The sequence below is a fragment of the Halichoerus grypus genome, chromosome 2 (genome assembly GCF_964656455.1).
Source record: "Halichoerus grypus chromosome 2, mHalGry1.hap1.1, whole genome shotgun sequence".
In the NCBI taxonomy this organism is placed as follows: domain Eukaryota; kingdom Metazoa; phylum Chordata; class Mammalia; order Carnivora; family Phocidae; genus Halichoerus; species Halichoerus grypus.
Window position 1 is genome coordinate 13,102,810 of NC_135713.1, and position 576,716 is coordinate 13,679,525.

Below are 576,716 nucleotides of genomic sequence, written 5' to 3' on the forward strand. Positions count from 1 at the left end.
TTTTCATTTGCATTTCCCTGATGATGAGTGATGTTGAGCATCTTTTCATGTGTTTGTTTGGCATCTGTATGTCGCCTTTGTCTATTCAGGTCATCTGCCCATTTTTTAATTAAACAAAACAGTATGGTACTGGCACAAAATTGACACAGAGATCAGTGGAACAAAATAGATTGCCCAGAAATAAACCCATACTTATATGGTCAGTTAACCTATGACAAAGGAGGTGAGAATATATATAGGAAAAAGGCAGCCTCTTTAACAAATGGTGCTGGGAAAACGGAACAGTTACATGCAAAAGAGTGAAACTTGACGACTTTCTTATACCATACTCAAAAACAAACCCAGAATTGATTAAAGATCTAAACGTGAAACCATAAAACTCCCAGAAGAAAACATAGGCAGCAATTTCTTTGACATCAGCCATAGAAACACTTTTCTAGATACATCTTCTCAGGCAAGCAAAACAAAAGCAAAAATAAACTATTGGTACCACACTAAAATATAAAGCTTTTGCATCAACAAAAGGATATGGGCCCATCGTAGCTCTTCTTGTGCTATAAAATGGGATCCCTGGCCCAGAGTAACATTACAATCTCATGTCAGTTTATCAACTAATCTCATAAGCTCATAGACGGTGGTACTGATGGAGTCCCTGTGGGTGGGAAAGGGAAAGTCATTTCTTGAATATGTGCCAATTCCCGTCAAGATACATCATTGTCACTTCCTGATTGGAAAGGATCCTGTGTAATCAAGTTGCTAACAAGTAACTAGTTGATCTCCTCCAGAAGAGAGGAGCCTCAATGTTGGTTTCTGTTGCTACAAGTTTGGATGTTCAGTAGTGGCAATAGACGCATGAGGTAATGAGTTGACTTCATGGTGGTCCACTCTCAATAACCAGGATCCCTGATTTTGAACAAGGAAGAATGGTGAACTAAATGAGGACATGGTGGAGACCACTACCCTTGCAGTGTTGAAGATGTGATATTGTTTTTTTATCTACTCTCTTGATCATAGTGGGGAAGTTTCAGAGGCTTCCATGTGGCCTTCTTCACTACAGTATCGTACTCTATAAACCGAGGGACCAATAAGAAGATTCTGCCAACTACTAAAGACATTCATTGCAATGGTATCTTCAGAGATTGAACAAACAATCACACAGGAGATTTATGGAGCCAAAGAACCCACTGTGAATTAGACTGGGCTTGGATTTCTTATTACTTCCCCCCCAGAAGCCCCCCCTCTAGCAAAGGGCCCTGATGAAATATAAAAATCCTTAAATATCAGTGGAGATTGCCATGCCCAAGAGTCCTTGAAATATCTGGAATTGCCTTCCCCCCCACCCCCCACACAATAATTACTCAAGGAAATGGCCAAAGATCCTTCTGGGTAAAAGCTAGGGAAATTATTATCATATGCACCTGCCATGGTATAGCAGAATCCTTCCTCAAACCAGCCTTTCCTTCAGGCAACAGGTTCTGGGTCAAAGGACTGGCTCAGGTCTGGAAATTGGCCTTTACTTTTCAGTGGGGTGTTTGTTAGCATTACCCTTGTTAGCTACCCCTCTATCTTGCCCCTAAGAACACCACATTGTATCCATTGCTCTCCATGGCCAAGAGCCTCTTGCCACTCATTACAATGGCATCCTCCTTGCTCCTGATGTTCAAGTTTTGCCACCTGGGCTCTGTCAATCTGAGATCTTATCATCCCATTGCTTTCAGGGAGCCTAGTTCTATAATTCTTTTATCATTTTATCATTTCAGCCCTGACCCGCAGAGGACAGTCCCCATTGAGTTTCTCCTTGATGCTTACCCCTCTCACCAGCTCATTCCTTACAGCTCTGGTAAGGGGTACGCCCTCTGGATGACTCCATGAACACAGTGAACTGGTACATTTTCCAATTTTACAGAGTATATCCACTCTGGCATGCCCATTTCTTCGAGCCTTTTGATCTTTTTCTCCACTGTCTGCCAAAGCATTGCTCACTTATCTCCTCCACTTAGTGTGGCGCTGCCTCCCTAAGTTTCTAAGAGCCAACCAAGAGAGTGTTAAATCCTGTATCTCAGAGGAGAGTGCTCTCGTGTGGGTAAACGGTCCATTATCTAACTATATATTCCATCCCCCTTAATCCTTAAGTTGTTCAGAATTCATTCCCATAAATACTCTTCCACTCTTGCTAGTACTTGTTGGCTAGGTCCCGAATCTTCTTTGGAGCATATTCCCTTTCTTCCCTTATCAGGACCGGCGCTCTTCCTGCTAGGTTTTATTATGATTTGACTCCAGGTCAGAGGTCAGCAAACTTTTCGGGTAAAGAGCCAATGAAAAATATTTTAGGTTTTGTGAGCCATGCAGACTCTATCACAACTATTCAAACTCTCCCATTGTAGCATGAAAGCAGCCACAGACAATATGTAATTGAATGGGCATGGCTGTGTTTCAATAAAACTTTATTTACAAAAGCAGACTGTGGGCCTAGATTTGGCCTGTAGGTTGTAGCTGCTGATCCTTATTCTTGTTACTGGTCTAGTGTCGGGGATGGTACATCCTGAGCTGGGAGCATGCTGTCTTGCACAAGGAAGAGGCTTCTGCATCATCTTCAAGCAAGGGGGCAGCACTAGCTTTTTATAGGGAGGAGTGGGCTCAGAGAGCTCAGAGGCATTTGGGGATTCAAGATTTTAGTGCATGGACACAAATGTCTGCATTACAAGTCTCAGCACCTCACTCCCTCCCAACCAGGGCCCCGACCTTGACAAAGCAGACATGCTGGGGTTTGAGAATGTCACCTTCTCTGGAGCTGGGCTGGTCTGGTAATTAAGTCCTAGGCTTGATCCTGGCTTCTTTTCTGCCTCCTGCTGCAGGACATGAGTCTTTATAAAATAAAAAAGCCCTTTGGCTTTCACATGTAGCCTTAAATGGGTGATAAATCACACCAGCCTTTCTCTGCCTTTCTCTAATCCGCTTCATAGCATGAGCAACGAACATCCAATTCCCTCGTGCTTACAACGGCCACCTCCCTTAAACCTCTCAAATACCCGGATCCTGCCCCCACCGAGGCATGCCCTCCCAGCAGTCTGCGGCAAGTCTCCGCTGTGACAGAGTGACACGCTCTGCGTGTCGGGGGCTCTCCGTACTCCACCCGCCCCCCTCCTCTCAGGATGGGGTCCTCACCGACAGCGGGCCAGCTGGTGACCCAGTTAAGAATCTCCTTCCTTGGACCATTCCTGGCACCAGTAGTTCGTTATGCTTCTCTGGAGCACAAACTGAGATGGAGATCTACATGCAAGGCTTTCACTGGGGCGTGCTCTCGGGATCTCTACCTATAAGGAAGTAAGAGAAAAGGGGGTCCAAGGAGGGAGAAGCTGACCTACAATGCAGTCATGATAAAGGCCTCAGGCCATCCTGTGGAGCATTCTGGAGCTGGGAAAGCCATCAGAGTCATCCTCATCAAGCCGGAGGGGTGAGCTGCTGGAAGCAGGGAGGGTGTGGCTGTGGGCAGGGCAGCGTCCTTCCCCTAAGGGCCATTCTCAGAGACCGACTCCTGGCGAGACCCCAAAGGTCAGCGTTCCTGGCAGTGGGGTAGCGAGGGCCTCGGTCCTGAGGCAGGGATCCGGGCTGCTCAACTCGGCACCCACTCCCAGCACCCGCTGAGTGCCTGCATCCCTGGTACCGAGATCAGAGAGGCACCCCGAGCTCGGCTTTTACCATCACACACTCATTACTAGGGATCTTGGAGAAGCCCTGGGTCCAGCTACCTGTTGCGATTGTCATTGTTTTTCTGAAAGGAATTCTAGATAATGAAAGCAGAAAAGTAGCAATGGTTTACTGTCTATAGAAACCTTAAAATCCACTTTTCACAGGTAAAACAACAGGAAGGAAGGAAGGAAGGGAGGGAGGGAGGAAGAAAAAAAGGAAGGAAGGAAAGAGGGAGGGAGGGTGAAAGAGAGGGTGGAAGGGAGGGTGGAAGGGAAGATGAAGAAAAAAAGGAGGAAAATCACGTCTTCCTAAATCACTGCAGCAGTCATAACGACTTACCTAAAGATCGGTATTACAAAAAGGCAATCTTTGTACTTCCCTGTCTTTGACATTTGCTGTTTTTTGGCCTGGCCAGGGAGGGGACATTTTAATAGCAGGACACTGAATTAATGACAGCGGCAAACTTAAAGAGGTCTACCACAATTTAAAAATATACATGTATTTAAGTTGGAATCAACAAAATAAAGTGCCTACCAATGTGTGTGTTATGTATCGATGTCCAAATACACGGAAAGCATTTCCCGCTGAACTCCAAATCCTAATACAGGTGGAGGCAGACAAAATCCTTAAAAAAATTTTTTTTTATTTTTGAAGCTACAAATTATTATAAAATCCCACAAAAGCCAGTGATGGAAATGGTTTCTCAAGATCCTCAAGCCTCATCATAAACTTGTGTAATTTCAAATTCTGATAAATTCTTCAGAAGTTTACTGGCAGGTGTTTCTGCGTGAGATTCTGTACATTGGAGGTGATGAACACGAAGCATCAGTCTGGGGCCTTGTGTACAGATTTTCCCATGTGACTGTGTGTTCAGTTTCTATCCCTATCAATGCAGCGGGTAATGGATTTTATTGGTACCCAAAATATATCATCTCACCTTATCTTTGTTCTTCAGGAAATTAGGTTCCTGGCCAGGGGGATTTTCAACAGACCAGATATGAACTTTCTACACGTTCATTAAGACATTTGTTTAAAAGAAATAAAGAAAATGACTGTTGATGCTGATCTGCTCATTTTCAAACACACACACACACTTCACACATCTCGTCCCCCTCCCCCCACCCAGATATAACAACATTTGGCCATGGATTGTGAGAGGCCACTGCTCCAATCCGGGGATCCTGTAAAGCTGGTTGAAAGGAAAAAAGCAGCAAAGATGTTTCTGGATCCTGAGATGTCTGTTTCTTGCTCACGAAGTTGAGAGAATGAAATGAAATTGCACGGACACAGTCCCGAGCTTGGTGCTGGTACGGGCCCACAATCCCTTACCTATAATCCCCAAATCCCCAGAGCTCTGAATGCTGAAAAGTTTTTTAAAAAATATTTCTTTATTTGAGAGAGAGAGGGAGAGAGAGAGAGACAGCGTGCACATGCGAGTGGGGGAGGGGCAGAGGGAGAGAATCTCGGGCAGACTCTGTGCTGAGGGTGCAGGCAGATGCAGACCTTGATCTCACGACCCTGAGATCATGACCTGAGCTGGAATCAAGAGTCAGATGCTTAACCGCCTGAGCCACCGAGGCGTCCCTGAAAGATTTTTTTTTGTAAATCACTTGGCATTAACACCTGGCCTGCACAGACATGAGTCTATTTCTAGGCCTTGGTGTGAATGGAGTATGTTCTTCTCTTGAAATAGTAATGTGTTCAATCATCACATTGAACCCTGGGATGTTCTAGATCCCAGGGAGATCTGACATTATACACAGAATATGCACCATATTAGCTTCCTAGAACCCCAAAATTTATGAATCCTTAAACACATACAGCTTTTAATATGTATCTGGTCCTCAGATAAGGGTTTGTGTAGCTGCCTTTGTTGGCTCTCTTTTCCTTCCCCTTTTGCGGGCTGTGACCCCCTTCTTCTTTCCCTGGTCATCACTGGCCAGTTTGGAATAGAAGCTACCCTGGATCAGGTCTCCTCTGTGCTTCAGCTCCTGGTGAGCCCCTTGTTGCATATTGTTTGGAAGGCCTACAATGTCCCTGCAAGGGATCTGTAACTAGCCCGATTTTAGTTCAGGAATCTGAGACCGAGAGTAACAAGGTCACTTAGCGAAGGTCAAGAGCTACCAAGGCAGAACCAGAATTGCACCTTAGTCTCTGACTATGCAGCCGTGGTTCTGCGACACACCAGCCTGGAATTTAATTAAGGTGACACTATTTCTTCAGGAGTACTCAGTACTTGTCAAGACACTGCCCCTGTGTACTGAGAGCCAGTAAAATGTAGTGCAGTGGTTCTCAAAGGATGATCCGGGGACCCCTGGGTGGCCCTGAGACCTTTTCAGGGGGTTTGCAAAGTCGAAGCTTTTTTATAATAATATTAAGATGGTATTTGCTTTTTCCACCCTTGTTCTCTCATCAGATTTCAGTGGAGTTTCCAGTATCCACATGATGTGTGTTATACAATAGACAAAATGCAGAAGCAGATGTAGCAATCCAGTTGTCTACTGTTAAGCTGGATTGTAAAAGATATTTGCAAAAATGTAAAATAAGTCCACCCTTTTCACTATGGTTTTTTTAAGGAAGCACAGTTATTTCTCATAAAAATATGGTAATGTTAACATGCAATGATTTTATTATTTTAAAATAAATTAATAAACATTTGAAAGTCTCTCGATCTTAATTTCTAGTACAGTACATATCGATAGATGTAACCAATGAAAACAAAAGATCTACCGAGTTGTCGATACTTTTAAAAAGTGTAAATGGGTTCGGAGACCAAAAGATTTAAGAACTGCTAGTGTAGTGGTTAAAAGGACAGACTCTGGAACCTTACCACCTGGATTAAGTACCCCAACTTTGCCCCTTAGTAGCCAGGGCGACTTCTCTGTGCCTCAGTTTTCCACTGGGAAGATGGGGATATTTCCTATCTCAGAGATGACATTGTTGTGAGGACTAACTAAATTAATACCACTTAAAGTTGTACAACAAAACCTGGCTCTTAGTAAGTTCTTTATTTTAGTTTTTATTCCAACTGAATTTTTACATACTTTTGTGTTTATTTCCAGGAAAAACTTCCCCAAGTTTCATAAGGTGACTAAAAGGACTATACTACCCAATTAACCAAATAAATTTCATTCAATTCAATTAGAAATAGGAAAGACATTTTGTAAGGAGAGTCATATTTCAAGCATAAATATTACAATAGTTTCCACTTACTGTCAATTTAATGTTCTCATCCTCTGGCACTAAGCATTATAAAAGTCTCTTCAGAAAAACTGAAATCCCTCACTTTTACAAATAGAACCTATTTTCCACATGTGCAGATGAGAGGTTTAGAAAATGGGTAATCTGGGGCAGGACAACATGTCTAAGATGCATTACCCCAGGTGAAAATGCTACTTGAGTACCAAATGTGATAGTAATAATGAAACATAAGGAAACAATATCATAACAAATGCCTTGAATCTAGGATTTAGAGGTCTTAGTCAATGCGACCAAAATTGTAGATTTAAGAAACACAGAGTTGATGCTTTGGGTATAGTTTTAATGCTTTTAATATAGTTTTAGGTACACACTAAATATGGATGCATTCTTTTCCTCTAAAGACATGCATCATGTTTACTCTGCAAATAGTTTATATTAGAAGGGTTTTTTTTAATATTATAAGATATTTTGAAGGAGCTGATAAAGTTTGACTTTGCGGAATAGTAGAGGGACCAGCTCACACAATGTGGAGAAACAGGCTTTTCCACGCTCTTTCAATGATGAATGTATACCACAGGCGAGTCACCATTAGACTCTCCTGAGCATCCGGGTCCTAGCATGTAAGGGGGAGGGAAGAGATGGGATGGTGGGATTTACTGAAGCCAGTCCAATGTGTCACCAAAGTGTAAAATTCTATGATTCAAGCCGGCTTTCATTTTTCAGCAGACACAATTGAGTGATTAAGAGCAGCATGACCTTGGGCTATCATGCCTGAGATTCTTCAGCCGTTAAATGGGACTAATCATTGTATTATTTCTTATGGGTATTGTAAAAATTAGGTAATCCAATGGATATTAAGTCCTTGCCCTTAAGCAGTATTGACAGGAAAACTCCCCCATCAGGTGGTAAGGGGAAATCCAAAGTCATGTAGAACGTGTGACGAGTAATGGGGAGGTGCTCCAGTTACCACCGCTAGTGAATGGAGTGGTGGAAGGCAACTATTTTCTTCTGTTCGTGGCTTCTGTGGGGCAGGAATCTGGGGAGGTCTCACCCGGGTCGGTTTTGCTTGGCACTTGCCAGATGGTTGCGATCAGCTGTCAGTGGGTACTGCAGTGGTCTGAAGACTCAGCTGGACTGGACATGCAAGGTGGTGTCCTCGGACGCTGGTGACTGGTGCTGGCTGCTGACTGGGGCCTCAGCTGGGACCGTCAACCACAGCACGTACAGCGACTTCTCCGCGCGGCCTGGGCTGTCTTATAGCGTGACCTCCTAGAGAAGTCAGAATTCTTAGATGGTCAAGTGTCCAAGGAAGCAGGGTGGGAGCCGGATTGCATTTTACGATGCTTCTCGGAAGTCAGCGGTGTCACTCCTGTTGCTTTTTTGTTGGTTATGAGCAAGTCACTAAGGCCAACCCAGCTTCAAGGAGAGGGAAGGTAGACCCCACCTCTCTGTGGGAGGAGGGCCAAGTAATTAGCAGACGTGTTGTAAAGTTGCCAACTAAAACATTCGTTTTCAGTCTGTACTGTCTCCAAAAGAATAAGAAAAGAGAGTATTGAAAATATCATTCTGACTAAATTCCAAACGACCTTGAGGCACCCTTTCCCTGTCTTCCAACACAACCGTGCATAAGAGAATTTAGCTCACCTCAGGTTGAGAACAGGGACGAGAGGGAAGATAAGAAACAGCAACTGCTAGGGGGCACCCGGGTGGCACAGTCGGTTAAGCATCTGCCTTCGGCTCAGGTCATGATCTCACGGTCCTGGGATCGAGTCCTGCGTCGGGCTCCGGCTCTGTGGGGAGTCTGCTTCTCCCTCTCTCTGTCCCTCCCCACTGCTTGTGCTCTCTCTGTCTCAAAGAAATAAATAAATAAACAGCAACTGCTAATTGTAGCTTAAATAAATTTGCATCACGCCATGTCATGTTAGTGTTATCATGGGGTTCGACACTATTATAAACTGCGCTCCTACAACAGAAACTCTGCAGCACAGGGCCTTCAACTTCTTTCACCTAACAGTCCAGCCCGCAGGGGTGTTCAGGGCAGCTCTTCTCCATGATGTCGTTTTGTGACCCTGGTTTCTTCTCACACCATTGGTTGGCTGTCCCCTAAGGTGTTAGCCTCATCTGCATGGGCAACAGGGGCTAATCCGTCACTTCCAGCTGGTGAGAGGAAAAAGGGGCAGATTCTAAAAATGACTCTTGTCTCACAATTGGAGATGATCTGAACTTCGCTTGCATCCATCACCTCGGCTCACAACTGTTGGCCCAAATTCAGCCACACGACCATACCTTGCCCTCATGGGAGGCTAGAAGTAGTTTCTGGCTGGCAAGAAGGAAAACAGATTTGGTAATAACAGCCTGGCCCACAAATGATCAATAAATTATATTCTAAAGTTCAAATGTTTGCAGCATTAACAAGCTAATCAAATCTTCCTTATCTCCATCAATTTCAGCGTCATCATTAATGTACCGATTACAAATGAGTCTAAATGAAATAACGTGTATTCTTCCAAGCACTTTTCAATTTCACTGGGACTACCAGCAATCCTCTTGCAAAAATGTCTGCACATTTAGAGTTAGCAATACAGCTCTTACCTGGTCTTCTCCAAATGAATTATTGTGAATTCCAAATAATATCCAATGGGATCTTAACAGTTTAGAAATAACTAAGGTGGAGGAAAGCAGCTTAAATAAGAATCCACAAATAACCAAAATTGGTTGGGGGCCAAATTTGCTCACATTCTAGGAAAGAAAATGTGGTATTTTCTTTCATGTGTGTAACAGTTATGTTATTTATGCATGTATCATGTGTGTAACATTAAATTCTATGTATTTCTAGATTTAGAACAAGATTCTTTTCACGGGGGCACCTGGGTGGCTCAGTCGTTGGGCATCTGCTTTCGGCTCGGGTTGTGATCCCGGCGTCCTGGGATCGAGCCCTGCATCAGGCTCCCTGCTCCGCGGGAAGCCTGCTTCTCCCTCTCTCACTCCCCCCTGCTTGTGTTCCCTCTCTCGCTGTCTCTCTCTGTCAAATAAATAAATAAAATCTTTAAAACAAAACAAAACAAAAAAGATTCCATGGCTTGCTGCAAATTTAACACTTGCATGAATGTTTATAGCCCCACAGAGTGTGCTCCCTAGGACGGGATGTTGCTGAGGATTCTGTTCGACAGTGTTGCAATAGTAAAAATGCTGTACCAGAAATCACCATTTCTGGTTTCTTTCTGGGTCTCCCTAAACAAGTTACTGAACTTCCCATCTCTGAAATAGCAACACTACCTACACCTCACAGCCGAGAAACAAGATGGCGCACGAAAGCACGTTGTCCTCCGTGAAACACAAATTCACACTCCGCAAAGCAGAAAGAATACATCAAGCCTGTGGCTATCCGCAGCTAGGAAGTGCAGTCAGCAAGGCGGCCAGGGGCTTTGGTTACACGCACAGAGAGAACAAGGTTACGCTCTCTCATTTTTGATCCCAGCCTTGATGTCTCAAGCTAAGGCAGACCAATCCACTTGCCAGGGCCATCTGGTCCCGGTAGAAGTCCCAGCAGGAGAGTGCACACATGTCCTGGTCCGCCAGCCACAACAGCCACCGCTGCCTGGGGACTGGGGAAGAACTTCCATACGATTAGTCCGGCATTCTGGTGCCCACTGTTAGTTCACACAACTGACTTAAGGGTAATGGGCGTTGAGGGGAACTAGCTATAGGAATTTGATTGAACAGAGTTACTTTTGGGTTAATTTGGATTAATTCTAGATTTAATCAAAAGGAAATGTATGGGTAAAGTGGGTCAAAGTAGAAACTTTCAGTTTTAAGTCATGGGACGGGATAAACAGCATGGTGAATATAGTTAATAATACTGTACTGCATATTTGTAAGTTGCTAAGAAAGTAGTATTAAAAGTCCTCAGTGTAAGAAAAAAAAGTTTTATAACTATGTATGGGTGATGTTTAAATTTATTTTTTCCTTGCCCTCCTTCCCAAAGGCAAATAAACTGTATTTTATAAAATTATGATGTGGAGAGGGGCTCCTGGGTGGCTCAGTCGTTAGGCATCTGCCTTCGGCTCAGGTCGTGGTCCCAGGATCCTGGGATTGAGCCCCGCATCGGGCTCCCTGCTCCGCGGGAAGCCTGCTTCTCCCTCTCCCACTCCCCCTGCTTGTGTTCCCTCTCTCGCTGTGTCTCTGTCAAATAAATAAAATCCTTAAAACAAACAAAAAAAATTATGATGTGGAGAGAAGTGATATAGAATTGCTCCACAAACCCAAAACCAAACTAAGAAGGTAGCTCCTTAAGTCTGGAAGGAGATAAATGGAGGGAGTATTTTGTTGGTCAGCAAACATACAAACATACTGTCTTCATTACTCGCCACAGGTAAAACCCTTCAAAGTTAAAAGGGTATGTATACAAATAAGGTACACCGACCGTGCTAGGCTGGTGTGGTAAACAGGGGCGGCTGGAGACGGCGGGTGTCAGCGGTAATGATCTCAGCATATCATGCTGAGGGACAAAATGCTGAATAAGAAAGAAAACTGACAGAAGCTATAGCACAGAATCATGTACACTCAGTGAAGAACTTAAAAACCTACCCCATGTGAAGCATGACATCTTTTTCCTAGGATACAGATTTCAAGATGTGTCAAACACAAGAGAATGGGGACCTGTGTGATAAGAATGTTAGAAAACAGGCTGGAGGAGCAAAATTAAAACCAGGGAGTCCTTCACTGTTAGTGAGAGTGAACCTGTGTACAGAGGAAATAGAATTAATTCAACTCTGCATCCAAAGTTTACAGAAAAAGCCCTATGTCTACGAACGAGGGCCAGTGAGTAGCTGGTAAGGGCAGGCCCATTCTCCCGGCACCCACTACGGAGAGACCACCGCTCCAACTGGAACGTCAGCCTTCCTCAGTGGAGCAGGTTTGCTCTAGAAGGGAGAACTTCAACACTTACTTTGGCTGACTTATTTAACCCCCACAACAACCTGAGAGGTAACATCTCATTTTACAGATTTAAGAAACCAAGTCACTTTTCCAAAGTCACAAAATAGCTCAACGAGTTTGAGCTTCCTGTTTAACTTCATTTCCCACATGACTGCCTCCCTGCCCCCCACCCCAAGGCACCTGAACGGAGCAGCTCTTCATGCTGAGCCCTGACGTCAGTGTTTGTTTCTAAAACGAGATCTAAACGTTTTACATTGATTTTTTCCCTCAACTAACTGCTCAAGGGAAGGCAGCGGCGGAATCGGAGTGCACAGCGCTGCTGTGCCGCGTGTGGGCACATTTAGGTAAAGAGCCTTTCCAGCAAGCCCCCGGCATGCTGCCTACCTTTGCCTGGACGTAGTGAAAGTGCTTGTGCCACCTCATGAGCCACAACACATTCAAATGAGTGACACTCAAGTTCTCCCGTAGCTTCCGAGCCCCTTATGTAGGTGCCGGTGCCAGGGCGAGGTTAAACCAAGTTTGAGGGGACCAGTTACGCCGGAGTTTGGGTCCCAGAGCCCAGTAGACACAGCACTCACTTTGTGAAAACATAACCTTTAAACCCTGTCCAGAAATGACATTGAAAAGCCAACGAGATTCTGACTTTTATTCTTAGGTCAGAACAGATAAAGTACAGGGAGAGGAGCAGCAGAAAGGGTCTGACACACAATCCAGCGCCCACTGGTCCGCAGACGAGGGCACTGGTGCAAGAGGCGGTCCCTCCATCCTTGGCAGACCCTCAGAATCTCACTTGGGGCCTAAAGTGCATCTGCTTGGTGGCATTGTTCTTCATTCCCGTCTTCAGCATCCACTTGGATTTCATCCTCTGGACATACTGCATGTCCCGCTCACGCATAAGAGCCGCTCCTGTGGTTGCAAAAGGGACAAGCAATGAGGCAAAGGTTTGTTATTGGGGATCAGAAAAAAAATCCAATCTTTACAGAGAATCCCAAGGCTAGTTACGGGGTCACTGGGTTCTCAGATTTAAAGAAGAGCTGCTAACCTGGGGTCTCTGCGTAACAGGAGTGGGGGTTATGTGCACCCAGAACTGCATACGACAACCTGTACTTGTACACATTTCTCTGGGAGAAGCCTCTCTGGTTTTCATTATCTGGAAGGGTCTATAAGCCCCAAAGGTAATGCCCCATTGATCAAAGGTGACAGAGAAAGGTGGAGACTATAAACTGAATCAGACAGTAGTTCCTGACAAGAGTAAGATGAAGTCAGTGTCTGCTGGATTTAAGCGGCTTCACAGCTCACAGGCAGCCACAGGGTAGGAAGCCACGGGTATATATATAAACACAGTGGCACTGAACAGATTTTCTCTGTCTAGGGCTTTCCATGACATCCTAAGGGAGCTCTCCTTTGTCCACTCCACAGTCCTTTAGTGGACTGATGTGCTCCCCGAAGATCTAAGGACTGAGCTGCATAGAGCAGACACATCAGAATAGATTTAAATAATTTTATATTGATGAGGTTTCAAAGCTTAGCAATTTCTAGGCCCGCTTTATTCCTCTAACTCTTGTTACGTTTTCTATGGGAAAACTACAAGGAGTGATAGCTAGCCTTTATTATGTCCACGTACTGTATCATACGTGCATGAGGACAGTCAACCCACACAACTCTGCCAGGTGGGTCTTATTATTATTCCAATTTTATAAATGAGGCGACAGAGGCTTAGGTGACTTGACTTACGCTCATCATGTACGAACCACTCAGTGTATCCAGCCAGTCGTGTCTGACCCCACAGCTCAAGCTCTTTGCCACAAGAACACTGGTTAATTCCTCCGTATAACCTCCAGGATAATTTCAACCTTTGTTGACTACTCAGTACTTATTTCTGTAACTATTATCTATACGCCATTTTAGAAAGTTACTGTGCCAGGAATGTGAAGTTTTTAAGTAATGGAGCTTTGGGCTCATTGCCATAAACGTACCCAGTAGTAATGGAAGCTCCCAGAGCCAAGAAGTTAAGTTTCCTCTAGGGAGGATCCATAAGGACAACATAAATGGAAAGGCCTTCACCCACACCCCATCTTGTAACACGAGTTTCTGGGCTAGTCCACGGTTGTAACAACACACCTGTGCTGCCGGTCCATCCCAGGGCTCGGTACTGCTGGAGTATCCGGCCCACGGCCTTCTGATTCTTAGCAACGGCCACAGCTCTTGACAAGCCAAATCGCTGTTTGTAGTATCTCATCAAGGAGCGGTGACCCACTCTGGCACCTGTTTTTCAAAAAAGCAAGATGAAAACACTGAACTGGATAATTCTTCAGGGTAGAGCTACAGAGCAAGGACTTTCCCAACCAGACTTTTAAGGGTATCTAGCTGGAAAATGGATATGCCAGGAGAAACAATGCTCTACCCACTAAAAAAAAAAAAGATATTAAAAAATGAAAGAAAATCAAAACGTAAAGGAATTTTTTAGAAAGAGAATGGCAAGTCACTGTTACATGAAATACTCTACATCTTGTACTTACTTATATAAAATATGCCTCTCTAGAAATTCACACAGCAACACCTACTAACATGGATAATAGGGCCTGAGGAAGGAGATAAGGGACTTTAACTTTTTCTCCCCCTCTTAATACAAAGATAAAGCACACAATAATCCTGATGCTTAAAATCTTAAAAGTCACAGTCTGGGTCTAGAGTAAACCAATCCACCTTCCTTTCCTTAAATTCTCTGTACGGGTGGTTCCCAAACAGGGATCATTTTTTACCTCCAGGGACATTTGGCACTGAATGGAGACATTTTTGGTGTTAAACCTGGAGGGGGACTACCAGCAGCTAGTGGATAGAGGTCAAGGATATCGCTAAACATCCTACAATGCACAGGACAGTCCTCCACAACAAAGAATTACCTGGCCTAAAAGGTCACTACACTGAGAAACCCTACCCCGTTGTTCTCTACAGGATGGAAATCACCTGGTGAGCTAGAATTTTTAAAGGATGATTAAGCTGAATTTCCTCTACAGCTTTTGCTTATCTAGGATCTGGTAAAACTATGCAAGTCAATCATGCTTTCAGAAATGAATTACTACGGGGGCGCCTGGGTGGCTCAGTCGTTAAGCGTCTGCCTTCGGCTCAGGTCATGATCCCAGGGTCCTGGGATCAGGCCCCACATCGGGCTCCCTGCTCTGCCGGAAGCCTGCTTCTCCCTCTCCCACTCCCCCTGCTTGTGTTCCCTCTCTCGCTGTGTTGCTCTGTCAAATAAATAAATATCTTAAAAAAAAAAGAAATGAATTACTACGGACTACCTAGCCCTTTATAGGAAGAGTGTGCCAAGCCTCAGCTTCGCAGCAGTGGAGGGGAAGGGGGCAGGCTCCATCAGAGCAGTGACTCTCACCAGGTGCTCCTGGCACAGTGCTATCAGCATTACCCAAGAGCATTCGAAATACAACACTGAATACGACTCTCTCACAAGAATATTAACCAAATACCTTCCCAGACAGACATAAACACATAGCAATTCAACAACAGCATATATACAGGGGCATGAAACAGCGATTTCCACTGAGCGTGAGTATAGGAACTATGGCTAGGCAGAACCACGTGTACGGCTTCTAGGGAAGTTTTACACTTACGTATATAAAACTATTTCTTTCAGAATTTTTGTGTAGAAAGACCATGAACAGGAGACTAAATATTACAGATGTATTTGCTTTTAGGATTTAGACCTTTCATTTACATGAAAAAGTTCTGTCAGGTTATTTTAAGTCCCTATACCTGGGGCAAGCCACCTAGGAAAGTTTGCTTGTTACATAGACATGGGAAAGGAGTTACTTTCAGTCGGTTGTTTTTTGTGACAGGATGCAAGAGATGACCAAAAAAACCCTTTCAATTCAAAGATGATTTGGTTTTTGGATACAAGACGGATGAAACATGTTTCCTTGAACCTGAATCTTCTGGCAGCCTTAGAGGTACCAGAGCTCCTAGACCCCAGGAAATGCGTACGATGCAGCTGACGGACAGAGACTCAAGCTTAAATGAAGGCTGCTGTGGCGGGAGACCCCAGCACTATTTATTATCATTTTCTATGTATAATAGGTCAGGATGCTCCAGGTTTGCAATGCTCAAAATCATTACATGATAATGTTGGTGATTAGGACAAAGTAAACCGATGTATTTATATTCTTAAGCAGCATTTGGACATATGTATTATTGAGGAACATCCTTGAAAAGGTTTCATTACTCAAAGCCAAGGTTTCCACAGCCAGCAGGGGAACTGAAGACACACGGTTGAGAGCTACCCTGCCCTGTGTCAATGCCAGTGAGCCCCCGACAGAAAGCCCCAAGAATAACGTGCTTGTACAGCTCCACTTGAAGGCCCTCCTCAAGGAAAATGGGTAAGTCTTAGTTACGGTGAAGCCACAATCTGTCCGTCTACCTTTCACCATAGCAAGAACTATGTGTAAAATGTCAGCTCCTACTTAAAAACTGTCCGCCCCTACTTAACAAACAGCCTTATAATCGAAGCCACTAGACAGTGGAAAAGAAATTACCTCCAACTGTAATTTTCCGAAGATTAATTACACATTCTCGTGGATCCACCACCAGTTTCACCCGGCTCCTCAGCGGCTAACTGATGTTAGCTGGATGTGTCTTTCACACCAACTTACTCCACAGGAGCTGACGAGCACGAAAGGAAACTCAAGGAACTGAGCCAGACCATAGCCTTCACAGTAAATGCTCACAGTGCCCTCTACTGAATGCTCTTTGTCACTGGCTCTGGGATCACCTACTGGATCTGAAATAACTAAATTTAAAACATCACAACTATCGCTTTTGAAACCAGCTGAATGCAGGCCCTACTAAGTGTGGCTGATTAAATATCACCAAGCTCTCCACATGAGCATCCTTTTCAAATTAGCTTCATGCCGACATCCATGCTAATACAATCAAGTAACTGAGTCTAACTGAAAAGGTTTCTGAATGGTAAATTTGCTCAAAGCCATAAACAGGTGATTGAATACACAGCTGTAAGACTGTTCCTGTTTACTGTGCTTATTTAGAGACCTCCCATTCTCTTGGTTCATTAGAAAACCTCCCAAACCAGTACTGAGACATGAGAGCAAACCAATGGACTAGAAACCATCAGGTCTCATTATAATCAAGATTAACTAGTTTTTAAAATAAGACGATGAAAGTATGGGTGACATGGAGAGAGGTACCAGTATAGCTGGAAGAAATTTCAGAATACTAGCAGTCTTTGATTCACTAAGAAAGCTATGTTTTGTTTAAACGAATTCTATAATAAGGTCTCAGCAGTCTATCATCTGTGAAGACCCATGAATGTAGCGAATGACATGTATTTAGATATTTGTATTAGTGGCTCTTAATCTTCTCCAAGTCACAGGTGCTTTTAAAAAACTACAGCATTGGGGCACCTGGGTGGCTCAGTTGGTTAAGCGACTGCCTTCGGCTCAGGTCATGATCCTGGAGTCCCTGGATCGAGTCCCGCATCGGGCTCCCTGCTCGGCAGGGAGTCTGCTTCTCCCTCTGACCCTCCCCCCTCTCATGCTCTCTCTCTCATTCTCTCTCTCTCAAATAAATAAATAAAATCTTTAAAAATAAATAAATAAATAAATAAAAAACTACAGCATTTCCCCCAGAAAAAACGTACTTAACCACAGTTAAAAAAAAAAAGCATGGCCACACAGGTGACTTTAAAGTTTTTTTTAATTTTTTTGAGAGTGGGAGAGAGTGTGCATGTGCACTCACAACCAGAGGCGGGGGGGGGGGGGGGGGGGAGCAGAGGCAGAAGCAGATTCCCCGCTGAGCCTGATTCCAGGCCCTCAATCCCAGGACCCAGAGACCATGACCTGAGCCGAAGGCAGACACTGAACTGACTGAGCCATCCCACACAGGTGACCTTAATCACTATGGCCTTTCCCCAGGAAAATGCACATACAGAAAGAAAAAAAATTGTATGGCCTGGTTAAGAACCTGTGGGGTAAGGTAGTATCTGGCTGCTGGTAAGGTCTTCCCTGAGTCTGTCTAAAAGTTCAGTGTTACCATACTTACCATTCTTCACTACTTCCAAGTCTAATATAAAAGAGCTGTCCTAAGGTTTATTATCTAATATTTTAAAATAACATGACTCAGTAGGTGGACCAGCAGCAGTTAGCAAGGAAACCCAGGCTTTAAAAACCAGGGAAATTGGACCTTCAAGTTAATCTCATGCCACTTTCTTCTTTGACTGCATGAGGATGTAGAGACAAGCAATCGGTTCCCCAGTGTCTCAGGCCAATGATTCCAAGCCCCTGAGGCCCCTTCTTAGCCCACAGTGGTTCCTTCTGCTCTGGGGCTCCTAGTCTGCAGCAGACCCAAGGGAATCAACCTTGCTTTCCTTTTAAAGTCACCTCTAACCTCTCACTCACTCAGTCAACACACATTTATCCGAAGACCCTGTGCTGAGATGAAAGAAGCAATCTTTTTCTGAAAAGTAATGGGGGAAGCCAGGCAAGCAAGCCAACAACTACAAAGGAGAGGAATGTTACCACAGATACGCAAGTGTCCCCGGAGCTGAGGAGACTCTACACACTCAGCGCAGGAGCTGAGTTCAAAACAGCTAATGGAGGGGTGAGCCCAAGTCTTAAAGGAGGAGTAGCAGTAAGACAGAGAGACATCAGCTGTGCAGAGTCCCAGAGCGGGGGGGAAGTGCCCGTGGGCGGGTAGAGGAATAGCACCGGATGGGGGGGCGGGCAGCTGGAGAAACTAACTTACTGGAAAAACAATGGCTCTCCCTGGGGGATTTCCAAAGGAAAAAGAAAATAGACTGGTGTTTTAGAAGAATGCTCTGGGTGGTGGAGTGCAAACCGGATTGGAGATGGACATAAAGTGTTGGTAATGGAGACACAGACAAGTGTTAAAGAGAAGACAAAGAAAAAAATATTCAGGGCACGTGGGTGGCTCAGTTGGTTAAGTGTGACTGCCTTCGGCTCAGGTCATGATTCTGGAGTCCCTGGATCGAGTCCCGTGTCGGGCTCCCTGTTCAGCAGGGAGTCTGCTTCTCCCTCTGACCCACCCTCCTCTCATGTGCTCTCTCTCTCTCATTCTCTCTCTCTCAAATAAATAAATAAGATCTTTAAAAAAAATATTCAAAGGCTGTTCAGGATTCACACTTCGTAATTGTTCCGATGTGGGAGAGGAAGGGAGTATCCTAATAAGATGCCCATTTGGGGCTTTGGCTAATCTTAGAAAACTCAATCATCCTAGGAAAACGTGTTTTCTAGACAAAAAAAAAAAAAAACTCCTAAGTTGCAAAATTTTATGTTTAGATGAAAATTTCTCTCAAATAGACTATACTCCTTAAATAGAATATGCTCATTGTTGCGCACATTTTGGTACAGAAGATGCTGAAGTCGAGGCAAAGCGAAGCCCCCATTCACGAGGATGCGCCAGGTACTGCTTTACAGGGTCATCTTACTCAGCTCACTCACAGTCTGGGTCATCTCACTCCACAGTCAAGGAAGTGGATGCTGATGGGCTAAGGGGCTAAAAAAGATAGTCTTAGAAATTAAGTTATTCAGCTTATTTCTGCCATAATGTATTGGTACTTTCGCCAGAGGAAGACTACAAGAGGTTTTCTGTGATATATTTAGGTCTGTTTTGCTCCTGTGTCTCGCACAGGCCACAATATTGTGCCTGATACCTTTTTCTCATCACTGTAAGGAGAATTATATCTTCAGGACCGGTTCGGCCTGCCCTTTCCTTCTACTGTCATACTCTAAAGCTGCCCTTAGACTTAAAAGGTAATTATTCCAAGTTAAAGAGGGCCGTCTGTACCTAAGCAGTGATATCCTACATGAAAAGCAAATAATATAAGACAGCTTCTTTATCACAGTCATCTCCATGAGCAGGATAGCTGCTCCTGCCCCCAGCGTTGCTGCAAATCTCCCAAAGCAGGGTAGGGAAGTGGAGAAAAAGGCTTCACTGACTATGATCGTGGGTCAATTATTCAACCTATCTAAGTTGCAGCTGGCTCACAGGTCAAATAAGGATATGAATCTAACCCACAGGCTTGTAAAGATAAAATAATATATCCACCCACCATGCTAACTGCTCAGTAAATACCACGTATTAGTAGGATCTTATTATCTCTACTGTTCCATTCCCTTTCCTTCTCACAGGTGTCTTTCATAGCTTCTCCCATTCTTATCAGCTAATCATAACACTGTAAACAATACTGGGTACTTCTCACACTCATGGCTTTTTTTTCCCCCCACCTTTTCATACCTGGGATAAATTCCCCCATCAGTCAAATGTTCCCTAAAGTAGCAGGCACAATTCAAACTCCAGGCCTCCCTGCCATAATTAGAATACAAACAGGCAACTGCACACTGTCAATCAGCTACTCCCGGGACAGACGACCAGCTGGAAGTCTGAGCAACATGAGCAAACAGGAATCAGTTCAAAGAATAAGAGTAGGGCCATGATTTACAAGAAAAACCTAAATGAGGCAATAATAATAAAGAACCAAAAGGAAAATGTCTATGTATTTGAAAGGAAATGACTGATCAAAGCATTTGGAATCATAACAGAAGCAAAAACACTGATTTAATTTCAACAAAACAGCTAACACAGAGCTAAGTGGCAACCTTTAGAGTTTACTGTGTATCCGAGAACATAAAACTTAATGTTTACTTCCCTCAGAATGGGATTGATGCGAACATGCCTCTCTGATAATCTCACCGGAATTAAGCTATTTATCTTTGACAAATACACTTACCAGAAGGTAGAATCAGCTCCATGGTTTCATCATCATATTCTAATGTCTTTTCTGAGGACAACTCCTCAGTCTCATCAGGGTGCCCCCCTTCCTTGTAATCTGGATAGCTACTCCTGTAATGGTGGCATTAAGAATGGCATTAATAAAAAGACCAATACCTCAAATTTAACTAAAAGACAAACTGTATTTGCAAAATGGCAAACCCACTAGCTACCTAAAAGCAGGGGATAAACAGTTGCAGGGATGGCAGGCTGAAAGGTTTAGGAGAAAAACCAACCTGGTGGCATCCTCTGTAATAAAAAGTACACAAGTGACCTATAAACTCAAGATGGATCACAGACCTAAGTGTAAAACACGAAACTATAAGAATGCCTAGGACATAACATGAGAGAAAATCTAGATGACTTAGGGTTTGGTGAGGACTTTTTACATGCACCACCAAAGGAACAATCCATGAAAGGAATAATTGATAAGTTGGACTTCATTAAAATGAAAAACCTTCTGCTCTGGGAAAAACAATGTCAGAGAAGTAAAACAGAAGCCATAGGCTGAGAAAAAATATTTGCAGAAGACACATCTGATAAAGGACCATTATTCAAAATACCCAAAGAACTCTTAAAACTCAACAATAAGAATACAAATCAGATTTTAAAATGGGGCAAAGACCTTATTGGGTACCTCACTAAGATATACAGATTGCAAATACACATGTAAAAAGTTGCTTCACATCATGTCATCAGGGAAATGCAAAATCAAATGAGATAACGCCACACACTTCTTAAAATGGCCAAAATCCAGAACATGACAACACCAAATGAAGGTGAGAATGTGGAGCAATAAGAATTCTCATTCATTGCTGGTGGGAACACAAAATGGTGCAGCCATTTTGCAAGACAGCTGGGCATTCTTGCAAAACCAAACATACCTTACCACAGGATACAGCAATGTTTAGTATTCATCTAAAGAAGCTGAAAACACGTCAACACAAAAACCTGCACACTGATGGTTATAGCAGCTTTATTCATAATTGCCCAAACTTGAAGCAACCAAAACATCCTTCAGTAGGTGTGACTGGATAAACTGTGGTATATCTGGACAATGGAACAGAATTCAGTACTAAAAAGAAATGAACTATCAAGCCATGAAAAGACACAGGGAAAACTTAAATGCATATTACTAAGTGAAAGAAGCCAGTCTGAAAAGACAAGGGGAGAAGAATAGGTGGACTCCATATGACTTTCAGGGCAGTGACACTACTCTGTATGATACTATGATGGTAGACACATGTCATTACGCATTTGTCCAAACCTACAAAATGCACAACACTAACAGTGAACGCTAACGTAAACCAGGCACTTGGTGATGATGAGGTCTTAATGTAAGTTCATCAATTATAACAAATGTACCACTAATGAGGGATGTCCACAATGAGGGAGGGTATGCATGTGTGGATGTGGGGGGCAGGGGTTATATGGGAAATCTCTGTAACCTTCTGCTCAAATTTGCTGTTAACATAAAATTGTGCTTAAAAAAAAAAAAAGACTGAGCAAATGACCTATAACTAAATTCTTTCACCTATTTTTTTCTCCCTAAAAGGGTTGCCAGCTAGGAAGAGGAGAATGTAGAGCTGGAAATGCAGCTCTCCTCAATTTAACCATTCTAAAAACAAGTTTTAGGACAGTGCCATCCAACAGAATTCTGTGATCACAGAAACTTTCTATACCTGTGTGTCCAATATAGGAGCTTCTAGTCACATGTGCTTTTAAGCACTGAGCTTTGAAATCTAGGTAGTGCAACTAAAGAACTGAATTTTTAAGATTTTAAACTTCATTTCTAATTAACTTAAATAGCCGCATGAATACACAAAGTATTTGCCATATTGGACAGTGCGATTCTAGAAGAATCTCTATGTTCCTAGAAATAGTCTCAAATATACACAGAAAATAATTGGAGAATTACACATTAAAATGTTAACAGTAAGACAGATAACCCAATCCCAATAAAGAAACAGACAAAAGACTTGATGAGACACTTCACAAGAGATATCCAAATGACCAATTAATATAAAAAGGTTTTCAACTACATTACTTATCATCAGGGAAATGCTAATTAAAACCACAACCCAGCCACCAAAATGGCTGAAATGAAAAACTTTTCCTCAATGCAAAAGAAGAATGAGACATCAGGAGGAAAATGCAAAAGGATGATTTAAGAGACTGGGACTTTTCTGAACACACGTATCTGGAGACTATGCATGCTTGGCACGGTAATTACACACAGTTGCTTGTGTAGCACACCTGTGCTAGGTCATGGGCATCATGGCACTAGTAATTAACTGTTCAAAAGCGCCTGGCACAGATTCCTTGCATCATGGACGAATTATCCAACTTTCTAGTTAAGGGTGAACCACCTATGGGATAATGTCACCATCAAATACCTGGGACTGGCCTAGTTCAGCAACCACCTCAATTCCCTCGGAAGACAGTCTGTGATTCAAGGACTCTCAGGGAAACCAAGATATGAAATCTATTTTCAGTCCCTCTGTTCACAAGCTAACTGGCAAAACTGAGCTCCTCACCATTTAAACCACAAAAAAAGAGAAATGAGTTTTCAAGTCAGACAAACTTCAGTGTGGGCCTGAGATCGTCTCTTCATCAGATCTCTTTTATTAAATGTGTGTGCTCAACTCTCACAGTCTCTTATCCACAAAATGAGAGCGAACAATCACCCACACGGAAGTTTCACAGGAGTCATAAAGCACATATTGCACTGTGCCGGACACATGCCGGGCACCCGCACACCTAGTACCAATTCAATGCAAATATGACGACCTCACTTTGCCTCACATTACAAACCACAGACTTACCTAAAATCATAGAAGTCTGCGAATTCCAAAGCAGCATCGCCATCTGTGAAGAGCTTACAGTGGCTTTTGTCATTCATGTGCGCCTGTACAGCTTCCGTGGAGTAGAAGGACTTCCCTTTCTCATTGCACCACAAGCAAATCTTCCCAACACCAACTTTCTCTCCTGGAAAAATAATTTGAGGACAAAACGTAAGAGGAGCTTTCTGCAGCCAGATTAAGGCTCACAATTTATCTCCGCAATTCAAAAAACATGCATCAAGTTTTTGATCTTTACAAAATAAGCACATAATTAAATCAAAGACTGATGAGAAGCAAAAAAACGAATGTTCCCTTAAAATTTGTCCCCCAATAATGTGGTATTTCCTCATTAAAAGGAAAACTACTGTACTTACCCAAATATTTAATCAGTCCTTTAAGATCCGAAAGATATTCTATATCAGGAATAAAGAAGCTGTGGACTTTAGTCATATGAGCCACATTCTTCATAAGAGAGCTTGAATGATGGGGACAAAATAAGCAGTCTGTTATGGGGATGGCACCAATGAGGGGGCCTCCCCCAGTCTCCTCCTCTGCATCCTGCTCCTCTGCTTCGTCCATGTCCATGGCGTCAGCATCCTCACATTCTAACTCTTCATCAGAATCAATATCTTCCCAATCTTCAAGCCAGAGATTTGAAAAACAGTTAGTTTCAGAAAGTGGTAACCGCAATTGAAGAAACCGCAAAGATTCACAAACATGAGATGGTACAGTCTTATATCTGGGGGGAGAGAATGCCAATTACATCCAAGGACAAACCCTGTTATAAGATCTCAATTTTCGCTGGTCCATGTACACAGACAAGTTTGTATTGCTAAAAAATTCCTTACTCTTTCTTTTCCAGCGTACAGTAAACCCCTTGAGGGAGTCGTCTTTCTTTCCCAAGCCTACAGTGAACACAATCAGTATAACTGGATGTGGGATGAGGGCAGGAAGGAATAAAAAGCTCATGAAATTAAGGAGGCTTGGTGGCTGGCTCCAGCTCCACATTTCAGGTTAGTTAGCTCATTCTGAAGCCCTCATTTTGTGTTTTAATCAACTAAATTAAGTGCAAAGCCATGGTAACTAGAAACCCAGCAGAATTACAAAGCCTACATAAATGGGTACGGACAGCAGCATGCCCTCCTATGCGTATGTCAAATGCCTCCTCATTCAAAATAGAAGTCATCAATTCATTCTGTAACTATTAATAAGAACCTATTCCTCCCCGCCCTCGCCCCAGAATAGGCCCTGAATCTACAACAATTAACTAAGCAGAATTAACTAAAATTTCCCGTGGGGATGATGGCCAGACAGGTCACTCCAGAAAGGAACTAAAACGGCCCGCACACGTCATTTTCATTTAAAAACGAGCACCTCCTCCCCTCCAACTTCGAGTATAAATCTGGAAACTTAAGGGGAGGGCATTACCTTCTTCATCCAGGTCCTCCTCACTCTCCTCCTCCTCCTGCTGCTTTGCCAACCTCTTCGCCTGCTGTTCAAACCACTGGAGCCGGGGAGGCTTCTCGGCCGGGTCCCGCTCGTGAGCCGCACGCCCTCCGTGGGCCACCGCCGCGGGCCTCCTGGACTCCTCCTCGGGCGCCGCGGGGGCCTTCTTGGGAGACATGGACGGCTGAGCCTTGATGGCCTGCTGGATGGCCGCGTTCATGGCATCCTTGTCCACGCTGTCCACGCCCAGCCCCTTCTCCAAGTTCTTTTCATTCATCATCTCCACTTTCCGATTCACGGCGCGCACGGCCTTCTTCTCCAGCTCCACGTGCCGCCGGGACTTGAGATGGTTTTCGTAGGCGTTGAAAGAGGCAAACTTCTTACTGCAGACGGTGCAGTAGGTGGCCGTGCCCTTGCTCTCCTGCTCCGCCACCGCCCGCTGCGCCCGCACCCGCTCCTGGAACCCCTCGGCGGTGACCGGGGCCATGTCGGCCACTTTGCGCTTCAGGTTGTAGCGGTGCCAATCCGTCTTGTAGTGGGCCCGCTGCACGTCCGCGTCGCCGAACGCCACCCGGCAGGTAATGCAGGTGTACGTCGCCATCGCCAGGGCCGAAACAGGAGGCGGCCAGGACAAAATTCTAGCGACGAGAGTGAACGCCACCAGACGGTCAAACCTCTACGCGCCTCAGAGCCCAGCAAACACCAGATCCCACGCTGCCTTCCAGGCCGGATCTGTGAGAAGTTCCGGCACACTAGGGAAGTTATGCTCAGCTGGACAGGAAGTCCCGCCTCTCGACCTGTAGCTACGTCCTACGCCGCCGATCCGGGAGGGCGAGCGAAGGCAGGTAGCTAACCAGGCCCCGCCCAGTCGGCCTGAAGTGGGTGTTGATTGCGTTTTCTGAGGTGGGTGTTGATCCGAGCGGCATGAGGTGGGCGTTGATTGGGCCAGCCTGAGGTCGATGTAGAGGGTGTCGGCCTGAGGAGAGTGCTGATTGGACCAGCCTGAAATGGGTGTTGACCGGACCAGCCTGAGGTGGGTATTGATTGGACCAGCCAGAGGAGGGTGTTGACTGGGTCCGTGGCGGAAGGTGTTGATTATCCGGCGCTGCGCCCACCGCGTTACTTTCCCCGGTGCTTGTGCGGTGGGAGATGACGCGCTGAAGGGGTTGCTGCCCCGGAGGAGGGGTCCGGTGGCCGAGCGAAGGTCGGGGCCTCTCCGAGAACCTAGCGCTGCGCTCCGGGAGCCCAGTGAACGGGTGTGGCGAAAGCCAGGCCCGCTGTTCAGACCACCCGAGTGCCCGCCGTGTCGGCGGGAGCGGGAGTCCCGGCAAGCCGGAGCCTCGGGCCGGAGGCTGCGGGAATTCGCAGGAAAACCGGCGAGGCCGGGCCAGAGCCTCGGCTTTTCTCGGGCAAGCCCTTCCAGCGGAGGGCGCACCGCTTGAATGAAAAGTCTGCCAGCTAGGAGCACAGCCATGCCGCGGGCCGGAGACGTGTAATCCGAGCCACGTAGGTCCTCCTCAGTCGAATAGCAGCCCCGTTTTTTGTTTTGTTTTGTTTTAAAGATTTTATTTACTTATTTGACAGAGAGAGACAGCGAGAGCAGGAACACAAGCAGGGGGAGCGGGAGGGGGAGAAGCAGGCTTCCCGCCGAGCAGGGAGCCCGATGTGGGACTCGATCCCAGGACCCCGGGATCATGACCTGAGCCGAAGGCAGACGCTTAACGACTGAGCCACCCAGGCGCCCGTTTTTAAAAATGCAAAAAGAAAGAGGTAAGACATATGTTTTATCTAACTCAATATATACAAATATTGTCATTTGAACTTGTTATCAATCCAGAAGATGTAATGAGAAGTTTGACCCTCGCTTGTTGGTACCGGATCTTGGGACTTTGGTGTGTATCACGCAGTAACAGCACATGGCAGTGAAGGTCAGCCGCATTTCAGGTGAGCAGTTAACCGCGCGGCCTCACGGGGGACAGCGCAGGTGGAGAAGCCATGAGTGTTGAGTTGTGGGCAGCTCTTCGGCTCATCGGCACAGCCTAGCCCAACCTGCCCGCCCTGGTACAGAACTGAACTTCGCACGCTCAGAATCCAAGCGGCCCGTGGCAGCCAAGAAGACAGACGTTTTTTAGTACGTAGGTCAAGCCCCTTGCTCTTGTTCACAACCCTCCAGGGGCTTCCCCAGACCCAGAATAAAATTCAAACACTTTACTTCTTTTGGTCTGAATGTGTGTGTCTCCCCCTGCCTTCCATTCATAGGTTGAAAACCTAATGCCCACGTGGGGCGTCTGGGAGGCGGTTAGGACCGAATACTGGGATCTCACCCTGAGATTAGCGCTTTTCTAAAAGACCCCTCCCCCCACCCCCACCCCACCCCCCCAGCCCCGCGGGGGTTACAATGAGAAGTCTGTGAGTAGGAAGAGGGCTCTCGCTGGAGCATGCTGGCGCCCTGATCTTGGACTTCCAGCCTCCAGAAGAGATACTGTTTTGTTGCTTATAAGCCACGCAGTCTGTGGTGTTTTGTTACAGCAGCGGGAACAGACTGAGATATTTACTCTTTATTCCAGAAGGCTCTGTATGATCTGCCATCACCCCTACACCTACCTGTGATCTCCTGCCACACTCCCTTCCCCACTCTGTTCACCCCACTTCAGTCACATTTTTGTCACATTTCAGACCCTTTTTATGTTCCTGTTTAAGGCTAAACAAGCATCTATTGTTGCTAGTAAGTCTTAGAAATCCTTTAATCCATCTCTTTGAAAAGTTCTTTTCCTGGCTTGCTCCCTTACTTTTAAGGTTCCTGCCCAAATGCCTTTATAAGAGAGGCCTATCCATACCCTTTTGTCAAAAATACTGCCTATGCCCAAACTCTTAACTCTTTATTAAGCGTAACTTTTCTCTATAGCACTGTATTAATTATCATTACTCCATATCAAATTACCCCAAAATCTAGCAGCTTAAAACAGCAAGCCTGGAAAATTCCTATAAGTCAGAAATTTGAGTGGCTCAGGGTCTCAAGAAGTTGGGGTAACATGAGGACCAGGACTCAAGTCATGTGAAGGTTTGACTGGCTGGAGGATCGCTTGGAAGATGGCTCATTGACATGCTGATGGCAAGAGATTTGGTTCCTCACCAAGTGGACTGTTCCATAGCCACTTGATTGTCCTCATAACGTGGCAGCTGGTTTCCCCAGAAAGAGCAAAGTGAAAGCCACTATGTCTTTTATGACCTAGCCTTGGAAGTCACACACAGTCATTTCTACAATGTGCTATTACTTATGAAGGTCAGCCCTATTTAATGTGGGAGGGGACTACACAGGGGCATGAATGGGGTGTCTGAGGAACATTATGGGAGATTGGCTACCACTAGCATTTGTTGTTTTGTCAGTGATTTCCCAGTTTTTAACCCTTGAAGTCCCGTATCCCAGGAAACCCACCCATCCTGGGCAAACCAGACTCCTTTCATTGCTCTATACCCCAGTGCTAGAACAGTGCTGGCACAGAGATTGTTCAGTATTTGAAAATAATTTTTTTACCGCAAAAGTTGTCTGAGGGTGATTTTTATTTCAGACAACTTGCTTTTGAGATGATCAAAATCTTTTAAAATAGGTAAGCCCTCTGGAGAGGGTACCCACTTTAAGAAATGTACCTAGTACTAGTCATCAATGGGGATAAGCAAAAACAATGTATATGTTCAAGCTTCTCTAAAAAGGAAAGCAAATATGGCTATATAAAGAAATTTTGGTTTTACTTTTTTCTTATTCTTCTGAGTCTTCCAGCATCTATTCATTCTTCGTGTGCTATTTCCTCCTTGCCTCCTTCAGTTCATTTTCATGACCCTCCCATGTCAGCATCTTTGAACCCTTCAAAGTTCAAAACTCTCTTTACTTTTCCTCTTCCCAGGGCCATTGTTTTCTCCATACTTCCCAATGTACTGCTGTTCTTCTGCAGTCTTCTAGATAGCCTTCCTCTGTCTTCTTGGTCTGCACTAAGTACATACAGATCATCAGACTAATTTTTCTAAGCCATTTTGCCTCATAGGTCACTGTTTATGTTCAAGAATGGTTGTCAGTTGCCCAGAGAATGCAGTTTAAAGTCCTTTGCCTGGCTTTCAGTATCTCCCACTTCCTGTCCCCCATGCTACCAATCTCCAAATATGTGTGTTTTTTCCACACCACCAAGCAGTTCTCAGACACCAGCTGGGAGTCCTACAAGTCAGCTCAACTCTGACACTATCTACCTGGAGACAGGGTCAGATCCCACAGGTTAAGGGCTCCGTCCCACAAGACTGACCCCACTTCAGATGCCAATAGCAGGTCCAGGTTGTTACCTGTGCTTCTGACCAACTGGCTGTAAGCTGGACAACCCTCTCTGGTTTGATTTATTTGCTAGAGTAGCTCACAAAACTCAGGAAACCAGTTTACTTACTAGATTATTGGTTTATTACAAAGGATATTAAAGGATACAGATCAATAGCCAGATGAAGAGATACATGGGGTGAGGTCCAGAAGGGTCCCAAACACAGGAGCTTCTGTCCCCATGGGGTTTGGGGTGCACCACCCACCTGGCACATGGATTTGTTCTGGTTCACTGACCTAAAAGTTCTCTGAACCCCATTCTTTTGAGGTTTTATGGCAGTTTCATTACATTGTCATGATTGATTAAATCTTTGGTGATTGAACTCAACCTCCAGCTCCTTTCTCCTCCCCAGAGGTGTGAGGGGGTGGGACTGAAAATTGCAACCCTCTAATCACATCGTTAGGTCCCATGGCAACCAGCTCTCATCCGTAGGTCATCTATGGGCTTTCCAAAAGTCACTTCATTAACATAACCCAAAACACTGTTATCCTCTTAACACTTTGATTTTTTTGTGAGCTCTGTGCCAGGAATGGACAAAGACCAAGTGTATATTTATTATGAATCACATCACACTATCCTTTAAAATACTCTACTAGTTTTAAATTGAGACATCCCTACCCTCAAGGAGTTTCTTATAATTTGATAAGGATGGTAAGAAATACACAACGAACACATTACAGACTGGGTCATGTACAACAAAATATACAGGTGCAATGGGTATTTAGAATAGAGAAATCTTATCCAAGTAGATCCGAAAAGTTTTCGTTAAGGAGCTGACATTTCAGATGGGTGGTGAAAGAGGGAGAAGATGGTGGACTTCATCTGCAAGTGACGGAGGGAGGTGGAAGGTAGAAGAAATACTAGGGAGGGAGGAAACTAAGGGACATATTTAGGAAGAACAGAAGTCTAGTTTGTGTTGAAGCATAAGATACAGGTAAAGACAAAATAAGACTAGAGAGGATTAAAGTATTGGGTAAAGGGTTGAATTCTACACTTTGTTGTTCATTCTTCATTTGGTAAACAGTAGGAAGTCAAAGAGTTTCAGTTTATATGGGCATAAGGAATAGGAGTGGTCCTTGAGGTCCAGCAGCAGTATCTGGAATGGATTGGAAAAACACTAGAAAGGAGCAGGTCTATAGCCAATAGCTCCTTGGTAAATGCAAGATGACTGACCAAGGGACCTTGTGTTAAACTTCTCTGCAGTATATTCAGAGTATTAAATTAATGTGTCTAATCTCTGCTGACAATGCTATAAAAAATGTTTCTTACCAAATTAATCATTTTACTGAAGAATTTAAACTGAGACTGCCCATGTAAAAAATTTAGATTTGAAAATATTAAAAATTAGAATTTTTTTCTGGATACTGTGACATAGCCCTTAAGATAGTTCACTTAATTGCCAAACTACTGAAGTTATGTTACACACTATAAAAGTGACAGTATCCGTGAAGATGTGGTTCCTTTTCAATCCTAAAAGATGTTGGGATGTTGATTTTTGATTATTACAAAGTTTAAAATAAGAGGAAATAAGCTCATCTTCAAGTCAGTTGAGATACTGGTATTGATACACAGTAGTCTCTTGTGATAGGCTTACTACTTTTCACATACCTATATCGCAGTAGCAACTTGTTTTTGTTTCTCTTTTTTTAAGATTTCATTTATTTATTTGACAGAGAGAGAGACAGCGAGAGAGGGAACACAAGCAGGGGGAGTGGGAGAGGGAGAAGCAGGCTTCCCGCAGAGCAGGGAGCCCGATGCGGGGTTGATGCGGGGCTCCATCCCAGGACCCTGGGATCATGACCTGAGCCAAAGGCAGACGCTTAATGACTGAGCCACCCAGCACCCCAGCAACTTGGTTTTTAAAAGGAAAACTTAAAAGGCTTGGTTGGGATTAACTTTTGGGGGCGTGACAAAGAATATAAAACTAACATTTATTAAATGGTTTACTTCTTTGAATTCTATGTTCATAAAAAAAGTTAAGAATTATGATTTTCAATAAACAATTTTAAAACATTTTAACAAAAAATACAGGCCTTTTTGCAACAGTTTTCATCTTTTTATTCAACAGCATTTATTGGATTATGAGGCCAATATAGTGCGAGTCCCACTGAAAGAACTTGAGGGTTTTCTTATAAGCAGGTACTTGTTGACTGACTTTGTTTTAATGTTTGAAAAGATGGCTTAGTTGAAACACAGGCAGGGGAAAAAAAATCACTATCTTGGTTATATATAGCCTTTTTTTCTCCTGAAAGACCTTCAGACCCTTTTTTCCATTCCCTCTAAAAACATCCCTGTGTGAGAGAATAATTAGTTTCCTAATTTTATGTTTGGGGAAATTGAAGTGATATTCTGGGGATGTTATGTGACTTTAACATTGTATCTTAGGAGGCCATAATATTAACATCAGAACTAGAACTCATATTTATGACATCCCATCCTAACTTAAATGCTGCAGTGGAAATGGAGGAATAATACACAAAAATATAGTTCTGAGACTTTCTAACTTCATCATGATACAAATGACCTAGGACAACAGTAGTTTAGTAAGGGGTTTTCAGAGTAATTTCCTGTCTTGTAACTAATATAGCTGGAGCAGTATAAAGAACTACATCAACCTAAATTATAAACAGAAAAGGAAAATGTTTAAGTCACTTATTTCTTAAATGTAAGAATTTGCTTAATTTGCTTCTTGCCTAAAATCAGTAGTATACTGGAATTTGCTATTTTTAAAGGAAAAAAAGTTGCACTTATTTCAAATATAAGAGATGCCTAAATATGTTGAGGATGTTTGCCAATTGCAAAGCCTTATAAATATTTGTTTTCCTAGTATTCTACTACATGGGGGGGCAGTTTTTTAAAAATCACTTTTGAAGATTTTTAGGGTAAGAAAAGCAATGATGATTCAGAATGAGAATATAAACACCGCTTTAAGCCTGGATTGACCTTCCAAAGCAAGCTTGAACTTCTTGAGCCCTGCTTTATTGTTTCAGGTCAAAATGCATGATCAATGTATGCTATTCCCATTGTCTCATTTTGCTCAGCATTTTCTATAGGAAGAGAGCAAAATATTTTCTACACCTCCTTTACAATTAAAAAAAATCCATGTTTCACACTTTAATGAATGCATATATTCTCATGGTAAGGGATATATAGTCCCCCTCTGTACTGGATCAATCATTGGGGTTTATTGTTACTCTATCTTAAAACCAGAAATAGAATTATATACAGTATATCCACCAACACACACACACACACACCATCCTCAACATCCCTGTTTATCTGAATTGAGTACTGTTATTGCATTATGTAAATCTGTAATGACATATGTTCTTGAGTAAATATTGAAGTACATGTATAGTTATAATGCTACTATCCATAGAGAGCTGGTATGTCTCCTCCATATTGCTAGTAACACATTTTTCTACCCTAACAACCTCGCCATCCCCAAACCATTTTTAATTTATAGTTTGTAATATTTGATCCTTGCTTTATCGTTCCTACCACCAACTCTTGAGTTTATCTTTTTGTAAGCTTGTCCAGTGACTTTTAACACATTCTTTAGTTACTTGAATCAACTTCTTGTTTTCCCCTCAATGAAAAAATTGAAATGACCTGTAAACTTTTTGACTTCATGGCCAAGAACATTTTTTAAAAGCAGAAGCATACACATAAAAAAAAAAAAAAAAAAAAAAGAATCCTGGTGACAACTATTTTATAAATATGTGACTGTATTTTTATGTCCAGAAACTTGTATTGAATAGAATTCAGGTATATTCCTCCCTAACCCACACAGTTCATAGATCTAACACCAGGTTTTTGTACCAAAATGGGCAAGAAAATGAAGGCACAGGCTCACTTTGTATCAGTAAAGGACATCAAACACAGTCATGAGGCACTAATGACATATTAAGCACAGTCAGCTCACAAAAAGCAAGTGTTCAAAGTCCTCGGTAACTTTTCTCCCTTTAACATTTGGCAAAATCCAGTCTAGATATTTTAATACCTCAGAAAGAAAAAATAAATAAGAGATGCCAAGTTAAAACATCAGATTACCTATAGTCTTTTAGAAATATAAGGAAAGGAATAAAATGAAGGGAAGGGACCACAGATTCCCTGTATTCTTGGATTATCCTTCCTTTCTGAGGGTCTCAGATGTCTGTACACATCTGTAGAAATGCCAGCTGTGCCTGAAGATTGAAGGGATTGTTGGTAGTTGGCTGACATGGTCCCTCAACACTATTAGAAGTTTGTATCACAAAAACAAAATTGGCTTGATTTCTGCTAAACCCTTTGTTAAAAGCCTAAGTCAAATTTGGTTATTTGAAGGTGATCTAAAAAGTTTAAAATAAAGGAAAAATATATTCTGGCTTCCCAGTAGAAACAGATGACATATTTAGACTTCAGGAGCAAATAAATACACCTTAAAGCCAAGCAAATTTCTCCCCTGTTGGAAACTCTCTACAGACCACGACAACAGTCACTATTTTTCTACTGCTGATGACAGCATCACTCCTAGAACATACCAGGGACTAGTTTCCAAACCCTAAGAGACGTTTTCTATGACATAACATGAAAGATGAGGGTTTAACTTAGGTCTGAGCAGGCAGAATAGACCCGCACTTTACAACATCTCTATTACAAATATATGACAGTTGAACAAAACACAGCCCAGTCTCTGTTTACGTCAAAACCACTGTCTATGTGATTGATATATAATTACTTGCTTTCTATGGGTTAATATCACCCATTGCCAAGACCAGAGCTGGCAGTCCATGGAGCATGCTATTTACTACAGGTAAGCCTAAGTCTATAACTGCAGAAGTAACATGGAAATGTATCAGCTTATCCAGAGTAGTTAAATCTATTTTTAAAATTTTTCCTAGGAAATTAATTTTGATAATATTTCCCAAGTCCTTCAACTAAAGATACCTTGATAATTTTTGGTGTTTTTTTTTTTACATCAGAATCTACCAAAATTTTTTAACTGTTTCCAAGTATCAGTAACAAAGGAGCTGATACTCCTTGTATTCACAACTAATTGTTACTATATCAGTGAGTTACAATAAACTGCTTTTGCATGCTTGAAAAATTAATTGTAAAGAAAAAAATAAGGAATACTTATAGGAGGATCCCAAAATTTGGTGTCTTTGCTTTAAAAACAACCTCTAATATTCATCTCTGACAACACAGTATGTATATATGTATATAAAGTTCATTTCCATGCTTATTACATAAAAATAACTATAGGAAATATCAGTATCAGCTGATATATATCCAATTAATTCACTGCAGAAGGGAAAATAAGAAAAAAAAAAATCTGAAGTAATCAGTAAAGCTCACAGTTCAAAAATTTTTTTCCTTTTCTTTTTTCTTCTTCTTTTTTTTTTTTTTTTTTTGCTTGTTTGAATTTTTTTGGTAGTTTCATCTGTGCTGTGTTGAACAAGTTGATTCCCAGACTAAGGGCCTCCAAGTAGATTTGAAAGGAAGCCCGAAGACTTCTTATTTTGCTGTGCTTCTGCTTCTTGGTCTTGTGAAAGTCCCAATTCACTCTCAATTTGATCAAGCTCTGACTGGTCAAGTAGTTCAAAGTCATCACCTTCCTCAGGGTCTGTGTCGTCGCCTGGGCTGGGGGCAGCCTGAGAAAGGGCTTGCTGCGCGCCCTCCAACTGCTCTTTGATGGCCGCTGTCACTGCGGCCGCGATGGCGTCCCCAGCCAGGTTGCGCATCAAGTTAAAGGTTTGGTCACTGCTCAAAGGAAGGGTGAGACCAGCGGCTGACTGCCTCTCTCCGCTCGCTCTGAGACTGCTGTCCAACGGCTGTTTTTTTCTCCTTTGCTCAGTGGGCATGCCAAGGCTGAATTCATCTTCATCATTTGTTCCCGTGCCGTTTTCTACCGATGGAAAATCGGAAAGGTCTCGAGAGAAAACTTCTTCGCTGGGTCGGTCAAGATCTGTGGAATGTATAACACAAGTTCATGCTTGAGCACCGCGATGAATTTGAAAGAAAAGAACTGTCTAAATGATAATCTGACTTCAATCCGAACCCTCCAGGCAAACTTGACATTCACCTAGCCTCCTGGTTCAGTTTAAATCAACTTATGCACATACTGGACCCCTTTCAAATCTGGGACACTATCACTCTACAAATACACAAATACCGCATGTCCCTGCGACTTTAGTTTTCCTCTTAAGTACCAAACAGTATATGTAATGGCTTAATATTCAACTTAACGTTTGCTTGAGGCTTGACTTAACTTTTTTTTTTTTAAGTTTTTATTTAAATTCCAGCAAGTTAACATACAGTGTATTAATTTCAGGTATACAATATAGTGATAACGCTTCCATACAACACCCGGTGCTCATCACAAGTGCTCTCCTTAATCCCCATCACCCATTCTGCCCATCCCCCACCCACCTCCCCTCTGGTAACCATAGGCTGTTCGCTATTTTATTTTATTTTATTTTATTTTTTTATTTTTTATTTTTTTTAAAGATTTTATTTATTTATTTGATAGAGACACAGCGAGAGAGGGAACACAATCAGGGGGAGTGGGAGAGAGAGAAGCAGGCTTCCCGCTGAGCGGGGAGCCCGATGTGGGGCTGGATCCCAGGACCCTGGGACCATGACCTGAGCCGAAGGCAGACGCTTAACGACTGAGCCACCCAGGCGCCCCGTGTTCGCTATTTTAAAGAGTCTGTTTTTTGGTTTGCCTCTCTCTTTTTTTCCCTTTGCTTATTTGTCTTGTTTCTTAAATTCCACATACGAATGAAATCATATGGTATTTCTCTCTCTCTGACTTATTTTGCTTAGCGTAATACTCTCTAGCTCCATCCACATCGTTGCAAATGGCAAGATCTCATTCTTTTTATGGCTGAGTAATATTCCATTGTATTATGTGTACTGAAGTTTAAATGTTCATCATAAACAAAAGTTTCATCCTGCCCCAGGGAGGGTATTAACTTTAAGCCAATGTGGATATGCATGATCACAAGTTAAAAAAAATATTTCAATTGGAGGTTTTCACAGATTCTGGTGTAACAAATGGTGAGTATTATCCTGCCTCAGCATTATTCATCCATAGAGATGTGTATCTCAGCATCTGTAACCTATGTTTGTTTAAAGCAATGAATTAAAAGAAAGTATTGCTCCTTCTATCCCATATTCAATTAAGAGCTTATGGAAACATTTGGCTTTCCATAAGTATCGCTGAAAAGGACCATGCCCTATTTACCAAACTTGTGTCCAGAATACATACAGGAACACTTTAGGATTTGGGACATTTGAAAGCAATGTCAGGTTAGTAGGCAGACAGTGATTTTATTGTTTTTCACTTTCCATAGAAAATTTTTCAGTACAACAGTTAACTCTTTACAACAAAGAGTTAAAGCCTTCTATGTGGGTTGGATTATTGCTGCCGCTTTTGTTGTGTAATGCTTAAGAACAAAGGGTTTGCTATCCTTATCTTGATAATGTTGGGCTTGTACAGCTTGAGTTTTTTTTTGTTTTTTTTTTAAAAGTAGACTCTTAAGTCCAATGTGGGGCTTGATCTCACAACCCCATGATCAAGAGTCACATGTTCTACCAACTGAGCCACCAGGTTGCTCCATGGATATTCTGATACACTTTAAAGGTGAGGAAATTGAAGCCCACAGAAATTATGTCACCCGTTCAAGGTCACACAGGTAGCTAATGACAAAAGCAAGACTACACTTGGGTGCTCCAGTCTCCAAGCCTGTCTTTCAAACATTGCACAGCCTCCCTCCTTCCTCTAGAAAAGAAAGTGTGTTCTTGCTTGTAAAAACACATATAAAGCAATTCATAATCTTCCATTATAACCTCATATTTTCAGTATATGGCTAAAATGACTTGAAATAATCCAATGAGGCTAGTAAATGTTAAGTTACTGCACAAGACTATTTTAAATTATATTTATCCTAATTATAAAAAAAAATTTTTTTTTTAACTAACTTTGAAGAAAAACGTGAGTGGAGTCAGCTTTAGACTTGGGGAACCGGTCCTTTGCACTTCAATCCTTTTTAATGAGGACTAGCCCTGGATGTATGGGATGAGTGTCTCTCTTCCGCTCCTTCCATTGTTGCCAAAAGTAACAGATATTTGCCACCACACATTTCAGAAATTGTTTTCACTGTCAATTATTTATTTGTTTTCAAAATAAAGGCAGATTTGTATCTTGACTGTCTTAGATCTTTTTCTCATACTTTTAAAAAAGTAATAGCTTTTGAGATATTCATATACCATAAAATCTGCCCTTTTAAAGTGTACACTCGGTGGTTTTTTAATATACTCACAAAGCTTTACAACCACCACCAATACCTAATTTCATCATTACAAAAAACTCATACTAATTACCAATCACTCACCACCATTCCTCTTCCCTCAGCCCCTAGCAGCCACTAATCTACTTTCTGTCCAAATGGATTTGCCTCTTCTGGGCGTTTCATATAAATGGACTGATACAATAGGTGGACTTGTGTGTTTGACTTCTTTCACTCAGCATAATGTTCTCAAGGTTCATCCAAGTCATGGCATGTATCAGCACTTTGTTTCTATAGCCAAGTGGTATTCCGCTGTATAGATACGCCATATTTTGTGTATCCATTCAGCAGTTGACAGAGGTAAATATTTTTGCAGATACTCATAATATTAAAAAGAAGAATATGTAGAAATGTGAGCATACCATCAGAAGTGTCTGTCTGTGGAGTGTATCCTTCTGACAGGTTGAAGGTCCCGTTGTCAGTCCAGGAGACCTCGGACACGTCCGTGTCAGACACAGACAGCTCTTTGGCCGCAACCGTGAGGCTAATCTGTGTTAACAGAGAGAGCAGGGGCACATTGGAAACTTCTGGCAGAAATCTGCTTGAAAACTCCATACGAACCCCCAAACTATCAGAATAATAAAAACCAGGTGAGTAATTCTCCTTTTGAAACTGTTCAATCATCTTAGAGAAATAGGAGGAGTCCATTAGGCAAATCATTCAGCTTCAGGGCATGTAAGTAAATTTACAGTCAAACCACACAGCAACAAATGGAAAACCAAACAAAAAATACCTTAGGACAAAGAGCTGAAAGGTCTAATTCACTGTCATCTTTGTGACTTTTTTCTTTATCTGCTTCTGTTGAGAAAAAATTTAGAGGCTTTCAGTGTCCTGGTCAGCTTAGACATCGTGTACTTTATCCATTCTACAGTCATATCCTGACCCCACATTCCTCGTAGTCTCCAGTGCTTCCATTTAATTAAATGTGTGCACTCAACAAGCTTCACATATCTGCAAATGTTTGAGTTCCAAGGGAATGGTCCATATCAGTGATTCTAGTAGGGACTGGCCCAGCAGCAGCACCGCTAATGGGAACTTTTTAGAAATGCAAATTCTCAGGCCTTACCCTACACCAACTAAATCAGAAACTCTGGGGTGGGGCCCAGGACTCTATGCTTTAATAATCCCTCCAGGCGATTCTGATGCTTGCTGTAGTTTGAGAACCTATAAGGTGATAGGCCAAGTTAAACAGTGAAAAACGATCACTTTGGGTTTTCCTCTGTTTTCTTTGCCTCCCCTTGTTCTCTCCATCCCCTCTTATGCGGCTCCCACGCTCGCTCTTAGCCCTAGCGTGGTTTTTTATTTGCAATTGTCCACCCCAAAATAAGACAACTGAAACAAAGGAAATCATAAATAGCAAATATAGAATTATTAAATTCTTTTCTCCTTCCCCTGACAATTTGGATTAAAAAGTTAATTTCTTATGTGTTTGAGAAAAGCATAAAAGCCTAAATAAATAGGCAAAGGCTACATTACTTTGGGGGAATTAGCTTCGATATGTAATAAAAGGCTAAAAGCACTTTGAGACATATTCAAAGTGATTTCATAATAAACAGCCAGCTGACATCCCATTCCACGCATGGAATCTAAAACTCAAACTTTACCTACCAGATCTCTTACGTCTCTTCTGATTAATATATTCTCCAATTCCAAAATCTAGCTTCAGCAGAACTGACTTGATTTTGCTGTATATTTTTTGTCCAATATCATTACACTTAAACAGGGGACACAAAAATGCACACAGCACTGAAACGTAAAAAGGAAGAGCGCGTCAGTAAGATGACCTTCCTTTCAAAAGGCTACCTCTGGGTATCTCACAAAAACAGTCAGTCAGTAAGACAAATACAAGTTTTTTTCTTAGAGAAGTGCCTCTGTGAAATAAGTTCATAATTTCTATTCTTCCTCCTGTAATGAAAACATTTTCCCCTATACAACACACGCACACACACACACACGCATGCATGCACACACTATGCTTACAGTCACTGTTTTCAAAGACTTGCTATTAAATCAACTTTCTCCCTTTTATTCTTTCACCCTCAACACTGACACAAAGATTACTTGCTTTCTTGACAACAGTCCTGGATTAAAATCTGCGCTCTACTTATTTGTTGAATAAGCCATTTCGCTATAGGAAAGTTATTATCTATTAGCCTCTCATCAGTAATATTGGGATAATAATATTATCTCTTGGGGTTTTGTGAAGAATAAATGAAGTGAATGCAAACCATCTGAATAATGCCTGGCCTATATCAGACTATCCCCTGGCTCTCTTCTCCTTTAGTTCCTAAACAAGGCAATCAAGGGCTGATACTCTATATGAGTTCCATCTGAGAGAATGGATTTGCGCTTTGATCATCTGCCATGGATGTTACGCATTAGGAATACAAAAAGAAATGAAGCCTGACCTAGAGAATGTATTGTATTCCCTAGTGTTTACTTCTTTGTTGTTGTTAGAAAATGTGCCCATTTACCTTTTAAATAGGAGTTGCGACCTCAAATATCACTAGAAGCCAAGGAAGCATATGTACATTTTAAAAGCTGGTGTAAGAAAAATGGGGAAATAACCAGGGTTAGTTCAGTGGAGAGTGCCTGTCCCATCTCAAGGTGGCAGCACCAGACCATATTTTTCAGGAGAAGATGGAAATCTATACTTTTTTTTTTTTTTTTTTTTTTACAGCATTTTGGAGTTATATTTGACATATAATAAATTGCGCATATTTAAAGTATACAATTTGATAAGTTCTGACATATGCATACAACTAAGAAACCATCACCACAATGAAGATAGTGAACATATCCATCACCCCCTAGATTTTTCCCATCTTCCTGTTAATCCTTCTCTCTTGCCTTTCCCTGCCCCTACCCACCTCATCCTTAGGCAACCATTTGTGTGCTTTGCTATTAGCTAAAGATGAATTTGAATGATGTATAAATGGATTCACACAGTGTATGTTCTTTTTCACATGGCTTTTCCCATTCAATCTAATTATTTGGAGATTTATCCAGACTGTTGCGTACATCAGTTTTTTTCATGCTGAGTAGTCATTGTATGGATATACCACAGTTTGTTTACCGGTATGTCTATGGATGGACAGATAGACTGTGTTCTGTTTTTGGTTACTACAAATAAAGTTGCTGTGAACATTTGCAGACAAGTCTTTGTGTAGATATATACTTTCATTTCCCTTGGGTAAATACCTAGCTGTGGAATAGCTGGGTCATACATAGTTTTTAAGAAACTGCCAAACGGTTATCCAAAGTGTTTTTACCATTCTACCTACCCACCAACAGTATGTGAGAATTTCTAGTTGCTCTGTATCCTTGCCAATACTTGCTATGGTCAGTATTTTAAATTTTAGTCATTCTGGTGGGGGTGTAATGGTATGACATTGTGGTTTTAATTATTTTTTGAGCCACAGAACATACACAAGGGCAAAGGGATTAGTGTGTTTGTGGGGGATGGGAAATACAGCTTACTTATGGTTTTACTGACATAATTTAAAATCAAATCAAATCACTTATAACCAACCCTGCCTTTTGGCAGCCGTTCCTCCAACTTTAAAATATAAACATGTCTCTAGGAAAAGGAGAAACTTTGTACAGCAGGAAATTAAAGGATCACCAATATGCTGTATAGTTAAGGACTCATCCCTCCTCTTCCAAACTATGGAAGGCCATGTTGACCATTAAATGATACCATATGCATCACATAAATTAGCCAAATGTTCTACCATACTTACACAGTAGATAGCTGAGTATAACTCCAGGAATGTAACTTCCCAAGACTGTAAAAAATGTGCACACACTGCAGACCAGGAGACAAAACTAGAGATAACAGAAACAAGATGTGACATTATATATAACTCCAAGACATTTTCGGGCACAGGATACACAGACAATTATTTATCTATATGTGATCTATCACGTTATGGCAAATGTTTTTCAGTGTTCTTTTGTATTTGGGTCTGCCTGATGACTGCTGTGTTCAGCCAGCCTTAGTCCACTCTAACACTTAGTAATAATCATTGTGAGGTTCCAGAAGCTAATTTCTGGCACGGAGAACATCTCCCATTAATCATGCCTGTGGCTATATTACTGTCAGATGCAAGAGAACTGAAGACTAGTATGTCCCCAGAAACTTCTTTTCCTCAATATCAGTCACTGAAAATAATGCAGCCTGGTCAATAAACCTGCAAGTTCAAACTACTTCTATAAACTCATCAAAATTCATAAACACAGCAAAGCAGAAATTAGAGGCATTTATATAAATAGAATGGCAATTTGCACAGCTGATAAACTGCTGGGATGAATCCATTGGCCATTACTATCCTCCTTCCTAACCATATCCATCCCTCAAATTGACCTCACTTCTAGGTCACTTAGGAACCAAATGGGAATGAAATGAAATTCCTACAGTGAAATGTGCTTATTTTCCTTCTGTCAGTTATGACCAAAAAAATCTTGGTTGTTTCAAGAAATTTAAACATCATGACAAAACAATCTCCCATAAAGCCTTCACTTGTTTTCCACATCCTAGTCTTAAAAATAAACTATTTTTCTTCTTTTGATTTATCTTTAAATTATGTATTAAATTGGCAAGCAAAGAAAATTCATTAAGGGAATTTCAAAAAGACATATGAGGAAAGAATACATAACTCTGATCAGTAACTGATTAACACTGTCCAATGAACTTTGATTTTCCATTCTTTGGCACAGGGTTAATAAGTTAACTATCAAAAGGAGAACAGATGAACTTACAGAACAAACTTAAGAGCTGTTTCTGAAACAGCAGAGGCCCTTAAAGAATATGCAATTCGAATAGCAAAATGGAAGAGGAAAGACCATAAGCGTTGGAAGAGTAAGTGTAGGAAAGCATTACCGTGTCCGGAATTCAGTTTCACAAAGAGATTTCATATTATCCACTAAATCTGTAACATCATCTTAAGCCAATTGACTTGGACTACATTAATGCAGTCCAATGCAGAAGTTTTAAGTTCAGAATCTTCTAAAAATGTGTTTAATCATTTCAGTAAAATAGGCATCAAAAATGCAACTCTCCCTCTCCACCATATGGGTATCTATGCTAAGAATTACCTTCGGGGATTAAAAAAAAAATCCACACATATACAACGTTGCCACTTTAATATGCTCAAAATGTGTCCAAGCACAGTTCTATTATCAATACGACTGGAGTTAAGTGATGGCCTGTACGTGGTGCAACCAGAGGGATTTTCAGCGTCGACATTCCTAGGCCCTTCCAACTACAGGTGGAGGTTCAAGGAACTTGAACACAACACTGGTGATGGCTCCACCCTTAAACCCACATTCTCACAATCACAGCTGAAGCCGCCTCTACACACCCAAGTACTCCAAGGGTGTGCACTGTGCAATCCCTTTCAGACCACTTGCGACCCTTCTTCTCAGGGGTTTTCATCTTAATTGGAAAAATACACATTCCATTTATATAGAGACTATGAGTGTCTTTGCCAAAGGTTTTCTTTACTAGATAGATGATATAGGAATCTCTACTTTTTAGACCGACTTTATTATCTCCAAAAGCACCCTAAAAGGACTGTGTGTTCATTTCATCTCCCTTTGACTTCGGAACCAGCCTAAGTAATAGAAACAAATTCTTTTTTTATTGAATTGTAATTGACATACAAGGTTATGAGTTTTCGGTGTACAACACAGTGAGTCAACATTTACATACATTACGGATAATGACAAGTCTAATTACTATCTGTCACCTACATACTTAACATGATATTATTGACGACATTCCTTATGCTGTGACTTACTTATTTTTTTAAATTGAAGTGTAGTTGACCTATAATGTTATATTAGTTTCCGGTGTACAACATCGTGGTGACTTTCATAACTGGGAGTTTGTACTTCTTAATCCCTTTCCCCTGTTTTGCCCACTGCCCTGCCACTCTTCTCTCTGGAAACCACCAGTCTGTTCTCTGCATGTATGTGTCTGTTTTTAAACTGAGATTCTTCATAAGGTATTTTTTTTCTCCTTGGTCTGGCTGATAGCAAGACCAGTCACCATTTTTGTTAATGAGTTAGATAAACATGTATAAAATAGAGAACCCATCCAATCTTGAAATATAAGTTTGAGGATTTTCTAGTGCTAACACCCTCACATTTCTGAACCTCACTAATACCAGCTTTTATGGCGTTTGCTCCTAGTATATTATATCCAGGACTGGAGAACCCTTATAAGCTGATAAAATAGGTTAATTCATTTGTTTCTAATTTATTGCACGTTTTAAAGCACGCACGGTAATTCTCCTATGCTGGGAAACTTGCCTTGCCAGGGCTCTGCTGTTTAAAAAGAGACATTTCTTGAAGAAATATGCTGAAATTCATCCATGATTCTGCAATACAGTGGCTGAACCTGGATCTTTCATCTGGTTTGGAATTGATAACTTCCCAGCTAAAGAGAGAAAAAGAAAACAAAAAATTTTAGCTGCACTTTTGATGATTCCTTCAACATTCACTGCTTTAGCAAATATTTATTGAGCACCTGCTCTTGGCCACACTCTCTGGAAAAGCCCTGTGAATTCAGAGGTGAACAAGCCCGATACCTGCCTAATGAAGCTCGTGCCAAGAGAAGAGAGACAGGCTAAGCAATTTGCTGCACAACTATCCCATTACAATTAAAGAAAGAGGGTGGAGTATAGGGTGGGGCCTTTGAGACGTCTCTGAAGAAGTTACTTTTATGCCAAAATCTGGATTAGCAGTCTATCACGAGGGCTTGGAAGAGTTCCAAATAGAACAGTGTACAACATAGGCAGAGGGCCTAGAGCCAGAAGGAGCTACCAGCACTATTCTACAGAGCCCCACGTGTGGCTCCAGCAGAGGCAAAGTCAGCCAGAAGAGTAATGCTGCAGGAAGCTTGGAAGGTGGGACAGGACCTAATCATACCGGGTCTGGAGGGACTTTTTAGAAACATTTAAAACCTTAAGGATAGGGAAGCCACAGTGTTTTTAGAGAAACCTTGGCATTGATCTTCTAATCATTGTCATCATCGTCAATGACAATGCCTTCTCAATATATATTATAGTCCGTCAACTCAATAGAAACTGTTAAACTCAACAGGGTCTCAAAATACCTTGTATTTTTCTACTATACCTTCCCCCACGTGTTGAATGTGATGCATTTGTTATGCATGTGCCCTGTGTCCCTGACCTCATTTTCCCACAGGAACCTCAATAAGCTAAAACCAGTAACCATCTCTCCAGGAAGAAGACATGCAAACACAGGGCATTCCCCTAAAATCACAATGACATCGAGTTCAAATCCCACTCTTGCAATACTAACTCATCACAGAAATATACCAGTTCAAACAAGCTCTATCAAGGGCCCCCAAATTCTTTCATTTAATAGATAATTTTTAGTGCCTACCACGTGGAAAGCACTGCCATAGAGCTAAGGATACGGCAATAAATGGATGTTTCTAGTAGAAGACAAAGATTATTAGTGAACTATCATCCGAGCTACAACTGCAAGGGAATCAGAGTAAGATGATCTCTGGATTCAAATCCAGTAGTCCTAACACAAATCAAAGCTACTTTGGCCCTTTGGTGCTCAGCTCCCCAGAGACTGTGTATATGTGGATTCTATTTTTTTTTAAGGATTTAAATATAACTTAAAATAATATTAAAAAAGGAAATTTAATTATCTAATCCACAAATTTTAATTGATTTGAGGGAGCATGTGGTGGGGGGTGTAGGGAAGGGCAAAGGGAGAGGGAGAGAGAGAATCCCAAGCAGACTCCATAAGCCTGGAGCCCGTCATGGGGCTTGACACGGGGCTAGATCCCATGACCCTGAGATCATGACCTGAGCCAAAACCAAGTCGGATGCTTAACCAACTGCCACCTAGGTGCCCCTATTTCTTTTTAATATACCTTGAACACTAAGACAATTTGTAGATTAGATAATATTTCCTTTTTTAATATAATTTTAAGTTATATTTAAATGAATGCAATAGCATTAAAAAAGAAAAAAAAGCGATTTCACTTTCCTTTCCCTTTATTCTGAGTCAAATAATGCTCTACCAGAGAGTCACTGAGTTACCAGTTCTCCAGGTTTATGCTTTCCATGAGGTAGACACTTGCCAAATGATTTCCTGACTATCATAAGAAATGAACTTTTGGGGACGTTTAGCAGTCAGGGAGTAGTTTATGTATCCATTAACTCTACCCCTCTCTTGAATCACGGAGCAAGCCTGTTTCCATTGGTGACCAAATGGAGCACTAGCTTTGCATACCTTATGAATGATTCCAGACCTATTAAAGGAGACACTAAGTGCATGGCTAGGAAACCACTTTCTGTAACAAAATCTTGCCAACAGGTCTGCTTAATGGGAAAATATTCTGTACAGGAGGGCAAAAACTACAAGTGGCAAAGGAAATAGTGAGATTATTAAACTGTGATCTCCTTTTTTCTTTAAAGATTTTATTTATTTATTTGAAAGAGAGAGAGAAAGAGCGCACAAGTTGGGGGGGGAGAGACGGGAAGAGGGAGAAGCAGACTCCCCACTGAGCAGGGAGCCCCACATGGGGCTCCATCCCAGGATCCCAGGACCATGTCCTGAGCCGAAGGCAGATGCTTCACCGACTAAGCCACCCAGGCGCCCAGTGGCCTCCTTTCTGAGAATAACTTATTGCAAACTGGCTAGGATAGGCTAGGCCACTGTTCCATTTACTGGGGCCATACAGTTGACAGCAATACAGATTTTAATTTCTGCTCTCTGTGCATATTGAGTAGTATTTAAGGATTTGGTTGAACTGTCTGGCAAATACAATTCTAGCAAAAATCAATGAAAAATGTATTATGGAATGGTTTATCATTCTTTTAATGATTCAAATGGAATGAATGAACATTTCATATTTGGAACAAATTTAAGAGTATTTTCATCAGGATAATGAACAGATAAAGTGAGTTGTGTTCAGGCAATGAAAGATGAAATAGCAATGGAAATGAATGAACTCAGAATGTATGTATGTAAACCTCAGAATCAGAATATTGAGAGAAAAAAAATCACAGAATACATACACTATGATTTCATTTATATAAAGCTCAAAGTCATGCTAAGCCAACAGATTATTTAAGCAAGGAAATGATTTAAAAACAAAACAAAAGAAAACACCCAAGATTCAGGAAAAGGGTTACCTAAGGCAGGGATGGTGTGGGGGTATGTAGGGAATACGGCCAGCAAGGCATGTTACAGCGAGGCTTCTTGAGTACCGGTCATGTTTTATTTCTTAACTTAGATGATGGATACATGCAAATTGACTTATTAGTGTTCTTAAAGCTACACACACACACACACACACACACACACACGGCCTTTATTTAAAAATTTACTGAGGGGTGCCTGGGTGGCTCAGTCAGTTAAGCATCTGCCTTCGGCTCAGGTCATGATCCTGGGGTCCTGGGATCGAGGCCTGTGTGGGACTCCCTGCTCAGCGGGGAACCTGCTTCTCCCTCTTCTTCTGCCCCTCCCCCTGCTCATGCTGTCTCTCTCTCTCTCGAATAAATTAAATCTTTTTAAAAAAATTAAATAAAAAAAATTTCTTGATACTTAAACATATAATCATGCTTTTTATTTAGTAACAGTTTTACATGAGTATATCTCACTTCACATTCTATATATAAATGTTACTTAAGTTTTTGCCTCAGTTTATTTATTTGTGAAGCAAACAGTATTTCTGCTAGCTAGAGCCATGAAACATAGTTTCTGAGTAAGCTGAACCTTATAGATGCTGAAACCTTGTTCTAATACTACCTTTAGGATTCCTATCTCAGAAGTGACACAGCATTTGTATACATATTTACTATTCTAGTAAGTAAATACCCTAAAATCAGAAAGGAGCCTACTCTAATACTAAATTATCTAAAATTACCTAACTTATCTCTGCAGAGATAATGTCATGGTGAAGTCTTCATACAGTTTAAGGTGCTTAATACATATCACAATGAATTAACTAAAAATCTCGTTTCACATTTAAGGATCTTACCTATTTTCATAGTGGGATTCAAGTGGATATGAAGAAACCTCAGCATCCATCCATCCTTATTCATTTATTCAATAAAAAGTTACCCAGTTCCCCCTTTGGGTCTCACATTATGCTCGGTGTGTTTCCTAGTGTTATTTCCAACCAGCGCAAACTGAACGCCGGTAGCGCTGTCCCTGAGTCTACAGACACCACCGCTTGGTGGGAAGGAGAAACGGGAATATTCAATTGGTGAATATTTTCCATGGCCATACAAGGACACTCTTATTTATATTAAATTCCTCCCCTTTGGAAAAGGCCCTTATGTGACAGTATCGTAGGACAATAAATTCCATGGTTACTTATATTAACGCAGTAACCTTAAATAAATCTAATCGATATTTGAATTATTGTTACAGTCACAAACAGAAATGAGGAATCCATTGTGTAAAACAGGAAAATATTATCTAACCAGATGGGTTTTGGAAAGAATAGTAAATGTTTAAAAACACAGTAAATGAGAAAAAGATGTATAGATTGTGCTGAATAAAATTTAAAGGAAATATGTACAGCTAAAAAAAATTCAAATCAAAAGCAAAGAAGAGATCCCACTCTACACTTCAAATGAAACATGGATCTGGGGCACCTGGGTGGCTCAGTCAGTTAAGCATCGGACTCTTGGTTCCAGCTCAGGTCATGATCTCAGGGTCCTGAGTTCAAGCCCCGCGACAAACCCTGCTCTCAGCGTGAGTCCGCTTGAGACTCTCTCCCTCTCTCTCTCTGCCCCCCTGCTCATGCTCTCGCACATGTGTGCACACATGCTCTCTCTCTCAAATAACTAAATACATCTTTAAAAAATACATGAATCATGGATTCAGAAGAGTCACTCTCTGGGAGTTTCGTAATAGTTTTAAACCGTCCAGCAAGTAATTCTGAGTCCCACCGGGACACACATTTCTACAGTCTTCCATCGTATACAGTCTACCATTAATGTATATCATGTCATCACATTTCAATTCAGGTAACATAGGTGTATAACATATAATTGAATAACATCTAATATAGTTGTATAATTCAGAATGAAATAGGACATTTGATGTCAACTTTTCAGTCTTATTTTATAGGTGAGGAAAGTGAAACCCAAGTTTTCTGAGCTAATTCAGGGCAGAGCCAAGACCTGAGGCCAAGAGTCCTGGTTTCCAGCTGTTCTCTTTGTTTAAAACATGTGCCCTCTTCAAAGAAATTCAATGACCTCTTTTGAAGAGTCTACATATAATTTACGACAAGGAAGAACATTCCATGTTCCTTCTCACTCCTTTCCAGAGTCAGGAGGGTTGAGGTGTGACTGACCAATACCAACATGGCATCAGTTAGTACCCACCCTTTCCAAGAACAAGAGAGTGCTTCGTGGGCAGAATCTAAAGACTCAGCGGAAACTAAGATTCATGCTTGGTGTCTGGTTCATGTTTTAATACAGATGACGTACACATAACACACAGTTGCTCTGTCATGAAACTCTAGGTTTTCCTGGAGAGCCTTGTCTGAAGAACACATAACCAGAGAAAGGATCTCCTGTGAATACTGGATGATGCTGGGGAGACAGATCTTTTACATGGTGTGTGGCTATCTTCCCACCATCCTTGGCGCGGATCAACAGGCAATGTAAGGCCAACTAACATAAAAGGAGACTTAAAAACAGTTTGAAGCTTCACTGAGTTCTTAACCAAAGAGTCTAAGTCTTCTGTGATTGAAGCTCATCCAAGGGAGAAAATTACCAATGGCTTCAGTATAATATTCCAGGGTTTATCTCTTTCCTCTTTAGTTTCAGAGGGAAAACTGCATTTTCCAGTAAGGATCTTCGGTCCTTCCCCCTCACCCCCTCCCCGGTTCCAGCTTTCTCTGTCACTCATGCCCTCATTAAGGAATGAACCTCTGCACACTCCAGCCACAAGATAAGGACCAGTTAAAAGTCCCTCCCTCATGACTGTTATCCCCAACTTCCCACACTCTTGGTGAATCCAGTTCCAGTTCACAACTCCCTGCCCCCTTGTGGCTTTCAAATGGGCTTTGCCCAAGGATCTGCAGACATGCAGTGCTTTCCAAAAAAGCTCTCGAAACTAAAGGCCTTGGCAGATGCCATTTTGTTACCATCATCTTCTCAACAAAAACTAAGGGACAGATTTTTAGCAAAGGACACTCTGCATGGTCAAGGTAAGCAATTATTTACCAAAGAACCCTGAGTTCAGTGAAGTGCTTTTTCAGCAGCTGAGGAATTTATGGTTTCACCTGCCTGTGACAGTCCAAGGGGAATAAAAATGAGGAGGATGGCTCCTTAGACAAGCAGCCTCACTTCATCACAGAAGGGAGCTGAGGCTTCCTAGTGGAATTGGAAACCAACATCCCTTCTTCTGCCTCCATATCCCTATTAGAATACAATTAAGTATACACAGTAGGTGATGTGGCCAAATGAAGCCCTTTAGGCTGTTCCCAAATTGAGTGTGTGTGACACCCCCCCACCCCGGGCACTGTTTAAACAGCAGCCTTCTGGACCTCACTCCAGAGATTCTGATGGAACAGGTCTGGGGTAAAGCTCAGAAACCTGCATTTTTAATGACCGTCCCAAGTGATTCTGAGGCAGGTATTTTTTTTACCCAGAGTCACTGCAAGAAACACCCCATGAGAAAGTTACATAGAATTCCTGGTTCAAAACAGAGACAAGAGGAGAATTGGCTTTAGGCAAGATGATATATGGGGGATCCAATCTGCCCTCCCATTGAAAACAACAACAATGGAAGGAAGGAAGGAAGGAAGGGAGGGAGGGAGGGAGGAATGGCAGGAATGGAAGGAATGGTGTCTGCCTTCAGCTTGGGTGATGATCCCAGTGTCCAGGGATCGAGTCCCGAGGGGCTCTCCGCTCAGCGGGGAGTGTGCATCTCCCTCTGCCCCTCCCCCTGCTCGTGCTTGCTCTCACTCTCTCTCACAAAAATAAATAAAAAAGGAAAGGAAGGAAGGAAGACAAAATATAGGAAACAATGATTTTCAAGATCCTCGACCCGAAGGAAGGATGTTGATCTCTGAAAGGTGGTGAGTCCTATGATCGTCCAGTGGCCTTGAGCTTCCAGGCCACAGAGTAGGGAAGGGCAACCCAGTGCCATCCAGGGACTGCCTGAGCTGAGGAGACAGAACTCAGGGTCCAAACTGAAGACCAAAGAGGCTGGAGATGGCAGGACAGAGTGTGGGAGCAGTTGGGCCTGCAGAGAGACCACTGGCCATGTGCTGGGGTCTGGGTCTTCAGCCGAGGGCCAAGGTAAAAGTGCATGAGGGACCTGGGGGCCAGGAACAAGCCAGCAGAAGGGACGACGGGGAGGAGTCCTGCACTCACGCAGGGCTGAGAATGATGCCTGGTCTCACCAACCAGACTGGAAAACCTCAGAATTCACAGACATTGGACAGAATTCTCAGAAGGGTCTTGCCTTAGTAGGAGAATAATTAGTCCTCAACTAAATGCTGCTTTGATCGCGAAAGTCTTAAAAGCAAGCTCCAAAAGGATCAATCTGATTTAAAGCAATCTCGCGGTGTCATTTGTAGGAATATAGAGTGGGGAGTTTTGTTAAGAACCAAGGAACTCACACGTTCAAACTGGGGTCTGAATGATTTTATGTTACTTGCGCGGCTGGCTTTAAAATTATTGTGTAACTTTTTCCTTCAAAAAAAAAAAAAGCCATATTAATAAATCATGTCTAAATTTTATATTAAAAGTCAAATTTGTCTATACAGTTTAGTGGCCACAGAGATGAAATTTGAAGGCACTTTAGTTTCAGAATGCAGCACACAGCCTCCTCCATTAGGGGGTTCTGTAAGACCAAGAAATGGGGACACTCCCGTGCTCTTTAAAAATAGACTGTAATTCAGTAAGAGCATGTGCTAGCTGCCTGCTTCATCTCCTTTGCCCAAAGAGTCTTTGAGCACTAGAAAATATCAGGCTGAACAAATGAATCTTGGCAGAGCACAAAAAACCTCTCTCCAGGGGCACCTGGGTGGCTCAGATGGTTAAGCGTCTGCCTTCGGCTCAGGTCATGATCCCAGGGTCCTGGGATCAAACCCGCATTGGGCTCCTTGCTCGGCAGGGAGCCTGCTTCTCCCTCTGCCTCTGCCTCTCCCCCTGCTCATGCTCTCTCTCTCTCTGTATCTCTATGTCTCGAATGAATAAATAAAAAAAATCTTAAAAAAAACAAAAAACCAAAAACCTCTCTCTGTACCATTTCCCTTCCGTTCATGTCAGTAAACCCGCACCGAGTACAGAGAACTTGCTGTCAGGTACCCTTCCTGGCTCCGGGCTTTTAGCGATGCCTCCACCAGTATGTGAAGGTTTACACGTGACCCCAAAATAATGACACACACACACTCGTGGTACATGAAACTCACCTTTATAAAATGACATGTACTTGTATCTAGGACTATTGGGGAAAAAACAGAACTTAAAACAAAGTTGGGGACTGGATGTGCAAGGAGAAGCCAAGACTGCCTTTACATTATTGTAATGCTTTACCGGACAACGGATCTTTTTAGCATATACTCGGGAACTTAAGTCAAAAAGTATTTTTTATAACTGAAAGTTATTTTTCTAAACCAAAAAAAAATAGAGTTTTAAAATATATCCAAACTCAAATCTTTTTGCATATTTCTGGAGCTTTAGATGCCATCCATGGACATCCCTTTGTGGAAGCCAACTTCAATTTGGCTTCTGTTTAAGCTGGCATTGGTTTGGCTTCTGGCATTTCTGACACAACATAAAGTGCTATATTTTTCAGTAGGTGCAGTGGAGAAGTATATTTTAAATTATGAGGCAGAAACAACTATTTAAAAAGAGTTATGGATTAAGATTACAGAGTTCAGTATGACAGTTTTTTTTAAGATTTTTAATTTATTTTTGTGAGAGAGAGTGAGAGCGAGCACGAGCAGGGGGAGGGGCAGAGGGAGATGCAGACTCCCCGCTGAGCAGAGAGCCCGACTCGGGACTCGATCCCTGGACGCTGGGCTCATCACCCAAGCTGAAGGCAGACACCCAACCAACTGAGCCACCCAGGCGCCCAAGTATGACATAGTTTTATTCAGGTGACAATGTTCAGTAAAATGGAAAGACGCAAACAGGGTGAATAATTCCCATCAAGGCAGCTGAGTAATCATTCAAGTCAAGGGGGGTAATACGGAACATGAAATGAGAGTCCTTGCTAAAAGCAGGGGTGAAGCGCTGTTCCACTTGCTGTAAGCTTACGATCCTATTCAGTCCTTACGGTCCCCCTATGTGTGAGGTGCTATCTACCATTCCTGTCTTACAGAAGAGGAAATGGAGGTCCTTGCTCAAGGTCACGATGGAACAGGGCTATACCAAATGGGACTGCGAACGCTCATGATGTGTGGTGAGATACAGGAAGACTCTGGACTGGAACACAGGGATCACTTCAGAGATGAGCAGGAGAGCACAGTGGAGCGGTAACAAGGGAAGGATTATGGAATCCCTCAACGCCAGGCGACAGAAATAAAAATTCTAAAAAGCAGCTCTGGTTCCCAGGTGCAACGGAGGACCAAGGAGTTCAGAAGCCTGTCTTCCGTCTCCACGACCCCAGCTGTTTCTAAGGCAGGCTCCACACGGTGATCCCACAGCGTGTGGCAATGACAGTCATGACCGTAGTTCCTGCTGGAGGAGCATTCCTGCGCGGACACTCAGTGTTAAGCACTCTGTGCATTTTCTCACCGAGTCCTCGCCACCGGAGCCCCACCCCGCCCCCCATGAGCACCACACCTGCAAGGCCGGGCCTGGAGCACCTCCAGTTTACCCATGAGAAAGCAGGGTGAGAAGGAGCTGTTGCTGACAGCCACGGCATCTTCTCATTTTCTTTTGTAGCAATTATCAATTGTCGTTAATTTCTGTCTGTCAAGTTGACTTCCCCATTAGACTTTAAATTCCGTAAAGGAATTCATGGGCACAGACAGCTCTGTCTTCAGCAGCTGACAGAGCTTGATATCTATGAGGCAATAAAATACTGAATAAGTGCCAGCGACAAAGGATATTAAAGGAGGAAACTATCAGAAGGAGTGAGCAGTGGTTATTTAGTGACACCATGCATGATTTTTGTTGACTTATCTGAATGTTTCTGTCCCATTACAGATCAGCAATAATTAGCATGTATTCATTTCGAAGTATAAACATATACAAAATAACAGACAAAAAGCCCTGAAAATTTGGAGACCAACTTTCATTTGTATGGAATAGTTTCAATTATTTTCTTCTTGCAAACGGAGAGTTAAACTGCCTTCAAAGTTAGGCAATTACGGTAAATACGTCTCATTTATTCCAAGAAGCATTCTGAACTGGTAATCAGTATTTTGTGTGGAATTCCTTCTGGCAAAACTTGGGTCCTCACGTTTGACTTCTCCATGGGGGATCCCCGAATCCTCGAGCACCTTCTGCAGACATGACCCTCACAGGACGAGAGAGCATTTGTGACACCCACGGAGAACAGGACAGGGCCCCCGCCAAGTCGAGTGGGCCAGAAGGCAAAGATCAACGAATGTCCCACCTTCACAAGGGATAGAGAAAAAGGAGTCCCTTTTTGTTTTTGTCAGGCAACCTCAATTCACTGGAAAACATGTTCAGATATTGTTTCCTCTCAAACACACACACACACACACACACACACACACATGCACGCATGCACATTTCTAATCACTTTTCAGATTTTCCATATCTCCAGGAAGTCCTATTACAATACTCATTTCCAAAGAGGTTTAGGAGTCTGTCATACTACACCTACCCCCAGAGAATATACCTTATGTCACACTATTTGTTTTTATTTTTATTTATAGGAGTTGGAAATAGAAACCAAACAATAGTTTTCAGAAAGTTAACTATGTCAACATCCCATACTGATAAAGCTTTCACAAAAAAGGGATCAGTTATAACCTAAGTTGTCCCCTAGCAACCGTGACATACAGCTCCTTCAACCATCACACCTATAAATACACCTTGGCTTGGAGCCCCATGTAGTGCTTCATTCTCGGCTAGTGACTAACGGTCTCATGCTCTCTGCTGGGAGAGAACATCTGTTCATGTTAATTCCTGTCGAATTTTTCTTAGAAAGGTCAGTCAATATCCAGTTACAGATTTTAACATTTCTTAGTGCAACGTGTTAGAATTTTTCTTAATCCTCCGGATACATAATACGTCCCTCCGCATGCATGCGTGTTTGCGTGAGTGTGTGTAGGCAGAGAAACAAAATAAAAACAGAGATCTGTTTCTCTGCACAAACACGCACAGAATTAGAACCATGACAAAGCAAATAAGATGTGTCAGCTGGAGGATTAAATAAGCAAACACCAGATTAAGAAATTACATAGCACTCAACTCAAAACCTTCACTTTCTCAGACCAATTAGCCACGTGAGCAAGTCCTCCCAAGGCCACGGACGGGGAGGCACCCCCTGAGCTCCAGCTTCTGCTGGCCTGGGAAGCTGAGCCTCGCCTTCCTCGGGGCAACTCGGTGTTCTATTTGGGGCTCTCTTTTTATACTAAGTTTCAAAGGAATCAAATATCAGTTGCTTTGTGAAACGGCTCCTTTCCCCTTCCAGCTCAATCTAAGCGCTCTCTCTTCCTTCCCCTGGGGTGGAGACCGTCAGGGCACCCAATCCACCGAGACAATCTGGAAGCCTGGCACTTAACCGCCATCGCGAAACTTCTTGCATTATTCGAATTTCCATAAACACATGCCAGTTAGACGTTATTTTTCAGCGTTTTCAATGTTGCTAACTTTTCAACAAGCAGACTTTCAGCAGCCCGGGCATGAAGAATTTAAATTCCATTACTGGCTGGGAACAAGCACCTACTTGAGACAAGCAGGAGATTAAACACCCTTTCTTTGGGAATGCCAAGATTTGCTTTGGTCATGATCCTTGAGGGAAGAAAAGGTTTCTACTTTGTCCCTAAAGGACGAATCATATCTGAGAGTCAAGAAACGTTCCTCAAGGGAAATAGAAATTGTGACTGAGAGGAAAGTTTGCTAAGTTGGATATAAGCCTTTCTTTGCATTCTACTCGGGACTCACCATTTCCAATGAAGTACAATCCAGAATTCACTGTATTTGGAGTCAAGAGTAAATGTCCCTTCCCTGTTTCTTTCACCTTTGGCCTAGTTACAGGAAACTGAAATTTCTGTGACAATACTGAAAAATTTATTTCTTACAGTGCAAACATTGTCATTAACAATACAGTTCCTAATTTTGTTTTCTAGAGACCGTACCCACTGCACTGGGCCTGAATACATAGATACAAGCCAGACTGAATGATCAAGTTCCTCCCGAGTGCTCTTATTATGAAGGCTAATTAAAATTAATTTTGCTTGGAGAACTTGTTGTGATCAAGGCACACCATGGAGCGGCAAGCTGGAGTGACTATCTGTCCTTTTAAAGACTACATCTCTCCCGCTCATATATAAGCCGGTCACTGAATGACATCAGTGGCTTTTAAAGGAACACACCCTTACCAATGGGATCATTCTTATCAGTCATAGAAAATATAAGAATCTCATTATGATCTCATTATGATGTCTTAATGCTTGCTAAACTTGCCATCAGCTTCCCTCAAAAGCAGATTTTGAGAATAAGCTATTGTATGACTACGGCATGCCGTCACGGTAAATGAGTATCATGCAGTACTCAAAAGCAGAATGCAAGGGAGATGGCCATGGATCAGGGTGTGGGGAGGCACAAGCTAGAAGGAGGATGGGGGCACCTGGGGGGCTCAGTCAGTTAAGCATCTTACTCCTGATTTCAGCTCAGGTCATGATTTCAGGGTCGTGAGATTGAGCCCCATGTGGGCTCTGCGCTCAGTGGGGGGGTATGTTTCTCTCTCTCTCTCTCTCTCTCTCTCTCTCTCGTCCTTTGTCCCTCCCCCCACTCATGCTCTTTCTAAAATAAACAAATCTTTAAAAAAAGAAAGAAAGAAAGAGGATGGTGGAGGTTACCTTCCTGACATGCTGTGGGATCTGGAAAGAATATCCGTGAGGCAAAGGGGTGTGTGAGAGAGAAGGTAGGAGCGGACATGGCACCTGAAATGTGTTCCTCTGGAGGTCTCTTTGCCTCAGGAGCGTGTGCAGTGGCTGAGAGTATGGAGTGAGGACAAATGCCAAAGAAGTTATTTCTCCTACTGGTAGGTCCTCTAGGAAAACAAAATTATAAAAATGAATCAATCCAACCTGATTTAAGAGAGAGTTTCCACAGGAAAGCATTTCCCCCCACTTCTTCATACGCATGTAAGAGCAACAGGAATTTGGCGAATAACAAGCTGAAAAGGAGGTGCCCTGCGATGTATTTCTAATGAACAGTCATTAGATTAGAGGCTTTGTGTAGTTTATGTAGAAAGATTCAAGGAGTTCCTCCAATACTTGGTTTTCATTCACATTATTAATCTCCTCAGGAAACCTTATTTTTAAAAATTAGCATTCTCCCATGAAATGTAATTCGGTGCAAACCAATGAGATATGAATGATCTGGGCTGAACCTTATTAGGCCGGTGAGATGCCCACCCATCGACTCTGTCCGCCTTCATTTTTACCTGTGGCAGATACTCAGCTCTGCCTCTGCACTTGAGGGCTCTGTCAGTGGTGTGCAGGAGAACTGGACGGCTGCCACGTGTGCTTTCTGTGTGGGTTAATGGCCAAGCCAGCATGCTGGAGGTCAGCTGCTTGCCCAATGTTCTCGCCATTTCTAGGACGTCATCTTCACTCCATCAGATATCACAGCAAAGTGACGCACATGTTCACACCTAGCATGCATCCCTCTGGCACGAGGTTCTCTCTGTGCCTCTTACTCGTCTCACTGCAGGTCCTTGTTTACTGGATTTGCTAGTCAGCAAAATGTGGTGCATAGTTTATCATGATTCCATGTTCTTTTTTAGTATTATTCCATTTTCTGCTTGTACTTCATAATTTAGGTCTATGAAGCAGACTTGCTAAGATCCTTTAGCAAGATCAATAGCTCTTTGGTCAAGCTCAGTCATGTGCTGTTCCCACCGGAGAACTACCCAGAACCACAAGGACAGAACTACTGGGAAATTGCATGTAACTGGGCCTGGACATTCCAAGGGTTGTCTCCACCCAGCTAAGTAGATCAATTAAGCGGTGCTAAACATTTCATCCTGACCTACTTGGGAGCTCATAACCTTAAGGGAGAGCCATAAAGGTAATGAGTCCTCAGGGAAGTGGCCACAGCCAAAATGGAACCAATAGAACCAGACAGCCAAAGAAAATCACCTGTTACTATGAACAACACAAAGACTATTTTAAACAAACATGCAATGAAAGACACAGACATAGATGTATCCTTTAATCATTGCCTTGAAAGATAGTCTATGCTTCCTGTATTTTCATCAGAACTGAATCTATCATGCACATTTCTTCTCTTTATTTTTTAGCTTGTGTTACCATAATGCACTTTCAAGAAATGGAAAAAATGGCTCATCAAAATGTTGGGTTCTATAAAAATTAATTGTTTTTAAAGAAAGATATGCCTTTGTTCCTCGTGTTATGCACAAAAAAGGCCTTGTACTTTCGAATCTATGTCATCTTTAACAAAGTTTTCCAGGTCCAGCATGGGCTGGATGACCTGTCTACACAGCATAACCAACACTCACCTCAGATGCTAAGTACATGGTTTGGTTCACACAAAAATTAAGTTCACTTTGAATATAGAGCCAGCAGGGCCAGGAATGAATCAACTCTGTGAATCCTGTTAGGAATCAACTCTTCAGAATCACAAGAGCAAATGAAATTAACATTCTTTCAACAAATTATGGCTAAGGAATGGAGGGGTCATAACAACACGCAGACCAGTGGCACGGCGACCACAGAAGTCCCGGGGAGGCTACTCAGAGGTCCGACTCCTTCACAGAAGGAACTTGGGTTGCTTGGGATCCCTTTTGGGATCATGCCAACCTTTGAATACCTCAGGAAATCAGAGGGTCCTAATGGACACGAAGTGGAGTGCTGCTGGATGAGATAATCAACACCTTCTGCTCAAGGATTTTAAACTCCAGAAGGGGTCTGTCCATTCCCATGTTTACGTGCAAAGCTGACTTTACAGAAACTCTGAATAAGTCCTCTACTGCTATTAAATAAACAGCATTTACTTTCTTACGTCAAGAACATGCCTAGAAATTTGTATTAACTTGAGAGAGGACTCTTTAAAGCTAGGAATGTCCCTTAAAACATCCCTGGAGATATTGACGGGAAAGAGAATCTCTGACAGACAGTGGTTATCAGGGACACGTCCAGTACTGAGGTCCAAGTGCTAAATCTCAAGCCAGAGGGGTTCCCAGCAAACAGGCCTCCTAGGCTGCTGAGAAAGGCCCAGTCTACCTCCATGTCCGAGGTGGAGAGGGCATGTGAAATGCTTATGGTCTTGCCATGGAAAAACTGAAAGCCACGTAAGGAATTCCGTCCCTCCTTTACAGGGATCGCTGACTTCCAGGCACTCAGGTGCCCCGCCAGCCTGCCCTTCTGCAGGCTCCGTCACTGGACCTGGGAAGGTGGCTGACACGCCACAGCTTCATTTGCTTTTGTACAGTCAGTAAATCACACAACTAGGAATTCTGTGTTTGGTCCAAGCAGGAACCTAGGACTGACTTCACCGGAAACATGTTGCTGGAGATCCCAGAGGTGGGGGTAGGACGTAAGGGCATATTTTCCCAAATCAGTGGGCACTGTAAATGTCAGGGCCTAATTACCCGGGAGTGCTTAAATCTTCCTTTCTCAGATTTGCACCATGGGGTTTAAAAGAGCTATCATATCCCACCCTTATTTATTGCAATAACAGTGGTCACTTCTTAAGCTGCTCTTTCAGGATTAGATAACGTCTTCCTCCCCTTCCCTAGGATGGTATAGATCACCTATTAATTCTAAACCGTATTAATGAGAAGTTGGTATGACTATTCTTAGACTCAGGGTATAACCTGAATGCTGGCTGGCAACATGCTTGGGGCATTCCGCTCAGTCCAGTAAAGATGAGCTTACCTATATGTGCTGGGGGAGTTATGAAATTGCCAAATGACTTCAGGCTTGGAACAAAGACTGGTGTTCTTGCATAAAACATACCCCTGTGAATTAGCTGTGATTTCTAGTCTCATTTCTTTAAAGAGAAGCAAGAATTTAATGACAAATCAAACATCTCACATAAGGATCTTTCTAAATTTTTATCCCCCACCAACCTTTTTAGTTGTTTGTCCACTTTTTTTTTTAAAGCAGTATTAGGAATTTCCTCTCTCCAATACATTCCACTTAGTTTTCACAGAGGTAAACAGCTATCTCAGGATATAAGTCCACCTATTCTACCAAATGTCAAAGTGACTGATTTAAACAAGAGCAGTTCATTTCTCCCTCACGGACAGCAAAGCGTAGTGGCCCAGGGCTGACACGGGATCTCTGTAATGTAGTAGACATAAGCTCTTTGTATCTTTTGGCTCAGATACTCTCCACATCGCACTTCACTGCATGGGCCAGGACAGTCACTGCAGCTCCTGCCACGCCATCCACGTGGCCATCCACATGGCCATCCAGGTGGTAGTCAGCAGGAAGGGAAAAGGGAAGCAGAGAGCACTCCTTTCCCAAAGGTCATGCCTATGAGAGGCGTGCAAAGCTTCCATCCACCTCTTGCTGGTTGGAACAGAGTGCCGGGGCCATGCATAGCTGCAAGAGAGCCTAGGAAATGAAATTCAATGACCGGTGGTCGTCATCCAGCTAAAACTTGGGACGCTGTTACCAGAGGAAGGGAAACCGAGTGTTTGGGAACAACGAGCAGAATCTCCCACGATGATACCCCTTTGATCTCTTATTTCATCCATTTACATAATTTATCGTTAAAAATGATACAATTACTGTAGCAACCACAATGCGCATTGAGAGACTGGCAAATACGAACGCTGACTTGGTAGGAACACAACCCAAATGGGGGAAGCAGATAGAGACCAGAGGAGACATTTTCTGTAAAGGATCAGATAGCAGCTCAGTCATTACAGCAGGGGTGCGGCCAAAAACAATATGCAAATGAAAGAGCATCGTTGTGCTCTGATAACATCTGACCTACAAAAACAGGCTGCAGGGTAGATGCGGCATCTGAGCCACTCTAGTCGGCTGGGTTCTGGGCTTCACGGGCCTGAGCCATGTGGCTACGCGGCAGCGATGGGAGCCACTGATTAACTCAGCCAGCTAAGTGGGAGCTGGTCAAAGAACGTCTGCTATTCGAACGCCTCTCCCCCCCTCGCGTATTGCGCATGTACCAAATGCTAGGAACTGCATTAGGAGTTTTATTACATTATCTCTAATCCTCACTTCTATCTGATACAGCGGGTAAAATGCCCCCATTTTCCAGATTAGAAAGCCGACACAGCCAAGAGCCAACCACACCAGGATCAAAACCCAGGTCTCGCTGGCTCCAGCCCACTGGACGGTGGTCAGATGAAAGATAGCCCCACTGCCAATAACACATGAGATCTAAGCACACAATTTCTTATCCTATTACCGGTGAAGCTGTTATATCTGCCGGATTTGACTGAAAGTATTACAGTGAGAAAGGTTTCCTTCTGATCTCAAAATAGACCTTGCTCTAGAAATTTATCCAGGTTTTAGCCAAGAGGCATCTCACCCTCAGATTTTTCCTGGGTAAAGCTGCTAAGGTCTTAAGCTCTAGAACACCGATAACTAACGGAAAGGAAAAAGTCACGGTGCTATCGATAGCCTTGAAAGCTTTTCAAGTCTTTCCAAGTTTATCTAAATTAATAAAGATTATTGCTGCAGTCCTACTCTCATCCTTGCCCTGACGCCCTTATGATTCACTCACACAACTGGTCCGTCCTCCCCGAGCATGGCAGACCACACTGATGTGTCATAACACTCTTTCCAGAACCTTCTTGACAAGGACTCACAATCCTTCTCAGAGCTCCAGGCGCCATTTCTAGTTTACAGGAGCCGGCATGAGAGAATAAAGCCACTTGCCATCAAACTCTCAACACTAGCCTCATGGAACACAACAGCGGTGCATTTTTCCCTCTGCTGTGCCCAAAATGGAATTATCAGTTCCTTCTCTTATTGTCGGTGCTGTGTTTGCTGTGTCTTACTTTACTAAGCAAATCTCTTCTTGTTTCAGCAAGCAAACAGACTCACCCTAGGCTTATAGTTTATCTCCGTGTGTGTTCCTTTTATAATGAAATCTACATCTCAAAGTCTTCCTTAGCACAAACAAATATGCTTCTAAAGGGAAGTTTTCAAAATATTTCAGAATGGGGAAACTACGACTATTTACAATTCATGTTCAGTTTAATTACTTTGGAAGGAAAGTTATCTGCCACAAGCTACTCTAAAAACATTCTGTTAACTTTTTAGAAAGAGGGAGCCACGTTTAGACATACATATGCCACATAATCTGTGATTTCTGCATACAAGAGTATGTATGCTCTAGAAAGTAGACACTGGGAATTTCTGAAAAGTATAAACTCATTTGCAATCCCTTCACCTTATCCAAAAATGGAGTTTATAGGTATAATGTTTTTTAAGATTTGCGAGAGAGCACATGAGAGAGAGAGAGAGAGCGCGAGTGCGCACGTGCACAAATGGGGGGAGGGGCAGAGGCAGAGGGAGAAGCAGACTCCCTGCTGAGCCGGGAGCCTGGAGGGAGGGTCGGTCCCAGGACCCCAGGGTCATGCCCTGAGCCAAAGGCAGACGCTTCACCGACTGAGCCGCCCAGGCACCCCGTAGGTATAATTTTTACAGGCATAATTTGAAGATGCTCCACTGATAGATGAGTTTGTTTTCTTTCTTTTTTTTAAAAAAAGCATTCACCTACATTCCAACTAAAACATCACCATGAGATGTCACTTCCTGAGTCCCAGAGCAGTATCTGTGCATAGCTGCTTGCTCTGTTTACAGCTAGCAAGGAGGCCACGTCACGCTGGTAATTACACTGTGCCACTCCTTAGGCACCACCAGGGTGGGGGGGCCCAACTCCGGAGCACCAGGCTCCACCCTCGGGACACAGCAACCCTTCATAAATCAGTTACCAGGGAGAAGGGACTTTTGGGGGTTCAAGTCTTTCCCTAACCTCTTCCCACACCAGGCACTTACAACGGCAGCCCACTCCCCACCCCCGACCCCTTGCAAGGCAAGGAATTCTCAGTCTGGCGATTCCTCCCCAAAGCCTGCTAAAAGCCACAGAGCAACATCCTTCATAGCCCTTGGTGGCATTTATCCAGTGGGTGATAATCACGCCCAGGGCAGGCCCACCTTGCAAAAATGAGGCTGAAGGAGGGAAGAGAGCTTGGCCTGGCTTGGAAGGCTCCAGGAGGCTCCTTCCAAGACCGTCACTTCATCTGTCTCCCTAATAAGGGATTAGCTCGCCCATGTGAGGCACAGCCATGCACCTGTCCTCCCGACCGCCCCCTAACTTGTGCTTTCTTCCAGGGACATCCGGGACACTCTCTACCCCACTGTTTCCCAACTTCGGCATCAGAACACTGTGACCTGGACGGACGGCCATGTGTCACTACGTCCAGGGACTCAGAGAGACAGCAGGCTGCTCACCGTGTGAAGGTCCACGGGGAGCCCAAGGATTCGAGGGCGAGTGGAGGAGAGAGAAGTAGAAAACATTCAGGGAAAGGCAGATCAGGGGTAGAACTGTCGTGCCCGATTTCATCTCACTCACAGAAGACACTGAACGAAGTAATAGGACTCTGACCGAAGAGCCAGAAGCCAATATGCACCCCCCAGGAAGTCATTTTTATTTTTCCATTTGGAGTTTACTGGTGGTTTCACAAGAACAGTTAGAAAAAAGGAAACACAGCTTTAACTCACGTCTGCCTGGTGGTCCTTCCTCTTGAGTTTAGGCTCGTTCCTGTTATACATTCTTACTGGGCTGCTCAGTGGCCAACCGGCCCCAGAAACAAACTGAAATCCCTGGGTTTTAGTTGAAAGAGAAGTTTGCTGAAGAAAATTACTGATTTTCAAAGCAGCCTTTCTTTAAGCCCTGCCAGCTGATGCCCTATTTTCTCGGACACAAAACTGAGGCATTGTGTTTCCTTCACCCTGTCTCCGTCCCTTAACTAGCCTCCTCTGGAAATGAATAGCTTTTTGTCTCCTAGTCCAAGTTTAAAATGAGGTAGATGGAACTTCTAATTTTCTGTTTCTTCATATATGTGTATCTATGGAATCTGTGTGTGGCAGAGGCGACCCTCTTGGTAACTGCTGCACCTCACTCTCGTCCACAAAGGACATTTATAGGTCACTTATAAAAGTACACAGAAGGGCGCCTGGTGGCTCAGTCGGTTGAGCATCTGACTCTTGGTTTCAGCTCAGGTCTTGATCTCAGGGTGGTGAGATCGAGCCCCACGTCAGGCTCTGAGCTCAGTGCAGAGTCTGCTGGAGATTCTCTCTCTCTCCCTTTCTCTCTGCCCTCCCCCCACTCATGTTTTCTCTCTAAATAAATTTTGAAAATCTTTTTTTTTTGAAAAAAAAAAAAAAGGACATAGAGAAATAAGAGATGTATTGGAACAAAATGGTGCACCTTCATTCAGGAGATGCAGCCCCACACCGGGCACACAGCTTGGGGTCCGAGCCAGGGATGGAGTCCAGCTCCCCACAGGTTCTCTCAGCTGGATGCCTTAGTACCCAGCCTATGCAGTCATGGTGGGGGTGGCCCTCCAAGGGAATGGGGCTAAAAGACTCAGGGGAAGAAGAACACAGGGAAATGCATTCCAGAGGGCCCCAGATACTTGTTAGAGATGAGCTATAATTTTACCTCCAACTGACTAAATCCGAGATGGAAATATGATCGTTTACAAGATTCACCGTGCTCACAAGATTAAAACATACCACTTGGACAAGAGACATGTGCATGTCTTCTTGAACCTGAACTTCCTCCTACTCTGCTCACTGACAGTGTTGGGCAGACATCCTTGCTTCCCCAAAAGAGGTAAATACTTTCACTCAACACAGGTCTGCAGCATAATACCCATGCTCACTCGGGCTAAAACAATCCCAGGAAGGGTCAAAACACTGTGAATCAAACATACAACCCCCATGGCCCTATTCCAAACAGAAAGAACACACAGACCACCTAGACCTGACCAGCTAGGAAGGCAGTGGGAAATTCTGCATCTCCCCTGGCCCGGGGCCACGCCTTGGAGAGAGTGGATGGTCTGTTGCGTATCTTCCACACAGGTCATGACTGCGATCAGGATATTCACAAGGATCAGACCACACATGGTTGAAGTGTTTCCACTCAAAAGTAAAAGTTTTGTACTGCTCCAGGCAACGTTTAACCTATGTAAGTACTATTGTTATTAACTACTTTCTGAAGCCTTACCATGAGTGATTCACTATACTAAATATTTAGTATGGATTACCATATTTGATCTATAGAACAAACCTACAGAGTAAGTATTATCATCCCCGTTTTACTGATAAAGTGAGAGGTTAAGACACTTGCCCGAGGTCACCGAGCTAGTAAATGGTGAGGCTGATACCTGCAGCCAGGATTGAAAAAAGCTTTGCGTAATTCTAAGACCATGCCTGTAGTCACTCCACAGATGGTTAAAATAGCTAACTGTTTATGCCTAAAGATATGAGCTTCAATTGACTGGAAAGCTATTCTATACAAGTAAGTATAGTCATCAAGAAACTAGACCCCTGGAGTATTCCTCTGTTAGGAAGAGAGATGTCATTGGTCTGTGATTCTGCTAAGGGCAGGAATAGGAGCCAGATCAAAACTTTCACCATAGATATCTTCTCAAATGAAAAATGATAAACATTTTATAAAAACATAGATTAAGTAAACATTTTTTTCTCTTTTTAGAAGCTTTAAAATAAAGCCCCCAAATTCTCTGACATTCTTCCCAAGGAAAAGTCAGGTCCATTTTCCTCTCTCTTGAAATCCAGATTTCTTGGTTGTTTGACCAACAGGACATGGTAGACATGATCCTGAGCCCAGTCCTCAGGAAACCCGCAGCTCATCTCTCACACCCTTTGATCAATCATTCCCCAAATGAGAAAAATTAAAGCGGTATATCTCACTCACATATACACGACAGAAACAAAACAATGTTCAATAATATAGTAATAATAGATGTGGGAAAACCTAAAGATGAGACTATTTTGTAGGCATTAAAAAATGCTTCCAAAGTGTTTATATGCCATTGGGAAAATGCTCATGAGAAAAAAAAAAAACCAACATACAAAATTGTATGTATCATATACAGTTACTGTAATTTTGCCAAGAAAATCTGTCCAAAGCACTAGAAGATAAAACATAACAGGATTTTTTTAGGGTCATAAGATTACAGATGATCCTTTCTTCTTTATATTCCTTTCTCCCCCATACTGTTTTCATTTCCCCAAAGGAAAAGTTATCACATTTCGTGGAAAACAACATTGCGTTTGAGATTTCCCCTCAGCAACGCCCTGCATGCAACATACCTTCGATGGGACCCAGATTTACACAGTGAAGAAAGACAGCAAGACGACCGAATGGCTTTTGGCACGGGCTCGCTCACGAGGGGACAAAAGGCTGGGATAAGGTAAGCCAACACAATGGGCTCTCCCTCTGTCAGGCCGGCCCGGGGACACACCCCTCGGGGGCCCACCACGCAGTAGCTGCAGGCTTCCTCTGGCATTTGAAACCCAAAAGACCTTTATCACATTTTAGGGATGGCAAAGAATTGTCACCCTGTGTTTGCAAAATAGAAATCAGCTTTACCAGGAGCTTGATTAGCGGAAGCTTTGGGGGACTGTGAGGTTCGGAGAAGCGTGCTGCTGGTTAATTGGAGATTAAGAGATCTCATACAAAACCAACTCGCTTGCTACAAGGACAGACTGTATTGTTCTCCATGTCTTTAATCAATTTCAAATATTAGCCCAGCTGGGTCAAAGTAGGATTTCAAAAGTGGTAAACACGTTCTGTGCCCGAGAGACATTTTCCATGACTATGCCGGAGGGTGGAAGAGAGATGAATCATTAATTCCTTCCACAAACCTTTACTGAACGCCTGGCCTGGCCTGGGGACTATAAATGAAGAGGACATAGCACGGTTAGAACTCAACACTAACTCTTGCATCCGACCACAATCCCTCTGTGTGCTGGTGTTGACCCCCGCCAGCTTGCGAGAACCAATTTTGTGCATCTTTTCCCATCTCCACTTTCGGTGACCTCCTATGGGTGGCCTGAAAAGGAATCAAAGAATGCTAAAGGTCAGGGGAGCCTGGGTGGCGTGGTCGGTTAAGTGTCCGACTCTTGGTTTCTGCTCAGGTTCTGATCTTAGGGTCCGTGAGTTTGAGCCCCACGTCGGGCTTCATGCTCAGCTTGGAGTCTGCCTAAGACTCTCCCTCCCTCTCTCTGCCCCTCCCGCCTTCTGCTCTCTCTCTCTTTCTTTAAAATAAATCTGAACAAGATGCTACAAACCAGAGCTTCCCCTCCCCCAGAGAGCTGGCTGTTAAACCTTTACCAGCACAGCATTGCCAACAAGGCCCGTTGAGGGGCTCCTTCATCTTTCTCTCACTCACTTCCAGCTACTCTGTCCTTCCACCTTGTGTGCCAAGCATCCGGCCACCATCTAACTCTGTCTCACTGCACCCTTCAAAGGGCAACTCCTTCATTTCATGGCTGTGTGAGCCGCTCCAGAACAGGGCAGTATGATCTGTGAGCGAGCGAAATTGCTATTACACTTACAGTTTTAGAGGCTCAGTGGCTTTCCTCAACCAAAATTTTAAGTCTTAACTGTGTAGTACGACAGGTCAAAGAACAACACTTTTCAGAGTCCTGTATTAGCAGTCAACATGTTGTTTCTTAATCTCTACAAATGCACATTGTCCTTTTGATGATATTCCATTTATCGGTGAAGTATTAGATCTGAGTAAAACATAAGCAGATGAGTCTGCACAATCGAAAAACAATTGCAACCTGGAATTTCCAAGGGGGCATCCCGTCAGCGCCCTCTTCCTGTCCCGTGGTTAGCAAGACATCAAATCACCCTTCCTTACCCGGGATTTACGAGACACTTGTCCAAACAAAATGAAAAGTGGAGCCTGTCGCACACTCAGGGCCTGCCCCACTGGGTCAGACTCTCTGTCTAAAGTTGCTGTCTTTCTGTAGGAGGTCAGGTCCCCAACAATAAGCCCGAGCACCTGGGACGGGTCGGTAGCACCAGGTGGGGTACCCAGTTATCTGCCCCCCCGACGGAGATCACAACCGACTCTATCAAAAACAGTGCTGTCGTTAACTTCCAACATATCAACTGGCAGCCTCGTATTTTCTTGATATCTAATTTATAATGATTTCTGAAATACCTATCCAGCTGATTCCCAACTTATGAACTTATTATATTCCAAACGTTAGTGTTCTTACCCTTTAGAATCCATGGTCCACGAGAAGTTATGAATGCCAGGCCAACTGACAAATGTGTCTTACCTCATAATGTCTCTGAAGAATGTAGGTGGCCCTGTAACCCCAAGCCCCCTGCTTCAGACCCTCTAATGAATTCTCACCTCTGAGTAACATCCAGCCTCCTACCCTGGCCTCTAACCCTGGGAGCCTTGGCCTCCCTCCTGTGCACTGCCCTCCATCCCTGCCTCTCTGTTCCTAGCAGGCATCACTGTGTACCCCTCTCGGGGTCTGCGCCCGTGCTGGGTCCCCCTCCCAGAGTGTCCCCTCCCCACACCCTCACATGGCCGACTCCTTCAAATCTCAGCTCAAGGACACCTCCTCGGAGGGGCCTTCCTATCACACACGTCACGTATTCTGCCACATTACTTTTAGCCCTTATTATCTAAGATATTGGTGTTCTACACAACAGATGGATCATTGAACACAGCAACAAAAAATATTTTTAAAAAATTATTTAAAACTAAATAAAAAATAAAATAAAATAATTCTTTCCTTATTTTTTAACTTGTGAAGTGTCTGTCTGCCCCGTTCTAACAGTATGACCTGTGAAAGCAGGGGCGTAAGCCGTCCCCCTGTCGCCCAGGGCACAGCACAGGGCTTCGATGCCGCACCTGATAAACGCGTACAGAGTGACCCAGTGGGTGTGTGGACGGGAGGATGTCCTGTGGATGTGCTTCTACGAGAGGACACGTTCAGAGCTCCATCGCAGTAGCCTAGGGTCCATCCCCTTCCTGGCAGCTGGACCAGGAACTGTCCCACCTGCTCAGGCCTCCCTGACTCCCCGCTCCTAGAGACACCTGAGGGCCACCCTGCTGCCTCTGAGGTGGGGACTGAAGTGGGGCAGGGGACCATGTGGAGCCAGGCCTCTGGCCCATGGCTAATTTTCCTCACCTCTCTCGCTCCTGTCTCTCTCCCTGGTTACCGCCCCCACATTTTTCCTTCTCCTCAGGGGCCCAGTGCTTCCTGCTTGGGTCTCTGCCTTCCATGCCCTGCTTCAGAATGGCATCTTTCACACCCTCTCCCCTCATATCCTGACCTTGACACTGGCCCGGAGTCTGTGGAAGTTCTTACCAAGAGTGTCTATTTCTGGCAACGCCATAAACAACAAGGAGGAGGAGGGTCTCTCCCCTGCCCGCTCCCCTCCCAGGCAGTTGCGCTCATGTTGGTCCATTTGGTGAGTATAAAACGGTGCCCTGGAGCCCCGGGTCCCTTGGTGCATACAGCAGTCAGGCATGGTGTGCCTGGAGCTTCCCAGCATTTGGTTTCTACCGACTTCCAACACTAAATTCGGAGTTAGCTCCCTGTCTGTTACAGAACAATCCAGGTCACCAAATTGCAAAATGGGACTAAAGTAACATGAAGAAGCCTGAATGTGAAATTCAACCAGAACCTGCTGAATTTGAGTGCTAACAACAAGTTTTGTCAGCAGACCCAAGACTATAATAATTATTTCTCTTTCAGACATGGCACCAGAGGAGTGATCCAATGGCATCTGATCTCAAATTTAGTAAGAGTAAAATTCCCTCTCAAAAAAAAAAAAAAAAAAAAATGAGGCAAAACAAAGTATATTGTATAGAAAACCACTGTTAAAAGCTGGCATTTATCTCATCAAAATAAAAAGTGGGGGCAGGGGTCTACCACTTCAAAGGAGTGAGAAATAGTTTCCCATTTTCAGAAAATATATTACTAGTCCTTGGTAATAACTATCATTAGATATATGTATATTATATATACTTAGTCTTCTTCTTGTCTGTTTATCCTTAGTAACCAGTAAAACATTCTGAGAAAAAGATCTTTGTTTACTTAAATCTAAAACAGTTAAATCAAAATATTTATAATTACCAGAAATTACTTACTATTTAATTGTGATAATGTTACATTTCATTAAAGTCATCTTTACTACATTTCTGCCAAATCCCTCCCTTCAGTTTCTACAATGATCAGGTTCCCTAGATATTTACTGCAGGTACTAAAACGCTTTATAAATACATTCAACAAGTATTTATTAAAAATACTTATCCTGTGCAAAATTCTATGCAAGAGTTGGCAGGAATGCCAGGACGCAAAGAGAAAAAGAGAAAGTTCTGCTTTCAGAAATGTTCAAATTGGGTGGAAACACAATTATCAGTAGATCAACCCATCATCTCAAACCTAAACTGACATTTACATTTCTCTGAAAATGTTTTCTTAACTGGTTAGTCCATGTCGTCCCAAGTCTAGGCACTTTTATAAACGTCTTCAAGTACTTGATTTAATGTCTCATTTTATATAGAAAGTTGTTTCATTATTAAATTAAATGTCAACTGAATGTCCCCTTTAATGTACTGGGAGGGAATCTGGAAGAAAATAAAGACTAAAAACCTAAAAAGAATCCTTTAAGGAGACGAGTACAACTGATTATAGTCAACACACACACACACACACACACACACACACACACACACACACACACCACGTAGCCATGGCTGAAAAGGGATGCATATCTTTTTTTCTTTTTTTGGAGGGAGTATAATTGACACCAATATTACATGAGTTTCAGGTGTACAACACAGTGATTGGACAGTCTATACATCACGCTGTGCTCACCACAGGTGTAGCTGCCTTCTGTCACCACACAACACTAAGACAATACCATTGATTATATTCCCTATGCTGTGCCTTTAAGGCATGCTTATCTTTAATAGAAGGACAAAACAATATTTGGGCATTCCTGTTCCTAACGAGTTACCAGTTTCTACTTTTTCTGACAATAAGACTGTCATTTAACCCCTTTTCCTTTTTTTTTTTTTTTTAAGATTATTTATTTGAGAGAGCAAGCGAGCACGCCTGTGGGCTCACGGGGGTGGGGAGGGGCAGAGGGAGAGAGAGAGAGAATCCCACGCAGACTCCCCACTGAGCATGGAGCTCCACAGGGGGCTTGATCCCAGGACCCCAAGATCATGACCTGAGCCACCCAGGCACCACCCCCCCTTTTCCAACAGCTCTCTTCCTCCTTCCAATCTGAATCTCAATGACCCTACTTAGAATTCCAGTGAAACTGATTCATACAAATTTTGTGCAGACAGCCACGGGGCCAGAAATGGAGACTTTCCCAATAGGCACATGCTCTGCCCACGTTAGCAGGACTAACTGTCTGCTTCTCTTCCTGGCTCTATCCCTCTTCTTAGAGCTCAGTGTTAACAAAAACACTGATAGAATTAATATACCGCATGCAGGGGCCCAACAGATCACACTGCCAAAGATAAGAACTGTGGCAGAAAAAAAGCGTAGTTAGGTCAAAATTGGCTTATTGGCCTAATGTTTAACCTTTAGGAGTGTTCAAACATTTGACAAAATATTCACTGGCTTAGATTTCCAACAACCGTCATGTCAAGTTAAAAATCAAACACCAAAAAATTCAATTAGATTCTATGTGGTACAGGGAGAAACATTTCTGTAAGAATTCAGGCCATCCCCCTCCTTGTTCCAGAAAAACACTTACTTGCCTATGTTTCTAAGTGTCTATTAAGTGAATTTTATGTTTCTCTCTTCGTGCCCAAGAAAATTCTGTCCCGGAACTGAGGGAAGGCATTCCTCTTCGTTTTAATTTTAAGCTACTTTCGAAATTAGTGATAATGTTTTCAAAAAGACAACTAGCACATGAAATAGACTCAAGAAAAAGTAAATACATATCAGAATTACCTTTGGCCTGGTCCAAAGTCGTCAGCTTCAGGCATTTCTGCCCTGTAAAAACACTGACCGAGTGGACGGGGCTGCAGACCTCGTGTGCTAGAAAGTCTTGTTCTCCACTCACCAGCAAGTCGCAGGAGGGAAGATCCCCCGTCGTCAAGTCCCCTCCTCTGGGGAAAAAAGCTCTCCTCCCTTACTCAGAAGGTAGGTGTTTAAAAACTTCCAAAGCACCTGCCTGCCTTGAATGAAGCTAAGAGCCAGGTTATGATGACTGTCCCCTTCTAAAAATAAATAGGTCACCTCTTACTCCCAGTGCCATGACAGGCAGCTGGGGGCAACCATTTTCTCTTCAGTGGTGTGAGAAGGTGTTACCGCCCAGCTATTAACCTTTATTGGGATGACTTCACCTAGACCTGCCCACTCCTTCTCTTTCCTTCTTTTTTTTTTTTTTTCCTGGCACAACGAGGCACCCATCAAAGGGCGGCGTGGCCACAGGGAGCCTAAAACTTCAGGCTGGGCTATCAGATCTCCAACTCATAGGAGGAGGGTGGGGGCGGAGAGTGAAATGGGCCGAGCTTGCCAGAGCTGAGAGCCTTGTTTGTTCCGAAAATGCTTAGCCTCTCAGCAAAAGATCTTTTACTGAAAAGAAAAACAACACAAGGAACAACTGTGTTTTGAGCGACGCTGTTTTGCCAGAAAATCTTCCTTTGGGTCATCTAGATTTCTCAACTCAGAAGGAGTTTGCACACGAATGAGCCCACGTGTTCCTCTGGGCGGCAGGACGTCTCCAGCAGACTTCCCTCTGTCATCGGGGAGCAGCCTGACATTGGCGCACGGCCCAGCTGTGTGCCCGAGATATTTTTATAGCTTGGCTCATCACCCTGGAGGAGTACTCAATCACCAAGTACCCTCATTGGTTGCAGCTTCTAAGAGCAGGACAAAAATCACTTCAAGTTTTCTTGCTTCCGAAGTGGCTAGAAGAAAAGGTTGGACCAAGGTGGTCAAAAGGTACAAACTTGCAGTTATAACATAAGTCAGTCCTGAGGATGTAATGTACAGCATGCTCACCATAGCTAACAACACTGGATCACCTGTTTGAAAGGTGCTGAGAAAGTAGATCTTCAAAGCCCTCATCACAAGAAAAAAATTTGTAACTGTGTGTGCTGACCGATGTTAACTAGACTTATCGTGGTCATCATTTCCCAATACATGCGAATATCAAATCATTATGCTGCCTACCTGAAACTAATAGGTTATATGTTAATTATATCTCAATTAAAAAAATAAAGTATAGCTCCTTTGTCATTAAAAAAAAAAAGGCTAGGAGAAATATTGCTGAGATTCTTTTAGGAATAGACTCTAAAAGCTTTGTGTAAAAGGTTAAAATCATTTTTTTTTCCTGATTGGGAACGTTAGGTAAAGCAGTAAGCAAGATCTAATTATTAAGCAACAATATGCTTTTCTTTTAAAAATGCGTGTGTTCCCTCGTCACTACATGGCAATATATATTTACTGTACATTTTACATTTACATGTGTCATTTCTAGAACATCAAAGAATTGAAAAGTTGAAATGGATTACATGTGAACCCACATGTGAACTGTGAGCTATTTTGTGCCACAATTCTGACTATTCCTTAATATCTCACACAAGATCTAAAGTTCTAGACTTCAAATTCTAAGATTAAGTCGGTGCAGGTACTCAAACACGTAACTCAAATACTGTTGACCTTGAAGGCAGACGGTCCTAGCAGAATTCTGAGGATCAGGTTGTGCGGGTGCTTCTCAGACCCAAAGCAATGGGCGCTGTTGTGAGAAATTCCACGTTTAAAGAACTGCAAAGTTCAAACACTGAAAACATCATCAGTGAGACTCTTTCAACACTTTTATTTAAAGTTCTCAACCACAAAAAGCTAATTCTAGGATCTAACTCTCCGTTTTAACAGTTCTATCCTGTTAATTTTACCTTTTGTTCTCCTAAACTCCTGTTTTACTATTTATTTTTTTAATATCTGAGCGCAGTTGTTGTCAAACTTAAGTTGCTGTTTAGAACAGAACTGCATACGTTTCTGAAATCCGTCTCTCAGTGTTAGAGGACAATTACATGATTAGTGTTGTAACAGATCCTCGTTACTACCATGAAATATTTATTAAAATACTTCCTTTAAGCACTCCTTCACGCATTTTTAAATGACTTGCTCCAACCACGGATTCCCCCTTCAGGTATATTTGTGTTAATTTCTGAAATTCACAAGGGCAAGGAGGGGAAACAGGGATGGTACAGATAACAGAAACCAGAGTGAAGCTTTGTGGCTGACACGGCAGGGGGCTTCCTGGCATTGGGGACACCTTCAGCCCTGTGGGGGGGGGGTGTTGTGGTTACAAGGGTTCCCCGTAACTGCTGACCTGAAATCCACTGGACATCCTGAATGTAAGGCTTACAGCACACACACATGGGAGAGACCCTGAGGGCCCCAGAAGCTTTCCAACATTCTCAGACTCTGGAAAAGGGACCCCGCAAAGTTAGGTGACCCACTGTGGACAGATCGGGAGAGACTGCAGTGCAGAGTATCCTTGTCACCCCTCCACCTGAAGAGACAGCAGAGCCCATACATTCTGGGAAAAGCTCCTGTGGCCAGACACTTCCATAGTTCAAATTTTCTTGCATCCATACTCTTCCAGAATATGTATGCATTTTTAGTAATATACGTTAAATGAACATTTTTTTTTGCAGTTTAATCATATAGTATACGAGCTAAGAAAATCATTGCCATATCAAAGGTAATTGTCTACTTTTCTTGATACTCCTTTTACTTTTCACATAATCATTGGTTTCAGTTTTTTCTTCCCATTCTTCTGTAACAGCTTTGACTAAGGCTCTGGAACTTTCTATCAGAGACAATAGGAGGGACTCTCCCTCTCTTGGAGATAACAGGGCAATGTTAGCATGAATGGCCAAATAGTGGGTGCGGGTGCGGGAGTGGGGGAGTCATCGGTGGACAGAAAATTACTAAGACAGGAAGGGTAATTGTTTGCTAAGCTGGCCTAACAGAATTCTTGCTGAAGGCAGGCCAGGCTGATGGGAAATTACCTGGGGGTGTTGGGAGATGAGGAATTTGGTCAGAGATGGAGGGTCATCAGATATCAAGGGGGAGGGATTCTCGCTAAAATGACCTGACAGGATTCTTGCTAAAACTGGGTCCTTGAGGGGGCACCTGGCTGCTCAGTCAGAGGAGCAGGCGACTATTGATTTCGGGGTTGTGAGTTCGAGCCCCATGTTGGGTATAGAGATTACTTAAATAAAAATTTAAGAAAAATAAACCAAAAACTGGGTTCTTAAGAACATACCCAAGGATACAGCCTAGCTGCAAGAAAGCTCAGAGGAAGCCTTCTAGAGTTTGATCTTAAGAATAGGCACATTTTAATTTCTTCTCTCAGCATTCAGTGCTACAAACCGTGTGGACCCTCCAGAGCCACACCATCCAATATGGTGCCACCGAGCACAGGAAATGTGGCTGGTACAGACTGTGAAGACGCAGTAGAAAAAAAACGAATGTAAAATATCTCGTTACTAATTTTTATATTGACTACATGTTGAAATGATAATATTTTGGGCATATTGATCAAATAAAATAAATTCTTAAAATTAATTTCACTTCTTTTTTATTTAACGTGGCTTCTAGAAATTTTAATTTATATATGTAGCTTGCATTATATTTCTAGTGGTCTGTACAGCTCTAGAGCTTTAATTCTCTACTTCTCTGCCAAAATTGGTTTAAGTTAGATATAAAACAAAAGTTATTGTGAGAACAGACCGGCTAACACAATCTTACCAACTGTTTCAGAAACATTTCCAGAATTGCTTTTTTTGGGGGGGCGGGGCAGAGAAACAGGGAGAGAGAGAACCTTAAGCAGACTCTACGCCCAGCATGGACCCAGACACGGGGCTCGATCTCACGACACTTAGATCATGACCCAAGCCAAAATCAAGAGTCAGACGCGTAACCGACTGAACCACCCAGGCGCCCCCAGAATTGCTTTTAATCAAAAGGATAAAGGGTAGAGATTTACAAGACAATGAATAGGACAGTACTAGAGGAGTCCAGGAAACATTTAGTCCATATGCTAATATCTTCTCCATCCCTCCTTCCCTCCAGCCTCTGAAGACAAGAATAAGATCCTATAAGTAACTTCTCCAAGGCCAGGCTGGGTCCCAAGTTCTTGATCCCCTCCCCTCCTCACTTCTCCAATTTATGCCACCAATTATCCCATCTCCTTTTTTCTTTTTTTTTTTTTTAAAGATTTTATTTATTTGGGAGAGATGACAAGAGGGGGAGGGGCAGAGGGAAAGCAGACTCCCCACTGAGCAGGGAGCCCGACACAACGTGGGGCTCAATCCCAGGACCCCGGGATCATGACCTGAGCTGAAGGCAGATCCTTACCCGACTGAGCCACCCAGGCACCCCTATCCCATCTCCAACTTGCTGGTTCAGGACCCTCCCGAATTCTACTGGCTCTTTCCTTCAGCCACAAGTATATCCGGGCCTCTCCCAGAAACTGCATCACTGACCACACATCTCCTTCTAGTTACTAAGCTCTGTCTTCTGTTCTTTACAGCTGAAGGTCCTAACCAGTGGTCTGTGGTCATCACTCCTCACCAATTACAACCTACCTTCTGCCCCCACCATGTCCCTGGCACTGCTGTCCCTCTGTCCTGCCGCTGTCCCTCTGTCCTGCCACTGTCCCCACGCCTGGCTCAAAGACTCCACTTTCTGTGTGCAACTCCAGCTCTCTCAACATTCCTTCTCAGTCTCTCTAGATGCCCCTCTTCTAACTGGCTCTCCAATACTGGTGATCTTGAGGGTAGGGCTTCCCCACCCTTGGCCACTCTAATTCTGCAGACCAGAGATGTGCCATGAATCTGCTCCCAGATGCTGCTGATGTTGCTGGCAGGGGACCCACACACTTTGCGAGCACAGTCCTAGCGCTCTAACACTGCCCACCTCCCCTTCCATGCTATACAATCTCCCTAGAAAGCTCTTTCTTCCCAGATTTTAACCCCTACCTCAGTGCCCAAACCTATATCCCCCACCAGAAACACTCCAGAATTCCAAGCCCATAGGTCCTACCACCCACTAGCTGTGGTGCACAGGAGCCGCCTCTAACCAGCTTACGGAAACTGTTCCTATCTCTTCCCTCTCCTGTTCAGTGATATAAAGTAGGTAGTTTGAGTCAGCCATGGTGGGAGCATTTACACCATGGAAATTAGCAAATGCTACAAATCAGCCACCTCATCCCTACCCATTGTAAGCCAGTTATTCAAAATTTACCCGCACACCACTGATTACTAACCATCTTAATTAACCTGTGCTGTGTGAAGCAAGGAGACCTTTAGATTGAGAGGGTTCTCAGGCTTTAGCATCGTGCGTTAGCAAACCAAAATGTAAGTCTATAAATGCCTCAAGGTTAACCTAAGGATTACCAATTGCAAGCATGCAATAGGCTTTCCCGAGTAAGGCAACCACTTGAGTGACAGTCAATCAAATAATTGCCTTGCTTTGTTTCCAGTAGTCTCTCCCAAAGTCTTTCCCCTGGCTCCTGTTGGGGGAATGCTCCTAATCACTTCCAGCTTGGTGCCACCTGATTCAGACTGATTTTTGCACATATAAACTCTTAAAATTTATAATGTGCCTTGGCTTATCTTTTAATTCACGGAAGTCCCACACGTATCTCCAAAAAACAAATCCAAAAAGGACCCACCATCTCTGCAATCTGCCCCTCCCTGAAGCTTTTCTATTTCTTCTCCCATTTTCTTTTTTTTAGAAAAGTAATCCCTCAGGCGCCTGGGTGGCTCAGTCGTTAAGCGTCTGCCTTCAGCTCAGGTCATGATCCCAGGGTCCTGGGATCGAGTCCCACACCAGGCTCCCTGCTCGGCAGGAAGCCTGCTTCTCCCTCTCCCACTCCCCCTGCTTGTGTTCCTGCTCTCGCTGTCTCTCTCTCTGTCAAATAAATAAAATCTTAAAAAAAAAAAAAAGAAAAGTAATCCCTCATATCATTCTCAACTCCATTACTCTGATGCATTTTCTCCGTAAAATTTAGCAACATCTCATCTAACTGTCTGTTTACATATCTGCTATCTGAATCCCTCCCTCCCAGAGCAGGCAATGAAACTTCCTGTTCATTACTGTTTCTCAGCAATAGTACAAAGCATAGTAGAGCTAGCTCCTAGAACACAACAAACTAGTATTTTTAAGTGATATTATTAGTGAATATAAGTTATGTAAGTGAAGAAATGTTCCAAATGGTCAACAGGGGCAGAGAAATGGGAGCTGTATGCTCTCTTCCTCTCCCTTATGCACAGGGAAGACTCACCATCAGCTTGAACACACTGAGCTATGTTTGTAAGCCACCCTGAGATTCTGTGCTCGCTCTGTTTTTTGTCTTAGTTCAGTCTGGTCTCCTCTGCTGCCTAGGTTAAGGGCAACCAAATGCTTGTGATCAAATCTTCTGAGCAGTATACGCCCTGCAAATATATGGTGTGATTATAAGTTATAAGTATATATATATATATATATATTTTTTTTTTTTTTTTTACATTTTTTAAAAAGACTTATTTATTTTAGGGCGAAAGAGGGAGAGAGAGAGAATGTGCTGCACGAGCTGAGGGAGAGAAACAATCCCAAGCTGACTCCACACTGAGCACAGAGCTGACATGGGGCTGGATCCCACAGCCTCGAGATCATGACCCAAGCCGAAACCAAGAGTCAGGCACCCAACCTACTGAGCCACCCGGGCACCCCGAGCATATATATTTTCAATGTCATGTCATGTTTTTTTGTAAATATTTTATGTACCTTATAAATCACACAAAAATTTTAAAATGTAGAGATAAAATAAATATAAGCATCCTCATAACTGCAAAAAACCCAAACAACCTAGAGGCCTATCAATAAGGGATTAATTGAATTTTGGTGCAATGAGATTCCATGCTGCTGCTAAAAAGGATGAGAGTATTATTAAAATCTTTCCATGATATGGTTAGCTAAAAAAGAGAAAATAGAAAAGGTGTATAGCCCCATTTATGTAAAAATGTACATTTTTTTGGTAAAAATATATATTTATCTATTGATGAAAACACCTGGAAAGATATGTATGAAGAAAGGGAAACTAAGAAGACAAGGAAGGAAGGAAGTGAAAAAGGAAGGAAAAACATTTCAAAGGATCTACACTGAGGTGTTAACCATGGTTTTCTTCAGTGGCTTAAGGAAATAATGAATATTTTTCATTTTATTCTTTTTGCCCATCTGTGTTTCATAGTTTTCAGTAACAAGTACATACAAGTTGCTCTTATAAGAAAAAAAATTTGTTTTTAAAGACAAAAAAGAAAAAAATTGACTTTTAAATGGAAGGGGAATTTTTCTGTGGCTTCTATCACTAATGAAAAATATCTTTAAAAAAAAAATAATAATCTAAAAAAAAAATCCCTGCTCTTTCACCTGAGAAACAAGGCCTTCCGAAGCACATCCCCAACACACCTCTCAGGCTTCAGGATTCTCTCAAGCCAGACAAGTAACAGTCCCTGTCTTTGAGGAGTTAACTCTTTGGTAACAGAAAGGTATTGGTTGAAAGGAGGAGGAAAAGAAAACCTACATGAGCCTTCCCTTCACCCATTGACTCAAAAATGTATGAATCCCCTTTCCCCACCTTCCTCATCTCCCACCAAAGACCTCCAGGGTTGCCAACAGAGAATGTTTGCTACTATCAAAGACAGTATATTTTTGGAATAAAGTGGAAAAAGAACATTTTTTTCTTAGATTAAAAAAAAAATCAAGGGAAAAAAATCAAGGGATTAAGTGACCCTATGTGTATGTGGTGTCAATCACACCACTCAGCAATGACGAAAAATCTGATGAACAATCACAACATGCATAGTAATGAGAAAGATGGTAGCCTCTCTCTTGCTTTCTGGTTGGCGGAATCATACTGAGACTTGTCCTAGATTGGTGACTTTCTGAGCAATAAAAACTTTTTTTCCCCAGATGTTATAACAAACTTTAGTATATAAAAGATACAGCCACCAAAAAGAGTTACTCAGGTTTAAGGGGGGGGCAGGGCACTGAAACATGGCCTCCATCCCCCCCCCAAAGGCAACCCCTGAATCGAGTCCTTGAAAATCCAGAGTTGCTCAAGATACAGTGGAAAAACTGTGACCTAGATCCTCTGGACAGCCCAGCCTGGAAGAGAAAGTGGGAACCTTTTTCCTCAGTCTCTTTTCATAATAATGAGAACAGAATCAACCCAGTTACCCATTTTATCTTTATACTTTTTTTAAGCTTAGCACACGGAGTGTTTTCTTCAAATTTCTTTTCATCCAAAAATAGCTGGCACTCTAAAACCAAGACATGGAGCCCCTGAAGTCCCTGCCCTCCAGCTTTCTGCTTGACCTTCACCCTTTTCTGGGGGTATCACTGTAGTCAACCTACTTCCCAGCCTAGGAGAGTCCTCAGCTGCAACTCATATCCTGGTATGATAAATAACAGACCCCTTCACGTTCATCCATGCACCTGTTCAGGCCACCAACTGGACCCAATACCTCACCATTTCTTACCCCTATTTGTTGGAACTTCAATTTGGTAATTTGTGCTGGATTGTCACATAATTTATTTTGGTCTCAGTAGGGACCCCAGCTGGACCCAACTTTGCCACAGACACTCAGGTTGGTCAGCGAGGGCCGCTCACACCTTTCCAAACCGGTCCATGCTACACCCACCATCTGACCTTGCCATGGGTGGAATTGTGCCCCACCCCCAAAGTGGTATGATGAAGCAAAGCTATCTGGAAAGTATGGTTTAGATATGACAGAGTGCAGCTACCCAAGGGATGCTAGAGAAGCCAGCCAGCCTGGGAGGGATGAAAAGGGCAGGAGTAGAAGGATAGAAATCTGGGAGAAGAGTCAGCAAATGGCAGGAGCAGAAAGGGGGTCAAGGAGTGAAGAGAAGCTGGGGGGTAGAAGGGCTAATAGGGAACACGGTAAAGACTCAAGAGCCTTCAAGAGTTGCGTCCTGTGCCTGCTAGATCTTTGTCATGCTGACCTCTATGAGGGCATACTGATGTCCTAACTTTTTGATCAAATATGTTGCTTTAAAAAAGTGCATTATACAGTCGACCCTTGAACAACATGGGTCCACTTATATGTGAATTTTTTTCTGATAAATACAGTTCAGGACTGTAAATGTATTTTCTGTTATGATTTTTTTTTTTTTTTTTTTTTTTGGAGAGACGGTGCAAGGGGGGAGGGGCAGAGGGAGAGGGTGAGAGAATCTCAAGCAGACTCCATGCTGAACATGGAGCCCGATGCAGAGCTCGATCCCATGACCCTGAGATCACAATGTGCGCTGAAGTCAAGAGTCGGACACTTAACCAACTGGGCCACCCAGGCATCCCTTATGATTTTCTTAATAACATTTTCTTTTCTCTAGCACTTCATTGTAAGAATACAACATATATATAACATACAAGATATGTGTTAATCAACTGTTCATGTTATCGGTAAGGCTTCTGGTCAACAGTATGCTATGAGTAACGTTTCTGAAGAGTTAAAAGTTATACCTGGATTTATCAACTGTGTAGGGGATTGGTGCCCCTAACACTTACATTGTTCAAGTGTCCACCATAGGTTGCTGATTTTTAAACTATGATATTTAGGAGTTAATGACCATTGGAATCCAAGAAGCAAAGTGTAAACACTGCAAGTAACCCTTTTGAGTAGTCAGTGGGTTCACAACAGGAAGGGTGGGGTAAGGGAAGATGGGGGAGAAGAGCAGGAAATGGTGGTGAACAGAGTACAGGAGTAGCCTCGGGAAACACTGACAGGAGGAAGAAGAGGCAGTCTGGCTATTGCTCAAGGAAGCCCCGAGAAGACTCTGTGAAACAGGGCAGGTGCTAGGACCTCCTGCGTCACAGCACCCTATGGCACTGGCTTGTTTTTCTGTTGTGTCCTGCATGTCTTGAGACCCACTTCACTGCGCTAAACATGGCTTCTAAAAACTCTGGTGTGGGATCCCCTCTCTGAGGGCCTGTTGGTCACTTGCAACCGGTTTCCTTCCTACTTACTCCCCCACTCCTCTCCTTAAAACAGTGGACATATCTCTGTATCAAGCTGATTTCTTTCTCTCTGGCTCCTCCCATCCATCCCCAACCTCCCCTACAGAAAAAACAAAAACAAACAAACAAAACATTCTAAAACTCCAGGAGGAATATACACGCTGGTAAAAATCAAAGCCAAATGTTCTCATTGGTTCAAGCGCCCCTCCGCACAACACACCCATCCTGAATAGTCTTGCTTGCTTTCTTCTTTAACGCTCTCTTCTAAGTCCGCATGTGTATTTCAGGGGTGAAGTTCCTCAACAGAGAATCTCTGGTTCCAAGAAATTTAGAACAAATAGCCATAGGAGAGAAAGAACTCTGGCAGGTCCCAATGCTCTTAGCAAACATCAGGAAATGGAAAATTTCTAAGCCCACAAGTTACAGAGACAGAGGTCTGTGTGGATGGTAAGAATCGGAGGGATTCTCCAAGAGTGGCCCACAGCTCAAAACAAACATCCTCTCTTGAGCTTAAACATATAACGCTAGACAAAGCACTCATAAGCTGTTTAACTATGGGTTGCATAAGACTTATATGTTGATCCTCTTTATCACATTTTGCTTATGTCAGTGTTAAAACTTATTTTTCATTCTTTAACTGATAAGATGCTTCCTGGCTATACATTCACCCAGTATTTTGTGGAGAAGCCAAGCTGAAATGAAGAGTTTTCAGCTTAACAGTCCTACTATTAATTAATTAACTACTGTTAATCATCATTTCCACATTGGTTTTGTGGTTATGGGCTGGGTGACCAGAAAGCCTCCTCATCCCTTTTCACCACGTGCCATCTGGCTCCACTGTGGCCTTGGCTGGGTGAGTTCCACCTGCTGACCCAGCCTGAGGGATGAGAGATCTCTCAGACACTGAAAGAACCTCTCCTCCAGGCAATGGGTTTTGGGGAAATGTGCTCCCGGGCCAATATCCTACAGCCTTAAGGCATTTCTGACAAGGAACCAGCCCCTTTAGAAGCAGATGCAACAAGAAAGGCTGAACATCGGGGCGCCTGGGTGGCTCAGTTGGTTGGGCGACTGCCTTCGGCTCAGGTCGTGATCCTGGAGTCCCGGGATCGAGTCCCGCATCGGGCTCCCTGCTCGGCAGGGTGTCTGCTTCTCCCTCTGACCCTCCCCCCTCTCATGCTCTCTGTCTCTCATTCTCTCTCTCTCAAATAAATAAATAAAATCTTTAAAAAAAAAAAAAAAAAAAAAAAGAAAGGCTGAACATCTGCTGGTATTGATAAGTGGGAAAGAAGAGGGCCCTAAGAGACCTCACAACCGCTTCTTGTAGAGGGCAGATTCCTCCAGTAACCTAACGGGACGGCGTCTCCTTAGTGCCTCAACCACTGTCGGACTGATAATAAACCTGGTCTCTCGGAAATATGGTTTGCCTCCTTTCGGCCACCACATGGTTCCAAATGATCTGCTCATAGCAACTTTAAGGCATCCTGTAGTGATTTCATGTCTATCAGGTCATGAGTAGAACCCTGTCCGTGACTAGCAAAACCATGAGCTTTAAAAATAGAGAGAGACAAATCCAAATGTGAACTGTAAAGGACCTTGGAAGAGAAACCAAGTCCAGTGAGGCTCTGATGGTGTTCATCCCCGACTTCCTGTCTCTAGGAATTCCTTATGATGGGTTTCCTCCAGCATCCAGAGCTTGTCTCCCATAAGCATACCCCAACTTGTTTTATTTTAATACATTTTAAGTTTTGGAAGAATTTTAGATTTGTAGAAGAGGGACAAAGACAATACAGAGAGCTCCCATACACCCCCTCCCCCCACCTAGTTGCTCTGAGTGAACAACTTTTATGACCCCAGTACATTTGTCACAACTAAACCCTAGCATTGCAACGTCCCTAGGAACGGAACTCCAGACTTCATTTGAATCTCACCAATTCCCACCCCCACCCATCTCCTTTTCCTCTTCCAGGATCCCAATTGAGACACCACACTGCATTCAGTTGTCCTACCTTCTTAGCCTCCTGTGGTCTGAGACCTGCTCAGACTTGCCTTGGTTTCCCCACCTTTGCAGTTCTGAGGAGTATTTTGGAGGTATCAAGTATTCCGGAGAATGCCCCCCAATTCAGATTTGTCTGATGCTTTTCTCACCATTAGACTGAGGTTGTGGGTTTTAGGGGAAAAAGGTCACGGACGTGAAGGGCCCTTCTCCTCACAGCATGTCAGAGGTTCAGAACATCCACATGACTGCTCCCTGGTGATGTGAACTTGCTCACTTGGAAAAGGCAGTGTTTGCCAGGATTCTCCATTATAAAGGTATTGTTTTTCCCTTTCCATGCTGCAGTCTGAAAGCAACTCTAAGTCCAACTCCCATTCACGGGGGCGGGAGGGACGCACAGGGACACAGCTCTACCTCCTGAATGGGGGAGTGGTGACTATAGAATTCGGAATTCCTCCCTAAAGTAGATTAGTCCCCCTCCCTCATTCACTTATTTATTCAATCATTTGTATCGGTGAAGACTCAGCTGGACTCATAAGAACTTATCATTTGGGTTATAATCCAGCGCCCAGTTATTGATTGTGTTGCTCCCATTGTTCCAGCTGCAAACTGGTTTCTGCCCGCCTGCCCCTTCCGATGACTCCTCTTCCCACCCCTTCAGAGACCTGGAGAGACCACCTCATTGCCCTCGTGGCACCGCTCCACTCAACCTGCCCAACCTGGGCCCGCACTCTGCCACTGAGCCTGGGGTTACCCGCAGTGTACCCAGTACCCCGCAAGGTTATCTTTTTTCCTTCTCACTCTGCGCCAGCACCAGCCAAGAGGCGACACCAGGACCAAACCCAGTGGTCAGAGGTGGCCTGACCCAGGGCAACGAAAGCCTGTGCACCCATCTCCATGGACATATGCAAGACTGTGTATGCTCCTTCTTGGTGTGAGTGGCATTGCTGGAGGTGAGCGGAGTGCGTGTGTGAGCTACTTCCAACATGTTCTCATCAAAGCCGGGAACAACCTGCCATTTTTTTTTTCCTTACACTGATAAAACTTCCAGGATCGAAATCAACTTCAGGTTTCCTTTCCACGTGTGCCATTTGTCCTTACCTTTCATGTTTCTTTCCTATTTTGAGTACTAGAGGAAGCTCACGGTTTAAAAATGGAAATGAGACACTTGGCTTCTTTTACCTGCACCTCTTTTTAGCATCAAACCATGGCAACGCCACATACACAGTCCACCATAAATTTCCATAGTGGATTCACATGGCCAGATGCTGCTTTCCAGCCTCTTATTTATAACCAATGCCAACTGTTTCTATCAAACTTGACTTCATAAGACAATGAAACCACGAGTCGTATGGAAAACTGCGGAGGGTAGGGACTTGGGTAAGACTCCTCCTGATCCAGCATCTGGGTCCATCACGAGCAAGTTAAAATTTAAAATCTCCTCGAGTCCTAAATATAAGTGAAGAGCAAGGACAGGCCGTGTCTGAAGCCGTAAGAGAGGACTTGAAGCACCATCTGCGGAGAGATGTGCAAGAGAGGACACTATGTGTACATACGTTTTCCAGGATGATGAGTCCCCTTCTCAGACCCCATGAAAGCATCACTGCCCTCAAGTAAGGAGATGGACAGGGAGTCTTGCCAAAATGAGAAAGAGGTGTTCCCAGGCTCTTCACTGTTTATAAACCCTCAACACTAGAGTGAGGCTCCTCCTAGGAGAGGCATTAATCAGGGTTCTTCCCAAAGGGGGACCTAGCGGTACCCCTCAGGGTCCCCCACGGGGTAAGAGTCATCCCTTTAAAACATGCTTTGCTTGGTTTTACTTGAAATTATCCCTGAAAAAGAGGATGTGGCCACATGCTTGTGCTCTAACTAAATCTGTCATACTAGGGCTGTACGTTCAATTTCTCTATTGTGAACAGAAAAGTGCTCGGGGAAGAAGGATGGCAGAAATGACTTCCATCAGTGCTAGCTGGAGAAGCTTTTAGATGTCACAGATGTCACCTGATAGAATTGGTAAAAAAAAAACAAAAAACAAGTAACAGTATAAAGTGAAAGAAAAAGGTATTTATCCGATTTCATAATTATTTGTGGAGGCGTGACCTCACAATCGAAGGGGCTGTTATTGTAAATATGCTTTTCAGACATTGATTTTAAAAAGGGTTGGGGGATGGGTGAAATAGGTGATGGGGATGAAGGAGGGCACTTGTGATGAGCATGACGTGTATGGGAGTGCTGAATCACTATATTGTGCACCTGCAACTAATATATAACACTATGTTAACTATACTGGAATTAAAATATTTTAAAAAAGAAATTTATTGAAAAAGTAACATAGTAACTGGTCACATGGTTTAAAGACTGATGGACAGAGAGGTGGGTGCCAGAGGCAGCGGGTGGAGAGATTGGGTGAAGGTGGTCAAAGTACACAAATTTCCAGTTATAGGACAAATAAGTCCTGGGGACATAATGCACAGCATAATGACTATAGTTAACAATACTATATTGTAAATTTGTGGAGAGAGGAGATTTTGAAAGTTCTCACCCCATGGAAGAAAAATTTGTAACTATAGCAGGTGATTTGTGGTCATCATTTTGCAAAAATACATATCTCTAACCATTATGTTGTATATCTTCAACTTATACAATGTTATAGCTCAGTTCTATCTCAGTAAGACTGGAGAAAAAAAGATAAAAAAAAAAAAAAAAAAAAAAAAAAAACTGATCCAAATAGTTGTTTACAGCTTGGTTGGTACGATTTCCAGTGACTGATTTTTTAAAGTGCTCCATCACAACTTAGGAGTGACAACTTGTTCTGCAAATATGTTACTCTCAGAAAGTGGCCCTAGTTTCAATCAAATGGACATGAAGGGAGAACAGGAAAAGGAGCATTTTCAAGCTAACATGGGATGTAAATAAGATGTGATTTTATATGCTGAACATAATTAAATTAGCAAACAGTGATTTTACAGTGGTTACAATTAGTATGAGTAGAAAACTGGACCCTTCATTTTTTTTTAAGATTTATTTATTTGACAAAGAAAGCACGCACACATGTGCATGAGCAGGAGGTGGGGGGAGGCAAGGAGAGGGAGAAGCAGGCTCCCCGCTGAGCGGGAAGCCCGGTGTGGAGCTCGATCCTAGGACCCCAGGATCATGACCTGAGCCAAAGGCAGACGTCCAACCACCTGAGCGACCCAGGCACCCCAAACTGGACCCTTTAAATTTATATGCCTGGAAGCTCATAAATTCCAGATGGCCAAAAGCTTTCGCGGGATCCTGGCAGCTAGGCGGGGATCACATCTGAGGTCCCCCAGTGTTGGCGCATGCTGCATTCTGGGTGGAATGGGAAATCATCGAAACAGCTAGCTCTAGCTGGTGTGTGGAGACCAGTTCTTTGTGATCAAGGGAGGAGAGGCAGCCAGTGAGGGATGAGAGCCGGCACAGGTTCAAGGGGATGATGGGGGCAAGGGGTGTCTAGGACACATCCTAGAAATGGAGCCAAGCAGGTTTACTGATGGACTGAATGTGTCCATCAGGAATAAGGGACAAGGGGAAACAAGGAAAACTTCCATCTACTCACTAGAACACACAGTTCTAAAGGCAACAGGACGCCCTACATAGTAAACCAGGTGAGAAACCTTTCTGTCATCGGTCAGATAGTAAATATTTCCAGGTTTGTGGGCCATATGGTCTCTTCACAGCTACTCAACTCCCCTGTTGTAATACAGACAATAAATGAGAATGACTGCAAGCCATCGTTTGCCAACTCCTGTATTTTATACACAGGCACAGCTCCACAAATTATAAGAGAATATGTGTCTGTCTATAATCAATCAAAGAAAACTACCTGGAAGGAACTATTACCCCAATATTACTAGTGATTATTATATTTATTGTATATTATAGTAAATATGGTATATTATTATACTAGGCTTCTCTTCTTTTGTCTGCTTTCTTTTGTATATTTGCAAAACTTTTCCCATGTATGCATTCCTTTTGTAATCAGATAAAATCCACAAATTAAAAGAAATAAAGTCTGAAATTCTACTTTTAAAGTACACAAAAGAAAGCAAAGATTTCTGGGGTTCTGTGTTTTGGTGACCTGTCACTGATCAGACTTTTTAAGTGGTGATTATTTCATATAAAAATACTTATTAAAAAGGTCATCAGTAAATATGTTTTACATCAGTAGCTGACAAGAAATAACCTGTGGTTGTATTTCCGAGAACCAGCGGGTGCCTGTGTGAGGAACGGGGAAAGTTGTTTTTTATTGCATTGGCTGAGTCCCTGGAAAAGATTGCATCTTGAATTAGCAGCTTGACTGTCTGCTGTCCAGATAAATATTGTGTTGCTATGACTGAGATCGTCCCCTGCCCTGTGGGTCACCCTGCCATATAATTAGCCTCTTATCATTTCAGGTGCAAATCAAACCAGCCACCCTCCCTGACAGTGTGGTAATTTAACAAACCAGAAACACTCTTTTCACGGATCAACATCTGATTTAATAACATCACCATCCCACTGAAGACACCTGAGGACTATTTGGCGGCAACGTTCAACAGCAAGCCGAACCTTAGAGCACCAGCATCTTGATGAGTTCCCAGCTGCTGCAGCTACTTGAGCGAATCTTTTTTCATGCCCTTAACTGCATCATTGCACATTCTGTCCGTCCACCCGGAGGTGGCACAAGGTAGAGAGTGCAGTTTAACCTTAAGTGTCCTTTGGGAGCACAGGCACTACCCTCAGGCTCCCCCATTCATGTTTATCCCGCATGGCGGTCAGGTTCATCTTCGACCTCAATCAAGTCCAAGCACAGCCTAATGTAGCTCGACCTGCGTCCAGAGGGCTGTGCTCTGTATTCCCCTCCCCTGCCCCGCCATCACTTGAGATGGTCCCCCCTGCCCTAGAAGGCCAGGCCGCCTGGCAGCTCCATGGCCCCTCTGCCCACTCCTCTTCATCCTCCCTTCCCGGGTGATCCTCACAAACACGCTGTACTTTCATGTCCACTGCACCGACTGCTTCCAGGAAACCCACCCCGGCTAGAGTCCTCGGCTCTGTTTCTCAATCTCATTTACTTCACAAAGGGGGTTGTAACTCCTTGCCTGAGCAGTGAACCACTAAAGGGCAGTCTCTGGTGTCCGATCCTCTCACTGTGCCGGGCACGGTGCACGTGGTCCGAGGGGCACTTGTGCCACATGACCCCTGGAGCCAGCCTGCCTTGGTCTGCCGCTGGCCCTACCACCTGCTGGCTGTGTGAGCTCAGGCAAGCCCCTTAACATTTCTGTGCCTGTCTCCTTATCTGTAACGTGGGATAACAATAGTACTTCATACGGTTGTGAAGACTCAGTGCATACATGATGTTGTAAAGTGGACTGGATTCGGATTTGGTATAGCAGATTGAGTGAGAATATAATCATATGCATAACACTGGGAAGAGTGTGGGCATTTTGACTGTCCCACTTAAGTGTTTGCTTTAAAACAACACCCAAGAGATGAAGAGTTTCAATCTCACATTTTCCACATTGCTCTCTCCAATCACTATGATCTTTCCTTTCTCTGACTTTCATCAGAATATCAACACAAGGAATGGATGAATGAATGAATGAATGAATGATGAATGAAAGAAACAATCTTTCAGATCTCCTGTTCCTTCATTTTGGGTCCCTCAATCCTGCTAGCCAGCCCACCCTTTGATGACAGATGATAATAACAGCAGCTAAGGAATGTTTACTATGTACCAAGTGCTTTCAGTTAATTGTTTCTTATAATCCTTAAAATGTCTTGAGGAAGGTACACAGTTACAGAGACTGAGGTTGAGCGGCAAAGTACCTTGCCCAGGGCCACAGAGCTTGTCAATGGCTGAGCCAGGGCTGTTTTCCTTCTCTTAAACCACCCATTGCTCATACCACAGTTCTAGACTCATCATAGATCTTATTAATTACATAGTTTGGTTAAATGGCTGATTCATTTACTAATGCCAATTGCAGGCCAAGCACTAGGAGGGCAAAGATTAGAAATGGTCCTTATCATCCCCAAGTGTAAGTGAGACAAATCAACAAGAGATTACAGAGCAATGTGATCAGTGGTATTAGGACGGGAAAGTGTAGAGTGACATGGAATCACAAGGTGAGCATGAGAGATAGGCCTGGAGGGTGTGGTGAGCAGAAAGGCTTCCCTGGAAAGTGATGTCTCAGTGACAGCGAAGGAAGTGCTGGGGTTGGGGGCGAGAAGGGGAACTCCAGGCAGAAACAAGACAATTCAGGCACATCTGATGGCCACGGAGGAGGCATCATCAGCGGGGACTGAAGGGGTTGTGAATAGGAAGTTCCACTCACCAAGCATTAAACAGGGTTTCTCTTAACAAATTAGGCAGTGTGCAGCTCTGAGTTGGGCTTCTCTTTCCCAGCACAAGCAGTGAGCAACCTGATTAAGAAGGCTTCCCCCAGCTGTAAGTCTCCTTGCCACCCGAGGAAGTGCCATTGGTTAGGAGAGCATCAGGGAATGTGTCAGACCCTGTTCCAGTACATGGATTGCTGGGAGGGAGGGAATGGACCCATGTCCCCCTTGGCCTTGGAGATCTCCCTTAAAAAATAGACACAGATCACACAAGGTGCCCTGATAGCCAATGGAGACCCAATGACATTGAATGTCACTGGCTTGTCACTTGAGTCTCTGGGTGTCAAGGTGATAATGCAGTTTTCTAGAACATCAGGGGTTTCATCTCAATTTACTTGTTAGTATTCAAAAGGTTTTTTTTTTTCCCCCTTTTATTTCTTCATGCTGGGTCTCCATGCAGACAATAAAGGAAAGGCTAAAGCAGTTACCTAGATACCACTTAAAATATTTTACAGGGGTGCCTGGGTGGCTCAGTTGGTTGAGCGTCCGACTCTTGGTTTGAGCTCAGGTCATGATCTTGGAGTTGTGAGATCAATGCCCAGGGTCAGGCTCTGTGCTCAGCGTGGAGTCTGCTTGAGATTCTTTCCCCCTTCCTCTTCCTCCCACTCTGCTCCTCCTTTAGCTCACACTCTCTCTCTCTAATAAATAAAATCTTTTTTTTTTTTTTTTAAGATTTTTATTTATTTATTTGACAGAGAGAGACACAGTGAGAGAGGGAACACAAGCAGGGGGAGAGGGAGAGGGAGAAGCAGGCTTCCCGCGGAGCAGGGAGCCCGATGCGGGGCTCGATCCCAGGACCCCGGGATCATGACCTGAGCCGAAGGCAGACGCTTAACGACTGAGCCACCCAGGTGCCCCTCTAATAAATAAAATCTTAAAAAAATTTTTTTACAAAGTGTACCTGTATGATTTGCATATTTCTCAAGAAATTCTGCAAATTATCTGAACATGAAGATAACTGCATGAATTCTCTGTGTGCAGTTATAGTTGGAGTGACCACAGTGTAAGTCAGCCTTGAATAAGCAATAGGGGTTCCTTGTTCATCAGTATCATGGTTTTGTAAACTATTCAAGCTCATACAACATAGCTCATGGAAGAGACTGTAGTAAAATTTAAAATAATGTAACTTTGAAGATAGATAATTTAGAATCATTTTATCCCACAAAATTAATAGCAAATCCCAACAGAAACACAAACATGAATTTATACAATATGTTATCTGAATTCATTGCATGTGGCACTTTGGAAAGATCTGGAAAAAGGTGAAGGAATTTTAGAAAGATGCTCATCCTGGATTCTAGACTTTAGAGTTGAAAGGAATTTGCAAAAGACTGAAATGTATACTTTAGCGGCTGACAAGATGAACACCAAAAGTCCAAGATTCTCTTAACTGTTTAATCCAAGAGTATGATCGTTACCCCATTCCTCCCCACCTCCCAGGACAAATACCAAATTTCAACTGGGGAGGAACTAACACAAAGGCAGAACAACCTAGATGTCTCTAGGTCTAAGCCTTTCTTGACTGATGCTCAGAAAGGAAGGAGAACTGTCTATATGGTAACCGGCAGATGTCTAACAGGGAGCCCAAGGTGATTATGGTGATATTTCACACCCTCATGGTCTAGGACTTGAATGACCCACAGAATCATCCAGGGTTCCTGATGGCAAGTAAGGCTGACTTATTCTCACTAGTTTGAACAGAAAAGGAATTCACAAAAGTGTATCTCAGGGAGACTAGACGGGCCAGAAAACCAGGTCACAAATGCCACCAAAATCTCACCACAGAACTGCTCCATCAGAAATACTAGTGGATGCACCTGGGCAGCCCACAGAACACTGGACACTCTAGAACTCTCACCACCACAACCTTGTAGAAAGCGTGTCTTGACTGCCACCCTCACCAGAATGGATTCCTTTAAGCCTGCTTTCTTCATTACCAGCTTCATAATTCAAAATGGCGTCCGTGCATCTGGCTGGTAGAGCTGGGTGACACGGTTACCTCCTAGCTTCAAGGAAGCCTCAGAAAGTGAGCTCCAGCTTCTGCTGTGGGAAGGCAGGGTCTCCCAAAGCAGAAAATTTCTCTTCGTGGGAAAGTCCTTCAAAAAGGTCTGGGCAGCCAAAAAGAAGGACATAGTTTCCCTACACCCACTGATTTACAATAAAGAACATTTTATCAACAGCAACAGCAACAACAAAAAATGAGCATCAGAGTATGTTCAGAGTAGCTGAGACTTCGATTATGTGTGAGAACTACACTGTCTACGCATACTCTAAGAACCGAGACACCAGCTACCTGCTGGTTTGAAGCCGTGTGGAGTGAGGCTCCCCAAGGTTATCATCTGAAGTGCAGACCGCTCCACGCTGGGCCAGCCCTGCTGGAGAGCGATGATGTATAGAGCGGGTAGAGAGGAGAGATTACCCTGCTTATTCCAGCCAACCTTATCAAGGCCAAGACAATCATGTGATAATGTGTGAATGAATCAGAAGGGGTAGCCCGGGTATTTCTGTACTCAGAGCAACATTCACACTTCAATTCCAGCCAGCTCTCATTTCCCTCTTCTGAGTTTTTACTAGTCACTTTTCACACAAGACTCAGAAACTCCATTGTATTACTTTGCTAAGAGTAGAAGCCCCCTCCAAATTATATGCTGTACCAGGGATTGCCTCATTGATAAAATATCCCTGCCAAAAGTCCAGAAGGCAATGTCTTCTGCTATCATCTTTCTTCTGGAAATGATGGTCTCTTTAAGGGAGACAGATGGCTCATTCATTCACCAGGCATTTTTACTGAGCACTTATTAAGTGCCAGGCACGGTGCTGGGTCCTGGGCATACAGGAGTGGAAAAGGAGGCATGGTCTCAGCTTCATGGAGCTCCCAGGGTGTTAGAGAAGCTGGATATTAAACAAGTGAGCCTAGAAAGACCCATTCTGTTAGAGGCTATGAGAAGCTGGGTCCTAAGGAAGGAGCATTTAAACTAGAGAGCCTATACTGTTTTTTTGTTTCTTGCTCTCTCCCTCGAATGTACACAAATGTATTTACCATCAGCATCAGTCCTTACAAGATCTGAATGCTCTACTTGATCTCAGTGACTCCACGTGCAGAGAGAGAGCCCTCCACCAAACGGGGTTGTCGTTTCTGAATGCACACTGCGTTGGCGCTGACGGAAGTGCTAGCTGCCATGTGTAACTGATTTAAAACTGCACGGTGGCGTACATACTTTTATCTCCTTTGGAGCCCACCTCTCCCGCCCACCCATTTCACTTCTCTTGCTCGAAATGGACCATCCAAAGGCTGGGATGGATGGGTATTTGCAGGCCAGCTTTCAAGAAGAAACCTGTCTCTCCCCAGAGGCGGCCTTGACATCAGTGAACCACTCGTCGGTTCACAGAGAGAAGCTCTCACAAAACGCCCCGAAGCTGGACAGTGTTGACAGAACCCAAATCGCTCCTTTCGCCTTCAAATATGAAGAATCTGATTACTCATGGTGGTGAGAAGGGTGACAGGATTATGAGTACAAGAGATCGCCTCACAAAACCTAAAATCACCAAGCTGGTTCAACCCTGGGACCTGGGCTCACCAACACTCCAACACATTCAACTTCTCTCCCAAGGCGCCACCAAGACACCCAGGTCTCAGGACACATGTGTCCCATTTCACGTCCTTTATTCCCTCATCCCCGTGGAAAACACGAACTCCACAGACGTGTCAGGGTATGCTGCGTGGAAAACACGCGGATCATCACGGGCTCCTTCAGCTCTCTGCTCTCTCTCTCTCTCTCCAGAAGCCTGGAGATCCGTGCACAGTGTTGAAGGTGCCAAACCAAAGAAGGGTACCTGAGATGGTGTTTTATACAAATTAGAGCTGGACTCTCTTGTAACTATGGGCTTCTGAGTTCACCTCAGACTCTTGTTTTGGGAGAGCATTCAGGCAGACTAAAAGGATATTTTTTAAATATGGATTTGCCTAGGGGCCCCCCCAAGATGAGCCCTCGGAGTAGGGGAGAGCATATCTGTGGTCAGAAAAGGGGCTCTACTTTGTACCTCACGCCACAATAGTGCAAAATGGCAAAAGGCCTGATCTCAACTGACAGCCCTTCTGGATCCTTCCCTACTCTTCCTCTGACCAGCCCCATGCCAATCTCACTCTGCCTGTCTTGTCCCTTAGAACATGAGGGTACGCCCTGAGCAGGACTGACCAGCTGGCCTCAGACAGCCGGACAAACACAGGAACCACTCTTACTCCCGGAGCCCTTACCGAGGGGCCAGGCACCCTGCAGCTCTTCCCGTGCTTTAATCCTCACCACGACGCCCAAATTAAATAGCATTTCCCACGGATTAAAAGTGACAAAATGAGGCTTGGAGGTTTTGTGACTGGCCCAGGGCCGGGTACCTGTTAAAAGAGCTGGTTGAAGCGACAGGCAGGGAGCCTCGGAGCCTGTTCCGGAAATGCCTCCTCTCCTCTGCCGGAAGCTGCCAGCCTGGGGCGTCCAGGCCTCATCAGCCAAGCGGAGGGCTGCTAACATCTGCAGCAGCTACAGCGTGGGGCGTGGGCGAGAATGGGGCACGGTGTGTGGTTAGGACCACGGATCAAACAAAGGCTGTATTTCTTTAAAGGGAAAGGATGGTGTGAGGCATGGATGTGGGGGGCGGTGGTTGTGCAGAGAGCAGGCGAAGCGGGTTGCAGCCTGCAGCAGAGTGCATTCCCACGGCCCGGCCTTTACCTGCGCAGGCCAAGGAGAGAGTGACACCCCTGCCTGGGGACGGCTCTCTCAGACTGCAGGCAGGGGCCGCTGCTGTTGGACCAAATGTCAGGTGGACAAAGCACAGGAATCCTCAGTCCTCAGGATAGTCCCAGAATATAGAGGAATTCAGCTCTCTGGTAGATTCCAGTATGTTCTCGGGAAAGAGCACAGGATCAACTGAGCCCCTTCATTTTAACTGATGAGTGTGAGGTCAGACACAGGGTTCAAGCAGGGCCCAGATCAGGACCAGATGCCCACGCTGCACAGCCCCTGGCCTTGGAGCAGACTCAGAAACTCGAGTACCACCCCACCCGCCTTACCCGAAACCCAGCAGATGGCGCCTGGCTCCCAACTCCAAAGACCAAGCCGCCAGGCTCCGGGCGTCTGGGAGGTGACTGCTTTGGGCAGCTGGGGGATTAGTGTGCCTCCTGGCTCCCCTGGGGAGTCCTGCTGTGAGCATGGAAGTGGCTGCACATCAGGGGCTTTTTCAGTTCTCCCAGAAGATGAAGATAACCAGTGACAGAGACAGTGACAGTCCAGATGAACTGCACACGTGCCATCCTGGGTTAAATGCTGGACATGCTGGGTTCATTCTAGCCTCCCCAAGACTCTGGGAAGGGGTTCCTATTATTACACCCATTTTATAGGTGAGCACAGTAATGTAGAGAAAGATGTGAACTCCAGTCTATCTAACCAGGATGTCCCAACTCGAAGTACCTCACCCCAGAACTGAAAACGGAATGAAAGCACCCTTCTTCAAAGCAAAGCTGAGGACTCTTTGTAAGAATCTGTTACAGGCTCATTTTTTTTTTTCCAAGATTTTTCAGAGGTGACTGAAATCATCTCTTCAGACATAAAGCTTGAAATTCCACCACAAGGAGACTCAGAGAGCTCTGCTGAAAGAGCATTGTTCTGGGAAGGGCCCCAGCATTTCACTTCCACGGGGCTGCAGACATCCATAAAGGGGGACCCCAGACCTAAAGGCAGGGTCTGTTAGAAGGAGCCTGGGGGAAATCAACAAGTTTCTTTCCTCCTGTGCTCACGTGCTCTGACCCTAAGCCAGCCGGGAGAGTCCTTGGCATTCAGTGACTAATCAGATGATGGGCCATGAAACACACCCCTGAATGTCATCAGAGGCCAGGCATTTGCACCAGGAATCCAGAAATAAGCTGTCACCAAAGAGATGTGTGCCCTCTGGAAACAATTTCCAGAACATGTTTCATAATCTAGGGGCGGGGACTTAGTGAGCCAGACAGGAAAGGTCAAAAGGCAGCCCCTGGTCCTGCAGTGCCCAGCCTCACCTCCTCCTGCTTGCTGCCCTGTCCCCGGGCCCCCTGGTCCCCTCCCAACAACCACCAAGAAAGACAACTGTCCTAGTACCAGTGTCCTGTCACGTCCCTTCACTATCACTTAAGGCAGGTTCCATCTCCTCATTGCCTTGAACATGTTTTGAGTAACTGTCAAAATTTTATGAGTATTTTATTCACCATTTAGATGTCAAATAATTACTGGTACCAGATTCTCCACTTATCAAATATGCCTGAATTGAATGGCATGTTTTAAAATAACTTTTCTTTTTTTTTTTTTTTTTTTAAAGATTTTACTTATTTATTTGACAGAGAGACACAGCGAGAGAGGGAACACAAGCAGGGGGAGTGGGAGAGGGAGAAGCAGGCTTCCCGCTGAGCAGGGAGCCCGATGCGGGGCTCGATCCCAGGACCCTGGGATCATGACCTGAGCCGAAGGCAGATGCTTAACGACTGAGCCACCCAGGAGCCCCTAACATAACTTTTCTCTTCAAAGTAACATTTGCTCAGGGTAGAAATGTGTAGGATACTTTTAAATGAACAGATAAGAATTCTGCCCAAGGGAAGTACACATTCAAATGATTTTTTTAAGATGTAAAATGCATTATAAATTATATTCCTGACTGCTTCATTGGTTAGGACAGGCATTCAGGGAGTAAATTTACAAAAATCGGTTCTTTGGGGCCCTTTTTAGTGGGAATCTAGGGACCCAAAGTGAACAGCTTCCTCAATCTGGCCTGGATCTCCCAACTAAATTAAATTACCAACACAGTTTTATTTCCTATGGCAATGACTGCTGTCTTATTGGTGCATTTTAAGCCCCTTCTTAGGAGCAAGTCAATTACCTCATTATGCTTGTTTATTGAGCAGTCATTTATGAAGTCAAGAATTGATCAAACTTGAGAGGACAGAGTGTATCTGCCTAAAGGGGCAGAGCTGATGAGGCTTGACTCAGAGCTCAGGATTAATGTTTCTGTCACCTGGAGACACAGGGCTAATAATGCATTCACTTCTACCACGATCTCAATTATTATGGGAAGAATCTAAAAATTGAGAAGATGAAACTCTTTGGTTCCAATCCGTTCAGGAAATTCGCACACATACAGGTGAGTAAGTCACTCCTTCACTGTAGGAAGATCAGATCTGGGAAAGATTTAGGCTTGTTAGTAAATAATTTGGAGCTAACTGATGATTAAATGCAAGGGATAAGGAGAAGAGAGACAGCAGTATGCCTGTTCCAGACAAGCCATGGGTGCTGGGCACCCCGCATCTATCAGCTCATCCACATTCCACGGAACCAAGCAGGGACGACCCTGGTGTCAGCTGGGGGATCAGGGAGGAGAGGATTGTCTAACAGGGGTGATTCAGAACTAAAGGGGGGAAAAACATCAATTCAGTCAAGTGACAAGTAAACAAGTATCTATTATATGGCATCCCTGTGCTTGAGCGATTCCAGGATAGACCACTACCCTGGTCCGTGCCCTGCCCCAGAGCTAGCATGTTTGAAGGGACAGGACTAATAATCACACTCTTGTGTAGTTCATTAGCTAAAACAAACTGCCTCAATTTCACCTTGACTTTGCCCTTAGAAACAAGATATAAACAAACAGTATCCAAGCTTAACAAAAAAACCTAATCTATAGGTCTACGGCTGAAACAGCAACTACAAGGATTTCTTTCTTTCCTAGGAAGAAATGATTCAGGGAGGCAACAATAGGATTATTTTATTAAGACATAATTGGGGGGTGCGTGTGTCGGGTCCACTGTTTTCTGAAGCCGTGGGCGGAGAGCTGAAGGCAGAAATGTGTGGAGTTCCTAAAATAACAACTTTATCAAGATATGATTTACAGAGAATAAACTGTATGCATTTTTAAAGCACAACATCTGGTGAGTTTTAACAGCTGTTTACACCCTTGAAACCACCATCGGAAGCAAGATACAGAACATTTCCAATGCCCACCTGAAAACACCTACCCACCTACGTGGTCACCTTCTTTGAAATCCAGCCCAGCCCAGGGCGACCATCACTCTGCTGTCACAGCGGATTAGTAAAAGGTACTAGGAAAAAACCAAAACAAAACACGCTACCTGACTCATCCTACTTGAAGGCTTTTCGGCGGCAGGTGGGGGTGTTAAAGCACATGGATTTTTCATTTTGCTCATCTCCATATACCGAAGCAGGTTCAGAGCTTGTGAAAGACAGAAGGCTGGCCTGGGGGTGGGGAGACCTTTGTCTTAGAGTCAGTGGAACCTGTTGTCCCAAGCATCCAGTCATCTTTGGTTTCTGTTTTTATGACATACAAACAAGAAAGGCCAAAAACCATCTCACAGGAAACTCAGCTCAGAAGTCAGGTCCATGCTTGTCCACCTTTGCACTGTGCCTCCCTAAGGCATTTTTCTAAAATGAGAAATACATTATTCTCAGAAGTCAAAGGACCTTTTAATTATTTCAACTAAAAGAAATACATGCTGCACAACACACATGAAAGGGATATCTCAGCAATATGGAATGGTGTCAGAACAAGTTCTGGAATTATCTGCAGAAAACAATGCAATTCCTGCTGGCTTCTGAGCAGAACAGCTCCTACTTCTATTTGTGCTCTCATTCAAGTATTACTGTTGATTCCTGTACCCACTGGCTTTTATTCTAAGTAGCTTTATGACGTGTAATTGACATACAATCAACTGCATATTTGAAGTGCATTATTTGATAACTTTTGACATACGTATACACCCATGAAACCATCACCAAAATCACTATAATGAAGAATGCCATCAGCCTTCTAAAGTTCCCGGTGCCCTTCTGAATCCTTCCTTCCTTCCTGCCCTTCCTGGCATCACCCCCGTCCCTTCCAAGGCAAGGACTGATTTGCTTCCTGTGACAATATATTAGTTTGCATTTTAAGATTTTTATACAAATGGAGTCATACAGCATGACTATTTTTTGTCTGGTTTCTTTAATTCAGCATAATTATTTCAAGATTCATCCAGGTTGTTTTACTTGCTAGTTTATCAATAACTCATTCCTTTTTATTATAGAGCAGTGATGGATACACCACAATTTACTCATCTATGCACCTGATGATGGGCAGGTTTTAGCTCTTACCAATAAAGCTCCTATGAACATTCTTACACAAGACTTTGTACGGACATATGCTCTCATTTCTCTTGGGTAAATACCTAGGAGTGGAATGGCTGAATCACATGGTGGTGTATGTTTACCTTTTCAAAAACCTGCGCCCATCTGTTTTAGCAAATGGTTGTAACCATCTGACATTCCTTCCCACCAGCAGAATATGAGAGTTGCTATTCCTCGACATCTTCACAACACCTGGTATGGTCTTTTTAAATGTTGGCTGTTCCAGTAAGTGTCGTGGTATCTCACTGTGGCTGTAATTTGCAGTTCAAACAACTAACAATGGTGGGCATCTTTTTATATGTTTATCTTTGTTGAAGTATCTGTTCAAATCCTTTGGACTTTTAAAACTTGGGTTGCTTGTTTTCTTATTAAGTTTTAAGAGTTCTTTCTATACTCGGGATACAGATCTTTTCAGATATACAGTTTATAAGTATTTTCTTCCAGTCTATGCCTTGACTTTTCATTCCCTCAATACCGTCTGCTACAGACCAAAGGTTTTTCAATCTTGATGAAGTCCAATTTGTTAAAATTTTCTTTTATGGGGGCGCCTGGGTGGCTCAGTCGGTTAAGCGGCTGCCTTCGGCTCAGGTCATGATCCTGGGGTCCTGGGATCGAGCCCCATGTCCGGCTCCCTGCTCAGTGGGGAGCCTGCTTCTCCCTCTCCCTCTGCCTGCCACTCTGCCTACTTGTGCTGTCTCTCTATCTCTCTGTCAAATAAATAAATAAAATCTTTAAAAAAAAAAAATTTTTTTTTATGGATGATGCCTATAGTCTTGTATCCCAGAAATCTTTCCTTAATTTGGGGTTATGAAGATTTTCTCCTGTGTTCTCTTCTGGAAATTTTATAGATTTAAGTTTACATTTGGGCCTGTTTAAAGGCCCTTGGAGTTAATTTTTATATATGATGCAAGGTATGCATCTAAGTTTATATTTTTGCATATGGATATTCAACTTTTCTGCACTACCTGTTAAAAAGCCATCTTCTCTCCGCTGAACTGCCTCTGAACCTATGGTGAAAACTGGTTGTCACATACATGTGAGTCTGATTTCTGGACTCTACTCTGTTGCACTGATTTATCACCAGACAGTCTTGGATTAGCCCAGCTGTAAAGTAAGCCTACTCACTTTCTTTAGCCAGTAAGGAAACAGGCCTACAAGATGAACTGGTGTGCTCAAAGTCCATTGTTTCTTCCAGTGGTGCCATATCATCTCCTAAGATTTAATTCTTTTACATATAAAGAGGAACTCTCTGCCAAGAAAAAAATTAGTTGATATGACAGAGATGAACATATTTTTACTAAAAATACAGCCTCATTTGTTGTGATGAAAACAAGCTTTAGCAATATTAAAAGTAAACTTTTAATAAGAGAAAAGAAACACATTTCAGTCACAAAAAGCCTAACTTGTCTCTTCAACATGGAGACCGTCCCTCCTACCACATTGAGTTAGGGCTCTGACCATCTCGCAGCCTTGCACCGTGGGGACACCAAAGTCCTGTTTGCTTCCTCATTATTGGCATGTGATGAAACATTTTTAAATTCTTACTTTAAATTCTAACTGTACCTTTCTTTGCCTATGTACTATTTACAAGGTCATGTTCTAGACAAGGAAATAGAAGCTGGCTGACAGAGGATGCAGTAGAATATGGAGATCAGCCTCTGGCTCTGGGGAGGGATGGCCACAGAAATCTTTCCTCCATCACTTTGGTCAAGTAACTTACCCAGGTTTTGGTGTCCTTGTCTCATAAATGGGGCTACGACTTCCTGCCTTGTGAACTGTCATGAAGACACATTAGGTGACACTGAAAGCGTCCAGCACAGTGACCAGCAATATTAAGCACTAATAGATGATGGTTATTAACAGGTTATCAGCACCGTCATCCAGGCTCCTTCCACTTCCTCAACTGCCCTGCACCACACTCCAAGCTCCCTATCTGCTCCCTCTGATTCCTGGGGAGCCCTCAAAAGCTGCTTCCGTTCCTTGTAACTTTCTAGCCTCTGGTTCCTTGCATTTCTTGGTTCCAGCTTCCATGTGATACTCTGAGTCCAAATAGTAATTCCTCCATTATTAATGCTAGATTGAAGGGTTTCTGTTTGTTGTCACCACAGAAGCTTCCTTGGAAAGACAGGTCAGTTAGAGACTCATGGTTCTCCCCGTCCACAATGCCACCCCAGGTTCATCTGGAGCACGGTCACTGCAGGGGGCCAAGGCGAAGGTCCTGGACCAGATGCACTGCTGGGTTAGGACAAAATGTAACAGACAGGCGGGGCGCTAAAACCCGTATCCTGTAATGGGAGAATCCAAACAAGTCCAGTCTTCACAGGTCATGAAAAACCAAGCTAGGAGATTCAATGACCAAAATCATAAGGTAAAACAAAACCAAACAAAACACTAAAAAGAAAATTTCCTTTGGTACTTCTGTTTTTTCACTGCGCAAATCTTGAAATTTCATATTCTTGATAAAGAAACATTCAACCTTTGGGGGTGCCTGGGTGGCTCAATCAGGTAAGCAGCCGACTCTTGATTTCAGCTCAGGTCATGATCTCCGGGTCCTGGGGTCAAGCCCCATGTCCAGCTCCATGCTCAGCATGGACTCTGCTTGAGGATTCTCTCTCTCTCCATCTCTGCCCCTCCCCCCCATCTCCCTTTCTCTCTAAAATAAATAAATCTTAAAAAAAAAAAGAAATATTCAAACTTTGAAAAGAGGTACATTGTTAGGTGCAACACATTACCTCAAAGATGCTTCTAGAATTTAAATATGAGACACCTATTATTACAGCTGATTGGAAAACATAAAATAGGATGCTGATATACGTGAAAATACCAGACCCCAATTTTGAAACATTAATTGATGTGTATACAACAAATCTGGTGGCCTTTGAATATCCTGCCTCTTCCTGTTTCTTACATTGTCTTAAGATTATCATTTCAGTGAGCAAAACAGAATCAATCTAAATATAATCATGGACTTCCTCCTGTCAAGGCATGATGTACCAATGAAAATGTTTTCTGATGATGTAATACTTCCAGCTCTTTTTATCCTGGTGCCCGCAGGCTCTCTTTATGTAGAACAAACAGCAATGGAATCTCTTAGGAATCGTCTGAAAAATGAATGGACACAGCTTTGACCATGTCTGACAAGGTACAAGTCTTTTGTTATTTCTACCACCTCTCTGACATTTGAGACCTTCTCCCTTGTTCCAACATCAAGGGAAATACAATAAAATCCTGACATAATAGGAGGTCCTATGCTAGATGTCCCACAGAGTGCCTTCCACACAGCAGGCGTTTACTAAATCTTGGAAGAATGGAGCCATTGACTTGTGCTCCAGACACTGACAGGGAAAGTGGCCCCAAAGTTTAAGCAGGAATCCAAAAAAGCAAAGCTCCATCAGAGACCTCACTCTAGGGTGACCATGGGAACTGTCACCTCACTTTCTCTATTCACAACCAAAAAATTGACATTGGTCAAGTGTTTCATTCCTTGACAAATATCACAAGAAGTTCAAGTGAAGCATTTCAGAGTCAGGCCCGGGATAAGAGATATTTTACTGCAAGAAAATGTAGCTGGCTAATGAGCTCCTGAACAGCTAACAGGAGAATTTGGTTCCTTCCAAATACATGGACATTTTTAATACATTCTAACTACCTTCACTTTCCCCCTCTCACAGAGCCTAGCACACAACTGCTTCTCTAGTTAATTTTGCTGAATAACCATGAGTGTGTTACCAATGGGAATTTATGATCCCAAAACAGTAACTCTTGTTTTAGCAACATTAATTTAGGCTCCAGATAGGTGGATGATATTGTCAAAGAATGGACCTGGTTCTTCTAAGTTCCCCTTTCAATATGTATAATGAGACCCTTCTGTATAATATGTTCAGTGTTCAGTCCTATAGTAACAGTAGCTTTTAGAAAATCCTTCAGCTCTAGGAGTGCCTGGGTGGCTCAGTTGATTAAGCATCCGACTCTTGATTTCAGCTCAGGTCATGATCTCAGGGTTGTGAGATCGAGCCACATGTTGGTCTCTGCAGTGGTCAGGGAGCCTGCTTAAGATTCTCTCTCTCCTTCTCCCCTGTCCCTCCCCGCCCTACTTACACATGCATGTGCTCGCTCGCTCTGTAAAACAAAACAGAACAAGCCCTTCAGCTCTGAATATATGAACACACGCACAGATGTGCCACCATAATGTGAAATTTGCCAATAATTTCATACCCTCCAATTATTAGTGGGTAAACTGGGTAAACTGGTTCTGGTTTGGAAAGATATAAGAATAATAAGGAATTGAGTAAATTCCTTAAAATTAGTGCTGGGTAAAACTAATAATTATGGCCCCAAATCCAAGAAGCACCTATAAATACTAAGGGTTAAGAAAAGGTGGTTAAAGTAGCTATCTTCATAAATAAATACGGAAACTGGACTTAGAAGTTTTTATCCCATAAATGAAAAAAATATACAACATCAAAAAAAAAAAATTCTGAACATAGAATAAAAACCAATATAATCATATGAAAAATTTCCTAACCTAATAATAAAAAACCCTAATGCCAGATCAAATTATGAGTCCCAATTCTTCACTCCCTGTAGCAGTATTCCATGTCCACACCCTTGTCATGGCCTATGGTAACTGGATGTATTTTCCCCTTTTTGGCTTTGGAGTTGGTCATGTCACTTCCTTCGGCCAACTGGAAATTAATAGGCAGAAGCTTGAAATGTGCATGAATGACTGGGTTTGCCCTTTTAGGTTCCTACAGTCTTTGTCCGTAAGAACAATTTGCCTTGGATAGCCTCTAGTCCAACAAGGCTGAAAGACTGAGGAGCAGGCCTAGATACACCCAAAGCTTGGAGCCATGTCCAGCCCAAACCAGGTGAACCCCAGCTGGTCTACAGATAGAAAGCAAGAAGTAAATGCTGACTGTATGCCCTGAGATCTGTATGCTTATTACACAGCAATACCTGATCATGATAGGTCCTTACTCAATAAAGAGAAAAGTATGGCAATCAGGGAATCATGACATATATTCGTTATCAATCCTGTTTCTGTTTAGCTTCATGTGAACTGCTGATTAAAAAAAAATTTAGAAGATCTTGAGAATACTGTATTATATTATAGCCTTTTTGACCAAAAATATTTTATATAGATCCACTTTTATATTTTGTCTGGATTCTTTCCTTCTATATAACATGGAAAAGGAGCCAGGATCTATCAGACTTGAGGGTTGGGAGAGGGGAGGGTGATCAAGATTGGTTAATGACTCTGCTCCTGATACTGCCTTGAGGTTAGGTGACCCAGCCGTGTGACCCCCACTTCTTCTCAGACCTTACCACAATGTCAGACCCATGGTAGTGGCTGTCAAGTTATCTTTCAAAGGTGTCAAAATATGAGTGAAGGTAGTATGTGCCTGAAAATAGCTTAGTCCACCATGACCCACACCCCAGTATTTACAACATCCCTTGAAATAACTACTGGAATTCAGGAGTCCCAGAGCACAATGGTAACAGACAGGAAAGAGGGTCCAAAAAGAATATGAAAGGGAACATTTCTTCTTTGTATCTAAAAAGAAGGAGGGTCATGAGATGCTAGAACTATTTAACCAAAAGGGACTAGCAAATAATCCCCCTGGACTGAGAACTCTGAGTGCTGGACAGCTTATCTTTACGATTTTGTTTCATTAAGATCTTTTCCAGACTTGGATTACCTGTAGCTTCATCCTACTAATTCTGCATTCCTATGAATTGTATCAACCAATGAATTCCCTCTATTTCCCCTCATTATTAAATTCAAAAGGGTAAAATGAGGGTGAGGGGCAGAAAGAGAAGCTCAGGCCAAGAGTTCACGCAAAGTCTAGGTGGTGAGCTCAGACAAAGGCAGAGACGCAACATCAGAGTCTCAACTCCGGTAAATGCAACAGCGTCAACTTTTCACTGGCCTCTCTCTACTTTTCTAAAGCACTTGCTTAGCAAAAAACAGCTTTTCTTCTATTCCAGAAATCAGCTGGAAGTACCAAAAGAAAGAGTTTTCTCCAAAGTTTTAGCTTACAACCTTCTTGCTATTATCAATCCCATATTCTAACCAGCATGAGAAAAGTTGTTACCAGCCATATTGTCTTTCACAGTTGAGGACTTTTGTGCCTTGAACAAGGAACAGAGTCAAACTTCTAAGTCGATCTCTAACTTCCCATGTGCCCTCACAAAGAGCACAAACAGATTCCTCAAACCAGGATCCCTTCCCCCCTTGCATTAGGCAAGTAGAAATGGTCCAACTCAATCACCTAGGTATATGTAAGCAAGACTGTGGAGAAGGGCAGTCTTTTCTATTCCAGTTTAATGAGGACCTAGATTAGGATACCCCTGTTTTGACCTCAAATCCGTTTCAGATCAATTTCTCAATTTAAAAATACATGTTTCAGGGGGCCTGAGTGGCTCAGTCAGTTAAGCAGCTGCCTTCAGCTCAGGTCATGATCCCAGAGTCCTGGGATGGAGTCCCACATTGGGCTCCTTGCTCAGCAGGGACCTTGCTTCTCCCTCTGCCTCTGCCTCTCTCTCTCTCTCTGTCTCTCATGAATAAATAAATAAAATCTTTTAAAAAAATAAAATAAAATAAATAAAAATACAAGTTTCTTTTCTTTCAATTAGTGAGTCTTAATTTAAAAATCTTCTCAATTACTGAGTCTTCATTACATATTCCAAGCCTGGTAGAGCCACAAAAAGCCCTTTAAAGCAAGATGATTTCATTTGAATTTAGCCTCCAGAAAGAAAAAAAAAAGGTATTTTAAATGCGCAATTTATTCAAAATACACATCTTTTAAATGCGCAATTTATTCAAAATACACATCCATTTCTGACTTGAGGATGTTTAGCTTGATAAGCTTTGGAATTCAGACAGTTTTCTTTCCATAGCAGATGACTCTTGAGTCATGACTGAAAATATCATCACTCATTTTAATAAAGATAATGACAACTGACCAAAAAAATTTAGGCAAACATCAAGAAAGAGATCTGGGGGGAAAATGTGTTTTCAGTGGAAGTAAAAATACTATTCACAATCTAAAACCTGCAGATCAGGAGAAATGAATACTGGAAGCACTTCTTGTGTTTTAAGTGACATTAGATGGCTCTGAAAGTTAGCGTTTAAAAATACTCTCTAAGAATACAAGCCAAATGACTACAGGATTATAAGTTCTCTCTCCCAGTTGTTCAGGTTTTAAAAACAGGCACAAGTAAGAATAGCCTTCAAAAAAAAACCCTAATAAATAGCACAAGAGCAACGCAATCTACCCAATAAGGATACCGTATCATGCACTTTTGCCTCCTTTTACCAGATACCTCTAAATAATAACATCGCCCCTCTCATTTCCCTCCTTCCTGCATGCTTTCTCCATGACGAAAATGACAAGTGAAGGGCACACTCTTGGGCTCTTCCTTTAGAACCAGTCTTCTCACTGCTGGAGGCATGAGTGCTGCCTAAAATCAGCTTCCATGCTGGCATCCGGCATTTACCCAGTTCCCTAACGCTACCTTCTGTTCTCCTGTAGGATTCCTGGACGATGAGCAAAGCCCACCACTTGCCCAGGTTCCCCTCTCTCCCCAGACAGAATCCTGCCCCCTCAAGACAGTGCAGACTGGCCCCCGGCAGCCAGGCGCCAGGTCCGAGGTGCTGTCTGCTGGATGGAAGCGGTCCTGCCTGGCCACAGGCCTCTCCTTCCCCCACAGGGTCACGCCTCCCTGTTCTGAAAACAAAACCAAGCAAGAGAAAACCAAGCTGCTCGCTCTTCACAGCAGCCTAAAGGCAGAACCAACGTAAATGTCCGTCCACGGATGACCAGACCAGCAAAATGTGATATATCCAAGTAATGGAATATTTTTCAGCCATAAAAAAGAATGAAGTAATAACACCCGCTACAAAATGGATGAGCCTTAAAAATATGATGCTAAGTGAAAGAAGCCAGACACAACAAGGCCACGTATTATATGGTTTGTGGGAAATATCTGGAAGAAGGCAAATCCGTGGAGACGGAAAGCAGATTCGTGGTTGCCAAGGAGCTAGAGGGAAGGGGGATGGGGCTTCCTTTTCGGGTGAGGAAATATTCTGGAACTCAACAGTGGTGATGGCTGCCAGATACCGTGAAGGGACTAAAGGTCACTCATGGTCAATTATGGCTCTTCTACCACAATAAAAATAAATTAACAAAAAAATCACAGATTCATTTCTCTCCACAACCCACTGCCAGTATTTTCAAATATGTGGTTCACACGACCCACCTCCATTTTCTCAGCCCTGGTTTTATCCGTAAGCCCCTTCATTTGGTTTTTTACTCCAAAAAGTCTCTGCCTCCTCCACATGTACAAACAAAAGTATGGGGAACTATTTATAAAGTTCTCCACAAACACTCATATTTTTATACAATCCGGTCGCCTTCCTCAGTACCCTTGGAACATCACATACAGCCTCCTCCTTGAAACACTCCTTGCCCTGACCTCCAACCATGGCATCTTCAAGACCCTTCTTGACCATCTTGACCACGTGTTCCCTTTCCAAGCTCTTATTCCTATTTGCCCAGTAGGAACATTCTGGGCTTCCTGTCCGGTCTGGTGCTTCATCGGCTTGACCACTCTAGCTGGCACCTCAAGCCTCCTTGTTTCCCCCCACAAATCAGGGTCACACTGCATTTCTTCAGTGGACGGAGATGTAAGTTGGCAAGCGCACCCTCAACGTTTTCTAACAACGGTGGTTCTTTCACACATAAGGAACACGGTTTCGTATTCCTGCTGTAATGAATTACCACATTCGGTGGCGGAAAATCACACATTTGTCATCCTACTGCTCTGGTGATCAGAATCTAAAGTGGGTCTGCTGGGCCACATTCTTTCTAGAAGCTTCGGGGGAGAATCTGTTTCCTGGCCTCTTCCACTTTCCAGAGGCGGCTTGCAATGCTTGACTTGTGGCCCTGGGCTCCATCCTCAAAGCCAAAAGCACGTGTCTCTCTCCTCTCTGGCCACCTGTCTCCCTCTTAAAAAGACCCTTGTGAATACACCGGCCCACCTGGGTCATCCAGGATCCTCCCCCCATCCTAGAGACCCTTAACTTAATCACATCTGCGAAGTCCCCTTTGCCGTGTAAGGCACACAGTCACCCACAAGCTCTGGGCGCTAGGGCGTGGACGTCTTTGGTAGTTGTGGGGAAAGAGGGCGGCATGCAGTCCACCACAAACATTCCCAGGTTCTGAGGACAACCTTTGGCAGCCACTTCTTCTGTGCGCTTCCCGACCAAGCAGGGACCTTCACCCTCAATGGTGTACGGGGCAGTTCATGCCTAGCGGCCAACCATGCAGCGAGAAGTCTTCTCTCCTCAGAAGAGCAAACGAAGCAGATTTCTTGGGTTCCCTATTCAAGGTTATTTAGAGCTGGGGGTGAGGGGATGAGGGGAGGAAGGAAGGAATCCATGCATTTCACTTCCAAGAGAGGAGAAAGTTCTAAGTCAAGGACAGGTGAGGGAAGCAGAGATTCTGGAGAGCACATAATAAAGATCATGTGGAAGACTTTGAAATAAGCAGTAAAAGGGTGATGAACTCAAAGTAGTTTGGGCTGGTTTGTATGTGAATGTCCTCCCCACCCAGTCTGTCCTATCCCCATGAGTGTGTCCCTGTCACTACTCTTTACCCTTATATATATATTTTTAAAGATTTTATTTATTTATTTATTTGAGAGAGAGAGAGAGAGAAACAGCATGAGAGAGGGGAGGGTCAGAGGGAGAAGCAGGCTCCCCGCTGAGCCGGGAGCCCGGCGCGGGACTCGATCCCAGGACTCCGGGATCATGACCCCAGCCGAAGGCAGTCGCTTAACCAACTGAGCCACCCAGGCGCCCTACCCTTATATTTTAATATAGGTGGGAGAGGAAGCAAGGAACACATGCGTCTGTCCACGTGTATACGTGTACACATACAGACATAACCTTTCACTGGATTTTCTTCCTGTAACTGGAGCGACGCAAATGTTTTTGCCCTGAAATGCGCGAGTACTGGAAACACTGCAGCCACACGCCCAAGTTCCAGCAGCAAGCACGTTATTCTTAGCTTCTGGGACACACAGATGTCCCCGCCCTCCCACGCCCTCTAGTGGCGGCCAGCATGTGAACCGTGCCACGCGGCAGGAACTTCATTCTACGCTCGGTCTCAGCCCAGGTTTCGGTACGGATTTTACACACGCTTGCAAACATACAGCATTCTGGCCTAAGAAACTATTCACTTTATGTGTTAGGCATTTACCTTTTTTCTTGTGATTTTTAGTAGTGCCCTATAGTAAGCTCAGAAACTCAAAAGAAGTAGTGGACAGTCTGGTAAAAGAAAGTGCCCAAAGTCCAGTAAAAAGAAAGTATGTAAATAAATATGGTATAGTCACATGGTGGGATATTATACAGCAACAACCCAGAAGGAACCACAGCCATACACGGCGGCATGGATTAATCTTTTTGAAAAAGACATTAGTTCTAATGTAAATAAATATGGTACCATTTTTATAGACTCCCCCCCAAAAAAATCTTAGGAATACATGTATATGTAATTTCAATATAGATACACACACACACACACATATATATATCATTTTTTTAAAGCAATGGAATGAAGACCACAAAATTCAGGATCATTCTTGCCTTGGGCATGAGGAGGCAGCAGGAGAAGGTAAGGGAGAGAGACTAGTACCAGTCCTGTCTGGGGGAAAGGGCTCTCATTTTATTATAATGTCTACAACTTACAAGTATGTTATATTCTTCAATATATCAAATATTATCATTAAAATATAATTAAGGAATATGTGCAGGTAAGTAGATTGATAGATTGATAACTGATAGATGGACAGCTAGACAGAGGGACCAACCCAGGGGTGGGTTGTTCAGAAGAGAACATGAGGTCTTCTCAGCTCCATTCTTGTTTGAATTGCCTAAAGTCCTCCTATAGTTTGGAGCTATCAGTCCTAGTCTGAGTGATACAATGAGTTTCCAAATTTTACTTAAGTAAAAACTCATGGATCATGTGTCAATCAGGAGAAGATGCAGTTAGGCCCTTCCCCTCTATGTGGAGGCTCAACCTTGGGCCTGTAGCAGAACCTCAGAAAGGAAGAATTCAAGAATTTCATCCCACCCCTCAGACACCACCTGACCTTGGAAATGAATAATTTTCATTTTTTTAAAAGATTTTATTTATTTATTTGATAGAGGGAGACACAGCGAGAGAAGGAACACAAGCAGGGGGAGTGGGAGAGGGGGAAGCAGGGACCCCGATGCGGGGCTCGATCCCAGGACCCTGGGGTCATGACCTGAGCCGAAGGCAGACGCTTAAAGACTGAGCCACCCAGGCGCCCCATAATTTTCATTTATTACTTAATAATGCATTAATACTTTTCTTCACCCCAGTCCTATGAGGCTTAATGTCAAGTGGCACTTGGCCTGGTCAGCTCCCGTGCCCCCCCCCCAATAATGCCTCTGACTTATTTCTGAGGCTCCATCCTTCCGTAGAGCCCAGCTGTTTCTCTGGACATTGGCCCTGACCTTTGTTTCCAATGACGGGGCCACGCCAGTCTCTCTCCTCATAACCAGAGCCCTGTCTCTGGACGGCAGCTCGGCAGTCAGGGCCCTTAGGCACTTAGAGACACACTGCCTGCAGACTTCCGTGTGTCACCTCCAACAGCCACAGTCACACACCTCATCCTGCCTGAAGGGACGCACCCCCCCCTTCACGGTCTCTCTTCCTGATAAAAGCTACCATGTTCATTACAGAAAGGGAAATGTAATGCGGGTAAACAAAATCAAGAAAATGAAAACCACCTGGATTCCCCTAACAGAGCGATACCACATGTGTACCAACATATCATTATAATATCATACATTATACCTTCCTGCACTTATTTAAACCTACAGTTTTTTTTAACACAATTAGCAATAAAGGGTAAATTTTCAGATTGCTAAATACTCTTATAACATGATCTTAATGAACTGCATAATACTCCATTTATTCCAGTTACTATGGCTGCATAAAAAAAAAACCTTACCGGTATAAAATAAAAAATATATACATATATCATATACAGCTCCTGCCTCAGGGCCTTTGCACTTGCTGTTCCCTCTGCCTAGAAGCTCTTTACCCAGACATGCTTCACAACCTCACTTCCTAGGCTTTGCTCAAAATCTTCAGTCAAGTCTTTCCTGAGCACTTTATTAAAACCTGGTCCTCCCCACCCACGCCTACACACCCTCATCCCTCATCCTACACATAATATTGAGGGCTTTTCACTTAAGGAGCCTTGAGTTTTAAGTCATTTAGGGCTCATCTAAGGGCTACTGCTCCCAGACCCAGAAAGCCTGACCCCTGGCTTTCTGTCCATGTTCTGACTTGATAAATCTGCTTGGATAGAAAGAGACTATGTTACTCATGAAAGGAACATGCAGCCAGAAATAGGTCTAACCATTGATTGCCCTTCTCAATGAAGCTGGTGGGCTATGAAACGCACTTCCTGTTTGGTTTTATTTTTAATGCTTCAGGAAATGTATCCCATTGGTGGTGAGGATCCATGTCAATTTCAGGGTGAAATTTTTCTCTTGAACGCTCGTTCTAGCCATGTTTCAGTTTGACAGGCTCCTGAGAGACAAAGACAGCCCCTAAATGTCTAGCAGGGGGCATTTTCAAAAACCCGTAAGTAATCTTCTATGTAGGTCCACCACTCATGGTGAAGAGAGAAGCAGCAGAATTCTGCTAGTCCTCCACACTAGCTTTAAAAACTGCTTAGAGTCCTTTGTTCCATACTTGTCTTCAAACTGGTCTAATTTTCAAAGCACAACTTTAAAAAATGAATACAACAGATTGGAATCCGGATGAAGAACTTAGAGAAACTTTCAGACCAAGTCTCAGCAGCTCTGGCTGAGAGCTCGCCATCTATCAGTCACTGAATGGGGCTGGCTGTTCTCTCCTGACAGAGAGGAAGAAAGGGGCTTTGACTCTCCATTGTGCAATATAGGACTACAGAATAGAGCTCAATTATTATTTTTGGGGAAAAAAAGGAATAAAGGCCTATGTGGATTTTTATTTTGGCAGGATAGAGATTTGAATAGTGTTTCGCTCCTAGGCCAGCCCAGATATCTTCAGCCAAAGACTTATTCAAGTTCAGATATGCTTATGCTAAAATCCAGCAGACTCCGATTTTAAGGGAATATTTTCTCTAAAAGTAAATAATTTTTACCAAATTTAATTCAATCAAATGTATCCTTCACAGCAAAATTTTCTTTTAAAACTCATGGAGATGTGGCTCCCTGTCTACAGTTCTGGCTGAAATTAAATTGAAAAAAAAAATACAGCTTTCAAATATAATGCCTTATGACAAAGGTACAAGGACAAGATTATAAAACACAAGTTACAATGTGACTTCTAGACACATTCAAAAATGCTCAAACTGTAAAAATCGACTAGTTTCAATGGGCAAGTCAAAAATCATTGCTGTGCTTAACAGCAAAGAAAGGATACTTTTTAAAATACCATGTGACTATGCAAGGCTTTTTACTTAGTAATTCACCTTGTCAATATAATTTTGATGAGTAAGGATGATTCATAAATACTGAAAATGCAGTTTTCACACTAAATTCTATTCCTCAGAGAGACAATTTAGCAAATGCTAGATGACTCTTCACTTTTAACAGAGACATAAAGTCGTGCTCAAAGATTTAATTAATTAGACATCCCCTACTTAAATGCTCCAGTCTGTTCTGGGCATATGAGCTGGGGCAAGCTTGGGACTTGGGTTTTACAACCAAAGATTCTTGGCTCCTTTTCCCCGAAAAAAAAATAGAACCAGCTAGAATGCTCTGACTGGCAGTTATCGGGAAGCTGACAAGGCAGAAGGGCATTTTATCCCATGAAGTGGGGCCACACAGCTATTTCTCCCGAGAGCATGAGACAGAGACACGCCGACACCCCCACCATCTGACCAAGGTAGAGGCAAAAAGCTCACGACTCTTGCTAATCCCTGCTGGCTCTAGAAATACTGACTGTTAATTCTCTGCTATGCCTCTGAAGAGTCAACTCCAGGTAAGGCAAAGTAGATCTGATGTCCTCATGAATCACTGGAAAGCCACTCCCCGATTCTTGTGAAGGGCACCCTGCTAGAGGCATCGAGATTCCAGGAACACCTGCTAGAAAATCCCAGAGTTCTCAGCCATAATTTCCAAACTCTTTAGCTGCCATGAAAAAAAAATGGTATTTTCTGTAAATTGGCACTGAACGATAAAACAAGATTTTTGATGAGAATTTTGAGAATAGCTCATCTGGTTATAATGTACCCAACTATTAAAGAAGTCTGTAAAGAAATTTTGAATGATCAGGACATATGCAAGTGAAGTTATTCCCGTCAAATTTATACTTAGAAAAACCTGGCCAAAATGAAAACAAATTTATGTTTTTAAAAGGCAGTGTGCACAATGTCTCCTTTGTTAACATGAGATTTTATTCAGTCAGCTGCCAGAGTCACGTGCAGAAATAAAAAGCTCTTAGGACACTGAAGGTCAGGTTGCATTTCAATACTCAGAATGAGCCATAAGAGATGTTAATTTGGTTCAGTTGACAGACTGCTCCGTATACACCCTGTGCAGGTTGTAGAGTTAGTGACTTAGTTTATTAAAAAATAGGTCAAGCAGGAGCCCTTCTCAGAACTTACCCACTGTGAACCACAGTTTCACAAAATCAACTTTCTGTGTACAAAAATCTATATATGAGTAGCATCTGATTAAAATTATCCAACTTTTATTACTGATGACCACATCAGAAATTAGATGCTGGCTTTATTGTTATTTACCAGTATAACCCATGTGAACTTTATGAACAGCCTTTAAATGCCCAGAGAAACTACACATATACATAAGGGTACAGTTCCATCTTCATGCTAAATTTTGAGGGAAATACTTTCAGCTAAGCCAACAGAAGCAAATTTTCCCGAGGAGTAAATAACATTCTGGGAAATAAGCCATCAGACTACAGAGAAGGAAGGAGATCCTTTTTCTTCTCCAGCTTTACTGAGACATAGTAGACATATCACATTGTATAAGTTTACCGTGTACAATATGAGGGTGTGACACACACATAAATTGTGACATGATTACCACATAGATAGTTAACACATCCTCCACCTCACATAAGTCCCGTTTTGTTGGGGTGGTGGTGACAACACAGAAGGTCTACTCTCTTAGCAATGTGCAAGTGTGCAATATTATATTGTTCACTAGAGCGGCCATGTTGTTCGTTAGATCCCCAGGACTCATTGGTCTTATCACTGCAAGTGTAAGTGTGCCCTTTGGCCAACTTCTCCTCATTTCCCTTCCCTCCCAGCCCCTGCAACTACCAGTCTCCTCTCCTGTTTTTATCAGCAGCTTTTTTAGATGCCACATATAAGTGAGATCATATGGTTTTTGTCTTTCTCTGACTTATGTTACTTAGCACAATGCCCTCCGGGGTTCATCCATATTGTCACAAATAGAAGAATTTCCTTCTTTTTTGTATGGCTAAATAATATTCCCTTGTATATATGTCCCTATGTATCCATTCGTCCACCGGTGGACACTTAGGCTCCTTCCATGTCTTGGCTGTTCTGAATAACGTTGCAGTAAACATGCTGGCACAGCCTTCTGTTTGTGGCACTGATGTCCTTTCCTTCGGGGTATACCCAGCGGTGGGATCGCTGGGTCATAGGGTAGTTCTATTTTTAAGTTTTTAGGAACCTCCACCCTGTTTTGCATAGTGGCTACACCAATTTACATTCCCACCAACAGTGCACAACGGTTCCCTTTGCAAGGAGCTCCTTTGTAATTAAAAAGCTTTACAATGGCATTATGAAGAGAGAATGGTCCATTATTTGCCTCACCTTTTTATAGTGAACGTAATGATCTTTAATGAAGCAATTAAAGCCCCACAGAGAGAAGGCCTGACTCGTTCTGAGAGTGAGACAGCAAACCAACCATGGAAGTGGAAAGATCCTAATCCCACAATGCTCATGTGAGCAAAACCGCGCCTCTCTGACTCAGAAGAGCCTCTCATACAGCACTGCATTTTGTCCTTCAAATAAAGTGGTTCTGAATTTTTCAATGTGAAAAACACAAGCACTACCCAGTACCAGACACTAAGAATCACCGTAAGCAACATACCGAATCAAAGAAATTAGAGGAATAAATATTGTAATTTCATGTCTCCATGATGAATAGAGAACAGAATATAATTACACAGGAGAAACTGAACTCAGCCATCGAAAAGAATGAAATCTTGCCATTTGCAACGACACGGATGGGGCTAGAGAGTATTATGTTAAGCGAAATAAGGCAGTCAGAGAAAGACAGATATCATGATTTCACTCAAATGTGGGATTTAAGAAACAAAACAGATGAACACAGGGGAAGGGGAATAAATAAAGAGAGAGGGAGGCAAACCATAAGAGACTCTCTATTTAAGGGAGGTGGGTGGGGGATGGGTTAGATGGGTGATGGGTATTAAGGGCACTTGTTTTGATGAACACTTATATGTAAGTGATAAATCACTAAATTCTATTCCTGAAACCAATATCACACTATATTTTAACTAGCTAGAATTTAAATAAAAATCTGGGGGAAAAAAAACCAGTGTAAAAATACCGGAAAGTATCCCTTCTACTGTGGATTAAATCCCTTTGAAGGAGTCACTGGCCAAACAAAAACGGAGCAAGATAACAAAATGAAAGAAACGGGAATGATTCTTTGATCCCACTTCTGATCACCAGCTACAATTTTGGTCCCACAGCTGATGATCTTGCCAAGTTCATTCCTCTCTTGGCCTCAGTTTTTCTCATCTGCTGAGGAGGTGAGAGAGAGAATCATTTCAGATATCCCTTCCAGCCCTAAAAAGTCTGTAATACAATCTGAGGTATTTGTGTGTTTGAGATATTGTGATTCATAATAAGAAATATAGATTTGGCCTTTGTCCCCAAGTTTCTGGGTGGGGGGGGACCGGAGGGGGACCTTCTCCACACCACCTAGCGATTCTAGGTCACCAGCTGAGAGTTCTACAACTCAACTTGATTCTGACATTATCCACCTGGAGATAGAGTCAGACCCCCCCCCAGGTTAAGGCTCCGTCTGACAAGGCTGTCCCCTCCCCCACTTCAGATGCCATTTGCAACCCAGGCTGTCACCTGTGCTTCTGACCAACCTGCTATATACTGGAGGTTCCAACAATCCCCTCCCTTGAGTTCCATTACTTGCCTCCAGCAGCTCCCAGCACTCAAACATTTTACTTACTACATTACAGGTTTGTTACAAAAGATGTAACTAAGAAACATCCAGCTGCCAGAGAAGCCTAGGGCAAGGCAAGGGGAAAGAGTGGGGAGCTTTCATGGCCTCCCCAAATGTGCTCCCCATAAATCACATGGTCACCCACTTGGAAGCTCTCCAAACACTGTCCTTTTGGGTTTTTATGGAGGCTTCATTCCACAGGCACGACTGATTAAATCACTGGCCATTGGTGATTGGTTCAACCTCCAGCTCCTCTCCCTTCCCCAGAGAAGAGGAGTAGGACTGAAAGTTCCAACCTTCCAATCAAGCCTCTAATCAATTTCCATGCCAACCAGCCCCGTCCTTAGGTGCCATAGAAAAGCCACCTCATTAACATAACAAAAGACACCTTTCTCTCAACAATTAGGAAAGTGCAAAAGTTTTAGTGATTTGGTGCCAGAACCTTGGGGACAAAGGCCAAATCTATATTTCTTATTATGAATCACAATATCTCAAACACGCTAATACCTCAAATTGCATTACAGACTTTTTATGGCTGGAAGGGATATCTGAAATGATTCTCTCTCTCACCTCCTCAGCAGATGAGAAAAACTGAGGCCAAGAGAGGAATGAACTTGGCAAGATCAACAGCTGTGGAGCTGGGACCAGGATGAACCTGAATATGTATCTAGGTAATTGTGAAGTGAATGAGACCCTCCCTTAAAAAGCTTATTTCCAAGGCACCTGGGTAGCGCAGTTGGTTAAGTGACAGACTCTTGGTTTTGGCTCAGGTTGTAATCTCAGGGTTGTGAGAAGGAGCCCTGCATCAGGCTCCTCGCTCAGCGGGAGTCTGCTTGAGATTTTTCTCTCCCTTTCCTTTGCCCCTCCCCTGTCCTGTGCTCACTCTCTCTGCCCCTCCTCGGCTTGCTCTCTCTCTCACTGAGATATATAAATCTAAAAAAAAAAAGGGGCGCCTGGGTGGCTCAGTCGTTAAGCGTCTGCCTTCGGCTCAGGTCATGATCCCAGGGTCCTGGGATCAAGCCCTGCATCGGGCTCCCTGCTCCGTGGGAAGCCTGCTTCCCCCTCTCCCACTTCCCCTGCTTGTGATCCCTCTCTCACTGTGTTTCTCTCTGTCAAATAAATACATAAAATCTTTAAAAAATAAATAAATAAAATTAAAAAAAGGTTATTTTCATTATCATGCCTTCTCTGGAGGCACATGAGCACTTTCCCAAAGTGGTGAAATATTATAGATCTAAAAAAAAGCCATATTATAAGCTGCTTACTCCCTGACCAAACCCGGCATTGGCAGAGTTCCTTGGTCCTGCTATTTTATTTTTTCCAAATCATTATCAAACACTCAAACAGCTTTTTTTTTTTTAAAAAGATTTTATTTATGTATTTGACAGAGAGAGAGACAGCGAAAGAGGGAACACAAGCAGGGGGAGTGGGAGAGGGAGAAGCAGGCTTCCCGCGGAGCAGGGAGCCCTATGCAGGGCTCGATCCCAGGACCCTGGGACCATGACCTGAGCCGAAGGCAGATGCTTAACCGACTGAGCCACCCAGGCGCCCCTCTAACAGCTTCTAAACAGGGCTTGGACAGCAAGGGCTCTAGAAAAAGCAGGCAATTGATAACTTCACCAGTCAAAATAAGGACCAGTAAATCACAAAGTGCTTTTTTAAAATTCCCTTGAAATCACACTAGCTCACTGGGTTGCATCGTCCCCCTAACCAAAATTAAAGAGCAAGCTCAATTTCTTCACTTGCACAGGAAGCTTAGACACTTGCCCAAGGAGGTCCAGTGTGTCTGCGGTGGGCAGGACTAGAACCCAAGGCCCGTACTGCCAGGCCAGCCAGGGATGGGTTCATGCCTAAAGGGGCTGGCACGCCACAAGGGCAGCATCGTTAACCAATTTCAAATCACTCTCTCTGATCCTGTTCTTATCAACAGCCTTCTGATCTTAATTTGATTTCCCAAGCAGATTCCCCCGCTTAAAATAACCAACTTGGAGAAACCTGGACAAACATTACTTTGGCCAGGTGGTCAAGGTTAAAACCGTAATGATAAATCACATCGATGAGACGTACCCTTGATACAATGTGATGACAATGGCACTTTACCTCTGTGCTCTTCTTCCCCAAACCCATAACCGCAGTCTAGTCATAAGTAAAACACCAAATTCTAATAAAGGGACATCCTACAATATATCTGACTAGTACTCCTCAAAACTGTCAAGGTCAACGAAAAGAAGAAAAGTCTGAGAAACTGTCACAGCCAAGAGGAGCCTAGGGAGGTATGTCTATGAAATGCATTGTGGAATCCTGGATGGAATCCTAGAACAAAAAAAAGACATCAGGCGAAAACTAGGGAAATCTGCACACAGCATGGACTTTTAGCTAATAAGAAGATATTAATTGTGACAATGTACGGCGGTAATGTAATATTACTATGTGAAGAGAAGAAAGGTAGGCGATGTACTATCTCTATATGGAAACTCTGTACTATCCTCTCAATTTTTCTGTAAATCTCAACTGTTCTAAAACATAAAGTCAATTTTAAAGAAGGAGAGAACCAACTGATGGATCTGAATCCACTGGACATCTTGGAGGCTCAGTCACCTACCCTCTTGTTAGCAATAACATTGAAAAAAAACCAAGTTCCTTACCTTTCGCTGAGGCTTCTCCATAACTGTGCACCTGTAACCAGGAGAGGCAAAAAGCAAGACATTAATGGAGGTGTTTTTCTCTTGAGGCATTTCTCAACTTAGAAATATTCTGAGCTATTTAACATGAAATGCTTAGGGGCGCCTGGGTGGCTCAGTCGGTTAAGCGTCTGCCTTCGGCTCAGGTCATGATCCCGGGGTCCTGGGACTGAGTCCCGCATCAGGCTCCCTGCTCAGCAGGGAGTCTGCTTTCCCTCTCTTTCTGCCCCTCCTCCAGGCTTGTGCTTGTGCGCACACACACACTCTCGCTCTCTCTCTCAAATAAATAAATAAAATCTAAAAAAAAAAAAAATGAAATGCTTAAATATTTAAACTCTAGGAATTATCGAACCATTCAGTGTATACCTCTGGTACCATAATTAATTCAGGCGATTAGTCCATGAATATTTGAGATCCTACTACATGTAAAACACTTGGACAGGTGCCATGAGAGATCCTACATCACACGTGGTCCTGCCTCAGGGACTTGACTGTTCAGTGAGGCAGTCCTAGCATGCACTCAAGTACATACGAACCGAGGCAGGTGGTGTAGGAACTACACAAAAAGCCCAATCCACGCGAGTTCAGGGAAGAGAGGAAATCAGGCTGCTCAAGGAAGCACCAATAACCGAGGTGGCATTTAAGGTGGGTTCTGAAATGGTGCTGACGGAAGGAGAACTAAGACAACTGTTACTTGAGAAAGGAGATTTTTATCTCTTCCTTCCTTAGGTGTTTTGAGCTTATACCTAGGCTCAAATGAAATCAACAGAAAAAAATGTATACTTAGATCAATCACTTGCTTTCTTGATTGGCTTGCTTTCTTCACTGTGCTATATCTTAATATTATACTCTCAGCTACCAGCTTCAATGAAGTGCAATATTAGAAACACCACGAGGCCGTTTCTGCATTTTCCCATGAAACGAATGCCAACGATGTTGTCCCTTTTGTTCTGCAGTCTCCCCTACCAAAGATCTATGTAATAAATTCTTAAAATTGAGTCCCAGGAAAAAAGTTTCTCAAAATTGCTTGCATTCTTTCATCAGACTATTAGAAGAATTGTTCAGTTGGTCTAGTTTCCCTTTTTGCCTTGGCTGCCGGTAAGCCCAGGGATGCCTCTGTCACTCAGTTATGGTCACATTAGAATCCTGTTCCTCTACTACACCTTTTTAAATGAGTCTCATTTTTTATGATCCTTATAAGCTTTTGGGGTTAGATGGCATATATTTGGGGGTTAGAGGGCATGTCAAACAAAGCAAATAAACTATTCAAAAGAATCCAAGGAATTCTGAGCACTAGTGAGGCCTCAAGGTGACGTTGGAAAGTGGGATAAAGTCGAGCACTAACAACCCACCTGTCATAGGACATTTCTCTGTTAACACTGGATCCAAGAGTGGAGAAAGCAGATAACACTAAGGGGTGTTTGCTTGTTTGGTCTGTCATTAAAAGTGAGGAAAAGGAGTATGATTGCTGGCTAAGGGGACAAGGACATTTAGAATGGCAGGGACAAGAGCACCACAGTCACGGAGCACAGAGCAGGCTGGGGCTGTGCGGAGCTGGGGGGCAGTGCGGGGGGAAGAGGCTGAGCAGGGCAGCACTTACACGGAAAGGAGAGAGCGGGTTCCCGAGGAGCGAGGGGCTGGCAGAACATGGCATAAATGGGCAGTGCAGATTTCGCAGGAGGAAGGGTATAAAGAGACAGGGGTGGAAATGCTCCACAGGTGGCCTCATGGGGACCCACTGAGCCCCCCCCCCCACCACACAGGGCGGTTCTTGAATAGGATATTAAAGGGGGCCAGTGTGGAAATTCTGGGCTCTTCTGTCATGAGAGAGAGGGGTAGGTGATGGAGGAAGAGCCTATGGCTGCAGAAAAGTTCCCCAGGGCCTGGATGAAGAGAAGTGTGCACTCAAGGTAGGCTCCACAAGAGTGAGCGAGAAATCCACCACAGCTGGAGGCTGCTCACGCTGCTGACTTGCAACAGACACGTGGGCTCTGGTAGGTTCCACAAAGGTTAATTTACCTGAAAGGATCTCCATACGCGGGCCTCACCTACTTCATAGGAAGCATCTAAGATGGTATTAGAGATCACAGTGTTGGGGGGCGCCTGGGTGGCTCAGTCGGTGAAGCGTCTGCCTTTGGCTCAGGTCATGATCTTGGGGTCCTGGGATCGAGCCCTGCATCGGGCTCCCTGCTCAGTGGGGAGTCTGCTTATCTCCCTCTGCCCCTCCCCCACTCATGCTCTCTCTCGCTCATGCTCTCTCTCAAATAAATAAAATCTTGAAGGAAAAAGGATAACCATGGGGGAAGAGGAGGAATAAAACTAAATTCTTAACAATGGAAGTGTGCTATCTTCAGGCAGGAATGCGGCGGGGGGGAGCGGAGACCCCGAGATGGGAGGGGAGAGAACAGCCCCGTGAGCCTGAGGACTCGCTCACGCTTTCCCAGCTGCTGCGGCAAAGCCAAGGTGTCCGGCCCGAGTGGCTGGCAGGTCTGGTGGAAGCCATGGAGTTTCCATAACCGCATCTGGCTGGAACTGGGCGCCTCCCAGAGACCCATTCATCACAGCAGGGCCCTGGGCTGAAAGGTCTGCAGAGGCGGGCTCCTGCCATCTATGTGCAGGGCTCACACGGACTTTGTCTATGTGCTTTGTCTGCACAGATTCCACTGAAGGAGGCCGGGGCGGACACCAGTGTTCCTTCGGTCATAGGCTGAGGAGTGCTGGGAAAGCACAGCGGTTAATCTCGTTCTCCTTTCCTCTTGGTGCGTAGCAGACTACCCAGTTAAAACCCTGACGTAAAGCTTGGCCTGGGACACAGCCTGCCCTACAGGATGGGGGCATGAGAGCTCCCCCGGGGGGCAGAGAGGCCTGTGGGGGTGGGGTATCTGGAAGCCCCTGGAAGCCCCGTGCTGAGGCAGGCCCCGCACAGAAAGGCGCTCCACACAGACTGCCTGATGGGCCAACAAACCCCGTGTTGTTCAGATTCTGCATCAGAGCTGCAGGGGGCAGAGGGTCACTGCGCCCGAGGCACTTCTAGTCGACGCTCTTAGGTGGCCCTCGAACAACTGCGTGGTTGCGGGTCAGTTTCTGCCATTTCATGGGATAAGGAGACCAAGTGGCGGCGGGCTTTTCTGCCCCGAACCCTGCAAAATCTTACTTTATATGGAAAAAGGGAGGCACCATATGGGATTCAGTCAAGGATCAAGAGGTGGGGAGACTGTCCTGGGTTATCCAGGTTGGGCCCCAAATGCAGTCACGAGGATCCCTGTAAAAGGGAGGCAGAGGGAGATGTGGTGAGGATGGAAGAGGAGAAGGGGCCACGAGCACCGAGGCAGAGTGGAGTGTTGAGGCTGCAAGCCGATGCACCAAGCAACCACCCGAGGCCGAGGCCAGGAGAAGAAAAGAATGCTTCCCTAGAGCCTCCGGAGGGGGCACAGCCCTGCCAGCACCTTGATTTTGGCCCCATGCTATACTGATTTTGCACAACTGGCCTCCAGAACAGCGAGAGAAGAGATTTCTGTCGTTTTTGAGCCACCATGCCGATGATGATCTGTTACTGCAGCCCCAGGACACGAACACAGTCCAGGATGGGTGCCCTCCACGCCTGGGGAGTGGAATGAATGAGCTCAAGGACTAGACCCGTCAGGCTCGTATTCTTCCAACTCTCCCGGCTTAGTTTGGTAAAGGACTGAACCTTTGTAAGCAGAGGTGTCCCACCCTTTAGGAATATGAAAGTCCCGTCTTTGCAAGAACATTAGGCCAATGAGTCAAGGCTGAGAATGACCTCTGCGTGAGCGGCCAAGAGTGAGAAATGAGCAGTTGTAGAGTTTTCCAGCTCCGTCCTGGCCTTCGGTGCTTGTCTGCTCCTTATAACGTGTGCCCAGATGTGACCCGCTTTGATGCAACACCAACACTGCTGAGATGCTCATCTACAATGGCCGCTGACAGACTTTTTAAGCAGTTCTTTTCTTCTAAGATTCCCTTGAGGAAGGTCCTGGAGGGTGAAGATGTTACAAAGTCTAGTGGAGAAAAATGGGCTCTCCTCTATCCATTAGGAATCAGGGCAGAAACAGGGCATCGCCATGCGTGGACTGGAGCGGCCCTGGGCAAAACCCCACGGTGTGAGTTGCTCTACCTCCGGGCATCCTTACTACATCTGTGGTGAACAGAAAGTACTGGGGCGGGCGCCTGATAGGGTTAAAAGTCAGGGAGTCGGTGGGGCGCCTGGGTGGCTCAGTCGGTTAAGCATCTGACTCTTGATTTCAGCTCAGGTCATGATCTCAGGGTCCTGGATGGAGCCCCGTGCTGGGAATCCACGCTCAGCGGGGGGTCTGCTTGAGGATTCTCTCTCTCCCTCTGCCCCTCCCCCCGCTTGCATTTTCTGTCTGTCTCTCTCTCTCAAATAAATAAATAAATCTTAAAAACAGAAGTGAGGGAGCTGGGTGACTGTTCTCTGAAACACAAAATGTTGGGGCGGGGAGAGATAGGAGAGAAGGAACACTGCATACAAGAACATAATCTTAGAGATTCATGAAATGCAGTAACTGCACACAAACGCATTGGTGGGAGGTCTCCTAACCAAACCTCCAGTTTGGAGCTGCCCCCTTCCAGGAGATTGATTCTTCAGATAAATTCGTTAAATTCACAAGTTTTCTGTCACCTTCCTAGATCACTAGAATGAAGGAATTCCCTTCAAACCTTGAAACACAGCAATGTGAAACCATCTTTCGAAAAATGGTTTACACACGATTTGCTCTAAAACTGTAAAGACTTAAAAGATAAACCGGAGTTAAGGCACATTGTAGAACATGATGACGGTAAATCGGTAACAGCTTCTATCCCCAGTCTCAGAGTTGGCTTTAGGGAGAACAAGGCTGCTTCCCACAAGGCAGGCCTTGGGATTCCTGTTAGAGCAAGAACTTTGGGAAGTCCTTATATGCACTGATCCATATGGACCCCAACCAGCATTATCCCTCCGTGTGGGGGTTACACTTAATGAAAATAAATGTCTCGCTGTAACCTCTTCCTCTTTGCTGTTTTTTGATCAAATCCATCTTACCACATTTAGGTTCCCAGGGCTCAATTATTCCAAGGACGGAGTTTTTGCTCATTCACAAAAACTAGCTGGTAGAAGAGGCCTCTCCGAGTGCAGAAAAGCTTGACTCAGATTTATAATACAAATTACTCAGAAAACACCTTAAGCAAATTTCAAAAGTAATTCAACTTCTCACTTCTAAACAATGTTTAAAATTAGTTCATTTTTCATCAGTGTGAACTCATCTGTTAAAATTTATTTAACTATTACTTGTTTTTTGGGGTTTTGTTTTTAAGTACTCTCTACCCCCAACATGGGGCTTGAACTCATGACCCCAAGATCAAGAGTCATATCTCTACTGACAGAGCTAGCCAGGCACCCCAACTATTACTTGTTTTTAAGCCCTGAACTGTTTTTTTCTTCACTGAGGCAGAGAAGGTTTTCACATAAACGAGGCCATCTTCCAGTGGTCCAAGTTTCATCATGTGGGATGTAATAAATATTTCACTGTTATCTTCACTGCAGCTTACTTACATTTCAAAATGATATTTAAGTAGTGCTTAGAGCCAAAGAGAAACCAGCACACACAAACCTTTCGCTCAGGATCAGTAGCTATGACTAGGGACAACATCAGGTAAGTAATTAATAAGTATTAAATATTTACCAAATACATAAATATTCAATAAACAATAGTACCAAAGTCAATGCCTACATAATTTGTTATTTTGTTCCCTTCTAAAACTACTTGGTTAATATGCTTACACAAAGATCAGACATTCAGGGTCTAGAAAATTACATACCATAAAAATGAATTCTCAGTTTTCTTACCTCTAGCTCTAGATAAAACCATATCCTTTATTATTTGCATAATAACACGCCCAAGTATCATGACAGAAATCAGGTGATACACTCTCCATGGAGTCAGTGCAAGGAACCTATAACAGCAAAAACAGACAAATCATTATTTCAATTTGAGGATTTTTATCCTTTTTTTAAAAATTAGGTTTACTTTCACAGCCCCTGGGCGGCTCAGTCGGTTAAGCGTCTGCCTTCCGCTCAGGTCCTGATCCCAGAGCCCTGGGATCGGATAGAGTCCCGCACCCTACCCCCTTCGTGGTTAGGCTCCTTGCTCAGCGGGGAGTCTGCTACTCCTCTGCCCCTCCCCCTATTCCTACTCTCGCATTCCCTCTCACACACCCTCTCTCAAATGAAGAAAAAAGAAATTAGGTTTAGTTTCACCATAGAAACAACAATCCAAATTTCAGTTTTCAGAATCACTCCAATGAGACCACATCAAATTTATTTCATGGGCATCAAAGTCAGCAAAATAAAAGCGCTTGAGCCAGTACGCTTTTGTGCGGGGCTTTCGGCTGTAACCTCTAATCTGGGCAAGGATTTGCTATGTCGGGTGTGGCCCAAATGTCACTCTGCTAACAGATGGAGACTGGAACTGACCTGCAGCCGAATCGTGAGGCTCTGGAAAGGCAGGGCTGCAGGGCTTTCCAACATGCGGAGGAGCTGCTGCAGACGCCCTTTACTCGCTGCTCTCTATGTGCTGCTTTTATGCCACATTTGCTTATTTAACTAGTACCCCCTCCCTCCAATCTCTCGAAAATAGCAATTAAGGAATCCAAGGTGCTAGCCTCTTGTCTTTAAGGTCACTATTCTTTGGTCTATCTGGCCCCTTCCTCTCCAGAGGGAAACAAAGAATTCTTTATCATGAACAGCACACGAACAGTGCGGTACTTTTTAAAAATTGGGCTGATAAAGAAATGGAATGGCTGATTAAGTCGCAAGCTCTGAGGCTTTGTATAGAGGGTGAAACCTGTTCTATATAGGTTAATTGGCCAAAGTGCCAATTAATATTAATTTTGATGTAATCAAAATCACAGCAACACTAACTTAACATATATGTCATTGAATACTAGCTGCAAGGCACTGTAAGCTTTAGAGAGAGAAACACAAACTACAAAGAAAGAATCCTGTCTTCCAGGAACTTACTTCCTCATCAGAGAGGAACACAGGCCAAGCTAACAAAATCCAAGACAATGAGTCTTAGGTACTCTAATAAAACATGAGCAAAGAACCATGCCACCCAGCAGGGGCACTACTGGGTATTTACCCCAAAGATACAAATGTAGGGATCCGAAGGGGCATGTGCACCCGATGTTTATAGCAGCAATGTCCACAACAGCCAAACTGTGGAAAGAGCCAAGATGTCCATCGACAGATGAATGGATAAAGAAGAGGTGGTATATATATATACAATGGAATATTATGCAGCCATCAAAAGGAATGAGATCTTGCCATTTGCAACAACGTGGATGGAACTGGAGGGTATTATGCTGAGCGAAATAAGTCAATCAGAGAAAGACATCTATCATATGACCTCACTGATATGAGGAATTCTTAATCTCAGGAAACAAACTGAGGGTTGCTGGAATGGTGGGGGTGGGAGGGATGGGGTGCCTGGGTGATAGACATCGGGGAGGCTTTGTGCTATGGTGAGCGCTGTGAATTGTGTAAGACTACATTTGTATCATTGTGAATCACAGACCTGTACCTCTGAAACAAATAATACATTATATGTTAAAAAAAAGAAGAAGAAGAAGAAGAAGATAGCAGGAAGGGAAAAATGAAGGGGGGAATCGGAGGGGGAGACGAACCATGAGAGACTATGGACTCTGAGAAATAAAGTGAGGGTTCCAGAGCGGAGGGGGGCGGGGGGATGGGTTAGCCTGGTGACGGGTATTAAAGAGGGCATGAACTGAATGGAGCACTGGGTGTTATGCACAAACAATGAATCATGGAACACTACATCAAAAACTAATGATGTAATGTATGGTGATTAACATAACATAATAAAATTTTAAAAAAAGACAAAAAAAGAAAAAAACATGAGCGAAGAACAAAGAGAAGCAAAGAAGGAGGGATGATTAACTCACTGAGGAAAGATTTTATAGACATGGCCCTTGAACTTGGCCTGGCAGGATGGATGTAATTCAGAGGAAAACAGAGGCTGTTCCACTTGGAGGATACAACATATACAGAAGATCAGAGTCAGGGAAGGGGAAGGTGTGCTTGGGGCATGCCGAGTGTTCTGGGGTCCCCCAGCAGGAGATGGATATAGGAGAGATTTGGGAGACTGGCAGAGAGAGAAGATATTGAGGGGACAGCCTGGGGGCACACTGTGGCAGGCCCTGAATGATATGCTAGGGCATTTGGTCTCAATGTTACCGGCAATAAAGAGAAAGCCAAAGGTATAGGGTAGGAAAATGGAATGATGGGCGATTTAGGAAAACGCCTGAGTGCAACTGAGAGGATGAGGTGGGACAGTGAGAAAGCATGGAGTTCAGGATTTATTAGAAGGTTGTGCAATGTGTTTGGTGAGAAGTGGTCAATGCGAGGTGCTGGTGAAGTTATGGGTAAAGTCCTCCAGCAGAAGGAGGGCAATCCAGGTTCCAGCTCTGGTTCTAATGTTAGCTGTGTGTGTGACCTGGGTCAGGAGAATGTGCAGGTAGAATAAGTCCGTGTTTCTTAAATACTGGTCTGCCACAGCCACAGGCTGCTCCCTGGAAAGCTTGTTAAAATACAAATTCCCAGACCTTAGGTTCCTCCCCCCAGATCCTCTGAAACAGGTGGTCTAATTACTAGTATTTACATTCAATAAATACTTCTTTGGAAGGTGTCTACACTGGGCCAGCCACTGTACTACCAAAAGGAAATACATAGTCAACAAGAAGCACAGAGGGAAGGAGCAGACATACCAGAAAATCCATAATGCCAACTATGCTTTTTAGTAACACTAATTTGTCCTTCTACTCCAGGACTGCTGCTGGCTCTATTCTTTGAGCTTATATATGTTTGTATTAACCAAGGCTGTTTTCTGGTATTTGTTTTCTTCTTGCTCACCTCCTCCTATCAGTTTATGATCACTGCTTGCTGTTGTGTGTGTGAGGCTCGCTCAGTTTTCCCCACCTGACCCTGACATGGCAGTTTTCAAAATTTTTGATAGTGACCCACGGTAAGAAATTCATGTACATCTAAATACATACATATGAAACCAAAGTCTCAAAAATAATATTTATCCTTTTTTTTTTTTTTTTTTAGAGAGAGAGAGAGAGAGCAGGGGCAGAGGGAGAGGGAGAATCTCAAGAAGACTCTGTGTTCAGCATGGAGCCCGATACAGGGCTCGATCTCACTATCCCGAGATCATGACCTGAGCTGAAATCAAGAGTTGAATGCTTAACAAACTGAGCCACCCCAAGCACCCCAATTTATCCCTTTTTAAAAGATATTTTTTTTTAAAGATTTTATTTATTTATTTGAGAGAGAGAGAATGAGAGAGAGCGAGTACATGAGAGGGGGGAGGGTCAGAGGGAGAAGCAGACTCCCCGCTGAGCAGGGAGCCCGATGTGGGACTCGATCCAGGGACTCCAGGATCATGACCTGAGCCGAAGGCAGTCGCTCAACCAACTGAGCCACCCAGGCGCCCCTTTTTAAAAGATATTTTAAGTAATCTCTATACCCAACGAGGGGCTTGAACTCAAAACCCTGCAATCAAGAGTTGTACACTCTACTGACTGAGATAGCAGGCGCCCCCAAATATTATTTATCCTTATAATTTGTAATGCCTTCTGATATTTTCCATTTAATTCTATTATATTTTTAAATGTTGGCTATAATTCTAAGGTGATTCAAGGCTCATAAATGAGTTGTAACTCACAGTTCCATTCACTGCATCAGAGAAAATCTACAGATATTAAATTAGTATGGTTTGTTAGAATAACCTGCTTTGCAGAGTCAGGCAAAGCCTTAGGAAAGTTCTCTCAAGTTTAAAAGTGTCCACTTAGCCAGGAGACCAGTTAAATGTCTTTAAAAAAATAAAGACATGCAAAACCAACCCAAGCAGTGAAGGTCATTAGTTATTTTCTTAATGGAAGTTATGATCTTCCAGGAATAGAAAAATCAGGTAATGACAGGACTTTAACCCTCAGCCCTGGCTCCTGGAAGACTTCACTTAGAGGGCACTGACTGCCATAGCAACTCCAGTTAGGGGTCCAGGGCAAGGGTCCAGGGGGCATTTTGGCTAAGGGTCTCACTGGTCATTAAGAATCCTCAATCATGGGGCGCCTGGGTGGCTCAGTCGTTAAGTGTCTGCCTTCGGCTCAGGTCAGGATCCCAGGGTCCTGGGATCGAGCCCCGCATCGGGCACCCTGCTCCGCGGGAAGCCTGCTTCTCCCTCTCCCACTCCCCCTGCTTGTGTTCCCTCTCTGGCTGGCTTTCTCTCTGTCAAATAAATAAAATCTTTAAAAAAAAAAAAAAAAAAAAGAATCCTCAATCATAAAGGCTGGACTATTTAATAAATGATGCTGTGATCATTTGTAATCCATCTGGAAGAAAGGAAAATTGTATGTCTATTGCCAAACACATTAAAGTGAATGAAAAAGGAATAATAATATTTTGCAACCAGGTCAGCACATTTCCCCCAAAGGGCCAGCTAGAACATATTTTCAGCTTCGTGGGTCATATGGTCTGCCACAACTGTTAACTCTGTCACTGTGAAAACAGCATAGATACTATATAAAAGAATGTGTATGGTTGTGTTCCAATAAACTTTATTTACCAACACACACACACACACACACACACACACACACACGAATCCTTGGTCAGGTGCAAAGGCAATCCCAACAACCACTTAGGAAGGGAATGCTGAAATTATATGGGATTCCATGATTGCCACCTTGGTAGGTTAGCATCCTCGACCCTAAGACTTAAGTACAGAAATGTTTGCAAAGCAAATCCCTAATACTAATCATTCATACTTAGAAAAACCTATACATATTTGGTATTTTAATTATTTACACTGTTTAAGATGATTCATCTCATGGTTCCAATTTAAAGTATGTGGCTGTACAGAATCGTGATTTGAAAATAAAATCTTAGGAACACTTGAGTTTAATTTCTTCATTTTCCAGGAATTGCCTAATATTCGGGAGAGCTTGGGTTGTTACAGTTATTTCTCGAAAACTTCTACTTTAGTAAATTTCAAGCAGGTCAAGAGAGACCAAAGTATAATAAAGAAGTTGCAACAATTTTGCATCCATGGCCCCATTCCACCTGACATCCCCATTGCCCAAGGTTACTTGAAGCAAATTGCAGATATCATATAATTATCATAATATTGTAATATTTACTGACAATTAAAATGTACAAATATTGCCACATATCTTCCCCAAAAGGACTTTTTAGCCTAACAATAAAAACACTATCTCCCCTTAAAAAATTGTTTTAATTCCTTAATGCCATCAGGTATCCCATCAGCACGCACATTTACCCAATCACCTTTTGTACACACATGTGCCGTACACACACAGACTGAAATAAGATGTGAAGTCATACATTGAAATTGATTGAGTTTTGAGTTTCTTTTAATTTATACGTCTCCTGCTCTCTCTCTGTCCCTCTTGCTTGAAGTTCTTTGTGGAAGAAACAGACTCATTTGTCCAGTAAAATTTTCCAGAGTCTGAGACTTTTTCAAGGAATCCTGTGATTTAGTTTATTTTCCTCCATGCCTTGAGCAGACTATAAAAACTGGTAGTTCGATCTAGAGACTTGACCAGATTTAGGTTCAAAATTCCAACTACATGAGAGGTGGTGGTGTGCATTTCTGTCAGGAGGCACATACCGTCTGGGCGTCTGGTGTCTCTATTTCTGTGATATCAGCAGCCGCTGATGAGGACTACCTGACTATCTGTTCCTTAGGAGATACACAAGAGTGAGCGCCCTTCATTCTTGCTTCAGGTATGAGCTGGATCAGATCTATACAGAGGGGAGATCTTTAAAGATCTATCAAGAGAAACTTCCCCTGTCGATGTTTGGTACCCTGAGAGATGGATGTCACAAGAGAGGCAGGATTATTTTTCTTTTTTTTTAAATTAACATATAATGTATTATTTATTTCAGGGGTACAGGTCTGTGATTCATCAGTCTTACACAGTTCACAGTGCTCACCATAGCACATACCCTCCCCTGCCGGAGTCCAGCTCCAGCCGGGGTGGGTCTCTCGAGGGAAAGGATGGCGTCGGCGAATGAGGAGACACAGACACAGGATCAGGTTGCAAGCACCTCCTCCTGACAGCCTTGGAGGAACTTTATTTATATGTTAGGATTTTTTTGTTTTTCCATACTTTCGTAACACGTGATTATGTTTTTTCACAATTGATTGAGATAATCTTAGATCATTTTTTTGATTACATAGTCTTCTTTTATTTTTCCTTTGTAATGATTAACATGACCTTTATTGATTTCCGCTTATTGACTTTGGCTAAAACTAAAAAACAATACGCAAAGAGAAAGGTGCTAGACAGAGTGTGACCGTCTTGCTATTTTGTCCTATAGCGCAGGAAATATAGTGAACTGTGGAACAGCCTGAGCTGTTCCTTTCTTAGAATCTTGCCGCTTCTGAGGCGCCTGGGGGGCCTCGTGGAATTAGTTTCATTATGATTGCTTAGGCGTAACTAAGATGAGTAGTCACTTTATCATGAAACCCCAGAAATATTCCCACAATTATAAAGATTGCCATAAACAAAATGAGAGAGAATAGCAGGAGCCAGCTGTGGAGTCTCCTGTTTTCAGGATCGTCCCCCATACTTGGACTTTGTCAAACAGCATGAGTAGCTTGGCTCACGCCACTCCCCAATGTCCATCACCCAGCCACCCCATCCCTCCCACCCACCTCCACTCCAGCAACCCTCAGTTTGTTTCCTGAGATTAAGAGTCTCTTATGGTTTGTCTCCCTCTCTGATTTCGTCTTGTTTCATTTTTCCCTCCCTTCCCCTATGGTCCTCTATCTTGTTTCTCAAATTCCTCATATCAGTGAGATCATATGATACTTGTCTTTCTCTGATTGACTTATTTCGCTTAGCATAATACCCTCTAGTTCCATCCACATCGTTACAAATGGCAAGATTTCATTTTTTTGATGGCTGCATAATATTCTATTGTGTGTGTGTGTGTGTGTGTGTGTGTGTGTGTGTGTGTGTACACCACATCTTCTTTATCCATTCATCTGTTGATGGACATCTTGGCTCTTTCCATAGTTTGGCTATTGGGACATTGCTGCTATAAACATTGGGGTGCACGTACCCCTTCGGATCACTACATTTTTATCTTTGGGGTAAATACCCAGTAGTGCAATTGCTGGATCGTAGGGTAGCTCTATTTTCAACTTTTTGAGGAACCTCCATACTGTTTTCCAGAGTGGCTGCACCAGCTTGCATTCCCACCAACAGTGTAGGAGGGTTCCCCTTTCTCCACATCCCGGCCAACATCTGTCATTTCCTGACTTGTTAATTTTAGCCATTCTGACTGGTGTGAGGTGGTATCTCACTGAGGTTTTGATTTGGATTTCCCTGATGCCGAGCGATGGTGAGCACTTTTTCATGTGTCTGTTGGCCATTTGGATGTCTTCTTTGCAGAAATGTCTGTTCATGTCTTCTGCCCATTTCTTGATTGGATTATTTCTTGTTTGGGTGTTGAGTTTGATAAGTTCTTTATAGATTTTGGATACTAGCCCTTTATCTGATATGTCATTTGCAAATATCTTCTCCCATTCTGTTGGTTGTCTTTTGGTTTTGTTGACTGTTTCCTTTGCTGTGCAAAAGCTTTTTATCTTGATGAAGTCCCAATAGTTCCTTTTTGTCCTTGCTTCCCTTGCCTTTGGCAATGTTTCTAGGAAGAAGTTGCTGCTGCTGAGGTTGAAGAGGTTGCTGCCTGTGTTCTCAAGGACTGTGATGGATTCCTGTCTCACATTTAGGTCTTTCATCCATTTTGAGTCTATTTCTGTGTGTGGTGTAAGGAGATGGTCCAGTTTCATTCTTCTGCATGTGGCTGTCCAATTTTCCCAACACCATTTGTTGAAGAGACTGTCTTTTTTCCATTGGACATTCTTTCCTGCTTTGTCGAAGATGAGTTGACCATAGAGTTGAGGGTCCATTTCTGGGCTCCCTATTCTGTTCCATTGATCTATGTGTCTGTTTTTATGGAGAGACAGGATTAATACTTGATTCTTTCTCTTTATTTATCAGCTGTCAAGATAATGAGGCATTCCTTAGTATCCTGTAAAGGTAACTAAGCTGGTTTTCTTCATTCCTTTCTTTAGTGTTATGAACATATTTGATGTACTTCAGTGCACAGCAATGTAATTCCTACTGATCCCCGAGTGTCCCATCTTGGCTGGTGGGAGCTTATTTCTGCAGGATCCTGAGTTCTTCGGTACAACCTTGTCTTTTTTTTTTTTTAAGATTTTATTTATTTGAGGGAGAGAGAGCATGAGCCGGGGGAAGGGCAGAGGGAGAGGGAGAAGCTGACTCCACACTGAGCAGGGAGCCCAACATGGGGCTCGATCCCAGGACCCCGGGATCATGACCTGAGCCAAAGGCAGATACTTAACCCACTGAGCCACCCAGGCACCCCAGTTCATTTCTTTTCATTACTGAATAATATTCTGTTGTATGATGGACCACTGTTTCTTCATTCACCTACTGAAGGACATCTTGTTTGCTTCCTATTTTTAGCAATTGTGAATAAAATTGCTATTGTGTGCAGGATTTTGTGTGGTCACAAGTTTTCAATTCTTTGGGAACAGCCTCTTTTTTTTTTAAACAGGCCCATCCGCATGCCAGCTTATTTTGGATTTATAGACAGTTAAAACCTCCACAGATTCTATTTTTTAGATGCAACTTTTGATTCTAAGTATGTCCTATTAAATATGTTCTTATTTGACACAGCCCATCATTCAAACCTACAGACCTTAATGGTGTTATCAATCCTATTTGTTCTCTTGTCCAGCTTCATAGCACCCACCCATTTGCTATCTGCTGGTCATTGGTCCTCATCCACACTATTGATCAAAGTTATCAATCAGTGCTGGTGTCCTGTCACTCCCCGTTAGCGACTGCTCCCAGAGTGACCTAGATTTATTAATCAGCACTTTATGAATATGATAGACCAGTCTGCCACTACATTTTTGTCCATATTACTCCATCTTATTCACAAAGACATAATAATAGATTTTCTTGAACACATTGCTGAAACCTAATACATTCCTAAAGTCTAAGTGTAAGTGTCAATCTGCTTGACTATGCTGAGAATTACTTTGAGGTATGAAACAGTTCTCAGTTGCAGGACTAAACACCATTAGAACCTGCCAAAGAGTATCACAGGGCACAGCCTGATCCGAGCCCCCGAGTGATCTTGCTGGTCTGCCCATTCACAGAATTCACATGCGGTCATCACATCTCCCATGGTGGAATTTTAAGGCAAAGATGGCCATACACAGGTGATCAGAGGATTCCTGAATGCTGTTCGACAATAATTGAGAGATAGGTGGTGTTCAAAATGCAGGATGTCCAAGAAACCATGAGAAGCAGAGTGATAAAGTACAGATTGTGAAGAGGGAGGTCTGGGGCGCCTGGGTGGCTCAATTGTTAAGCGTCTGCCTTTGGCTCAGGTCACGATCCCAGGGTCCTGGGATCGAGCCCCGCATCGGGCTCCCTGCTCGGCGGGAAGCCTGCTTCTCCGTCTCCCACTCCCCCTGCTTGTGTTCCTGCTCTCGCTATCTCTCTGTCAAATAAATAAATAAAATCTTTAAAAAAAAAAAAAAAAGAAGAAGCGGGAGGTCTGGGGATATACATCACCCTCATTCAGGGGGTACATAATTCTCCGGGTCCACTGCAAGGTGAAAATGCTGGGGGTGGAGAAGTCAATACCCCCTTCCCACCAGTCCATAACCCCAACCTGTATGGCAAATGGGTCCCCAAGATATTTCAACCTCCACTGCAAGGCATATTTGGGACCTGGATCCAGGGTGGGTGCAATGCCCATGACCAGTCACCCCTGAACGCACTGTGGCATTGACAGCTGGGGCAAGGGCAGCAACCACAGAGGCTGCAGGGCACATGCCTGATGAGGACCCTCCTCACCCTTGTGCTCAGGCCTCCCCATGAGGGGCAGATGGCCCTCGTGGAACACAAGCCTCCCCCTACTGATACAACCTGCCCACTGCCCTGGGCAGAGGACCCTGGGCAGTCCTGCAGAGCAGCTGGGTGGGGAGGGGGGGCTGGGCAGGACGGCTGACGAGTGGCAGCAGGGAATGGTAAGAGCCCCTCAGCGCGAGCTGAAGCTCCACACACCCCCAACGCCTGTTCCACTGTCCCCATCGGACTTCACCTACAAAACATACATTCAAAGACAAAAGAACACAGAATCGCAGGGCACCTGGGTGGCTCAGTCGTTAAGCGTCTGCCTTCGGCTCAGGTCATGATCCCAGGGTCCTGGGATCAAGCCCCGCACCGGGCTCCCTGCTCCGTGGGAAGCCTGCTTCTCCCTCTCCCACTCCCCCTGCTTGTGTTCCCTCTCTCGCTGTGTCTCTGTCTGTCAAATAAATAAAATCTTTAAAAAAAAGAAGAAGAATACAGAATTGCAAGGCAGCATCTGCAGAGCATTAATCTCCAAGTGTGGGGCCTTCTGAACCTTATCTTGGAGGGGGGTCCCCAAAACTGACCAATAAAGGCTTTTTTTCTCCTTAAAATAATTTTTGATTCAATAAAAAAGGCCACCAACCCTTGCCTTTATCCAAATTAGCCTAGGAACCTGTGAGGACATCCGTGGATCCCAAAATGGAGAAAGCACCACTAATCCCTAAGTCTCTGGCTATCCGAAACATCTTTCTATAGATGGATGGGCTTTCCGATACCTAATTCACAGGAAAAAACAAAAACAAAAAAACTACATCTTTTTAAAATTAAAATACCAGTCTGATACAGGTACTTCTTTTAGCTGACATCAGATATAATTTCTATCTGATAAAGGATATTCCGGATTTTGGAAACCAAGGCAAGCAAACATTATATATGATAACTACAATATACATAGACATATCATGATAGGTAAACATTGCAAATGACAATTCCATACTATATGTGTGTGTGTGTGTGTATGTATATATATATATATAAATTTTACAAACATATAAAATTGTATTTATATAATAATAACCCCATTTGTTGTTGTTGTTGTTTTTAAGATTTTATTTATTCATTTGACAGAGAGCACAAGCAAGGGGGACGGCAGGCAGGGGGAGAGGGAGAAGCAGGGAGCCCGATGCGGGGCTCAATCCCAGGACCCCGGGATCATGACCTGAGCCGAAGGCAGATGCTTAACCGACTAAGTCACCCAGGCACCCCATATCCCATTTGTTTTTATAAAAACATACTATATGGTTTAGCTGCTATGGAAAGGTAAAGTTCCAAATCAGTACGTGCCCTTTTCCTTTAGCAAACTGTATCCAATTTCTACACCTCAATGTGACGACTGCTTTAAAAAATCCCATACTGCCCAGGTGACTCATGTTTAGCTTGTGATTATTAGGGCCCATGGATGACTGCTAGCCATGCTTGCATAGCATCATTTCTGATTCACTTCTAGGTTGCCTACATTTTTTTCCCTTGCTGTTTTCTTGCTAAGTGCTTTTTTTCTGTTTTCTAATTTTTTCTATACTTTCTGCCTTTTATTCTCTTGATTCGGCAACACTATTCTAAATTTTCATCTGGTTTTCAAATAATCTACTGCCATAGCCCACTTGGCATTGGGATGGTTTACTAGTTCTACTCGTAGGACTGGTCTCTACTCTGCTATCTGGGTCAGCTATGAAATATGACTCAATCCCTATGTTCAGAGATCAAGGAGAGTGTAAGGACAATAGCTAGAGATCCAGAGAAAGCCTAAAAGATTGTTAAGGGTCTAATGGTTATATATATAAAAAAAAAAAGATAGAAGAGGTGTGGTATCTCTAAATCATGTCCACGATTTTAAATAGAAAATTTCCTATCAAATGATGGGCTCTGGCCACTGTCCAGTTAGTCCACACTCACTGCTCATCGCCATGTGAAAGTCCTGCACTCCACGACTCTCAGGTAACCCATCATTTTAGCTTTCTGTGCATGGATCATTCAGGAACACCGCTTTTCCTAGTCCCTTTATGGATCTGCAAGCAACCCGCATGCATGCAGGACCCCAGAGGTGCCCGCTCAGCCTCGGCAGTGGAGAAAGTCCCAGCACGGTGGCCAGACTGGCTGGAGGGCAGGACAGGCCCTAGGTTCTGTGGACAACATGATGGAAAAGGATGCAAAGGTATCAGAGCTACCTTCTGTGGGCTCTACTCTGTGACTAACTACAAATATCTAAAAAAGAAAAAAAAATTGTTTTACTAGTTGTGTATCCATTTGACAAGGAAAAGCTAACTAAATTTTCCATTTCTTCATGATGAGTGTTCAAGGCCAAATTAAATGTCTCAATGGGCTAAATTTGTCATAAAGCAAATAAAAGGATAACTTACAAAACAAACAAAAAACTTCTCTGGTTGGGGCACATGGGTGGCTCAGTTGTTGCGCGTCTGCCTTTGGCTCAGGTCATAATCCCAGAGTCCTGGGATCGAGCCCTACATCAGGCTCCCTGCTCTCCGGGAGGCCTGCTTCTTCCTCTCCCATTCTCCCTGCTTGTGTTCCTGCTCTCACTATCTCTCTGTCAAATAAATAAAAAAAAAAATTAAAAAGAAAAAAAACTTCTCTGGTTATGGGGGCACCGGGGTGGCGCAGTTGGTTAAGTGTCTGACTCTTGGTTTCAGCTCTGGTCTGATCTTGGGGTCATGAGATTGAGCCCCGCATCAGGCTCCGTGCTCAGTGGGGAGTCTGCTGGAGATTCTCTCTCCCTTGCCCTGTGCCCCCTCCTCTCTAAAATAAATAAATAAATCTTTAAAAAAAAAAAACCTTCTCTTGTTATGAACAAAAAGGATAATATTTAGTGTGTCCCATGTGTGAAACCCTAACCCTCACTTCTGGGTATAGCATAACCCACTTTGTCTTATGAAATGAAATGATGTCAACAGCAAAGATACAATTTCTTTGTCTTCAAGGAAAGGAAATCTATGGACAAAAGCACTGGAACCCTCCAATAATTATAAGGTGGGAATTAATCTGTAGTATTTGCTTGTAACTTTTTTTAGCTAGAGATCCAAAAAGCGGGTTCTGTTTTCCTTTACTGAAATATATACAACCATAGACTTTGCCTAGACAGAGTCCTTTATGTATGTTGGCTTTATGTAATATTACAGTACCTCATATCACAGAAAAAGGGCTTCATAAGGCATAATGATTTATCCAACATTATTCAAAGTCCAGATTATCACATTTTGCTGGAAGATAGTTCTGTCATCTTCTTGAGAGTCAGCCATCTTCCCTAACATGACAAAATTCTGAATCTCAACTAAAGTTGGCTTTCATTTTTCCTGGCCTTTTATACAGACTGTGTAAAAACAGTGTCTGAAGATGCTTTATGAAATTAAACTATGCACCATTAAGGGAAAAAGAAAAAGCTGCCAAAAAACCATAATGCTCTGAATTTTAAGATGAAAATATCTCCCAATTTCAGATCTGTTTAAACATGCATATATATTGGAGAGAGGGAGATGTGTTTCTCAAAAGTCAATAAAATGTATGGTTTTAAATAATTTGGAAAGAAAGAGGGTAATCATGAAGTGAAGTAAGTAATGACTCTATTAATTTCAAATCGAAGACTAAATAAACCTGAGAAACCTTTTCTTCTAGAGAAGTATTTCTTTAGTTGTGATGACCAAAAAAGTGAACTAGAAGCAAGAGAGAAGAGAAAAATGAAGAAAAAAAAAATAGATGAGAGAATTTCTACAGGGAGATGAGACATTTTGGAAGGCACCCATGGGCAGGGAAAAGTTGGTTCACAGCCATCAGAAAGAGCACACTGCCGTGGAGGAGGGAAACCGGCTGCCTCTAGTAGAAAAGGGTGGTGATAATCCAGTGAATTCAAGGAATGTGCCCAGGTCAGCAAGGCCTGGTGATGAAACACAAGGACAGTGGTGTGGAGCAGCAGGGAGTCTGTGTTCTTGAGCCCAGGGAATGGGAGAAGCCAAAGGCACGGCTGGAGTGGAACCAAATTCATGTGAGGTCAAGGCAAAGTAAAATCAGGCCTGTTCTCTGGCTTTAATGAAAAAAGCCATGAGCAAATCAACAAGGAGCACCCCAGGGGCAATGCAATGGGTACTTTAGCTCCACCTAGTGTATGATATCTGCCAATCCATCTTGCCTTGCCCCTACTCGAGGTGGTCAGTGCTGCTCAGTAGAAGCAGGCTCTCCAGCAGAGTGGGTGAGTCAATCTCTGCAGCCCACTCCAGCTGAGTTACCAGCAAGCTACACACTAACTACCAGATTCGGCTATAGAAAGGAGCTAGAAGAAGAAAAGAGAGATGTGATGAAAGTCATGCACTGCAATGCAGCATCGCAGGGTTAAGAGGGAAGAAGGGAAGATCTCTCGAGGTGTTTCCCATTCAAACACTCTCTGAATCCATAACTCTAAACATAGAGGCTGTCCACATTGTTGATCCAAATATCAAGCTCCTTCATAAATAAATCAATGCATATACTGGGTACAAGCATAAGGCGGGTAGGTGCTGAAGACGCTTCAAAGAAGAATAGTTCTTAAGTGAGTGGGACACCCACTAATGAATTCAGTGAACCTTTACGGGCACACCTAAGAAATGAACTGATGTGTAATGAGAACCTACCATGTGCTGGATATTGTCATTTCTCCATATCGTTTTATGCTCCTCAACAACCCAATGAAGTAAGATATATGGCAATATATTCATAAATAGAGTAGGCTGGAGCAATGTGTTTAAAACCATGCAGCCTGTAAGTGAAAGAATTGGGTCTTATTGACTCCTGTTCACAAATTCTATTTACATGCCATTTATAGAGGCCCTTGGCATCTCACTTTAATCATGTTCTAGAGAGCAGAGTTGAAAGAACAATCGTCATATCAGCTCCTGCTTTTTAAATGCCCATTCAGGGGACGCCTGGCTGGCTCAGTTGGAAGAACATATGACTCTTGATCTCGGGGTCATGAGCTTGAACCCCATTTTGGGTGTAGAGATTACATACATGCATACATACATAAACTTTTTTAAAAAAAATAACAAATGCCCATTAAGTTAAGGTCAACCACTCATCGGCTCATGTCCACATTCCATTCAAGAGCCCACCCCAATGTACCTGAACCTGTCCACGGTCCCAAAAGGAATCCAGCCACTCTGCAGTTCTAAGACTGATGACATTACCACAGGTGCAACGGATCCTTTTGTTTCTCCATCTCCTTTACTCCAAAAACTCAAGGGCGCAAATAGCTGGACTTCAGCCCCATGTCTCCGTGTGGCCCCCACCCAGACTTGGTTCTGTTCTGTAGGTTGGCCTGGTTCTCCAGCCCATCTCCTGCACCCTCTCCTCTCCGTCCTCACTGGAAGCCCCTGCCTGGGCTCTGCCTCCCTAGTTCCAACCAATCCCTTTTTGGACAAATGAATCTTGATCAGACCCTAATGGCCTATTATAAGAATTTAATACTTCATCATTAGGGCACCCCCTTTTTACCCCCATAAGAGAAGACAACTAACACAGTGAACATTTCCATATCTTCTTAATGTGGAAAGAATCAATCAATAAAACACAGCAAGTGAGTGAAATAAGTGGACATTGCAGACAACCACCCCAAGCTCACTTTGAGAGCCCAAGAGCCACCATAATGAGCTGAACAGCAATAATGAACTGAACCATCCCAACTTGTTAAAAGTGAAATTCTGGGTATGTCTCTTTGTTTTTAATGCTTCTCACTCTTTACCAAAAGGGAGCTATAAAATAGGAAGAACAAGAGAAACAGTGATGGGTAATGTTCTAGAAGCCACCTCCTCCAACACACAGTGTAAAAACTCACATGGGTGACCTAGAAGGTGGTACCTTTACCGGTGTGTCCATTCCCTGTCCCCTCAGTGTGCACACGTGGGCAGTACACAGTGGTAGAAACAACCCTAACAACTTTCTCTAACTAAACAAGGGAGACAAACCCTTAGCACAGCCCTCACCAAGCTCTACTGGAAAACATAAGTCTCTCCTGATAATTCCACCAGAGATTCCCAGGGCCATAGTAACTCTCCAAACAAGACAGCCAGTCCCAATGCAGGGGAGAAGAATACAATAATATGTAACAAGGAAAGATGACAGTCTCTCATTAAGCTCCCCTCAGTGAGCGACTCAGTGTCTGTGTTTATAACATTTGATGTTAAACATGAGCAATAAAAGGAAACACCTTTGTTCAACCCCAGACATAGTCAGCAAGCACCATGAGCCTGGAGTAGAACACGATCTACATTTTAATCATGAGCTTGCATTTCAATCGGATGACCCTTGAATGGGAGGGAAACTGTGCCTACAAATGATAGAGATGCCCTCTGTGAGTCAATAACCCATCTTCTAAAAACAACCCCAACCATGTAGTCGGGGACCTCAGAACTTCAAATTTGCCATGCCCAAAAGGAACTGGCTATTCTGCTCCAGGAGAACATAAGTTCTTCAGCAAAAGGTGTCTGTTTTCAGAAGCCTGGCAAAGGCACAAGAATGACTCAAGACATCACCCTGTGGACCGTGGTCACACACAGTCAAGATGGTGCTGAAAAGTCGTCTCCTGGGCAGCCTGCAATCCAATTAGTCCACTCCGTGGCTCTTCCAGGGTAGTCTTTTCCGTTCATAGTACTCATCTTGATTTCTACTTGTGTATTTATTTGCTTGTTCATTTGTTTACCGTCTGCCCTTCCTGACACCAAATTGCAGGTTACATAGGAGAAGGGCCCACCTCTCCTGCTCGCTGGTGACACTCCAGCACTAGATTATTACCTGGCTGACAGCAGGTACTCAATATTTTTTTTGCATTGTTGCTCATTCGATATTTGCTGAATAAGTCAATTAATATAATTAAGTAATCAGGCATGTAATTAATGTAATCATTAATCATGAATTCCCAAAAGCACACTATCATAACAGTAACAACTTGCCAACATTGAAAAAAAAAATGTATGGGAAGCATCAGAATTTCTTGACAATTTTTGAAGACCTTTTGGGGAGCAATCAATAACATGAATGGCCCTTGGATCTCTGCTTAGATCAATTTTTATTTCTTTAAGGGAAGATGTGGCATCTCACAACCTACTGGAAGTCACTATGGCAATCCTATTATGCCACTATGCCTAAGGCCTGTTGCAATGATGTGGCTGCTCAGGTCAAAGAGGACAAAGAGAATGGTGCCCTGGCCAACTCACACATCCTCATATCCGGAGGAGGGGTAGCAGGTGTACCCCCCTCAAGCCCAGCAGACATACTTATAATGAAAGCCATACCAATGCCCAGTATGGGCCCGGGCTTCTTACGAGGCATCTGGGAGTTCTAACTAGAAGCCAAAGATCAGCACTGACATTCTAGGGATTACAGCCCAAGACTGGTTCTTTTGCTAACAGTCATGCTCCTGAATGCCATAGGCACGTGTCAACCACGGGCTCAGAAGCCAAAAGACATGCACCTGTTTGCAGCAGGTAAACCCCCGACACAGCAGAGATTCATGGGCAGCACCGAAGAGAGCTGGCACATACACAGAATCCAGGGTTTTAATCATACATGACATCAGTACACAAACGCGGGGGCATCTGCGGGGCTCAGGCAGTTAAGCGCCCGACTCTTGATTTCAGTTCAGGTCATGATCTCAGGGTCGTGGGATCCAGCCCCATGTCGGGCTCTGTGTTCAGCACGGCATCTGCTTGAGATTCTCTCCCTCTGCCCCTCCCCCCACTTGTGCTCACATTCTCTAAAATAAAATAAGTCTTAAAAAAATATACAAACATGTCAGCTTTTCAGCTATATTTAGTGATATTATTTAAAGTGAAAAATTTTGGGGGGCGGAGCAAGATGGCGGAGGAGTAGGAGACCTGGATTTCGTCTCCTCTCAGGAATTCAGCTGGATAGGGATCAAACCATTCTGAACACCTACAAACTCAACAGGAGATCGAAGAAAAGAATAGCAACAACTCTCTGAACAGAAAAGCGACCACTTTCTGGAAGGTAGGATGTGCGGAGAAGTGAATCCGAGGCGATATTCGGGAGGATAGACGGCGGGGGAGGGGCCTCCGTCGGCCGCTTCTGGCAAGTGATAGAGCCGCGGAGCACAAAATCGGAACTTTTAGAAGTCGGCTCCACTGAGGGACGTCACTCTGGTGGCGAAGTGGGGGGTGGAACCCTCGCGGGACAGTGTGGTCTCAGGACCCTCGGGGTCACAGAAAGACTGCGGGTGCCTGAGTGCGGCAGAGCTCCCAGGTATCGGAGCAGGGAAGCCGGCTGCAGAGACGGAGCCCAGGCGCGGGCTCTCAGCTCGGGGTTGCTATAAACCGTGATCCGCGGCACAGTCGGGCCACTGCTCCTCCAGCAGGGACCCAACAAGCGGCAGATCCGGGGAGACTCACCTTCTTCCCCCGGGAGGAGAGGTGCGGGAGCGCACCGCGGGGATCTGCTGGGTTTGGAGACTCCACCCGGGGTCGGGTGCCATATAGAAAGGCGCGGTCACAGGCCGGGTGAGCGCGGAGTGTGGCCGGAGACCGGGGAGATGGGAGTGACTGACGGCTTTTCTCTGGGGGCTCGCTGAGGAGTGGGGCCCCGAGTTCTCGGCTCCTCCGGGGCAGAGACTAGGAGGCCGCCATTTTCACTCTCCGCCTCCAAAGCTGTACGGAAAGCTTGCAGGGAACAAAAGCTCCGGAGAGCAAACCCGAGCAGATTTCTTAGCCCGGACCGGCAAGGGCGGGGCAATTTTGCCTCCGGCAAAGACATTTGGGAACCACGGCAACAGGCCCCTCCCCCAGAAGATCAGCAAGAACAGCCAGCCAAGACCAAGTTTACCGATCAATGAGAACGGCAGAACTCCAGCGCTAGGGGAATACTGCACATAGAATTCATGGCTTTTTTACCATGATTCTTTAGTCTTTCAAAGTTAATTATTTTTTTTAACTGTCTTTTTTTCTTTTTTCCTTTTTTCTTTTTTTTTGAATTTTTCTTTTTCCCTTTTTCAACCAACATCTTATCAATCCCTTTTTTAAAAAAAAACATTTTTATTTTTCATTTTTAAAGTCATATTCTATCCCTTCATAGTAGTTACCCGTATTTTTGGCATATATATATAAGTTGTTCTCTCTTTAAAATCTCGAGATAGTTTCTTCTAACAGATCAAAATATACTCTAAATCTCTAGTGTATGGTTTTTTTCTACTCCCCTGCCTGATCACATTCTCTCCCTTTTTTCTTTCTTTTCTTTTTTTTTTAAAATCCTCTTCTTTCTTTTTTCAAACAACTTATCAAATCCTTTTTCAAAATTTTTTATAATTTCCATCTTTACAGTCATATTCCATCCCTTCATCATATCAAGCCTTATTTTTGTACATATATAAGTTTTTCTTTCTTTAAAATTTTGGGAGGGACTTTCTTTTAACAGACCAAAATACACCCAAAATCTAGTGTGTGGCACTGATCTATAATCCAGCCTGAGCATATTTGATCACATTCTGTTTTTGTTTTGTTTTGTTTTGTTCTGCTTTTGTTTGTTTTTATCTTTATCTTTTTCTTTTTTCTTTTTTTCTTTCCTTTTCTTTTTTCTCTCTTTCCCTTTCTTTTCCCACTGCTTCAGGTCTTTTCTGATTTGTTTAGAGTATATTTTCTGGGGACGTTGTTACCCTGCTAGCATTTTGTTCTCTCATTAATCTATTCTCCTCTGCACAAAATGACAAGACGGAAAAAATCACCTCAACAAAAAGAACAAGAGGTAGTACCGACTGCCAGGGACCTACTCAATACGGACATTAGTACGATGTCAGATCTAGAGTTCAGAATCATCACTTTAAAGATACTAGCTGGGCTTGAAAAAAACATGGAAGTTATTAGAGAAACCCTTTCTGGAGAAGTAAAAGAACTAAAATCTAACCAAGTAGAAATCAAAAAGGCTATCAATGAGGTGCAATCAAATATGGGGGCGCTAACTGCTAGGATAAATGAGGCAGAAGAAAGAATCAGTGAGATAGAAGACCAAATGATGGAAAATAAAGAAGCTGAGAAAAAGAGAGATAAACAACTACTGGATCACGAGGGCAGAATTCGAGAGATAAACGATACCATAAGACGAAACAACATTAGAATAATTGGGATCCCAGAAGAAGAAGAAAGAGAGAGAGGGGCAGAAGGTATAATGGAGCAAATTATAGCAGAGAATTTCCCTAATTTGGGGAAGGAAACAGGCATCAAAATCCAGGAAGCACAGAGAACCCCTCTCAAAATCAATAAAAATAGGTCAACACCCCGACATCTAATAGTAAAACTTACGAGTCTCAGAGACAAAGAGAAAATCCTGAAAGCAGCTCGAGAGAAGAGATATGTAACCTACAATGGTAGAAACATTAGATTGGCAACAGACTTATCCACAGAGACCTGGCAGGCCAGAAAGGACTGGCAGGACATATTCAGAGCACTAAATGAGAAAAATATGCAGCCAAGAATACTATATCCAGCTAGGCTGTCATTGAAAATTGAAGGAGAGATAAAAAGCTTCCAGGACAAACAAAAACTAAAGGAATTTGCAAACACGAAACCAGCCCTACAACAAATATTGAAAGGGGTCCTCTAAGCAAAGAGAGAGCCTAAAAGCAACATAGACCAGAAAGGAACACAAACAATATACAGTAACAGTCACTTTACAGGCAATACAATGGCACTGAATTCCTATCTTTCAATAGTTACCCTGAATGTAAATGGGCTAAATGCCCCAATCAAAAGACACAGGCTATCAGATTGGATTAAAAAACAAGACCCATTGATATGCTGTCTGCAAGAGACTCATTTTAGACCCAAAGACACCCCCAGATTGAAAGTGAGGGGGTGGAAAACCATTTACCATGCTAATGGACACCAAAAGAAAGCTGGGGTGGCAATCCTTATATCAGACAAATTAGATTTTAAACCAAAGACTGTAATAAGAGATGAGGAAGGACACTATATCATACTTAAAGGGTCTATCCAACAAGAAGATCTAACAATTGTAAATATCTATGCCCCTAACATGGGAGCAGCCAATTATATAAGGCAATTAATAACAAAAGCAAAGAAACACATCGACAACAATACAATAATAGTGGGGGACTTTAACACCCCCCTCACTGAAAGGGACAGATCATCTAAGCAAAAGATCAACAAGGAAATAAAGACTTTAAATGACACACTGGACCAAATGGACTTCACAGACATATTCAGAACATTCCATCCCAAAGCAACGGAATACACATTCTTCTCTAGTGCCCATGGAACATTCTCCAGAATCGATCACATCCTAGGTCATAAATCAGGTCTCAACCGGTACCAGAAGATTGGGATCATCCCCTGCCTATTTTCAGACCACAATGCTTTGAAACTAGAACTCAATCACAAGAGGAAAGTCGGAAAGAACTCAAATACATGGAGGCTAAAGAGCATCCTACTGAAGAATGAATGGGTCAACCAGGAAATTAAAGAAGAATTAAAAAAATTCATGGAAACCAATGAAAATGAAAACACAACTATTCAAAATCTTTGGGATACAGCAAAGGCAGTCCTAAGAGGAAAGTATATAGCAATACAAGCCTTTCTCAAGAAACAAGAAAGGTCTCAAGTACACAACCTAACCCTACACCTAAAGGAGCTGGAGAAAGAACAGCAAATAAAGCCTAAACCCAGCAGGAGAAGAGAAATAATAAAGATCAGAGCAGAAATCAATGAAATAGAAACCAAAAGAACAGTAGAACAGATCAACGAAACTAGGAGCTGGTTCCTTGAAAGAATTAACAAGATTGATAAGCCCCTGGCCAGACTTATCAAAAAGAAAAGAGAAATGACCCAAATCAACAAAATCATGAATGAAAGAGGAGAAATCACAACCAACACCAAAGAGATACAAACAATTATAAGAACATATTATGAGCAACTCTATGCCAGCAAATTAGATAACCTGGAAGTAATGGATGCATTCCTAGAGATGTATCAACTACCAAAACTGAACCAGGAAGAAATAGAAAACCTGAACAGACCTATAACCACTAAGGAAATAGAAGCAGTCATCAAAAATCTCCCAAAACACAAAAGCCCAGGGCCAGATGGCTTCCCAGGGGAATTCTACCAAACATTTCAAGAAGAATTAATACCTATCCTTCTGAAACTGTTCCAAAAAATAGAAATGGAAGGAAAACTTCCAAACTCATTTTATGAGGCCAGCATTACCTTGATCCCAAAACCAGACAAAGACCCCATCAAAAAGGAGAATTACAGACCAATATCCCTGATGAACATGGATGCAAAAATTCTCACCAAAATACTAGCCAATAGGATCCAACAGTACATTAAAAGGATTATTCACCACGACCAAGTCGGATTTATCCCTGGGCTGCAAGGTTGGTTCAACATCCGCAAATCAATCAACGTGATACAATACATTAACAAAAGAAAGAACAAGAATCATATGATCCTCTCAATAGATGCAGAAAAAGCATTTGACAAAGTACAGCATCCTTTCTTGATCAAAACTCTTCAGAGTATAGGGATAGAGGGTACATACCTCAATATCATAAAAGCCATCTATGAAAAACCTACAGCGAATATCATTCTCAATGGGGAAAAACTGAGAGCTTTCCCCCTAAGGTCAGGAACGCGGCAGGGATGTCCACTATCACCACTGCTATTCAACATAGTATTGGAAGTCCTAGCCACAGCAATCAGACAACAAAAAGAAATCAAAGGCATCCAAATTGGCAAAGAAGAAGTCAAACTCTCACTCTTTGCAGATGATATGATACTTTATGTGGAAAATCCCAAAGACTCCACCCCAAAACTGCTAGAACTCATACAGGAATTCAGTCAAGTGGCAGGATATAAAATCAATGCACAGAAGTCAGTGGCATTCCTATACACCAACAACAAGTCAGAAGAAAGAGAAATTAAGGAGTCGATCCCATTTACAATTGCACCCAAAACCATAAGATACCTAGGAATAAATCTAACCAAAGAGGCAAAGGATCTGTACTCAGAAAACTATAAAATACTCATGAAAGAAATTGAGGAAGACACAAAGAAATGGAAAAACGTTCCATGCTCATGGATTGGAAGAACAAATATTGTGAAGATGTCAATCCTACCTAGAGCAATCTACACATTCAATGCAATCCCCATCAAAATACCATCCACTTTCTTCAAAGAAATGGAACAAATAATCCTAAAATTTGTATGGAACCAGAAAAGACCCCGCATAGCCAGAGGAATGTTGAAAAAGAAAAGCAGAGCTGGCGGCATCACAATTCCAGACTTCCAGCTCTACTACAAAGCTGTCATCATCAAGACAGTATGGTACTGGCACAAAAACAGACACATAGATCAATGGAACAGAATAGAGAGCCCAGAAATGGACCCTCAACTCTATGGTCAACTAATCTTTGACAAAGCAGGAAAGAATGTCCAATGGAAAAAAGACAGTCTCTTCAACAAATGGTGTTGGGAAAATTGGACAGCCACATGCAGAAGAATGAAACTGGACCATTTCCTTACACCACACACAAAAATAGACTCCAAATGGTTGAAAGACCTCAACGTGAGACAGGAGTCCATCAAAATCCTAAAGGAGAACACAGGCAGCAACCTCTTCGACCTCAGCCGCAGCAACTTCTTCCTAGAAACGTCGCCAAAGGCAAGGGAAGCAAGGGCAAAAATGAACTCTTGGGACTTCATCAAGATAAAAAGCTTTTGCAAAGCAAAGGAAACAGTCAACAAAACCAAAAGACAACTGACAGAATGGGAGAAGATATTTGCAAATGACATATCAGATAAAGGGCTAGTATCCAAAATCTATAAAGAACTCATCAAACTCAACACCAAAAGAACAAAGAATCCAATCAAGAAATGGGCAGAAGACATGAACAGACATTTTTCCAAAGAAGACATCCAAACGGCCAACAGACACATGAAAAAGTGTTCAATATCGCTCGGCATCAGGGAAATCCAAATTAAAACCTCAATGAGATACCACCTCACACCAGTCAGAATGGCTAAAATTAACAAGTCAGGAAATGACAGATGTTGGCGGGGATGCGGAGAAAGGGGAACTCTCCTACACTGTTGGTGGGAATGCAAGCTGGTGCAGCCACTCTGGAAAACAGTATGGAGGTTCCTCAAAAAGTTGAAAATAGAGCTACCATATGATCCAGCAATTGCACTACTGGGTATTTACCCCAAAGATACAAAAGTAGGGACCCGAAAGGCTACGTGCACCCCGATGTTTATAGCAGCAATGTCCACAATAGCCAAACTGTGGAAAGAGCCAAGATGTCCATCAACAGATGAATGGATAAAGAAGATGTGGTATATATATACAATGGAATATGATGCAGCCATCAAAAGGAATAAGATCTTGCCATTTGCAACGACGTGGATGGAACTGGAGGGTATTATGCTGAGCGAAATAAGTCAAACAGAAAAAGACATGTATCATATGACCTCACTGATATGAGGAATTCTTAATCTCAGGAAACAAACTGAGGGTTGCTGGAGTGGGGGGTGGGGTGGGAGGGATGGGGTGACTGGGTGATGGACACTGGGGAGGGTATGTGTTCTGGTAAGCGCTGTGAATTGTGCAAGACTGTTGAATCTCAGATCTGTACCTCTGAAACAAATAATGCAATAGATGTTATGAAAGAAAAAAAGAAGAAGAAGAATGTAGCAGGAGGGGAAGAATGAAGGGGGGGAAATCGGAGGGGGAGAAGAACCATGAGAGACGATGGACTCTGAGAAACAAACTGAGGGTTCTAGAGGGGAGGGGGTTGGGAGGATGGGTTAGCCTGGTGATGGGTATTGAGGAGGGCACGTTCTGCATGGAGCACTGGGTGTTATGCACAAACAATGAATCATGGAACACTATATCTAAAACTAATGATGTAATGTATGGGGATTAACATAACAATAAAAAAAAAATTAAAAAAAATAAAAAATAAAAAAAAAAATAAAAAAAAAATAAAGTGAAAAATTTTAATGGAAATGATCAGTATCCATTTTGATAAAGGAAAGCTAGTGTTCACTAATACTAGTGAATTAAAAAAAAAAGCAATTTTAAATCATTTTCCATTTCCATTGGATTATATTTTAAAATCTATCCTAACACACAAAACTAGAGCTGAAGATGAAACTTTGTTGTTAAATATCTTTAACTATTTAGATATCATTTTTAAGAAAAAGTTGAAAATTTATTATACCATTTTCTCATAAACTACAATAATAAAACTGTTGAAAGTGTCTCACTAAAACTTCTTGATGTTATACACATCAATGCAGTTGTTTTGAATTTACTGAGAAGGTATCTGGAAGTTAAATTCAAAAGGTAGACCAAGAAAATATGTATTCCTAAAAAGATGAATTTGTAGATGAAATAAGGTTTCCATCCTACAGTCAGCACCCCAGGATATACCCATTCAAGGTACAGGAACTCAACTGCAGAAAGAGTTTCTTATGATGTCCCTCCTCCAGCTTACGGGCCATTTCTTCCGCATACAAAGATGGACTTGGGTTTTATGCACTTGTGAGCCACAGAGCCCTAGACGAGCGACCGCCTTCTGACTCATGGTGGAATCTCCTTTCATACTCCCTAAACCATGCTGTTCTTTTTTTTTTTTTTTCCTTATTTACTTATTTGTCAGAGAGAGAGAAAGAGAGAGCACACAAGCAGGGGGAGGGGCAGGCAGAGGGAGAAGCAGATTCCCCACTGAGCAGGGAGCCCCATGCGGGGCTCAATCCCAGGACCCTGGGATTATGACTTGAGCCAAAGGCAGACGCTTAACCAACTGAGCCACCCAGGCGTCCCTCCCCTCATGCTGTTCTAAAGGACAACTTTGATCTTTATTTTACGTTTTTTTATTTCCCATGAAACCTTCAGTTTTTTAAAACACTGAGTGCATGCATGTTTTTTGTGAACAAACAGGAGAGCTTGAGGAGAAAAGGTCAGCAGCTCTTTTAGAGATTTTATTAATAACAACAACAACAAAAGCGCTTAAGTTGTGTTTGATAACTATGATATTGATAACTATGAAAGTGACTCTATTTTGACAGGTCTTGTTATTGTTTTAGTAAACACAAGTATCAATTTGTAATTCAGGAACATAAAAATGTTTATCTTTTGAATGGCAAATGTATTTTTACATGACAAGAATTCTTCTTACAAAAGGTTTTCCAGAATGGACTTACCCTCATCATTTGAAAGAAGTTGTGTTGCCATTAGTCGGATGTTTCAAGTAGAGGTAGTCAAATGCAAGCCATTACTACAGAGAGCAAGAGAAAGTCTCCTTTTGCCAAAAGTGACTTTTAACAGACTCTGGCTCACTTGATGGTGGGGAAGAAGGGAAGGTGAAGTCAGAAGCAAATGCCTGAGGCACACTGCTGGGAGCTTTTGAGGGTCTTGACAAATCGTGGGGAGGTCGGTCAATCACTTGCTCCAGATTCTCAAGCCCCCTAAAGACGTGGTTGGATCAACAGAGTATAACGCCCACGCTGACCTGCAAACTATCGTCAGTGATTTCCGCACTTGGGAGCATTATTATTTTGCTTCCTAGGTTTCATCATCCTCACTCTTTCAACATTCAATGGCATGCAGTTTTGAGAAAAAGGGGTCAGGAGGCACTGATACGGGTCATGCTGCCACCAGCTCACTGTGGAGCCTTGGGACTCAGTTATTTCATCTGTACAATGAGGTGATTAAACTAGAAAGGCTTTAGCGGCTAACAAAATAAATGACGTGGTTTACTAGGTCAGAGCTAGCTCAACGTGATCACAGACAGAAGCATCTTCTTTTAAATACCGAACACAGGTTAGTACTTCCAAAGAACCAGGAACTCAGGGTCCTCGATGATTCCGATTCGTTCCGTTCATTCTTTCGCTGAAATCAGTTACTCTGGATGCACATTGCTTTCAGTGCTACATAGCCCAGCAAAACACAAGCAAAAGTGCCAGGGTGGCTTTTTGGAAGCTGACAAGCAGAAATTGGCACCTAGGTAGCATTAAGCTCCAATCCAAATCTAAAATGCAAATCGCACTGATGCTTTCTCAACTCAGCACCTCCTGTCTGTGGCAGGTTAAGATACTTGTTTTGAGCTCTGTGCTGACAAGGTCAAGGCATGAATTCTCTCTGCCTTTTGTTTGGTTTAGGCGCAGCGTCTTTTAGGATCTTCTGTGTTCACTCAAAGCCAGGCCATGTGCCAGGCCTGACACCCAGCCCCCCCCAGGGTTCAGCTCAGCAAAGCCTACAGCATCCAGCCAGGAAAGACTCCCTGAACAACTCTGGCGGGGGCGGGGGGGCACTCATGCTGTTTTCTGAGTGAATACCCTTGGGATGCACATAGAAGCCCTGTGTTCAACTCCATCCACCTAGAGAACAGACTACAAAAGTCATATGCAGCTTTTATACTGCAAGGAAATACTGGGTCCTTAAGGCACAAAAGCTAAAAAGAACTGCTTTAAGCTTGCCTGGAAGACCTAAAGCATGAGTAATAATAACACAGCAGAATGGTCTGTTCCCTGCTTACCTAAACACCAGAAATCATAAATCAAAAGCCAGACCAACTCTAGATCATCTATAAGAGGTGAGGCTTTGGAAAGGCATGCGTCTGCTCAAAAGCAACATTGGACACAAGCAAGCAGATGGGGACAGGCAATGCTTCCAAACTTTAAGGAGAAATTATTCCCAACCCAGAACTCTAAACCAAGCCAAACCAGCAATCAACTGGAAGGGTTGGGATCAAGATGTTTTCTGCATGCAAGTTCTCAAAACATGGGTTTCCTTTGTGCTCTCTCAAAGCTAGGGAATGTGCTCTCTGGATAATGAAGAGTTCACCGAGAAAGAGTCTAGTAACAGAGAAAAAAATGAAGAACTCAAATTAACATCAGAAAATTTTAAGCTACAATTGGGGCGCCTGGTTGGCTCAGTCGGTTAAGCATCTGTCTTCAGCTCAGGTCCTGAGATTGAGCCCCACATTGGGCTCCCTGCTCAGTGGGGAGCCTGCTTCTCCCTCTCCCTCTGCTGCTCCCCCTGCTTGTGCTCTCCTGCTCTCTCTCCCATTCTCCATCAAATAAATAAATAAAATCTTAAAAAAAAAAAAAGAAAATCTTAAGCTACCATGAAAATTCTCAAGGAAAAATGGGAGCTCCCCCATTCAGGCTGCTAACTTTCCCCTGACCCCATTTTCATCATAGATCCAGTAACAGAGGCTCTACCACAGGCGAGAAGGTGATGGTGTGGATGTCCTCTGAGGACAGTAGGCCCAGGGATGAGACTATCCTGGGACAGGTGGGTGGGCACTCCAGCAGGGATGGCTCCAAGGAAAAGGTAAAAAGGAGAGAGACTGAAGTGTCAGCCTGATGTGTGCCCTTTATCGAAGGGAGTTTTCTAGAAATGTTGGAGAGTTAAAATGATCAGATAGAAAAAACATGCTAAGAGTAACAGCAAAATAAAGTTAGACCAGGAAGGAACTGCAAATGGGGCATTCTCCTTAGCTCCTGTATGAACAATGCTTACACAGTCAGTGACTGAGCCCCAAATTATGACATCATTAGAGTGGTTGGAGGAGGGAAGGGTGTATATGTGGGTCGGGGCGGGAGGGAAAAAATAGTATCTCTGATAGCTAAGTCAAGAAATGGCATTTAAAAAAATAAACTTGTAACTAAGTCTGGTGACAGACAGTAATTAGACGTACTGTGGTGATCATTTTACATTATATACCAATATCAAATCTTTATGTTGATTACCTGAAACCAATTGTTTGACATTATATATCAATTACACCTCAAAAAATTTCAAGAAATTGCTTATAATTGTCAAAAAGAAAAAAAAAGGAATGGCATTTTGAGGATATTATTTAGAAAAGCCTAAAAACAGACCTAAAAAGCAGAAAGATAACAATAGTTGCTTTGAGAAACAGGACCGAGACCTGGGGAGAGGCAGGGCAAGAGACAGCTGTTTTTTATTAAAAGTCGGGTGGAATTAGTTGATCCGAGAGAGAGAGAAAGTCTGTTTGTGTGTACACAAAGAGAGACAGTGATTGCATTTCATGTGTGGGATTCTCAACATCGTTTACTACATATTCTGTCACTGTAGGGTTTTTTCTTTGACCCAGGTGGTAGTCAACAAAGGTTTCCTAAGTTTCTAAGAATCAGAAAAATAAAATACCTTCAAATTGCGCCCGGCACCATGGAAGACAGGCAGAGCCACAACTGAAATTAACAGGAAGCCCCAGGGGGAGGACTCCCAATACGAGGGCCCTGGGGCCCCGAACAGCTGCAGAGCACGATGGCTTTGCACACGAGCCAGGGGAGAAGCAGGATGATCTGGGCTCTCCCGACTGCCTCTTGTGCTCCTCCCATAAAGGCACCGCCATCAGTGTCAGCCCCACCCCACCCAGGGTGTGGCGGAGTGCTCCTTAAAGACAAGATGTCATGTCCCAAAGTACACGGGGCGGAGCCATCTGAGAACATGCAAGAGTCTGCTTGACATCTTACCTGTGGAGAAAGGGCCATCCCTGAGTCTAGAGGGCCCGCCCAAAAGGGACCCGAAATAGGATGAAGCTGGACCATTTGGCATCTTGGACCGATGCACATCCAGTTTGGGTAATTAATGCCTAAAATGGAATACCGAGGTGGCAGAGTGGAGCTGTGGGTGAAGGCCGTGGTAGGTGCTGAAATTTTACTGGGAAAAAGAAATTCACTTCTTTCCCTACAGCAGACATACCCAGCTATGTGGGAGGCAGCTGGTATTTTAATTTGAGAATTAACTTGTCCTAGAAGACAGACGGGATAAGCCGTATAAAATCTTGCCTCATTTTATGTAGTAATCTCCCCTTGCAGGAGAGTCTAGTTTATTGAGGGAAGAACATACAAGAAGCCTGGTTGGAATGGCAGCTCTGCATCTTGGGGCAAGTGACTCAAAAGCCCTGAGCATCAGTATCCCTCCTGCAAAATGGGGCTATGATCCCTTGCTGGGTGGGAGGAGAATTCAGTAAGACAGTAACTATACCCAGTGCCCAGCAGAGTCCAGTAAATGGTCGGTTAAAATCGATGACCACTGCAGGCACCATGAAGTGAAATCATGCAAGGCTACAACACTGTGCATCCAAATCTGTCCCGTGAAACCTGCCTTGTTACACAGTAGCCAGATCAGTTTATCTAGAAACCCAGTGAACCTGGGTGGTCACAGCAAGAGTGAGCTTTCTGCTTAACCTTTCACTGGAAAGGTTCGGTCAGCTGGCTGCCCCATGCGTGGCTCCTGCTCTTTCCCTGGTTCTAAGATTCCTTCTATCTGGACCATGCAAGTGGCCACACCAGGCCCAATGTGTTTCACTTAGGTACTGCCCCCTTCGTTCCCAGACAGGGAGATTTCCTTCCCAAATACATGGAAATCTGCAGAGAACAAAAAGCACTCTAGAGAACATTTCAGAAGAGTCTTTGATGATAGTGAAGCATTTTATGCTTCTAAAAGCATGTCTGTAATGATATACGGATACCATGGACACATTTGATCTCACTTCTTTAAGCAAATGGGAAATGCCCCTCAAAATACTGACTATTAAACTAATATAGACTAAAATGCACCTTGAAAAAAATTGGTCTATGAGGGCAAAGATGAAAATACAGGAACCTGATAAAAATGGATTTGCTGAAGAAATGGCTAAACATACATAAAGCCAAGAAAACAATGTACCTGAGAGTTTTCCCCCCAATCATGTGTGATTTCCTGCTCTCCTTCCCGGGAAAGCTGTAGCCAGCCTCCCCATCCATCAATGCCTTCAACAGATCCTCCTCCTTCCTGGGAAAGCTGTAGCCAGCCCCCCAGGTCCCAGTGTCCTCTGGAGGACCCACCCAGAGGTCTCACAGCACCTGGAGAATGGCATGGAGGGGACAGGGGTAGGACTCTATAGGAAGGCAAATAGGAACAGCTTTAAAACGCACCTTCTGACATTCAAATAGGTTATCTCAACAGGCATGAAAGCTAGGCATTAGCGTGAATCTTGGCCAAGTCGGGAGCTAGCCAAATCGCAAAGTGGCCAGGAGGACATGGCTGGGAGGACGGAACTGAGAATCCGTCCCTTCTGCTGGGCCCTTGCAGACACTGCTCTCACCAAGGCCAGGAAGGAGCACTTGCACGTGGAATGCTCGCTGACGCCCTAGAGAGTTAGCTGACCTGGCTTCTCCCCGGCACCTCCCTCTGGGACCCACCATGCTCCAACGCTCCTGCAAAGGGGGCTTTTTGGGGGCACCCACCTTGGTAACGACAGTTTCCTCAACATTGTCCTCCAGGCCCTCCTGTTACCCAGTCAGTGCTCCCCCGGGCATTCCCCAACCGCCCACGCCTGCACCCCGATACCCAAGTCTGTACTGCAACCATCTGTCCCCTGAACATCAGCCCATGGAGCTAACCCGGTAGGGACTTACTCGGACAACTACTTGGTGGCCCACAGGCACAGCAAATTCAACCTCCCACGATTGGACAGGTCACCCTCCTTCCGCATGGCCCCAACCTGCTGAACCTCAGGGACCCTCACCTGGTTAATGCAGTGCAGAAAGAGAGGAGGGGCTCCTCGTAGACCCTCCACCTCTTTCTTCCCACCCCCCAAGTCATTCGAGACTCCCAATTGTACCTCAAGTCCCCCCCTGAATCCATCTCCTCTTCCCCACCCCCACTGCCTCTCTTCACCACCCCCATGCTCCTGCGATGCTCCTAACTGGTCTCTGGTCCCAGGCTCTCACTCCCCTCCTTCATCCGGGGGCGGGGGAGGGGGGGGCGAGAAAAAGCGAAAAAGCAGAATTTGGCACAGCGGCTGCATGGGCTTCTGGGCCAACCTAACGGTGCCTCCCCCTTGCTCACCCAGCTGCAGCCGCGCTGCGCTCCTTGCGATCCCGTTCACACCCAAGCCTCCTCCACTCAGGGCCTCTGCACACACCATTTCCTCTGGCACATTCCACCACAGAGGGAGCTGCATGGACCATTCCCCAGCTCGATCTTCAGGTGTCTGTTCAAGGTCACTCCCTGAGATGCCAGCAATGACCACTTCAGCAAAGTAGCACCTCCTTGCCACTCCCTGTCTCCTGTCCCGGCTTGCTTCCTCCAGAGCATCCAACTGCTTCTAGCCTTTTGTATATTTGTTTGTTGTCTTTCTTCTGCCATTTCCACCACTGGAATACGAGCTCCATGAAAAAAGGGATCCTATATACACATTTTGTGTCCACTGTTACATCTCTAGCACCTAAAACAACATTGGTAGACACTCAATAAATATTTGTTGAATTTTCCTGAATGGAGGCTTCAGAAGGAAGGGTGTAACACAATGCTATTTATATTGGGTGATAGATGGAAACTGCTGTGTTGATGTAGTCCAAATTCCTTTGCACAGCCCAATGGTAACCCCTTCATAAATTGGTCCCAACGTTTCTCTTTTCAACCTCACCTCTGGATATTCCCCGGAGCACATAAAACAACCCTCCCCCTCCCCTCCTCCTTTTCTGTCTCTTCATCCATCTGTAGAAGCGAGTTATGTATGAGTGCTACTGTTCAAGCTTCCATGAATTAACTGAGTACCTAGTACATAACCGCTACTCAATATGTATTAGCTCTCTTTGACTTTTCACATACTGATCGTCTTGTCTCCTGCTCAGTCCCCATAGGCTCTTGTTTGTTATCTAAGGAAATTCTATTGCTTCTTCCTGGCCCATGTGTGATAATTTAGTGTGCACAGCATAACCTTGCATTAGAATTATTTGCTTACTAATCTGTTTCTATCACCAGGAATCAGAATGTCTTTGTCATCACTGTATTCCCAGTAGCTAGTAATAATGATACACCTCATTTATTTGTACTCATTTGAATCCATCCAGCAATTTAAAAACAGTCATGCACAACAGGATAAAATGAAAAAAAAAAAGTAGGAAAAAGAAGCTGAGGTAAAGTTATTATCCAAATAACATAATCAAAATTGTGCAAAATCACTAAAGAAGAGCTTTGTAGTTATTAGAGAGGAAAACCTGATGGGTTTCTAGAATGAGAATTAATCTGGTAAAAACAACCCTGTCTTTTAGGTCCTCAACCAGAAGTTCCTGGTGCTAAGATACTGAGGTCTGAGAGAACAGCTTTACATGGGAACTCATGAAAGAGACATTGTGTCTAATAATAGGCACATGAGACCACCGCTCAAGAAATGTCTGCTAAATGCTGAATACAAAAAAGTCCATAACTATTTTCAGTGAACTGTAGCCTTTCTGTTTCGCAAGACTTTTCTTAACTAGCCCCACCCTATTCAGGCGGGGGGAATATCCTCTAGTCCAGCTCAGTTCACCAAACCTTTTGAATATCTTACAGTGTTTCAGATCCCATGCTGGTTCCAGGCATCCAAGAATAATAACTTCTATTCCACGCTCTCCAGAACATACCCTCAGCATGAGGCAGGTGAGTCTCCCCATGCTGACAAAATCTGGCTCTTACCCCCATTTATTCCTGGGTTTGTCCCTCATTGTTAATCTTGCTTTTACAATTATATCTTCTCTTTTAGGTCTATACGATTGTTAATTCACACAGAGCTGTCATTAACTATTCCAGCCCTCCTGATCTCCACTATTCCAAAACTGTAAGGCTCTAGGGACTGTGGCATACAATTTAGAATTGTGGTGTACTGTTTCAATCAGTTCGCTGAACCAGCCATGCCTCATAAACCAGAGTGTAAGCCCTCAGAGCCAAGGACAGACCTGGGGCTTCTGGTATACCCTCTAGGCCCAGCACCACGTGGGCCTGGAGCAGACGCTCATCTACGGCTGCTGATTGCCCAGCTGGAGCAGAGATAAGGTGAGGAACATGGACTAGACTAGCTATCAAGCTAAAAAAAAATCCTTCTTAATGCAGAAGCAACATTCTTCCAACATAATTATTTTTGCACTATGCTGAAATCATTAAGTATAATTCTATAATGCTGCAAAATGTAAGCCCTAATCATTGGCTGCCATAATCTATCTTCTCTTTAGAGTGACACAGTAAAACAAAACAACAAAACAACACTAAATTTGTGGAGAGAGGGCATGGCTTCATGACCCAGCCCTGTGACTATGGTCTAGCACTGTGCTACTCAATCCGGTAGCCGCTAGCCACGTGTGGCTATTTAAATTTAACTTTAAATAAAATTTAAAATACAGTTCCTGCGTCAGACTAGCCACATTTCACATGCTCAAAAGCCACAAGAGGCTACCATACCAGACAGTACAAATGTAGACTATTTCCATCACTGCACATATTCTATTGAATGGTACAGGTCAATGTCATCCTTTGATAATTTGATTGAACTCCTACAAGCCTCAGTTTCCTCTTGTGTAAAAAGGGAACAATAACTGCTTTACTGAGTTGCTGTAAGATTTAAATAAGGTGCTGAATATGAATGTCCTTAGTAATTTTAGTATAGCTTGACAAACTCTAATTGTATAGTTATATATATATATGTATAGCTTTAAGTATATATATAAAATAAGAGTTTAACAACTGTCAATAATAGCATCTGTCAAAGGGAGTTACTATCAATTAGAGTAAAGAAATTCTATTTCAGGCTATGTGAATGCTGTCCAGGAGGAGGGGGGAGAGTACACACTGGTGAGACCATCTAAGGAATGCTGCATTCAGGAGGAATACAGATAAACTGAAGCAAGTCCGGAAGAGTCTGGAAAACAGTGAGGGAAGAAGCCCAGGAGTTCTCAACTGCGGGAAAAGGATGCAGCAGGAGCAAGAAGAAAATGCATCTTGAAACAAAGGATTGTCCTAGAAAGGGGGTGTGGATCTTGGGCAGCTGCCGAGATAATCAAGAGGTGGGCTTAACTCATTGTAGGAAAATATTTACTATTTAGTTGTCACCAATGAAAATGCTGCCTTATGGAGAACTGGGTTTGTGATCCCAGAAAGTGGGATCAAATGCAGTGGTTCTCAAACTTGTGTGTGTATTGAGTTACCCAGGGAGCTGGAGAAAATTCAGATGCTTTGGTCCCACCTCCAGGGATCTCGGTACAGTAGGCGTGGTGGAGTGGAGCCCATGATCTTTGTCTCTAACAAGTGCCCAGGTGGTGCCCTTGACCATGCTGGTCAGAGACCACTCTTTGAGGGCCACTATTCCAATGCAAGCTAGAAGAACCCATCAGTGGCAGTATAGTGGGGGCTCTTGAAACCAAGTGAGAGTTGGACTTTGCAACCTTCCAAACCAGCTCTTGAGGACGGTGCAGCAAGGACTCCCGGTGGGTCCCGGGCATGGCAGACGGCACAGATGCCCAGAAGGCAGAGTCCCACGGGTCTCTTCAGGTACACCCTTGTGTAGTCACCTCAAGCCTAACACTTTCTTGCAGTTTTATTATTTACACAAATGGTGGGGAATGTCATCGTGCAACGCTACATGCCCTGAAGGAAACAGCCTACGCTAAGACTGTTCTGTAGGCCATGGTCTCTAACTGCAGGTTCAAAACTAAATCACACGAGAGTGGCTTTCTAGGCTGCGGGGGGCAATCTGACCCGAGAGGGTGGCTGCATCATAAGGCATTCAATGTCAGTACTCTGACCAGCAAGGAGACTAAGAAGAGGGGCATTTGTCTCCATTGCTTGCCTGAGATAACGGCCACGTGGCCAGACAAAACACAGGTCCGAGCTTGCCACTACTCTCACCATAAACAGACATTTCACACAAAGATCTGTGCCTGAAGTTTTTAATAGTTTTATTCATAATAGCCAACCTGAAAAGAAGCCAAATGAACATCATCTAGCAAATGGATAAACAAATTGTGGCATATCCCTTAAATGGCGTACTAGGTAACAATAAAAAGGAACAAACCATGGATATACACAAGAGGGATGAATCTCAAAACTTCATGCTGAGTAAACAAAGCCAGACACAAAAGACATCATATTAATATGGTATCACTTATATGAAACTTTAGGGAAGACAGATCTAATCTATAGTGATGTAAAGCAGATTAATCCCCAGAGGTGGGTACTGACAGATAAGGGACTCGAAGAAATTTTGTGGAGTGATGGAGTGTTCTAGATCTTGATTGCTGTATGGTTATACAAGAGCATATATTTGGCTGTACACTTGAAGTGTGTGCATTTTATTGACAGTATACTGCAAGTTAATCCCTTAAAAACAAAAATAAATGGTGTTTTCTGCTTCATTGGGTCCACCCTATTTTATGTTGTGCTTAAAAGCGGTGTCCCTGATTGCCTCTGAAAGGAAACTGGGTAGCCAGGGACAGGCGTGGGAAAGAGTTCTTCAAGCTGTTTACCCTTTTGTACTTTTAAACTTTTGAACTGCGAGGCGGTATTAGCGATTTCTTAAAATAAGTAAAATTTAAAAATAAGAAAAAGAATTTTAAAAACATGTTCTTTGTTGGTAAGATGAAAAAGATACAGCCCTAAGACTATTGGGCCATTGCTCAATCTATTTCAGGTTGTGGAAATCCTGCTACTTGAGACAAGCACTATCTGTGGTCTGTGTTTTATCAAATTCCTTGGAGCTACGAGTGAATGCCATTTTTTTAGTATTATTTAGTATTCCAGCATTTTTCATAAAATCTATCATAGATAAGAACACATACACACAGACACACAGTTTTAAAATAATCAGAACTTGAATGTCATGTAACTATCACCAGAGCCAAAAAACAGAACACTGCCTATACCCCAGAACTTTCTATGTGCCTCTCTGTGGTCATACCTTCTCACTCCTCCCAGAGATAAACACTTTCTTGATTTTAGGGATAAGAATGTCTTTCTAGGGGCGCCTGGGTGGCTCAGTCAGTTAAGCGTCTGACTCTTGATTTCGGCTCAGGTCATGATCGAGGCCCATGTGGGGCTCTACACTGAACGTAGAGCCTGCTTAGGATTCTCTCTCTCCCTCTCCTTCTGCCCCTCCCCCACCTTTCTCGCCCTCTCTTAAAAAAAAAAAAAAGAAGTCTTTCTAATCTCCCGTGTCTATAGCCCTAATTGATACCGTTTAATGTGTTCGAAAACTTTTAAAAAACTGGATCAGGGGCGCCTGGGTGGCTCAGTTGGTTAAAAAACTGGATCATTCTACACATATTGTGTGTTTTGCCCAAAGTTACATTTGTAAAATTCATATATGTTTGTAAAATTCATTGTTGCCTATAGCTGCAGTTTATTTTCACTGTGATATAGTATTTTTTAAAGATTTTATTTATTTGAGAGAGAGAGAGAGAGATAGCACGAGCTGGGGGAGGGGCAGAGAGAGAGGGAGAAGCAGACTCCCCACTGAGCAGGGAGCCGCACACCAGGCTCAATCCCAGGACCCTGAGATCGTGATCTGAGCCGAAGGCAGGCACCCAACCGACTGAGCCACCCAGGTGCCCTTCACTGTGATATAGTATTTTATGGTAGGAATGCATGTACCACAATTTACTTACCCATTAAAAGATTCATGGACACTTTGACATTTTTTTGTCCCCACTGCCTATAAAAAAAACAAGTCCAAACACATGGTCTGACATTCAAGGTGACCACACTGTCCCCAACTATGTGTCCAAAACACCTAGCCAGTCTCCTCTTCCTATTTTTCTCTACCAACCACTATCTGACTGCACCTGTTCAGTATATTGGTCAAAATATTAAGAACAATGTCTTAGGGCTGGAATGCTGTTGACCTTATATTTGATCTACCCAAATCGTCCTGTCCACCCAGGTCTTGTTCAAGCACAATCGCCTTAGGAAGACCCCACGATCTCTTCCAGCCACTATGCTGTCACTCCCCCAAAACTCCATCAAATGAATGATGCTTTCTCTGTTTCTTCCACCACACCTGCTTCATGCGGCCTTATGTTATACCCATTTGTTATGGCTGTGTCTCAGATTTTGTGCTTCTAGTGCACAACACTAAAATCTTGCTGATAAAGGACAGGTGAAAAATGTTAGAACTTTTGAACCCCAACTCAAAGTCTTGAAAGCTACTGCTGGGATCAGGTACTAAATCATTCAAAAAAGGTTTAAAAAGTTAATTTCCACAAAAATGCAGTAACATCAATTAAACAAAAAACATCATCACTTTTGCTTAAGACAAGATTTGGGTTCCTTATATTTTTAACATTGATCATTTTTTCTCATTAAAAAAATACAGTTTTAGAGTCCCTGGGACAGAGAATGCTAGAGTGTCACATAATTTAAGATCACTTGATAAGAAGCACATTATTTAAAGAAAATGATGACCTTGAAAATCATTTTAACCCCAAAAGCAAGAGAGGGGGATAAAACACCAAAATTTTAATGAAATTAATAAATGGATCAGAAATTACAACTAGTAGGTATTTCAGAATTTTAAAAGCAGGACTCTTATCTTTTTGTCAAAGAAAATACATGCATGGAATGTAGATACTGCAAAGAGGAGAAGAAATAAAACAGATAAGCAGAAAGTTATAGCTGGACTGAATGCCTGGCCATTGTTTGCCTCTCCATCAGACTCATTAAAAAAAAAAAAAAAATGGATGGGGGCGCTCTGCTGGCTCAGTCAGTAGAGCGTGTGACTCTTGATCTCAGGGTCATGAGTTCAAGCCGTACATTGGGCGCAGAGCTTACTTTAAAAAAAAAGAAAAGAGTTTAAAAAAATGGATGGAAGACATCACTCCAAAATAATATCAAATATGCCTTTCAATTATTTATGCAAAAATCCTTCCTTAATGGATGTTATTAAAAATACATCACAGAAAAAATGTTTGTAATTTACATTACAGAAATTAGGCTAAAGTTGTTAATATAAAAAGGGTTCCTACAAATCAACAGGGAAAAAGCCCAATGGCACAACTAAAAACATGGACAAAGTTATTTATAAATAGATAATGCAAAGAAAATTATAGTGGCTCTTGAACTTAAGAAAAAATGCCCCAACCCAGAGAAATATAAATTAAAACCAAATTGGGATGCTCTTTTCACCTACCTGATATGCAAGATCAAAAAGTCTGGTAAAACACTGTTGGCAAGGGTATAGAGAAACAGGCAGTCATACACATTGCTGGCTGGAGTATAAATTTATAGACCGCCAAGGAAATTCTATAATGATATCCATCAAAATAACATGTGCACAGGGGCGGTTAAACACCCAACTCTTGATTTCAGCTCAGGTCATGATCTCAGGGTCTTGGGATTGAGCTTGGGATGAAGGCTCCCTGCTCAGTGGGGAGCCTGCTTGGGGATTTTCTCTCTCTCCCTCTCCTCTGCCCCTCCCCCTGCTCACATGCGCTCCATCTCTCTCTCAAATAAATAAATCTTAAAAAAAAATTACACATGCACATTCTCTTGGACCCAGTAATTCCACTTCTGGGAAACTATCCTACAGAAATGCTTACATATATGCAAAATAATGCATGTCCAAGGCCATTAGCTAGAACACTCAAATAGCAGAAGTTTAGAAAATACCTTAGTCCATCAGTAGGAGAAAGGTTAAATAATTTTTGACATCCTTATGATGGAATTCTATGCAACTGAAAAAGATCAAGGAAGTGATCGCCAAGACATACAAGAAGAGGAATAACCCAAATAGTATCCTACAATTTGCAGAGAATATTGCCTATTTTAAAAAATATGCACAGTCTGGAACAATAGAGGAAACTGGTGACATTGGTTGTCTCTGGGAGAAGACCGCATGGCCACAGACAGGCATGGGAAAGAGATCTCCGAAATGTGTATCATTTTTTTACCTTTAAACATTTGAACTCTGAGGCTATTAACTGTTTTTTAAGTAAATACAATTTAAAATTAAGAGAATTTTAAAAACATGTCCCTCACTGGTAAAATGAGGGAAACACAGTCCTAAGATTATTGTACTGTGGCTTGATCTAGTACAATGCAATATATCCTCCTTATCTGAGGGCTCACATAACTTCAGAACAGGATAAAGAAATTTGGAATACACACTAGAAACACATACAGCTAAAATATCCAAAATAAATTCACATTCAGCGACACTGAGAAGATACAGCCCACTTTTAAAGAGAAATCAAGACTAGCACAGATCAGCAGAAAAATTTTCAAGTTGCTCCAGGTAGCCTAGAAAATAGCAAGCTGTATATGTTTTGCGTACTTTCTTACTTCCTGACTTTAAGGTTAATAAGTCCATGTCCTGTAACAAGGTATCTCCTGCTGAACCCCTGCTTATTCTGCACTGTGGGGATCATGCTTCTTATGAGGACACAGTTGCAAAAAAGCAGCTTTTCTCTACCCTCCATCAGACTCCTAACAGATGACAGGGCACGTCCTTGAATGAAGGAGCCACTTTCCCTGCCCTTACTGGTGAGGGGAGCTTTTTGGAGAGACAAACCTGTTGATCAGGGGCTTTTCAGAGAACATTCCTGTAGATTCTATTTTGTACTTCACCTGAAAGTATGACTGTTTATCACACTGTGCACACACCTGGGAGGGGGGGCGGGCAGCGGGGCGATGTACATAATCCACCTGTTTGCCTCCTGTTTTCTCACCAGGGAGTAAAGACAGTAAACCTAACCCTCCAGGGAATGGAAAAACAAATCATTCAGTGCCCATCTCAGGTGGCTGATGAAGGCGGCGCAGTCTTGAGCGTGTACCTAAGCTGGTCCAGATGTCTGCTCGGGGTGAAAGAGCGAATACAAGTAGAAGTACGTTTGCACTGGCATGATTTGGGGAAGCAGGTCAAGACCTGTGAGTTTTCGAAAGCAAAAGCCAAAGTTTCCAAGCACGCTGGGCACACCTGTAAGTACAGGTGCATGCGGATCAGCCGACCACCTCCCATGCCAGGCTGTACACGCACACGGAGGATAGCAACTGTTCACTGGGAAGTGTTTCTGGAGGAAAGTTGAAGTGTGCGTCTACCTGTTCGAGAAAGGTGGCCCAGAAAGTGGGGCAGGGCTGACACTTCCTCCGCGGGGTTCAGGGTGCACCCCCCCACACCGGGCCCGGGGCGAGCCCTCCGCCCGCTCCTGGGCGCCCCAAGGTCACCTGCCCTCCTGGGCGTCCCCACCCACCCCGAGCTCTCACCAGAATAGTAGGTTGGCTGCGACGAAGCCAAGCAGGCTGCGCAGCGGCCTCTTCCAGCTCAGGAGCTCGTCCGCGCGGCAGCCCAACCACAGCACGGGCTCCCCCAGCAGCCAGGTCACGGCGGCGGCCACCCCGCCGGCGGCCTCCTCCACCTGCCGCCCCGCGCTGGCCGCCACCGCTCCTTTCTCCTGCGCTTCCTCCCCCTGCTCCTCGGGGGGAGCCCGGGGCGGCGGCGGCGGCCGCAGCGCCTGCTCCCCGACCGCCGGAGCCGGGCATCCCTCGGCGGCGTGCTCCGGAGGCGCGGGGCTCGCCATCTTCAGCCGCGCTTGCAGGCGGGGACGGGCACGCGCGCGGCGCGCCTCGCTGTCGGCGCCGAGAGGGCGGCGGGTCCCCGCGCGGGGCGCGCACCGCGGGGCGCTGGCGGCTGGGTGCCTTGTGACGTCAGCCCCCGCGGCGGCGGCGGCGGCGGCGGCGGCGGCAGGGGCGCCTCCCGGGGGAAGTGGGTGCGGCCAAGTTCGCGCAGGGGCGGGGCGCTGGGCGCCGAGGGGCTGGGCGGCGTCCCGGGGAGCGCGCGCCCCCTCGCTGGCCGCGCTCGGAACCCGGCCAAGTCACCCGCACATCTTCACTTTCTGGGGCTCGGGCCCCCGCTCGCCCAGACGCCCCTCCCGCTGGCAGCGGATTTGAGCCCCGCGCCCTGGCGGGGGCCGCCTGTACAACCACAGCAGAGGTCTTTCGTCCTCTGGAAGTAACGTGATGCTATAAATGCTGGATTGAGAAACGAAGGGAACAAAAACAAAAACAAAAACGTTTGAGTCAATTAAGGAGCGTCAGGCCGCAGCGATGGGGGAGGGCGCTTCCCCTCCCCGACCTGTGGGCAGAGATAGCGGGCTCCCGAACGCACGCTGGTCTGCGGGAGGCGCAGGTGAGCGGGACCTGAGGAGTCCGATCCCTGCGGAGACCCGACGCTTGGCGCGTGTCACGTAAGGTTTGGCAAGCCTTGACCACGGTTACTTCTGAGTCACTCTGGTCTCCGGGTCTCAACAGCCATCAGGACATGGGTAAGGCGTCCGGGAGGGGGCTGACAGGGACTCCTGAGACCGCCCACACCGGGTCTCACTGGCCCTGGTATTTCTGGGGGAGCGTGAGGGGGGAGGGAAGAAGGATAATTGCTATGCTCACTTTTCACTATTTGTATTTTTAAAAAATGTTGTAGTCTTTAATCCCCCTGTTCTTAACTTTTCTCTAGAATAAAATGCCCCTGCCCCCACCCTGGGCATTCTACCTGCAAGGAATTGGGCTTCTTATATCCTCTTGGCTTTCATACTGGCCACCAGCCGGCTTTCACAAGATGGATGGGGCTCATTCCCAGAGCAATTAAAGCCTGTTGTTCCAGAGGAGCCTCTGGGCAATGCACTGTAATGCTCACCTGGGTGGTCATTGTATGTTTATACCTCTGTGTATCGTTGATGTGCACGTTGCAGACGTGTGCACTTGGCTGTATGTATGATATATCTCAAGAGGGTATATTCCTAGAGTTCACTCGAGGGTTTCTTGAACACCTACTGCGCGCCCAAATGCTTTGCCAAGCCCAGTGGATATGGCTTGCACCCACGGGAAGCTCCCAGGCCAAGGAGGGGCTAATTACAACGTGATAACTGCTGTCATGGAAATAATTGCTCTATGCTAAGAGTCTTAACTTAAATCACCCAAATTAGGGAAAGAGTGGAAGAGTCAGGTTTCAGGAGGCTTTTTGTAATAATGGTAATTGGTCTGAATTGTGAGGAGGAGGGAAGTAAAGTGGTGGTTGGAGGAGGGGCAATAATTTCTGTTGGGAGATCAACATGAGAGAAGGTATGGAGTTACACACGGGGATGCACAGTTCCTTATGTGTATTTGCAGCAGACTGCCAAGGCCCTGAATGATCCACTAGCCGTACAGAGTTCGAGGGTTTTCCTGAAGGCAGTGTCCGACGTGCCCCCAGGAGAATCTGACCACCTGATAGAAAGTGGCCAGGGAGGCAATGAAAAAGCACGTGGAAACAATTCAGGTATTTTTTTCCACAAAATAGACTCTCTTTTCCCAGGTGTTTGTTCCCTCCCTTGGCCCTACTGCAGAAGCTTCTGAAAAAGGGGCTTTACTTTGTCATCTGGCCTTTGTTTAGGATTGGACACAGCCCTCAGGGGTACGATATTCTACCATTTTCACTAGACTCTGCAGCTGGAGGGAGAATGCAGGGCAGAGGAGATGAGGAACCAGGTCATCCCGATTGTCCAAACCAATGTGCGTGTGCTTCTAGAAACATGTTCGTAAGATTCTTCATGTTCCTTCCTCTCCTCCTGAATTCTAATTATTGTCCTCAGGGTCTGTAGAAGTAGTAAAAGGTGTGGACAAGAAGACCCATAAAAGCTGAACTTGAGTTGCTACATGTGGTTTGCAACGCTTTTTATCTCTATTTAAGAGAGATTATCTCTTATCTTTTATCCCTACCCATAGCTATGTGAGTCCACTCACCTTTCTCTTCCAAAAGTAGCTAGTAAGCTTGTAATAGGAGAAAAAATGATGAATAATTAAATCCCACTCCAGAAGGCCACATGGACAACATCAAGCTAAGCCTTAGAATGAGATGGAAATACCCCAATAGTGCTTTTATTTTCCTTAAATAGGTTTTCTTTTTTTTTTTTTTTAAGATTTTATTTATTTGAGAGAGAGAGAGTGAGAAACAGCATGAGAGGGGAGAGGGTCAGAGGGAGAAACAGGCTCCCCGCTGAGCTGGGAGCCCTATGTGGGACTCCATCCCAGGACTCCGGGATCATGACCTGAGCAGAAGGCAGTTGCTTAACCAACTAAGCCACCCAGGCGCCCCATTAAATAGGTTTTCTATTAGAACCCTACAGTAGGTCCAAGACTCCCACATGAAAGGAGCTGTGTACACATACTGTGTTATTTATTAGTCCCTCACATAGATGTTTTTGTGCTGATAATTTTATTGAAGCAATTTTTACCTTCCTGTTCTATCTAGAGTACTATCCTCTACTCCTTATTCCTAATTTCCCCTTATTTCCTTGTCACTGAGCCAAGAGAACTAGATAGTTCACTAAGCCCAGATAAACAGGAACATCACACCACAATAGCAACACGCAGGAAATGGAAAAGAAGATCAGACCCTGTTTCCAAGGCCCAGCTTGTAGAGGGAATTGGTTATTTCTGCTTTGGGTTGACTGTTGTGCTTGCGAAAATTGGAATGTCCAAACTAGTCTCCATTTGAGAAGCATTGTGTCAGGGTGGTGCTTACCGGAGATGAACAACCTCGCACCAAGATGGTGGCCATCCATACTCTAGTTGGGGCACCCAGTTTAGGGATCACTCCCTGATATTACACAAAAGAGGTTGTTAAGGCTTCAGAATGGTTAAAGGGAACGAGGTCATATGACAACAAGAGTATATCCTGAAAAGGTACTCTTCATTTATCCCATGCGCGCACATGCACACACTCAGCAAGGATGACTGCAGAACATTGACTTCCAACCCCTTCCCACTGGGCTAGCGGTCACACCCAAGTCCGCAGACTAGCCACTGCGCTGGTCCTATGTTGGAGTTGATCGTCCAGAGGACGTGACTGCCCATTGACCCATAAGCGGGCCCTGGGCAACTGGAAGCTCCTTACCCCCTCCCCTGTTCTTGGAACATCTGTTTTGTAGCCGTGGTTCCCACAGTGGGAGCTGTTTCAAGGATGCAGTCTTGAGAGAGTGAAGTGTTGTTGCTTATCGCCTCTGTATAAACTTTTAAGATTCTGGCCGGCAGGTGTGGAGATCTTGCCCAAGACGAGCCTCGTCTGTAAGTTCTCTTGCTTATTCAGCCTGCCACCTGCCACTGTGGAGTGGCCTGCCTCCTCCTCCTTCAGTCTCTCCTTGCCCTCCCTGTAGGGTGGGGGTAGGTGAGGGGGTGTTCAGATTTCACCTGGGAAGCTGCCAAAGTTGTGAACCATCATCCTGGTCTGCAGCCTCTTCTTGTTTCCCCAACCCCCCACCATGGTCCTGGTTCTATCTCATTGCAATTTTGTATCATTCCTTATTTCTTCATTTATTGATCATTAATCATTCATTAAAGGCTGGCTGTGGGCTTACAGTAAGACAAACAAGGCTGCTTATTTCCCTCCTGGCGCTAGGTCATGGGCAAGGGAACCTGAAGAAGGTGATCAGTGAAGGGAATGGGGAGGCTTGGTTTGTGTTTTAGAAAGGTATCTCTGGGCAGTGGATTAAATAGAGCCTGGCAGAGCCACTGGAAGAAACTTCTTCCTTGTCATTCATTAAGGTGAGGAGTGCCTCGAGGGGGACAAGGAGGTTCATCAGTGTCAGGTTGCGGGCTACAGAGGTCTGGAGCTTAGGGAGCAGCAGGGGTCCTGGCCAAGAGGTAGATCCAGGCAGAGGGAATGATCAGCAGGAAAAGAAAGGCCCAGATGAGTTCAGAGGCACCGGCCAGAGCAGGTGGCCTGCCTGGGACAGGATATGTTGAGGCTTTTGGATAAACAGACCAGATGGAGGAGAGTTTTGAGGACCATTCTCCAAGTTTAGTGGCAGTCCTGTGAGCAATGGAGAGTTCCTGAAGTTCATGGGTTTCTTTCTGTTGTTTGTTCTTAACCAAGAAAGTAGTAGACTCAAAATGCCAGTCCCCTGAGGTCCCAGGCAAGCCAGCTCGACTTCGATTATCAAAGCAAAACTGTCGTGTGATTGACTTTAAACCCAGGTCTGCGAATCCTGCCTGCAGGCCCCAGGGGTATTCTCTAAGTTAAAATTAGATGCGTGGAATGTAATGAAATAGCTACGAGGGTTACATGCCACAGACATCCCTTCAAAATATGTTTTTGGCTTGTCACCTGTTACTAATTTTAGTTCATTAGAAATTAGGCACAAAACCTGGAGCCTGGGAGAGTGGCCCAGCCCGCGTTGAGAACACGTAGGCGGGCCGTGTCACCTGAATCCTTTAGACCATGCACGAGTGGGCACAGCTGGGTGTTTACTGAGCAGCCAGGGGTGTTCCTGGGGACCCTGAAGCTTTACAAGACTCACGTGTTTTCTGAACCATCAAAGGAATCTTAAGATTATATTTAATACAGTTTGGAGTTCAGTATATTTGCTTGCAGGCCAGTTCATTGAAACTTGATGGTTTCTCTGTACCCCCTTTGCACTCTCCTGCCCCCTTCCCCTGCCCTAAACCAGAACTACCCCAAAAATAGCTTTAGAGGCTTACTCTGGGTTACCGGGACAAGGGCCTGGCTGGGACTGAAGGCCTTTCTCCTTTCTCCAGGGAGAAGATACATGTCAACCCAGGGTCCCACAGGCTCACTGGCCTCTGCTTCCAAAGCCAGCTTTCCTGTGGACCCTCAAATTCCCCTGGTGCTGGGCAGCTGGATTTCTCAAAGAACCCCTGCCACCTGCTAGCATCCAATGTTCCTATAGACAGTTTGTTCCCTCATGGATGAGGTTGTTCTTGCTCTTGCCCTATAAGAAAGGGAGGTGAGACAGAGTTGGAGGGGAGAGGTTCCTTTTCTAGGAGTGTCCACCCCAGGAGCTCCTGAGTGGCTCAGTCAGTTAAGCATCTGTCTTTGGCTCAGGTCATGATCCCAGGGTCCTGGGATTGAGCCCCACATCAGGCTCCCTACTCAGCGGGGAGTCTGCTTCTCCCTCTGCTTCTCCCCCTGGCCTGTGCTGTGTCTCTCATTCTCTCTCTCAAATAAATTAAAAAAAAAAAAAAAAACCTTAAAAAAACAAAAGGAATGTCCACCCCAGTGGGTTTCAGAGACCACCCTGGTCACACACCTTGTAAGTTAAGCCTGTTCCTTCACGCTGTCTGATTCCTCATAAGCCCTGTTGGGAAGGACAAGTAGAGGTCACAAAGACACGACCACCACCCCCCAGAACCAGAAACAACATTTACAACTGTCTTGTCAACTATAGTAACCCATAGTCCCCAAGACAGGAAATATTGGAGTAAGTTTTGATTCTGGTCTTTCCTTTATTCCCTCTGTTGAAGTAACCATATGTCAGGTTAGCCCACGACAGTGCTGGTTTATGTCTGCTGACTAGCATGGTTATTAATACCACTTTGCTTTCTTTCTCAAAAAATGTCTTGGTTTAGCTGATAAATTATATGGACTCCCCATCCATCTCCAGTCTTTCAACAATCGCTGAGAACCTTTTAAAAGCTCCCATGTCCATATACCTCATTCTCTGGTCTCAGGGCCGCCATGCCTGCTCAAGCTTCATCACTTGGTGCCTTTCGGAACCAGAGCAGCCTCATACCCCCTTCTCTTCCAAATCCAGATCGCCTAGGGCTGTGTTCCTCGTTCTTGGAACTAATGAGGGTTTTCAATGAAAGCCAAAGAACATGGAATTGAGGAAAGATTTGAATTGGATCTATCAATAAATATGAGTTCATGATGTGATATTCTAGCTATGTCCACAGAAAGAGCCTAGGATCCATGACACCCCATGGTGGTGAGCTCACTTACAGACCAGGTGTTGTTTTCTATTTCCTGCCAGAAAAGAGCTGAAGCTCCTTAGAGAATTGGCTGATACTAGGTCTGAGTTAGGAACATCTTGTGTACCAGAAAGCAAGACATGTTCAAAGACTATTTTAAAATCTATGTCAAAAGGACACAGAAGTCAGCTTTGAATGGGATCCCACTTACCGAATCTGGGAAACTTTGAGGATCAAAAAAAATAATAATAATAATCCTGCTAAATGATTATATTGAGTTAAAAAAAATTCATGACTCCATCATGATACTCAAAAGGGGTGGGTGGGAAGCTCTGCTTTACAAGAGATGAGTTAATAAGTATAGACTGTAGATTTAGAAAAGTACCATTTTGTTAACTCTCAATGTAATCAGTGATTCAGGCAATGATCATTGACCCACTCGGAAAAAGACTAGGGAGGAAATATTTACATGATCTCACAGGTTAGTTATTAATTGCAAAGTGTGTCTTTGCATTGGAGAGATCTCCACCTTACCTGCTTCTCATCATGCTTGGCATCTCCAGGAGTGGGACCGTCTGACCTTATGGGCCCCCTGACCTGATGCTGTGGCAGGGACACAACAGAACTTGCTGGAAACATTTTGCCTGAATCAAATCCTAGCAAAACCGTGTCCTGCATTCTACAGGTCAGTTGACTTGGATCTTCAAGTGTTTGATATCAAGAGCAGAGGAACACTTTGAGGAGAAGAGAGAGAACAGCCAAATCAATGTGTGAAATTTGATTGGATTCTGGATCCAAAAAAAAAAAAAAAAAAATGCTATCAACGACATTTGGAGGGAAAATTAGGGAAATTTGAGTCCAGAGTCTATGCTAGATGATTTGTTGAATTAATACTGCTTTTCTTAGATAGGATAACAATGTTAGGATGATGTAAGAGAATGTCTTCCTTCTGAGTGCTGTCACATGCGGTATTTAGGGGTAAAGTGCCATGAGAGCAATGTTTGCTTTTAGCAAAAGGAAGTATTGTGTATATATAGAGACAGGGGGGAAATGGGAGTGGCAAGATGTTGGTGAATCTGTGTGAGGGGTATCCGGCTGTTCATTGTACTGTTCTTTCTACTTTCTTGTGGCTTTGAAAATTGCCAAAAGAAAAAAAAAATGTTTTTTAGAAGACTGTAGAAAATAGAAGATAGAGAAAGTTCTTTTAAAAAAAGACAGTCCCTTTCTCTTTCCGTTTCCTCAAGACTGTGACCTTCAGTGATTTCTCCTTTCCACAAACACTTGCTTGACTTAAAATCATTGTGACAGCCCCGAGTGTGGGAATCCAAGGATGGCTGACATAGTGTAGCAACAGGAAATGAAATATTTGTTTTCTCCAGAGAACTGAAGCTTTTCTTTAATTCAATCTTCTTATATTGAGCAAGATCCTATGTACTAGGCACTAAATCTGTGTACTATGTACATAGTACTGTGTACTTGATCCTTGTACTGTGTACAAGATCCTATGAGAGGCACCGTGAGTGATAGAAAGATGAACAGCAATATGGTTTCTGCCTTCAAAGGGCTTAAAATCTAGTACACAAAAATCGACTCAGCAAACATTTTTTGAGTGGCTATGATGAGCTAAACAGAAGACCAGGACCAGAGATCTAATTATTATTACTATTACTATCTATTAGTATCCATTATTACACACAGTCCCTGCCATCAAAGAGCCTCTTGTCTTTGAGAAATACAGACACATACATTAATTTCAAGACAATAAGACTAATGAAAGGATCTTTATCATTGTCTAAATATTATGACCAAGCATGCAGGGACCGCTTAAGAACAAACAGTACATCTGAGTTAGAACTTGAAGAGCAGGTTCGAATGTTCTCAAGACAAATTAGTAGGCATTCCAAGTAAATAGAATACAGTGTGCAAAAGCAGAGCACCTGTGTGGCTCAGTCGGTTAAGCATCTAATTGTGGATTTCAGCTCACGTCATGATCTCAGCATCATGAGATCAAGCCCCGCAAGATCTTATGAACCCGTAAGACCAAGCTCCACTCAGCATGGAGCCTGCTTAAGATTTTCTCTCTCCTCCCTCTGTCCCTTCCTGCGCGCGTGCGCACACACACACACACACACTCTCTCTCTCTCTCTCTCTTCCTAAATGAAAAGAAATCTTAAACGGTACAAAAGCATGAAGGTATGAAATGAACATGAGATGTTTGGGGATCCACAGGTGCTAAATATACATAGAATTTAGGGGTTTTAGAGAGGAGTATGAGATATGGAGCTGGAAATAGAACTTGAACTTGTTGATAAGAAGCTTTCATGTTATACTGAGGAGTTTGCACTGTATTCTGTAGGTGATTGGAGACTTTGGAGGTAAGTGTCATAATCAGATTCTTAGAAAGGTAACTCTGGCGGTGGAGTAGCATGTGGATGGGAAGGAGATGAGGCAGAGAGACTGGTTAGCAGACTTTTATAATAGTCCAGGTGAGAGATGCTGAGAGTCTAAACCAAGACAAGGGACATGGAGGCAGAGAAAGGGTAGCCACAGGAGACATCCTGTACACTGTACCAGTAGGGCTTTGGTGACCGAATGGCTGTTGGGAAAAGGGGGGCAGGCAATTGTTAAAGATAACCCCAGTATTGGTTCTCCAGAGAAACAGAACCAATGGTGTGTGTGTGTGTGTGTGTGTGTGTGTGTGTTGTGTAGCTGGGGAGGAGGGATTTAAAGAATTGGCTCCTACAATTGTGTGCACAGGCAAGTCCAAAACCTCCTGGGTAGGCTGGAGGCCAGAAACTCAGGCAGGAGTTAATGTTGTAGTCTGGAGTCTGAAGGCAGTCTGGAGACAGAATTCCTTCCTGTTCAAGGGACTTTAGGCTTTTCTGTTAAAGTCTTCAACTGATTGGATGAGGCTCACCCATATTATGGAGGGTAATGTGCTTTTCTCAGTCTACTGATTAAATGTTAATCACATCTAAAAAATAACTTCACAGTGACATCTAGACAGGTGTTTGACCAAAAAAAAAAAAAAAAAAATGGCACCATCACCTAGCCAAGTTGACACATAAAATTAAGTGTCATCACCATTGTACCATAACTAAAATATGAAATAGAGGAGAAAAGCTGGGGACAAATTTGGAGAGAAAAAAAACCCCATCAATTTAGAAGGTTTTGAATGTCCATTGGTCATGTCTAGTGGTCAATCAGAAGACAGGAGACCAATCTTTCTTTATTTTTAAGTAATCTTTACACCCAACGTGGGGTTTGAACTTACAACCCTGAGATCAAGAGTCACGTGCTCTACCAACTGAGCCAGCCGGGCACTCGATGGAGACAGATCTGTCTCATGGGCCAAATTTAGAGATCCAGAGGATCATATGAGGCTGCTCCACAAGAGACTGTTCATTCAACAACAAATGTCTTCTGTGTGTCTCTGTGGGCCAGACAGTGTTCTAGGCTGGAGGACCACAGTGTACTCAAGGTAATGTTCCTATCCTCAGAGAGCTTCCATTTTAGGAGTCATGGCAGACAGTGAGCAAATATGCATATAGGCATAACATTTTAGGTTAGGATGTGTATCATTTACTGCTGTAGATAACAAACCATCCCCAAACTTGGTGGCCTAAAACAACTTTTATTTGCTCATGATTCCACGGATGGGCAGTTGGGGCGAGGTCAGCTGGAATGGCACATCTCAGATCCACATGATATCACTGGGTTCACTTACGCATTTACCACCAGTTAGAAGATGCTGGGTGGCCACTGGCCGTGGCTGTCAGCGGATGTGTCTCAGCAGGCTGGCTTCACGCTTCTCCACTTGGCAGCTGGAGTTCCATGAAGGCATCCCCTAATGTGCAGACACTTAGCAAGCCTCTGCTTGGGTCACATTTTCTAATGTCCTGGTGGCCAAAGCAAGTTATATGGCTAAGCCCAGAGTCCACATGAGAGGCAATAGCCCAAGAGCAGGAAGACCATTAACATAACAATCTAACACAGGGCGCAGTGAAGAAAAAGGGAACAGAGTGAAAAGGGGAAGTGTTTTGGACGAGATGGGGAGGTGAGAGAAGTGACTTTTGAGCAGACTTAAATGAAGGAAGGCAGCCAGTCATGTGGAGTTCTGGAGGGAATGGCATGCCAAACAAAGGGGATGGCAAGTGCGGGTGAGGACCATGAAGTTAGAACTAGCTGGACCTGCCCAAGGTACAAGAAAGCTAAAATGAGAGAGCAGAGTGAGGGGAGATCAGGTGAGAGAGGAGAGGAAGACGGGGCATCACGAAGGACGCAGCAGACCACGCATGGTTGAGATTTCATTCTAAAAGATGGTGGAAAATCAGTGAAGGATGTGGTGCAAAACTCCATTCAGTTTTCCTCTTGAAAAGATTGTTCTGGTCACTGATGAAGAGACAAGCATGAAACAAGGACATCAACTAGGGATCACTGCACTAGTCACAGAGATATTGGTAGTGGTGGACATGGTGAGAAATGACCGGATTTGGAATACATCTGGGAAGTCCAGCCAACAGGAATTGCTAAGGGATCAGATGTAAAGTGTTAGGGACAGAGAGGAATTACAGATGACATCCAACACCTGTAGAGATAGGGAAGATTTGGGAGAGAAAATTCTCTCTTAGGAGAGGAATCCTCGCTTGGACATACTGTACTTCATATGCCTAATACAGATCCACGTGCAGACAAGTAGGAAACTGGATATAAAAACCGTGAGCTCAGGGGACAGAAGGTCAGCATCTAAATGACATGAAAGCCGAAGCAATCCATGGGATAAATTGGAAGATGTGGTAGAGGCCGCAGTGTTTTCTGCTTCTCCTGGGGTTTTCACAATGAAATAAGTTGGGGGATGGGAGGAATAGTGATACGAAGTTTAAAAAGGAATTTTGGGATAGTGGCCTTGGGACACGGGAGACCATGGGAGACAGTTCACTAGGGAAGGGTGGGAGGGAGGATGTGACGGGCCAGCCTTGGAAAACTGTGCTCATAAGCTTACAGTGAGAGTCAGCATATTTGGGAGTTTCTCCAACATTCATCTGCTCAAATACAGACTTAGAGAATTGGGTTTATCATGGATGCGGTTTTTCAAGACAAGTGGAGAAGAAGAAGGGATGAGGAAGGAGTTGAGGGTGTATATAATTGAATGATTAGAGTGATGGACCAGAGATTCTAATCTGGCAGAGAAGGGGAGTGAAGGCACGAGTGAAGTGATGGGTATTGAAGGAAATGGTGGCTTCATGGTTGGGAGGCCCCGATGAGGTAACTGTTGAAGTGCTCCTCGCAGGAGGACGCTGAAAAGAGGTAGAAAGGAGTCAGTGGAGGCTAGAGTTTAGAGGGGGAAGAGGACATAAGGTCAAAGAAGCAAGAAGCCAGGGCACTGGATGGATTGTTTATGTGAAGGAAGTCTGCAGAATAATGGTGCAGAGAAAATCAGCCGGGAACTTGGATGAGGAGGGAGTGTGGATGGTCTGGTCCAATAGCATTGCTCCAAAGATCCTGAGGATTTCATCAGGGAAGGAAGAGAAATGGTCTGGAAGTACCAAGGGGACAATTACTGCATAGTAGGCCCAGTGGTACAGGGCTGGGGATCAAAGAGTCCTCACTTGAGAGGGTTGCAGGGAACACTCCAACTCTGAGTTAGAACTAGCAGGTGGAACGTAAGAAGAGATGGTAATTATGGGTGGTTTGCAGATGACCGATCATGAGCTGCAGAGAGCACAGGGTGGGGGTGGGGAGAGAGGAAGGTACCTGTTGTGGTGGTGAAAGGGAAGATAAGCTCTTCAGAGCCTCTTCAAGCATAAGCAAAGTCAGCAAAGCTCACATGGACTTAGCCATTGTTACTTACTTACATGAAGCCAGGTTTTGCTTCTCTGCAGATCCTTGGCCATGTTCTGAATTAATGAGTTTGCCAAATAAGTACTATATGAATAATTTATTATTATAGGCAATATTTATTTAATATTTATTTGAGAGAGCACAAGCACAAGCAGGGACGGGGAGGGACAGAGGGAGAGGAGAGGGCAAGAAGCAGACTCCCAGTTGAGTGGGGAGCCCAGTGTGGGGCTTGATCTCATGACCCTGAGATCATGACTTGAGCCGAAATCAAAAGTCAGAGGCTTAACCGACTGAGCCACCCAGGCACCCCTATTATTATTATTTTATTATTTTTTTTTTTTAAAGAGAGAGCACAGAGGGAGAGGGAGGAGCAGACTCCCCGCTGAGCAGGGAGCCCAATGTGGGGTTCGATCCCAGGAGCCTGAGATGATGACCCGAGCCGAAGGCAGACGCTTAACCGACTGAGCCACCCAGGCGCCCCCAGGCACCCCTATTATTATAGGTAATATTTATTAACCTTTAATTATGTAACTCTCTTTGAAGAAATAAATCTTATCCTATATAACTCGTGTATCTTCAGACAAAATTATACATTCTGATTTACATTTACTTGAAATTAATGGATAAAAACAGGATTCCAAGGAAGAATGAATGTGAAATCGTATAGCGCATGCACTAAGACCAAGTGCTTCTCACCTAGGGACAGGACAGCATTTGGCGTGGCAGCTGCAATTGGGACTACTACTTGGTTGACTCTGCTGTTGTTCACTGGATCTGTTTGGTTTTTGCAGGTTCCGTACTTGTGCATTAAAAGGCAACATGATGGGAGCCTCACCCAGAATCCTCTAGTTCTTTAGTGAGGACACTAATTCCTGCCATTCCTCCCTGGATGCCATATTAGTTTTGATTCACTGTCCTTTTCATGGAGGGGATTCATTTCAGAACATTCTCCTCGATGTCTACACTATGGTACTCTTACCCTAAGCCGAGGAACCAATGTAAGTTTGTGCAACTACCAAGCATGTCTAGTTCCATTTTACATTTGGGATCTAGGAAAATGACCTCCAGATGGGACCACAGACCCAGTGGGCCCATTGTAAGTTGATCTGGGCCAATTATCCATTTATTACCTAGCCCCAATATTCCTACACCCTAACAGAGGCCCCTGATGATGATTAGTGTCTCTAGGTGTTAAGACCCTGTCCAACAGTCATCAAAATGCTTGGGTATTCCTCAGAGTTCAGTTACCCTTAGGTGAAGGACTGGGAGATCAGGGTCACGTAGTGGTGTTGCAGGGGGCTGGAGATACAGTCTTGCCTGCAACCAATGGGCTTTGAAACCAGGCAAGGACTTGGAGTCGTGCCCCCTCAGCTTCCTGGTCATCCATCCTTGACTTCTTTCGATTGTATAGATTGAGCCATCTCTTGTTGGTTATCCATCCGTTTTGCCCCCAGGGATGCAGTAGTAACTAATAGCGTTTTTGAGTTAATTCCTTTGAATGTTCCTTTTCGACTGGGAGAAGAGTCTTCCATATTTGGAGGAAAGAGTCCACATGAATACTTCTTGGCCCAAGGAATAGACCGTGGCAAGGGACAGCCAGTTGTCCACCAGAGTTTCATTCTCCCCTTATGTGGTGCAGAGTGTAACTGAAAAGGTAGTTGCCCAGCCTGGAGCTACATTTCCCAGCGTCCCTCGCATAGAAGTGATGTCATGTGACATCACTTCCAGGCCGAGGAGGTTAAAAGGTGTATGTTCTTATCTGGTCAACTGCTCCCTGTCTGCCACTTTGTTTGTGCCTAGGGCAACCTTGGAAGATAAATGTTGAAGAAGGCAGAGCCCCTGTCTGCTGGGCTCCTGAATAGCCACAGGAGCAGATCCAACTCCCTTCTAACATTTTACCCATATCGGTCAGTTATGTAAGCAAGAAGTCGTCTTTAACAATGGTAGGTAATTGACGGGCGCCCGGGTGGCTCAGTTGGTTTAGTGTCTGACTCTTGATTTCAGCTCAGGTAATGATCTCAGGGTCATAAGACTGAGCCCTGCATTGGGCTCTGTGCTGATTATGGCGCCTGCTTGAGATGCTCTCTCTCCCTCTGCCCCTTCCCCCCCTCCGCCCCGACTCATGCACATTCTCTCTCTCAAAAAATAAAATAATGGTAGGTAATTGAAATGTAGGTATTTGCTAAAGCAGCTAGAGTTACCCTAATACATGCTGTGCTCTCTATCCATTCTATATCAAAGCTACATAAAATAAAATAGTTTCTGTACAAATGGATTTTTACCAGATTTTAAGCTGTGTGATGGTCTGATTTGGAGTATAGATTATGTGACATATATAAAAGTCATCTGTGGTGGCACCTGGGTGGCTCAGTTGGTTAAGCATCTGCCTTCGGCTCAGGTCATGATCTTGGGGTCCTGGGATCAAGCCCCGCGTCGGCCTCCCTGCTCAGCAAAGAGTCTGCTTCTTCCTCTGTCCCTCCCCACCGCGTGTGTGCTCACTCTCTCTGCTCTCTGTCTCTCTCAAATAAAATCTTTTTTAAAAAGAAGTCATCCGTGAGGCCCAGGGATATTTTTCAGAGCGGGAAGTTATTCACAACTGAAAATGAAGTAGGATAAAAGACCATGTTAATACAATCATCACATATTTTCTCTGTCCTTAGCTTCTTAATATAAGCGGTCATACAGGTCCTTGTATTGGGTACATCTTACGTACCTCAGGTTCTCTGGCCTTGCTTATCTGGGGGGGTCTCTCCACCCTCCCGCCACAGAGTTAGAGGAAATGCTCCCCTTGTTTATCCGTTTGTGTGCGTATCTGTTTCCTGTTGCTGCTGTAACAAGTTACCACGAACTCGTAGTTTAAAACAACGTGAGTTTATTGTCTTACAGTTCTGGAGGTCAACAGTCTGAAATGAGACTCACAGGCTAAGACCAAGGTGTCCGCAGGGCTGGTTCCTCCGGAAGGTTCCAAGGGAGAATCCATTCTGTGTGTCTCCTGGCTCCTGGAGGTGGCCTGCCTGCCTTGGCCTGTGGCGGCTTCTCGACACCACTGTAACCTCTGCCTTCTGTCACATCTTCTACAGCTGACTCCGATCTCCTGCTTCCGTCTTGGAAGGACACATGACTGCACTGGATGCATGTGGATGATCTCAGAATCCTCAGGGTAATCACCTCTGCAGTGTTTGTTTTGCCATACAAGGGAACAGGTCCTGGGGGTGGGGTGTGGCTGTCTTTCAGCCCGCCACAGCGTGGGGTCTGGCGTCCACGTGGCTTTGAGAGCTGCCAGATGACATGGAAGTGGGAGGGAACTGACTCCCCATGCCCCCAGTGGGGAACAGGAGACAGGACCAACCCAGGAAGTGTCTTTTCTTCCTTCTCTTGAAGGGCTGCTCTGAGGCAGGATTTCCCTCTACAACCTGTGCAGAGACATCCCACGTGGCCCTACTCCTGCTGAGCAACTGCGGGGTCTCCCGGTGGCTCACGGGAAGCCATGGCCAGCATGACAACACATGACTTTGCATCGCTTCTCATCCCTCTCTGTCTCATTCCCTTATTCCCTCTGCCCTGGTGCTGCACGTCCCAAAGCACTGGCGGTTAACCTCTGCCCTGGGCTCTTGTCCCTGGGGACTCTCAGCTGGGGTGGCCCCCAAATTGAAAGTTGCAGTTTACGCTTCCACTTGTTTAAGAATTAATTGCTGAGGGGCGCCTGGGTGGCTCAGTCAGTTAAGCGTCCGACTCTTGGTTTCGGCTCGGGTCATGACCTCAGGGTCCTGGGATCCAGTCCTGCATCAAGCTCTGTGCTCAGTGGGGAGTCTGCTTGAGGACTCCCCCCTTCCCCCACTTGTACATGCTCTCTAAAATAAATCTTAAAAAAAAAAAAATTACTAAGTATCCACCATGTTCAGACATGGTCTGGTTAAGAGTGACAATAACAAATACAAAAAGATTGCTGTTCTCATGGAGACTATCTTTTTTTTTTTTTTTTTAGACTTTATTTTTTGGTTATGTATTACATGAGCAGGGGGAGGGGCAGAGGGAGAGAGAGAATCCCAAGCCGGCTCCATGCTCAGCCTGGAGCCAATGCGGGGCTCGATCTTATGACCCTGAGATCATTACCTGAGCTGAAATCAAGAGTCAGATGTATAACCAACGGAGCCACCCAGGTGCCCCCGAGATTAACTTCTAATTAAGGAAGATGTACAGTAAGCAACTGAACAAGAAATACTATTTAGTGCTACTTACAACATGGTGATGCAGTGAAGACTAGCTATTTTATATTTCGTGGTGAGGAAAGGTGAGAGGTGACACTTAAGCTGAGGCCTGGGTGACAGAGTCGTGTGCGGAACCAGGGGAAGGAGAAGTGGGCTTAATGGCAGGCATCGATTTGCATTCGATGTGCGTCTCACATGGATGATTCTAGGTAGCATGCTCTGCTTGAATGACTGCAGAAATTTACCTTTAAAAAATTCATGATTCTCCCAAGCAACAGAAAGGCCAGATGGTTTATTTTTTTATTTTTTATTTTTTAAAGATTTTATTTATTTATTTGACAGAGAGAGAGACAGCGAGAGCAGGAACACAAGCAGGGGGAGTGGGAGAGGGAGAAGCAGGCCCCCCGACGAGGAGGGAGCCCGACGCGGGGCTCGATCCCAGGACACCGGGATCATGACCTGAGCCGAAGGCAGACGCCCAACGACTGAGCCACCCAGGTGCCCCAGGCCAGATGGTTTAAAATACAAAATAAACATTTCAAGCAGGAGCTCTCTACTAACCAAGACATGGAACCTTCACTTTGTCGTGAAGGGATGTATTTTATTTTAGAATTTAGATCTCTTCTGTGTTTTAAGTTCAGCCTCATTTAAGAGAAAGGACCATGAAACTAGAAGTTATGAGTCTTTTAGCTTCCTCACCTGTATGAGAAATAAATTGGGTTATAAACCCATTTCCTTGTATCTCCAACGTATTTTTGTTTTTAATGGTTAGCTGATACTTGTATCATAGTACTTTCTGCCTCACCTCGTTTCAGATGCTTTTGCAGATCAATTTACATGTCAACTCAAGAGTGTAGCATAAAGGACATGTCCTGAGCTTTGGCATCAGAGGACACATATTGCTTTACATTTTCTCTTAGATAGTAAATGTTTTTGGTAACATTGTAGGAGATATTTTTAAAAATTTAAAATTGGTTGCTGTTGCTATATAGAAATACATTTGGTTTTTAAAATACTGCCCTTTTATCTAGTGATCTTGCTACATTCACTCATTAATTCTAATAGAAAATCCAGCATGATCAGTTGTTAAACTGAGTGCTTCATCACATCAGCTGTAAATAGTGACAGTTTTTTTTTTTTTTAAAGATTTTATTTAGTTTAGAGAGAGCACGCATGAGTGAGTACAAGTGTGGGGGGGAGGGGCAGAAGGAGAAGCAGACCCTGCTGAGCAGGGACCCAGATGCGACGCGGGCCTCCATCTCAGGACCCTGGGATCGTGACCTGAACTGAAGGCAGACGCTTAAGCGACTGAGCCGCCCAGGCGCCCCCAATAGTGACAGTTTTAAAACTCATCCATTCCTCATACTTTCATTCGTTTTTTGGCTCGCTGGCATGGCTGGCGCCTCCTCAGCAGGGTCACCATATCTCTGTCTCCTTTGGCATCAGCTGAGTCGCCTTGCAGGCTGGGGGCTGGACTCATTTGCAGGCTCACCATTTGCATGTCTGGTGGTTGACGCTGGGAAGACCTCAAGAGCTGGGGGTTGGCACAGCTGGCACCCTTCTGGCATCTTTGTTTGCCTAGCTTCTCCACGTGGTCTCCCGGGCACGGTGGCTCCAGGGCTCCAGTAGCACGTGTCCCAAGAGCCTCGCAAATGTTCTAGTGTCCCTTCTACGACCTAGCTTTGGGACTCACATGGTAGCCTTCCTGTCACACTCTAGCTGTTAGGAGGAGGAGAGGAGAATTAGACTCCACCTTTTCGTGGGAGGATTGTCAAAGAAATTTGTGGGTATGTTTAAAGCCACCCCAATGGGTCCCCTGGCCCAAATGATTTACTTTTCTCCTTCATACATTTCTGAAATCCAGCTGAGTACATGACGCCAGTCCCATGACTGGGACTCTGTTCCACTAACTGGGAATCCTTCTCCCTGGGTTCTTGGAGTTATCCTGAGTCATCCTCCTTTTTCCACAAATGCCACAGACTTGTGACTGTTCCGTGCCCCCCCCCCCCCACCATTTTCCCCTTTGTGAACGACAGTCTCTGCAGCAGTTAGCTTCTGGAGGACAGGAAACTTGTCTCCACGGCACACAGATCTTCCAGTCAGTTTTAATGAGCTGTACTTGAGGAACTACACCCAAGAGCCTCATTCACACCAGAACTTGATCTACATGACAAGATCCTGGGCCCCAAGATGTCTTAATAAGACTTTGATGGGTCTGGAGAGGGAGGGAGTGTCTTTTGCATAGAGCTAGTGGCTGGAGTAATCTGAAGACACACCCATGTGTTGAGGTTGAGAAGACAAACCAGTTGGGGACGGTACCTGTGGGGCTTGGCGAGCTCTGCATGGCCTCCTTACCTAGTCCTTTCAACACGGCGGCTTCAGGTTGATGAGATTTCTGTCATGTCGGGTCAGAGCTCCTAAGGTGCGTGTCCCAAGAGAAAGCAAGTAAAGATGTGTCAGCTTTTATGACCTGGCCTTATAAGCTATGTGGTTTCACTTCTACCACATTCTATTTATTAGAAGTGGACTCACAATGGCTGGCCCATATTCATGGGGATGAGACTTCACCTTTTTATAGGAAGGGTTATCAAGAAGTTACTTTTTTTTTGGAAAGATTTTGAGAGCGCACGAGTGAGCACAAGCAGGGGGAGCGGGAGAAGTAGAACTAGGCTCCCCACCAAGCAGGGAGCCTGACTTGAGGCTCGATCCCAAGACCCTGGGATCATGACCTGAGCTGAAGGCAGATGCTTAACTGACTGGCCATCCAGGCGTCCCAGTTGTAACGTTTTTTTAAAAAGCACCACACAAAGTTGCAGGGGAAGCTGGGGAATGGATTCTGTAGCTTAGCATCCACCGCAAGCTAAAACGTAAGGGAATTCTATTATGAAAGGCAAAAGGGAAGAAAGGACAAATGGTAAAATGGCAGATCACTGGGGGATGGGTAGCAGTCTCTGCTGCAGGCAGCTTTGCAGAGAAATTAAAATCTAAGCCAGGTTGTCATGGATGAAGAGATATGAACGGGGAGAAAGATCATTTCCGGCAAGAGAAGATTCTGAGGGAAAATCTGGAAAAGGGACGACGGTGGGCATCTGTGTCTGGTGACATTAGAAGTGTGCAATCAGAGGAAGCTGGTGATCGGGTGGTGGTAAGCTAGGGGCGTGGCCATGTAAAGGAAAATAGAGAAAGTGGTTGGATTTTAGGATAGCTTTATGAGAAGAGCACGATTTCACTCAAACCTGGTATGAATTCTTTGTCCACTGTAGTTTTGTCATTTTTCAGCCAAGTGTGGTTAGATTATAAAAAGGCCACAGTTCTCCAACCTCTCGAGTGATTTTGCAGCAACTTCCATCAAGATATGGAGTTTGTTTCCCCACCTCTTGGCTCTGGTCTGGCATTGGGTCTGGCTTTGGCCAATAAAATATGGTGGACTCACCAATGTGCCAGTTTGAAGCAAAGCCTTGAGAGGCCCTGCCTGTACCTACTAGTTTTTGCAAGACCTTGCCAAATGCCGTGAATCAGCCTAGGCTAGCTAACTGGAGAACAAGAGATCACATGGAGCAGAGCTCAGCCTTCTCATCTGAGGCTTCAGACAGATGAGAAAGCCAAGGCAAGATCAACAAAGTTGACCTGGATACCGTTGAACTTAGTCATGAATGAGATGAGCAGGGAGACTGCCCAGCTCCAACAGATGACCTATAGAATCGTGACCTAAGTAAATGCTTATTGTTTTAGCCACTGAATCTGGAGTTACTTGTTGCACAGCAAAGATATTGCTTAAATAATTTGCTTTCTAAATCTCAATATCCCCAATGTAAAAATGGGTTTGCTAGCACCTACTCCTACTGGAAGGACACAATGACAGGATGATGTATCTTGCACCAAGCCTGAAACATGTTCTGAGCAAATGGTAACTAACACCATTGATCACATCAGAGAGAGATGGTCAAGGGGAAAACACAAGGAGAGCATAAGAAGGACGTACTTAGAAACGTACTCCCCATTCTGCTCATTTTTGCCTCATGGATTTTCTTCAGTAATTTGTTCCATTGGCATGTGCTCACATTACACATCACAAATCTTCATTTTTTGGCTCCACATTCTTTTTTTTTAAATTTAAATTCAATTAACATTGTGTATTGTTAGTTTCAGAGGTAGAGTTCAGTGATTCATCAGTTACATATAACACCCCTTGCTCATTGTATGAAGTGCCCTCCTTAATGCCCATCACCCAGTGACCCCATCCCCCCACCCACCTCCTCTCTAGCAACCCTACCACATTCTCCTTTGAAAACTCTCTCCCTTGCACTCTTGTTTTCTGGACCCCTTTAACACATATGCAGATGGCCCAATTACTGTTGCTGTTACAGTCAACTGATTTCATATATTTTTATCTGTTACCCCCAACTAGGCTCTAAGCAACTTAAGACAATTCTTCTACTTCCTTTGCAAACCCCACTGAGATAGTGTGGACGGTGTGTGGTTTTTTTTTTCCGATCTAAACAAGAATTTAGTAAATTAAAGTCAACTAAATTATGTTATGGTTGATGTTGATCATTGGGGTTATCTTTTTTCTAATCAAGAGGCCTATTGCATTTCCTCAATGTCAAGTCAGTAAGTAAACTTATGGAGAACAGTTCCCCCAAGAGATCAGAGTTACCAGAATTACTCATTTTCTTTTCTGGCAGGTCATGAGGGAATGATGAGAATGCTGATCTGGAAACTAATTCCCACCAATCAAATGTCTGGATGCCTCAGGGATAGGAGACCCTGTTTATGTCTCAAACTGCTAATCAACTATAATCCTGTTATTACTTGAAAGGGAAAAGAAATCTCTGGGAAAACTAAAGATAGGAGCAGATTATATACTTTGCAAACGTCTGTACTTTTCCCACAGTAACTTTCCCCTGCACAAAGTGCTTAAAGCTTTCTAAGTGTCTTTTTTTACTTCCTTTAGAGGTTTTCTTATGAATAGGAAACAAATTTCTTATGGAAAAATTGTTTATTGGTATGTCTTTTCCGTGTGGTGTGCAGGACCAAGCTTTCGGGAGCCAACTATGCATCCCATCCAACTCCACATTCAGTGATGTCACCTTGGAGCTCGAAATTAGCCCTGGTGGAAATACGGACACCATGACAATCAGCCAACCCCACACGGCAGGACTGCCCCCCACCCCCACCCCGGAGAGCCCGCGGATAAACATTCGCCAGAACATCTCTGCCGAAGCCCCAGGTACCTGGGAGTTACAGCTCGCGTCTTCTTGACTACAGACACTCAGTTTCACCAGGAAAACATCAGAGTCCCTGTGCGCACTGCTGGGCAGAGCACCCTAAGTTGGGGGCTGATAAAACTGGGACGGAACGAAAGCCGAGATCTGTGCTGAGTGGGGAGGAGAGCCACGAGACAAGGTTAGAGGCAGGCGGGGCAGAGGACACAGCGCTATAGTAGAGGGTGATATTTTGGTTGGACAAAATTGTAGGAGAGCTTTTCGTAGGAGAGGGATATAGTTGGATTTAGATGTTATAAAGATCCCTCCATGTATCTGGTTTGTCAACAGCATATACGGGTGGGGGGTGCAGGGGAGGGCGCCAGAGGTGGTGAAGCGTGGAGGCCAATGGGGCTAGGACGGGGAGCTGTAGCATGGCTTCTGACCTTTGCCCTAACACCTGCACACCTGTGCTCATGCCACTTCCGGGACCCTCCCCTAGGAAGAATTTGTTCCCCTCTGCCGTATTGTAAGACCAGCTCAAGACAGCCCCCCCCCCCCCCCCCCCCGGAATCCTCCCAGCCATCCCAGTCCCATCTCTGCCTGCTTTGGGCAGGCATGAGGCTGGATTTCCTGGGGCGGGGGGGAGCGGGGGAGGGCATGTGAAGGGAAGACAGTGTTTCGGTCCTGGAGAGACTTTTGTCAATATGCTGATTGATCAAGTAGAAGTGAGAGGTGATGCTGAGCCAGGCTGTGTTGATGAGGAAATGCAGGGAGGGAAGGAAATCCCAGAGCTCATTCAAAATAGCAGACAAGAAATGTTTAAAGCAACAATCTCCCATCCAAGTACTAACCAGGCCCGACCCTGCTTAGCTTCCGAGATCAGACGAGATCGGGCGCGTTCAGGGTGGTATGGCCATAGACTGGGGACTATAGTCCTTGTCTGACATGGGGAAGCAAAATCCTAATTACAGTGGACAATTGTGATACTGTTCTGTGGTTTTGCAAAATGTCACCATAGGGGAAACCGGGTGAAGGGTATATGGGTCTCCCTGTACATGCTATTGCAACTTCTTCTGAACCTATATTATTTCTAAATAAAACATTAAAACATCCCAGCCGTGGGCACATAAAGGCCCAAGTGCAGAGAGACCTAGGTTCTGGTGTTGGTGCCGCTGTGATGTCTCAGATGAGGCGCTCTGCCTCACTTTGCCTACCTCTTCATATGCAACTGGGGGAGAGGCAGCCTTTTGGGGTACAAGTCATGGAGGGAAGAGGCCCTTCTGCCAACTTCCCTCTGGGCTAGAAATGAAAACAAAGACAGCAGTAGAACACAGAGTCTAGCTCACCTTCCTTCTCATCACCTGCAGCCCACGGGTGCTCAGCAGCACCTGCCTTTACGTACTTCCAGTCCCCCTGGAGGGTGGGTGGGGGGCAGCACTCTGGACACAAGCAGTGGTGGGATTCAGTGGAAGAGAAAGGGACATCCGGGGGACTGGCACCGCTCACGTCCCAGGTCAGACCCCATGTCCTGAGTTCTTTGGGTAAATCAGTGGCCAAACAGCCTACCTGTGTATTCTCCCCAGTGAGCACGGCTGCAAGCAGGTTGTAGGATCATGATTTCACGATTAGACGGGTTTTGGGGCTCCGAGACCGTTTGACATAAATACACATTTCAAGGCCTTAGATTTCTGGGTTTCATGGAATCCTTTCTTTTATCTTCTCTGCTTCCTTGGAGTCGTGCTGTGTGTCTACATGTCCACTTTAAGACCTAGTGATCAACTTATGAAACACACAGTTTTGACACTGAGGCCAAAAGCATTAAAACCAAACCAACAACAAAAACCCCAACCCCATGATGTATTTCAGGTCCCCCTGCTCAAGAAAACACACTGCAAGATAGCTAATATCTTTTATTGTCAGACTTTCTTTGAGCCAACAAACAAGGATTTCGCAGGGCTGTCCCGGAAAGATAAGGCAATTTTTTTTTCTTTGTGGGCAGACTCAGTTGGCCTAAGTCTTTACAACTTTTTTCCATATAAAAATAAAAGTCCAGGACCAGATTATTTTTCTTCTGGTCATAAATGCTGATTTATTTACAGGCACCTTATTGGACTATCATTATAAACTTGGGATAAAATGTATTTTCTTAAAGCCTCGGCATTTATATGGTCAGGGTCCTTTCAAGATTTGCTCGCACATTATACCCCTGGGGAATGAAGCTTCTTTCCACCATACCCAACGTGGTCATATGGTCATCTACCTGGAGCGATACAAACTCACCTTCAAAGAAATTTTTTAACTTAAATCTTTTAGAAACTAAAGACTCCAAAATGACTTCATATAGTTCTAAAAACAGCATTGGAGTCAGAGTGGTTTATAAATACCATTATTTGTATGGGCTGCATATCTGTTTATAATACAGCAGACACAGAGTGCAGATTTTGCTACAGGTAAAACAAAACGGAGTCAAAACCTGGTTTTCGAAATACAGCAAAGACAGGAAAAATCCAAGATTCTGGTCTGTTAATAAAACCACCTTATAAAGTAACGATTGAAGACTAGAACTCTGGACTATTAAAATATACAGACAGACTGTTTACACCATTGCACATCCTCTTTTCCCTTTGCTTTTAATGCTCATGAGACAATGATTAAAGTGATGAGTTTATGAACACATGCATGCACAGGCAAGTACAGAGACGTGAAAGAGGAAACAAAGAAGTTAATCTACGTCCACAGGGAAGGCTGCCAGCAGCGCTCCGACTAAAATATCCTGTCCCCTTGTGCTCCCTCTGTCCCCCCTCCCCGCTCCCTCACCTTCCCTCAAAGTAGGGAAATCAGGCTGGGAGGTTAGTGCAGAATTGATGGATAAACGCCCCTCCCCGTCCAAGCTTTCTAAGTCTCCCCCAAGATGGCAGGAGGGGGCATCTCCCTTCAGTAGCACAGTTAAGGTCAGTTAGTGTTGAGTCCACACGTTAAGGCACTTCTGGCTGCTTTGGCGGGGGCGGGGGGGAGGGGGGTTTGTCCTCTCTTTTTTAAGGCATGTGACATCTAAGAGTAGTAAAGCTTTCCAAACGGGGCTGACTGTTAAGGTTGACCGCTTAATACAGGCTCGCGGAAGTTGAGAGGGCGGAAGGACGCTCGGAGACCCCGCCCTCCGGCGGGGGGCTTCCGGGAGGCGGGGCGGCTCCGCCCGGCTCTGCGCAGGCGCCGGCCCAGGCCAGAGGGCGGCCGCTCGGGAAGCTGGAGACGCGGGGATTCCCTCCTGCCTTCACCTGGAGCTGCCCTGGCTGCTCACGGAGCGCGACGTGCTGTAGCGTTTCTTCACGATCATGCTGATGTAGGCTTTCATGAGCTTGGCCACGTCCACCACCTGCCCGGGGGAAGCAGAACGGGCGCGCGGTCAGCGGGGGCGCGGGGAGGGGAGGGCCGGTCGCCGGGCCGAAGCCAGCCGCCCGCCGCGCGACTCCACGGCTCCGGTTCTGTCCCGGACCGAACCTTCAGCGGCTTTTCCCTCTTCCCAGTCAGCGGGCAGGGGAAGCGGGGCTCTTCCGAGTACGGTGGGCACCACCTGGTGGTTCTTTCACACGAAAACGACAATTCCGCCTGATGTACACTTGTCAGATTTTACACATTAAAAAAGCAAACAAACCCCACCTGAGGACACTTGGTGTCACCAGGGCTGGGATTACTATCCCCGCTTAAAATACTGGCGAACGAGCGAGCCCACGATCACAGCTGGTAAACACTGCTCCTCGGTGTCGTCCCCGCCCCATGACGCAGCTGCAGCACAAAGCGAGGCGGGGGCGGGGGGCTGCCCCCCTCACGCTGGCCTGCATCCCTCTTAAGGCGTCCTGACCGCTTCTGTTTCCCCCATCTCTGCTCCCTCTTAGTCCCAGCCCCGTCACTTGGCACAGTCGCGAGCATCACACCAGCACCATCAGAGACCCCCACGGTGGCTCCCTCGGTCTACTGGCGTCGGCCAAGCCTGGCAGCCGGGCGCCTGGGACCCTCCGGTCAAAGGCCCAGCCCCTTCCTTGTCCCTGCTCCCCTCCCGTTAGCCTAGTCCGCCTCCCGCACCGCAGCCTCGGTGAGACTGCCGCCTCCCCGCCCTCCCGGCCGCCTCCCCAGGACTTCACAGCAACAGCCAAGCTGGTGGGTCATTCATTTCCATTTTCTACCTCTGCTTGCCGGCAGCTCCCTAAGTGGAGCCCTCACTAGGCTTTTTGGTTTATCATGATGATGATTACATTTTAAGCTTTGGAGCAGAGGGCACACACATAGAGGCTTTTTTTTGGGTGACTTTGTGAGCCAGAATTTGCTACGCCCCGGGCGGTCATGCCCCTTGCTCCCTCCAGCTGCGATTCTCTGCCGTCATCATCTGCTGATTGGCACAAGGCTTCCTTGCCATGCTATATATATTTTGGACATCCAAATCATTTCCTTTCCTCCGTGGGTAAGACCCACTGGTAGAACGGAACCAAATTTCTCGGCTGCAAAGGTAGAGAAGAAATTTGGGAGGATTCGATTTTGGCCCTCGGGGCACCGACAGCTGGGAAGGGACCACCATGCTGTATTTTCATGTTTTAAAGCAAAGCAGCCAAAATTACTCAAAGGCATCAGGAAATGGGGCGTTTCTCTCTCTTGTCAAGGCCACAAATGATTTCCGTGGCTGGCTTCTTACCTCACTGGTTTCAAAGAGCAGCTCCCTCTCGTCGACCACGATTTTGTACGTGTTTGCCAGCGGCGCCCCGAAAGAGAGGATGTGCTCGTACTGGAAGACTTCCAACGGTCTTCCCTCCCCACGCTTGTACACAGACACAGCGTCCGCGCTGACGCCCAGCCAGAGGTCCTGGGGGAAGCCGCCTTCCCTGCACTGTGGACCAGAGGCCCATCAGCAAGCAGTAAGAAACAGAGAACGTGGGAGAGGCTGAGTCAGGCACTCTGTGCAGAACACCGTACGCATCCAACACGTGCATATGCCCAGGGAACCGAAAGAGGACATGTGGTCTTCCCATGGAGGCCTGATTGATTTCTGACTGGCTGACCCATATTGGGCATTTGGAAAACCCAATCGGTGAATCCTGACATTGGGCTTTGACTCTACCCGTTGATAACCTTACTCGGGGGGAAGTTGACAACGGCTGCCCCAGCAAACCCAGCAGCGGAAGCCAGTCTCCTATTCCTAGCTCTGCCTCCGGTCCTTTTTTTTTTGGATCATTATTCTTCCAATACAAAATCTAGGATCAGAGGAAAATTCTCAGAGAGAATCACTCTCTGCTGAGCGGTTTGGCTCCTCTCGGAAAACAGGATTCTTTTTTTTTTTAAGATTTTGTCAGAGAGAGAAGGAGAGAGAGAGCACAAGCAGGGGAAGAGGCAGGCAGAGGGAGAAGCAGGCTCCCTGCTGAGCAGGGAGCCTGATGTGGGATTCGATCCCAGGACCCTGGGACCATGACCTGAGCCAAGGCAGACGCTTCACCGACTGAGCCGCTCAGACGTCCCGGAAAACAGGATTCTTGACAAGAGGCAGCAATGACCTCTTGTGTGCACGGAGGTTAACAGGAATGTCACTGGTTTAACGACGGGCTTCCCTGCATGGATTGGTGCTGGGAAACAAGAGCCCCAATTCAGGGATGAGAAGTGGGTACGAGGGATGTACATTAGTGACACCGAGAAGAAGAGGTGTTGTACAAAGCCCCTGATTTACACCTAGAAACAAACCTAACTGAACCAACCCAGCAACCAAACATAGCATCCAATGAAAATCCACGAAGGGATCTTGGAATATGTAATCAATACTTAGATTTTTAGAGAGCCTCATTTAAAAGGCATCAGATACCAAACACGCTGAATGGGATTGTGAGAAGAAAACTGAAAGCTCATCTAGACCAGGAGCTGGCAAACTTACCCGTTAAGGGACAGGGAGGCAATATTTTAGGTGTCACGGGCCACGGACGGGGTCTCTGTCACGGCTACGCAATGCCGCTATGTTAGTGTGAAAGCAGCCGGAGGAGGCAGAGACAGGAAGGAATATTGCTGTGTTCCAATAAATCGTGATAAAAGGCGGCAGGCAGGATGTGGCACACAGATTGCCAAGCCTTGATCTACAGCACCGGTAAGACTTCCTTTCAGTAAATGGTTTACTTAAGGGGCACCTGGGCAGCTCAGTTGGTGAAGCGTCTGCCTTCGGCTCAGGTCATGATCCCAGGGTCCTGGGATTGAGCTCTGCATCGGGCTCCCTGCTCAGTGGGAGTCTGCTTCTCCCTCTGCCCGCTGCTCCCCCTGATTTTGCTCTCTGACAGATGAATAAATAAAACCTTTAACAATAAATAAATGGTCTACTTAAAGAAAAAGGGGGATATGAATCAGTATGGGTTACCGCTAATGGCTAAATTCCATTCGTGAAAAAAATTCTTCCCTGCAAACAGATATTCATGGGGAAAAAACTAAATGTAAAATCCAGGTATAGCTGACCCTTGACAACATGGGTTTGAACTTCGAGGGTCCACTGACAGGTGGATTTCTTTTTTTAATACAGTAAAGGGCTGTAAATGTATTTTCTCTTCCTTAGGATTCTCTCAATATTCTTTTCTCTAGCTCTAGTGTAAGAATACAGTATGTATGTAACATGTAACATGCAAAATATGTGTTAATTGAGTGTTTACGTTATTGGTCAGGCTTTCGGTCAAGAGCAGGCTATTCGTAGTTACACTTTAGGAAGTCAAAAGTTATTCACGGATTTTCAACTGCATTGTTCAAGGGTCAACTGTATCCGAAGTTTCTAATTTCATGTACATAATTCTAAAAAAAAAATTTTTTTTAATTTTAAATGCTGATTTTTACCAGCACTTGTTAATTGGATCGATCTGTGGCTTCCGTAAGAAGTTACTTAAGAATAGGTGACCTCTTAATTTTCCATTCACTCCTAATACAGTGGAAGCATTTACTACAAGAGAGGAAAAAACTTTTTGGTGGATGAGAGGGTGTGCTAATGATAAAGCATGGAGGGTGGGGGTGTTGCTCTAACAAAAGGGGCTAGAGAGCAAAGGTTCTATCTTGTCGTCCCGCCCTATGTACTTGGCCATGGCCACACTAACGAGAAGCAGCCGTCAGTCCTCACCTCCACATCGAAGAGCGTCGACCCGTAGCCTGGCCACTCCTTGATCAAGGCCATGTACTTGGCCATGGCCTGTTCCTGGCCCATTCCCTGCAGCTTCTTCCATTTGTCAATGATACTGGTCCGAGCCGAGGAGACCTCCTCCTTGATCCACATGTCCAGCATCTGTTCCTCCTCGACCTTCTGCCGGATGACAGACCCTGTCCGGAAGCTGCGCCTCAGCGTCCCCTCCAGGAAGCTCGTCCGCCTCTTCTCCAGCCGCTCGCACGGGGTGAAGCTTTTGGTGGACTGGCTGATGCGGGCCTTCAGTCTCTGCAGGGAGTAGACGTCCTCGAGGGGCGGCACGGAGGCGTGCAGCGAGTAGTCCCCCTGCAGGTACTGGAGCCGCAGGGCAGCAAGGACCTGCAGGTTCTCTTCGGGGGCCGGGTAGTGGCCGCGGATAACCGCTTCGTGGGCCTGAAAGGAGGCAGGCAGCAACGTTAGGGGTGTGTGACCCAAAATCCATCAGCATCTCCCTCCAAATGTCACCTTTCCTGACAACTGTACCCTCCCCTGCTTTGCTGCTTGAAATCTCTCCCCAGCACAGACGGCATCTAACACATATTTTATCCCTTAATGTCTCTCTCCTCCCAGCTAGAACAGGTCTTGGCACAGGACCTCAGACAGCATGTGTTGTGGTTTCGTTCTAGAGATGCATGAAGGAGCAGCCGCCACGGGCATGCTGGGAAATGTACCGCCATGCCTCACCCCTCCGGACCAACCACGAACTTAGGAAGAGTGTGAACAGGTTTCATCCCTGTTCCCCAGCAGAGGAATCCGTTTCTGAAAGTTCTTCTACCTGTTCAAACATGAACGCAAATTCCACGCTGTCTTTTGGCACGTTGTCTGTGTCCAGGAAGCAGTAAAGTTTGAAGTAGAATTTCCAGGGCAGGTCCCCCACCTCTGATGTGGCAGCCAGCCTACGGACAGAAGGCAAGGGAGGTTCAGAAAGCAAAAGGAGAAATGGCCTTTCGGTGCCACAAGGAATTGACTTTAGATGACTCATTCTTTACTAACTGTATTTAGCCAGAAGTGAAAAACATGCTTTCATTTTGGTCTCACTTTAAGACAACAAATGGGCAGCCTTCAATTACACTGTGCTAACAAGGATTTTCTGCAGGCCCCAGGCAAATTAGTACCGGCTAAACATTATGCTGAATCCATAGCAAGAAAAGAAACAAAGGCTCTATCTTCATTCCCTTTACTAACCCTCAAATAAACGACAGTATTTACAAAAATCGGCACGAATATTATGGAGGCTGCGTTTATATTGAACAGGAATACCTTTTGTGCTACTTAGGGGATAAAGTCCTAGATCAAATATCACAGGTGCGTGAGACATAAAATGCAGTCTGAAGAGTGTATGAGTTTGCTTGTGTCTCTGGCCCCGTTTGGAAGCAATGACAAGTGAAAAGCCTAGAATCAGGAAATTCCAAGGCAGTGTGTACAACAGGGGACTGAACGAATGGGGTAAAAAAACAATGGCGAGCTGAATCTTACTTGAGACAGGCTTCATCTAGGAATTAAGAAAAACAGGCAGCAGGGGGAGATGAAAAATTAAACGTGCTTCAACACAAGTAAAAGAATAGGAACTCAAATGCACACTGAAGCCAAAAACGAATGGAAATTCAGATCCTCAACTCTTGCTCTTAATTTATTCCATCTGCTGGCACTCCAGGGAGAAGGAACTTACTTTTCAAACTTTGCTAACACGTCCGCTACGATGGTTCGGCTTTCGATGGCTTTATCGACGCTTCCGTTGTACTCAAACAAGGCAAACATGTTTCTGCTGTCCTCCATGGCCAGGCCTCTGATCAGCTTCTCCACCACCTGCAAGATACACCCCGAGGTCTTCAGCTTCCAGCACGTGGTTCTGGAATGTGCCTTCTCACCAGAGCCCCCAGCGAGCTGCCGACACGCGAGGGTCCAAGCAGCTCCCCCCACTGTCATGTGTGGTCACCCAGAATTTCAAAAGTGCTGTTTTTCCACTGTTCCCTAGAAATCAGATTTCTTTTGTCTTTGTAAAAAAAAAAAAAAAGAATGCAGAGCATTTTGCCCACTGGTAGAGACAGACGCCAGGCAAAGTTCTCGCAAACCCATACTAGTAGGAAAGGCACACAAAAACTGAAGCCCTCTCTTTCATCGGATACATTCATCAACTTCCAAGAAACAATGGCTTCCACCGATGTTTCTCCTTTCCATGCCAGAAGCTTCTCTGGATTTTATTGCCCTACTCCTTTTAGCCAATTGGTTTTAGAATGCTAAATTTCAATTTTAAAAAAGGAAAAAAAAATGTGCTCATCTGACACATCATTGTAGATATTTGCATGGCAAACACAGACCCCTTATTGGAGAGATGCTATGATAAACCCACACGCACCTGCTTCTTACATTAGCAGGATTAGGTCTCAGCTATTTTGGCACCAGCTTAATTTTTGTGTTTCTACTCATCTTTGATACATATTTTTATCTCGATACGTGAGTTTGGGTGTAGGTTCCATCTTGTTTATTGAGCTGCTACACTATGCACGTCACAACTACGCGGTAGCCCCCCTAACCGTGTACAACCTTCCTGACTTGTGTGCATCGCAATTAGGTATCAGACAGGGGCTTCTCCCTCACCTCCCCGGCTGTGGTGTGGGAGTTGATGGTAATCTTGCAAGAGCCTCCCCCGTGGCAATACACCGTGGATGTCATTTCCTGCCTATGGATCAGAGCTTCTATTTCATCTCGGGAAGGCACAAACTCTCTGCATTTGGTTTTCTTGAGAGATTCATAAATGAAGAGGGAGTATTTTTCCATCTCGGTTCCTGGAAACTGTTCCCGTATCCTAGGAGACAAACACTTCACTGTTAATTGCTAGACTGAGGCTGGCTGGCGTCTGGGAGCCCGATGCTTTCAGCGCGCTGCCCACGAAGGCACCGAGGGGGCCCCCCATGGTGCAGAGCAAACACCAGCCACTTTCTGTGCAGGTTTTGTTTAAATGCAAACAATAAAAAAAAAAAAATCCCAGTGAGCCAGGGTTGGATGGGGAGCAGCTGCAGGCTGCTGAGAGCCATGTCTCATACCATTGGATGAAAATCTTTTTCCATGGGTCGTCAGTCTGAATCAGAATGTTTCTACCTATTTGATCTGGATCCAAATATCCAGGCTTCCCCCCCCCGGCCGCCATTTATACAGGTGGTGGTAATTAAATGGACTCCACATCTTAGATGTTAGGACACTACACTGAAAGGGACCCGGTCCCTGCCACAGCCTTGTGTGGCTTGGCTTAGAGAGGACACCGACCCTGTGTTGGCTGGTTCAAGGGACCCACGAGTGCGACCACACTAGGCATCTTGTTTCCCGTCCTCTTCCTCCGAGCCATGGGGCCGCATGGCACCTGAGTGAGCGCCTGGATCGGGCTGTCTCGTACCTTCTCAGATGGAAGCGGAGGTACTTCAGGATCCCCCGGCTCGGCAAGAAGGTGCAGCTCAGACATGTCAGGATCTGCCAGCTGCAGAGGTTGCCCACGCTGCCCGGATGGGGCACTTTGTTGGTCTGCTTGATGAGCTGGCAGAACAGCTCGTCCCGCAGAGGGCGGAGGTCATGCCCCGTCTGCAGGATGCCCTGGATTATGGGGATGGGGTCAGACATGGCTTCCAGTTGCTGGAGGGAATTGAAGATCTTGATGGCTTCATCCTGAAGGGTGGTGTAGCCTTTGTCTTTGAGCACTAGGAGAAGAACACACACAGAAGCCTTTACATGCAGGGCCTGGACATGCTACAATCTGAGCAGCACACACCCAAGGGGAAGGAATGGGGACAGACGGCAGCTTCGTGACGCGGTGCTCGCCACGTTCCCTGAACCTTCGAATCAGGCGAACAACACTGTCAAAACACAGAGGTGGGCAAGTTATGCTGTTTTGTTATATAACTGAACTATTTTATTCTACAAAATGCTTGCTTAAAAAGTTGGTCGGTTGCCAAACAGGTTCCCGATTTGTAATGTAAGACTCTCAGGATCTGGTTCTCTAGTAAATTCAGGCACCTCTGAGTTCGCAGGAGGGCTGGCATTTCCTGCCTCCCTCTAAAATTGTTCTTTTAGTTCAACAATGCGTGCATCACCCAGACAACAACGCTACGTGACCGAGCTAAGGAGTGACGAGGGCGAACAGAATCGTGTCCACCGCGGAGTATGGGAGGGGCCGGGCACTCACAGTTCAGGTTTATGTCTCCATAGGGCAGGGGCAGCAGCGGGGAGTGCAGGGGGTGGTGCGTGTGGCGGAGGATGGGGTTCCGCTTGTAAATCTGCTCCACCACATCGGAGTTCAGGCAGTTCTCCTTGAAAACAGAGGACCCAGTCAAGCAAGCAAGCTTATCTAAAACACACATGTGTACAAGAACAAAAGCATCTGTATTTTTTCCTAAAATTTTTCTAGAGCACGAGCAGGTGGGGAGGGGCGGAGGAAGAGAATCTCAAGCTGACTCCATGCCCAGAGCGGAGCCAACATGGGCTCGATCTCACAACCCTGAGGTCACGACCTGAGCTGAAATCAAGAGAGTAGGAGCTTAACCGACTGAGCCACCCAGGTGCCCCAGCATCTGTGTTCTCCCACACATGAACATTTTCCAGCGTCTAAAGCATCCATGAGATACTAGAGAATCTAGCATTAATTATTTCAAGCACGGAGGCACCTGGGTGGTTGGTTAAGCATCCTACTCTTCATCTCAGCTCAGGTCTTGATCTCAGCGTCGTGAGTTCAAGCCCCGCGTTGGGTTCCATGCTGGGCATCATGCTGGGCATGCAGCCTACTTAAAAATAATAATAATTTTGGGGCACCTGGGTGGCTCCGTTGGTTAAGCATCCATCTCTTGGTTTCGGCTCAGGTCATGATCTCAAAGTTGTGAGCTCGACCCCAGAGTCTTGCTCCGTACTCAGTGGGGAGCCTGCTTCTCCCTCTCCCTCTCCCCCTCCCTCTGCCCGTGCAGTCTCTCTCTCAAATAAATATTAAAAAAAAAATTTCAAGCATGAAGATACCCATAATCCGTTTGAAGACAAATCACAAATCACATTTTTCTCACACACAGCTCATTCTCTTCATTTCATGTGTATATATTTTCTCCTGGAGATTATATATACTTCAAAGAATGAAAGTTCTTTTGCTATTTAGCCATCAAACATTTAGCAAACCATGTATTTTCATCTATAATTTGCTTAATACATTGTTTTCGTTCTTAACTTGATCTTCTGTATTTTCTCTACACCTGAAAATTACACATGTTGATATGTTATTAGAGAGACTGTTCAACATGCCTAACCTCTTTCCTGAAATTTAAGAGATCCCTTCATAGAAATTCATCATGTACTTATGCTCCTAAAATGTTAATTTGGGATTTGAAAAAGGCAAAGTCCTTTTAGAACGTTAAATAAACAGAAAAGTTGGAGGAAAGGTAACGAATCATTCTGCCGTGGTAATTTCCACTATGAAACTTTTTTAATAACACCCAATTGAAAGCCAGGAAAAAAAAACAACTTTATTTCAACAATTCTGTATGGGCTTAATTAGGGCAACCTAATTTTTTAAAAAGGACTGTTTCATATTTGGAAAATTCTATTACTCTTTTAATGACAGATTTCAAATTAGAGAACATAGGAATAGATAAGACACAGCTTTGAAGAGAAAGTTCAGTGATGTGTTTTCACTTTCTCAAAAAAAAAAACCTTCAAATTTTTTTTAATGCTAGAAATGAAATTGCTAGTATTTAGCATCCTGGGTTTCATGGAAAGCTCTGCAGAGTTTTGGAGAATAACTGATTTCGTGGAATTTAGCTCCAAATACCCAGAAAACACACCACTTTGGAATCCACAGGCAAACTTAAATTCAGTGGGAAATGATATCCTATGGACATATTAGACCCTCTCCCACCTCCGTGAAATCTAGCTGGCCTCCTGGATCTGATGAGCTAATTTCCTTTGGTGTAGATCAGTAAACACCTGTCTTGCTAGCATTCTCAAATCTTTTCTGTCACTGTTCCAGCTCTTTGCTTGGTATTGGGAATCTATCTGATGGTAACTAAGAGGAACAGCAGTAAAAATAATCCCCTTGACCTGGTTCTGCATCAGGGACTGACCAGCTACGTGAACAACGCAACCAGAATATTCCACGTCTCTGTTTCCATTCCTGAAAAATGAGTGTGGCATCTCTGTGCATGGCTGCCATGTAATTATCCGTTCAATGTATACTCCCTGAGCAATTCATCTTTATGAAAAGGAAATTACAATTTAACAATGTCAGTGTTGGTCCAGAGACTTGGAAGCTTCCTATGAGTTTGGAGGTGCCTATAAAGATTCCAAGTTTTCTAGACCAATCCAGGCTGCTGGTGACCCCCGCTGTGTGGTCCGGTCACTGTACAGTAAGAGGAGAATTACTGTGTTGCTCCGAGAAGGTCCCCACCCCAGGGCTCAAGGGCATCCTGTGGCAGCAGGTCATCCCCACACAGATCACACCATGTCCCTGGGATGGGGAGCCCTACACCCCAAACCACAGACCATCTAACGTCCGGGTTTGCCTCGGCAGCAACATCTGACGCCTCCCTGAAGACAAAGTACTTTTAGTGTCAAATTTCACCTGAGCACTCACATTTCGATTTCTAAAAGCTGTGATATTCTAACAGAAAATTAATCAAAAGTTAGTTTTGATGACGGAATAAAAATGGAGCTTGACCGACATCCCAATGTTCCCAGGGGGGGTGGGGGGGAATCCGCGAGCTACCGTGACCCAGCCCTTGAGCTCGGGTCCGCCGTACCTTGATGTCCTGAATCAGTTGCTGGGTGGGAGTGTCGATCGGGGCCTTGGTGTCCGTCACATTCTGGATGGCGCTGGACCACCTGGTGGCCTCGTTGAGCAGCTTGGTATAGAGCCGGTAGCAGTGCTTGCGACCGTACACGGTGACGTTCCAGTAGCCTGCGGTAGAGCGCACGCGCGGCGCGTCACCCTCCGCACGGGGGCGCGCCCCCCGGCCACCCCGCAACCGGGCAACCCCGCAACCGGAACCCCTCAACCCCGCAACCGGGCAAGCCCTCAACCCGGCAACCCCGCAACCGGGCAACCCCTCAACCCGGCAACCCCTCAACCCGGCAACCCCTCAACCCGGCAACCCCGCAACCGGCAACCCTGCAACCCCGCAACCGGCAACCCGGCAACCGGGCAACCCGGCAACCCCTCAACCGGGCAACCGGCAACCGGGCAACGCCGCAACCGGAACCCCTCAACCCCGCAACCGGGCAAGCCCTCAACCCGGCAACCCCGCACCCGGGCAACCCGGCAACCCCGCAACCGGGCAACCCCTCAACCGGGCAATCCCTCAACCCGGCAACCTGGCAACCCCTCAACCCGGCAAGCCCTCAACCCGGCAACCGGGCAAGCCCTCAACCCGGCAACCCCGCACCCGGGCAACCCGGCAACTCCGCAACCGGGCAACCCCTCAACCCGGCAACCTGGCAACCCCTCAACCCGGCAAGCCCTCAACCCGGCAACCGGGCAAGCCCTCAACCCGGCAACCCCGCACCCGGGCAACCCCTCAACCTGGCAACCCCTCAACCCGGCAACCCCTCAACCCGGCAACCGGGCAAGCCTTCAACCCGGCAACCCCGCACCCGGGCAACCCCTCAACCCGGCAACCCCTCAACCGGGCAACCCCTCAACCCGGCAACCTGGCAACCCCTCAACCCGGCAACCTGGCAACCCCTCAACCCGGCAACCTGGCAACCTGGCAACCCCTCAACCCGGCAACCCCACAACCGGGCAACCGGGCAACCCCGCAACCGGGCAAGCAGGCAAGCGGGCGTTCAAAGCCCTTCTCGTTAAGCAATTCAGCAATTCTCGCTGAATTCCCAAGTGTGCGAGGTAACCCACCTATCCACCCACACGAGGAGCTTCGGGTTGAGATGCAAAGATAAACATAAAACAATGAAACCCGGGATTAAATGTATCAATGGTAAAACAGGGGCGCCTGGGCGGCTCAGCGGGTTAAGCGGCTGCCTTCGGCTCAGGTCACGATCCCGGGGTCCTGGGATGGAGCCCCCACGTCCGGCTCCCCTGCTCGCGTGGAGCCTGCTTCTCCCTCTCTCTCTGCCTGCCGCTCTCCCTGCTCGTGCTCGCGCCCTCTCTCCGTCTCAAATAAATAATAATAAAAAATCTTTAAAAATAAATAAATAAACGGTAACATTTGCTCTGAAAGAAAAATAGGCAGAAACTAAGTCACTTTCACGGGTCTGGAACCAGAGTGACAACGCTTCCCCTCCCTCTCTGACGCTCCTTCTCCCTTCCTGTTTGTTTCCTTTCCTTAGCCTCTCCCTTGAGAAGAAAGCACTTCTGCTAAGCAAGCAGTGTGTGTGTCCTGAAACAAGCGGTCATTTGGAACAGAGGAGCTATATTTAAAAAAGCATAAAATCGGGGCACCTGGGTGGCTCAGTCGGTTAAGTGTCTGTCTTTGGCTCAGGTCATGATCCCAGGGTCCTGTGATCAAGCCCCAGATCCGGCTCCTTGCTCAGCGGGGAGCCTTCTTCTCCCTCTCCCTCTGTCCTGCCCCCCTGCTCATGTGCGCTCTCAAATAAAAAAATCTTAAAAAAAAAAAAGCACAAAATCATAACTAGCAACAAAACTCAATCGAGAAATATTTTCATAATATTGACAAGAATAAAACTAAGCTAACATGACTGCTTTTTATTCTAGGTTAATAAGCTCAGGGACAGTCAGGATTTAGCTTTCTTGGGCTGTGTCAGGACTCTCACCCGCACAGGGATGGAAAAGAGCTCACCACAGGAGAATCTTTGTTTTTGTGTGGTCCTAAGAACACCTGTGCAACTCAATTAAGCAGGACTTCTTTACTATGGGTTCAGTACTAAGTGTCCACAGAGCTAACCACAGATGGCCTCAGAAGATAAATCAACAAGAAATGAGCTTCTTTTGGGGGAAAAACCGTGGCACACACTCCAGGCACCAAACTCATTCCCTTGATCTGAGCAAAGCCAGGCTCGTCGCGGGCACGGGGCCCTGTTACCTGTCTCTTTGAAGATCTTCTCGTCCGGAGGCACCACCGAGCAGAGGCTATTGAGGACCAACGTGCCCAATTTCAGAGCATTCTTCTCGGAGCTCTTGTAGTAATCCAAGGAATTGTGGGTGAGCACAAACCACCGCTTTTTTAGTTTCAGTGAAGACATTTTTGGACTGTTTTTTACTTCTTTGTGCAACCACCCTGGAAAGAGAGATTAAAATGTCAATTAAAAACGACGATGAGAAACCCCAAATACCAAGTAGTAATTTGAGGGAGGCTTACAGCTGGGTCCTACTTCTACATATTTGCTGGAAAGGGCCATCCATGGCCACTTCTTACGTGATTTTTTTTTTTTTAAAGCAACTCCAAGAGTCAAAATTCCTCAGAAAAGCTGCTCACGCGGGAAATGCTGCAGTATCTACGCAAAGGAGAACAGAGCTCCATGACAAAGCAAAGCCGTGGTGGCAGTCACCTCTCACAATAAATTCCTGGCCCTCCACTCTGGTGTCACCCTTGGATCTCTGCAGCAGCGTTATCCAGTGATGCATCTCCTCCGGCGTATCTGCGTTACAGTGGAGGACCCGGTTGGCCGTGATGATCACAAACGAATTGGGTCTGGGCAACAGGGCAGGAAGGAAGCAAAGACTCTTAGCTCTACCAGCAACATCACCTGTCTGAAGCAAGATCAAATGCCTTTTTCCTGGCGTATGGTCACAGGGATTGAAAACTGCAGTGCTGTTTGTATTTTTATGCTAAGGCAACTCTCGCTCATTTCTGCAAGATTTATTTTCTGCATCATTAACCTTTAAACTTGGAGCCACACATTCTGAAGGCCCTGGAAGGGGAAAGATTTCTTCATGCAAAACTTTCCAGATGACATTTGGTTTAGGGAAAGCTAAGTAAGGTGACGGTGGGGGAAAATTTTTTTTGATCCTTTCCAAAGTAAATTTCTTTCTGCCTCTGGGTATTGCCTTGGATGATATTTCTGTGGGTCGGTAATGAAATGTCAGACACCAATAATAAAAGAAGATCAGTAAACAGGTGTAAACGGAACATCTTATGCACTCGATTATGCTTGCTACTAAAATCCACCTGGGTCCACGTGTTCAAAGCAATCTAACAAAGGCTCATTTCCCAATCAGGGGTAACATAATAATGGAAATTTACTTTCTCCCTCATCTCTTTGTCTGGCAATGCCCTGAATCTCTCCTAGGCCCTTGCTCCTACTAATTCCTGCATCTAACCACTTAAGCTAGTGACTTGTGAATGATTTCTTACAGGTTTTCAAATGTTTACAGTAGCTAAGTGCTGCAGAAATTCAAGAAAAAGCAAGATTAATGGGACTGTAGTAGACAGGGAAAGACGGGTGCTCTTTCAAAATAAAAGACTTTTCTATAGTCTGGAAGGGAGAAAGGAGGGCACCTGAGGGAGAGAAGGGTCTGAGCAGCGATGGAAAGTTCTAGCATGGATCCTCATATACCCAGCCTGCTACAGAGAGGGGGTTTAGGAGGAGACAGATGTAGAGAGGGTGGGAACTTGACCCTCAGAATAAAATCTTGGGCCACTGACAAAACATACTTGTTAAGGTCCCCGAGCCAGGTATAGGATGGCGCAGGGTGATACCAGAAATAAAGGGTCTATGATTCAGAAGAGCTTCTGTCAACAGGCTGATGAAGACTCCACATAATTCTGCCTCGTTGGCACCATTTTTCTTGTCCATTGGAATACATTTCTATTCACTTTCTAAAGCTATGCTCCTGAAGGCAGAAGCCAATTTTGATTCTTACTCGGAATTCAAATGGCAGCAAAGAAAAATAGAGAAGATAAAGACAAAGGTCAATAGTACAGACTCCTGAGGGCATCCACGAAGATGATTTCCCTTCAAAAAAGACAAAACCAAAACATGCTATCTAAAGGGCACAGGTAAAATGGAAATGTGAAGGAAAAATCTTTGTGGTTTAATTTATTAATACTCTACATATAAATTACAATCAAATCCTTTTTAAGTTCATTATCAAGTTTAGAAAAGGGAAAGACACGCTTCCCTATGCTGGAATACTGTTTTCCTAAGCAGACATTTTCTTCCTCTGTGAATCCTGGATCGATCCCTGTATCCAAATGAAGAATATTCCTCTTGTGTGTATGTTTTTAATTGTTTAAATTAGGTTTCCACAGTCTCCCCCAGCATCCCAAAGATACCCAGAGGGCAAGACTTCTGGATGGTGTAAAACTGGGCACAAAGAAAGAAGCCTGGGACTGACCAGGTGTCAACACACAGCCCAGAATCATTTCATGGCCCAGAAAAGAAGAAAGTGGCCCAGAAGCAGAGAGAGCTGGGGGAGACTGCAGGTCACTAATTCCTTCTGCTGAGTCACATCCCGACTTACCTATCGGGGCTATCGGAAGCACACACGGAATCAATCAGCCCCACATCCAAGGTGCCCTGGGAAGGAGCAGAAACGGGGGGAAGAGAACCACTTAAGTACAGCACATATGACCCGAACATCCCTAGGTTACGGCTCTCTAAAGAAGCAAACAAAAACACTCCTCCTTTCTGCATTAACTGTAAAATAATGGCTATCTAAGAAAGGTCCCCCTTCAGCAGGTGAGTACAGACAGCCTCTACTCTAGACAGGGCAGAATCTACAGTTCACTCATTTAAAAAAAATTATAAATTAATCTTTGTCTTGTTTTTCGGATACTTTCAGTGAAAAGTGTTTCAAACTTCTTTCAATAGCACAAATTTTCTGACTTACACTAGGATCCATCCCTAAATTTAGATGTACTCCACTAAGAAACTTTGATGTGAAGTTGTTCTTAGGAGAAAAGAAAACTTTATTTCTAAAATATGATTCTATGGTTCTCTATGTGTCCAGGATAGAGTGAAGACTGAAAGAACACGAGTTAGAATTCACTAAGGCCTTTGAAGGGAAGTATGATGTGCTTCCATGATTTCATAAAACTCGGGATTTTTTGTTGTTGTTGTTGTTCTTTTAATGGTTTAAAGCGGGAGGACTGGAATCTATCACTACTTATAATCTTCAACGAATTGTTTTTCTGCATTATTTTTAAACAAAATATTCCTTTAGTTATTACACTTTTACTTTAGACTGTCTAGAAATTCCCAGGCCGCTCGCCTCCCTGGGGACATCTCCCTCCACCCCACGACGCTCACACACCACGGCATTTTGTGGGTTCGCCTGCTCGTCGTGCATCTCCCGGATCTCCTGGTCGGTGGACGCGTGGACCTGACTCAGCACGCTGAACCACTGGCTGTGGGAAGGAGAGAGTGACTGTCAAGGAGGTGCCAACTGCTGGATTGGCAACATGGTGACCGATGCCCTTCTCCACATTCTCTGCGAAAATGACATTTCCTCTGAGCAACTTTGTTTTTAATCTGCCTACACTTCTCGTGGGTAAACGTGGGTTTCATGCTACCAATGGGCAAAGGTAGAAGCAGCAGCCAAAGTGCTTTAGATACCAGCTGCTGCAATTTCAGATCAACAGGAGATCCTCTCCTCCAGCTGCCCCAGACCTCTAGACAGTGAATGGAGGATGACGAAATCCTCAGTGCCACCCAAAACACTTATATCAAGGATCTTTACTGAGGATGTTATCTATAACCTAGGGAATATTCAAGTGCCTTTTCATTTCTTAAAAGTAAATTCCAAGGTAAGAAGGCCAATGATGTCAGAGTACCATCTCAAGATGGCCACTGAGGTCGATCTTCCCTGCTCGTTTCCAGGATGGGGTTTTCAGCCACCTGATAGGATTTCTACCTAAGTAAGAATAAAACCATAGGAGAGCTGGAAACAGAAAACAATTGCTTGGGGGCGCCTGGGTGGCTCAGTCGTTAAGCGTCTGCCTTCGGCTCAGGTCATGATCCCAGGGTCCTGGGACCGAGCCCCGCATCGGGCTCCCTGCTCCCCGGGAAGCCTGCTTCTCCCTCTCCACTCCCCCGCTTGTGTTCCCTCTCTCGCTGTGTCTCTGTCAAATAAATAAATAAAATCTTTAAAAAAAAAACAACAATTGCTTGAAGAACAAAGTGGAAAGGTTTTTTTGACTGGAGAACTCTTCTATCTTCACCTCAAATGAGTTTTCTCACTTACAGCCTCATTAGAATCAGACAACAAAGGAAAACAGGTCAACCCCAGAAAAGTCAAGCTGAACAAAAGTCACGATGTACCTAGAAACACAATATAGGCTTGAGGAAAAATGACCACAAATAGCCACACATCCATCTGTCCATCCAGCCATCCATCCATCCAACATTTATCAAGCAACTATAAAATGTAGGAGGTGCCAAATGTGAGATGCTAGGGACAGCCTTCTCCTGCAGAGGCTAGTAAGACCTATATATACGCTCCTACTAAGTATGGCAGAGGACAAAGTATTTGGTGTATATGACGGGATATTTAAGCAAAAAATGCGTATCTATATAGAAGGGTAAGTCATGTCTCTATAGCAAAACACTAAAATCCATCTCCTGTGATTCCTAAAGGAGAAAAATGTGACCAAGAGCTTGAAAATAGGCAACGTAAACAGACTCCTAGGGAAACCAAGGGAAACATCTCAATATACACTTGCTTCATCAATTCTGATTAACTCAAAGGCAAGACTTAAGTCACTGTTTTATGAAGCTCAAAAATTTCCCAAATCAAACACTGAAAAACACATATGTTCAAGATGGAGGCCACACGGGAGCTCTCTCTCTCACACCCACACGCATGCACACACACACACACACAAAATTTGCTGGCCTTTCATTCTGTTCAGGTGACACTCTTAAATTTACAAATTTCTCCTCCTGAATCAAGTTTAACTCCATCTGAAAAGGAATTTTAAAAAATGTGTTCTACTGGTCAAGAAAAGAAGGCCTCAGTTAAACTATCACAAATATTGGGGCCCCTGGGTGGCTCAGTTGATTAAGCAGCCGACTCTTGATCTCAGCTCAGCTCTTAATCTCAGGGCAGGGAGTTCAAGCCCCGCCCTGGGCTCCAGGCTGGGTGTGGAGCCTACTTAAAAAAAAAAAAAAAAAAAAGCAGCCCCCAATGTTAAATTTAGCAGGTCGTTATGGCCCAAAAAAGAGAGGACGGCTCCCAAACGCTAGGCCTATAATTCAGCTGAGAAGCTGTAGGCATTCCACAGACCACAACCAACCACAGGCGGTCTCTAGGAGTCCCAGATGGAATGACGGGGCTATAATTCCAGGTTTGCTTGTTTTTCCAGTCTGTGTCATAATTTATGGATCCAAGCAGGGTTTTAGTTTGTTCCCATGGGAAGAATTATTTTCTTTGCCCTTAATGCTGCTACCATGGTGCTCTATCAACTCAAACATTCAAAAGGCAAAGGGGTAGTAGCAAAAGGCACTGAGAATTCATTACAAGATTCGAAGGATTTCGGAGCTCAAAAGTAAAGGCTATAGGCTGACGATGCTCCCTGACATTGCTCAGAGGGGAGGGCAGATACCTCCAACACAGCCCTGTGGCTCACAGAGCAGCAGGAGAAAGAGATGCTCTGCTCTATCTCATCCGCTGTGTGACCCTGTGATGCATCACTCTGGGAAGCAGATACCAGTTCTCTCCTTTTTTTCCACACCTGCCCAGCACGAGGATGGAAACCTGAGATCCAGGAAAGTGAGACCACTTGATCCAACCAACGGACACCAACCACAGTGTCCTCTGAGCTTGGTCAAAGATTTAAGCTCCTTAAGAAATATAAGAAACGTAATGCCCCCGTTCAGTAGAATTGAGCTTCTGTGACTTTACAAATTATACTTCCCTTTCTCCTACCTGAGTTCCCTACTCTGTAAAATGTGGGTCATGGTAATAATGGTAATAATGCTATTAACCTTGTAGGATGGCTGTGAGAATTAAATGGGTTAATATATGTGAAGCATTTCAGAATATTGCCTGAAATACAGTAATTCTCTTACTGGTGTTAACCATCTCTTCTGTCCTACTGAATTCTTCAATATGAAGACCCTAAATCCTCCTCGAAAGCCACAGTGCTATCATTTATTTAAACAATCAGGGGTTAATGCCCTTGCTTTCTCAATCCTTAAGCAAACACAAGCTGTTCCCTGTCAAAGCCCAGAAGCTTCCAGAGGGTGGGCTTGCGGCTCTGTGTGGTTGCACGGTTCGCATACGCTGCTGGGGACAATAAAAGCCTGAGCCGAGATAACAAGGGGTCCGTCTAGTGGCATTCAAAGCTGGAAATCCTGGGCTGTGTGTGGTACTTGGACACCTTAGCCCAGCGGAAGATTGCCCAGGGGACAAGCACGTCAATCTCCTGACTCAGTTCTTCAACCATCCTAACAGAAAAGCCCAACCAGAGAATCAAGGACAGTCTTTTCAGAGCCGGGCGGGTGGCCGAGGCCTGAGCAGGGGTGAGGACGTCGTCTGCGGGCAGTCGACCTCTGTGTCTCACCTGGCATCTTCTGGGGACTCGGCGATCAGGTGGAAGGTCCTATCGGCCATGATGATGTCAATCCCGTTCTCTTTGCTGGTGTTATCTATGATCTCTCTGCCAAGTAGCAAAAGCACCAAATACACATTAGGACCACAGACTCCTTAAGAGTAAGCAGGAAAAGCCATTTCACCAAACTGCTGATGGGAGTTGGAAACTGTAACCGAAAAATCAAACACCCACTTCAGCCTTGCTTTTTTTTTTTTTTTTTTTTAAGAAATGATGAAGATCCCTGTGTTCTACGGGGGGCGGCGGGGCGGGGTGAGGAGATGGGGTCTTCTCTGCTTCTAGAGAGAGAGGAAGTCTCACCCGGGACCAGGGGTAGGTGTTTCCTTGAGGTCGGTAGACTACTCTAAGGAGAAGTCTCTCTCCTCACTCTGGCCCACCCAATGCCTGCCACTGCTGAGGCCTTAGAAGGCTTGGGGCAGCCGCCCCCAGTCTGGCCCACACCTTCCCTCGGCTCCTCTCACTGCCCTACAATGGGAGGACCCCCACAAGGCGACTAGTGTGGCTTGGGCTCTTCCCCAGGTCCTCATGGCTTCCCACTTGAGGGCCTTGGCTGACACCTCTGACATACTCCACCTCGTATGGGCACATTATTTCCACTGGGGGCTCTGGGCTGAAGAGCAGCGTTTGGGTGTTTCTGGATTTCAACACCACCTTGCTCTCATCCCAACATGGAGGTTTAAAATCGGTGGACCAGGTTAACAAGATCAGGGTAAAACACAAGCAGATGTTGGCACAGAAACAGAGATGGCCAAATAGTTGATGACAAAGGAGCTTGGGGATAAAGCCAGCTTGCTTTGCCAAGTGAAGGAGTATAACTCTTCACAGTACAATATTCATTTCACATCTACACACCTAAACAGTCTAATTAGAAAAAATAAATATCTTAGAGCTAGAATCACTGAGACAAGATAAAATATTTTTAAAGATCAAGACGGTGAGAATTCCTACAGCAGTCTGTGACCCCCTTTCTGAGCAGGAAGAGGTGAGAGATGGGCAGGAATCAGCCAAGTCTCGGGTCACAGAGTCTCCTGAGCAGGACTCTAGGGAAACTGTCCAGACCATGTCATCCTGGACCGGCCACTCTGCCTCTCAGGAACTCGGCAACCTTGTGCGTAAAGTGAGAGATGAGACTGTGATCTAGCTGGAAGGCTGTGGCTCTGGACCACTGTGGCCCACATGGTCCTGGGAAACGTTCAGAAACACAGGCGGTGGGGTGGGTGGGGGGGCTCTCTTCAGGGTGGGGCCCTGGGACCTGCACTTGTAAAAAGCTTCCTTGGAGAGGGAGTGATGATATTGTCAGGGTCACGATGCAATATCTGGAAACTCCATAGAATAAATGCGGTGGCATCTTCAATGACAGCGAGTGTGTGAAGAAAATGGGGGGGGAATGTTGTATAAATTACAAGAGATTTGAGAGCTCGGTCGATGGATTAAAAATTATAAGCCTTATTTGGATTCTGATTGGAAGAAATAAACCAATCCAAACCAGCAAGAGCACTATCACCTCCATAAACAAGACAACTGGGGAAATCTGAACAATGACTGGAGTCTGGATGATTGAGAAGTTACTGTTATTTTTTTAAATGTTGTCACCATAATGTGATTATATATTAAGAGTCTTAATCTCTAAGTGTATACTAAAATATTTAGAGATAAAATTTTGATGTCAGGAAGTTGCTTTACAGAACACAGCCTGTAGGGGGAGCAGTGCGGGTGGGGTTACATATGAAACACTATGGCCATGGGCTGGCGGGGGAGGGGGTGGGTGGTCACAGCTGAAGGCTGCCTAACAGCACAGGGATTTCATTATATTCTTCCGCCTGCTTCTGCATAGGACTGAAATTTTCTGTAACAAAACATTTCAAAATATAAAGTGGATACTTTTAATTAATGCCAATAAAAAAATCTTAATGTGGTGAAACCCTAACAACTCCTTGCCCTCCCTCTGCAGAACAGGACAGAAATGGCCGAGTAAGAGCTAATGTCTTCTTAACTCTGTAATTTTCACAAAGCACCCGGAGAATAGGGCTTTTTATTAAGCAGCACAGAGCAAGGTGCTTGAGGATTATACATCAGTTTCCACCAGGGAAATTCCCTCTCTGTCCCCTCCTCTGAGCTTCCTGGCATTTGTCGGGGAGCCTCCTATAGGCTGAATCAGGAGGAACATCAGGGATGCAGGGCTGAGAGGCAGAAGCACACAGCTGTGTCATGCTATGGAAATTTCTTGTAGGATTTAGATTCACAGCCCCACACGCTCACGCCTGTGCTGGAGCATGGGCTCCTAACACACCCCAAGGGCAGCCTGGAGAAGTCCAATACTCCACTGTCTGCACTTCGTTATTTGCCCTTAAAATTAAATGCGTAGAACACTCTCCTTGTTTAACTTCCCACACTTTTTAATAAATAATGTTCTAAAGTCGCTGATGCTGGTTAGAAACAAAACACCATTTTCAGGTCTCGTGACTTTAGGAGTTAATCTTCTGTCTCAAAGCTTATTTTACCCATTTTCTAAATATGGTGATTGCTTGGTTTTGAGTGGAATAATGGCTAATGGTTATCCCAAAGCACTTAATGTATAGTATCAAGTTACCCAGCTGCCGCGAAGTCCAACAATTTCCTGAAAACCTTAATTTTTAACCCAAATAATAGGTCCTCAATAGTCCAGTGCTTTGGTTCTATAAAAGGGTGGCAGCAAAAGGGGGTGTGTTGGATTCAAAGCCCAGTTCTGTTCCTCTCACTGCTGGATACAACGATGGCTGAAATATCCCACAAAAGTAAAAGATAAAGGATTCATTTAAAAAAAAACATCTCTAAGAATGAAGGGTATTCAAAAAGTTAAAAAAAAAAAAAAATGAAGATAGTCAAAAGTTACAATCTTCCAGTTACAAAATAAGTCCTGGGGCCATCATGTACAGCATGAGAGAATTAGGTAAGAATACAGTATCGCCCATTTGGATAAAGTGCTAAGTGAGTAGATCTTAAAAGTTCTCATCACCAAAAAAAAAAAAAAAAAAAAAAAAAAGGGCGCCTGGGTGGCTCAGTTGGTTAAGCGACTGCCTTCGGCTCAGGTCATGATCCTGGAGTCCCGGGATCGAGTCCCGCATCGGGCTCCCTGCTCAGCAGGGAGTCTGCTTCTCCCTCTCCCACTCCCCCCTCTTATGCTCTCTCTCTCTCTCTCTCTCTCTCTCAAATAAAAAAAAAAAAAAAAAAAAAAAAAAGTTCTCATCACCAAAAAAAAAATTGTTAACTATGTGTGGAGATGGATGTTAACTAGACTCCCTGTGGTGATCACTTTGCAATATATACAAAGGTGGAATCACTCCATTGTACATCTGAAACTCACATGCTGTATGTCAACGACACCTCAAAAACTAAAGCAAAAAACCAAACACCTCCAGATGGGCAGTCTGGTTCCAACTTAGCAATCTGTTGTGGTGTGTTGATCAGTAAAAGCTTCTTAACCCACTGTTCAATATTCGAGGATCCCTGCACACAACCAATCACATCCCCACCAGGACCAGCGGGCATCTTACTGAGAGCCAAGGGTCTGAACGTGACTATGAGAAGTGAACGGTTCACAAAGTCATTTCCCCAGGCCCCTAACAATTCGATCGGCTCAAGTGAATGACTGGGACGCACTTGACGCCTACAACCTACTGCTTCGAAGACCGCGGGCCAGGTGGCTTTGGAGGCATCGACATGAACGACCGAGCAGCCCCAGAGCACCACCCCACCGGGCCACCTCCGGGGTCCGTCAACATACTTGGCCGTCCGGACCTCCAAGGTGCCTTTGAGCTTCTCCTCGCTGTCATTTTCAAAGTACATCAGCTTGGACTGGCGGAGGACAAACCAGCGCTTCTTCCAGTTCCTTCTGGACAGCGTGGAGGAGCCCCCACCTTTTTTGTGGAGCCAGCCTTGCTTGAGGGCCTCCTGCTTGGAGCGGAACCACAGGAAGGTTTCATCCTTGAGGACGCACCAGCGGCGTTTCCAGGAGTTCATTAAGCCACCTGTTCCCCCAAGATAGGGTAGGGAGGGGTTTGAGAGAAGTCAATCACACTGCATGACGACATCAGTGGAGCATCTCAAGGTTCAGCCTATCCTCCACTTTGCCCAACCGCCGTGCCCCCAGACACCCCCCGACAAAGCATGGTGCCTGCCGGCTTGTGTTCAGGGGGCGGTGGGCGACGCTATGCTAGCTTGGTTGGATTACACAGCAATGCTGTCCCTTCCTTATTCCCAAAGCAGCTCCCACTCAGCTGAGAAATCTTGGTGAGGGGCTGGCAGAAACACAAATCATGAGCTGACACTCTAACCCTGGGATGAGTCGAGATGGGGCACAAGCCATCTCCAAACAAATGGATCATGCTTATCTCCAAATGCCCCAGAGAGGAGAAATTAATTTAAAATGGTGTCAAAGTTTACACACATTCTTTCTTCCTTATTTGGTCAATGGGGGGGCGGGTGGAGAGGGAGAGGGGTACAAGACTTAAAACTTCCATAGGAAAATAAAATAGGGCTTTTTTGGATAAACACATTTTTTTCAAAGAAAAGTATCATCATCTGAAAATGTAAAAAGTGTAGATATAGGACATGTAGATATAGTGTTTACATATATTTTTATATGTAAAAAGTGTAGATTTAGGACATGAAACGAGAATTAGCCATAAGTTATTTAGTAGAAAACGTTTTCAGTAAGAGAAGTAAAACAAGGATATACATATATCTTTTACAAGATAAAAATATTCCTAAGGGGGCACCTAGCTGGCTCAGTCGGAAGAGCATGTGACACTTGATCTTGGGGTTGTCTGAGCCCCACATTGGGTGTACAGATTACTTAAAAATGAAACCTTTAAAAGAAACTTCTAATATTTTTCCAGCAGAATAATTTTATCTTAGTATTCTAGATTTCCCAAGGACGGTCAAAGATGACATCTTAACCACCATCAATCAAAAAATCTCTTATGGAATCCACTGAAGGATACTGAATCTACTTCAGTAATTTATTATAAAGAGACGAGTTACATTTTTTTGATCAGCCAGTCTTAAAAATAAGGCACAGGTGAACACGGATCCTGAAAGAATAAAGAAAACGCTTTCTTTTCCAGATTGGAGGTAGCTTGAACACGGACCTTCTCAGATTAATTTCTTCAATGATTGCTTCAGTGAGCACAGAACTAAACCTCACAGTTAAACAGATGAGGTAACAGCAACACTACTCGGGGTCTGGCGTGCAAGGCACTTGCTTTCGTTGGACACACCGATGCCTTTTCTTTCTTTGGGGGGGGGAGAGAAAGAGTGTGGGCACGAGCAGGGGGCGAGGGAGAAGCAGACTCCCCACTGAGCAGGGAACCGACATGGGGCTCGATCCCAGGACCCTGAGATCCTGACCTGAGCCAAAGGCAGGAGCTTTACCGACTGAGCCCCCCAGGCACTGCCCCCCCTCCCCCCATGCCCCTTCTTAAACCTAAAGCACTGTCTGCTCGCTTGGCTGAGAAGTCCGGGACCACGCCACGCTCCAGGGCAGTTTCCTAACAAACTACTAACTCGCCAAGGGATACCAGAATCAAACTTCTTCTTTCTGATTTGTGGCTTTAATCTGGGTTTCTCAAAGCAAGCCCAGAGGAAACTGTAGTACAAAGTTATTCTATGATCTTATTGTCTTCAGGTGATAAAGGTTAATGACGTTGTAGGAGGACAGATGGGGACTACGGCTTCTAGTGGAGAGCACTGAGCAAGGTGTGCTAGTGCTAATTCATTATGTCGTACACTTGAAACTAAGATAATACTCTATGTTAGTTAATACTTTGATTAAAAAATGTTTTTAAACGATAAAGGTTATTCACAGTTGTTTTGAAGACACAGATTATACCCGTTATCACCATAGCCATCACCTCGAGTTTATTCACTCTATTGCTCTTATGCTAAGAATGGGACTCACTCCCAGCAGTCCCTCTCCAATTCTGGGTGCTCTCTCAATACTTCATCATTTAGAGAATTCGATCAATGCTATTAATTTCCTAACTGCAAACCCTTTATGGAGACTATTAGGCTGGTGCAAACGCATTTATGCTCAAAATATAATCTGGTGGTTAGATTTTATCATTGGTTTCTCTCAAATGTTTGGTCACAACTTTATAAATACTTTATTAAAGATTAAATGATGATGTGTCAAAGATTAGAAGGTGATGCATTTATATGACAACTTGTTTTATTAAGAGGAGTTTGCCAAAAATTCACTTGTTTACCTTCTTGGGCTCTTCATGCTTTAATCTTAAGATTTTAATGCTTTGAGTAGATCTTTATTTTTTCTAATCTTATTTGTTTTAATCAATTATGTAATAAATCCAAATGCCATAGAAGAGTGACTTATAGGGAATTCTAAAGCTAACTTAGGGAACTAGAATTAACTAGGGGTGGGGGAAATATATACTACTAATAAAAAGCTTATATTTATCCTCAGAAATGAATGACAAAAATCTTAAAATGCTCTGATTTCATACTTCTTAGATTAACTTCTGATTTGTGACTAAATTTTTTTCTTTTATTGAGTATTCTAGTGAACACTTGATTACTCAGTTCAAAATGTTCAATCTTTTTCATTCTAGCACACCTATAAAATTTCCAGCAACCAATGACTTCAGGCAATAGGAAGATCCCCTGTAAGCTAAACCTAGCGAGGTTTCCATGAGCACTTTGGGGCTCTGGGGTTGAGAACAGCAGACCTTTGAAAAGCCAGTGACTGATACTCGTAGCTAGACTGATGTTGAAGATGGCGGGGTGGGGGGTGGGGGGGTGCAGAAGCAGCAAAAAAAAAAAAAAAAAAAAATCAAATGAAAATAAAAATGTAAGTGAAGAACAGGAAAACTATTAGGGCGGAGAAGTATTATGAAAAAAGATAAATATGCCAGTAGGAAGGAGAAGCAAAGGCAAAGAACAGAAGAAACAGGGAAAGGGAACACAGAATAAAAATTTTTTCATGGAGGGAAACAGAAGGTAAGAAAGATGGCAGTGGAAAAGAAAGTGAGGAAGAGTCAGGAAGACCTGCTGACAGAGAAACGGGGAAGGGAAAGGAAAGGAGGGGTGGCAGAGTGAAGGGCATCATCAGCGGGATGATGGTTTTGGTTACCCCTGCCCATCCCCCAGATCTGGACCTGGTTCCTCACGTAGCCTGGAGCCGTGAGAGAAACCAGACAGACCCTTCTTTCAGGGATCCATGTGAAACTCCTACCAAAACCTGGTGAGGACTGTGGCTTCTCATGATCCCTGTCACAGATTTAGAAGTCAGAGTTGAGGGGTGCCTGGGACGCTCAGTCGGTTAAAGTGTCCAACTCTTGATTTCAGCTCAGGTCATGATCCCAGGGTCGTGAGATCGAGCCCCGCATCAGGCTCCGTGCTGGGTGTGGAGCCTGCTTGAGATTCTCTCTCTCTGCCTCTCCCTCTGCTCCTCCCACCCACACCCAAATAAAAAAACTTAAAAAATAAAATATAAAATATAAGTCAGAGTTGAGAACACGGAAGAGGCATGACCACAAGGGCCTAATTAAGTTCCTTTCCAGAAGGAGTATGCTTTGAAGTCCTTAAGTATTAAGGGCCAATATAAGACATTCAAAATTTAACAGCGGTCAAAATATACAACCCAAATCCTTGTCATGAAGTGTGGGGTAGACGGCAGGTGTCATAAGCAGTCAAGGCAAGGTGCACCCCTGTCTCAGATCTTTACTTTTCTCCCACGTATAGGAAACCCTTCTAGGTTCTCTAACACTCCCGTGGGAGGGGAAGGTGCAGTGTATCATTGTAACGGGCTACGCCAATGCGGCAGAAGCAAGAGAGAGAAAGGAAAGGAAAAGTGTGTGTTGGCCGGGGCGTGGGAGATGTAGGAAGAAAGGAAAAGAGCACAGAAATGAGATGGGGTGGCAAGAGAGAGGAGACAGGGCCCGAAGACGGTGACGGTGGCTGCATCCTCTGGCCTAATGCTGTGAGAATCCAAGCAGCGTTCTTTGTGGTATGATCGTCTCACCCCCAGCATCCCTCGTTCACCTCAGACGACCTAACGCCAGGTGGGGGCCGTGGAGAGTGATCTTCCTGGTCCCCCTCAATCAGCCTCCGTGAAAACACAACCTCAGCGGTCCGTGGCTCTACCGCACCGCCCTCCCCAGGCGCCCTGGGGACACGGGTCCTACCTTTCATGTATAGAAAGCTGTGGAAGTAAGGCAGGGTGACACAGCTATACACCGAGTCCCTCCGGTAAGAAAGTTCATCGTCCGTGTCAAACCTAGAATCAAAGTCCTCCTCGCTGTCTTCAAACTGGACAAGAAGGAGAGAGCCAACGGTGAGCCAAACAGAAAAAGCAACAAAAATGCCCAGCATCTGTCAACATTGAAAAAAAAAAAACAAAACCTGGCAGAAGCAACAGGAGGATTCATACCATTTACAACACAGGGTGGTCATCAAAAGAATTACAAAATACCGACCTGTAAGGTCAAATGATCTATCGAATTGATACGATGCGAGACCTACTTCATCCAAAGGCTGTTCTAAAAACACTGCTGTTCCAGGGTATAATTTTAATCAAACCATACAAGAGTTAATTCCCTTTAAATTACAATGATAAGAATACCTTCAAGCCTTAGAAAATCAAGGGGCTATTTAAGGCAGAGCCAATGGGAAAAAATAAAAGTCAACTATAAATAAACCCATATGCTAGAAAGAGCAGCTGTAAGCCATTAAGGAGCGCAGAACCAGGTAGAACATGCCCGGGAGTGGACCGTGAAGCCACCCGAAGGCTAGACCTTTCGCCCATGTGCCCTTGGCCATTCTAGTTCTAATTTAGGGCGGGCTTTATTTCCCCACCTGCTGGAGGCTATGACAGACACAGCTTGCGTTTCCATTTGCAATGCCAGTTTTCTTAGGCGATTCTGGGCTCTGTGTTCAACCTACAGCAAGCACATCAAAGCTCCATCTACTAATGCGATTGCTTTTGGCCAGAGAAAGGGGTGGAGGATCATCCTCAAGATCATCCTCAAGAGGATCATCCTCAAGAGCCCGACTCTGAAACCTGGGCTCCCCCGGGGCACAGGTCACAGACAAGGTCCAGCCCCGCACCCCACCGCCCAGGCCCCCGCGGCCCATACTCACCGAGGACTGCGCCCCTTCCGAGCTGAAGCGGTAGGCCCCGGAGCTGTTGTAGGTCCCCACGGAGCAGCGGTAGTCCGGGGACCACTGGCTGCCGTACGAGTTGGAGAAGGTCACGCTGCTGCCCGAGGTGATGGCGCCGTCCTCATAGTCGTCCTGGTCGTAGTCGTAGTCGCCGTCCGGGGAGGGGAGGAGGCCGCCGCCGCCGCCGCCCCCCTGGGGCATGCAGTAGGCGGGCTCCCCGCTGGACGAGCCGTGCTCCGACGGGGCCAGGAGCACCGTGCTGTCCGCGCTGGGGCTCGTGGGCACCACCGTGTCGTTCATGTAGGGGTCCTCCTCCGACGACTCGTCGCTCGTGCGGATGCCGCTAGTTCGCTGGTCCGAGTGGCCGTGCTCGCTGGGGTTGGGCGAATCCTTGAAGGCGTCGTCGTCGGCCTCGAAGCCCTCGTCCACCTCCTCCTCCGGGTAGGGCTGGCTGAAGTTGAAGCTGGGCTTCTCGGCGCCCGCGCCCTCCGCCGGCCCCCCCAGCTCGGCCGAGAACTCGCTGCCCACCGACAGGGAGCGCTCGATGTTGCGGACGCACTCGTCGATCTCGTCGAAGTTGAGCGACTCCAGGAACTCCTGCGCCGCTCGGCACGCTTCGTCCTCCAGCCGCCTGAGCTCCTCGTCCCGCAGCTGCTGCAGCTTCTGCAGCGACGCCTCGGTCAGGGACAGCTCCTGCCGCTCCTTCATGCGCTGCAGGTCCTCGATCTCCTTCTCCAGACGCAGGATCTCCTCCACCTGCTTGTTTTCCTTCTGCTTCTCCAGGTCACAGTGCACTCCCGCTTCCCTCGGACTCTTCTGCAAGGCTTCCCGCTCCTGCTGCTTCCGGGCGGCTTCCTCCTGGGCAGAAGAGGAAGGAGGGGGTCAGCAAGGGTCGCTCCAACCAGTACAGGCATCGCTCCTTCTCTGCAATAAAGAACCGTGAGGAGCTGTGCTTTCTTCCTATGGGCTGAACTGTGTGCCCCCTCCACCAAATGGATGATGTCGAAGCCCTAATCCCCCCTACCACAGAATGTGTATTTGGAGACAGGGCTCTGAAAGAAGTGATTGAGAATAAGGCCATGAGGGGGGCTGTAACCCCATCTGACCGGTGTCCTTACAGATGGAGGAGATCGGGGGACACACAGAGACACCAGGGACGCATGCACGCAAATGCAAGCCCACGGGAGGACCCAGTGAGGAGGTGGCCGCGTGCAAGGTAAGGAGAGAGGCCTGGGCAGAAAGCAAACCTGCCCACACCTTCATCCTGGGGGGTCTAGCCTCCAGAACTGTGAAATAACAATTTGTTTAACCCACGCAGGCCGTGGTACTTCGTGATGGCAGTGCTCGCCCACTAATGCAGAGCTTACAGGGGTTTATAGAAATGATGCTTAAAACCTCAGGCATTCACAAAGTTTTTCTCAGTTGTAGCGGGTTGTGCATCATCAGCATCTCCTTTAAAACTCTTCTTCTTGTATCTTTATACTTCATTTTCGTTTTGAATCCTTACATCAAAGTGTTTGAGGTGGGAAGGAAAGGGGCAGATGAGATGGCACACGGTCAACAGCATTCTTTACCTGTTGGGCGCGGAGCTCAGCTTCTCTTCGTGCCCTCTCTCTTTCTCTAAAAATGTAAAGGAAAAAGATGGTGAAAATAACCAAAAGCAATGAAAAAAAAAATCCCAGAAGCACGTTTCTGAGAGAGCGCTACCTTTTTAAAAGATAACTTTGCTAAAGACAATTTAAAAAGGATGAAGGATGGACCCTCTTCCTCTGGTCAGTTGGCTCATTCTGTGCATGAATAAAAATGCACAGAACTCGGTCTTCAAGGCTGCCAAGGATTTTATATCCAAGCCACCAGGAGGTAATGTTTCAAATAGAAGGTTCTGCAGCATCCACTGAGAATTCTTGCTGCAAGAATGGATATTGACCTTAAAACTTTCAAAAGGTGCCCTTCTGCTTCATCCGAGCAAGAAAGCTAGTGTATACCTCTCCTCTTCCTCCCGTCTCCTCTTCTCTTCCTCCTCCCGTTTCTCCGCCAGCAGGCGTCTGTAAATTCGCCGAGCAATCTGACCTCGGAGTCGCTTCTGGAAAACTATGGCTGCTTTCTTCAGGTGCAAAAATCTCCTCCTCAGAAGGAATGCTCTGTAATTCTTCTGTATGATCACTACGCAATACAGGACCTTTCTGTATTGCTTTCTGAAAATGGAAAACAAAACAGCACAACAGAATAACTGTTGAGGTAATGAGGCTCCGAGCTCTTCAAATGAGTTTACATTAATGCTACAAGACAAAAGAAGAGGGCCAAGTTCTGAACGTCTCATTACAGGGACGGGAGCGAACAGGAGGAGGCCCCTTTGGACAAAACAAAACGGAAGGAAAACAAAAGAATAACAACAAACAAAACTAAAGCAAGAACCTTATCATTATCTTGGCTAAATAAGCCCATAACCCCTAATGCTGACTTTGAAGAGTCCTGGGAGAGGTTGGCTTGTAAACAGCTCCAAAAAAGATTTGATGTAGTCTCCCGTTCTCATGAGGGGGAAAGAAAAAGGCCACAGCAGGATGGTCTCCAGAAAATGGAACGGCGTGGGGTTTCACAGAGCAGGCAGGTCCGCAGAGATGGACAGAACTCTAGCGCACAAGGCAACAAGCTGCCTCACTGGGCAAACACGGGGGGGGGGGGGCGGTCTCTGTGGACCCGATGGGCCAACAGCCAGGTCAACAGCCAGGCTGCCCGGCTTCAATACGCGACACAGAGGAACTGGGTAAACAACTTAAATATCTCGGCACTGTCCCCTCCTGTCATTGCTCTAATGGAGACAGCAGGAGGCCCCTTGCCTATGTTCACCCAAGTCAAGCCAACTGGGCATCTGGCATCGCTAGTTAGGAGTGCTACGCTGAGACTCCCCATAGCCTGGTCCTGACCTCCATCCAGGTCTGTTGTAAGTAAAAGCAAACAAGGGCTACCCCGCCTGGTGACACATACAGGGGGAGGCCTCCTCTTGCCACTTTATACTTTACGGCTTCTCCCCTCTGTGTGCTTCTTACCGTGCCAAGTAGCCCAAGACGTGGGCCCGGATCACCATGGCCGCCCTCGTAACTTCCTCTTCCCGTTGCTTCTCCAGTTTCTGCTCCAGGGATTCTCGAAGGAAGACCTGGCCGAGGGAAAGGGACGCATCAGAAGCAAAGAACATGGCTGGTAAAAGGAGGTTCTCTCCGAGTCAGAGATATCTTTTGGAAGTCAGGCTTTCCTCTCTCTTCGTAAATTTGCTCCAAACACACAGCCATGTGTTCTAGAACAGTGCTTCTCCAACTCCCTGTGGCGAAGGGCTGCTTTGTTTTTTTAACTTTCCATCTGTCATGTACTAAGACATTCGAAAAATAGAGCAAAAATATATTACTAGGAAGAAAAAGCAAAGATACAGAAAATAAAAGTCCCCCCCCCCTTTTTTTTGGTTATTAGATCCAACAGGCAAAGAGGACTATGAAGTTGCCATCAAAGTTTACACTCACTTAAGTGGGACAAATAGTTCACGGACCAGCACCAGTCCCACATGAAGTGTAAGTCACAAGAAACACAGAGAGACGCTCTATGTTACAAAAGGAAAGAAGGAAAGGGAGGGAGGGGGAAAAAAAAAACCAAGAACTTTGCAAAATGTTACTTTACTAGCACATGGAAACTCTCTCTGCATGACTGTTAAGTGATTATGATCACGGTATCTTGGCCTCAAAAACTTTTAATGCACATTTAAAAGTTGACATTAAGACTGTAATTCTAAGGGCGCCTGGGTGGCTCAGTTGGTTAAGCAGCTGCTTTTGGCTCAGGTCATGATCCCAGGGTCCTAGGATCGAGTCCCACAGTGGTCTCCCTGCTCAGCACGGAGTCTGCTTCTCCCTCTCCCCCCTGCCCCCCCGCTCATGCTCTAATAAATAAAACCTTAAAAAAAAAAAAAAAAGAATGTAATTCCGAAAACGGAGTTTGAAATTAGAATTGAACCATTTCCGCTCCATCTCTGTTTGACCCTCACAAGAATACCAGAATTGGGACAAAACAGATCATAGCTATTTGCTGGCCTATTTCTGGGAACAGGCACCTCAACCCTATGCTTATTAAATAAGGGAAGTATATCTACTAATTGGCACTCTGTATCAGAATTCCCAGTATTTAAAAAGATGTGAAAACATTAAGACCCTCCCTTAATCAAGGTAGCTTTAAATTTTATAATTTCAGATTTACTGCCTGCATAAGAAATTCTGAACTATTTCCTAGAAGAATTAGTGCCAAATATTTTTATGCTTTTCTATTAACGGTCAGCCTGGAAGCATTTTGGTGGTGGTGGGCGGGAGGCTAAATGACACTCTCTCTCACTCATGATGTTTTGATTTATGCTCCTGTGAGTCATTCTGGCCTATAATGATGCATTATGTTTTCTTAATAGCACATTTTCCCAGACACTCTGCTCTGCCTCTTCCAAGACATTTGGGCAAAAAAAAAAAAAAGCGAATAAGGAATCCTACCACCATGTGACTCACAGAAGCTTTACCTACTCCTGCTCCGGGTTCCCGAGCACTTGCAAAACTCTACCACAAATAATTCTCCTAGAAAAGTTTTTCATACAACTCTCTTCCTATAATTGCAATTATATGCTCTATTGATGCATGAAGAGACTGCATCTTTGGCCAAAAAAAAAAAAAAAAGTAAAGGACAGAAGCTACAATTATAAAGCTTCTTTATTTGATAATAAAAAGTTTTCAGAAATATGAATCTCTGAAGCAGTTTTCATCAAGACTAGACTTTCAAGAAGTATTTAAACTTCTTTGAGACTTCTTTCCAGCATTAAAGATCTTATTCTAATGCTGTTGCTCTGGGGAGTATTTAAAAGTACGAAAGTCAAATCTTGGGGAAGCACGATGGTGGCGGGGCTATAATGAAACAAAATGCCAGTTCTAATGAGCAACATATTTATTCCATGATCAAATAGAGAGCTTTATGAAGGGAAGAGTGTCTTTCACCTTCCTGGAAGTCTACAGAATGTCTTGGTTTGAATCAGAATCAGAGAAATACCTGCTTTAGTGTTAAGTTTCATGCCCATCCCAAAGAGCTCTCTGCTCCACCTAGTACATTTACTTCCCCATCTTTCTCTAGATGCTCTTCCACTAACCCGAAGGGCAAACAAATAGAGCAGAACACTTTTAGAGGCCCAACTCAGCTTAAGAACATCCACCCTGAATTTATGCAAGGACACACAGAAAGCCACGTCCGTTCTCCCAGCCCAGCAGCGGCCATATCCCCGTCCTCCTGGGACGTGGCCAAGATGGAGCCAGCATGACCCAGCTTCTGTGGATGGAAGTGCTGCCCTCAGCAGGTGCCACCAAGTGGCTCAGGAAAGGGCAGTGCCCACTCAAGGGACTGCCCTGCTGAACTCGACTCAACATACAATATGAACAATTTCATCTGGCTTTTTTTCATCCTTATCCTAATAGTTCAAGAGCCCAAGGATTATTCTAGTAAAATGTCTTTATAAAAAAATACCTCTTGCAGACTTTATTGCCATAGAACAGAGGGGAAAAGGTCTGGCAACAGAATCCAGGTGGTCAGAAAAATGAAATGTGTCAGAGTCACAAGACAGCGGGAAGAGTCAAAACCAGGTCACCCTCAACTCAACCTCACAGCGGGGACACACAGGGGAATGTTCTGGACAGGCTGTTCACCGGAGGTTCAGGCAGGACTCCTACCTGAGTCCCCAGCAGATATGAATTCTTGCCTTCCAAGTACTAAATGTGTTTTTATGTGAGCCAACTAATTTAGACCCGGTACCGTGTTTAATTTGCAAACTACAACACTGTCCACGTTTCCCTCCGTCACGTGTGATGGGAATTTCTTTACCAGAAGATCCAGATGTTCATTAGATTTCAAGGCTTTAAATACAAAGACTTCTGGTAGCAACACTGACCAAAACACACACTAATGTATAATTAAGTCAAACAGTGGTCAAGGTCAAAGCTATTTAGTGGACACAATTCAAACGCTCTGATGTTTACATTTTCTTCCCAGTGTTTCTGTGAACCGTCAAGTTTCCATCCTACTACTACCTCCAACTGGTCACCAATTAAAGTTTAACTCCTCTTTAAAGATGTCCTCATCCTGAATGCTTTCCTGAGCATTTCAATCCACAGTGAGGTCTCTCCTGGAGAAGCAGTGTCCTTATTCCTAGAGGAGATGACGCTGTGTGATCGATCGGTGGCACGTGATGTCTTCTCTCCCGGGAACATAGTAACCTGAAGGGCAACGTCTTATATCTCTGTGTCCCCTGTGCTATGCCTGGTTCCAGCCTTGCTTGGGCCTCATTTCCATAATGTAACTGTAAGTGTACGTGAAGTTGGATTGGTTCTTGAGAGCTCAGAGAAGAGACCTGTATTGTCTTGAGACATCACGATCTTTGCTGTTATTCCACTGTATAAGGCAGCGGGATAGGAGGAGGGTAGCCGTTGATAGAGAATGCAGTATCTTTTTGATTAAAAAGTCAGAGCAGGCGATATTGTATTGTCAAGAGCTCCATTTGAGCCATCTTTAGAAAGTTTCCCCTGGGGGACTACATGAGTGATACCCTCGTTCCATCCCTTATAGTTTTCTAGCGCTTACCAGACATTGACTGAGCTCCTACTCTGTGCACTGTGTAGAAGAATGAACAATTAACTCTATGTTCTCTCCTGGGTGATTGTAGAGAAGTCACCAGGTAACACCAAGACGGCACGAGACCATGTTGAGTGTCACAATGGGACTGATGTAGATGGCAGAGGAGGGGGCTTGACTCAGTTTGGGGGTGTATTTTTCGTGCGGGGTGCAATGGAGAATGTCAAAAAGGATTCCTGTCCAAGTCCATGTCTAAGCTAAGACTGGAAGGATGAGTTAGATAAATAGGGGATGGAGGTGGGGGCCAGAGGGAGGAGAATTCCAGGCAGCAAGACCTATAAACCTGTGAGGACACATCCTGAGATGACCCCCCAGTGAGTTACACCTTGGTTTAATCCTGCAAGTGTGGGTGGAAACGGACTTCCTTCTAGCAAACGGAATATGGAAAAGTGATGGGATGTCACTTCTGTGAATACATGAATTATAAGGACTCCGGCTGAGCTCTCCTGCCGGCCTTGAAGAAGTGAGCTGCCATGCTGTGGGATGGATCACATGGTAAGAAACTGCTGGGGCCTCCAGGAGCTCAGAGCGGTCCTGGGTGGCAGCCAGCAAGAAAACAGGGACGTCAGTCCTACAACTGCGAAGAACCAGATGCTGGCATCACACAAGCTTGGAAGAGGACCCCGAGCTCCAGAAGGGAATGCAGCCCCAGCTGACATTCTGACTGCAGTCTGGGCGACCCCGACAGAGGTCCTAGTTAAGTCATGCCTGGAGCCCTGACCTATAATACCGTGAGGGAATTAAAACATGTGCTGTTAAAGCAACTACGTTAGTGGTAGCTTGTTACACAGCAACAGATAACTAATCAATACCTCTGCATGCCATCACTACCCTGTTGGATGTTTGTATCTTAAATCCCTGCCAGGGTGAAAGTGCTCAAGAGGAGAAGAGCATGGGCCGCCTGGGTGGTTCAGTCGGTTGAACATCTGACTCTTGATTTCAGCTCAGGTTGTGATCTCAGGGTCATGCGATCAAGATTGAGCCCCAAGCTCAGTGCGGAATCTGCTTGAGATGCTCTCTCCCTCTCTCTTTCTGCCCCTCCCCCCAACTCTCTTTCTTACTCTCTAAAATAAATAAATAAATCTTAAAAAAACCTTAAGAGTGAAGAGTACATCCATTATACACTTTCCCTTGCTGAATGTCCCCACATGATACGTCCATACTTGTCACTGATGTGATAATGGACGGAATGTTTGTATCCTCTCCATTTCCCAGTGTGATGGGATTTGGACGCGGGACCTCTAGGACGTAATTCGGTTTGGATGATGTCAGGAGGGCGGGGGGGGGGGGAGGGCATGATGGGATTAGTGCCCTCTAAGAAGAGGGAGAGAAGCCCGAGCTTGCTCTCCACCACGTGAGGACCCTGCTCTCAGACTTCCAGCCTCCAGAACTGTGAGAAATAAATGTCTGTTCTTCAAGGCACCCAGTCGGTGGTATTTTGTTATAGTAGCCCAAATGAACTAAGACAGTGAGAGGGAGTCTTAAGCAGACTCCACAATCAGAGCTGGGCCCAACACGGGGCTCGATCATGACCCTGAGATCATGACCTGAGCCGAAATCCAGAGTTGGACGCTCAACTGACTGAGCCACCCAGGCGCCCCCTTTTCCCTTTTTTTAAAAGAAATAAATTCTTTGGTTAAAAACAATGCAATATGAATGGAAACTTTAAAATATTTTTTGGATGCTGCATTGCTACTCAGAGGGCCAGGAGGATGAGGCATGAGGACCACCTCTTATGTTCGAGTACATCCAAACACTCAACGGTCAAGCCCCCCCAGCTGCCTGCATTTCTGTGCCAAGTCACATTTCTGTCTTTTCCGGGTGATGAGGCCCGGGAGCGGAGGGAAGAAACAAGAGTGAACAGCAAGTGAATATTTCGGCAGCTCCCTGCTACAAGCAGAAGAGGTCACACCACCAATTTTATGGCTAATTTTTGCTGTTGAGGCTAAACTGTCTGCCCCTCAGCTCCTATCTGGAATAAAACGGATACAGACCTCATCTCAGCCACACCAGCATGTTCCAAAAATGACCTTCACTTGCTTTTCTAGACTGGATTTTGGTCAACCTACGAGATCTCGGACTACTGGCCGGTCTCTGGCACAACAGGTCCTGTGGGGCAGGGATAGCATTCAGCGTCCGGATCACGAACAGTTAGAAGGGTCTGGGCTCTCACTTCTCTGAAGCCAGAGGCTGCCCAGCACTTCGTGGCACTGAACTGCTCATCTGCCCAAATCTGCTGACTGCCTGCAGGAACGCGCACGCACACTCTGGGTCTGAGGTTTCACAAAACAGAGCTCCTGACAAGTCAAGTACTTCAGATAAAATATTAACTGTCTGGAGGACAAAAGACTACGGTGGGGATGGCACCATATTGTCCCCCAAGTTCAAAAATAATTTGTTAGCAATTGCACAGGATACCTGCCCTAACATCTCCCAGGAGTTCGATGGGATGAATGTTCTTTCTTCTTTTTTTTTTCTTTTAAAGATTTTATTTATTGATTTGAGAGAAAGGGAGAACGAGCGGGTGAGGAGGGGCAGAGGGAGAGGGAGAAGCGGGGAGCCCGACGCGGGGCTCGATCCCAGGACGCTGGGATCATGACCTGAGCCGAAGGGAGACGCTTCACCGGCTGAGCCACCCAGGCGCCCCACGGGATGAAGGTTCTTTCTCCGTAACTTTACCTTGGTCTTGCCCAGCTGCCACTGACTGTTGGAGGAGTCGTAGAGCTGCAGCAGGGCCGTGCACTTCCCCCGGATGTCCTCGGGCACAGCCGCGTTCCGCATCAGCACTTTATACCTGCCGCATAAAGACGTCACCCGCGTCACCTTTTGCTACGACCCTCTTTTTCCCAGTGCCTCCGAAAAGAAAGAGGATCTATTCAGCCTGGCCTTGCCTTTTGTAGAAATCCTGAAAGGGTCTCCGGACTGCATACCCCGCCTTCCGGATCCTCACCGTCTCCAGCATCCCCGAGTATCGCAGCTGGTTTAGCACAACCGCCTGGTCAAACTGGTCTGGCATCTAGAACATGTGAAACAGTGAGAGGATAAAGTGAACGAGGCAATCCCCCCATTCTCTCTCTCTGTCTCACACACACACGTGCACGCACGTGCACACACGTAACCCAGACAAAAATACAGAAGAGAAAGCAAACCCCACCCCCAGGGACCTATCACTTGGCTTCAACAACCATCACCCTGTGAATCCAGCACCATCCAGGAGCCCTTACTCCCTGCCCTTAAATTTTTCCGAAGTCCCAGACTTCACATCATCTCATTCGTAAATACAATCAATACCATTTCTCAATATAACCACACCACCATTATCATGTCTTAAAAGATACCAATAATTCGCTGGTATTAATCTCCATGTTCAAATTTCTGACTGTTTTAATGATCATAAACATAACTACCATTTTAAATACTGTTTTTCAAAGAACCTAGAAAGTGTCATCTGGATGTCAATAAACTTTTTGAACTTCCATTTCAAGGAACTGAAAGGCATGTTTCTAGCCAAAGAATAGAGTGACCCAGTGAGGGATGGAGGGAGGGGTGGGTGGCTGGGGTGGGGAGTGGGGAGACAGAAAGCATACCAGTGGAAAAAATATAGAATTTTAGTTTTCTCAATATCTAGTCAAATCTTCCATGTATCGAGAGCTCTACAAGATGATCCCTAAGTAAATGAATCCCAGAAAATCCAAACCAAAGACAGACAAAAAAAAAAATCAACCCAAAACTTCATGTCCTGAAATGTATTCTCTTATCCACTCCATTACCAAACAAACTAGCATTGCTGACAGGACAATGGTCTTTCAGGGGAAAGCCCAAAAGTAGGCCATTTCCCACTCTCGGCTTTTTGGGCAATGATTTGTTTTTCAATCCAAACAGCCAGTCCCTTGAACTAATTTGTATTTTATCCTACACAACTGTAAATAAAATGACTGAAAAAGAGTGTGAGAGGATGGAAGCACACTGTTAAAAAGTGCAAAAAAGAAAAAGAGTGGCTTAAATTTGCAGTCCTTATAAACGTGGTCATTAACACAAATTTAGGCTTAAAGCCATGTTGTCCCACAGGCTTCCCAAACTAGCGAAGAATACACTTGAAGAATGCTCTGTAAATCTCCCCTACAGCTTTTGATGGAATACCCTGCTATCATCTACAGCAGGCCGACTTCTCTTACATTTAATTTAATTCCTTCTACAAACAATGTGGTCAACTTGTCTTTACTCAGCAGTATTCTGCCCGAGTACAGCCAAAAAATTAGGGCAAACTTCCAAAAAATTGTGGCTCCCTGGTTTTTAGTCTTGATTATTTATCCCTGGAAAAGGAAGAAAAACATAAAAATGTGAAAAGTCACCCCCAGTTCCTTATCTTTGTGTTCTAAAAACATGGAGAGAGGCAACAGTCCTAGAGGTATTTGGTTAACATGCTGCCGTTATATTATCTGAGAATATAATCTGAGCAGTAGCCATCCACAAAGACTAGCACAGAGCTAACGTAAAACAAACACAGAATAAAGCATCAGGCTTACTCAACTTTGTTAAATTCGTAATCAGACACCTACTAATTTAGTATTCAATCACTGGATGCTCAAAGACTTCTCTCAATCTCTCCCCTTCCCGGACCCACACTGTTTTTCTGTGCATCTTTTCTTCCAATCCCTTATTTAACAATGTCCCCACGATTCCTTCGTTTGGCACCAGTTCCTAGAACATCCTAAAAAAATATTACGAAAGGGACACCCCTATCCAAAAAAGTTCAGCCACACTCACCATCTTCAGCCTCTCCGAGGAACATTCCACCTTCAGCTTGGCTCTCAGGCCAAAATTCATATGGAAAATGCCTGCCTCACTGACCTTTCGGGCACAGCTAAAGACACTGAACAATAATGAACACCATTCCTGTGCTTTAAAAAGTGCGCGGTCGCCATGACGACCCCTTCCACTCTCGGGCTAATTAGTGTGGTGTGGCTGTAGGATTTCATACAGCCCAGGGAGGGAGGCAGGGAGGCAGGGGGCCACCAGGAGCGGCCGCTCTTTCCAGGCTCGCGGTGCAATTGTGTAGTAATTTAACCAGGAAGGGGGATCTCTAGGCAGATTGTTGCCACGGGCAACCCACACAGCAATCAGGAGACTGGGGGGGGGGGGGGGCACGGTAAGCCTGTATTTCCATCCGTGCTTCTCTTTTTAGTTTCAACTTCCTTCTCTGGTGAATTTAATGTTCAACGATGACCCAGCTGGGGGCGGGACACGTCACAACTTAGAGGCATTTTCCTTCCCAAACTTCACCAGCACACACTGGTCTTCACTGGGAACTAGTTTTCCAGAGCTGGAGTTTGCTCTGACAGAGACCGCCTAACGTTTTGATGGCAACAAATAACATGGACTTTGGAAGTAATGGCTATAAACCAGGGCTTTAAACACCTACTATATGCAAGGGTTCATGGTTCATGCTCAAGGAAGACTTAAAAAAAAAAAAAGTGGGGCTAGATTTTTTTTTTCTTCCTTTAATCAATAACCCCCACCAGGGCGCTGCATTTGTTACAACTCATGAATCATCACAGCCTAGAGTCCACAGTTTACAGGGCTCCCAGGTCTTGCGCATTCGAAGGGTTTTGATGGATAATGACATACATCGACCATTAGAGGATCATAGAGAGTAGTTTCGCTGCCCTAAAATTCCTCTGGGCTCCGCCTACTCATTTCTACCTCCCCCAACCCCTGGCAAGCACTAATCTTTTCATGGTTTCCTTAATTGTTTTTTTAACATTTAATTTTTTATTTTTTTAAAGATTTTTTCATTTATTTATTTGAGAGAGCGAGAGAGCATGAGCAGGGGGAAGGGTAGAGAGAGAAGCAGACTCCCCACTGAGACATTTAATTTTTTGAAAGCAGTTTAAGGTTCACAGCAACATTAAGAGGAAGGTCCAGACATTTCCCTTAGGCCCTTGCCCCCCCATGCGTAGGCTCACAGGGGCTGCATTCCGTCTCCCAGGACCCTTCAACTTAGAAGGGTGCCAGGTATACCAACCAATCCTCATTCCTTACGTAGCAGAAAGCCGAATATAAAACCATATCAAACATTAAAATTAAGCTCCTTAGGAATGCAGAAGAAAGCAAAGTATGAGGAGGTACGGGGGACACATAATTTGAACCCAGGTCTGACCCAGAGTCTGGGCTCTAACAACTTCTCTTCATTGCTGCAGGGGAAGGGGCGTATCACAGAGAATGCAGCACAAACAACAGCTAAGAGGCAGAACAAGAACCTGGTGTCCAGTTGTTAGTCTGGGGCAGAAAGTGGGGTGCAGTGGACCTGGGCGGCTGTGCTTCCTGCATCCCAACTTTGATGGCAATTGTTTTCAAGATAAGGACCAACAGAGGCTTAGAGTAAGAGATGAATGCGGTCAGACCCGAAGTGTACAAGGATCCCTTTGTCGGCAGCGTCAAAACTGGAAACAAGACCAGAAGAACGGCCAGGGATATTTTGTTATCAGGCACATCACGAAATATTATGCAGCCATTAAAAACGAGACCAAGTGAAAGATGCACCAGTAGACTCTCAGGCCTTTGGCAAGCTGAGAAAAGATGTAGGAAAGTATGTGTAACAATCTCATTTTTGTACAACAATGACCTCACCAAAAAACCCCGAAGGAACAAAAAGACCCCCCAAAAGAACAACAACAAATCAACCCTGCCCTATTTACTGCATGTGCGTGAATCTGCGGGCCTACCGCGTGTTATCACGCTTCACAGACGCTGTGTTTTTCACAGATTGAGGGTCTGTAGCAAAGCTCTGTCAGGTCTCTTGGCACCATTTGCCCAACGGCATTTGCTCACTTTGTCTCTGTGTCACGTTTTGGTAATTCTTGCAAAACTTCAAACTTTTCCATTGTGATCAGTGATTATGCCCTGCTGTAAGCTCAGATGGTGCTGAGCATCTTTAAATGAAGATACGCACACCTTTTTTAAGACATAATGCTACTGCACACTTAATAGACTCCAGAATAATATAATGTTATATGCGCTGGGAAACCAAAACATTCATCTGGCTCGCTTTTTGTGATACTCACTTTATTGCAGTGGTCTGCAACCAAACCCACAATATCTCTGAGGTATTTCTGTCTAAATCTAGATACGTATGTGCAGAAAAGCACAGGAAGGCTCAGGTTTAGTCCTTATTGGGATTGGAGGCGCTGTTACGGACGCTGGGAAGAAAAGTTGCTAGGAAAAAAGGGAATGAAAAAATTAGGCTGCACTGAACAAAGGAGATAATCACGTATATACAATATGACTATTTTCCTACATGGCTATATGTCTTTGAAGATGTTTAATAAATAACATTTTTTTACAAGGTAAAAAAAACCAGATATCAAGTGGATTCTAGAGGTCCTGCATGGAATAGAGTGAAAAAGGGAAAGAGAAGCAAGGAGACCAAGTGTGAAGCTTCTGGAAGAATACTTTAAAGTAGAAACAACCTAAATGTCCACCAACAGATGAATGCATGGGGGTGCCCGGATGGCTCAGTTGGTAGAGCATGTGACTCTTGATCTCGGGGTCATGAATTTGAGCCCCACATTGGGTGCAGATTACTTTTAAAAAAAATGAAAACTAAACAAAAACCCCAAATGAATGTATAAACAAAATATAGTTTATCTATTCACACAATGGAGTATTATTTGGTCCTAAAAAGGAATGAAGCACTAATACACACTATATGAACCCTTAGAACATTTTACTAAGTGAAAGAAGCCCGTCACAAAAAATCATGTGCATATTATAGGATTCCATCCATATGAAATGTCCAGAAAGGGAACTCTGCAGACACAGAGTCGTGGCCGCCTAGGGCTGGTGGAAGCAGTGGGGGTAGGTAGGTGTGTGTGTGTGTGGGAGGGGGCAGGCCAACGGTAGGGGGTTTCTTTGTGAGCTGATGAAAAAGTTCTAAAACTGACAGTGGTGATGGGTGCACTTTATCTGTGAACATACAAAAACCCGCCAAATTGTACAGTTCAAATGGGTCAATTGTATGGTATGTGAATTCTATCTAAATAAAGCCAGTTTTTTAAAGTATTTTAAATGCCACACAAGACATGGAGGCATTTAAAATGGACGCAGTGGGGCGCCTGGGTGGTGCAGTCAGTTAAGCGTCCCACTCTTGGTTTCGGGTCAGGTCTGATCTCAGGGTCGTGGGATCCAGACCTGGGTCAGGCTCTGCACTCAGCGCCGCGTCTGCTTGAGATTCTCTCTCCCTCTTGCCCCTCCTGCACGTGCTCGCTCTAAAATAAATACGTACATCTTAAAAAATAAATAAAAAATTAAAAAATAAAATGGACAAGCAGCAATGAATGTGAGGGAAAGTCTTCATCCTGGAGACAGGATTGAATGTATTTGTTTCAGGTAATTCAATTCTAAAATAATAATAATAATAATAATAATGAGGAAAACTATTTTCCCCTACCATCTTAAAAAGATTTCAGAATGCCTAGACAAAACAAATGACTGAGAACATGCTAAGACCTCCCCCCAAAATCCAGTTACGAGCAAGCCCTACCTTCTGCAGCTTCAAATCTAAATAAAGGGCAAGAGAGGTGCTGATAAACAGGGGCCCAGGACAGGGGAGACGCTTCACAATCAGAGACAGAAATAAATGCATTTATGTATTAATGAAGCTGATTACCCCGAACATTACCTAGCCTTTCATAATTTCATAAATATTGCATAAAGATAGTAAGAAGGGTGTCAGCGAACTTGGAAATAGCCACCTGTCTACAGTACGAGGACATTCAATCTGTGCTTATTTAAGAAAATAGAGCGAGTTCATTATCGATGGACCCTCAAAGTTCTCGTGCTTCTCAGCATTTGAGAGAGATTTCAGAAACCAGGCAAGGAGGCCTGGGAACTCAGGAAGAGTGGGAATCTGGCTTGCCACGCAGAGGTCCACGGGGTTTGGTGCGGGGCTAGCCAGGACTTCAGGGAGAAGGTACTTCTCTACTCTGACTGGGTGGGTGAGAAGGGCAGATGATTCCATCTTGTAGAAGAGGAAACTGGAAGTTCCTTCCATAGACTGAGAGCAACCTTCCAGGTTACAGCACGAAATGCCCGTTTCTGTTTGGACGCAACAAACAACTGGGTCCAAATTGGAGATTGGCTCCAATCTGCTTAGAATGCAACACGGCAGCAAGCCGTAGGCCTGACAATCCAGGTCCTCGGAGCACAGAAAAACCAAACGAGATCTGAATATTTTACCGACAAGTGCCTTCCTTACTGCCCTTAGTAGCTTAACAGAAAAAAATTTTTAACTTTCTGTCTCACAAGACTTAATCTCCCACCTCTTTGGTAGACTGTTTCTCAAAGTGAGTAGTATAACATTCTAAAATTAAAGGGTCCTATTTCTTCCTCATATTTTTAAATGGATCCTGACCTACTTTTTCCATGTGAAGTACATTCACCTTTATTTACATACATATTAGGTCTGCAACTGAGGGACTTATTTCATAGTCCATATTATGTTGGATTAGTCCCTGGCATCCTAAGAAATATAAAACAAGCTAATTATTTAATAAAAAGAACCCTTACAAGATTCTTTATTTTGGTAAGCAAATATTCCGGAGTCGGGGAGAAGCACTGCAACCAACCTTACAGAGAGGATTGAGTATCTTAGGTGTATTTGTATTTGCATTACCATTACCGGATATACCTTTACTCTATTCACCTTTAAACGTAAACCTCACCTCTGATAACCCTTCTTCAACTACAGAAAATCAAAGATTCCAGAAAGGCTTATCCAAAGTCAATTATGTTACACTAATAAACTATCATTCCCAGCCCTGTAATGACTGAGAAAGTCTTACAATGGGACGCCTATCCTCACCTTACTAATTAACCAAAAAAATTAATTAAAAAAAAAAAAAGATGCAAGGCCTCTCAATCTTTATTTGCTGTGTTTGCTACATCAAACTCTCAAAAGCAGTTAATAAATATTGAACAGAGGTTTATCGCGCTTTGAAGAGTTTTCAAAAGCATGGTTACTAAAGCGGCAATATAATTTTCCTGACCTTGAACAGGCACTAAACAAAAGCCCATTAAACTAGTGACAAAAGTTCTTTGTACTTACATCAGTCATTTCACTCCCGGGTTGTTAAACACTTTACACAGTTTGCTAACTTTGCATTTTGAGCAAAGAGGCAGAAACTCATTTCCCCTAGAAAAGAGGCCACCCCCTGCCCCCTCCCAGGTGAGGAACGGGAAGCAACATGGTGACACTGACTGGCAAAAGCTGTCATCAGTCCTGGAGGTCAGATTACAGAGCTGGAAATTTCTCCCTCACCAGGCACAGCCTTCACACGACACCCCTCCTGGCCAAGGGCGGTCACCAACCCTGAGGAGAAAATGCTCAACTATTACAGCTGGAAGCTGCTGTGTTCACCTCAGAGCCACGCAAACCCCAACTACCCGACAGGAAAGGAGAAGTTGGAACAGATCACTCACACACACACATACACACACACGCGCGCACGCACACACACACACACGCACATGCACACGCAGAATCTTTCTGAGGCGCCACTTTAGCCATGCTGTGCCCCTGCTCACCAACTCCCAGCGCACACCAAGCCCAGACAAAGGCTTCAATCTCACATTCCAGGCCCCACACTATGGCTCCAGCCAGCCTTCCAGTCAACACACAGCTCGGCAAACCCTACATTTTATTCAAGTTCTAGAGAACCCTAGCTGTTTCTGGACTAAAGCCGTCACTTCCTGTCTTCCTCAGCTGGGGCTAGCCTCACCACCCGTTCCTCCCGTTGTCTCTAACTGGTGAGTTTCATGGATGTTTTAGGGGTCTCTCAAACATACCCTCCTCAATACATAAACCTGTTCCTGAGGCATCTGACCGGCGCCATCTGTCACCTCCCCTTCCCTTGGCAGCACACGTGTACTTGCCTTAGGATGTGACCTTGACCATGCGTTTTCTCCTGGCACGTATATTTGCATGTCCATTAGACATATTCATGTGAAGTCCCCAGTAGATGATACATTCTCTCAGGGGAGGGTCTAAATTTTATGAATTTGTCACTAAATTGTCTACCATTGGTCCCGACACACCATATACACACACTCTTATACTACGGTGTTACATAAAAAAAAAACTGTGGTTCTGTTTACAGCCTTTTCCAGGGTACTTATTTGGCAAGGACTTAGAAACGATATCAAAAGACAGTTCATCTAAGGAAAAATTGATTAACTTCTCTGTGTAAGATACTGTTAAGACAATGAAAAGACAAGCAATACACTGGGAAAAGATTTAAAAAATATTTATCTGAAAAAATACTGTATCCAACATACAGAAGAACACTTTCTACTCAGCAATATGAAAACCACCACCCAAGGTAAAAAGTAGGGAAAAGATCTGGACACATCATCAAAGAAGATTTAGGGATGGCTACTAAGCATATGGAAAGATACTCAACAGCAGTTGTTTTAGGAAATTGCTAATTAAAACAATGATACCTCCACACCCCTGTTAGAATGATTAAATCCAGAAAACTGAAAATACCCAATGATGGCGAAGATGTGGGCCAACAGGAATGCTAACTCACAGTTGGCTGGATGCAAAATGATACAGCCAATTTGGAAGACAGTTTCTCATAAAGCTAAACACAGTTTTATATGATCCAGCAAGCATGCTCTTAAGGATTTAGCCAACTGAACCGAACACACAAAAACCTGCAGGTGAATATTCGTAACAGCTTTAGTCAGAACTGTCAAAATCTAGAAGCAATCAAGATGTCGTCCAATAGGTGAATGGCCGAAGAAACTGTGGTATAGCCATATAATGCAATATTATTCAGAGATTTTTAAAAAAGAGATATCAAGCTCCCCAAACAGGGAGGGACCTTAAATCATAGTGCTCCAGGAAAACAGCCTGAAATGAGCATACGTATCTACTACTTGGTTCCAATTATATGGCATTTGAATAAGGCAAAGCTATAGAGTATAAACAGCAGTGGTTCCCGGGGACTCAGCGGGGAGGGATGAATAGGTAAAGCACAGGGACCTTTTGGGTTGGTGGGGCTATTCTGTATGATACTGTAATGGTGGATATACCACATGATACACTTGCCCAGATCCGGAGAATTTTAAAGCACAAGAGTGAACCTTGGAGGATCCCAGGAAGTAATGTATATTGTCACAAAAGAATCTCAATGTATTACAAAGGCCTGAAAACCACCTCACTGAAGGACTGGGGGCGGGGCCGTCTTAAGTACCTTTGGAAATGGGGTCTGTATGCAAGACTAAGGGCAAAGGGAGCTGCATAGACACACCGTACCGTAGCTGATAGAGTTCTCCCCTGGGAATGACAGGTTCACAATTCCGCTACTACTGTACAATTAAATAGACGGATGGCGGGTGGCGGGAGCCAGGTTTTTCACTGTTGGAGGGCGAATTTTGCAAGAAAACCTTAAAACAAATTCTATCCAACTAGATTTGATTTACTTTTACGAAAACAGGAGCAGAAAAACTCTGTTCTGGAGTTGGCGTAACTGGAACTCTTAAGGATGCCAGCCACAAGGTCCAAGCGGTCCTCAAAATGTGTTTCTAGAGAACATGCCCAAAACACAGCTCAATATCCCATTCTTTTTCTTAACTACTTATAGGACATAACCAGAATGTGTTTCTATAGGAAACAGTTCAGCTGCAAAACACAATCAAGTAACTTCTCAGTATGGAGTTTGGGGACGAATGTAAAAGAAATTGGGAAATAAAAGTAGTCTCATTTCTCCATTAAGTTATGGTGAAATGACAGAATAATGCATCCAAAGTTGTTTTTTTTTTTTTTTTTTTTTTAAATCAGAAACACAGAGAATGTGTACAGTGAAAATCCCACAGCTCTCCTGGAGAAAACCACTCTGGCCAGCTTCCGGAGACTCCGTCTGGACATATTCAATGCATGTAACGAACACACGACCGTGTGTGCATTCTACACACACCTAACAAGCACATACAGGTACACACACACACAAGCTTTGTTAAAGAAAAAAAAAAAAAAGGCAAATGAAAGCATGCCCTACATTTTGTTCTCACCTAAAGACATCGCTGTTAGGACACACAGGTGCCCCATGTTCTTTCCACCAGCCGCACAGCGGCTACCAGGACGTACTTCATCAGCTAGTCCCTAGGGAGGACGTCTCGCTGGTTTCTACTCTTGGCTGTATTCTATTCAGATTTTACTGAATGAAAGGAAATTAAAAGAGTGGAACGGCGGAGTCCCCACACCAGAGCGCTTCCTGTCCACACCCCTATCCTGGCTCTCAAGAGTCCCTTTGTTTCGTGGCGAATGCAGTCCTGTACTTTCAATGGCCCGTGGTTAGGAGCACGGAGAACTGGAAGGCGACTGCTCCCACGTGAAGCTTTATAACCTCCACATCTCTGCCCAGCCTCGACCTCTAAGGCAACAGGATTAGAGAGATGCCTCCTGTCAGAGAGGCTTTGTTCTAGGACAAGATCACCCTGCGGGAGACTCCCTCAGCTCCCACTTTACACGGTGTCCTTGTTAGTTTGACATTTTAATCAACCAGAAAGTAATTACTGATAACACTCTAGTGACTTAATTCTGTCAGTCTTCTATGCGGAGTGTCATAATTTTATGTGTGCCACCATCTTGCAGTGTGTCAGACCATGGAAATGTGGGAGTTTGTCACGCTACATAACAAGGTCATTTAATGTATTTCTAGTCCAAAGGACGCACAGAAATCTACAGGGATGGATTATGATAAAAGGCTGTGTCTTAAACTAATTTAATAAAAACAGCAGCTACTACTCACTGAACAGGAGCTATGTTTCCACCAACGAATTAAGCATTCTACAGGCATCTCAATCCTTCCAACTGCTCTATGAATTACGTCAGCCTATGATGATCAAATTAAATGTGTAATAGAAGGCAAAGAGAGCCAACTCCTCAGGAAATGCTCCTAGCTAACAACATCTGCATAGCACTTTGCAGCTTCCAAACTACATACATACAGGGGAGCCCGCACTCAGCTCTACCACCCGGGAAGGCAGGAAGGGCAGCTGCGGTGTTTTCATGCAACAGGTCCAAAGACTGAGTGACGGAAGTCATGCCACACGGCAGTTACCAGGACAGGCATCACTTCTTCTAATACCGGAATCCCTGCAGATTCTGCCCAAGCGTCCCCAGAGCGCAGGAGCTCCTCTCCTTGTCGACAAGTCCGAGCCCAAAGTGACCCCATGCAAGCAGCTACTACAACCACCCGCGGGTGCCTGATCCCGTTGAAGCGCTTCTGTTCTGGTGCACGGACTGCTCTGTGTTCATGAGTCCCTACTGTGGTGGTGGTAGCAACGGGACTAGTAATAGCAGTACTAGTAATAAAAGAGGAGCAGCAACGAGGAAGGCTAACATACCAGGAACTCACCATGTGCCAGACATTACACCAACTTTATAATGCTAGCTTTTACTGAACTTTTTAAGATTTTATTCTGAAATAATCTCTACACCCAACGTGGGACTCGAACTTACAACCCCGAGATCAAGAGTTGCATGCCCGGTGCGCCTGGGTGGCTCAGTGGTTAAGCGTCTGCCTTCGGCTCAGATGATGATCCCAGGGTTCTGGGATCCTCCGCCCCCGGATTCTCCGCCCCCGCTGCCCCTGCTTGTGCGCTCTCTCTGACAAATAAATAAATAAAATCTTAAAAGAAAAGAAAAAAAAGGGTTGCATGCTCTATCGACAGAGCCAGCCAGGTGCCGCTTTAATTTTAGCAACTCTGTAAGGTAGGGATTATGATCGCCCCCATGTTAAAGATGCGTAACCTGAGGCACAGAGAGGGTAACTTACAAGCCTCGCAAAGCTGCTCCAAGACGGAGCCGGGCACAGTGAGGGCCGGGCCAGCACCATGAACCCCTACCTTGCACTGTCTGCCCTACAAGGTCCAAGTTCAGAAAGGGGGATGGGAAGTTCCTGTGGTTCCAAAATTTTCATTCTTTAACCATGGACTTTGTTTCCTGGTACATTTTTCCTGAATATTCTTGAATGAAAGTCATCACAATAGCTATGTTGGTAGCTTTACACCAAAACAGTAGTCAACTTCTGAGGATTAAAACTCTAAGGAGACAGCACACTTCGTCAGGGCAGGGGTTGGCCGCCTTCAGCCTGGGAGCCACATCTGGCTTGCCACCTGGTTTTGTAAACACAGTTTTCTTGGAACACAGCCACGCATTGTCCGTGAATTCTTTCACACGACAACGGCAAAGCCTGAAATATTTACTATTTTGCCAGTTGCAGAAAAAGTATGCCAACCGACCCGGGAGAGAATGAAAGCCAGGTAAACAGTGCAATCAAAGAGTGCAAACAAAATTGCAGTCTGCAGCGAATTATGTATCAGATTTAAAAAAAAACAATCAATAGAAGAAGAAATGTAGAATACCTCATAATGATTTTGAAATTTAGTACATGTTGAAATAACATTTCGGCTATATTGGGCTAACGTATATTATTAAAACTAACTTCACAAAAACTGATTTCTTTTTGCACTTGAATGTGGCAATTGGAAAAATCTTAAATGACATATAGGACTCACACCTTATTTCCACTGGACAGTGCTGCTCTAACAAATTAGGCTGAGCCCTGACTCTAGGAGGATGTTGAGAAAAAGAGCAAGGCTTAACATAATTCTATTTGCCTTTGATACTTGGAGCATATTTTTATATAAAATGAACTGTCAGACTCTTTCAATACAAGGCTTATATAGAGACCAAACCAAAATATATTACTTTTCACCGAAAACATGATCCATTATTCAAAGATGAAAAACACCCCAGGCAGTTTCCATGAGGCTAATGATTCTAAAGAAATTAGACATGAAGAATTTCCATGAACTTCAAATAAAGTGCTAAATAACAACACAATTCTCAAGCAAAATATACAGATTTCATTTTTCCTAATAAATTTATACGAAGTTTCTAATGTCACTCCAGAAGGTTCCTAGGACATTCAGTTGGCTTTACTTTTAACAGGCTACTGAACCCAGCGTCTTTACTTTTAACAGGCTACTGAACCCAGCGTCTTTAGCATCTATAATAACACTAAAAAAAAAAAGCGCACCACAGCGGGGGGTCTGTAATAAAGCTAGACTGAAGAGGCCAGAAAGGGGGCACCCCGATCGATCTGTTCCCCAAACCTGGCAAGTAAATGCCTGGAAAGGCTACGGCTAAGGGCCAGCTCCCTGGTGTTCAGAACAAGCACTTTGTCTTTGTGTCCAGGGGACATTTACCCATTTGAGTCTCAGCGACCATTGTGCTCGCGTCACATGCTTGTTTCCAAACCCCACAAATGGCCCGAAAGCCACACGTATTTAACGTTCGGTCGAATGCTTCCTTGCGTTACAAGAATGCAAGCCTGCCCTCCTCCACAGTGTCTTTCTTCCATTCTCATTCCTTTCCGGTTTCCTGCTTTTAACAACAGCCCCTGCACCTGCTGCTCTGACTTGAGTTCCTCTCCACGGCCATGCATGCAGAATACTGCACACGGCTGGGCTTCCTTCCCGCCTTTCCTGCACATACCGGACAGAGACGCCCCCAAGCCTGCCTCCCTCTGGGCCATGAATTCCCAGGAAACCCCGCAGGAAGTTCCCAGCCTTCAGGCCTGCACGCCAGACCCCTCTTGGGGGACGAGGTACCGGGGGGGCTTTCCTGTGGACGCCCTCTGCCCCTCACTTGGGGAAGACCAAAAGCAGCATGTTCCTGCAAAACAGAATCCCTGGGCTGTTTAAATAGAGTTGCTATTTAAACTGATAAGAAATTCTCACTACCGGGGAAAAAAGCTTTGGTTTTCTCCCTGATTTTAAAAGCCAAACAGCAAATAATGGTGTCGAATATTTAAATATGGGCTACTCTGCACAAAAGATTTTCTTTACCTCAATCAAATCTCCCAGTACCCTGTAAATAAAGACAAGTGGGTAAGCCGGGAACAGGATTTCCTTATAGACATGGAAGAAGCGAATCGGTGTAACTAGAGTGACTCGCCCAAGGTGACGTGCTGCTAAGCACTAGGTCCTAAGCACTAGGACCCGTGAGTAGACTCTGCGCTCTTCTTCCTTGCGGAAGAACCAGAAGGGCAACCCTCCAAGTGTGGCTGGTAACGGGTGCCGGTCCACGATGAGACAGACACCAGAAGTGGGAGCAAAGCGCTCAGGATCTTTAACAGCAATTCGACATGGACGCACCATCGAACTTCCCACTCCACGACAAATTGGCAATAAAAAAGAACCACTCTCTTGCCACACACACAGTGTGAGAAGTGCGGTTCTACAAGATACCAATGTCAAGGTTGGGCAATGCTTATAAGAAATTCCTTGATAATCATGTGTACGCAAATCTGTTATTACAATTTTAATTTTGCATGAAGTACAGGAATTATTTCCCTTTCTATTGTTTAACGTCAAATCAGGCTCAACAAATAAGGGGCGCCTGGGTGGTTCAGTCTGTTAAGCGTCTGCCTTGGGCTCAGGTCATGATCCCAGGGTCCTGGAATCTAGCCCTTCCCCCTCCTTAGGCTCCGGGCTCAGCAGGGAGTCTGCTTCTCCCTCTGCCCCTCCCCCTGCTCACACACTCTCTCTCTCTCAAATAAAATCTTTAAAAAATATAAGTTACGTAAATCTATCTAACTTCTTCCTCAAAACTGTTATATGTTAAATGTTTATTCAGAAAATCTGATATCACATCCCAAAAAGTTCTCTGAGCTGTACATAAGTTACAAATATTTTTGTATTTCCATCTTTCCATCTTCATCCGCTCTACTCCTCATGTAAAGTGTTATTTGCTGGTGGGGCCCATCAATCCTCCCTTGCTAATGGAACTCCCACTGTAGTCAGGACAACCGTCCTGGGAATGAGATCATTCCAAGCCAACCAGGCAAACCCACCCACCTTTGCCAGACACTCACTCTCCCAAGCTTCCTGTGGACTGGGGCAAACCTACTGAGGGAGGACTTTTCCTTCTGAATAAAAGGAGAGCTGCTCTTTTGGCCCTACCCTGATTCCTTTCACGGGTTAATACTTACTCTAAGAGGACCAAATCTTTGTTGGCTTGATTCAGAGATGCATCCCAAAGGGACAAAGAGACACTCAAAAACTAGCTGTTAACTGAATGAAGATATTCTGTGAAGATGTGATGGTTGCCCCTATGGCAGCCATTTTGCAACCTTGAGGAAGGACCAAGAGAACTGCAGACACATTGATGTGAAGCCCCAATACTGTGAAGCCTCTAAACAAATGCTGATTAAATGTGATACTTCTATGTATAAATCGTGTAGGTCACTGTCGGCTGAGATATTCTGTGTCCTGTCACTTAAGAGTCATTTCCTAAAGGGAGACTGAGGGGAAGCAAGTGTGTGTGACCCACCTATATGACTTGCAGTTAGATGGAAGAGGTCCTGTGGAGGAAGGGAAGGATTACCCCTGGGAAGAAAGCGGCAGCAGTGGGGAATGGGCTTAGGCTCCAGAAACATCCAGATCCCTGGTGGAAACACAAGGTTGCTGTACAGCTGAAAATGCTATTGTGGTTAATACAGTAAACTTCACAAATATCCAGAAGACATAGCAGAGCAGACGTCATCACTGACAACATGAGCTGGTACATGATGCCAAAGCCAGATGGACATCCCAGGGCTGTGGTCAAGTTCAAATCTAGGTCAGAGAAGTCAGAATCAAAGACAGAAGGCATGGACTGAGCGCCCTGTGGTCACAATGAGAACCACGAGTTGGTGGCCTCATGTGAAGCAGCCACATAGCCAAGAGGCTTGGACAGCGTAGTTCTTGGGAACACTGTACTCAACGCGTCGTTGAGAACCTGACGGAGGGAGGGAGGGGACACTGTGGAGGAGGGCAGGCGAGTTCGCTAGTGACAGATGTTCTCAGTCCTCTGCCGGATTACAAGGTGAGGTCATGCGCCAGAGTTGGAAGGCTCACATCAGGTTCGGGAGTGTGGGAAGTCTTTGAGGGCAGGGAGGTCTCCTCCTCCAGGGCTGACGCAGACATGTCCTAGAACCAATCACAGCACATTTCTCTATATCCTCTAGTGACATGGTGGGATCAGAGAGGACAATGTGGGCATCATCTAAGACAAGGCTGGCAATCTGGACAAAGGTCAGTGAGCCCAGGGTCTTTACCGAAGCCCCAAATTCATAACTAAACTGCTCTCCTCCCTGCCGTGGGCCGCTGTTCTTGTGTCTGGGCTCACACAGAGATCTTTCAAAGCACATTACTTAGGATCTGAGCACTTTTAAAAATATGTATGCTGTGTTCCAATAAAAAAAAAAAATTAAGGCCCACCAATGAATCCAACTGGGGCATAAAATGAAATTACAGAGTGAGTCCACGGGGAGATTAAGAGAAACTAGGGGGGTCACCTGGGTGGCTCAGTCGTTAAGCGTCTGCCTTCAGCTCAGGTCATGATCCCGGGGTCCTGGGATCGAGCCCCGCATCGGGTTCCCTGCTCGGCGGGAAGCCTGCTTCTCCCTCTCCCACTCCCCCTGCTTGTGTTCCCTCTCTCGCTGTGTCTGTCACTGTCAAATAAGTAAAATCTTAAAAAAAAAAAGAGAGAGAGAGAAACTAGGGGACTGAGGTCTAGGCAAGAAAAAGAAACAAGTCCCATCAAACAGAGTAATAACAGTGGAAGGACAAGAGGGTGGGCTGATAGGGCACATTTAAATTCCGAAGAGGTCATATAAATTTAAAATCAGAGGTTGGGAGTTCGAGATATATCTGTATCTATAAATCAATCTTGAGAGTCAATTAATGTGTGTTGAAAGAGACTCAGAAAAACACAGAGAAATGTGGGGGGCGGACAGGAGGGAGACCACAGGTTTGCTCTAAATGGTCCATAGACCCTGGTAAAGATGACAGAAGGTCTGATCCTTAGCATAAATCCCATTTGGAAATCCTCTTAAAGCAGCCTCCCTCTTGGGTATAAGCTGCTGCCATTTTATCTAGTGAATATAATTAAACCCTTTATCTTGCTAAACTAAACCTCAATCTCACTGTCCATCACTGTTCTATTTCAATTGCTCCGTCCACCATACTGAATAGGTCAGAGGCCCTTTTATTCACACTCGCTCTGAAAAATCATGCTGAGAAATACGCATTAGGAGGGCGGCTGTGTCTCCTCACAGACGCTGGCGAGGAGGTGCCAGCCAGCCACGAAACCACTAACGTAGCCGTGGACCGGACCGACTCACTCACACCATCAGCAAGGTTATGCCAATGCTAGAAGGATGCTGAGCCCGAAGACAAAAAGCAGGGGATGAGGTGCAAGACAGGAGGGACATGTGCCCAGTGGCCCTCCATGCTTCCATGTCCACAGCCTGGAAAATCTGTCAGACGCACATCTGTAACGCTTGGCCAGAGTTATTATTTTTATAGTGCAGTGCTGCTCAGTTGGTACTAAGGCCACCGTGGGAGCAGAAATTAGTCTACAGATAATAATCAGGAGAAGGGAGAATAGACCGGTGGTCTCTTGCTTTCAGGTGTTGAATTTCAGAGACAAAAAACTTCTGAGCCACTGAGAGATGAAGATCAGAGATGAAGATCATCATTCTTAAGTTTAAGCTAGGATACGAAGGAAAAGGAGTTCCCAGAGACAATTGCTACAAAGGCAAATAAGGACTGAGGAGTCTGTGAACGGGTACAAAAAGTATGAAAATAAAAATGGCAACTGGGAAAAATCTGAGCCCCCAAATGAGAGACGTCAATTATTAGAAAGAGTAGGATTTCATCAGATGCCTGTTAGCTGAGGGCTGGAAGGGGCATGAGAATCACCCCATCCTATCGCCTCATTTACGCAGGAAGGAACAGAAAGTGGTCGCTCCATTTGCTGACAAGAATACAGCTAAGGAAGGAGTTGCTGCTCTGATAATGGATGTAGCAGACTTATCAATAGTCATGAATATGGGCTGGGATATCAGAAAAAAATGTCAAAGAAAAGAATTTTACTTGAAAACTCTTCAGTGCAGCCTGTCTCTGTGGGGAAATGGCCATGTGTTCGCAAGTCCTTGGTAAATTCTACTTTCTAGAAGGAAAATGAAGTCCTGGTGAGAAGGGGGTGCCGGTGAGTACAGCCTCCCAGGAGTCCTTTCTCTTGCTTATTCATGTATTAAAGTGGTTGTCTGCAAGTCATAATGGGAAATTAGCCAGCCTTAAACACAGCCAGTATCTGTTAAGTATAAATTAGGAACAGCACAAAATATTCCACTGAGCACTTGGGAGTTGCTAGGAAACGGGGGGTCAGGCAATCCTCAAAGGCCAGGTTCTTCCCATCCCTGGGGCCTCGACAGGACTCCGCAGCCAGAGGGAGGGGCCAGGCTTCGGAGCTGTTCTACTCAAGATGCTTAAATCGGATGCCCCCCGCCCCGCCCCGTTGTCCCCCCCATGGTTAAAGAGCCCAATGCGGGATGCGCCACACCAGCTCATCTGCAGTCTGGCACATTTCTTCATGACCCTGGTGTCTGAGAATCAGTACAAAAGAGTTTTAAGTTGAAGACCCTTCCACTACCCAAGCAAAATGGTAAAAAAAATAAAAGGGATACGTATACAGAACACATTCCAAAACCTGAGAAAGACACACCAAACAGAAAACACGTATGACAATAAAACGTTCTTTTCTCTTCACCTGTCCTCAGAATAACCTATCTATCCACTTCCTTTAGGGATCCAATTGACCATAACCGCTTTTCCCATTCTTGGATTTAAAGAATGGTCTTCAGGGTTCTAATAATACTTTTCCCACAAATGGGTCTTTTTCTACATTTACCTCAAAATGAATATAGGTCCTTAATAAATTCTATTTGAGGGTGCAGTGTCAACTTCAGTGAGTGGTGAATCAATACAAATGATAGGTCATGAGAGGAAATGAACACCCCGATTTGCTGGGACTGCCACACAATTGCCATCGGTGGTCTCCTCCAAGACATACACATTGCCTCTTTCCGTAAGGACCAGCAGGATAATTACCATCGGTGGCCACCGTGTGCCAGTCTGAGCTGGGGGTTCTACAGACATGATCACAGTCAATCCTTGTAACCACCCTAAAAAAGAGTGACTGCTGGGATGCCTGGGTGGCTCAGTTGGTTAATTTGCCTTCGGCTTAGATCATGAACCCCAGGGTCCTGGGATCGAGTCCCGTGTTGGGCTCCTTGCTTTAGTGGGGAGCCTGCCCCTCCCTCTGCCCACTGCTCCCCCTGCTTGTGCATGCTCTCTCTGGCAAATAAATAAATAAAATCTTAAAAAAAGGGATGACTTCTGTCCTTACTCCATCAACGAGAACACTGCGGACTCAAAGACCAGTGACACGTGCCTGGAGACGGTGAGTACAGCATTTTCTGTAAAACCTCACTCAGTCCACCATGATACACGGCCTCCTGATACATCTTCATTAATTACTGTAATCCAAAAATGTTTAAGGAGTCACCCATTTATTGTCTAAAGGACAGACTGCCTTATTCTCTAGCAAGCAGCAAAAAAATCAACTTGTTCTCTGAGAATTATGATAGCCTTGCAGCGTTAGCCCCAGAATATGTAGAAAAACAGGCCCAGGTTGGCTCACTGTCACTAGGCTGGGAAGAATAAGTGTTGAGACAGAGTTCAAGTTCTGTGATTCAGGCAAGAAAACTGTGGGACTACAACCACTACGATGATATATGCTGGGGAACACTCCGCAAATGCTCCTGGTCCAACTCCCCATGCCCCCCCATCAGTGTTTTGGCATTTGAGGCTGGTCAGGGATCATGAACAGAGACAGAAAGGATTCAGACATAATCTGTTCACGTCTTCGCTGCTTCCTAGATTTTAGCACCCAATCCTCAATAGACTTAATATGCAACGAAAGGGTGTCTATCCCTTTATGCCCCCACAGCACCCAGCAGAGGGCAATCTGTGCGTGAGGCTGGTTACCAAAATGACCAGAACAGAGAACAAAAAAGCCTGTGCATCCAGGCCAGTGGCTAAAGGCTCTTCCATTAGTTCCAAACCACCTTCGCAATCATGTAACTACGTCAACATGTTGTAACAAGGAGCGTGGATGTGCTGGGAGCAGGCAAGATGAGTCATGGAGAACAACTGATGATTGTATTGTAGCTCATTTTTTTCTAATCGAGCATGAGAAGGGAAAGGCTTTCACTCTGCGGACCCTGGCAGAGCCCCAAGTATGTGTAAACCGGGAAGTGCCTCCAGCTCAGCTCTAGACAGCAGGCGCTCCCAAGTAGAAGTGGCCCATCTGCTGATGCCACCAGGCTACAGACAATGACTGCTTTAAGAGATGGTCAGGTGCATCGAGTTTTACAGTTTTTTGTACCTTTTTGCACCTTTGCTACCGGGCTCAAAGGACTGACAGGTGTGTTAGAATCCTGGAAATCCAAACCAAATGACGTCATAACGAGGTCCAAACTGCCCCTCCACCTCCACGGAGGACCTCAGTTTACATGGCACCTGGGACTAAAAGGCCCTAGGAGCTGCAAGTGGGGTCCGATATAAATTCAGTAGTCCAAGCTTTATTGGAATTGACGTAATGATGTCCATGAATCAAATACACAAGCCAATGTTTCAGAGTTAATACAAAAACAAATGAACCCCGAAAAAGAGAGAGACAAGTAAATGAAAAGAAGCCAGGCTAATTTTCTTTCTGCAATTTCTCAAGCCACAATGAACGTACTAACAATGCTTTACTTTCGGCCCTCACAATCTTGTGGGACGTATTTGACTCCCCCAAATTGGTTTCAGTCCTCTACTTATGTATTGTAATAGCCTTAATTAAGCTGTCCCAGTGGAAACAGTATTAAGGTATACTAAAAAGATTTCATATCCAAAAATCCTTGTCCTTTAAACCCTTTCGGGCTCAAAAGCAGAAGTCTGTTATCAACTTGAGTACGCATATTCAAACTTTGTTTTCTTGTGTATCTAAAGAGACTTTTTAAAAAGCTTTACTTAACAGTTTCTAAAACATTTGTGTGGTAGTGCACTTTTCATTATAAACGTGGAGGGGGTTGAGATGGGGATGCTGCAATATTTTTAACAGGGACACTTGTCTTGCATTTCATAAAGGCAAACTTGGAGTGTAACACAGTATAATTCCAAAGCGAAACAGTATTCCCTTTTAAGTGAAACAGTGACAAATGAAGCATCTGGCACACTTTAATGAGCTGTTTTATCCTTTCAGAGTGGCTGAAACTAGGCCACCCATTCATCTGAGAAAGTGGGTAGTAGCACAGAACAATTACGTAATCCTGCAAGACACACTGATATTAAGGGCACCCCATCCCCCCCTTTAAGATTTTCTAATCTTACTTACTAGGAAACAATACATGTTAACAAGGGACTCGAAATATCTGGAAAAATGTTAAACAATACGCCATTTTCTCTTTTCACCCTATATTCAATAGTAAAACCCAAGGTTCAAAGCCCGAACAATTGGTATAATAAAAATGAAATTGGGGGCGCCTGGGTGGCTCAGTCATTAAGCGTCTGCCTTCGGCTCAGGTCATGATCCCAGGGTCCTGGGATCGAGCCCCACATCGGGCTCCCTGCTCAGCGGGAAGCCTGCTTCTCCCTCTCCCACTCCCCCTGCTTATGTTCCCTCTCTCGCTGTGTCTCTGTCAAATAAATAAATAAAATCTTTAAAAAAAAAAATGAAATTGTACATAGATGCCATTTTTACCGAGAGCAAAGGGAAAATAGGATAAAAATGAAGAAATAATCAGCACTGACCCCATAACCCACTGGTTGCCAAGCGGGGCAACTTTGCTTCCTGGGGGAGGTTTGGAAATGTGTGGAGGCCCGTGGGGGCTGTTACTGGCATCGAATGGGGAGAAGGCAGGGGAGCTGTTACAGGTCCTACTACACCACACAGGACGGGGCCCCACAGCAAAGGACCGGCCCGTCCAAAACGCCAACGGCACCAACGTTGCAATATTCTGCTATAACCCCCCAAAATAAGAAAAACCCGATAAACAATGAGGCGGAAGGTAAAGAATGTGAAATTATGAACACATTCCAATTTGAAATGTGATGCATGGCATGCAGACCAGCACAGAACTAGAAACTTCAGAAACCCAGAAAAAAAAAAAAAAGTGGGTTACAAAATTAGCCGAGGAGGCCAAAGCTTAGAGGAGGATTTGGGGCTGGGAAAAATACAGTGCAGAGGTACTCACCTTGCTGAGAGCCGGAGGGGAGAAGTGAGCAGCATTTCTGCAGGAACGGGCAGGGGAGGAGGAGGGCAGAACCTGAGGCCGGGCCTACAACTCGGGAACCAGTCAAGAGAAAGGGGGAGGGCAGGAGGCCTAGTCAGACAGGTGCCAGGAAGGCGGGGTGGCTGGCTAGGTCACAGGCCTTGGGGGGTGAGGGTAGGGGATGAGGAGGGCAGGGAAAACTACCCGGAAGCTTTCAGCCAAAGGGAGGCTAGGGCAGTTTTGACGGCATAGCATTAGAAAGAAAATGGGCATGGCCTCTCTTTGGAAATACTTAGCAGTGAAGAGACTGCTCAGGGGAGCATTCCCTATTCCCTCCCGTCTCCCCTCCCTTTTATGTATATAGTTCTATTTTTTTTTTTAAGATTTTATTTATTTATTTGACAGAGAGAGATACAGAGAGAGAGGGAACACAAGCAGGGGGAGTGGGAGAGGGAGAAGCAGGCTTCCCACAGAGCAGGGAGCCCGATGCGGGGCTCGATCCCTCCCAGGACCCTGGGATCATGACCTGAGCCGAAGGCAGACGCTTAACGACTGAGCCACCCAGGTGCCCCTGTATATATTTCTATATTAAACATTAGAATATTTACATATATTTAATACAAAGAGAGTGTGAGCGAGGAGATGGAACCTGGAGAGAAGGAACTTTTGACAGCACGAGGGAGAAAAACAGATGGCTTACAGTCCCAGGAGAGGCAAGAAAACATTCAATCAAGATGACAGGAGGAGACTGTTCTTCAGAAAAGCTGCCACAATTTAAACTCCCCGCGTACATTAATGGGAGTTTCCTCCACGACTGCCCCGGGAGTGTTATTAAAAAGCAACACAAAACCAAGAAACTCATTCAGTCTTCACACGGGCAAAATTATCTATTTTAAAGTTTTATTTCTTTGATTATACCACCGAAGTCGTCGGGTTATTTCCCATTTGTGTATCACCTCTCGCAAATTTCTCATTCATGTGTTTTACTCATTTTTCTATCAACACATTTGTTATTTTCTTCCTGATTTCTAAGGGCTACTTTTTAGGGCTATAAATCCACTGTTATACACGTTGCAAAACAGTCTTCCTGTTCGCTGTTGGCCCTAATGAACGTGTGGCCGTGTGGATGTATACATCCGAGTCATAGCAATGCGCATGCTGTGATTTAGCAAATAAACTGATGATTTACCTTTAACAATCTTGAATGTGAACAGGTAATAATACACATGAATAATACAGAAGCATTGTTTACAACAAGAAAAGGAAATAGTGCAATAATAGAATCTATTTGAAAGTATAGTCACTGACAGAATTCTGTAGTCGTGAAAAAAAAAAGCACAGGAATGTTTTAAGATACAGTTCGCTAATATAGTTATAAAATTAAGAGCAGCCTCTAAATAAAATGTAAAGAATTTAAATTAAATTTATATTCTGCATATTTTCCAATTATTTTATAATCAGTAAGTACTGCCTTTATATAGAGGAGGGGTGGAGGCAAAACCCAGTTACTAACTGTGGTGGTGGTATTATTATTGTTAATCTATGTTGTAGCATTTCTGTGTATCAGGGAAAGAGCCAGCCTAAGGCAGGAATAGGGGGGACACCCCAGGGTCAAGGGTCAACAAAGCAAAATGCTTAGGAGACTAGGAGGTGCAGTGGGCCTCTTCCAAGACTGTGAGGAGACCCAGGGAGGCTTAGTCTCTGAGCCCAAGTACCACGCCGCAATGCACCCCCCACCTCTACCCTCTGGTCTGGGCTCCAACCTGGGCCCTTTGCTCCAGAGTCATCAAGGGGGACCACCGCTTTGGGAACTGGCTCTCTGTAAAGTTGCTGGGTGGGCAGTGGTGGGTCTTTAGAACAAAGTCACTCACAGAAATCACACATTAAAGGGGCTGCCTGTGAAAATGCCAATGCTTTAAGTTAGCAACCAAAAAAAAAAAAAATCACCCCACAGTTTGCATCAAATAGACGGAAGGCCTGAGACTTGGATTGGCTCAAATGTTGGAGAGGGGCTGCTATGCTGATTGGTCGCTATTTCCAGAAGAACAGCCAAAGTTGAAACGCACGACTGGAGGGCTCAAGTGAGGAGGCCATGACTATCTGTCACGGTGGGCACAGGGGAAAATGTTTACCCCATCCTGGCAGCTTGGTACCTCCCAGGTAGGAGGCACCTCCCAGGGAGGAAGCCAGCAGGGCAGACTGGGCGGGTCTCTGTAATCACAGTCTTCCCGAAAAGTATCCTTTAACACGGGAGGGAGTGTTTCCTGTCACTCAAGCCAGCCTGCAAAGCAATGGGATTCTGACCCCGGGGGAGCTACATATTGAAATGTGGGTACGGAAACTCAGTCTGTGAGAGGCAGAAACTTTCCCATTGGCGACTAACACTCCACCTCTCTCTCAGGGTGGTAATTAATTTTATGTCAGATTAATGACTGGTAAGATTGTTAAGCCTGATGGTAAAGCCTTCTAACACACTGGGTTTTCACCCGGCACTGGAAATTTATTTCCGTGAAAGTAGATTTAGCCAAGTAGCCGTCAGCCACATTATTATTCGCTTCTTTTAAATGTAAGTCAATTTAATATGAAAGACCACCTTCACATTTAAAACTTGCTCCCTTAAAGGGCACTTTTAGCAAATGAATGGAGATCAACTGAACACATTCAAGTGTCCGGTGGAGGCAGAGATTAGCATTTCAGTCGCTCTTTATCATGTTCTTTCTTTGGGGGGACACTTTGGGGGGGACTAAGAGAATCTCAGCAAAATGTGCCTCATCAGGTTTCTCTGGGCCGAATGAAAAATTCTGGCGTGTGTATGTTTGTGGAAAATCAGCATACGATAGTCAATAGATGACCAGCCAACTCCAGTCACTCCTCCATTTCCACATTCGGGTCCAAACCAGTTTACAATACACTTTAAAAAGAAAGGATTCTTCTTGGGCAGATTTCCTTAAAAGGTTCACACCAAGTACAAGGCGAGGAAAAGCTACAGGCCTGTGGCGTGTAAACTTTTAAGGCAAAATGCCTCGTGATAACCCATACAAACAAAAGAAACTACCGCCAGCAATCTCCCCTTCCAACCTCATATTAAAAATGAGTTTTCCTATACAAGGCGAATTTCCTATCAAAAATATATCCCGTTATCGATGCCTGATTGGGTAACGTCCTTCGTCCTGACAAAGCGTTAGCAGTTCCAACTCACAGAGCACTTACCCACCTGTTTAGAAATTAAACCTTTCTGGTGCTCAGAGAGACGAAAAAGCCTGTTTCTCCCAGGCTTAGAACACTTCCCCACCAAATCTTAGCCTACCCACGATCATTCCCAGGCCCATGAAACTTTGAAGCGGCTCAAATAAGAGAGAGACTCCTACCTTGGGCTTCTCGTGCCCCTTCAGTTTTTGTCCACTGCCAATGGCTGCATCTTTAGCAGTCCGGGACTGCAAGCATCCGAGGCAACGGACACAAAAACGGGCTTTCTTCGGCTCGCTGCTGTTCCCAGGCTTTTATGTGGTGTCTTGGGCTCTGCCTGCTTAATTCATTCCCGATTCTACTGAAAGGAAGTCCAGCCCGGCGAGACTGGCGGGCTAGCGATTGCTGGAGACCGTTTTAACGGCAGGAGCAAACTAACCACCTCCCATGCCCCCAACAAGTGTGTGAAGACACTTGAAGGCCCCCCAAATTTTCAAAGAGGGCCTCTTACTAAAGAAGAAAAAGGCACGAGACAAAATCGAGCAATCTAGATGTGACCCTGAGAACAACACTCTTCACTTGAGCAGAGCTTCATCTGTGGCTATTATCCTGGGCTTTGCATGGCGCTACTGAATGGCTGCCATGACAACATGGTAAACAGGATTCAAGTGACCACGGAGGGGTGTAAGGGGATTGTTTTGTTCAGGGAGAAGAATGGTTGCTTTAATGCCTCCTTTACTAAAATTTCCTGAAAAGGTAAAGCTGCCTTTTTATGAGGCGTCTGTCTGTATGTGATGTTCTCAAAAGTCAAGATGCTAGCAAGGGGCGCTCCAGTTACGGGCGAGCAGGCGACACGAGGGGCAATCAGAAGGACAGGAAGAATTATGGAAGGTTCCTCAATGCAAAGGGGGCATTTTCCAGGAGGTATGTGGAGGAAACGGAACCACCTCTAAAGGCTGTAAGACCAACTGAACGCAGAGAGGAGTCAAGGGGGCTGATGATCCAGATAGCTCTAAGATGTCCTAGCTCCCTGGTGCTCCTGATGCTTTTGCTCTCCCCATTTTCTCATGTGGTTTTTGTGGGTTTCTTCCACACAGAACAGTATCATTTGCATTTTATCCTGCGCAATAGAGATCTCATTCTCAGCGCTTCGCCTTTTGGCCAATCAGAAACAGTCCTATTCTTAGGAACTATTATCTGAGAAAATGTTCATCATATCGGGAATAGACTGAATACCTGGCATTTTGACACTTCCTGACCATGTGCATATGTCAAAACTCAAAGAGCCTTACAACACAGTTAGCCTTAATGTTAACTTTGGACTTTAGAGTACTGGTTCATTAATTATAATAAACATGCCAAACTCACGTACTCATGTACAATGTTAATAGGAGGGAAAACCCCGCACGCGTGCGTGTGTGTGTGTGTTGAGGGCGATGGAGAGTGATATGGGAACTCCATGCGATATGCTCAAATTTTCTGTAAACTTAAAAGTTTCTAAAAAAATATAAAGTCAATTTTAGGGGCACCTGGCTGGCTCAGTTGGTAGAGCATCCCACTCTTGATCTTGGGGGTCATGAGTCCGAGCCCCACACTGGGTGTATAGATTACTTAAAAAGAAATAAAAGATAAAGGCAATTTTCTAAAAATTGAAATGTTTATCCTGTAACAGTGTCAAGGACTAAAGAAAATTTTTAAAAAACCCGAAAAACAAACAAACAAAAACCCACAGCGGCAGTTACAACAATCTGTCAAAGATAGGTGATTTAAAACTAAACCCAAAAAGGAAAAGGGCTGGCAACAGTCTTAGGAAGCTTTTCCTGTGATCCAGCATAAACTGGGGTTGGAATCTGTGAGGACGGAGAGAGCTGTAAAAACGTGGAGCATGTTCTGTCTCCCACCTACAGCGCAGGCATGAATTCTTCCACATAGTCCAACACAGCTGTTTCGTGTCCCCCTTAGCTCATTTACCACCTACAACTGTCCCCTACACAGGTGCTGCCCTCATCCACACCTCAGAGAGGAGGAAGCAATCCCAAGGCCACGGGACTGCTCAGCGACAAGAGGGGGGACAGGAACCTAGGCACACACCTCTGCTCCACTTCTGTCTCGCCCCACGGCCCCTGCGGGGCCCTGCGATAGGCCTCCCACCCACACTCCCAGGACCGTGGCGCCTCCTCATGTCCTGTGTCTGGCCGGAGCGGAGCACAGACATCTGTGACCTCGGTGTGGAGCACCAATGGAGGACCCTGTTCTGCAGGGAACCCTGTGAGTGCACAGAGGGAGAGCAGAGAGCTGCCGGGCCGGGGGCAGGTGGGGCCCTCGTAAACGCGGTCCTGGGCAAACAGCCGCCCATGGAAGGATGGCAAAAACAAGCCCAGCCAGCATATTCAGACCAGCAAAACTCTCCCAAACCAATTGCCCCCAAGAGCCCTGAGATATTCTAGCATCGTGTGATGTTTGAACATAGACAGGCTGAATCATATTAAGGATATCACCCTAATACTGATCTCCTGGTATATCCTTAGGGTAACTTGCACCCACATCAATCAAAGAGGATCCAGAAGCAAAAAAACATGCCTGAAATAAATTAACTAGAATGAAACCTGCAGCCGTCAGGATTAAAAGTAGCAAGTCAGCAGGTGCCTGGCTGGCTCAGTCTGTGGAGTATGGGCTCTTGATCTTGGGGTTATAAGTTTGAGCCCCACACTGGGTTACTTAAGATAAAATCTTTAAAAAAAAAAAAAAAGTAGTAAGTTAGGTCTTTATCTTTGGCAAAGTTAAGCACTCATATACCATGAGCGAGTGCACAATGTACTTGGATAAGCGATTCAATTCACCATTTACTGAGCACATACTGTGGCCCAGACACTGAGCTATGTGGCAGGGTGCAAAGACAGGCAAGGTAGGTCCTACAAAGTTGTACTTGGTTAAGATCTTCCATATGTAGGGAACACTTTATTCAGAAAATAGGATTCGGGTAGAGAAAACAATGACTAAAAAAAATTGCTGCAAGAAAGCTCAGTAAGGCTAATGACAAGTAAGAAGAATAAAAGGAAAGAGAAAAAGATTGAGGAAGAACAGGACAAAAATTCAAGGTAGGAAATATGCCACATGATCATCAGAACTTTTTAAAGAAATGTTTGGTCTTTGTTAAAAAAAAGAAGGTGGGGGAGGGGATTGCCTGGATGGCTCAGTCGGCATCTCAGGATCCTGAGTTCAAGCCTAAAACAAAAAACACAAAACACAAAAAAAATCCCCAAGAAACCAAATGGCAGGCAGCACCTGGATCACACAAATATAAAGTCCCCAGGACTGAATGTGCTGAATTCATTAATTCATTCACGGAATCACTGGGCCTCTGGAAACAGAAGGTTTAGGTTTTCATAATGCCTGCACAGCGTGTCCTCACTTCCGTGTGGTGGCAGCCTGTCTTGGGTAGTGTCCAAATGAGGAATCTAGTCTGACATAAACAGTGGCACCATGACAGAGAGGGATACAGGTCATCAGGATTCATTTAAGTGCAAAGCCCTGGCCTCCTCTCAAGTCTTCCAAAGACCGCCATGTGAGAAGTTGATAGGTCCTTGCATCTCAGGGCTCACAGAGGGTGCTTCAAAGACAAGGCCACCACGGTTGGGTTAGCTCTGTCTCCAGCTCTGTACTCCGCCTGATATTCCAGTTTCCAGCAAATATGACTGCAGTGCCCCCTCACAGACCTCACCGTTTCCCTTCCCTGGGGCCTCCCCTTGGCACGTCCCTCTCCTCACTCTTCCCCTCTTCCCTTAGATAAACCTCACTCCCAACCGCCATCTCTGCTCGAAGCCTTTCTCCACTGGCCTTCAGCCTCGAGGTGATTCAGGTGACCCAAGTCCTGCCTTTTTGGAGGAGACGCTGACAGAATCTTTGAGGATACTGTTATGTTGGATTGAAAGCCTGAGGAGGATGCTGCAGGAAATGAGGATGTTTCCCCCCTAGGATCCGAGTGTTCCTCACATCAAACCTCCAGAAGGAACAGTGAGGAGGGTCAGCCAGGCATGTTCCTGACAAGGGACAGCCTCGTCTTCCCCACATTCGAGGCTGGGAACTGCAGACAACCAGGGCTCACACCCCAGAAGGTTTTCCTGATATTTATCAGTTTGTTCCCTTCTTTAATTCTGTCCTGCACTTCCTCAGGGTTTCTCTGAGGAATGTTAATGACAGACTTTTCTGACTAGAACTTATTTGCTACAACACCACGCGGGGACAGAAGAGAGAGATCACAGGCCATGGGACACCCTTGGGGAGAAATTCTGATGAAGCAAAGCAGGTTTCCTTTGTTAGGGAAATCTCCTGGTGTTGGTTTGGACACTTTGAGCCAGAAACTAGTACTGCCCAATGAATCACAACAGAAAAAAGCTAACAGGCTACACACTGCCACCTAAAAATGGTCTAGTGGAGAAGTCTGCCCTTTGTAAACTCCAAAATTCTAAGCCGAGCAGAAGACTACATCCTGCAGTGCTGTGTAAGGCAAAGAACTGACCGCACACGAGCCCCTAAGGAGAAGTAGGCTTTTTTTTTTCTTTTTAACTTTTTATTTTAATTCCACTATAGTTAACACACAGGGTAATATTAGTTTCAGGTGTACAATATAGTGATTCAATAATACATCACCGGTGCTCATCACAAGTGAACTCCTTCATCCCCATCACCTATTCTGCCCATCCCCCCACCCCCTCCCCTCTGGTGACCATCAGTCTGTTCTTCACAGCTAAGAGCCTGTTCCTTGGTTTGCCTCTCTTTTTTCCCTTTGCTTGTTTGTTTTGCTTCTTAAATTTCACATATGAGTGAAATCATACAACATTTGTCTTTCTTGGACTTATTTTGTTCAGCATAATAGCTTCTAGCTCCATCCATGTTTTTGCAAATGACAAGATTTCATTCTTTTTTTTTTATGGCTGAATAATATTCCATTGTATTCAAAGGTAGGCTTTTTAAAATTTGCCTCCTAACTTGGCACCAGAATTTCTCAATGCTAGTGAAATGTCTTTTATACAATACCTAAGATTAGCTACATGTTGTTTCTAAAAAAAAGTCCACAATTGCTATAGCTGAATTGACAGAATGTCTAGCATTTCGGTTATATTCTCCCTGCTTGCACTTACTTTTCAAAGCAAAACACAAAAATCCCAAATAACAAAAACCTTGTAATATTCCCAACAAAGGACTTCCAGATGCTTTAGGCCCAAGCACCCACTCTGAGCTTCACGCTTGTCAAGGAGGGGAGGCAGCCTCTCCTACAAGCTCAGGGCCCACTGGGCTGTGTGCTCACACTCAAAAAAGCTACCACAGGAGTCTTGGATATGTTGGATATGCTCCTAAAAGCACAAAGCAACTCCTTCACTTTCTCTAAGGCCACATGTCTTTAGGCCAGACTTTAAAGCCACTGTTTTTACCCCTCTGGTCATAGAATTTTCAAAAATAAACCCTCCAGAATCTGCCCAAACCCATGATCCATGTTCCTGAATGATGCACAATATACCTACATACACATAAGCTTGAGTACATCCTCTCAAGGTCCCCTGAAGAACAAATTGCTGGAAAAGGGTATGACGTAGGGAGAGACAGTCTCATCCCTTTGCACCAGAAATATATACTCCCCATCTATGGGGTGACGGCAGGTAGGATTTTCCCCGTGAAGTTTCTAGAAGCACCAACCCTTGGACAGAAGAAAACTTGTAATAAACTCCACAGGAGGGTTGTTTACATCCATTTCATAGACCATCAACACCAGTAACATCTGATATTTTCAATGGGACCAAATGAATGCTAAGCAAGTCGTAATTAACTATTTCCATATTCTAATTAGCATCTTCACACTTAAAATCACACCTACATCCTGGGCCTCAGACAAGTCGGTTCACGTGTCTGAGCCTTTACTTTCTGGTTGCATTTCCAATGGTACCAAGACATCTTTCCAGAGCCTCCTAGGGCCCATCTCTTGGTGAGCATTAACTAGTGTCTGCCAAGGTCAGGCGATGGAAAGCCTGTAGGCAGGACACATGAAATAGGACGCTGGGCCGGCGCGTTCCCTTAAATGCAAAAACCAAAGCAATTAGGCGCAGTCACATCCCAGCCAGAAAAAACAGACGTCAAAAAGAGGTAATTTCTTCAATATTCTGCCTGCTGAAGGGCTTTCAAGCAGGCCTAATTTCAAAAGCGATTACAATTTAAAGGAAAAATTCCATGTCACCTGAGAAAGAAAACAAATACACGAGGCACCGAGTTTTTCGAATTAAAATTTCTATCCTTATATTAGTGCTGGCATGGCGGGTCCCCATTTCACTAAATCTAAGACACCAATGCCTATAAACCTGCATGATTAGGTTACATATCCCAGAAACAAGAAAAGAGCTCCCAATTAAACTATGGCTTGCCAGAAGCTGTAAAATGCACCCCAACACCCAGGTCCTTATATTTTGGGGAAAAAATGGCATGTTTGAAGGATAAAATATGGTATTATTAACACTGTTGTAAAGAGAGGAAGGGTAACAGGTCAAACAGCTCCTGTGAGTATAGATCCAAAGCGTGAAGTCCATTTGTATTGTAAATACTGCCCACTGAGGTTATGAAGTGAAATATACACCAGCCGACATGGTATATTACTATGTTTTGACTAGTAATTTCCTACATTGTGTCCCAAAACTACATATGGTATATGCTGCCATTTTTGTGATAATCTAAGACATCTGAATATAAATTCAAGAAATAGAAAGACAAGCTACTCTTTTAAGCTACCAGAACAGATGCACAGATCTTCCACATAGGACCAATCTCAGCTGCTTTATGCCTTACAAATACCAAATTCCCCACCATCGCGGCTCATAGTAAGCCAGCAAACCTAACAGGTTACTCTTGGTTAAAGAAAGCATCCATCCTAGAAGACAGAGAGTTCAATATTCCTGTTCTTAGAAACAATTTTAAACCATAAATGAGGAATCACTAATATTAAAGTCACAGGCAACTGGTAAACAAGATAAAAAGTAAGATCTAGCATCAGCAAAGTTATCAGAATATAACACAAGTCTCGGGAAAACAGTTCAGGTCAGATTCCTTTGCTCAAGACTTATTTCCACATAAGGGACCAATGACATTTCTGTCTTTGGGGGGGGGTCCCTATCTTCAGGAGGTTACTAAGAGTTGATTATTTCCCAAATCAAGATAATTTCCATTTTTCAACAACATTTTAGGGCAAGGTGCCCATTTAGTCTTGGATTCAGCAACTACATACATTGAATACTAAATTTTCTTTGTTTAGATAGCTTCTGATAACACTCATATTGTTTCTGATCAGGCTACGGCATTAAAAAGCTAACCTCACAGAGCCTACCCATGAAAACTGACGATGGCAGCCTTTCAGGAGTTTTCAAATTAGGCCTGACCACATGGTTAGAATCCTTCAAAATCAGCATTGCTACTTAGAATACAGAGCCTTCATCATGTTTAACAAGAAAGCAACATGAAAAAAGAAATCAACCACAAAACCTACACCAACTATCTCTTCCATAATAGAAGACTGCCCCAAAATTCCAAACCAAATCCTTAAAAAAAAAAAAAAAATCGTGAAAGCTTCACAACGTTTCCTTTTAAACTAGATTTCTCTAAAGCTTAATAGCATCCTTCAGAAGCAGACAAATAGGCCCAGGAGACAAAGGGAATTTTTCCATTTAATGTTAGGTTATAATAATGTTATATATGCTTGAACCATCTATGATGAAAGGACTTTAGAGAAAGTGCCCCAGGAGGCGGTGTCCTTAAAGACCCAGCCTCAGTCTAGCACTGCTGTAAATCTTACCTTCTGCGTGTTTGGCTTGATACAGCGAACAAAGAAAGGATTAGAGGAGCTTAGCGTTGCCATTAAGGAATGCAGTGAGTCCTATTAGAAAGGAAAAAGTATATGTTGATTTAGTCTCTTACTATGCCATTCTTTAGATTTCTCAGCATTCTAGGCACTGATCAGAAACAGGAATAAAAACCAATATAAATCATAGGACTAACAGTTTTTACTTTTAACGTTGTCATTCTAATATAAAATAAAGCCAAGATACTACAATTCATAGTCACTGAAATTATTTCATAGCATACAAAGCTCATTTGTCACTTCTTTGAAATAGTATCATTAAAAACAAAAACACTGTGTTAACCAGCAAAGAAGTAACCCCAGGCTATTTCGATGTTGCATACAAAAAACCTGTCCTCTCCCCCTTGGAGTTTTTTTCTCCTAATTCATTATTTCCATCAAAATGAGTCTCTACCCGTATTCCACAATCTCTCAACTCTCACCCTCAAATCACCAGGCAGATCAATCTTCTGTAATACTGCTTTTTTTGTTTGTTAAGATTTTTTGTTGTGGTGGTTGTGAAGAATTTTTAACATTTCCCAAAGCAGACAGAGTGTGTAATGAGCACTCATCACCAGCTTCAGCTCATGGCTAATCTCATTTCATCTGATCCCTGTCTGCGTACATACTATGCCCACCCTTCATAGGAAAGCAAATCCCAGACAGCGTATTAGTTCATCCCTCAAGATTTCAGTGTGTTATTAAAGGCTACACACTTTCAAACATGTATGCCATCACCAGATCATCATCCTAAAAAGCTTTAATAGGAGTTCCTTAATACCAATATTAAAAGAAGCAACTGTCTCAAATTTCATATTAAATCTTCAAATGTCTCAAATTTCATAATTTTTAAATGGTCTGTTCTTTGGGGTGCCTGGGTGGCTCAGTTGGTTAAGCGTCCGACCCTTGGTTTCAGCTCAGGTCACGATCTCAGGGTCCTGGGATGGAGCCCTGTGTGAGGCTCAGTGCAGAGTCTGCTTGAGTCGCCCTTTCCCCCTCCCCCCCCCGCCAAATAAATAAATAAATCTTAAAAAAAAAAAAAAAAGTCTGTTTTTTGAAATCAGAATGTAAATGAAGTTCTTGTATTGCAGTTGACGGGTCTTTAAGTCTCTTTAAAACTACTGGTTTTCCCTCCATTTCTGGCTCCTTTTTCTTCTTACAATCTTGCTGAAGAAACTGGGTTGTCTAGGGCACTGCATTGATGAGTTACTTCTCTGCCTCGAAAGCTTTAGGATTTCTCACAGATGACAAAATGGCCTGGTACACATGGCCCTTCATATCTTCTGGTACCAGTTTAACTCCATTCAAGGCATCCTGTCAGCTGGCCCCCTCTACCCACACTCTTACAGGAACAGAATCCAAAACTCCTGTCTCAGGACTCCTTTCTCCTGTCTGGTCTCTTGACCTGGAAGGCCTGCCCACTCTCTGCCATTTCCCTGATTCCTAGTGCAATTTAACCCCCAAATACCCACAAAGCCTTCCAAGGCAATTCCAGGCAACACCGCCCTAGAAAAAGGAAATGTAACAACTCCACCGGAAGACTAAGAGTCTAGGTTTTAGAGTCAGACAGGGTCACTTCAAATCTTAGTTTCAGTTCTTAGAGGGACTGAAGGGGTCTCTATCTCTCTACACCTCAGTTTCCTCATCTGTAAAATGGGGACCACAGTACATACTTACAAGGTCACGGGAGAAATGAACAAGATAGCGTACATGAAGTGATTAGCCCAATGACTGGCACATAATACATACACAATAAGTGGCAGCTATTTTTATTATAACACCTGGGTCAAACCTGCCCGTCCTATCACACAATCCAGCCCCGTCAGCAACGCTGGCGTGTCCCTGGCTCATCACCAGCTGCCCTGTACAACAGACCTCACACAGAACCCCACCGGATGCATCCCGCTCTGAGTAACTAAATGAAAGACAGACTCTTTGAAGGCAGATTTAATAAATGTCTATGGACTGACATGCCTCCACTTCTCTTCATATTAGGATCTGTTACTTGGGGGTAAAATGGAACAACTAAGTTCGGAAAGTAGTCTTTGTATGCTCTACCTCTAAACTTTCTAAAATGGCCAAATATTTAAAAGGCAAATAAGAATGGTCCTTATTTTCCCTGAATTCTGGGTACCTGGACAAGGTAACTGACATTGACCTTATTCAAATATGCACTTACTTGGTCATTATTCCTAGTTATGATACTGTCATCGTATCTGGGAAAAATACAAAAATCCACATGTGGAAAGAAATATACTCTATATTCACATGAGCCTCTAAATACAAATCAAAGTGATCCCACATGGCCAAACGGTCCTTCAACTTAGAATATGTAGCTATTTATTTTTAACAAGACAAAAAAAAACATCTACATGTTTTCATCTGACTCAGAAAAAGTATATTTTATTTCGAAAGCACTGTCTGGTGCCATGAAAGAGAAAAAACCAAATACTTTTATGGACCTCACATCCCCCCAATTTCTGCTTTCAATTCCTAAAATCACAGCAACCGTGGACTCATGAAAGCCAGCAGGGCAGACTAACCTTGAACTGTGAGCTGACTGTGGGCCGTCGATGTTTGCTTCCACATTTCAAGGTATCCTGGTTATTGCGGCTTGAAACGTGTTCAAACAGGTCATAGATGAAGTCGAATCTGTGTGAGCAGAGAGCAGGAGGGCCGTGAGGGGCCCAATTATTAGGTGCTGGATTACTGTAATTACCATGCCTGTTTCCCACTGATAGTGACCCATGAAGTCCAGGAAGAACTAGGACAGCTTCCAAAGATTTCAAAGCAACCATTGCCAAAGCGCTTTAGGCACTGAAAAAAAAAAATTGTGGCCCCCTTCTGAGCACTAGCGTCTTGCAGAAGAGAAGCAGACTGGGATGAAAGTGACCCAGGGTGACATGCCATTGAGGAGCGCTGTGTTTCCAGAGGGCCACCTAAATTCCTTGCAGCCTTGATGTCTGCCTGGTGAAGGGAGACGGTTTTGCCCATCTCACAGTGTTTCGCAGGTCCACCCAGTTAACAGAGGGAAAGCTGCTCATCTGCAGTGAAGTACACTGGGGTTTCAATCCTGCCTCCATCCCTTCCAAGCCACATGACTTGGGCAGATGCTGGACTTAGCCTCATTTTTCATTTGAAAAATGAAGGTAATTTTAGAATTTATGTTATTGCTAAAAAATTCTATAAAATTGCCACTACTAATAAAAAGTAAAAGTCTTCTCAACAACTTCCTATCTTTCTTGCATGGAAGACGCTACAGCCATGGGCTGTGAAGTGGGGGGCGGGTGGCTTCCCTGAGAGCAGGGAAGGCCTGGAGGACGTCCGAGCAGCCACCCCTCTGAAGGCCACACTGTCAAGGCTGTCCCGCCACTTCTCACTTTGCCCCCATCCCTTTTTCACTTTTGTTCCAGGGTGCTATTTCGTGCTCACCCTTTGAGGTTCTCTAACTGTGCTTTGAGCACTTTGGAGAAAAGCTCGGGTTCCGTTAAAATGTCATAAGTGTCAAAGGTGAAAGAGAGCAGAGCCAGCCCCTCACAGTTTTGTAGAGAGAAACCTGGACTGGAACAGAAACTTCTTCACTCCAGTCACAAAACCCCTTTACGTGAAGGCAGAGGTGACCAGCCGAACACCACCCTGCTGACCTCCACACCTGTGAGCTTCCCACAGCCAAAGGCCTCTATTTAACATCAAGGTCATTTTTAAATGTATCACTTAAAATCTAACAACTAAGAAATTGCTTTGATAGATAACATGCTATGGTATTTTTCAAACATCACCACTCTTCTTTTTTTAACCTTTTTTTTTTTTAAATAAACTCTGCCCCCAACGTAGGGCTCGAACTCAGGACCCCGAGATCAAGAGGCACATGCTCTACCAACTGAGCCCGCCAGGTGCCCCTGAATATTGCCATTTTATAGACCCAAAAACTCATCTAAAAATAAGAACAGCTGACAGTGCTGTAAATGGGTAATCTTCCCACAGGAAAGTTAAAACAAATCTAAATATCTTCCAGGTCTAAGCTCCTAAACTGACATTGTAGGTGGGTTTCCTTCACCCCAATTCACAGTGGTCTGTGTGACCAGGTGGCCACCGACATTTACATTCCTAAAAGTATTAGGGTTTTTAATAATTGTGCTACTTTCCTTCCTCAGATAATAAAAATTTGTTTCTGTAAAGAGATTCATGCTAGATCTGAAACAAGTATCGAAAGCTTCACCCCAAGGGTTATTTCTTGCCCTTTCTCCCACACACAGCCTCCTGCTTTAAAACACACAAACGGCTGGACTAACCAGCTACTGATGTAATGGTGTGAATTTACAATTCATGAATGAATAAATGAACGTGTAAGTTTGTCATCTTAGCTGAGTTAGTACTTGTTTATTTTTTCTGACATCCCTTAAACTAGAGACAGATGGGGTCCTACAGACCCAAGGCTGAAACCAATTTAACACATAGCTAGCTCTAAGCTTGTTGTGAAGAAAGGAGGTCATCCTGGTTATCAACTTAGGTTCTGGAGCCAAGCAGAGCAAATCAAAACTAGCTGTGGGTTCTTGGGCAAGGCACTTCACTGCTCCAAGAATTAGTCTGTTCATCTGCATACCAGGATTAATAGTCTCTAACTCATGGATATGCTGTACCTCATTAAATGGGAGTCACTGCTACTTGTATTACTTTCTTTATCTCGGTCATTTTATTAATGAAATATTGCCCGTGAAAGGAGATAATAAATCAAGTTGCTTCCATATTAATTTTTTCTGTATCTGTAAATTAAAAGAATTTGCACAAGTAATAGTTTGCTTGCGAAGGATGTCTTGGGGAGGAGACTGACATACCGGCTTTCTCTTAGCAAGTTGAGAAGATCATCTCTAAAGGTATCTCTGTTCTTCTCCAAGATGCCCCGGACATCATACTGCACCTGGTTTTTACAAAAAATAAATAAGAAACGGTACAACTGATCAAAAGAATAACTTCAGGTCATAAGCATCTCCTTTAAAAGCCAGACCCATGAAGAGAAGTCATTTTGATACATTTATGATTGGCTTCTGAAATTACTATTTCTCCAAATACCAAATGGGCAAATATCAATAAGGATCTTAATTAGGAAGTTACCTCTCCAGCGTAGTGTTTCACTCCAAAATTGTTGACTGCAACTCTGGGCTTCACGTAAAAGTGGTTATTCTAACAAAGAAACAAATACAAACGCCTAATTTCACTTACTGATTTGCACTGACTTCCCAAAAGAATTAACTACAACAGATCGTGAAAACAATTTGAAAACCCACCACACTTCAGAGGTTTAGGTCAGAGTGTGTGATACACTTTATCAAAACCACACAGGACTTGTCTGTCATCGCAGAAGTGAGGTTAAATTCTATACTCATCAACTAAATGTGGGCACGTTCTGACGAGTAGCCCCAAATCTATCCCTTTAACTTATTTCAACTTAGTTCTAGCATCTGGAGAAGACAGCTTTGCTTTGAGAAAAAAATTACATGTGGGAAGCACAGCAGAGCCAACAGCACTGAAATATCTTATGTGTAATCTTAATCCACAGATCTGCTACTCAGACATAATTAAGAGCTGGCAGGTTTTGACATACAGCGTGTTGACTGTGTAACTTCTCCAGTAACGTGCTGTCTGTGGCTTGAGGAAAATGGCTTTCTTCATTGATGAGGGCGAGGAGACCAAGTTTCTAGAAGAGAGAAGTTAAATGAATTAAAAGTTGAATGCCTCAAAATGTTTCAGAGCTTCCTTCCCCCCCTCAAGTATTTGTTAAAGGAAAAGGCACAGCAATTTCTTGGTTTAAAAAAATTCAGAATGATTCTATGAAGACATCCCATGAATTTAAGTGTCACAGAAACATGGAAAAATGGAACCCACCACGATTTTGTGGAGGAAAGTACAAGTGGCCAGTCTACTATTGGTGGTGGCAAAGCTTTCGATGCTGACTTAAAGTCTAAGTGAAGCCGATTCACATACTGTTGATTCTAAAATATGGAGTTCAATGAGACAATAGGCTTGAAGCTGCCAAGTATTTAAATTCAACCTTGCACATTTGCATGTATGTTTCCAAATGGTCCATTGTGTTCTAAACATTCACATCTTTGATGTACATGTTCGCACAAGCTATTTTGTTCCCATAAATATGAATCAGCCCAGCGGGACACCCTTGGGACTGCTACAATGCTTCAACAATGTTACCTTCTCAATCAGGTCCAAGCATTCACCATTGTCTATCCAGTCAATGTCTTCCCACACCAATCCCTCCCTGTAGCAAGATTTAAAAGGGCTAGGTTATAATAAAATAGAGCTTTAAAGCTATCTAATTAAGTGGCTGATTTAAAAAAAAAAAATTTTTTTTTGAAGTGGAATCCTATGAGTGCTTACCTGCTATATTCTAGTTGTTCCAGAGAAAAAATATGCTTGTTGAAATATTCCTGAAGTTTCTCATTTGCATAGTTTATATTGAACTGCTCGAAGTGATTAACCTAAGGGGGGTGGGAAACCATTCAACAAGTATCTTCAGTGCCCTTACTATTACATATACAGGTAAAGAAAAGGAAAAATAAATCTGCGGAGAAATATATCAATATTTATTTGAAAAGATTAGTTTACGATCAGTCAATAAGTGGATAGAAAAGAATTCATGCATCCCACTCGTCAGAAGCATACCTCAAAGTTTTCAAATCCAAAGATGTCAAGAATGCCAATGGATTTAAAGTCATCTTTGCCTTTGATCCTGCTGTTAATCTTCTTAATCACCCACTCGAAGCAGCGTGCGTAAAGTGCCATGGCCAAGGAGTCTCTGCTGTCTTCGGCCTGGGGGAGAGGAAACACGGTGACCGTCTCTGCTGACCCCGGACAGCCTGGGCAGGCAAGTCCATCCCTGCCCCCCTGAAGACACACGCACTGAACAGGAGTAACACCTGTGCACCCAATACCAAGTAAATTAGTACCATCTAGGAAAACACAGGTGTCTAAAGAAAGGGCGAACTGGAACTCACTCACTCTACAGTAGGATTCACTAGGACGCCCTTTACACAGCAGGCTTTCAAACTCAAGTTTTTATGTTGAGTTACAGGAAAAAATCTGAACCAACATATATAGAGCTACAAATTTTATCAGGTTTAAGACAACAGTTAAGGCCTAAGTTTTCTCATGATCATCTTCTCATAATCTACTTTTTAAAAAATTTTTAAGATTTTTATTTATTTGAGAGAGAGAGAGAGAGAGAGCATGAGCGGGGTGAGGGGCAGAGGGAGAAGCAGACTCCCCACTGAGCAGGGAGCCCGATGTGGGGCTCGATCCCAGAACTCTGGGATCATGATCTGAGCTGAAGGTAGACACTTAACCAACTGAGCCACCCAGGCACCCCTCATAATCTACTTTGAATACAGAAAAATTTTCTTCATGGTATGTATGATTAGCATTTTTACTTACCCAATCAAGAAACTGATATTAGATGGGCTGGCACATATAATTGGCTCAAGGCAGTAGCAGAAGCAAAACTAAGTACTACTACATAAATAATAACAATAAATTACAATAGCTCATGTTTATTTATTACTTAAGTAACTGGCATATATTTATTATTATCCTTACAAGAATCCTATGAATTAAGTATGATAATTATCCCTGTCTTACAGAGAAGGAAACAGACACAATGAATGCATTCCCCAGAAACGGAAAGTAGTATGTCAGGACTTGAACTCAGGAAATCTCCATCAGACCCAGTCCTCTTAGACGCTCGGCTGCACTACCTCTAAGAAAACGAACAACTTTGTCTCTTCCCCTCAGCAGGCGTATCTTCTTTATTTTGCTCATTTGAATGGTTTGTTGTAGTTACTTATTTGAATCAAAGCTGTGAATGTGAAACCCCAGGAGTGTCTTTTAAAACAAGCTCTGATGGCAAAGGCGCGTACCTGTTGAACAGTGAGAGGTGTGAGGATCTCTTCCCCCCTGAGGAACATGGATCTCTGCGTCAGAGCATCCGTGAGCTGTGCGGAGTCCAGCCCAAGTAGCTCTGCAGACCTGCCCAAGGCTGGAAATGAAGAACAAGGGGAAAGTGGATGCACTGAGCCAAGAAGGAATGGGCCACGGGACTCCAAAGCTAACTCCACAAGGCGATACATTACAGCAGAGAACATTCCTCAATCCCTCAGGTAGAATTTACAGAACACACTTTCTACTGGTAAGTTGTTCACTCCCTCAATGGGTCTCAGGCTAATAGCAGAGAACCTGGCGCTTGGACCAAGTGTGGTCCTGAGACCCCGAGGCAGGGGCTACCCAAGACCTGCCAGAGGCTTGCAAGGTCCTAACTATTTTCTGTGATAGTAAGATGTCCTTTGCTGTTTTACTCTCATTCCCTTACCATGGTACAGAGGAGTTTTCTAGTGGCTACATGACATGAGGTATCTCAACAAACTGAATGCAGAAGCAGATAAGAGAATCTAGCTGTCCTCCATGACATCAAATGCTTTAAAAGTTTGCAAAAATGTAAGACAATGTCACTCCATTTTTAAGATTTTATTTATTTGAGAGAGAGAAAAAGAGAGAGAGCACAAGCAGGGGGGCAGGGGGACAGGGGGAGCGGCAGGCAGAGGGAGAAGCAGGCTCCCCGCTGAGCAGGGAGCTCGACGCCGGGCTTGATCCCAGGACCCTGGGATCACGACCTGAACCGACTGAGCCACCCAGGTGCCCCACAATGCCATTCTTCTCACGGATTTTCTTTTGTTTTGGAAAACAGTCTTTTAAATAAAAATATGATTATTTCTTTTAATATGAAATGGGTTTTTTACAGTTATTTCAAAATTAATTAGTTTTTTTACAACACCTCAGTTAATTTCCAAGGCAGTAACATGAACAGACATGACCCACATAAACAATAGCTCTTTGGAGTTCTCTATGGTTTCAAGATGATTCAGAGGCGCTGGGACAACATGTTTGAGAACCACTGACCTACAGCGCTGTCCTCGCCTATAGCCCTTTCAACCTTTAGCGCATCCAATCTCCAAGGCTTCGTGCCCTACACGCCGCTTCCATTGGGAAAGTTCCAGAAGTAAATACAGAAATCACTTCAGGAAAAGTGTATATATGATTAGCATTTTTACTTACCCAGTCAAGAACAACTGGAAAAGGACAACTGACATAGTGATGCGCGTATTAATTTTTAGTCTTGACAACACGTCAGTGAAGCACTTTATAGATAAGACACCCAGGCACCCCTCATAATCTACTTTGAATACAGAAAAATATTCTGTAGTGAGAGTTGGGGGATACGTAACTCAAGGAAACAGGCTGTGGCAGAGCTGAACAGTGAACAGCATTTCCACCCGAGAATGAACGGTCTTCCCAGGACACCACATCACCACTCACAAACTATGCAAAAGAAAGCAACACCACACCCCTGACCCCTATCATTCTTCTACATCTAATCCTCGTTGCTTGTATTTCTTTACTGGGTCCATTTTCCTCTGTCCTTGCTAAGAATGAGAACAGAGCCACCATCCCTCCAAAAATCACTTCTCTTAGGCTTGGACCCTCTCTTAGCTGACAGTTCCCATCAAATACAAAGTTCTGTAAGTCTCTGTCCAGGGTCAGAAAGCTCTTTCTGTAAAAGGCCAGAGAGTAAATATTTTAGGTCTAAGTTCCCTATGAGGAAAAAGCCAAGGGAGGGAAGGAGGGAGGAGGCATCCTACCCGTTTTGAAGGACACTTGGGCCCCACCAGCAGTGATAAATTCTATGTTCCCAAGATGTAACACACCAGCAAGCAACCTCAAAACCTCCCAAACTTCTTCTTTGCTGAACTGCATCACTTCCATCGCCGTCTGAAAGAAAATCAATGTATTTAAGGTTTTGTTGTTTTTCTTCCATAGTAAAGAAAATGAAAAACCCATTACTCAGTAAAATTGTTAGGTATTGTTCTAAAGGCAAGAAAACAAGAAATAGATTCATGACCCCTCACTTTTAAATGATAAAGCCTTTGCACAGGCACCCATAAAAGAATGTGATATTACAGAAGAACTGTACAATGTGGAGAGATCACCCAATCGATGACATGAGATATCTGCCTTATTAGGTACAAGTCTGCCAGTGACACCACAGAAGAATTACCTAAGAGAGTCACAGTAATGATGGTGAAAAAGAAATGCTTTTTCTGTAGATACTGAAGCAAAATGGAATATTTATTTTCTTGCACATAAGTTGGTGGGGAAGGGGAAGGCTTCATGGGACTGCTCCAGTGTAAATTTCAGGGCTTTTCCTTAATGGCTAAATGCAGCAGGAACCCAAGTCAGAGGAATAAAATTCTCTATTAGGAACTCTGTAGATAGGAGAGTCTCTGCTCCTTTTATAATAGATACTGATGGATTAGATGAATGGATTCAGATCAGTCTTCCCTAGACATTCATCACATCTCTTTTTAATTTCTCCAAAGAACTTTTAAAGATCTTGTCTTGGCCCCTCCATAGGAAATGGAAGTTAACATAATGCTGTTTGGGGGAAAATAAAAATAAACAGGCCCCTACAGGAGAGGAGGTTTGTTCCCAAATACAAGTATCTAAACAACTGAAGGCAGGTATCGTCTGAATCACATCGAAGATCTGCTCATTTTCTATTGTGATTGATTGACTGATTTCAGAGATGGGGTGCAGGGGGGAGAGGGAAAGAGAGAATCTTAAGCAGGCTCCACACCTAACGTGGAGCCTGACACGGGGCTGGATCTCAGGACGCTGAGATCATGACCTGAGCAGAAATCAAGAGCTGGACGCTTAATGCTTAAACTCGAGCCACCTAGGTGCCCCTCTATTATGATTTAGAAGCCATACCCTTGTCAAGAAAAAAGCACCCCTCTCCCCCAACTGAGGACAGAATTGTTGGCAATACTGATGAAAATGACCTACCAAGAGCACGTGGGCCCACAATGCAATAATCGTGACAATGACAATCACTTCAGGGGATTAGGAAGGAAACTGGGCACCACTGTGAAGCAGGAGAAATTGTAAAAGGAAACAACTGGAGATTTAAAATGTGAAAAGTTTTAACTTCTTTACAAGGAAAAAACAAAGTTGAAACAAAAGGCAAAAACAATAGGCAGGACAACAATTTAAAAATTATAAGGGAAGGAGCAATAGCTTAGCCATAATAAAAGAGATATGAACAACAAAAATAAAATAGGCATTTCTTATGGGAGCATATGCAAATCCTTCCTAGAAATCAAACATGTACTAATCAAAGAAAATCTGAGATCGTTTCTATTAAATTAGCAAAAAACTTGTGACTGATAAACCTAAAATTGGTGAAACTGGGACATTTATGCACTGATCATTGGTGCCAGACGTTAATATGATCTTTTTGGAAAACAAGATTATATGGCCGCAGATGTACATAAACTTATAATGTTCAGAGAGGTTCAATAACTTTCACAGGGTTGCACAACCAATATTCAAAGTCAGGCCCAATGAACCCAAAGTCCACAAACTTATTATCCAGCCGATGTTATTACTTTCTAAAGACATAAAAAGAAAAAAGCAATCTCTTATATAATCTTCCATAACTTCCATGCTGGAAATTAATTCCAAGGAAAATCTCAACAGAAAAAGGAAGTTCTATAAAATATTCACTGCAGCGTTATATTAACACGTCGAGAAAAAAATTCTAACTATCCTATAATCAGACAAGTCAAATACAGCAATAGTTGAGAACAGTTCAATAGTTTAGAATAGTGTGTACTTTTTAAAGGAAATTATGATCATCCAGAAACATGATTTATGATAGCTTTATGTAAAAAGTTTAAAATTATATTTTTGTGGGGTGCCTTGCTGGTCGCTAAAGCATGGGACTCTTAATCTTGGGGTGATGAGTTCAAGCCCCATGGTGGGTATAGAAATTACTTAAAAAAAAATAAAACCACATTATCAGTAAATTTTTTAAAAATTATATTTTTGCAACTTTTTTTTTTAAAGTAATCTCTACACTCAATGTGGGACTCGAACTTACAACCTCAAGATCAACAGTCGGATGCTCTACCAAATGAGCCAGCCAAGTACCCCATAAAGAAAACCACGCTGGGAAGTAAATATACTGTATTGAAAATAGTTGCAATGTTAGTGTCGGTAAACTCAAAAACATTATGTTCCATCATGTCTTTTAATGTTTTGACAATATTTTTACAATAACAGTACAATATTTTTACAATATTAATGGGTGAATGGATAGATAAACAAATTGCTGCCTATTCAATGGAATACCACTCACTAGAAAAAGGAATGAACTGTGTTATGTATGATGTAGATGAGTAAAAGGAGCTAGACAGGAGAATACCCTCTGTATGATTTCACTTACAAGAACCTCTAGAAGAGACAAATCTAGCGATTTATGCCTGAAAACAGATAAGTGGTTTCCCAGAAGTAGGGTGGCTGGGAAGGGCCAAGGAACTTTTGGAGTAAAGAATCACCCTTCAGGGCGACAAACCACGAGAGACGATGGACTCTGAAAAACAAACTGCGGGTTCTAGAGGGGAGGGGGGTGGGAGGATGGGTTAGCCTGGTGATGGGTATTAAAGAGGGCACGTTCTGCATGGAGCACTGGGTGTTATACACAAACAATGAATCATGGAACACTACATCAAAAACTAATGATGTAATGTATGGTGATTAACATAACAATAAAAAATTAAAAAAAAACAATAAACAGAGGCTTTACTAAGAAAAAAAAAAAGAATCACCCTTTATTTTGATTGTGGTTGTGGGTACATGGGTGAGTAAATTCAAAATCCATTAAAATGTATATTTTAAATGGTAGCGTTTTATTATATGTACACTGCCTTTCAATAAATCTGATTACAAATAATAAAAACACCATGAATTATTTAATCAGGTGTTTAAAGACTCATTTCATTGGTGCAAGTAGAAATTGACACAAAGAATAAGATTAGTCGAGTGCTTATCAATTAAAAAAAACATATGGAAAAATATTTATTCAAATTTACTTATTCTAAAAGTTAAAAGTAAAGAAAGGTAGTTAATACAGAATAATTTCTTATTCTCAAGACTCTTAAAATAGCAGTAAGGACCAAATCAAACAGCAAAATAATTATAAAGCACCTACACTGTACAAAAGTTAATACTTTCCCTCTCTATGATGAAAGTTTTCCTCCTATAACGCATATTCAACACTACCTTATAAAAAAATTCTTAGATCATAGAAATGAAATCCTTTACTATTTAAGTCAACTACCTGGACTTTATAAACACTAAAAGGAAATAAGACCAAAAAAATAAGTTTGCTGTAGCAGAAAATGTCAAGTTATCACATGAAAAATATCAAGAGACGCCCAATGAAAATATTCTTGGCTAAGTTCTTAAAGTACATACCGAAGTCATATAAGGAGATAGAAAGCAAATAAAACGTGCTTACTCTGTTAATAAATTTGACTACTTTCAATCTAACTCTAAGTGAATTAGGAGTGTGGTGATTAGTAATTGCATTAATCATATTGCGGGGTAATTTAATGGCTGCCCCCAGTTGGCAGCAGCGTGGGCATACGTGCTGGAACCACCAGTAAGAGCCTCTACTTACTGTGCCCTACTGTCCTGTTTACAGTCTCTCCAGTTGCAATCTCCACCCCCCTTCGGCAAGAGTAGCCACTTTAAAGCTTATTATCATTACCTTATTTTCTCAACGATATGGCTGCAAGACTTAAAAAACAGGCTGGGAAATTCTCCGTATAGTTCAGAAGCACCAAACAGCAATTTAGTTATAATAAAACTGGCACAAAGTTAAAATATTTTCAATAAAGTCCTTATTAAGCACATAAAAAAAAAAAAATAGGTGTTTGGGAAAGTGAAGGTGGGCAGTGGGGGAAGAAGAGGGATGACAAATATGGGATCTGGTCCCAATTGTGAAGAACCAAAGGAGGCCAGGCTCATGGCACTAGAAAGTAATAGAAAGGAGGGGCAAATTTCAGGTGCTCTACTGCCAGAAGGTACATCTGCTTAGGGTCTCAGGCAGTTGGCTGTGAGGTGTAGAGGTGCCATTCAAGGCAAAGGGACCACAGATGAACAAATGGTGTCACTGAAACAGTGGAAGGGGAGGCTATTCTGGGTATAGTAAATTGCAAGTAAGCAATCTGATAATAATTTATTATGCAATGTGACGATAGGCAATATTCTGTTACTTTATAATATAAAATTTGCTTATGCTGCCAAGTTCACCACCACCGAAAGAGATTGATGTTTCCATGCTTGGCAAAACTGAGGTTTAAAGTCCGCCCTTTAAGTCTTAATAAAATCTGACTCATGTGGAATGAATTTATGCATACATACACAAGGGCTCATACCATTAAAAACCCATGGATAAACCCAGTAAGGCTGATAAGGTCTAGAAACCCCAGTCCTGGTCCACAGCCAGGAAGGCTATAAACATTCAACATTTGTGGAGTAAGAGAATCTGAAAAGATTATCACCCAAAGACCCCTGCTACTTCACACACATTTTATCAGCCACCATTCTGGTGGGTCAAATGCAGATAAATTAGTTGCTCCTATTGACTTGAAATTTCTAGGGCAACTTGAAAGGCTGCATAAAAACATGGCTATAAAATTTAGCATACATTCACAGAGTCTGCACCAGGAAAAACCAGGTCCTCTAAAGCTGCCCGGGGTACTTAACAGGCACTTATTTATATTAATGTCAAGTGGTGGCAATAATGAACTCTAAAAACACAGAAAGCAAATTCTTAATAAAATAAGCAAAATTCTTAGAAGACATATACAAGAGTATACTGACATTGAAGTTGATAAAAAGACTCATTTTTTCAGCAGCTAAAAATGACATTTGCATACATAATTCACAGAAATAATTTCTATGAACATTTCAACATATTCTGCAAACAAATATCCTTCAGCCTTAATGGAATGTGGTCCCTTCCCTCCCTTTGATCCCAAAACCTCTGGGGAAAGCAGCTTTATGAAACTGAAATATGAAGATACAAATTTAAGTGGTATTTGATTTTGGAGGAAAATACTGAGAGACAAATTTCATTAAAAGCAGCTGTACAATATGATTCAATCTTTTTTCCTTCTTCAGCAGAATACCGGGGTTATATGTAGCTTATTTACTGCAATCTCCTTGGTGCCTAGAACAGTGCCTGGCACATAGTAGGTGCTCAAACATGTTGAATATATAAAACCGACTTCGGCCTGAAGAGTTCAGTGTCTCTTTCTCACCATTCCTGTGTCACTCCTGGTTACAGAGTACTGCATAAGGCAGAACAACGGGCTGGCTGGTATCGACAGGATACTTTTGATTGTAGAAATTGCAATTTTAGGAATGTAATCATAATTATATAATCATTAAAGCTGATATAGTCACTGTAAATACATGATAACACAGAATAATAAAATCCTAGAATTCTGCCTCATGAGATAACATATTTGGTTTATTTTTTGTCCCAGCCTTTTTTCTGCATATAATTACTATATCAATTATCGTAAATTATACATAAAATGTTTTTTTTAATTTTTTTTAATTTTTTAAAAGATTTTATTTATTTATTTGAGAGAGAGAGAGAATGAGAGACAGAGAGCATGAGAGGGAGGAGGGTCAGAGGGAGAAGCAGACTCCCCACCAAGCAGGGAGCCTGATGCAGGACTCGATCCCAGGACTCCAGGATCATGACCTGAGCCGAAGGCAGTCGCCCAACCAACTGAGCCACCCAGGCGCCCATAAAATGCTTTTTTAAATAAAAGGATTATCAAGTGTTGCAGCTTATCTTCCTCAATTATAAAATAAGCAAGTTTTCCCATATAATTAAATATATTTGAGCATATGTTTTGCTTGCTCTAAGGGGACCTAATTTTATGGCTATAACAAATTATTTAAGCTAATCCTCTATTTGTGGTTCTTGCAGGTTAAGGTAAAGGGAGAAAAAAAATGGAGAAAAATCTTACTTTTTATAGAAAAGAGTGTTTTTCCTCCTTTCTGAAAAGGTGCACATTTTTTCTTTTCTGACTGTATTGCTTAGAACTTCCAGAAAGTTAAATAATAATAAAAACTACATGTTCCTGATTTTAATAGATAGCAGCTAGGTTTTCATTGCCATTTCTAATAGGTTGACACCAAAAAGTAATCACAAAGTAAATATTTAAATAATTTAAACTTGTAAGCTTGTTGTCTCTATCAATTTCATGTACAAGTTTTCTTCTTTCTCAATGATACCTTTTCAATGTTAAGATGAGATTTTAAATGCTAAAACCTACTCTTTCAATTTAATAATAAAAGCTAGCAATCAATGAAAGCAGGGCGAGCCCTAAAAGTCTATCTGTAGGCTAGCAAAAGGCACAAACAATCCTGAATCAGAAAATGAAGGCCCAAGAGGAGAGCAGAGGAAAGCCAGCAGAGTAACTTCTCCGGGGCTCTCAGGACAAAGGGAGGACCCGATGCTCAGTGCACTCTAGTGGCCAGCAAGCTAATGAGTAGAAGACCTGCTGCTTTTTGGACAATTAGGAGTCTGTCTCCTGCCACAAACAACGTCCTTCTATCACAAAGCATTGTTCTCCAGCTTCAAGAAAAAAAAAAAAAAGGAAAAAAAATCCTGTCCTCCTTTGCCCTCTTCATCAAAAATGAGTTTTCATATTTATTCTCACACACAGTAAAGACAAAGACAATACTAAACGAATTGAGAAGAGAGAAAGTCTGAGTAGTAAGAGAATTCCAGGGGCAAAATAAAATTGGGAAAGAAAACTTAAAATAGTTAAACATTTCATAAAATCCAACTCTCAAGGCCAATTCTCATGCTGTCCAGGGTACACAGCAAAAGGTGCTCTCAACAGGGGCTTTTCTGTTAACAGTTTCAAGGAAGGAGATTTGGCAAGAGAAACCCCTCTGCATTATAAGTGACAGAATAAAGGGGAGACAGAGGGGAAGAGGATCATATTATAGCCAATCCTGTTCTTAATTTCAATTTAAGATGTGGAAAATGATGTATGATATATATCTACTTAAAAAAAAAAGACCCTGATTTTATTCCACAAGGCATTTTTACAAACAATCTAGAAGAATAAATGGGGATCTTGAATAGAGAACTGTTGACAACTATAAAGAAAAGAACCTGACTGACAAATCTGGGCTGTACCAGAAGCTGGTCCCACCTGCCTGCCTTGTGGGTTAGAGTCTGGGGTTTGGAGGTAGACTCTTTCCACACCGGCTCTATCTAGTACTGTGTGTCGTTAGGCTGGACACCAACCTCTCTGAGTTGTAGAGTGTAGCCAACCAGGGTTCCTACCGTCACAGTGTTGTTAAGAACAATGAGAGAGATGGCCCATTTGAGCCCATATAACAAGCGCTCAGTGTCAGTTGCATTTATGATGATGAATCAACCCTAGATCCACCGTATCCAACTGTTGTAGTAAGTAATGACTCTGGCAAAGGAACGAAGACTGCATTGGCAAAATCTACTGGCCATTCTCAATCGGATGGGGCTATTAATAAAGCTCAATGACCAGGGTTCCTAAATGTTGTCACCTTATAACAAAGCTCTCGTGATAACAGAAAACTGTAAGAGACCACATGTATCGACACCGCAGAGTTGTGACTACTGTTCTTGTGGTCAGAATTGGTTGTCAGACAAGATCCTAATAGTCACCTGGTCTAATGGTTGACAGATTTGGTTTTAGCTGTAGAAACTGTATGTATGTATGTATGTATGTATGTATGTATGTATAAATAAATAAATAGCTCAAAAAAGAAAGACTGGCATGTTCCAGTGCCAAGCCTATATTTTTTTAATACAGTTCCATGTCAACTCCCCATCTGGCCTGAATGCCACAGATATTCATCCACCTTCTAAAGAAAGAGGATTCTCTTCCAGTCTGGAACATTCTTTATCATGACTTAGAACAAAAAGAAAGTACCTATTCTCAGTACAGCGGTGCAAATGTAATTACTTCTATTTTCATTAAAAAAATTTTTTTTGACATTCTTTCCTGCTTTGTTGAAGATTAGTTGACCATAGAGTTGAAGGTCCATTCACAAAAAAAAAAATTTTTTGAAACAGGAAATGAAAGTCGCTTTTTTTTTTTAGGGGGTTGTCACTCTTAATAAAGGTAAAATAAGAAAGTTAACTTACAATAACTTCCCTAAAGGATTCCTGGTCACTGATTGTCTTGTCTTCTATACATCCAGACTGACTCAAATAGTGATAGTTTTCTGGCACAGATAAATAAAATTCTTCTGCAAAAAGACAAAGAAAATCATAAAATCAGTATTTGGCCAGGTAAGACAGAATCCAAAAGAGTTCTCACTTTGTAACTTTAAAAAAATAAAGTATATAAATAATTCTATGCTAATTGTCTCCTATTAATATAAAAAAAAGATTCTCTCTTAATCATCATTTAGAGAAAATAAAAAGGATTTAATTAGGGCTCAGTAGGTTAAGCCTCCAACTCTTGATTATGCTAAAAAAAAAGCTCAATAAATAAAAATAAAAATAAAGGATTTAATTAAACGAGATGGCATGATAGAAAATGTTCTTGAAAAACTGATAAGGATCCTGTTTTATTTTCCCTTAAAAAACAAATGTTTAGAAATTAGCTTTATTTGGGTATGGTTTAAAAGTAAACCAGTTACAATATGCATCATACATTTTTTTTCATAAATAGCCTATAAATTAGAAAAGTACCAAGATCCCCAAAACAAAAAATTTAACATTTCTCTATTGATGATCTTCCCTCTACATTAGTTGGCTCTAAAATGGACTCAACATCTTTCGGTATTCTCATACATTTCATTTCAATTGATGGAATACCAACAAAACCCAAACAGATACCTTACTGATGGCTTTTCAAGGGAAAACCAGTTGCCAATCCATATACTTCTGTGCCGGTGTCCCATTCACTCACCTCTCTGTTCATGTTGTAGCCCTGCCAGCAGTGCATAGAATATGTGATAATTCCTTTCCCCGGGGTTTTGCCTTACTACTCGGTTCTGTGGGGATAAATCAGATTTCATCTGAGATGTTTCCTCCATTTAATTAACACAAACCAACTATTTCCGAAAATAATTATTACCGAAGAAAATGTGAATTAAATCATGTTTACTTACTTTTTCTAATAAATCTTCATGTGAAAAGCAATGGCCAGTCAAGGAACAAAACCAGGATATGACATGCTCAATTAGGCTTTAATTTTCTATTCTTTGTCACCCAAATAATTGCAAATCCCTGTTCCTTTGACATTGTGACTTCCAGTGCCAAGAGATGAGCCAACAAAGCATAGACTAGTTCATCTAAATCCAATTTCAAACAGGACACATGGTGTCCTAGGAGGTGCCAAACTATTTGACAAAATTGATCTCAAACAACAAACACTTGATGCTTGATGATGAATCCAATTTTCCAGATTACGAACATGATAGCAGAATTTTCCAAAAGGAAAACGGTTATCTCCCAGGATAGTTAATAAGTCAAACATAGTAATATTAAGCAATAACCGAAATGTTTCACATTACCTGTCCTTATGATAACCAAGAGCAGATTGTACTTAGAGAGTCAAATACTAAAGACAAGACCGAAATGAAACAGGATACAATCTACAATTCTCCCGCCCTGAATATTTCCCTTCTGGCAGATGTGCAGCTGAACGAACTTCCCAAAGCGACTGGAGTTGTTGTTGTACACGGTCTTGGCATTGCCAAAAGCTTCCATGATGGGGCTGTGGAAGACATGAGGACAACCTCCAGTTATAAAATACCTAAGTCATGAGATGTCAGTTTCAGCAGGGGAGATATATCAATAACATTGTAATCACTATGTAGGGTGACAGATGGTCACTAGACTTATTGTGGGGGTCATTTCATAATGTGCAAAAATAGCTCATCCCTATGATGTATACCTGAAGCTAATAGGATACCGTATGTTATTATACTTCAATAAAAAAATTAATAAAAAAAAAGTGAGGACAGCAGCGAGTGTTAATTAGGGGAGATCTAAAATCAGCAAGAGCATTCCTCACAAATGTCAAAATATGTAATTGCAAGAAAAATCTGAAATCAAAAGGACCTATGGTGACTATGTTTGTTTACAGAAGGGCCACACTTCCAAAGCGCTGGCTGAAATGGGTTTATAATGCACACTCACTTCGAATGAGAGCTCTTAGGGCTCGGTGGGCAGGCACAGGACGCTGCAGAGTTCAGGCGACCACAGTGGCTTGTCCTCGTGCAAATTAGCCTGGGCTTATATACCCAAGCCAGGGATTGCACAGAAAAAGACCCCACTTAAATTTCAGCAACTGAAAAAGTCCCAGTCCTGGGAATTTCACCCATTTGTTGTCTAGGGCAACTCATTTATAAGTAATTTCTTTGGGTCTTCCCCAACTGTAAGATGGGGTCAGACAAATCAGGGGGTGGCGAAGTTTTCTGTAAAGAACCAGATAATAGAGACTTTAGGCTTTGTGGGCCATGTGTTCTCGGTTACAACCCACTCGGCTCTGCCACTGTAGCTTAAAAGCAGCTGTAAACAATATATAAACAAATGAGTGTGTCTGTGTTCCAATAAAACTTTATTTACAAAAACAGGCTGCAGAAAGATGACAAAGTTCTGCAGATGGATGGTTTGCAATGGTGGCACAACAGTGTGAATGTGCTTAATGACACTAAGGTATACACTGAAAAAAATGTTTAAAATTATAAATTTTATGTTATATATATTTCATGACCATTGAAAGAAGTGTACGAATGCTAAAACAAAACCAGGCTACAGGTTATGGGCATCTGGCTGTAGTTTGCTGACTTCCAGACTAAATTCTAAATAACAAGATCTATAAGGTCTTCACTGGTTCTAAAATCTTATAAGGCACAAATCCGACATCGGGCCAATACATATTCAAATTAAGAATTCAGATGCTACCTCACCACACAGCCCTCTTTCAAAGTTCTGAGGCTCACTGCCGTCAGATGTACCACTGATCTTCTGCCACGTGAGAGGCTTTAAAAAAAATGCCATCTTGCCAACATGGTGCCTCCAAAGGGCTGGAAGACCAGCAGAGGCTCCCTCATCTCTGTGCTAAGGTCTCTGTTACACAGTGGCCAGAGGCTGAAATTTCTGCTCATAACAAGGCCTCCGAAAAGTGAGTCAAGGGCTCGCTAGTTAGAGGAGGCTGCAGAATATTCCTCAGAATCACTCACTCACCAATTCAAACCTGACGCAGTAGGGGCCTAGGGTGGGGGGTGGGGTGGGGATCAGGGATGGTCGCTCAGGTTGTTAGAAATTGCTGTGTCCATGTTGGGACTTTTCCTTTGAGGAATTGTAAAAAGAGAAAATAGACCAACTAATTATAACTCGTCCTTAAACGAGCCACCCAGGGAGGACAGTGATGAATTTCCTATTCATCGGAAATAAGGAGCATGACAAAGAAATACCTGCTTTCAAGAATAGCTTGTTCAACACAGGATGTCTTCTCCTTTAAGGACAATTCCAAAGACTGTTGACTGATGACTGATAAAAACTTGAGGATCAATTTGGTGCTTTCGGTTTTACCTGCCCCACTTTCACCGCTGAAAAACAAAATGCGCAAGCTTGTTCAAATTAGAAAAAGAAAAGAAAAAGAAAAAAAAAGAAAAGAGACCCAGTTTGACCAACATCACTCCATTTGAAAGGTGGGAAAACAGAGGTCGAAATGCCTGTCCCGCGGGTCAAGTTAAAGGGCAGTAAAAGCAAGTTCTCCTTCTGGCCACACCCTTTCTGCTATTATGAAAGCCTCTCGGACGTCAGAGGTCAACAGAATCACCTTCACTAAGTTGAGAGGATGGACGTGCCTTCCATGCGAGGGAAGCCTGGCACAGGCAGGGATCTTTGTTTTGTTCGCTTGAGTATCCAGACATCTCCACAGGGCCCGGCTGCTGAGAAGCACTTGGTAAATACTTGTTAAAGGAACGAACACACTAACAGCATCTTTCTGGGAAACGGAAAGCAGGCCAATAGGCTTAAAAATGCAATTATTCGGGGCGCCTGGGTGGCTCAGTCGTTAAGCGTCTGCCTTCGGCTCAGGTCACGATCCCAGTGTCCTGGGATCGAGCCCCGTATCGGGCTCCCCGCTCGGCGGGAGGCCTGCTTCTCTCTCTCCTACTTACCCTGCTTGTGTTCTCTCCCTGTCAAATAAATAAATAAAATCTTAAAAAAAAAAAAAATGCAATTATTCGTAAATAGGATTGAGGGGACAAGGGAATGACCCCACAGGTCCTCGACCCACCACACGGAAACATTTTATTCCATACTAATCCTCGGAGGGAGGCAGCAGCTAAGCCTCCATGTCCAGAACGTAACACCAGGTCTGACATCCTGCAGAGATTATGCTTCAGTGACAGTTGAGGGAAAGTGAACAAAGCCGTGCAGGGGGAGGGGAGGCCAGTGAAAGAAGTAAACCAGGTTCAAGTCTCACCTGAACAGACTGGCAAACATGAGCCACAAAAAGAGAAAGGAAAGGATTTGGGCACAAGAGCCAGATGAGCTTGGGAAGACCACTAGGGGGCGGGATTCCGGCTAGGCCAGCGGCACTGAGATCAGAGGTGGTGGAGAAGGAAAGCGGAGAGGACTGGGTTTGATGGCTCAGAGGCAACCGCAGGAGACAGAAGGCGAAGACTGAGCTCATCAAGGTGGCCTGGGAAGAACATGGCTCTGGAGGTCATGCTCTGGAAGGAGCACGGGGGTCCCAGGAGAGCAGGTATTGTCTGGTGCTGGACGTGGACAAGAAGGCACGGAGGTCACAGATTTGGAAAGAGAAACTCAATTTTGTGTAAGATACCATTCTCGGTATCATGGGGAGAACGGAAGTAGTAAAAGGCAGGGAACTTAAAAGAGAAGTAAACTAAAGCTGCAGTGACAGGGGCACCTGGGTGGCTCAGTTAAGAGTCTGACTCTTGATTTTGGCTCAGGTCATAATCTCAAGGTCATGAGATGGAGCCTCACATCGGGCTCCATACTCAGTGTGGAGTCTGCCTGAGATTCTCTCTTTCTCCCTCTGCCCCTACCCCTGCTCACCCACGCACACTCTAAATAAGTCTTAAAAAAAAAAAAAAGGTGTAAGTAACAGAACAGCAATGCCAATGATAAATCAAGGTAGCACCTTAATAATTGCTAAATGGGCAAGATACACAGATGAGCTTCACTTAGTCCTAAAAAGGCTGCCCTTGGTGAAGGTCACGATCTGGGAAGTTATGAAAGAGGAATTTTGCTGAAAACCTGGTAAATGATTAACCACATGTAACAAAGGAGAGGAAAGGGCTGAGAGATGACACCGGCCCTGTCTGGCTGGGCGCTGCAGGCCCACGGGGAATCTACACCAGGCTAGGCTAATCTCAGTCATTCCATTCCCTCTGCAAGTGACAGGGTTGGCCATGGGAAGGTGTGAGGACTGCAGCCCAAGAGACTCCACGTCAAGCAAGCTCAGGGCTCCTGGGGAGCTTTTCGCACACACAAGAGACACCAGGCAGAAACGTACCCCTTGTTGCAGACAACCAATCCCTGGGAATCCACACCTATCTTGAGATAATAAAGCAAAAGCCAAGAAAATCAGAGAAGGCCTAGAGGAGTGGCTGAATTCACAGACCTGAAACCGCTCTGCCCTGTGTTATCGGAGTTAGAACAACTTCGGTTGGTTTTCTGTTGTCAGCAACCAGAATCTTCCTAGTACAGAGTTTAGCACACGTATTCATCTCCCTCACATCACTGGCACCCAGGGGGCATTCAGCAAGGATGCAGTGAATGAGTAACATAAACTAAGAAAAAACTGCAGGAAGAGATTTAGATAACTTTTTTTTTTTTAAGATTTCATTTATTTATTTGATAGAGAGAGAGAGAGAGAGAAAGAACAAGCAGGGGAGAGGGGTAGAGGGAGAAGCAGGCTCCCCACCAAGCAGGGAGCCAGATGCAGGACCTGATCCCAGGACCCTGGGATCATGACCTGAGCTGAAGGCAGATGCTTAATCGACTGAGCCACCCAGGTACTCCAATTCTTGATATTTAAAAAAGTACATACATCTAGCCAGTTGTTGTTGATTCAATTATGGTAAAACAAACAGAACTTAAAGGGCTAAATTCTCTAGTTAAAAAACATGTGAAGCAGAAATAAGGTTACATGTTTCCCAAACCCACTTCTTTATCCTCCAGCACAAGGAAGTGGAAAACATGTCAACCTCTCTGACAGCAATCAGTGGATAACAGGGACCGAACGTGGCCCATTTGAACAGAAGGGCAGTTGAACTACGGAGCATGAGATATAGGCTACTTCTATGTCTGGTGGGTGAAAAACTGCCTTCTTCATGGTAATCTGGGCTCGAAATCCAAGCCTGCCACCTGGGCGCCCTCTGGGCTGGCACAGCTCTATAAACAAAATGACATGTGGAATAAAGTCAAGTCTCTCACCTTCTCCTGTGGGGCTGCAAAATAAGCAAAAAGTAAAGCATTCCTGTGTTATGCCCCTGAGATTTTGGGGGGCTGTTTGTTACAGCAATTAGCCCACCTTAATAAATAGAACATGGCAAAGACACGATCGCAGAGCATATACTGTTCAAACTCCAAACCAGCAAGACTTGGTCAAGGAGAAGAAAATCTGGGACTCTCACTGCCATTAGCCGGCCATGGATATCGATCTACAGCGATCTGCAGCCATTTTTTCTCACTGTATCTATCATACTGTCTTCAAGCATCTTTTTTTTTTTTTGAAGATTTTATTTATTTGACAGAGAAAGAGAGCAAAAGCAGGGGGAGTGGCAGAAGGAGCAGGAGAAGCAGACTCTCCGCTGAGCATCAGGGAGCCGCACCCCGCACCATGAGATCATGACCTGAGCCGAAGGCAGACACTTAACTTAGCGAGCCACCCAGGCACCCCTATTTAATGCTTGTTTTTAAAAATTTCTACAACTCAAAAATAGAATTGGTTTGCTGTTTACTATGAGATTATGGGTTACTTTTGACATGCTGTTATAGTTTATCTTTGATTTTTAAACCAACAAAGGAGGTACCAAGCTCAAATCCATGATCAACTTAAATTGATATTTCACTGTATTATATTGGTCTAGTTGATTCCTATCTTCATTGTTGGTTACTTTTTTTTAAAGATTTTATTTATTTATTTGAGAGAGAGAGAGAGTTAGCGAGAGAGACAAGGGGGAGAGGGAGAAGCAGACTCCCTGCTGAGCAGGGAGCCCAATGCGGGGCTCGATCCCTGGGATCATGACCTGAAACAAAGGTGGACGCTTAACCGACTGAGCCACCCAGGGGCCCCAAGCACAGTGTTTAAGTACATCTTTTTTGGATACAGAATTAAAACTTGAAACCAAAACAAAACACAGACACTCTGCAACAGTTCTCAAACTTGGCTGCACATCAGAATCACCTAATATGTTTCTAATCTGAACCTATAGGGGTAGAACTTCCTCGTCAGTATTTTTAAAAATTGTCCAGAGGATTCCACTATGAAGCCAGGTTTGGGAAGCACTACTCTTGAAAGCAGTTTCCACACAATTCAGATAGGACTGCTCCAGGGAGTAAGAAGTGGTGACTATCATGGGGCCGTGGAAGTATTACATGAACAAGGCAAAGGATAATTAAATAACTCACACATTGTTAAAACCCAGAAATATGCCGGATGTCAAGGTAACAGGACTCTGCAGGCCATACACTTTTACGTAACCCTCCTCTTCCTCTCTTCCCCCTCCTCCTCCCACTCCTGCCTGCGACTTCAACGTTCCCCATGAAAACAATTTACTGAAGGTCAAACCAATGTAATCTTCGAAGCAATGGAGAAAGAGCATCTCTGCAGATAGCCCTTCCCTCCTTAAACATCTGTGAGCCTACTATGTGTCAGGCTGCACTAAGGGCTGTTAAAGCATTGATGTATAAAATGGGACGGTCAGTCTGTCTATGATCTAGAAGCACAAAGATCTCAAAGAGTCACAGGTATCCTAGGGGATAAGAGAACTCATGATTTAGACGGAGGGTAAAGGTTCAGTAAAGACCTTTTTGTGGGGAGGGGATGGGAGGGGCTGACATTTAGACCAAAGTGTGAAAACATGCACAGGAGTTAACTGGGTGAAAACTGAAGGGAGAGGGGGTAGAGTCAGCAGGGGGACACTGCTCCATGCCTTGGAGGAAGGAAAAGCAGCTTGCATGGCTGAAGTCCAGGGAAATGCAGGGATGATGCTGGGGTCCCAATGAGAGGCCACTAGTTCTCTAGTTAAGTATGGGACTAGTTCTTTCATTTATTTATAAGATTTATTATTCACTTGAGAGAGAAAGAGAGTGCGCGTGCAAGAGAGCACGTGCATGAGTGGGAGGGGCAGAGGGAGAGGAGGAGAGAATCCCAAGCTGACTTCACGCTGAGCGCAGGGCTCTATCTCACAAGCCTGAGATCATGACCCTGAGATCATGACTGACTGAACCACCCAGGCGCTCAGGAACTAGTTAAATAGGGGAGTGGGGTGGCGAGGAAGATCATGAGTCATAACCCCTGACATTTTCAAGTTACCCATCACTATAATGACAGATGTAACGTATGATATACATGTCACAGGTGTGTGATATTGTGATTATGTATAATAAGAAGTATATATTGAGTCTTCATCTTCCTTTCTGACACAGAGCTCCTAACACCCTCATTACTTCCTAAATGATGATAGCAATAAGGACATCATTTGTTATGTTAATGAGGTGACTTTTGGAAAGCTCCTGTTGGCGGCTGCTTGCCAGGGGAACCAACCACAGAATTAGAAGCTTGGGACTTTCAATTCCTTCCCCGCCACACTGACCTTTGGGGAGGGGAAAGGGGCTGGAAATTGAATTCAATACCAAGAGTCAATGATTCAATCAATCATGCCTATGTAATGAAGCCCACATAGAATTCCAAAAGGACGGGGGTGGGAGATGCTGCTGAGAAAGCTTCCGGGTTGGTGAACACATGGAGGGAAGCTGAGGGCCCTTTCCCTATATCTTGCCCTATACATCTCTCCCAGCTCTTCCTGAGTTATATCCTTTTATAATAAACCTGTAATCTGTAAGTAAACTGGTTTCCTGAGTTCTGTGAGCCATTCTAGCAAATTCATCGAAGTGTGTGTGTGGAGCGGGTCAGCTGGAACCTCCAATCTATGGCCCATCCATCAGAAGCACAGGTAACAACTTGGACTTGTGATTGGTGTCTGAAGTTGGGGGGGGGTTGGGGGGGACGTGGAGGGGGCAGTCTTGTAGGACGGAGCCCTTCACCTGTGGGATCTGATATCATGTCTGGGCAGGGAGTGTCAGAGTTGCGTTACCTGCTTGGTAATATGGAGACTATGACGGAGCCCGTACATTAGAGTGCAATGATCTATGTAACTACGTGCATACGTCCTTGCTAATCCTCATCACGGAACTATATAAAGCCAAATTTAAGACGACAAACAAAAATAGAACACCCCCCAAATCCAAATGAACAGGGCTAATTTTAACCCACTGGTTAATGTCATTTTGCTCAAGCTGCAGAGCTGTTTGTACTGGGACGGGCTCACTCCTTGTGTGCGGAGCCTGGAGCCTGTCCTACCACGGGCAGTGTGCTGACTCATTTAATCCACCGCATTCCTTTCTTCTCGCCGCCCTAACACAGTAACTCACACGGCAATTACGATGTTATTCTACCTTCACTTACAGCAAACACATCCCTTACATATCCAGTCCTACATTTTTCTCATTAGCCCATGGCAATTAGAGTCCTAACCCTTGGCGCCAACATGATTGCAAACACAAACATGGGCTGCAGAGAACACATGTTCTTCTAGATGAACCCAAATGAGCTTATACTGTTAAACAAAACAAAACAAACAAAACTATGAAAATGAAAAGGAGAAAGGAAAATAACCCAAAGCACTGACAGGGGGCCTCCTCATAGGCCGTATTAAAAGTTTTGAGATGTGTTCGTAGGCAGAATCAAAGTCACGAGGCCGTTTTTAAGCAGGAAACTGTCATAATCAGGTTCAAGTTTTTATTTTATTTTATTTTTTTAAAGATTTTTATTTATTTATTTGAGAGAGAGCATGAGAGAGAGAGAGAGAGCATGAGAGGGGGGAGGGTCAGAGGGAGAAGCAGACTCCCTGCCAAGCAGGGAGCCCGATGCGGGACTCGATCCCGGGACTCCAGGATCATGACCTGAGCTGAAGGCAGTCGCTTAACCAACTGAGCCACCCAGGCGCCCCTCAGGTTCAAGTTTTTAAAGAATCACTCTGTGTGGAGTACGGAATGGAGTGAATGCATGGAAGGAGGCAAGACAGGAGGTGGGGAGACAGAGGCGAGGGTAGAAGGGTAGTGGGGCAGCAGTGACATGAAGTGAGAGGCCTCGGGAAAGATGGGGGGGTACAGCTCATGGCCCTGGTCAGGACCTGGTCAAGAGGGTGGTAAGCAACAGGGAGGTGAAGGGAAGGGACTCCTGCAAACCCGGGAGCTTGCTAGCGGGTTGATCCGAGCATCGCAACACAGGTGTAAACGTCTGTCACAACCCATCGAGCCGTCTACATAAGGTCAATACGCTTTACTGTGTGGACTTCTATCTTCCTGGGGGCCAGGGGGCGGCATATAGAGGAAAAGGACTTCTAGTTCCAAGAAGGACTTCTTGATCTCAGGCTTGCGAGCTGGTGGGATAGAGTCCACTTGCTGAGAATGAGAACATGAAAGGAGGAATACACTTCTGGGAGAAACTGAGCATGAATCTAGGACATGCCACCCTTGAGATGCCCAGGAGACATCTCTGTGATGGTAGCTCAGGGCATTTGGACACATGTCTGGAACTCGGAGGAGAAACCGGCCGGGCGGGGTTTGGGGAGGGGAGCGGGGGGAGGCATCTTAGACCAGGGAGTTCTGCAGACCTGAGAGGGAAAGGTTGGGTGGAAGATGAGCAGGTGGAGGACGAGTGAGGAGCGCCCAGAGAACCAGGAAGAGACCCAGTGTGATGGTGCACCGTGGAGAGAGGAGGGACTACCTTCCATTTCCTAATGACCCTTGTTTTTCCAAATATCTATGTTTTGGCAAATGCTTCTGTGCCCTTCCTCCCCTCTACGCCAGCCATATTCCTCCACATTCTTTGACTCATAATCGCACATCACTTCCTCTATGAAGTATTGTCTGAATTCCTTCCTGAGGATCTACCACCACCTTCTCTGAGCAACCATGGACATATTTCCGTTATAGCATTTGGCAGGTTGTACTGAAATTAGTTACATCAGTTTCCTCCCATCAGAGAAGAAGTTCCTAAAGGCAGTGATTGGATATTATTATTAATTTTTAATTGCCAAAGTCTAGCACAGTAACCTGCCATATTACGTGAACAAGAGGCCTGCTTCGAGTCCTATTCAGCTTGGTGCCTTTCTAACCCTGGACGCAAGTTTTGTTCACTGTTCCAATTCGACCATTTATAAATATATTCCTAGAAATACAAGACTGAACATCTAATTATCCATTAGGTGGATAATCGATCCTGTTTTGGAAAACCAAAACACGCAAGGCAAAGCCAAGGTCCCCAGTCCACAGCTGCTCTGTATATCTATGCTGGGACGCACAGCTGTTGAATGTTGGCCCCCTCCCAGACGCTGTCCTGGGCAATGAGCTTCACAGTGAATTAGCCACAGGCCTTCCCTACCCTACAGATCTCAGAAGGTCACATACACCCACAGACCGTAATAAACTAAACCCCACTTGCCCAATCAACGTATGAGAAACCCAAGTCAATGTAAAATGGACCAGATCAACCAAGATCAAATGCTGATCTTGCCAGTTAGATGAAAGAAAAATTCAAGTTTTAAACATGTTTTAAAAACCATAATAGCGTAGGGGCGCCTGGGTGGCTCAGTCGTTAAGCGTCTGCCTTCGGCTCAGGTCATGATCCCAGGGTCCTGGGATCGAGCCCCGCATCAGGCTCCCTGCTCTGTGGGAAGCCTGCTTCTCCCTCTCCCACTCCCCCTGCTTGTGTTCCCTCTCTCGCTGTGTCTCTCTCTGTCAAATAAATAAATAAAATCTTTAAAAAAAAAAAAAAAAAAAAAACCATAATAGCGTAAACATTTGCTTAAATGTGCACCAACAGGTAAAACGAGAGATTGGGGGAGCTGACAAACTTGAAAGTGAGACCAACACAAGAGGCTCAGATTAGGAGCCTAGAGACTTGGCATTGCCACCAAATAGCTGGACCTCCCTTGAAGGGAGGGGAAAAAACTGATCTCTCAAGTCCTCTCTAATTCCAAACAGGCCTATTTTCTGGTTTTAAAGGTATTTGCATGAGAAAATGTTTTCAAAGTAGTAAAACACATTGTATCCACCAGGGGGCAGATTATGCCCGAGGAAATCCACATAGGGCTACAGTAACCTACAAGTTTTATTTTTAGACTCAATTTTCTCTAAATTCCCAGAGCCCCAGTCCCCACTAAAACAAAAACAAAAACCAAAAATACTGCCAGAGAGATCTATTAAACAAGACACATTTTAATGAGAACTCTATTCTTAAAGACTCCATTGCCTGAGTTAATTTAGATAAATACAGTTACTCCCTTCACATGGGCATCACACAATGGGAGCTTTCTATTTGGGATCCACTCTCCCTCCACCTCCCACCTTATTTTTAAATACCGCAGTCTTTGGCATGAAAATGCCAACCCATTTCCGTTTTATTACACATACACACACACATATGCACAATGACCTCGTTTGATTTTCCTCTTTCTTCCTAAGCTACTCTGTCTGGCAAGTGATATATGAGTCATCCTCTCATTTTTCCCATTGAAAGTAAGAAACACAAGCAATTATCAATGGCAAATATTTAGGTACCTAAGTGTGGAATACAATCTGACCTTAAAATTAAGTTTTCTTTCTTCCTGTTAATCGTATTAAATTATATTCTGTATGCTGAAATGGGGATCTTATATTCTAACTTCTGAGCTTTGGTGAAGTTCCCTGCAAGAGCCTACAAACAGTGCTTCCAGACATAAGGCAAGTTTCTTGATTAGAAATGGGACCCTTGGAAGCCCCCCCCCTTTTAAATATATTAAATAGCTTCATTTTGATGAACTACAAGTCATAATGACTCATTTACTTAACTAAATAAATGGATAGCCTCTCTCTCCAAGTTATTTCCACAGCCCAGGACATTAGCACCATAAAAGTGATTAAGAAAAGAGCTTTTATCTGCCCAGATGCTTGCCTCCCCTTAAGGGGCAGAGAGAGAGGTAGAATGAGAAAGGCAAAGTTCTGCTATTCTATTCATGTAATTCTGATTTGTTGTAAAAGCAAGGACCCATGCATTAGCGTAATGGGCAAAAACTGTCGGTAAGAAGAATATAACCCCTAAAGCAGTTTTCCATGTGTGGCGCCAACAGATACTACTGAGCAGCCACATACATCAAAGGGCTGTTGGAAGGCTGATACCTGAATGAGGTGATGCCTGAAAAGTTCCTGGCACAGTGTCCAAAACACAGTAACCCTTCAGAAACCATTAGCGTCCTCATCTTTGAACAGGTGCCACATGGGACCCTTTATCTCCCAATTGTCCTCAGCTGGTGGGGGCTGCTTCCCTTCCCTGGGGTTTCAGTGAGGGACATCCTCTGGCATGTCTGCCCATACCTACACCCCACCTTTCCTCCCCCAGGAGCTGGGGTGGCTTCCCTGACAAGTGAACTGCGGGGAAGGACTGGTCTGCTCCTCACCGGCTGGGAACTGGTTTCCCACAGTGATCGTGGCCACCACTCACCTGCCTGCATCCGGATCAGGTGCTTTGGTCTAATTTGGGCCTTCGATGTTAGCCAGCCCGATTGGCTTCAAGTCTAAAGCTAACATATGGCTCTCCATCTGTCTTACTTCCATTGAATCAGAAATCCGGAGGGGTTCAAGAGGGTCTTACTTATCATCTCACCTAAATCCAAAGTGCCTTGTCCTTTCCTCTTGAAATAATGTAATTATTTTGCCACAAGTTGGGACTAGAAAGTCACCTACAACAGAAGTCCAAATCTTTCCCACCAGCCGTTGTGGTACACTCCAGACTTTCAGTGACAGGCGGGCCCCATGAGTGCAGGCCTGGGAGCGGGAATGAGCAGTGCCTGGGTAGTCCATGGAAACTTCACGGAAAGTGAGGCTCAGCACATCTACTCTGGGTCCTATCCACGGGCGCTCTGAACATCACTACAACACGATTCTGGGATAAAGAACTAATAAGAAGATCCAATCAGATATCACTAGAATGTAAGTGATGAGGCCAATTTGAATTAGTTAATAAAAGAATTTTTTTTTTTTTTTAAGAGAGAGAGCACGAGCTGGGGGTGAAGCAGTTAGGAGGCAAGAATCTCACACAGACTCTGCACCCAGCACAGAGCCTGACACGGGGCTCGATCTCACAACCCTGAGGTCATGACCTGAGCCAACATCAAGAGTCAGATACTTAACTGACTGAGCCACCCAGGTGCCCCATAAAAGAAATATTTTTAAAGAAATATAGTCCATTGTTTTAGACAGTTCCTAGTGATAGGTTTCGATAGTGGGTCTTCTGGTAGTTTTTTTTTTTTTAATTTGTTTATTTGAGAGAGAGAACGAGAGTACACACACAAGCAGGGGGAGGAGCAGAGGGAGAGAATCCCAAGCAGACTCCCCGCTGAGCATGGAGCCTGACACGGGGCTCGATCCCACGACCCTGAGATCATGACCTGACCTGAAATCAAGAGTCGGACGCTTAATGCTTAACCAACTTGAGCCACCCAGGTGCCCCTTCTGCTAGTTTAATAAAATTCAAAATCATGGTGGCGCCTGGGTGGCTCAGTCGTTAAGCGTCTGCCTTCGGCTCAGGTCATGATCCCGGCGTCCTGAGGTCGAGCCCCGCATCGGGCTCCCTGCTCCGCGGGAGGCCTGCTTCTCCCTCTGCTGCTCCCCTTGCTTGTGTTCCCTCTCTCCCTGCCTCTCTGTCAAATAAATAAATAAAATCTTAAAAAAAAAAATTCAAAATCACTAAAATGCTTAAATTTGGGAAATCCTATGTAATCTTACTGAATTAGAGAAAAAAGATCTCTTGCTCAAATATACAAGCCTTCTCACTCTAGAATATATATAACATTTTAAATTTGAAAGAACTACACATTTTCTTGGAATAAACCAAAGAATAATTAAGGCAAATTTAAAAAAAAAAAAAAGAAAAGAAAAATGGAAGAATTATTCTGAGGCCAAGAGCCAACAAATGTGGTACCTCTTGCTTTTTTCTAAGTGAGTTTGGCTCTTTTGAAAGCTGTATTTATCAAGCTATTTGAAATAGAAAACTCCACCTGAGAAATTCGGGTACTTAGGAAGAATTCTTCTCATTAAGCTCCTAAGCAGGTTTTGGGTGCTGGGGGCTGGCTGGGTTGAGCGGCCAGTGGTGGGCTCCTGACACCAGCTTCCCTCCCGAGCGGCCTCCTGGCCAGCCGTCCGCCAGCCTCACGGCTGGCCGGTTACCTGATGAGGACACACTGGTCATCGTGGCGTTTCCACAGGCATCGGTAGCACTCGTTGGCGACGGCGAAGACGTGGGGGGGGAGCTCGCCCAGGTGGCACTTGCTGTAGCGCTCCATGGTGGCCCGCTCATACAGCCCGGCGATGGTCCTGTAGGGGTTCACTGAGGCAATGATGGAGCCGATGTAGGTCTGCAAGCACACGGGGCGGGGAGACAGAAGGACACCGGGTTATACACAGCACTGGTGGGCGGGGGGGGGTGTGCAGGACGAGGGCGCGTCGCCTCCGCTCACGCTGGGACAGAGACAGAAGAGGCTGGATATGCTTCATGCTGTTCCACGCTCCGAAGGCTGGGGGCCGGCCACACGTCCCCACGGCCCCACCTGTCTCGGACTTGAACAGAATCCACCTGAGTGTGCTTGAAGAGGACTGATGGGGCTCCCCTCTGCATACGTTTTTCCTACACCTTTTTGGTACAAAATCTTGTCATTCTGTACAAACGGAACCATTTCAAAGAGGACTTGCAGTGACAGGTAAACCACAGAAAGATGGGGAAGCAGCCCAAGCCCAAATCCCTGTTCCCGGTGACCTCCTCATCCCATCCCAGGCACAGAGGACTGTCCACTCCCCATCTCCTTCCTCATCAGGTAGCTCTCAGGAATCAGGGATTAAAGAAAGAACTAGAGGTGGCGCCTGGGTGGCTCAGTCGTTAAGCGTCTGCCTTCGGCTCGGGTCATGATCCCAGGGTCCTGGGATCGAGCCCCACATCGGGCTCCCTGCTCCGCGGGAGGCCGGCTTCTCCCTCTCCCACTCCCCCTGCTTGTCTTCCTTCTCTCGCTGTGTCTCTCTCTGTCAAATAAATAAATAAAATTTAAAGAAAGAAAGAACTAGAGCGACACCAAGGGGCTGGGGAAGAGGAACGGAGAGTCACTGTTTACTGGGTACGGAGCTTCTGTTCGGGATAGGAAGAAGATTCTAGAGATAGACTGTGGTTATAGTTACACAACACTGCAAATGTACTTAATGCACTGGACAGTACACTTAAAAATAGTCAAAATGGTAAATTTTATGTGATGTATCTTTAAACTTAACTTTTAAAACAGTAACAAAACCATTTTGAAAATACTGGGTGCCACAGTCTGGAACCGAGATGCCTGACCATCTTACCCTTCCGGAACAAAATCCAGGCCAGAAATTAAGCAAACTCTTCAGAGCAGCAAAGACTATAGCTATTAACGTGTAAGGCCTGCTGCTTCGTCCACATGGACCGAACTTGTTCATTTGGACTTCTGCAGGAAAGGCTAACGGAGTTTGGTTACCAGGTTTCCAGGCTCAGACTCGATGGAAGCAGCAGAGCGGAGGGGTGGAGGCAGGCTGCGTAACTACCACCACCTTTGATGGTGCACATGCACTGTCCAGGTGCTTCATGGAGAGTTATGGGTTGCACTGGGCCCTCCAAAGTTCCTACATTGAAGCCTTAACCCCCAATATCTTGGAATGGGACCATATTTGGAGCTAAGGCCTCTAATGAGATGACTACATTAAAATGAGGCTGTTCGGGCGAGCCCCAGTCCAATCTGACTACCTTCCTTTTAGGAGGAAATGTGGACACTCAAACACCAGAGACGTGTGTGCCCCAGTAAAGACCGTCTGAGGACACAGTAAGATGGAGGCCATTTGCAAGCCAAGGATGGAGCCCACAGGAGAAGCCAACCCTCCCAACACCAAGGACCTCTAGGCTTCAGAACTGTGAGAAAATCACTGTCTGTTTAAGCCACCCAGTCAGTGATATTTTGTTATGACCTCCTGAGCTGACCCACACTGGGGCCCTGACCCCTTCACACTCACAATAACCTAAGGAGCTTCCCAATATTACTAGCCCGATTTCAGAGGAGGAAACAGGCATAGTGATGATGTCCTGTTCACCCACAGAGCCAGGAAGTGGTAGAGGTGAGATTTGAACCCGAGCAACCCAGCTGCAGAGGCTTCTCTTCTTACATTCCTTGGCAAGGCACAACGATGCTGCCCAGGGAAAGGAAAAGCAAGCAACGCTAGGCAGAAAGTCCAAACATCCTGAGAACATCTGTACCACAATGTGGCAATTTGTACTCATTTATATTCATGGTGACTGCCAGGAACATCCAGCAAAGTATCATATGCTCCATGGAATGGTCTTCAAACGTAAGGAGGTTTACAATATGTTTTAGAAATATTTGAACCAAAAAGGTTAAAAACGTAACAGTTATTACCATATGACCAACGATTCCTCTCCTAGATATATAACCAAAAGAATTAAAAACAAGTACAGCATTATTCACACTAGCCTAAAGGTCAAGCAACCCAAATGTCAATTCCCCGATGGGCGGGTAAACAAGAGGTGGTATGCCCATACAATGGACTATTATTCGGCCCCACAAAGCAATAAAGTACTGATGCGAGCTACTGTGGGGATGAACCTTGAAAACATTACACCAAGGTAAGGAAGCCAGACGCCAAAGTTCACGTATCCAGAAAAGGTCAATCCATACAGACAGATTGGTGGTAGTTACTATGGGCAGGGGGAGGAGGCAGGAATGGGGGGTGACTGCTTAGTGGATATAGGGTTTCCATTTGGGGTGATGAAAATACTTTGGAACTAGACAAGAGTGCTGATTGTACAACATTGTGAATGTACTAAAATACACTGAATTGCATAGTTTAACGTGGCTAATTTTCTGTTACGGTAAGTTCACCTCCATTTAAAAAAGAAAAAGATATAGTGCATTAATGGGTAAATGGTTAGGTTTTTGGAAACCTCAACTCTCCAGAAAGTCCATTTACCCCGGCCAGGGCACTGTGGGAAAGATCTGGCCATAAAGAAAGATGGAAACTGCTTTTTCCTCTGGGGAAGGAAAGCGTCCTACTTCTGAAGGACAGCAGAGAACCACCTACTTCCCTGGAAGATGCACACGTCCTCCATCAACGCTTTGCCCACAGCTCTGGTGCCTTCCTTCACATCAACTGTTTGCAGGGGTGAAGGAGGCAGTGCTTGAGCTCTGGGTGTCTAGCCCCCTACACTACTTTGTCTAAAATATCAGACCTGTTTCTACCTTTTGGCAGCTATATGATTTTTTTTTTAAGATTTTATTTATTTATTTGACAGAGAGAGACACAGCAAGAGAGGGAACACAAGCAGGGGGAGTGGGAGAGGGAGAAGCAGGTTTCCCGCCAAGCAGGGAGCCCGACGCGGGGCTTGATCCCAGGACCCTGGGATCATGACCCGAGATGAAGGCAGGCGCTTAACGACTGAGCCACCCAGGCGCCCCTATATGATTATTTTTTAAAGGATTTTTTTAAAGCTTATTTTTCAGTATTTTCTACACCCAACGTGGGGCTCGAATTCACGACCCTGAGATCAAGAATTGTGTGCTCTTCTGACTGAGCCAGCCAGCTGCCCCGATTATTATTTTTATTATGGAACTATCAAAACTGTTCATTTTTGTATTGAAATATGTTCTCACTTTTTTCCTACTTTGGCAGAAATCAAGACACTTAATGCCTTCCCTCTTAAAACAGCGAGGCAGGCACAATGCAATCCTCTTTCTCAGTTACAAATAAAATGTAAAAGCCACACAGTATCAAGCTGAGAATTAAATTTCCTTAATATTAGGATATTAACCCATTATTAACACATTTTAAAAAAAAATGATATGCCCTGGGGCGCCTGGCTGGCTCAGTCAGTAGAACATGCATCTCCTGATCTTGGGGCTGTGAGTTCAAGTCCCACATTGGGCGTGGCGCTTACTTAAAAACAAAACAAAAACAAAAAAACAAAAAAAAATTTTTAAATGATACACCCCCAGCCCATGTGTTGAAAATTTTGCACACCTTGTCATAACATGTTTGTATGGTTGTTCTAAAATTTGGGGAGATGAGCCTTTCTTCTAAAAAGTACTGATCTACTCATAAAGAGTATCATAACCTTTCCACAAAAGCTTTACTTGGAAAGTGATTATTTTGGTCAAAACCTCCTAGGCATGCTACCCCTTCCTGGTCGGGCAACCCCTCTGGTCATACAGCGTGGCTGAAGAGATCACTCATGCTGGAAGTGCGGAGGACATGGTTTTTGTACGGGGGCAGGAAAGCCAAGGGCATGAAAAGCTTGTTAGCAGAGTTGAAGCTGGAACATCCAAAATGGTCTTGTGCCTGGTTTTATTTTTAAGTAATTTATACTGCACGTTGCCCAATGAAAGAGCTGTCAAGTGTTTCAGGACAACAATGTGGTTGGTGGCTACGGCAGTTACCAGCATCACACACGTGCCCTCCCCAGTCCCTACCCTGCCGTGATTCTAGAGGAGAAGGAAGGAAGCTGAACAGCCGACATCCAGCACATAGGCAGCCTGCGGAACTGGCTGTCAGGCCTGGCGGACCCTCTAATGCATCAGGATACCTTTCCCCACTGAGCCCGGTCACTGCCACACAGTGGGAGGTGGCCTGTAAGCTGAGACCCCACAGTGTCTCTGGCTCAGAAGCGTCATTCCAACACATCTACAGATCGCTCCATTGTTGAGTTACCGTCCCGACTTCAAGAGGGAGGAACCACGCAATACCGTGAAATAGAACACTTACACAAAGAGCCTCGAAAGGCACATCATTTGAGGTGAAAGACAAAGATCCAAAGTTGGTTTAGCTGTAAGACGTTATTCACGCCAAATGACTGACCGCCATGGCTCTGGTGGTTGCACACTTCTCCTGAAACAATATTGATCTTCATGACCGACTTCCCCAACAAGATGTTGAAAATGCGTTCCTCATCTTTCAATCTAGTCAACTACCATGAAGATCATGTGGTCCCTTATTATACATTGTGGAGAAATTATAAGTTCCATAGAAATATTACTAAAAATAGACTTTCATCACTTTATGCAAGAAAGCCTGATTTTTTCCCATTTTGATGGAAAACTTCTGGAAATGTACAGCACATGCCTTTGTGTTCTCAAATCCAGGTTAGTGTACCTAATTTATTCTTTTAAGGATTTGTGGTCTTATTCAGTCTCTCAGCCCATAACAATGACGCCCACACTGACTGAGGTAGACAGGTCTTCTCATCTCCACCAACCCACCAACCCCAGATCCTGAGCTCCCGATTGTTCCTCGAGACCGCAGCTTCTCAATCTTCCCCTGCACCCCAGGTAGCACCATTTGAGGTGGTTCCCAATCTCCTGTGGAATAAAAGGCTGAAGGCTTCTCCTTCTGAGACTGCTGTGTTGGAGGAATGGCTGTAGGTGCTGGAAGAGTCTGCAGATAAGAGATTGCTTTGCTGTACACTTAATGGAAGATACCAAGCCAGGTTTCTATTTTACTTTGCATTGCACACACCATGTAATGCACGAAATGAAGACACACATTCAAAATGATCTGCATTACAACTGCTTAAAACTTTCACTGTTAAGGTTAAGTTAGGAGCACCTTGGCAGGTGCCTGTCCTTAACTCCGTGACACCCCACGAGCACTTGCATATCTTTAAGCCAGACGAAGAGTTGAACTCCTCTGTCTCCACAATGTTCAGGACCCTTCTTGCCAGATGCAGAGAGATCGCTTAAGTATAAAATAGCTGCCCTGGATTTTAAAAGATCAAGAATTTAGTGGTATATGGCTATATTCCGACGTGACTCTAAGAATGCAGGTACTCCTGTCGGCGTCCTTTCCACTTTGTGGTAGAGGCTTCCAACATATAAAATACATAATCTAAGAAAAAAGACAATCCCTCCAGTTTAGACCATATTAAATACTCTAAGCAAAGAGAGCTAACCTACACATATTTACAACAGGTCTTGAATCTGTTCAAGGTTTTCCTTAAATCCATGTTCTCCAAGCACTTTATTTTCTTTGCTATATTCCTACTGAGTGAAGAATGGTTTTTCAAACTTTATATTCTCCAGGGTGTATAAAAAATATTACACAATGGCTAAAAGGTGTTAGCAACCCAGGTATCCATCAAAGGAAGAATGGATAAGTAAAATATAGTACACGCATACAGTGCAGTACTATTCAGCCTTAAAAAGGAAGGGAATTCTGACACACACAACGTGGATGAACCTTAAGGACATTATGCTAAGTGAAATAAACTGGCCCCAAAGGACAAATACTGTATGATTCCACTGAAATCATGTACCTAGAGTAGTCAAATTCACAGAAACAGAAAGTGGAATCGTGGTTGCCATGGGCTGGCATGAGTGGGGATGGGGGAGTTATTTTTCTTTTTTTTTTAAAGATTTATTTTTTTTTTAGAGAGTACGTGCACATGAGAGAGTGCACACACGAGTACTGATTTTTTTTAGAGAGTACGTGCACATGAGAGAGAGCACACACGAGGGGCGGAGGGAGAGAATCTTCAAGCAGACTCCCGGCTAAACGCAGAGCCTGACATGGTGCTCGATCCCATGACCCATGAGATCATGACCTGAGCCGAAACCAAGAGTCAGACACTCAACTGAATAAGCCACCCAGATGGGCACAGAGTTCCAGTTCTAGAAAGATTTAAGAGTTCTAAACAATTCACAACAACGTGAACGTACATAACACTACTGAACTATACACTTTAAAATGGTCAGGATGACAGAGTTTGCGTGTATTTGGTAATATTTTAAAAATTAAAAAGATTGAGAATTTTGGTACTGATAGAATACATTAATCTCTTTTTTATAATATCAAGGAGAGATCTGAAAACAAGCACAGAATTAAGGGTAAATAACAAGAAGCATCACACTCCATTTTTGGACATGTACCTTCAAATTTTAACCCAAATTGACAAACAAAAATATTCCAGTGACAAATTACAGACCGTTTAGTAAGGGAGAAGACAAAAGGCATTTAGATTTTCAGGGACAAAATAATCTCATTACAGCTCAAATATTAATAAATACATAGGTTGTGGGTGACAGTAAATTCAACAAATGGACTCCCACACACGGGGACAGCAAACAACCAGCTTAATTTGAACAAAACTCAGTAATCTGAAATCTTAAAAAAAAAAAAAAGAAAAAAAGTAAAGAATATGTAAAATGCGTGTCTGGTATACACAGAGAACCCAATTTTTTAATTTTTTAAAGCTATTTTATTATTATTTTTAAAGATTTATTTATTTTAGAGAGGGAGAGAACACGAGCAGGAGGGGCAGAGGGAGAGAGAATCCCAAGCGGACTCCATGCTGAGCGCAGAGCCCACCACCGGGCTCGATATCACGACCCTGAGATCAGGACCTGAGCCAAAACCAAGAGTCACACACTTAACCAACCGCACTACCCAAGCGTCCCTATTTTTATTTTTTAAGATTACAGGAAACCTTGTCTCATTTGGAGTTAAAAATGCTTCTCTATAACTAGAATTTAAGTAAAAACTTAATAATAAATTAAAAAAAACGTCTAATGTAAGACCTCCATTAAGTACAAGAGGATAATTAGGCTCTTAAAACATGAATGCACAAGCTTTACTACTTCACCTTCTCACTAATGGCCTAAGTCATTTCTTAAAAGGCTTGTCACCAGATTTTAAATGACAAGCCTACATGTTTCCAAAACAACGTTCTCTGACATTTCATAATTGTGGGGCACAGAGGACAGTCCTACCCATGTAGACACATCTTCACAGTCCTCACTTGCTCCAACATAACCCTGAGATCCGGGCAGGCCAGATGCCACTGTTCAGCCTCCTCTGACAGATGAGGGAATGGCTAAGTGCTGCCCCTACAGTCACAGAGCCGGTGAGTGAGATCAAGGACAGGAACCCGGGTTCCTGGTGCGCCACAGCGTGGCTCTGTGGCAGCCCCCTCCACCGCTCACCCATGTACGGAAGAGGAATCCTCCCAGACTCTGTCCAGCTCATCACCAGTGGCCAATGTCTCTATGTCTTGTACGTTCCACTTTCAATGAACTCTAGACTCTGTCTCCTTCCCCTCCATCTCCCACCTCAGCCTCACTCAAATTTTCATAAAAGCCCCCTTTCCTCACTGATTTCCCAGCGTGGACTTGCGTGTTCAACCCAAGCGCCACATTTGACCCATGGGCCTCTGAAGATGACAACTATCCTGCTTAGAGCCCTCCAACACATCCCACCATCTTCAGGGTCACTCAACTGGGATATTTGAGAAGAGAGTCTGAGTGGCTCCCAAAAGGTGAGAGAACAGCCTGAGTCCTAACAGATTATTCTCATAACAGTTACAGAAGCTGGCGGGGGCGGGGGGGCAGTCACTTACTGAGTTTTCATCATTCGTGCCCATGTTCGTGCCAAGTGGCACTTTTGAACCTCCATAAAACAGAAGTGTAAAACAACATGGCAACAACAACAGCAGTCGTTCCTAATAGTTTATTCAAAGGAGGACAAATTAGGCAAAATCTTAGCGGTCTATCAGCAAAAATAATTATGGCCAAGGACATCTTATCCTTCCCCCACTACCTTAAACATACCACTCTGCCTGGGTTATTGTATCACTAAAACAAAGGCTGCATGGATAAGAGATTCAATGAATTAGTCAGGTTCAAATGTAATATAAGTAAAAATGGCGACTGGCAAGCGAAGGGGGTCAAAGAAGAGCCTCGTTGTAAATTAAGTACCAAGGGAAGCAAAGATCACTTGGTAAGAAATCCCAAGAGCTGTGACACACATTTGTTACATGTTGTGTCATTTATCCCTCCATAAAAAGGTATTTCTCCTGCTCCTGAAACCTCCATGACGACGCCATGTTTCAGACTCTGGACACGTGAAATTCTCAAACATGAGGCAGGACCTGGTACTGGCCTCCTCATATTGGATTCCAAATTCCACCAGAATAAAGAGCTTGGTCATTTGCATGGCTTTTCAGAAATAGAAAGGACGTTCTATTTTGAAGCACATAACAAATTTTTCTAGTCAGAAAAGTTCCACATAACTCACCAAAAACTACATTTCCTTGCCCACTTTAATAATCTGAAACAGCTGTAGCACATGTTGCTTAAAAATGTTGGAAGAAACTCTCTGCATTTCTTCAATCCAAAGTCTACCAATTCAAGATTTTCAAAAGGCATCAGGGTGTAATGCCTAGTATCTCCTCCCCCCACCAAAAGGAAGAGATATAACTCAGAAAACTAAAAGCGACCCAGTGGCCTCAGGTGCACTCTGCTTTGAGGTACAGAGGGATCCAAGCCACTGTTAGGAAGGCGCTATTCAGCCACGAGAACTAATGGTCTACACAACAAGGTCTGGTCATCAGAACCCAAGAAGTCCTAAGCCCAGAGCTACTTTCCCTGGAAAACTGCTTAACCCCTCTGGGCCTAAGATTCTGATCAGTCATAAACACACATCCTCTCACCCCACACGATGGCCACGTGAGAATACTATGTAAATCAGGGGTATTTATTGTTTTTGTTAATGAAAATAAAAACCATAACTGCTTTTCATCATGTGATCGTGACTGCAGCTGGATGTGGAACAGGGACATCTGAAACGCACTAGGGAAATCTGCTGAAGTCAGGGCCGTGCCATACTTTCCTAAAGGAAAACTTAAGAAGTGGGAATCATCAGCCAGATTAATTTCCCATCCAGCATTCTCTTCTTTCCTTCCCTCTTGATCATCTCAGCTCCATATAGCAGTATCTTTATCCTGAATGCAGCTTCAGTTTTAAATTACAGATCCATACGTTCAACGGCGCAATGGACATCTTCACTTGGATGACCTTTAGTTCTAACTCACATGGACAAGGCTGAGCTCCCCAAAACACCTATTTCTTCTCACTTAGTGACATCTTTTTTTTTAAGATGTTATTTATTTATTGAAAGTGAGAGAGCAAGAGAGCGAGAGAGAGAGAGAGAGAAGCGAGTGCACATGTGCGAGTTGGGGGAGGGGCAGAAGGAGAGGGAGAGAGAGAATCTCAAGCAGACTCCATGCTGAGAGTGAAGCCCGACACGGGGCACAATCTCACAACCCTGAAATCGTGATCCGAGCCAAAATCAAGAATCAGACGCTTAACTGACTGAGCCGCCCAGGCGCCCCTCACTTAGTGGCATCTTGACAAAAGCACCATGTTCAACCCAAATGGGTCAATCCAGAAATCTGGGATTCATCCTACAGACATTCAACCTATTTGCCCCCAAACTCTATCAAACACTTACATTCTTCCTCTCAGTATCCTTCATACTCAAACTCCCCCAGGACTGGTTTGGAACCCCATCATTTCCCATCTAGCTCGCTGGTCCTAGACTGGGATGCATCTTGCACTCAACCATCACCCTGCAGCCAGAGTGAGTTCTCCCAGGACTCGTGTTTAAAGGTGTCCCATACAGCCTTCACAAATGTATTCAAACTCATTCACTTACACACGGAGCCCTTCCTCACCTGCTCTTGACCATCTTGCCAGACAGCTGCATATAACATTTCAGCATCTTGAATGTCCTGCAGTTGGACAAATGCACCATACTAGTTCATGTGTCTTTGCACATGCTGACTTCTGCTAGAAATGAGGCAGCCTCCCTCTTGGTCAAATTCCCATATGAATCCTTCAAAACTCAGCATGACTAGTGCCTCTGCTGGCAATCTTTTTTTTTTTTTTTTAAGATTTTATTTATTTATTTGTCAGAGAGAGAGAGCACAAGCAGGGGGAGCAGCAGAGAGAGCGAGAGGGAGAAGCAGGCTCCCCACTGAGCAAGGAGCCCAATGTGGGGCTCCATCTCAGGACCCTGGGATCACGACCCGAGCCGAAGGCAGACGCCCAACTGACTGAGCCACCCAGGCGCCCCCTGGCAATCATTTTCTGACCCCTTCCTCCTTTCCTCCTTCGGATACTCATTATGTTCCAAGTACTTTTATCATACTCACTATCACCCTGAGCAACTGTCAATGGTTTGCTTGTGTCTGCCCTCACCAGTGAACTGTGAGGTCTTGGAGGGGCAGTGTCTTTCATTTATCCAATCTTTCAAGGAACAATTACTGTCAACAAGAGTAATTTTGCATCCTTGGAGCTTAGCACTCAGCCTGGCACACAAGTAGGGCTGCATCCATGTAGATAGCTTGGGGGCACATGATTTGACCACAAATCTACCAAATAAATTCATGTTTTAACTGTGTTCTAGTGCTCTATGTCCACTACCTTCTATATTTAAAAAAAACCAAAAAACTGTCGTCGTTATCCAATTAAACAATTTAAAAGTTTTAAACAATTTAAAAAACTGTTAAGCATTCACGTTTGATGAAAACTAGTAAGTTTGACAACAGATAAGTCAAGTTGTTACTGAAGTCAAGCTCTGAAATTTAGAAGTGACATTTCCATTTAATTTGAGTAAATTTCTGATTAAAATTCCCTCCTTGTTGAAAGGAATCTGACCCAAAAAGAGACCCAAAAGAGAGGCAGGAAAGGAAGAAAAAAAAAAAAATCGTAAAAACCATGTTCCTAATTGCCGCCATCATGTGCTGATGTGGAAGTAGCCACTCAAGAGTATAAATGTTTGGTAAAGTTTAAAAATACATATTGTCAGACAGATGGTTACAATCATCTTCTGGCAACACCGGTCTCGATTTCATGTGGAAAAAAAAGCCCCTGACAAAACCACACTGTATTCAGCTGTTCCTGGTATGAGGCACATGCCCAGGCTGCAGGCCATCCTGCTTCCAGGCCATCCCGGCATCCGAAAGAGGCACTCTGTTACCTGACCCTGGCTTTGGGAAGGGACGGAACAGCCCCGAAGAGTCTACTTTGGGAAACCTCAACTCCAGGAAATGAAATGCAGATGTAGCCGCACGTGTCCAAGGCCGTCAAGTCCACCCCGCGCCCGGTCCAAGGACCGTCGGTGGCCCGGGATCTCCCCGCACGTGAACCCAGTTCACCGGCCTGCTCCGCCGACAGGTCTCCAGCTCGCCGCGGCCAACACATTACACTTGGCAGAAAGCAGCAGCCTTCCAAGTTAATTCAGGAACATCATCAAACGTTCACAGACTCGGTCTGGAACGCCACCTCACCAAAGGAGGATATTTTTGGAACACCTAAAACTACACGAGCCGTGAGGAATCTTTTGTGCTTACACACGCATTTATCTTCGGTCACCGCCCCAGCTTCTTCAAAGGGGCTCGTTTGATTCTGATCCCCGCCCTGCGTGTCCGGCAAGAGCGACAGGCTAACGGACGGGCGGGGTGGAGCGCAGCCGGCTTCCTCTGGAGCCATCCCCGGCGCCGAAGCTGCAGACAAGCTCCGGCGTTCCCCGCGGCTCTGTCCGCCGTGTGGTTTGGCTGGGAGAGGAGGCTCCTCCGTGCCACTGACCCAGAGCGCGACAAACCCCGTAACGGACACACTGGGCCTCTCTCCCATCTGGCGGAAAGCAAATCTGCCACACCATGGAGCTTGCTTGGCAGACCCGGAGCTTAGGTTCAATACGACAGAAGCCTCATCTGCTCTTGTCAACACTGTGTTTAGACGCTGGGTACATAACAATTTGAAATGAGCCAGGCTCCAGAGAATACAGTAAGACGGGCGTCCAACACCAGCTCGTCTTCCCCGCTCTCCTCTCCTAGAGGAGCTGCCAGGACTGTCGGCACCATGTTCTCATGGCCGTTGGACGTTCACAAGGCTGGGGTCATGGAAACGAACCCTTCCTCCCCCACGCTTCTCCTGTCTGTTCTTCCCTCGCCCCCAACCCCCCCCCCCCCGGGCTGAAGCCCTCCATCGCTTTGCCGTGGCGTCTTTGCAACCTTCTCTCCGCCAATCTACCCTCTCTACTCTCTACCACACCACCTCCCTATCAACTTGTCTAAGTTTTACCTTGAGGAAATTCTCTCTTCAAAAACCTTTAACAAAGATGGTGTGTTTCTACACCGCTCAGCCCAAACGTTACTAACTATAAGCAAATCAAGGTTTCTCAACCTCGGTACTAGTGACAGCGCAGTCCAGATAATGCTTTGTTGTGGGCTGTTCTGGGCACCGTGGGATGTCAGCAGCACCCCTGGTCCCCACCCACCAGATACCGAGAGCATCCTCTGCCTTAGCCAGGCAACCAGAAATGCCTCCAGATAGCGCCAAGTGTCCCCTGGGGACAGAATCACCTGGTTGATAATCACTGCTTTAAGGATGTCCTGACCCCAGCCTGCCTACCTCGTCTAACCGGCTCAATATTCCCTAACACACCAGATGCCGTGAGCAAAGGAACTTCCCCCAATTTAGTGAGTCCATCACACTGAATTCACTCTCGTCTCTCCATGTCCTTGTATGCTGTCAACTAGCCTTTCCTCCTAACCAACTCTTATCCCTCCTCTGAAGTGTCATTATTGCCCCTCCCGTCCCCCCACAGGGCTTTTCATGGTCAGTTCAGGCTTTCTCGCCTATCTACAGGTTACCTCTCCCTATCTCTTTCCTCTTTGTCCCACAAACACATGCCCTGCTCCTCCTCTCCCTGAGCCTTTAGGAACTTAACAGGTGTGGGTACTTGTCCTTACCCAGTCTCATGAGCGGTAGGAGGAGACAGAGGAATGTGGGACCCTCATCAGACCCTCTCCCGAGGAGAGGCCATCATGGAACAGCCCCTGTGGCAGGAAGCCCATAGAAAAGAGGCTCAGGGTGGAGTGTGGGATGAGGTCCCAGGCTAGGAGCTATAGTGCTGGGAAGTCACCAGAGGATGGGAAAGATGAGATGGAGCCTCAAGCACCAGGAACCTGAAGTTCCAGGAAAGGAATCCAGCATTAGGGCAAAAGTAAGGGGCTCATGCAAGGCAATTATGTAAAGAGTAGAGCTGCTCTGACCAGGGGTCAGATCCCAAAAGGACCAGTGGCAAAGCTAGGGTCATGCAGACCTACACACTGACAGAGAAGCCTGTTCAGGGTCTGCCCTGAAGGATCCAGGGCCAAGTTCCAGGCAAGAGCTTTATAAATAAACACCTGGTAGTACAGACAAGATGCGGGAAAGGTACAAAGGTTCTAGAAGCTCTCACTTGCCATTTGATTTTAAAACAGTCCTGTCAGATGTAGGGGTTATGACATCGCTATGACATCTGACCTTTTAAAAATCATAAATTAAAAAACTGACACACAGATTAAATTATTAAGATAGAGCCCAAGAGGAGGCGAGTGGAGAAAAGCATGCTCAACTCAGATTTGTCTACTCTGAGTGCTTTATCATAATCTTTATAGCTATCTACCCCATTTTAATGGAGGATGGTAATGGCTGGGGAAATATCTTACTGGGATCTGGTAAAGTCCTCAGTCAGTAAGGGCGGTCCCCAAGGAGAAAAAAAACTAATGGTCCTTTTTAGCACAAGGCAGTAGACCTTTCTACCTGGTGATGGGTCTGCTCATCAGCAAGCTGTGTAACCTGCTAACTCGGACCAGAAAGCCAACAAATGAAATAATGCAAGATCCAGAGTGTCGGAGAAGACCCACAGGGATTCCTTCTCCGTAACATGACTCAAAGGAGGCCACCTATGGCAAGCAGATGAACGTGCCCCCTGGACGTCCAGGCCAAATGCACTTTGAGGATGTGATTAAGGTTGGAAATGCTGAGACAGGGCGATCATCCAGGTGGGCCCCATCCAATTGCAGGAATCCTTAAAAGCTAAGAGAAGTCTTGGCTGCAGACAGAAATGAGAAGGAAGGAAGGAGAGATTTGAAACATGAGAGAGACTCGGTCTACCGCTGCTGGCTTTGAAGGTGGAAGGAAGCAGACCCGTGGAAGCTAAGAACAGCCCTCGGCTGACAGCCAGCAAGAAAACGGGGACCTCAGTCCTGTAACTGCACATATGAACAGAAGGAGCAGGAAACAGATCGTCCCCTAGAGCCTCTAGAAAGGAGCACTGCCCTTCCCAACCCTGGATCTGAGGCTGGCGAGACCCCGGCCAGACCATGACCTACGGAACCGTAGGTCACTATCTGCTGTTTTAAGTTGTTATAGTTACGGCAATTTTTTATGCCAGCAAAAGAAAACTAATACAGCACCTCTGGTACAAGTAATTTTTTCTTCTCTAAAGCTATAGACGGGCATCGCTCAGAGCAGGGATAAAAGGCAGGACAGCTGTGGTTTTTCTGACAGGTGGTCGTTTTGTCTTGATGGGGCAGAGCCTGAGGCATCCTGGCAACCATCTCCAGCAGCCTCAGCGATAAGAAAATCGAGGGGCTGCTTTATGACAATTCAGTTATCCAAGTCTCAAAAGGCAGGCACAGAAGGGCATTATTAACTGAACTGACCTGTAAATTGGAGGTACAAAAATCCCGTGTTTTTCCCTCAAAGGGGAGGAAAAAGATCTTCATTCTAGGGAAAAAAACCAAGACCCTATTCGCAGGCTTTATTGGGCCACTTAGCTATCAGGTTTAACGTCATCACAAAAAGAGGGAGAGGAAAAACTTTAAAAAGGCTCTGCCTTTTAAACCCCCTGGGTAGTTTCCCCCCCCCGGCCCCTGCTAATGGATTGACTTTTCCCTGACTATTAAATGTAGAATAAGAACTTGCACCTAAAGATAGAAGAGGGTGAATTCTGAAATACTCACCTACGAGACACACATACCCATAAAGAAATGGTAAATCTAGCTTCGCATTTCATCATCAACTAGGATGTTATTTCTAATACATATGGCATGTGTTTTACAAACATTTCTCACACAATTACCAGGGGCCTGGGAATGTCCTTGGCTCAAGAAAGACAAAGTCAGGGGTTCCTGGGTGGCTCAATCGGTTGGCGTCTGCCTTCAGTTCAGGTCATGATCCCGGGGTCCTCGGATCAAGCCCCATGTTGGGCTCCCTGCTCAGCGGAGAGTCTGCTTCTCCCTTTCTCTTTCCCTCTGCCTCTCTCCCTGGCTCGTGCCCTCTCTAATAAAGAAAATCTTTAAAAACACATAAAAAAGGAAAGACAAAGTCAGTCCTTGACAAACTGAGCAAGGAAATTGCTAGGTAAACAAAGTTCCGTGGCAGCGTCAAATAATACTCAATACCCAGGAACACCAACCTGGATGCAGGTCATGGCTCTTCCCCAGGAAGGAGGGAGGCCACTGGTCACCCTGGAGCTTTCTGACCGCAGAGTTCCATCGACACGTGCACAACACAGAACAGACAGCCATGTCTTCATAAACACATGGGAATGTTACCCTTCCCGAAGAACATATGGAAAACATCGTAACCTAGAGACTTTGTGTAGGCAAGCTCAGCCACAGAGCTAGAATCCCACTGCATTTCTCTCCATAGGGCCGCTTAAAAACGTGGCAAACATTACGTCAATCTGGCAAAAATGACTTTCGCACGTAAAAAGCAGAGGAAAATTAAGCATTAAACCCGCAAATAACTCATTTCCCAGCTCTCCTCTCCTCATCTAAGGGTAAATAAATTGGTGAAACAAGAATACTAAGCAGGCCTTGAGTTTCCGTAAGCACCTACTAGTTTGCTGTAAAGGCTGATGTTATTCATCAGAATCACAAACGTATTGGCAAAATTAAGCGTAACTGCTGAAGAAGAAAAATTACTAAAAGATCAAGAGTTTTCTACAATATTAAAAAAATTTTTTTCAAAAAACCCCTATAAATTTGAACTTGACAAGAAAAAAACATGTAAGCCGTTGGCCCCTTTACTGTAAGGACTTAGAAACAGGCAGATGAAAAAGGTAAAATCTGCAGGCCAATCTTGACAGATGAGCTAATATATGTACTTTAATGTCAAAAAGTAATTATGTATTATAGAAATGATTTCTTTCTTTGAAATGATCTCTAACTATTACTGTTATAATACAGATATAGTCACATTTCACAAAAGTTGAGAGAAAAATGTGCAGGCCTGCTTTTTATGGACATGTCTCCCTTCAAAATAGCAATCCTACAAATAAGAAAGATGGGTTCCCTGAATCCAAATATTCCCCTGGAGGGGCTCCAGAGCCAGAAAAAAATGCGAAAATCCATAAAAGGAGAAAAATCAAGAAAAGGAGACAAAAGCTGGAGCTCAAGGTACTATTGTTTGCAAATCTGCATTTCACACCCCCCACCCCCAGCCCTTAACTGAGGAAGACAACCATTCTGGTGACTTCTTCATAGAACAAAACACTTAACAAAACAGAATGCACTCACCCGAAGAGGTCAAATTACCCTTCAATAGAAAGTAATCCCCTCTAATAAAATCAAAGCAGTAAACATGAGAACATAATTTATTGGACCATGTTTTTAATTTGGCAAAACTCCCAGAAACACAGGTTTACTTAGATGAGATGGTCAGGTTCTCAAAAGGCAGGAAATATCCTTTGAAAACAAAAATTAGCATTCACTCAAACTTGAGGGATTTTTTTTTTTTTAAAAGAATTCAAGTGCAACTTACATATATTTGATTTCTCTTATATCGCTGGTATAAGTTATGCATGATGGACCCCCCGTGGAGCTCCGTCAAAGTGGCCATGTCATCCACGCCCTCTTCATTCATAGGGTGCATAGCAGTGACCTTCTGGTGTGTAATTGTGCTCTGCTTGTAGGTGAACACCTGATGGGCAGAATGATTTCAACTGTTTAGCGATCAGCAATGAACAGTCTCCCCAGACATTTCCCACCTTAAAGTACAATCTCAGGACAGTTTCAGCAACAAGATCCTGAATTGGCCAATAAAAAGTATTACTGCAGAGAACTTCTTCATTTTCTCTGTGCCACTTATCTATTTTTAAAGGAAGCAATTACTTGACAACTGCAATTAGATATTCCTCAAAGACATGAGTTCAAGTATTAGCCATCCCTTGGGAATCGCAGAAATCATAAATTTGCGGTTCACTTCTCCACGTATTTCTCCAATTGCTATAAAGCAGTAAGAGTTAAGAAACTGGCTAACCAAACTTTTTGAAGAGTGATTTGGCTTCACTGTGTAATGCCTCACATGGGATCATACATATATATTTCAAAACTTCATGATAACAGCTCTTCCATTCACCACATAGTCCTATTTGTTCAAATATGTATCTGTTCAAAGGTTGGAACACATCTTCACAGGAATATGTTAAAAATATCCTTGAATCCCTTCTTGGAATTTAAAATAAAATCAGTTTGTTTGCTTGACACCTGTCCTCCTTAAAATCCTGAACACCACTGATGAGTGCCGTATACGTGCAGTAGCATGTACATGACGAACTCGGACGCAGTGAAGACTGATCACTGAATCTGCATGTGTTTCTAAAATCTACTCATTGCTTTTTTATCACTACTGATTTGGTATAGGATTAAACATATTAAGTCAGCTGCACCTGTTGATCAAAGTTTGGCCAGCTTTACATATAAACTCACGTACATAACAAAATCATTTGCTGAAGGAGTCTACTCCATAATTATTCATCTTATACTTTTACAACGTTCATCCCCAAAACACGAAGATATAAAAAGCAAGGACCTAAAGAACATGAAAAATGCAGTCTTCACATGCACGCGTACTTCATATGTGCACATACACACAACGACTTCCTGGAACAGTATCTGTAGAACTTCCTGATTGGGGAATTCTATTTTTAAATATCGACCACTTGCCTACATGGCAACAAATAGTATGTTATTGCAAAAGAGAATGACATACTAAGGAAAGCCGAAGTACCAATCCAATGGTTTTGAGAAGCCGTGAAAAATGGCATGTTTTATTTTTCTAGAGAAAAAATAAAACTTCAGCAGTGGCATTTCTGCCACATGAACCACAAGAGTTGGTCAAAACCAGTCCTGAGAAGCTGCTCAACACGACGGCAGACACCCGACCGTCTCTTCTCAAGGTCAGCCACTCTCCCCAGCTGCTTCCTGGGAGCAGACATCCACCAGGAGATGAACCAGCCCCAGTGGCCCCACCTCCTGGCGAGGCAGCCAACCCCGCCACGTAAGCACCCAAAGGGTAGGACAGGCCTGGAGACCGCTCAGGGAGTGCAAGGTGGGGTATGTCCTGGCCAAGAAACATGTATTAAAGAAAAACAATGTGTAGGAACTTTCAAGAGTGTGGATGCACTTTTAAGACACTGACCTTCCATTCTAACTCAAGCACCATGGAAGAAAATTAAAGAAACAGATTTAGGCCAAGAGTTGAAGTTTTCTTGGGGCAATCTGGAAAATCCCAGAAGTGAACAGCTAAAACTCTCTGCTCTTCCCCAGCTTGCTACATGCCAATGATGCTAATCCAGGCAGGTTTTCTTTTTTCTTTTTTTTTTTTTTAGTATTTTATTTATTTGAGAGAGAGAGAAAGAGAGAGAGAGAGTGAGCACGAGCATGAGCAGGGGAGAGGGGCAGAGGGAGAGGGAGAGGCGGACGTCCCGCTAAGCAGGGAACCCAATGCAGGGCCCGATCGCAGGACCCTGAGATCACAACATGAGCTGAAGGCAGACGCCCAACCAACTGAGCCACCCAGATGCCCCAAGCAGGTTTTCTGGAAAACTAACCACTGGGCTGGTACTTGGGTCTGCTATCTGCAGTGACTGTGAGGTGGGGGCAGAAGCAGAACTTTGGCCCCGTGAACTCCCAGCCAGCTGAGGAGTGCAAAGAAGAGTCCTGTGTCACCTCTCTGCTCCTAGCACACACCGGGAGATTCTTCTCATGCTGCTGGCTCAAAACTCCTGCCAACACAGTGGGCAGAATGGTTGCTCAGGTTCCCAGGAAAAGGTTCTTATAGGAGAGACGAGAGGGCACCAAAACCAGCACAACTGTCTCGTGCTCAATCCCCACGTCCCCTCATCATCAGCAAGTCCTTCCCAACGTGGAAACAACTCTTCCTACTAAATGTCCCTGAGTATACAGAGAATTCCAGAATTTGAGGATAGAAATAATTTAGAATACTAGAATTGTCATCTGTATTTATATTGATTCTGCCTTTTGGAAATAATCATACACAGCCTACAACACTTAGACACTAAAAAATTACACACACACACCCCTAAATATTTATATCATATGTAAGCACTGGTCTTTTTTAATGCCCTGAGAATAGTAAGACAATGCGTGGACTGAAGTCCAGAGCTGGGCACACAGCTCTGAGGGAGATGGCTACACACCGTCGTAGGGTTTCCCACCATCGTACACTCGAGTTCAGGTTTTCAGGAGCATGCTCTGTGCCAAACATGGGCACGTGCCCATTCTAGGAGTGGGAAAATCCAGAGAACTGGAACCAATTCTTCCCATGGCCTCAAGGAGACAGAATCATGATGGAAGAGAACATAAACAAGAGACCATGAACAGAAAAGACAGACAGAGGACAGCAGCTGCTCAAAATATGAACTCTCTCCAGAAAAGTAGAATAGTAGAGAAAATGTGTTTGTGAAGGAAAGGCAAGGATAACCATCCCTTCAGAGATGGGTTAACGTGTAAAAATTTTAGAATAGTGCGTGCCATTCTGCAGGTGCTAAATAAGTGTCTGATAAATTAAGGAAATCCATTCATTCAAACAAATATTTCTTGATGTGGTCTAAGGACTGGAAATATACCTTACATTCCAACAAGGAGAAGGAAATAAAACCAAATACACAAGTAAATATCTATCACAGATGGTGATGAATGTTTCTGAAGACATAAATGAGGGTAAAGGAATTAAGTACCAAGAGGCGTTACTTTATACTAGATTGGAGGAGAGCCTCACTGATAGGGTCACATCAAAGCAGAGACCCTAAGGAAGTAAGAGATGGAACCAGCCCCCTGCATTCAGTGTGTTAATGCACAGTGGTTGAATAAGCACCTGATTTAATTTAGAAAGATTTCAAAGGATTAATGAGACCCACAATCTTATTCAAGAATTTTTAAGGAGAGTCCCTTGAAGCATCAAAAGTCATTGGTATGTGCAACAATTAACAGGCTATTAGTTACACTAGATTATTCCCAAAATGGCAGGAAAACTCTAGGTTTAAAGAATGGGATTCTTTTTACAGGAATTTTTGGGGGGAACAGTCTCCACAAAACAGTAACAAAATATATTCTGTAAAACCCAACTCAGGAAAAAAAATGGAGTCACTTCCATGGAGCATATGGTAGGAGAAAGGTGGTGAGGTTAAGAAGTGGAGGAAAATATGGAAGATTAATAGACAGGAAACCAACTTAGGGAAAAGGCAGCCTCAGAACAAATAACTCCTGCGTCAGAAATGTAAGCCACTGGTCACAAGACGGACTGGATTAAGCATGGGAGCAGAACAAAGGAAACCAAATCACCAGTATTGGAAAAACGACCCGGAAGGCTTGTCTAATGCTGGGTCCACTTCTACATGAAAGATCAAAAGGTATGGAGTCAATTAAAAAAATAGCTCAGCCAGCGTCAATCCACTTTTATGTTCAACCTTAGGACAGCACCTATACTGCAAGGAAACTCTCACCAGGTGGAGGCAAGAGTCCCTCTACACACAGTTTTACATACATACACAGATTTCTCCTATTACAAGTCATTAGAAGCCCCAGTCCTAACATTTAACATTTCCAATTAAACAGAAAGGAAACAGAAAGTAACCCTGTCATGGACAGATGGGATGGAGGGTATTCTCAATCTGGGCAATCTCCTTCACTGTGTCCTAGAATTCCTGCTAGAATGTTCTCAGTTCAGCACCCCTGCTCTGCCCCCCGGCCCCGTGGCAATGTCTGGAAACATTTCTGGCCATCAGAACCAGGGTAAGGAGTAGGGCGCTATTGGCATCAGGTCGGGAAGGGCCAGGAACGCTGCTACACATCACAGATTTATTCAGTCCCAATGTCAAGAGCGCCACGTTGAGATACCGTGGTCTAGAAAGGCCAACCAACCAGAGGTCTAGGTAGACACTACCCAAAAAAAAAAAAAAAAAAGATGTGAACGAGCCAATGTCTACAAACAGAACCTTTCATAAAATATAAAAATATTTTAGAAACAAAGAAAAACATTGAAGAGAGGTTCATCAAAGGTCAGCCTGACAACATTCTGCAATTTAGTTTTTGGTTCTTCCTCATCTGACCTGAGTTAAGAGGGTGATGGCGGTGAGGACGAGGATGGCGTCTAGGCCTCGGGATTTGCTTACATCTGCGTTACCTTCTACCTGTACTGTATTACGGTCAGATGCTATGGTCCAGCTCTTTCTACCTTGTTCCTACCCTGCCCAGGGTGGCTGTTGTCCTGAGTCCAGGCCACGTGCATCCTGGGACTCTCCTGGAGGTCTCAGCCCCAAGGTTATCCTCTCAGGAGATGCCGGTGCAGTCATGGGCACCATGCTGGCCTCTTCCTTATTCTGCTTGTATACCATCTTCCTAGCTCCTAGGACAGCCTCTAATCGCTTATGTAATCTGTCATCTTACTTGTTTCAAAACCACCTCTGCGTCCACCACTCTGGGACCCCAGGTCAGTCTCTTTCAACTCATTTGTCCACAACCTACAGCTGGAAATGTTTTATCCTGTAAACTACCATACACATAGTTTCATAAAACACTTGTCACAATGTCTGATGCATCTTAATATTTTCTATTCTGTTTCTTTTAAATGCTGGCTGTGACCCTCTAAACTGATTTCACATCTATTATGGGTTGCAAACCATGGTTCGAAAATTCTACGAGGGCAAGAAGCATGCCTAGTCTTGCTGAGACTTGTCTTAAGGGCATATATAGATGCTCCCCAGAGCCAGTCTTGGCCCACTATACAGAGTCAATAAAGACAGAATAAACGGTCCTGGGTTTCAAAATGGGTATAATGTATAAGGAGAAGTAGAGTGGGGGTAATGACCAAAAAGCATGGCCTTGGAGTACTGGAGGCTGATCAGGCTGGATTCACTTCTCCTAGATCTATGCATCCGAGAACCTAGGGAAAATGAGCAAGGTACTTACACCTGCTCTGGCCCAGGATTTTTTTTTCCACCTGCAAAATAAGAATGGTAATAATAACTCAGAATCATCATGTAAGCTAAAGAAAATGATGTAGGTAAAAGTCACAGTGATTGACACAAATGAAGGCTGAATAAAACGTATCTATTCCCACGAGGGGGGCATCATGCAAGGAAGAACGTAGAACATTCCAAAAGGAAACGCACCAATTATCTTTGCACAGAGGAGCCCAGACTCCTTAGACACGAGCCTGGAGACCAGCTGGATGAAGAAGGGAGTGAACAAAAGGGAGGGGAGCAGTTAGTTCTCCAGTTTTTAGGCCAATCTGAGCCTGTACATTATCTGATGAAAAACTGACGTACACCTTCTATTTCGACCCCTTTGTACAAATCTAGCTGGCCTTGTTTGGGTTTTCTCTGGATTCAACTTCGTTTCTGGGGGTGCCTCTCTCAATTTAATTTCCTTCTTCATTCGCTTATTGGCTCATGAATTCAAGACAGCAAGTATGACCCCTGATAGAGGTGAAGGCTTCTGCCTCCCCACCTGTGGCTACAAAGAGCAGTAATGGAAACCAAATATGAGCCTCCTCGTGGCCAGCCCCCCTGACTCCAGGCTCTCAGTGGCTATATATGCCCTTAGGACAAGTCTAAGAGGAAGTGGCCTACTTAACTGAAAAGCTGGCCTGTCGTTTTTGCTGCAGCCTCAGGAGACTGCAGAAAGTCGATGGGGCACAGAAATGTAGAGTCCACTAGAAAGTTCCACTGAAATCTCATCAAAAGGAAAATCATACACACCTAGTCTCTTAGGGAGCAGGGGGAAACGGCAACAGTGCCTCGCTTTCAGCTCCCACCTATCAGATTTAGCATTTTAGTTACATGGCACAGGGGGTTCAAATCATTTTTACCTCCACGTTCTGCTAACTTCAGCCTGCCTTGCTAAGTTTGCTAGACAACAGACTACTGAATACAGATAAAAGACTGGTACTTTCTTTTTCAAAGACAAACTAGTTTGTGGGATTAAGCCATTTAAATGGTCATCAGGTTTTCAGGGCCCAATGTCACAGGATGCATGGCATTTGGGTACAAAACCAAAGTAAGGCAAAGGGCTGGACAGAGAGACAGGGCACTAGTGACCACTGGCAACATGCCCCAGACACACTTTTGATATTCCCTCATTTGATCCCAGGCAAGGGACAAAACAGTGTTGCTCATTGTCTTGAGGATGAATTCACAAAGGATCAGAGAGGTTAGGAAACCTGCCCAATGGCACACAGCAGAGCTAGCACTGAATTCCTGGGGATTGTGCAAAAGCACACCCATTAGAGTCAGACCTAGAGGGACACCAGTTCAGAGATAGCCTTTTGAATTTATTTATCTGCCCTCTCTAGTTCCTTCATTTACCATATTTGCCAGGCTGTGAGCTGGACCCCGGGAATACAACAATGAATTAAACGGCTCGTCCTTCAAAGAGCCTAGCGATCCCCAAGAGATCAGAAACAAACAGGCAATCTCCATGTTGGGGGCTAGAACAGAGGAAATTCCCCGGGTATGGTGGGCGGTGCAGGGCACCTGCATAGTGGGGCGTGACTGGGGCAGGGTGTGGGGGGCCCCCTGTGCCCTGCAGTGACACTTGGCCTCTGACCTGAAGGAACTGGGGGCTGCAGAAGCAGCTAGGATGGGGACAGACACTTCTCCACTTACTCCTCATCACAGACAACTAAGGTCAAGTGTGACACTGTGATTGTTTTGCTAGAGAAACAGAGAAGAAATCTCAGTACGCAATGCAATTCAATGAGTCCAACTTTCTAGAAACCCCACAGGAAGGCAATGTCTGAATCACTTCTAGGAATGATCACTACACACACTGTTGTCCTCAAAACGGAGGGTTTCCTCCTGCATTCCTGTGCACACATAAAACACTACCAAAAGCACCAGCAATGATACACACAGCCCAACGAGGATGGCGGGGTTCCGGCAGGTCAGTCCCTGAGCAGTAAATCTTAACCACTGCGCACGTATCTTTCTGATGACACTGTGGCGTTTACAGGCAGACGGATAGGATTAAGAGTATGAGAAGTCTAAAACACCAGGAAGCTAATCGTGGACAGTACATCTGCCCATGGAGATGCAGAGCCATACCACGCAATGAGCAATGCTAAATGCAACTAATTCGCTTGCGTGGGCAACTGCCCACCAACCAGGAAGGCCTAGGTGATACTCCAGCCCTGACCTCTGCTGGTGGACTTCAGAGAAAAATGTTACCTGTTCGAGCGAGCCGGCGCAGTCAGAAGGAATGACTAACACACTCACACACATTAAAGAACATGTTAGTATCTGCTAGTTAAGGAAATGAGGAAGAAAAGAAGATCTTAAATTGGAATTTATATGCAACACTTAGGAATTGTGATTTTATAGAAGAATGATGTACATCTTTCTCTTAAATGTTAGACTACACTACTTTTTTATTCATAGAAGTTTTTAGGAAAATCTGCATGAAGAAAATCACAGTCGTTGCTCCAGCTGAGCTAGGAAGCATCTTGCAAATCGCTCTTGAGTACATCACAAGATGTTCACGCCCTTTAAGCCAGTCTTTCCACCTTGAAGAATTTAGTGTCAAGAAAAAGATCGTTTGATGCAAATATTTTTTCATTACAGTTATATTAAATTATGATAAAATTATACTATGCACACAGTATAATCCTGTGTTTAATTTTTAAAATGCATGCACACAGAAACACACACACCAGTAACTGTGTGCACGCGGATACACACCAGCAACCATACTCTTGGGCGTTCATTCTATCTAAATGAAAACTTACATTTGCACAAAAATGTGCACACAAGTGTTCATAGTAGCACTATGTGTAAAAGGCGAAATCTGAAAAAGCCACTCCCAGAGGGTTACATGGGGTATGATCCCATTTACATAATATTTTTGAAATGACAAAGTAACAGAGAATGGAGGAGAGACTGGTGATTGCCAGAAGTTAATAAGGGAGTGGAGGCGAGAGGGTAATGGGGCTGGCTTTAAAGGGGCCACATGCTAGATCCCAATGCTGATGGAAAGGTTCTGTATCTCGACTCTGTGTCAAGACCCTGGTTGTGTTATTGTGCTTGAGTTCTGCAAGATGTTATCACTGAGAAAAAGCAGGTAAAGGGTATCTGGAATCCTTCTGTATTACTGCTCACAAATGCATGTGGAGCTACAATGACCTCAAAACAAAAAGGTTAATTACAAAAAAGTTTAAAAATGCATGCAAAAAGTCTGGAAGAAAATATATCAGAACTCCAAAAATGGATCACAAGTAGGTGTTTTGGACTTTCTTTGTACTTTTCCATTTTTCCCATTTTCTCAAAGTTCAAAACATTTCTAGCCTTAAAAAAAAAAAAAAAAAAAAAACAGTCCAATCAAAATCACTATCAGTGAACATATCTGGATACACATAACTGATTCAATTAATTTTAAAAATGACTATTATAGAGCTACTTTCACAAAATAAAAAAATAAAAACCAAAGTGAAATAGTACACCCCCTTCCCTGAGAGTCACCAGCTGTTAGAAGCAGTAAGGGCTTCTCCTCTAATTCACTTGTATTAAGCATGGTAAGTTTCGGCCCAGAGAGACCACAAAGCAAGAGGCATGGATGGGATAAAAGCCCAGGGGCCCCAATTCCTGGCCCCATGCTTGTAAGACAACTGGTTCACCAGCTTTCACTTCTGAGGTTCCTTATTCCTGGTCCTAACGTCCTGGTCTGTGTTCTAATTTTAAGTGTTCCTTTCTGATCCCTCTCTTCTGAGTCAGAAGCCTAGACCTTGACAGCATGAACTTGAACTCTGGTAGAGAATCTCCATCCCTGTAATTCCAAACCATCTTGATGTTTCAAAAGCATCTTTATGCACACACCTCCACACACACACAAAACAAAAATGGACCTCCATATCTTACCCTGTGCCTATCCCCTTATCCCTTTTCTCAGGAATGACACCATCACCAGCTCCCCAAGTTCGAAACTTGAGTCAATCTAAAATCCCTGCCCACTGCTGGCCACATCTTCTTTCCAAGTCCTAGAGTAGATGATCAACATCGCCTAGAATCCATCTGCTCTCCTCTTCCTCTCTCCCACCTCACATTTTTCATCCGACCCCCATAACTGCTTCCTAATTAGTTCCTCTGCTCCCAGTGTCCCATGGCATGAATCTCATCATTCTCAAATTGGAGTCCAAGGAACATTTCTTAATGTTGAGTTTTAATGATTAAAAACATTTTTTTTTCACTAGTTTTAAAGACAAATTTTCTTGGCACTCATAACTTCAAATTGAAAAATTTTCAGAGATGAAATTCTGATTTCCTGGGCTGATGTTTCCCAAACTGGGATCAACTAGGATCTTTTAGGGGACACGGCTCAAGTCTGAACAGCATAGATGTTGATGGATTTGAACCCACTCTGCTTCCCGTTGGCCAAGCAATCTTAACCTGCTCTGGTTATTCCACATGCTAGCCCTCAGCTTCATCATCTATAAAATACGGATGATAATACCTACACCTCAGAGTGGTAGTGAGATGGGAGTAAGATAATGCACCCAAAGGATTTAGCACGCTGTTGGTACTGAGCAAGCAACTCAAATATTTCACTGTTGGCTGTGTTACTGTTACCAGTGACATAATCCGACCATGCACTGACTGGAATTCTGTTTGTTTCCAGTCACTTCCAGGATGAAGAATAATCTTACTGTGGTTTCCCTGCAATGCCTTTCCTGAGGGACCCCAGCTACTTCTCCTACCACGCTGACTCCAGCCACATCAGACGGACCGAGAGTTTTCTGCCTCCCTCTCCTACCTCGCTGGGTTCCACACTCGGTGAACTGTCCTGGGGTCCATCCTGCATTCCTCCAGGTCACCCCTCTTCCAAGCCTCCCCCATCATGCACCCAGCCTGGCGGGAGTGCCCTTCTTTCCCACAGCACCTTGGACAGAACCTCTCCTGTCCCTCACCCACGCTGTGCTGTAATCTCCTCTGCCTCATCCCTGCCGAGGAACCAGGGCTGGCAGGACTTTCAGCTCCGGTGTGCAAGTGGTGATTTCCTGGGGCACCATGATGAGGATCTGGGGCTGCATGTGGGTTGGCGGGAAGGAGGGCAAGACGAAATCACAATGCCGCCACAGTCAGGGGCGTGCTGCTATCCTCCTACTGGACTGATCCGTGAGGACCTGGGTTGTATCTCACAGAAACCTCCGAGTTCTCGCTAACTTGTCAAATGTCTGGCACCAGCGGCTGCTTGCAAATTGTCTGCTAAAGGGATGAGCACCAGCTGCCCGTCCGTGGTGCTGAGATCATATAATTAGCACCCTGCTTTGGTGATCTACAGCCCGACTCCGAAGACTGAGTTGTAAATCAACATTTTTCATTTACTGGCTGCTTTGGAACAGCCTTAAACTGAATGACAGTAATTCCTTGGCTGCTCTTAAGTGAAATGAAAAAGGCATATTTGAGCCAAGTATGTGTACATCTCAGAGCTGAAAAACAGAGTCAAAATAGTTTTATGAATTTTAGCTGTAAGCACCATATTTTTTGCATACCACTCATTGCCAAGTGTCAAGTAAGAAGAGATACAACTCAAAGTATTTATTTTATCCAGTGAACAAACAGAATCGGAATGATTCCAGATTGGAGCCAAAAGTCAGTGTGGCTGAATATCTACAAAGCCTCAAGAGATCTGCTTGACTCAAACCTGTGGTACGAGAACTCGGAGAAAACACACCACTCAGATAAAAGGAAAGGCCAGAGACAAAGCACAACAGATCAGAACGCGGAATAAGAAGCTCCCACCCTTTCCCTGTATTCCAACCCCCTCCCCTGCCAAGGAAATCTCTAGAAATGGCAGAAAACTCTACTGGAAATACTGGAAGGATGAAAAAGGGGCAGAAGGCCTGAAAGAGAATAGACTGGAAAATATAACAGATCAAAAAGTGAATACAGCAAAGATCTCTTTTTAAAAAGTGTATTTAATGAAAAATAAAATACCATGTACTGAGATATTCTTGCTAATATAGGGACCATGAACAACATAAAGGGGCTAAAAAGAATACTGTTTGTCTTTCCCCCAAAAAGTGCCAACAGGAATTGTTTCTCTGCAAATGTCTATGAACCCAAAGGATATAAAAGCCCTGCACATCTTCTGTGGGGAATCTGGCCTGAATATCCAAAAGCCGGAGCACCTGAGGTTTAGAAGCTTATGGGAGGGGCACCTGGGTGGCTCAGTCATTAAGCATCTGCCTTCGGCTCAGGTCATGGTCCCAGGGTCCTGGGATCGAGCCCCACATCGGGCTCCCTGCTCAGTGGGAAGCCTGCTTCTCCCTCTCCCACTCCCCCTGCTTGTGTTCCTTCTCTCGCTTTGTCTCTGTCAAATAAATAAATAAAATCTTAAAAAAAAAAAAAAAAAAGGAACTTATGGGAATCTAGTTGAAATCTTAATCCTGAGTGCCAAGGTCATGAGGATAAACGTGGCTATGTTTTTGTCAATATCATCACCCTCCCCTTAGCTTTCCCAAAAGGGGAGTTTGGAGAGCCTTCTTTTCTGATGACCAATATCCTTATCATAAGCTTGCATCTCTTAAAAGTTCTATTTTAGAATGTTACAGAGTCAAAGCATAGTATAAGGACAAAGGGGCCCCTACCATGTCTGTCACCACCAAATGGTCACTACTCCCACCAGACAGCAGCGCCTCCTGCCAGGAGGCAGACCCGGCACTGAAGCCTCACGCCCCACTCCTACCTCCACCCACACTCTCACACCCACGTGCTCTCAGGCGTCAGCCACAATGCTGCTCTCTCACCTGATTTCCAGGGCAAAGATCATGGAGAAGGCCGAAACCAGAAACTTCCCAACCTCATGCACATGACCTGAGCAGATGGAAACTGATCAAGACCATGATGATGGAAAGGTACCAAGGGACGGCCTCCCACCTTGTGGACCTCTGAAAACCCAGAAAAGCTGCATCGAATGCAGAGCAGTCAACTCCTTCGCAAGATTAGGAATTATGAATGAATCCACACTATTAGGAATTAGGAATGAATGAATCCACACCACTAGGAATTAGGAATGAATGAATCCACACTATTTTCATTACTCTGCAGGGTTTCAAATAATTTGTTAATGCTATCTGCATCTCTTGATAGCTAGATAGATAGCTGCCATTAAGAGGATGGGAGTTAATCCAGTGCCAGAGGGAATATGAAATGATGCAACTGCTTCTGAAATCAGCCTAACACAGTTCCTCCAAATAAAGTTACCAAATATGCCAGCCAAATCCACTCCTAGATAAATACGCAAGTGAAATGAAATCATGTCCATGCAAAAGGTCGTGCATGAATGTTCACAGCAGCATTATTTCTATGAGTCCCAAAGCGGGAGCAACCCACATGGCCATCAGCAGAAGAACGGAGAAAGGTCTCGTGGCGTACCCGCATGGTACACAATGGAAGAGCCTTCAGAACAAGGAGGAACACAGTGCTGATGCGCGCAACAACACGGGCGACCCTTGAAAGCAAGTCAAAGAGGTCAGACAGAGAAGGGCCCATGTCCCAGGACTCCCTTTATAGCCCGTGTCCAGAACAAGCAAATTCAGAGCCAGAAAGTTGATCAGTGGTTGCCAGGGCCTGGGATGGGGGGAGGCTGGGGGGTGACTGCTCCCAGGTCTGAGGTATCCATTTGAGGCGATAAAAAATGTTCTAAAATGGACCGTGGTGGGCGCCTGGGTGGCTCAGTCATTAAGCGTCTGCCTTCGGCTCAGGTCATGATCCCAGGGTCCTGGGATCGAGCCCCACATCGGTCTCCCTGCTCGGCGGGAGGCCTGCTTCTCCCTCTCCCACTCCCCCTGCTTGTGTTCCCTCTCTCGCTGTGTCTCTCTCTGTCAAATAAATAAATAAAATCTTTAAAAAAAAAAAAAAAAAATGGACCGTGGTGATGACTGTACAACTCTGTGAATATACTAAACACCCCTGAACTTTAAATGGGTAAATTCTATGGGGTGTGAATTATATCTCAATAAAGCTGATAGGTTTTTATGTTTTGTTTTTTAACAAATACTTGAATCAGGCGCTCGGGCCAAAAGGTGGTACAGGGGGTCACCTCTCCCTGGATGCATGCCGAGCCCACCTCAAATACTGGAGCCCCCTCAGCCATCCTGCTGACCACCAGTCTGCTGATTAAAAGGCAGGGACCAGAGGGGCATGATGGAGCCGAAATGGCAGAAATGGGGCAAAACCAGCACTTCTAGAATAAGGAAGGTGAGCCTGCACATGACCAGGGGACCCATTCTGTAAAAACCAGAAGCCCAGGGCTGATCACAGAGGTGAAGCGGAGCTTAAGGCAGACTGGGGGGAGCAGGCCAGGAACAGGGAAGAGGGTCGAGTGGGAGCTAAGAGGATCTGGCTAAAGATGTCCAAGTCCCCCTCAAACAGGACCAGCCTGGTCACTGTCCCTGGGTTCCCTGTACTCTGAGTGTGCCCTCCCCCTCATCGCCCTGTTCCCCTGCTGCTCTTCTCCAGGGACACGTCCACCGTCTTGCCACCAACCCAACCCTTCCTGGCTTTATGCTACTTGTGTAAAAAACTGCATCACTAACCCAGGGGCCTCAGCCGAGGGGCTGAGGGGCCTCAGCTGAGGGCCCTGTCCAAGGTAAAGTGCACTTGTGGCATCCGGATGGGAGAGACCTTTATCATTCATGGGCAGGTATTTAGTGCTCAGACCCTGACCCTTAAATGCATCTGGCTTCAGTTTCAGTGACAACAGGACAGAACCCCACACATTTCTGAATGCCATAATGCCCCAGCCGGGAGACACTAGGCTGCACAGAGCATGGGCATCCTCCGTGCAGTCGAATCAGGTGAATACAGGTCCACAAAGCTACACCTGGGGTTTAAGTAGAAAAGTTAGAAGTCTTGAGAAGTCACCAGGAGTCATTCGCTTCATCTGTACAACATACGATCACTGTGACAAGTCACCACAATTAGGATCACCGTCTCCGGCATCCCACTGATCCGGCTCAAACGCCAGCTCACATCCTTGCCGCATCTGATTAAGGCTGCGCAGCCTTGGGAATGAGGCCTCCCCACTCTGTGCCTCAGTTTCCACAAGTAGAAATCAGAAAACAAGAGGCTTGCCTCCTGCAGTTGTTATGAGCAAAGTCACATAGAGCACTTAGCCAGCCCCGCCCTCAGAGTAAATGCTCGAAAACATCTACCACCCTTGGTGCCAAGGTCAATGGGCCTCTGCAAAAGCAGTCTACGGGAGCTCCTTCCACGGACAGTCCATGTTCTCTATGAAAAAGCGGACAAAAGAGGCCTCTACCTGAAATCAGTTTATTAACCAGTATTTCAGAGGATTGGGATGTCTCAAAACAACACATTCTATTTCATGAACAATAACTGAAAAATAGAATCATTTTAGCAGAGTAAAACTGTCACGAGCATCAGGTTTCATAATAATTCAGGCTGGCATTTCATACAAGGACGAATTTGCAAGTTGCTACTGTCCTGATGTTGCATGGGCACGAAGCCACGGCATCACCTACCACTTCCTATTCTAAATGCACGCGGTCCCCAGACTTCAAGTGACAGGTGGCAGAGAATGATGGGTATTCATAATGCAAAGGGAGGCCTACTGCTATAGGCCTCCTTTCTAATCTCCCCAACGGTCTTCTTACTTCCCACAAATCGGCCGCGTCAAGACCGGCCAAAGGGTGCCATGCAAGAGATCCAATTCCTTTGCTTCTTAGACGCCTGAGAATAGGAGATTTTCTTTAATCCATGGGAATATTTTAAGACCGAAAAAGATCTTCCTGTAATTAGTAGACACGCTACTAATAAATACTTAATAGATAAGGCCCTCCAAAGTCATTAAATGGAGTTAGCTGAGAATTTAAGAAATATGCCCATAGATCTTTCTATACAACTTTCTACTGCAAGGTGTTTTTCCCATCTCTCTAGGATGGCTGTGAATGTTAATCAGATAGTGTAGCACTTTGTTCAATTTCTCTCTCAAATACAGTATTGATTCAGGCAGACACGAGGCAAAATCAGGACTTCCAGAAACTTGTACGTTCTGCAGAGAATTATAGATTTCTGAATTAACCCCCAAACTAAGCATCCCTGTTCGGGATTCATACTTAAGAAAATACGCTATTTCCAAGCCAGTAATCATAAGAGCAAATAGCACCAGCAATGTGTTCAATAGGTCTTTGCCAAAAAAATCCTTCCCCCAACATGTGAAGACAAACACTGGTAAGCAAGCACCCTAGACCGAAAGTCACACAGTAACTTTCCTGTGAATACCTGGGTGGGTAGCAGTGTGTCCCAGGAAAGCTGAGAAATGCCATTTGTTTAATTTCACACATTAGTGTGACAGTCCTTGTGACTTATAAACAGAATCAGCATTGTTACCTTGCTTTGGTAGGGTAGATTTTGGTAGATTTTTAAGTAATCTCTACACCCAACATGGGGCTCGAACTCACAACCCTGAGATCCAGAGTCACACGCTCCACCTACTGAGCCAGCCAGGCATCCCATTACCTTGCTTTTTGAACTGAGTTCTGCAATTTCCCCCAACACCTAGTTAGAACTGCAGAGCCCTGTGTGCAGCACCAGAAGAAGGGGCCTGGGTCAGTGCGTAAGACCCAGAACAAGTGCCAGGCTGAGGCTAGACCTGGTGGGGGTCATCCTCCAGCTCCACTGTGAAGAATTACCAGCAGAATGGGTGGACGATGCACCCGGGCCCCTCCCCCAGTGGTTGTGACTGGGTAGAGGTCTGGGGTGGAGTCAGGAAACCGGGTTGTGGCGATCAGCTAAGATGACAATGGTGTAGGGGACAACTGGGACCCACCAGACAGCATCTGAGATCGTAGTCTCCGTTCCGGAGCACAATCTGAGAGCCCAAGATTAACAGGAGATAATTTGAGCAGAAGCCTCATAGGACAGTAAGATAATGGTTAGAAAGAGCCTGGTGTGGTACCCGGCCATGCTTAACAGGTGCTATTAGTACTCCTGATACCATACTTACATACCCATGTGTGACGGGGTTGGGAAAGAGGATTCAGGAAACGGGTCCGTAAAACATCCAGCATGAACAGATGTGGATCTGAATTCAAGCTGCTATCAACACACAGGGAAGGACCTTTAGGATATTAACAAACTGAATATCAAGGAAGAAGAAGAGTTTCGGGATTTATGTGCTTGGGAGACTTAGGAGTATGTTTCAGGGAAACAGAAAAGCTAGAAGGAAGAATTCAGAGATCTGGGTACCAATTCAGTGCTTAGGTAGTTAAAAAACAAAACCCCTCATATTCAACATTACCTGTAAGACTGGGATTCAAGCCTCTGTTCTGCCATGCCCTAGACTTCCACAAACCACTTTGTTACAGTTATAAGAGGCTACCTGTGTATTTTAATTCCAAGTTTAGTGGACAAAGGAGGAAGAAAGTAGGAGTGTGGGCGCCCAGGTAAAAAAGATGAACTGGGTGAACACAATGTAGCAAGGTCTGACAATCTCTGGATGGGTTTCCTACAGAGAGACTGTAACACAGCAATTAAGAAGAAAAACTAACACAGAAGAGTTTAAGCATACCTGCCTTAGGAGACTCCTTGCTTTACATTTCACTAGTGACACTCGATTTTTTTGTGTTCCTTCAAGCCCTTGTGAAAAATGCTACAGTCGAGTACTTACTACTACCAGGAACGGAGCTGCTACCCACACACTAACCTAAATCAAATATTAAAAAATTTTACATGTCTTCAGAGGAGAGGTTATAATTGTCAATATAGTACAACAACAAAAAAATAGCATTTAAGCCCTTATTTAAAATGGCTGCTACAAATAAAGTCAAAACCAATGTATGGGGGGAAAAAGATTCAACATAGGGAAATGCAGTGTATCTTTACTTAAGAAATAAAAAAGAAGTGATTTAAAATGTGTAGAAGCTGCTTACATAACCCTGAAGACAGACCCAGAAAAAAGTATTATTCAGGAATAATGCACATTTTCAAATGAATTCAGTTTTAAGTCTTTTCACTGTGTATTAGAGGAACTGAGCTATTACAGGTAATTATTCTGGGGGTTGAGCTAAGCCTATTAAAATGGAGACAATATTTCTGTACAAAAGGTCAGAACAAATTATTAACAATGCAAACAATTCTGTTTGCAGGCTAGAACTCAATAGTCGGAGGGATTTTCCAGATTTTAGATAAACAGCTTAAAATGTCTTTACCATGTACTAACACCAAAATTTGCCTCTGCAAATACCGTTTTTTAAAACTGTTTTTAAAATTTTATTTGAGAGCGAGTGAGAATGCACACCAGCGGGGTGAGAGGCGGGGCGAGGGGCAGAGGGAGAAGTAGACTCCCTGCTGAGCAAGGAACCCGATGTGGGGCTCAATGCGGGGCTCAATGCGGAGCTCGATCCCAGGACCCCAGGATCATGACCTGAGCCGAAGGCAGACACTTAACCAACTAAGCCACCCAGGCGCCCTGCAAATACCTTTTAAATTGTGCCTGGGCAACCATGAAACGGCAGGGCTAGTGGTTAATTTTTCATTTGAAAAATTCTAATTGTTTCCATTTTCTCTAAGGTGGAAAGGATGGCTATGTTTCATGAACTAGAGAAGCCCCTGTGGTCTGAGACACGCTTGCAAATTCAGGCTCGCCCTCAACAGACCCACGTTCTATTTGAACTTCTCACAAATGGAAGCTGACTTCGAGGCCAACTCTTCTCGCAAACTGTTTTTCATTAATAAGCTTTTTTGTAAGTGTGTCTAATAATAAAGCCCATGATCTCTTTGTCCTGGCGTCATTATTCCAGGCTCGGGGTCTAGGGAGGTGGTTTTGTTTTTTTTTAACCTGGTCTGGCACGTATTAGCCCACAACTAGGCACAGCATGATGCTGCCGAGATCAGCACAGTATCTGATAAGTACACAGAGCGCACTCAATCACAGAAGCCATGAGACTAATCTTTTTTTGGGGGGGGGGATGTTAGCAATGGGAGTGGTGTATTACATAACAAATAGCAAGTCAGGTGACGGGCATATTCTTGGTTTCACAGCATAAAGCAAGCCCTCAGAAATAGCCTCGTGTAGGAAATCCTTTACATATACATGTACGCTTCAGAAAACATGTCCCCACACCTCTCGTAGTTTAAATAAATGTAATGTCTTGTGTGTTCCGACGGAGTTGGGGGTTTAAGTCGGCTGGCCTGCCTCTTGCCAAAAGCTCTTTTGTTCAACACATATTGACTCCATGCTGTTCAAGCGCCTGAGGAAATGAAGGCCATTGCGAGAAGGAGCAGAGAGACCCCGTCAGGGGAAGGGGCAGACGGAGGAAATGGTCCTCAAAGTACCTTTAACAGATGCTGTACTAAAGGTCTGGGCTCCAGGCAGCGGGAGGTCAGGTTCGCCAGGGAAATCAATCCCCTCCCCTCACAGCAGACCCGACACTTCGGGGATGTGACCAGACACAAACGGTCTGCTTCTCGGAACCTTCCTGATCCGTCCAAAGGCTGCACGAACACCGCCCCCTCCAAAGTGACAGGGCTGTCAGTGGGCATCAGACAGGGGGTTACAACGCACGGGTTTAGACGACCTAGACGCACAGGCCAAGATGAGATGCTTGGTCTGATTTGGCAGTTGGCCCAATGGCTCGACTGCAAAACTGTCAAAGGCTTGTTGCCTTGAAAAATTCTGCTACGGATTCTGGTTCCGCTTGCCCTGCTTCTCCCATTCCCCTTGTGCTCCGAGCCCTGAGCCCATGACCACACATTCACGAGGCCCTTCCCTGCCACCTTGGCAGCCAGCTGACACCACACCCAGCCAGCCTGGTTCCGCAAGATCTCCCCAGGTCCTAAAACCTTCCACAAGCCCCACCTTTTAAAGTGCCATGGCAATGACCCCTCCCCATACTCTCGTAACTTGTATATGCACGTCTATATACACGCATGCATAAATATCTATATACACGTATGTATATATAATTATGGCAATTCTTAGCTGAATAACATGGCAGATAACCTATGTTCTATCTGGCAATCAGCCCTCTGGGAAGGTGCTATTCTAATCCTAAATTTATAAATGAGAAAACTAGGACCCAGAAAGTCCTTGTTAGTATGTATGCATGTATGTGTGATGTTTTCTGGGTTCAAAGTATGTTGTTGCATTTGTTTGCATAAGGTCCTCAAACTCCCTTATCTAACTTTTTAAATATGTTTTAAAATTTTTAAATACTTTTAAAAGTCACCCTTGCCTGCCCATTCCTAAAAATCAAATTAAAATGGAAGAGTATTTTAAAACTGCATCTATGCTAAGTACCTGGACTCTAGTGTAACACATCAAATATACAGTGATGGGTAAAATTACAGATTTGCTTTTTTAAAACAGGTAAAAATTGACATGAAAAACAGGATGTTAATGCTCAACCAGAAAGCCTGTAGGTTTTCTGAATTCGTTCATAGCTTCAAAACTGGTTTGCACAAGTTAGGCTGGGGAGGCTAAGTGAGGACACCAATAAATAATAATTACATGGTTACATAAGAGCTTCAAATACAAACCCGTAGTGCTTTACCATACTTTATCCCAACAGACAAGACCAAAAAAAAAAAAAAAAAAAAAGACACACAAGAGGGAAAAAGTGGACACAACAGGAAAAGTGGGTTTTCCTAAGTCACCCACCGAATCAGCCACTGAACTAGTCACAAAACTGAGTCCACTCCCTTTCTCTCTGTGGCCTCCTCCCCTCAATAAACCTGGGGGAGCTCCATTCCCTTTTCCATCTGTTTCCCCTGTGTATCCTTCACATGATCCCTTCAAATCCTACTACTAGAAAATAATTTTCTTCCAAACAATTTTATCTGCTTTTTCTTTGAAGAATGAATTCCTCATCCAACTCAAGATTGATCAGTTGGGTTCTGAGTTCCTCACAAAACTCCCAGAAGCAGCAGATTTCACTGCTGTTGGCCCACATCACACATCCTCATAGATCTTTCACTTCCCTGTAGTTTGTTTTCATTTTCAAAGCACCCCTTCGAGAGGTAAGCGGAACAAACAACAGTGAATCCTGAAGATAAAGATGCTACCCAACAGTCCAAGATTGATCCACTACACTTTCTCCAGAAACTTCCCTAACTGGTTCTTCACTTTCTCTAGATTCAATATCAAAAAGGGCAAATACATAGTTATGAAAGGAATGATAGGGGAGTATTTAAAAACAAAGCAAGAAAACTTACTCGGTTGATCTTTTTGCTAAATTAACCTACCAGAACCGAATGTCTAGTTGTTTTCTTTTTGCAAAGCAAAATAACCTATAGTCAACCACTAATTCTAAGTTCCACCTTGTCTTCTAATTTTTGTCCTCAAAACTAGGTCAGTGCAACTGTAAAATTAAGTGAAAATCAGAGCAACATTAAGAACATGCGCTCCATCGACTAGATCATTCTCAACGGCTCTTAAATCAAGGTCTGCAAAACTCAGAGCTTCACAGAAACCCCAGTTAAGAAATGAAGGAGCTATTTCGGCACACCCCTCCTTATGTAGTCTATACAATCTCTAAGCGTTCCACTAAGATTTTATCTGAAGCAGGAGGATTCCAGATATATATTTCTTTTTTTGAATATAACGGTCTTCATTATCCCACCAAAGCATTTAATTGAAGCCTTAACTAGATGTGTAAAAATAATCAAACCTTATCTTTAAACAAAAGGAATGAGAGTAATTTTGAAATGCCAACTACAGAACTAACCTTCTCCCTAAGACAAGGTCCAGGAATTATAAGCCTGGAGTAGGGACTGCATTTTTTGTCAGAAAAAGATTCCTCTCATGGAATTCAACTGTAGTAGGAACTTCCAAATTCTTTTTTTTTTTTTTTTAATTTTCTTAATTTTTTTTAAAGTAGGCTCCATGCCCAGCATGGAGCCCAATGCAGGGCTTGAACTTACGATTCTGAGATCAAGACCTGAGCTGAGATCAAGAGTTGGACATTCAACCAAATGAGCCACCCAAGTGCCCCAAGACTTCCAAATTCTTAACTGGGGCTGTTAATTTTCAGTAGCCAAGTGAGAAATCGAAGACAATGGAACTAGTTTTTCATGAAGCTTAATTTCTGTTTTAAACAGTTGTCCTTTATTTTACATCTTCCCCACTCTCGGGTGTAGTAAAATTGTCAGGCCTGACTCTTGATTTCAGCTCAGGTCTTTATCTCAGGGTCATGAGTTCAAGGCCTGCATCTGGGTCCACACCCAGAAATAGTCTTTTAAAATTACAATAAGGGCAAAAGTTATCTGATGTCCTTACCTGACAATCTAAACAACGGGATAACTATGTTGGTCTAGAATCTCTGGATGCAGGGATCCCAAGGCCTGGGAACCACCATCCAGCAGCTGTAGCAACCAGGCGACAAGAACCCTCAAAAACAGACGGACGGCGGACAACCGTGTGCACGGCTGTATTGCTGATTTTGTTTTCAAAGTTAAAACGAGGCCAAACAGAAACACAAGCTACTGGAGAACTAATTATAACATTACTATCTTTAAGTGTCGTAAGACTAAACAGGATTTGGATGGAGGTTTGTTCACACCAAGCTTTTCTCAACACTGAAAACCACCGTGAAATCACTGAAGGGTGGCAGTCATGGCTGGGTGTGAGACGGTATGTTCTAGAATCAATCTGCCAGACCCCTTTTCTTCCTTCCCTCCCACACCCGAGCACAAAAGCTAACACCTGGCTCCAGAGAGTCCATTACCATAAAAAAGCTCTTCTAGATTTTGGTCATCACGAAAGAGCCCATTTCACCCTCATCCTCCAATTCTTACATCATCTCCCTTCTTTGCCGTCAAAGTAGCTAAGACAGGATGAAGAGAAGATGGGTGGGCCAAAAGAGGTCTGTCATTAGCCAGCTGGTATTGAAAGGTGGGGAAGGTTATTATGGTATGGGGCCTGCCTTTGGGATGACACTTCCTAATACATGACAGGTGCTAAATACACACGATGTCAGCACATCCCTAAGCCTCCTCGCGCACCCTCCCTTCCCTCAAACCAACCCTGAAAGGTAAGTATAACCATCGCCCAGTCACAGGTGAGAAAACAGATGATTAATGTTATGTAATTGTCCAAAGTCATTCAGTCGATGGCAGTGACAGTGGGGGACCCTGCTGTCTTTGTTTAATCATTGAAATACACCTCTTCAGACTACTTAAGAAAAATCATTGCCCTCAACACGGCTGTAACTGAATCTATTTGGGTGTGATATAATTTGAAATGTATACAGCCTAGAACAAAGCCCGTCTTCATTCCTTCATCCACTCAAAATTTAGTGAACGCCTATGAGGTGGCAATATTCTGGGATGTGCTGGGGTGATGCAGAAGAACCAAATGAACATGGTCTCCACCATCATGGAACCCAGAGGCCAAGAAAAGAGACACATAATAATCAAACACACTTTTTAAAGTTTTTTAAAAATAGAAAAACATCCAAATGGTACTTGTATAGGACTCCTATCCTAAAGACAACATTGCTATCAGCTGATTAATGCTGATAAGCACCCAAATGAAAGTAGCAACCACAAAAAAGGAACCAACATCTGGGTCAGCACTTCTCAAAATGAAGGCCTGTTAATGGGCATTAATTTGACCAACAGCTTCTTTTGCTGTTGGGGAAGTGTTATGAAGCAAAGAAAGACACATTTCTTTACTGCAGAGCTTAAGATTAAGTGGGTGCTCTTAATTTCTGAAAACTAACGTAGCCTTTTGCAAACTTGATTTGGCCAATTTCCCCGCCTCTCTCAACATCATTTAGGACTAGTTCAAGTCTTTGGGAAACACTAGTAGATATTCCTACCGTTAGTGAAACACCTGGAATTGATACCTACCGGCTACGGAAAGAAGGACCAGTCTCTCCACCAGACAACTCAAGAGGCTGGTGTCTACATGAGCATCATCACCAACATTACTGGAACCAGCTGACATACGTGGTTACACTTCTTAAATCTAAGTCTTAGAGGGTACGGATCACATGCCTAGGCGTCAGCATTCCTTGTGGGCATAGGAGTTTTTTCAACTACATTTGGAAAAATGAGTATCACTCAGGAAGATTAATAGGACCTAGAAAATTAGCCCTTACATACTTTACCTGAATTGTTTTAAAAGCACTTTTCTCCTTTCATTTTGGTAAGTGAAAAATAGCTTCAGTCCATCATCTACATGTTATATGCATTTATTGATCGCTAGAGCCTAATCCGCTGCCAGACATCAGGGTTTTTATCCCCTGCCCCACCTATTTTGTTAAACATAATGGCTTTTCCAAAGGTAACTAAAAATATACTCAAAAGACAGCTTCTAGGCATCATCTTGAGTGATGGATTCACATAAAAGTCAGTTACGACTAAATCTGCATTAACAATAGTCTTTATGCCACTAGAATAAAGTACAAACTATAAAAGCACAAGTTAACAACACCAACAACAAAAAAAGGTCACATTAGTTTGGAGGATACAGTTAGAGATGGTTGCAGAGTTTTGGGGTTGGGACGCGAAACTATTCCATAATACATTAACACCAATATATTTCAGGATCTAACATTCTCTTCTTACATATGATGAAGCCAAATCATAGTTGCAGGATTCAGGCCTAAATTAAACATCTGGCACAAAAACAACACAAAACCCAGATTAACAACAAATTTAGAGAAACTTCCAAATGTTGTTAAATAAATGTACTTATTTCAGAGGACACTGGTTCACAAAATATTTGAACTAGTCGACTTAGCAGTGAAAAAAACCCACCAATGTATTTTGTTCTTCCCCAACTTGGTTTGAAATCTTCCCAACATCTTAAAGCAGCTAAAAGATATGCCAACCATACAAAAGAAATTAAGATGGCAGGCTCATACATCTGCCTTAACCTAAAAGCAAACGCCATATCCGCTATCTTTTGGAAGCGGCAAGATAAAAGGACGAAGAGCCCAGATGGCTTACACTTTCTTCACACAAAGTAACTGAGAACACGAACATCTAAACTATTTATTCAGCGAGCCTGATTCTCATGGCAATTTTAGGTCCTGAATTTCTGTAAGACAAAGAGGAATGCTTTTAGGAGAGTAAGAAATTAATTGGTCTTACATAGATATCCCTTGGAGTATTAGTCCTTCTGCTGAGCCTGGCAATCACAGGAAAGATATTTTCATCAAAGAGCCCTACCAATTCTTTCGGCGATTTCTTATTTATACTGGCCTGATGTTAAATCTGACACTCCAACTCCCAGCTGCTTTTTTTTTTTTTTAAAGAATTTTAGAGGGGCGCCTGGCTGGCTCAGTCATCAGGGCAGGCGACTCTTGATGTCGGGGTCGTGAGTTCAAGCCCCGCGTTGGATGCAGAGATTACTTAAACTCTTAAAAAAAAAAAAAAAATTAGAAAGCAAAATAAAATTCTCAGTTAAAGAGCATAAAAATGGTTAACAGACATTGGCAGGGGAAAGAGATGAGGCAAAAGCCAGGTACAGGGAAACACAACCCAATCGTAATTCTGATACCTTAAAATGAGCTCTAAAAAACTGAGGGGGTCGGTGAGTGAATACTTCATCCGGGGTTTTTCCTGCCATGTAAATGGCTTTTAACTAAACCAGTAGATGGCATGAAAACTTTATTTCTACCTTGGGGTAGACTTTACATTTCTGAATTTGAAGTCTTGCAAGGAGAGAATGAAAAAGTAACCGTTAGTTTCTGGGACCTCTTTTTTCCCCCCGCATGGTTTCATACTTTTAAGAAAACCCAGAATCTCACCCCCAGCTACCTGGCTTTGCTTTACACTGGGAAGTCAGGTCCCAGGTACTGACAGACCCCCAAAATCACTTCTGTCTCTGCAACAGAGAAGTGGTTAACGGGCAGATCTTTATAAATGGCTTTTTGAAAAAACGGAAACGTGGGTCACAGGTTTGTTATAGGATCAAAATGAGATCAATCCAATGAAAATACAAACCACAGAGAATCCTATAAATGCCAGGCTCACGCAGCACTTTCCATGTCAGGGACGATGGGAGGTAGGGACCTTTTGAGACTCTTCAGATTTGCAAAATCATGTTTGCGATTTCTCTTTTATTTGCTGAACTGGGTGCACTGGGAAGATCCCACCAAATAATGCAAATGTAGGAAAAAAACCAGAAGTATCAATATACAAATAGATGATATTACTGGTTCATTTATTTGACGAAATCAGAAAAGATTTGCTTATCGTTGGCTAGGATGGATGGAGGGACAGAGACATACACACTGATGCAATGAACAAGCCCTTTAAGAACAAAGTCTTAAATAACCAACCCCATTAAAAAAGCCTGGGTTAAAAAAAGTCACCAAGTAACAAAAAGCAGAGATTCTAGGTCACACACATGCTGTGAATGATTACAGACACTGGCTCAGTCCTGAAGGTAAAGAAACCACTTTCCTCTCCTGGCACATGTAAATTAACTCCTTCATTGGGTCTTATTTCAGTTTTATCCTCAGTGCATTCATTCACAAGGGTTTATTGGGCAGCAGGTGCCCAAAATTAACTTACTGTTTTGCCTCTGGCTTTCGGACATTAATCGGGTCTCTTAACAGGTTTTGTGACTCGCGGCCAGGAGTCCCTCACCTCTTTCGGTTCATTTGGGTTGGTCTCCAGGCCCGTCCTAGCTGGCCCTGGGGACCCTCTAGCAGGAGAACCAGATGAGGCCCCCTTCTGTTTTCGCTCCCAGATGACTTTGATCAAAGCATCCGGGGCCAAGTCCACACCCATACAAAATGACCCGGCAAAACTACATGATCCCCTCAGTCCTCTCCTCCCCCAAATTACCCAATAAATGCTTGCAGTAAAATGCCCCATGTGAACCTCTTTGGCATCTCTTCCAAGAATTCCTCAAAAGAACCTTTGCCAGGCAGCCCTAGAGAGTAGCTAAGAACAGCAGTACACTGTACCCGGGGGGACCAGTAAGGGGAGCAGGACTTCCAAAATGAAGTGGGGATGGTTCGAGACACCACTTAGAGAATCTCAAAATTCCGCTGCACACAAAAAATTCAGTATCATAGGTCACGTCTTCAAGTTACAGCTTCTCTTTTTAAAAACTGTTCCACTTCTCCAACCTTGTCAAATGTCAAGGCCTTCTGCACTGATTCTCATCTGTGCCTTGGGTCAGGATGACAACAGTCTCACCTGTACAAGGAAATATTCATGACAATCTGTCACCTGCTTAGAAGAGACAGGAGTAAAATGATGCCTGGCGATCCTCAGCTCTAAAATCTATAGCATTACTCCTTCTTCAGGCAGATGAGAGGCCAGCTATTTATTCTCAAAGGCGAAGTCAGTCAGCCCCTCTGCTGTCATTCCGAGCTGTCCTTGAGGTCAGGATGTCCCTCCCTGTGCTACCAGCTCTCCCATCTGGGCTGTTGTCCTTTCTTCCCAGTGGGAGAGAACAGCTAGTCTGCACTATCTATGTAAGTATCCCATCTGCTTCAATTAACCTACTAGCCTCCTCCATGCTATTTAACCCACTTCCTGGGCGGCTTCTCTAGAACCCCTTTCTCTAAGCCTTAATGATCTTGCAGTCCTCCCAGAACTTTGGGGAAAAAAAAAAAAAAGTAACCATTTTCAGATAGGAGACCATAACTAGAAATAGAATCTAATAGAAAGTCTAAACTTTTTTTTTTAAATGCATCTAAGAATTAGGTCACTGCTCTTATTCTGATTTCAAGCTTATACATCAAAATATCATCCTTACTTTTGGAAATATTAAATGTGTGACTTATTATAAACCATATAAAAAGTGGCTTTAAATGGCTAGCCGTCCTTTCTCTTTTGTATTTTTCTCTTCGACTTAGCTTTAAGAGACTATTCCTTTTAAGTAAAACGTGGCATATCCATACAATGGAATATTTCTCAGCAATAAAAAGGAATGGGGTGCTGGTACATGGGACCACATGAACGCACCATGAAAACATCATGCTAAGAAGTGGAAGAAGTCAGGCACAGAAGATGACACGATTCCACACACACAGGATGTCCAGAATAGGCAGATCCATAGCAACAGAGAACAGAGCTGCCTAGGGTTGGGGCCTGGGGTGGGAATGTTTTTTTGAGGGGGGGAGACGGCTAAGGGGTATATTTTGGGGTAACCAAAATGTTCCAAAATGGACTGCGGTGATGGCTGCACAACTCTGTGAATATCCTAAAAGCCACCGAATTGTACACTCTACACAGGTGGATTGTTCGGGATGTGTGACTCATACCGTAATACCGCTGCTAAAAGCAAAAGCACGCCTGTTCATTTCAGACCGCAGCTCAAACATACGAAAGTGATGAACTAAGCCTATCTTATCCTAGGTGCTAAAAGGTGCCTGTGGTCTCTTTGGCTCTTTCAGCTAAAAGTAACATCTGCAAACCATTTTGAAATCTCCATCAAGGACAGCAACGAGCCAATAATGGATACTTCTGAGTAGGGCTCTCCTCCAAAGGCAGGAATTATTTTCCTCTATGCTATTTACATCTTCATACTGTTGCGGACAAACGCTCACTTGTGCTGCCTCCAGTGAATGTTTCCAGGGCCCATGTACTGTTTGCTAAGGCAAGTCCTTTTGATGAAGAGGGGGGAAAAGAATAAATTTTTAAAATAAACAACCTTCAGTTTTTAATTATGAACATTTTTTAAATCAGGAAAAAGAAATAAATATGAAAGTTGAAAAATCTGCCTTTTTAATCTCCCTGGTTTATCACTGCTCAGGGAAGGAAATCAGGTTAATCGGACAGGATTTGCCCTTTACAAAGGCATGCTGGTTAACATTCCCCAGTGGCCTGATCTCTTTTGGAGTCCTTTGTTACAAAAGCTTCCTGAAACTGGGGATAGCATATGTTCCAGCCATTGTCAGGGGAGTGGAGGTTTCTCAGCATCACCCCGTAAACATCTGTCATTAGCTGCCTTTGCAAGAAGGAAAGCAGATGCTTTGGAGCAACCCACCGTGAACTCTGACATAGCAGGAAGGTGGATACATTTCAGAACAGAAGGTCATTCCAGAAGACAAAGATACTTGAATTCTCCAGGGCTGGCTACTCAGTTACCCTTCGTGGAAGACTTAAAAATACCATTAAATTATTTAAAAACTGTTACGAGAACTATTTGGAACACTCAGACAAGAGCTATATTAAAAACCAACTTGAACCTCTGAAATGAAGCCACTGCACTTGGAACATCTAATATAGTCCATGTGCTGAATTTACAAATGTAATGTTGTAGTTTTATAGGGGATTGCACAAGCCTGCTATAAAGTCTTCATGAGGAAATCCTTTGGGGACATTTTTCCCCTCAAAAACTCATGTGAATATTCCACACCATCATATTACACACTGCGGCGTGCACGGAAGTAATTTAATCTTAAACAAGTTCCCTAAAATGTATTGACAAAGTTATTGTCAATAACCTGAAATTGACACTGAAATTGATATTGAAAAATATCAAAGTAGGACCGTTAACAGAAGTTGTTTCAATGAGTCATTCCTGCAAAGCAAAGGGAAGAGGGGACTTTGAGTCTACAGATGGCTTCTTGTCCTAGGGAGTCTTGCTTACGCCCCTAGATTCTGTTCAGGGCCAGGACTAGGGAGAGGCAGGTGGTCAGGACACACAATTTATAGCTGGGGGGGGGGGGTGCAAATGCAGCATGACCCTGGCTGGGTGCTTCCTTACATTTTGCACCCTACACACCAGGCTTGCCTTATCCTAGTCCTGGTCCCCTTCCTGGCCCTGGCCCAGTGTTCTCTCTGCCAGGGCGGCATGAACAATGGGATAAGATAGCCTATTAAATCAGAGCTGACTCTCAGAAGCTTGGGGGTTCCAACTACAGCTTCTAAATGCAGAATCACTCTCCTTCCTTCTCTGGCACCTCACTTAGAAAAGGAGCGCTATGCATTTACCTAGCACGTCAGTGGTGAGTTCATTTAACTGTTCTTCAAAATAGGCATCAGGTGTCAAAATTTGCAGGGTAACTTCTGAAAGTTGTGTCTAAGCCCAATCAACTCATTTATATTTTGCAATACTAAGAGTGGACCTTCCTTGGAAATGTGTTGGGATATAATTAACACACAACACACAGGCTTTCTTATTTTTGCTTTTTTGCTGTGGTTGGGAGTGGCTCCCCATCAACCAACCACGCCCCCCCCCACACCCCTGGCCGGTTACAGACTAAACCATTGACAGGTGTTAGTATTTTAAACTAAGATCGCCAGACTACATCTTGTTTTTAGACAAGACACCTCTCAAGCACGATCCCTTTATGGTGTAGCAGTCAAAAAAGTGTACTTGGACTGTGTGAGTGACCATCTGTGTTTTTAAAGAACTTTGGGGAGAAGACTGTGTATTAGATGCTTTTATTTAGAACATGGATTTAAAAAAAAACAACGATCCACAGACACAGCACAACAAGCCCTACAAACCAGTTCTCAAAGTGCGGTTCCCAGACTAGCAGCGGCATCAGCAATGCTGATTCTCAGGCTGCACTTGAGATTTGCCGAACCAGAAACCCTGGGTGGGGGCCCAGGATCCGGTGGTTCAACAAGCCCTCAGTGGGGACGGGCAGAGTCTGATGTTCTGAGGCTCTTCAATTCTGAGAGCCACATGCCTACAGGCAGCAGGAAATAGGGGTCTTGTCCCTGATGACCTTAATCCTCTCGGGCAGGGCATTTCCACCTCGCCAGGACAACAAAATGAGGGGGCTTAACCACTCATCGATCCCGGGGTTCATAGCAAGGCCTCCGCTGGCTGGCTGAAAATCCAGATTCCTGGGCCCACTCCCAGAGAGACTGTACCACTGGGCTGGGCTGGGCTGGGGGGGCGGAGGGGGGGGCAGGAATCTCAGGGAACAGCCCCTCCAGTGTGTCTGGTGTGTGTAGCCAGCACTGGGAACCACCAGAAGGCCGCTCAGCACTAAATATCACATCGGAAGCAATTGGGGAAAATGATCCTTTAGATGGGGGTCAGCGAACTTCTGTGAAGGGCCAGGGGGTAAAGACGTGAGGCTTCTCGGCTCCTCTCTTGCGCCGCAGGAGTTGGAAGGCAATCTCTGATGAGAAGTCCGTGAACGGGCACGGCTGCTTAACTTCCAGCACAACTTCTCTAAATTTGAATTTCAGGTCATTTTTCATGCATCATAAAATCTCCTTCTGATGTTTCCAAACATCAAGGAACGCAAAAACCCCTCCTAGCTCGCAGGCCGTACAAACCCAGGCAGCGGGCCCGGTTTGCCGCCGCCTCACGTGAGGCTGCGGGTCCATCAGCTCTGAGGTGAGCAGAGTGTGGGAGACACGCGTACCTGCCAGACGAACAAGCTGCCTTCCAACAGGCGAGAGGTTATTTTTAAGAACTCAAGTTTACTTCGCCTACAGGAAAATTATACGGCTTGGTGAACCGCACAGAACACACCGAACGTTTCCACTACCTGAGAAAGTCTGTGGGTGTCCCCCTCCCGGGCAAAATTCCTCAGAAGTGCCCATTCGGTCTGCTTTCTTACCTTTAAAAGGGCAAATGCAATCAGCTTGAAATAAAAGCTGGACGGCTCACGCTTTCACTGCTGTTTTAAGGAACAGATATTCCTTACATGGAAGTTACTAGAAGAGGTCTCCACTGGGAAAAGCCCCCTTTCCTCCTCTATGTGGGGCAGCTGCTTGGGATCTACCCACCCCTTCTTTTCTAGGCCTCTCATCCAGCCCGGAGGGGGGTAGGGGGTCTTTCCAGGCATGAGGGCAGGCGCATCGCTGGAGAAATGGGGGAAACAATCTCCTTCCAGGGGAGACACCTTCACCCATCCCCACCCAGGGCCTTGCTCTGAACTCCAGGGCCTTGCCCTCCCTCTCTTGAAAGAGAAACTGGTACGGTTTTCCTCAGAAACAAATGTAACTCAGTTGAGTTGAATTCAAAGACCATCACTGATGGTCTCTGTGCACTTGATTATGGGATTTCAGGAAGCTGCTTTACCACTGGGATTTCCCCACCGACAAATAAGAGCCTTCAAGTATCTTCAGCCGGAAGGAGAGGACCCCAAACACTGAGTTCTGTTCCAGACACAGAAGCGAAAGGGGGTGGGATTGTGCGTGAGGGAGAAGGGGAAAATGAAAGAACCCTGCCTGAGGTTCATGCCATCAGAAGGGCCAGCTCCTCCCCGGAGCCCCCAACCCCACAGGACAGGGGGCAGTCCAGCTGGAAGCAAACGGCAAATGAGACCAGCTCAGAAGAGCAAGGAGGAGGACTCTCCAAGTTCATCTCAGATTGATACACCCACTGAGTCAGAGGCCCACAGAATCAGGGGGAAACCTTGTTAAAGCACAGACTCTAGGGCCATCTTCACAGAAGAGGACTCAGCAGGTCCGGGGTGGGGCCAAGGAACCCGCATCCTTAACAAAGATTACGAAGCAGCTCGTCAGAGAACCACACATGGAGAAACACCGCACGAGGGTTTGGGACATTTAAACCCCAAACACCCACTCTAATTGAGTGTCCAACGTGAGTGGGTGGGACGAGAGAAGAGTTATGGAAAGATCAAGGCAGGGACTCCATAGAGGGAGAGTAAGACAGACAAATAGAAGGAGCTGTAAGCAAATATAATGTGGGCAGAAGAGACATTTCAGAGAACCACCGAAGAAAAGTTCAGAAAAAAAGCTGTGTGGGAAAAATCAAGGCCTAGCAATCACAGGTTACAAAGAGCACTTTCTAAGTCCAGGATGCAAATGTTGTTTTTTTTTTAAATTTTTATTTATTTTTGAGAGAGAGACAGAGAAAGAGACAGACAGAGAGAGCCCACGGGAGAGGGGCAGAGGAAGGAGGAGAGAGAGAATCTTAAGCAGGCCCCATGCTCTGTGAGGAGCCCAAGTCCCAGCTGAGATTCTGATGTCACTGTTTGGGGGGCAGGGCCAAGGCTCTTGGCAAGGCTTCCCCGTGAATCAGAGTATGCAGCCAGGGTTGAGAAGTACTGATCAGAAGGAGCATCATGAAAGCAAGATTGTGAACACAAGACAATGAAACATCACATTTAAAAAACATGATTTTTTTTTTCTAACCCTTCTATTTCCCTAGAGCAATAAAATAAAATAAAAGCCACCACAAAGCAGGAGGAAGTGGGGGAGACCGCAGGAGAACCGGCCGATCTTGGAGAGTGACTTCAAGAGAAAGCACAGACGTCGTGGTAAGACAGACACCAAGTGCACTCAATCCCGGGGGGCCCACAGAGAGGAGCGAGCACAGCAAACAGCCAGGATGAGGAGGGACAGGTGGGAACACCCCCATCCCAAGACTCCCCTGTCCTACTTCGCATTCCTCCTCAAGAATAGAAGTGGGAAGATGGTCCACTCTGGCCCCAAGCCCCTGCTCCACCAGTCCTCACTGACCAAGTGGGGGCTTGTGGACATGTTATCCCACCCAAGCTCGGCTTCCACAGCACTACGATATGGCTAAAGAGGCCTTCTAGGGTAGTTGTGAGGGTTACAAGGGACAGAGAGCTGGAGTGCACCAGCGTGGCGCCTGGCAGAGAGAGGTCTACCAGGCAGACCTCCTCCTCCTCCCCGTTACCCATCCCACATGCCAACCCTGATGAGGAGGACCTGGCTTAGAAATGGGGTGCCTCCTTTCCCCACCACTCGCCAGGGAGGTGATCATGGGAAGAATGTGATTCCCTAATCCCACCATGGCAGCATCCTGGGTTGGAACTCTGCAAACAAGTTTAAAATTGGGATCCGCCAGCAGAGGGCTTCTGCAGCCCCCCAAGGCATGGCATCCTGTGGGTACCGGCTCTTTGTACACGGATGGGACAATCAGCTCCCCGCGTGTATCATGGAGTCTTTGGGAAAACTGGTTCCAGATAACAGGCCTATAAATGAATTTTTGGAATGGAATGCAACTCAGTCACAACCAGCTTGATTTGTTTTAACAAATTGCCTCTGCTTTTTCTACTGAAATTACAGTACATGGTACCATGTCTAATTCCTGTAAATAATTTGTAAGTTGTTTTCTCTCCAAGTAAGATCTTCACATACATTTTTCATAAAATGATACTTACAATAAATAGTATTCAAGCCTGCAAAATAAAGAAGAACCTATTTTTTTTTAAGATTTTATTTATTTGTCAGAGAGAGAGAAAGAGAGCTCGAGCACAAGCAGGGGGAGTGGCAGGCAGAGGGAGAAGTAGGCTCCCCACTGAGCAAGGAGCCCGATGCAGGACTTGATCCCAGGACCCTGGGATCATGACTTGAGCGGAAGGCAGGCGCCTAACTGAGCCACCCAGGCGTCCCAAGAAGGATCTAGTCTTGATTTAATGTTTTCTATTTACCTCTCCCGGTCATAAATTGCAACCTGGTCTGAGCTTAGCACACAGGATTAATTAGCTGTGTTCAGTATTCATGGGCACCAAGAAGGCAAGATAGTATCCTGCTTACCTTCAAATATGAGCAATTTAATTTGCTAAGCTAACCACAAAATTGAAAGTAACGATGGGACTGATGGCACCAAACCTCAACCCTTTTCTTCCCGCCTGCCCATGAGCGCTGCCAGAAAGGTCTGGATACACTGCAGGTTCACAGCGGCACGAGTGTGCCACCGAGAAGCAGAGCCCGGAACCCCGAAGTCAACTAAAGAGAAGAGAGACTGGCAGATCAGAGGCAGGCGTGGATACAAATAAACAGACCAAGCCTAAAGGTTGGGAAGGAGAGGCTCAGTCCAGAGGAATGAAGAGGCCAAAGTTGAGAGATATCCACAAAGGAGAAAACACAAAAGCGAACAATTTGGCCCCCGGAAGGAGGACAGAAAGCCAAAGAAGGTCAGGGCCCATGGCAGAGGCTATACGCATTCTCCTGCAAAAGCATTTACAGAAAGAGAGAATGCGTGCTCAGCTAGAGCCACACGGGGGCCAATAAATACTGCTAATAGCATCCAATTCCCTAGCCACCTGTCTACCTATCCAGTGGTGGGGCCCAGCTGTTAGTCCAAAGGGCTAGGGAAAAAGCCGTGGTCTCAAAGAGTCTGAAATAAGCTGGATTCTAAATCCACTTAGGCTGGATTCAGATAAAGGTACAAGGAGGCAGGCCCCAGAGACCCAGTTCTTTTAAGTCTTACCAATGGATTTTTCACTGGTGCTGGGAATATGGCAGGTAACAACATAGAAATGGTATACACTCTTAGCAAGCAAAGGTCTGCAACACTTGACACAGCCCACATTCCTCAGAACACCAACATGTCCTGCAGTGTTTGTTACTGTAAATTGCTTCCCATTTCAACATAGATGTTGAAATATATGGGATAACAATCTTAGATTTCAAAATGCTAAAATTTACAATAGTGGGTAAAATTTACAATACACAGAGCTATGCAGATTTGCAAAGACACACGTTTTCTTGCTGGAGCTAGGTGCACTAATAAACAAGCAGACTTACTGGTTTTTTTTTCTGTAGTCCCAGAGTGAAAATTAATAGAAACATTTGACTTTCCATCTTTGAGCCACAAGATGCCAAACCAAATTCTTGGAAGAGGTCTAGATAGTAAGACTCACGTGGCTTTCAGAGCATAAGAACATTTTCTCACTCGGTGGCGCCTGGGTGGCTCAGTCGTTAAGCGTCTGCCTTCGGCTCAGGTCATGATCCCAGAGTCCTGGGATCGAGCCCCGCATCGGGCTCCCTGCTCTGCGGGAAGCCTGCTTCTCCCTCTCCCACTCCCCCTGCTTGTGTTCTCTCTCTCGCTGTGTATCTCTCTCTGTCAAATAAATAAACAAAATCTTTAAAAAAAAAAATAAATAAAAAAATAATAATAATAAAAAAAAAAAGAACATTTTCTCACTCAAAACCAAGTACTCTGGACACACCGCATTTTACTTGGTCTTCAAAGCAAGACTGAAAGTCCCAGTGGTGTTCGGTCTCTGGAGTGTAGACTTCTAAGAAACTCCATGGACTGGTGTTTAATATCCATCTCAGACACGGGTATTTCCAGGATAAAACAGCAAAATGTGGGAAAAGCACAAAGAATTTAAGAGTTTCCCAGCTCAATGCTGTCTTTTTAATACAGCTGCACTGTTTTGATTAAAGCGACTTCCAAGAAGAACAGATGGACCCATACTGAAGTTTCAACAAAAGAAGCCAATACATCTGATTTTTCACAATTATCTGTCACTTGTCACTAGTGTGCCCCCTCTTTCCCCTTACTTTTAGACAGCTATGCAGACACATCCCCTTTGAGAAGGGAAAGGATGGGGCAGCACCATCCACCTCACAGGCACGTGAGGTGGATGCCAATGCTCAGGAGTGGTCAGTATTAGATTCTTCCTCCTAGGAGCCTGGATTCGAGGCCTACAGGCATTATTTCTTGACATCGTCTATTCCTTAAGAAAGGTTACACAAACCAGAATTTCTACTGTGCTCTTATTTCTAAAAGCAGCATAAGAAAAGGAACCCAAGAAGAGAATAGTTTAAAAAGAAATTACATGGGGGGGGGGGCGCCTGGGTGGCTCAGTCGGTTAAACATCTGCCTTCAGCTCAGATCATGATCCCGGGGTCCTGGGATCAAGTCCCACATCGGGCTCCCTGCTCTGCGGGGAGTCTGCTTGTTCCTCTTCCTGCCGCTCTCCCTGCTTGTGCACTTGCGTTTTCTCTCTCTCTCTCTCTCTCTCTCTCTCTCTCGCTCCACCTCCCCCCTCCAGGTCAAATAAATAAAAATTAAAAAAAAAAATTAAAAATAAATTATATAGGTAGTTAGTGCTTAATGGATACAGAGTTTCTGTTTTGGGGTGATGAAAAAGTTTTAGAAATGGTGATGCTTTCACACATTGCTAATGTAACTAACGCCACTAAATTATACACTTAAAAAGTTAAAATAGTCAATTTTATGTTATGTATATTTACCACAATAAACACACACACACACACACACTCGACAATAGAGGAAACCCAAACTCCAATTCAAAAAAGAAAAAATGTATATACATTCATTTTTTTCTTTCAACTCAAATTTGGATATTCGCAGCAGCAACCCATCATAGCAAATTATTTAGACACCTGGAGAAAATGGAAACCCCAAAAGGAATACAAATGTCACAGCCTGTCACAGCTGTTGACAAACACACACACACAAGAGCAACGGATAAAGATGGCGGTGGGACTCCAAAAGACGAGGCTGTATATTGTTTTAGGGATCTGCTGTGCCTCTCGACTGGACTGGAGAACACTCCCATTTTGATAAACTTTACTGTCAGCCATCTGGAAAACTCGATCTCTTATTCTATCTTGAAGTCATAATCAATAAAGCTAGGACACAAAGCTAAAATAGAGGGTCATGAACACGCTCTTGGGTGGAACCACTTGGAACTGCCAATATTCAACCCTCTCAGCCTAGTGAGATGGCAATTTCATATGGTTCAACCGGACCCACAGGTTAATTTGGTTGGAAGCAGCCATTGCAATGCAGGGGACACTTGAGTCTTGTGAGGCTACAAGGGGCAAAAATATAACTAATCCATGTTTCCTTCCTTTTGAAAACAAAATAAGATTTCCCCAAAATAGGTGCATTAATGAGAAAGTTAATCTTCACAAAAAATAAAAAAATTGAGAAGGTGACAGAAGATACTTTAAACAACAACAATATAGAATTGGAATTATGTGTAGGCCAGCTGTCTAGAAAGCATCTGTCCTGTTGTCCCACAGCTTGGCTGAGACTCACAGCACCCTGGGGACGCCACCTCTGCATCATGAATGCTGTCCCCATCTTCCTACATTTAAGTGTCTCCCTGCTGGTCTCCCCCTTCCTCTACCACTCATGTGAGTGGCGCCGAGGGGCCCTGGGCCAACCCACCCCCCCACCCCGGGCGGCCACACCAACCGCCAAGCACACAGAAAGGACTGGCGGTAAGACCTGTCTCCACAGGCAGCTGCCTCAGCCCACAGCTGGCTTTGCGTGTGAAGCATGGAATGCTGAAATCCAGGGCATTCCCGAGCTCTCGGGGGCCAGCTGGGCTGTCAGCTTCTTTTCAGATGAAACTTTTAATTCAGTTAAAATATCTCAGATCCACCCCTTTGCGTTAACAGTCAGATCCAATCTGTTGGCCCCGGAAGTGCAATCACAGAGTTCTAGCTGTCTACCTCCTGACGAGGTGTGGGGCCAGGGCGCTGCATGGTGCTGTGAAGCAGGAGAGGTGCTGGGCTGCCCCACTGTTCCTTCTCCAGCGCTCAGCAGGCTTGGGGGAGATTTCCCCAGGACCCAGGAGTGGATGCACATGGTCCACGAACGTCACGTACTGCATGTTCCTTGCAAGGGACACAAAAAGGCACCCGTGGGGGCAGAGTGAAGGGAAAACAGCAAAGAAAAACAGCTGGGCAGGATAGAGAGTGTGAGAAAATGACCAAGAAATGCAACAACAACAAAAAAATCCCTACTAATCCGTTATCAAGTTTCACAAAATTGGGCCCACACTATTAATTCCAACAAGTCAACACTAGAAGGTCAAACCAAAAAGGTTACGGACGGCTGTAAATGGGAGGTGTGATCGTCAGCATCTAAGTGTGTCTCCTGCCTAGCCAGAGAAAGTCTGACTTTTCCGCCGGGTGGGGCGGACTTGGGAGTGCCAGGCAATCTAATGGCCTTTTCGTGAATTAATCAAATGAGAACAATAACTTTTAAACCCAAATCTAATCATACTCGTTGCAAGCCAATAAAGAGAGAGAAGGGCGAGGGGGAGGGCATTTACTTGTAGACTGGGGTGATTAAATCCCCAGCCAGGAAAATATTTCTGAAGACCCCATAGAGAGACAATGCAAACAAAAAATCCCACAGAATCACTGCCTAGAGTAATTGCCTTGATTAAGTTTACTGGGGTAAGTTGAATAACTACCCCTTAAAACACAATTAGGTAAATTGATATCACTGTAAGCTGTTTCAAAGCAATCAAATGAGGCTCTTCTCAGAAAAGAGAATAGCTCACTCTCAAAGTGAAAAATCTAATTTAGAACTTATTACTCAATTTACAATGTTCCTAATGGGTGCTATTGTGATGGCCCATGCACCTCGCAAGTGTTCCAGAAAAGACCAATGTTCAAGGCTGTCTTCCATCTTACACTTCCGAAAGAGTTGATCTTCTAGCCATACCTACACTCTCCAAAGTCGTGGTGCTCTTCTAAAACTCTGTCCGCAGCTTAACGCCCAAGAAGGCACGGACAGGCATACCTCCGAAAAAATTGCAGGTTCGGTTCCAGAACCTCACAATCAAGTGATTCAAATGAATCTTTTGGTTTCCCAGTGCATATAAGTTATGTTTACACTATACTGTCAACCATTAGGTGTGCAACAATACCTAAAAAACAACGCACATAAGTGTCTGCCTTCGGCTCAGGTCATGATCTCAGGGTCCTGGAATCGAGCCCCACGTCGGGCTCCCTGCTCAGCGGGGAGTCTGCTTCTCCCTCTCTCTCTGTATCTCTGTCTCAAATGAATAAATAAAATCTTTAAAAAAGAATGCTAGCCATCATCTGAGCTTTCAATGAGTCATAATTACTGATAACAGATCACCATAACAAATACAATAATGAAAAAGTCTAAAATGTGGCAAGAATTACCAAAATGTGACACAGAGACACACAGTGAGCAAATGCTGTTGGAAAATGTGTCACCAACAGTCTTGCTCAAGCAGGGCTGTCACAAACCTTCAATCTGCAAAAAAGCGAAAAACAAAAGGCAATCTCTGCAAAGCTCAGTAAAGCAAAGCGCAGTAACACAACATATGCCTAGAACGAACTTTCAGGGCAAGTGCTGACCTGCCCAGGCGCTGTGTCCTCCACGGGCCACAACTATGCATAGTTTTCAACGAAGTATGCTAGCACGTCTCCTGCACATTTCTTCTTCCATCTGCAAATACTCCACGGTGAGTAGAGCATACATTATAAATCAAACGGGAATGTTTTGGTCCTCTCTATTCCCTGGACCAACCTATAGTAGTTTAACTTTTAGTGTGGAATGGAATTTTAAGTTAACACTGAAACCATCTCCCTGGCCAGAAAACCCCCCCCCAAAAAAATCCAAAAATCAAAAAACAGCTGAGTGCATGTGCAAAATTATCAGAGACTAAATGAAATCAGTGAATGTACCCTTCAGTGCTCTCACAAAAAACACATTATTATCTCCTACCGACCCAGGGTCCCTGAGGTCCCACTTTAGGATTTTAGTGACACATGGCTCTGCTTGGCTTCCAACACTAAACAGGACTTCAAAATGGTTTTTTGATCCACTGGAGAATCATTTTGCTGCCATGAGCACCACCCCGGCCACGCTCGGGGTGAAATGGTTATAGGAAGGAAGGGCAGAGCAAGGAGAACGGAAGAGCTTTGGAAGGCCAAAGAAAAGTGTTCTAGCTTCACCTAAAGCCCTCCTCCTTTTCTCTCTGCTTCCTCTACAACCCTGGGACCGATGGTCCACACAGCGGGTTTAAGAGTTCTTCCAGCTCTCACTGTAGGCCACGGCACGACCCCACGGCAGTTCTCAGGAACACCCTCTGCACCCTTGCTACTCAAACGTGGTTCATGAACCAGCAGCATCAACATCAGCGGGGAGCTTGTGAAAAATGCAGACTCTCAGGCCCCACCCCAGACCTGCCAATCAGAATCTGCAGCTGAACAGGACCCCCGGTGATTCACATAACATCAGAGTTAGGGCAGACTAATAGTTTCATAAGCTTTTGTTTCTCCGAGGTCACATTTTTCCCAACAAAAATGTCACCAGAATGGTTTTTTTGTTTTTGTTTTTTTTTTTAATTTTATTTACTTATTTGACAGAGAGAGAGCACAAGTAGGCAGAGGGAGAGGGAGAAGCAGGCTTCCCGCGGAGTAGGGAGCCCGACGTGGGCTCCATCCCAGGACCCTGGGATCACGACCTGAGCCGAAGGCAGTCGCTTAACGGCTAAGCCACCCAGGCGTCCCCAGAATGGTTTTTAAAAATGCAGAAAAATACCCATTGGACAGCTTTTCCCAGTTATCACTGGACCTCAAACACTGAATTTTTTTTTAATGTGGTAAGATGTACAAAAGAACAAAAAAATGTACCACTTTGACCATTTAAGTGTTCAGTTCAGGGGCATTAAAGCACATGGACATTGTCCTACAACCATCCCCACGTCCACCTTCAGAAATGTTCCCAAACTGAAACTCTGTACCCATTAAACAGTAACTCTGGGCGCCTGGGTGGCTCAGTTGGTTAAGCGACTGCCTTCGGCTCAGGTCATGATCCTGGAGTCTCAGGATCGAGTCCCGCATCGGGCTCCCTGCTCGGCGGGGAGTCTGCTTCTCCTTCTGACCCTCCCCCCATCTCATGTGCTCTCTCTTTCTCATTCTCTCTCTCAAATAAATAAATAAAATCTTTAAAAAAAAAAACAAAAAACAGTAACTCTTCATCCTACCTCCCCCTGCCTCCCCCCACACTGATTTCTTCACACCCTTTAATAAATGGAGTTAAAAGTAGCCAGTACCTTGAAAAGTTACCATAGACAGGCTTGACGAGGACAAGGCCATGTTCTGTATCTTGGACCCTGATTCCTTCAAGAATCTGTCCCTGCCCAGTTCCAGAGTTGCTGTTCTGTCCTGGGGACCAGAACCTGTCCATGAACGTCTCCTAATCCTCGGTGAATACACGGGCAGGTTCCACAGTGAGTTTGTGATGTGAGGAGAGGAAGAGGTCAGGAAGGAAAGATGCTAGATTCTTGATCCAAGTCTGAATCCAATTCTTCCCATCTTGTCTCACTCTTCTTGCTTAAACCCTGTAATTCCTACACACATCTCCAAGCTCATTATACTTGGGAATGACAGAGTGGACAACATAAGACCACGTGTTAGATGACCGACAGAAGATGAGAAGTCAAAGTTGAGAGTTGCTTTTACGTTTAAGTGCATGTTATTCTGCTTTAGTTGTTTCGAAGCCCACTGTCAGCAGTGAGCACATCTACTGGCCTGACCACCCCACTCACCTCCGCTCACTGAGCTGTTCATTAGCTGGGACTGAAAATGGCTTCACGAGGCACACAGTTCAGACCTTGTGTCATCGACAGCAGCCCTAAAGGGCTGGAGTTGCCATGTTAGTCTCTGGCGAGCACGGTGTAGTTAGATGAGAACAGAAAGCATCTTAGAACCTCACGGACACCATGTCAAGCAAAATACGCCAACCACAAAAAAAAAAAAAAACGGACAAATACTGGGTGTGATCCTTCCTCTCACACGAAGTTTCTAAAGTAATCAAAATCAGAGACAGAGGGTAGAAAGGTGGTTACCAAGAACTGGTGGGAGGAGAGCTGGGGAATTGCTGGGTGGGTACAGAGTCTCAGTATTGCAAGATGAAAAAGTTTTAGAGCTCTCTTGGACAATATGAAGATACTTAATGCTATTTAAGTATACACTTAAAAATGGTTACACTTAACATGTTTTTACCACAATTTTTTTTTAAAGGGGGGGGGGAAGATAAAAAGAAAAAAGAATTATCTTTGGGATTAAAAAAAAAAAACAAGTCAATAAAAAAAAAGAAAATTCCACTAACAATCTATTTTACAACACTTTCAGGAACAGACTTACATCAGGTCAGGTACACTGTTGAAATACGGTTTTCCTTTTTTTACATCCCCTTGAAAAGTATGTACAGAACCTAAAAGGGAGTGAATTCTCATCTGGGTCAAGTGGGAAAGGAGGACGGGCAGGATAATGGCAAGACAGACAAATGCTGATGAACCCTGCACGGGAATGTACACACTTAAGCCTGACAAAAGTCACTAGGCCTGTTCTTAGTTTACAGATCATACTGCACAACCCGAGAATCTGATGAGAAGGAAACCAGGCTGGGCAGCAGTTCCAGCGTCCACACTGGCAATGACCATCAGACTTGTGATCTATCTGCCCCATTCCCCATCCCCTGCAACCGCCATCGACCAAACCCAGCTAGGTCTTCACCACCAGACAAACGCTCATCAACTACTCAAGACTCTCAGATGACAAAGAAACCGAGGAATTGCAAGACAGCCCAGTAACATCCTGTTTATTAAGCCAAGAAACGAGAAAGGTACCACCTTGTGGACTCTCTCTGCTAAGAGGTTGATAACCACCTAGCTCACCTGCCTTAAACTACTGGACACTGACCCGGAAGGTTTTGTTCTCAACAAAACTTGCAAGCCAGATTCAGAAACTGTGAGTTTTATTTTATTTTAAGATTTTATTTATTTATTTGACAGAGAAAGACACAGTGAGAGAGGGAACACAAGCAGGGGGAGTGGGAGAGGGAGAAGCAGGCTTCCTGATGAGCAGGGAGCCCGATGCGGGGCTCGATCCCAGAACCCTGAGATCATGACCTGCACCGAAGGCAGACGCTTAACGACTGAGCCACCCAGGGGCCCCCAGAAACTATGAGTTTTAAATACTGGCAAAGGACATCCTTCTCTCTGTAGGTCTTAAATTTTGCCAAGTGCCTCTGAAAAAGGGATCCATTTGTGACATTAAAATTAGTTTCCTTAATAAAATGGAGACACCAGCCTTCTTTTACAATTGCCCAATTATAACCAGTGAGCTAGTTTCTGGATTCATGTATCTGTTTTCACTGATACAGCTTTTAGGTTACACTAAAGAACAGGGAGCCAGAAGCAGTGGATGATGCCCCCTGCAGAAGGAACCTCTTCATTTGACCAACAAGGTGGATAAGGAAGCTCAGGTGAGGTGGTGTAGCCCACCTTGTTCTTACAAGGAACCACCACTACCTACATTCCCACCGGCAGACCCATTTTTCCAATACTCTAGGAAATGGAAGAATTTTAAGGGAAAGTGGGAAGGAAACCAATATGCAAATATCAATAATTCTGAAGTGTTTCTCAAATTGCTTGCACCCTATACGTCTGTTTCTTTGACGAGATTCCCAGGAACCAGCCAAGTGGAGTGCTCTTCTGTCCTGTCCTGGTTGGAACACTTTGTACGTTCCATTTGGAGACTTTTATTGCATCTCTCACACACTTGAGGTGTATGTTCCACATTCTTTTCGAGATTTGGTTTTCCCCACTTAGGAAAAAACGTCTGGGTATGGCGGGGTGGGGGGGGCGGTTGGGAGGGAGGCGAGCCCACATGCGCTCCTGGAGGACAACTTCCAGAAGCAGAACACGGATGTCGGGAAGCTGCAGACATGTGCTCACCTGACCATAGTCTGTCCGGAAGACCACGACGCCCTCTGCACAGGAATTGACAGTACTTGGAAAATGCTGGCCATTTTCTCTCAGCCAGACCCGTGTCCCCTGTAAACAAAACAAAGAGGGTTTAACTAGGGAGTTTGGGTTGCATTCCGTGACAAATCACCACTCTCAAAATCACTGACTACTACAGTCCTTTAAGAAAAGACAACAGCTTTTTAAAAAGCCGATGTTCTTCTCAGACAAGAACGACTCTGCAGAAAGCATCAGGCACAGGCTTCACCAGAGACAAGCGCGACTGAGCGTCCCACCAGAGAGCACGGAAGAGGGGGCGAGGAAATAGTAGGCCCTGTGTCGCTGAAATGCAAGTGGTTTATGTGGATGATCTCATCTCACTCACAAAGGCCCCTGAGACAGGCACTGTTACCACCCTACAGATGGACACCTGAAGGTCTCAAGACAGAGCAACTTGCCCAGCATCACAAGAAAGAAAGAACTTGACCCCAGGCCGTTGGGTTCCAGAAACAAGTTTAACCAGGTCGCTACCTTGCTCCACCCATGGTACTGAAAACTCTTTGGGATCTGCTGGCTCCCCTCTTCCCAGCTCCAAGCCCCAAGCGCTTGCCCACCTGGACAGCATTCGAACAGTCTGCTGACTTCCTACTGGTACCAAGTCCATGTGTCAAATCAACTCTCCAAGAGAGGGACTCAAGTTTTAGGAAAGATCAGAACCCAATCCACCAGTGTGAAGTTTGCTAGGATTCCACCAAACCACCCAATGCACTCCAGTGTTCAGAACTGCAGCCCAAGACAGAAACTTCCAGATCCTATTGTTTTCACCTGGGGCCTATTTTTTGGCATTGATTTTATTTCCATTTTTTTTATTTTATTTTTTTTTATTTATTTGCGAGAGAGAGAATGAGAGAGAGCACGAGAGGGAGGAGGGTCAGAGGGAGAAGCAGACTCCCTGCTGAGCAGGGAGCCCGATGTGGGACTCGATCCCGGGACTCCAGGATCATGACTTGAGCCGAAGGCAGTCGCTTAACCAGCTGAGCCACCCAGGCACCCCTTATTTCCATTTTTTATGTCCCCACTGGACAAATGAAACAAGCATAGTATTTACCTTTTCAACGATGAACTTCCTCTTTCTCTGATTTCACAACATGAAAAACAGTGACCCAAGTGATGAAAGTTTGAAGAAATCACTGGGTGTTACTGGTCAAATTATAAAGAATTATCTGTATGATGTATGCCCGCATGACGGAACGTAACACTAAAATTTCTCATCAAGTTATTACTAATTTGCTCAATTTCATCGATCCCAAGAAAAATGACACTAAACAAGCACATCCTTACAATGCAGTGTGTTCATGTGGAAATACTATACCTAAGTTATCACTTGAAATGGCACTTATGTGGAACAACTTTTTCTAGAACTTTCAACCTCATTTTATTGGTCTACTTAATTTGTTTTGATTTCAAAAGTTAAGTGAAATATTTAAAATGTATTGGTTATAGAATATTCAACTTGCCGTTTAAGGGGCTACTACTAGTCTCTTAACACAGAGTTGGCAGGGGATAAATAATATAGAAGTAAACTCATCACTTTATGCTACTTTATTTTTTTATAAAAGTTTTTTTTTTTTTTTTTTGAGAGAGAGCATTGGGGGGAGAGGGGCAAAGGGAGAGGGAGAAAGAGAATCTTAAGCAGCCTCCACACCCAGCACAGAGCCCAGGGCAGGGCTCCATCTCACAACCCTGAGATCATGACCCAAGCTGAAATCAAGAGTCGGACGCTTAACCGACTGAGCCACCTGAGCACCCGCACGTTAATGCTACTTTAAATTATGTTTATCAATAGCAAAAATAGCAGCTAACTTCCAGTAATGGAGTGCCCATGATGAGTCACAGTCATGTGCTAAGAGCCTCAAGGACACTTGATTTAAGACTAACCCTCAGTAAGCTAGGAATCCCGCCTCCAGGAGGAAACTGAAGCTCAGAGCCCAAGTCGGCTTCCCATCACACAGCTGATCCCTCCAATTCCCGACCCCATGCTCTTTCCACACATCATACTGTCTCCTTAAAGTAATTCATAAGTTAAATGAATGAATCAATGCATAATCAAAATATAACAACACAGGGGCGCCTGGGTGGCTCAGTTGGTTAAGCAACTGCCTTCGGCTCAGGTCATGATCTCAGGGTCCTGGGATTGAGTCCCGCATCGGGCTCCCTGCTCAGCAGAGAGCCTGCTTCTCCCTCTCCCTGCCACTCCCCCTGCTTGTGCGTGCGCTCTCTGTCAAATAAATAAAAATAAAATCTTTAAAAATATATATAACAACACAGAGGTCGCTTTAAGTAGCCAGTTATCACACACACAACTGTCTGTTCTCTTTTACCGTGCCAGGAGGGAAAATTTAAGAAGATACAAAAATCTGACCTGGGGCCCTTGGCTGGCTCAGTCAGTAGAGCAGGCAACACTTGATGTCTGGTTGTAAGTTCGAGTCCCACATAGGGTGTAGAGATTATTTAAAAATTACAAAAAAAAAAAAATCTTTCAAAAAAAGTCTGACTTAAAAATTACTCCCTTGTTGCCAACGATGACCTTGTTTACACCAGCCAGGAACCAGAACTTTTGCTGTCACCACCCTTACTCGGGATTCCAAGTCAACCCTGAGTCTGGTCCAAGTATTTGGGGCCAGCTCTCCTGTTCCCTGTGACTGGCTCTCCCAGCATCACCTGTTACAACCCCACGGAAGCCCTCCCCACAGGCATTCCCTTTCTCCTTATTACGCAGCTTTTAAGGTATTAACTCTGTACTTCAACCTTCCCTCCAAAAAGGGGTTGAAATCCTCCACAATCATATACAGCAACAACAGTGAATATGAACTATTTCTCTATAAATCCAGAAGCCTGCCTTATTTAAAGGACACCCAGAACATCAACAGGGGTGAGTTCCCATCTCTGTAGGAGTCACTCCCATCCCTCTGACGGGTGGTTCTGGCTGAGACACAGGAAACACCAAGAATTTGCCTGTCAGTCCTGATTTATTTAGCAAACACCTGCTTCCAAAAACAACGTTTGCTTCCGCCATCCTCTAAGACTGTTCTCTCGCATATCACTCCACACCAAAACTACATTATCTGTAATGATCCAGAAAAGGACTTCCAAGTGCCTGAACTACTTTTTTTATTTAAGTGATCTCTACACCCCATGTGGGGCTTGAACTGAGGACCCTGAAATCAAGAGTTGCATGCTCTACTGACTAAGCCAGCCAGGTGCCCCATTTCTACCCTCTTTAATTTACACGTCAGACACAACATTTTAAAGCTCTGAAACACCTACACACACACACACACACACACTCTCTCTCTCTCTCTCTCTCTCTCAAATGGAAACTTTCAAAGTTCTATAAGGTGAGAACTTTTATGCATCAGGTAAAATCATGAAACAATTCACAGTGCTCCTGTCCTCTCAATCCTAAATCCAAAGCATTGTTTGCTATGACCATCACCTGCACCATTTAAATCAAGATGGATTTCATGTGTTTCCCATTTATTAAAATCGTCTTAGTAAGAATCAGATATTTTATTATGAAACATTGCTGAATTAATATAAATTGTCACAAGGATTAACATAAATCTCTCCTGACTTCCAGAAGCTACACAGCTCAGTTTCTTTCACTTGGGTTGTGTTGTGGTAATTTTTACCTTCTGTGAAGGTACTATGAAGCCCTTTGTTGACACAGCCCTACAAGATCAAACACACGGTTCAACTTCCTTAGTCCAAAGGTCTTTTTCAATAGGTGTGAAGAGCTGCTGATAAGGGAGATCTAGGAAATGCGCCTGGACTGCAAATCTCAAGCCCATTGGCCAGCTCCATGAGGCCTACAGTAGCTGTCTTCCACAGGTAGGAAGGGAAATGCATTCAAAACACTCCCTTTGTTCCTTGAAAAAGCTTAAACTGGCAATTCTCATGAAACCGGAACTACAGAGTAAAACTAAAGTGGATATTTTTACATAGATTGTTCTTGGAGTTTCTCTGAGCCCCCAAATGTTCTGCCTCCCTTCTATTCAAATAGAACACATATGCCCAGGTCCAGGAAAGAGGCCACCCACAAGGCATTTGAAAATGAAGTCACAAGCAGACATTTACCAGATCATCCAAGTTTGTGTGGGGAAGAAAAATTTGCCCACCATATGCAAGCCATTATATTCTGTCATTGTTAAATAAGGCTGATAATTTAATGCACAATACAGGCAATCTAGCATATGGAGAAAGCTCACAATTTGAGTTCAAAAACATCTTTATAAGTTTGATCATAACAAACACATTTTGTTAAAACTTAGGTAAGTTTTCATCCTAATCTCTCAGATGGATATGTGTGAAATTTTTTTTTTTTTAAAGATTTTATTTATTTATTTATTTGAGAGAGCGAGAATGAGAGAGAGAGAGAGAGAGCACATGAGAGGGGGAAGGGTCAGAGGGAGAAGCAGACTCCCTGCTGAGCAGGGAGCCCGATATGGGACTCGATCCCGGGACTCCAGGACCATGACCTGAGCTGAAGGCAGTCGCTTAACCGACTGAGCCACCCAGGCGCCCCGATATGTGTGAAATTTAACAGTTAAAAATTTTCCTGCACACAATCACCAGTAACATTTTTACGATACAAAGCACTTGCACAAAAGCTCCCATTCTCCTTTGATCTGGAGCAATCCTGTAAGATGGGATGGTATTACTTGCCTCCCTATCTCCAAAAGTGAGGTTCACAGGGGTTCCACTTTCCATTACCAACAAATGATTTCCTGGATATAATAAAAAAAAAAAATACTGACTGTACCAAGTGTTGGTGAGGATGTAAAATGGTACACCCGCTTTAGAAAACAGTTTGGCAGTTTCTTAAAAAGCTAAACACAATCTTAACCATAGGTTCCCATAATTCAACGCCTAGAGATCTACCGCCTTAAAAGAATTGTTTCAAAAAGTCTGGCATGCAGGGGCGCCTGCGTGGCTCAGTGAGTTAAGCTTCTGCCTTGGGTTCAGGTCATGATCTTAGGGTCCTGGGATCGCTCCCTGTTCAGTGGGGAGTCTGCTTCTCCCTTTGGCCACCATGCCCACCCCTGGTCATGCTGTCTCTAATAAATAAAATCTTTAAAAAAAAAAAAAAGTCTTGCATGCAAATACTTGGAGCCACATCAATAGCAAAATACTAAAAACCATTCAAATGACCATTAACTGGTATAGAGACAAATAAAATGTAATAAATCCATACAATGGAACTCTTCCAAATGATTAAAAAAAAAAAAGCTGATTTCCAAACCTACATGCTTCTCAATTGTACACACACATTCTTAACCATTCTGTAATGGGAAAAACCCAATCGTGTCTCTATAACTGGGCAATGAGAGAACAAGAAACAAACACAGACGCACACACGCACCCACAAGCATTCCGGGCTGAGTGAAAACTCTGAAGATCTGTGTTGAATTCAAGTCCCTGCTCTCCACTAATGTCAACGAGGGGCTGAGAGACCACACGGGAGACTTGCCCAAACTAATCGAAAGATGAGACTATGGTAGATTGATCATTATCTCACGGTGCTTAATTATTAGCCACTCACCCTGGAAGATAATCATAAATCCCCAGCCGATTGTTGACTTCGGTGCCTCCTCCCTGGGCAAGGAATTTTATCTGGCTCTTTCCCACCACCATGGCAACATGAAGCAGCCTGAAATTTTTACCTCCTGGCCCTTTATACAAAATATTTGCTGATCCCTACTTGGAGGTAAAGAAGATAAAATCACCAGCATAGATTTCAATCTACTTTTAAAAAGTACTGTATTTCCCTTCTGATTTTAAAAATGATTTTCTCTTTTGAACTTTGACTGAAAAAAAAAAATTTAAGTTTAAAAATAAGGTAGGGAAACAACCCTAAAAAGAGATAATGATGATGGGCTTTAAATACCATGCTGTGTGGCATGTTCTAATTACAGATTCACAGAAAAGAGAACATTCTTTACTCAAACACACAACTCAGTCTCAGACCCAGAACAGCACCACACCTACTTTTCTTACTTGGCCTGGGTGAATAAGTACCATGGTTCAGGATTCTCTAACGACCTACATGACAAAATCACAATGTGTTTGAAATGTGATTTTTTTTTTTTTAAAGACAAAGGGATCAAACCATTTTGTAATGGCTAAGTTAATAGGACTCTTTAAATCTATAGTAGGGGCGCCTGGCTGGCTCAGCTGGTAAAGCATGCGACTCTTGATCTCAGGGTCTTGAGTTCAAGCCCCACGATAGCTACAAAGCTCAGTTAAAAAAAAGAAAGAAAGAAAGAAAAACAAACATTAAAATTAATTAAATCTGTAATAAATTCAGCAGCCAGAGGATTTTGTCTGCAATGACTTCTAACCTGGCATCTTCTAAGATATCTAATACCGAAAGCTGCGAGGCAAGGTCTGGGGGACCATGTTCCTGACCCTATCGAATTCCAGAAACTGGATGTGGATATTATAGTACCAAGGGTTTAAATAGCACTTTTTCTCCATTTTTTTAAATCGAGATATAATTGACAGATAACATTATATTAGTGTCAGGTGTACACGATTCAACATTTGCATATATTGTGAAATGATCACCACAGTGAGTCTAGTTAATATCTGTCAGCACACAGAGTTACAATTGTTTTTCTTGTGATGAGAACTTTTAAGATCTCCTCTCTTAGCAACTTTCAAATATACAATACAGTATGATTAACTATGGTCACCATGCTGTACATGACATTCCCAGGACTTATTTGTAACTGGAAGTTTGTACCTTTGACCCCCTTTACCTACTTCTCCCATCTCCTCCTCCACGCCCCACAAACCACTGATCTGTTCTCTGTGTAAGTTCTTTTGTTTTCTGGACGGTGGGGGGGGGTGGGGAGGTTAGCTTCCACATATAAATGAGATCTCTCCTGTTTTATAGTCCTTTTTTTTCTGTTGGAAGTAGAAACACCTTTTCAACATAATTTTTTTCTAGTCCTTATTATTCAAATCCACCTTAAAAGACAATGGCTTTTACAACACACAAAATCCTAAAGCTGGTTTCTCAACATGGTATTAGCGACATTTTGGTCGAGGTAATTATTTATTGAGGGTGAGGGGACAGTCCTAGTTGAGAACCACAGAGCTAGAGCGATACAAAGTTCTAGAGCCACGGCCAAATTAGTGTCCCAAACCACTCATTGTCAGTGACCTCCTTAACAGAAAGCAGACTCCACTGTTTAAGTTCTAGGAACTTCCACAACTTCCCAGAGTCTGATCGGCCCAGATACGGCATACCTGGGGCAGATCTAATTTCTGGGGACATCAAACCAGGTGCATACAGAAGGGAGGGGGTGGCTATAGGATTCAAAATGTTTGACGAACAAGGAAAAAGGTCAAGGAGGCAGACAGTTTGATGGTGGTATGAGAGCAACTCTCTCCTTTTCCTCCCTCTGTCCAGTCTGTTTTGTTTTTAATGTATATCAAAACAGACGTTTCATGTTTTTACACAGATGACTGAACGGGACAGACAAAACCTGTCCATGGTGCTCTTAGCCCTCAGGAGCTATTTCAACCCCACATTGCTCGCAAACCCCCAACACAAAACTTGTCAGAAGTTTGGAAATGGTACACACAAGAATGGAGAGGGGGGCAGAAGCCATTGTACAAAGTGAGTGTAAAAACTGCAGCAAGACCACAAGCAGTGGGGACAAAGGACTGCTGCTGGGGACAGACCCAGCAGATTTTTCCCCAGAAACGAACAGGTAAGGGGAAACCCAAGACTTCTCCCCTCCAGGGATAGCCACCCCTCAGGAGGGGCCCTGGAACATAGTGAAGGGTCAGGGGACCACGGACTCCCAGCATCCCCACATCAGTGGGTGGTCTTTCCATCCCCTGGCCACACACCATGCAGTGTGGGGTCCACAAGGCTGAGTGATCTCAGGCTCATTTCCTCACCTCATGATGGCAGGGCGTTAGACCTGAGGCTGGCAATCATTTCTCAACCACTTTATCAGATTCCAAAGAGGAACGCTTCAACCAGGCCCGGGGCTCCTTAGACTCTCAAGGGACCCTGGGTGGTTTAGGCTCAGGTCTCAAAGGATGCAGAATTCAACTGGGTGCTGAGGCCAGAGCTCCCCCCACCTGCACCAGCTGCAGAGGAGGGAAAGTTCAAGAGAGAAACTACAAGCCTACAGCCTGTGATGATGGAAATGTGTGGCTCGAGGACCCCCAGTTTGTACCATTTTACTGTTGGTTGTGGAACAGTGATGCCTTTTGTTTTCTTTATAGGCAACCCCAGCAACTGTCCTTGGCCCATCAGGGCTGATGCCACCATTAGATTCCAGAGGAAAACGTGTTGCGGACATTCTGCTCCAAACTCACAGACATAATCACCCCCACCCTAAGACAATGCCAGAACTGTTAGATAACTCCCTAGACAGGCCTCTAGAATCCTTGATGGTATTGTTGAAATACTATATGTTTTTATAAGAAATGCACTGCAGCTATTTGTAGCTACAGTAGATTTGTAGCTTTCAGCTAGGTCATCCTCATCTTCGCTAACATCATTTCCTGGCCTCGCCTATGAGCCTAAGGACCATCCTCGGTACTATCGTCACAGGTAGACATGTAGCATCCCCAACAATTCAAACACACCTAAAAACCAGTATGGCCGCAAATGGAGGCCTGCCTGCATTCATTATATAAAGGTCCCAGACTTCATCCCATGTCTTTGGATAACTCCTTAGTACCCCATCCTCCCCTCCCCCAATGCTGCTGCCAAGAAGGATCATGAGGCACTCACATTTTTCCTGTTGTCCTGCCCAGAGGGTCAAACTCTGTTACCACTATCAGCTACTTGGAAGGGCAACTTCCATGCAGAGGAGGACATGAAAAGTATATGAATTTTAGGAGGTAGAAAGGGAGAAAAAGAAGAAAGAAAATGGGAAAAGGCATCACCAACCAGATACTAACCTTTGCTCACTGGTCAAGATACAAAGACTCATTGGCATCTCCCACTCCCAAAAATCAAAATCGAACTATGCTAGGTGGCGAGATGCCTAAATTATGACCATGTGATGCTGTAAAGAGTTTATTTCATGGCTGTGGGGTCCAACTTGCCAACTGATTCAGTCCTGGTTTTATATTCTAATTTTTTTTCCACCTTCTTCACAATTCCTTGAAACAGCTTTTTAGTTACTCTTGTTAACCACAGTGACTAGAAATAATCCCAGAAAGAATTTAATATTGAAAGAAATAAGACATCCCCAAGTTACTGAGATCATCTCAAACAGTGAGAATCCAAGGAACAAAAATCAAACTAGTCCAATCATCATATAACCAACACCTACGTGTTGAAAAGAGAACAAACTAGGGCTAAAGAATCAGTCAACACACCTGAAATTCATCCATCCATTTTTAAGTCACTTCCCCCATGAGGCCATCCATCCATCCACCCACCCACCCAACAGCCCAGTCCTCCTACAGATATCTTTTGAGCCCCCTATTTTGTACCAGGCACTATGAAAGATTCAACAGGATACAAAATTGTTGCTGCTCTAAAGAGCTTAAAATATATCCAAGCTAAAGTACCGCTTTTCTAATACCTTCCCCATCCACTCTCTTCCAAAGGAAATAATTATGTAACATAAGGAGATCAAGGCAAGAAAGACAAATAGGTAAATGGAAGAAAGGACATACAGATTTTATAAAATGAATAAAACTGTTTTGATGCTAAGAACTCTCAAAAACCAGTGAGAAATCCTAAAGGAACTTAAAACTGCATTCCTTTCTTCCTTTTAGTGGAAACAGTAGGATATAGAACAGAAGGGGCAATAAAAGGCCATCACAAGATGTTTGCACTTTTCATGGAATATAATACCAGATATCCTTCACCTCTTACTTCCTATCGTTTATTGTTCTTTCCTATTCTTGACTAGAATTTTTCCAAAAACAAACAAACAAAACCAAAAAATAAACCTACAAATAAAAACTGATAGTAGCCAGAACAGGATTTACATTAAGATTATCCTAGCCAGAACAGGATTTCATAAAGATTATCCTATCTGTTTTTAGGGGAAAACAAAACAAAACACAAACTTACTTGGAACAGGAGTTTGCCATTACTTCTAAAAATGAATGAACCAAGAACACAATAGGAAGTAAATAAACTTAAAACAGCTATTTCTCACTTCTGTGGCATACACACTAATTTCTTTGCAGAATTTTATTAAATTTCAAAAGCGATTGATGTTTTTCATAAAATCATACTTCCTGGATTAAAAGGTGCTTAAAAATAATCTAGTCCAATCAAAAAGACAGATTACATGTTGGCGAGAGTGTGGAGAAACCAGGACCTGCTCACACTGTTGGTCAGAAGGTCCAATGGCACAGATGCCCTGGAAGACAGTCCAGCATTTCCTCAAAAGGGTAAACATAACATCACTGGATAATCCAGGAATTCCGTTCTTAGGTATCTACCCAAGAGAAATGAAAATATATGTCCACACATCAAAACTTGTATATGAATGTTCACAGCAGCAGTATTCACAATAGCCCCAAAGTGGAAATAACCGTCACAGTCCATCAGCTGATGAAGAGATTCTTCTAAAATGTGATACATTCACATGATGGAATATTACTCAGTGATAAAAAAAGGATGAAGAACTGATACACATTACAACATGGGCGAGACTTGAAAACATTATGCTAAGTGGAAGAAGCCACAAAGGACCACGTATTGTCTGATTCCATTTTTATGAAATGTCCCAAAGGTAAATCCATGGACAGAAGCAGACTGATGGTTGCCTAAGGCTGGGTGTCAGCAGTGACTGCTAATAGGTGTAGGGCTTTTTTTTTTTTTTGAGTGATGAAAACCTTCTAGAATCACATAGTGATCGTTGCACAACCAGTAGTCTATACTCGTATTAATATGTACTAATATACTAGTACTAGTATTAGTGAATATACAAAAAACCAATGAATCGAGGCACCTGGGTGGCTCAGCGTTAAGCGTCTGCCTTCGGCTCAGGTCATGATCCCAGGGTCCTGGGATCGAGCCCCGCATCGGGCTCCCTGCTCCGCGGGAAGCCTGCTTCTCCCTCCCCCACTCCCCCTGCTTGTGTTCCCTCTCTCGCTGTCTCTCTCTGTCAAATAAATAAATAAAATCTTTAAAAAAAAAAAAAAAGAAAAAAAGTAACTTTTAAATATAAGCTACACCCACCAGGAAGTTGATGGGGTAGGGGGGGTGCTGAAGAGGATAGAAACCTTTCTAAATCACATAAATGCCTGTATTTGTTCTATCTACTGAGATTTTATCTAAAATAAAAGGCGTGAGGACATGGGAGCACCCGGAACGTGACACGCCCGACAGGCTGTGCAATGTAGTGGTGCTTGTGGTTTCTGCTGTTGTTTTAAATAAACTTAATTTCAGGCTACTTTTAGATTTTACAGAGAAGTTGCAAAGATAATAGAGGCCCCATACATCCCTCACCCAGGCCCCCGCCTTTGCTGACCTCTCACACAGCGAGGGCACATCTGTCACAACTAAGGATCGTCAAATCAAGCTCCACACTTCATTATTCCACCAGTTTTCCCCTCATGTCCTTCTTCCGTCCCAGAATCCCATCCGCGACATTCTAGCTAGTTGTCATGCCTCCTTAGGTGCTTCCCTGGTATGGGACAGTCTCTTGGACTTTCCTTGTTTAATGGCCTTGACAGCTTTGAGGCGTACAAGTCAGGTATTTTGTAGAATGCTCCTTGGTTGGGGGTTTCTCTCAGGGTTGGACTGGAGTGTCGTGGTTTCCAGCGATGGCTCAGTCCAGGGAGTCAAGCTGCTTGAATGGGAATCCTGGCTTCACTGCAGCTGAGCCATGTGGCTTGGGACAAATGAACCTCCATGGGTCTCCGTTTCCCCATCTACAGAAGAGAGAGAAAGACTACCTACCCCCAGGTTTCCGTGAGGATTAAACTGGCTGATAATGAAGGTGAGCACATCATCAGGAACTCCCCATGGAGGGCAGAAGTGGCCACCGACCGAGTGAGCAATAAAGATGCTGGGCCAGACACAGTCCAAAGATTAGCGACAGACAAACCTCACTTCCAGAAGCTTGCAGTCCAGGGGGGCAGAGTTGAGAGAGATAACTGGAGCTTGATGCCACAAGGACCCATCTGGGGAGACATACACAGAGCCTGCACCTGGGGTGTTAAAGGAAGCAGGCCTCACACAAGGGATGAGATGGACGGACTCCCCTCGGGCAGGTAGAAACCACGCTGAAAGGTCAATTTTCTGCAAATTAGCCAAGTGCCGGTGTAGGCTAGGCTACAATGTAAAGTGGCTTACCCGCTCTACTTAATCCGTCCATCAACTGTTAACTGCTCCGCAGAACTGAACAAAGAAGGCATTCACCTTTGTCCGGGCCAAGAAAAAAAAAAAATCTCAGACCCTCCCAACGGAGCTCTAGAAACCACGAAGGACTAAAACTGCCTCCCCACTTAGCAATAAAACCTAGGCCAAATTACATTGTTTTACAATGCAACAAACTCTTTTCCAACTGTGTTCTTATAAAAACAAGAAACAATACAGCGGCCAAGTCACTTGGAGGTATCAACTTTAGTCCCTCTCAGTTCAAGAGACTTGGTCACTCAAAACTTGGATATTCTCAGGATCTCCTTGAGCAGAATCAACAGGAGGACAGAAACAGGGGCAGGGTGGGGTGGGGGGGTGCTGCAGTTAAGACCCCACGGGTGGATGCGGACACTAAGCAGGGCCCGGGTGGGCTAAAGTCTGGGGCCTGCCAAACAAATCTGGCTGGGTCCCCTGGGGGCAGGTAACACAAAGCTCTCAGTCCTGAAGCTCAAGGAAAGTTCCTCTCGGTTCCTCCTGGCTCCTTGTCAGCTTCTCTCCCGCTCCTGGATGCCAGGCCCTGTGTGGACCAAAGTGGCCCTAGTCCAAACTGAAGGCCCTCTCCTCCCCCTTTCCATTCCCAGGCAGCCTCCACAGACCAGGGGTGAGAACAGGCTCACCCCAGCAAAGGAGCAGCTTCCCAGCAGGAGACCAAGGGACATCTCCCAGGAAATGGAGTCCAGCTACCCCGTTGTCCCACTCCATCCTTCCCAAGCCTCTGCAGCTACCATGTAAGCCCCTCTCCCCCAATTACCTCACTCAGGAAAAAGCCTGACTCATGGCTGGAAGCAAGGGCGTGCATGCAATAAAACCCCTCAGTGGTGAACCGCCAGCAGAGGGCCTCCTCTTATAAAACAGAGCGGGACGGGAAGGAGGGTTAAGCAGGGTCGCCGAGACCCCCCAGCCCAGCTCCCAGACTCTCCTCCTGCAGTCCTCCTGGTCTGGCAGCTCTGCTCTGCAGAATGGAGCCCATTCTCCGCTCCACCGGCCCATGAAGGCAGGCAATGGCAGGCGGGAAAGCAGCTCATGAACGAGATGCCACAAACACCAGTGGCCAAGAGAACTTCTAATAAACTCTCAGGACACAGAAAACAGAGTAGAGGGGAGGCTCTCACCCCTGCCGTGCTGCTGGGCCCAATCGGGGTGGGGGAAGCGCTCCTTCACTGTGCCAGTCCTCAGCAGGATGAGGCCTTCCGGGTGCTCACCCAAACGAAGGAGGGCTCCTTCCCTTCCCTCCCCGCTCCCAAGTTCACCAATTCCGTGAGTTTCAAATCTGGTCTGAACTCCTTGGTGCTCTCTTTGGAACCCCACACGAAGTAAAACATCAGCTTCGAAGAGCACTGGCTTTCAAACCACTAGTCCAAAGAGCTGCCCCTAGAGGGGAAAGCATTAGGTCCAAGCAAAGCCAGGAAGGAAGAGAGGGAGGGAAAGGAAAGAAGGAAGTTAGTGAACATAAATATCCTGTCCACAAATTGAATGCATTGCTCCTAAATAATTTACTACACAATGCTGGCCTACACCCCTGCGGGAATTATTTACTCACTCATTAATGCTCGCTGCAATCCAAGTGTTTGTTTGGAAATTAGTTGAAAGTCTTTTTTTTAAAACCGGTCGCTTAAAAGTTATTTTAGAAGCTGCCACAAGACTGTACCTATAACACAGCTGGCTTGCTGAACATCACCTAAAAAAAATGTCCTTCACTAGCATTATTTAGGGAGTCCGCGATACCACCACAAATACTCCTATATCATCATATCCAGGACATATGCAAAGTGCCCCACTGGTGCATGAAACCAGCTTCCCTCAATAAATCCTGCAAATCTGTGGTTAAGCCCACAGCTCAGCTTTTCACATGGCAATAAATCTTCCTTACAGACTTCTACAGAATGCCCATGTGCGGCCCTCTCTTGTGAACACCAGGCAAACTGGAAGGCATCTTAGGGGGCACAATCCAAACTCCTTTGTTCCCCAGAAAAATGCCACAGACGTTGGTCAACAGACCCTGGAAATCTACAGAAACCACCACTCATCTCCAATGCCCCAATTTCCAGGCGAGAACGAGCCAGCAGTCCCTGGGGACATCCCGGCATCGGTTACAAGACCTAGCAACATTTAGAGGGGCAGACACAAACGGGTTCAAACCCCCTCACTCGACAGAAAAAGCTCCCAAGAGAGGTTCAGTTTAAAAATCCCAGTGGAGGGCACCTGGGTGGCTCAGTTGTTAAGCGTCTGCCTTCGGCTCATGATCCTGCCAGGGTCCTGGGATCAAGCCCTACATCGGGCTCCTGGCTCAGCAGGGAGTCTGCTTCTCCCTCTCCCTCTGCTGCTCCCCCTGCTTGTGCTCTCTCACGCATGCGCTCTCTAATAAATAAATAAAATCTTAAATAAATAAGTAAGTAAGTAAGGACCCCAGTGGTTCACAGAAAACTAGCAAGGACAAAACGGCCGAAGTGGCCGACACAGTAGTCAGATCAATCATGGGCAACCCACCCAATGCCATCAGGCAATTTTAGAGTGTCACTAAAACTCTGCAGAACCCCACTCATCTCAAGAACTCCTTGAGCTCTTTCTCTTCTAAGAAAGAGCTGACCGACAAGTCTGTGTGCCCTCCTGCTGTCATCAATCACAGGCTAGGAGATAAGCAGATTCTTCGAAGCAGAACTTGCCTGCAGGCAGCCGAGGCCTGGAGCCGCCTGGGCAAAGGCACGAAGGAAGTTGCACGTCTCTCCTTGGGCTAAGAGCTGCAGGAATTATCACGAGCAGCTCAAAGGGCTCCAGAGATAAAACTTTCAGGAGCTCCCTGCTGGCGGGTTAGCAGTTTTCTCCGAGCCTGTCTTGCCTCCTGTCTTGCTCGTGCCCTCTCAAATAAATACAATCTTTAAAAAAATTTAAAAAATGAAAATAAAGTGCCGGACAACACAGATCTAGAATCTAGAGATGTCATTTGGGGAGCTCGGACGGTGGAAGCAAGGTCTTCTTTTCTTCTGCTTTTTCTCATTTTAGGGAGCATACATACAGATGTTCCCCAGTGATGACCAGGAAAGGTATGTAGGAATCCTTGTCGTGTTACTGGTCCCAACCGAACCTATCTTAGCATAACACTACCTGGAGAGAGAGAGAGAGGCTGCACGGTCTTTTTCTTTACTTCTGAATAAGAGTGTGATAAATTAAAATTGCTCTAAGAATGTTAAGTCTACACGCCCAGTGTATGATTAAAATAGTTCTGGGAAACTTGGTACATAAATTGCCCTGTGACTTTTTTTTTTTTTTTTAACCAAAGGGATGGAAGAAAAACTTATCTGTTTACTATAACACAAAACTCCACGGCAATTTCAAAAGCAATGTTTTCTAAATTCTTGAACTCTTAATTGCACATGTCGACTCATTATCTGAGTTATTGGGGGTTTGGAGTTAAAACAAAAAAAGCTAGACAATTAATTCTACATCAAGCAGTAGAAATTAAGTGCTTTCACCCAAAACTGCCCTCCTCCTTCCATGACCAGATATTTTTAATATAATAAGATGAGAGAGTCTTGCAGAGGTAATGAGCGCTGCGTAAGGCAAATGCAGTTAATTGGGGTTCCCATGAGCTACAGGTTAGAAGTGTAATGAACTTGAGCAACAGTAAAAGCTAGCCTGGAGCCTGGTGTGCAGGGATCTGAAGACAGACTGCAGAAAAACTTGTAAATTTGCCTCAATACCCAGCAGGGAGGTGAGCAGTTCTGAGAGGCAAACTGGCTTTTCAACACATGGGACAAAGGCCCACCTAGGCCATCTGTTCTCACCACCTTCCCATGCCCAGGCCCTACTCTAGTCCCCACAGCCAGCCCTGTCCCTATTTAATCTACGTGCTACGGAGAAGCCAGAGTGATCCTTGCAAACGCAAATCCTTTCCCAGCTTAAAGCCTTTTTCATTTGGACAAAATCCCTCCCAAGGCCTAAGGACTGTGCGCATCCTGGCCCCTGCCTCCCCTCCAACCTCCCCAAGACTTTTCTCAGATCTCAGCCAGGCTGAGCTCATTCACACCCAGCCTGTCCTGAGTCTTTCCCAGAGGCTCTGTCAATACCAATGCACCCTTTTAGCCTGGCCATCAACACTGCCCCCTGTGGAAGGGCCTGGCCCTCCCCAACTCAGCCACCTCTGCTCCCTGCACTTTTGTCCACTGATGGAGAAATCAGGACAGGCAGAGCTCAGAAGGAGATACTGTGGGTTCAGTTCCAGACCACCACAATTAAGAGTATTGTAGTAAAGCAAGTCAAATGAATTTTTTTGGTTTCCCAGTGCATATAAAAGTTGTTTACAATACACTCTATAGTCTGTTGACTATGCGATATTATGTCTAAAAAAAGCAATGTATACAACTTAATTTAAAAATACTTTATTGCTGGGGTGCCTGGCTGGCTCAGTCCATAGAGCATGTGACTCTTGATCTCGGGGTGGCAACAAGCCCCACATTGGACAAGGAGCCTACTGAAAGATAAAATAAAAATACTTTATTGCTAAAAAAAAAAAAAAAATGCTAACCATCACCTGAGCTTATAGCAAGTCATAATCATGGTCACAGATCACCCAACAAGCATAATAATATTAGAAAAAGTTTGAAATGCTGCGAGAAGTACAAAATGGGACACAGAGACACAGAGTGAGCAAATACTGTTAGAAAAATGGCACAAACAGATTTGTTCGACACAGGGTTGCCACAAACCTTCAATCTGTAAAAAAAAAAAAAAAAAAAAAAAAAAAAAAATGCAGTATCTGCAAACTGCAATAAAGCGAGGTATGCTCATATATAAGTACGTTGTGCGATGCCAGGCCTCTCTGCTTAGCAGGAGGCTCACCTCTGCTAGGAAGGGTGAAGGACAGAAGGAGGATCCTTTCAACAAAGACCTAAGAACATGGTGGCCTTCAGCATCAGTTCCATTCACCTTGATGCTCTGCCAGAGAGCGTATACTTTTTCTCAGTCCTGCCCTATTAACAATGACCTCGACCTCTCATGCCCAACTCCCTTCCCTAAGATCACCCCTACTGCATTTAAATAGGTATGAAGACTATTACAGATTTTGGGGTTCACAATCATGAAAAGCAGTATTACAGGTGATAGCTATACCCTAAAAACACAGATCCTGGATCATGCACCAAAACCGCCTGCCTTCTGGAATTTCTTACAACGAGCATTCAGGGGCTACTCATCTCAGAACCCTGGCACCTGATCTGCTCACTGTCCAGTCCAATGCTGGCCAGATTCATTTTCTAGACAGCGGGAAGGACGCTAGAAATTCCCACCACCAGGCAGCTTCCAGAGCCAGACCGTCATGAAGCCGTATTTTCCACATTTAAAATGACTGATCGGAGAAGCTGTTTGCTCTTTGGGCCCTGGCTAAGGAAAGCAAAAGGATTTTCCACATCTCTGACCTGGTGTTCTACTTCTTTCATAAATCCAAGGTATGTTCTCATCTTTTAGCAAATTTATTTCACCCAGAGAACCACCACCCCAACCCCCCAAAATTCCAAATGCAATTATTCATTCTACAAATATTGACTTAGCCCTATTGGCCGACAAGGCACTGTGCCCGGGCCAAGAAGGACACAGAACTCAGGGATGAGGACATGGGCTTCAGAATCCAGCAGACCAGCCTTCAATCCCCCAACTGGCCACGTGAGCCTGGAGAAGGACAGCAACAGCGGATACGTGGGGCACGTGCCAGCGCCATGCATTTCACGCGCACCGACTTGTTTATCTCTAACCCCCGTGAGCGAGAAACTAATACTGCCCCCATTTAACAGATGTGAGAGAGCAGGCACAGAGTAAAGAACTTGCCCAAAGTTCCGGAGCTAACAGGTGGCACAACAGGTGGGGTTTTTCTCTTCTCTTTTTTTTAAACCAGTGCTACTGATGTGTAATTTAGATCATAAAATTATTGGCTCCCCGACAAAGTGCATCCTCATTAACTTCACGTACTAATGCCTTACCACTCACTTTTCTTTCCTGAGCCACAGTTTCCTACTTTCCAAAATGCAAATGATAAATGCGAATCCACAGAGCAGTTAAGGGATGACCGCAAGGGAATGAACAACAGTGAAGTAGCCCAGTCCAGCACCTGGCAGCAAGAACGGTCGGACAGCCTGAAAATGAACCAAAGACCGTCTCCTCGCAAAGAGTTTAATCTAATCAGAGACGAAACTAGTAAATACAGAAAACAGCCATCATCAAATGCAGAGAGAGGAACACACAAGAGCAGATAAAAATACAAAAGGGTATTGTGTGTCGAAGTGGGAGGGAGGATCTATGTTCTTTGAGCTGAAGTATTTGCAACACAGAGCCTGGGCTGAGAATGTAGAGTTTAATACGGCACTAAATCACAAACTACACGAGAACAGTCCAGAGACTCTATTGGAGGAGTTTTCCGTATCTGACACAGATAACACGAGGCAATGAATCAGCTTGCTGGGGAGAGCGGCCTCATTCCCCTTCTCTAGAGATGGGTAGGACTGTCTTTAAGCAAACTAACACACAACTTGGCTTCCAAACCCTCTGAAGGAAACGCTTCCAAGAATGAATGCAGTGTACTCAACCTAATACATCTGTCTGGTCTCATTCTGCAAAGCTTACTGCTGTCTTCTGAGGATAAATCATCGTGCTACTGACCTTAAAACCCTTTTCTCCCAAACTGTTGCTACCCATGGAGCCAGAGTCCCACTGCTCTCCACAGGACAGAAGGCAGGAGGGCAACAAAGGGATGTTCTCCCATCCTAGGGCCAGAGGCTCTCAGCCACCAGAGCCCAGAGCAGCCTTCCTGACGCCCAGCCTTCCAGGGGCTGCAGGAACAACCCAACCACCAGGGCAATAGGCCTGTTTCAGATCTGTTGGTTGACAAGTGTCACAAAGTGAGAAAGTTCTGTTTCTAGCGGCTGCCAAAGCAAAAGACAGCGTTACCTTAGGAGTAACCCACTTTCAAATATATTTTATGGCTTCCAGGAATCCAATGACACCAACTGATCATCTTTTGTTTGCTTTAAAGAATAAACTCCCCGCTGCAGGTGGAACAAAGAAATTTAATTCCTGATTTCAAAGATGCTCATTGGCCAGCTAGAGCCTTCCCACACAGATCATCCTGCGCCCTGACCCGCACACGGACAATGCATGGGTCCGGGGCGAGAGCTGTGGGGAGTCAAGAGCTGCCTGTTAACGGAGTGATATCTGAGGAGGGAGGACAAGCCCACCATTGTGGAGTCCAATTTCCTGTTCCACAGCCTCCACAGCAAATTAAAAAAGAAAGCACCCATAGATGACGACAGACACCTCCTCAGCTGCAGTCCCAGTCATAAGCAACAGAAATCTTTTCTACTTGGCATTTTCACAAAGCGATAGTGTGTCTCACACACCCAGCCTGTGTCCTGTATCTGTTACGGGCCCTAAGGCACCCGCTGCCTGATAGAGCAGCTGTTCTCCATCCCTAGGGCCACTAACGGACTTCTAGGACATCCCTGGTGGGTACTAGGGGCAGGGTCCAGAACGGTCCTCCCCCAGCCCCCCTACCACTACCGCCTGGAATGGGGCACTAGAGGGTCACTCGTGGGGCTAAAGGCATGTGCCTCCTTGACCTCAGGAAGGGCTCCAACATCAGCAACACTGACACGTGGGGCCAGATAATTCTTCCTTGTGGAGGCTGTCCTGGGCACTGCAGGATTTAGCAGCATCCCTGGCTTCTATTCACTTGCAAAACCCCACCCATGGGGTTATCATTGTGATAAGCCAAAATGATCTGCAACCCTCACAAATGTCCCCTGGGCAGGGAAACCCCCCCCACCCCCCCCACCCCCCACCCCCACTGAGAGCCACTGGTCTGAAGTGGTTAAATGTTAGCATCCCACCTGGAAGAAGTTTTAAATCATTCACTTCCAAGGCCCGAGGACAGAGGCCAGCATGGTAAAACCTTATCATCATCTCTCTGAACTTCCTCCTCCCGACCCCATGCCATCTGAAGGGTCTCTGCCATCGCTGGGTGGAAGGCTGACATTGGACAATCGCATCACCCGCACCCAAGAGGTGCCAGACTGCTGTGGATCCTGCCAGGTCCTGCCACGATGCCATCTGCTGATCCGCCCCTGCCCCCCTCCTCTCCAGCCCTTGTCTACTGTGCAGAAGCACAGAAATCCTACCTACGTGCAAGAACCCAGGACTTCTGATTGCCCCTTGACAAAAGTTACTTGCTCTGCTTCTGTTTGCTTGCCTCTCTGTGACGTATTCAATGGTGGAGCCAGGAGTGGAGATGGGTCCTTGCAGGGCACAGGCTCCTATCGTCATACTACACTGCCCCTCGAGTGCGAGACAGAAAACAAGGCCACAAAGGAAACAGAAGGGGGGAGGTCACAGGAAGCACAACAAAAACTGGGGAAACCAAGGAGGAAATATCACACGCTACAGAGGGCCAAACAAACCACCTCCAATCACTCAATCATTGACAGATCATTGGTGATGGCATTTTCGTTTCGAGTGTTGTTTTTTTTTTTTTTTAAGATGTATTATTTATTTGAGAGAGAGAGAGAGGCCAAGACAGAGAGAGAGAGAGAGAGAGAGGCCATGTGCACAAGCGTGGTGAGGGGCAGAGGTAGAAGCAGACTCCCTGCTGAACAGGGACTCGAACAAGGGCTCCAGGATCATGACCTGAGCCGAAGGCAGAGGCTTAACCAACTGAGCCACCCAGGCGCCCTTAGAGTGCTTTATTAAAGAAAAAAAACAGAGAACAATTTCACCCGTCCCCAAATAAGGCCCAACGGCCGCCACCACATCCAAACGGATTACACGGGCAATATTAAAAGATCTTTTGTGCTACAACATTTATGTAAGGAGATATATTCTCCCTCTTTTAAAAACTCTTTCCACAGAATAGAAAACGTCAGTGTGGACAAAGGCAAAGTATATTTAAGGCTTGGTTTTTTTTGTTTGTTTTTTAAGTAGGCTCCACATTGGGCTATTTAAAAAACCAAGGTTTGGTTTTTTAATGTAACCATTATAAAAAATATGGGAAATAATGCTTTGGCATTTCCACATCTGAGCTACTGAGCATACATCCACGTGACTTCCTTTTTCTGAGCTTTAAATATTCCTTAAAAAATGTAATATAACCACTTATCTTTACCCGTTATAAAAAGAGCAAAAAAAACAAGAATCACCTAAAACTAAAGCAAAAAAAATCACCTCTGAAGGTTCTCTTATGTGGCTGTAAGTGGAAAATCTGTACATTCACATCACTTGGCAGATATTTAAGGCAAAGGATTAAATCAGTATAAAACCAGGTATTCACATGTGTTAAATCACACATGTGAGCAAACCAAACTGAATGAAACAACAGGTTTTCTAAAGACACTTCAACCTCTCGCTTGTGAGGTATGGATAAAGCTTTTAAAATAAGTTCATTCGTTCTACAAACTGATAATAGAGGCACAAAGTATGAACAGTTGCTAAAGCTACCATGACACGGTCCTTAAGAACACAGTACATCCAAAAAAAAAAAAAAAAAAACACAGTACATCCAGGGGCACATGGATGGCTCAGTCCGTTAAGAGTCATCTGCCTTTGGCTCAGGTTTTGATCTCAGGGTCCTGGGATCAGCCCTGCGTTGCACTCCCTGCTCAGTGGGGAGTCTGTTTCTGCTTCTCCATCTCCCTCTGCCCCTCGTTCATGCGCTCTCCCTCTCTCTAATAGATAAATAAAATCTTTTCTTTTTTAGATAAATAAAATCTTAAAAAAAAAAAACAAAATCACACACACACAATACATCCATTCCAGTCTCTCTAAATGAGAGCCTCTTGATGGACAGAAATCAACATATACAATATATACATTATACATGTAAAATGGATCAATAGAGACATTTTTATACCACGTGTTTTATACACATTTATATAAAATCAGCGCCAACACTGGAATACTATTCAGCCATAAAGAGGAATTCAGTACTGATATATTCGACCAAGTGGATGAAACTCAAAAACATGCCAAGTGAAAGAAGTCAGGCACAAAAGGTCACATATTGCACGATTCCACATACATGAAATCTCCAGAATGGGTAAAGCTATGGATCATCGGTGATTGTCAGGGGCGGGGGGAAGGGGGTGAATGGAGAATGTTCGGGTTTTATTTGGGGGTTAAATTAGGTCATAAGGGTGAAGTTCTATTCCAACAAAATTAGCGTCCTTATACGAAGAGACACCAGAGAGCTCTCTTTCCCCATGCGAGGACACAACCAGAAGGCAGTCCTCTGCCAGACAGGAAGAGAGTCCTCGCCAGAAACTGAATCTGCTAGCACCTTCATCTTGGACTTGTAGCCTCCAGGACTGTGAGAAAATAAATGTCTGTTGTTTAAGCCCTGCCCAGTCTGTGGGATTCTATGACGGCAGCCCGAGCTAAGACTACAGAGTTCTGATCAAACTCATTTTACAAACGGGAGGCGTGAGATTCTGAAGAGTATGGCAGCTTGCCCAAGGCCATCCACCCAGCAAGCAGGAGGACAGCATTCAAACCCAAGCAGCCTGCTTCCACGACCTTCCCCTCGAAACCACACTCCATAGAGAGGCATTCAGGCTTGCTGAATGAACACTAAGTGACCAGGAGAAATAGGACAGAATCCTAGTGTGGCATCGAACCTTCTGCACCTCACAGCTCTGCAAAACAAAGTAAACTTTTAAAATTGGCAAGTAAAACTTTTCTCCCGCCTCCCCCTTTAAAAGACAAGATTATCCAGCTTCTATCCCTGGATCAGCCAAGGAAAACATAAAGAATGGGCCAAAAAGACTGAATAAAGTGGGGATCCATTCTGGAAAGGCAGAAACTTAACCTAGATACCACCTTTGCAAAAACAGTTTTACAACATCGTATTTTTGGGAAGCAAGCTAAAACTAACCCAAAGGAAAATAGCCCATTCCATTCCCTTCCTCTGCTCCAAAGTTAAGAAGCATCACTTCTTCACCACTTAGAGGGTAGAAACCCCAGTCAAGTTTTGTTTGGCTCACTCAGTAAAAACCAAAATGTTCTGCATTACTTGCCAATATTCTACAAATTGGGACAATTCACAGGGATCTACATATGTGGCCTCTCTTTAAAAACTAGAAAGCCTGGCAACACCGAATCTTAAATTCTCCCAGTTTTGGGAGCTCTGGTTAACCACAGTCCCCACCACTCCCTAATGTCCACAGCATGTCTCATTTCACTCATCGTGCTCACCTGCTGATCCCTATGGGCCAGTATTTGCAACTCTTTCAGATAGTAGGTCATGTAGTCTGGACCTCAATATAGGTTTTTAAAAATGCATTATTTGGTGCATAATGCCTCCATTCAAAGTAAGCTTTTGAAGGGAAGGGTTTCAATTATTTAATGGGCTTATCAAACAGTGCTCTTTAATTAAACTTGGCTCAAATCAAAAGGAAAATGCCTATGTTTTTAGGCCAGTCTTGGACACAACATATTGAATCATATCTTAATTCTGACCAAATGGCAGAATAAAGCCCTTTTTTAAAAGCATGAATTTTAGCCACCCAATTAAGTGTTCTATTTATAGCTGCCAGGGATTACGGCTTCCAACGTCTTTCACGGCCATCCTGCCCCAGCACTCGTGAGCGAGTGCATGCGCACACAGACATGCACACACACCCACGTCACTGCCTCAATACTGAATTTCAGCTGCCAGCAAGTCAGACTTTTTCCATTACTTTGGTGGGATGATTCCTGAGCTATAGGCACGCTTCCTGGCCAGCTGCCAAATGAACACCAGAATGTGAAATTCTGTTTATTTCTCAAAAAGAAACAATAAAAAAATTGATTCTATCTTCTCTTTGGTTTTCATAAAGTTCACCAAAAAGGAGCCTACATTTCTCACTGTGTTTCCATTCTTTTTTGCTATCCTAACACAAATATCAAAAACTGTTGCTTTTTCCCCAGTTATAAAAGTTTCCATACTCAGAATTGAAAGATGCTAAAAGTCAAAAAAAGAAAGAAAGAAAATCAAGCAGCCATTAATAGGCTCTTAAAATTTGCTGATTAATTTTAAAAACCCAAACCTTGAGGAATAATCAACTCTCCTTCGACTAGCAATAAAGCAGGGGAGCTGAACACTTGGCAACTTGGCCAGGAACCCAGGCTTTTGTGCCATGAATTGCTTGGGAACATTTTAAACAGTGATTTTTGCTTCTCCTGGCAGGTCCATCTGAAACCCAAAACCGCATGTTTCACCCCTGGTATCAGAGTGTCTTCTTCATAGGTCTGTGAATGAAGTTATCGTTTGAGAAACTGCACGTGTTGGGTGGATACTCCAGCTGAAGGAGGAAAATGAGAACTGTCATCACTGAGACCCCAGGAGAGTACCAGGTCGGGGACCGGGGAGGAGGCCAGCGCGGAACAGCTCCGCACAGAATCAAGAGCAACCCTGGGTAGTTGCCGGTGGCCAAAGCAGGAGCGGTGTGCAGCGTGGGATTTGGGTGTGGCCAGGGGACCAGAGATCTGGACTCAGAATAAGAGAGACAAATTACAATTATGACACTATTAGAATTCAGAACTGAGGCCGGCAAAAATCAGAGCTCCAAATTCAACAGGGAAAGCAAAGCTTTGACCTACACTGGGGTGGGTGGGGGGACGCTGTGGGACACAGCACCAGGAATCACCTCCATAATGTGGCTTACTCTCTGTAGCTCAATGTTGGAAGACTTAGCTCATTCCAGTTCAGGCAAGAAATAATTCACCACACTCAGCTAGCCTGGGCTCCTCACGGGAAGCTGGCACCTGGGAACACGGACTTCGGCAATCAAAGTCAGAAAAGACAAAGGCACACCAACAACTTCTATGTGCTCTTGATAGAATGAGGAAGACCTTAATATTCCAGAGTGCAGGCAGCCAGGCTGAGACAGCTCACCGCCAGAGTGGGCTCTGGTGGTCCCACCTGCTGGCCACGCAGCATCTCCCTGGGATCCTGACCTGGGACAACCTTCCCAAGGAAACTTCATGAGCTGCTGCTGGAAGACTCCCCCCCAACCCCCCGCCCCGCAGTGCTCACTCCTAAGGGAACCTAATATCCATCATCAGTAAATCTCTGGTACTCGAGAGTGGCCAGCAAAATAAATCATTATGTCTCATGATGATCTCCTCACTGGGACCTGTGATGTCTGAGGAAGCCTATGTGGCCCGTCACTGTTAATTCTGTCACTGTTCATTCTGTAGACCTGTGATTTCTGCCAAGTCACTATTTTTGTTTTACTTCTCTGTGAATATTGAGCTGGTAGCCCAGATATGCCCTATATTCGAGGGAGTCCTAGACGAAACACACCCTCAAGTGCATACACAAACCATGAAAATAACCTTGAAACATACTCGCTGCCTAGGGTGGGATCACGTGGCACTAGGAAAAGTCCAAACATCTGATAAACCCACGGTTGGCCTTCCAGACTGGTAATCCACCTGGCCAGGAGAGCAGTGATAAACTTGAGATACCAACTCAGAATAAATGAACACAGTCTCTAGAGTCCGACAAGATGCAATCCCATGTGTTAACCATGTGACTTGACCAGTTACTTCACTTCTCTAAGCCATAGGTTGGTCGACTCTAGATGGGATTCACAATAGCTCCTAACAAGCGGAAAATCCCATGAGATGATGTACATAAAGGGATTAGCACAGCAGAGGGCACCAAATAAGCCTCTCATAAATGTCCTGTTAGTACTGTTGTTAGTTTTAGAGGTTTATAGCTTCTAGATAAATCCAAGGTAGCTTTCAGGTGCATCAGTGAATCAGCGGTCCTTCGCCGGTATCCTCTGGCGCACCCCCCTCCGCCCTGAAATCACGGCTTCGGGTAAGGCAGCGGTGGGAATCCCACTGGCAGCCAGGGGCCAACTTTAGCCGCCTCGGCCTCACAGCATGCCAGGACCACAACTGAATCATGAGGAATTCCATCAACATGGATCTTTAACAAGCCGTGATCTCTGAAGCAAAGAAATCCCTACCATACTCAAGTTTCTTATCATTCATCTGAATGAACCGAGCTGGTGAGTAAGTACTTGGCAGAGATCCCTCACCAGCTGAATGGCTTTGTCCCCCGAGGAGCAGGTCCAAGGCTTGGTGACAATGTCATCACTGAAGCCTCATTACCAACCTATCCAGCCCAGATTTCTATCATGAACTGTATGTCCAGAGTCCTTAATCCCACATCACAGTCAGCTAATGCCCAACAAATGATCCAAATGAACTTTGCATCAACGGGCAGTGGTATGGACTCTTGTTCTAACAAATTATCCCATCTGGAGTCCTGAGAGTCTTTTTGCTTAAATGATTCCCAATCAACAAACAAAAACATGCAGGACACTAAAATTTCATCTAGAAAGAGGTCTTGTTCATGGCACTTTCCACATTAGAAAGCAACAAAGTCAATAGAAAACCAGATTATTTTTCTGTTTGGTCCTCCTGCTAGTGGGGGAGAAAAGGTGAGGAGGAACATGAGAAGAACGCCTACCCTGATGTACACTTTAAATATCTTACAATTTTATATGCCGATTATACCTCAGTAAAGCAGAACCTAAAAAAAAAAAGAAAACAACTCACGCCTAAACCACAGATTAAATCCAGGAACTTTTTTTTTTTTTAAGTAGGCTCCACGCCCAATGTCGGGCTTGAACTCATGACCCTGAGATCCAGAGTTGCATGCTCTCCTGACTGAACCAGCCAGGTGCCCCTAAATCCAGGAACTTTAAGATGAACCCAACTTAATTTCCCTCCTGCCTGAAGGTGTGGTGTGAACTTAGAAGTATTCTTCCATTTATTTTAAAGTTCAGCCTGCTGATTCAACTGCCCTTACCAAGCGTTCAGTGATTCATTGCTGTAGCTTGCAAAAAACAACATGGTAGGTGAAAATTAAACCAAAAGAAAAAATCACATACTTACTCATCAAAATAGGGAGAAGCGGAAAAGAAAGGACGGTGTGGAGTTTGTTGGTAAAGGTTCACTTACCCCTTGCAAGAGGCTGCCTCGTGCATTAACAGGGTTGGTGACCCAAGTGCTTGGTAATGAATGAAAAGAATCAAGTGGCTAGAGGTCCAGAGAGCAGAGTACTAATCCTGGCCTCTTCTGGCTTTCTTCCATCTCAAATCTACACATCTGTCTCCTGGTGTTCTGTGATGGAGCTTGTCCTACTGTCTATTCCTTTGCCTTTTAGGACAAATGGAAGCTCACAGTTAAGAAGGCCTAGAAAAAAATAACTTTATAGCCTACTGTATAAATGTACAGACATATAATAAATATATTTTATTTATTTTTCATGAATGCCAGAGAAATCAATTGTGGAATAAATATAACTATAAATCTAGCTGTCTAACATGACTATGCAAATTATAGTAAATTTAACAAATTTACTGTAATAAATTTGGAGATTAAAATTTAAAAATCGGATGAAGGCTTCATTCACAGCCACGCACACATACCCCTAAAAAATACGTTACAGGAAATTATGTTAGTGGTACTCTTTCTACTTAGAAAACAGAAAACTGAAATACAAAAAGGTAGAATTTTACGGAATCAAGTCAATCTTCTATATCAGGCCTTCTCAGTCTTCGTTCTACTGACATTGGGACTGAATCAGTCTACGTGTGGGGCACTGTCCTGTGCATCCCAGGATCTTCAGCAGGATCCCTCACCTCCACCCGCTAGTTCCAGCAGTACCCTCCCTACGTCAATGGTAACAATCAAAAATGTCTCCAGACATTGCTAAATGTCCCCGGGGAGGCAAAATTGTCCAGTTGAGAGCCACTCTTCCATATAAAATTCAAATCCCACCAGTAATGATCCACCAAACCCTTAGCATCATTCAGACTACACAAGTCATGACAAAGAATAGATCTGCTGATATAACCATGCTAGCATTTTCTTTTTTGTGCTAGCACTTTTTTTTTTTTAAGATTTTATTTGTTTATTTGACAGAGACAGCGAGAGCAGGAACACAAACAGGGAGAGTGGGAGAGGGAGAAGCAGGCTCCCCACCGAGCAGGGAGCCCGATGCGGGGGCTCGATCCCAGGACCCTGGGATCATGACCCGAGCCGAAGGCAGATGCTTAACCGACTGAGCCACCCAGGCACCCCTGTGCTAGCACTTTTTAAACTATAAAATCCGTATTCATTAGGAATAGAAAACATTAGCAATCAACATATCACCACCTTAACTGAATTACAGATTTGCACAGTTCACTTAAATGTAAACCATTAGTTAACTAGTAAAAATCTCACATCAGTAGGAAGAGGGCCGATTTCCAAAATGGTAGTTTCTTAAAATCTTATCACTTGCTGTGAACCTAAAAATGTCTTTATAAAAAAAAAGATTTAGCCCTCAACTTAAATGAAATGGCACTTTTATCCATCTCTGTAGAGGAAGATGTGAACACTCCAGATGCTGAAGGAGGGCGGGACAGCTGAATGCCACAGCTGCAGGGCAGACAGAAGCCATCAGCAATGCACATGACAAGCAAGAGCTGCAAACTGCACACAGATTCCAAAGCAAACATGCCTTCTCACAACAGCACTTCATGGGAATCTGGAGTTTATCAGAAACATACAAAAGCCAAGAAAAATGACTTAGGAAATTCAGTGTGACCTCCGTCTTCAGTAGGAAATCTCCCCAGAAATCTACAAATTGCATAGGAACTCATCCTTGTTTGTTCTCCGCAACAGAATGCCCGCGATACCGTATCTCACTCAGGATGAACGCTCAGTGGCTGCCATCACAAGAACAATCAAGGCTGTGTTTCTGCTTTGATTACAGGAAAACTTCTATTCCTTGTTCTAGTCACTGGCAAAAGTAGGTAATTCTTCTCGGTCTTGTGTTACATGACTTTGGTCTGCTCTCTATGGAGATGCAAATACGCATTCCTACAGATTTCGACACGGATTCTATCTTCACCTCCTTCTACACAAACTACTGACATTCCCTCCAAATGAATTCAAGTTCCAAAGAGGTAGGCATCTTTGGGTCCAAATTCTAGCTCTACCAATTCCCAGCTGTGTGAATTTGGGCAAAGTACTTAGCTTCTTTGGGGCTCTATTCTTATACATAAAAGAGATGAGAATGGTACCAACAGCATAGGATTATTGGCAGATTTGGGGCACCTTGATTTCAGCTCAGGTTGTGATCTCTGGGTCATAAGATCGAGTCCCGTGTCGGGCTCTGTGCTGAGCATGGAGCCTGCTTGAGCTTCTCCTTCTCCCTCTCCCTCTGCTCCTCCCCCTCCCAGGCTTGCTCTCTGTCTCACGCTCCAAAAAAAAAAGGATTATTGGGCAGATTAAATGAATTAATCCATATAAAGAATTTAGCAGTCCCCACCAAGTGATCAATACATTCTCACAAGTTAAACTGGATAACAGAGGGCAGATGGCACAGAGGCTGAAAAGACCGCATTGTGGCTTAGCTATCACCCCGAGCTCCATTTATTCAAATCGTTACCAAAATCCCACATTATCTCAAATCCTAAGTATACGTCATATTTCTTGGACAAATAAATTATTGACTTGAGTTGGAGAACACTGCTAGAACATCATTTTTTTTCCAAAGAAAAAGAAAATTTTGTCCTAAACTGGGCTGTGCTAAAGACAGGATGTACCATCTTTCAAAAAGAAGTTGCCACAATTCTGCTTTCCTAGAAGGAATAGCTAACTCAACTTCATCAAACATTTTATAATAACGTCTTGTTCTTCTGAAGGTATCCTATTTCCCTGTTCCACGTGCACAAGCCAACTGTAAAGATTCACATTTAGGGACCTAGAGAAGGTTGAAGAGTCCACGAGGATTTTAAGAGACTTGAAGGACACAACCTAAGTTACATTTCTGACCCCGTCATTTGGGGGTAGGTCTTGGGTAAAGTAACCTAGTTCTCTGTGCCTCAGGGTAAAAAGAATCTACTTGATATCACAAAGATAACAGGCGAATAAGGACAGAGTTACATTCCCACGGACAGCCCTCTGAACTCCCTGGGATTTTGCAATTTCAGAGGCACATTTTCTTAATACTGCCTACAGTCCGCTGAAGGCAGCCAACCTAGAACTATTTTTGCTCCCCATTTTCACTTTTAGAACTGATGACTCGTGCTTTAATTTTTTTATGATGGCAAAATACAGGAAAATAAAAACTATGGTGAAAAAAACAGATGCATAAGTTATCCTCCACAACATGGGCCAGGAGGCCCTGACTTGCTTACTTAGTCTCCAAAATACGGCACGGCAGCATCTTGTCCTGATTTTATAACCAAGAGCTCATTTTATCAGATGTATTTCTTCCGATATACACTCTGAAAAACAAGAGATTCCATCCTTCTATTGTATTTATTTACATATTATTTATATTCCATCGATATTCCTAGAAAAGATGCAGTGGCCTTCTCAAAGAGAATCTTAAGCGAACGTGGTTTTAGAACCTAAAGTACAGTAACCTAACAGATCTGCCCAAAGGCAAGAAGGAAATTGTTGCAGCCAAAAAGCTACATTACCAAGAGAAACATCCAAAATTTCAGTGGTTCTCAAGGTCTGAAAAACTTAGTGCTAGAATTTACAGTATGCACCAGAATTCATATCCTTGAACTTGGCACCTACCTTTGAGAAAATCCCTAAACAATGAAAATCTTAAGGAAATGCAGGACCTCTGATTAACAAAGCAGTATCCTGATGACCCCATCCTAACAAGCAAGTAACATGGGAAATCAGGTGCAGAGGCTGATTTTCTAACCTTTACCTTCTTAGAAAACTGTAAGCAGTTCAGAAATACTGCCTACTGAAAACTTCTCAACAGCAAACAATTCATCTACTAGATGTGCACAGAACCCTTAGACAGCATGGCCTTGGGGAGATACTTCATTTCCCATACCCATGGCCGTGACTGCCTCTGTCTGGAACCACGATGCTAAACCTAACACATGTATGTGTGCGCATGTATGCACGTGTGCATGTGTGTACACACACACATGCATTATATATATGGATGCGCACATAGACACAGTGCACGTGTCACACAGGTGAGTGCGCATCGTGCACATGTGTGTACATGCATGTAACACACGGGTGTCGTGCACATGTGTGATCACACTGTTACATGTGTGGATGCGTGTTGTGCACGTGTGTATAGGCACATACTACATATAAGGCTACATTGTGCTCATGTGCACGTGTGTGTGCACGTGTTACACGAGTGAGCATTGTGCACACATGTGCACATGACATAGACAAGCACCTGTGCATGCATACACATAGATTTATTTCATACATATAAAGTAGTTTAAGCAAAAAAGTCTCTTACATTCGTAAGCACAGCTCACCTACTTGTTGCTGAAACATCCTCATACTCTATACACATTCTTGGTGGAAAAAAACAAGAGCAAGTGGACATTTCTCACGGAGGTATAAAGAAAATTCTATGTGGAAAAATTCTTTGCTCTACAAGCCGGGTGGTGAGGAGAATACAGGGCATCTCCCTAGGGCTCAGGAAGCACTCTCAGCTCATATTTTAACACAGGGAAAGAGGTAGCAAGGTCAGGGACCCAGGGTGGGGATGGGCAGGGCACAGTGGGCTGGCAGGGAGACCAGCAGGAGGTGTGAAGGCAGTTTGGACTGGGAGAGTTGGAGATGGCCCAATCCCTGATGATCAAGTGGCCCCTCATCTGGGGGTTAACAAAGTTAAAGAGTTCCTTTTCATAGGATTGGTCTCTTTTCTTCTTCTCCCCTGCCCAATAAACTATCTCTGTTTTCAAAACACGGGACCAGAAGCAGTAAGAAGTAGGAAGAAGGAGCCCCTGCCCCCTAAGAAATAACTGGGGAAAACACTCCCCTTGCTTCCATACTGGGCTCGTCTTCACTGGGAACTCCTCCCAAACACCCAGGACCAGACGAGGGCAAGAATCCGAGGGATGTTTTTCCATCTCTGCGCCCCGACCTGGAGTTGAGTCTCAGGACTCGAGAGCGCCGCTCCTCGTGGAGTCACACGCCTTCAGGTGACAGCTGTCTGGGCTGCCTGGCCTCGCTTCTCCAGCCACACCCTCCACCTGGAAATTCTCTCACTGCTGCCACCACTATAGGCCTGACTCAACTCAGGACTCAAGTAAGGACACTCTCGATGGCCTTAGCCGTCTTGGCTTACATCAAAGAAATCCTCTTTCCATTCCGTCCTGCTGAGATACTGGGGGATGACAGGAATATCTTGCTGCAGTTTTCAGCATCCCAAGAAGGCTTAGCTCCCATCATTAAAAGAATGAAATGTGGGTGGGAAAAAGCAGATGCAAACCTGTATTAAATGACAACAGTATATACTATAAAAGGGGTAGTGTTATTTTCATCTAGCACTCAACACTCACTTCAAAGTCAAATCTTTCCGTGAAAGATCTCATGGGGTAAAAAATAAGAATAAGCTTTCAAGTAAAACACACACACACACACACACAGTATTGTGGGTTCCCTAAATCCCTACAGTTAGAACCACCACCATCCTGTCACTGCTGTGGTCCAGGGTTAACACACAAGGATATTTACAATACAAAAGAATGAGAATTAGGGGCGCCTGGGTGGCTCAGTCGTTAAGCGTCTGCCTTCGGCTCAGGTCATGATCCTAGAGTCCTGGGATCGAGCCCCACATCGGGCTCTCTGCTCAGCAGAAAGCCTGCTTCACCCTCTCCCACTCCCCCTGCTGTGTTCCCTCTCTTGCTGTGTTTCTCTCTGTCAAATAAAATAAAATCTTTAAAAAAAAAAAAAAAGAGAGAATTAAAAGAAAAATCCATGAACAGTTCCCCAAACAAATGGCCAATGGCCCCCCAGGCAAGGTAAAGCCAGGTCCCTTGTGTGCACTTCGGCGACTTGAACGAACATCAGCACCCACGCAGGGATCTTCTGAGGGCCTGATGTGAATCACCAGCCCTGCTTGTAATCAGCTGAGACCATCTCTCTCCCCTGCAGCTCAGAGGACAACCTGACAGTGGACACAAGTCTAGTATTATGTGATAACTTCCTTCATGAAATAATGCATGTCATTAAGATTCTAGTTAGAAGCCACAAAATCCCTGCTGTCCTGAACACATCAGGACAGGGCGTCTCGGCTGTGCCTTGTACAGAAGCTGCAGGGACACCTCTCATAAAACTTTCACTGCCAAATAATCTCACTAAAAATGTGCAAACTCTTTGATCAAACATCTCCACTCCCAGGCAATTTATTCTCAAGAAATAATCAGACGAGCATACCATGATCTAGGTATAAGAACGTTCATGTGCTGTTTTCTATAAAGGCAAACAACCAGAAGCAACCTAAAATGGTCATATAAATGATGATATATGCGCAGGAGGAATGGGCAGGGTCACTCTTAGACTCAGACACCTAGGACTCCTACCTTGGGCTATAGGCTCCAGAGTGTGCCCTGCACATCACAAAGACCAAGAAAAAAAAAAAAAAAAAGGTAGTAAATAAAAAGAAGTTACTCAAAGAATGAATCATGGACTTTGGTGGAAAATGTTATTTTGAGGGGCGCCTGCATGGCTCAGTCGGTTAAGTGTCTGCCTTCAGCTCAGGTCATGATCCCAGTGTCCCAGGATCGAGCCCCGCATCGGGCTCCCTGCTCACTGGGGAGCCTGCTTCTCCCTCTCCCTCTGTCTTTCCCCCAGCTTGTGTGCTCAGGCTCTCAAAACACTAAAATCTTAAAAAAAACAAAAACAAAAAAACTGAAATTGCAAGAAAATATGTAAAACAGATTAAGGAAATAAAAACATTTGTAAGACTAGGAAGGAAAAGATTCACACACATACATTACCCCAAACACATTTTTATGCAGATTATTTTGCAGCCAAGATGCATTAAGTTATAGTTTCATTCGAAAACAGATTTTTAATGAATTGTTTCCTTTATAATGTACACAGCATTGAAAAGTTTGAGGAACAGTGAAAATTCACAGTAATATGATTTATATAATTTAAAATATTTAGTACTTTCTGCAAAAATCAATGATCTAACACATGCAACCCTATTCTTTCTTTAATCTAAATATTGCTGTATGAGTGACATAAAGGGGATTAAGAGTATACTTATCTTGATGAGCAGTGAGCAATGTATAGTTGGTGATTCATTATACTGTATATACCTGAAATAGCACTATGTTAATTATACTTCGTTTTAAAAAAAGAAAAACAGTATTACCATATGAATTTTTGTTGACAATGCCAATAACTATAGTCCTGCCTTACAAAGCAGGTCTTCTTCAAACTGAAGTTCATTAAAAATCAAAGAACCACTAGGACTCAAGGTCTTTTACTTTGGTGTTACTGCCAATAAAACATGAATTGTGGAAATCTTGACTATAACCATATAATTTAGTGATTTTGCTGAAATATGGGCAAGAGAAATGGATTTATGGAAAATATATTATGGATTATATGTCTATTACTCATGCAAACATCACTGGCCTATCAAAAGAATGGCCAGGCATGTGCAACCATAATTATCTTCATTTACCTTTGATATTCTTTCAGCAATAAAAACCATAGCTTTACACAAATTTTTTGACTGTGTCCTAATGAAGGTAGATGTGTCAAGGTAGGCAAAGACATTTTATGTACCAGTTTGTAAGCTTGATTTATAACTTTTAAATATTTAGATGTGTGATACGGCGTCTGCATTTGTAGTCTTGCCCCTGACCTTGAAAACGACACAGGCAACAAGTTTCTTGACATTTAAAGCTTTTCGCAATCAACTCTTAAATGGAAAATATTATAGGTGTGCTTTTATAGAAACATATATACAGAGGTATGGAAAGCCCAAAACATTAAAAGTAGGATCGCAAAACATTAAAAGTAGGACCCAGGCAGTTTTTGTCTCTTCCTTATGGCATTTTCTAAACTTAGTACATATTCTTTGCAGGATTAAGAAGAAATGAATTTAAGAATGACATGGCAAATTGTGCATTACTTTTGACATAGTAATGTCAATTATTAACAACATAGTAAATCTATGTTTATCAAAAGTTTTTTAAAGCATAATTTAAGTATCTATGAGGCTAGTAAAACCAAAGAATAAAAGAGCTGCACACATGAACATGTCGTCTATAGATAAACTTCTTTTAAAGAGAATTTTAACACAGAAAAAGTAGACCTTGCGAACACAGGCTTTTGAAGAGGTAAGTCTACCTCTCTCCATAATGTACACCATTGTCAATGGGTACTACTCACATGTTAGTAACAGACCAAAAAAAAAAAAAAAAGACATTTAAAACAATTATCGAATTCTTTTTAGACCCGATGTTGGGTAACAGGCCATGTAAAAAAGCTTACATTCTACTCCAGCATCCCCGAAATCTTTTACCTTCACCTCTAAATGTCCAACAAGTGGTAAAGATAAGCAAACCTACCCCAAAGTGCAAAAATTCAACCCTGCCTACCTTTTCTTTGCTAATAACTGTTTTTTATTTTTATTTTTTAAATTCCACATGTCAAATGCTGTTATACAGAGACAATTTTAATCCTGAAGAGCAGATACTGAAGCTTGGGTGAAGGTAGAGGCATTAAATTTACAACTCCCGTGTGTTACCCCAGGCCCAGGCTGAATTTCAACAGATGGGTCGTGACTTTGGCACAGAGCACTAACACCTTTCCTGGTAACTGGCAGAGTCAGGTGATGGGATGTCACATGACAGGAGATGCTAGATTTAAACTGGGGACTCGAGTTTCATACTTCAGACCTCGTGGACACATTTTCCAAAAAGCTCTCGGCCAGGCAGCAAGATGTTTTAATCGAGGAATGCTCTTTGAGAAATGTTCAGCTCTGCTGCTGGTGATCATGCTGCGAGCACCAAGCAACTAGCAAGTAAAACACAACCAGTGTGGAGAAACCCTGGGAAAGCGGACAGAATCGAGTTGAGAGAGAAGATTCTATCAGAAAACCTCAAAGAGAAACCCTGCGATAACGGATAGCCAAAGCTGGGGGAACAAACAAGTACTATAAACACATCTCAAAAAGTGAGTCTTCTCAGTGTCTTATTACATAAACCTTCCCACCATAGTCATGAGGTCAGGGCCGGCAGCTTTAGAAACTACATTTCACAAGGAAACAGAAGGTACGTCTTTCTAAAGTAAAAAGCAAACCAGATAAAAATTAATGGCTGAACATTAAGGGATGAACATTTGCCTGCCAGGTTTCAATGTTTCTGGAGTGTGGGTGTTTCCCCAAGCTCCCACACTGTTTAACTCAAAAATCATTTATGAACTACCTCCTGTAAACAGCACTTCAAAGAGCCCAGAAACAATGATAAAAGCATAAGGCAAATGACACCAACAGGACAGAAAAGAATGGCAGGGAGGAGTATAGAGAATCTGGAGACACAGGTGTGCATTCGAATCCTGATTATCACCTTCTAACTGCGTGACACTTAGCTACTTACTTAACCTCTCTGTGTCTCACTTTCTTCATCCATGGGGACTTAATCCAAGAGCTGTCAAACGAATTAAAGGAGCTACTGAATGTCAAGTACTCAGGAACATGCCTGGCACGTTGAGCCCTCAATAAACCTTAGCGATATTGATTACTGACCTCAAAGAATTGTAAAATGCTTCACAATCAAGGAAAAAAACATTATAAGCATCATCCCTCCCACCATAAAAAGATCTGTACTTAAGGGGAAAATAAAGGCTATACAAGGAGGGAATCCCATCCTTACAGACCTCTCCGTGCAAATGAGGTGATAAAACTAATAAATAGGATATTTAACCTCTTGAGGCTCTGTTTATTCATTTGAGAGGGGGGAAAAAGAAAAAGATATGTAAAGCCTCTAGCTAACCAGGGTAAATTCCTAACAAGACCCAGGACAGAAAGAAGAGGAACCAAGTTCACAGGAAAGAAAGAAAGGTGGGGTCACCGTAAACTAGACCAGTCAGGGATGGCTTCAAAAAAGGAGCTAGCCAGGCAGGACATCCGATCAGCAGAGCGGACGGGTGCACAAAAGCATGGAGTAGGACCAGTAAGAGATCCTCTGGAGTAGAATTCACATGGGAAAAAAGAATAAAGAGTTGCAAGATCAGAGGGCCTGGAAAATCAGACTAAGGAATGTGAGTTTGATTTTATTAGCAATACGGACATGCTTCAGACAGAATTCTGGAAAGGTAAAATGTGCCAGAGTGTACAGGGTGAAAGGGAGAAAATTAATAAATGCAGTCTAGCACAAGAAATGATACTGGGGAACAGCTCTAAGGCCAAGGTCTCTCTGCACCACTGAATACTGGAATTCCATTCACCATCAAGAGCCACTCGCTCTTAGTTACTATAACTAATCTCTTATTACCCACCTACCATGTGCCAAGTAAATCTTATCTCAAATTCTAATAATCACGCAAGGTGGACACGATTATGCCCACAGAAATAAAGCCCAGGAAGGTCAGAAAACCCAAGATCCCACAGGGGAGAGGGGTGTAGCCGGGTTTCCAAAAGCCACATCTTCTCTACTTTTAAGGATGAGGCTCTTTTCATTCCAACTAGGGGCATTTAGGCACGGAGGAGTACTGTCAAGCTTAATACAGAGGTCACTGGTTGCTCATTCTTGAATGTTCCCTGCAGGGGACATGAAAATGTTATGTAGTAGTTACTCTGAATGCAGAGTATTAATGGGTTTTGAAACCCATTAATAAGGTATCCCTAACAGAGAGAAAAAGGGGATCAAGAGTACACTTAATCACGATGAGCACCGAGTAACACAGAGGATTGTTGAATCACATTGTACGCCTGAAACTAATAACACCGTATGTTAATTATACTTCAATAAAAAATAAAGTTACAAATGAAAAAAAAAAGTATCCTGTTTCCTACCAATTTCAAGAGAAGCATATTCGAGGCTCAGGTCCTTAAAGGTGACCCCGCTCAAAGTCAGCAGAACCAGAGAAGCAAACATTGCTTTCTCCTGCCTCCACGCTGGTTAAAGAGTGAAGGCCCAGCCCACGCTGGTTTGTGCCTGATTTGAGAGGTGAGAACAGGAGGCCACATGATCTGGGGAGAGCAGCCCTTCCCCGCCAGCAGGGAGATCAGGGCTCCCTGCTGGCAACAACTGTCCGGCTTGCAGCTGCTCCCGGGGGCTCTGCTGTCCCCAAACTGGCAGGGGCCTAAAAATGAATATTTGACAATAGAAATCTATATAGAGTGTGCAGAAAAGGCAAGGCACTGTAACTCCACTGTGAGAAAAGAAGATACCAGCAAATGGTCTGATTCTATTTCATAGCTGTCAAAGGGATCATCTTCAGGACCTGGTGGAACAAGGAAGTCCTTGAGAGAGGATTTGGGGAGGAGGGATGGGGTGCCCCCAAAATAAGTCTTAATTCTTTTTTTTAATCAAGACAATAAATAAGTTCTAAAACCAAACCAAAATACCATGAAAAGGGGAGAAAAATAGGCTCAAGAACTCTTTCCAGCTTAAAAAGCTATTTGAACAGCTCCAGGTTAACCACCAAAACCAAGACACCTTCCCAAATTAAGCGGAAACAAGGAAGAGGATTCCACTTAACACCTTCAGAGTGAACCAGGTTGTAAGAAATAAGTACAGCTGGAATGTTTTCATGAGCGATTTAAGTCTTAAGACGGTAATAACCTGCTTTCTATATTTGTATTTGTGATCATACTCGTGTACATTTTACATATTCTGAAAAATCAAAGCATTCATGTAAGTTCCATTAATAATCCTCAAAAGATCTTTTGTTTAAACAGCCAGTAGGCCACACCTATTCCTAAAATAGAAAACAGAAAAGTCAAGCTCATTTATGTGTTCAACTGGTGCTTACTGGCCCCCCCAGGACCCTCAGTGCTGTACTTGGCCCCAGGGACAGGGAAACAGCATCCACTTCAAAATATCAACAACATGTTCGCAAAATAGTCTTGCCACTTGGCTGAGCCTTTTCTGTTTGCTTTAAAAATAAAAAAAAAATGCTTCTGGTTATAGACATACCTCAACTTAGTTTCTGCCTACAGTAAACTTTTTAACAGCTTACCTCCAAATGCTGAAAAAAAAAAAAAACACAAAAAACAAGTTTTCCCAGAAGCGTGCACACAATTTAACTGAGAGAAGCCACAAAAGTGTAAGGTCATGAAGGGACTGAAACTCTATTGGGGGGTGTGCGGAACTCAGTTTCTCCAATCCCGGGGAACGTCTGGAAGTCAGTGGCCATCAGTGGATGGCACAAGCCTCCCAAGCATCTTAGTGGCCAGGAGAAAAAGGCCTGATGCTATTTAAAGCAGGCGAGTGCAGGCAAGAAGTCTGTGCTTACAACACGCACAGGAATTAATTCCACGAGGCAACCAACGCTCCATGAGCTAGCTCAGTGGTTCTCAACTGGGAGTGATTTTGCTCCCCGTGGCTCATTTGGCAATGTCCCCAGACATCTTGGTTGTCACAGCTTGGGGGCGCTACTTGCACCTGGTGGGCAGAGGCCAGGGATGGTGCTCAACGTCCTAAAATGCAAAGGACAGCCTCCCAACAACAAAGAATGAACTGACCCCAAATGTCAATGGCACCCAGTTTGAGAAACCATGGCCCAGCTCTAAACAGCTACTAGTCACAAGAAGTCCCCATTTTGTTATTATCTGGCCATACGCACATAAAGCTAAGACATGCAACATCTTGTTTATTTTTTTTTTTTTTCCAGTTGCTAGTGTTCGCTTCAAGCTGTTGTCCAACAAGCAACAAGTCACTATGCCTAAATCACAATGAAAAAAGTTAGCAAAGACACCGGTTACCAGGACACTACTTACTGCTGAGCCCCTACGGTTTTGGAAACGTTATCACTGCCACACTTACTGTTTCTACTCTAGCAGGACATCACATGATTTTCTTCACTGGATAATTTATCAAAATTTAACAAAAGGATGGTCTGTTATAAGACACCAACAGAGAGAGACAGGATCTAGGTTACGAGTTTGTCTCCAATTAATACAGCACTATGTTGCCTCTCTGGCCTTGACGGCCTCCCAGAGTGATTTAACAATCAGGGATGGAACTTTGAAGGTTGATTAGAAATATTATAATACAAATACATCACAAGATTAAAAGCATAACTTTAAATAAATGAAAATTTCCCAAAAGTACACAAGTCACCAGCAACAGAGAAAAAAAGGCTCTGGATTCTATAATAAGCTCCCCAAGGTTAGGCAAGTGACTTAAGGTCTTTAGGTTAAGACTGATCATCTAGGAAATGAAGGGGGTGTAAATGATCGCCAAAGGCCACCTTCAATATCATATACTAATCACTGAAATAAAATACAACAACCAGGTCTCCTTACACCGAATCAAAGTATGGTGTAAGGAAAAAAGGTATTTCAAGGAGAGAACCTGAGGGCAGGTTACAGCTGTCGCACGTTATCCTGCAGTTCCCCCCACTTGCACTAGGGGGCAGAGTTCTTCCCAAGGGGAAGCCACAAGCCCCCTCCCGCCGAGGTCCACAGACAGGCTTCAAGGGGACCGAAACCCCAACAAACCTAACACAAATCCTAGGTCTCAAGAGCCTTCCCAAGGGACCCATAACACAAAAACAAAATCAAAAAAAGTTACGAATTAGTGTCCTGCAGGCAGAGACTAGGTTTTCTTACAGATGAAAGCAATTAAACACAGCCCATTGGTCCTTCAAAGTTGGTTAACCTGCAACTCCTGTAAAAAGTTCTGGTGCTTTCTTCCAGTCATGAAAACACAGGTCTAGGAGTTAAAAAAAAAAAAAAAATGCTATAGTCTCAACCATAGATTTCTTTAAAAGTAAAAATATGAATTAATGAATGATTAATTCCTTTCCAGCCTGCCTCTCACAGCAAATGTGGGTATCACATAGGAGATGCCACTTTGATAAAAGTGGACATTGACAAAAGAATACATCACTTTGGCCATTAAAAATAGCTGTCTGAGAACACAGTAAGCATCCAGAAGTCTGAATGACTTGAAATATTATATCCCATTAAGTCTGATAAAGCAAGTTGGCGAACAGAGGCAAACCCTCACCAATGTAATTTGCTGGAAGATTCCAAAACTGTCCTGGATTCACAAAACATCCCCTGGCTTTCAATGGGAGTCACAACAGACTCCCTTAAGTCAACTAAGTTTACTTTGAGCCACTTCAAACCTCAAACTTAAACAGAATTTATTAAATAAACACAACCAAGAAAGGAGAAGCCAAGAAACTACTGTAACTCTCAATCACAGGGAAGGGGGGGGGAAAGGTTCTCAAGGCAAGGGTTTTCAAGTAACCGTGGTGCCCCGCCCTCAATGACCCTATATGGGGCATCGGTTTAATCTTTAAAAATAATCATTGTTTGCTCTAAACGATTTTCTTTAAATTCGAATTCAAAATCTGCCAAGGACCGTCAGCACAAGTACACGATCTTTTGATCTCCCCCTCTGGAATGATCTCATGTACTGAGCGAGTACATCTTGGGGAGAACTACAACCTAGACTCCAAAGGTCCCGCAGGCAGAGAACACAGTGAATGATTAAAGCCTCGCCTGCCTTCTCGCACTTCATTAAGCCGTCTCCTCTGGAAGGGTTTGCGCCCCTCTCACAGGAAGCCGGCACGTTCTGCAAAGGAAATACCAGAACAGAACTTTCTTGGAGAAAGGCACGTCCCCGTTGAACATTTTATTGGGCTTCCCGCACCCAGGCAGTCGGGCCCCTTCGCCCCACCTCGCGCGGGGCGCCGCGGGGACATCCCGCGAGCCAGCCACCCACGCGGAAGGAGGCTCACCTTTCTCTACGTCCCGGAGCGCGGGACCAAACAAAACCTGCCTCGGCTTACTCATCCGGAGACTGCCCGGGGGTGTGTGTGTGTGTTGGGGGGGGTGATTTCAAGCGACTCCCGGAAAGTTTCGCCCTCCCGGGCTTAGGGCAGGATCCCCAGCGAGCGCGCGGCGCGGTGGGCAGATCCCTCCCGGGGCGCCGGGGCCAGGTCCCGGCAGGGTCGCCGGCGCGAGCGCACTCACCTCGGGGAAGAAGTTGTCCATTGTTCCAGGGCGCTCCCCAACTTGCCCGAGTCCCGCGTCCGGCTCGCGGAAGTCAGCCCAGCAGACGGTCCGGGGAAACCATGCGTGTCACGGCGCGACTCCCAGGAACCCGAGCCCGCGGGGCTCCCCCGCTGCCATCGCCTTAACCCCTTCTCGTCTTTCGCACCTTTTGTTTGCCCAAACCCAAGTCTCTAACTCATCCGTCCCAACGGCAGCCTTTGTCTCCCTGCCTCCAAGTTTCTTACTTCTGGGCGCAGCGCTCGCGAGCGGAGAACAGCTGGTGACACATTCTTCCCCCGGGCTGGGGGAGGGCGGCGGGGGTCTTAGGAGCGCGCCCCCTCTTTCTGCGCTCCGGCCGGAGGCGCTCTCCGCGACAGCGGGACAGCGGCCACAAAGCTAGCCCGGAGTGGCTCTCCCCGCGCGAGCGCCGCCGCGGTGAGGGTTCGGGCGCCTGGGCTCAGCCGGCTCACCGCAGCTCCGAGACTTGCAGACAGGAGCACTCGCCCCGCCCACTCGCCGCGACCCGCCCCGCCAGGAGCTGAGCCCCGCCCACTCGGCCGGCCCTCCCAGCTCTCCCGCCTCGCCCCACCCCTCCAGGAGCCCAGCCCAAAGCCAACCCCGCCCCGCGCTTCCGCAGGGCCGGCCCTGCCCACTCCGCCTGCGGCGGACGCGCGGGCTCCGCTGCTGAAGGGGAAGGCGAGGCTGGGGCTGCACCTCCTCCTGTCCCCGCCTCCCCACCCAGGAGTGGGCGGGGGAGTTGACTCTACCCTCTGGTGATTGAGACCAAATAGTCACCGGGGAGGAGGGGTTGGGTGATTCTTTTGTGCCTTTGATCTTCAGCGGACCCTGGAACGGGCTCAACACGGATCTCATTAATGCAGCTCGGCAGATGAGCGACCCCGGGGAGGGAAGCGCGGTCGGCCGAGCTGCCCCGGCTGTTGGGCCAGATCAAAGCGGGGAACGCAGGCTACTCAGAATTTCTGGAAGCTGCCTTCCCGTGTTGAGTTTCTCTCTTGCAGTCAGGTTAAAGGACGTTTTCCTAGCAGCAGGAGAATGCAGTTTTGTAACCTGGAAGAGGACAAGGCCAATTGCACCGTAAAAAAATGTATCCTTGTCCTAGACCTAAAGGAAGCAGGCAAAGGCAAGTGAGATGGATGAAGGATCAGACCCACCTGATAACTGCTTCCTCTAGGGCAGGTCCTCAAACTTGAGCGTGCCCAGGAATCACCTGGGAATCTTGTCAAAATGCAGATTGGAATTCAGTGGGGGCATTTCCCACAAGCTTCCAGGTGCCCTCAAAGGGTGTCAGCTGGCCCTTTGCTGGTCTGCAAACTGCAGCCCGTCTGTAACAGGTAGAAAAACTGAGAGCCAAGGTTCAGGAACTTATGTAGCAATTTAAAAATGCCACAACAGCCCAAGCGAATGATCGGTGGACTCTTTGAACTGAGTATAAACCAGTTTTGGTGGTGTCAGACCCAGTGCTGAATCATACCTAGCACAGCAGGGTTCTACCACTGGTCTCTGGCAAATTGGAAACAAAAAGGACTGGTTCTTCACCACAAGTGGTGTGAGAAGCTCTCTCCAGGGGATTTGCCAAGTGCTACTTATCCTTGAAAACCTAAGTCAGAAAGTCACATCTTCCAGGGGAAGCCTTTCCCAAAACGCCGGGCCACTCATCCAGCTTCCAGCCCCACCTAACCACCTGGTGTGCCTTATTCCTAAGACTGTTGAGGAAACCGTATGTTTTAAGGGTCTTTTTATTGGTGTCCTGTCTCTCCTTCAGTTGGGAGAATAGAAGCTCCTCGACAGGGGGAAACTGTGCTTTAAAATGTGTATCCCCTGCCTGACTTACAGAATGAATGGATGAAGCATCCTTTTTTAATCCCTATGGGAAAATCCAAGAGTGTTTGAAACCCGAACCTCAGACAGTGCTCCAGCATAAATACCCTGATACCCACCCCACTTGCCTTTGGAAAGAGTCAAAGTATAAACTAATTAGTGATCATGTGCTATGCTAGTGCCCTGGTTCACAGGTTGACACACTGGAGCCCTTGAAGCTCGTGTCCCGGGCTGCAAGGAAAATGAAGATGGAGCCAGGACCCAGGCATCAGCCAAAGTGCTTAGTCAAATGAGCCTTGCTGCCACCTGTGCTCAGATGCTGGCGCGAAACAATTACAGTCATTATGGCTTAATCTGTACAGAACATCTCTCAGGAGAAATGACCAGCCCGCTTGTTCAGGCGAGGGTGTGGGTGTGGCTTGGTTCCCAGCATCCACCCAGCCATTCATGTATTGTGCGGCCTTGGCCATGTCATTTTGAAGTCACTTTCCAATACTCGCTCATCAATTGACACGAATGTACCACACTAATACAACGTGTTAACATTAGAGGAGACTGGGGCGAGCGGGACAGTGAGCGGACACTTCCTCTTCGATTGTTGTATAATCCTAAAGCTGCTCAAAAACAAAGTCTGTTAATTTTTTTTAAAGTCACTTCCCTGTTGATTAAGAAGAGTTAGTTAATAATTACCCCCAACTTGACCCACTCATATAAAGAACTGTGAGCCAGATCCAATACATAAAAGTTGAATTTTAGTGAACTATATTTCTTTAAAAAGTTTACACCACCTTATCAAAATCTCCTGAACCAGGTGTTAAAAAGAAAAAAAATATATGACTCAATCTCGGGGGGGTGGGCTGGGTGCCTAAATACATCGACATTTTAGTAAGCAGCCAAGTAGGCAATTCTGAGTTTGGGAATCACTGCTTCAGTTGTCCGAATTCATCAGATTTTCTGTATAAACACACATTCTCGAAAAGGTGTAAAGATAAACCGTAGCCGTAAGTCTCTGCTGAACAGCCAAGTGCCTGTTATTTTAAAACGTTCTGGATAGGAGATCTAACTTTCAAGTCTTTACAGTTGAATCCGTTGTTTCAAAGGACGGTGTTAAATTTACAAGGACTTCGACAAAGTTGGACAGAGAGGGGGAAGCATTTTAAATCAATAGATTTCTAAGAATATCTATCCCGTTACCATTTTTAAAAAGTTATGTGCTTCCTATCAAGAAGCTGCCTTACCCATTGGTCAAAGCCCTTTGGGCTAAAATGGATAAACCCGCCCTCTAAGAAGTAACAGGTAGAGGCTCAACTGAATGTTAATGTCAGAATGAGCACATTCTCGGAGGCCAAGTTCCTTCTCAATTATCCTTATTTCTCGAAGACTCCATGCTAACTTTTCATTTTCAAAATAAAACACCAAAAAGCTTAGGTTACATTCTTATTTAGCTGCAAAAATTAACCCACGATGGACAAAACTTTAATACAGATGGGACCGTGTCTCCACTTTAAGGGAGAGTTATGTAGCTATCTGTGTGAGTGAAGTAATACGATCTTCTTCTGTTTTTGTTTTCCACCGTGTGTTTGTTTTTAGTTGAAGTGTGTTGTCTTAAGCTCCTTTGTGATTTCAAATTGAGTCCTTTGTGGTGGTTGTTCTGTTGCTGCTAGCATCTCCTAATCTGGTTGTGTGTTCATGTGTACAATCTTTTCCATCACTTTTGTTTTTATAAAATACTCACCTCTAATTGCTCCAGTCAGAGTAATGGTTTAATTACTAGGTATGGAAAGGGAAAGTTCAGGAAGGTTCTTTCACACAAATTAGGAGTTGAGAACTGACACAACTCTAAAATCCTGTTTTTCATGCTTCACTAAACAGTGGTGGTCCTTTCGGTTGGCTTACGGTCTTGGGTGTTTAAAAATTCAAATATGTTTGCCTTTTTGAACAAAAAAAAAAATGAAGGGAATTTTTATATGTTCTTTAAACTTTTAGACAAGTGTTTTGTTTGCTTGTTTACTTCTGATAACTTGCGATTCAAAAATCCTGGAGGGAATTTTTTTTTCATATGAAGCAGAAAACGATTGTGCAAGATTTCTGTAGAAAGAATAAAATTTGGGGTGAAAATATGTGAAATGTTTTCCCTTGTAATAGAATTGAACAAGTACAAAAGAATAAATAGAAACAAAGCACACGGGATAAGACACTCAAAAAACTAAGTTGCTGGCAGTCATTTTTTTCTAAGCACCACGAACGAGGGCTAGGCTGTAATTTACCTCCTCAGAAGCAGGACACTCCACGGACAGTCGGTTCTAACTAAATCCCATGTCTTCAAACTAGAGCAGGAATGCTTTCTAAACTGATGTCTCACACAAACACGGAGAGTGGTTTTCCCAAAATTAATCCATTTTCATTTAAAGCGGTTGGTCCTGGTTCTGTTGAATGGGATAAATGTATCCAAATCCTTGAAACCCTCCAGGATGATAGAGTCTGTGCACTTAGAGAGTGTGTGACAGTGCCCTTTCTCTCTTGATTTCTTTGTATCTTCCTGCTCCCTCTCTTTCCTTGCTCCAGAGCCCCCCCCCCAGGGGCTGACTTTCCAAAGCTGCTTCTGTCTCCCGCTCTGTTGTTAATCACATGTTTGCCACTTCCAAACCTCGTGTCCTCCCACACTCCCCCTTCTCTCATCTGCAGTTTTCCCTGCTCCTGTGATTCGAGCCAGTAAATGTGATTGTGCCTATTCTCCTTGAAAACGGGCCACCTCTTCAAACCCCTACCTTGTCACATTCTCCACTTTGTCTCCGAGCCATCAGCTCTTCGGCCCCTTATGATCAGATTTATGGCCCACAATTCTACTCTCGAAGATCACTGTGACCTTGAAATAATCAAATTCAACAGCTTTTTCTCAAACGTCACCCCCCTTGACACGGCCCCTCCTCTGGATCTCTTGCACTTCTTGGCTTTGGGGCCAGCTTCCTGAGTGTGCGGTCTGTAGAGTTAGGCGCGCAGGACCCTAGGCTCAGAAGGGGCCCCGGGCTTGATTTAATTCTCTGCTGTGTTGTCTTAAAATCCTTAAGGACTTTTGTTTTTCTCTTTTGCAGTGGGCCCTGAAAATTCTGTAGCCAGTCCCACCTAGCTTTGATAACACTGCCTTTGTCTTGTTTTCCCAACTTGTTGGCCTCTTTCTCTGCTACTTTCACAGGCTCCTCCTCTCAACCTCTCCCCGGAAAATATGGTCAATCCTGGGCGCATGTCCCTTCCTCATGCTTACATCGTCACCCAGCGCACTTCTGCAGTGACAGTCTCCAGAAATGAGTCCGTGGCTCAAGCTCTGAGAAGTCCCAGCTGTGTATTTCCACACACCTGTCGACTGGTGGCCCGTAGGTGCTTCTCCTTCATACACCCAAACCAAACCTTCTTCACGGCCTTAAATTCTCTATTTATTCACGGAATAAGAGAATCCAGTCGCCTCCATGAGTAGGTCTCTGTCACTCAGAGCTGCCCCCCATCTTCTGAGGACCCTATCGCCCTGCTGAGGGTGAATCCACATTGCGAATCCCTCTCACCCAGCAGAGGATCTTCAAGCTGCTTTTGCTCCACACATGTGACTTCAGTCCCCCCAGGTGGATGCAGGCCCTCACGGTCTCACCTGGGGAAGCAGGGAGGCTCGGCGTGTCTGTGTGGGTGACACGGGTGACGGCAGGGGCAGAGTGTCTGTGTGGTCAGCTGGGGGGCGGGGGCAGCGACTACCAGGCTAGCAGGAGGAGCCGCAGGTTCCGGAGGTGGGTAGGTGAGCGACTCACCAGGCCCGTTCCCGGCGGTGGGTCTGAGAGTCATTTCTGGAAATCTCAAATCCATTCCTCCTGCCCTTTCAACGATACAGCAAGTGTTATAATACCCTTTAATAAACCTCTTGCTTAAATTCACTGACATGGGTTTTGTTGTCTGCAACGTGCCAATGCCTTAGGAGGGGGGCCATGTTTAGACCCAGGAAAGCGGGGCCCTGTGTTGGGGGGTGCTCCTTTGGGGCCTGCCACTGTCTGGGGCCAGCTGTGCCATCCAGAGAAGCCCCTGTGGTCCCGGATCAGTCCCACGTGGGCTCGGTCTTTGTTTGTCCTCTTCGGGGCACGCTCTGACCCTCTACCATGCACGTGGTGTCATCCAGACATCCAGGCATTTATGGGAGTCCCTCCAGGGCCCATGGCTGGACCTCAGGCCCAGGGAGGATGGCCACCTGGATTCTCCTGCTGGCCAAGGCGATGTGTTTTTCACAGGACTGTGAGGGACTGGCCTCCTGAATGAGGCTGATGAGCTATTTTTGAGTGACCTTCACTCACCTCGGATGCAGGAGGATGGCCATACTCCTGGCCACCAACAGGAGAGCTGGTGTGTGGACTCTAAGAAGACTCTGTGTACATTCATAGCAATAAATACTGACGGGCTCATTATTCTAAATCTTCGTGGAGGAATTACTATACCTCACATGGGCTCATGAATTTTGTAATATATATTTTAATCAGATTATTTACATATACTCAGGGATTTCCTATACCTTAAGGCCAGTCCTGAAGAACAGCACAAAAAACCAGCCTAAGGCTGGGGTTCCGGTGAGTAACTTGGGGGGGACGATTCATGAGCTACATCACGGGGCCAATCCGATGCACATTCTTTTGGGCAACATGGCAACGCTTTGTTTTTCCCACCTGAAATGGCCTGAGATGGCCACTATTGCTTGTGCTTCTTAAATGAGTGAAGAATATGTTTGGAATGTTTTTTTCCCCTCAGGTTTCCAGTAAAGGCAAGGGCTGCTGAGAGTATTAGGAAAAAAAAATATCAGATAAGTGTAGAGCGTTGTTTGTATGGGAATGTCCAGGACAGAGTTGTTGACAATAGAGACCGGGATGGCACATGATGCCTCTCCGCAGGAGACTGGCAAATGCACAGAGCAGCATTAGCCGTCTGCTTCTGTGTCACAAGCTACCTAGACCCAAGTCGCTTCAGACAACAATGACATTATTTCTCACAATGCCGTGGCTTGACTTGGCTCGACTGGGTTTGCTTGCCAGTGTAGTCACCCGGGCTCTCTCCGGCAACTGCGTCAGTCCGCTGTGGCAGGTGGTCGAACACGCCTTCCTCATATGGCAGGAACCTGGTTTGGGGGGCGGGCAGGGGGACCAGCCCGGACAGCTGGGCAGCTCTCTCCACCTGGTCTTTCTTCACACCGTGGCAGTCTCCGCATTCCATTAGGGAGAGGGCGGAATTTGCAAGACCTTTTGAGAAATTGCACAAAAGTTACACGACGTTGCTTTAGCCACATTTTATTGGTCAAAGCCTGACAGAAGGCCAGTCCAGATGGAAGAAGCAACAAAGAATTTGTGACATTTTTTTGGAGAGGAGAGTGTGTGTGTGTACACATATATTAAAGTTATATAACACTAAATTGGCCATTTTAAAGTGCACAATAGTGGGGCACCTGGGTGGCTCAGTTGGTTAAGCGTTTGCCTTCAGCTCAGGTCATGATCCCAGGGTCCTGGGATTGAGCTCCGCATCGAGCTCCCTGCTTAGTGGGGGGCCTGCTTCTTCCTCTCCTCCCTGCTCGTGCTCTCTCTCAAATCTCTGTCTCTCTCAAATAAATAAGGCTTTAAAAAACAATAAAGCGCACAATAGCATTTAATACATTCACAGTGTGCTTAGTGGCATTTAACATAGTCACAATGTTGTGCATCCATCTCCCTAGTTCAGAATATTTTCATCACCCCCAAAGGAAACCTCACATCCATTAACCAGTCACTCAGATTCCTGTCTACCTCCAGCCTCCGCAACCACTAATTTGCTTTCTGTCTCTATGGGTGTGCCTATCTTGGATATTTCCTATCAATGGAATCATATATAGCTTCTGTGACTGGCTTCTTTCATCAGCATGTTTTCAACGATGGTCCACGGTAACACGAGTATCAGGACTGCATTCCTTTTTCTGACCAAATAATATTCCATCGCATCAACAGACCACCCCTTACTGATCCATTTGTCGGTGGATGGATTTCTTCGTCGTTTCTACCTTCTTGCTAAGGTGCATAGTGCTGCTGTGAATACTTACGTACCTGTTTTCAATTCTTTGGGAGAATTCATCTAGGAGTGGAATTGCTGGGTCATATGGTAACCCTGTGTTTAACTTTCTTGAGGGACCGCCTCACTGTCCTCCTCTGTGGCCATTTTTAATCCGCCATACTATTCATATTTATTGCTGTGGAAATATGAATAAGTAACAAAATGACATGTTTCATCTGCACGGTACAACAATTTAAAACAGACCATGGTTTAAGGCAGACAAGTTTACTTTTCTCTCATAAGCAAAGCCGGGAGGGCTTTGTTTCTGTAAAGTCTTCAGGGACACTGACTCCTTCCAGCTCGCTCTGCAGTGTCCACTGTGGGCTCTCAGGCTTGTGGAGAGAGAGAGTCAGCTTTCCAGACAGCAGGAAGCAGAGAGGGACAGTGACTGGCACAGGGGACACAGAGCCTGCCTGCTCTTCCTTAGGGCAGGTTCCCCGATGTGGTTGCACAGCGCGTCTATGTGTATTCTGTTGCCCAGAACTTAGTCGTCAGCTGCAAGGAATACTGAGAAATATAATATTTATTCTGGGTTTTTATTTACCCAGCTAAAAACTCTGACTTGGAAGAAGGAAAGACGAGGTACTAGGGAACAGCTACCTGGCTCTTCTCGCCTGATAAAATTAATTGTGCAGAGAGCTTTGCAAGAAAAAACAAATATGCTTCACAGATGTTATCCCTAGATAACAAGGACGTGGACCATTAAAAAATTATTCTTGACCCTATTCTATATTTTCTGACTTTTTGGTGATACCTATGGGATCATAAAGTTATTCTTATTTTCAAAAATAAAATGCACATTTCCTCTGTAGGAGCAGAACTTCATTTACTCTTCTTTATCTTTGATTATTCAAAAAATGTTTACTGTGTATCTGTGATGTCGGGTGTTAGGAGATATAAAGATGAGTAAGACAGGATCTCTAAAGAGATCAACAGACCAGTTGCAGCGAGGCACTAAAAGATAATTTTGAAATGACTATGGAAATTTCTGTAGTAAGAAGCCTACACAAAATTTTAAAGGAAACATTAAAATAAAAAAAATAAAAAGTAAGACCTGGGGAGTGTTGCAGGCTGACTTGTGTCCCCCAAAATTCCGATGTTGCAGTCCAAGCTCCTAGCACCCTACGGTGTGACTGTATTTGGAGATAAGGCCTTTCAAAAGGTGATTAAGTTAAAATGAGGTCCTTAAGGTGGGCCCTAATCCAATAGGACTGGTGTCCTTATAAGAAGAAGAAATATGGACGCACAAGGAGACAAAAAGGATGCATTCGTTCACAGAGGAAGACCAGGAGAGGACACAGCAAGCCAAGGACAGAGGCCTCAGAAGACACCTGCCAACACCTTGATCTTGAACTTCCAGCCTCTAGAATTGTGAGAAAAGCAATTTCCGTTGTTTAAGCCATCCTGCCTGTGGTATTTTGTTATGTCAGTGTTAGCCAGCTAATACAGGGAATCAGGAAGAAATTCCCAGAGAACTGTATTTGACCCAGGGCTCAGTGGATGAGTAGGAGTCTGCACTTGACCCAGGGCTCAGTGGATGAGTAGGAGTCTGCACTTAACCCAGGGCTCAGTGGACGAGTAGGAGTCTACCATGCGAAGAAGAGAAGAAAGCACATCCCAGGCAAAGGGCACATGGAAGGAGCCAGAGGTATGAAAAGCATTTTCAGCGAAGGGAACCGTTAATGGTTAGGGCAGAGAGTGTGTGCGTGCGTGTGGTTTTAGGAGACAGACCTGGAGAGTTTGCTGTAACTTTCTATTAAGTCAGTTTACAATCAGTGATATGCTAGTAAATGTTTGACAACTGACTGGGGCGGGGGGCGGTGCAGACAGCCCTGAATCACACCACAGCATTTGCTAGTTTCTGTGGTGTGAATGCTCTCGTGGCTGATTTCAAGCTCTCACCACGATTCACTGAACGTGGAGCTGAGAAGAGACACGTTATTAGTTAGTATTTCCACCATACAGATACGATAGACATAACTACCTCAATACATACATACATGTGCATACATAATAGTGAAAATGTACTAGAATAATTTAGAAACAATGAGTGTTGAGTATTTACTATTTTTGGCTTTCATATAATTTATTATTTTAATTTTATTTAAATTCATTGCTTTCATATAATTCAATTGCAAGTTTATGTAACTTAGTTTTGAATAATGGCCGTGTTTAACAACCAGCCCAGAAAATTCTTGACAACACACCCATCTGTTGTCATGAGCAAGTGTGAGCACACCCCTGTTTACATCTACTATTTCATAAATTATTGCACTTGCCCCTGGGGGGGTCAGGACTCAGTAAGTCATACATTGCAACTTTTGTCGTCTGGCTGAGCAGATGAACATGAGGGATGTGCTGAGAAAGTAGAGGATTGTGGGAAGCAGGAGGATGAATCTCCAGGGCTCTACCAGGAGTTAAACCATCACACTAGAGGTGAGATGAACTGAAGCCCTCAAGAAGAGCGGTAAGGTCATTTTTGGAATCCGGGAGGAAGATAAAGGAAGATGTCAGGGAGAGAGGAGATCTTGAGCTGAAGAGGAGGATGGACGAGGGCGTTTTCAAATTCGATGTCCTCTGCAGGCTGAGCTACTTAGTAACCAGGAGATCAGGCGATGTGCACGCTTGTTTGGATAACTGTACTGGGGTAACTCGTGGTTATCTGAAAGGCAGAGTACTGCAGCTTTAAGAGATGAAGGGATTCTGGCAACTACCACCCACCAGGGTGAAGAAAGGCAGTGTATCCTTGGTAATGCAGGGTCAGGGCTAGGTTGGGTACCAGAGGGAAGGCATCAAGAGAAGAGGATACAGAAAAACTAGACTGGGGGGACCTACACTCACTGAGATCACAGACACAACCAGATGGGGACTCCCCCGTCTTCCCTCTCAAAGCCACCATCTTACCTGCAGCTTTACTGTCTGCTCCCACCAGACCTGTAGCTCCTCCTTGTTGTCTCTGAGCTCCATCTTTCCTTGCCCTCGTCGTCCTGCCCCACCAGCACCCTCCTTCCCTAGCAGACCTTTCTGGCCAGCAGACAACCTGCTCTAGTAGCCCCACCTTTAAATCTCTCAAGTAAGGCATATCATCCCTCCTCCAGTCACTCACCCATGGTCTTCACAGCAAAGCATACCCAAGGTCTTCTCTCTCCTGGGGTCTCCTCTGCCTTAGTGACGCTTCCTCCTCAAACCCGCCCCCTGTCCCCGACCGTCAGGGTCACGATCATTGCCTGGCTGCACAGCCGAGACAGGGATACCTTAAAGTGTAAATCAACACTTTACTGTGGCACTTAAACCCTGCAAGGGACTTCTTTCTTTTTGTTTTACTTACTTATCTATCTATTTATTTTTAATTTTATTTTTAAAATCCAGTGTAGTCAACATACAGTGTTATATTAGTTTCAGGTGTACAAAATAGTGATTCAACAATTCCAGATATTACTCAGTGCTCATCAAGGTAAGTGTACTCTTAATCCCCTTCACCTCTTTCACCACCACCACCCCCCACCCGCCTCCACAAGGGACTCCTTTAGGTTATCCTCAAATGACTGACAAAGCCTTGCAGGGTCCTGCCTTCCCACCTCTCCGCCCTACCTAGCCACCAAAGCCGGCCACCTGGAGCCCACCGGCCACAGAGCTTGATCCTGCCCCAGGCCTGTTTCCTTTACCTGCCATGTCTCCTCACCCTCCACTCCGCCTATTCACTCTGCCAGGCTGCCCCCTTTCCTCGCTTAGGGTTCAGCTCGAGGTGGCATCGGATCTGCCCATCGAATTCTGTGCCAACACACCTGTCATACTGCATGACGTTGCTGTACCTAGTTTCTTCAGAGCATCCATCACTCTTGGAAATGATCTGACATACCTGTATGCAAACTGCAGCCCACGGGCCAGATCTCACACGGAGCCTGTTTTTGAAATGCAGCTTTATCAGGACCGCCACCCCCATTCATGCGGGTCACGGATGCTTTTGGACTATGGAGCTGAGTAGTTGCAACACAGACCTTAGGGCCCACGGAGCGTAAAATATTTACCCTCTGTTCCTTTCAGAAAAGATTTGCTGATCCCTGGTTGACTTGTTTACTGTCTGGAATCCAGGTCCCTGACAGCAGGGGATTTGTCTATTTCCCACTGTATCTCAAACACTCAGAAGCATGTCTGTCACTGTTGCAAAAATGAAGGGGTGATAATGAAGGAGTGATAGTATTGTTAGGGAAAACACTTGCATGTCAACGGACTAAGCCTGATAATAATTACAGCACCCCTAGCACTACAAAGAATAAGGGCTAAGGCATATTAACAAGAGCTACTGTGCCAGGCGCCACTCAATGCAATGCGTTGCTTGCATTTTGTCTAATGCTTGCATCAACTCGGCAAGGGAGGTTTCATTCTACCTATTTTATACGGAAGGAAACCGAGGCTCAGAATGCAAGCAGTTGCTCATCTTCTCAGTGTTGAGCAGAGACACACAGTAACATGAGATCTCTCAAACTTAGGCTCCTTCTTCTGTCCTACCCTAGAAAGACCGTGAACTTCAGAGAAAGAACTGGGTTCACCATTGGACTTTACAAGCTTTACAACTTCGTCCTTGGCAATCTAGTGATTGTGAGGCTGGGAAATTGCCACCTATTTATCAGGAATGTTAAAGATGGAATAAGATAAGAAACATGTAATGTAGCACCTGATACATAGGGAGTACTCAAAACTGTTAGCTTCCTTCTGTTTCTTTAGACGACGGATAGGACAAGTTTCCTTCGGTCTGTAATTTCCCTTACCCCTGGCAGTGAGTGGGCAGATGGTGGAGGGCCAGCTCTCCTGCTTGGGTAGGTATTTGTGTCTGTGTTTTCACAGTAGGGACAGTACTCACCTGGGGTGGGACACTGGCCACAGTTTTCTCCTGTGTGACCCTGGCCACTCCCTTTGATTGGAAATAATCCCACCTCTTCTGCCGCTTTCCCTTTGGGACGCAGAGTTCTGTTTCGACTCCTTCTGCCTCTGCCTTCTCATATCCAGCCCCCTGCTCTGATCCCTGCCCGAAACAAAGAGAAACTGAGACAGAAAACAACACCCAGCAAGAAACAAAATTATGTGCGGTTGCAGCACTGCTGTCTGAGTGGATGCAGGGAACGGTGCAAATGGGGAATGTCATGAAGAGTTTTGTAGGAACATCAATATATGAAGACTATAATAAATTTAGTGTTGCCAGAAAAGAGCATTTTGGGGGGTGGTGGGAAAAGTGGCAGGGAAATATATTATGGTTTGTGAATTAGTCATGGGACTCTCCGAATTAAGCAAGAAAAAACAATCCTGGCAAATGTTAGGAGGAAAAAAAAACTATATGCAGTAGATTGGGCAGCTAGATTGTAGAATCAGAGGGTAGAGACTTCCTCTTCCAGCACCATGTTGAATAGTAGCAGGTTTCGGGGCACCTGGGTGGCTCAGTCGGTTAAGCGTCTACCTTCAGCTCAGGTCATGATCCCAGGGTCCTGGGATCGAGCCCTGCATCGGGCTCCCTGCTCAGCTTCTCCCTCTCCCTCTACCCCTCCCACCCCGCTTGTGCTTTCTCTCTCTCTCTCTCAAATAAATAAATAAAATCTTAAAAAAAATAGTAGCGTGTATCACCGCAAACACTTTGCTCACACTGGGTGTGATATAATAGGCATTCTTTAAAATCATGTCTACTCAAATTGAGGGACATTCTACAAAAATGCTTGACTAGTACTCCTCCAACTGTCAAAGTCGTCAAAAACAAGGAAAGACTGAGAAAGTATAACAAACCAAGGAGGCAAAGGAGACTCGATGACTACTTGTACTGTGGGATCCTGGGACAGAAAAGGGACATTTGTGGAAAAGCTAGTGAAATCTGCATAAAGTCTGAAGTTTAGTTAATAGGAAAGGACCAACATTGGTTTCTTCATTTTGACAAATGTACCAGGGTTAAGATGTCAACAAAATGAAAGGGATTCTCCGTACTACCTTTGCAACTTTCTATAAACCTAAAATTATTCCCCCCAAAAGTGTATTTTCTTAAAAATCCATAAATCTGCCCAAAAGAAAGTAAGGGGAATCCACGGGCGCCTGGTGGCTCAGTCGTTAAGGTCTGCCTTCAGCTCAGGTCATGATCCCAGGGTCCTGGGATCGAGTCCCACATCGGGCTCCTTGCTCCGCAGGAAGCCTGCTTCTCCCTCTCCCATTCCCCCTGCTTGTGTTCCCTCTCTGGCTGTGTCTCTCTCTGTCAAATAAATAAATAAAATCTTTAAAAAAAAAAAAAGAAAGTAAGGGGAATCCACAAAGGCCCAGAGGAAGACAAGGCAAAACCACAAAGGCAAGTGATTCCCCATGCCAAAGAGGAATGCAGGACAAAACTTCCATGAGTCACAGCAGAGGCTCTTGCAAAAAGCAGGGATCCTCAAAGGGCGACACCCTCAGGCACACACAGTACTGAGAATTCCCAACCTTCGCCAAAGATGCTGGCAAGAAGATGTGTCCATTTAGCCCTTGATGTGGAGCAAAAAATAGAAACTCTCCTAAGAACTCATAAACGCAAGCGACTCTTACTCTGGGTGAGACTTTCAATTTGTACTACCTGGTGTGGGTAGATTTGTGAGCCCTGAAAATCCTATGTTGAAATCCTAACCTCCAGTACCTTGGAATGTGACCATACCTGGAGGTAAGGCTTTAAAGGGGTTTTTAGGTTAAAATGAGGCCATTAAGGTGGGCCCTAATTCAATATGATGGGTGTTCTATTAAGAAGAAATTTGGACATACAAAGAGACACCAGGAACGAGCGTGCACTCAGACAGAACATCACATGAGGACACAGCCAGAAGGCAGCCATCTGCAAGGCAAGGAGAGAGACCTGAGGAGAGACCAAGCTTTCTAATACCTTGATCTTGGACTTTGAGCCTCCAGAATTATGAGAAAATTAGTTTCCATTGTTTAAGCCACCCAACTCGAAGAACTTTGTTATGGCAACCCTAACCATTGGCCCAGGAAAACCCAGGGTCTGGGAGGGACTGCAGTAACATATTCCTATGGTCCCATGGTTTTGCACATCTTTTATGAGATATTTTCATTGTAATGGACTCACCTTAAGACTGCTGTATCTTTCGGGGCGCCTGGGTGGCTCAGTTGGTTAAGTGACTGCCTTCAGCTCAGGTCATGATCCTGGAGCCCCAGGATCGAGTCCCGCATCAGGCTCCCTCCTCAGCGGGGAGTCTGCTTCTCCCTCTGATCCTCTTCCCTCTCATGCTCTCTGTCTCTCATTCTTTCTCTCTCAAATAAATAAATAAAATCTTAAAAAAAAAAAAAAAGAAAATCCTTTAAATAAAAAAAAAAAAAAGACTGCTGTATCTTTCTAGCCCAAGTCTACTGTGTCACATTTCTGTACATTTGGGGCATTAGAGTAGAAATAGAACCAACAGAATATATATGCACACACACTAACACACATGCAGACACACAAATTTATTTTTATTTATTTATTTTTTATTTTTTAATTTTAAAGATTTATTTATTTATTTGAGAGAGAGAGAGAGAGAGAAAGAGAGAGAGCATGAGCGGGGAAAGGGGCAGAGGGAGAGGGAGAGAGAGAATCTCAAGCAGAAGCCTGACCCAGGGCTCGATCTCACAACCCTGAGATCATGACTTGAGCCAAAATCAAGACTTGGATGCTTAACTGCCTGAGCTACCCAGGTGTCCCCCACAAACTTATTTTTAAAAATTGGCCCACATGATTTTGGCAAGTCCAAAATCTGCAGGATGGGCTGATAGGTTGGGACCAGGGAAGAGTTGCAGTCTGAATTTAAGAGCCATCTGCTGTCAGAATTCCTTCTTTCTCAGGGAGGTCAGGCTTTGTTCTATTAAGGCCTTCATCTGATTGGGTACACACCACCCATGTCATAGAGAGAGGGTAATCTACTTTACTCAATACACCATGGAAGGATTCCCATCATTTGGTTAATTAATACATCCATCACCTCACATATTTATTTTCTTTTTGGTGAGACATTTAAGTTCTACTCTTTTAAGCAAAGTTCAATTATACAATACCGTCTTATCAGCTATAGCCATCATGTTTTATCCTCAGACCTTATTCATCTTACAGCTGGAAGTTTGTACACTTTTACCAGCCTCTCTCTATTTCCCACCCTCCCCCCGACCTCCACCAGTCCCTGGAAACCACTTTTCTACTCTCTGTTTCTAGGTTTCAAATTTTTTTTTAAAGATTCTACATATAGGTGATAGCATGCAGTATTTGTCTTTGTCTGTCTGTCTTATTTCACTTAGCGTAATGCCCTCAAGATCCACCCATGCTGTTGCAAATGGCAGGATTTCCTTCTTTCTCATGACTGAATGATATTCCATTTTGTGTGTGTGTGTGTGACATCTTCTCCATCCATTCATCTGTTGATGGACAATTAGGTATAATTATAACGAACATGGGGTGCAGATATCCCTTCATCATAGTGTTTTCATTTCCTTTGGGTAAATACTCAGAAGTGGGATTGCTGGATCATAGGGTAGTTCTATTATTAACTTTTTGAGAAACCTCCATGCTGTTTCCCACAGTGGCTGCACCAGTTTGCATTCCCACCAACAGTGCACAGGATTCCGTTTCCCCACATCCTCACCAGCATTTGTCATCTCTTGTCTTTTTGATACTAGCCATTCTAACAAGTGTAAGGTGAAATCTTGTGGTTTTGATTTGCGTTTCCTTAATGATTAGTGACGTCAGCACCTTTTCATCTATCCATTGGCCATTTGTATGTCTTCTTTGGAAAAGTGTCTATTCAGTTCCTCTGCCCCCCCCCCTTTTTTAAGTAGCTCCGTGCCCAGCACAGAGCCCAACACAGGACCCAAACCTATAACCCAGAAATCAAGACTCAAGCTGAGATCAAGAGTCAGTTGCCCAAATAACTGAGCCACCCAGGGAGCCACCTTTTAATCAGACTGTTTTTTTGTTCCTACTCATTTTTTTAAACAACTTTTATTTGGTAAAATATATATCACATGACATTTGCCATTTTAACCAATTTAAGTGTATAATTCAATGCCATTAAGTACATTCCCAACATTGTACAATCATCACCATTATCTACTTCCAAAATATTTTCTTCCCCCCGGAACAGAAACTCTGTAACCACCATGCAGTAACTCCATTCACCATCCCCTAGCCCCCGACAACCTTTATTCTGTTTCTGTCTCTGTGAATTTGCCTGTTCTAGATATTTCATGTGAATGAAATCACACGTTATTTGTCTTAAGATAATTCTTTTCTTTTAGTTTTTATTTAAATTCTAGTTAGTTAACACACAGTGTAATATTAGTTTCAGGTGTACAATATGTGATTTGACACTTCCATACATCACCCAGTGCTCATTATGACAAGTGCACTCGCTAATCCCCATCGCCTATTTCACCCATTCCCCCCACCCATGTTCCCCCATGTACAGTTTGTTCTCTATAGTTAACAGTCTGTTTTCTGGTTTGTCTTCTCTCTATCTCTCTCCTTTCTTTTTTTTTTTTTTTTCATTTAGGATAATGTTTTCAAGGTTTTATCTGTGCTATAGTATATATCAGAAGTTTATTCCTTTTTATGACTGAATAATATTTCATTGTATGGATATACCACATCTGTTTATCCATTCATATCTCAATGGATCTTTGGGTTATTTCTACCTTTTGACTAATGTGAGTAATGCTGCAGTGAACATTGTGTCCAAGTATCTGTTTGAGTCCCTGCTTTCAATTCTTTTGGATGTGTACCTATAATTGGAATTGCTGGATCATTTGTTTATTCTGTAGCTAGCCTTTCAGGATCCGCCAAATGTCCTACTTACTGTTTACAGCCTACCTGTTACAAATGCACAGCCACTGAGCTCCAACATATCTGCTGCCACCATGTTGACGTTCTTAATAACCTTATCGTTGAACTTGTGTTATATAAGAGAAATCTGATAGGACAATGGAGCATATGAACAGAGGAGAAATGCACAGTATGAGTGTTCTCAGCCATTCCTTGCTGCCCTGTTTGCATATAGTGTTCATAATGCCCCGTGAACACAAAATTCTGGAGGACCCAGGATACACAGGAATTCAGTGAGACTCAAAGTGAGTATAGGGTAATTGTGTCATGTCTGTGACTGAGTCAAATGGGTGTGGGGGTTGCTGAAAGCCCCAGGTGGCCTCACTTCTGCTCAAACATAAACTTTCTTTGAATGCAGAATGAAAGCGATGGTGTTTTAAGAAACATAAACCACCAAGGAACCCTATCATCTTCTTTCCTGTTCATGTTACTTCCCTGTATTCACAACTACTTATGCTGAAAGTGATGATCTAGAAGGAAAGGGAAAGATAGTGCGGCACATGGGTGCTTTTTCATCCCGTCCTTCCTTACTCATAAGTAAACCAAAGGTAAAGGGTGGGGAAAGGAAAACAATGTAGTTTTATGCAGCATTTCCACTGTTCTTGTAAGAATAAAATACATACGACACATGCACAAACAACAAAATATGAATTGTGGAATTTCAGTGATTTCACGTGACTCGAACACTGATATTTTCCTTTAAAATTGGTATTGCACAACATAAAAATGGACACTGAAATTCCTGCTAATTTAAATTTTTATTTTTTCTCTACTTAGAATGATGTTAAAAAGCAAACAAAAACTACCATGATAGGTCAAGAGAGAGAACACAGAAGCAGGAAAAAAGCTTTTCAAGTCAGTGCTTTTAATGGCACTTTTTTCTGGCTTTTTGAACAAAGGGTCATGCATTTTCATTTTGCACCGGGCCCCGTAAATTACGTAGCCAGCCCTGATAGCCCCCTATTCTCGGATTCTACAACAGTAGGGTTATGTGCAATTAGGGTAGTGGGGGAAGGATGAGGTAGATCTTGAAGTGCCATGGTATTATTTTAGGAAGGGTGGAGCTGACCATGATTTCATGAAGGAATGCACTTCAGAAAATAAGTACACAGATGAAAGAGCTTACAGACTCAGGCTTTCATTATATACTGTCTCAGCATTGCCGTTCTCGAACGAAGGACAGATATCCTATCTTAGAGAGACAGAGAGAGGGAGGCAGAGGAAGGCCAGGTCAGTAAATACCACACCACACAAATAAAGTTAATAGAAGTAAAATAAGAGTAATGATAGGCTCTATGTCATTGATAATGTTATGAAAGACTATATATATGTATATATATTTTTTCATCCAAAATCAGTATAAATTTCAGTCTCATGGTCTGATGTATACTTAAGAAGGCTTTATTTTGATTAACTGATCCATAAAGTAAAAATAAACTCAATTACCATGCCTCATCCTTTTAGATTCTTTTAACATAAATATTTTATGGGAATTCGAGTAAGCCAACAAATATCAGAAGTAATATCAATCTCAGAAATAATAGTCCTGCTCTCCTTTGGCAAATTTTAAAATTTTGTTTTCTTTAAAAGCTACTCTGAAAATAACATAAAACATTTTGGATTAATGACTGGTTTTTTTTCTTTTTCTTTTGGAAATCCTAAATATGTCCTTATGTGGAAAACTTGTTGGGGCACCTGGGTGGGGCAGTTGGTTAAGCATCTGACTCTTGGTTTCTGCTCAGGTCCTGATCTCAGGTTCCTGGTCTCAGGGTTGTGAGATCGAGTCCCGCTTGGAGCCCCAGCCTGTTCCACATGCTCAGTACAGAGTCTGCTTAGGACTCTTTGCCCCTCACCCACTCTCTCTCTCTCACTCTCTCACTCTCTCTCACATAAATAAATACATCTTAAAAAAAAAAAGAAAACGTGTTTTCCCTAGAGAGAGAAAACTAAACAAAATAGTGATATTTCACCTATTTCTCTGATGATCTGCTACTTTTAATCTCCTGTTAAGGTAGCCAAGCTGCACTACAGGATGTAATCGAAATGTGTCCAGTCTTTGAAATCTGTTATGTTGACTCAATGCCATCTGTCAGGGACAAAGAATTGCAAAGGCATGCAACCACAAATTGTAAAAAAAGGAAAAGGTTGCAGCCAATTTCCCCAAGCACTAGGCAACATCTGAACTATACTTAATTCATGAGATTTCTCTTATCTCACGTAACAGTTTAGCAAGAAATAGGTGCTCCGTTCTTGTGTACTATTGACCAGCAAATTAATGTGTTGATTATTTATCTCTATGCTCACTAGTACAGAGGGTATCTTACATTGTATTAAAAACATTTACTGAGCACTCACTTACCTTATTCTGTGCAATTTACTTGGAATATCTAACTTAAACCTCCAATAACACTATGAAGCAGGTCTTATTATTAACTCATTTTACAGATGAGGAAACCGAGGATTCAAGATTGAGTGATTTGTCCAATCTCAGAAAACTTGTAGGCAGTCAAGACAGAATTGAAACCCTGGTACTTTGATTCTAGAGCCCATCAAAGTATGCCACACATGCTCCTCAAGGTGTCTACAAAAATACCACAATTTGTTAGCTAATGTATGGGGATTAAGATTCACCATGAATGAATCTCTCCTCCTTCTCCTCACAAGGATGAGTGCATGCTTGGGTACCTGCTACCTTTGAATTTTGAAAGGGAATATAGCAGAAGGGAAACATAGTAAGGCAGGACAAGTGTCATTTGTCTCTGCTCAGGATTTTGTATTCCAAAACCAATGGAACTAAAGCCAACGGAAAGAACTAGAATGGAACACAATTTCCCTTTGCTGCTCAAAATAATAAGAGGTGGTCTTACAATATTTGATGTTTTAGCTAGTCTCAGAAAATACAAATTAGTAATATTTACATGAACCACTGTACAATTTTAGAAACTTTATTTAATCAGATGATCCAGGAGCACTTAGTAAAGAATGTATTGCTCACTATGAGTTGGCTTCGATTTCCTAAGAGCAAAGTTGCCACACTAAACTAATTTTTCTTTTTTTTTTTTTTTTTTTTTTTTTTAAAGATTTTATTTATTTATTTGACAGAGAGAGACACAGTGAGAGAGGGGAACACAAGCAGGGGGAGTGGGAGAGGGAGAAGCAGGCTTCCCGCCGAGCAGGGAGCCCGATGCGGGGCTCGATCCCAGAACCCTGGGATCACGACCTGAGCCGAAGGCAGACGCTTAACGACTGAGCCACCCAGGCGCCCCCTAAACTAATTTTTCAAAAGGTTACCAGAATTACAATGGAAATATTCTGCCAACCCTAAATACTTTGAAAAGTCTATGGCCTATGACTCAGATGAAGAACTACAGGCTGAAGGGTAATACATCTACACGGACTGTATTATCATAGATTTTTTAGATCAGTGTGAATCTAGGGAGCATTTTCAAATGGCATGCCACAGGTTGATACACCTGACTTTGTCCTCATAGACTTTTTTCAAATCAGTAATTTTGATAAAAACACAGAAGAAATGTTTGTTGGGTTTCAAAGTGATCAAGTATCCATTGTAAAGCATGATTGGATCAAGATTCCTAGGCATTGTGGGGCACCTGGGTGGCTCAGTCAGTTGAGCAGCTAACTCCTGATTTCAGCTCAGGTCATGATCTCAGGGTCCTGGGATCGAGCTCTCTCTCTCAAATAAATAATTTTTTTAAAAAAATTCTTAGGCATTGTGAAAGCCTTGAAGTTTTGGCCACTACAGAAAAGATGAAATTTAATGGGAAAAAATAAAAAATTCCCTGTTTAGATTTTAAAAACAGACTCATCTATAGAAAGAGTTTGAATCAGTCAGGATAGGCTAGATTATGTGGTAGTAACAAATCACACCCCCAGCATTCCAGGGACCTGACAACAAGGCTTCATTTCTCATTCACCTTACATGTCCACCGTGGGTCATCTAGGGACTTTGCTTTGCATTTTCCTCACTCTGGGATCTAGGCAGGTGGAGAAGCTATCATCTGAACATTGCTGGTCACAGGGACAGAGAAGAATCTAATTAGCCCTTAAAGCTCCCAAAGCTCTCTCTCTCATTCTCTCTCTCTCAAATAAATAAATAAAATCTTTAAAAAAAAAAAAAAGAGGGAGACAGCACAGACTTTGAAGATGGAGAAAGGCAGAAGCATGCAGACATCTTGATTTCAGTCTTGCCAGATTCATTTTATACTTTTAAACTTGAGATGTAGGATAGCTAATTTATCTTGTTGTTGTTGTTTTTTTAAAGATTTTACTTATTTATTTGTTAGGATGGGGGAGAGAGAGAGAGCACAAGCAGGGGAGAGGGTCAGAGGGAGAAGCAGACTTCCTGCTGAGCAGGGAGCCCGATGTGGGACTCGATCCCGGGACCCCAGGATCATGACCTGAGCCGAAGGCAGTCGCTTAACCAACTGAGCCACCCAGGCGCCCCTAATTTATCTTGTGTTAAGCCACCAAATTTGTGGTCATTGTTATAGCAACACTGGGAAACTACTACAGTATGAAAATCAAGAGTTCTTTTGTTCCCAGACAAAACAATCAGAATAATCAAGAAGCTTGATAATAGCACGTCACAGACAGAGTGGCTGAAGCTACAAGGGAAGTTTCACCTGAAGCAGAAAATAAATACAATGGAGGCTTTCATATCTAAGGGCTGTCTTGGAGGTTTGGGTGAGGCCTGCTCTGTGTGGACACAGAAGCCAGAACTTGATCAGCGAGTGATATTGTTACAGCGATCAGCTCATGACAAGAATGAAGCCTGTTCAACATTAGAACAGGCAGTCCGGTGCCCCTGGCTACAGGCGTGAAGTTGCTGGATGACCACTGGTCAAGGATATTGTCAGAGAGAATCATGAGTTGGGTAGGAAATTTAGATAAATAACTTGAGTCCCTTCCCTGATTTTTTCCCCTCCTGTATCTGATCCTGACCGTTACCTTGACAAGAACCCCATAGGGTGGTTGGCAGGTGTGGGAGGTCCTGGGGCTATACTAAGAGGGGACATTATCGGCCCAGCAGTCAGTAAAGGTGCTGGTCGAGGGGAAGAGACATGATTCAGATTAGAAGAAGTCAGGCCACCTGTCAGGAGGCAAGAAGGTGCCCAATGAGAGAACCTCAAAGGAACAACTAGACAGAAGACCTAGAGAAAGGGGCGTGTGAAAAAGGCTTTGCCCATTGGTAAGCTGAAGTTCAAATGGATCAAAAGGAAAAGACAGAGAGTTTTGGAAATGAACCCTGTGAATATTTTCATATATTTTAAACTTGCAATGTCAACTGTGTAGCTTAAGGGTCTGGGTTGGATCCTAAAGGGACCTCATAATTTGGCTTTCCTCCTCCCTCTGTTTGTTCTCAATCTCTGTTAGTGACTCCATCTTCTCGGGCCACCCTTTGAGATCTTGTTTCTCTGACCACCACCTGCATCATCATCACCTGGGTGCTCGTTAATAATGCCAGGATCACGAAGGCGCGGCCTGAGAATCTCAATTCTCCGCCAGCTCCTTAGTTGATGTTTTTTACTCGTTGAAGTTTAATATCCAATGCCTAAATACTAACACTCTGAAATCTTACCCTTATAATCTCTTCCTCCTTCTTGTATGCTCTTTGTAGCCCATCACCTGGCATGTAGGAAATAGAAAAAATATTTGTGAAATGAATGAATAATGTCACCCAAAGCTCTTCAACCATTGCCTGTGTGTTGGTGAGGACTCCTAAAATCAGATCTCTAGGCCACATCTCTCCTGAGACTTAGACCAAGCTCCCAACTGCACATCATTCAACAGGTACCCCAACCTTAGCAACATTTTACAGAATGGAGCTCATTGGCTTTTCTCTAGAACCCGCTTCTCCCTTGCAAATACATTCTTTCTTCAGGTTTCCTTTGTTATGGCCACCATCTACCCTGTGTTTTAAGGGAAAAAAAATTGAAAACTTATTTTACTCAACCCCATTCCCATTGGGATATTCATCAACGCCAAATTTTATTATTGCGACATCTCTTGATTCTGTCCCTTAACCTTGGTTCCCCACTGTACTTGCCCAGCTCAAATTTGTGTTTTTGTTGCCAGGAAAACTGCAAGAGCCTCACAATTAATCCTTTAACTGCCGATCTCTCCCCACTGTAGCTGTTTTTATCCATGCCACAAGAAGTCACGTCCTAAAAGAAAATTCAATCCCATATGCTTCCTCTCCTTTTTGATAATATGACTTCCAGATTCTCTAGGATGGTGAACAAAACTCTTCAGTCTGTTTTCAGGCTTATTCTAATTTTGTCTTCTTCCCCATTCCCCTAATCACACATGAACCTTATGGCCCAGTTACATTCAACCTCATACGGTTCTGGGCTAAGCCGGCTTTTGACACCTATATGCTTTTAAACAAGCTAGGTCCTTTGCCTTAATTGTCCACCTTCTCTGCCCAGCACTTTAAGACCAGTTTAAACCACATCTCTCTTGAATAAGTTTTTAAGTGAAAGTATGCATGTTTATCCATAGGCTTCTAATACCCTCAGCATCTGTTCGTGTCTCTATTATATTACAGTATTGCACTAAATAGAAATTAGCTATGTATCAGCTTCCTCCGCTAGTAGACTACGATCTGCTAAGAAAAGAGGCCATGTCTTTTTCATCTTTGCATTTCCAGTACCTGACAAAGAACCTGTTCCATAGTAGCTGCTAAATAAATGTTTGTTTACAGAATTAATCAATATCAGAGCTGATGTCAGGGAGATCCCTAGAATGGTTCTATTTTGGAGGGCATCGCAGAGACCACCTAGTACCAGTGACAAGTAATGCTGCCTTTGGATAGTCTCACTGAGGTCTTGGAATCGTAACTGTATTCTATTTCTCCTTCCACACTTGGGATAGATGAAAATTATTAGGTGATTTTTTTAAAAATCTTATTTGAAGACTTAACCTTTATTAGAACTTTCTCTATCTGATTATTGCTCCAATCCCCATGGGAGAATCTTTTTAAGTCTTATTCTTAGAGAGAGTTTAATATAGCAACAGTAGGACAAGCTACGAATTATTGCAATGAAGGAAGAAAGTGCTTATTCAGTATACTGGACAATTAAATATAACTACATTCAGTATGAATTACGGCTACCAGTTTTCCATGGGGGATGCAACTGCCATGGCTCTCTCCCTATTCTGAAAGGCCCTTCCTGGAATTTGCACTCCATTCCTTCACGCCTGTCCCTGTGCCCATCGGGAGGTCATGACTGTTGATGACAGAAACCAAAGGAAAAAGGTCCTCTGCTTGGAACTGCAGAGAACCACCACCAGTCTAGCAGGGACTTAAAAACCTGGTCTTGGGAAATATGGAATTCAAAATAGTGAATTCAGTGCAAGGAATCCCTCTCTTTTTTTTAAATTAAATTAAATTTTATTTAAATTCAATCAATTAACATGTAGTGTATTATTAGTTTCAGAGGTAGAGTTCAGTGACTCATCAATTGTATGTAACACCCAGTGCTCATTATATCATGTGACCTCCTTAATGCCCATCACCCAGTTACCCCATCCCCCCACCCACCTCTCCTTCAGCAACCCTCAGTTTGTTTCTTACGGTTAAGAGTCTCTTATGGTCTGTCTCCCTCTCTGATTTCATTTTATTTCATTTTTCCTTCCCTTCCTCTATGTTCAACTGTTTTGTTTCTTACGTTCCACATGACTGAAATCATATGGTATTTGTCTTTCTCTGACTTATTTTGCTTAGCATAATACCCTCTAGTTCCATCCACGTTGTTGCAAATGTCAAGATCTCATTTTTTAAAAATTATTTATTTATTTATTTGACAGAGAGAGAGAGAGAGCACAAGCAGGGGGAGCGGCAGGCAGAGGGAGAGGGAGAAGCAGGCTCCCCGCTGAGCAGAGAGCCCGATGTGGGGCTTGATCCCAGGACCCTGGGGTCATGACTTGGGCGGAAGGCAGATACTTAACCGACTGAGCCACCCACGTGCCCCAAGATTTCTTTTTTTTTGATGGCTGAGTAATTCAATAAATAGAATCTCTCTCTTCTCTATTTCCTCAAGGAATGGATAAAACATAATAAAAACCAGGAAAAAAATTTATCGGCAAGACCCAAACAAAGAAAGACGTACAGCTTCATGCCATTGCCATCAAAATGGGGTAGGATGCCAAGAAGGGGAACAGAAGATTCTGGTATGGTTTTGCTCAGTCTCTAAAAATGCTCATCAAGCTTCCCCAATTCAGAGAGATGGGGATTGAGATGTAAGTCTAAGGAAAAGATGAGGGAAAAGTAGTGGGAGCCAAGGCCTCATCTTACCACCCCAGAATTGTCCAGTGAACAAAGGATATATCAGGCTTTCTCATTTTCCAGGGGTCATCAGTGAACTGTGGGGCTGAGTCACGTCTTGCAGGAAGCTTCGTGAACATAGGCTAGCTACATCCACCACTGGGTGGAGTGAGCCTTGGCACAGAATCCTGACTGAGTGAGAACATCTCAGACAGGAGAGCAGAGCTCAGGTGTTGGGTGATTTATGATTTTGTATTTTCATCTTTGGTCTTCCTCATCAACAAATGTTTTGTAATGTGCATATGCCTTTAAAAGATAAAAGTAATAAAATCGCAATCATTTAAGAAAAACAAAGAAGCCCATTAAAAAAACTCCAATCCTGAGAAATCCCTTTTTCACTTTTCCTAGGATCCCTTAGGGAAGGAATCCGTTTGCCCATCCAAACTCAGCTCTCCGTCAGACTAAAGAAAGTGCCTAATCCCCCTGTGAGCTTCCTTCCCTGGCAAAGTAAACAGAGTGAACTATCCCTTGTCTAACCTGATACGTTCAGAGACTGGAGCAACTAGGAGTTAGAACTAGTTCATGAAGGGAAATGGTTGGAAAGTCTCCAAAGAAGTACTACACAGATTTTTTTCGAGGTTGATTGAACACATTCCGGAAGGGAGCTGGATTTTTCATACTGTCTGCATGGTGTTTCCACTTCTTTCTGAAGCCAGACAGAGTTGGAGTGACAAATCCTCACAGCGGTTCCACGGCCAATGCCACAATTCCTTATGAGAGTTGAGCCCCCCCTCCCTCCCTTCCCTTGGAGTCTTGGCTCCATGCACCCCTCACATCACTTTTCTGCCTGGGAGGCAGTAATATTTCAAGCGTCAAATCATTGCACAGACTTGCATCTGATGCTAGCCTAAATGACAACATCATTTACATATGAGAAAATGCTCATGTGACTATTTAAACCGAAATCCTATAAACAGATCATAGGAGCCTAACATTCTAGCTGGTAGCATTTACACCTTTTACATTTTTCTTCCCCCCTCCTCCAATTTGCAAAATAGACGCATATTATATATAGATCCAGAAAAAAGAATATATAATTTGCAACCGAATAAGAAATTCTGAACGGGATTTTTTAAATACTTGTATCCCCTGACCTTCTCCCCTCCGCCCCCACACACAAGACAGTAATTGAATTAATTTCTCCTGTAGAAGTTTTCCTTAAATGAGGACAACTGGTTAAGAAGGAAATTTAGAACAAATAAAAGGAAATAACTTCTTCATGCAGCTTGTGGTCAGCTAAAGGAATTTGCTGTCACAGAAGGTCAAATGGTCAAATGCAGTCGTTGGATGACTTGAAAGGCGAGCCAAATGAGGCGTATTCAGGGGGGCAGTGGCTGGAGGAAGGGAAGGGGTCAGGAGAAAGGCAGGCAAGGGCTGCCCCGAGTCTCAGCTGGTAAGGGGAAGCTTTAGGGTGAAGAAGGGTTTCAGCTGGAACTGGTAACAAGAACATCCTCCCAACCTTGATTTGAATATTCAGAACAAGACCTTACTGATAAATTGCTCATGAAAACTGAAGCCACTTTCGTTTTAATGCCACATTTGACCTTTGGTCTGCCCAATGGACTCACGCTAAGCGGCCATCTGGAGGTGGTTGTTATTCATGAATGCACTTGGGCATTTATTGAGTTTAGGACCCTGTGCCAGGTGCTGGCAAGTAAGAAAGGAAGAGCTCACAGTCTACAAGGAAAACATACATTAAAAAAATAATTATAGAGCAACCTATTAACACTGTGATACCAGTGAGGTTCAAGTGCTATGGGAACCTAGATGTAATACATTTTGCTGAGCTGGGGGGGTGGGGGGGTTGGGGGTGGGGTCAGGTTGTGTTTTCCCAAACTTTCCTAAAAGTAAGAATCGTCCTTAAAAACTGGCTGGAAAGGGGTGCCTAGCTGGCTCAGCCAGTGGAGGATGCAACTCTTGATCTCAGGGTCTCTTGAGTTTAAGCCCCACGTTGGGCATGGAGCCTACTTTAAATAAATGAATGAATGAATGCTGGAAAAACAGATTCTTTGATTTCAACCCAGATCTACAGAATGAGAAGGCCCCAGGGGGAGGCCAGGAATCTGTATACAGAAGGTCCCCAACTTATGATATTTCGATTTCACAATTTTTAGGCCCCAGCTTAACCAGCGTTTCTTTTGCGAAACATCTCCTGATGCCCAAAGTCTGCGTTAGGCACCTGTCCTGAGTATTCTGACAGCACCTTTTACGCTCCCTGCCACCCTGAATGGTAATTACATGTTTGTTTGTCTAACTCGCAGCCATATGGGCTGGGTCTCTATTACCAGGATACACAGCCCGACAGCAAGGAAGTGCTTCATCAGGGGAGGTTTGTGAATGGAATCGAATTAGATCGAAGGTCCACATCAAACAGGTGGAAAAGGACTTGCAAAGCTCAGAGACCTGAAAATTGTGCAAGGTGTGTTTGGGACCGAAGCAATAGTTTAGGGTGAGCAGTGCTCATAAATCACAGGGAAAAGTAAAGAGACAGCGGGGAGTGAGCACCACCGAAAACCACAGAGCTGGTTCTGCGGGCCGCCGTGAGTGATGCAACTCTGGGATCTCGGGCTTAACTTTTCTGGAGCCGTGGAACCTTGGAGAGAGTCTGATGAGAGCCATAGATCCTACCGCAGAAAAATCCCCACACAAATGAAAAGACTATGAACATTCTGAAAGAATTTCAGTGAGTTTAGAAGCCTGAAGCCTATGGAACCCAGGTTAAGAATTTTGACTTGAAAGGAGACCCTGTAGGGAGAGTAACTTTGGCAGAAGAGGATGGATGAAATCAGGCGGGGGTGGGGGTGGGGTGGGGAGGCTATTTTTTAAATAAAGTTAATGGAACACGCCACACCCATTCATTTCGGTCTTGTCTATGGCTGCTTTGGAGCTGCAAAGATGGTTGAATAATTGCAGCTGAGATCTTATAGCCTAGAAAACCCAAAGTGGTCCTAAGCAGCTCTTTATGGAAAACACTTGCTGACCAGGGAGGTGGCTCTGCTCATATTCTGGTAGAGTGGGTTTTCTACACATACATTCTGCAGTTGGTGTCCTTTTATTTAAAAAAAAAAAAAAAGTATACATTTTAAATTGCTTTTCCTTTTCCAGGTTAAAGAAATAAATAAAAAACAAAACAAAACAACAAACCCCAGAAAAGCCTAGTGCCAAATGGTGGCATGGTCATTAACATTTTTTAAGTCAGAAATTTAAAATTATGTAAATATTTTAAATGGAATGCTTCAAGTTGGATCCAGCCTTTCCCTGATGTTTTCCTCAAGGAGGTGGGTGGCAGCACAGGGGAATTGAGGTGGGTGAGCCACCTCTGAATTCGCCTCAATTATTTAGCCTCTGGGTACCTCAGTTTCCCCCCTTTGTAGCATAGAATAACAGATGCTCATTTTCCCCAGAGTTGCTGTGAAGTGTAAACGATACAGTGCAGGTCTGATAGTTCTCACGGAATATTAGTTACTAACAATGCTGATATCTGAAAGACGTCGTGAGCACTGGTGTCTAATAGATTTTATTCCTAGACTGGATTTTACTCCACTTACGTAAATCTGCATAAAAAGGGCTCCAATGACATTGTAATTCAGCCATGTTGAGGAAATCCTGCCCATAGCACAGGGCCTGGCACATGTTTAGTTCTGAATAAAAGCTTGTCCACTGATTGGATCAATGAAGGATGAGTGGTGAGAACCTTTTATAAACGTCAGAAGGTAGAAATGCCTTTTAAAGATTTGTATATATTCATTTATCAGAGAGAGAGAGAACAAGCAGGGGGAGTGGGAGAGGGAGAAGCAGGCTCCCCTCTGAGCAAGGAGCCCGATGCAGGACTCCATCCCAGGGCCCTGGGATCATGACCTGAGCCGAAGGCAGATGCTCAACCGACTGAGCCACCCAGGCGTCCCCAGTGGAAATGCCTTTTAATGAATTCAATGAGAAGCTCATTTTTATACCTTTAAAAATACAATGCATGTACTATGGAGATGATCGAAACATAAGCAATTCTGGACAAGATGATATTGAGGTGAGAAACAAATTATGCAAACTATCGTTAACTTCCGAGTCTTAAATAAAAAGGAGAAAAAAATGCCTTGAAGAAGTGAGGCAGGTATGCTTGGCTGACAAGGAAATTGACCATTTTCATATACCCAACATCCTGCCCTTTCTCGTCCTCCTTCCCCTTCTGGTCAGCCATAATTCATTTGGTTCCCATCAGAAATATTTAAAGAACCCTTTGTAACAACTCTACAGTTGTAGATGGGGATACAATTTATCTCTCAAATCCTTCATAGGGACCTTTTGTTTTCTGCCTGCTCATTATCTCTCAGCATGGCTGTTGAAACAATTTATGGGTGAGCTGGCTTTCTCTCTTTTTGCTTCTCTTAGAATCTTTATCCAAGGTTCCCAAACATTTAAACATATTAACTTTTAGAGAATTTTTCTTTTGTTTGAAGCTTTTTTTTTGGTCATTTCATATTGATTTCCCTCTTTTCTCTTTCTTTTTTTTCTGTTGTGGTAAGAACAGATAACACCCTTCTTTTACATTTTAAGTGTACAATACAGTATTTCTAACTGTAAGCACAATGTTGTACAATGTACTTTTTATCCTGTATAACTGAAACTTTCTACCTGTTGAACAGCAACCCCCCAATTCCCTCTCCCTGCATTGGACCATTTTTATTTTTATGACACTGATAGATTGAGAAGATCAATGGGATTATTTTAGGACGGGGTTAGAGGGAAGAGAGGAAATATAAAAGGAGAATTGATTATTTTCTAAAAGATACACTCCCTCCCTGTCACAAATACATCGCCTCTAACTGGGGAACATGAGAAGCTTTCAAACTTAAGAGTTACAAGAACATGTAGAATCTGCCAGAATCACAGAGGCAAGAAAGGCCCTGAATAGCAAAATGCAGACTGAGATTGGGACAATCGAAGAATGAAGAAAGTTCTGTGGGAACCAACTGGACTGAGCTTCAGTCTGGGAGTCCAGTGTCTCTGGGACTCCCACTGCCTGTCACAGTGGTTTTCTTGGGAACCTTCTGGATCATTCTTCTCCATGCACAAAAAAGGTGTGGGCCAGCCTGGCTTCTTTCCTAATTAAGAGAAAAGAATGGTCATATCCAGCACCTGCTCAACACATCGCACAGTTCTGGGGCCGCCTGTCCCCTCTGCTTTTCCCACTAGAAAGAAAAAGAGAACCATGGAAGAGAAAGCTAAAATTATGTTCTGTAAACAAGCTGATCTTTTTCACCTTCAAAAAGAAGATTTAGGAGGCTTAACTAGTACATCTCTATAAAGTGCTTTGATATTTTGAGAAGGAAAAATGATCCATGAGTGGACTTAATCTAGCCTGAATTATCTAAAATAAAGCCACAGTAGTTTGGGATTAAAATCTTTCGTTTCTCCTTGAAGACCTGGTTTTTAGAAAGTATGAGTTAACCACCAGCTGCAATAGGAAGGTTCACTCTGGAAAAGACTTCACTTTCTCTTGAGATTTATTTTAAACTAAACTTTTTAGAAAACAAGTGTAGTAAAGAGTCTCGCTCAGGGCACAAACAAAATGGATAAAAGTGTATTTCTTCCATGAAAATTTGTTCTTTGGAAGCTATTGCCATCAGATGAAAACCCATGAAGCTGACATGATTTGACTTAGGTTAAGAGATTTTAAAAAAAGGAGCAGCAATTTCATGTTCTCCCTGAAAGAACAGCATTTGAGGAATTGTATGAGGCCCGCAGTCCAAAATGTTTTGGATATGACAGGAGAGTAAATTGTAAAACAAACAAACAAGCAAAAAAAAAAAAAGAGGGTGGATAATGCCATATGATTACATTTTTGTTTTTATTTTTACCCCCACCCCCAAATTTTATATTAGTGGCGTTCATAAAAGGATCTCAGGTTATTTATTTTCTTATTTGTTTTTTCATAGAAACCCAAGAACACAGGGAGATAAATGATCTTTCTTTCCCTTCCTTCTTCCTTTTTCCATCTCTGCCCTTAACCTCAACCTCACTGCATCCACCACGAGCCTCATTTTAAATGTGGATGAAGGTAATGATCTTATTGCAGAGACTCCAACAGTCACTGTGGGAGGGAAAACCGAGCCCCCTGGAAGGAATTTTGCCTGTCAGCGTCTGCATAGACTGGTGTTCCGTTGAGGTTTAGGATGGATGTGGGGTGTGGTGCTGAAACCCACAGGCGGATGGGTGACGCCCTGACACCTTGATGTCATCCACATATGAATTTGCCCAGGATGTGTGAGGACGTGATGACAAAATTAAATCGGACAGAATGACATAACTAAAGGAAAGGGACATAGATGCTATTCCCTGGAACAGCATGCGGTACAGTTGCTTTGGTGAACCACTCGTGTTTCTTCTTATTAAGTATTATGATATCTGTTCTGATTATTGGGTGTGTATTCTTAGCCGTGGCATTCCACAGAAGTCCCCTCCCTTGTGTTTGGTCTGACGACCGTGCTGTGGTCTCCACAGCACAGGTTACACACAGAAAGCTCTTTCTATTCCATAAGTAGATGAACACCAATTTTTTCCGATTTATGAATGAGCTTTTCCTGGAGAGCTGGTCGCTTTTGTTGGGCATATGACTTTTTTTCTGTTGTTACTCTTTTAGGGACTTTTTATTATGTACTTGCTCATTTCCTGCAGCTGGGCATGATTTGTCAACTATTTCAACAAGCCAGTGCCGCCTTCTTTCCATGAGTCAAGAAGAAAAGGATAGAAGGGAAGTGCCCAGGTCTCTCTCCTCCAACAGAATTCCATTTTCTCTTTCGTTTTTCCCTCTCACTCTTCAGTGTTGATTTTTAGGACCAGATCCAGATTATCTGAATGAATCTCAGTTTCATTTATTCATAAATTTCTCCAAGAAGCACCTGCTGGTCCCGTCATGACTAGCAAGATCGATTCTGAAAGTCTGAGTTCATTCTAGAAGGCAGGCACCTTGTGAAATAAAAATTGAAGGAATCGGGAAGAGACAAGATGACGTGAATAAAGAGGAAGAAAGAAAGCAGAGACAGAAGAGAGCTATGGAATTGAAGGAAGAGGAAGTGAGAACAAAATGGGAAAGAAAAGGATGTGTTTAAAAAAAAAAAAACAAGAACAAAAGAAAGATTAATTCAGAACCAAGGGGGTGCAGATGATTCTACCAGGTCCATGGGAAAAAGCAGATCGATTAGTTTTAGTCTCTGTCCACCAAGAATTTACAATTAAGAGCAGAAATAAGATTTTAAAAATATGCAAAGACCCATTTGTCTTTGGCTTTACTTATTTCCTGAAATACATAGGAAGAAAGGTTTTTAAAGTAGGTAACATAGGGGCACCTGCGTGCCTCAGTCGTTAAGTGTCTGCCTTCAGCTCAGGTCATCATCCCAGGGTCCTGGATCAAGCCCCGCATCGGGCTCCCTGCTCTGTGGGAAGCCTGCTTCTCCCTCTCCCGCTCCCCCTGCTTGTGTTCCTGCTCTCACTGTGTCTCTCTCTGGGAATAAATAAAATCTTCAAAAAAAAAAAAAAAAAGTAGGTAACATATTTTACTTTTCTATTGAAGAACTTCAGGTATGTGGAAGATCTTAAAATCTAAAAGGTTTGCAATCTGTGTTTTGTTGCTTATAAATCCTTCTTCTACCTTGCAGCCTGGCGGGGGTGGGGAGGCTTCACGGACGTCCAGGGTACAGGGGACAATCCCTGGGCTGTGCCCCTCCATCCAGAAGCTAGAACATTCTGTGTCAGATAATTGGAGGGAGAAAGAACATATTTTCTCCTCCTCCCAAAGCTGTTAAGTGTTCTGTTCTCCAATAAGCTATGGTAACAATTGATCTCTGTGTGGCGAATCGGATAGTCATTGCATCTTGCTGAGCCAGACACTTAACGGAACAGAATTCCCTGACAAACGACCTCTTCTCTCCTCTTAATGGACAGTCATCTCTGAACCACAAGGGCTTGTTGTTGCCCAGGTCACTGGCTCACAGCCTCGGCAACACACACAGCACTTTGGGCAGGAAAGCGAGGGGACCTGACTCCATAAAAGGCCGCGGTGCGCTGTGTCATGTGGAAGGCAAATGTGCACACGTCCTTGACGCATTGAAGGAAGTCAGGAGAGGAAGTCTGCCCGTGGGGGGCTTGTGATATTTTTGCAGCGATGTTCTCACTACCTGCGCTGTGTGTTTGTGTCTATCATGATGTTTACTGCAACTTGAGAAAGAATAGGTACTAAATTGGGAGATGATGAACTTCTCAGCTGGAGAGAGAACTGGATCTCACAGAGAAACAACATTTGGGATTTGAGATGTTGTGTTCTCTTTGAGTTTACATTTAGATGTTAGCATAAGGAAGGGAAACACACTTCCAGAAGACAGAAACAGTTTAGCTTTGTGCAGTCCACGTAAGACAAATAGAAATGTTTGAAGTGAGCTTTATGGTTTGGTCTAAAAAGATTAAGGGCTCTAGGCTTTGTTCACCTCATCACCACATCCTTGGACATTTTTAGTTTGGTTGGTGAGTTTTTTCTCAAGATTCTGTTTTATTTCAGCAAGTGTTTGGAGCTTCTGGTTGGTAGATTTGCTAGGAAACTGTTTTGGATTTTGATCACTTTTCAAGACCAGTGGCGTTTTTGGGGGGTTGTCACTGGAGTTTGAAAACTCGGTAAAACCTCTGCTACTCTGTGTTCAGGAAATAAAGTCACACCAACAAAGGTGCTTGTCTCTAGACTTGTCAAGAGCCCCTAGCACTACCATTCAAGATATTTTAGGCCCAGGCTAGAAGGAAAAGATGAATGCTTTCCTCAGAGGGAAGTGACTGGGGGGGTCTAGATGGCGGGGCCTCTGGGCAAAACCCCTCTCACCAGAAGGATAATTAGTGTGTGGAATGGTGAGCAGAGACTGTCCTTGTAGAAAGTCCCTTGTAATTACCCACCAGGAATGTTCTCGGGACATCTTTTCCCCTTTATTAAAGGGTTGTGAGACCACTGCACGATCCGTGTCTGGTCTTTTAAGGAGAATTTCCTTTTTCTTCTTATTTTGCCTATCAAGAGTATAATATCTCCAAAACAGGAGTTCACTTGTTAATCCACTTTTAAAATCTCTCTCTACACTCACACCCCCCACACACCATGTATAAATTACATTTACTGTAATATATATATATTTAATAAAACAAAATGCATAGAAAAGATGTTTAAAGATCTTAGTGTGTGTAGTATCACCCAATGAGACTTGGGGGTTAGAAAAGTTTTTAAAAACAAGAAACTAATGATAAGAAAGGTATTTATTTATTTATCTTGAAAACTCACTGAAGAACCGCATCACATCCCCATTTCTCACAACCACCCCCTCCTCCCGTTTCAAATTTCTTTATTAGAGGTTTGAGGGGTAAGGGATAAGGGTAGATTTTACTATCTGAACTCTATTTTTCTCTATCTGTAGAACAGAAAATGACTCTTGCTCATGGAATTAGATTGTCAGGCCCAAAGTCAGGTGTGTTGAACTTGGCCTTGTCTGTGTCCACCTGTCTGCTGGGGCTTCCCAACCTGCATCCTCTGCCTTAGGAGTCAGGCCCTGGGCTCAACCTGCTGCACTTCATGTTATGCCCACTCGGCTTTTAGAGCAGAACAAAAGGTTTTTTTCTGCCTCCCCATCTGCCCTCGGGGGCTGAAAAGTTGCTTTACTGGTTCTTCATTCTTGACTTACTTAATTCCCCCTGATTATTTCCTTCCGAGGATCACCATTTTGCCTGTTTTCTGATATGTCAGCTCAGAGACATCTGAGAAAGGGGAAAAGTTATCTATTTAAGAACTTGATAAATATATGGATAAAAGCTTTTTATGGGAAGTCACTCAACTGCCTCAAACTCAGGACATTCTCAATTATCCATGCTTAACGGTGTCCGTAAAGAGAGATGACATTGAAATACATACAATTAAAAACCTCCGGTAAACTGATGGTGCATCTTCTTTCTCTAGCACACTTGTATTTTTAAGTAGAGTCCCTTTCCTTTTTCTGTCCAGTACTTGATTCTATTAAGAACCACAAAAATGTACATAAGGCAGTCTGGATGGAGAACAAGCGGACTGAAACAGAGAATGAGAACAAATGGTCATTTACAAACGTAATAATCAAATGTTGCAAATTTGAGAATTAAGTATAAAAAGGTATAGCCTCCCTTGCTTTAGTAACCCGTTGCCCTTATAATGACTATCATATTTACTGAAACTATTGATAAAGCAAAGGACAAATTTATAGAGACAGAAAGTAGAACGGTGATTGCTAGAAATTAGGTAGAGAGATGGGGAATTGGTATTTAACGGGTACAGAGTTTCAATTTGGGAAGATGAAAAAAAAAATTGGAGATGGATGGTGGTGATGGTTGCATCATAATGTGAAGGTACTTAATGCCACTGAATGATACAGTTAAAAATGGCTAAGGGGCACCTGGGTGGCTCAGTCAGTTAAGCATCTGACTCTTCATCTCCGCTCGGGTCTTGATCTCGGGGTTGTGAGTTCAAGCCCCATGTTGGGCTCTACTCTGGGTGTGGAACCTATTTAAATAAATAAATAAATAAAATTTTAAATGGCTAAAATGGTACATTTTATATATGTATATTTTATCACAATAAATAAATGAAAAGGAAGAAAAAAGAAAGAAAAAGAATAATGCTAGCATTGTCTGTAAGTTATCAGTTGGATTAACTAGAACATTTATTATCTGAGCCTTAGTAGAAAACAGGCAATAGTCCTCTTGAAATTACTGTTGGGGCATATCTCTGCAAAAAGAAATCTCAAAGCTTAGTATTTATAGGATATACCATTGGGAGTAAAACACATGTGAAAAATATCATGATAGAAGGCCTTTATTTAAAGTGTGGTTGAAGGCCGCTGACTCATTGGATAACTGGAGTATTTGTGGCTTGAGTAATGGCCGAGCCAAGAATCTTGGAGTCAGTTAGACTCTTTCTTCCTTGGAAAAAAAAAAATGGAAGGGTCAAGTAAATTCTATCCCACTCTATCTTGGATATTTTGTTCAACAATGATTTTGACCAACCCCAGATTCCTCAAATGAGGGAGGAATGTTCAGTGTTTTTGTAACCTTGATTAACTGTGATATTATTCCATACAAGGAGGCATACCCACATGGGGGCAAGAGGTAGAAAGGAAAGAGCTAAATCAAGAAACTGTTTTTGTTCCTAGATGATGGATGTTTTATGAATGGGGTCAATGCCACTTCTGATCTCATCCTGAGAAAAGCCACTCTAACCAGGGAGGGCAAAATATCTGGACTCAAGTGTGAAGCAACTTGGTTGACTCAACTAAACACCTGAAGAAAGTCTTAAGTTATTCTGATATGGTATATCGATGATTTATTTTCCTGAGGTTGTGTTTCTTTCTGCGTGTTTTCTGGCTGGGTTAAAGCGATAATTTATCAGTTAGATTCTTGGAACTGCCATGGCCCAGAGTTGCTATTTACTGTGTACTAGGTTAGCAGGGATCTGGTCATCTTAGGGATGTTGTTGAGCGTGGTCAAGCAAGGATATTCTGGAGCCAGATGTCCTGGGCAGGAGCTCTGGTCTGCCCCTTACAAGATGAGACCTTGGAAACTTGCCCACATCTCTATGCCTTTATAGATGGGTTCCCTTCTATAAAACGAGGATGATTGCAGTAGGTCTTATGTCATTGATTGATATGAAAATATGATTTAAAACATGTAGTCTGTGAATCAGAGCCCCTTTAGCATTTGTGTTGAAGAGTTCAAAACCCCACAGCTATACCAAATCATCACTGTACAATTTAAATATATTATAATTACACGTCTCAATTACACTTCACTAAAGCTGAAAAGAAAAGGAAAGAAAAAACTCCATGGCTGCTGTACACATGGATAACAGAAAATAACATACTGGATTTAATGAATCATTTCTACATTCACTGAATGATTCACCACGTGCCAGGCACTGGGGATACCAAGTCAATTATGGCATGATTTATGATGGTGCTTAGTGTAATGGTAGAGACTCTCACACAAAGAGATTATTATGTAATATGTAGGTATTAAGATAGAGATATGTGCAAGCTATCAGTGAGATATGATAAAGGGGGATCCTCAGAGGTTAGGCAGAGGGTGGAGAGAAATAGAGAAAGTTCCTGAAGAGGGCAATCCTAGAAAATACTGACTTTGTCAAATAAAAGTTGACTTGTAAAAAATGTGTAAATATTCTAGTCTGTGTCTCAAAAAGGCAAGGATTCTCTTTCTCTCCTATAACCAAAATATTATTATTACTTCTAAAAGAGATGACAATGGTTGCTTAATTGTAAAAAAATATCTGGTCAATTATCAATAGTTTCATATACGTTAAATTACTTTTTAGTTGATTTCTTTTGAATCAGGATGCAAATAAGAACATACCTTGTAATGGGTACAGTCTCTTAACAATCCCTGAATCTGTACTAGGTATCCTCTCCATCATTCCCTTTTTTTATTCCTTATAATTTATTTGAGGAAGAAACTGGGCTGTTTATCTTGTAGAGTTTTCCATAGATGAATTTTTACTGATTGCATCTTCATGGTGCCATATAACGATTCTCTCTATTCCTTATATTCCCTAGAAATATCTAGTTAAATCTAAAGGCTTGTCTAGATTCAGTCTCAGTTTTTTGGAGGAGATGAACCAACACTAATTCACAGTTAGTGTGGTGCCTTTCTATTCAGAGGCACATACCTCTTGTCTCTCTTTTTGGGATGTTTGCAGCTGTTTACACTCAGTGGGTAGATCCATTCATTCATAGGGGTGATGAAGTGAGCCTATTCTAATTCTATCTTTTCTTCTTTAACTGGAACTCTATAAAGAGAAATTTGCCCTTGCTTATTATTTGCTGAGTCAGTGGTGTAGTTGGTCTAGCAGAGAAGATGAGTGCCTAGAAAATTCATTAACGATGGCCTTGTGGCACCAAAGAATCCACAACCTTTAAAGGCAATAAAATTCTATTCAACATACAATTTTACTAAAGCAGGAAGGTGAACCCGATGGGTTTTTATAAATACTCGGCACAGGAAGAAGAATTTTCTGCTTGTAACATAGCTTTAGAAACACTCAAACTTCCCCCCAAGCTTTTAGTAAAAATAGTTTTTTTTTTAACAGCAATTATGAAAAGATAATCTTGCTAAACTGAAATCCTAGACTACATCTGATATCATTTTAGTTTTCAGTGACCTACTTACTGCATGGCATGATTTACAGTTGAGGTTTATTGCTTTAGCGAAATAATGCTTTTGGGGAAAAAAAATCCTCTCAGTTTTATTCTCTAGTATGGAGTAAAACCTTTCACAGTCAAAATTGGCTCAAGGTTAAGTTATTAAAACAACATTGTACCTCTGGCCTAAGATGGATATGCACCTTAGCATTGATGAATACAGTTCCTTTTAATCTAGTCCCAAGTGAAATCAGCTGTCTGCATTTGGTTGGTGCCATAAAACATTAAGAGTAGCAGAAACATAAGTAACCTCTGAGCTCCTCGGTGGACTCCTGTGTGACCTCAAGTCCCCAATTCTAGTGACCTCAAGTCTCTGACTTCCTCCAATGGGAGACTGGATGACCCAGATCCTGACCAGCTTTCCTCTTGCCCTCTCCCTCCAAATCACTTAAATCCTTTGTCTCCAACTACATTAGATCTATTCAGTGTTTCCCTTTTTAATGCCTCCACAATTTCTTAATTTCTACAAAGAGCAGATTGATTCCCACCCCCGGAATATGCCAGCAGGAAGCAGTGGGGTGTGCATATTGGAATGGCCCCAGTTTGAAGAACAAGCCAACAAGGGGAATATTGTCTTTCTTTTCCTTTTTTATTTTATTTTTTTTAGAGCGTTTTTCTTTCTTACCCAGATTAGTCTGACCTCAGCACAATACAACTATATACTACTTTTAACGGCAAACTTGTCGTCACCTGGGTTGTGTCAGTTGTTTTCTATGAATGTAATATGATAATCCCAATGGAGTTACCACAGTCACTTACTCTTAGCCTGATAAAAATACTTTGCTGGGGCTATTATGATGTCCTTTATTTTTAATCCAGTTGAAAATGGAAGCATTAAAGAGCTTAGAAATATTAATGAGAAAATTCCTTGCTTTACATAGCAGAGTTCCACCCCTCACAATGAACTAGAATAAACGTATTTTGTTCCAGTTTAACCCAAACAGAAGCATCTTCACTGAGGCTTTTAAGAAAGAATCCCATGACACACACATACGCAAAATGGAAGTGCCCTGGCAGATAAAATTAACATTCTCTTATTGCACCTGTAGTGCAAACAGTTATAAAAAGAGCTGCTAAATAATGTACACTCTCTGATGATTTAAAATGCAGCTGTGCTCTTTTCTATTTTAAAAATCTGGAGGGTTAAAGCCTAATCCAATCCTTTCTTTGTCAAAGTTTCTTTCAAGTGATCAGACCCTTGGAAATGTTTTCATTCAGGACGGATGGTTTGTCTTGAACCTAACCTACGTTATTAACAGGCTGCCCAAATGCCTCTAAGGGCCTTCTAGTGTTTGCTTATTAACAGATAGAACTTGCTGCCTTACTCTTGTTCTAACTAAATAAACCTGTGCTAAAGCTCAAATAGGTGTTAAAAGCAGGTAGGTCTCTTTTTTTCTAAAGGACATGACTTACTATCATATTTTACCTCTGGGCACAGTCACGTAGGAAAATTTGTGATATGGCACAGCAATTATGAGAGGGAATCACCTAGCAAATAGGTTCTTCTTGTACATTTAATGAAAACAAAAGAGAGAAAGGTCTCCCTCTCTTGTGGTCATCCCACCTAAAATTTGGTTTGGAGTTCAAGACTGATGGCACCACACAGGCAGCAAGAGGGTAGGGAAAGTTTTATTACTCACATAGTGAGGCTTTCTGGGTAGTGCATGGTAGGCTCCTAAGTAGATGCTTCAGTTTCATCTCATACATTCCCTGCACCGGTCCTAGCACCAGCCTGTCCTCTAAGGGCCCTGATTTCTTTGGTTAAAGAATGCTACCATAAAACAAGATTTAGGTGTGAGGTGTGCTTGTTGCTACTGGGTTGTCAGTGTTTCTAGGTGGCCCTCTTAGCCAACAGAGCAAAGAAATATACATGTATGTATGAACCCTTATATATACATATATAAATATCTATATATATTTCTGTAGGTATCCATTTTATATTAAGCTAAACATTAATTCATACGGATGTCTACAACTCAAATCAGTACCACATGGATTATTCTAGCCTCCTTCCCTTGCTTGCCTGAAACCTCCCTCTTCACCAGAGAAACCTGGCTCCTACCATCTGCCATTCATTTATTTAATTGTTCAGTTCCAGTTATACATGTGTATTGTTTTCAGAATCATTGATCTGATTTGGGGATATTTTTAAACTTTCTCTTCCAATTCATTTCCTGAGTTATTTTTCCCCAATTATCTTTTTTTTTTTGTTTAAATTTCCAAGATCTCCCTTTCTTTCTCTTTAAAAAAATGGATTGATAGCTTCTCTTCTCTTCCTAAGGATGTTAATTACAGTTTAAACATTTCATTCTGTCTTCATTCTGTCTTCAGGATTGTCTCTGTTTCTTCTTTAGCCTTTTTTTTGCTTGTTGGTATTAGCCTTTGTCTTTTGTCTTGGAGGCTTTCTTCAAATACCTGATGATCTTTGGCTGTTTAAATATGTTCAATTGCAAGGCACAATGATTTAGAAATTATAAAAGTGCCTACATAAAACACTAAATAATTTCCCCTGTCAATTTTCTGTACTGATTGATTAGTTATAATTATGAAAAGAAACAAACAAACAAAAATACTATTATTGATGAGATGTTCAGCTATTTGTGACCAAAAGATACTCTCTGAGTTAAGTCAGAATTAGAGACCAAGGCTTATTTTTAAAATATAAAATACCCGGGAGATTATAGTGATTACTACTTTTATACAATATATAGCTAGCTAGACAGCCAGCTAGCTACAGAATGAGGCATTAACAAGCTGATTGGCAGCTGTGTATCTTGAAGTAGGACTTGTTGGCTGGTGGGCATTTCACATTGGAGAGCCAGCATTTTCACCGTGGGCCCTCCAGAGAAGAACAGTCACCTCATAGTAAGAAATACATTTTACATAATGAGCTAGTCAACACACACTAGTACCAACCTCCCTACCCAAGTTTCATGAGACAGTATTTAAATTTACTAAATTCAAAGTACTCTGATGTTTTCCATTTAAAAAGGTCATGACCCACTAAATTGATTCCACAATCCAGTAATGATTCAAGATCAAAACTTGAAAAAAGTTAGCCCTAAAAGCTTCTGTGAATTAGTCTCTCCCTGTCTCTTCATCTTGATTTTTTTTTTTTAACCACTCCCTATCAAACACACTTGTCATTTCCAAACTACTTAAAATTTCTGGAAGTGCTGTGATCTCTCTTCACTCCATATTTTGCACATGCTGTTCCATTGCCTGATAAGTCTTCCTCCCTTTTCTGCCTGCTAACTTTTTCATGTCCCATAGATTCAGCACAGTCATTATCTATCTTGGGAAACTTTCTTGATCTTTTCTTCTTTCCTATTCCCTACTCATCCCTGTGCAAAGGGAGTTTTATCTCATCTCTTCTCTTTTTATTTCCATAGCAATTAATACATATGTCATTATCATATCTAACACACATGCATGTGTTAATATAACTATTGATTTTCACATCTGTGTCTCCCCTGAGAACATATATTCAGGGTCTATATTTTGTACTTTGTCCTTCTTTGTTCTGGGGTTCTGATCAGACAAGGACTCAGATGAGAATAAGAGATTAGCATATATCTTCTACCTGTATTTATAAGACTTCCGGTATGCTTTGTCAGGGCATGCAGCTTAGATCCAACTTGACTACTTAGAAATTTATTCTATAAACTCCAGTACCCCTACCCTAACCCTGCATCAACACAGACCCATGAGTCTAGATCTCACACTCACTTGGAATAATGCTGATTCCACAGAGGGTAATAGCTGCCCCCATGCCAGGCTGACCACAAGAGAGAGTGAGCTGTAGACATGGACTTCTAGGTCTGTGTTCAGAAAGATGGTGGGTCTGTGAGTCTGAGCCAAATGTCCTCCCTACATGGGGACAGGAGTGAAGAGAGGGCTCTTGTCTTGGGGTCATCTGGATAAAGCTATTCCCTTCCCTGTGGAGTAGAAAAAGAGAGGTGGAGAAAGGGAACAGAGGCGTTTCTCCAATACTGTTTCATCCTGTATGTATAACATAACTCGTTCCCCTTTAGAGGAAATGCCCTGTGACCCCAGGTATCGAGTATCTCATTCTTATATCTATATCCTTAGCATTTGGTCATTGGGGTGAGCTCTAAGCTCAGCATTTATGGTTGGAAGGATAGATATGGATAATGATGTTGGGGTGAGAGACTGGAATTCATAATGATGGAACACACTATATTCAGGACAAGATAATTGGGAAAAGGAAGAAGATAAAGAATATAGTATATAATATTTAGGTGATTGACGGCTTCAAGTGATTGCCCGTCTTACTAGATAACTTAAATGGGGTGGAGATGGAAGGTTTTAAAGAAGAAATTGAGGAATTGTGAGACCTGCATATTACAAGTATCATTAGCATGAACACTAATATGGGAAAAGATGGTGGCAGAGGATTAAATGAGGAGTGAGATTAAGTCATGTTAAAATAATTTGAGGGTCCGACAGAATATTCTGGAAGCTTATAGATAACTAGACAGGAAGGACAAAGTGGTTATTGGGTTAAAAATAAATACTCCTTTATTATATACACACACACATATTGTTGCACACACACACACACTTTTTGCAACTACTTTCAGTGAATGTTTTGTTATTGTTGCTTTGGAATGTTTGCTTTTAGGATCACCATTAGGGACAGCATTGCATTCTGGCTAAAATAGGAGTAATGTTTTAGAAAGGATAATGCTAGCTGCTATAACAAACAATCACAAAAACATTGTACAAAATGGACAATGGCTCAAGCATGAGAGAAGTTTGTTTCTTATTCATGTAAAGTTCAAAATGGGTGTTCTTGATTGGTGGGTGGCTCTCCTCCAAAGGTGATTCTGAGATCTAGACTCCTTGTATCTCGTGCCTCTGCTGTCTTTATCATGTGGATTCCAAGGTCACTATGCTTAGCTCCATCAAGCCTGAAGACTGGGAAGGAGCGGGAAGAGAAGGCACACCACTTCTTACTAATTTGGGATGGAAGAGACATATTACTTCTGCCCACATTCCATTGGTGAACACTAGTTATATGGCTTCACCTAGATTCAAGGCAGATTGGGACTCTAGTCACTGATTGCCAATTACTCCTGAGCCCAAAGTTATATAATGAGAAGTTCAGGTTTAGCAGACAATTAGCCATCTTTCCAAAGATAGATATTTAGAGATCCTATGTGTGTATCCATAATTTGTCCAAACAAAAACTTTCAATAAGTATTACATTAAATGAAAACTTAATTAAGTAAGGTATAATTGAGTAAAGTTAAGTAGAATAATTAAAACTTTTAATGATTGCTGATTGATCAAACAACCAAAAACAATCTAAAAATAAAAGATTTGAGAGCCCAATTAACAAATTTGGTTTAATGGATACAAATTTTTGCACCCAAGTATCAGAAACCACCCATTTTTCTTGATTGCTTGTGAAAAAGAATTGCAAAAAGTGATAATTTTCTAGGCCAAAAAACAATTTTCAATACATTTCAATGCATTGGTATCTTACAGCTCACATTCTCTGATTATAAAGATGAGCATAACTCTGTTGGTTCTGCTCTGCATGTTCAGACAGGAGGGTTCTCACTCAAAACCAAAGCTCCAATAATCCTGTTATCAACTGCCAGGGATGTAGGTTGCCATTTACCACAGAAAATGTCTTTGAAAGCATCATTTTTACATATTCTAAGATAATTTGGATATGTCAGTTATTGATATAATTACATTTTCCTTGTGGTTTTTAAATGTCACCTGCCCTTTGTATTGCTGCATATTACCCTTTGAACTTGTAACCCTGAAGCAATTTATTTATTTATTTTTACTTAACCCTTGTGACACTTTCTGGTGACCTACAAACTGAAAGTTGCTTATGAGACCACTCGATTTATAAACTTTGTGCTAGTTAAAATTAGGCGGCAAGTTGTGGGGCATAAATGGAGCTCTGTGAACATTTAAAATAAAAGTCAAGTTTATTACTATTCAACTAATTCTCGTAAGAATAACAATGCCCATTCCCTTCAATAGAAGACAAGAAGCCATTTCCATTTATACTGAGTAGATGGCACCTTTCATTCCAATGTGAAATTTGACAAAGAAGGAAAGGGCTTACCTCAAAAAGAAAACATAAGGTTAAGGTTATTTGGTAACCAGAAACGTCCCCAAAGTACCTTTGTCCACATGTACTCCAATGTTATTTATTTTCTGACATAAATCTCCCAATGTGCCCAGATTTCTTAGCAAATCCTAGCCCCAATCCCTAATGCGTAGACCTTAAAGGAAAGAGTGAAAACGCAAGCAAGGCTGTCTTGGGAATCGTGACCTTAGATGGAGTGAAGAAGGAATCAGAATCACTATACCTTTGTGCTAGGGAAGTTTAGGGTAACTCACCCCCTTCATCTGACACAAGAAGATGAGGAGACCTAGGTAGATGGAGGTATTTACTTAGGGTCTCCTAGATGCTTCAGTTCAGAGACTGGGGGAAAAGAAAAAGAATGTCTTTACACTAGATATTAGACTCCCTTTGATGTAAAAAAAACAACCACACACCAGAGCAGCAAAGTGTTCAGTGGATCAGAAAGGAGATGAAAGGCAGCTGGCAACATGGCGGGGACGAGCCTGGAAGCGGACCACACAGATGTGCTCATACATAGTCTTCCTGTGTCCTTACTTCAGTAAGACTAGCTATGCATAACTATTCACTTATTCATTCATATCATTCGACAAGTATTATTAAGTTACTATTATGTGCCAGGTCCAGAAATACCTATCTTCATGGAGCTTATCTTTTCATGGGACCATACTCATGTCCCGGTGATAAATATACAAAAACCTGGAACTAAGGCAGATAGGGGTTGTTAAAACAGTCCACACATAAAATGTAGAATGGATACTTTTAAAAGTTGCATCTCCCATTGCACATCCAACATAATGGCTAAAATGAAAAACACCCACAATACCAAGTGTTGGGGTAAGAATACAGAGCAACTGGAACTCTAGTACATTGTTGAAAGGAATGTAAAATGGTACCAGCACTTTGGGAAAAGATCTGACAATTATTTCACAACTGAATATATACCTACCTTACAAGCAAAAATCCCAAGCCTAGATATTTACCCAAGAAAATGACAATGCATGTCTATAAAAAACTTATATAAGCATATTCATAGAAGGTCTATTTATTGTAACCAAAAACTTGAGACAGCCTAGGTGTTCATCCATAGGAGAATAAACTATGATATAGTCATATAGTGCATACTATTCAGCAATTAAAAAAATTAATTGCAGTACTAAATATCATCTAAGACAATAATCAAAGAGGAAGAAATACAAAAGATAATTACTTTCAGGGGAAACTTTTTTTCCCTAAACATGTCCTCAAGAATAGTCTGAGGGTTGCTGGAGTGAAGGGGGGTGGGAGGGATGGGGTGGCTGGGTGATGGACATCGGGGAGGGTATGTGCTATGGTGAGCGCTGTGAATTGTGTAAGACTGATGAATCACAGACCTGTACCGTTGAAACAAATAATACATTATATGTTAATAAAAAGAATTATATCCTCAGACACTAAGTGAAATAAAGTGAGAATACTCATACAAAAAAATAATAGACACAGCAGGGAAAGAAAGGCTTCCACACTGGTTCTGAGCTGGAGTCCAGCAGTTGTTGAGATGGGGCAGGTCTCTGGTCATTCTTGCTTGGTGTCCTGGTTCCTATCAACTAGCTGGGCTCCAATTTGGGGACCTGGGTAAAATTGCAACTTGGATAAATGGGACTAATAGTACATGCTACTTGACTCCTGGGAACATTGCCAAAACTATAAGAAGACTCGGCTTGGATGGTGAACGGCTCTGGAGAGCTGATCTTGGTTTACTTGTTTCTACTCCAGCCCAGAGGGCAAGCTATGGTCTGCTAAATTCACCCTTTCTCAGACAAGAATATTCCACATTTGGTTCCATTTTTGAACACCCTCCCGATGGACTTTTCTTATGCTTCATTGCATTAATGGGACTGTGTTATTTTTGAACATTTGTGGCACTTCAAAAGTAAGGTAATTTATCGATCAGACTGAGTGAGAGGAAAAGGAAGAGTTTGAAGAGCTTGCAGGAAGCTGTGGTGTTAGCTTGGGATCCATTTATATCTGATCCAAATTGGGTAAATGGAAGTGAGCCTTAAAAATGTAAAACTAGGGGCGCCTGGGTGGCTCAGTTGGTTAAGCGACTGCCTTCGGCTCAGGTCATGATCCTGGAGTCCCTGGATCGAGTCCCGCATCGGGCTCCCTGCTCGGCAGGGAGTCTGCTTCTCCCTCTGACCCTTCCCCCTCTCATGTGCTCTCTCTCATTCTCTCTCTCTCATATAAATAAATAAAATCTTTTAAAAAAAATGTAAAACTATTTTCCCTTGCTGCGATCTATTGAAAGTCAGCCCACGACACAAGGGTTTGTAAAATAAACAACAAAAGAATACAAAATATATAATACTATTTTCTTTCTCAGCTTCTAATCATGGTCAGTGTGTCTGGGTCCTGTTTGTTTTGTTTTTCAACTTCTTTATTCATCCTCTTCCTCAGTTCCCGCCAAGCCAGCTTGTTTTTCTCAGACATTTGGTTCTGTTACTTCCTCTTCCTTGGCCCTCAATTCCAAAAGCATCCTTGTTTGTCTGGAATGACATGGCAACACCTTAGAGGGGTAAGGTAATCAGAAAGTCCCCACGGGTCCTCTCTGCCTTTTGGAGGTTGAGAAAGTGAGAAATAAAGGTGAGAAAAAAATGGGCAGAGATGAGAGCCGGATGCTGGGGGAGCAGCTCTCACAAATGGTGAGTGAATGATAAGTTTAAGGAGTTTATAGGTCCTCTCTTGCAATGGGATCGAGACTGTCCTGTGAGACCAGAGGCTGTTCGTTTAATTGAAGAAGTAGGTTAAGGCAGGGAATCACTTTAAAAAGCGGTAATTTGGGGGTGCCTTGTGGCTCAGTCGGTTCAGTGTCCCACTCTTGATTTCAGCTCAGGTCAGGATGGTGAGATCAAGCCCCGCATCAGGCACCACACTCAGCACAGCGTCTGCTTGAGATTCTCTCTCTCCCTCTCCCTCTGCCCCTCCCCCCACTTGCATGCATGCTTTCTCTCTAAATAAATAAGTAAAATCTTTAAAAAAAATAAAAAAGTGATATAATTTCTTTGCCTTTAAATGTGTGTGTGTGTGTGTGTGTGTGTGTGTGTGTGTGTGTGTGTGTGTATAGAGTCTTTTGCCAATCTTTTGATATAGGGCTGAGGACTTTTTTGAGTTTAGGTCTACTGATTGGAGTGCAGTGTCATTTTTCTTGGGTAAATTATATTCCCTAATATACTACCTAAGATTCTCCTTATAATGGAGGGAGAATTTAAGGATACCCGTGAGACAACTAAAGTACATAATCCTTCTAGATTTTTGTGACCTTCCCCTGCTGATAGTCGTTTATGGCTTTCTCCCATATTTTCTTTGACAGCAACTATTGTTACTGTCTCAATTTTATTCCATCATCTTTGCACAATATTCAACTGTGTTTTCATAGAAAAAATACTCTTTCTTTTTACACTCTGGTTTCATTCGTTTTCATAATAGTTAACTGATTTAATTAAATCCTTAAATAAAATAACAAGTCTAATTTAGATTAAAAAAACAAACTTGGAAACAAGTGCAACTAATTTTGACAAGCACACAGCTAGCTGGTTGCATCTGAAATTTGTGGCTGTACCAGAGAGAAGCCTACCAGCTTCAATGTTTCAACACGTTGTAGGTCTCAGTGGATTTGCTTTACAGATGCATTTGAGAGTGTTGATTAACCCAAGGAGTTAGGGGGCAACTGGGTGTCTCAGTCGGGTAAGTATCCAACTCTTGATCTCAGCTCAGGTTTTGATTTCAGGGTTGTGAGTTCAGGCCCTGCATTGGGCTCCACACATGGAGCCTACTTAAAACAAAACCCCCCTAAAAAGCCCAAGGAGTTGCTTAAGTGGAGGTACCTTGGGAGAGCTTCTACTCTGCTCTATGGTTTATAGAACTGATTGTGTTTCCAGATTTGAAAAGTAGAGGCCTTGGACTATCATTACATCATGATGATGGCTGGTTTATATGACCTGAGATACTCTAATGAGAATACCTTAGGGCTCCCCATTTCCACTGCAGTGATATAAAGTACGTGAAATTTCACTATGGACTTCTTGTGATTTTGCCTTAAGCATTGCCTTGCACAGGCATTCTCTTTTAAACTAATGTATATTTTTAACTGTTAACACTCAGCTTTATCATTAATGTCTTCTTTGAGATATTATTATTATTTTATTATTATTATTATTTATTGAATCCATTTCACTGCTAAGTAAAGCCTTAGGAAGTGTAAAAGCTCCAAGAAAGAGAAAGAGTGCTAAAAGTAAAAGTAGAGAGTTGCCCAAAGAATTGTCTTTGCATGAACCTGCCAAAAGCTGACCCTGACAATGACCACTTTAGCTAATAACTGAGAGCAGTCTAGAAGTTTTGAGCATCTGCCATTTTCTAGCACTGTGGTAGCTTCTGGGAATACAAAGGGGTGCTGAGTGATGAACTCTGAAATATTTATCAGCACACTCCTGGCCCAGAGTTTTAGGGTAAGCATACATGTAACTATTGTAAGTTTTATGACAGAGGAACTTACACAGGGCTTGACAGAAATAAGGATGGAGCAACTAATTTCCAGCTGAGGGACTTGTGGAAGGGCTCCAGGAGACATTTACATGGGCTGGGTCTTGGAGGGGGAGTATCTGTTTGTCAGACCAGGAAGATGGGGGATGGCATCCCAGGCAGAGAGAGATGTAGCCTGGACTACTCAGTGAATTGACATGTCATGCTTGAGCAATTGTTTGGTTATGGGATAAGCATGGTATGAGGTTGTATGAGTCAGGGTTCTCTAGAGAAACAGAACCAATAGACTGTGTGTATATATACATATATACATACACATACACACACGCACATAAGAGAGAGAGAGATCTAAGGAATTGACTCATGGAAGCTGAGAAGCCTCAAGTTCTTCAGTAGGTAAGCTAGAGACCCAGGAGAGCCAATGCTGTAGTTCTAGTTCAAGTCTGCAGGCCTGAGAACAGGAGAGCTGATGCTGTAGGTTCAGCCCAAATGCCCACAGTCTCAAGACATAGGAAGAGCCAAAGTTTCAGTTCTAATCCAAAGGCAGGAAACAACTGATGCCCCAGCTCAAAGGCTGTCAGGTATAGGAATGCCCTCATATCTGGGGGAGGGTCAGCCTTCCGTTCTACTCAGGACTTCAGTGGATTGCATGAGGCCGGCCTACATTAAGGAGGATAATCTGTTACACTCGGTCTACCATTTTAAATGTTAAACTCATCCAAAAACACACTCACAGAAATACTCAGAATAATGTTTGATCAAATATCTGGGTATCCCAGGCTCAGTCAAGTTGACACATAAAGTTAACTATCACAGGGTCATAGGCTCAAACTGAAATCTTTGTTTTCATCTTCTGACAGAAGTTATAACGTAGGATATAACTTCTACCTAACGTCCAACCTAGATGGACTCGGCCCTGTTTGGACTGGAAGTCTCTAAACCCTATTATCTGCCATCAACCCAAACCATGTAGGTCAAAGAAGACGCCTCAAATGGCCATGACTTTCACTGAGAATTCAAGAATGTTTTGTAAAAATGTGATCTTCAGGGCTGCAGCGTCAACCTGGTGATATTCATGGGACTAAATTTATAGCATTAAAATTACCCTGTAACAAAGCCCTGACAATTTGGGGGACTATTTTCATATCATAAATGTTGATCTGTTGAGCTGTTCTTGGGATCTTATACACACCCCTCTCCCTAAATACCCATGCCTTTTTGCTAAATATTGCACAAACAGCTAAATTAGAATATTTCCTCTCTCTGCACTGATCAGCTTGAGCATTTGGAATTTAATAATGGACAGTGGCTTATTTCCTTGAAAATTTAAGGCAGCTGCCAGTTCATTCTATACTTAGAAGGCATAATAGCCAAGTCCTCATTTGGGCTGTGTCCTTTCAGCTGTAGGTATTTAGCAAAGATTACAATGATGATGACAATTATAGTAATAGCCAACCTGTGTCAATTATTGATGGCCAAGTTGCTTTATGTTAATTAAATTAGTGTCCTCATTTTATGGGTAGAGAAACAGACTTAATGGATTTTAAACTTCAATTATATTGGTGCATCTAGTTCGCTGCTAAGACGCTAGACTATCTTCATCTGCTTTTATTAATGTTGATAGTGAACCTGAGTGATTTCTAGCTCAAGGTGGATTTCTCTATATCTACATTATCTATTGTACCTATATAGATTAAATTAGTCAGCTACTACATGGCAAGCTTTCAAAATAACTTCTTTGTGTCATTAAGAGGAAGGCTATTTCTTGAGGGGTTTGCGTATAGATCCTGGATGCAGACGATTTCTGGAAGGTGATTATCTGGATTATTCATTCAGCATGTTATTTCTACATTTCTATGTAGAAAAATATAAGTAAATTCCTCAGAGGGAAAAGGCACGGGTAAGCATAGGGAAAGGGGCAGAGATCTGTTCACTGTTTTGTCCAGGCCATATGGTGATGGTAAAAATGTACCTTTAGCTGGCTTTGTGTCATTTACATTTCCCTAACCTGTTTACAGCCCTAGGAGTTGGACCCAGTGAAAAATCCCCCAGCATGAACTAAGATGATCATTTGGTCATATTGGGATGAGAGAAGCTCAGGGACAGGGAAGGAAAATACCCCCGCTCCGCCGAGGAAGCTTGAGGGTCATAACATCCTGTATGCACACTCTAGGCTCTAGGGTGCGCCCGATCCCGTGGGACTCCCAGATACACAGCCTGAGCGGAGGGCAGGAAGGTCTCCTTTGCTCACCTGTGTCTGTTTATAACAGTCCACAAAACCTTTGTTAAGGACAAAGAAAATAAAACACACTGGGCTGACTGTGGAGAAACAGATACACATGTTGACCATGATGAGTGTTCTGGTGTGTGTTCGGGGTGAGCTATCTCAGTTCCAAATGGGAAAATAAACAATGCCATTCCTTGAAAACCATTGCAAGGAGAATGTAGGGGACGAATACATAGACTAAGGCTCACATAACTGCCAAGTCCTCACTGAGAATTCATTCATTGATTCATTCATTCATTTACTCACTCACTCACTCTTACAGCCAATAACTATTAAGCACATGTAAATGCCAGGTGCCCTGCTCACTTCAGAAGACAATTCGGAAGATTTAATCTCTGCCTTCATGGAGTTTATACTGGAGGTAAGGAAATGGGGAGTAAACAGCAGTAAAGGAGTAATTTTGTTTATGGTTCTACAGAAGAGACATGACAAGAAATTACGTGGCTGTGGATGAGTACCCTGAGCAACCTAATCTAGATAGAATTTCCAGGAGAGCTTTTGCAAGGAAGTTAAATGTAAACCCAGGTCAGAAATGTGAGTCAAAGTTAGAAAGGAAAAGGGTAGGTAGGAAGAAGCATGGAAGGAGCTGTCTGGGTGGAAGGAGCAGTATGATACCCGATTTTCATGGAATTAATTGGCTGGAGGTTAATTTTAATAGCTTGCCTTTCTGAGACCTTACTAAGTGCCGCCATGTGTGCTAAGAGCTTTATGAACATCGTCACAATTAATCCTTTATAGTTACTCTGGGAGATAAATATTATTATTCCCAAATGAAGAAAAGAAAGGCCAAGAGAAATCAAATGACAGTAAGTGGAAGAATTGGAAGCAGGGCTTAAGACACTTATAACATTTAAAAGGGAGAAAGAGAGAGAGGCAAGAAAGAGTAGATGGCAGGTATCCTTAATCTCAAGGAGCGTTAGCTGTCTTTTCTCAGTCTCTGTGCCCCGACTCGGTCCAACCACATGTGAAGTCTGTCTGTTGCAGAGTCTGGGGCTCTAGCAGCCGATGCTGAAAGAGAGACTTCTGTGCTTTTCTAAAGCACTGTCTTAGTTCGAGCTGCTGTAACAGGATACCAAATGACAGACATTTATTTCTCACAGTTCTGGGCGTTGGGAAGTCTGGGGTCAGGATGCCAGCCAGAAGGAAGGAAGAGAGAGAGAGAGAAAGAGGGAAAGAGAGGAAGGAAGGAAGGAAGGAAGGATTTTTTTCATATGGAAATTAAATTCTAAAACCCTCTTCCTTATTTGTTTTTAAGTTCACAATACTAGTATCCCCATTTTATGGACTAGTACATGGAGTTTTGGAGACTTCCCAGCTTGACCAATGGGCATGGTCAGGGCATCCCAGGACTGCTGGCTCAAAGTCCCTGCTCTTCCGCATCAACCACAGACCCAGTGTCCGCTTATTTCCTCCTGGCCACTGGTCCTGCACTTTTGGGGAACAGTCTTACCTCAAGTTTGGAAATGTACAATTATCCTGAGGGGTGAAAAAGTAGGGTTTCAGCACATGTAGTTCTTTTTTAGCTATAGAAATCATTAATGGGTAGTCAAGACAATTAACTATTTGTCCCACTTTGTGTGTGTGTGTGTGTTTTTTTAAGATTTATTTATTTTAGAGAGAGAGAGCATGCACGGGAGGGGCAGAGGGAGCGGGAGAGAACTCTGCGCTTAGCTTGGAGCTTGACCTGCTGCTCAATCTCACAACCCTGAGATCACGACCTGAGCCGGAACCAAGAGTCAGACGCTTAACTGACTGAGCCACCCAAGCGCCCCCATCTTACTTTGGTTTTTAAAAATGAACAGAAACAGCATTTTATTAGAACAAATGTATGTCAGTTTCAGACTTATGACAACTTCATATAAAAACAGCAAATAATAAAATGAGGCTATTTTAATGCACACGAATGCCAACTTGGAATGTACACATGACATTTGTAGTTTGTCAGCCTCGGTCGACTACTTATAATTTGTTTTGGGCGCCCAGTACTGAGAAAAATCCCGACTGACACAGCTAAATAATAGCAAATTGTAAACATTTAGAAAACACCTCATCTCGAAATCTCTGGATACTCTCCCGACAAACTTAATCCAGAAATGTGGGAGAGAAGTAGCAGGAAATGTTTGTTTCAATGTGGAATCACTCATATCTTCTTGATTTGTTTTTCATTCGCTTATGATTGCATAACCGACCATTATACCATGACTAGGATATGTGTGACCGACATGCCTGGGGCTCGCGGGATGTCTGAATGGGGAGGACATGCGCTGTTGGGGGGTGGACTCCCTTGAACAATGGTATGTGAATGGACAAGAGTGGGCTTGACCTTTTCTCTTTTTTTTTTTCACCATTTTAACCATTTTTAAGTGTATGGTTCAGTGGCATTAAATACATTCACAAGGTTGTGCCACCATCACCACTATCCCCTACTTTGTTTTTAAAAGTTATTCCCAGGGGCACCTGGGTGGCTCAGCCTGTTGAGCATCCGACTCTTGGTTTCGTGTCAGGTCATCAGCTCAGGGACCAGAGATTGAGCCCTGGGGCTCCATGCTCAGTGGCTTGTCTGCTTGAGACTCTCTCTCATTTTCCCCTTGCCCCTCCCCCACCTCTCTCTCTCTCTCAAAAATTAAAAAATAAAGAAGTTATTCCCAAGGGTCAATGTCATGACACTTCAAAAGGGACACGTGTGATGTCAGCCATCATTTTACAGCCACCATTTGTATGATTGCCTAATTATTATTTTTTTTAAGATTTTTTATTTATTTTTTGACAGAGAGAGAGAGAGACAGCGAGAGGGAACACAAGCAGGGAGAGAGGGAGAGGGAGAAGCAGGCTTCCTGCGGAGCAGGGAGCCCGATGCGGGGCTCGATCCCAGGACCCTGGGATCATGACCTGAGCTGAAGGCAGACGCCCAACCGACTGACCCACCCAGGCATCCCTGATTGCCTAATTATTAATTCTTGAGCTCACATCAATCCCATTGCTGACTAATCTCTTCCAATTTAAACTTGATTTCCCTCCCGCCCCCTTAAGGTTAGAATTCTTCTGGACTGTCATTTCCTGGTAGTGTTTCCAGAAGATTCAGAACCCTCAGGGATGCTGGGATTTGGAACTTGTGATATAACCTGATCCCTAGCTAGTGTCTTCAAGACTTTAATTAGCTATTTACCCTAATTTCTTTAGTTAGTATCTCACCTGTTCCCTGAGCTGGTTTCTAATGACCTGAAATCTCATCGACTTCTTTCTGAGGAAAACCAGAACATTTAGTCCTATGACATTCCTTTGTACTTTTTTTTTGGGGGGGGGGGGTCGAAACAGAAAAAATGAAGAAAAAAACCAACTACATCTTTTCTTCTATAGACACAAGAAATAATATTTGTTGATGAAAACGTCCCATTTTACTAGAATAATTCTCACAATAGCCTTATGAGGTTATTGTTATCACTATTGTACAGATGATGAGATGGAAACACAGAGAGGTTAAGCAGCCTGTTCCAGGTCACACAGCGAGGTGAGTGCACAGCTGGAACACGAACCCAGGCAGCAGGCTCCAGGGCCATCACCAACCGCTGAACCCCGGGGCCCTCACACTGAGAACCACTCCGTCTGGGATGCCACCATGACTCTTCCCCAGGACCCCAGCATCAGGGGAAAATGTGTGTCACAGACAAGAAAGGCTCATGTAGACTGGACACAAGGTTGTTCTGAGCAATCCCCACTAAGAGAACTGCATCTGTGGACTGGGAGAACAGGTGGTATAGACGAGTGGTGGCAGGACCACCCCGTAGATTGGAGGGTCTGCGCAAAAAGGAAATGCAAGGGGCTTCACTTCAAAACTGCTAGGAATTTGAGACAGTGGTTGCAGAGCATTGAGCCAGGTGTAGGCCCTTCTGGGCGTGGGACCCCGCGTGCCTGCAAGGTCTCCCATGAAGACACCTGGCGGGGGAGGGCTCCCCTCCCCACGGAAGAAACTGTGGCTGTATGTTTCTGCTGAGCGAGTCTGGATCTAGAAGCCGACGCTGGGGGAGGTCCTTGAGAGAGTCCTTATCGAGACAACTCAACACTTGGCAGGTCCCAAGATCTCAGCGAGATCCTCATCATGCCAGTCTGCATCAGTGGGTGATGCCATCAGTGCCCAAGTGGGGGTTTGCTGACTGGATGGACAGAAGCAGAGAAACATACGTTAAAACTGAGATCCAGCTTAGAGATATTAATTTTATTTATTTTATTTTTAACTTCCTCATTTTATAAAGAAAGTAGGACCCAGAAGAGCTCTGGGGGGGTGTGTCTAAGTCACACAAGGAGATAGAAAAATTTCCAGAACTAGAACCCAAGTATCCAGCTTCTAGTTCACCATGTCTTTCTTGTGTATGGCACACATTTCCCCTGCTGCTGGAGTTCTGGGGAGGAGTCCTGGTAGTGTCCTAGGAGAAGCAGTTCTTAGTGAGAGGGCCCTGCGATTTAGGGGTTTGGGGAGGGTCCTGGAGCCGGCTGCCTGGCTTCGTGTTCCAGCTGTGCACTCACCTCGCTGGGTGACCTGGAGCAGGCTGCTTAACCTCTCTGTGCTTCCACCTCATTATCCGTACAATGGAGATGACAATAATATTCTTGTAGGTCTTTTGTGAGGATTAGAAGAACTAATACACATGGAAGGATTAGTATAAAGAAATCGATTACTGTTATGGACTCCATGTTTGTGTCCTCCAAAATTCACATGGTGATGTTCTGATTCCCAATGTGACATTGTTGGGAAGTGGGGCCTTTGGGAGCTAATTGGGTGTAGATGAGCTCAGGAAGGTAGGACCCCTGTGATGGATTAGGGTCCTTATCAGAAGAGGAAGAGAGACCAGAGGTTTTTTTTTTTCTCTCTGCCAAATAAGGGCACAGCAAGAATGTGGCAGTCTACAAACCAGGCTAGATGGGGCTTATCAGATGCAGATCAGCCTGGTACCTTGATCTTGGACTTCCCAGTCACCAGAAGTGAGAAATAAATGTCTGTTGTTTAAGCCACCTGGTCTCTGGTATTTTGTTAGGCCAGCCGGAGCTGACTAAGACAACAAGCCTCAGCTATTACTGCTTGCAGACAATGAACTGGCCGCCCCTTCGTGTTCCCAGGTGGGTTACCCAGCATCTCCAAGTTGCTTCCATATACACAATGGAAACAATTGTAGGGACCTTCCAGGCTCCTGCACAATGCTGAGCACCTTGTCTGACAGTCTGGACAAACTGAATAAATAGCAGTTTTCAGCAATAGTAGCTATTACATAAAATCCCAAGTTCTAGAAACAAGCGATTTTTTTACAGAGAGGACCTGCCTTTTATTTTTTTTTTTAAGATTTTATTTATTTATTTGACAGAGAGAGAGATAGCGAGAGCAGGAACACAAGCAGGGGGAGTGGGAGAGGGAGAAGCAGGCTTCCCGCCGAGCAGGGAGCCCGATGTGGGACTCGATCCCAGGACCCTGGGATCATGACCTGAGCCGAAGGCAGACGCTTAACGACTGAGCCACCCAGGCGCCCAGGACCTGCCTTTTATTAAGCAGAGGATAAAAGGAGGACCTGGAGTCCTACCTCCCTCCTGCAGCCCCCAGGCTCATAAGCTAGTGATGTGTCAGGGACTGAGCCACTGAGCTGAGTCCCCTTACATGGGTCATTCACCCCTTATGCCACTGAACACATCTCATTTCTAAAATACCTGTTGATCACTGACCCTAAAAGCTATCAGACTAGCAGGGGGAAAAAAAAAAAGCCACGATAACCCAACAACCAAACCTGTGACATCTGGCTGGCTTAGAAGATGACGTCAGGAGAGAATGTGGCTTATAAAGTTTGCAGACAGGGGTGCAGACCCAGACCTGGTTCCCGCTGCCTGAGGTGTCCCTGTTGGGGGCACGGTGGGTGGTGTTTGCAAACATGACCTTGAAACCAGACAGGGAAACTCTGCTTGACAATCATGACTAATATGGGTAAAATTAAAAAGCCATGGCGGATCTGAATTCAATTCAAGGTTATTTAAAAAAATAATAACTCAAAAATACCAAGGACGGAATAACAGTTTCTGGGCTGGTTAGAAAAGGAGTACTGTAAGTGAGACAAGAAACAAAACAAAACAAAACAAAACACCTCAATTAAGATTAGTTTTCTCTGTTGGGAGATGTGATTTTAAAACAATGACCTTCACATCCTGCTTACATCAACTGTTAAAAATAACATTTGGGGTTTTTGTTTTAGTCTCTCCTGGGCATAGGCTACGAAACCAACCACCTTTGTACATAGAGCAACTTCTCTGTAGGAAAAGGGAGGCTGGAATTTCAGAGTGTGGCGAAAAAAAAATGCAGAAACATGAGGGCCCCACTCTGACCCACTGACAACCTTGAAGATTCATCCTCCTGGGGTCGTGTCTCCCTCCCTCCCACCCTTCCAGGACTTCACGGTCCTGCTGGCTGCCTTCTGGGCCTTGGAGAGAGGCAGAGAGGAGGGAGAAAGCTCCATTTTGGAGGCTGCATTCTGTCCCCATTTGCTGTGCAATCCCAAGCGACTCTTCTGTTTGCCGAGGCTGAAAACAGAATGATCGCTACTCGCCGGATGCTAAGGAACCAGACACCGCCTTGAAACTCCTGGAAGAAATTTCACTGAGGACTTAATGCTAATGTTAACAGTCTTCCAGAAGTCTCCTTTTAGTCCAAGTACTGCTTCTAGAATTTCGATGTTTCTAGGTTTCGATGGATAATGCACGCTTAATTTAAAAATACCAGCTGTCAAGGGCTGGTTCGGAGAAACACCACTTCTCAGGTGTGACGCATAAAAGGCGGTGGTTCTCTGAGTGTGATCCCCAGCCCGGCACCATCAGGGACACCTGGGAACTTGTTAGAAATGCACATTCTCAGGGCCCTGGCCCACTGTATCAGAAACTTAAGGGGGGTAGGGCCCAGGGATCTGTGTTTTAATGGCCATCCAGGGGATTCTGGCACGTGCTGATGGATGTTTTTCATAGTTTCCACATCTCCAGGCAGTGCCGTTTTAATGAATCATTAAAAATTTGATGAAAATTCCTCTGACCGACTTCTCCATCGAGTTTGAGTTTCAAGTGAAACTCCCACGACTGGAACTCCGCATCCCGAGTGCTCTTTAACTTGACAGCATCATCAGCCATTTTCCCAGTAGCACCTTAAAAACGTTCTGTTTCCCACAAAGACGTGAAGGCTCTCATAAAGGAGAACAAAGTACCCCCAAGTAGTCTGCAGACAGGCCGGCGTGTAGATTATGTACACTCTTTTGGGGGTAGTAAATATGCTTGTCAGGACGGGAGGATACATTATGTACACAGCAGTCTCAGCACAAAGATGAGCTAAGTCGTGTATCGAAATGCTCTTTCTCCAGGGATGGCATAATCACTTAAATGTACGGCTGTCTATTGGGGGCCCTGCCATTTGGAGAATAAAGCACTATTGTGCTGGAGAGCATGAGAACCCGCTGAGCACACCCCGCTGGTGTCAGCCACGGTGGGAGAGAGTGTATACGCATGGAAACTGACAAACTCTATAAATGAGGACTTGAGCCATTTTTAATTTTTGAGAGTTGGTTTACCAGGATGCCACCGGATTTAGGAGAATACAGAGCTTCAGGGTAGGCCCTACTGACTAAGCTCGTCTCTGGAATAGCAGTCTTTTGAAGTACTATTTATTTTAGGATCAAGACTCACCGTTATGCCTGTCAGGACGGTAGCCACACTGGGATTCAAAGCAAACCTGTGGGAGGATTTTCTTGTGCCTCTTGATCATTGATGTTCTTGCTTCTGTGATGAGGCCTCTGCTAGACACCCAAACTCCTTTTGCTGGGGATCACCTAGGTGTCTGCCAGGCACTCCTGTCTCCTGTCTCCTGTAGGGCCAAGGTGGGGGGGGCTTGGCCATTGGGGGTGACTCCCTCCATCCCTCTTTACTCTCTTTTTCCTTGCAGTCTCCTCCCACAGCAATCAGAGGACTGGAGGTCTTAGTGAAAGGGCGATTTCCATTAATTTATACAGTTAATGCTTACTGAGCACCTACTGGGCTCCAAGCACTTATGGGAATAACTCTACCAGTATGGCCTCACTTAGTATTTACAGAAGCCCCAAGAGATAGGTACTACTAGTATCTCCATTTTCCACGTGAGGGAGCTGAGGCTTGTCAAGATTGTAGAGGTTTTGAACTTGGTATGTCTGATTCTTGTCTCTCTTCCACATAAAGCCCTAGTTGCAGAAGTCCACTTGGAATTAATCTTGTAGCCAGTTCTTTCTTCCTTTGGGCTGTGTTATCTCTCTGGAGCCCTTTAGCTCCTTGGGCAAACAGACATCTGGTGGGTCTGCTCTAGATGTGCTCAAGTAGGTCTCAAGCCCAGGATTAGATATACTTTAGGTTCCAGCTGGGACAGCCTCCTCCCTCCCCCAGCTAGTCGATCAGTGATTTATTCAGTGCTTACTGTGGTGATTTTGCTTTAGAACCACCCATAGAGCTTTAAAAACATAGAGAATGCTTTGGGCTCTGACCCTGAGATTCTGATTTATTGATTAAGGTGTAAGGCCTGGGAATTGTTAATAAACTTCTTCAGAGGGTTGGATAATTAGAAAATCCTCCCAGTGTTAGATACCTAAAAATGCCAGACAAGATTTCTAAAACACATCCTTTTAAATGTGTAAACTGAGCTCTTAAGACAGTAAAATCCTCAGGGCGCCTGGGTGGCTCAGTCGGTTAAGCATCTGACTCTTGTTTTCCGCTCAGGTCATGATCTCAGGGTCCTGGGACTGAGCCCTGCATTGGACTCTGTTCTCAGCGAGGTCTGCTGGGATTCTCTCGCCCTCTTCTGTTGCCCTTCCCCCCACTCTCTTGCTCTCTCTCTCAAATCAATAAATAAATCTTAAAAAAAAAAAAAGACAGTAAGTCTTCTAGAGCCAAAATCAAAGACAGGTGAGCCCAGGAGTGGATTCTGGAGCCATGCTTGGTGACAGGGAGCTCTGAGGGGAAGGACGTAGCAGGCTAGCAACAACTAGGACTGAAACACCACTCAATATTTAATGTACACGAAAGAATATCACTCTTTAAACTGTATAACTAAAATTCATCTGTGTTGTCGCCAGATGTAGTTCATTCACTTCATGGCCGTGTAATATTCGCTGGCAGGACTGGACTCCCATGTTCTATTCATTCTCCTGGCATGGACACTTGGGATGTGTCAGGACTTTTACTCTCATGCAGTTATGAACAAGCACACGCATGTCTCCTGACACGTGTGTGACAGATTTTCTCTAGGAATAGAAAGTATTTAACACGGAACTTAACGATTCTTACCCCCAAACTTCCTCTACCGACTGTCTTCCCCATGTCACCTAATGACAACGCCATCCTTCCATGTGCTCAGGACAAAACTTTGGTGCGCTCTGTATTAGCTTCCTATTGCTGCCGTAACAAATATCCACTAACTTTGTAGCTTAGAACACTACAGATTTACTCTCCTATATTTTCTTAGATTAGAAGTCCAACATGGGTCTCACCAGGCTAAAATCCAGGAGTTGGTAGGACTGTGTTCCTTCCGGAGGCTCTGGAAGAGAATCCGTGTCCTTGCTTTTTCCAGCTGCTGGAAGCTGTCTGCACTTCTGGGCACATGGCCCCATCCCTCCACCTTCAGAGTCAGCATGGTTGGGTGGAGTCTTTCTCAAGCTGCCATCTCTGGTTCTTCCTCGTCCACTTTTAAAGACCTTACGAGTATATTGGGTCCACCCACATAATCTAGGATTATCTCCCAATTTTAAAGTCATCTGATTAGCAACCTAATTCTATTTAAAACCTTACTTCATTTCCTTTTGCCATGTTACCCAACATATTCACAGGTTCAGGGATTAGGACCTAGGAATCTTCTTTTTTTTTAAGTTATTAATTTTTTTATTGAAGTATAATTGACATACAGTATCCTGTTAGTTTCAGGTGTACATCATAGTGATTCAATATTCTTATACATTATGAAATGATCCCCACAATAAGTCTAGTCACCATCTGTTACTATACAAAGTTATTGCACTATTATTGACTACATTCCCTGTGCTGTACTTTTACATCCCCATGACTTATTTGTTTTATAACATAAAGTTTGCACCTCTTAATCCCTTTCACTGATTTCACCCATCTCCCTAACCCCTCCCCTAGGACACAGATATCTTTGTGGGACCATTGTTCTGCCTACCGCACCATCCTTGATGACTCTCTCACATGATATGATAAAACCAAACTGTTATGAGACCCTGTGGGCTCAGTTTTCAACATACATTGAATATCCAGCCACTTCTTACCACTCTGCTGCTATTGCTCCCTGGTCCAGCCTACCACCACTTCGGGGATTATTGCAGTGCTGTTGTGACAGGTGTCTCTCTGTCGTCCTTGTGCTCTCACCTCAATAGATCAGCCATCATGATCTGCTTCAAATGTAAGTCATATATGTCACTCTTCACGCAAAACTCTCCAGAGTCTTTTATTTTCTCAGAACAAAGGCCCCGATTCTCACAATGGCCCACAAAGCTCCCTGATTCATGCATTCCTGCCTACCTCCAACCTCTGTTAATTTTCTACTGCTCATTGCTCATTCCTCACTCCAGTTACTTATAATTTGGTTATTATTTTCTGCTTCTTTCCTTCTAGAAAGCAAGTTCCATGAGGGTAGGGATTTTTGTCTGGGTTATTTACAGATACCTGCTCAGAGCCTGGAACTCAGGATTTATCCTAAGAATGACTTTTAGTCCAAAGGGTTTATACCAGCAGCCTGGACAGAGATGAGGCTCTGGACCAGCAAAAGGGGGGGTGGGGTGGGGAAGGAAACAAAACACGTACATAAATCTGAGAACCTGAAAACATTCCTCCCACAGCGAAAAGCAATGACAAGGGTTTTTTTCTGTCTTGGCCTGGGCAGTTTAGTTGTTGCCAGGGGCTGGGAGGAGGGGAGAATGGGAGTGACTGCTTAATGGGCACTGGATTTCCTTTTGGGGTGATGAAGATGTTCTAGAACCAGATAGTGGTGACAGTTGCCTAAAACTGAATGTACTAAATGCCACTGAATTGTACACTTTAAAATGGTTAGAATGCCAAAGTTCACTACATAAAATGTCTGCAATCGGGACGCCTGGGTGGCTCAGTCGGTTAAGCGTCTGCCTTCGGCTCGGGTCATGATCCCAGGATCCTGGGATCGAGTCCTGCATCAGGCTCCCTGTTCCGCAGGGAGCTTGCTTCTCCCTCTGCCTGCTGCTCCCCCTGCTTGTTCCCTCTCTCTCTGACAAATAAATAAATAAAATATTAAAAAAAAATCTCTGCAATCTCCTGAGGAACTGTTACCACAGGCTTATTGTCCTGTGGATTTGGGATTGAGTTTACACTACCTGCATTGTCAAGGGACTGCCAAAGCCAGGAAATTAGCAGAAGTAGTCTTGAGCTGGGGATACCCCTTGAACCTCTGAGAAAAGCAAGTGCTTCTGTAACTCAGGAGGAGGAATATTCCTCCAGCCCAGGCAGCACAGGATTCCCCCAGGCAAATCCCCACTGAACATGAGCTCACTATTGTGAATCCCACACTCCAAGGGTTTGGGGGGGAGGGTTGGAGTGGGCGGGTGGGGAGCACTCCATGTGAACAAATGTCATCAGGTGAAACCAACAGCAGAGTTAAATGGTCAAGAACTCTAGATAATAGGATGGTCATCTAGAGACCAGAGAATATGTGTAAACTGATTAATGACCAAAATAAGCACAAAAATAGGAAATATGAGGGGAAAAAAAGCTAATATCCTATATCAAGAAGATCAGGCATGTCTGAAAAAGATTAAAATAAAATTTCTAGAAATTAAAGCAAAAGTCTTTAAAAATCTTAAAAGATGGATCAAAGGAGCTATGTTAGCAGGGTTTCAGAGAGAAGCTAGGAACTGAGCAATATATTTGTGGCATTAACCCAGAATGTAATACAGAAAGACAAGGAGAGGATAAAAGGACCCTGAGTACAGGGCAGGAAGGTCTACATTATCAGTAATAGAATCTCAAGAAGAGATAAAAGAGGATAAGGAAGAGTCAATATAGCAACAACAGGAAAATTTCCAGAACTGGATAAAAGACATCAGATTCAGGAAACACAATGAGTCCCAAGCCAGAGAAACCTCCTGAGGTGTGTTGTGCATGAAGGCAGATCTCCAGTCCTGGGTGAAGCCCCGGACAAACAGGGAACAGGACAGGGGCAGGCCCACAGGGTACATACCCAGCTTTTCAGGGGGAAGCACAATTTTTCTTCACACAATTTTTCCTTTTATGGGGCAAAAAGTTTTAGATAGTGCTCTAGAAATATCTTATAAAATTTCAGATATATGGGAGAAATACTTTGAAAATTGGCTTCATATCTCTTTTTTTTATGTTCAATTAGCCAACATATAGTACATCATTAGTTTTTGATGTAGTGTTTGAATGATTCATTAGTTGTGTATAATGCCCTGTGCTCATCACCACACGTGTCCTCCTTAATACCCATCACATGGCTACCCCATCCTCCCACCCCCTCCCTTCTGAAACCCTCAGTTTGGTTCCCAGAGTCGAGAGTCTCTCATGGTTTGTCTCCTTCTCTGATTTCTTCCCCTTCAGTTTTCCCTCCCTTCCCCTATGGTCCTCCGTGCTATTCCTATGTTCCACATATGAGTGAAACCATATGATAATTGTCTTTCTCTGCTTGACTTATTTCACTTAGCATAATCCCCTCTAGTTCCATCCATGTCAATGCAAATGGTGAGTATTCATCCTTTCTGATGGCTGAGTAATATTCCATTGTATATATGGGCCACATCTTCTTTATCCATTCGTCTGTTGAAGGGCAACTTGGCTGCTTCCACAGTTTCGCTATCATGGACATTGCTGCTATGAACATTGGGGTGCACGTGCCCCTTCTTTTCACTACATCTGTGTCTTTCTACAGGGGAAACAACACTGTTATTCAGAAGTGAGGTTTATTCACCCCTTGGTCTTGTTAGAGAGTATGTTATATTCTGAGAAAAATTACAAAAACCATAGAAGGCAAGGTGCTTTAGGATATTATAATTATTGAGCAGTAATGCATACATGGATGAATATAACTATAAAAAATAACTATACATATGATATATGATGAAACACATAAATGCTAAACAAAAGGGACAAGGCTACCACTAACTGAAAGATCTGTTGAGTCCCTTAATTCATGAACTCTTACCTGGAAAACAGATTTGGAAAAATCACAGTGATCTGTTAACTGCAGTGAAAGTAAGGGATTTTCCCAGCACGTGTAGAGATGATCTTTGATAGGGGCATGTGGCAGATGCAGGAAGGTGCAGCTTCTCCTCCCATCACGAGGTGGGTTGATGTCCCTCTCCCGAATCTGGGCAGGCTCTGTGATTGCTCTAGCCAATAAAGCATTGAAAACGTGATGCTGTGCCAGTTTTCAAGCCCAGGCCTCAAGAAACTGGCAGTTTCTGCTTCCTGGCACTCGGAATGCTTGCTCTTGGAGCCCTGAGCTGCTATGTAAGAAGTCTGGCTACTCTGCAGGAGCCACCATGTGGAAAGACCCAGGTATTTGAATGAAACCATTGAATCCAATTCTGTGGCAGCTGAATCCCACCTAGTGACACTCGTCAGTGCCGTAAAGGACTGAAGAATGTTCCAGCCAAGCTTTGCCCAAGTTCCTCTCTCTCCCTCTCTCTGAGTGTACACACACACACACACACGTACACACGCACACACACATATATATATATACACACCTATATGTAGCTCGAACACAATGGAATTTTATTTCTGAATCATGTAACAGTACAAGGAGCGAGTTTCTTCTTGATAAGTGGCCCTCCACCTGGTGGCTCAAGGACCAATAAGATAGTGATAAGTCACTTATTTTAGGTGGTATGTTACATTGCAACAGATAAACTAGAACTTGGTCTCTGGGTCCTATGTCATTTCTTTGCATTCCCACCTCAGTTAGTATCATATTCTGGAATCCAGATGCTGTTTTGGTAGACTCGCGAGAATTTTGACTTGGGCAAGAGGAAGCGCAGGTGACGACTGTCTTCTCAATACCATTACATTTCTGGAGTGAGCCTTTCAGAGATTCCCCTATCTCTCTATCCATATTGTCGGCAGGGCCAGCTTCATGGGTTCATGACCTGTGTGCCCACACAGAGTCCCATGCTCAGAAGGGCATCATGCTTGGCTGGATGCTCTGCAGTTGTCATCGTGAAGTTCTGAAATAATTTTGTCTTTGAACTTGTGTTTTGTAAGTGAAATCTGAAGGGAGAGTGGAGGAGAAGAGATTGGGTAACAGGAATGTCCAGAGCTGTTCCTCCCTGTCCCATTTGCTTCTGCCTGCCATGATAGCCCCTACGCACAGATTTCCAGGGGACCCATGATGTCTAGGTGTTCACTGAGGCACAAAGCAAGTACAAGATACACATTTCATGTCTGCGAATCACTAAGTAGGGACGGGAACAAGGTCATACTTTCCTTTGGAAACAGAATTTGTTTTGGCTGCTGCAGAGAGAAGCAGTAAAGTTCTAAGAAACATGTTTGACTCGATGGGAAAGAGAAGATTTTTCTTTCTCTTCTGTGAGGATATAGAAGTTGAATTATAGGCTTTTCCAATGGGTAGTAGATAAACATTTAGAAATGTTGGTATTTCTAAAACCAGAGGAACTCTCAGGCAGAACTGGTTATCAGGTAGATGGTCTTGCAGCCATTAGGCTGACCATGGAAAATCCTATTAAGGCTCAGGTTACTGCCTTATTTTTAACACTTAGTTCATTGGTTAGCTAATTCTGCAACTCCATGTGAAAGCTAAACTCTTATGACACTCGAATTAAAGATGCACTCACATAGAAAAGGCAGTATGTCATTTCAATTTCAGACCTGTTAGGATTAAGGCTTACGATTTTGAATAAGTCTCCAGACTTCAGCATGGCAGGTGGATCAGCTGGGTCATCCGCAATATCAGTTAGCAGTGACAGCAAATAAACAGCCCTGCGAGAGATGGTCTGAGTTGTTAGGATGTACATATCTCAGTTCTCTGTGTAACACACTATGCTTTTTACCTTGATCAGGACTGTTTGGAGCATTTCAGAAATATCTGGAACGAAATAACTATGCAGTGATTCAATATCAGGCCAATGGCATCAGCTGAGGAGCTGACCCCAACAATCATGGCAGATCTTCTAGAAGAGGGGAGGCAGGTTCTTATAATAATTGTTTTGGAAGGATCTCCTCAAGCCTTCCTGGTCCCAGTAATGGTACTGCCGTCTTCAGTATCCAGTTTCTCAAATAGAGAAAAGGCGGTCTCTCTCTCTCTCTGTCTCTCTCTCTCTGTTTCTGTAACTCTTTTATACCCCTCCTCCAATCAACCCCTTATCCCACCCATTCAACCTCCTAAACATCTCCCTAGGACTCTTTAACTGGAATAGACTACTAATGTGGTAAATCACTGCTTTTCATTCGTCTTACTTTTCCCAATTGAAAAACGTTAGGTGAAGTAGGATGATAAATGACTCACTGAGACACCTAAGAGAATATAAAGCTTAATCAACTTTCATCCAAGTTTAGAACTGAATATATAAAATATCTGAAAGATCTAAAAATTAAGCACGGTGACTTGTTTTCTCATTAATTGTCATGTCCTCGGCCTGTCGCCCAGGCTAAGGCAGGAGAACGAAGGGGTTCCGGAGCTGGAGTGTCTGGTTGAAATCCATGGCTACTTCCCTAACCCCTGGCTCCTGTGGTCCTTGCCTGGAGTCACATTAATCTTGTAAGTGCTCTCTCTCCTTCGTGGGAGCTCCCCTCCCTTCCATTGTAATTAGAGGGATCTATTTCAATTACGCTTTAATCATTTCAACTATAAACACTTGGCTATGTTTGTATAGACGTGTGTGCATGCGTGCGTGCGTGCGTTTTTAATTTGCGTCTACTGCTAAATCCACGAAGGGCTACAAAGAGGAGCGGCAGAACAAAAATGGTTCTTGCCCTCAAGGAGCTTCCAAATTGATGAGTGGATTTAAACAATTTATTCGAATGATTACAATTCAAAAAAAAGGGGGTCTCATTATATGTTTTGTTGGCCCTTGAAGAACAATGAAGAACAATGCAGAATACAAATTCTTATTTGCTGAAGTACACGCTGTCGAGAATAGCATGACCTCACATTGCAGTTCACATTATCCATATGCACGCCAAGTCTTGTTTCAAAGCTTTTGTATTCTTGTGGCAACTTGCACAACAATGCTACTGGAAACAAGGCAGCTCAGGAGCTGTGGGAAAACCTAACGTTGTTTATCAGATCTAAAACCCACAGATGAAAATTGTGTTTTAAGTTTTAGTGGTTACTGGCTCAAGGGGATGCAGATGTTAAGCTTCATGCACCTGTGTGAAATAGCATTGGCCCTTCCTTCGAAGAAGCTTTTTCACGTACAAAGTGCTGGAATCTTTTTTTTCTAGGACATGAAAAGTCCTGTCACCATTTGATATTTGACTATAACACTGCTGATATTACTGTCAGGATGTGAAAGTCACTCTAGAAATACTGAGGAAGTACAATTTTTTGTCTGAGGAGAAAGGAATGGTAATGACATGATTCGTAGGTGCTTTTCCCCAGGATATCTCTGTGGTGATCAAGCTTTACTATATGCTGTTGTGTTTATTAACTAAAGTCAATTATTTCCCAACAGTGGAAACAACTTGTATTTTTCCTTAAACTCACTGGGAATTTTGCAACTTACGCTGACATACTTTCGATTTCTGGAATTTCATAAAACTGAAGGAATGAATGAATTCTACTTTGGGGTCAAATAGATGTTTTTTTCCTCCTACATTGAGCATCTAAGGCAAAGCACAGAGTTGAGCAATATATTTAACTGGGAAAGATTACTAATGCAAATTCCAACAATTTTTCTGAAATGACAATTCTTTAGGTTGGATGATAAATACTCACTGGGACAACCTAGAGAGCATAAAGATTTAATACATTTTTAAAAGTTTAAGATTGAATATATAGAATATCTGAAAGATTTGAAAATCAAATATGAAGACTTTTTTCCTTCCTGTTGAGCTTTTCTGGACATGTTGCCCTACGTGAAAGGGGTGGCTCAGAGGCTGGCTGGCTTGGCTCTGACATTCACACCCTGAGGGTTTGGGCAAGTCATTTCTCTTTCGTCTCAGTTTGCTCCTCTGCAAAATGGGGGTGGCATTAGCAGCACTTACCTCCTTGGGTTGTAAGGAGGATAAAGCCTGATTACAGAGGCAAAGCCCTCTGAATAGAATCTGGCAGAACTTGGCTCATAGTGAATTGCTCTATAAATGTTAGATACTTTAATGTTGTATTTTGTCTAATGGGACTTAGCCACAGGCTTTTGCAGAACACTGTGGAGTTTGGTCCTTGGTACCAAGTGAACATAGATGAAATCAGAACAAGAACAATAAGGATAGTGAGGGAGGGCTAGCTTAAGAACCAGATGGCAGACACTGTGGGGGCAGGCATCTTTTTGATTTTCAAACAGAGCTGAAATGTAAATTAGGTCATCCCCCCCCCCCCACAGCAAGAAACCCAGCTACAGAAATCCTTCTATGGCCCCCTTCTATTGTTTCATGACCATGAAAACAAAGATAGGAAAGCTTTGTGTAAGCAAACTAAATACGCTTCAGAGGAATTTTAATGAAATTGCTCTGAGTCTCCTTGAGAACTGCTTAGGTGTATTTTCTTATTTGTTTGACAGAAGCAGATTGCAATTTTTTCAAAACAGGCTTATATGAGGAATTTTACTATATATTCAAGGTGATTAGATGTCATCTGGGTAAATCTATGCAAGTACTGTAGAACTACACTCATGTCTGGAAGGAAAGCCCTCTGGATAGCCTCACCTTGTATTTGAAGGACTGTCTCGAGTGCTCACGGATGTCACATCCAGCCTTCCTGTTCCTTCAGCCTCAGCATTAACTGGAGAAGAGCTTCCTCTTTTGGAACCAAGACAAGTAGACATGCAGCATCCAGGGAACAGCTGCTGCTTAGAAAAGTCTCTGAGGTCAGTGGTCACCTAAGTGCCACCAAGTTTCATTTCCATTTTCTCATCTTATCCTTTGAGTTTAGCTGAATGACCAGGGCCACCTCTTTATGGCAGCTGGAGTTCAATTAGGAAATGGGTGCTTATGTCCCACGTTGGTGGTGATTCCTGCTCTGAAAGAACTCTCTGGAATTTCCTGATGTGAGAAACATTTCTGTGAAAAACTCTCTCTCTTCAGTTCCACCCATGACCCAAGCCCCTCCTAGCGTCATCCTCCTGAAATCCAGTCCTCACTCTTACCTCTCTGCTCCTTGCGTCGAATACTAGAACTTTGTGTGTCTTCTAGAATTTTAGGTTCCTGTCAACCTGCAAGAACATTAAATTAAAAGTTCCTATATATGCTGGGGATGTAAAACATTTAAAAATAGAAGAATGTTGTTGATGATGTTAAAGATAATATTGGTAAAAATAATGTTGGTAATATTAAAATATTTTGCAGTGTGTCTCTTTAGGTACTTGGATAAAATGAAATAATTCATCTCATTTGAGCAAGGTAAGATAAAGTTTTAAATGAAATATTTAAATATTCACCTCTATAGCAAGTGTGACCAGAAATAGCCCCCCGCCCATAGAAAAACGTAACCAAAAAGAAAGCTTATATCAGCAATTCTCAAATAGTTAAGTGAAATGGTGGACAGAAAAAGCTAGAGAAATTGGCATAGTATATTAAAATGATACCATTAATGATACTACATTAAAATGATACCGTTGGATTATATTTGTCAGCCATTGAGTAGGGTTAGTTTAGTTTAGTTCAGTTAAATGTAGCAGAAACCTGCTGCTAAACCCAGGGTGGGGGGGAGTAAAAGCTTTCACCAAAGTATTGGTTGTGGAGTCACATTTCACCTTGGCAAATAGGCTGTCCCCATATTGAGCCAGAGGAAAGTTACCGTAATGAAAGCAGACAAGTAACAGATGTGGTGAAGAATTTGAGAGTCATCCAATGGATTTTGCCAATCTCCGGACAACCTTGCCTGTTACTGAGTCTCCCTTTGTCCCGTCAAGATCCACTGAGAGCCACAAGATAAAAAGACCTTGACTAGGCTGATCTAGATCAGCACTGCTGGGCAGCCTGGAGTCCCCAAAGGAAAAAAAAAAAAAACAAAAAAACAGGACTTGCCAAACTGGTTGTTCGGTCATTTTGATTTGAATGGAAGAAGCAAATGTGAAAGAGAGGAGAAAATTGTAGGTTGTGCTTCCTGAATTTCAACCTCAGGAAAACGGTGTACCTGAACGACAAAAGGAAGTCCAAATAGGGAGGCGATTCTAGGCAACTTCCCAAGGGGAGAAAATACAAATACAGCTATTTTCTGTATTGCAGATCATTTCTTTCACGTGAAGAAAAGTGTAAATTTGAGAAAAGATGACACCAAGAACCAAGATACACGGACTATGCTTTCTGGGAGAGATTTACAAGCAGCCAGGAGCTAAGTCTCTGCTTTGTTTTGAAACAGAAAAATCCTGGATCCTCTGCCTGAGAGTCAGGCCAGGTGTTGGCAATTCACGATTGTGGAGGAAGCAGATGGGGGGCGGGGGAGCTCCTTCCCCAAAGTCTGTTTCTCTCCGCTTTCTAAGCTACGCTGCAAAAGCATTTTTCAAAAAATATGAAAACTGGCACCAACCAAAGGTGGCATTTGGGGTTTACGGAGGAGGACACTGAGTCTTCGTGGGTGTGGTTGGGAAACACTCAGGGAACACTTTCCTGGAGATAATCCCTTACTGGCTGGAGCCCCAGCTCTGGCAGCTTCTGGGAATTCCCCTAACAATTGTAGATGACACTTTGGCCCAAATACATCTTGAACTTCATCCTAGACCAAGTTTCATTTCCATTTTCTCATCTTATCCTTTGAGTTTAACTGAATGACCAAATTAGTCTCTAATAAATTCCTGGGTATACATTTTTAAAAAAAATTCCCGGTTTTTAGAGACTGTTTTTCCTACTGATTCTTACTGAAAATGTCAGTTATTATCCCCCCCCAACATTTCCCAAGAAACTTGAGGCCCTGCCGAGTGGCATGGTATCAAGAATAAAAATAGCCCTGTTGGCTCCTAGGCCAGTGTTCTGAATTATTTCCCATATTTTTGCCTTCTTGACTACTTGCATCAATGATTAAGAATATTTTTTATCAGGGCGCCTGGGTGGCTCAGTCGTTGGGCGTCTGCCTTCGGCTCAGGTCATGGTCCCAGGGTCCTGGGATCGAGCCCCGCATCAGGCTCTCTGCTCAGCGGGAAGCCTGCTTCTCCCTCTCCCACTCCCCCTGCTTGTGTTCCCTCTCTCGCTGTGTCTCTCTCTGTCAAATAAATAAATAAAATCTTTAAAAAAATATATTTTTTATGACTGTTGACATCTTTCACTTAATATTAGAATTCTAGAGTTTTCACATGGCTGCCTTCCTAGGCACTATTTGTAGGGGAAATACTCCATTTATTCATTCAACCAATATTGATTAATATTGCTGGGCGATATTCTAGGTGCTGAAGAGACAGTAGTGATCAATACAGGCAAAGATCTCTGCCCTTCTAGAACTTATATTCTAGTGCAAGGAGACACACCACAAACAAGATCAATAGGAAAACATATGGTACGTTAGAAGTGATTGCAGGGGAAGAAAAAAACTTTTCCTCTGGGTTCAGTGCCTGGGGTCTGTGAATTAGGCTGGCAGAGGACAGATTAACAGGAGAAAAGGCCTATACATTTTCCTAAGATTTTCAATTTTACATGCATGGGGGCGTTACAGAAAAGAAGTGAAAAATCTAGGCTCAAGGGCTTATATGCCATTTGGACAAAAGGTGATACATCGTGGAGAAGTGACAAAGAACAAAGGAAAGGGGGTTTGGGCTTTTAGAGCCAATCAATTGTGGGCAGTTAATGAGGCAGTATGGGGGAAAGCTAATGGTAGAGAAGGGTTATTTGCTAAGATTTGTTTATGCGGATTAATCTTGGTGTGTGTCTGGTGATTAGGATTGTTCTCCTCTTCCTGGTAGTGGAAAGGCAAATTTATGCCCTGCTTTTTGGCAGATAGGGGAGGCCAGAGAGCTCTTCTTTTGTTTGCTTTGTCTCAGTTGCCTTCAGCTCAAGATAATCCTTATGCTCAAAAGGCATTATTTTGGGGTGGCACTTTCTTTCTTTTTTTTTTCTTAAGGTTTATTTATGAGAGAGAGAGCATGCATGAGTGGAGGGAGGGGCAGAGGAAGAAGGAGAGAATCCACAAGCAGACCCCTCCCCGCTCACTGCAGAGCCCGACGTGGAGCTCGATCCCAGGACCCTGAGATCACAACCTGAGCCGAACTCAAGAGGCAGATGCTTAACCGACTGAGCCACCCAGGCGCCCTTCGGGTGACCTCTGATCCCCTTCAGGGTAAGAGAGCAGGGGGAAAGGGGTGAAGTGGAAGGCGCTTTGCAGATTTGGATAGAGTGCTCAGAGAAGTCCCACTGAACAGGATGACATCAACTTTTGAGTGAAGACCTTAAAGAAGAAGGAGAGTGTGCCCGGAGGGTAGTGGGGGAGAGCATGGCAGGCAGAGAGAACAGCAGAAGAAAGGAGAGAAGGCAGGAGAGTGCCGGGTACAGTCAAGACAAGTGCACACAAAGAGGGGAGTGAGCGAGAGAGCAGCGTTAGGAGGAAGAGAGAGAGGGGAGGGGTGGGTGGGCACGTCCAGATCAGGTACAGGTCATGAGATGAGGTGGGAAGCTCTTGGGCAGTTTTGACCAGAGGGAGATGTGATCTAACTTATGTTTTAACAAGATCATGCTGACTTCGGGGTTGAAAATATGTTGTGGGGTGATGAGGCTGGGGGCCTGAAACCCTAAGAGGACCAGTACAGTTATGCAGGTAAGAGGTGGTGGTGGCTTCGAGCAGGGAGGTGGTGTGGGGGAGGGACGGCCATCAGATTGTGTAAGTTTTGGCAGAGTTGACAGGATTTATTGGCTGATTAGATTTGGGGTATGGGAGAAGGGCCAGGGATGACTCCAGTTTTCGCCCCTGCAACTGACTGTGGGATGGAGTTACCGTTGTAGGAGAGGAAGAATAATCTTCCCTCTACCCTCCTGAGTTCTTGGCTGAGTCCCCCCAGTGATAAAAGGTGGATTAACAAGAGGAAAAAACAAACCAAGTTTATTCACATGTGTACCTCATGGATACATGGGAGAAACTGAGCAAAAATGAGGAAGTCAAAGAGATGGCTTTAGAATTCAGGTCTAAATACCATTTTTAATAGGGAAAGGCGGGGTATAGATCTCCTAGGGGGGAGTGAATGATCTTTGGGAAAGAGGAAGCGGCCCTGAGAAGCATGATGGGAGGTAGGACAGTTTGTGACTTGAGTTTGCTGGGTGTGGTGTCTCCTCTCCTGTGATAAGAGTCAATCCTACCCTGTTGATGAAACTCCAGGAGGGAATCTGTGACCACTGAGTTCCTTTTGGAGGAGCTGTCTTTCGGCAGAAAAGGGGAGTTCAGAGAAAGCATCTCCCCGTCTTTGCTGTTTTCAGGTGATTACAGCTCAAAACAATCAGTATCCCAAAGCAGCATGCTTTGGGGTGGCAGGTCCTGAACTCCTGCGGCCGTATCTGGGGCGGCATACTCTGCTGCCCTTCACCATCTGAGTTGATGGAGAAGACTCAGAGGAGTTGGTGGTTGGAGGAAGGGGGGCTAATTATCAGAAGCGCAGTTTTGTCTACATTGAATTTAAGACAATTAGTAGATATGTGAGTTGAAAGTTCAGAGAAGTCTGAGCTGGAGATACTTGTTTGGACCACATAAGCATATTGATATTTAAAGTCATGAGACCAGTTGAGCTCACCAAGAAAGGGATTGTAGCCTTGGAGTTATAAGGTCTGGGTCCAGATTCCAGCTCAGTGTTTGGGGCTCAATAACCAAGCTCTCTTCAGCATCTGTAACATGGCTGTGATGGACTGAATGTTTGTGTCCTCCCAAAATGTGTATGTTGAAATCTTAACTCCCAATGTGATCGTATTAGGAGGCTGGAGCGCTCATGAATGGGATGGTGTCCTCATAAAAGAGACCCCGGAGGATTCCCTTACACCAGTGGGAGCCCAGAGGGAAGCCTGCCGTCTATGCAGTCAGGCAGTGGGCTCTCACCAGCAGCTTGCTCTTGGACTTCCTAATTTCCAGAACTGTGAGAAATAAATGTTGTTTAAGCCACTCGGTCTATGGTATTTTTGTTCCAGGAATCCACACGGACAACTGAGACACTATGATAATATTAGCATCACAAGGGAATCCTCAGAATAGATCTAAAATGGTGCCTGATTCTGAAGAAGTGTTGGTCAAATATTGTGAATGAATATATAAATAGAGTCCTGTTCCCTAAGCAACTAAGAACATTTGTTCTAGTTGTCAGTTAACTCTTCATTTTGGCATTCTCTCATTGACTATCCTGGATTCCGCAGCGAGGAACAGGCTGGAGGACAGGAATGTGACTCTATCTGGATGAATAAGCTACTATTAACTGAGCATTGACTGTGCGCCTGGGGTTGTCTCACAAGAACCCCAGGACATAGCTACCCTCAAGGTCCCAGCTTTACAGATGAGAATAAGTAGTGCACCCGAGGTCATGGGGGCTAAAACCCAAAACTTGGACTGGGATCCAGACCAGACTGAAAAGCGTAATCATTATTCTACAGTCTGCTGTGTTGAGAGAGGGGAAGGATCTTCTTAACACTGGTCAGTGACACTTCTTAGTCTTCACTTGGTTCCCCAGCCACCCTGTATTTGCTTTCTCAGTCTGAGGGCACCCAGCTGCCAAGTGCATGGTGGGATCAAATGTCAGTTAAGTCTTCCCACAAGTCCAAGCTCCATGTTCTATCCTACAATGGTCATTTTGACATTCAGTAAGGTACTCCTTCTTTTCTTTCTCTTCCAAAATTATTTAATTAATAAATTTGAGAGAGAGTGCATGATCAGGGCATTGGATGGGTGAGGGGTAGAGGGAGAGAGAGAATCCCAAGCAGACTCTGTGCTGAGCACGGAGCCTGATGTGGGGCTTGATCTCTTGACCCTGAGGTAATGACCTGAGCCTAAATCAAGAGTCAGATGCTCAATTGACTGAGCCGCCCAGGTGCCCCCTTCCAAAATTTAAACACAAATAAATAAACATCTTGAGTAAAATCTCTGGTTTATGGCTACCTTTCTTCTTCCCATGTTTTCACTTGGCCTCTACATGATGCTTTTCCAACCCTGGCCATGCTTTCAAAAACACCTGGGGAGCTTTTAAAAAGAGCAGGTCTTGAGCCCCCACCACAGACCAATTCAGTCAGAATCTCAGGCCAGGGTGGTGATCTGTATTTTTAAAAAAATTGATCTGGGCAATTCTAATATACAGAAAGACCTAAAACCACCAATGTATGGGACAAGACAGAATCAAATGTAGTGAAAATCATGACCATGTAACTAGGCCAAGGACTGAGGCAAAAATCACATTAAAAAAAAATTTGAATTCCTTTTCTGCTCCCAAGCACTCAGTCTGAAGGATAGACTACACTTACCAGAATCTGGAATGGGTAACTATGTTGAATGTGTCCCTCGAATGATCCTGATTGATGGGCATGGGGGTCATATCCTATCCCCACCCTGATGCCTTTTTGTTGAGAATTAATAGTTTGAAGAAAATAAGACAGATTCAAGTTATTTTGGGTATTTCGTGCAAGATGCAAAGGAGCCATAGGGCAGTAAGGGGGATGTTAGGGGGTTATTTTTCTGGTGGTGATAACCAGCAATTGGCCTTGCAGGAGGAGAAGAGAACGGAGAAACAGGCTCAAATGTTTTCACTGCCCCTCTGTTAACCCCATCCTGGCCTTGGGGCACAGTCCCTGATTCCAGCCCAAATGAAGGGTTGGCTGATCAAATTCAGGCAGGCTAGGTGGAAAGGGCAGAGAGCACTTGTGGTCAACAAGGCCACTGAACTGTGACTCCTGGGACAGCCATTTCAGGCCGCTTATGTCTGGAGGCCCCTGACATGCATACCTGTGCAAACTCAAATTTAGAAAATATACCTTAATTTTATTTGAAAAAAACTTTAGAGTCCCCGAAATATCTTTTTTAGCCGTCTTTTTGTCTAATACGTCCGTTTGGGGGAATGAGTTACTGTGGCATAATTTAAAAGCTTTTGTTATTCTTCCTCCCTGCATGGGGAGCTAACAAGTAAAAATATGACTTCTTGCAGAATAGAAACCTGAATATTTCTGGAGAAATAAACTGGTGTGGTTGTTGTCTGTATTTAGAACGGACTACAATCGGCACTTAGACTGGCTGGCTGAGAGCGTAAGAGTCTTTGAATCAGTGGCAACTGTCCATTCCTTCCAGTTGTGTAGCTTTTAGTGCATTTCAGATAAACCAGCTTACTAAATGCAAAGGCATCTCCCATGCCAAAGTTTCTCTTGGGCCTCTGTCCAGGCAGGTGTCTAGAAGCATGATCTATGCAAATGATGAGTAGGCGGATTAGGGCTTCTTCCATTATTGTTTGCCCAAGAGACTGCTATGACCCCCATTCCCCATCTTTGGGAGTTTTTGATGTCCAAGGATAAAGATTTAATAAGTGAAGTTATCAGGCCCCAGTGCACATATTCCCCTTGCTTCTCTGACTTCGCTTTCACTGGGGGTGGTCTGGCCAGGCCATAAGCCAGATGAGGGATGAGGCAGGAGGCGCATGCTCATGCCCTGGCAGCCCTCCTGAGGTTCCAGGAATCTTCTATCTCAAATATCTTGCCAGATTCTAAAGCTCCTTGCAGACAAAGGAATCTATATACTTCAAGTAGCATTGAATTTCAGAATCCAGCAAATGTAGGATCTATTACAGACCAATAAACCAAAATAACATGTGCATAAAATGAGAGATGCCCATGAAAACCTACTTCACCAGCACAGTTGTTGGTGTTTTGTCCTAGTTAGTTTTACGATTTTTTTTTTTTTTTAGATTTTGTTTATTTGACAGAGAAAGACACAGCGAGAGAGGGAACACAAGCAGGGAGAGTGGGAGGGGGAGAAGCAGGCTTCCCGCGGAGCAGGGAGCCCGATGTGGGGCTCGATCCCAGGACCCTGGGATCATGACCTGAGCCGAAGGCAGACGCTTAACGACTGAGCCACCCAGGCGCTCCTAGTTTTATGATTTAAAACATTGTAAAATATACAAGCAGTATGTGAAAATGTGTACATACAGTTTAAACAAAAATGAACATCTATACTGAGAAATGAAGAATCACCAGTACCCCAGAAATGTCCTCTAGGCTCCAATCAGACCACGTATCCTTCCCCACTCCCCGCCCCTCATAACCACTGTCCTGAATTTTGCGTTAATCACATTCTTGCTTTTTATTATGATGTGTGCGTGTGAGTGTGTGTATCTATAACCATAATGTGAGTGTATCAGGAAATAATATTTTTGTTTTTGCCTATTTTTGAACTTTATATGGATAATTTGCTTCTTGGGATCCACATTGTTTCTGAAATTTAGCCACATTGATGCGTGTAAACTGATCCATTCATTTTCACCATGTAAGATGTCATGGTATGGTAAACTAATGACGATGACATTTAATAGCTGTACTGTTGGTAGATACTTGTATTGTTTCCTTTATGAAGAATGCTACTAAAAACATTTGTGAACATGTTTCCTGATGAGCATGTGTCAAGTTAGATTTTGACAGCTTTTGTTTACCAGACTCCTTTCATTGAGGAATCATCAGGAAATGAGAAAAATTCTCAAGACTGGAGCTGCCAAGCCTTTTCCCTATTTTTAAAACATGGGAACAGTTGGAATCTAGAGTCCATTGAAACAATGAGCATGATGAGGAATCTTGGCAAAATTCTAAAGAAGAAAATTAGGTGTGATTTGTTCTTAAGAGTGCTTAAAAAAATGAGGTCACTAAAAATAAGCCATGACAAATTATTTTAATCAATCCCTTTGGAAGAGTCACTGCGCTGGTAGATCTAGGAAATGCTTTATTTACCTTCTTTTCCTAAGAGTATCCTAGGAGTCTCTGTATAGAGTCCCCATTATATGTCTATTTCCAGTGGCTTACATTTGTTTCTTTGTTTCCCTGCCAATTTCTCTGGATCACAAGTTCTATTGGTCAGGGGCCCTATCTTGATCATCTAACAAAGTGTTTGACTGCAAGCAAGTCCTCCCTGGAGGTTTGTTGGATGGATTCTTTCCTTGAAGACAAGACTAGGAGCAGTACGAGCAGATTATTGATTAACAGATAAATATCTGTTTAGAAACTTCTATTTAAGCTTTTGGCTTTTTCAATATTTTTTGAGGGTTCAGATGAGTTTATTTCTTTTATATGAAAACTCCATTGAGATGTAATTCATATACCACACAATTTACCCACTTAATTGTACAAGTCAGTGTTTTCTTATATGTATAAGAAATCACTACAATCAATCTTAGAACATTTTCATCACTCCAAAAAGAAACTCCATACCCATTAGCAGTCACTCCCCATATTCTCCCAACATCTGCAGCCGTAGGCATCCACTAACCAACTTTCAATCTTTACAGATCTGTCTATTCTGAATATTTCATATAAATGGAATCATGTCATATGTGCTCTTTTGTGATTGGTTTATTCCACTTAGCAGAATATTTTTATGGTTTGTTGGTTTTGTGGCATGTGTCAGCACTGTGTTCCTTTTTATTGCTAAATAATATTCCATTCTGTGGGTATAGCACATTTTACTTACCCATTTATCAGTTGATAGACATTTGTATTGTTTCTCCATTTTGACTATTTTGAATAATGCTGGTGTGAACATTTGCGTACAAGTTTTTGTGGAGACATGTTTTCATTTCTCTCTGAAATGTTTTCCTTTTATTTTATTTCTCTTGGGTATAGACCTACAAGTGAGATTGCTGGGTCTACTATAACTCTAACTTTTTAAGGAACCTGTCTTGGTCAATATTTCAAGAAGCAATTTAGGGGAAGACAAAATTTATAATGATCAAATTTATGAATGTTATAAATCTGCAAGGAATCAGTGCTCTGGGGTGGTGCTGTTCAGTATGGTAAAATGTGGTCAGTCCGAATTAAGATGAGTTATAAATGTAAAAATATATACTGGATTTCGAAGATCTATGTATGAAAAAAGAATGTAAATTGTCTCATTGATTGTCTCAAAAATAATTAGTATACTGATTACATGTTGAAGTGCTAGTATTTTGGATATATTGGAGTAAATAAGAAGTATTTCTAAAATTAATTTCACCTGCTTCTCTTTACTTTTTCAACGTGGCTACAAAAAATTTGAACTTACGTGTGTGTTTCACATTCTATTTTTTTGTTTTTATAATTTATTATTTTTTTATTAAGTTTTAAATTTTAAGTCCAGTATAACATAACATACAGTGTAATGTTAGTTTCAGGCATACAATATAGTGATTCAACAATTTCATACATTGCTCAGTGCTCATCATCATAAGTGTACTCTTTAATCCCCATTACCTGTTTCCCCCATCCCCCCACCCACCTCCCCTGTGGTAACCATCTGTCTGTTCTCTGTCGTTAAGAGCCTGTTTCTTGGTTTGTCTCATTCTATTTTTATTGGGCAGCACTGCTCTATCCTCTTCGTATTCCTTTCCTCCTTCAAACATTAGACGAATACTAATCTGGTGGGGTTTGGGATCAGAACAACCTAGATTCAAAGCTAGATTCTTCTTAGCTATAAAGCTGTGAGCAAGTTATTAACATCTCTAAGTTTCAATTCTCTTAACTGTAAAATTTTTATTTTTAATTTTTTAAAAGATTTTGTTTATTATTTGAGAGAGAGAGTGATCGAAAGAGAGAGAGAGAGAGGGGGAAGGAGCAGGGGGAGGGGTGGAAGGAGAGAGTGAAGCAGCCTCCCCGCTAAGCAGGGAGTCGGACTCACGACCTGAGCCAAAGCCGGACGCTTAACCAACTGAGCCACCCAGGCGCCCCAACTGTAAAATTTTTAAAAAGTAATACATATTTTACTTAATTTTATCAGAACTTTATGAGAATTCAATAACAAAAGTTACATAAAGAACTTAGCTGAATGCAAGCATCCAGAAAGAGCTACATAAATGTTAGTTCTTTTCTCTCCTTTCCTCATTTACATTCTGTGAAGTGATAGGTAATTAACCTAACCAGATGATTTACAGCTCTGAGTGGTGACACGTGCCCCCTCCGGTGACTTACAGTGTATTTATTTTAATAAAGGGACTTCAAGATATTATGCTTAATAAAATGATTTCAATGGTTGAATTTTTTGGGTAGGCTGGCTGTCATAAAGAATATGAATAACCACTTTCATCTCTTCTGTGATTGTAGAATTTAACTTTGCTCGTTTGCAGTACAATACATGCCAAGTCTTAAAATAATTTTGCGCTGTTTGAACTTTACTCAACACTAAGGATATGTTGAGAGTGTTTGCATGTGGTTCAGGATGTCATTCGAACCATCCAGAACTCATTCAATATGGAAAACTAAGTGAGAACTTCTCAAGGGAACTTACTCTCTCTCCAGAGGTCAATGGAATTTCCTGTTTCTGTTTGGACTCAAAATATCACATGGAGTTCTACTTTCTCTGAAGACTTTGGATCCTGGCTTGACCCAGGCATAGTTTAATTTAAATGAAAAACACACATATCACAGACTCACCACCTCCCCCAGTTCTGAGGCATGTCTGATGGGCCAGAGGTTGACTTCTCCCATCAACAGTGACCGCGGATCGTACTCCCTTCACTTTGCTGGGGAGACTTACTTCCTTCTCCAGAATCAGCTACTACCCACAAATTTTTTTTTACCTTTTTGCAGTTTTGGAAGGAGATCAAGCACCAAATACTGAGAGAAATGGTTAGAAAGGAATTGGTAATAACCGAAGGAAAAATCTGCTTTTGAAAACTAAAGTTTCCTGTAATCAAATAAAACCTCTTGATGTACCGAAGGTTGAAGGCGGTTCCTCCCTTGCTCTAGGCTTTTATGTAAGAGGACAGATACATAGAATTACACTGTCATTGTTTGGATATTAATTTCTTTGTTTTCTGTATTTCCCCCCCTAGGTGATGTGTTTCTAGAACATTCCTACATGGTATGCGGTTAAAAAAAATTAAAAAGCTGCCTCTCTACTTTTTGGAGAAAGGTGGCGAGCTCCATCTTGGGTAATCGACCAGGCACCCTCTGCTGGCTGTCTGACCATCTTGCTCCCATTTGCTCGATTAGGGCCTAAGGATCTTTCCCAGCCATGTGTTGAACTTGGCAACCTGAGATTCCTGCTAAAAGTTGCAATTCCTTCAACATCCTGCTGCACCCTCTGAGAGAAGTTTCTAAAGACTTCCAGCTGTCACTAAAAATGACGAAGGATGCTTTCCTGACAGAATCGCTTTGATTGTACCGCCGCTGTAAACAATGGATAGGAAAACATCGCTTGCCATTTCTAGGGCAGTAGACTATTGGAAATATCTGGGTTCTCTTCCTCAAGGACGGGAGAAGCCATGGCCACGTACTGACAAAATTCTTCTGTTGCTCAGGGTATCTGCAGAGATTATTTGGTTCCTCAGGAAGTCAAGTCAAAGTGTAAAGCAGTGTTGATTTATCAGGATCAATTGAAAGTGCCTTGTAGCCTTTAGTCCATAAAGTCTTTCTCAACTTCCTGTTTCTACCCTTTACAAAGAAGTATCTGTTCGCTCCAACGTCTTTGAGTCTAATTCATGTTGTTCCCTTGAGCAGGAAAGAGGTCACCGAGAAGAAGCCAAAGAATTGCTTGTGTTTCTTCTTCCTCCAACCCATTTAGAATCTTGACGACTCCTCATCTTCAGAAAAACAATGCAGGTGACTAGACATGGGTCGTTCTGAATGATACTAATTACTGTCCCGACACAGGAGCCAAAACACACCTGCTTGATTTTCAAAATGAAATTGATGAGATGCAGATAGCAGCGCAGGTGGAGGTGGCAATAGGTAAGTTTTCTCTCCTGGGATAATTGTTTTTACCTTATTCCTAGCAATACTGGCTAGAAACTAAAACATTATTCAATGAACGTGAAATCACTTCAGTCGATCACACAATTCTCATTAGAATAAAAAGGAGTGGATTTAGAGAATAATTCATTCAAAATCCACCTTCTTAATTTTTTCATATTTTCCCATTTTTTGGAAGTGTTGTTTAATTTTAAGTCCAGTACAGTTAACATTTTTTGAAGTATTTAAAAATTTTTTTATTTCGATTTTGTCCAGTTTTCATCCAAAATAATGCAGAAAAAAGAGTGCTCTCTTTACATTTGCTAAGGCCGATGTCATTTAACCAAGTGATTACCATTCAGCATCAAAACCAAATATATAAAGCAAAAACTCATATCAAGAAAACTTAAAAACAAAAAAACTTGTTCTGGGAGATTTTAGTATATCTCTTTCAGAGGTTAATAGGCCAAGCAGATTAAAAAAAAGGAGGAACCAGAGTTTGAAAAAATTTAATGAACACCCTCAACATAATAGAGATATATATAGGACTTTATATCCTACAGAAAATGTGTGTTGTTTTATGGCTCTGGGCACTTACAGCATTCAGTCACATCAGTGACCACAAAGAGAACTTCAACAAATTCCAGAAAGGGGAAGTTTTGGAGGCCATATTCTTTGCTTCTAATACAATCAACCTGGAAACCTTATATCAAGATACTGAATTAAAGAAAGCTTTGCCTAACCTGGTGGAACCTGTTTAATGTCAGATGTTATCGGCGGGAGTAATAAGTGGTATAGAGATCCTACAGTAATTGAGAACTTGTGAATACAGGTACAGCCAAGGGTACTAGGTAATTGCAAGACTAGAATTTTATTGAGGGATTCCAGATTCTTTGGAGTATCTGGGTCAGCCTTTAATCCTTTGAAATATTCCCACAGGTTCAGAAAATCTTGGTAAGGAATGGACTCCCGGATCCAAACAGCTGACAAGCAGGAATGAACTTTAAATGTTATTTCTTTTTCTTTCCTGCATTGAGGAAATGAGGACCACTCTAACAATGACGCTTTTTCTAAGGGCCATGATAAGATCTTTCTTCCGCGTCTGGAGCTGGACTCTGAAGCTCTAGACTCTTAATCAGCAGAAAGAGGAAACCAAGGCTTCCTTCCCGGATCTTCCTGGCCTGTGCAGAGCGCAGAGCCACTTTGTGCAAAATTTTCTGGATGCTATCAGCTCAAGATCCATTTTTATGTTGAATTCCCCTTGGCATTAGACCAAACAAAGGGCTGTGCTCCCTTTTCAATGTGTGGTTCCTTAAAAGAAACTCTCTTCGGTTTCATACAGGTAAAGCGGCTTACGTTATGCTTAATCAGCCTGTTCTATCAATATCATGGTTATTTGCTTTGAATTAAAAAATATATTTCATGAAGTAACCTATGTGGGTTGGGTTGGGATGGGGCAGGAGTTATCTTTGATGAAAGAAATCTTAAATTTAGATAAAGAATTCCCTGGGTATATCCCCGCCTGTGACAAAAAGTTCATTTTATCCATTCGGTAACATTCAGAAGATGTGGGAGGGGTCCAGATAGTTGGAAGACAGCCTCTCTCTTTGATTCTGATGTGTAGACACGTCATCTGAACTCTTTTTCCATTTTTCAAATCCCTGTTTGTAAAATGGGATCAATTAAGAAAATGAACGTAGGTCGGCCGTGGCTGAATGTGAGTCATCTGCTTGTAAAGCCCCATTTTTCTAGAAGATGCCACATTGCAAAAGACTTAGAATAACACGCTCTGAATGAGCTAGAAAGAATTTTTTTTAAGATTTTATTTATTTATTTGACAGAGAGAGACACAGCGAGAGAGGGAACACAAGCAGGGGGAGTGGGAGAGGGAGAAGCAGGCTTCCCGCCGAGCAGGGAGCCCGATGCGGGGCTCGACCCCAGGACCCTGGGATCATGACCTGAGCCGAAGGCAGACGCTTAATCACTGAGCCACCCAGGCGCCCCAAGCTAGAAGAATTTTAACATCATTCTGAAGTAAAGGGGTTACCTCAGAAGAGTGGGGAAAAAAAAAGGAAATCCCCAGGCCTGCAAACTCGTGTTTGCATCTTGCAGGCTTGAACACACGGAATTCTATTGCCACCGTGGTCCTGACAGAACCAGCATGTTTCATTAAAACAAGAAGCTTCATTTAATAATTACTACCTTATGAGTCCCGCAGATATTTCCTCCTCCTCTTTTTCGTTCCCTTTTCACCTTCCTGTTCCTGATAGCTGTCCCAGAAGGGGTGTCCTTCTCTTTGGAGGTGGTTTTTCTGGGAGTAGAGACAGTCGGGGACGGGATGGTGTCCCTGAGCGCTTGGGACCCCAAGCCTGTCTCATGGAGTCTATTCCTCCTCCATCTCTGGCCAGACCAGGCCCTCGTATTCCCTGCAATTCCTTGTATTCCTCATAATCCAAAGACCAAAGCCCCCAGGAAACAGCATCAGAACAAAGAACAATTACAACCCTGCCACCATTTTTCTGTGCGGTGTGAAGTTACACAAAATGAGAATTACTCCTCATTCAACCTCCTTTACCACAAAGGGGAGCAAGGTTTATTTATGTGCTTATTGGGGAGAAATCTGGTTTGGAACTTTGTAAAGCTGGCTGCTAGGGAATGAAATATGCCCTCAAGCCAAAGAGGTATTTTTCCCCCCCTCAGTGTTTGCTTAGAATTTAAAAGGAATACTAGTATTTATTGTCTAATGTGTAGTGAGTAAATGAGAATAGATGCATGCATATACATGAATGTTTTTGAACTCCTTGAAAGGAAGTTATTCTTACATTGAAAAGAGCAGAAATGCCAGGATTCAGCAAACATTAACTATTTAAATGTGTGATTTCATCGTTTGGAAAATCTAACAAAATTCAGAGCAAAGAGTGTTCTGGTAAAAGGAAGGAAACAAAAGGGTAAGAGCATTTATTCTGATGTGAGCTAATGTTGTTAATGACAGCATTCTCTTTCATGGCACTGTAATACTTAAAATAAACCTACGGGTATGTGACAACTTGGGGCCAGATACACCTCAGGGTGGCTGTTCACAGATGTGGCACGTGACCACTCAGGACATCGAAGCTTGTGTCTCTCACGTGGGTTCCCTTTTTGTGTATCAGAAGATCCAACATTTAGGATCAATTAACAAAGCCTATGCATCAGGCCCTTAGGTAATGGTGCTCCGCAGTAACTTTGGATACACCCATGATAAAAGCAAACATGTTAAAATGCTAGTAACTCATCCAAACTCATGTTCTGCGTGAGGGCCAATATCACGAAACCAACGTATTCCTCACAAGCAGTTATGGGTATTCCTTTTGCCCACCTGGAGGGGAGTTCCTCAAACGGTTAGATTCATTGTCACGAAATCCTCAGGATTTCGGTAGCATTTGGGGCTCAGGGTAGCTGGGCTGGGCCTGGAGGTGACAGCTGACAGTCTTGGGAGGTAAGTGCACATGGCTGGGTGGAGAGAATCCCTTTGAGTCCACGGTGAGTCAATCCAATCAAAGTGCCAGCAAAGGAACCTTTCTCTTGTTGCCTCTGAGAACATATCCAGAGAAAACGTGCCATTTGAGACGCACTGAGTTAAATCATGACTATTTCCTTCCCCACTTGCTACCAGTCAAAGCAGTGTGCAAGAAAGACATGGTTTTTGTCTTTTTTCTGGAGTTTCCCGTCATAGTGATCGCCTCTGCTTGTACTAACTTTATGTGAGACTCAGATGTTACCTCTTGATTGTCTGATTAAAAAAAAAAAAAAAGTTTTTAAAGAGGATTTCACAGGAGTAAGTGGAGAAAGAAGTTTCTTAAGGCCTTTGAGTATGACCACCAGGCAACTGTTAGCTAGGATGGAGCATGGTTTGCTAGGGTCCACAGTGGTTCTCGAACCTGGCTGCATTTAAGAGTTACTCCAAGGGGAGCCTGGGTGGCTCAGTTGGTTGAGCATCTGCTTTTGGCTCAGGTCATGATCCCGGGGTCCTGAGATCGAGCCCCATGTTGGGCTCCCTGCTCAGCCCTCTCCCTCTCCCTCCACCCCTCCCCCTGTTCGTGCTCTTTCTCTCTCTCTCAAATAAAGAAATAATTTTTTTTTTTTTAAGAGTTACTCCAAGAGCTTGTTAACTATACTGATGTGATGCTGCAAGACTTGGAGGGAGTGTACTGATGTTTGTCATTTCCTCTGAAACGTGGCAAAAGATAAAGTAGAGGGGTAGGCTTGTGAGAACGCAGATACAGGAAGATGTTAACCATAGAAGCCAGCTTTGGGGTGTGCGTGTGTCCATATGAAATTCTTTTAATTTTTTTTTTTTTTTTGGCATGTTTGGACCTTTCCATGATAAAATGTTGGGAATAAAAGAAATACTAGAAAACGTATAATATTTGCTTGAAGAAGAGAAATGCTGGAATGCCCAGTAGAATGGGTGCCGTGGAAGGATGAATTAGTAAATTGTACAATTAGATTAAGGAACTGTCCCCGAAGGGGGAAAAAACAACAACAAACAAACAAGAAAGGAGAAAGAATAGGAAAACATAAAATGATGAGATATACGGGATGGTAGTAAGTATGAGGAATCCCAGAAAGAGGATAAATGTACATCGAGAAAAAGACACATTTGAAAAAATAAAGAAGGAGATTTAAAAAAACACGGATGAAAACACCACTACCCTCGCGGATGGTGGTTTTACTCCGCCTGCCTTCCCTTGTCCGTGATACCTGAGTTTCTCAATAAGTCCCAGCTTTGGAGGGTTTGATGCTCCCTCCGTTCTTCACTGTGAATTCGGGGTTGAGAGCTGCTGACTGAGAAGAGGGGGGGGAGTCTTGGGGACCAATATGCTTTAAAGACAAACAGGTATGGGAGTGCAACAATGATCACAATGAAGTAAATGCCCCACTTTTTTAAAAAAAATATTTTATTTATTTATTTGACAGAAAGAGACACGGAGAGAGCAGGAACACAAGCAGGGGGAGTGGGAGAGGGAGAAGCAGGCTTCCCGCTGAGCAGGGAGCCTGATGTGGGGTTCGATCCCAGGACCCTGGGATCATGACCTGAGCCGAAGGCAGAAGCCTAACCAACTGAGCCACCCAGGCGCCCCATAAATGCCACTTTTTTAATGACATCCTGGGCTTTCTTTATGTTCTGAAAGATTGGCTTTTATTGGTTGGTAATTTCTTAATTGCAATGACAGCAGAGAAACAAATATTTTAAAAAACAATTACACTATTTCCTGGCCAAATTCTTGTGCTATTGGAGGTCAGTGGAATTGAATTTCAAGTATTTATAGCTCAATTAATATTTTTTTGGCCTCAAATAAAAAACTTCATGCATGAAAATGAAAAGCATGGTAGTTATTTAAAATTAACTTTATTGTTTTTGTTAAAGTGATAGATGTATGTTATCAAAATTCAAGCCATATAGAAAGTTTAAAGAAGAAGGTACAAAAAAAAACCACCCTCAAAACTCTAAAAGCTACCACCCGGAATAAAATCATTATTAACATTTTCTGGGGCACCCGGGTGGCTCAGTCGGTTAAGCGTCTGCCTTCAGCTCAGGTCATGATCCCGGGGTCCTGGGATCAAGTCCCGCGCAGGCTCCTTGCTCAGCGGGGAGTCTGCTTCTCCCTCTCCCTCTGCCGCTCCTCCCTGCTTGTGTTCTCTCTCTCTCTCTCTCTCAAATAAATAAATAAAATCTTTGGAAAAAATAAAATAAAATCATTATCAACATTTTAAATACCTCTATGCCTACACAGCCAAAAAAATGGAAGTGCAAGATTTATTTACAACATGGGGATCAAATGTCCTATACCATATTTGTGAAAACCAATTTAATTTTTGAGTTTAATAGAAAAATACTGAATTTTAACTGAATTACTAAACTTTGGATATTAGTGCTTTTAAAAGTTTGCAAGGAAGATTAAAAAATAAGTTTATAGGTGATTAAACTTTATTTCAAGCCATATTATTTTATATATTTTCCCTCCTGCTATAAACAGTGAGGAAATCAGTAAGCATGCACACCCTCTCTACTTTTTCTTCTGTTAACCCACCCAGTTTTTGTTGGTTACCTATTTTTTTTACATTGTCAGGATTCATAATGTTTACATTCTGTTTCAAAATATAATCCTCCTCTGGCTTCAATTTAGCTTATACTGTTATCTTGATAATCATGATGATCCTGATAAGTATGGCTAGTATTTACTGAGTGCTTACAAAGAGCCAAACATTATGCTAAGCACTTTATTTTGTAGTATCTCCTTTCGTTCTCATAACAACTTTCATACAGATGAGAAAACTGAGACACAGAGAGGTTAAGTAAGTTGGTTGAGGTCACACAGTGAGTGGCAGTCGGACTCTTAACCTTCTTGGCTATATTGGGTACTAGCTGTGCTGAGATATTCGAGTCGTCTTTGTTGACGAAGTCACATGGATGCTCTAGTTTCTGAGTTCCTGTGTGTCTAAGGATGTATGTCACTTTTATATCTCAAGGACAGTTTGGCTGGGCATAACATTGGAGAGCCACACTCTCCTGCGTACCTTTGTAAATATGACCCACTGGCTTCTGGTATATTGACTGTTGCTGGGAAAAAAGCTAAAGTGATTTTTTTTTTCTCTTGGAAGTAACTTATTTTTCCAGCCTAAATGTCTGAGGAATTATTTCTTTATTCTTGAGGCTCCATAAATTTTCCATGATGAGACAGAGTATAAATAGGTCTGTATAAATTTATATAGCAACAATGTGCGCCCTCTCCATCTGCAGGACTGAGGTTTTATTTGAGAAGTACTGTTTTCTGTTTCACCTGTGTATCTTTTCAAGGATATCAATTATGTATATATCGGGAATCTTTTTCTCATTTTCTGTATTTACCATGTTCTCTTTAATTATTTACGTCATTGTTCTTTTCCTTTTTGTTCCATCTAATTTCTTCAAATTTTTTCTCTAAGTCTGTGATGGTCTTAAATTTTGTTTATCCTGTCTTTGTTGCCTCTAATGTGGCTTTCAGCTCTGTAACAATTCTCTTCCTCCATTCCCTTCACACATTGCCAACTTACTTTTCAGCCCTGTCTGCTCTCATCACCTTTACTTTGCCTTTTTGTAAATTTTGAAAGCTCTCTTTTCAAAGAAGCCGTTTAACCTTTAGTTCCTTTGAGATTCTGGAGAATAATCTGCAAACATTTTCTCTTATTTTTGTGAGGGATTCTTCTTATGTATGTTCTTTATCTGTTTTTCTGCCTATGTTCCTTTTTTTCTCTCTCTTTTCATGATCAACACAGAAATCCTATAGCTGAGAGCTTTTATGTACATGACTCATTTTAAACGGAGTCGTTCTTTCTGTGTTTGCTGCAGGATACATGCGGAGTGATAGGGCTGACGTGCTGGGAAAGGTGCGGCAGAGTGAGCTGGGCAATCCCCAGCGAGAACTGAGATGTATCATCTGAACAGTTGCCCATCTACCACTGACTTCTACACTGAGAGCATGTCTCCCTGCTGACTTTGACGCTGAGAAGGTTGGAGTGGCTCACGGTGCATCCTGAGTCTCAGTCTTTCCGTATGTTATGGGTTGAGTTGTGTGCCCCTCCCCCCCAAATTCATAGATTAAAGTCCTAACTCCCAGGACCTCAGAATATGACCTTATCTGGAGATATGGTCATTGCAGATGTAATTAGCTAAAAGGCGGTCATCCTGGAGGAGAGTGGGCCCCTCCTCCCCATGACTGATGTCCCTGTTAAAAAACCCACACGAAGAAACAGACACACACACACAGGAAGGATGGCAAGTGAACACGAAGGCAGAGAGTGGATGATGCCATCTACAAGCCTAGGAGGGAGACCTGGCACAGATGCTTCCCTCACATCTCTCAGAAGGAACCAGACCTGCTGACACTTGGATCGTGGATTTCCAGCCTCCAGAACGGAGAGACAAGGACTTTCTCTTGATCAGCTGCCCAGCTGTGGTACTTGGTTACGGCAGCCCTAGCGGGGTGCACACCCTCTGGGTCTTGATTTGGTTACTAATCCTCCCTCTCTGTTACGTCTAGTAGTTTCCCTGGCTACGGCACTAGACTTTAGATATTGAACTTGATGTGTTTCCAGAGCCTGGGTCTCTTTCAGCTCCACTTTCCCCGCCACTCTGCAGCCCGAACTATCTCACCCTGTCTTCCCAATGTGCCCACTAGTCAGGTGGCTTTTTCAGGATTATGGTCCTTCCTTTGAGAGAAACTTCTGGGGAAATTATGTCAACTCTTACATGCTCTACTGTCAATAAATTGCATTTTATTTTATTTTTGACAGATGTCCTTTATACTTTTAATTTGAGACAGAGGATTCTACTTTACTTAATTTAAAATGGAGTTTCTTACCTTTTGGGTCTTTTTGTTGTTTTTGATGGATTTCGGTGAGTACGGTGGAGTGAACATAACTGTCCTCTATCATCTGTAAGTAAATATTTAAAGAAGCCTTACAGTGACAGACATTTCCATTTCCATTTTTCAGATAAATAAACTCAGGCAAGGAATTTATTTAAGAGCAAGGGCTTTATGATGAAAATGAGAGCTGGTGCCTTAGGATTCTCTGTCATGCTAGGAGTTTAGTATAACTCAATTGAAAATGTTTGTAAATACCTTTGTCAAGCACTGGACTGAGTGTGGGACATTTCTGTGTCTTCCCTCAAAGAAATGATAATAGTCCTTTTGTGGGGCATGAAGGCAGAAAAGAAGTAATTATAATCCAGTGTGGTTAGTGCAACACCAGAGATATGGATAGGCAGATTCTGTGGAGTCTCTAGACTCCAGATGCTAGAGAAGTAACTGTACATTGATTAGCAGTCACTGAGTTAAAGGTTGTATTTGTTACTTCCAGAAGCTCATTTTGACCGGGATAGACATGGACTGCTTCCAATGTGGATGAGGCAATCTCAAATTTAGTTTTATTCCAGGGGTTGACAAGCTTTTTGTAAGAGTCAGATAATAAATATTTTAGACTTTGTGGGTTACACTTGGTCTTTGTCACAAAATTTTCTTCTTTTTCCTTTTTTTTTTTTTTTTAATACAACCCCTTAAAAATGTAAAAATCACCATGGCTCTTGAATCATACAAAAATAAGAGTGGACGAAAGTAGGCCAACCCTTATTCTATTCTAGAGTGCATCTTATTATTTTTTTTTTTTAGGATTTACTTATTTATTTCAGAGAGAGAGAAAGAGTGGGGGGAGGGGCAGAGGGAGAGAGAGAATCCTGAAGCAGGTTCCCTGCTGAGCGCAGAGCCCCATGCAGGGCTCAATCCCAGGACCCTGAGATCATGACCTGAGCCGAAATCAATAGTTGGATGCCTAACCAACTGAGCCATGCAGGTGCTCCCTAGAGTGCATCTGAAATTCACCCTACACTGCTCCCTAAGTCTTGGGAATGGCCCTAAACCAACAGATGAGATCTCAGATAGAAATGTCGTTCAAAGTTAACAAAGACTCAAAGCGTGGTAGATTGTGTTATTGAAGAAAATTTGAAAAGTAGAATGAGTGAGCATGCAACATCAAACCAATGTCACCAGCACTGCTGATTTTCCAGGAAACCCAGAGAACACTGAGCTCCCCAAAACAATCAAGGTAAACATGGCTGGTGTTTCAGAATACATAGCTACAAGTGAAATAGCAACATTGCAATGATTTCTAAATAATGGTCTACACATAATAAGCATAGTTTTAAGACCCAATAATAAAACTTTTCCACAGTGCTGAGCCCTTTTGAGTTTCAGAGCATTAGCTGCTTCCCAAGTGCCGTATCTTCGAATGCTAAGCTCTGTGTCTTTGGATTGCCCTGTCTACTCAGGATCTTGTCCCTGCCAGTTAATGGAACATTCAGGATTAACTTTGAGTGTTGGATATTCCTTTGCAGACTGCTCTTATGCAGGTTAGACATATTTATTAATCATAATCCATGACACGTCCTGAACATGTGACATGTGCCACATATTGTGCTAAATGCTTCATATGACTTCTTCACTGCCCTCACCCCAAACAGCTTTGTGAAGCAAGCACCATTATTATCTCAGGCTGAGGAATGAAGAAGCTGGAGCTCAGGGATGTGAAATCACTGACACAGGCGACACCCTGAAGGGACAGTGGGACTGGAACTTGGATTCAGGGCTGACCCTGGAGCTCCCTCTCTGGTCTGGAGGTTACCTCCACCTCCTGTCTGGCTCTTTTTCTCTGCCATTGTCAAGTCTCGGGCCCTCGTCAAGGTCAAATGAGATCACGTCTGTGAGATCCCTTTGAAAACTGTCCTGCACTGTGCAGGTGTAAGGTTTCAAGGTTAACACTTTCTGGAACCCCGAATTGTCCAGGAGACATAACAAATGGCCACTCTGGAGGGTTCAGATGCGGGAACCCACCGGAGGCGTGTTGTGGGGTCTCTCCTTGGTATGATTAAATGCCGAGACGATCTGTCAGTCAGAAAAGACACAGGAGCTGGGGATGAAATCCCAACTGAACGATCTTGCCCTTCCATCTCCTCCCGGAGTGAATTCGTTAGCACAACATCTCATATTTTCTAGGGTAAGCATAATACGTGTCCTGAAAACCAACCTCTTGAGACCAGTTCCTTGGACTCCCTACACCTGATTTTTTTTGATCAAATGTCTAATATTTCAGGCCAATGTTTTAAAAATGGAAATGAATCAGAAGACAGAAGGTGCCTCTGGGATCTGAAACTGGTTTTTGTCCTCTTTTCAGAGAAGAGCAAAGGTAGGGGATTTGCATTTTAAATCACTCTGATGGAAACACCATGAGCGACAGAGCTACGATTTGTGAGCACAACAGAGAAGCAAATGCATCTTCTGGCTCCTGGCAGGTGGAAGGCTCCTGGAGCCCCTCTCAGAAGAGGTGCGCACTGGGCACCTAGGGACGTGAGTTAACTTGGTAGTGGTCTCCTGAAGTGGCCCAAGGCCATGAACTGGCCCAGCACGTGGCTCTGCTCTTTCACAGTGTTGGACATCAGTGACTTTTACAGGCCCTGGACCATAACCAGGGCCTTAGTTGTGAGAGGAGGCAAAGACCAAGGAGGGGTAGGAGAGTGATGGGGGAAAAGACAGGGGGAGAAGCAAGTGAATGAGGGACAGCAGGAAGCTTTGAAAGGATTTAGAAGGGGGCGCCTGGGTAGCTCAGTCAGTTAAGTGGCCAACTGACTCTTGGTTTCGGCTCAGGTCATGATCTGAGGGTCCTGAGATCAAGCCCTGCATCGGGCTCTGCGCTCAACAGGAGTCTGCTTGCATATTCTCTCCCTCTGCCCTTCCCCCACTCATGCTCTCTCTCAAATAAATAAATCTTTTTTTTTTTTTTAAGATTTTATTTATTTATTTGACAGAGAGAGAGATAGCGAGAGCAGGAACACAAGCAGGGGGAGTGGGAGAGGGAGAAGCAGGCTTCCCGCTGAGCAGGGAGCCTGATGTGGGGCTTGATCCCTGGACCCTGGGATCATGACCTGAGCTGAAGGCAGACGCTTAACCGACTGAGCCACCCAGGTGCCCCTCAAATAAATAAATCTTAAAAAAAAAAGGATTTAGAAGAATGAGGAATGAGTTGCCTCAACCATCAGGGAGGGCAAAACCAAAAAACCAATCAGGGAAATCTAGTGTTGAATCATTACACTAAGATCTTTGGTCTTTTAATTTCCACCTTCAAGGTATGAAAACAGGTTTGTAACGAATCATATAAATACAAGGCTGACTGCATCTGTCACGAAAAATCACTAGACCTCAATCAGAGGAGTCCCCAGATTTCTCCATAACCATTTATCATTCGAAACAGAGTCACCCATGGGCAGTTCTTTATTTCTCTTAAGAGTAACTGTCACTAAATATGTAATGCCTCCTTATTTTGAAGGATAAATCTTTAAAAATATTAGGTCCTAGACTGTCTTTTAACTTTCAGGGAGCCCATATTGTTACTCAATTTAGAAGTTTAAAAAATTACAAACTTCTAATTGTGATTTAACACCAGCTTCAATACATCCCAAATTCTTCCACTTTCTTCATTAAAGAAATGAACATCGTTGAGATACTATGTATTATGTGCTTCCTTTCAAGGCAGGGGTATTTGAGTTCACTGTTTCTTCATCATTGTTTTTCTGAGGAAAGCCAGTGTGCTTTCAACACTGGGTATATTTGAAATACACGTCATCCACGTAGTTGCAAAGGGGCTCTGAACCAGCTTGTCCAAGTTTACCAAACTCGGGAGGAGACACAAACATCTTATTCTAGTTTTCAGAAAAGGCAGAACGAGAGTGGTCGATTTCCCCTCATCAGCTTTACTTCTGTCAGGGTTTTGGCCCTTCAGGTGATATCAAATGACAGGAGCTGGGCTTCCAATATACAAATGACAGGCTTTGCCGCTATAGAAATGCTGCATATATTTACTTTTGCAACTCACACTTTTGAGAATTGGCAGCAGAGAGAAACTTGAACTGTTTTCTAGAATAGTGTATTAGATCCAGGGGAGGTTTATCCTATAGTTGTGGGAGGGAGAGGCTGAAAACGTGTCAAAACTGCATCAGTCCAGGGGCTCCTGGGTGGCTCAGTCATTAAGCGTCTGCCTTCAGCTCAGGTCATGGTCCCAGGGTCCTGGGATCGAGCCCCACATTGGGCTCCCTGCTCGGCGGGAAGCCTGCTTCTCCCTCCCTCACTCCCCCTGCTTGTGTTCCCTCTTTCGCTGTGTCTCTCTCTGTCAGATAAATAAATAAAATCTTAAAAAACAAAACAAAACTGCATCAGTCCAACAAAGAGGTGAGTCTGGACTCCAACTGACAGATACGAATGAAGAGATACTAACATAAAAGCATGTATTTTCATCCGTACGTATACCATACACATACTGAGGGGGAGATAGTAATGGGGCAGATCTGTCCTGATCCCTGATGGCTTGAATTAACAAAATAAAATGAATCTTTTGCAGTGTTCATACAGAGTCTAGGGAACTACATTCTGGAAATGATGTAGGGATTCCTGTATCCATCTAGTGGGGATTTGGACTAGATAATGCTGCTTACCTAGAGACCTTATGAATTCCACCCAGGGCTTTCTTCTGTTGCAGGCCTCCACAAGACCTGCATTTTATATGAAGTACATTGCTCACATCCCCCACTCTGACCCCTGTGCTTCCCCAAACCACATTAAGTTCTAAATAAATGCGGTTAATAAATCCGAGTTAACATGAAAACCAGTGAAGTAAAAATCCAGGATTTTCTTGCCTTGTCCAGGAGAATACTCTCAGCCTTCTGGAAACCCTCTACCCACCTTGGTGGCTTAAACCCAAAAAGTGACCCTAAGGAAGTGTTTCTCAAGCAGGAGAGGAAGACCAGCTAGAGAGATATCACATATTTCTATTACTCCAACTCCAAATTAGTACATTTTGGAGTGGGATGTTTGTACAACCTTAGTGGCCATGGGCAGTGATGTTTGTGGAGAACCAGTGGGCTTTAAAAAGGTGTATGTTTATAATGTGAAAAAAAATCTATCACACATAGAAAAGTTGTGTGTGTGTGCGTGTGTCTGTCTTCTTCTCTGTGTCTATGTGCCCGGACCTACACAGGGATGTGTGTCGGTGTGTATGGTGCACAGCTGTGGGCCATAGGTGCTGATTCCCCCCTCCCCCACTGACATTAAAGACCTTCTTTCATCAGCAACGCGGGCCCTCCTGCATGACTGGTGGGTCAGCTGAGGGTCATAATAAATCTCCACCAGATCTGCCCAGCTCTCTTCAGACCCCAACTCCTCCCTGACTCCCTTCCTGGGAAATTCCTTTGGCACAGTGCTTTGAGGTGAGTAAATGGGCAGGAACAGTGGGGGTGGGGGTGTCTAGAAGTGACCTCTACTCTTCTTTCAGTTGGAAACTGCGTCTGAAACCTGAGCCAGGAGATGCTTGTCATACTACGGCAGCTGGGAGAGTTACCGCTATAACCTAGAGGACAAGGAAGACAGCAGAAAAAGAAAACCTTGATGTGAATACCACGTAAATCATGGGGCAAGGGTCCTGAGTATCTAGCTACAGGTAACCATGTTCCTTGTCTGAGATGGCCACGGACTCTGACTCTGAAAGTCATAGAGATGATCCAGTAGAAGAGCCAAGAAAAAATAGCTAAAAGGCAGCACTGTCCAGAGGAACTTCCTGTGATGATGCGAATGTTCTGTATCCACGCAGTTCCAACAGTAGCAACTAGTCACGTGGCTGCTGAGCACTTGGAATGTGGCTCGTGTGGTTGAGAAACAGAATTTTTAATTTTAATTAATATAAACGTCAATAGCCACATGTGGCTAGTGGCTGCCATATTGGAACTGCCCAGGTCTAGAGCAGAACCTTCTACAGTGACGGGAAGGTATAGCTCCTCTGTCCCCAACGGTCGCCACTGGCCTCATGTGAATATTGAGCACTTGAAATGTGTCAAGTATGGCTGAGGAGCTGAATTTGGAGTTTCATACCCTTCTAATGAATTCAAATTTAAATTTGGGGAGCCACGTGGGGCTAGTGGCTACCGTATGGGGCAGCGTCATGGGAAGGTATCGGTTGTAGCACTCATAATGCCTTTCACCTTCCACATTCATCGGTCACCGACTTCTCTGAGGAGCCTGTAAGAAGAGTCAGGGCAAAGTGCTTCTGGATATGATATACTTTCTACCTGTGAATGTTCTCTCTGTGGACACATGCACCAAATCCAATTTCCTGAGCTACTTCACACTGGGCTGGTCTCCTGTCTGCCCATGGGATTTATTTCTGAGAAAGCAGCTAAGCTTATTTTCTGAATTTAAGATTCTCCAGGCCCCTGCTTCCTTTCATGGTTTGCTTTGGCTGCAGTTTTATTTGTCCATTTTCCCATTTCTGTCACCTCGAAGTCTATAAATGTAATCGTGGTCAAACAACTTGAGGGAGCTATCTGCTTGAGTTGGATTCTTCCTGTGTCCATGGCATTGATTAATTTCCCTACAAACACCACTTGGATGGATACCCTGAATCATCCCGAAACTTCCTGTCACTGCTGGTTTTACCTATTTATTATCTTATAGTTCTGGCAGACAGAAGTCTGACAATGGGTCTTATTAGGCTAAATCAAGGTGTTGGTGGGTGGTGTTACTTCTGGCAACTCTAGGAGAGTCTGTTCCCTTGCTGTTTCATCCTTCTAGAGGCTCCCTAAATTCGGTGTGTGGTCACTTGCCTCCATCTTCAAAGACAACAGTGAAACGTCTTCAAATCTCTCTCTCTGCTTCTCTTGCCATATCTTCTCTGAATCTGGCCCTTCTGCCTCCCTCTTTTGTAAGTGACATTTGTGGGACGCGTGGGTAGCTCAGTCAGTTGAGCATCCAACTCTTGATTTCTGCTCAGGTCATGATCTCAAGGTCATGAGATTGAGCCCTGCATCGGGCTCCGTGCTTGGTGGGGAGTCTGCTTGAGAGTCTCTCCCTCTCCCTTGGGAGCTTGCATGTGCATGCTCTCTCTCTTTCTCTCTCAAATAAATAAATGAATCTTAAAAAAAAAAAAAAAGACATTTGTGATTACTTTGGACCCATCCAGATAATCCAGGATAATCTTTCAAAATCAGTTTATGACCCCCTTTGTTTGATATCCCTTATTTTGATTTCCCTTTACCATAGTCATAGGCTCTGCTGATTAGGATGTGGATATCTTTAATGTGGTAAAATCCTGTCCATCACATGAAAACCCTTGTGGCACTAATCCTCCCGGAGGGACCTGGTGTTTGTAGTGAGTGCTGCAGTGACGTTAAGAATGTCAGGGCTAACTTTGTCACACATTTACTTTATGTCCTTGAGCAGAGCTTAGATTCCTCATTACCATAGTGCAGATAATTATGGCTAAACCATGCAGTTTTTTGATGATTGAATAACTTACATAACATTCCTTGTATGTGCCTTGGCATGTCATTGTACTCAAGACAGGTCACTTGCCCTTATCATGTAGGCTGGGTGGTCGCTCTGGTGTGTGGGATCTTTTTGAACTGCATGCCCTTTCTTCCTCTCCTACTGTGAAGGCATTCCCATGTTTCCTTTGCATTTTCCTCCCCTGTAACAGTGCACATCTAGACGTAGATACTACAAATGTAGCGTTTTAAGCGATACTCTATGAAACACTGTTCAACAAACTGAATAAGCACATCTAGCTTTATGCGGAGGCTTTGCAGATACTCCGCATGGCTGTCCGTTCTGCGGCTGCTTGGACGGAGTGGCATCCACATCTCCCACTGTAGGAAGCCTGCCCCCCATGCTGCTTTGTCTCAGGAGCGAAGAGCCATGTCTGCTCATCTCATTCATTCCACTCAGGGCCAGCTGGGTCAGGGGGAAAATACTGTGGAGGAACTGCACTAAGATGGTCCTCTAGTTTTATTTCTAGAGGTTTATGTATTTTCTTTATGGCCAAGGGTCTAGGGACAGAGACACACCTGTAGTAAGCCTTTATAACTGAATTTTAATTACATTTACTAATTGGGAGGTGGAGAGAAAAAATGGATGAAATGCGTGAACTCCAGAAAAGTCCGCAAGCTGAACCACTTTCAACACAGTATCATGAGGATTACAGATTGCAAGCCACTCTTCGCAAATACATGAGGTGAGGTTCCATTTGAGCAGAGCCATCCATGGTCTAGAGTAGAGTTGAGTGGCTCTGCTTCTGGGTGAAGGCTACAGAGCTGAAGTTAGGAGGAGAGAAGGCTTTTGTTCCTTTAAAGTCAATACAGATATCAAATTCTTGACCTTAGGTTTCTGAGCAAGAAGCAAAGAAATTCCTCAGCTGCTGGGAATACTAGCTACCACCCATTGATCACTTTCAGTGTACCAACCGTTACTCTATGTGCTTTGCATTGACTAACTCATGTAATCCTCCCCTCTACTGCTTAGAAACAGATGCTATTACTAGTATTTCCATCAGGCAGAGAGAAGTTGCCCAAGAATGCAAGGTTAGTAGGAGATCGAGTCGAATTTGAAGCCAGGTAAGAAGTCTGGAGCCTAGTTAGCGAGCACCTGAAGGGGCTGAAAGGAATGAGTGTCTTCTCCCTTCTTTATCTCCTCCCCAAAGCAGAGGACGTTCTAGGAGAATAAGGCAGTCTTGTTAATAGAAAGAGTAGAAGAAACAGGGGGAAAAGAATTGGTGCGTGTTAGGTCCAGAATTTTCTAGCATGTTTGTGAATAAAAACCATAAAACCAGTTAATTCTATTAGTTTCATTTCTTTGATATTTCTGTTTTCTTTGTTATCATTCTTCCTGAGAAGTTTCTTTCCATTATTTCTTGAAAGTTGCGGTAAGGGCAAGTTTCTTGTAGTCAGCATTCCTTCCTTTAACAATGGAACCCTGTTCAGCCTTTCATCCGGTTCCCTCCTTATCTTTTTCATAGAAATTTAAATTCTGTATTAGCCACAGACCTTATCCTTTGTCAATGCTTTTAAGAAGGAACAACAAAGCAAGATATAACGCAATTCAAACATCCAATTTCTTGGATTTATACCAGCAGGATTTGGCATATATGAACAAATCATGGACCTCGCTTGAAGCACATTTTCCTCCTACTTCTAGCACACCCTCAAAATGTTGAGGCAAAATCCAGAGAAAGGCTGCTACCTGTGTGTACCAAGCTTAACAAACGTGCAAATACTATGTCCCTCACTATGAGTGGGGTGGTCTGAAGCCTTATGAGGCAAAAATAGTGTGCAAAATTTGACTTAAAAGCATTTTGTTTTAAGCTCAGCTCTGGGATACATTTTGACTTACAGAGGCATATATAAAGCTAGAGGATGGGTTTGCATAATTTGTTAAACAGTGTTACATAGATTATTACAAAAAAGAATCGGGGTAGAAGATGATATAGTATATCCCAGAATATTGATGAACAAGGAAATGTGAAGTCATGTGTAGGAAGTGCAGAAGGAAATATATATATAAGAAAGTTAAGAACGAGAAGTAGACTGATAATTTGAAGAGTGGTTCTTTGCACATTCGATAACCATTTTTTGGACACCAACTAAGTGCTTTCAGGGGTCTAAGTGCTGCTGATACAGCGGCAAACAAAATAGTCCTCTTAACAATTCTACATTTTAGTGCAGGAGCCCCCCTTCCCAAATCAATAAACATATACATAAGGTAGTGATGAATGCAGAGTAAGAAAATAAAGAGGGATGAGAGGAAAATTTTATTTTATATAGAGTAGTAGAAGACCTGCCAAGAAGGAAGCAAGGAACTAAGCTGGGCAGATATCTGGGACAAAGAGCATTCCAGGCAGAGGAAACAGCAGGTGCAAAGGCCCTGGGGAAGGAAGATATTTGGGGCTATTCAAAGACCAGCAAGGAAACAAAGAGGAGAGTAGAGGAAGATGAGGTGGGTGTATGGAGATTGTGTAATGTCATCCAAGGACTTTGGTTTTTACTCAGAGATGAAGGCAGCGAGTGGTTTGGAACAAAGGAGTAGCATGATCTGGCTTAAATTTTAGAAGGATCACTTTGCTCTGTGTGGAGCCAGACTTTGGGGAGGGAAAGACTGTGTAGCTATGAAAACTGTCTTCCAGATCTGTAAAATGTCAATGAGAGTAACTATTCTCAAACATCTTTAATGAAGACGCTATCCAGATAAAAGAAACAAGGCATTTGGCACGATCTTTAAATGACCCAAGGGGAGGGGGAAGGATTGGGCAAATATAAACAACATTACATTCAAGAGGTGAAGTTGAGACATGCTTTCAATCTAGCATCTGCAATAGCCAAGTCATCATAGACAATCAAAGCCAGCTGGGACCACGGAAGATGACTCCACATCCTGTTGATGCTCTGCTTGGCACAATGTGGATGGAAGCCAATGAGGATGGGAGGGATGGAGGCCCCATGAGTGTTGCCAACCTTTGTTCAAGGCTAGTGGAAACTTCTGATTCCGCTCAACTCTCCTCTGCAGCTAGCAAGTGGGGAATGGCCTCCCAGGAGGGGAGCTGCCATGACACATGTGACACGGACTTCCAGTGTCCCAGTGGAGCTATTTCAGAGCATTTTACTTTTTTTTTTTTTTTAAATGGCTAGGTCTTTATGCTGGTAATGCTAGCCAGCCCTTACTCAGCATTTACTATGTGCCAGGTACTATGCTAAACTTGCCACATTCATCATCTTACTAAGTTTTCATAGCAGCTCAATGAGAAAGGTGCTACTATTATCATGTATATTTTTTTAAAGTGTGATCTGAAGTTGAGAGAATTTCATAAGAACTGGGAATCAAAGCCAGATAATCAGAATCTTGTCTGTATATTGGAATAATAACACACTGTCTCTGATTGTTACTTGCCAATGTCTTATGTGAGGAGTTGCCTAAATGGTGGCAGAACTTATTCTTAACTGGTTTCTTTTTAACGGTTGTTGGCATAGGTTTTGTAACACCATGAGGTCTGCTCACTCCCAGGGTAGGAAATAAATAGAATAAGGCATGAGACTGATGGGAGAAAATGTACGTAACCCAACGCAAGCCTCACTTTTAGCAAACACAGTAATGTGAAACAATGGAATTACAAAACAGACACGAGAAAGCCATGCTTTTTTTTTTTTTTTTTAAAGATTTCATGTATTTATTTGAGACACAGAGATACAGAGAGAGAGAGAGAATGAGCAGGGGGAGAGGAAGGGGGAGAGGCAGACGGAGAGGGAGAAGCAGGCTCCCCGCTGAGCCAGGAGCCCGATGTGGGGCTTGAACCCAGGACCCCAGGATCATGACCCGAGCCGAAGGCAGATGCTTGGCCATCTGAGCCACCCAGGTGCCCCAAGAAAGGCATGCTTTTAATTATAAAATTTTTCATTGCTTTGCCAAAAGATTTGCCAGAGTATTCCTTTAAATAGTAGGCTCCATAATGCACCTAGTGTACAATTTACATTTATCCAGGGAAACAGTGTTTACATCAAATAGAACAGCATGACGACCAATGCAGAGACAATCAATGGTTCTTGGTGAAACAGTTCATCTGGGCTAAAAGCCACCGAGTCTGGTGTTGCCAATCAAGCATCACCACTTCAGAGTGGCAGTTGCCTTTGAAACAGTTTTCCAAGGTGGTAACTTTTGGCCATGGCTGAAAGCTGTGTCTGTTACAGCGTAGCGGAGAAGCCCTGTGCCTTCACCATCTGGTTCGAGGTCAAATTACTTTCACAACAATGGGGATTTTTTTTCGCTATAAAATGGCTAAGTATTCTATGCTACCTATTGTATGGATGATAACTTATTCATAAACTGGCTGGTGAAAGAAAGAGATAGAAATGGAAAGATATCTCCTTGTTTCTCCTGAGTCTGCAGTTCCATCCATCCCTACTTTGGGGTCCAGGGACAGGCTGTCGAGGGAAAGGGCAGGAGGTGAGGGTGAGGGCAGTGAGTTACTTGGCCTCTCTTAAAAGTGAGTGAGTTACTTGGCCTCTCTTAAAACCGCGCCCATGGCTCCTGAGTTCTGTGTCAGCCTACGGGAGCTACACAGGTTGGCAAAGAACCTCTGGGGATGGAAGCAAGAAACGGGGGCTGGGGGGCGGGGTGAAGCATGTTCAGAATTCACAACCAAGGGCCACCATGGAGAACTGTGGAATCAGCAAAGTCACTCCTTTGCCCTAAAGCGGAAGGCAGTGGATGGAGGGATGAGTGGTGGGTAGTTGAGAACTTCATTTTTGGAAGACTATCAAATGTGTCTCTGCCCCTTTGATTCCAAACAGAGAAATTGAACTGAAGCAAGCCTCATATGAGATAGGATATTGTCTCTATTCCAGCAGCAAACATAAATCTCCTCACCCCTTGCCCTGACGCTTACCAAGGATCTGACACCAGTTCACTGATATTTATGATGAACTCTGTTATCACATTTTGCCTTCAGGGACACCGCACACTTCAATCAACAACTCAGAATTTTTCCTGAATGGGAGTAGAAGTGTTGAGACTCTTTCCAGAGGGTTTTCCCACCCAGGTCACGGTAAATTCTTTTTCTTTCCCTTTTTTATAGTTTTTATTTTCTCATTATTGATTTTTTCCTGTTCATGAGTATTCCCTCAAATATTTTGAAAGATTATTTAAAATAAAACCGTACTTCCCTGCCCTGTCCCCCTAGCCCCCTGCCGCACCGCCTGCCCTGATGTTTAAATAAAAAACAAAAACAAAAAAAACTCCTAGAACAAGAAAAAGCATTCTTTGGACAAAACTTTTATCTTTCAGTTGAATTAGCAACAATGACTCAATGCATGAGAGGATGTAGGCATGATAACTGTAAAGAATTTTAAACACCTTAAACTGCAGCACATCAAATTAGTTCCACTGTATCTTACTTATTTGGAGTCAATACTTTAATGGTACAAGTTGGTAGTTTTTGCTTGCTCGTTTTAGGAAAAACTTCATTTTAATTACTTCTCAATGGAGAAGCCATACTATTCTGTGCTAAATAACCAAGTATTTAACTTATAGCAAAGACATACTCATTTTTAAATAATTTTTTAAAGATTTTATTTATTTATTTGAGAGAGAGCATGAGCAGGGGAAGAGGGAGAAGCAGACTTCCCACTGAGCAAGGAGCCCGATGTGGGGCTTGATCCCAGGACCCCGGGATCATGACCTGAACCAAAAGCAGATGCTTACCTGAGTGAGCCACCTGGGCGCCCCAGGACATACTCATTTTATTTAAAGAGACCTACTAATACCAGTTGATTTAAGTGTGGGAGAGCCTTTAGACTCTCTGGGAAGTTTGCATTTTGGCTACAAAAATCTTCCCTTGGTCTGTAAAGACGGAATGGTTGTAGATTTTTTTTTTTAAGATTTTATATTTATTTGAGATAGATAGAGCATGAGCAGGGGGAGGGGCAGAGAGAGAAGCAGGCTCCCCGCTGAACAGGGAGCCTGATGTGGGACTTCATCCTAGGACTCCTGGATCATGACCTGAGCCGAAGCCAGACGCTTAACCCACTGAGCCACCCAGACGCCCCAGTTCTAGGTTTTGTTTTTTTTTTTAATGTGTGAAGAAGAAAAATGAAAGCAAGTCAGCATTTCCCTAACAATTAGATTTGCCAGCAGATGGAGTAACGGTGGCCCCCTGTGCCTTGTACCCATTTTCCCTTCGCTCGGTCAAGGTGGTGTGTTGTTTTGATACCAGTTTTTCACTGTGCATCATATTTCCATTTCAGTGCCTAAGCTCCATTGATTAAGTGGGGTGAGTTTATACAACTAGCAACTCCAAAGTGGAAATATCCACCCAGTTTAGCAGCTACCACGAGTATATCATACATCAGAATTAATAGACCGTGAAGACACCCCCAAAGTTTCTAATCATTTACATATGTTCTTTCCTGAGCGGAGTTTACATTATGATTACTCTATCCATAAATCAAAAGGTCTATTTGAAAGAGATTATATGGAGGAAAAATTATTTCAAGCTTTGTTTACCAGTGTTTTTACTTATGCTAGTTCTCAAATCCTATGAATAAAAGAGAGCAAGAGAACTGCTTAACCAATCAGTATATGCAATACATCTTGTGCAGAAGTGAGATGCCCCCTGAAAGAAATTTCCAGAAATTTATTTCTATCTAGGAAAAAAAAGCTTAAGTGAGGAGATGCTCTAACAGTGTGTGTGTGTGTGTGTGTGTGTGTGTGTGTGTGTGTGTGTGTGTGTTACCACAGAACACGGGATTGGAGCAAATATGCACTGTCTACAGACTTTCTCCAGAAGTTTCTGTGACATTTGGGGTAGAGACTAAATGCAGCATGAGCTACACTGAACCAACTTTCAGGGAGAAGGCTGCATATCATTTTGTAGAAAACAGGCCTTAGCTTTCGGAAAGTTAATCTAGTCCGAGAATCTACAATACAACTGTCCCATCACATCTCACAGTCCACTCAGGGTTCTCGTCATATCTTGCAAATGATGAATTACTAACATGCTCTTTTAGCTTTATGCCTACATTCAATCTGCAGAGGCTAAAAGGACCTTTTCTGATCTCCATTTCTTATAACAAATCCATTCAAATCTACGTGTGGAGGGGGAAAAAGATGAATAAATCACAGTTCTGGCCAAAACACGTAAGAGGAGTGCTTACGTGTTATGATGTCAGCATGGGTCAGGGCTATTAGCTCTGTAAAAATTTGTAGGTGGGGAGGGAGATCCACTTTACTCCAAACTCCCAATTTCTGTACGTTGCAACGTCATCAGATATTGATAGCAGCTTATGTCAGTCAGTGAATGATGAAGCTGAGCCCCGTGGAAGGAGGCAGTAGCCCCGCGGTGGGAGCTGGGGAGGAAAGACGAAGGTAAAGTCACAGGGGCAGGCAGAGGGGCGTTAGAAACTCCGCTCTAATGTTCAGGAATTCTGGGAATTTTCTCGAGCTTCTGGACTGTCCCAGGAAGCAGTTTGACCTTTTTGTGTGGCTGGTCAGTTTTGGGGATGAGATTCCAGCCCAGCCATTCCCTCCTTGCAAAAAGCCTCTGAATATTTCCTTTCTAGTTTTTGTTTCTAGATTCCCTCTTGTCGAAAAAGTATCATCTGGGGACCTTTATTAACAAGCATTCAGCATGTCTTTAGGTCTGTAAGATACAAGCAAATTAGAGCTGTGTAATACCTTTAAAACCATTACCATCATTTTATTTTCGAATGGCAAATATTTAATACTGATCCTAATATGCTGCGACCACCTGAATGCTCAGTATCCTACAAATTAACTTGCCACTTGCCTTATACATGATTTTCAAAAATTGTGTACATCACAGTATGCTTACATATGTTACCAGATTCATCTGTATTTCCTGGCATTCACTGTTTAAAAGAAACAACATATTCACCAAACAATTCACAGAGTATAATGAAATAAAGGTTCTTGTGGTGCTATATTCTGAAGCCTTATGTTAATTCCCCAGACAAATACCTTTATATAATTGTGGCTTACAGCAACCCGGAGCGTTTGAACTGTGACTGACTTACTCATCCCCAATTCTATCCATATTTCCAGACCTACGCAGGCACTCAGTGACTGTTCAGTAAGTCATTGTTTAGGGAATTAATGTGAATCCAAGAGAAATAGCATTTTAAATGTGCATGTTTGTACATGAACTGAGGGTTTATACTCTCCCTGCCCAAATTCATGTGCTAAAAGAAGGGGCCTTTGGTAGGTGACTAGGTCATGAGGGTGGAGCCCTCATGCATGGAATTAGTGGCCGTATAAAAGAGACCCAGACAGGTCTTTCCCATCTCTGCCATATGAGGACACAGCAGGAACAGGGCCATCTATGAACGGAACCTGGAGGCAGGCTCTCACCAGATACCAAATCTGCCATCTTGGACTTCCCAGCCTTCAGAACTGTGAGAGATGTTTCTGTTACATATAAGCCACCCAATGGTATTTTGTTATAGCACCTTGAATAGACTAAGCCATGTTTCTATACATTTCTATACATTTCAATGCTATTTATCGTGGACTTAACTTTTCATTTCTTTCTTGATTGCGTCAGATTTATTCGGTGGAATTTAGAAAACATTTCACTATCTTATGTTTAATATTAAGTGTTTCAAATGTTACAATTATTAATAAATCCATGTCTGGTCAGTACTAATGCCCTTAATTTGCATAAGGGTAGATGGAATGAAACCCATTTCATTTGTGTGAAGCACCTTGCTTAGAACTGGAATTCGTCTTCCCACCACTGCCATCCATCCCCAGGGCTCAGTCTAGATAGACAATGGTGGGTTTCAGATGCAAGGCAGAGATAAACAAGAGCATACTGTGTGGGGACCAGTCCCTCACTTGGCAGTACATGGCCTTGTGGAGATGAAGTTTGTTTTCTTCAATCACACATTTAAAGAACACTGTGCTCTAGCTCATATGGTCTTGGAGAATCTCTGAAAAAAAAAAAAAATCACATTCTTTTCTCTCAACTTGACCAACCACTGTGTAATTCTAAATTCCCATGAGACGTTGGGTTTGACTTGCCTGGACTCAGCCTAGGGTCTGGAACTAGGTAGTTTTTTTATTTGATAAGCTCCCTGGCTAAGGTTTCAACAAGACTGGCAGTCATTCTCGAGGGAACGCTATCTCTTTATCTTCAGAAAGTCTTTTCGTACCAAATTTTCAGTGTTCTGGTGGATCTAAAAAATTAGGAGTGGAAGTGTTTGCTGTCAAAAGAGTCTCATCCTCCCCCAAAAAACCCCAACCTATTTGAATCATGAGGGGGTTCGTAGAGATTCTCTGTTCCGAAACCCCTTGATTTTTTTCGGGTTGGGAAACAGAGGCCTAGAGAGGTTAACTGAAATGATCCCAGGTGCTTGCTCTGCAGGAGAAGGAACGGGATCCTCGGCTTCGTGAATGAAACACGACGCCTTCAACATCCTTGCCTGGTTATAAGTTGCCCTTTAAGTTCCTGATTATGTGCAGAGTCCGTGAGCTTGGCTGGGTGCTACCGTTCACAAGTGTATCTTTTTACTTAAGGATTACAAAATGTGTGCTGACTTAGCACAGGTGAGCTTTGATCTTGCTCAAGGTCAACGTTGAAAACTGTGCCTTTTATGAAAGAGGAACAGGAAAATCCAGTATGAGATTTCACATACATATTTATTCTCCTGATAAGCTTCATGTTTCCTAATGCTGTGGCTTTCACTTTCCTTGTTAATGATTTTATTGTACCTCTTGGTCCAGATTCTGGTTTCTCTGAAATAGTACGTGTAGGTCAGGGTCAAAGCCTCAATCTGCCTCCCTCCATCATGTGGCATTTGACTGTGGTCTGTATCATCTGGTTGCTGTGTAACCTATAATTTTTTGTTAGTTATTATTTTTTTTCTGAGTGAACTTCACACCACCCCTAAATGTAAGCTACTTGGAGGAACAGGCTCAGCTTAGTGACTTTCACATAACTAATTCTAAATAACATTCCTGAAGCTACTTGAAAACCAGAATTTTATAAGGTGAGCAACTTAAAAGTAATTATGACAAGGTGTTAATTTATTGCCCTGGTGAAGATGAATTTCTGCCTGTCAGAACTGCGCTGAGTGAGCTATTCTTATAGTCCCCCAAGTGCATCTTTCCCAGGGATTTCTGGCTACAGCTCAGACCTTTACAAACATTGTATCTTCCCTTTCTTGGTTCCTGTTCTCCTAGAATCAGTTGTTTGAATTACCAGGTGCTTGGCCATTTCCAAGCATGGATCTGTTTTGGAAATTTTGAGCTATTCCCCTTTCCTTAATATGGACGTGTGTGTCTCAAAAGAAATGACCATGAATTGGCCAGTGTCTCAGCGATGATGTCCTCCAAAACTCCTGTAAATTTACTTACAGATAATGGACTGTAACTGGGGGCAGCGGGGGGGGGGGGGGGGCGGGGGGGCGGTGGTGTTGGGAAACACCACTGTTGATTCCATCCTGTCTATAGGCAATAATTCTTGGCCACTAATCCTATGCCCAGAGAATATTTTTCCTCTGTGGATATGCCTTTAAGACAGAAAACCAAAAGGCTTAAAACCACCAGGCAATTTCAGGAGGAGGGTAACTTCTTTGTTGTGCTTCTGTTAACACCTCTGTTCTCAAGGTTAATTACACATTTGGTTAATTGGTTTAATTAGTTAATTGGTTTGCTGAACCTGCTTCCCTGGTGAGAATTACAAAAGCCAGCAAACTGCCAATTCATGCATGGATATGCCTTTTCACTGCTCATGGCCTCTAACCCAGGCACACACACTGCTTACTTTTTTCAAAAAGAGTTTGTTTTCGGGGGGATTTACTTCTTGTTCTCTGAAACAGGTTTTCTTTTCATTTCGGACACAAGTAGAGCAAATGCCAGCTTACTGCCACTTCCAGAAAAGTCTGCAAGGGAGGCGGTGGGAATGGTAGGTCCCTGGAACCAGGATGTGCTTTCAAAGAACAGTTGAGGTCCAGGAGGTAGTGACCATCCACCTGAGGTTTGGAGGTGTCCTCCTTCTAGGGTGTCCCCTTAGCAGAGGAGACCAGAAAAAGAAACAGAAGTCAGCGTGTCAATTCTGGACGCTAACATTTTCTGAATAACTATTGAAAATGAATTATTTTAGGGCACCTGGGTGGCTCAGTGGGTTAAGTGTCTGCCCTCAGCTCAGGTCATGATCTCAGGGTCCTGGGATCGAGCCCCATGTAGAGCTCCTTGCTCAGCGGGGATTCTGCTTCTCCCTCTCCCTCTGCCTCTACACCCTACTCATGCTCGTTCGTGCTCTCTCTCTCTCGCTCTCATATAAATAAATAAAATCTTAAAAAAGAAAAGAAAATGAATTCTTTCTACGTTGCTGGTGGGATAAAAGGAAATAGAAAAAATAGTTTTTAATCATAGATGGGTTTTATAGCTATTGACTAAATTCTCTAATCATCTTTAGCCCTGTTTATCTTCAATTTGCTTCAAATTCTATTTTTCACAGGATGACTTTAGGGATGCTGAACAAATTTATAGCATATCTCATTTGGCATCTTGGGGATTGAAGCTTAGAGAAGAAACACTCTAGGATCCTTTTCCCTTGGTGAGCTGCCCCAGAGTGGTGTGGGAGGACAGCAGGTCTGGCCGTGCACCTTCACTCACATGGCTCTGAAAGATCTAGAAAGAACACAGCGAAAGACTGTAAAACTGGTCATAGATCTTTTTAACTAGAGAATGGAGCTTCCCCAGTTTAGGAATGATGCTGTTTTGTCCTAAACATCTCTAATTGTTGAGTTTCTCATTTCATTCTACAGGGCTAACAAGTCTGTAACCTCCTTTGTCAGAATCACCTAAGAATCTTCTTTCCTCTCTCATGATTAGAGAGTTTTTTGCTAAGTTTTAAACAAACTTTTCTTTGAACAAATTTAACTACATCTCATTTTGGCTTTATTGACCAGTGTGGCTAATTGACCTTCTTTCTTCCATAATATTGCTTTATGCATTTTAAAGGCAATTATAGCTCTTTTTATTTTCATTCTTTCAAATGCCAAATATTCCCTGAAAAACTATAATTATTTTTAAAATTACAGAAGTCCTGTAACAGTAGTACTATTTGACCTTTGTTTTTCCTCCTGAATTAGCCTTTATGTTGTTCCCTACAAATCATACTTCAAGTGACATTTTCTTTAGATTTGAGATTTGAAAACCAAACCTGAGACCAGCATATTGTAACCAGTGCGGAAGTCCACAGGCAGAAGTTCTCATGCCCTTGTGCCATGTGTGGAACTCTTGTTCATACATCCCGATGTCAGAGGCCATTTCCTCTTTTTTTTTTTTTTATAGGGAGGCTTGGGGGAGAAGAGCGGGTGGTAACAGTGTCTCATTGATGACTCATGCGCCTGTGTCTGTGAGCATTGGATGAATGGCAGAACTCTCCGGAACAGTGTTCTCAGGGTTTTAGGGGTGGGCAGCCTTACCTACTGGGGTCTGATTTCTTCCGCTTTTTTATGCCTTTCCACCAAATTCTGGCTAGGTGTTCAAATAGCACCATAACCTTAGTGAGGAAATAGGAAATGAGGTCAGAACCCAAGCAGGTAGATCACACTATATGATTAGAAAAGGAGAAGAAGAAGGAAAGAAAAAAGAAAACAACAAGACAAACAACAAAACCAGAGGGGAAAAGAGGGTGACGGAAGGTAGAGAAAGAAATGACATGCATAGAAACACTGCTGAGAAAATATGAAGCTTATAGAATTGCCTTAAAGTAGTTACTCTTGTTCTGGTTAATCCTGTCTTTGCATTGATGGAAAGGAGATGGTTTGGTATCCAACTCTAAAATGTTCTAGCTGTGGATTTATGGGCCCGGACATGTTCTGTGGGAAAGACGTTTTCATCATCTGCTGACTGTTCCTGGCACCTTGGCAAAGGGTATCTCAGTGAGCTCTGTGTGGTAGGGTGGGCTGTGTGGAAGAGGAGAGGAGGGGCATGGAGTCCCCGAGAAGGACGAGGTGGTTCTGCTGGGAAGCTCCCCTCTGGGGAAGTCAGCAGCCTGGTGAGTCAGGAGAGACCGGGGTGGGTCTGGGTTGGGGAGATGTTGGAGAATGGTCACAGGCAGCTAGAGTGGGATGAGCTGATGGATAAGCTCCCTGGGGCCACGGGAAAGATGAAATTAGATGGCTCAGTCTCCTGCTGGCTGCACTTTATTTAACAAAACAGCCAGGTGAGTGAGGATTTCATGAGAATTAGCTAATATACCCATGCTGCATTTTTTATGCTGTGAAATGATTAACTTCAGGTGTCACTATTGTAGTCCGTCATAACCTAATCACCTCTTCTGATGTGAAGGGTTTTGTTTTGCTGCTCCTATCTAATATTAACGTAGGCTGTTTGTGTCAACTATAAACTAACATTAAATATTTGCCTTGGAGGCCAGTAAAGTCAGAGATAAGACCGAAACTGGGATCACGCATGCCTCTGGTTTCATCATCTGTGAAACTATCAGGAGAAATGATGAAGGTGATATTAATTGCATCTGGCTGCCAGGCCACTTCTAACACCTTCCATTTTTCTTATCTTATGTGCTGGGCACTCTGCTTGGTGCTAGAGATACCAGTACTATTGCTAGGACCACTGTGTCTACTAGCAATGGAAATAATAAATCACCCCAACATGTGCTTACTACACGTCCAACACTGTTCTAAGCACCTGCTCCTGTGCACCTCATCAATTGTTTAATCCTCCAAACTATGAGGAACATTACACTGTGTATATTATTCATATTTTATAAATAAAAAAATTGAGACGCAGGTCAGGTACTATGAAGTAGCAGAGCAGGGACACAAGGTTGGGGGGACACAACCTAACAAGATAGGTTCCCACTGTGCCTTCAGAAAGCTGGTAGCCTAGGAAGGGAGATGGACCATTAAACACACAGTGGCAATTAAGTGTGATTGGTGCTAGAGCCAAGGAATCTCTAGCAAAGGCAACCAACTAAACCAGGAGGCCAGGCAAGACTGCCCAGAGAAAGTATTACATGAACTGTGTCTGATGGCAAGGGGGGTGGGGGTAAGTGTCAGCGGAGCTTGGTATAAACTGCCTGCCAAGAAAGGATGCTGACAGTCCAAGGACAAAAAGAAGCTCAATGTGGTTGGGATGCTAAGAAAGGGGGGTGGGGGTGGGGGGGATGGTTTGAGGCAGGATACAGCAGCCACAAGAGGGAAGGAAGGCTCGGTGAGTCACATTAGAGATGGATGATCTCTACAGTGAAGGGAAGCCATCCTAGGCTGTTGAGCAGGGAAGTGAACTTGGCTGCTGTGGGAAAGCTGGTTGGGGTTTAGGTAGAGGAAGAGAGATCTGAGAAGAAACGCTTTAGTGATGGGGATGAGAAGTAACAGCTCCCTGAACTAGGGCAATGGCCATGAAAAAGGAGAGAAGATGGATTTGAAAACAAATGAAGAGGTGGACATGTGAGATTTGGTGGTTGACCAGAAGTCAAGTATTCAGGCCTGGGAAACTGGGTCCAGGGTGGTGCCACGTGCTGATGGAAGGAACAGGTTGCACCCTCCTGTTCTATCTCCCGGCAGCCCTCCCATGTCCTGTGTTGAATCCAGGAGGGTGGGATTGAACCAATGGAGGTGGGAGATTGGTAAGCTTCTGTAATAAACAGAGCGCCCCTGGAAGACCTGTGCTGAGAGTGATGTTGGTGCCTCGCCAGGGACACTGCCCCCCAGCTGCTTGAGTGCTTGAGTAGACTGTGGTTGACAGCTGCGTGACTCTCTCCAGAAAAGTGCTCTTGGCTCACAAGAGTCATCTTGTCTGGAAATGCATGGTGAGTCACATTAGAGATGCATGAAAGCTCCCCCCACCCCCAACCAGACACACCTTGATGGCTGGCCAGTGAACTAACAGATACGGTCAGAGAATGACCCAGACTCCTCATTTCAAGAAGGGACCAGTCTGTGGATTGATTAATGGCAGTGATGCCCCCTCACCCCATGGACCAGGTTGAGACTAGGCTTTCCCAGAGACCAAGTTCTGTCTCCCCTCCTTCCTCTTTCTTGTTCCCCTTTTCTAACTTCCCATTATGCACTGAATTGTGTTCTCTCACTTTTGTACATTGAAGCTCTAACCCCTAGTCCTCAGAATGGAACTCAATTTGAAGAGAGGGCCTTTACACAGGTAATGAAGTTGAAACGAGGCTGTTAGAATGGGCCCTAATCCGATTTGACTGTTGTCCTTACAAGAAGAGGAAATTGGGACACAGAGAGTCACCAGGGAAACGTGTACACAGAGAAACAACCCCATGAAGAGGCAGCAAGAGGGTTGCTGTCTTCAACATAGACAAAGGCCCCACAAGAACCCAACCCTGCTAACATCTTGATCTTAGGCTTCCAGCCTCCAGAACTGTGAGAAAATAAATTTCTGTTGGTTAAGCCACCCAGTCTATGGTATTTTGTTACAGAGCTTTAGCAAACTTATACACTTCCTTCCGTGTTTTCCTGAAGAGGACTCCCTCAGGAAACCACAAGTCCTGATACCCTGCTCTCAGGCTCTGCTTCTGGGGAATATGACCCAGGACATCAAAGTGCTAAGGAAAAATGTTTGATTGTATTCCAAATGTGTTGATTACTTTGTTGATTACTTCTTTAACTTGTTAGTAGAGAGTCAATACCAAGGAAACAGAAAGGCTGCCAAGGGCTTCCTAGGTCAGTGTGCCCTGCAGCTGCTCCAGGCTTTAGAAGAGGGGTCTGCAAGGTGCATCTGGGACTAAAGCCTCTCTCTTTTTTCTCTCTGTTGCTCAGCTTTCCACGTCTTAAAAAAAAACGTCCGAGTGAAAGGACTTCACTACCCTCAGCTTCAGGTTTCTTGTTTTGTTTTGTTTTATTTTATTTTTTAGGAATTTTATTTATTTATTTGACAGAGAGAGACATAGAGAGAGAGGAAACACAAGCAGGGGGAGTGGGAGAGGGAGAAGCAGGCTTCCCGCTGAGCAGGGAGCCCGTTGCGGGGCTCGATCCCAGGACCCTGGGATCATGACCTGAGCTGAAGGCAGATGCTTAATGACTGAGCCACCCAGGTGCCTCTATTTTATTTTTTAAAAACGAAACCAGACAGAAAAAAGGAGTCTCAAACCTCCCCGGTTCCCCCTTCCCCTACCGTTCCAATTCTTCTGACAATAAAACGGGTATTTCTTACAAAGGTGTTGTTAGGGGTTCTTGCGTCCTTCCTACCAGAGCAGTCTCACCCCCTCGCCCTGTGCATGGTGGTCAGAGCCCATTCCTGTGCACCTGTCTCCATTTGGGGGCTTCAACTCCTGTACCTTTCTGTCCTCAAGTCCCCCGGCAGGCTCTGCATGGCAAATCAACCTCTCCAAATAGACCGGGAGTCTGGCTCAGCAGTATTTATTGAAAACTCATTATGTCCTGTTTACTTATTCTGCAATCACATTTCTGATACACACTAATGGGAAAGTTTTGGCCAAAGTGGACTCAATTGTTCTGGCTCTGTCCTGTCTCATGATATCAAACAGTCATCTGTGGAACACATCGGAAACCTTTTGTCCACTGGTAGCTACAGTGGTTAACCTTCAGAGAGAGACAGAGAGAGACAGAGACAGAGAGTACTGGGGGTGGTAGTGTTGATTTTATTAGCTTGGGACATGCTATGCTGTGTTTTCCAGGAACTCTCAAAATCCCCAAAGTAAGTCTTCTTAGCGTGCAATTTATTTTGCTAAGCCTCTGCTGACAGTGAACTGACCGAGGGACCCCAGCGGTGTCTGAAACGTTGCAGGAAAGAAAAAAGTCTTTTTGCCTTTGTCCAGCAGAGTAGGTTCCTTACACATCTCTAAAAAGCTGCCCAATGACCCCCATTTAAGAAGCTTGAGACATGACTCAGGAAAACCTATCAAAACGTGGATTAGAGACACTCATGTTTTTCAGTGTATGATGGTAGTGGAGAAAGCTGTAAGACTTTTTAAAAGCAAGGACCTTCCAGAGATCTGTAACTCCATCCATGCCTCATTTATTTTTGTATTATCAGTGTTGTCCGCACTCAGCGTGTAGTAGGCGATGGATAAATAAAGTGATGGGTAATGACGTTCTGGTTCATGCTGCAATGTTAATCCTGTGTTTTGAAACTGGCAGTAGGTTAAGTGTGACTCCAAGCTGCCTACTAACCTCACATTGTGTGAAGCTGCACCTCTATCCCCGTACCCTGGCTCGTTTCTTCGTGAACCTACTGCCTTCACCAATGATTCTCTACCTTCCCGTGTAGGGCATGTATTGCTTGTCTCCCAGCTAGAATGTGAGCCCCAGGGGACACACACTGTGTCTTTCATTTGTAACTGATCCCGCCACCTACGTACATTTGGACAATAATACATTTTTTATTGAATGAATGAATGTATAAATAAATGAACGAATGCAGAAGGTGTAAAAGCATCACTTACTTAAATAAATAGGGGAAATGGGAAAAGAGTATGTGCACTGTTTTGTTAGACCCTATAAAAGAACCAGATCGTGTTTTCAAGAAATGTATAAGCTTCTTGGAAAGAAGAAACAGTTATCTACACGCACCTGCAGCCTTCACTTCTCCCACCTGATAGACCAGGTACCCCCTGACTCCATAGTCATTAGGAAAACAATTTCACCATCTACTTCCTGGAGCCATTCACGTGCCTCACGTGCCTCTAGCATTAGATATGGCTCCACACACGTGATTCCACACGTAGGAATTCCGAAACAAACGGAACTAACCCATGGTCATGGAAATCAGAACAGTGTTTGTCTTTCTTGGGTAAGGAGGGGGCACAGTTGACTAGAAAGGGAAAGAGGGAAATTCCTAGGGTCTTGAAAAGATTTTTAAACTTGATTTGGGTGGTGGTTTACACATTGTATGCAGTTGTCGAGTCCCCTTGAACCGTGAAGATGCAGGCATTTCATGATTTTTGAATTATGTCTCGATTAATTAATTAGGGAACAATGCTTGACATAAGTATGATAAAGCCCATTTCCATCCAAGCACACTTGCTCGCCATTAGATCTCACTTTGTTCCTGACCAGATCCCAGCGCCCCGTGGACTCCCCTCCCCTCCAGCAGACACGGGAGGAGGGGTGGGGAAGGCCACGTTCTTGGAAACTTTGAAAACATCTTAGGTTTGTTTGCATTATCAAAGGGGGCAGAATAAATGTGTTTATCCAAAAAAGTGGTAGGTTTGCACCTGGCCTGAATTTAAGCACCTTAAAAGGTCAGGAAACAGGCCCAGATCTATCAAGTGATATTTCCTAAGGCGACTCAATTAACCAGTCCCAGAACTGGGTTTATTTATTTATTTTTTTTCTTTTTAAAGATTTTATTTATTTATTTGACAGACAGAGACACAGAGAGAGAGGGAACACAAGCAGGGGGAGTGGGAGAGGGAGAAGCAGGCTTCCCGCTAAGCAGGGAGCTCGATGAGGGACTCGATCCCAGGACCCTGGGATCATGAGCTGAGCCGAAGGCAGACGCTTAACGATTGAGCCATCCAGGCGCCCCCCAGAACTGGGTTTAAAACTCAGACCCACTCCCTCAGCCTACCTCCCAATGTCTAAGTCCTGTTTTCTTTCCATCATAGCATGTGAAGCAGGAAAGAGTCTTTCCTTGAACTAGCCTAGGGTTCCAATCCTTGATCTATCATGTTATTACCTGTATGAACTCCAAGTAGTTTACTTCCTGTCTCTGGGCCTCAGTTTCCACATCTATGAAATAGAGATATGGTACTTACCTGTATGGACCCAATGAAATAATGTCTATGAGTACCGCGTGTTTAATAACTCTTGGCCCCTTTTCCTTCCACCTCTCTTCATTATTAATTCCATGTACTTCCTCCCCATACTCAGGCCCTTGGTCTGTTTATTCACAAGGTTACAAGATAATGAATCAGCTCTTTAAATAAATATTTCTCTTCATGAGAATTAATAACCCTAAATGTCCAAGTAGAGTTTTAAAAATTCCCCAAGCCTCTTTTTCCCCATCCCTAGCAAACTCTTGATCCAGTAAGAAAATAAATCTCATAAACATGACAAACTACAGTGTACTACAAAGAAACCAGATACTTTTTGTTAAAAAAGAAAATACGTGAAAAGGTAAAAACTCTTGAATTTCCAGCAGACTCTCTGTCGTCTTTGGCAAGTCATTTCACTTTCCTGTGCCTGTTTAAGAACCCTGCCAACTAAAAATGGCTGTTTCTTTCATGAAGTTCTTTGTCTATCTGAATACCTTTCAGGAAAAGTTTGAGGTCCTGCACCAAACTGTCATGTGGCCCCTCGGATGACCTTGAGGACATTCCGATACGGAGAGTCCGCTATTCGAAGGGGCCAACAGGGCCCCCTGCTGCTTGGACAGTGATGCATTATTTTGCTGCTTGGCCCATCAGCGCCCACCCCCCCCTTCAGTGTGCACTGATTCTGTCCATTCTGTCCTTCCTCCCCATCGATTCCAACCCTGGCAACAGCTCCTCAGAGGGTTGACTAGGCAACTAAAAGCACAAATAGGATTAAAAAAAGAAAAAAAGAAGGTCTTGTAGACTTTATGGAAGAAAAGCAAGCAGTCCAGAACAAAGTGATTGATATACCCACTACCCTTGCTTCCCGTCATGCAAGGCCTGGCCTTGCCAAGAAGGGCTCTGTCAGAAGACAAGGCCAGGGAGGACAGTGCCCTGGAGAAAGCCATTCGAGAGAGACTGTGCCCAGCACCCTCACAGCCTTCCCTGCAGCTATAGATCTAGCTCACAACAGTGATCTAACTCTGTGCATAAAGTGTGGCTTATCCAGTGTTCACCATTCCTGCAGCCAACCTTACATGGTTGCTGCTTTTCTTTGGAGGTAGAGTCAACTGGGCTCTAAGAAGTTACATGCTACACACAGGAACACATAAAACAAACATGCTCATCCAGTCCCCACAAAAGCCAGGCCAGGCTGAGAAACAAACGCTAACCCTTCTCACTTATATGGGACTGAATTTGACTGGGAAACTTGAACTTTCCCTTGGAAAATATCAAACACTAAAGCTTCGTTCTTTCTGGGCTCATCTCTCAGACTTGGCACCTCCAGGGACGCGCCTGGTGGATTTACGCTAGTCATATGCTTATGCTTAAAAACAAAAAAACAACACACATCCTATAGATTCTAGCTGAGGTTCTCAGGTTGGTCTTCAACACAAACTATTCCTTTTCATCACACGGGAAGAGAATTTGGCTTCAGGGCTCTGTTTTTCAGGAGGCCCAATAATTGTTGGGTTGTGCATAGCACACACTGAGTCTTGGGGTTGAAGTTAGTACTGAGACGGGCTTTAGAAATTAGACAGCCAAGATAATTTGAGATATTGGCTTTATTTCACATAGCATGGAACTGGTACATGGCAAGGAGGTCAGGTCCCAGAGCCACGTGATGGCAGACGAGGACCTCAAACCTGGAGCTCAAGACTCCCGGTTGGGTGTCCTCGGCACAGATTTTGTTTTCAACAATTGTGTGGTTTAACCTGCCCATGCTTCCCCGGAGCAAATCATGGTCATGTTTCCCAGAAGCCCATTTGATTGCTTTAGCTTGCGGCCAAGAGATGGGGACAGTGTTGGAAACAAACCGGCGCCCCCCTGCTCCCGTCCAGGCAAGGCTCACTCCTGCCCTCTGTCTCGTCTCTCCTCGTGCCTTCCTCGTTCTTGGAATTGGGAGGCAGAGCAAGGCAGGAGACAGAGAAGATGCCAGGTGCTGCATTCTTCTCATAACCAAGGTGAATAGGGGGGTAGGGACTGTTGTTCATCCCAGGTGTCTCTCCAAAAAGTTATCAGTGGAGAATATTCATTGATTCAGATTTCGACTGAATTTTGTAGTTTAAGAAATGGAAGAATTTGATGGAAACTTCTTTCAGTTTGGTTCACCAGAAAACCTTGGGACTGATGACTAGCAAAAAAATAAAAAAGTACACTTTGTCTCATTTGCATATGTTTCTCAAAACTTTTCAAAACTAATAGAATGTAGAAAGTTCTGTAAATGGGGAAAAGAATCAATAAATAATGGCATAATGGCAACTTCCAGCTCAATGGGGTATTTTATGCTAGTTCTACTAGCTGTCAGCAATGGTCAAATAAGAGATGAAAGGGAACTAAATTTTGGGAGAGCCCCAGGTGCAGTGAAGGTGGCCCTAGCCAGAGCTGAGGACAAATGAGCAAATCCTGAAAATAAGAATATGCTGCAAAGTCTACATGTCCTTCCAAAGCGTCTTCTCCTAGCATTCCAGGAATCGGGGTTCTTGCCTCTCTTATCCTAAAACCTTGGGTTACATCTCAAGAGGAATAAGAAGAGTCTTTCTTCCCAAACGTTTGCTTCACAACCAAATGGACTGAAATCTATAAGCAGGGTTTGGCACCGGGAGTGGGGTGTATACTTAGGGAAATTCATTTTCTAGCATGACAGAAGTATCTTAAATAATGCATAAGGAGACATTGACTAGAAAGCGCTTATTGAACCCAAGCAATATGCTGAGCTCTATATATTAATAATAAAACTAACAAAAATAAAGACGGCACTTGGCCCTACTTCATTCACCAACTGGGAAATGAAATCATGAACATGCTTTATAAGTGGTTGGCTAGTTTCCATCAGGTAAAATGCCAAATTTAAAAATAGGAAACCTAGCTTTGAAGTATATATCACAGAAGTTCTTCAATTAATTCCACATTTTACAAAACTGTACAGTCATTCAAGTCTGGGTATTTAGAAGGGGCACTTGGTTTTAATTCTTTTAACTAATTAATTCCAATTAATTCCAATTCTTTTTCCTTCCTGAGATGTTCATAAATTCCAAATTAAAGACTATTCTGCTGGTTTTTACTGCTGGGAATAAAAGAAGCCCTCTTGTGGTCAGAAATTGCATAGATTAAAAAATGCAGAATGCATTCCTTGTGTAGTTTCAGGGTGTAGGGCTGTTTTGTTTTGTTTTTTCCTTTTTTCCCCTTTTCTTTCTTTCTTTTTTTTTCCCCAGGGTTTAGTTTTAACTAGACTAACATTTTAAGGCTCAAAGCTGGTTTCTACCAACCATTAGGAAAAGGATAACACAAATAAAAAGCAATGTTTTCACATACATTCTGAAAGAATAGAGTGCCTGAGAAGAAACAGATTAATTGTAAGTTGTAATTTTAATGAAAGCAGAAAAACAAGCCCATTGTATAGGTTTTATAACTGCTCCTGCTTGCCATGACTTTCTTGTGGGTTTTTAAAATTAGGTGTTGCATCATGTGATGAGCAGCATCCAGCTTGGCTTGTTAAGGCCATAAAACATTCTTTGTGGATTTGGAAGGCAGTAAACTCCTGTAGCTGGAGGACAGGGGTCTGGGATCAGAATTGGTTTGGTTTGTACCAAAGCAATTATTTCTCTCCTTGTTCCCCTGTGCTGATTTCTAGATCTAAGAAATGGATGTTGGCATACCTCTCTGTTTTCACTGGGCTTCCGAGGACCCAGTTCTTGGATTTTCAATCGGAGCTACTATCTGTGAGGCCCACCTTTGTCAACCAGTTGTTGCTTTTCCTAAGGACTTTTATTTTTGGATGTATTTTTTTTTAAATAAAATAACTACAGCTTCATAGGAAGTTGCAAGAAAAAAAAAATGGACATGTACTCTTCACCTAGTCTCTTCCAATGATTGCATCTTATATAACCATTAAAACCAGGACATTGACATTGGTACAACCCATAGAGGTTAACTCAGCTTTCACCACCATTATAATCACTTATTTGTATGTGTGTGTGTGTGTGTGTGTGTAAGGTTCTATGCAATTGTATCACCTGTGTATACTCGTGTTAGCACAATCACAGACAAAATATCAAATTGTGCCCTTAACACAAGACTCTCATGCCACCCTTTGTAGTCACACCCAACTTCTTGTCTGCCAACCCCTACCCCATAGCAGCCACTAATCTGCTCTCCATCTCCCTTATTTTGTTATTTTGAAAATATGTACATGGAACCAAATAATACGCAACTTTTTAGAGATGGACTTTTTTCACTCACCATATTTCCCCTGAGAGCTATCCAGATTGTTGCATGCCTCAAGCACTCATTCTTGTCCATTGCTGAGTCGTATCCCATAATGTGACTATTGCACAGCTTGCTAACAAGTCACCCACTGAAAGGCCATTTGGGTTGCTTCGGAACGTCTGTTTGTGGCTATTATGAATAGAACTACCATAAACATTCTTGCTTTTTGCTAAAAAATTCAGATTTTTGCTAAATTACAAAATGTTAACGAAAGAAATCAAAAGAAACCTAAAACCTTTTCTTTAAGGAGAAACAGCTCAATTTCTTCAGCTGAAAGTCACGATTATTAATCTCATGTTAGCCTTTTTTAATGGCTTTTTATGGGACCTTTCTTCTGACAGACGTCATTCTGGGCTCTAAGCTTAAATTCCCATCTTTTATTAAATGCCAAGATAAAATGTCATTTACTGGTGTGGTTTAAATCTTCATATATGGACAATGGCATAAAGTTTTCATCCTTGCCTTTGTTCCCATCCCTAAAGTGTGTGTGTGGTTTTTTTTTTTAAGATTTTATTTATTTATTTGACAGAGAAAGACAGAGAGAGAACATAAGCAGAGAGAGTGGCAGGCAGAGGGAGAGGGAGAAGCAGGCTCCCTGCTGGGCAGGGAGCCTGATGTGGGGCTTGATCCCAGGACCCCGAGATCATGAGCTGAGCTGAAGGCAGGTGCTTAACCAACTGAGCCACCCAGGCATCCCTAGAGGAAAATGAATTTTAAAAGAAATCAACGGGGATGCCTGGGTGGCTCAGTCAGTTAATCATCTGCCTTCAGCTCAGGTCATGATCCCAGGGTGCTGGGATAGAACCTCGCATTGGACGCCCTAAAGTGTGGTTTTAGGATCAGTGGTTTTCTAAGAGCTGAGTGTGTCCTAGACCAATAAGGTTCAATATGGTAGCCACTAGTCACGCAGCTGATGAGACTGCAGTATTCTTAAGTGAGTTGTGCAGAAACTATAAAATACACACCAGGTTTGAAGATTTTGAAAAAAGGAATGTGAAAATGTCATTGGTATATTTTTTATATTAATTACATGCTGAAATATTACTTTGGTTAAAATAGACTAAATAAAGTATATTATTAAAATTAATTTTATCTACTTCTTACTTTCTTTAATGTGACTAGTAGAAAACTTTAATCTACAGTAGTTTCTCCCTCCTTATCTGTGATTTTGCTTTCCACAGTTTCAGTTACCCATGGTCAACCTTGGTCTGGAAGCAGATGATTTTCCTTCTAATATATCCTTAGAAGGTCAATAGTAGCTTAACTATGTCAGAATGCCTACATCATTCACCTCACTTCATCTCATCATGCAGGCCTTTTATCATCTCAAATCATTATAAGAAGAATTTTGAGTGCAGTATAAGAGACTTTGAGAGAAAGAGAGAGAGAGGACTCATTCACATAACTTTTATTACAGTATATTATTATAATTGTTCTATTTTATTATTAGTTATTGTGGTTAATCTCTTACTGAGCCAAATTTACAAATTAAACTTTTCCGTAGGTATGTATGTATAGGAAAAAACATAGTATGTATAGGGTTTGGTACTAGCCACAGTTTCAGGTATCCCCTGGGGAGGCTTAGAACATATCCCGCATGGATAAGGGGGGACTACTCTATGTATGTGGCTTGTACGATGTGTTTGGTGGACGGGGATATCCACTGAGGAGATGAAGGTCTAGGGCAGCTAAGTAACCTACCCCAAGTTACACTGTAAACACTTTATGTGATGTCATCTGTTTACGCCTGTTCTCATTCCAATGACGTAGTAACTGGCTTTGTGTCAATGGCATGCCTTTGCATTAAGCTTGTGAAAGCAGGAAGAGATCCTTGTGTTTCTCTTGATGAAACAGTCAGGGACGGTTTAAACGCTTTCGGATGGTGGGCTTCATTTCAGGGGGGCGCTGAAATGCTTTCCTTCTGTGTCTCCTGGACGCCGCTGTCCTATGTCAACCTCCAGGAAACCTTGCTTCATGTGTTCTAGCTGGTACAGATATTTGAAACTGCCTTCCATCTCCTGCCCCCTCCTATCTTTCATTAGTCCTGAAAGCAGATACTAGAAGCTGTGCTTTAAAACCTATGGCGGAATTCGTATTGTATCCTAAGCATGTCTGGCTAATAACGGCTAGCATTTATTTGGCATAATGCTAAATACCGTGAATTAGGTGCTAAGTACCAATGCTAAGTACCACGAATTATATCACTCAGCCCTCACAGCAATCCAATGAGGTACTAGCATGGCTCCATTTCACAGATGAGAACACTGAGGTTTAGGGAGATTACATAAATTGCCAAGATGCACTGACAAAAAGGTATATACCAGAATTCTAGTCCTTGCTATCTGACTCTGGAATTCCTGCTCTTAATCATTATTTTGTATTGCTCTTTCAGTGGGTGAATTGCTTTGCACAGAGGAATGAATCCTCTATTCACATGAGAAATTTTATGAAAAGATTCAGTACCAATATTCTAGAACATCCCTGTAAAACCCACAAAGCATAACCATTTATAGACTGTATTATAATCACATGGCACTCACTAGCACAGAGATTTTAGAATGTGTGCTTGGCACCTATGGACTTACCTTCCATTCCATTCCGGGGAAGATGTCTGCTCCCATGCCCTCCCAGAACAATAGAGAATGGTTTTGCTGTATGACCTCAAAGTCCTGAAGTTTCTTTGATCTTATCTGTAGTTCCATCCTTATGTAAAGCGATTTATGGTGACTAAGACTGGGGTCCACGATCCACCATTTGCGCAAAAGCCTTGGCTAATCTGCTATATCCTGGGATGCTCAAATATTAGAGTGGAAGGAAACTGATTTTCTACCGCAGGGGTCCACGAATGTTTTCTGTAAAGCTCCAGACAGTAAATAATTTAGAATTTGCAGGTCATATGGTCTTTGTTGTACCTGTTCAACTCTGCCATTGTAGAACAAAAACAGCCACGGACTATATGTAAACAAATGGGCGTAGGTATGTTCCAATAAAACTTTATTTACAAAAACAGGGGGCCATAGTTTGCCAACCCCTCTTCTAGTGAAACACTTTCCTTTTTAAAAGATTTTATTTATTTATCAGAGAGAGACACAGCGAGAGAGGGAACACAAGCAGGGCGGAGTGGGAGAGGGAGAAGCAGGCTTCCTGATGAGCAGGGAGCCCAACACGGAGCTCGATCCCAGGACCCTGGGACCATGACCTGAGCCAGAGGCAGATGCTTAACGACTGAGCCACCCAGGCGCCCTGAAACGCTTCCCTTTTATAGTTGAGGAAAGAGGCCCGGATCAAGCAGTTCGCTCAATTTCAACTGCTGGTGTGTTGCAGAACAGGTCTAGAAATCAGACATCCTGACTCTCGGCAATTTTTCCTACTGAATTAAACTTATGCATACTTAGTTTCCTTCCTCACTTTTTTAAAAAAATATAAAAATTTCAAACATTCGAAAAGAGACGAAGAATAGTGTAAAAATCAGCTGCATGTTATCATCACCAAGCCTAAGGAAGAAATTGCAAATCTGCCTGAAGGTTCCTGTAGGATGCACTTGCTAGGGCTCCTCCTTTATAACACATAGCGTCTCCTGAAATGGTGTGTAAGGTTGCTTTACATATGTTAAAATATGCAAATGGCATCATACTATACGTATCCTTCATCACTCCCTCACAATGAAAAATAAACAGTAATTTTAGAGAAACATTTTTTTTTTCTAATGGCAAAAGGTTAGAAACCTAAATTACCATTAGCAAGAAAATGAATAAATACCACTTAGTACAGATCCAATTTTTTTCCCTAAAATTCCTGGTCAGAAAAAGATTGTTTAAAGGTGAAATGGCAACAAGATATATATAGAATGTTTTTGAAATCTAAGGCTACTCGTAAAGATGTAGGCAAACTTTTAGCTGAGTGACCATGGGCAAATTATGCCCCGTCTCTGTGCCTCAATCTGTAATATTGGAAGGAACAACAGCATCCACCCTTTAGGGCTCCGGTGAAGCTATGCAACATGCCTACAGCAGTGCCGGGAATATCTTAGCTCTTACGGCTTTTTACATCTATCCTCCAAGGGTTAAATTCTAAGCTTCCGTATTAGGAATGAAGATAATGCAAATACACTACAGATGTTACTGAGTTAGAAGGAATTGCTAATTCTCGAGACTGACAGCCAGCGTAAATTTGAAAATGACCTTGATAAATCGGGAAAGTTGTTGAGGGAACAATTTGCTGACTACGACTTGAGTAGATATGTATGAGAAAAGATGCTGTTAATTACAATCCACGGATAGATCCCGAGAAGGGAATACAGCATTGGTTGTAACTGAAGACGGGAAACCCAGGGATCCAGCTGCCTGCAAGGCCGGCTCCACCACTCACCAACGGGATCATCTCAGGCCAGTTCCTGAATCTCTCCCCATCTGTGTCCTTCACTGTCCAGTGTGGATAATGACAGACCTCCCACTTAGGGGTGCCGTGAGCCTTAGCACAAGGCGACAAGTTTAGATACCATATTATGGTTGTTCTTGTTGGGATGATTACAAGGTGGACGTTCAGTGGCAAAATGACCCGGGTGGAGTGGACTCAGTTTACTAAATGACTATTCCTCAGAAATAGGGTAGTTCTGTGGGAAAAAGCCAGCATGGCACTGAGACTCCAGAAATAAAACGGAAATGGTTCAGGGACTCTTTCTCCTTTGTGTATTCTTCCTTTAAATGTTCCACGGTAGCCCAAACTCCTCTAGGAAACACATTGGGGGGAGTGGGGGAGGCGGGTTGTTTGTTTCTGCTGTTAAAAAAAACGACGTGAGGAAACCAAAGTTATAAAAATGTTGTAAAGGATGACAATTAGTTCTATGGGAAAGGGTTCAAGGGTTTGGGGTTGTTTGTTCCAGAGAAAAGCAGGCAGAGGGAGGCTTAATGACCATCTTTAGTTAAATGAAAGATCTTAATGTGGGAGATGTGAGCCAGTTTTAAATCAGGTTTGCGGAGGACCAAATTAGCGGGAATGGACTTAAATTAAAGAGGAGGGATTTCCCATCCATAAGAAGTTCTCGAAAGTCTGGCGACCAACTGCTGTTTCAGGGAGCTGCCAGGTGAGACTGGGAGTTGGCATCAGGAGGCTTGAAGAAAAACAAAACAAAAGTATGTCATTAAGATGCTCCTTTCTGAAATCTCTTTCAGGCCAATAGGTCTGTTATTCTTTGGACCTCACTCAGGGCCAAGAATGGAAAAGCTAGAGTAAAAAGCATACCATTATCTTCTTTTCAGCTCAGACAAAATGGTATCTGCTCACTGGTATCAGGGATGTTTATCAAGTCCATCCCAGAACCGCTTTCTCCCGGCCGTTTCTCTGGCTCCACTATTAAGCCAGTCGAACCTGCCCCTGGATGTTTGTGCCTAATAGATTCCTCTCCTCCCTCCCTCTGTTCTGATCCCTTGGGATTCAGCCCTCAGTCTCCAATTAGAGTCACTGGTTTCTTTCCTCCTTTCGAAAACCTCTCTGAGTTGCGTGTATGTGTTTTTATGTGTTTCCTCTTTTATGATTTGTATTTCTAGACCTTAGAATTAGGTAATGTCTTGACAGCATCTGTGATGGTCTGCGGGTTATATGCATTTACATTTTGTGATCCAGAGGCATACATTCCAGAGAAGTATTTCCAGGTATATTTTCTATGAACATGGCCATGATCAGCCCTTTCATAAAGATAAAATTGGGGTTCATTCTAACATTATAATACTCACAAGTACAGAATAGCATGGTACCATAGGGCATATGTGAGTGGCAAACCAGGGCCCGGGAGTCGAAGCTGGCTGTCCTCTTGTTTTTGTACTACCTGTGGACTACAAATGGCTTTTCCATTTCTTAAATGATAAGCAACAACAACAACAACAACAACAACAACGCTGAGTCGGAAGGAACACTTACAGTTGGTACCTTCTGTTCTCCTGCTCCTTAAAGCCATGCACCCGCGGGGCGCCTGGGTGGCTCAGTCATTAAGCGTCTGCCTTCGGCTCAGGTCATGATCTCAGGGTCCTGGCATCAAGCCCCTCATCGGGCTCCCTGCTCAGCAGGAAGCCTGCTTCTCCCTCTCCCACTCCCCCTGCTTGTGATCCCTCTCTCACTGTGTCTCTCTCTGTCAAATAAATAAATAAAATCTTTAAAAAAAAAAAAAAAAAGCCATGCACCCAAAGAAGAGTGAAGCCTGGTCCTTGACTTTAGGAGACCAGTTGAGTGAACTAGTGGAAAATCATATTCTCTAAAGCCTTGTTTTGTGCTGTCAGAACTGCAGGCATAGGACCTAGCAATTCTGCTCTCAGGTGTGAACTCCAAATTACTGGAAACAGGCACTCAAGCAAATACATGTGCATGAATGTTCATAGCAGTACTATTTATAGGAGCCAAAAAGTGGAAACAACTGTGTCCGTCAACGAATGGATGGTAACAAAATGTGGCATATTCATTCCGTGGGATGTTATTCAACTATAAAAAAGAGTGAAGTTCTGATTCATGAGACAACATGAATGAACCTTGACAATACTATGCTAAGTGAACGAAAGACACGAAAGGTCATGTGTTATATGAAATATCTGGAGTAGGTACATCTATAGAGACAGAGAGCAGACTGGTGGTTGCCAGGGGCTGGGGGAGGGGAATGGACAGTGCTTAATGGCTAGAGGGACTTCTTTGGGAATGATGAAGATATTTTGAAGCTAGACAGAGGTTGTGGTTGTACAACATTATGAATATGCTAAATGCCACCGAATCACACTTTAAAATAGTTAATTTTATGGTAGGTGAATTTTACCTTAAAAGAAGCCCCAAACTATAGGCAGATGGACCTGCAAATAAGCATAACCACCACCACCATCATGGTATTAGCCAAGACTGTGTGCTTCCCATGGGCTGTGAAGCTTGTCATGTGGATTGCCTTACTGAATCTTCAAATTAACCTGGGGACGGAGATGCTTTTAGTACCATCATCCTATGTATGGGCAAACTGAAGATTAGAACAGTCAGATGTTAAGTCTAAGGTGACAGAGCTTATAAGAGTCCCACATGAACTTCACCCTTGGTCTAGCACTAACCAGTCCTCTGTTCTGACTCACCAGTTAGGATCCCTTGCATCTCTGCTCCCTACTTTCCCAATGCCTATGTCGCTCTTACATTTCCTGCTTCTTACTTCTCAACCTGCTAGAAGATTTGCCAGTCAGGTCCTTGCTCCACTCTCTACCAAGATTTCTCCAAGCACCTCTGCACTCCTAGACCCCAGATAATACTCAGTTCCCATGGGGCTCACCTATCAGCAGTATTTTATACAGTGACCACCTCTTCTCCGTGGCTTTCTTCTTTGGCCTCCAGGATATCTATTCTCTCCACTTTCCTCCCTACCCAGGCTCCACTGCTGGTTTCCCCTTTTCTCCCTGACCTGTTAGATTGGAGGCACTCAGAGCTGCATTCTTGAGCCCTCTCTTCTCTCCCTGAGTCACTCTCTTGGTGGTGTCATCCAGTCTCCTGACTTTAAGTACCATTTATGAGCTGCTGATTCCCAAATGTCAGCCTTCAGCCTGCACCGCTCTCAACTCCAGACTCGTGTGTTCAAGTGCCTACTTGGCATCTCCACATGAATGCTGACTTGAGATCTCAAATGTAAGGGGTTTAAAACAGACTTTCTAGGCTCCCCTCAAAGCTGCTTTACTCACAATCCTTCCATCTTGGTTGATGACAATGTCAGCCTTCCAGATGTCGAGGCTAAAAACCTTAGAGTCACCCCAAGCTCCTCATTCTTTCACTCTGCCATCCAGGAAAAGCCTTTGCTTGGGTTCAACCAACAAAGGGGCACCATTTTCTGCACACAAAGGCTCTGCCTGCTTAGCTGTCTAGAGTTGGATCATTCAGAAGTTTGTTTGTGCAGAAGCCATGAATGAAATCTAGCAGCAGGACTACTTCTACTTGGAAAGAGAAATTAAAGCAAAAATGGGTTTCTTACCTTGCCTAAAGTCAAGCGCAGCTTAATGGTTTCAACCATAGCTCCTCAGCATTCTAAGCCCTGCTGCATCTTCTGAGGCTCAGTCCAACAATGTGATACTGTGGTAGATTATGAAAATAGCCACAAGTTTTGTCTCTCTCTGTATCTGCGTCCTCGCAGTGTGACAGTGAAGATCCTTCTATCAAGAGATGGAGTTTCTTTCTCCATTCCTTGACTCTGGGCTAAACTTGGGACTTGTTTTGATCAATAGTACAAAGTGGAAATGATCTGGGTCCGTTCTGAGCCTAAGCCTCAGGAAGCCTTGCAGCCTTTGTGCGCATGCGCTCTCTCCTTCTCTCTCTCTCTCTCTCTCCTCTCTCTCTGTCAGCCTGGCCTAGGCACTGGCAAGATGAGATGCCACGTAGAAAACAGCCAAGGTGCCTCAGTCAACACCTAGCCAACTGTGAGGCCAATGGGGATGAACTGGCTGCCAGAGGACCCGCCAACTGACCGCACAACCAACAGCTGTTCACAGGTCCAGTGACTAGTAGAGAGAACACAGGAGTATCACCCAGCTGAGCCCAGTCCAAATCTCTTACTCACACAATAGTAAGCTAAAAAGGGAATTGAGATGTGATAATTGGTTCTGCAGCAAGAACTTAACTGATAACAGATTACCATCTTTAATTTACTTCTCTTCATTTTGCCTAATTATGTTAAATTTTCTTTCAATGCAATAATGTGTATGCACATTATCTTGTTTTATAATTTGAAATTGAAGTCTTTGACCTTTTTAAATACTGTGACTCCCAAACCTTACCGACAGGGCAAGGTTTTGTTGTTGTTTCTACTGCATTACTCTTAGGAACCACATCTAGTTATAAAAAGTTTGTATTTTTAAGAGCCCAAAGCCAGGAACCACAAAAGCAAACCCTTGAAATTCAAAGCCTTGAGTAGACGTTGTGACAGCTGGTTTCTTCAAATCTTTTAACCTATAGGTTGTAAATTCAGAGAAAGACTCATAGCCCCAAGAAAAAAGAAATACATTTTAGAACATACGGCCGCCCCTACTACCTGTCCAAACATGTTACTTCAGGAAAGGTTAAGTAGGTTAAAATGAAAGGTAATTTTATCTCATTCATTTAAAGAGAAATTATTCTAACCCTTTTCAGTGCTCTACTGGACAATAATAAAAAGGGATTATTTTAGGGTATTGCCCCTTATGCCAGGATATGAAAGTTAGAATTGCATCATCAGGTAGCAGTAATGATAGGCACGGAATTTATAAAATTTGTAATAAATGAATACATTGAGAAATCAGATGTGTATTTCCTTAATGTCATGGGCACAAGCCATTATGAATACCAAGAAATCCGGGGGGAACAAGAGTCTTTCAGGAAAAAAAAAACCCAAAACAAAAAACAGCTGTTCTTAAACATTTGATGTGCAGGAAAACAAATTCCACCCAAACCATTGTTTCCCAAAGGGCAAGAGCTTCCCAAGGGGTTCTTTTCATTGTAAATGCTTTTGCCCCCATTAGGAATTCATAGTATTTGCTTGTAAAGTCTGCTTTTAATTTTCAACAAACCTGGGGGCCAAAATGAAAAATATGTCACCCTTTTCTTTTGAACTTTAAAACAATTTATTTTGGCCAGCATAGAGAATCTTTCCACGTAGACAATATTAATCTCCTCATCATAAAACAATATGAATATAAATATGAAATGATATGTATTTTGAAATGTCAAACAAAAAGTTTCACAAGCAACACATGAAATATTCATGCTAATTGATTTCATCTTAATGTGGGGACTACAATGACTCTGCGTGTGTATTACCGTCTAATAAATATCCCAAAGCTTTCCATTGACAAAACGCTCCTTCATGCTGCCACTTTAACACGGGAAATAAGCAAAACCTTCCAGTGAATTAGGGCTAGAGCCAATGATGCCACAGAGTATAAATTGTCAGGTTAGCAAACTAATTTGTGAGATGCTTGTTTTTCCTCATTGTTGTTCTTTAGGTAAATGTTCTTCTAATCCTTATTTTATGTTGTCATATTTTTTTGGATGCGTGAGCTGTGACTAATGACCCCCTACTAAACCTGACACCCGGGGATGGCTTTATAAGCACCTCCTGGGAGTAAGATTACTTTACCAAACAGCAATGGGAATGGTTTGCGTTATATGTCTGACTGGAAATAAAGTGAAAATTATTCCCAGTCTATGCGTATTTATGTCCTTTTGGCTAATGGCTGCTTGCCAAAAGCCTATGGTCAGTATATGTAAAATACTGCTTATTCCAAGTAATGAGGACCCATTGTTTTAATTTTAATTTCTCACAGCTTCGAGAGATAAAAATAAGCAGATGACAAAATGCTTGTAACAGGTTTTGTGTCATGACCTAATGATGGCGCAGCGTACTTTCTCCAGGATGTGTTTTCCCCTAAATTCATCCCTTCCCTCTTTGGGAGAAAGCCCCACGCGAAGTGTCAAAGGCCCGGCCTTGCTCTGACCAAAGCCTGCTGCAGATCTGCATTGGAATCTGCTGTGGGCTATGGAATCTTCTATTTAAAACCAAATAAGGTGACTTCGGGAGGTAAGCTTTTGAAAAAAATGAAGTGGCAGGAGGTTAGTGCTACTGATATAATTACTCATTTGGGGAGATTTTTCACAAAGAGTTTCCTCTGGGCTCCTAGGACCCTCACAGCCCCTAAAGGAATTCCATTTTGCAATGAGGGAGCACGGGATCTACTGATCCAACACTCCTTTTTATCTGTCTATGTTCTCCCCATTTTCGTCTATTTTTGGTAACTAGCTCCAGGATCACATAAACATCGATGAAGTCATCCATTCCTACAAGCCCAAGAATGAAGTATGCGGTGTCTTCATTTCAGAAAACTGTTATTGCAGGCCCGCCGTTTAAAAGGCTTTGTCCTGGGTCCTGAACGTCCGGTGTGGGCTTTGCATTCCGTGCATAGAGCCAAAGGTCCTCTCGAGATGGGGTGCTTGCACATACTCACAGACACGTGTGCCAGGCACCTGCCTGAAAGAACTTGTGCTTCACAAAATCCACACACTGAGTTAAAAAAAAAAAAAAAAAAGGCCCTATTTGAGGCTTCCAGTTACAATGTAGGGGGCAGCCTTGGTGCAAACTTTTCAAATGGGATAGGCCAGATATGACGACCTGACGGGTACCCCAGGGGTGGGGGGACGGCTGTGGAGTCCCCAGGCTCAGCCTGTCAAGTCATGCCAGGTTATAACGAGACACTTTCTAAAGCTAAGAGGGGTGTAGAGTTCATCGATGAGCTTGTTGAGACAGAGTTACTACCTACTTTGGCCTTGTCTTCTCGATATTTCGATCATCATATGGATAGAAGTTAACTAGGGAAATAAAGAATTCTTCTGATTTAACATGGATTTCTCACTCTAGCATTTTTCGTTCCTAACTTTGGGTAGATCAAAGATGTCTTAAGTCTCCGTTTCTTTGGAGGAAAAATACGCATTTTCTTCTCATGTAGACTCATCAGTATTATAAAACATGGCAAATGAAGGCCCACCACAACCTAGTCTCATTTATAGACACTTGAGTAAAGACAGCCCATACACAAAAACTGACAGTGGAGTTTGGGGGTAGCAGGGATGGAGTAGCAGATTCTAGCCGTTAATCTGCCTTCATGGAGGCAGTAATCCTTGCTTCTTGATTCCAATCACCCCCGAAATTATTGACTCTGAGCAACATTTTCTGGGCTGTGCTCAGGTCTTCTTTAGGTAAGTTAACCAGCTTGTCTTGGTTTGCTCAGAATCATCTGAGTTCTAGTCCCAAAAATCATGTATCCTGGGAACCTCCCCCCACCCTGGGAAAATCAGGGTGGTTGTGCTACCCTAACTCCAAGATAAATACGAAGCATGAAATGGTTCTCAATTCAGTCAAAGAATTTTAGAAACTACTTCCTATCATTTTGCACTTTTGAGGAGATAAAGGACATAACATATTGAGACATTTAAGAAGCTCTCCAGCAAAGACCCCTGTTAAAACTTACTGTTTCCCTAACTTATTTTGCCATGGAAACTTTAGGCAACACCTCTTTAACACTGTTGACCTAATTTGGAAAATACACCTATGGCTACAGCTTTATTTAAATGATTTCATTTATTTATTTATTTGAGAGAGAGTGTTCGGGTGGGGGGAGGGGGAGAGAAAGAGAGAGAGAGAGAGAGAGTCTTAAGCAGACTCTGCACTGAGTTTGGGGCTGGGTGCAGGGATGGATTTCATCACCCTAAGATCATGACCTGAGCCAAAATCAAGAGTTGGACACTTAACCGACTGAGCCACCCAGGCGCCCCAGGTTACTCCTTTTTATCTTGTGCAGTAATAAACATATTGGGTGATGGTTTCTATTAAGCAAGTTTCTGCTATCTGGAAGCATCTACAAGATGCTACAAGAGTGGGAGAGACATGTGTTTCTGATGTCCAAAGTTCTAACTAAGAATGTGCTTCTTCCTTCGTAACAAGGTGTCAAAAGCAATGGTCAGAGATATCTAGAATCACATATGGGTTGAGCAGGCTTTTGTGCTTTGACCTAGGAGATTTCCCACTGCAAACTCACAGCCTCTAGAGGAGCAAGAGCGAGTACCCCTGGGGTCTGGCACAGTGATTGGCATACGGAACTATTTATATGGAACTGAACTAACCTTCGCTGATACTCTTTCTTCCATGGGGTAATGAATTTTGAATTACCAACATTTATGGCACAATTTGTTTAAAAACCAGAGACTGCCTACTTTCGTGTTTGAAGGTTGCCTGTGATAAAAAGATTTTTAAGAGTCTGGATTTTATAGGTTAAAACAGCTCACTAAATTCTCCACCCAAAATAGTTCTATTTGCTATGATGTTTCTGTCTTCTGAGAAGTACATGCACAACCTGTTAGAATTTCAGGATGTCAAAAAATCGCAGTGAGTGTCACCTTATTAATTGAACCAGGTGCCTCAGGGTCATCTACCTAGATGAATAAATTCAAGCCCAAGAAGATGAAGTTGTCTATCCTGTCAGGATGGAGGCCAGAACCTACCTCACCTGAGTCTTCATTCCATGAATAATAATAATTCTTCTTCCCCTTCTTCCCCTTCTTCCCCTTCTTCTTCTTATTCTCTCCTTCTCCTCCTCCTCCTCCTCTACCTCCTTCTTCTTCTCCTTCTTCTTAAGATTTTATTTTATTTTTTTTTGGCAAACGTAGCTATTCTTTTTATTGTACATGCAATTTTGTGTTTTTTTCTCTCTATTTTTTTATTATGTTATGTTAATCACCATACATTACATCATTAGTTTTTGATGTAGTGTTCCATGATTCATTGTTTGCATATAACACCCAGTGCTCCATGCAGTATGTGCCCTCCTTAATACCCATCACCAGGCTAACCCATCCCCCCCTCCCCTCTAGAACCCTCAGTTCATTTCTCAGAGTCCATAGTCTCTCATGGTTCATCTCCCCCTCTGATTCCCCCCCTTCATTTTTCCCTTCCTGCTATCTTCTTCTTCTTCTTTTTAGCATATAATGTATTATTTGTTTCAGAGGTACAGAGCTGTGATTCAACAGTCTTACACAATTCACAGCACTCACCATAGCACATACCCTCCCCAATGTCTATACCCAGCCACTCCATCCCTCCCACCCCCCACCACTCCAGCAACCCTCAGTTTGTTTCCTGAGATTAAGAATTCCTCATATCAGTGAGGTCATATGATACATATCTTTCTCTGATTGACTTATTCTGCTCAGCATAATACCCTCCAGTTCCATCCACGTCATTGCAAATGGCAAGATTTTATTCTTTTTGATGGCTGCATAATATTCCATTGTATATATATACCACATCTTCTTTATCCATTCATCTGTCGATGGACATTAAGATTTTATTCTTAAGTAATGTCTACATCCAATGTGGAACTCACAACCCTGAGATCAAGAGTCACACACTCCACTGACTAAGCCAGCGAGGGACCCCCAATGAATTCTCCTCAGATGTCATCTTCTATTCCTCAGATATTCTTTCCCTGAGAAAATATAAGGTGAGGATTTAATTCCAAGTCCACGGGAGTTAGCACAAGCTCTTTCCCTTCCCCGTTTCAATACCCAACAAATAGCGTTATATTTTCTGCAAGCCAATGTCCCAGTATCAGATCAGATTTCCTCAAGTTTTTCTTTTTAAGGAACTATATCATTTGTGGCTCCTCAGAACTCTGTGATGGAGATTAAATACAGGGTGTTTATTAAGGAGTGTTTTTGAGATGGACACCTGTAGAAGGGAGGGAAAGGGGCAGGATTAGAGGAGGGAGGCTGAGCTGTGATGCCAAAGGCTTGGGCTGACCCATGAGGCTCTGAAACCAAGATGGCCCTGCCAATGGGACTCATCCTGAGGCAAGGGGGCTCAGCCTTTATATCCCTGTAGGGCCGTCACTGGATGTGGCTCTCTCATGATGGAGATACAGCCTTGAGTGAAGAAACTCCTTCCACCGGCCCGCCGGCCCGCCATGACAATCCCCACAGGGGGCGACACACTGAGGGTTTGGGGCCTATAGCAGTGGCAGCAGCAGGGGAAGTCAGCCTTCATTCCTGAAGGGGAATCTGTGCTGAGCTCCACAGGGCGCACCACGTGACTCATTCCACCACCCCCCCCCCCCCCGCCCCCCGGAGTTCCACTTTCTCTGGGCAGGAGATTATTAGATGAAACTATTCTGCCCTAACTTCTCTAATGCATCAAAGAACATGGACTAAACCAGAAGTTGCTACATAGCAGATTCCTTTTTAAAACGAATCCAGGACAGATAATAATAAGCCTTTTAATGTCAGCCTGCTGGATGCTAATTCTGTTTACTTCGATAGAACGGGCAATAAAAAGGCCTGAATTTCTTAAGGAAGGTAATCATGATGGTGCTGGAGCATGGGCATAGTTCCCCCCTTTTTTTTTTTTTAAGATTTTATTTATTTATGAGAAAGAGAGAGAGAGCACAAGCAGGGGGAACGGCAGGCAGAGGGAGAGGGAGAGAAGCAGATTCTGCGCTGAGCAGGGAGCCCGATGTGGGGCTCCATCCCAGGACCCTGAGATCCTGATCTCAGCAGAAGGCAGACGCTTAACTGAGCCACCCGGGCGCCTGTCATGGTTACTTTTATTGTTTCATTAGTTGTATATTCCCACACAATCACGTTTTATGCACCATTTTTTTAAAGTGCAAGTATTGCATAATAGAAGTACAAATTCCTGTCCCTGCTTTGGAGGCAGTCCTTGGAGCCCCGACCCCCAGGGACAGCATAGAATCCTGGCTAATGGCCTCAAGAGCTAGACTGCCTCGTTCTGTTTCTCCAGTTCTACTCAAATGGGTTGTGTGACCATGGGCCTCAGCTTCCCAGGATCCTGCCTCCGAAGGTGGTTGGAGAGTTTTACTCCAAAACACTGCTCAAAGTGTCCAACCTCCAGTTGATTTTTCTCCTTCTACATCATAGCCTTCTCGAGTTCATCCACTTTGATTCATCCCCTCTTGTGCAATACAGAACCTCCTATCCTGGCCATTGTAAAGACTTTCTCTATTTCTTCAGCCCATTGTAGACTAATACGTCATCCTTCCGCATGGACACTGTTTTTCTTGAATTAGGTCCTCTCCAGTGGGGGCTGCTCTTTCTCCAATAGTCCCTCTTAATCTAGGAGAGTGAGGTCAACCTTGTCCTCCATTTCCTTTTCTGTCCCTCGACATTACTCCATTTCCCCTGGCTTAAAATCCTCTTCATTTTGGGTCACGCCATCTACTAAAATCTACCCTACACTGTCATGGATCACTGTTATCTGCTGGCCTCCTGCCCTCTCTCCCACATTATGGAAAACCATGATGCTTGGTTCAAGGTCTCTTCTAGGTCACCATCTATGACAGTTTGACAAGGTCTCTTCTAGGTCACCATCTATGACAGTTTGACATCTGTGTAGATAACCCCCAACATGGCAGCCTCTAGGCCTTCCTGATCTTAGAACCAATAGCATTCACCTCCGTAGCATTCTGGCAACGCTCTTCCACTGGTATGTTCTGCACCCTTTTACCCCCAGTGTCACCTCTGAAAACTTTGACAGCAATAGCCTCCTGTTTTGATTTGAGTCTCACAAGAAGCAGACCCTGAAAAGAGATTCCAGCACAAGTGGTTTATTGGGAGCTAATCCCAGCAGGAGCGTGGGAGGCCAGAGACAAGGAAGGGAAAGAAACAGAACATCCTTAGAGTTACCTCATCTGGGGGAAGGTGAAGGAGTTGGGTAGTTATTCACTGATTCCCATATGTCATGGGCTGACGTTGCTTCCAGGGGACATCAACGAATTGGTGTTTCTGGCCTGAAAAGGCACCGAGCCAAAAGCAAGTCATGTTCTGGCCAGAGTGGGGGGCATAAAAATCAGGATTGCTGCAGAGATATTGGGGGACATCGAGAGCGTCCTCTTGGGCTACAATTTCAGCTTTCTAAGTGCCATGGCATTTCCCCTAAACATGCCTTTTGTCTTTACTGGGGTTCTTAATCCCTTGGCTCATTCATTTTCAGCTAAAATGATCAGCCTCCTGAGAACCACAATTCCTTCCATATGGAGCCTGGGCTCCATGGACAATTTGAGCTTCTTTCTTTCAAGCCTCTCAACTTCATTGTCTCCTTGGTGTTGTTGTTTTTCTTTGTTCTTTTTATTTTGTGACCGCAATTTGGTATTTCTCAACTAAGTTCAGACTGTGATAGCTAGAAAGAATTGCCCACGCAGGCAAACTGGTGCCACTACAAATTAATGGAAGTCTAAGTCTGTCTCCCCAGTTCTTATATTTTTTTACTGGTTTGAGGCCATCTGTCTCTTTAATAACTCTCAGCTGCTCGTCTAAACTTCCCCTCTCTCCTCAAGGCACCTTCTCAGCTTCTGTCCCTTTCATTCTCAGTCAATGACTCAGCCAAAGTTCTTGGTGGAACTGTCTATATTTATTGTCTCCATTTTGTCCTTCTTCGCCCCATCCCTCAACCCGTTTCAGTGTGATTTCTGGCTCCATTATCACATGACAACTGTTTTTGCTTGACCTCTGTGTCAATGGACATTTCTACTCTTGTCTTTCTTCTTAGCAACATTCTTGGATATTTCCTCTTCCTCAAACTGTCTCATCTCTTATTTTTGGTGCCATGAAACTATCTTAGTTTTATTCTTATCTTTCTGGCCATTTCTTTCCTCTCTTCAGTCTGACCATCTTCCATCTAGCCACTGAATGTTTGAGCACCTCACAATTCCAACTTGGGCCTTGTCCTTTCCTCCACATTCTTTCCATAAAGAGTCTTATTCTATCGATGCCTACTCTTTATACCTACAGTTTAGATGCGTCCTTCGAGATCCAGGCCCACATGTCCAGCAGTCCACTTGATATCTACTCTTGAATGCCTGAAAGACACATGAAAGTCACTGTATCTAGAAGTAAACTCGTGATTGTTCCCCCAAACCCAGCCCACTTCCAGTGTATTTCACTTCAGCAACCCACCCAGTCTGTGTAGACTGAAAATCTATGAAGCAGCCTCAACACTCTTTGACTTTATCTTATTGGATTTCACTTCATAAATATCTTTCAAAATTATCTACTCTCTCAATTTCCACCACTACCATCTTTTCCAAGTGACAGTCATTTCTTCCGAGGATGACAGAAATGGGTCTATCTTTTCCTCTCCTGACTCCTCTAACCAATTCTCTGGTCTACAGAGAAAGTCAACTTTGTGAAATACAAATGGGATCATATGACTTCTGCCCCCAGCTCTTCTTAAAATTCTTCTATGGCTTCCTAGTTCTTTACAATGAAGATGACCCTCCTGGACATACCCTACAAGGTCCTACCTGGTCTGGTCCTACTTACATCTCCATCTTCATCTTTCCCCACACTCCACCCCACTCTCCCCACTCAGCCACCCTGACTGTCTTTTCATCCCGGTTCTTCAAATACTCCCCACTTTTGCAGAGCTTTTGCATGTATTGAATCCTCCTCTTGTCTCTTTAGCTGACTCCAACTTGGGGAAGCCTTCATTGATACCTTAGTAGGTCAATTCTTATAATTTTAAACTCTTGTTGCAGCCTGTAAATCTTCATAGCATCTGTCACCACAGCAACTTTACATTTATTTCTATGAGGTTTTGATTAATGCCTGCCACCCCACCAGATTTTAATTTCCAAGAGGACAAGAATGACGCCGACTATGGTGCCCAGCTACTTAGCAGGTGCTGAGGAAATATTTATTGAAATCCCTGTTCTATTTGACCTCCTTCAACTGTGCTCTTAAATGCTCTTCCTAACCTAGATTCAGTGATACTCTCTTTATCATTCTTCAATCTCTCTCTTGCCTTATTCTCTTGCATATACAGATAGTTTGAAGTCCCATTAGAAAGAAAAATATCCTCCTCAACCTTGCATTTTGTCTGTTTTCCTTCACAAAGTCCCTGGACAATAACCCACACCAGCTATCTCCACTTCATCGTTTTCATGTGCTGTCACCTTCTCTTGTGACTTTGAAATAGAACTCAAATCTGTCTCTTGAACTCTAGACTCAAACTGCCAACTGGTGACTCATCTACAGATTTATCTGCATGGCTCATGGGCTCTTCAAACTCAACCTATTTCAACCCTTCCAGACCTGCTCGTCTTCTACTTTTGAATTGGTAAAAAGTGGGCTATCCTTTACTCAGTTACCAGAGCTAGGGTTCTGATAGCTATCCCAGTCTCCTGCCACACATCCTCTAGTCCAGTTAGTTAACATGTCTTGTATACTGTGTTTCTTAAATGTTTCTGGAATCTCTGCATTAATCCCCAAGGACGCTCATCTTTCATTCTCAGACGATGATGAGAGCTTTTCAGTGATCTCCCAGGTTGGCCTAGCCCTACTATAGTCTGGTATTTACACTGCTATAGTGATCTTTCTAAAGCACAGATCTGATCATGCGTAACACCCTCTGAAGACACACACATGTGTTGTGTCTTTCCACAGTGTCAGCGTCATGCAGTCATAAAGCGAGGTTAACATAATTATAAAGCAGGCTCAGGATTCCAAACTCAATGACATTTCACCACGTGATTAACTTAGCTTCTTACAAGGCACACGAAGCAGAACACAAGAGGAGTCACACAACAGACAAGATAACAGAGGGGGTAGGAAGTTAACAAACCAAACTCGAAGTCAGTTTGTGGGTGTGTGGTTGAGATAAGGCCTCGGTCTGGTCTGGGGCAGCTCCGCGCACTTACTGCTCCTTAGGTTCAAGCAGGGAAGGATCTTGGTTCTGTTCTGAGATCCATCCGGAGAGCTTCCGGCAGCAGCTGCCTTTTTAAGTGGTCAGACATAGAGGGGTCAGGTCTGAAGAGTCTGACGGTTTGCTGTCAAAATCCTCCCTTTTTAAAGGGATTTAGCTGGTCTTGGGCCCCCGCAGACCTCCTCCGGTTCTGCTCGTTACCAGTTCCGGGGGGGTCAGCTGACGCCGGTTGGGCGGTATCTCCTAGCGGCAGCCCCTGAACTGCTCGCATCATTGCTCGACCCAGGCCCCTGCTTGACATGAGAAACTCCATCTTGCTCTCTCCAGTAACCCGTTCTCGCAAGGACATGGGCCCCAGATCCTCCCCGCCGCAGGATCCCCATACTCAGATGCGGTGGCATAGCATGCAAGTCCCCACAGGAGAGTGTCTTCAGCTTTGCCTCCAGCTCTGCTCCCATTATCTCCTCTGCTCTAGGTCTTCCCCAGTCCTTGCTAATCTTGCAGTACTAGGAAGTTGTGCTGTTTTATGCTTCTGTGACTCATCACACACTCTTTCTTCTCCCTACAACACCTTCCCCAGACCTTGGAAAGAGTAGAAAACCCCTACTCGCTTCAGGGTTCAGGTCAATTACTCGTTTTGTACAGCTTTCCCTGATCTTCTCAAAGAGAATTGAACACTCTGCCTACCATGCTCCCAATGTGCCATGTACACATTCTGTTAGAACTCGTGCTGGCAAAGCTGCAGCATTGGGTTGTTCAGGTTGTGGACTGCACAACCCCTGGGGCCTTGTTCACAAAATGCTGCACAATTAGCACGGCCACACATCATGATGTTTTCTTTGAGCTGTTTTTCCATTCTTTGTTCTTAAGGATTACAGAAATGGGGAAGAAGGATAAAAAGAAGATTAAGAATATAGTATGTGAAATATACATATGCTGGATTGCTGTGTTAACTCAAGAGGAATGAAGGACAAAGACCTGGGTACATGTCAGGAGGCTTGTGCATATAATGCAGGAGCTTAAGAGATCAGTTTTGTGGGGCTTTGATGTACCATGCCCAAGTGGCAAATTGTGCAAGAGATATGACAAGAAGGGGCTGGCTGAGGGTGGTGCTGTTCATGCTTAACACAGAGCAGAAAGAGCTAGAAGAACATAAACAGAGTGTTTAACAATGACCACAGCACAGTTGGCCACTGAAAGAGGAGAGGGGATCCTCCTGCATCTTCATGGAGTTGACACTGGTGTTGGCAGTGGGGATCTCTCAGATAAATCTCCTGAGCTGTGAGCACTCTGCCACGGACACCCTGGGGAAACCGCTACTAGGGTTTGGGGGGAGCCATTTGTTTTTATGTTTGCCCCTCACCTCTCCCAAAGGATTGAGAGCTTCATTAAGCCAGGCATTGACTCTTTTGATTTTAAATCACCAGTATCTAAGGTGATACCTGGCCCTTAATGGGCCGTCCCACACCTGCCCTAGCCAGAGCGGAAAAGAGAAGGGAGACTTAGGGACTTTGACAATAATAGTAATAATAACAATTATAGTCAACAGGGTGCCTGGGTGGCTCAGTCAGTGAAGCATCTGCCTTTGGCTCAGGCCATGATCTCAGGGTCCGGTGCTCGAGCCCTGCATGGAGCTCTCCGCTCAGCGGGGAGTCTGCTTCTCCCTCTGTTCTCTTTCTCTCTCTCTCAGATAAGTAAGTAAAACATTAAAAAAAATAATTATAGTCAAAACGAAGAGAGTGTTTACTACATACCCAGCATTTTTCTAGGTGCTTTATATATATTAATTCATTTTATCCTTGTACATAGGAGTCATAATAATTCTCATTTTATGGATGAGGAAAATGATGATAAGAGATGTTAAGTAACCTGCCCAAGGTCACACAGCTCCTAAGCAGTGGAGGCTGTTCCAGACTCCGCCTATTGTGATGGCAATTTTGATCTGATGAGCGGGGGAGGGTTTTAAAGGAGGCTTCTGTGCAGAGTCCTCATGCCTCATCCCCCATAGTTATTTGCTTCTGGGGTAAGATGACAAAGTGGAACCACATTGTAAAATTACTTAATTCAAAAACGCCGGTGTGTCATATTTATTTTCTCTTTTGTCCCTCATTCTTGGAAACTCTTATGTGTTAATAGAGACCATTATGGGCTTTCACACACATTCTCTTTTCCCTTAATAGCCCTGATGGAAGAGTCAATGGGCAGATGGGTTGAGACTTCTGTTTCAGGGAGATATTCCACTCCTGTCCCCTGGGGGGCTACCTACCTATCTCCTTAGGCTGCTTCTCTTTAAGGTGGGGAGAAATTAGGGAGATTTTCCCCTGACATTTTACCTGCTCATCTTTCTGTGTTAGTAATGTTTCTGGGGATACCAGACCAAGATCTACCTCCCCATCCTTGGAAACATAGCTTTTTCTGGGGAACATTTTCCAGGGATTTAATATGGGTTTTCCCTCCTCATTTTTTAAAGGACAGTTGATGCAATTCATTTTTCCCTAGCTATGCTTTTTCTTATTTTCTTCACTGGTTTTTGTGAATTGAGTAATTTTGCAATTTGGTTCCACTTTTTCATCTTACCCCAGAGGTCAAATAATTGCATTTCTTCCAGTAATAGTCATAACTTAATTTTCCTTTCTACTTAGCTGTATTTCTCTAACCTGTGGAGAAAATGGAAATGCTGAGTTACAATGTGAAGTCTGTGCGTCTGAAGTTTTCTGACAAAAGGAAAAAGGAAAAACAAAATTCACACCTGGCTTGTATTTGACAAGGATTCCACATGCTTCTTCTTCTTTTTTTTTTGGATCCCCAAAGGGATTTTCAACATATACACATTAGCATTTTTGTGTAGTGTCTATTAATAAATAAGAGCTTTGATTTTTAAATTCTAGCTCTGAGGGAAGATACAAGCACTGTGTTTCATTTGCACCGTATCAACAACCATGGCCAGGTTCCAATTCATTCTTTGATTTAAACCTTGAAGAATATTTAGTTTAAAATAATTCCTTCCCATCCCCACCCCCCAGGTGTTTTCTAATTATGTAGCTTGTTGGCCTAAAAGTCTGCACATGCTGGCCCAGGCTACTCCTCTTATAGGATTTGTCTTCTTGAAGGCATTTGGGGTTCTTAGATTTCCTGTCTCTTAAATATAGAACAGTGTGCCCTTATAACAGTTTCGTCTATGTTATATGTTGAGGACAAAAAGCCCATGGATTTCTGCCCTTAATTCTCTCTAACTTACATTTGGTTTGGTTTTTAAATGGTGTCAAAATGATCCATGGTGGTAAAACTTCAATTTCAGAATGGGGCTATTGTGTCCTTCCAGTGGTGGTAAATGAGCCCCTTTTTAAAAGATTTTATAGAGAATTGAGTAAAAGTATTTTTCTAGGATTAAGTTAAGTCCTATTTGGAAGCAAGACTATGGATTAGGTATGGCTAGATTTTTCAAATACAGGGTTTCTAGTCAGTCGGCTGACTAGAAACAATTTGTATTTGTCAGGCCACATGTCCTAATTTTTAGTTTGGAAAACATGGTTCCTGTATTTGTGTTCTAGGATTGACATAAAAAATCCCACAGACTGGCTGGTTTAAACAACAGACATTTATTTTCTCACAGTTCTGGAAGCTGGTAGTCCCAGATCAAGGTGTTGGCAGGTCTGTTTTCCTCTGAAGTCTCTCTCCTTGGTTTGAAGATGGCTGCCTTTTTGAGGTGTCCTCACATGGTTTTTCCTCTGTGTCATAATTTCCTCTTGGAAGGATACCAGTCAGGTTGGATTAGGGCCCACCTATATGACCTCATGTTACCTTGATTACCTCTCTAAAGACCCTATCCCCAAATACTGTCACATTCTGAGGTACTGGGGATTAGAACCTCAATGTATGAATTTTGGGGGGAACATGATTCAACCCATAACAGTTCCTCTAGAACTCATCATCTTCTAGCCCCTGGTAGGTACGTGGGATCTGAACATCTTTAGAATCTTCATTATTATTACATTGAAGAACAATAATGATCTCAAGGGGTTGACACACTGCTTGATACCACCAAAGAATATGGAATGTTTTAACCCCAGAGAAAAATAAATATAACAATACAAATAATAATAATATATTATTATCATATAATAAATATAAGAACCTGGAGTGCCTTCAGATAATCATTTAGATTAGCAATCGTAGTATCTTGGGCCACAAGCTATGACAAATGGCACTTCAGTACTTATCAATTAGTTAAAATTTGTAAAGTGAGGCATTAATCTTTCACCACCTGTTATGAAGCAGACACTTTGCTTTGCTTGGAGAAAAGGAATATTGTGTCCTCCTGTCTTCGAGGAGTGTCTACTTTTGGATCTCAAAGATTCCAGATGCATTGGGTCACATATTAGAGGAAATCAGGTATCAGCTGGGCTACCCACCACGGCCTTCTCAGATCGAGATCAGCTCTGCTCAAACTCCCTTCCACAGACAATGACAAGTTCAATGCTGTCGACAAAACTTCTGCATATTCCTTGTGTCATGTTCCCAGTCACTTGCGCTTTCAGCTTCTAGCTTCTGCTGAATTTTCGTCCTCCACTCTATGTCTCACGGATCTTTATTTTTCCCTTGGAGTAAGCCCAAACATGGGACTCAACCTTTGATTATTTGCTCCGTCCATTAAAATACAACGCATGCGAGGCAGTTGTACTCGGTAGATTTCTGCTGGCAGGTTGATGACAAGGAAGTTTCCATTGCAGAGCCATAGAGCAATTCACTTAAAATTAACTAACAGACTCCCCTATTCTTCAAAATGTTTCTTGGGCGTTTCCACTGACTCTAATTCCATTTCTCCCCTTACTTCTCCTTTCTTCTCTCTTCTTCTGCCTCCCCCCTCGGCTCTCCCTCACCTCACTCAACTCCATTCATCCAGTTCTGTTTCACTAATTAGGCAGGGCTGTTTAACTATCTTTTTTGTAATTTGCTTCTAAGTGATACGCACAGGGCCTCACCTTCTAGCCCTACAGGGCATCAAGGATTTGCTTATACAAACACAGTTCTACCCTCAATGTGAACCTCTAGAGCAAAGTGAGAATAATGAGTTTTCTTAATTTGATATTCATGCAAACAGATGAAATGTTAGCATCTGAGCCTTAGAGATTTGTACACATTTTGTGAACATTTGGGAAAAGATGTAAGTAGCCATGCCTGCAAGTGTTTGAACCTTGTCACAGGACGAGGTGAAAGGGAGACAGAGAATGCCCCCTCTGCTGCCCCCATTCTATAGGAAGGAAGCACAAAGGGTGAAGGGCATACTCTTTGTGCCTGAGCAGAAGGTTCTAGAGGTAGATGGCTGGGAAATGAAGGGGAGGGAGAGGCTGGACTCCAATTTCTGATATAGCCTGTGGTAGATTTGAAGATAAAAGTTTCAGTTACAATTTTTATTTGTTTCACCTTTAGCAGAGAATTTTCTGCAAAGGCTTCTTTCTACAGATCAGAGAACAAAAACCAGAGGCAGCTGAAGTCACCTCCACCCGCTGACTGCAGCAACTCTATTTTCTCAGAGAACAGAAAGATGATCGGAGGGAAAATTTCTTTTGGTTCTTTGTTCTCGTCTATCATGAGGATACACTTTCTCATAAGGTGACAAGTCTCCCAGGCTTTCCTGGGTCCTTGGCATTAAAGGAAAAGATTTTATAGAAAGGGCAAATTATGATTCTCGTGAAGATGAACATGTATCAAATATATTCTTTTTTTAAAGATTTATTTATTTTTATTTTAGAAAGAGAGATTGCACATGAGAGTGGGGGGAGGGGCACAGAGTGAGGGAGAGAAGCAGACTCTGCTGAGTGGAGTCTGACTCGGCAGGGGGCTCGATCCCACGACCCTGAGATCACAACCTGAGCTGAAACCAAGAGTCAGACTGAGCCACCCAGGTGCCCCTCAAATAGATTCTTTAACACATGAATTAAATGAGGAAACTAATAAGACGTTACAACTGGTTCAAAAGAAAATTCCAACAATGCACACATATGTAGGCAATCAGGGATGCTAAAATAAATCCTAAAAAGTAGATGCAAACTGGTTGTGAAATGAAGAGTTGCAAATACAGAGTTGTGAAATAGCTTGAAGACATGAAAAGTGTGAGCTTTGCAGAGTTGTATAATCTCAAAGGGTAGCAGGACTGGACACCCAGAAGGTTTATTTCTGTGTATCCATTCAAAGTCTTCCACAAGTTCTCCTCACTTTGGTAAATAGGCAGACCAGGTGGGTTTATCTTGGTGAAATGTGAGGTGCAGTTGTCTGATTTTGCTCCATGTTGGGGTGGTTTGCTTCAAGTTTTCAACCCCTAAGTAGTTGATGTAGAATGAGACCTTACCTGGGGTGGGGGGGGGGGTGGTCCATCCCAATCTGTCCTCCTTAATCTCCTTCTGTGCTGCTCTTCCGCATCCGTATTTTTGAGGTTCTGGGTCCTTTACTGTGATGGGTGAATTTTACTTGGCGTTGTATGTGTTTTCTCCCTGGACTGGATCATTCCAGCCAGTGCCTTTCTATGCCATTACTGCGGGCAGGTCACAAAAGCAAATTTAGACCAAGTACACGTTCTAGAAGAATAACACAAATGACCTTCTATTTTATAGTAGTTATACACACTGATTCATATTTACTGTCAATGTTTCCATACCATGTGCCTGGAGCTATTGTCATTATAAAATGAGTGGAAGAGCCCTCCAATGCTTTGAGTATTTTCCTGCTGCTTCTTCAGTAGCAGCCAAAATGACAATCTGAGTCGTTTGAATTTAATGCTGTGATCCCCCAATGGTGTGTGTACACACAGAAGATGCAAAAGGTAATCCAATTGCAAGTGGGTAAATACATTAAAACTATTTATTTTGAATGTTATCTCATGCTTTTCTAAAATTCGATTTTTAAATTTACAAGCAATAAAATTGACTTTTTATTGGTGTACAGGTCTCTGGATTTTAACACCCCATTGTTAAACGTGTGTGTGTGTAACCATCACCATAATCAGGACGTAAGACAGTTTCAACATCCCAAAATATGACTTATGGGATTAGTTCATATTTTTACATTTATTTTCATGTGTGTATTACTTTTTAATATGCACAAAGATGTGAGTACAGTAATATGTGCTCATAATTTTTTAATAAATAATCATTTTAGAGGTGTGCACTCAAAACTTTGTACCAGCAGAGGCGTATGAACAAAAGTATTTGGGGACAACTTCTATTGAGAGTAGTAATAAAAGTTGTTGATTGGGAAAAATGTCATAAGCTGATTTTTTTTTAAAGAAGATAACGGGGCAGCAGAGATGTAACTAGTATATGGAGCCCCTGGGGGTTGGGGCACCAAACTGGAGACCATTGTAATCATTCAAGCAAGAAGTGCTGAAGGTTTGGATTAATGAATGGCAGAGGAGGAAGGCTGAATTTAAGAGACTTCTCCGAGGTGGGGGGCAAGGGGATGGTTGGTAAATGGACATGGGCATGAAGAGGAGGGAGAAATTGGGCACAGGCCTTGGGTTCGCTGCATGGGAGGTAGGGTTGATGGTAATCCCACTAATGGAGAACTTGATGGCAGAAGGTACAGCTCGTCTATGGGGCTTGGGGATAATGAGTCCAAGTTGATTCTATGAAATAATGTGCATGATGTGGAGCGGTGAAAGTCTTGGGGTGCATGTTGGGATTACCTTTTGGATTTGTAGTTTATAGTTACAGCCAGGTGGAGCTGGTTAGAAGGTACATGGGCCCATTTCCTATCTGTCATAAACAGGACTCATCTCACATTCCAGGATTTAAGAATACTTTAAAAGGGACACTTCTTTTTTCATTATTATTATCATTTTATATTTATTTGTAAGTTAATTTTACTAGTTTTTAAAATTAATACATATAACCTTGTATGAATTTTTTAAATTAATACATATAACCTTGTATTAATTTTAGGTGTACAGCATAATGATTTGGTATTTGTATATATTCCAAAATGATGACCACCATTAGGTTAGTTAACATCCATCATCACACATAGTTACAATTTTTTTTCTTGTGATGAGAACTTTTAAGATCTGCTCTCTTAGCAACTTTCAAGTACACAATACAGTATTGCTGACTGTAGTCACCATGCAGTACGTTATATCCCCATGACTTATTTATCTTATAACTGGGAGTTTGTACTATTTGACCACCTTCACTAAAAAGGAGAATTCTTAATCCTCCTGGGAAGTCATAGTTCAGACTTCTGGCCAGTTAAATCCTAGGGGTGTTCTCAACTGGAAAACAGCTTGGCATCTGGAGGTCAAGAACAACCATGAGCAGGGGCGCCTGGGTGGCTCAGTCGTTAAGCGTCTGCCTTCGGCTCAGGTCATGATCCCAGGGTCCTGGAATCAAGCCCCGCATCGGGCTCCCTGCTCAGTGGGGAGTCTGCTTCTCCCTCCCACTCCCCCTGCTTGTGTTCCCTCTCTCTCGCTGTGTCTCTATCAAATAAATTAAAAAACCTTAAGAAAAAAAAAAGAACCACCACGAGCAGGCAGCACTTTTTCTGTCTGAACTTTGCTGCCAAAAATTCAGCAAGACTAGAGCAAAGGACTTGATGGTTGCGGGGGGTGGGGGGGGATGAATATGAGGGTGTGGATGGAAGTGTAGGGTCTGTTTATCTGAGCAGATACCTGCTTATCTTTATAGCCAGAGCTGAGACCATCATTGACTAAAAAGGATATCCAGAGGGTCTTGGGTTTATTTTCAAGTAAAAGCTAAAGACCATAATCTCAGGACTTTAGCCAGGGTCTTAATTATGATCTGAAATTATTTCAGAAAGTTTGCTCTGGTGGTTGTTTTGAGCAATGGTCTCACAAGTTGCAGGGGACACTTGTACCTCAAGATGTCTGCAAGAACATAGTAGAAGAAAATTGGGTGCAGATGTGTGCTTTAATCTGGAAAAAAAAAAAAAAGAACGACACTAAACTCTGCTGCTATTGAATACTCTGCTTGAGAGTAACGTCTGTGTGTCATTTATAAATAAACATGCGCAGATTGAGAATGCCCGTTCGGAAATGTTTTACTGATGGGGATAAAATTATGGTCTTTTGCTTTTACTTGAGAATAAACCCAAGGCCCTTCCGCATTTCCTTTTTTGTCCATTATGGGGTAGAAAAGAGGAGGAGATGAGGCAGTTGGAATAAAAAGGAAGAGGCAGATGGGAATGGTATTTAGGATTTGGTGATTGATGGTCTGTGAGTGAATCCTTGATAAAACCCTGACTGTTCAGTGAGGAATATCTTGCCTTTCTAGCGTGCATGCAGAACTACACCATTTCTGTGATGGCATTGTAACCTACTCATTCTTTTTTTTTTTTTTTCAATTTTTGTTTTATTTATTAGAGAGAGAAAGAGAGAATGAGCAGGGAGAGCGGGAGAGGGAGAAGCAGACTCCCCACTGAACAGGAAGCCCGATGTGGGGCTTGATCCCGGGACCCCGAGATCATGACCCTGAAGGCAGACGCATAACTGACTGAGCCCCCTACGTGCCCCTCTAACTCCTTCTTTACCACTCGTTTTCCTCTCAGTCTTTTGGAGATGTATTCCTGGCAATTGACAGGATGCTAAATAAATGTTGCAAGGAGAATATTACAATAAATGTTTTAATAGCTCAAAAATAGAAGAGGTACATATTTTCGAACCAGAGCACGTTCCATATAATGCCAGGCTCTCCGTTTTTGCTTCCAGAATGAAATAATAATGCCCTATGGCATGCTATGGAATCGGGGTTAAGACTGACCTTATCATTCTTCATGACAGCCTGGAAATGACTGAAGTTGGTTACTTGCTGATGTGCACTATTTGAAATTTACATGGTGACAAAGGACACTATTAAATACACTTTACACACTGTGAGTATAAGAGTCCAAAGGAGGCATAAAAGTTATTTTCTCCTTACAAAAAATGGAAGAGTCAAAATTAGCTAGAAAAGTTATTTTCAAAGCATTTCCTTTTGGATACGCAAGGAATGCTGACTATTCAGCAAACAGTAGTTGCATAAAGAAGATTTTGGTCCCATGATCTGGCTGAAGCTTTGCACGAACAGCTGCTTATCTCACGAATGGAATTTCCTGTTAATATTCTTGCAGACTAATTGTTCATCAGAAGTATAACAAATGTCAACAAATATCACAAATGTGTTACATCTTAATATGTGAGAGACAGCAGAAAGAGTTCAGATGTTTGGCTTGGTTGTGCTTAAAAGGCATCAACACAATCTCTAGTTTTTGTCACAAACTACCCTTGATGAGGTTAATGCTATTCAGAGAAACCATTTTGCTTAAATGCCCTTTTAATTTACAGCGACCTACGGCTTAAGATGTGACAGGCTGAGGGAAGAAACAAAGTCTCAGTACAAACCTCCTAGAGTATAAGAAAACAAATTTTTAAAGAGATTTTCTATTTTCTCTCCCTCTTCCACCGTATCAAATTCTGTTCCTCTTTCAGACACACATGAAAACGGAATCAGGCTCCAAGAAACCAGAGCTCCCTTCTTACCTTGTTGGCATCTTCCCCCTGTACTTTGGGACAGTATTACCCCCAGGCACTGGGACCCACTCTCTGGTCACAAAGAAGGAATTTATTTACTCCCACCTCTGCTATCCTGTCTTTTCCTGTACATGTGTAGCCATTAACTCTCTCTCTCTCTTTCTTTCTGACGCTTGTGTGTGGTCCCAAGAACTCCCACGCCCGTGATGATCAGCACCCACCCCCCACCCCCCCAGCCCCTGCTTTCCCTTGGAAAAAGGCTTGGCAAGTGACGGAACATGTCCGCTGGTATCGTCTATAGGATACTGTCTATAACCAAGGCTCTATGTTTATACATGGTGTTTTTCTTGTTCCGGATAGCTCAATTTTCTGGGTTAATTACTGGTTCTTGTAAGTATGCCATCTCATAATATCGTATATTCATGAATTGAATAAACATTTGGTGAGCATCTCTTCCCGTGTGTTCTGCTGTAAGTGGGGCATGCAGGGACAGGTAAGACTTTTCCTGCCCCCAGGGTACTCGAGTAACAAGATGACGTCAGAAAGGTATTGGCAAACTATTGAAGGGCCAAACCTCAAAGTACCACCTGTTTTTATTGGTCCTGCCCCCTCAGAATATGAAGAATTATAAAGAAGAAAAAGAGTATGTGACAGAGAAGTATGTGACTTGCAAAGCCTGAAATATTTACTATCTGGCCCTTTACAGCAAAAGTTTGCAGACCCTTGACACAAGGACTGTAATGCAAGGTAGAACATTTAAAATTCCATCAGGAATGGTCAAAAGGCATTGGAGTCCAGAGGAGGGAAATGCTACTCTTGATGAATGGGATCAAATGGAGGGCTGTGGATGGGGGAGGCGAGGCTTAAAGAAAAGATGTGGAGTTTCAATGAAAGGAAATGGGAGAGAAGCCATTTCAAGGGAAGGGAAAGAGCAACCCAGTGCTTTTCAAACTGTAGCTGGAATCCTCCAGGGAGCTTGTAAAATATATTAAGGTCAGGCTTTAAAATTCAAAACAAATGGGAACAAATACACTTAAATGTACACCAAGTTAGAAACATAATCACACAGAGAAAGAATCATTTCAAGAGACTTTCGAACTCAGTACTCTGAATGGACACCCCTAAAGGGAAGCATGTAAAGACAAAAAGAACTACACAGAAATCTTAGACTTCCCTCAGCAGTTTTATGAGTAATAGTAATAATACTGGCATTGTGATTTTTGATGGTACCTTATTTGTAGTATGAAATAAAGCAAATTAGTAGATATGTTAATTTTATGAACAATCAAGATTTATGGGGAAGCCTGGGTAGCTCAGTCACTTAAGCGGCCGACTCTTGATTTCAGCTCAGGTCATGATCTCAGGGTCCTGGGATCAAGCCTTGTGCCTCTGCCCTCAGAAGGAGTCTGCTTTGGGATTCTTTCTCACCCTCTGACCCTCCACCCCCAAATAAATAAATAAATAAATAAATAAATAAATAAATAAATCTTTAAAAAAAAAGAATCAAGATTTCTGGTATAAGAAAAAAAAGGAGTACAAGTAAAAAGTCAAAGAAGTTAAGACTAAAATTTAATTGGAAATACTGGTATGAATTCATGATTTATATGCATGTATATATCTTAATTTTTGATTTAAAGTGTGTATGTGTGTGTGTTTTCCACAGAAAGAACCTAAAACCATGAGATGTCTACTGTCCAGATGTGGTTTCTAAGTATCACTTAAAGGAACCAGTCCTGTTGGAGAAATGGCTGATTCTAGGCCTGGTTCAAGGAAAGTTCAAGGTAAGACTGGGAATCTTCTTGTTCCAGAAAGGGAAGAAGTATCCAAAGCTAACAAAGCCACATCAAAAGGCCCTGGGACCAACTTGACAGTATTCCCATTGTGCAAATTCGGGACACTTTGAGAATTAAAAATAGTGATAAATGGTATTGATTTTAAATATGGAATAAATAAAAAATCCTAAGCCTGTACTATGGTACAGAAAAGAAAGAGAGAAACAGACAAAGGGAAAAGAAAACCTCACTTGCAGTGGGTACAAAAGATGGTGCAGCCCCTGTGGGAAAGAATCCAGCAATTTCTTACAGAGTTAAACGTACACTTAGTAAACAACGCAGAAATCCTATTCCTAAGTGTTTATCTAAGTGAAATGAAAACCCATGATCGAGGAGACCTGAATGAGAATGGTTTTATGACTTTATTCATAATTGCCCCAAACTGTAAACAACTGTCCCTCAACTTGGGGACAGATAAATAAGCACTACCGTACTCCTACAGTGGAATACCATTCAGCAATAGAAAGGAAAGAACTAGTGACACGTGAAACCACATGGATGAATTGCAAATGCATTTGTGCATTGTGAAAAAAGACAGACTTAAAAAGATACACAATGTATGATTCCATGTATATGACATTCTGGAAAAAAGAGATCTAAGGGGACATAACATGTATTAGTAGTTGCCAAGAGCTGCCGTTGAGGAAGTACGGACCATAATCCTTGATGTGGGGGAATTTGAGGGGTCGGGGGCAGGGGAACTATTCTATATCTTAATGGTCGTGGTTGTTGCAGATTAGTATATACATACATACATCAAGCATCGCAAAACTATACAGAAAAAAAGATGAGTTTTCACTGTATGTGAATTATGCCTTAATATAAAAGTGAAAAAAAAATACCATTTTGCAATTCCCAACCAGATAGTTCTTCCAGGCCAGGGGCATCAAGGTATGCTAAAACTACTAGATGAAATTTTGTTGGGAGAACAGGAGAGTTATGTGCCAGAATATCACCTCACAGATTCCTTGCCAATTGCAAATAGAAAAACAAAAGGTGTTTTAATGGAGAGGTAAGATGCTCTTCACCTTCATCAAAGGATCAAAGTCAGCATCAGTAAGAGTATGACAACCTGACATTATATGCCACCTGGTGTGATGTAAAGTGTACATCTCTTATGAATTAAACTTGCCCCAATGCTTGATCTGAATCTAGTCTCTATAGACTTAGATTCTAGTTTAGGACCTGCTGGGTATAAGTGAAATGACACCATGAAGAGATATCAGACCAGTACACATGGTAGACCCTTCCACAAGACCACTGGCCTGGTTACTTTAAAAAGTCAGTGTGACTTAAGATATAAAAATAAATAAATAAATAAACAAACAAACAAACAAATAAATAAATGGGAGAGTGATAGACCAAAGAATCTTAATAAGCAAGTGCAATGTGTGAAATTTGATTGGATTCTTATCTTTAAAAAAGAGCAAAAAAAGGAGATTTTTGAGACCATTGAGGAGATTTGAATATGGAATAGATATTAGGGAATTGTTTTCTTAGACATGAGGATGCCATTGTGTTTCTGTGTTTTGGATAATTCCATGCCTAAACACGTAGAGGTCAAATGTCATGTCTGCAAATTATTTTCCAATAGTTCAGCTCTATCTATCTATCTATCTATCTATCTATCTATCTATCTACCTATCCATCTATCTATCTAACATACTGCAAAATATTCACAGTTGTAGTGAATCCACAGATTTCCATTTATTATTGATTCAACTCTTCTTGATATTTAAAATTTTTATGACAAAAAGTAGGGGGGAAATTACTACCAGATCCTACTCCAGACTAAATAAATCAGGATGTCTTGGAGACAGGACCTAAGCTGTGGCATTTTTAAAAAGCTCTCCAGAAGAGCTTTTGAAAAAAATGTAAAAAGACCATTTTATTGGATTCTGGATTCTGTTGGTCAGGAATTCAGACAGGGCAAAGGGAGGATGACTTGTCTCTGTTCCACAATGTTTGGGGCCTCAAATGGGTATCCTGGAGCCTGGGGGCTGGGGTCATCTGGATGCATCTTCACACACATGCCTGGTAGTTGAGCCTGGCTATTGGCTGGAACTTCATGTGGTCCCTCCATCTGGCCTCAGCATGTGGCCCCTCTACATGGCCTCCAGGTGATTTTCATGTGAAGTCAGCATTTTACCAACTTGAACAATCATAAGAATTATCTTAGGCATTTATTAAAATTCAGATTCCCTGGCCCTTTACCTGGGTCTGAGATGAGGAATCTCCATATTTATGTTAAAAGCCATCCAAGTGGTTCTCATGGAATGGTAAGTTTGGAGAGTGTTAACCTAGGGCCTCAGCCCCGTTGTTCTTTCGAGCCCCAGATCTGTCCAGACACCATAGACAAGGGGAAATGTCATATTTTTTGCTTTATTTCTGAAACTTTGTCCCAGTCCTCTCTTTGATTTCTTGATTATCTTGCTGCCTCCAGCTTTGTCTTTCTCTTGGCTGTGATTATGGTTCTCCCAGGGCTATGTGGTTTTGTTGTTTTAGTTGAAACACTTGTCTAAGCCCTTGGAACTTCCTTCCTCAAGACGTGATTATGTGAGAATAGAAACTGGATGCCTTTGAGATAAACTGGGGAAGAGAAAAATGAGCCTAGGTCATACCAGGTCCTGAGTGAAGCTGAGGAGTTTTCACTTTATGTCAATATGCAATGGTAGTCCAGAGAGTTTCTTGTACACGAGTGCAAAAGGATCAGGGGTGTACATTATGAAAGCTATTAGAAGCAGTGAGAACCTGGAGTCAAGAACAGGTTAGGGCCTAGGAGAAAAGTTGTAGAGGCATTTACCAAGGTGGTGGTAATCTCAGCGTTAAGGGGAAGATGGATCTAGGACAACTTATTTTCAAATCCCTTAGAGACCATCATCACATTCTTGGGCATCAGTGTTGGTTGATAAAATGGAATAAACATTCTGTCTTTTATGAAGAAAGATGATACTGCTGACTTACAAACTACACTCTAAATTGATTCTAAGCCAGTCATAATGTATATGAAGTGGTCACGTGAGGTCATAGTCCTCTACTTGTCTCATTTCCCTCTTGACCAACAGGACTACAGCTGAGCTAAGCTTTGTATCTGTGGACCTTTATCTTAGTCATGTGATTTTCCAGCCAATGGAGCCTGCTACCATAATCTAAAACCGAGGAAGAGCTTCTATAACCAGAACAGAAGCAGAGAAATGGATTGTCTTCTGAGGAGATTTCCATTGGTATCTATCAAGTTATTATTCAGATATCCCGGTAGTTTTTTTGTTTGTTTGCTTGTGTGTTGTTTTGTTTTTTGGTTTTTTTTTTTTTTTTTGGTAAAATTCTGCCTAAATTTAATGAAGGTATAGTTCCTACTGGTTATTTAGGAATAAGGAGTAACTTCTACATGAATTTAGGATGGGTCATCAAATTATAGCCCATAACTGAATAGGGCACAATGCCTGTTTTTATAAGCAAAGTTTCACTGGGACAGAGCCACACTCATGCTTACATAGTTTCTATGGATGCAGAGTACAGTAGCTGCAACAGAGACCGGATGGCCTGCCAAGCCTACAGTATTCACTATCTTGTCTTTTACAAAAGCTTCCTGACCCCCGATCTAGGAGAACAACTTTTCTCATTACCTGGTGGTACACTCTGTGCATGATCTTGGAGGAAGGACGGTGAGAAGAATGCTTTATCCATTCTCTTTTAAGTCAGGAAAGTCTAGTTGGGAAAAACAAATTCAAATTCCCTTTTGTGTGTATATTCCTTGAAGCTATTTTACTTTCCTTTTTTTTTTTTTTTTTGAGGGAACTGTTAGTAGATTTACATTTGGCAGAACCACAGTCAGGTCTCATCTGTGATTTGTGGTGTAGCAGTTAAACTCATGGGCTCTGGAACCAGACTGCCCAAGTTCACATCTCAATAACTCCACCTACTCCCTGTACAACCTTCCACAAGTCATTTGACTATTCTTGCTTTGGCCTCAGCCATAACACTAGAACACGTGTCTAACGTTATTAGGAGGATTGAACTAGTTAATGCATGGGATGACGAGGACAGCTGCTGCCTACAGGCACCACTGTGTAAACATTAGCTCTTACTAGTATCGATCTGATACAGGATCATCTACAGCCAGCATTCCTTGATGAGATCATCAGCATTCTTGCAAATGTTGACTTAGGATACCAACATGTTCTCCATTTCAGGGCTCTCTGAAATGTTTTCCTAAGATCTCCAGGTGCAGTCCCTGGACCAACAGAATCAGCATCACCTAGAAATTTGTTTGAAATGTAAATTCTCAGGCCCCATTCAAGATTTACTGAATCAGAGATTCTGGGAATGGGAGACTAGCCAATGGTGTACTGGTGAAGGTGTAATATCTGCCTCTCGGGCAGAAAAAAAAATACCCCAGAGTTTGCCAATTCTTGTGGTTTAAATTCGCCCACTATGACTGATTTCAAGCTACCAATGTGATGTTATTGAACATGCAGTTGGGAAGAGATACACATGATTGGCTCTTTTGAGCCCAGAGGAGGAACGTGCTCTAGCACACTGCTGGCCTGGAGATCTGTGTTTTAAACAAGCTTTCCAGATGATTCTGATGCATGCTGGAATCTGAGAATCATTGCTCTGACTGATCCCCAAAGAGCTTAGTCATCCAGAGTTCTGGAGAGGAAGCATGGCAGAGTGCCTGGGCTCTGCTAGTAGAATATCTGGGCACAAATCTCATTCTGCCACTTCCTGACCTTAGGCAAATGCCTGGCATATACTTAAGCATAAGTGCACATTAGTTATTGTTATTACTTTGGCTGCATTCCTGCTGCAGTCCACTGACTCCTTCTTCAACACTTCGAGGACTTTTGCTGCCCCCCAAATCCCCAGGGTAAGCCAGCGATGATCTGTTGTAGGTAGGTTGGTACGATTTTCCTGAGGACTTTGTCATATTATCTGTTGTGCCTCAGTGATTATATGAAGAGGAAAATGGTTGGTGTTACCCCATTTTACATGACAATCAAAAATAGCCAACATGAACATTGTGATTTGCAGAGCCTTGTCGTAATGCTAGGTTGGGGTCCAGAATGTATGCAGTCTGGAAGTTCATTTTTGTCTTTCAACAACTGAAACTACTCAGATGAGGAGTCTAACAAACCCTTCCTGATAATTCTGATTTCTACCACCATCGAATAGCTGGGCTCCTGTGTGTAAGAGATGGTAGGGAAAAGAGAGGCTAGCTGGGTAAACTTGAGGTGTCCTTAACTTCTTTGAGTCTCTCCCTTAGCCACCATGCTCACCTCCACTGTTCTGATCTCACAAGTGTCTGTGCTAGTCTTCCCTCCCGTTCCTCCTTCCTTGTTGATTACCAACCCAACAGCCACCTCCCCTTCCTCCTTGTGAACACAGCCCCCATTTTGTTCAGGGAATGTTGGCTCCACATGCACAATGAACTCTGATTCCAGCACTGTCCAACAGAACTTTCTATGGGTATGGAAATGTTCATACTCATTATGGAGACCACTAGCTTTGTGTGGCTTGTGTAGCTAAACAAATGAATTTCTAATTTTGAACCATTTTGATTGAACTCTAGATTGCTTCATGTGGCTAGTGGCTACCATGTTAGATAGCACAAAGGGTCTAGCCCATGCTAATCCAGTCCTCTTACCAGGCATTGCCACCATGTGGCCCAGTCCTGACCTATAGGCTCGAGTATAAAGGGTGTTCAGGAAAGATTTTTCTTCCCGCTAAAGGAGAGAGAGGTACTAGGAAGCTCATGTCCTTTTCATGCCCTGCCCTGTCCCCCTCCCCCACTTTCCTTCCTTTTCTGCATGTTGTTCTGGGCAGCGTGAAGCTTGGTGCCTTGGGAAACCTCTTTTGACAAAGGAGAGGATGATATTAATGAAGAAAGATGATTGATTAGAACTAACCTGTATCTAGTGCTTATTACAAGCCAGCCCCTGGCTAAGCAGTTTGTATATAGTAACTAACAATGCTAACAACAAACCTGGAAGGGAGGTGCTCTCGTTTTCTCCAATTTTACAAAGGTGGGAACTGAGGCTGGGAGAAGTAAAGTAACTTGCTGGAAATCCCACCACCAAGAAGCGCCCAATCTGGGATTTGAACCCAGGGAAACTGAGGGCAGAGGCTGTGCTCCTCATCACCGCACCACACTGCCTTACTAGAACCAAGAGCATTGCAGACAAGCTGCATAGTTCCGGTAAGATGAACACACATCCTTATGCTTAAAGCCCCCTGAGGTTGGGTGTCCAGTGACTTACAGTTTCATGTATCCTAAATGATGGCGTATCTTTGAGTGGGTCTCCACCCAGAGTCCTGGGCGGTGCTAGCCCATTGAGTCACTCCCCTACCAAGGGCTGAGTCACAGAAGACATGGATTAGGAAACCAGCACCATCTAAGGCTTGGGGGCACCGATGTTGAAATATCTAGATAGACACCCCACGGGGCTCTCCATCCGCACTTCAGCCCAGAGCTGCCAGCAAAGCTCAGCCTTTCAGGTTCTGCTCTTTTTCTCTGATTCTGATCAATAAAGTTTGTCCCAAGGTATCATGGAACTGAGAAGCTCCAAGAAATAGGTAGATTTGAAAAACATCTGTAAGAAGCTGCAGTGCACATGCTTCAAGTTTCACCTCCTATTATTCATAATGTTCTCATCATGGAGTCAATGTCTGGGTTTCCCTGTCTTGCAAACCCCCTCTTGTGACTAAGAATTCAGGCGGACGAGAGGTTGTATCACTGATAAGTAGGTGTTTGTCTTTCCAGGCTGACGGAAACTTGGAAATATGTGAATGTTTAATTTACCCAGCCAGAAGTAAACATAGGTTTAAGAGAATAATGCTGAAAATCTCTTGTCCGTGTTAGCATGTGACACACTGAGTTGGGGACAGAGGAGGCTCCCATCCACAGGTGTTGTGAGAAATCCCCTTCTGTCCCCATAGCTGTCCTTCCTTCCTTGCTGCCGGGTGGCCCTCTCTCTCTCTCCCCCACCTCCTCCATGGCCCCTCTCCCTCCCCAACCCTGCTACTTCCTTTTTACTACACCTAGAATTAAGCAGGGCCGGGTCTGCCATGGCAGAATGAAGGGGGTGATCCAGGAGGAGGGAAGAACAAGTCTAAGGGGCCAAGAGTCCCTGGGCCTCCCCCTCATCACAATCTTCATCTAGCCCTTCACTCATCCAGCAAAGAATTATGGAGCTCCTACTAGTACTAAACGCCAGAGATCCAAGGATGGAAAAGCTCTCCCCAGGAGAGAGAAAGGAAACCTCCTCTGTAGGATCCCTCTGGGGTTTTATTTCTTCATCTTATTTTAGGATTTGGTGAATCCAAAGACCTAACATTCTTTTTATATCAAACTTGTGAGTTAACAGGTTAGGTATTGTCGCCCCATTTCACATGTGGGAGCATGAAGACTGAGGTCTTCTCATCGGATGTGGGTGAGTGGCAGAGCCAAGCCTCAAACCCACATCTTCTGACTCACATATATTCTCCTGACACTGCACACTGGGTCTGGCCTGTGCAGGGCCACCCACTGCAGCATTCACACTGCTCTGAAGCCGACCCCGGAAAGTTCTCTGACCAGGGTCCCCTCATTGCAGGCAGAGGAGGGGCTGTTGCCTACATGAGCCTGCTGGTTAGTCTTTGAAGTAAAAAAATCTCGAGATCAAAGGAAATATTTTGTTGAATTCAGTCATTTGTCCTTGATCTGCTGGAAACCTTAATTTAATTAGCAATATAAACTTTGTAAAGACTTCACTTTGCCAGCTTGGTTTAACCTATATCGTTTCTTTTATGTCTAAATGACTTGGAACAAATAAGGAAAAAAAATATGTAAAATATCTCACATAAGACCTGAGCTGTGCTGTACGTCTATCTCATGAATTTTTTCCTGCAGTACTGACCCAGATTTGTATGCTTTTCATGCTCCAATGAGTAATAAGTTAGGGTGAGAAATCTTTTGGAGGAAATTATCTAGTTGTGGTCCAGAGAGGCAAAATTCCCAGATTCCTTGATGTTTAGAATCACAGCATTTTAGAAAGAGGGTACTAGCATTACATATCCCACAAGTCAGGAGCTTGATATATGTTTAAAGAAGTCAATCTTCACCAGAACCTGTGACATAGGCATTTCTCTCTCGAGGTTACCGAAGAAATCAATAGACATTCCCACGGTCCCCCAGCTTGGAAGGAGCTAAGGTTGGAATCCACACTGGCAGAGGCTGGGCCCTACTGTGTGCTCATAGGCCACGTGGTTCGTGAGTCACTAAAGAGCCGCCTTCGGACCTTCACAAGTCATCTGGCCCACTTCCTCCCCCATGTTAGAACTGAAGGAAGTGGGGTCCTGAAACTTAACGTACTTGCCCATCCCGGATGGAGTATAGACAGAACTCAGGTCACTAACTCTCTGGAGGGTGTTCTTTTCCCTTGCCCTTTTGCAAAGGTCAGGAGTGGGAAAAGTTGTCGAGGTGGATGAAGGCCACCTCTGGGGTCCTTGAGGAAAATCTTCCATTCCAGAATGCTTGATTGTTGGCAAGGGGTCCCCCAGGGCATTAAAGCCTCAAGACAATGGGTCTCCTCATTTCTGTTGTGTATGGCGTGTGTGTAATGGATTTGCTCTCCTCTGTGAGACAACATTCATTGTAGACACATATCTCTGCCTTAAGCATTTTGTTTCTGGGAGTAATACCTGTGGATGTGGAGATGCCTCTGGCCAAGATTTCAGGCCGTGATCTATTTTACACCAAACCTATTGTTTGCTGTCCCATAGACATTGTTGGTATTTTAAGGCAGTCATTTGAGTTCGTCAAATCCCACAATGGGAGGTTTCAAATGACTCTTGTGATAAATAACATGGTTAGACCTTGAGCTAGATTTGGTACCCACTGCTCATACTTTTCCTTTCCCTTTCACCTGCTAACAGAAAGCAGAAGAGCTTGGCAAGTGACGGTGTGGCTGCTAATACTGATGATATGTGTTCTATTTTTTTCTTAATAAGGCATGTTCTTTCAAAAAAAAAAGGAAAGAGAGAAAGAGGGGAAAGGAGAAAGAGGGAGGGATGGAGGGAGGCATGGAGGGAGGGAAAGAAAGAAGGAGGGAAGGAAGGAAGGGAGTTGGGAGGAGGAGGGAAGGAAGTTGGGGGTAGAGGGAAGGAAGGAGGGGGGAGGGAAGGAATAGAGAGAGGAAGAGAGAGAGGAGGGGAGGGAGGAAGGGAGGGAGGGAGGAGGGAAGGAGGGAAATCACAAGCTACTGCTGACAAAGTTTTAACAGACAGGCCTATGTCTCTTCCTTACTCAAGAGTGGTGAACAGTTCTGACTCCCTCTAGAATAGTCTCCATTGACTCACACTAAAATGATCTCCCAGGAACTCTGTTTCAGCAGCCTGAAACTAAATTTGCATGACTCTGCTGGAGTTTTCAGAAATCCAGGGCTATTTGTACCACTCCTGCTCCCTGTCCCCCACCCCCACCCCACCATTGCTTTCGCTGGGAAATTTCTTAGGCTTCTTACTGGAATTTGCTCTATGTGGTTAAATCCCCAACAAGTAAATTGTGAGCTTGGCATAAATGGTCAGTTTTGTTTCAGAGTCACATTCAGAAGAATAAGTGAAAAGGAGATAAATTCCTTTTTAGGGAGGTTCCTAATTCCTATAACCGAATGATATCCCTGAGATGTAATTGAAATTCAGAATCTGAGGAGAGTTTGCAACAACAGATTGTAATTTGTGCTGAGAACTATATCAATCTGGGTTCCAATGTAAGAGGGAAGATGGAGGAAGTGGGGGACGGGCTCCAAATTTTGTGCCACATTTAATGCATTTTTTTTCTTTATTTTTTTACTTTTTGGAATGTGTCTACCGAATATAGTGGCCAAAACAAGCCGCTATTTGCTGAAGCTGGGTGATGGGTACATAGGACTTCATTGTTCTTTCCTCCTTGCTGTTGTGCATGCTCAACACTTTCCTTAATAAAAGAGAAAAGGAAGAGGAAACAGTGGTTGAGCAATTATCATGGCTGTAGTTCGGGGCTGTTCTCAGCTTGCAAGAGTCATCCAGCTGAGCTAAATAGAGAAAGAAAAGCATTTAGTTCAAACTCAGTTTCTAAGGAGTCTTTTTTTTTTTTTTTTGGTTTTCCTGGAACCTTAAAAACACACTCAAAAACCGTTTCACCATGGTCTGGCCTGGCAGGGGTCAGAGAGGGCAGGAGTACAGGACGGTTGAGAAAGCCTATGACATTCAGTTAGTGGCTGGCTGAGATTGTTTCCGAGTAGAATTACGACCAGAAGATTAGAAAAATAGCCTGTACCCCGGGATCCGGAGATCGGTCACGTGGCTGCAGCGCATTTTTGACTTTACCTGGGGCCAGGACACAGCGCTTCAATTTTAGGTTCTTAATTATTATAATTACTACAAGACTTGTTCTTTTGAGTCCCTGCCCCACCCCTTCCAGACAAGCAGAAGGTACAGCCACGCTTAGACCCGACTGTTCTCTGTTTCGGATTTTCCAGTGGGAAAAAGGAATGTACACCAGGCCAATTATTGCACCTTCCCTCCGTCACGCTAGGGTAAGCCTCCTAGACCAGCTGACTCTTCCCCTGCGAGGACTGGCAGCGCCCAGCCGTCAGCTGGGTGAAAGGGAGCTCCTTCCTCCTCCACCGTCTCTGGGACCCCAAAGGTTGCTCTTCTGCCTGGGGGTGTCGACCAGCTGACCGCAGGCCCAGCGCTCCAGGCAACACCCCCCGACCCGGCAGCTCGGAGGACCGAAGCAGCCCCGACGCGGGTGGGTCCCGGAGGCTGGCGAGTCCCATTCTGCCGGCCACTCTGTCGTCTGCAGGGATCACCCACATTCTGGCCCCTCCGGTAATCCGTTATTTTTCTTAGACTCCTGCACCATCCTGCTCCGTGGATCTTTCCCTGGGAGTCCTGACTCCTCTCCCGTTCCCATGCCAACGCTTTCCCCTGGGCTGTGTGGGGTCCTTGTTCCATGCTGGATAATCCCTTCTGTGTCCTCAGGGGTCTTCAAAGGATACTAACCCTAACTGATATACGGCTTTCTCCAGATTAGTCTGGTTTTCCACTTTTCCACGTGTCCTCAACTGGGTTGGGGATTCAGCGTTATGTCGTCGCTCCATGGTCACCTGCCATCCATCACTCTTCTTTTTGGACAAGAGTCCCCCTCTGTTGGGTCCTTGACGTTTTGTGATTCCTCTCCCTTTCCACCTTGCTGTCTCCTGTGTGATCTCCTGGTGACAGCTACCTCCCACCTCTCCAATTCCATTAAGGTGTGAGTGGATGCCTGTGAATGAGAGTGCGTGTGTGTGTTTACCTATATAGTGTCAAGACCCAGCCTACAATACCCAATGACTTAGATTCTAGTTTTGGCTTTGTACTCACTAGTTTGTGTGACTTAGGACACATTATTGACTTCTACAAGATCCAGGTAAAGTATTTCCTATAGCATTGGGCGATCGTGAGGAGGAAATGAGCAGATCCATAGAAAGAGATTGGCACATTTCTGGCATAACTCAGTAATTGGTAACTGTAATTGGATGTGACCTGCTTGCTTTTGTTCCCAAATCCTACCATCTTGTGAGGAAACTTGACTGTTCTTTGGAACTACACAACCTGTTCCCCACCAGAGACTCCTGACTGCTTTAACCTGGGACGTGCACGTCCCCTGCATGTCTGCCCCACTTTCTGTGAAAACCTTCTATTCTACACGCTCTCCCTGTGCTCTTTGTCTTTGTCTTTCTGGATCACTAGTTGGAGCCCCTCAGCCTTGGCCAGGGGGCTTATTTTCACTGCACACTACAAGGGCTGTGATGTGTATGTCATTCATCTTGTATGAAGGTCAAATTAATTCTATGGCTGTATTTTCACAATTTCTCCATTATAAGGATCATTACAAGGTTAAACCACTGCCAATTGCTGACCACAGGTCAGATAGCATGTGAAGAATCTCGTCATCTACCTTTAACCTGGAGATTGGGCCTTAGGCCAGTAATAGTTTTGATCTCAGGGATGAGTTGTCTAGGACATTGGCTTGGCAGGGAAGTGAAATGGCACTTTTCACATAATTCCTCAGTAGCTGGGACACCAGGAAGCCAAGAAGTGGTCGTCATCATTTGACTTGAGTGTATGAGCTCCAATGAGGAATAGGAAAGATGTCTGAGCTTTGGGGCAAACTCAGCTATGTTTCTGTGCTTCCATGATTTGCTTTGATTTCCCTTCTTCTTTGGTACTTTTGGAAATTCCAGTCTGTTTCAACCCTGCTGAGGTGCAGTAAGGATAAGGCATTTTCTCCTAGTGTGGGCCAGACCTTTAAGATGGTGCTCCTCTTTGGGAGGCAGAATGGCAATGGCAGAGGGAAGCAGACCTGGGGCTCACTAAGGCATTTGGAATGAGCTTGGCACAACAATCAGCAAGCTAAGGACCCCCTTGTCCTAGAAAAGTGTGGAGCAGGGAGCATGGGGAGGCTTAGCTTGGCTTGTGCTTGATTTTTTTCCATCATTCTGAGAGGTGGAGAGCCTCTTTCCCCCTTCTCAGAATGGAATGGGGAGGAAAGGGGAAGAAATTCTTGTGGATACTGGGAAATTAGAATATGACAATGTACTTGTATCATTTGGTTTGAGGTTTTATGAGTTCCCAGGGACAGTTCTATCCAAAATATAGAAAAGGTCCCCAAAAGACAACTTTTGAACAACCACAATTTTGGAGGATCTCTTCACTCTTCTCTTACGGGTGGATAATTAAAATATAATTGTGTGATAATTAAAGGAGGCTATTCAAGGAGCTGGGAGATCTATCTCCCAAACCCTGCTTATCACTGAACAGCTGTGTGATTTAGAACAAGATGATTAACCTGGCTCTATATTTCCTAACGTTTAACGTAACTGTTGTCATTAAATCTTTTCCTTAAAGTATTATGAAGAATAGGGAACATTTACATCAAATACTTAGAGCAACTCGAGGGAGCAAAATACTTTAAAAATGCCACCTGGACTATGAAGTTTTTAGCTATTTGCAGAGCCATACAGAATATACCAGGAAAAAAAATGGACACATCCCCAGAAATCACTAAGAGCTGTGCATTTAGAGATCAATAAAAATAATGTCTTATATTTTAAAAATTGGCATATTGGAGTCGGACAGACAGGAAAAAAGGGAGAGAAAGAGAGAAAAGAAGCAATCCTTAAAGCCTTATGCTTAGTTATCTCTTCATTGCCACTCCCAGAATTCCATCTATGGTTTCTGATTTTGGTCATAAATAATTACATAATTTCCTGGGGATGCGGTAACAGAGCACCGCAGAGCAGGGGGCTTAAAACAACCGAAACGTAGTTTCTCACAATTCTGGATGCTGGAAATCTGAGGTCAGGGTCACAAATCTGAACAGGGCTCCGTGGGGGAATCTGGTCCATCTTTCTCTCTGTTGGCAACCGATGGCAATCCTGGAGTTCCTTGGGTTTCAGAGGCGTCACCCCAGTCGCGGCCTCTGTCACACAGGACTTCTCTCTGTGTGTCCGGGGGTTGAAATCACCTCTTCTTAATGACAGCACAGTCATATTAGATTGGGGCCCACCCTAACAACCTCATTTTCACTAGATTACCTCTGCAGAGACCCTTTCAAATACAGGTACATTCATGTGTAGGGGCTTGGAGGGAGTGGGGAACGCAATTCAACCTGCAACACTGACCAAGTTAAAAAAAAAAATCTTTATTTTCCCCCGGTGACCCAGGCACTGGCAGCTTCTCTGTGTGGGGAAGGCCTCTTACTGGCGGCCTCGGAGTGCAGGCAGGGAGCTCAGGCACCGTGGTGGGTCTGAATGGTGCGGTAATGCCCTCGCTCTTGGTCCACAATCTCATGCGGGTTCAGGCTTCCGGAACACCCGTATACTGACCTTAGTATAGAGCCAATTCTGGATGCCCAGAGTCAGCTACTTTTTACTTCTGCTGCCAGAAAATGAATTTTTTTTTTCCTTCAGCACAAGTGACAATAGTGGCCTCTCATTTTGTGAAAACAATTCACTCTGGACAATGTTAATCCAACGACCTGAGTTTACCCAAGTGGATTGAAGGGTTGCGTTCGTTCCTGTGCTTTGACTGCAATGCCCCCTAGTGGAAACTTCTGTGCTCTACAAGGTTCTACGAATGTATTTTAATGAACTCATTGTTTTCTAAAGTGGGCCCATATTTTGTTTTTTGGGGTTTTTTCCCCCAACTAAAGATTACTGTGATACATGACCAAATTGTGTATAGATATAATCGTCTGATTGTTCACGTGAAATTATCTACACATTCCCCTCTTTCTTGTCTTAAGAAGGAGGGGCAAGGGGAGGAGAGAGAGGTAATAAAAGAGGCACAGAAGGAAATCACCCTGAGGGCTTTTGAACTGTGGTTGGCAACGTGGTATATATGTATCTAGAAAATGAAAATGCTGAAAATACAACTATAGTGAAGCTTTAAAAACAGATTATTGTGACTAAAAATTTTTATTTTTTTATTTTTTTATTTTTTTTATTTTTTTTTTAAAGATTTTATTTATTTGACAGAGAGAGACACAGTGAGAGAGGGAACACAAGCAAGGGGGAGTGGGAGAGGGAGAAGCAGGCTTCCCGCGGAGCAGAGAGCCCGATATGGGACTCGATCCCAGGACCCTGGGACCATGACCTGAGCCGAAGGCAGTTGCTTAACAACTGAGCCACCCAGGCGCCCTAAAAATTTTTAAAAGCAGGATAGGAGTATGGATTCCCTCAGTGCGAGTCTGACAACTATTTTCTGTGACAAGAGGTTTGGGAGGAAACAGTCGGTCCCCAGATAAAGGCCACCTTCTTACCGCTTTGCATAAAGATGTCCTGCCTGTGACTTTAATCCCAGTTAAATCAGCTAAGACCAGGATGTCCCACTGCCCTGCGTGTTCTTTCTCATTCTGGTCCATAACCAGGGTAGAGACCAAGGCCCTGGCCTCACTTCCTTGCTCTGTAGCTTCCAGGAGACCTCAGGGTGGCCAAGTCAGGAGATACCATTAAGGACGGTCATGCAGGAGACACAGATCTGGAGAGTTCTCAAGGCTTCTCCGAAGTAATTGTAAAGCTATTGCCGAGATTCCCAGATTTTTAGATCTTACAAACAAGCCACAAAGTAAGAAAAGATTGCTCATTGCGAAAGAAGTTTCCAGGTGGTGGCATGAAAACTACATTCCTTAAAAATTAAACAACCATCTCCATCTTTCTTTTCATAAAAGAAAAAACAATTGAATACAAAAGACAAGACATAATTTTAGAAGGACATATCTTCTCAGGAAAAATGTGTTTTATACATGTGTGTACAATAAGTGTATGAGCATGTGCACGCACACACAGTTCCTTCCTTTTCTTTCATTTTACCGTGGAACAGGGAAAAGCTTGTCCTGACCTGGCAGTTATGTGTGGACTGGCATTTGGGGACAGTGTGAGTACTTTCCCCCTGAAAGCTGAAGTCCTCGTGTATTTGCACCTCCACTGTTCTTTCTTTGGAATTAGGACGCAGGACCCATTGTTGTGTAAGGAGAGACTAACTCCGAGGGAAAGCCTGTCCTCTAGGGTTCCAGAATTTGCTCCCTGCTGGCCTTGGCTTGCTGTGGAGGGCATGTGAGCATGTCAGACCTCAGAGAGTCTTGGGGACCACAGGACCTAAACACACTGCCTGGTTAATCCTCTCAGTTCCGTGCAGAACCATGCATGAATCATTACAGACAGATGGGAATGTGCTCACGTTCAGCCCCTCAGAGGAAGGATTCCAAAACATCCCGGGACATTGCATTCCAATGCTCAGGAATGCTCACTCTCAAAAAGGAAATTCACAGACCTTTAGAGTCAGCAATTTAGAGCCAGAACAGGCCTAAAATCATATAGTTGAATTTCCTCAGATTACAAAGTCACCAAGTCACCTAAAAGAGGCAAAGGACATGCAGAGATTCACTACAATTTTCTTTGGAGAGGATGACACTACCCCGTACGCTCCACTCAGCCCAACACTGTAGCCTTGAACATAGACACACCTCTCAAACGGTGGGTGGGCTGCGCTGGGGTCTTCTGACACATAATGTCACACCTGAGATATTCCGACCCTCTGAGATTCACTCGTAAGCTGCAAAACCCCTGCGAGCTGAAGAAAAGCCAACATCAGAGACCTTTCTTGAGAGCCTTCCTTCCTTCTGCTGGGCCAGGAGCTATTATTTTATCTTTCAGGCCTTGTCTTGTCCATGGTCAAACTTTTTATCCCTTCTTTAAAGGGCTTATTTTACAAATATTTAATTGTTTGATTTTTTTTTTCCAATTTAGTTCCTTTTTCACATATGTTATTCCAAAGGGTTTACAACATCCTAATGCCCAATGGACCCTGAACATTTACACAATTTATGCATTCTCCTACTTTGTGCATTTTTTAAAAGATTTTATTTATTTATTTGAGAGAGAGAGAGTGCATTCGCACACAAGTGTGTGGGGAGGGGCAGAGGGAGAGGGAGACAAGCAGACTCCCCGTTGATCAGGGAGCCCGACTCAGGGATGGATCCCAGGACCCTGAGAACATGACCTGAGCCGAAGGCAGACGCTTAACCAATTGAGCCACCCAGGTGCTCCCTATTTTGTGCATTTTGAGAGCCTACACACCACACACTCCTCATATTTTTATTTGCTGTGTATCTTTCAGTTTGCCTTGTTTTGTCTTCCTAACCTTTGAATTACTTCTATATTTCAACCATTTCACTTAATTTGTTGGTTTTTGATGGTGTCTCTGTAGTGAGCTGAATAACGGCCCCCCTAAAAGATATGTCCACATCGTAACATATGAATGTTCCCTTCTTTGGGAAAGGGGATGTTGTAGATGTATATTAAGTGATGGATTTTGAGATAGGGAGCTCATCTTGAATTAGTCCAGTGAGTTCTCAATTCAGTGACAAGGGTCCTTCTAAAAGACACACACAGGAGAGATGCCAGAAAAAGGGATAGCTACCAAACTGGAAGAGGCAAGGAATGGACTCTTGCCTAGAGTTTCCAGGGAATACAGCCTTACTGATGCCTTGGTTTGGAACCTCTGGCCCCTGAACTGGGAAAGAAGAAATATTTATTGTTTTAAGCCGCCAGATTTGTGGTCATCTGTTAAGGGAGCCACCAATAGTCTAAGAATTTGCTTGACACATTTCCTATATGGTGCTAGGCAGCCATTACTCCCAACATTTAATGTGTAATTTCCCAGCTGTCAATGTCTTACTCCCCCCTTTTAGGTCACGGATCCCAATCACTTTGTGTATTCTACTCATTGCGTTTTATTGTCAATTTATGGGCTGTGTCTAGAATTGAAAGCTTCTGTTTCTCTACTAGTCAACAGAAAATAAATGAGTTTATTTCTAACGCACATATTTTGGAGCAAAGGCTTGGAAAACTTACAGAATTGAATGGTCTGCCATCTCAAAAGAAAAGAGGAATCATGTGAAGGTGTTTTAGAGTAAATACACTACACTCTACTAGCAGTCAGTGTGTGGTTTGGAGCTAGGCTCCTGCAGCTGGAATCCAGCTTTAGCAATTAATTGTGGGCAAGTTATATATCTTCTCTGGGCCTCAATCTCCTCATCCGTGAAACAGGTCTAATAGTTGTACCCATTTTTGATGAGCATGAAGTGAGGTAAAATGTGTAAAGTTCTTAGAACAACACCAGGAGCATTTTCAGCACCTTGCAAGTGCTATTGTTCATGTGTTTATGCTTTAAACATCTAATTTGTGTGAAAGCACCTTAAAAATAGGGAGACACCAAGTAGAGAGGTTATTAAGTTATTAATAACCTTAAATTATTCCCTTGGGGTAAGAGCATTAAGAAAGTGCTCATAGGGACATAATAACCCTGTGCGACCCTGAAATAGGGTTTTGAGCAGAATTATATATACTCATGTAGGACCGAACAAGGGACAATATATTCGTAAAGCTAGCATTAGTTACTGTGTCATATGCTGTTGATGGTTGTATTTAGCAGGCAGTGTAATGACAAATGCCCTCTCGTATGAAACCAGCCACTCTGTCTCTTTTCTTGATCCTTTGTAGAATCTCTCAAGTTTATTCCATCATTTCAGTTCAAGGGCTAGGAGATTAATCTCAGTTAGCTCACTACGGCTTTGTGCCTATGCTATCATAAATATTCATGGAATCCCTTCCCATATGACTAAGTCTTTTCCCTCTGGCAGAATTTTGAGCACAGCATCCTGCAGTTCTGAAACAGCAGTGGGCTCAGAGCCCTTTTGAAACTGCAATCAGTGGGGAAAAAATTAACGTGCCATATAAATAATATGCAAATACTATTATGCTAACCGTATGTATGTGATAAAATACAACCATAGAAAATTTGAAAAGATGAGTTTAGGGGCACCTGGGTGGCTCAGTCGGTTAAGTGCCCAACTCTTAATTTCAGCTCTGGTCATGGTCTCAGGGTCGTGAGATCAAGCCCCAGGTTGGGCTCTGCCAGTCTGCTTGAGATTCTTTCTCCCTCTCTCTTTGTCCCTCCCCCAGCTCACACGTGCACGCTCTCTCTCTCAAATAAATAAATAAATCTTTTTTTTTTAAATATGAGTTTAAGCTGAAATAGAAAGTATTTTTATTTTATTTATTTATTTATTTGAGAGAGAGAGCGTGCGTGTGTGAATGAGGGGAGGGGCAGAGGGAGAGAATCTTCAAGCAGATTCCCAGCTGAACTGGATGCCAGGACCCATGAGATCATGACCTGAGCCAAAATCAAGAGTTGGATACTTAACCAACTGAGCCACCCAGGTGCCCAACACTGAGGGTCTCACTTAGCCTGTATGTCAGGTGGTCAATGAGTATGTGAGTTTATCCCAAAGTGATGTGGGTGACAGAGTGGGCTCTTCCCATTTCTTTGCTGTTTGTTTATTGTCAAACTTATTGTTTAAGGAACTTACTTAAGATTCTCTCTCACCCTCTCCGTCTGCTCTGCTCCCCCACCCCACCCCTGCTCATGTATGTGTGTGCGCGTGTGCTCTCTCTCTCTAAAAAATAAAAATAAAAAAAGATCCGTGTCAATTTCCATATTTAGTATTGACTAAAGAGAAGACCTGATGTGTTCATGTTGCCTCCCATTTTGTGCTCCTTCAGGGTGGATGTGCATCTCTTGGGGGACTATTCTCTACAGATAAAGTCCAAATATTTTAGCTGGGCTTCCTACACCTCCAGAGCCTGGTCTCCATTGGCCTTTCCTGGTCCAATGGTTGGATGGCTCCTACAGGACCTAAGCTGAATGTATGCAGTTAGGACTCAGTCTAAACAGATTGTTCACGATCCCCTCCAGCACACTTACTTTTTACCTCTAATGAGTCTTTGGACTGCCCTCCTCAAGTTTGAGTAGACAATTCTACTTTTCCGAGAAACTGTAGGACAGACCTCACCTCTCCACAAAGTCTTCCCTGATGATATCAAGGTTTAGTGAGCACTCCTGTCTCTGACTCTGGAAATAGTCTTTTGGCAGTTAGACAAATTGCCTTGTTGAGGTATCTTCTATTATTGACTTCAACTATTATTGAAACTTTTATTATTATTATTTTAGTTTTACATGCTTGTGTCTATCTCCCCAACTGGATTGGTAATTCCTTGATGATGAGTCTGTGTTGTATCATTCTTTTTTTTTTAATTAAAAAAGTAACATATGCACAAAATTTAAAACATTATCAGTACAAACAGGCTCATTATGAAAAATACCATTCTCTTACTTATTCCTTCCCATCTTTCTTTTTGCCTTCTTTACAAACATTCCTTTTCAATTCTTAGTTGGTTCTCCTGCAATTTTCTCCAAATTTTACTGCTTATTCTCTAGTTCTTGTGTTGCCACTTCTAGACATTATCTAGCGAATTTCTGCTCTGGGATATGATGGGGTGTTCTGATAGTCTTCTCCTGTCTTTCCCTCCCCCTTTTCATCCTTGCATTTTCCTAATATGTCACAATTTGTTGTTTAATTATTAGTTAGCATTTACATTATTATGGCCATATAAATATGGTTTACCACTGAACCAACTAGAGTAGATGAGTTCATTTCTTTTTTCTTTTTTAAAGATTTTATTTATTTATTTGACACAGAGAGAGAAAGAGGGCTAGAGAGACAAGTAGAGGGAGAGGGAGAAGCAGACTCCCTGCTGAGCAAGGAACCCGATGCAGGGCTCGACCCCAGGACCCTGAGATCATGACCTGAGCTGAAGGCAGATGCTTAACCGACTGAGCCACCCAGGTGCCCCAGATGAGTTCATTTCTTTTTACAAACTTATTTTTCCTGAAGCTGCCACATTTTCTCATTTGTTTTGTTGTCTCTGAAACTATATTTGTTTTTTTTAAAGATTTATTAATCCATTTAGGAGAGAGAGAGAGAGAGATCACAAGCAGGAGGGAGAGAGAATCTCAAGAAGACTGTACTCAGTGTGTAGCTGGACATAGGGCTCGATCCCAGGATTCCAAGATCACAACCCAAGCCAAAACCAAGAGTTGGACACTCAACTGACTACACCAGCCATGTGCCCCTGAAACTATATTTGTTTTATTTCCCAATGCTTTCAAAGCACTACCACTTGTCTGTCAGTATTATCTTCCGAATTCTCAAATGCATCATGTAATCTTCCCATTCAGGTTTTGCTGGGAGACCTTCCTCCCATAGATTTTGTTCACTTGCTCTAATCTGGCTGAGTCAGCTGATGTCTGAATCCACAGCACTATTGTTACCCTGTGACTTCCCTTTGACACTGTCCTGTGCTGGACACCCTTCTTTTTTGGATTCCATGTCCCACTCTTCCTTAGTTTTAATCTTCATTCTGATGGGGGTCCTTGAAAGTCTGAAAATGTCTGTTCTACCCTTACTTTTGGTGGATAGATTGGCTGAGTATAAAATCATAGATTGAGAATAATTTTCCTTTAGAAATTTTAAAGTTTTATATTCTTACTTCCAGCATTTTCATTCTGATTCCTGATTCCATTTGTTGGTTTCCTCTCTGGAAGGTTCTAGCATCTTCTCTTTATCTCTGGGGTTCTGATATTTCAAGATGGTATGTTTGTTGTGATCTTTTCATTCCTTGTGCTAGGCATTCATTGTGCTCTTTTAATTTGAGACCTGTGATTCTCAGTTCTGGGGAAAATGTTCTATAATGTCATTGATAATTTCTTCCTTTCTGATATCTTTCTGGAATTTCAGAAAAGTTGGACCTCTTGTTTTGAACCTTTATCTTTCCTTACTTTTCCTATTTTTTATTTCTTGATATTTTTGTTTTACTTTCTAGGATTTGTTCCATGTTATATTCTAAACTTCTGTTGAAATTATGTCTTGGTTATTATATTTTTAATTCCCAAGAAATCTCTCTTGCTTTCTGATACTTGTTTCGTATCTATCTTCCTGTTCTTATTTTATGACTAAACTCTCTTCCCTGATAGCTCTGAGGGTACACAGAGCACACACACATCCATTCCTGCATCACCTCTATGTCCTCTAGAGTTCTTCCTTCCAGTCTCCAAATCATGTTGCAAGTTTTCTTAAATACCTGATGATTCTTGATTGTCCTTTTATAATTAAGACCAAGATACTTGAAAGTGATTTGCAAGTTGTGTGTGTATAGACAGAACTGTGGACAAGTGGGCTTCAAAATAGGTGCCAAACTAAAATTTTGGCTCGGGGGCCCACTGACCTTTTCATTAGGGGCCCAGTTCCCCAGAGAAGCCTCTGATCTCTTGTTTGGGGGCAGGATTTTCCTGGCTGTGGCCTTCTGGCCTCCGGTTCTTGGAAGTAGGCTGGGTAATCTACATCAGTAAGCTGGCTTTCAGTGAATTCCACTATTTTCAGGTCTGTGCCTCACACTGTGTACTTATCAGTAACAACTAGACTGGCACCTCTTGAGATCAGTTTCTTTAGGGCACATTTCCAGTCAAGGGTGGGGACCAGGGAGTATGGAGGTGGTTGTCTCTATTGAATGATTGGTAGGAAATTTGAGGCTGCATTGATCTACATAGAAATGTTCAATTAATCTCTTGCACTGCCCGCAACTTCGAGTATCTCCCACCTCCAAGTGTTGGGCCTTTGAAAGTTCTGTAGGGAAAAATGGCTTTCAAACCTTCCCATGAAAGAATTACAGTTTAAAACCATTTTCTTGGGGCGCCTGGGTGGCTCAGTTGGTTAAGCGACTGCCTTCGGCTCAGGTCATGATCCTGGAGTCCCTGGATCGAGTCCCACATCGGGCTCCCTGCTCAGCAGGGAGCCTGCTTCTCCCTCTGACCCTCCCCCCTCTCATGTGCTCTCTCTCTCTCTCTCTCATTCTCTCTGTCTCAAATAAATAAATAAAATCTTTAAAAAAATAATAATAATAAAACCATTTTCTTTGTTATTAAAGGGGCCAATCACCAAAGTATTGTTGTGAATTGTCTGATGGGGTGGAATTTGTGATACTTGATCTGGGTTGAAAGAATCAGCGGGAACTGCAGGGCAGGATCTACATCACTCAGGAAATTGGCTGTTAACTAGCAACTATCCAAAACTGTTTTAAGACACTAAGTTGTTGGGGTACCTGGGTGGCTCAGTCGGTGAAGCGTCTGCCTTCAGCTCAGGTCATGATCTCAGGCTCCTGGATCGAGTCCCACATCGGGCTCCCTGCTTGGTGGGGAGTCGGCTTCTCTCTCTCCCCCTCCTTCTCCCCCTGCTTGAGCTTTCTCTGTCTCTCTCAAATAAATAAAATCTTAAAAAAAAAAAACAAACCACTAAGTTGTCACCATTATGAAAGGAAATTTGTATTCTTTGGAACATTAGAATGTATTCTTACAGAAATATTAAGGGGATATAAAAATAATTCTATTTGGCACTAAATAAC

The 576,716-nt window shown here is 43.7% G+C and overlaps 3 protein-coding genes and 2 long non-coding RNA genes across 10 annotated transcripts; 2 read left to right on the forward strand and 3 right to left on the reverse strand.

Moving 5' to 3' along the window:
- Positions 1–12,455: 12,455 nt before the first annotated feature.
- Positions 12,456–25,668, reverse strand: ZNF622 (zinc finger protein 622). Its single transcript, XM_036109224.2, has 6 exons — positions 24,915–25,668; positions 23,861–24,124; positions 23,469–23,631; positions 20,603–20,715; positions 13,951–14,094; positions 12,456–12,735 (listed from the first exon to the last, which is right to left on the reverse strand). The coding sequence occupies exons 1-6, from the start codon at positions 25,531–25,533 to the stop codon at positions 12,608–12,610; spliced, it is 1,431 nt and encodes a 476-aa protein (XP_035965117.2). The 5' UTR covers positions 25,534–25,668; the 3' UTR covers positions 12,456–12,607.
- Positions 25,669–25,855: 187 nt separating this feature from the next.
- Positions 25,856–27,143, forward strand: LOC144381061 (uncharacterized). The gene is made up of 2 exons (XR_013445499.1): positions 25,856–26,480; positions 26,517–27,143. It is a non-coding gene; the product is annotated as an uncharacterized LOC144381061 (long non-coding RNA).
- A 4,064-nt stretch (positions 27,144–31,207) lies between these two features.
- Positions 31,208–166,966, reverse strand: RETREG1 (reticulophagy regulator 1). 2 transcript variants are annotated; one of them, XM_036109221.2, is made up of 9 exons: positions 166,533–166,966; positions 125,290–125,396; positions 119,394–119,424; positions 43,942–44,068; positions 41,370–41,454; positions 39,235–39,372; positions 38,360–38,424; positions 37,989–38,115; positions 31,208–35,240 (listed from the first exon to the last, which is right to left on the reverse strand). In XM_036109221.2, the coding sequence occupies exons 1-9, from the start codon at positions 166,844–166,846 to the stop codon at positions 34,747–34,749; spliced, it is 1,488 nt and encodes a 495-aa protein (XP_035965114.1). In that variant the 5' UTR covers positions 166,847–166,966; the 3' UTR covers positions 31,208–34,746. The 2 variants fall into 2 exon arrangements, with proteins under 2 accessions (XP_035965114.1, XP_035965116.1); XM_036109223.2 differs by lacking the exons at positions 119,394–119,424; positions 125,290–125,396; positions 166,533–166,966 and adding an exon at positions 71,789–72,534.
- A 96-nt stretch (positions 166,967–167,062) lies between these two features.
- Positions 167,063–207,702, forward strand: LOC118546490 (uncharacterized). 5 transcript variants are annotated; one of them, XR_013445498.1, is made up of 8 exons: positions 167,063–167,590; positions 168,432–168,579; positions 173,573–173,694; positions 179,196–179,352; positions 179,642–179,848; positions 180,651–180,793; positions 181,931–182,010; positions 188,090–189,419. It is a non-coding gene; the product is annotated as an uncharacterized LOC118546490 (long non-coding RNA). The 5 variants fall into 5 exon arrangements; XR_013445497.1 differs by having other exon boundaries at positions 179,642–180,793; XR_004922611.2 differs by lacking the exons at positions 173,573–173,694; positions 179,196–179,352; positions 179,642–179,848; positions 180,651–180,793 and adding an exon at positions 207,569–207,702 and having other exon boundaries at positions 181,737–182,010; positions 188,090–188,288.
- MYO10 (myosin X) lies at positions 190,163–400,365 on the reverse strand. The gene is made up of 41 exons (XM_036109218.2): positions 399,876–400,365; positions 357,469–357,567; positions 313,816–313,974; positions 296,543–296,730; positions 284,485–284,619; positions 282,655–282,779; positions 282,172–282,185; positions 281,970–282,054; positions 281,198–281,301; positions 272,769–272,898; positions 270,993–271,111; positions 269,743–269,889; positions 269,458–269,558; positions 269,272–269,338; positions 268,670–268,762; positions 268,180–268,248; positions 267,903–267,985; positions 265,611–265,719; positions 263,023–263,103; positions 229,677–229,801; positions 229,465–229,579; positions 223,140–223,246; positions 222,078–222,287; positions 221,667–221,712; positions 220,072–220,950; positions 219,117–219,240; positions 214,700–214,943; positions 210,889–210,984; positions 207,639–207,732; positions 206,847–206,902; positions 204,932–205,074; positions 204,466–204,660; positions 202,210–202,367; positions 199,620–199,743; positions 198,837–199,134; positions 198,044–198,251; positions 197,115–197,251; positions 196,221–196,341; positions 195,386–195,838; positions 192,950–193,141; positions 190,163–191,638 (listed from the first exon to the last, which is right to left on the reverse strand). Exons 1-41 carry the CDS (start codon positions 399,894–399,896, stop codon positions 191,537–191,539), a joined length of 6,156 nt encoding a protein of 2,051 aa, XP_035965111.2. The 5' UTR covers positions 399,897–400,365; the 3' UTR covers positions 190,163–191,536.
- Positions 400,366–576,716: the final 176,351 nt, after the last annotated feature.

What these genes read in the sequence shown, in the direction of transcription:
- ZNF622 (XM_036109224.2), bottom strand. Translation starts at nt 25,533, where the DNA reads ATGGCGACGTACACCTGCATTACCTGCCGGGTGGCGTTCGGCGACGCG. An exon ending in GCAGACTTCTATGATTTTAG is followed by an intron (nt 20,716 to 23,468) that starts GTAAGTCTGTGG and finishes CCACCATTACAG; the next exon opens with GAGTAGCTATCCAGATTACA. An exon ending in GGGATGGACCGGCAGCACAG is followed by an intron (nt 12,736 to 13,950) that starts GTGTGTTGTTAC and finishes TTGCAACCACAG; the next exon opens with GAGCGGCTCTTATGCGTGAG.
- RETREG1 (XM_036109221.2), bottom strand. Translation starts at nt 166,846, where the DNA reads ATGGCGAGCCCCGCGCCTCCGGAGCACGCCGCCGAGGGATGCCCGGCT. An exon ending in AACAGCAGAGCCCTGGCAAG is followed by an intron (nt 41,455 to 43,941) that starts GCAAGTTTCCCA and finishes TGTTATCTCTAG; the next exon opens with TTTTGTCTCCTGGTCTGCAG. An exon ending in TATACTCAGCTATCTACTGT is followed by an intron (nt 39,373 to 41,369) that starts GTAAGTATGGTA and finishes TTTACGTTTCAG; the next exon opens with TGCTGTGTGCATTTTTGTGT.
- MYO10 (XM_036109218.2), bottom strand. Translation starts at nt 399,896, where the DNA reads ATGGACAACTTCTTCCCCGAG. An exon ending in AGACGGGAGGAAGAGGAGAG is followed by an intron (nt 221,713 to 222,077) that starts GTATACACTAGC and finishes TTACATTTTTAG; the next exon opens with AGAAAGAGAGAGGGCACGAA. An exon ending in GAAGATCTTCAAAGAGACAG is followed by an intron (nt 202,368 to 204,465) that starts GTAACAGGGCCC and finishes GCTCTACCGCAG; the next exon opens with GCTACTGGAACGTCACCGTG.